This window comes from Canis lupus, chromosome 3 (genome assembly GCF_003254725.2).
Source record: "Canis lupus dingo isolate Sandy chromosome 3, ASM325472v2, whole genome shotgun sequence".
Classification (NCBI taxonomy): Eukaryota; Metazoa; Chordata; class Mammalia; order Carnivora; family Canidae; genus Canis; species Canis lupus.
Window position 1 is genome coordinate 3,985,986 of NC_064245.1, and position 576,716 is coordinate 4,562,701.

Sequence of the window (576,716 nt, forward strand, 5' to 3'; positions counted from 1 at the left end):
TGGGGCCCAGAAGAGACGGTGATGAGAGGCCTCAGGGCATCTGCAGATCACAGCGGCAAGCCCTGTATTCACGTGGCCTGTTGATTTGTGTGTCTTACCTCCCTGCCCAGCCACCCTCTCTCTTCTCATGGCAGTGACTGCCATTCCCCACAGCCACTGCAGTACCCAGCATAGAGCCTGTACCCAGGAGACATGTTTATAGAAGGACTAAACTAAAACACTGAAAGGAGCCAGCAAAGAGGCCCTATAGCTCAGAGGACCCTCAGCTTCCCGGCACTACCTTAGATAAAGACTTAGTGCAGCCTCCTGGAGGGGGTCGGTAATAAGAGCAGCACCAGCGATCACTGACCAGGGTGATTTGGAGTAAGTTTGGAGTTCCAGGAAATCTGTGTACAGCTTTAGTTAAAACTAGAGAATTGTTTTGTGTTGTTTTGTTTCCTTCCCATGACTGGCATGACCTGAAAAGGAAGTGTTATATTTGTTTGTCACATGGATGGATGGATGGGAGGATGAATGGATGGGTGCATGGATGGGTGGGTGGGTGGTTGGATGGATGGGTGGATGGATGGATGGGTGCATGGATGGGTGGGTGGATAGATGGATGGATGGGTGGGTGGATGGATGGATGGGAGGATGAATGGATGGGTGCATGGATGGGTGGGTGGGTGGATGGATGGATGGGAGGATGGATGGATGGGTGCATGGATGGGTGGGTGGGTGGATGGATGGATGGATGGATGGATGGATGGATGGATGGATGGGTTGGTGGATGCGTGGGTGGGTGGATGGGTGGGTAGTTGGACAGGTGGGTGGATGGGTGGGTGGGTGGATTGGTGTATGGATGGATGAGTGGATATATGGGTAGTTGGATGGATGGATTGATGGATGGATGGATGGGTAGATGGATGGATAGATGGATGGGTGGATGGGTGCATGGATGGGTGGGTGGGTGGATGGATGGATGGATGGGTTGGTGGATGCGTGGGTGGGTGGATGGGTGGGTAGTTGGACGGGTGGGTGGATGGGTGGATGGATGGATGGGTGGGTTGGTGGATGGATGGATGAGTGCATATGTGGTAGATGGATGGATGGATGGATGGGTGGATGGGTGGGTGGATGGATGGATGGGTGCATGGATGGGTGGGTGGATAGATGGATGCGTGGGTGGGTGGATGGGTGGGTAGTTGGATGGGTGGGTGGGTGGGTTGGTGGGTGGATGGATGAGTGGATATATGGGTAGTTGGATGGATGGATCGATGGATGGATGGATAGATGGATGGATAGATGGATGGGTGGATGGGTGGATGGGTGGGTGGATGGGTGGATGGGTGGGTGGGTTGGTGGATGGATGGATGGATGGATGAGTGCATATGTGGTAGATGGATGGATGGGTGGGTGGGTGGATGGATGAATGGATGGGTTGGTGGATGGGTGGGTGGATAGATGGATGCGTGGGTGGGTGGATGGGTGGGTAGTTGGGTGGGTGGGTGGGTGGGTTGGTGGGTAGATGGAGGAGTGGATATATGGGTAGTTGGATGGATGGATAGATGGATGGGTGGATGTGTGGGTGGATCGATGGATGGATGGGTAGATGGATGGATAGATGGATGGGTGGATGGGTGGGTGGATGGATGGATGGGTGGGTGGATGGATGGATGGGTGGGTGGATGGGTGGATGGGTGGATGGGTGGATGGGTGGGTGGGTTGGTGGATGGATGGATGAGTGCATATGTGGATGGATGGATGGATGGATGGATGGATGGATGGATGGATGGATGGATAGATGGATGGGTGGATGGGTGGGTGGATGGATGGATGGGTAGATGGATGGGTGGATGGGTGGGTGGATGGATGGATGGGTAGATGGATGGGTGGGTGGGTGGGTGGATGGATGGATGGATGGATGGATGGGTGGGTAGATGGATGGGTGGGTGGGTTGGTGGATGGATGGATGAGTGCATATGTGGTGGATGGATGGATGGATGGATGGATGGGTGGGTGGATGGGTGGGTGGATGTGTGGGTGTAGCTGGAGTAAAAGAAACATACAGAGAGAAGAAGAGGCAGTGTATCAGAACCTCTTCTGCAGTGTATTAGTTAACACACTTTTGGTTGCAAATAAGGGAAAATCTGACTGAAAGTGGCATTAGAATGAGATGTTGATTATCTCACACAAGATATCTGGTGACAGGCTCTTCTAGATTTAATTTTGGGGTTCGGTGATATTCTCAGGGGCCCACTTTCTTTGTCTTTACATCTTGGCATTGGCCTCTGACTTGAGTTGATCCAGCCTGTCCCCTTGCAGTGGCAAGATGGCAGCAGCAGCTCTAGGGGTCTCATCCTCACAGAATAGTCTTCAGGGTAGGAAAAGAGACTGTGCCTTCCTGCATCTTACCTCTCTACTTCTCAAGACCAAGAAAAGCTGTATCGGTTATGATTAAATAGAGTGCACTGTAGTGACAAATAAGCCTCTAAATCTTAACAGCTTACGTACGACAAAGAAAGCGCATTGCCTGCTGGTGTTCCGCGTCTTGCGCAGATCCACTAGCTCACTATGAGGGACCCATGCTGAGCAAGGCTCTCATTTTAAAAAGAACTTCAGATTTTGCTGTGGCAGGGAGGAAGAAAGTTGAAAACTCTAGCTCCTGGGGTCCGATCCTTTGGCTCAAAGTGATACATGTAACTCCCTCTTAGATTTCATTGGCCAGAACTCCAAGGCCCTGCCTCGCCTTGCGGAAATAGGGAAGCACAACTAGCCAGGTATTTAGGAGTAGAGGAGAGTCAGATATTGGAGAATATTCACCAGGTCTCCCCAAAACAGCTTTCCCCAGAAGGCCCAAATCTTTTACAGCTCTTTGTCTGGAAGTGGGTCATGTGGTCGCAACTAAATGAAAACTCTATTCAGGGAGGATGGGATCACTGTGGACCCTCTGGGGCAAAGAAACATTTGTGGGAGCAAAGTCAGGAAGGAGGTTGATCTGGGTAGGTGGACAGCAGTACCTGCTACTTGCTGTAAAAGGGCTTATTTGGCAAGATCTATAAGCCAATTAAAAAGGACCTTCATGAGAGGATTTGCTCCTAGATTTAGAAAATAACTCTTCCACCTTGCTCATGGATGATTCCTTAATCACCTTGGGGTGGGGGGAGGTCAGACCCAAACAGATCCCACCATAAGTACCACTGAGGATTTTGCCTTCATCCTCCTACAGCTCTGAGAGTAATGGGGGAACTTTAGACAAGAGAAACTCTAGTTTGTTAGTTTTTCCAGAAAGATTGGTCAAACAAACAAACAACCAGAATGTCTTTGAAAGAAGCCTAAAATTAGCTTTTTTTTTTTTTTTTTTTTTTACTCAAAGTTAATGAGGGACAGTTGAATACAGAAGGTTCTTTTAATTTCTTTCTTCTTCCCCTTTTCTCTCTACCTACGTATTCCACTCATAACATAAAACTGTATAAAGTGCCATTGCCCTGTTTCGCCATGGTTTGGGGCCTCAGATGTTTATGATCCTGTGGCAGCGTGGGGGCTGTTTAGTGAATGGTTGAAGGGGAGGGGGGGAATTACAGCAGATGGTTGAAATTCCAGAAAAGTCAGCCATAGCACCCCTGCTAAGATTAAAATTGCCCTATTTCTGGGCAGGCCCAAACCTGGAAGTTGTTTACCTATATAGCCTCCTTGAAAGAAAAAGCAGAGAGTTGGAAGAAGAGCCCAAAGCCTATAGAACCCACTTGATCCCAACCCCAAAATAGGCGTGTGTGTGTGTGTGTGTGTGTGTGTATGTGTGTGACATATGGCAATTTAAAACAGTTAAACATATGAAGAATGTTTTTCATTCACAGATGGTTAAAAAAAAGGCATTTATTTTTTCATATAACACATTCTTGGGGTTTGGAGCCAACCGCCTCCAGGGAGGGTCACAAATCCACTCAATGCCCCCGACGACTCTGGTTTATGTTTGAAGGTCAGCTTCAGCTGAAAGATGAGTAAAACTGTGGTGAAGTCAGATGTTCCCTGGTGGCTCTGGGGCCTAGGGGCACAGATTATTTCAACAAGGCTGCATGAAAAAGTCCAATTCAGAACATTTGCTTCAGATGGATTCACCTGTTCAAGGCAGCCAGAGGAACAAAACCTGTCCACTGGGCTAAATCCTTCCCATGGCACTCACCTGGCACCTTTACCTGGCCACCGCTCCTCTGGAAGGGCTTGTGGGGCTGCGCGGAGAGGGAGCAAGGTGGCCTTCCCTTTTCCTTTTCTCCAGTGAATAAAGTATTGCTACTTACCCAGGTTTTCTCCTGCCGCTAAGAGAGCCAGTCGGGACCCAGGGTGTCCAATCAGGCCACCAAAGCTCCGCACTACTCGCAAAGACAATTATTCCAGGGGGTCTTCCGACAGTGGGAAAAGAGAATTAAGTCTCACTGTAAAGGTAAGTAGCATCACTGTATGTTCTAGAGCTAGTGCGGTTATGCCTTCTCTCAGAGCCTCGTAAATTTGGAACAGTGATGTATTATTAGAGATTTTCGTGGAGTTCTAGAACTGAAGGGTCTTTAAGCGATCATGTAGCCAAGCAACTTCCTTTCATAAAGACGAGAACAAGCCCAGAGAGGCCGTGTGACAGATTGGAGCCTACACCAGGTCCCAGGACACCAAATCTAGGACTCAGCGTTTCGTGATTTACGTTTTACACAGAGATAAGGTCTGCAGCAGGCGAAAATAGCAGGGGGCCCAAAGGGTCTCCCACAATCTCTTAGAAGGGCGCTGTGCTGGAAACAGGCCCGCGTCTCCCATCGGGTCCAACACACACACATTTGCCCTCGGGAGGCCATCTGCGTTTCTCAAGTTGTGCGCCACGTGGAGCCGCGGGTTGGGGCCTGGAGGCTCTACTGTGGGGAAATGGGTCTTTAAAGTCAAGGATCACAATCCATTGAAGATGCTCCCACTACCAGTGGCACCTAAATTGAGACTAGCGCCAGGGACAAGAGCGTCCTCAGGCAAAGTCCCAAAGGGAACACTGTGACCTCGGAAGTGTCTCTCGGTGATGAGCTCTCTCACCTCCCCGGTACTTGGCCCCATGATGGGGAACCTCTCTGAAATCTGAACTCCGTCTCCTCCACTTAACCAGGCCGCAGGTGATCTGCGACTCCCCTGTCCCTGGGCTGGAGCCTAGAGGGTCTCTCCAGAGTTGGCTCATGTGACAATGGAGCCTGACGAGTCCTAAGGTTTGCAGTCGGCAAGCCGGGGATCCGGGGATCTAGTCCAAGATCTGGGAAGAGCCGGTGTTTCCGTGTCAGTCTGAAAACAGGGATGGGGGATTGGAGGGGAACGATGTCCCGGCTGTCAGGCCATTAGGAAGGAGTTCTTTCTTATTCACGGGATCCTTTCCATTCTCATTAGGCCTTCAACTGATTGAACGAGGCCCACCCACGCTAGGGAGGGCAATCTGCTTTGTCCAGTCTACTGAACATAGTTCATACGTTCACCTCATCCGGAAACACGCTCACAGACACATCGGACACATCCAGAGTAACGTGTGGCCGAATACCTGGGTATCCTGTGGCCCAGGCCAGTTGACACATAAAGGTAACCACCACAGCTGTCCAGTCTCCCATGGTCCAACATCTAAAAATTTTTGCTTCAAATACTTCTTCTGTTTGTCATTGTTATTTGCTGTGAGACGGTACATCACATCTTTTTTTTTCAACCCTGTCCTGATCGAACATGAAGTCTGGCAGACGCATTGTCATCTGGAAGCGCGCTGTCGTATTTCCTCCTCTTGCTCTTTCCCACTTCGCCCCCCGACGGGCAATGACTGAGCTCTCCTCTTCCCCTGCGTCTGCGATAGGATGTGTTGTCTGACTTTGGGATTATCGTCTGTCTCATGGAAAGAAGTGGCATCTCTATTTTTAATTCGCATTTCTTTTGTAATGAGTGACACTGATCATCTTGATGTATGTTTGGCGTTTGTGTTTCTTTTTCTACAGACGGTTTTTTCATGTTATTTGTTCATTATTCTGTGTTGGAGTCCCTTCTTTTCTAGGGGTTCTTTTTATAGAGAAATTAACGCTTTGTCTGTATACGAGTTGCAATTATATTTTTTTTCTCTTTGACTTTCTTTATGCTACTTTTGCATGGTGAAGGTTGGGTTTTTTTTTTAAATGTAGCTGAATTTATCAGTCTCTTTCTTTATGGATTCTGAATTTTTAGTCAGAGTTAGAAAGGGCTTTCCCACACCCGGATTCCTTCTAGTACTTTTATGTTTCATTTTTCACATGTAAATAATTAATCTTGGTGTGCAGTATAAAGTATGGATCCAATTTTATCTCTCAGCACATGACACTCAGTGGTCCCAACGTCTAGTATAAGAAGTCAATCTTTACCGTATACTAAATTCTCTATGTATTTTATTCCTCTCTAATTTCTGTTCTGTTCCAAAGGTCTGTCTTTTTTCTATGGCAGCTCCACCATTTTTAAAAACTAGGAATTTTGGGGCTTGGTCTCAGGTCTGGTCTTGATCTCAGGGTCACGAGTTTAAGTCCCAAACTTAACTGGGCTAGGCATGGAGCACACTTAAAAAAAAAAAAAAAAAGAAAAAGAAAAGAAAAAAAAAGGGAAGGGAAAGGAAGTGCATAAAATGAATAAAATTTTTAAAAATTAGGAATTTTTATTAATATCAAATAGATCTGATCTCTAAAAATCCCTGTTCTAGCCTATTGTTTTTCAGAAGTTGCAGGGTTATTTTGATTATTTGTTTTTCCATGAGAACTTTAAAATCACCTAGCGTATTTAAGTCCAGGAAAGAACTATTAGTACTTCTGTTGAGGCCGTATTGAATTCATAACTTAGTTTAGGGAGAATTGAGATATTTATGATGAAAAGACTTCCTGATTAAGAACCTTGTGGATCTTTCATTTGTAAAAAGTCCGAGGGGATCCTGGTAGTTTCCTATCCCTGCCCTCCGGGCTCGGCAGTGAGCTCTGCTGGACAGATATTAGGATTGTGTTTTACCTGGAGGTTAAAGAACCCAGAAAGCCAGAGTTGGAGAAGGCCAAGTGTGTTTAAGGAGCTTTGGTGGGAGTTCCATCGACATTGTTATTAATAACGTGGAACATATAAGATCTCTCAACCAATGGATTAGCCTAAGTGACACCTCCACATGGCTCCTCAGGGCCAGTTCATTACTTTCGGCTAAGACTAGCCCCGTGGAAAATTAGGAAGTGGTCAGCTTCGGGCAGCCTCACCTTTCCTATTTTTCATCATTTCCCCAACACAGCATCCCCTCCCTCCCCCAGGTACAACTGCAGCGATCCGTCATAGCCCCATGTTCCCTCCTATGTTTCTCTTATCAAAACCCATCCTTGGGGGAAAAAAAATCTGTATCAGTCATTCACACCTTAGTGTGAAACTCCTTCTAGCAGTGTAAGGAAATATTGTATTTATTGAAAAGAGTTTTGCATGCCCAGAAGCCACTGGAGGAGGCAGGAGCCTTCCAGGTGTCCCTGAAATGCTAGCAGGTGCACCTGTGGCTCCTAAGGCCCTGCTTGCAGGCACGAGAACACCTTGCAGACCCCCAGAGACGCTCTTGCCATCTTCCTCCCCAGGCTCTGAGAGCAGTACCGAGGCGACGTGACCTCCTTGTGACCACAAATCCCCACCAGGCTGTCCAGAAGGAATACATTCTCCTGACCTGCGGGGCCTGCCAGCGTGCATCTGGGATCGGAGCGCACTCCGAAAGCCAGAAGGGGACGATGAGAGGCAAAGATGGGAAGTGCATCACGTGCAACTTCTCTTACAACACATGCAGGGTAATCCATCTCGGCCCCTGGCAGCCGCACCGCCGAGTCCGTCTTTCCCTTTTGATTTATTGACTTGCCCTTGGCCAGCCCTTAACCGATTTGTTTCTGTCGTTCCAAGGCTTTTGCTTACAACTCGGCCGGTCCTGTTCCCTTCCCAGGGTGGAGGTGGCTCACCTGTCAGCTGCCTGCGGTGGCGGTGACCACCGGGCCCCTTTCTCGTGACTGGGCCACGCAGGGCCTTTCCAGCTCAGCCCCTGGGGATTTCCGCGAGCACAGCCTCCCCTCTTGGGTGGAGCCCTGCGGCTGCAGGTGCAGGGCCTAGAGCTCCGGCTGAGCAGGTGCAGGGCCCGAGTCCCTGTCGGAGCAGGTGCAGGGCCCGAGTCCCCATCAGAGCAGGTGCAGGGCCAGAGCTCGGCTCAGGCCTCGGGGGCGCCCCTGGGACCAAGGCGGAGGGATGCGCTCCCTGCGGGGACCCCCCACCCCCGGGCCGCCCGCGGCCTGCGCCTCATTCCCCGGCCCTCCGCGGAGGTTCGAGGCCGGCTCCGGGTCCGGGCGTCCTTTGCTCCGGGCCCGGGGCCTGGGCGGGCGGCGGGGAGTGCGTGGGGGACCCCGGCGGCCCGCCCGCCCCGCGCGGACCAGGCTCCCCAAGCGGCTGCGCCGGAATTCTGGGTTTTTCCTGTGACTCGGGTGAATCTTGTGCCCAGGGCCTGGCGTTGTCCGGGGCCGCGGGGGCGGGGGGGGGGGGCGCTGCGGCCTTGCAGTGTCTGCCCCCCTCCCCGCTGCGAACCCAGCGCCCGCCCCGAGGTCACCTGGAGTCCGGGGCTCACGGACACCCCCGCGCCGCTCGGTGCCGAGCTGGTCAGAGCCACGGTGCTGCTCTGTGACTCACCGGCTGCCATCCAACCCCCCGTGGAGAGGGCGCAGGTGCCCCCCGCGGAGAGGGTGTAGGTGTCTGCCACGGAGAGGGCGCAGGTGTCCCCCCGTGGAGAGGGCACAGGTGTCCCCACAGACAGGGCGCAGATGTCTCCGCAGAGAGGGCACAGGTGCCCCCTGTGGAGAGGGTGCAGGTGCCCCCGCAGAGAGGGCACAGGTGTCCTCCGCGCGGAGACGGTGCAGGTGCCCGACGGCCCCAGAGGTGGAAAGCGCCTCGGCCTCTCCTGCTTGCACAGGGCTCAGCCCAGACCCGGAGCCTACAGAGCCTGGACTAAGGAGCCACCGTCCTCCCTGGTCCCTGGGTCCCTCCCTCCCTGGCTCTCTCCCATTTTCTCCAGGTCTCCGGACAATTGTTGTTTTTCCCCTAGGCCAAGGAGTTGCAGGTACAGAGGAAGTCACGCCTAGGTTTTCTCGCCGCATCCGTAGCCCTCAATCGTCCCCGCCTCTCCTCCGCACAGTGGGGAGCCCAGGCCTCTGGATGCCCGAAGCCAGGAGGGGATTTTCATTTCCACCCTGCGCAGCGCCCTCCCCGGAGCCCCGAGCAGAAAGCGGCCCAGGCCCAGCCGCTCGAGCGATCGCAGCCTCACAAGTATTTCTGTGCCACGAGGATCCCGTGGCTCAATAAACAGAAGCCCCCGGGAGGGTCCCCTGTGCTGAAGCTCCCCACGCTGCCCGCCCAGGCCTGGCGAACCCCGGGGCGTTGGCTCCAGCTCTGCAGAGCCGCCCGCTACTCCCCACCCCCCACCCCCCAGCTCTAAGGTCCCAGCATGAGCAGGCGACTGCAGACACTTCCCAAGACCCTATTACCAACATGGTAGTGCACCCCCGGGACTTCTAGCACAATCTGGCATGTTCCCTGCCCATCCTTGCTCTTCCCGGTGTATCCTGAGGCCAGAACTCCTGTGAAAATGAGGAATGTGGCCCTCAGTGAGTTTCTGCTCTTTGAACATTTCTCCTAAGTATTTTCCTTGAAATGTTTCCCATTTCGAATTCAAGGTTTTCTTTAATATGCGAGCAAATTTGTAATAGATATATATATATATTTTTTTTTACATATAGAATTTTTCAGCTTGTTTGCAGATAAGCTTCAAGTAGACGGAGCTCATTTAGCTGGTCTTTTTAAATTACAAGTCCCTCGGACGGATTTTGGCATCAGGGATATCATTTTAAAAGGAATATTTGTCTTTATTGATTGTACTGAGTGGAAACAAAAGGCCTATTGGGAATTTTTTTAAAAGACACAGGCCAAGTAACACAAAAAGGAAGACTTTTTATTTTAAATTATTTTTTATTTTATTTTTTAAGAAAAGGAAGTCATTTTGAACTTCCTAAAGGTCGTGCAGGAAAAAAAAAAATCACTGTTGAGCTTACTCTTCAATGGTATGCACATAAAGACCAAAATCCACCCACTGCAAGAACACCTAAAAATGTACAGATACACTCAGGAGTAGGATCATAGAGAGAGGAGACGTGGGCGGATCATGGAGCAAAAGGAGAACAGTGCCCCGTAGAGAAGAAAAGAGTGAATTAGCATGAAGGGAGTTCGTGCTGTGAGCCTGGTACTTCTCAAGTCGGCGGTGTAGACGTTATTGCTTCTACTTCACATGGAAGGAAACCAAGACCAAGGCCCAGTTAGGTAACTTGCCCGAGGTTACGTGTCTCCTGGGCAACAGAGCTGGGCTCTGAGTCTCGGTCTGCGGGACTCCACAATAGCCTCTTTTCACAGCAACCCCCAACTCTGGTCAGTCTCGTGCCCACGGAGTGGCAACATAGATGTTTGGGTATATCTACCTGGGGCATTTTACACTTCTAGAAATCCATGCCAAAGAATGAGCTAGAAGGAATACGATAAAAGGAGGTAGCCAACCCTACGTCCTTAGATCCATTTCACACATGGAGACAAGGTTGGCTACAACAAATCTTGTTGGAAGATATTGATTTGATCAGTGCAATCTTTCAAGACACGATCCAGGTCTTTAGCAAGAGCCACACTATTTTTGCAATCCATTGAGTGGTGACAGGAGTTCACTTCACACCATCACAAATTTCCCACGAGAGCTCACAAAAGCTTGCAGCTTGGGAACATATGGGAAAGTGCAATATTCTACTCACAGAATAAAAGTAATATGTCACCATTGCATGGTACGGTAATAAACTACGTGTGTATTAGCAGTGAGACGGACCCGGGCAAAGGGGGCAGGGGTGGGTCCTTAGACAGAGGGTGCATTGTGAACCCAGAAACAGCAGGAGATACTGCATCTCTCGTGATAGATTCGCTTCCGACACTCTGTCTAGATTTGGCCTAAATCTAATTTAGTGGCCTAAATGCCTTTGTTTCTTTATATCCAGCACAGGGCTGGAACTCAAGCGTTCTCATTTTTAAATCAGTTTTTGCAAGTGTCATTCTTTGGATGATCCCTTTGGTCCCTCTGAAAGAAATAAAATCCACTGAAGTCTGATTTTCTTGAAGATCTAATCTTGCGCCTAAAATGCTTGATAAAGCATACAATCCTTGTATAACTGATGCCTTAAAGACTGACTCAAGAGTTTTTTGTTGTTGTTTTTTTACTGTTGCATTTATGAAACAAAAAATTTAAGTGGTCTATGCCCAAATCAAATAGGACAGGTTTCCTTATTTTATTTTTTTATTTCAGCAGCAGCTCCTCTCTCTCTCGTAAAATTTTTTTATAGATTTATTTTTTTAATTAATTTATTTTTTATTGGAGTTCAATTTGCCAACATATAGCATAACACCCATCTCTCTTGTAAAATTAATCAGGATCTTGATTTCAAAACTAAACACTAAAAAAGAAAAAAAATATCAAATTGTCATTATCTAGAAGTGAAACCAAGAACTAGGAAGGCTGCTAATAAACAGCCAGCTGCTCATCCCCTGCCAATAAAAACAGCTTCCGGATAAATTGGTCCTTTCTCCAAGGACATTCGCTCTTCGAAGGCACAGGGAAGAAATCGAATATACCAGGAACACTGGAAAGTTCTAGGTAACCATTTTATTTCTAATTTTATTTTATTTTATTTTTAAAGATTTTATTTATTTATTCATGAGAGACACACACACACAGAGAGAGAAAGGCAGAGACACAGGCAGAGGGAGAAGCAGGCTCCATGCAGGGAGCCCGACGTGGGACTCGATCCCGGGACCCCAGGATCACACCCTGGGCTGAAGGCAGGCGCTAAACACTGAGCCCCCCAGGGATCCCCTATTTCTAATTTTAAATAGAACTCAATGCTTCGATGCAATAGCTGTATTACCTCAGAGATGCCTGGTGGCAAGTGGGAGGAAGAGCTGGACTCTGCAGCAGGAGGTTGCCACTCCCCAACCACCACTTCCGAACCAAGTGATTCCCCCACCAGGCCGCTTGGCCTCACCGGGCCTGGGTTCTTAATTCATAAAAACTGAGCTCGATAAGCCTGTGGTCTCACGAAGTCAAATAAGGTAATATTTGAAAGTGTTTTCTATACTCCAATCGTACAGACTTTTAAAAACTATGAAGCTCCTGTCTCACACGGTAGACACATACAGCAGTGTGGTTTCCTTTAATTGCATGAGATGCTCTGCGTCACAGAGAATTTCGGCCACATTAGGAGTCACACGGGCTTTCAGAGGCTTAGGTAGGTAACCACCATGCTGAACATTTTTTCCCCCCAGAGGAAAAAATGTGAATCAATTTTCAAACACTCAGCACTCCCTCCTTTTCTTTTTTCCTTTTTTTCTTCTTTTCCTTTCTTTTTTCTTTTTCCCTCCTTTTCTTTTTAAACAACACCTACTTGTTAGGTGGGCCTATTTTCCTCTGCTCAGCGCTCCCTGGGGTACAGCCCCCCCCCGCCCCGGGGGGAAGTGTAGGAGAATCCTCACTATTCCAGGGGCTCGTTGACAGCAGGGACCGGGTTTGCACATGTAGCACCTGGCACCGTGCTTGGTGCTGAGAAGATGCAGCGAGTGCTGCTTGGACCCCGCTCTTGAGCCGAGTGGACTCGTGATGACACACGCATGTATATTATTTGGCGACCCTCTCAGGTGTAACCTGACCCTGGCCCCTGTTCTCAGAGGCCAGGGAGAGACCGGACCTACCCCCGGGTTGGTGGGCGGCACCTCGATGAAGCGAAGGGAACTCACGCACCAGGCTTGATGGGGCATCAGCAAGTTGGGTTAAGTCCTTGCACCTGCCCATCAATTGTGACAATTTAGAGACCTTAACTAGGTCCGGTCATGCACACCATGCAGGTGTTCTCAGCCCTGCATCACTACCTCAAGGCTGTGTCCTCCGAGCAGCCTCCGGGAGCGGGGGGAAAGACAGGCAGCCGCCAGGTTCCAAGGACAAGGATGGAGAAGGGGATGAGGAGCCTTGGAAGGCCTGCAGCCGGTTTGTGGGCCACCAGCAGTCGTGTCTTTTCAGGGACCTTCCTCTCACTGTGAGGTAAGGTGGGCGGGTCGGCCGGGAGCTGACGAGAGTTGAGCAGAGGCTGTGGCCTAGCGACACCCGTGGTCGCCCATCAGAAGGTGGCAAGGTGGGTGGTGGCCGTGTGTCTGTTATTTGTGTGTAAAGGCGGAGTACGATTCTCCCTCTGTGAGGTTGTGTATACTTATTTATCTGCATAAATGTGTACGCTGGTAGATGATGGGAGGTTTTATTTTGTTTTGATGATGGGAGTTTTGATGGTGAGCTACACATGCAGGTCCACTTAAGTGACATTTTGGGTAAAATCTGTCAAAACCAGTCAAGACCTCTTCCTTTCTCTAGTTGTGAAAGTTTATCTACTTTGTCTTTTTATTCTGACTTTCCAATTTGGCTTTCCAATCAAAATCTAATTTTACTTCTTTTATCATCTTATCATAGTGTGTGTGTGTGTGTGTGTGTGTATATATATATATATATATATATAGAGAGAGAGAGAGAGAGAGAGAGAGAGCAGTTATAGATGAAGAAAAAAGCCAGTCTGTTCGTAAATGTATTAATGTGTTTCATTTCACTCTGATGCCTCCCTGGTCTGAATTAGGCTATAATGGGGCCAAACACTGAGCTTAGTGCTGGTTTTGTGGGGGAAAAGCCAAGTAGTCAATTTTAATTACTTGTTGCCATATCCTTAAACAATGCACCAAGCGTGGAAATGTTCAAAATATCTTTCCTTCTGTCTGATTTCACTTTAGTCGATCCAAATTTGGCATCACTGCTTTCTGAAATATTTTTGATTTTAGAGCAGTTGGTGATTTTAATAATTTAGTATAGAGGAGAGAATGAAGAGAAAGAGATTGGAATTTAAAGCACAATGGCAAAAAAGTTAATTTAAAGTGATGTTTGGTTAAAAAAAAAAAAGGTTCCCTTTGCAATGCTGTTGTGTAATTGAACGGATTAAGGGAACTGACGGGAACTTCACGGGTGTCTCAGTGGAGGTCTCGGAGGTCAGCCCTCGGCTCTTGGGCCTCACGTTAAACAAGTTTGTCAATTTTCCATCAGATTGATTTTTCTCACAGGTCTGAAGGCCTTGTTTTATTTTACCTTATTTCCACAGAGGTTCTTAGCATTGCAAACTTCCATTTACTTTTGTTTCAAATTGAGAAGAGTGATTTTTATCTCTGAGAGATCATCAAAGAGGAAACTCTGGAAATAGAACACCATGTTTAATATGTAGACCGTGTTGGTTGTCTACCATTTTCATTCATTGTTTTTTTTCTATTGGAATGAATCGCTCTCTAAGGATAATTGTGTTTATCTAGTTTACCTGGAGTTATCTTTTGCATTTGATTTTTTTTCAAATATTTACTTACAACAGAGTTCTTGAAAAAGATCAGGTAAGTTGCCCCCTTCAAGATAAGTTGTTAAGCGACTATGGGCAGATTCCAAATAGACCTCTGGGAAATCCAGAGACTTAACTAATATGTAAGAGTTGGTCTACCTGGCCCAATGACATCTGCAAGAATGAGTAAAGAAGCTATTTCTTGGCTCTTAATTTTTAGTTCCTTTGTGATAAATATTGGATCTCTAGGGTTTCTTTTTTCTTTTTTAAAGTCGTGTTCTGTTAGTTCCAAAAAAGAAAATTCACTTTTACTCCAATTAAAAAAAAAAGAAAAAGAAAAAGTTCCTTAAAATGACTTTTAGTCTTATGACTTCCTTTCGAGTTTTTTGGAAAGCATATAAGAAAAAAAATACATTTGCATAAGCAGAATCAATTATGTCTTTCATTGCTGTCCTTACACGTGCTCGACTATTTCTTATTTAAATAGGAAACCACAAAAATATACACATCGTACATTTCTGTTTTCTTAAACTTTCAAACATTTTCTTCACATACATGGTCTCATTTGCTCCTCCCAGCAGTGCCGTGAATTAGGAAAATGAGTATTACCAACCCCCGTTTATAGAGTATGTTCCTCCCCCAAAATGTATCAGTCAATTCAGAGTTGGATCTAGAACTCAAGTCTTCAGACTTTCCAGCCTAGGCCCCTTCCACTGCATTCCACCGCTTGAAAGAGCTTGTCAAAGACTACGGATCCCTCAAATTGATTCTCTGGCAATTTTTCTTTCAAAAAAATGGAAATGGTTTCTTCATCCTCAACACTACAATCGCTTCATCACATTAATGGGGAAAATCTTCTCATTTCCAGACTTTTGACAAATAGTTATCAGTGAATAAATGAACCCTGCTCTGTCTCTGACCTGGTAATTTATTAGCTGTTTTCATATTAATACCCAGAGCCAACCTGAGGAGGAAGCAAAACAGGTGTCCATAATGCCTACAATTCCACTATTATAACATTTCTTTCTTTGCCTGCTTTTGTCCCCATTGGAAATGCAAATAATCTCTGGAGAATCATGAAACGTTAATTAAAATTTTACTGTGTGCTAGTCTCTGTGGTTACAGATGCGAGCAATAATGACATGTACTGAACTCCTAGTACCGCGAGCCCCAAGGTGCTGAGCACCTTGCACACATCTCATTTAACTACAGAGCAACCCAGTAGGTAGGTTCTGTTTTCATCCTCATTTAACAGGTTTGGAAATTGAGACTCAGGCTTAAAAGCGTGTCCGAGGCTCGTGGCTAAGTAGCCGGATAGGGTCAGGATTTTGAACGCTGACAGCTTGACTCCCAGTTCTCAGCTTCTAATGCTCAAGCTCTGGGAATCAAGTTTCCTGCCCATGAGAAACTCTCGGTCTAGTCAGAGACAGGATAGTGTGATGAGGGCAGAAAACTGTAGGACCACAGAGGAGGGAGTGCCTCACTTTGCCTGTAACAGCAAAGGCTCTCCAGAGACGGAGACTGAGGTCTGGGGTCTGAAGGATGGGCAGCAGTGTTCCAGGAGGCTGGGGAGTGACGTGGAGAGGGCACTCCAGGCAGAGGGGAACAGCCAGGACCAAACATCTGCGGTGTGCTTAGGAATTACAAGTCATTTGGTGTCGTTGGAGCAGAGACATTAAGTAGTGGTAGCACGAATAGAAAATAGGTTGAAAAGCTGCAGGTAGAGGTGGCTCAGTGGTTAAGCATCAGCCTTTGGCTCAGGGCGTGACCCCAGGGTCCTGAGATCCAGTCCCGCATCGGGTTCCCTGCAGGAAGCCCGCTTCTCCCTCTGCCTGTGTCTCTGCCTCTCTCTCTGTGTCTCTCATGAATAAATAATTAAATCTTTTAAAAAAGAAAAGAAAAGCTGCAGGTACATGCCAAATTACCAAGGGCCTGGGGTGTTCAGTGCTAGATTTTTAGAATTTTTCTTTTGGAGCAATAAGGATTCATAAAATATTTTTAGGAAGGTGAGTGTGATTGGGTTTGCAGTAAGAAAATAGAGTGCCGAGCAACAATACCGTTCGTTACAATACCCTAGACGACATAGGACTGGCTGTATTAGTTACCTCTGCTGTATAACAAGTTATTCCCCAACTTAGTAGCTTAAGACAATAAATGTTTATTATTTTATAGTTTCTATGGGTCAGGAATCCTGGCATGGATTTCTGTGTTTCTAACTCAGGGGCTCTCACAGGGTGCAATCAAGGGGTCAGCTGGGACTGACTGCTGTCTCCTCCAGGCTTGACCACGAGGGGACCCGGCCTCAGCTCCCTCACATGGCTGTTGGGAGGTCTCAAAAGACCCACTTCAAATGACTCACTGGTGTGGCTTGGCAGGCCTCAGGTTCTCCTGGGTTTTTGGCGCAGATATCAGTTCCTTGTCACATGGGCCTCTCCACAGGGCTACTCACAACAAGGCAGCTTGCTTCCCCCTAGGGCAAAGGCTCTAAGAAGAGGAGAACAGGAACAAAGGAGAGAGAGAGAGGACGAGGGAGCAAGAGCAGGCAAGCAGCACAAATGCCAGAGTCTTTGGGGACCCTAACCTCGCCATTAGTATCCTACAACCTTTGTTACGTTCTGTTTGTCAGAAGCAAGTCACCAGGTCCAGCCTACTGCAGGGAAGGGAATTAGACAGGGGCATGAGTACCAGGAGGCAGGACTGGGACCACTGGGGGCCATTTTAGGGGCTTCCCACCCTACTGGTTTTCTGGAATGTTGATTTTTGAGCTGCTTATTGGGCCTTTAAATGCTGATGTCCATTGGGTGGTTGAAAATATAGGTTTGAAGTTGAAAAGGAAAGTTGGATCAAACTATAATTGTGTGTGAAACAGTTTTGTTTTTTGTTTTTGTTTTTTGTTTTTTTTTTTAGATAGCTCTATGGCAGCTGTGTTTGAATATGGGGCACACCACAGATACACTCTCATTTCCTTAGTAAATATTCAAGCACTCTCTTTGTGTAAGAGGCTACGCTAGGCCTTTAGGTAATACGTTAGTGTGTTGCTCTTCGGTTTCTTAATGGGGCTCAACCTCTCATGGTCTTGTAGAAATTAAAGGCTCTTTCATGGCATGAAAATATGAGGTTGCAGGCCCTCGTACCCTCCCGTAAGTGGTCCGTATTTTTGCCATAAGCATCTTCGCTATAGACATCTTTGCTGCAAGCATTTTCACCGCACACATTTTCGCCGCATAACTAAGTGGCCATAAGGCAATTTTGCTGTAAAAAGATAAAAAAAATAACTGGTTGACAGTTTGGTTTGACAATTTGGTTTCATCAACTGGTTGACAGTTTGGTTTCATTTCTCCATTGACACGGTACTCCCATGTGATATAAATCTTAGCCCTTGTGGTAGTCTATCCAGTGGTCCAGGGTTCTAAACCTGTGCTTCCCATAGAACTTTGGAACGTCTGTCAATGGACATGTGACAATAGGCCAACAGCAAAGAGCAGTGGAAAAGGCTTTCACGATGCAACACAGAGCTCAGTTACAAATACACATTCTAATATTTGGAAACTGATATTTCTCTTTATGAGGGAAGAAATTTTAGCAAAAAAGAAAAAGTATAATGCTGTGCAAGAAGATGAATCAACAAGCAAAATAATAATAATAATAATAATAATAATAATAATAATAATAGGGGCACCTGGGTGGCTCAGTCAGTTAAGCATCTGCCTTTGGCTCAGGTCATGATCTCAGGGTCCTGGGATTGAGCCCAGAGTCAGGCTCCCTGCTCAATGGGGGGAGTCTGCTTCTCACTCTCTCTCTGCCCCTCCCTCTTCCCCCAATACCTGCTCCTGTTCTCTTTCCCTTAAGTAAATAAATAAAATCCTAAATAATAAGTATAATATTATGAATGAAAGACTTAGAAGACAAGTGCTTAGGTAAAATTCACAAAATAAAATCAGTTATTTGCACAGTAGTGCCACGAATCTACCCGCATTTTTTTTTCTACCTGCATTTTAAATGTGTTCCAATAATTGTATCTTGCAATAAAATCTTTTTAGTTTTGTTCCTAGTTTCTCATGTTTCATTAAGTCCTTTTAAATGAATGAATGTCTGCCTTTTCTCTTTTGTGAGTTTCTTTTACAGCAAAATTGCCTTACAGTCAATTAATTATGCGGAAAAAGTGCTTCTGGTGAAAATGCTTGGGGGCAAAGATGCTTCCAGACAAACGACTTAGCGCCCCTCTTGTAGTATTGCCTAACCATGGCCAGAGGGAAGGCCAGGCACTGGGAGTGATGACCTTGGCCCATGAAGCAGCTCCTATAACCAGCCCACAGGAAGGGCCAGGCTGAGGAGAGGCAACGCGCAGATGCAGCTGAACGACAGCAGGTGCAAGCTCATCCCAACCAGCCGCCTGGAATGCAAAACCGACGGGGAGAAGGAGCCCAAACCCACGGCTGCCTTCATTTCAGTGAACTCGGAATAAACGCTTATGCAAGAACCACAGTTTGACCATGGAAGAGCTTATGGTCTGCAAACCCAAATACCAATGATAGGGGTCTTTCTACTTCTCTTTACTCAAAGTGGATTATATGGAAGGAAGGAAGGAAGGAAGGAAGGAAGGAAGGAAGGAAGGAAGGAAGGAAGGAAGGAAGGGTGATCATTTAAGATCATTTTTCCAGATAGATTAAGCAGGTTAAATCTGATAACAGACACCATTACAATGGTAGCAGCCAGTATAACAGAGGTCCGACGCCCAAATGATGATGTACTTCTTGCAAACAATATTCAACATTCAAGGCAGTTAGACAAGTGTCTTGAAGTTTGTTGAAATTGGATTTTACTTCTATCCAGATAGTTAAGACAAGTCAGTAGTTTTCCTGAAATCTCCAGATGATTGCTTCACCTACCTACCCCGCTGGGGTATGTGTACGTGAGTAGCCGAATCCCCATGCAACTTCAGGAACGGCCCCTGGTGTCTCAGAAAAGTTGTAAGTACCTCACGCTCTGGTACAGGATCCAGTTCATTATTCAAGAAGGGAAGAAAGCGCAGCAATCCTCAGATAATTAAATGCCGAGCCTGTCAACACTCAATGTGATACATTAACACGTGAGAAAATACGTGAATTACATCTTTCTGGAGAGATCTAGGACGAGAGCTGTACACAGCCAAGCTCTGGGGGGAAAAAATTATTGCCAGAGTCAGGGAAGTAATATCACTGTTCTACCCAAATATGACTCTGATCCTTCCACGAGGCTAATTTATATCCTGTCAAATTATTCTTTGTCTCCCCACTCAAGACTGCGGCGTTGTGTGGCATGAGATGGAGCTGTGAGTCCAGTTGGGGTATAGAAGCCCTCTCTGTGGAGTACTTTTCTCCACCACGACGTCTTCTTTGGCTTCATGGAACCGTCTAGATGTCTGGCCTGGCTCCTTCTAGTCTTGACTCCTGTTTCTTCATGTACCTCTTCAACCAGCTTGACTTACGACCTGCTGATGGTTGAGGTTATTGTTAGGACGAACGTTCTGAATCATTTGTGCCTCACAAAAATCTAGCAAGTGGTTAAAACTGGCGTCCCTTGGGCCTCCACATATGCACAACACTAGTGCATTTGGAATATTTGAACGGGGAACATGATCTGACTTGATATATGAGCATCAGAGTCATACCTTATATTTTCAGAGCATTTTAAAACTTTTCCAAGCCTTCAAATTTTTATGTATATATAAAATATGTATATTTAAATATATATTAAAATTTTACTATATTTAAAATTTTATATATTATATATATATTTAGACATATATATAATATGTATTTAAATTTTCATTGATACACAAGGCAAGTATTATTGAGTGTATATTTTAAATGAAGAGATGGTCACAGAAAGTTGAGTCATTTATCTAAGTTCGGTGACAGGACTGAGATGATCTATTATTCCTTTCCACGGAAACTGGTAAAAATAAATTCGCAATACCTCTCCTCCCTGTTTTCATCAGTCAGTGCAGCAGGCATAAGCCCCATAGTGAATGGATTCTCAACAAACTCAGATCTCCACATCCTGCTCAACGGCTCTATCACCATTTTCTTCCTTGCTCCTGACCCAGCGCCCCACTCCTCACCCGACACCCACAACACATCTACCTTGTTCTCTGGAATTGCCATATTTCAAAAAATAAAAATAAAAACACAACCCCACAGGCATATGATCTTTTCTCAGAGTGCCCTCTTTAACTCTCTCCCTTAATTGACAATTGGATCTTCCCCAAGGAGTTTGCTACCTCTACCCCTTTCAAGACCCGGCCGTTACTTCTCTCCCATCTAGTACGCCTCAAGGCCGGCAGGAGGGCTGAGTCAGTGCTCTCCCCTGGACGGTCACTCCCCCATCTTCTTCCCCTGCTGGCCTATGGGTTCCTCCACTTTATCTTTCTTTAAATTTTTTAAAGCTGGCTTAGACTCCTTGATATAGCTTTCCCCAAAGAACATTCTTTCAAGTACCCTCAGCTCTTTTGCACCTCTGTTTTCCTTCATGATGCCTTTTCTGGCCATCTGAGCCCAGAGACACTGGTCACCACTAAGCCTCTGTACCAGTTCCCATCACAGCCATCACAACTACCCCCACTACCACTAACATGCAGTGACTACTACCACCTGTATTCCTGCCACCACTCACCATTTACCTGCTGGATGCTGCTCTGTGCCAACCCTGTGCCGAGTGCTTCACATGAATTCTCTTTTCAAATCATCACAGCAACCCTGTGAGGTAGGAATTCTTATTATCCCCATATTATAAATAGTCTGGGATTCAGGAAGGCTTACTGGCTGTAGCACTCACTGTGCATTTACATGAATTTTTAATACATGGGCCCACACTCAATAGCTCAATGAGTTGTCGTCAACAAAAGTGACTTCAATGAAATGCAGCTCATTTCTAGGAGGACCAATTATACACCAGGTTTATCCCAAACACTGGAGATACAACGATAAAGCAAATAATTGCTCCTTCCGTATTTATGGTAGCCTGGTCAAGACAAATAATTGGGCACGTTATTAAATCAGGCAGCTCATATTTTGGAGGCCAGAACAAGAATACAAACAAAAGCCCACATACCGTACACCTAAATATTTAAAGCTAATAAGCTGTTTAAATATGTTCTATTTCCCTGACAAATATATTTCATAGAGAAAAAATTGAAATATATTAGTAAAAATTATAGGCTTTATATGATTTAAAGTTGGCAAAATGTCAAAAAGGACTGAATTAATTGTTATTGCATACATCTGGGTTTCTGTTGATGAGCTTAAGATGTTCGAATGAATAATAAAATAAAGATGTATGTAATTCATAAAGTATCATGCATTTATTTCATAAAATTCTTCATTTTAACAAAATCACTAATTAAGATGTTATAGTTAACATTCTCATATAATTTGTGTTCTACTAAGAGTAATGTCTAAATACCTTAAAATATTAAGACATATTAGCTTACATAAAAATGCAAATGAAAGTAAAACTTCAAAATAAAGTTAAAATTGTCTCATGTCTTTAAAATAATTTTTCTTTTAACAGAAGGTAGTATGGTGTGATTGCCAGGATTTGGAAAGAGGAGAAAAAAGGGAGTTATTATTGAAAGGGCATAGCGATTCAGCATTGCAAGATGAAAAAGTTTGAGAGATCTGTTGTACAAGATGCACATAGTAACACTAACACTACTGTACATTTAAAAATGACTAAGATGGTAATTTTTTAAAAAAGATTTTCTCTATTTATTTGAGAGAGCGAGAAAGCGTCAGTGGGGGAGAGAGGCTCAGGGAGAGGAAGAAGCAGACTCCCCACTGTTCAGGGAGCTCGATGCAGGACTCGATCCCATGACCCCGAGATCATGCCCTGAGCCAAAGGCAGACGCTTAATTGACTGAGCCACCCAGGCATTCCCGAAGATGGTAAATTTTATCCACTGTTTTTCACAATAAAAACTTTGTTTTTTAAAAATATTCAAAATAACCTATTAACGTTTTTTTTAAAAAACAATATAAATTATTAATAGTTTATAATTTAAATAATTATAAAATAAATATTTATTTATTTATTATTTTTTTTTATAAAATAAATATTTAAAGGCTAGATTGTTACTTTATTTTTAAGCATAAATCTTGTAATTTATTTTTATTAAAAAAAAAAAAACTATTTGCAGCTCTACTATTAAATTCCCACCTAGCTGCCAATGTGAAGCATCAGTATCACGGTTCATTCATGTTACATCTAGACCCATGTGTACACACGAGATTCCCGAGTAGCCCACATCGGCAGCCTCGTGTAACTCTTGTGAATGCCGTGTTAGCTCGCGAGCACCTTGGAGATCCCCAGTTGGAGTAAGAAGGGCAGCACACAAATGAACACTTGGCATCCCTGGGAAATGGCACTTTGTTGGGTAAGAATCCATTGCATTCAAGCTCCATGAGAGGACACATTTGACAAGTTAATTTGTCATTTCTCTTACCTTAGTGCATCCGCCGTTGAGATCCTCCTTGTTTTCGGAGGCAGGATCCGTCCCCTCCATCTCCCACCTGAACGTAGACCTGCCTGGCATTTGGATGTGGCACCATGTGTTTTGAGGACCCTGAAGATAAGACATGTGAACAAATGCTCCCCCGGGGCATAAAGGTGTTATTCAAAGAAGAGGTGCTCAAGATGCAGAGAGCCCATCATGTGAACCTCGGATCTCACGGGGCAGAGAGGCTCACAGGACTGCTGAGTGAATATATTTAGCATCTCCTGGCTCTCCCCACATCCGGAGCCCCCTTCTTTCCTTCTTGCAGCTCTGAGAATCTCTTCCTTTCCACTCTCCTCTCTCAGCTCCCTCTCCTGTGAAGGCCATAGGTTTTCTCCCCTCCCTGCTACTTTCCCCTCGCTCTTCTCACAACAGAATTGCTGCTATCTCCGGTACAAAACTGGTAGCGACCCTATGATTTGTTCTCTCTTACCTGGTGCAATAAACACCACTTTTGCAAAGATTAGACGACGTAAGCAGGTTCCTTCCCAGATGACATTCTTTGGTGAGGTTGACCTATTCCGGATTCAGTGCCTTTTCTACGAAGATCAACTTTAATACTTGAATTTAGGTGACTGGGGGGCTACAAAGGGGGCACGTATTTCGGGAAAGATGAGCAGGCCTCGGCAATTCTAAAATATTTGTTATAAAGCTGCCACAATTGTGAATTCTTTTTTCCGAGTTCCACATTTTTTCATTCCCTTAAGTAATCTTAATTCCACTTTTGCATTATGTTGGGTCTGGTTTCACCTAATTTTTAAAGGTCAGGTTGATCTTGATTTTAACATCCCTCCAGGAAGCTCCCCGTGTTTGGTGTTCTTTCGTACTTGAGAGTTGATCCTTCAGAGATGTGAAGGAAGTCAGGAGACTGGCTGGATGCTTGATCCTCCTCTACATTCTGATACGTGAAGGTTTTTTTTTTTTAAGATTTTATTTATTTATTCATGAGAGACACAGAGAGAGGCAGAGACACAGGCAGAGGGAGAAGCAGGCTCCAAGCAGGGAGCCTGATGCGGGACTTGATCCCAGGACCTGAGCCGAAGGCAGATGCTCAACCACTGAGCTACCCAGGTGCCCCAAGATTTAATAAGTTACACTTTGGGTGAGCCCAGACCATCACATATCACATGTTCTTTTAGAGTCAGGCTTTGTAAGAAACCCTACCTCATACTCTAGTGACCTCACATGACAGCAATGGCATTAGTGACTATTGAAAATGCCATTTAAGGATGGCAAGAAAACTAGAAATCTTTATGAAAGGTAATGAAAGTTAATTTCCACAGACACTTTTCAAAATTAAATACTTGAGACACCTTACATTTTTCTTATAATTCTAAAAATAATTAGATCACAATGTGGATTAATTTCTTGTCACATTTAATTTTTTAGACAAAAGCTGTTGTTCAGTTGAGCACCAAGAAAAAAAAAGAAAGAAAGAAAGAAAGAAAGAAAGAAAGAAAGAAAGAAAGAAAGAAAGAAAAGAAAAATCCCTGAATGAAATCATTCAAACATTATTGCCCCCTTTTTGTACCCTTGGTATTTTTCTCTAAAAAAAAAAAAAAAAGAAAAAGTTAGGTCCCCTTGATTTTGGACTACAGTCCAAGATGGGACTTTTAGTCTGGTTCCTTGCATCTTAAAAAAAGTCATTAAATAATCAAGTTGTGGATTAAAGAAGAAATTCTCACATAAACTCCTTATCATCGGTAATGGATCTAACTATTCAAAAAAAAATCTTATTTTTGAAAGCCCAAAATGGGGAAAAAAATTGTACATGTTGTATCCTGGCAGCCAGGATGAACTATTAACCCAGAATACCCTGATTGCTAAGATCTCAAACTCTACATTTAGAAAGATCTGGGTTCCCATCCCAGCACCGCCGTTCACTCCCTGATGACATTAAATACCATCACCCCTCTCAGCCCTGGTTTCTTCACCTGCAAACTTGAGACCCTAATACCTACTCGTCAGGTCCCAGTGAGCCTGAAACAAGACAGTAAATATAGAGCCCTTAGCACAGGTAAGGTTTCAGTCTGTTGTTAAAAAAATAAAAAATAAAACCGATGACGCCAGCTCGACTTCCAGGACATTTGCGATGTGATGTTGCTCCTTGTTATCACGTCAAGACTTACGGTGATGAGATAGCTTTGGCACAGAGAAAGTACCAGACTTACGGGAGGGGCCCTCTAGGTGCCGGGCTCTGCGAGGCCACCAGGCCTCATGGGGACAGTCGTTGTGAGTTTTGCCTTCCGTGTTTGGCAGGGACTCGGTGACCCTTGAACTTGCAGCCGCGTGTTGGGTGGAAGCTCCCAAGAACAGGGCGTCGTAGGGCAGGGGTGACAGCAGGGAGGGCTTTGGGGGCAGCTGCGGGGACACCTGCGGAAACCTTTGTACAGCTTGAACTCAGACACCCCGGGCAGCCGAGGCGGAGGCCAGCTGGAGGTGAGGCCGGAGATCTAGGCCACAAACCTAGGCCGCTTCGAGCCAAAGGGGAGACAGGAGGCCCTCCGGAGAGGACCCCGTCTCTGAGGGTGGCGGGACGAGGACAGGCCCGCGTGGGGCCAGGAGCACAGCCAAGGGAAGCAGAAGGCCTGGGGTCCCCGCGGGAGGAGCCCCCGGGCGTGGCCCGCGTGCCAGAACTTCCGTCCGCTCGGGGACAGCCGTGTCCATGCACTCACCGTCAACGGCGGGCTGTTTGGGAAGGAGCCCGGGTGGTCACGGTTCAGGCCTGAGCCCCTCAGGAGGCCCGGAGCAGGAGCCCTGAGCCAGCCAGGGGGCCCCGGGTGGCGGCCCGGAAGGCGGCCGCACCCTGGGGGGGCACGTCTGGGGTACCTCGCGCTCTGGCCGCCGGTTCCTCGAGTTTCCAGAACTGCTCGTCCTGTCCTGCCTGGCCTCTTGCTGCCCGGCTAGCCCGGGCTCCCCGGATCCTCTGTGGACACCTCCAGGACTCTCCTTCCCCAAGAGCCAAACTGGCCGCTCGCCCCCCACAGCTCCCGCTGGTCCTCGCTGGTCTGGCGGCCTCACCGGCGGGAGGTGGGCAAGGCCGGGGGCTCTCGGCGGCCCCTGCCCCGCACCCAGCGGCCTCCAAGGGGTTCCCGGACCCGCCTCCACAGTCTCTTTGGCCAGCCCTGCAGCTCTCATACCTCAGAGCCTAGGAGCCTGAGTTCCTATAAAAGCCAAACTATTTAGGAAGAAAATGCTTCTCTTTTATCATCTCCTCGTTATGTATCGGCTTCCACATCTTTAATTCTCTCACATATTTCCCTTCTCCTAAGTCCTCCTTTCATTTGAACTCAGAACGCATTCTTGGTCCTCGGGAAAATGTATTAATAATGCATCTTATTATACATTTATTTGCCCCAAAACTGTTCTCAAATATGTACATATAGAGAGGCACAGCAGAGCCCCATAGATATTTATAATGTTTGGCTCGCTCCAGAATGATTCCCGGGATTTTTGCTGGGTCAGCCACCGGGGCCCCTGTGCTGTAGGCTGGCTGCTGTCTCACTGCGGGGCCTCCCAACCTTCTATCCCCTCATTCAGTTGGGTGACAGCTTGCCTCCGTGGTCAAGTCCAGCCCGCACCCCTTGGAGCCCGCCTCCCACGCAAGTCACTCTCTGAGTAGTTCCAGTGGACGGAGCTGGAGGCGGTGGCCACGTGTCAGAGGTGGAGGGTGCGGAGGGGAGGAGAAGGAAGGGGGAGCGCTCCCAGCTGCATGACTGTCAGGGGCTTCTGGGGGGGGGAATCTGATGGAGTCAGGAGGTGAGAGGAGGACCAGCTGCTTAGAAGCTATTTATAAGACTGTCATATGGGGAAGTGTGTCTGGCCGGCAGAAGCAAAGGGGGGTGGCGGTCTGAACTGGCTCCTTATTTAGCTTGATGACACACACGCAGCCCAACTGTGAGAACCCACTCTGTGTGGAGACACCTGGTCAAATCTGCCACTGCCAGACGGTGGGAAGGAACATTGACATTTCTCAATGGGATTGAAAAATGGTCGTGCAATTGGATGTGCAGCAGGAACAATAAACTTTCTTCTATTTTCTTTTCCTTCCTTGCTCAGTCTCTTGGGCCTCCCATCAGACGACTGGTGTCATTCCCAACCCCTCACCCCGAGGAGCCCAGGCCCCCAGCCTGATGGAGATGCCTCTCCAGTCGGGAAAGAACGGAGGCGGGGATCCACTCTTGGGTACGCTGGGCAGGAGCAATCAAAGTCTGGAGATTTTTTTTTTTTTTTTCACAAAACCAGCTAAGCAGCAGGACGCAGAGTGGCAGTTGGTCTCCTGGAGCCGAGGGAGGTTAATAATGTGGTGCATTTGGGGTCCGTTCGGGGACCAGTGTTATTTAATGTGTTTATTATTGATTCGGAGGAACAAGTGGATAGTCCACTAGTGAAGGCTGTGGAGGGCACTAAGTTATTTCACTTAGTAAACACCACAGAGAGTTGTCGCGAATTCAGGAAGGATTTTCCATAGAGTTAAAGAAATTAGGAATGAAAACGTCTTGTTAGATGAGGTACTCCCTCCCGGGGGGCCCGCGCAGGACTGTTGCCGACAATGGAAAACGTTTCCAAGAGTTTAATTCAACCTCAATTTTGAAATGCCTTGAGTGTGCTCGCCTTCCCCTCGGAATAAGGGAAGCTCCGTCTTTTCCCTAATGCCTGTCTCAGATGTTTAAGTTCCTTCTCTTCCACCCCACAGGTATTCCCCGGGGAGGAGGGCTCTTGGTGGCTTCTCTGCGCTTCTCTTCCTGCGTGCCATGATGAAGGCTGACCGTTAGCCTTCCTCGCAGCCAATTTTGCTCCAAAGTAATGCTTTGATCTTTTCTTACACCAGTCTGTCATTTTCCATTCTTCCCAGTTCCCAGATCCTGGTAACCGCCTCATCTCCTAAGAGCCTTTTCAGGTCCCCACAGTGACCTGGTCCCAGGCCTAGTGGGTTGTCCTGGTGGCTTCATCTCCCGTTCCTTCCAGGGGGAAGAGCATTATGTCAGTGTTACACAAATTCCGATTTGGATACCCAGGGACCTGTGGCTGAGGCTCAAAGTCCTCAAAACCAAGTGAGTGTATTGAAAACTCTTCTCCACCTTGCCGTGGAGGCTGACCACCTACCCATCTAGCTCTACCTTGTTCTCCCCCCGCCCCCCACACGAACTGCTTTGCAGTTTTCCATTCCCAGAACTGGGAGCTCTAGGCTCCAGGAAAGCTGCTGTGGAGCATTTTTTGTTATTTAAAATCTTCTTGGGATGCCTGGGTGGCTCAGCGGTTGGGCGTCTGCCTTTGGCCCAGGGTGTGATCCTTAATTCCCAGCATCAAGTCCCACATAGGGCTCCCGTCATGGGGCCTGCTTCTCCCTCTGCCTGTGTCTCTGCCTCTCTCTCTCTCTCTCTCTCTCTCTCTCTCTCTCTGTGTCTTTCATGAATAAATAAATAAAATCTTTAAAAAAATCTTCTTGACCAGGGACACCTGGGTGGCTCAATGGTTGAGCATCTGCCTTGGGCTCACGGTGTGATCCCGGGGTCCTGGGATCGGGCCCCCTGCAGGGAGCCTGCTTCTCCCTCTGCCTCTCTCTGTGTGTCTCTCATGAATAAATAAATAAAACATTAAAAAAAATCTTCTTGACCATGTTGAAAGACGGAGCAGCTTGGTGAGAGAGGGCTCCTTAAATAAAGGTGACATCGTTTTAAAAATGGAAAATTCTTATCCTGACCGCTTAATTGCGCCAATAACATGGGTAAACATGATTTAGAGATTAAGTGTACTATATGTCCAGCCAGGACGGTGAAGGAGGCTTCAACTTTGTACCCAATTTCAATCATTTGTTTTCTTCCCATTGGTATGATCCTCCCATTTGCAGCCCTCGTCAGGAACCACTACTTACTGACCTCCCAACCGCAGCGTGGACACAGAGGAGACGGCCCTGCGTGGGAGAGACGCTGCATGCAAGGAGGAAAGATCTCCCGGCAGCTCTGTCGCTACCTTAGAGGAGTTTCACAACGCTTCCATTTAGCAAAACAGGCCTCTGGGTGGAGGTCTCCTTATGTTGCCTACTCTTGTCTGGGAGGAAGTACGGTCCTCCCAGCCCCAGAGAAACACTGAAGCGATCATAGCCTGTTAGAGCCGGAGAGATCTTAAAGGTCATTTTAATTAGCCCCGGCGTTTCTAGATGCTGGAACGGAGAAGCACAGGGTTTAAGCTCTTTGAATGCACGAAACAGCTCCAGCAACTCATCCTTGAGCACGAAAAATATCCAACAGATGCAAATGAAAGAGCTACCGCTTTCGATGGCGTTGCAGCGTAACTCCGAGTAGTACCTGCCAGCCGGTGCAAAGTGTATACAGCAGGACAGCTCGGCCCCGTTCGTGTCTCCTGCCCACTCTTAGTTGATTAGCTAGTCTTTGCCTGGAAATGTCTCTGGCCCCCACGTGGGCAGGTTTGGGAGCTTCTGCAGAAGGATACGAGGAGCTTTGGGGGAAGAGCAGGGTGTCAGCTCAGCCAGCCGGCTCAGCTTAATCAACAGCGGTAATCATGGGGTGACATATGTCACAGCCAGATCATTCTCACATTGAAAATGTGTAAAATTCAAAAGCCACTATCAAAAGCAAATAAATTTATGGGTTACTAATAGAAAATGAGTCACTTCTGATCTTCGGAAGGAAGTCCCGTCTCCACTGCACCAGCTGTTGGCGCAGGAGACCGTAGTGGGCGTTGTGGCCTGCCACCCGGGTGCCCCCTGGGGACTACGGGTCTCATTACCCCTGCTGGTGGGGGTTTGGGTGGAAGTGGTGGCTGAGGGCTCTCAGGTGACCCGTTCCGGGAGTCAGCCCAGAGCTGGAGTGACCGGTCTTGTCCCCCAAGTCACAACCTCCCCATCAGGGAGGAGGAGCCAAGGACTGACTGGTCCATTTCACTCCTCACGAAGGTTTCTCCCTAGAGCATCCCTCAATAACTGTCCTACATGCTCCTTCTTGGAGCCTGCACCCGCAGGGACTTGACCGAAAACAGACGTATGGAACAGGTGTCACCATTGCCACCGTAAAAATACGGGCCTGGCAGCCGAGGGCAAACACTTCCCCTTTCATAGCGCTCATCCTAGCTTATTGTTTAATTATATTAAACAATTAAAAACCTTCAGAATTACCGAAACAACGTTCTCAAAATGCACATGCCCAGGCCCTATAACCCGGAGATGCTCTTAGCTCTATTTGGTCTGGGCCAGCTTCTCAGTGCGAGTGTTTTTACAACTTCCCCCTGCAGCTGTCTGAGAACACCTAGGAGGAAAGATCCAGTGCTTCTGACTCGTTATTTCCCTCCTAAGCGCCTAAAACGATGCCTGGCCCATGGCAGCGTTCAATAAATGTTAAATTCATGAATGAATTCCCTGATGTCACAGATTGGTTCACAGCAAAGGCCTAGGACTCCTGGCCCATTGCTTTCACCGCTGGAGGTCACACACACACACACACACACACACACACGCACACACACACGCACACACACGCAGAGGCACAACTTCCCTAGGAATATCTTAATCATCACTCCTTTGGCAATAGTTGAACTTCTCAAAATTCCTCCCAGCCACGGCCACAGAAATAAAACCACACGCACACACAAAAGCTGCAGGCTAATGGGCTCTCTTAATAATTTCACCACCAAATTATATTGCACACTCTCCCACTGTCATCCCCCACTCCAGAGTCATCTGTGCTAGAAAGATGATGGATACACATATTAGTCTCTGGTCGTAATGAACACATCCATTACAAAAGCAATAGTAACTGCAACAGGGATTATGTGCTTGGTGAAAACATCTCCAGCGTCTTGTAAACACCTCAGCCTTCTGGCAGCCCCCCTGTGGGCCTATTTACTGCCTTTACGAAGCAAGGTAGCTACTGTCTAATTATACACAACTGGCTTGGTTAATCCTGTATAATAATAATTAAAAACAATTCGTATTTTTTTTCTTTTACTCTCTTTATTAACTTTAAACTTTTAAAAGCCTCAGAGGTCCCTGTAGAATCAAAACCTTATTAAAATATCAAGACATGCGAGCCTTTTCAAGTGCATATTATTACATTTGTTTTTGTTAACATGACAAGGCCCAAAAGAAACTCAGCGGACTTCTGTAGATCAAAACAAAGGCGACGTGAGAGCTGCTGGAGCGCGTGTGCAATGTCACCCACAGTCCCACGGAAAACAGCAGGCCCCAAGGGGCGGCCTTGTGCGGCAGCAGCAGCGGCGGCCCAGATGGGCAGGACCACGTCAAGGGAGGGACAACACCTTGAGGGCTGCTTCCTCGGGGAGGCCTGCCGGGCCCTGGGGGGCTCCGGCTGCCTGGTTCCCTGGCCCGTGCTCCCAGCCTCACATCCAGCCTGTGCACAGGACAGCTGGGGAGAGGCCAGGGAGGGGAGAGCAAGGTATGTCCCTGGAGCTGGAATACTCGAGGGGGGCCCCCGAAGGAGGTGGCTGCGTGGCTGGTGGGGGCCGAAGGAGCCCCCCGTGCACACAGCGACCCACGTGTGCTTTCTGGGAGCATGTCTATGAGGGACACTCCACGGCCTCTCCCTGGGCCTCAGGCAGAGCGGTGCCCCCCACGCCACATCCCTCGGGCTCCCCTTCCTCGATTCCTTTCCCTTTGGGGAAAATCTTGCTGCTTTATATCGCCTCCTTCTAGGTTTTCAAGGTGGGACATCAGGCTGAGTCGTGTGCATGGCGTGACGGGGCCTCCCTGGGGGTGACCTCAGGGCCCGAAGTCCCTTAGGGCAGCCCAGGCAAGGCCGAGTGGCCAGTTCTCAACATGGACTCTCCTCGTTCCTAACCTCGGAAGGAATCTGCACACCCGATGGAGTTTCAGAGCGTGAGCCTGGAGTGGTTGGAGTGGTAGGGAGAGATTCCCTTGCTTACCCATCCCAACTAATTAGCACTAAGTAATTTTAATTGGTCTCAAGAAGCGCAGGAGAGTGTGAATCCACATAGGCCGCACATAGGCAATTATTATTCTGAGCAGGGAGGTAGCATAATCTACAGAGCACCTTCTGGGGTCAGGCATCGCACCAGGTGTTTTGGGCATATGTGACCTCCTATTTGAGGAAGAGAATCACGTTACCCAAAGCAAGTACCTAGCAGAGCGACTACACTTAGCACATATTTATTAAACAGATTGACGCACAACCCTCACAATGACTTCCTATGAGGCCTTAATATTCCCATTTAGCAGATGTGGATGGTGCAGCTCAGCAATTTGCCCAAGACCTTGCTTCCCCCCACCACCACCCCCTCTGGCTCTCAGGTCTCTGCACACTCTCGGTTTGCATCCTGCCCCTCCTCCACCCATTCCTCCTCGTCCTCCTCATCTCTTCATACCTTCTTCCCTAAAGGTATTCCCTTGGCGTTCATTCTCCCTGAACCCCATGACTGGAAATATCGATAACTCCCTCACTTCTATTTCCCCCCACCCCTGCACCCCGCACCCCGCACATCCCCAGACTTGTCTGCCCGACAGTCATTCAGCCTCTCTCGTCTCGGTCTGGAGGTCTGTTGGATGTTCCAATCCTAACGTGTTGAAAATCACACTCTGGATGCCTCCCCACCAAATCCACTTGAGGTAGGTCCCCCTCAGCTCAGTGATGGCAACTCCACCCTTCTTGGTGTTCGGGCCCAAAACAACAGCACCATCCTTGGCTCCTGTCTTTCCCTGGGACCCTATCTATCCTCTCTCTTCAAAATACATCTAATTCTGTGCTTCTTGTCAGTCCTCCAGCACCGATGCCCACGTCTGAGCCTTCACTGCTGCTTGCTTGCATTATTGCAGCAGCTAACTGGGCTCGCCTTGAGCTGTGCCCCCCGGCCCTGAAGCTGGATCATGCCCCTCCTTTGCTCACAATCCTAAAATGCAGACCATTTCACCCAGAGCAAAATAAAAAATAAAAAAACTCAAAATCCTTCAACAACCTAAGGACCCAACATGACCTCCTACCTCCGTTGCTTGCAGAAGCTCATCTTTTTACATTCTCCCTTCACCCCTTGAGCTCTAGCCATCTTGTCTCCCACCCCTGTCCTGGCTGTTTCCTCTCCCTAAAATTTCCTCCAGGCTAACGTGCCTTAAATCTTTGTGCAGGTCACACCTCCCCGATGAGGCAGCTGGCACCGTGTGGTTTATTCAACAAGATAAAGGCAGAAAATGAGACTGTGTAGGAACCTTTATAGGAACTTGCCGCTGGCCTGGCATCCGGGCATGTGGGGTCGTGAGCGGGGTATAGGCCAGAGTGGGTATCGCTGCCGGGTTCGGGGGTGGGGGGCAGGGGTCAGAGGTCAGCCAGGTGGAAGGCCCGCTGGGCTGCCACAGACTGGAAGGAACAGGCCGAGAACCGGCTGTCCCAGAGGGCGTGTGGGCACCGGGGAGACGCTTCCAGGCTGAGCGGGCCTGGGAGGTGGGGGAGGATTTCTCTCTATGGTCTCCAGCCGACCCGCCACTTGGAAGCTCCTGCCAGTCTCCTTTCCTCTCTCACGTTACCCAGAACCTCTAGGCCCCATTCCCCCCCTTGCGCCCCCAGAAGGTTGTATGTGATCCGCTCAGTTAACTTGGCGAGAGGAGGCGGGGAGGTAGAGCGAGAGACAAAGAACACAGCTGCCCGTCTTGACAGCTGCGGCTTCTGTTACTGAAACTGGGAATTAGCTGAATTGGAGAGATTGGATAGGATGAGCAAGCCGTGGGCTGGATGTGCTGGGAACTGGCTCTGCGCAGGCTGGGTGGCTGGGGGGGGGGCGTGCAGGGAGGCCCCAGCCCCGGGGCCAGCGCCCACTGTGGGTCGGCGGGGGGCCTGGGCTCCCCAGCTTTGCCCCCTTCTCCGAATCATCACCTCGGCTCCCCACGGCACACTTTGTCCTCCTTTTCCTTCTCTCACCTGTGGCAAAGTAGTTATCTTGATCAGGGAAGCATGAAGGGCTCTGACATTTTAATTATCATCTGTCTCCTTGAACAACAAGAATAAGAGGGAAAACAAATCCCTGAAGAGTTACCTGCTGGCGGGCTTCGCCAGGCCTCCCTTGACCCCCCACCGCCCCGCCGGGCAAGAGGGCCCGGGGCTGCGAGCTGCGGGGAGGGGGCCGCGGCGTGGACCCGAGGCCCACCGGAGCTGTGGGCTGCGCTGGGCGCGCTCCGACTGCCGCTCCCGTGGAGCATAGCGGGCCACGCGACTTCTCCTTGCCTCTGTTTCCTAAACTGGTCCCACTGGCCCCAGTACCACGAGAGCTGCAAGGACCAAGCGCGTGCACCTTAGCCCGCGGGCCTCAGCGCAGAGCCGGACGCCTGGCGAGGAGGCTCGGGTGGCAGGTGTCCCGTGAGCTATGGTTGGCCAACTTGCCTCTGCTCCCTCGGCTTTCATCCTCTGGCTCCCTCGCTGAGGGGCGGAATGAGCCCCCTTCCCCTCCGTGATGTCTACATCTCCCCCCTCAAACCTGGGGATTGGTTATGCTACTTGGAAAAGGGGAATTGAGGTTGCACATGCAGTGAAGATTGTTAATCGGGGCCGCCTGGGGGGCTCAGGGGTTGAGCTCCTGCCTTGGGCCCAGGGCATGACCCCGGGGTCCCAGGATCGAGTCCCGCATCGTGCTCCACGTAGGGAGCCTGCTTCTCCCTGTGCCTGTGTCTCTGCCTCTGTCTCTGTGACTTTCAGGAATAAATAAATAACATCTTAAAAAAAAAAAAGATTGTTAATTGGCTGGTGTTGTCGCGGCTCATCCGGATGGACCCAGTGTCATCCCAAGGGGCATTAAAAGTGGAAGGGGGCAGCCTAGGAGAGGGCCAGAGCGAGGACCGCACCCTCCTGTCGCTGCCTTTGGAGGCAGAGGAAAGCAGGCCACGAAGCCGGGAAAGTGGGCGGGGGCCAGAGGCTGCCAAGAGCGAGGAAAGGGGTTGTTCCTACACCTTCCAGAAGGAGGGCCTTGCTGCCCACGCCTTGGCTTTAGCTCATGAAATCCGCTTGGAGCTTCTGACCGCCAGAGCTGGAGGACGAGGAACTGGTGGGGCCCCAAAGCACGGTATTTGTGGTGACCTGTCACAGCGGCTGCAGGAAGCTGGCCCTCGTGTCCTTCCCCGGTGTCTGTAGGGCTGTGCAGAGGCCAGGCTGTGACGGCCCGTGCCGCGGTCACTCGGGCCGGGCTGGCCGGGCTCCTACAACCTGCACAGCATTGCTGCAGGGGCCTGGTGGGGCGGGGGCGCCGTTCCACCTGCCAGGTCTTACCATCGGATCGGGGAGCCGTAGGCAGGCCACACGTGCGATTTAGGGTGCCAAGTCGCCGCAGACCCTCAGGAAAGAAGGGGACCTTCGCTGTGGAGACAGTGACTTTGCAGGGCTGGCCGGCATCCGAATGCTTCACGGGCTCCCCGCTCGTCCGCCAGCACGTGGGGCTCACGATGTGCATAGGAGAGGAGGCTCCTGCTCCGAGCTCCCGCCTCTGTGGTCGGCAGGGATGGACACCGGATAGACGGCAAGGGGCGTCCACCCCGTTGCTTCCCCCCGACAACCCTGGGACATGTCCCTTTATCCTCTTCACCTATAAAATGTGGACTATACCCAGAGAATTTTATAAGGATTAACTAGACGAGGCGGCTGCGAGTGCTCTGGGAGCTCTAAGGGATACGTGCAAATCAGCTTTTTGCCTCTAATCTCTCTTGCAAGAGTCAGTAGCCTAGATCCGACTGGCACCCTCAACAGTTAGGCATAAAACACTCCTGCAAGCAACCTCTGGCTCCATCCACAAGCCATCAGATAAAGGCTCAGGGGTGCTTTGGGGAAATTGTTAATTCAAATAAATAGCTCCTGTCCTACAGCCAGACGACGCCTCTGTGACCAACCAGAACAGGGCAGCTTCGAGAAGAGGCCTCCTGGAAAGCAGCGACCTCACGCAGAGCACATGGTGAGCACTGCATAGCACGGGTGGGGAAAGGCAGGGGTCTCACAATTCTGTGCTGGTCTAGGAGACGGCCTCCTGGAGGCTGAGACTTCGGGGGAGCACGCACTGTACATGAGAGCTCCCTGGGGTGTGAGGGGGCACGTGGTATTGGAGCACCGGGGTTGGCGTGGCAAGGAAGCCCAGGTAAATCCCAGGGACCGGACTCCAAGGCAGTGTGTGGTCTGACACCTATATTTACGTCTTCCCCGTACAGGTGCACAGGCCTTCAACTACCCTCAGACTTTCCCCAAGGTCATCATGACACGTGCACACGCTGAGGCTCAGAGAAGACTTTTGCTTCCGGAAAAGTCTTGTCTATCAAAGTGTGGTCCAAGAGCAGCCACGTCACCTGTTGGAAATGCAAATTCTTGGGGGGCCTGGGGGGCTCAGGTGGTCAAGCATCCGACTCTTGGTTTGGGCTCAGGTCATGAGGTCAAGGCCGTTTGATCAAGCTCTGCATCGGCCTCCATGCTGGGCATGGAGCCTGCCTACGATTCTCCATCTGCCTCTCCTCTATCACCACCTCCTAGCCCCCCTTGCATGCATGTTCTCTCTCTCTCAAAAAAAAAAAAAAAAAAAAAAAAAAAAAAAAAAAAGAAAGAAAAGAAAAGAGAAGAAAAGAAAAAAGAAAAGAAAAAGCCAATTCTTGGCTTCCACCCCACACCACTGAGTCAGAAACTGTGGGGTTGTGTCCAGCACTCGGTCTCAACAGACCTTTCTGGGCTGCTTCCAGCTGCCGCTGCTGTCCAGGTACAGCATTACTTCTTTTCCAAAATTTTCTGGGCACCTGAGCCTCCCTGCCCTGTGAGGTAGGACCCTTCCTCAGGGATCTCAGCACGAGTCCCACCTACGCCACTCAGTTTCAGGTTAACCCCCCCCCCTTCGTTCCGGGAGGATCGGGGTGGCCAGCCTTCCCCAAGGGGGCCACACGAACGCTCTATGGCTCCAGCTCCCCAGCTCCTCTCCGGCCAGCCCATTCCTCTACTCTTGACCCCACAGCCCAGCTCAGACCTTTCCTGAGCCTATTCCTGCCCCTGGAAACCTCTTCTATCAGTGGAGGCAGAGAACACGGCTCAGCACGCCCACACTGGTCCAGCACCGGCTCCATCGGTCGCTCCATTCATTTGTTCATTCACTTGTTCATCTTTGTCTGTGCCCCTACAACCAACACCGCCCGAGATGTCAAGGACACCGAATGGAGAGCTCCTCAGCTTACGTGCCAACTGTATGTGAGCCTTCCAACCCTCCCTCCCTGGTCAACTCAGGAATTCCAGGGGCACCAGGGTGGCGGTGTGGGCGAAGCATCTGCCTTCGGCTCAGGTGGTGATCCCCGGGGTCCTGGGATCAAGCCCCTCGTCGGGCTCCCTGCTCAGCGGATAGAACTCGCTTCTCCCTCTACCTCTGCTGCTCCCCCTGCTTGTGCGCTCTCTCTCAGTGTGTGTGTGTGTGTGTCAAATAAAGAAATAAATAAAATATTTTCAAAAAAAATTCTAGCAACCTCTTCATGGAGCTTTGAGGATAAGACGAACTCATAGATGAGAAGCAAGCAGCACAGGTCCGGCACACTCAACAGGCCCTTGCATTTCCCGTGGTGTCGATTCCCCGGCTGTGCCACCGACGTCAGGCCCCAAGAGTGTCACGCTGTCCCTCGAAGGGCTCCGGAGGGCTTCCACCGTTCAGTCCCCGCTTCTCAGCCCCATGTGCACAGTCCTCCGTGTGCCCTAGACACACCCTGTCACCCCATCAACTCAGTGACCCCCCTCCCCTGGCTCTCCATGTTCTGTCCTTTCTGCCTGGAGCACCCCCGGTGCCTCGTCCTTCCCGCACAACCCAGTGCCTGGGCCCCCGCTGCCCGGGGAGGTGGCCCCTATGCGGTTTCGCCTGGAACCCCTTGCTGCCCTTGGGGAGCGTGCTTCCCCCCAAGTTCCTGGGGGGCCCGGCAGGGCAGGGGCTCCTCACAGGCCTCGGGCAGCCAAACGGCTCGACGGGTCATTACAGAGACAGACACGTGCGGGCCCTGTGGCTGCGAAGACGCCAGAGGCGGCTTCAGAGGAGTCGGGAAGGCTTCCGGGAGATGAGGACACCTAAGGCCAGGTACAGTTTTTATTTTTTTAAAGATTTTATGTATTTATCCACGAGGGACACAGAGAGAGAGAGGCAGAGACCCAGGCAGAGGGAGAAGCAGGCTCCATGCAGGGAGCGCGATGTGGGACTGGATCCCGGGTCTCCAGGATCACGCCCTGGGCCCGAGGCAGGTGCCCCACCCCTGAGCCCCCCAGGGGCCCCTCCAGGTGGAATCTTGCAAGCTAATAACTATGGGGGCGATGCAGGCCCGAGTCGGCGCAGACGCCTGCAGGTGGGAGCCAGCAGCACGTGCGCTGCGGCCTGAAAGGGCAGGACTCTCCGGTCGGGCCTCACATTTCCTGGTAGGAGCGCACACCCTGTGCTGCTGGCTTGGCCAATTCTGGAACCGGAGGCAGAACCGATTATTTTCGGGCGCGTGTCCCCGTCCCCTCGCCTCCCCAGGCCGCACTCCTGCCCCGGGGCTCCGGCACCTGCTGCACTGACCGCTCGCAGGACTGGCGGGGCCCCTGCGGCCCTGGGAGGACTCGCTGTGCCGATGCGGGGATCCGGGGACCCCTGCTGGACTTCCGAGCCAGGGGACTGTGAGTATCCCATCCTCCTCACCACCTTCCCCAAGGCTCCTTTATTTCTCAGTTGTGACAAGCTGCACCAGGATTTTTGGGACCTGACGGCTGTGCAAGCTACAGGTGCGCTCAGTTCTAGTATCTGGCTGTTAGGCTGCGGGCTCTGTTGGGGACACTGTGCGCTGCGAGGTGGGCACTCTTACTAGAAGGCATAGAAATTCTCAGATTTTCACCTTTGATCTTGCTTCGTTTTTAAAGTGATGTTTGGGAGGATGGAGACTTGTTCTAAGATGCACCTTGCCCGCCCCCGGGCTCACAACTTTGCACGCGTGTATGGAAAGATCCTGTTTACCTGAGATTATTTTTTCACTCTCTGCTATTTTGATTGGCCTGTCTCGTGATCCAAGGAAACGCTCGGCAGCTTATGTATCTTGAGTGATTAAAATGACTCCATAATAGAAATGGTACAATTTTCACATTGATGGCTGTGAATATTAATTAATTTCTGAAAAGGAGTATGAACATTTTGGGGAGGAGAAATCTCACAAAAGGTTGTTTATCCCCATGAAAATTTTAGACTACGTTTATTGAAATATCAGTCAGAAACCATGTGAGGCTTACGAAGATAAAAGAGTTCTTTAAATTCTGCTCTATTTATTATTTTTTTCTCAGCTAAATTGCTTCTCTACAGAGAATGCTACTGACAAAAAAGGTGAAAATAGGCCAAGAAGCACCATGGAAATTAATAAAAGCCCAGAGTGCTCTTCTTAATAGAAGGTATCCTCTGTGTGTCCAGGATTTTCAAAAGTGAATCAATCCAGTGTTGTATCAAACGGTCCCGTGCAGTATTTAACTTGATGAGAATTTCTGCCTTGCAAATATTTTTGGGCTATTTTAGTGAAAGTGGCATTCATGCAATAGCTTTGAACTAGTTAACTCGTGGGTAGAAGAAATGCAGTTTATTTTGAAGGTCGGCGGTGGGGGAGGGGGGCAAACCAGTTGTAAGACCCATTGGCTTTTTTCTAGTTTTGAAAGATTTTTCAGCTTTTTAAGAAAAGAGAATTAACATAAAGTATTTCCTGGGCATCTCTTAAGGTCGAAAACTGAAGAAAATTGAAATAATGGCCCCTGTGTTTGGCTTCCTTCCTCCATAACTGAAAACTCTTCCATATGTTTGCTTTCTTGCCCCTCCTCACCTGCCACTCAATCTCTTTTTTGATTTCCTGGGATGGTGGATCTTGTTTTCCTGTTTCTCTGTTTGGCCGCTATTGTTTGAGAACAGCAGGATGTCCACGGGAATCGCCTTCTGAGGACTTAGAATATCCCTATTCTTTGGGATGTTTTGTCCTTGTGTCAGTGACTACAACACAAAGAATTTGGTGGTTGGTGGGGGCGGCGGGTGGAGGACTCAAACCATTTACAAGGGTACAAAGTGCATTTTGTCATTTGCATCCTGAGGTCCAGATCTTTTCGGCTTCAAATGAGCCGAAAACTTAAAAATTAAGCCAATAAAACAGATTTTTTCAGCTGTGGTCAGTAACAAATGTGACGCGGAGCAAGGATTCAGCACCAGACCCAATCGGGGCCTGACTCCTGCAGAGGCGCTGGTTACCACCGGCCACAACCCATTGACTGCCGCCTCTTCGGGCTCAGAAAACTGGATATGCCACTTGGGCCATAGCTCAGACTCAGGTAGAGGGAATTGGCCATGCCTGAGCACCTGGCTCAAATTAGAGCTTGTTAAGGGGCATCTGGGAACCACATTGAATGGACTTGCCTCATACCAGGTTTGATTTAATGCTGAAACCCACTTAAGCTCCTTATTTCACCCAAAATCAGGAGAGTCATTGGAGTTTTTAAAAACGTAATTTTTATCTTTATTCTGGCGTAGTTAACATACAGCTTTATATTAGTTTAAGGTGTACAATACAGTGATTCAACAATTCCCCACGTGACCCCGTGCTCATCACCACAAGTGCCCTCCTTAATCCCCATCACCTATTTCACCCATCCCCCTGCCCACCTCCCCTCTGCTGTCAGTTTGTCTTCTACAGTTATGGACATGCATTAGAATTTAAAACCCTACCAAACTCGCTATGTAAGCTCTTTTGTGAGAGCAAAGACCCTAAAACTCCACATCCCCAATGCAATTCCTACATCTAGGGGCGCCTGGGTGACTCAGTGATAGTGGTTGAGCGTCTGCCTTTGGCTCAGGGTGTGATCCTGGGGTCCTGGGATGGAGCCTCACATCAGGCTCCCCACAGGGAGCCTCTGCCTCTTTCTGTGTGTCTCTCATGAATAAATAAACAAAATCTTTAAAAAAAAAACAGTAATTCATACATCTGAAAGTAAGCCTTTTAAATGATAGACTCCAGCATCTTCTGTACCTATTGCCTACTGACTCCTAGTTAGTTGATTTTCTTACCTCCACTTGTATTCATCTTAGAGTTGGTCTTCCTCTTATTTAAAACAGTTCTTCAGGAGTGATAAGGGTCACTCGTTTTTAACTTGGTGAGAAACTAAAGCATGTATATAGCTTCTCCCAGATGTTTCCATTCATCAGTAAGAATAAGAGAAGCACGGCAGAGGCAAATTTCAGTGGTAAGGAGGTCTAATATTCAAACAGGATGGAGAGTGAACTTAGATCAGTCATAAACAGTTTAGTCCTCTGTCCCAACTGATGGGGGAACAGAGGACTAGCTGAGGACAAGGCACGAGCCCGGGGCAGCACACTGACAAGCCCTTGAAACAGGCAGAGGGACATTCCTCTACGGTCTCAACTACCCGGATGCTCAGACTTTGCTAAGGGCAAGAGGCAATTTTAGCTTCACCTCCAGGAGCATGTAAGTCTACCTTAACATATAAAAATTCCTTTAGAAATTTCCTTTATCTCTACCCCCCAAGATACATGTTGGCGATCATCCCCAAGTACATGGCCCATCGATATCCATCTGAAGGGTCTCATGGCTCAGGTTTTATTAGGCGGTAATAAATGACCTTTCCCAACAATAAGCCAGCCCCTCAAGGTCCTGGAAACGTTGCTTCCAAAATTCCTTAGAGAGGATGCTATCTTCAAACCCCTCCCACTCCCAGGTATATAATCAGCCACCCCTCACAGGCCCAGGGCAGCAGCTCTTCCTGCCCATGGGTCCTATCCCAGTGCTTTAATAAAACCACCATTTTGCACCAAAGACATCTCAAGAATTCTTTCTTGGTCATCGACTCTGGACCTCCCCCCCACCATACCTCACCTAATTCCAAAATTTCATCACAGCCATTCTCAGTCAGGGGCCTGACACCCTTCTCGGTTGGTGGAATAGCCTTGAGTGGCCAGTCATTAGTGTGATGGCTCTCTTGCTGTTCCACCTACCATTTATGCTATTTCCCACATCCCTCCATAAAAATCCTGTCCCTTGCAACGTACAAATTAGGTAACTTATGGTCTTCAAAAGGATAGAATAAAACTTAAAGAGGCCTGGAGGTCAAGGAGCTAAGATTCACAAATCTCTTCTTTTGCCTTTATAACGTGGGTTGCCATGGTGATGGGAGGATGGGAATTAGGAAGAGACAAGGAGATGCAAAAAAAAAAAAAAAAACTTTTTTGATGTTTCCTTCAGAGTCCAGCCTGGACCAAGAAATTGCTTGATTCTCATTTTGTGGTGAAAGGTGGTCAGTAAACACAGTTGGATTCTTCATCTTACCATCTCTACCTTCTCTGTGCTTCCCTGAGACCTTGATAGGACCAGCGCTACCAGAGGGCAGGTGCTTCTATGGTTTGCATGTCAAGTCTCATTTTTAATTGTGAAATGAAAGACTGTTGAAATTTTAAGCTTCATCAAGTGTGTGGGTGATTTTGGTAAGGGCCGTGTAGGAGTGTGCTTGGCATTGTGTTGTATAATAGGTAAGGTAGGCCTTGCTGCTCCATTCTCACGATCCATAGCAAGAGGGGGCAGGGGAAAGCAAAATGAGTCTCTCTTTGTCTTTTTCTAAGAAGTGCAGAATTAAAGGCTTTGAAATTTTTTTCATTGACTCAATCAATATTCTCAGTTGCAGGCCACATGAGGGCTTCAACTCTCAGTTGAGGGTCTCTTATGCAGAGAGATGACCAGAACCCCCAGTCACCATTACCTTGGTCATTTGGTTATAGACACTCCAGGTTTACAGGGGAAACTCTAAGCAAGTACACATGTTTCACAACTAGAGGAATTGGACCTCAGAGGCCTCCATGGAGCCCCCGGCCCTGGAGAGTTGGAGGCCCCGAGGTCTATGGCTCAGGTCTTTCACCTACAGCCTCATCCTTGTGTTGGCCCTCTGGGTCTTATTAGTCAGAAGGCAATAAAAAGCAGAAAATGGTAGACACAATAGCAAGAGAGATCAGGGTTTTTCCTAAAGTCCAGGGCATGTGGCCTCTGCCACCCACTCCATGGTTTCATGCCTGAAGCCCACCTTATACCCACTGGGCTCTTTATGAGGGAGAGGGAGAGAAGGAGTCTTTATCGCAAGCTGGAAGAAGACTGCCTTGTCTCATCAAACCAACAGTATGGGAGGGGACAGAGGGACCCAGGGAGGGAGGCAAATATTTTTAGAGAAAAACCCAAAGAGGATATTCATGGGGACAAATGAGCTTTACACTTCTCTGTCTGTTTGAGTGTCCCCCACCCCAGAGTCTAATGACCTAGTAGCATCTATGGTCTCGTTCTATACCACTGACCCTCATGGTCCTCAAAACTCCTTCTGGACCAGAGCAGTTTCACCACCCCCAATGCCTACATGGTCCATGTACTGTCGACATGTGGAAAGGGCTACATAGGGACGTGGGAGAATTGGAGAGTACAATGGGAACAGCTATTCAGGTCTGGCTGTTGAGAAAATCCAATGCAAGTGATTCTGATTTTTTTTTAAATTTTTACTTATTTATGATAGTCACACACAGAGAGAGAGAGAGGCAGAGACATAGGCAGAGGGAGAAGCAGGCTCCATGCACCGGGAGCCCGACGTGGGATTCGATCCCGGGTCTCCAGGATCACGCCCTAGGCCAAAGGCAGGCGCTAAACCGCTGCGCCACCCAGGGATCCCGTGATTCTGATTTTTAATGTAAGGCTAGAAATTCAGATTTTTAGGTGTATCTTTTATTTTTAGAATGCTAGTTCCCTTAAAAAAAAAAAAAAAAACAAATAAAAAACCCCTTTATACCAGATATGGGTGGATGGCCAGTTACCAATCTTTGCCCCGAAGCTTAGACATTAAAAGGCCACTATGCAGTGTTGATCATAATGAGTGTTACGTGACAATTAAGTTTGGGGAATTCAAGATAGAGTGCATCACTAGCATGTGGTGAAGGGGCTTATGCTCCAGGACACTGAAGCATAACTAAAGCAGACAACAGCCCCCTAAAACTATATCTGGAATCCAATTGCTTCTTCCTACCTTGGTCCAAGCTGCCATGGCCTCTTGCTTAGATCACTGCAATCATCTCCTAAGTCCTCTCCCTATGTCTCTAACTGCCCCTTAGCTCAGCACGGCTATCAAAGAGGCCTTTTCAAAACATGTCAGGTCATGTCTCTCTTCTGCTGAAAACACCACTGTGGTTCCCATTTTACCCAGACCCGGTACCAAAGGCACCCACAGTGTCCATGGTGTTCTGGTTCCATTCTTCATCCACTTCACTTCCTATTCCTCTCTCTCGCTCCTTCTGCTCATGTACTGCCCAACTTTAGGCTTTTGCACTGGCTGTTCCCCTCTCAGGTACCCTTCCCTCTCATATCCATGTGTTCCCTTTCGTGTAGAAGCCTACCCAGGTCGCCTGATTTGAAATCGTCACTTGCTCCTCCCTGGCACTCCCTGGCACTCCTTATCCTTATCCTTATCCTTATCCTTATCCTTATCCTTATCCTTACCCTTATCCTTCCATCATAATCTGTGACTTGTTATGTCTTCTGTTCACTGATGATCATCTCCGGGGCAATGTAAGCTCCATAAGGGTGAGGATATCAGTCGTGTTCACTGATAGATCTCCAGTTCCTATCAAGTGCTCACACAGAGTCCAGTGGAAACACTCATTATGTCCTTGTTGTGAATTAATGAATGCATCGAATTGTGCGGGGAACCCCCCTCCCCCGGAGGCCCGGGGCACTCCCAGATCACCGCGCTGCAGAGGGTAATAGGTGCAGCCTGACGCCTGTCATGGGGCTGGGTTGAATCTGGAGATTTGGCAGCTCTCGATTGTGTCAAGGGTCGCACACAGTGGCTGCCAAGAGAAGACCATGGGCTTCTTGAGTTTTGCTCTCCCAAAGGTGCTCTGGGAAGAGCCTGGAAGAGGTTGGTCTGGAAGGGCCTACAAACCTGAAATCTGGTTGAGGATGACATCTCCTTGGCAAAACCTCAGTCCCCATGGTCCTGATGGCTGTTCCATTAAGTCCTCAAGGTAGTGAGACCATTTGTCCCAGGCACTTGGCGTGAGCCCCGGTGGAAAGACAGGCCATCTGGCCGTGCGTGCTGCCCCTGGCCTCTCCTCAACATCTGCTCCTCTCAGTTTTCCTGTTACCGCACATGCGCACCTAATTTCTAACTCCATTAACACATACTTCCTGCCACGTCACCCACCATCCCTGCTTTCCTCAGGGAGCTTCCTTCAGGCCTCCTCTTGGGAGAAGGACCACTCACAGAGCATGGTCCCAGGCAAACTTTCCTGAGAGAGGAATCTTCTTTTAACCTCAGCCCACTATAAGCTGCTTGAATGACAACTGCACCCAGCACAGGACAACACAGAGCTTGCTGAGAGGACATTAAACTTGAAAACTTGAATTGTTTACCACCGTGGGGAGGCCTGAGCCCTGACTGAGACTCCCCTCCCATCATCCTTTCAACCTCATCCCACCTCGAGGAAGCCTGTGGACCACTTGAGGTCTGAGAGGGCCGCCTTCAGCCTCCAGAGCTCCTGAGAGTTAGGAAGGAACCAGATGGAATCACTTGAATGACCAAACTGGGGGAGAAGGTCAAGAGCTTCAAGGTTGGCCTGCTTGGGTCTTTCGGTTGGGCTGGTCTCGCATTCTCCCCAGGTTGGGTCACATTAGTGACCCTGCCTCCAGGCCTTTGCTCACATCATGCTTCTACCTCTCAACCCAATTCCATTCATCTCAAAAGCCAACCATATGCCTCCCTCTCTGTGGACTCTTCCCAAATATCCCCGTCCAGGAAATCCAGCATCTAGAGATTGCCTTGAATCCCCTTGTCTCCTTGCCTCCTAGCTTAGCATTCCATGCACTATTTCGTACATATCGATCATTTCTCCTACCACCTCATCAAATCCTGTTCTCCATAATACGATGCCATCACACTAAGGTTGAGGTGAGAACCTCAGAGGGATCCAGGCTATCCAGCAATGTGATATTAAGGATTTGGGGCATGGTTTCAGTGTGGAGAATAATGACAACTGCACGGAAGGTACTGGTACCCAAGTGATTCACAAGATGATCCACTCAATTAATGAAAGACAGTATTAGAACTTCTATTACATTTACTTTTCAATTTTATCCTTTTAAGATTTCTATTGTGCAACTTACCATCCTTTCCATTATATTAGCAAAGTAGTCTTGGTGCACATAATTTATAAATGAGTTAAAACACATAAATTAGAGGGGCTAGGTCAAAGTTCTGTTAGAAGGGTGTGTGCAATCAAAAAATCCTTGAGATTATTGGCAGAAAAGTCCAAACAGAAAGATAAACATCTGGATCTGTCTACATGTTCCTGAGTAAGATGAAGAGATACCTGATTTTAGAAGGAACCAGTATAATGTATTTACCACACAGCGTAACTCCAAACCCTTTGCATTTTTTGCTATGGTAAGCGCTATGGCTTTTGAGAAATCTTCCCTTTGAAAAGTGTTGGTTCTGAGTTTCTAAAAGATAGCAGTTTATTGATATTTATGAGTTGTGGGACTAGAAATAGCAAATATTAATTTCTGAATAGGGGTAATCAGTAAGCTTAAGCTGGATGGATCCTCTCGAGTCCTTAATTGCTAAATGCTGCTTTCTGTCTGTGAGGACCGAGGGAGGGAGAACTGAGCGCATGGCCACAGGACGGGCCTACGAGATTGACCCAAGAAGTGTTACAAATTTCAGGGAATCTGATTTTGCAGTAAAGTGTTAACTACCAGGCTTGGCTTGTTCAAACCCTTCATATTCCAAAGAAAGAACGGGCCCTTGTCTGGCTCCTGGAACATGACTTTTGAATCCTTGGAATGTCTTGCCTGATAAGAGTACCTTCATATACCCGGGGCCTTGGGCTACCCCGGATAGTTTACGCTAATGATGTGATCCACGGTGGAGGCCTTGGGCCAGGGTGCATCAGTTAGACCGTGGGTGGGGGGCACTCCAGGCCCACATTGCCAATTCCCCCATAGAAGCCCTAGATGCCCGGGCTCAGATAAGCTTCCCTGGTTGGCAATACCCTATACACGTTGTCACACATTACTACTGGGAGAAATACGCATCATCTGTAGACTCCGCTGGAGAGGATAACTGGGAACTTGCACCTCCCCTGTATTCCTTTTCCTGATTTTAACGTGTATCTGTTCACTCTAAGAAGCTGTAGCCATATCTAAAACAGCCCTCTGTGTTCTGAGACCTTTGAGTCCTTGAGTCTGTGTGTAGGGTGGGGGGGCTTGGGGAACTCCAGCACAGTGCAGAGAGTATCTATGATACGGATCATGATCTATCATATGACCTTATTGCGTGGAATAGGAGCATGAAGCTCAGAGACGTGAAGTGACTTGCCCAACGTCACACAGCTGGAAAATAACACAGAGAAGAACCCAAATCCAGGAGCATTGAATACCGAAACGTGTGCTCAGATTTCCTGCGATCGAACACCAGTTCTGTGATTTTTGTCCAAATTATTTAATGTTTCGGTGGCTCAGGTTGCTTCCTCTGTAAAGCAGGGATGATAAAAGCAGCCTCAAAGGACTGTTGCAGTCGTGAGGATAATGAGACCGTGCACGGAAAGGTATTTGGAAGAGTGCCTGGCATATGGTAAGTACTTAGCAGTTATTAGTTTATGTAATTATGATGATGAAAACGGTACTTGAGACTAGATGGACTCCAAACGGAAGGAACAGGCCACTAGCTGTGTGTGTGTGTGTGTGTGTGTGTGTGTGTGTGCAAATGTATGCATTTCAGCTTCTCCTCAATCTCATCCCTGCTGCTCCTCTACACAGTCATTTGCTTTGTGTGTTTTGGCCCAGACTGATCCTATCAAACGAGAGAGAAAGACACAGGTTCTCTGCTCTTTCTGTCTCGTGTGAGGTGTAGCTGCCGTTGCCAAAGGCGGCCATCTTGGCCTTTCTCTTCTCTTGGTATAATTGGTATAAAACCACTGTATTTGTTTACGACAAGCCACAAAATTGGATATTTATATATTGCACAGTGATCACCGCAGTAAATCAGTCTGGTTAACATCTGTTTCCACAGCTAAAGAAGTTTGGTTTTTTTCCTTGAGACAAGGACTTCTTTTTTTTTTTTCTTTAATTAAAAAGAATTTTTTTTTAAACTTATGATAGTGACAGAAAGAGAGAGAGACAGAGAGAGAAAGGCAGAGACATAGGCAGAGGGAGAAGCAGGCTCCATGTACCGGGAGCCCAGAGACAAGAACTTCTAAGATAGACTCTCCTAGAAGCTTTCACATACAGAGCAGATTATTATTAATGCTGTATACTATATGCCCATATCGTAATTATTTTGTAACTGGGAATTTTTAGCTTTTGACTACGGTCACTCATTTTCACCCATCTCCCACACTCCACTTCTGACAATCACCAATCTGTTCTTTGTATCTATGAGCTTGGTTTATGGTGGTTGTTTCTAAACTCTACATATAAGTGAAGCTATTGTATCAGTATTCTTTCTCTGTCTGACGTATTTCACGGAGCATAATGCTGTCAAGGTCTATCCATGTTGTCACAAATGGCAAAAGAATTTCATTCTTTTTGATGGCCGAATTTTACTATACACACACACACACACTATGGATAGTGTGTGTGTGTGTGTGTGTGTGTGTGTGTGTATCCATCTTTTTATCCATTCATCTCTCAATGGGCATTTGGGTTGTTTCCACATCTTGACTATTGAAAATATGCTGCAAAATATTCAAAACAAGAGATGCATATATATTTTAAATTGGTGTTTCGTTTTTTTTTTTTTTTTTTTTGGATGAATACCCAGAAGTGGAATTGCTGGATTACATGATAGTTCTATTTTAATTTTTTGAGGAATGTCCTACTGGTTTCCATAGTGATTTTACCAGTTTATACCCTGACCAACATTTCACAAGAGTTCCCTTTCCTCCACATCCTCACCAGCATCCTCTTATCTTTTCCATCATAGCCATTCTAAGAGGTATGAGGTGATATATCACTGGGCATCTTTTCATGTACCTGTTGGCCATCTGGATGTCTTCATTGGAAAAATGTCTATTCAGATCCTCTGCCCATTTTTTAATTGAATTCTTTGTGTTTTTGTCGTTGAGTTGTAGTTCTTTATACATTGTGAGTGTTAACCCCCATCAGATAAATGATTTACAAATATTTTCTACCATTTTAGTAGGTTGCCTTTTCATTTCCTTGATGTGTGCATAGGCTTGTTAGTTTGATGTAGTTCCACCTGTTTATTTTTCGTTTTGTTGCCTCTATTTTTGGAGTTAGGTTCAAAACTCATTGCTGACAGCAATGTCAAGGAGCTCATTGCTTATATTTTCTAGGAGTTTTACGGTTTCAGGTCGTATATTTAAGTCTTCAATCCATTTTGAGTTCATTTTTATGTATGGTGTAAGATAGTGGTGGAGTTTCATTTTTTTGCATGTATCTGTCAAATGTTCCCAGCACCATTTATTGAAGAAACTTCTTTCCCCATTGTATATTCTTGGCTCCTTTGTCATAATTAAATGTCCATATATGCATGGGTTCACTTCTGGGCTCTCCAATTTGTTTCATTCATCTCTTTTTTTATGCCAATACCATACTGTTTTGATTACTAGTTTGAAATCAGAGAGCATAGGGACCGCTGGGTGGCTCAGCAGTTGAGTGCCTCCCTTCGGCCCAGGCTATGATCCTGGAGTCCCAGGATGGAGTCCTACATCGAGCTCTCTGCATGGAGCCTGCTTCTCTCTCTACCTGTGTCTCTGCCTCTCTCTCTTTGTCTCTCATGAATAAATAAATAAAAATCTTTCAAAAACATAAAATCAGGGAGTATATTATGAGCCTCCAGCTTTGTTCTTTTTCAGAATTGCTTTGGCTCTTAGGGATCTATTGTGGTTCCATACAAATTCTAGGACTGTTTCACTTCTGTAAAAAATGCCATTGGAATATTGATAGAGATTGCACAGAGTTTGTAGATTGCTTTGGGGAGTATGGATATTTTAACAATATTATTTCTTCCAATTCAAGAACATGAAATATCTTTCCACTTTTCGTATCTTCTTCAATTTCTTTCATCACTGTCTTAGTATTTTAAGTATACAGGTCTTTTACCTTCTTGGTTAAATTTATTCCTAAGTATCTTATTATTTTTTATCCAATTGTAAATGGAATCATTTTCTTAGTTTCTCTTTTTGAGAGTTTATTATTAGTGCATAGAATTGCAACTGATTTTAGTATCAATTTTGTATCTCACAACTTTACTAAATTTATTTATTAGGACTAATAGGGTATTTTTTGGTGGGAACTTTTGGGTTTTCTAAGCATAATACGTCATCTGCAAATAGTGAAAGTTTTACTTCTTCCTTTCCAATTTATTTCTTTTTCTTCCCTAATTGTTCTAGTTAGAACTTCCAATACTATGTTGAATAAAAAAGGTGAAAGTGGGCATCCTTGTCTCATTCCTGATCTTACAGGAAATACTTTCAGCTTTTTGCCATTGAGTATGATGTCAGCTACGGGCTTATCACACATGGTTTTTATTATGTTGAGGTACCTCTGTACCCACTTCATTGAGAGTTTTTTTTTTTATAAATGGATGTTGAATTTTGTCAAATGCTTTTTCTGTATCTATTGATATGACCATATGATTTTTATCCTTTGCTTTGTTAATGTGGTGTTATATTGATTGATAGGTAGATGTTGATCAATCCTCATCCTCAAATAAATCCCACTTGATGATTGTGTATGATCCTTTTAATGTACTGTTAAATTTGATTTGCTAGTACCTTGTTGAGGTACTAGCAAATATTATATCCATTTTTATTAAGGATATTGGCTTGTAATTTTTTTTCTTATGGTGTTCTTGTTTGGTTTTGGGATCAAGGTGATTCTGGCCTTGTAAAATGAGTTTGGAAGCATTCCCTCATCTTCCATTTTCTGGAGGAGTCTCAGAAATAATTCTTTGATTTTTTTTTTGGCATAATTCAGCAGTAACACTGTCTTGTTCTGGACTTTTCTTTGTTGGGAGTTCTTCTAATTACTGATTTAATCTTTTTACTAGTAAGTTGTCTATTCAGATTTTCTATTTCTTTATGGTTCAGTCTTGGAAGGTTGTATGTTTCTAGAAATTTGTCTATTTTTTTCTAAGCTGTCCAGTTTGTTGGCATAAAAATGTCTGTAGCAGTCCCTTACAATCCTTTGTATTTCTGTGGTATCAGTCGCAACTTCTCCTCTTCCATTTCTGATTTTATTTATTTATTTACTTACTTATTTATTTTTGGGTCTGGTGACTCTAATGAAAGATTTGTCCATTTTGTTTGTCTTTTAAAAACAGCTCTTCATTTCATTATCTTTTCTATTGTCTTAGTCTCTATTTCATTTTTTCTACTCTGATCTTTATTATTTTCTGCCTTCTAACTTTGGGCTTCATTTATTTTTCTTTTTATAGTTTTTTGAGGTATAAATTTAGGTTGTTTGAGTTTTTTTCTTAAGGTAGACATTTATGACTACGAACTTCCTAATTAGAACTGCTCTTGCTGCTTCCCATAAATTTTGGCATGTTGTATAAACATTTTCATCTATCTCAAGGTTTTTTTTTTAACTTCTCCCTTGATTTCTTTACTGACCAATTGTTTAAGAATCTAAGTTGCTGATGTCCTTGAGCCGCTGAATTCTTACTTTTAGATTTCCTTTTATAAACATAATACATTGTTATTTCGTCACTTTGACTTAAGGATTTTTATTTGTTTGTTTGTAACTTGCAAGTGAAAGCATCTTAACTAACACAGCCCAACTCCCTTGGTTGATTTTCAACTTTGCTATTCTGTCCTGAAAACTCTAAAGACAAGAACATTCTCTTCCCTTCAGCCAACTAGGATTTTTTAGTTCCAGGAAAGAGGAAATCAATTCAGGCTTACTTGACCCTCAGTCAGTTACATTGCTTCACATCGCAGAAAATTCCTGAAGTCGAATGAACCCTAAATGGGAGGTTTGATGGGGGGTTCGATGGGGGCTCTGGCTCCCTTTCTATACATCTTCCCAGTTTTATCTCTCTTTTTGTGTCAGCTTCATCCTCTTCTATTAGTTACTTTGCAAGGTAACTAAGTGGGTGATTCCACCTGTCACCCTTCCAGAAGCCATTTCCCACCCTTCACACCTCTACAGGTGGAAATCTACTTTTGTTTAGTGTATAATAGAGAGCCCCTTATCCCAGGGACCGTGGTTCTGGGTCTGCTTTACAGGTAGGTGTGTAACCCAATCCTTGCTTTAGGGGTGTTTGAGAATGACCCTTTTCCATCCTGATGGGAGGAAGGCATGTGAGGAGAAATGATGCTCTGTGCTTTGTGTCATCTCTGTCCCCTACTGCTGAATACAAATGCGTGAGGATGGATCTACTGCAATAATGAGGCCAAACAAATCATGGAGATGTTGCCTAAAACCCATTTAACTTAAACCAGCAAACTCTCATCTCTGGTATATTTGTTTTTTTTAAAGTAACAAGCTACTTTAATCAGTTACCTTGGTTGCTTTTAGCTGAAAGCATTCTTGATTAGTACAGCCTACCAGCAGCAACCAGGGTTACATGCTTCCTTGTTTGCATCCAAGAAGAGAGAACCTACTGCTAACTTTCCCAATGATGAAAAGTCCTAAACCTCATTCTGATTGAACCATCTATGCATTAGTCACTGTAGCCCTGGAGATGACATACCCCTGATTGCCTTAGTCCAAAATGGAGTCAATTTCTACTAAGCCAAAAGTGTGTGTGTGTGGAGTGAGTGGGGAAGAGGGCAAGATGTGTAATGGTTTGTAGGAATAAACCACAATGTTCATCACACATCTCCAGTCACATAAGCAAATATTAATAAACACTGAGGTGGCTATGGAGGTGTACCACTCAGATGTTTCTTCAAAAAGACTTCCTGTGGACATATACTCAGTTGATAGCCTCCAGCTTTGGCACCTGAGGACCCACCATGGTGTCTGCACTAAGGCAGAAGTATTAGATTCAGGTAATTCCTGCTCACTGAGGGACTCCTCTATTGTCAGTCTTGCTCTTCAGCCCCCATTGGCCAACCTGAGACTTTCACAGAATAGTGTATTCTGAGGCTGCTTCTAATTGATCTTTTGTCCCTCTCTCCTGTCAACAGAGTCAGATCTGCATATTGGTCTGAGGGCCTCCCCACGCACCTACTCTTGCTCCTTCTTTTTTAGTCTGCACAGGCATTTCCCCCAATAAATCTCTTGCATATCTAATTCTTTCATTGCATCCATTCTTCACAGGTCCAAACTGATGCTAGCATGTACTGGATGGTTCCGTGCTACACGTGTTTGAGCACATCATTGTCCTGAGAGTGAGTGCCTCTCTCCTGAGAGTGAGTGCCCTCTGATGGCTTCATTTGCCTCCCTAGTCCCAACCCTGTGACATAGTAAATATTTTAGACTTTAGGTCTTTGTCACAGGTATTCAACTCTATTATTACAAATCAAAACAACCATAGACACTGTATAAACAACTAGGCATGACCATGTTCCAATAAAACTATTTACAAAAACAGGCAGCATCCCTTGGGGCTCCTGGATGGCTCAGTTGGTTTAGTGTTCTACTCTTGATTTCGGTTCAGGTCATGATCTCAGGGTCATGGGATCTAGCCCTATGTTGGGGTCTGCACTCAGCATGGAGCCTGCTTGTCCCTCTCCCTTTGCTCCTACCCCACCCTGCTTGTACATTCTTTCTTTCTCTAAAATAAATAAAAATCTTTAAAAAAAAAATAAAAAACAGGCAGCATCTCATTGGGGTCTATTGGTCATAGTTTATTAACTCCTGATATAAAGGATTGATTGGAGGAAAAATAGAGTCAATTTAAATAGTTTAGAGGAAAAATAATGATTAGCTGATGATAGTAAAGAAAGCAAAATGAAGGAAAGTTTTCACTTTCTTCACATTATAAAATTCATACAGATTTATTTTTTATTTACTTATTTTTTTCAGATTAATTTTTTAAAAGTGAAATTTATAGGAAAATGGAAGGAAGAAAAAACTCAGTCAAAAATCATGAGCCATTTTTTATGTGATTTCCTTTCAGTAATTTTCTAATTTTCAGTAACTTTCAGTAATATTGCCAAATTCTCTATAGTTCTGTATCATCTTTACTCAGTATTGTTATATCATTAACATGTCCTCATACCTTAAAAGATCTTTAAATAATTATTTCTGGTGGTTGTACAATATTACACTGTGTATTCTGTGATTTATTTAGTTATCCTTTAATTCATATGTTTGAGATTGATTCTAGACTCTCAACAGAAAGGGAACTTGGAGATTAACCTGATAAGATCTGTTTTCATTTTTTAAATATATATTATTTTTGAATGATTTTACAATCTCCAATAGTTGGGAAAAGTTTTAAAGGTTATGGCCTTTTTAGGAAGTCAAAATAATGTTAGCGTGTCCAAAACCTTGAGAATTCTGTAGTAAAGAATGGAAACTCCTTACCTTATTTTAACCCAGAATTTCTCAAATGCACCTGCTTATTAAATCATGCCTCCCTTTATTTTGGTTGAAGACCTATTGTATCCTCCAGGACTCTAATACTTCAAGGAAAACACTTTGGAAAAAACTGCTACAGGGCTTTACCATTGCAAAATGAAATTAAAAGGGAAGCGCTGTTAGCAGAATGCAGTTCTATTAAAGTTCAAATGACCTAGTAGCTTTAATAGGTAAACCTTCTGGAAGGTAAACATTCTGGAAGTCACAATGGATGTGACTATAACGCGCTAATTTTGTTTGTATTATTTCTAAACGAACCTTTTTATTGAAATTAGAGAGGGGATTAAAAATATGTCAAATAGAGATTATAGATGGCCACTGAACTGAGGCAAGAAACGAATTTATGAATGCTGCCACAATTGCAGTCTCAAAGTAAATGAAAGAGAACTTGTCGGTTTAAGAGTTTATAGATTTCTATAGTTAGAAGCAAATGATAAATGATGAGCATCGATAGGATAATTTCAGCATGGAACATAACAGCTGAATATTATTTATATTTTATTATATATCAAGGGTATTGCAGTGTTAAATTTTCATCTTGAAATATGAATCTAAAGACGTATTAATCTGCACCTGCATTTCTGAAATAGTGAAATCCTCAAATGAAATTGGTACTTTGCACATTTGTCAGTTCATTGATACTCTTGTCATTTTGTGGAAACAGACAAAAGAGAAAGAATATTTTCTATTTTCCAAGGAGTTATGCTTCATATTTTTCATGAACTTACATTAACAAGAACCAATTGAAGATTCTTTTGTTGGATATAGTGATTTCAGCAGCCGTCTGTGAAAGAAAATTACTATTTTACAGCCAATGACAAAAATTAAGTCTGCATTTCTAAACACAGGGAGACCATCAAAACACCTGCAGTGCCATCATAAAAGGGCCAACTCCAGGCACTATATCTATTTAATCAACTTTTCAGACTGTCCTATTAGGAAGATGGGGGTGGGTGTATAATAAAGAATCTGAATTAAATAGCGTGAGACTCACAAATGGAACCAAAAACTCACATAACATTTCTAGTTTTAAAACTGGAAAAAAATAAAAATAAAAATAAAAAAAATAAAAATAAAAAAATAAAACTGGCCACCCCTACCATGAAAAGTCCAAAAGGAAAAACAAATAAAATTAGAGAATTACTTAGTCTTAACCCCCATAGATAGCATTCTTGTCTATCTCATCATTAGATAAGAAATGATGAACTGGACAACCTTATACATGTTTTACAAATAATTTTCATTTGTATTTACATAAATGCATATAGATGCCAGTTCTCTGTAAAAGACGTTTCCCAGCAATGCTGTTAGATTACAGTGTCACAGCAGTAAATTCTGACGTGGTCTCAACTAAGTCTAGAATGCTCAGTACTAGTCAAATCTGCTATAAGAGACATTCCATTGGCCTTACTAATTCACTGACTAAGCTCTTCCAAGACGAAATTCTGAGTCCATTTACATTTTATTAGTGTTAAGTTAAGCTAGACTGCAGCATTTATGTCTTTATGACTTCAGTTTACCAATCTTCTTCTAGATTGCATTTTCCAAGTAGTTCTTTTCCATGTAGAGTGGATTCTGTTCATCTTCCTCCAATGGGACCAGTAGGCATTTCTAAAAGTCACCAAGGCTGTAGGAGGGAGTTTTGAGTTTATTATAGAGATGGAAATTACAGATTTTTCCAAGTGTTTTTTAAGGAAAAAGGGAGTATCTACATTGAAAAATTGATCGTGGACTTTTCTGTCCTATATCTTCCATTGTTCTCCCCTTACCCCAATGCCATCTGGCAATATCTGAGCATGGGCCATTAGGTCTCCGTCTCTCCATTTCCCTTGTCAAAAGCACATGCCATTAGTTTCTTTCTTCTCAGAAGGAGTGAAGTATTTCTATCAATATCGTACTCCTATCTTATCTATCTGGGGCTGATACTATAATCTCATTGAATAAACTTTACTTTCAAAAGAGCTAAAAATTCATGCCTTTTAGTAATGGAACAGATCCCAAGTATACAAAATTAATGGAATATTGAAATTGGTTTTCTAAGTTAAAATTTCATTGCTATAGCCTCCTAGTATGAACAGAGGATGCGTCAGCTTTGTCTCTCTTTCATCCATACAAAGTAATGGCAATAATTAGTAATGTACCATTAGCACCATTAGTACTAGTGTACCATTAGCAATGTAAATGTAAATGAAATAAAGTTTTAGTGAACATCGTTTTCAGTGAGAAGATAGGAGACAGATATAATCAACAAATTCTAAGATACATATGAGGAGCATAAACTTTCTAGAGAAAACATAGCAAAATACCTTTATGACACCAGGACAGGGACAGATTTAATTAACAGGACACAGAAAACAAAAACCACAAGAGAAAAAAAATAATGAATTAGGCTTCTTCTAGTCAAAACATCTGCTCATCAAATTATACTGTGAAATAAATAGGCAAACCACACACGGGGAGAAAATGTTTGCCTTCGTTACATCTGGCAAACTGCTTGTATCCCAAATATGTAGAAACACCTATAATTCAATTAAAAAATACCAAATAATCCAATAAAATATGGTCATATCCAAAGTTAGCTAAACTGTAAGGTCTGAGGGCACAGTCTTCTACAACCACTCTCACTTCTGACACCAACTTCACGTTTGGGGTGTTCATTTCCAAAACCACCTTCACATTCAGTAATTCTCTAGAAGTACAGAACTTACTGAATGCTAGTATACTCTTGGTTACAATTCATTATGGGAAAAAAATACACAAAATCAGCCAAAGAAAGAGACTTCTAGGGCAGAGTCTGGGTCAATTCCCAGTGTGAAGTTTCTGTTGTCCCCAAGATACATTACCTTCCCAGCATTGATATTTGACAATATACACAGGGTACTGCCTATTTGGAAAGCTCATCTAAAGTGCAGGACCCATGGTTTAATTGGGGCTTCGTTGCATAGGCATGATTGATTGATTGAAATTAGTAATGTGGGTGAAAAAAAACTAGAAATTTTGGAAGAGTTAAAAAGGATTTGGAAAGAAAAATCATAGGTGTAGATAAAGGAGATGGGCAAAGGCTGCTTAATTAAAACTATATTATAAAATCAGTAACAGAAAAATAAATATTTGATTATACCGGGTGTTATACTATAGGTTGGCAAATTGAATTTAAATTTAAAAAAATGTTTAAAAACATAAAAAAGTTAAAAAGTTAATTATATAATTCAATGTTTTCACCATTATAAAAGCATGCCTAACTCTACCAATTGAATGGGCATCCTGTGTGCCAGAGAAAATGGAGCCAAAATGGTCAAAAAAGGGACTTGTCATTATAAAGAAATAGCTGAAGATTGCTTCTGAGCGGTGGGATGTTGATCTGAGGATGCCTCCTTGTAGGAAAAGAGTTCTTCCTCTCAGATAACATGAACGTTACACATTCCTGGGTAATGTATCATTTTGCAAGGTACTGTGCAGCAGAGTAGTGAGACCAGCTCATACCTGCTCCGAAGGGCTAATTGTTTAAAAAGGTAGGAATTTTGCAAGCTAGTCTTTAGATCACTGGTAGCCTGAAATGAGCCACTGTGTGAGTATTTACACCACGGAAATTGGTAAACACTACTAATCAGGGCACTTTCGCTCCCTCCTGCTGCTGGTTTAGCAGCACGCCGCTGGCTAGAAGTACCTATTTTTGTTTCTTCTAGTTATGTCCTCATTCATTGTTCTGGAAGGACCCACAACTTAGCCTGGTATTTGTAACAGTTTCATGTGGTAGCCAGAACCATTTGGAATATTAAATAATTAAGGTTGCTACTAAATTTGGGTATGTGTAGGTATGTTACATCACAAGTGAACACTGAACGTTAGGATTGTATATATTTTAATTTTTGTAAAAATAGCAAGACTTCAAAAAAGTTAAAAAGTGAACACTAATTTTTAAAGTTTACTTAAAATGTTTATATTTGGTAATTATAATTGATCCTTTGCCTTTTAACTTTAATATATAGTTTTAACATTGTAGAAGAAAATGGATTTCTTTGAGAAATACATAAACACTAAATTTTTATGTTTGATTTAAAGTTTTGATGAAAATATTCAAATTTCCTATTAGTAACTTTTACCTTTTACATTTAACACTTTCAATCATTTTTGGCAATAGAGCAAAAATTACATGAAAATCTTTATTACAATATATTTTTGTTGATGGTTGCTAGAGGCTGGGGGGAGTGGGAAATGGGTAGTGAGTACTTAGTGGGCATGGGTTTTTTTGCAGGGTTATAAAAATGTATTGCAACTAGGTAGAAGTGGTAGTCGCACAATGTTACGAATGTACTAAGTGTCACTGAATTGTTCACTCTTAATGGTTAATTTTATGTTATGTGGATTTCACCTAAATAAAATTTTTAAGAAATAAATAAAACAACATAATGTTGCTGAGAGGAAGGCAAGAACAAAATTTTAGGGGATAAATATATAATAATTTATGAATTATGTATGTCTTATTTTATTATTTATCCAAACATCAGCAGCAAATCAACAAAACATCCAGACATGGGCAAAAGGAACTGAATTCTATCATTTTTTTTTTAATACTTTGTGGGCTTCTAGTCATATAAAAACTATGCCTTTTTACATATTACTCAATTTGTTATTATGAACATATATTTATCAGGATAGAAGCATGGACACATTTTATTAAGAGTGCTGGTTTTAGTGTAACTTTTTAGACATGCTGTGTAGCTTTTCAATATTTAGATATAGGGACGCCTGGGTAGCTCAGAGGTTTAGCGCCTACCTTTGGCCCAGGGCGTGATCCTGGGGTCCTGGGATGGAGTCCCACGTTGGGGTTCCTGCATGGAGCCTCTGCCTGTGTCTCTGCATCTATCTCTGTGTCTTTCATGACTAAATAAATAAAATCTTAAAAAATATATTTAGATATAATATGTTAGCCTCCATTTGTACTCCTGCCTCAGACCCCAACCACCAATGGTAGGGATGGGCCCGTCCTATGTGCTTGATGTGAAGCATCAAAAGACAGTGAAAAGAACCAAGCTCTGGGCAGTTCCGGAAGCACGAGAGACTGTTAGATAACCAAAGATACTTACAAAGTGTTATTTTGGAATAAATGGTGAAATTCTCAATTATGGATTAATTTTTCAACCTGATTTCCATATGTTTAATGTGCATGACTCATTTAGTGATATTTCAGAAGACAATTTACACAGAGAAGGATATTTTAGAAGTTTATTTACATCTGTGGTATCATTGCAGAGGACTTTACCACCTCTTAGAAAAATATACTAGGATACATGGGAATGTCTGAATATCTAAATATGAAAATAGGTGATTGTTTATTCATCAGTAAATACAGATTTATCTACCCACTGTTTTTTTGTTTTGTTTTGTTTTTAAGGCTATCCAATAAGATAGAGTTGGAGAAAAACAGGGCAGGTTTGAACCTTAAATTAAGAGGCATAGCAGAGCAAAGACCTCAATACCATATGGCTGTCCTGGAAAAGCTAAATGGTCACTTGGTAAATTTTATGTAGAGTTGTTGGGGCTACTTAGGACTGCACTTCCAAATGGCTTTCACCAAAATGACTTCTTCCCCCTGCCCGTCATTGTGCCCCCTTTTGCCATTAGGAAATAATTTTAGGCATGTCAAAATCCTCCTGTAGCCCCAACCATAAAATAATTGTCAGTCTCGGTGTTTTATAAAAGTCAGAGACTGCCAACATTTTGAAGGTCAGGGAAGTGACCTCGGTTTGGGATTTTTTGGGTTTTTTTTTTTTTTTTTTTGTAGTTCGCTTTCAGCACTCATGACTCCAGCCGTATTGAGGGCTAATGTCACATTACGATTCCAGGAGGATTTGATTGACAATGCTGCATGATAGCCCATCCAAAAAATTAATCTGTGTTGGAAACTGTGAGATGCCCTCCAGACACTCAGTCAGTTGGCTCTTTTTCACTTTTTCTTAGAGATAGTAAGGATTATAGTGATTCTCCTCAGTCCTTGAGAAAAGATACCACGCCGACATCAGAGCAGCCTCGCACGTCTGTATTTTCAGCAGGTCAGCCATCTGATCTGGGAGCTTCGGTTTTCTTCACAATCGTACTGAAATGTCGGTTTTGTCAAAAGACAGCATCACGTCTGTGCCGACCGTCTAGGCGGTGGGGCTGCACTGGGCCTTGGTGACGACGTCGTCGATGATGACGGAAGAGCCTGAAAGGTGATGACAGAGGCATTGTTGCTGCATCCAACCATCCTCCTTTGTCAGCTCTTCAGCAACTCCTTCGTAACCATGGAGTTCGAAATCAGCTTTCATTTCAAAATGTCACATTACAGTTGTGCCTCTTCCAGAGAGGGTTGCATTTTCGTGGGGGCCAAAAAGAGCAAAGAGGAGAAGAGCTTTTGAACGGAAGCCTCGAGAAGGCAGAGACCAATCCTTCTTCCTGATCCGATGGCTATTTTAGTTCTCAAAGAGGCACAGAAGGATCCAAGCTCAGGCATGAAACAGCCTTTCTTGTTCCCTGTGCCCTAAACGTTTGGCACGGCCTCGAAGGGGAAATCTGCCCTCAGACCTCCAGGCCTCCTATTTGGTCTCTCCACTCCCCGCCCAAAACACACCTGCAGCTACTCCCCAGCATCTCTGGCTCCAGCAGTGACCTCTGTAATCCAAGGACAAACTGGGTCTTACATCAAAACCCAAGTCACGACCTCCTCTCCTCCTCCCAACTCTGAGATGCGGGAGGAGGACGGCCCTGCCTTAGCATGTCTTTTGCAAAACACAAAGGAAAATCCATCGCCGGAGAAGGTAGAGACAGGAGCACAGCCGCAGCCCCTGAGGGGGAGCACCTGCCGGGAGGGGGGCCCACAGACCTTGAACACAACCCCTTCGGGTTGTAAGAGAAACCCTATCCCTGCCACCGGAGGGACGCCCCGTCTTGGGGAAGAAAAAAAAGAAAACAAAAAAAGATCACAGCTCTTTTCACTTAGGCAGAGATGCAAGTACCTCGTGCAGGAGAGCCGGGCCCGACGCGCGGCCGCCCTGCGCCAACAGACACCCGGCCGGAGATGCCTCGTGGCCCTTTGATGGTCAAGCTGACATTTCTCGAAAGCTTGAGGGCACCTGAAAGATGAACTGTGCAGGCCCGGTTGGACCCGAGAGCCCTGGGCCTCTGCACGCACAGGGCAATCACAGGCTGGAAGGGAGCCCCCTCTTCTGAAAGCCCCTAACATAACGGAGAAGCCTTGGAGACCATGTGGATTTGGAAGGAGTCCTCAGCGAGGGGCTGCGCTGCGCGGGGCAGATAAATGATGAAACCCCAGCGCCCACTCGACGGCAGTTGCCACACTAATTACAGATCAATTACTTCCCAGTTGTTTGCAACCTTATCAAAGGATGGTAAATTTACCGAGAGCGGAGTGTGATAAGATGACTTTTCATTATTACAGTAGATTTGTTGAAACAGCTCTGACACTGAGATTAATAAGGGCTCTCCCCGAGGTAATAGGAGCCGCGAGCAGAGAGGGAGAATTTAAGAGCTGCAAAGACGCGATCCTAAAAACCCTGCCTCCTGCTAGTTGTTATCACCAGTGTGTGCATGATGCAGGAATCAGGCAGGGAAATGATCCAGTCCCTGGGACTTGCCTAAAACAATGTAGCTCTTTACTCCTAAAGAGGCCCGGCCGAAAATCAAAGGGAAGTCAAAGCATTTTGGTTTGGAAACCAAAGGATGTGTGTGTGTGTGTGTGTGTGTGTGTGCGTGTGCATGCGCCTGAGCACGTGCAAGTGTGTTCTAGCCGAATTCCATGTTCATTAGGAAAGTCACGAAGAGATGGTCTGTCCAATGTCATTATAAAAGGAAGAAGTGTCAAAGTTTCTGGGTGGATGTCAGTGGAACCACCGAAGAGCTGAGCCCAAGAAAGATTTGGGGTCATGTGTAGGAAGATCCCTCCTGGGGGAGGTGGGGGGAGAGGCCTGGGAGGAAAAATGAAGGGTTCGTAGAGGCCAGGGAAATCTCATTTCAAGATCTGCATGAGTAGCGCATAATGTTCTTAACACAGTGCGTGGCAGCTATGGAACCCTATTTTTATTTTCTGGTTTTTGTCTTTGTTTTTTTAACCAGGAAATAATTCATGGAGGAGCACTTACACGGGGTTAAGGCCAGGCTACTGACCTTTTAGGGGCCAGTCCGTGCTTCTTGATAACCCCGAGTCTAGTGGCACTTGGAATTCTTGGGGACCCGTTTATCCAAATTTGCAAGCTATTGCTATCTGAAATATACGCTCTGGTCAGAGGAATCTGTGGGAATTGATGAGAAATGAGAAACTTCCATCGTGGCTTGGGTAACTGGAGAAAGGTTACGAGTCCCATTGGAAACGGATGAAGGGAGAAGCTGGGAAGCGAGGGCCGGCTTTTAGGAATGGGCAGGCTTTTATAAGACATCTTATAATGAAGGCTTCCGTGATTTTTTTTCCTGACTTTTAAAGGAAATCTGAAACCCTAGAGTAAAGATCAGATCTCTCTGTGAATTGAAAACCAGTCAGGAAAGGGAAGGAGCAGGGGCTGTGAGGCCGCGTGAGCGGTAGGATGTTCACCCTCGCCCGTGTTGAGTGTTGCTGATGGGGGGATGAACTGGGTGCGGTTTTCCAGAAATGTGGTGCAACTTAACTTCTTAGCTGTTCTATTCTGCTCAGCTCTGTACGGTCATCCTCATTTGGAAAACAGATTCAAATAAGTAAACTAAAGCCCAAGAACAGAAAATAATTCCTCCCAGGTTACTTTCGGGACCAAATTCAAAGCCTTGTTGCAGATGTTCAAGGCCAGTGATTCTGTTCCTTCAAGGAAAAGCCATGGCAAGTTTGAAGACTTTTCAGATACAACCGAGGAAATTGGGAAGGAGGCCAGGGGAGAGCGTGTAATATTTAATCGGGACAAATAAAAGGAAAGATGATAATGACTGGGGAAAGATAATATGAACTTGGCCTACTTCAAACTTAATTCTTACACCTGCAAACTTAATTCGTACACGTCCCTGTGGCAGGGCCTTGGGAAGAACTGTCAACCAATCAGGACATTTCTCTGAGCCACAGACACTAAGAAGCCCAGATGAAAAAGTAAGTCAACGTGCCCTCAGTAGTGATGGTTGCTCTGTGCGTTCACTTTGTGCGTTTTTGTCACAACAAAGGAATAAAGCAAAAACTATAGAAGAATAATAAAATATCTTCTTTAAGCATTTTCTCCATGAACTATGAAAAAAAAAAAAGACCGCAAAACACCCCAAAACAAATATCTGTATTCTCTTCTACTCAATGGACTATTTGTAAGGTGATAATAGAGAAGAGTGAGCGCAGAAGAGCCTTGAAAACCACACAGCGGAATTTCCAGCCCAAATTTCTCTCCTCTCCCCCAGTCCTCTCTGCCTTTCCCATCTCTCCTCCTACTTGCTGAATTTGATTTATTTCGCTCTTGGTGGTTATTTGGACATAAGAAGCATACTGCTTTGCACGTTCTTGTTGCAAATTTGTTTTCCTTCATTTTAAAAATCAGTCTGGGAAAAACTCTAGTGTGCGTATGTGTGAGTGGCTATTACATAAAGGGGAGCGGAGAGGGAGGGAGCTGGCGTGGTATATGAATTACACATGTTGAGAATATTTAGCATGGACTGTCTCGAAGCAGATGTGTTTGATGTATTCAAACACGTGCATATTCAAAAATCACGAGAGGTGTTGGGAAAGCTGATCAGTTCTCTCCATACTTCCTGCCCAGAATGTCAGAACAAAGGATCGCTTGATGAAATTGAAGGGCAGAGATTTATGAGGGAAGGGGGTACCAAATGAAAGGAAATTCCACTTCACATTGCATTCATTCAACCTTCTGAATCTGCTTCCATGGAAATCCCTGACTTTAATACTGTAGTGGGATTTTAATAAGGTTAATTTTCTGACTGATTGTACCGCTCGTACAAGCTTTTGCTGAGATTATGATAAAAAAGAAATAAGAAAATCTCTTGCTTTGGGTTGTAAACCATCCCTGGAATGATTAACTTGATTCCGTGTATAGTGTTGGCAGAGTCATTCGAGGAAGAGTTGGATTTATTTTCCCTCCTCAGAAGCAGCGCTTTTGGAACGTCGTTAACTGGATGAACCTTTTGCTTTAGAAAATCTTGCTCGTGACAACCTGAAATCCACTTTGTTGAAGAAGCTGCTTCATTTTGATATTAGCCATCATTTTCTACAGCATTAGGGCTAGCCTCATTTTAAACACTTACCTTTTTTATTCATTATAAAAGTAATATATACTTATTCAAGGGAATGCAGAAAATTAAGGAAAGAGGGAGAAAAAGTACTATCATTCAAATGTAGCTACTTTTAACTTTTCAATAAGTTTTTTTTTTCCAGCCCTGTATTTCCTCTACAGAGGAATCCCCTGCCCCCACCTCTTCCTTTTTCTGGCTAGCTGGCTTGTATAATATATAATCATGCTTATTTGGAATTTTGCATCTTGCCTTTCTGACTACATTTTAGCATATGCATTTTCTACATTATTGCATAATCTTTATAATCATTGTAATGGTTGTATAATATCACACTGAGATCATAAACCATGGTGTACTTAACCATTCCACTATTATTGGGCATTTAACTTGTTTTCTATTTTTGTTATTGTTTAGAATTGTTTCCTTGGAAGAGTGGTGTTACCAAGTCAAAGAACATGAATATTTTAAAATATCTCACTAATATGAAATGCAAATTACTAGAAAAAATAGATTGATAACTTTGATTCCGTATTTCAATATTCAAACAGTAAGCCACCCCTCTAAGTAGGACAAGAACAAGGACATTAGTTGTAAACCATTTTGAGTAAACTGGTGTCTGCTTGTGTTAAAGATAGGGCCTGAGGTCTACACCACCTGAGGTGGTGATAGGACCTGAGGTGGTGATAGGACCTGAGGTGATAGGACCTGAGGTTTCCATGCCCTTTATGGCTACCATTCCCAGCTCAGCGGCCACCATGTTTATGGGCCATGGGCTTCCAAACTGGTTTGTTGACTCTTGTTAGCAACCTTCTGTCAGTTTTACAAAGCTCATTCTCAAATTTCAGTCGTGGAAAACATCTACAAGGGCCATCCGCAAACTTCCTGATGGTATTTTTCTTTCACTACTTAAATAAAATTGAATTTGCTTTCTTTTGCCTCTTAGGTGATAGAATAAAGCCACCCAGGTACACTGAAGGGCAAATCTGCTAACTCAAAGGGAGTTGGCTTGTGTGCTCCTGTCAAAGGAACAAACATCCCACCAGGGAGGCCCAGGGCAGGTGCCACGGCAGTGGGTACTATTGTGGTCCTATAGCCCTTGGTGGGGGGGTCCCCTTATATTATCACAGCAGCAGAACCAGGAAGTCAAAATGCCACTTCCCATCTATGGCAAGATTGGGACTATCCTCATTCTGCCCCTGCCCTGAGGCCCTGCTCATCTTTTGCCCTGGGTATGCTTACACTTGTGCTGTGATGTTTTCCCAGCACCAGCTGTGTCACACGGGCTTCCTGTTGGGAAGGAGTTGAGTAGAGGGATGTCAGGGCTTGTAGGTAGAGTTAAAGCAGTGGGGGTCCTCTACGAGGGGGCTTTTATGAGAGAGAAATAAGGCCATACTAAGGAAGCTTAGAGGCAAGTTTCAGTGGAGTTAACTTTGTTCATAAATTGCCAACCCAAAAATGGGGCACATTCACATGAAAATTTAGGTGTGTTTTTGTTTTTATTTTTGTTATGTCTCATTAAGAAATTAAAAGTTGGGACATCTGCATGGTTCAGCGGTTGAGCATCTGCCTTTGGCTCAGGGCGTGACCCCGGGTCCCGGGATCAAGTCTTACATTGGCCTCTCCGTAGGGAGCCTGCTTCTCCTCCCTCGGCCTGTGTCTCTACCTCTCTCTCTCTGTCTCTCATGAATAAATAAATAAAATCTTTTTAAAAAAATCAAAGTTAATACTAGGCTGCATTTTCATAAAGCAATAGCCTGAGTAGCAGCCCCAAACCTCCACCCCGGCATCCGCCCTTAGTTCCTGTTCACTGTGTCCCACCGTTGCCATTTCACCTCTGTCACCTTCCCAGTTGAGTGACTCAGACTCCTCTCCTGGCCACTGGGCACATGAGATGGTGACCCTCAAGATGCAAGAGCATGCCTGGGAAGAGATGTGGGGTATGGGATCCTAAATCAAGAGTGACAATATCTTGCCCTCCTCCTGGACACCATGATCTTTCTGTTAGGGGCCAGTGTTACTGGCTGCTCTAACCCGTTGACCCTAATAACACCCTCCAGAGCTGTGCGCACTCACCCACATGGATTTTCGGTTGCTCACTTGGACAATCACATACAGCAATCTAACTGACATTAGCAATGGACCTGGCTTTGCATGATCTTAAAAGTACAGTATGGGAACTTCCCCTTTCCTATTAACTAAAATTCTGTGAGACCTGTTGCATGTTGTGTTAATGTGATGATTCTTGACCAAGAAAGTATGGCCCAGTTACCAAAAGCTGATGTCTACAAGAAACTATGGATGTGGTTACTTAGCCCTGGGCAGCAAAACTCAAGTCTATGATGGGAAGAATTAGTTCCTTCCCATCATGTCACATTTTGCAATGAATTGATATGTTTCCCCCCACCATGTAAAGGTGTAATTTTCATTTACAAGAAGTGAATGTTTGTTAATTTTTAAATAACATATGATGACACAGGAGGAGGGGTTCAATGTTGAATAAAAAAAATCAGAGTATGATATTGTATATACGGCAGGATCTCAACTTTACAAAAATGGCATTTCATGAACATATGAAAAGTCTAAAAGGGAATCGTTCATGGTCTTACTTGTGATTAGCTTAAGTAGTAAGATAGAAGTAAATTTTCTTTCTTAAAGTATATTTTGATTATTATTTGGGGGCCAGGGCTACTTTATGAGACAACATTGTTCTAGAAACTCTTATAATTACACAGATTGAAATAGCATTCTAAAATATTTCTTTAAGAGGTATCACAAATAAATAAAATCTTTTTTTTTAAAGGTATCATTTGTTAATATGCTGAGACCATGTGCTATGCTGGTGAGATTCAGCATTCATATAAAATGCTTAAATACATCTACTTATTTCTCCACCTACAATGAAAGGAATCATACTTGCTTTTGTATTTCCAGGTCTAATATGGGGCCAACCTGTTTCACAGACAACACAATTGAGGGAATGCCAGGAAATGGGAAAGTGAAGGGGGGGCAGTGTATCTGACGTATATTCACCTGTGATACTTTTAAGCTAACTAGCAGTGACCTGGTGCAGCCACTCTGGAAAACTGTGTGGAGGTTCCTCAAAAAGTTAAAAATAGACCTACCCTATGACCCAGCAATTGCACTGCTGGGGATTTACCCCAAAGATACAGATGCAGTGAAACACCGGGACACCAGCACCCCGATGTTTATAGCAGCAATGTCCATAGTAGCCAAACTGTGGAAGGAGCCTCAGTGTCCATCGGGCACTGAGATGAATAGATAAAGAAGATGTGGTCTCTGTAGACAATGGAATATTCCTCAGCCATCAGAAACGACAAATACCCACCATCTGCTTCGACGTGGATGGAACTGGAGGGTATGATGCTGAGTGAAGCAAGTCAATCGGAAAAGGACAAACATTATATGGTTTCATTCATTTGGGGAATATAAAAAAGAGTGAAAGGGAATAAAAGGAAAAGGAGAAAAAAAATATGATGGCTGGTGTTGACGACTGCTACACTTCGGCCAGGGGGCTGCACTGCCACCCTGGGGAACTTTGCCAAGGCTACCTTTGATGCAATCTCCAAGACCTACAGCTATCTCACCCCTGATCTCTGGAAAGAGACTGTGTTCACCAAGTCTCCCTATCAGGAATTCACTGACCTGACCATATACATGCTTATATGCATGGGGCAAACCAATAATGCATGATGTACATTGGTGGGGGGAGAGAAAAGGAAATTTTTGGACATACTGACATAGTACAGTGAAGTTGTTGCAATATATGAATAGAAGGTGGTTTATTATCAGGGAATAGTTTAAGAAGAATTTCAGCTTTGGGTGCCGATGGAGCTGGTGCTTCTTCCTTGAGTCTTGTACTTAGAGACTGTTTGTAAAGACCCACACCAGATTCTCCGTACAGAGGATCCAGGCTCCAGCTGTGGCTACTACATAGAGGAGAAAGAGAGAGGCAGAGACGTAGACAGAGGGAGAAGCAGGCTCCATGCTGGGAGCCCGATGTGGGACTCGATCCCGCGACCCCAGGATCATACCCTGGGCCAATGGCAGGCGCTAAACTGCTGAGCCACCCAGCGATCCCCCTACCACATAGTTTTATACAAGAAAAATAAAAGTGAATTAAAGCTTGTTGAAAAAAAAAAATTCTATCTCACTTTCCCTTCTGGGTTTCAAGGAAGAGAGATACATAAAGATGGCAAAAGGAATTGAACATCATTCATTAGTGTGGAAGGTGAACTCCATCTTCTGTCTTGATTGCCTGTGCCACGTGACTGAGCATTTTTAAATGAGAAACCAGGATGCATTATGCGATAAGCATATTACCAAAGTCTGGACAGCCTTAGGTAGAACACTCTTACATTTTGTTTACTGAGGGAAAAAAAATAGGCATCGTGCTAATAATTAGTGTTTCATTTCAAACTCTTATTAATCAGGATTAAATATTATGTATATCACCAGAACAACCAGACTGGAGAGTTTGGGAAACTTAACATCAAATTGAACACTATCCATGGATATTATTGGGTTGCTGCGATGTTGAAGGGGAGAGTGTTGCAGAACTTTTCACGGATTTATTTATTTTACCAAGGAAAGGCACTGGGCTGGATCAAAGTTAAGCTAATTACCAGAATGTATTTAGACATCCCTAAACAGAGGCTGGGATCTTTATAAACATCTCCTGCATTCTTGTCTGGAAATGAAACAGGGATACACCATTTTAGGAGCTCATGTAAATTATTTCTACTAAATCACTGAGCCAGTCTGAAATGACTTTGCAGCAAAGGTTCCCCCTCAGGTACCAATTGTGTCCTGGTGCCCACGGAGCTCCGATGGGCCCTCTCGTCCTCCGCCTGGCTTCATCTCTCTCTCAGCCCCGACTTCAAAAGCAGATGATAAAGGCCATCCTCTCAGGCATATTTTCTAGCTGCAACTATTAACTTTTTCTTCTCATTCCTTTTTTTTTTTTTTTTTTTTTTTGCAATTAGAAAAAGAAAAAGAAAAAAAAAAGTAGAGTCCTTTTCCAAAACCATTGCAATTCCTTCGGGCTGGGGTGGGCCCCCTGCAAGTCCTTCTGCTCACCCTCCATCTTGGGGGACAGGGGGAGAAGGCTGGCCCCGTGGCTGCTCATCCTTTTGCATCTGGAAGGACGCCCCAGAAACACACTCGTCCCATTTCCAGCAAGTGGGTGGAAAGTGAGATTTAGGAACTCCCTACCTTTTGTGCTAATCAAGGGGCATTCTGTGTTGCCAGCTTCCCTCTGATGGAAAGGGTGTTCGGGTCTGACAAGTGTCTCTCTCTGTGACAGGGAGGCCCTGGGTGGTGCGCAGACAGACAGCGATGGGCCAGGGCTGACTCGTTCCTCTGGTAATTCAGTGACCGTGAAAAGTAAACTTTCCTGACATGGCTTTTGTGGTTCACTGCCCTTATTCCCCTGTCCTCCCTGAGCACAGAACAACTTTTAACTTTACCTCAGTAATTAGCAAGCCTCAGACAGCTGAAACCCGAATCCCTCTGAGAGGTGCTAAAGACACTGCAGAGACCCACGACCCAAGTGGTTAGCCTGTACCCCAGTTTTAGAAGCCTCTGAAATCCCTTCTTTGCCTTTCAAAAATCTCCCACTTTGAATTTGAGGAAACCTTGGCTGAGTAATGAATACTTAATTCTCCATAGATGGTTCCTAAATGGCTGGGGCCTACTAGTAAATAATCCAGCCTAGAAAGGAAAATGAACTACTTGATCCGTTTGCTGCCCCCGCTAACAACCTAGTTCCTAGAAACATCACACTCTCACAACTTTACCCTAAACCTCTATTGCTCTCAGGCAAAATGCCAGTCACCCTCTTAAGAAATCCTGAAAGAAAACAACAACAACAACAACAACGGATGGTGATCAAGACAAAAACCAGTCTCCACCAGGGACTAGCATCTGAGGTTCCATTTACTCCACAGGCAAAGACTGGCTTCTTCGGCGCTCCATCAACCATAGAACACTGGCAAATCAAAATCCTAGAGGAGAACACAGGCAACACCCTTTTTGAACTTGGCCACAGTAACTTCTTGCAAGATACATCCATGAAGGCAAGGGAAACAAAAGCAAAAATGAACTATTGGGACTTCATCAAGATAAGAAGCTTTTGCACAGCAAAGGATACAGTCAACAAAACTCAAAGACAACCTAGAGAATGGGAGAAGATATTTGCAAATGACGTATCAGATAAAGGGCTAGTTTCCAAGATCTATAAAGAACTTATTAAACTCAACACCAAAGAAACAAACAATCCAATCATGAAATGGGCAAAAGACATGAACAGAAATCTCACAGAGGAAGACATAGACATGGCCAACATGCATAGGAGAAAATGTTCTGCATCACTTGCCATCAGGGAAATACAAATGAAAACTACAATGAGATACCACCTCACACCAGTGAGAATGGGGAAAATTAACAAGGCAGGAAACAACAAATGTTGGAGAGGATGTGGAGAAAGGGGAACCCTCTTACACTGTTGGTGGGAATGTGAACTGGTGCAGCCACTCTGGAAAACTGTGTGGAGGTTCCTCAAAGAGTTAAAAATAGATCTGCCCTATGACCCACCAATTGCACTGTTGGGGATTTACCCCAAAGATACAGATGCAGTGAAACGCCGGGACACCTGCACCCCGATGTTTATAGCAGCAATGGCCACGATAGCCAAACTGTGGAAGGAGCCTCGGTGTCCATCGACAGATGAAAGGATAAAGAAGATGTGGTCTATGTATTCAATGGAATATTCCTCAGCCATCAGAAATGACAAATACCCCCCATTTGCTTCAACATGGATGGAACTGGAGGATATTATGCTGAGTGAAATAAGTCAATCGGGGAAGGACAAACATTATATGGTCTCATTCATTTGGGGAATATAAAAAATAGTGAAAGGGAATAAAGGGGAACAGCGAAAAAATGAGTGGGAAATACCAGAAAGGGATACAGAACATGAGAGACCCCTAACTCTGGGAAACGAACTAGGGGTGGTGGAAGGGGAGGCGGGCAGGGGTGGGGTTGACTGGGTGATGGGCACTGAGGGGGGCACTTGACGGGATGAGCACTGGGTGTTATTCTATATGTTGGCAAATTGAACACCAATAAAAAGTAAATTTACAGGATCCCTGGGTGGCGCAGCGGTTTGGCGCCTGCCTTTGGCCCGGGACGCGATCCTGGAGACCCGGGATCGAGTCCCACGTCGGGCTCCCGGTGCATGGAGCCTGCTTCTCCCTCTGCCTGTGTCTCTGCATCTCTCTCTCTCTCTCTCTCTCTCTGTGACTATCATAAATAAATGAAAATTTAAAAAAATAATAATAATAAAATAAAATAAATTTACAAAAAAAAACCAAAAACAAAACCACTGGCAAATCTCAAAGTCACCAAGAAAGCCAACTTTGGAGAGGATTTACCGAGTAATGAACCCCGGTGGATGTCTCCACGACTCCATCCCTCCGCCTCAACAGCTCATCTCCTGGGTCTCTTTCCCTGAATCACTTCCCAGCAGCCCAGGGCTCTCTGTCAGCCCTTCCTCTGGTCCTGTCCCCTCCTGCTTCAGGCCTATGGCTCCTCCTTCCCTATTGCGGCTTGGCTCCCAGCCTCCCCCACCTCTCTTCAAACGCACCCAAGGTTCCTGCCACTCTCTTGATACAAACCACTAACCTAAGACACCAATCCTAATTCGAGTTCTAGGAGAGCGCCTCAAAGAGTCAGCTAGCCTTCCCTGTCTTCAAGAGTCTCCTAGAGAGGACACCCCATCTTTACCTAAATCCTAGAAGCGCGTCTAATAGTAGGGAGTCCTTACCAGCCCAATCACGAGAAGAAGGCGGCTGCCAATTCCTCCCATGCCGTGGGCTGGCCCTGGCCATAAGTATATGTGTGGGAAGTTGAATTGAAGTTAGCAAACCTAGTATTTACCCGGACCTAAAATTATTTACTTGGAGGTCTTGTTGATGCGTCTTTTCTGTCATGCTTTATAAACACAGTGCTCTAGACTTGCTCGTGCTTTTCCCTTTCCGACTGCAGGAACTGTTCTCAATGCCCTCTCGCTCCACGCACGTGCATCATGATCACTTGGGAGATGTCACAAGAAATTTGTTCCCGGTAATAGTTTTCCTGAAGCCTGCGAAGTACTTGGTTTCTTTTTCTAAGAAGAGAGTTTTCTAGGCTCCAGTAACCATCTCGTGGTGTTGTTGCAGCTAGAATGACCCTGACAGCACCCTTGAGAGTGGGTTGCACATGTGAAAGTCCTCCACCGTGGATGAGGAGGGGGAAGAAAACGTTGACAAAGTCTGTGCTACAGCACTGGACCCACTAATCGAATAGAAGGGGGATGACTGGACCATTTATTCCGGCGGGCTCCTGTTCAGTTAAACCATATGCCCAGAGGAACAGGGCAGATAACTCACGGGCGGTGGGGAATAGGGTGCCAGGGTGACCTCATGACCTAGAAGACACTCCAGGTCAGCAAGGGCAGTAGCTCCCCTGCGCCAGCTGACTGCTGCCATGAGACGCAGAGAGCCCGAGGTGGTCAGCACTCCCGATTCTCCCAAAGAGAGGAGGAAATGGGCAGCCTGGGAGGCTCAGTGGTTTAGCACCTGCCTTCGGCCCAGGGAGTGATCCTGGAGACCCGGGATTGAGTCCCACATCGGGCTCCCTGCATGGAGCCTGCTTCTCCCTCTGTCTGTGTCTGTGCTTCTCTCTCTGCATGTGTCTCTCATGAGTAAATAAATAAAATCTTAAAAAAAAAAAAAGAAAGGAGGAAATGCAAATTTTAATGTGGAATCTCGCCTCTCATTAACGGAAATATCTATGTGCGACCTCAAACCTAAATCACAATTGGTCAAACTCGGTTTGGGCCAAATACACGACCAGACAGATTGCTCTGTGGGCCCCCGTCTGCAGTCTCTCGAAGGAACCATCAGCTGGCAAGACTCAGCAGTGGAAGATGAGCGTGAGCCAGGCCCTCGTATGCAAGGAATGGGCGAGGGAGAGAGGGGGAGCCTCAGACGAGGGTGGTCAGGCGGCGCACAGTAACCCGCTTTAAGAGAAGCCCGAAGGACCATCTAGCCAGCAAGGGGAGTCAAGAGAGCTGAGAGAGCTTGCTGTGGAATCCCAAAGTTTGCCTGTACCTTGGGCTTCTTGTTTCTTTTTGTAAAGATTGTGTTTATTCATTCATGAGAGACACAGCCAGAGGGAGAAGCAGGCTCCATGCTGGGAGCCCGACGTGGAACTCAATCCCAGGACCCTGGGGTCACACCCTGAGCCCAAGGCAGATGCCCAACCGTTGAGCCCCCCAGGGGTCCCCAACATGGGCTTCTGACAGGAGCCAAGAAAAGTCTGGCACCCAAGCCCTCCCACCCAGAGAAACCTCCTCCAACCGATCCTGACTCTGCTGAGTGCTCTGGGGCCCACGCTGGCCCGCAGGCTGCCTGTGGACACAGCCCCGTGTGCACCAGGGCCACGCGTGGATGACGTGCTTGCACAGAGCAGGGAAAAGGCCTCCTGGGCCAGGCAGCTGCAGCCCCAAGACACGATGCTCAGCGTGGTCAACAGATTAGGGGGTGGATTTTGTCCCCCAGCCATGCCTTTGCCTGGGCACCCTTTCTCGGGACACCACACGCAAGACACATTCCCCAAGCTTCCCAGCTTCTTATCAACCTAGTTGTGCGTCTCCAGATGCGCTTTTTTTTTTTTTTTTTTTTGAGCCTGGTAAAATGTAGACTGTGTTGAAAATTATTTTCCTGCAGCCTTCCTACCTGCCGTGTAGATGGAAATCAGGAGCCCTTGGGATGTGGAGCTATTTAAAAATAAATGTGGCATATGTAACCATAGCAAGCGATTATATCAATTCTAAATGGACTTTGCCCTAAGAAAAATAAAAAGCCAAGCTTTGGGGTTTTATTTCATTTACCAAAACCCAAGTGAATTGAGCGTGATTGAAGTGCCCGTGTTTGGCTGGGCTCCTGGCTGCAATGCTGGCTTGTTGGACTGGCTTGAGTGGACCCAGCTGTAAAACTAAGAAGCCCCTCTGGACACAATCTCTTCCCAGATGCCAAAAATACCTCCTCTTTGAGAAGCGGGGGGAATAACTCTGCTCCAACAATAGGACATTCTTTCTTCTGGAAGGTTTTATTTTTTCAGGGAGTAGGAATGGAGCAGGAGGTTATTCTCTGCCACCAGGCAATGCCCAGAGCGGGGACCAAGTCCTAACCTAGTTAGGAGACTGGGAATTTGATCCAGCATCCCAAAGAGAAAGTTGTTGTATGTTTCTCTTTAGACACAGCACCCTTGTCCCTATGGTCCATTTACCGTGTGTGTGTGTGTGTGTGTGTGTGCGCGCGCGTGTGAGTGTTGCCAGATGGAGACGAGAACCACTAACATTCTTGGAAGCAGACTTTGTTTCTATTTCGGAGGGCATCTCGCTCGCAGAGTTCCTTCCAGAAGCCCTGAGCAGACTACTTGAGCAGGCCGCACGAGAGCAGCAGCCTCCACACAGGCCTGCGCGGCCTGCCGGGCCCTCCCCTGCGTCCCTCTCCCTCTCGGGCGGGCTCAGCCTGTGGAGGGACGCCCCCCGCTTCCGTTTCAGCCCCCCACCTCATCTGCAGCCCCCGCTTCTCGATGCCATTGGAACAACTGGGAGAGTTCAGATGGAAACAAAACACAAAAGCCTTCCGTCTCCGTCTGATGTTGACTTTCAAATTGGCTGGAGGGCTCCTGGGATTAAACGGAAGATGTGTGGTATCTTCTTGCAAAAGGATCGTTTTTTTCCCCCTTCTTTTTAATAGAAAATTTCTCACCGAGACAGAGGCCAAGAGAGCCTGTTGAAAAATCAGCACATCTCATGCGGCTCTTCCCACGGAAAATAGGAGAGAAATGCAAATCTTGCACAGGGCCTTGGCCCGTGTGAGGGAACCACGGGCCTCGGAGGGTGGGAGGCCCAGCTCGCCTCACTGGGCCCCTCAGGGACTGGCGAGTGTTGCAAAACCAAACTCTGAGTGGACTTCGGCGTCACTAGGGACGTGCAGCCCCTTCCTTGGGAGGAAGGTGAAAGTGGGCGACCTGATGGCCGACGGGGAAGCTTCGTCCCATTCCCTATTTGGAGCATCTTTGCTTCCACATTGGAGCTGCCCTCCCTTTGCCCCGCTGCAAGGAAGCACCTTTTGGGGGGCGGTGCACCCCGCTGAAGAGAGCCTGTCATGCTTTTTCTTAATTCCTTCAGAAATGCCATTGCCCCTACCAGCCAGTCTTTCATAACTCTGAGGAGAAAATTGAATAACTGCCCGTTTCCCGAGAACCACCTTAAAAAGTTTGCAGTCCATTTTTTCGGCTGGCCATGAAACAACTCAATGGTATGGGTAAGCTTGCGGGAGGACAGGAGAGCCATTACGTGTAATCAGGGCAAAAAAAAGAAAAAAAAAATATGATGGTGCGTCCGGGCCCACTGTTTCACAGAGTTCAGTTAGTTTAGGTTAAGAAATGTTTTCTCTCCGGAAATGCCTCTAAACCAGGGCTACATTTTATTTAATGATGTGGAAAAATTCCACAAAATATCCTTATGAGAAATGTATTTAATTTTCTCTTTTTAAGCCAGTCAGCAAGTAAAGTGAGCTGCATATTGCTCGCATTACTAACGCCGCCTGGCAGGCCACGTTGAAATATGCCTGGTCATGCACATTCAGAGGTAACATTAGTTGGGAGCGCCTGGTATGGTTGCCTAGCACTTTCCAAACGCTGATTGACTTCAGCTGCTGGAAATTTCTACCGGGGATATCGACAGATGTTGAAACCCAGAGTCAACTCGCCCTCGCCTCCTTGCCTGTCCCCGCGTACAGAGGCATCAACAGACGTGCACGTGAGGGAGCCCCGCTGAAGGAGGGTGTCGCCTTCTCCTGGCTTTGCTGACTGCCCTGAGGAAAGAGCATGTAGGCCCCGATCCTAAAAGGCATCATCAGGGTAGGTGATGGGGGAGGTCCCCATAGAGGCCCAGGCTGTGGGACTGTGTTCGAAATGAGCATCTTTCTTCCCTCCCACTCTGGCCGCTGTCCTGACCCGACTGATCTTCTGCTCCAGCAGGTTTGATCACGAACAGGTCACATTCTGTCCTCGCCGGGATCAGCTCGGTTGTTCTCTCCCCGACCTTTGGCGGAGCTGGGCCTGCTTCACTCTGCTCTATCAACACTGCCAGGCGGTAATGACATCCTCCAAATACGTGGGCTTCAGTTATGAAAACCACTGAGGTGACGGTGATAAAACAGTGTGCTGAATTATCTTTCGCCCCTCTATTTACAATTCGTAGACTCTAATTTTTTACTCCGGGTGAAAAGTAAACGGTGAAGATAGGCTGATTTGTGATAGAGGTAAATGCAACGGAAAATCCTTGGTGCAAAATGCAATGTATCTGATTTGAGATTTCCTTTCTTGTTTGACCTTCACTCTTGCTTCCAGCTCAAGGCTACTTGCTTGAACACTACAAAGAGATTGTGTGTTTTTCAGAAGTCAGATATGCAAAGGAAGGATTGCATTGGCAGGGCTGTTTGGGCATTTTCATTCTATTAAAGCTGTCACCGGATAGTGGTGTTTTGTTTTTGGTTTTTTTTACGGAATCAACTTCTACAAATTTTAAATATGTACACTGTCTCAAGTTCCTACATGATCAGCAAATTAATAGGAAATTTATGTACTAACTAAGGGTATGAGCACAATAAAACAGTGGTCCTCGACCCTGGCAAAGGCATAAATCACAATTGTTTATACTCTCCCCCTTTCCCCCCCACCTAACCGTCCACCTGAGGTTAATTGTTGTGAGTTTTCAATGTGCTAAGAGCTCTTAAGGAGGCTGTCAGCTATCAGGTAAAAATGAAGTATTGTTGTTACATAGAAAGAGCCTCTGCCCTCCAGACCATTGATTGACACTAGGCCATGGGTAAACTTTGGGGTTTGACATAGGTGCAGACAGTCACTTGAAGCCAAATGGCTGTCTGACGTTATCTTAATCCAACGGGAACAAAAAGGAACCAGTGTCCTGCAACACTGTATATCATCTCTTTGACCTGGAGACAGATGTTATCTCATGCTTAATAGAGGTTATTTTACACAGAGCTTTCATTTCCCTGGAAAGCATACTGGTCTTCCCAACCAAGGACGAGGTGCTTCTTTTTAAAGAAAAATCTTGCAAGAAAAATAAAGATCTCCCAGAGACGATCAAGTATATGGTCCCCTCACCTGGTGTCCTGTTTCATCCTTAGCCAAGATCTAATAATAGCCAAATATGTTAGCCACTGGCCACATCATACAATGACCCATGAGTGTGTGTGATACCGCTCAATGAGGGAACTAGAATCTTCTGTAGGCAGTTGACTAATAATCTCTTGCTTTTGTTAGCTTTGGATTACCTGTAAGAGAGATCGATAGAATAATTTTTTTTAAGGTTTTATTTATTCATAAGAGACAGAGAGAGAGAGAGGCAGAGACACAGGCAGAGGGAGAAGCAGGCTCTCTGTGGGGAGCCCCATGTGAGATTCGATCCCAGGACTCCAGGATCAGGCCCTGGGCCGAAGGCAGATGCTCAACCGGTGAGCCACTCAGGTGTCCCGATGGAATGATTTTTTATACTTGTGGAGAAAAATACGATTAACGATCATAAAATATATACTTCCATGATTTTTCTACTGTAATCCTTGACTCAATGTTCTATATTTTGGCTCTATGCAAAGTGAAAAGTAGTTTACATTTTTACTAATTTTCTTTTGGACATTAATTTCATAGTGTCCTTTTTTCTCCTTAACACAGGTTAAAATGTGGAGTTGCTCAGAATTCATTGAGGGCTTAAATAGCTCAATAAAGGCTCTAATAATTTTTCTCTATTCTAGTATAAAATAATGCAAGACTGTTCAATTTCATACCATGTATTGGACCATCCATCTTACAGTCTCTATCTGGAGTCTTAATCCAGAGTGGTCTCCTTAACTCTTATCATGCTTGACTCTCCTAAATCCTTTTGAGTAAAGCCACCACAATTAATTATACTCTTAAAGATAAATATTTTTAAAAATGTTTTAATATTGGCATATCATAGTTTATTCATCTCAACCCTCTTTCCTGATTATAGAAATAATACATATTCATAACAGAAAATTTGGGGGGAGAATAGAAAAATATAAATCACTTTTAGAAAGTAATGTTGGATTAGTTATATTCTCCCCCTTTTGTTGTACTTCCCCAGAAGGAATTTAAATTGAATATTGATTTCACTTTTTTTTTTTTTTTTTTGCTTCAGAATATATCAAGATTATAAGTGCATATTGGTTCAATTAGTCTTTGAAGCAAGTGTTTTAGAATTCAGGAGGCTCAGAGTTTTCAAGTTTCTTGTATCTCTTGAGGACAAAACACCTCTGTAATTTCCAGAAATAATCCCTGTGCAGTAATAGATGACGGGCCCCAGTGTTCAAACCTTTATTCAAGAAAAAACTCCCAGTGGAGCCCAGTGTTTAGGTAAGAAGGCAGCACCAAGACTGTATTTTATGTCCTGGCCGATGCTGTGGCCATTCACATGTGGGTCCCCCTGGGACCCCACAATGAATACCATCTGGCTTTGGAGAGTTGAAGCACTTACATGTCTTAAGTGCTACGTAATGACTTCCTGGAAGACTTTATTCTCCATCAACATTTTACAAAAAACGATTGCAGGAGAAATTTTTGTTTTACCTTAAGCTTCTTTTGTTGAAACTTCCTCTCTTGAATTCTCAGCTCTGTATCCTATTCTCTGTGAAATTTATCTTCAGCCACAGACTTTTTCATCCAGCTTCTAAACTACAATAGATAGTTTTCAAAAAGGTTCTCAACGATCTTTCATGCCATCTGTTTATCTGCCCCAGACCATCTGAATTTAATCTATGTATTTAATACTACAATGACTATAATGAGAGCCAGGTAGGTTTTTATTTTCTACATTATATTTTATTTTATAGAATTTCTTTTTTTTTTTTTCCTGGAGAAATCATTTCTCTACTTCGTCACATGGGGATTACTCTTTCCTGCCCTTACACTTTACTTTTCAGAAGTGTAGTGACCTTCAGTGCCTTTAGCTCTACATGTTTATTCAACCTCAAGGCTGATTCTGGGCTGCCGAGTGTTTTTTAGGTGCGTGTTTTTGGTTTTGTTTCTTGTCTGTACTAAATGTGTCCACTGGGCCGCTGTCACTGTTGCTGCTGACCATGCCAAAAATTGTAGAATTGTAGACTCTCCGTCACTCTTGAAAGGCTTCTCTTAGGTTCATTTTGCAAAGTAGTTCTTCATCTTTTGTATTTTGTTTTGTTTTGTTTAACCAATGGGACCAAATTATAAATTCCTTGAAGGCGGGGACTCTAGCTTACTAAAATTAATCTGAATATCCGCAGTACCTACCACGGCACCTGACTTCTGAAGTACTCCTAAGTATTAAATAAAATGAGTGTCCCTTGACCCCACCATGACTCAAAATGTTCACTTTTTCTCAAGCTGACTTTTATTAGTTTATGGTAATATGTCTTGTCTACAGACAGTTTTAAAGATATTAAAATGGCAGAAACATTTTTGGGAGTGAGCTTTAGTGCTTTTTTTTTTCATATTTTATTTATTTATTTATTCATGAGAGAGAGAGAGAGAGGCAGAGATACAGGCAGAGGGAGAAGCAGGCTCCATGCAGGGAGTCTGATGTGGGACTCGATCCTGGGACCCCAGGATCACACCCTGGGCTGAAGGCAGGCGTTAAACCACTGAGCCACCCAGGAGTCCCCATTGCTACAGCAACACCGAAAATATTTCCACTTAGAATACAGAAGCAGTCATGATGCTGTTGCAAGTGGAAATAGAGATTACAGAGAACAAATTCTGAAATCCTGGGCTGCCCTGCACTACTTCTCCGGCCCACAAGTGGCGTGCAGCTGAATCCATCAGTCCGCCACCTTGGCCTGCTACCACTTACAGTTCCTGATTAACTTGAGCACATTTGCCTTACATGGTGCTGTCAATACGTTGCAGACCTGTGGAAGGGATAACTTGAAATTAACAAAAACTGTCAGCATTTTCCAGGAGAGGCCTTCGGTGTCACTGGGGTCACCACTAGAGTGAACTAGTATAGAGATTTCTGACACATCATCATCTCTGTGTGCTTGGTTGGGTTTTTGTTTTTGTTTTTGTTTTTGTTTTTGTTTCATCTACTGGTAATAACAGTGCTGGCTTATCAGGAAGGTAAAATGATGAATTGATGATATGAACATACTTTAAAATGCACCAAACACCCAACAAATATTGTTATCAGGTAGGCTCAGTCTACTAATCTCTCGCAGCCATCCATTCCGTGGAGCAGCCAAGGATGGGGAGAAATGCATGGCAGTCATTTTCTTTCATATGTGTCACCAGAGTGTGTGGACAGAGGAGGCCCTGGGACTCAGCACGAGTGTGACTCCATTTTGTTGAAGAGCCCTTAGCCTCAAAAACTTCCCAAATTCCTATAATTTGAAGATTAAATAAGAAGGATCTGTGTACCACAGGCACACAAGAGCAAAAACAAGCACACAAAACCCTAGAGAGGGATGTGAAGACTATGTGGTGGGAACTGTCTCTTCTTCTGGTATAACTAGTCCCTTTGGACAGGAAAGATCTCTCCTGAGGAGCTGACTCTGGAGGATTGTGTGGCACCTCTTCTCTCCTGCAATCCTCAGCAATTATGAGTATGGTCATGGACCAGCAGCATCAACATCACCTGAGAACTTATCAGAAATTCAGGCTATCAGGTCTACCCACACATGCTGTGTCAGACACTCAGGGAGTGGGGTCCAGTTTTAACTGTGTTTTAACCAGCACTTCAGCAGATTCTGATGCACAGTAGTTGAAAACTAGTGGTTTAAAATGGGGAGGAGCCCAGAAGCTGATCCTCCCAAGCCCCACAACTATATCCAACAGTCTCATGTTTGGTGAAAATGCCACATTTCAATCTCCAAATGAGAGTCAAAAAGAGGGCAGCCTGGGTGGCTCTGTGGTTTAGCGTTGCCTTCAGCCCAGGGCGTGATCCTGGAGACCCGGGATCGAGTCCCAAATTGGGTTCCCAGCATGGAGCCTCCTTCTCCCTCTGCCTGTGTCTCTGCCTCTCTCTCTCTCTCTCTCTCTCTCTCTCTCTCTCTCTCTGTCTCTAATGAATAAATAAATAAAATATTTTTTTTTTAAAAAAAGAGTCAAAACGATATGGCCTGAAATCCCCTCAATAGTCTTTGAAGCTTCTAGCCTATCATGTTGTTCCTTCTGCCTTTCTTTCATCTCCCTTGTTTGCACAGAAAACTCTTATTCACCCTTTAAAGCCCTGTTCAAATGACATTTCTTACGTGAAAACTTCCCCAACCTGTCTCCTTCCTACCCCAAAAGCCACAACGGAGTTATTTGTACCCTCCTCTATATGAATTCTATCATTTGTACTTTCGAGAACTACAGATAATTCTCTACATTTTGCCTCCTTGGCCTCATTTGCTTGGTCCTCTTCAGCCAGCCCAGTTATAATCTCAGGGCTCTCTCATGGATGATCATTCTCCCCCTGGACAATCTCATCATTGGCCTGGCTTTAACTACCATCATTCAAGTTGGTGACTTTAAAGTCCGTATCTCCACCCTAGACCTCTTCTCTGAGCTCTAGAGTCATATTACTAGTGCCACTTGGACATCTTCCCCTCGGAGAATCACAGTGAACCTCAAAGTTAACATGTCTTATATGAGATGAAACATCTCCCACCGCTGTGCCCAATTCCCCATTTGCTTCATCTCTGTTTTCTCTCAGAGGCTGTCACTGCCATTCACTTTATGAACCATGTTTGCCAGGAATCTGGGAGCCATCTTGAACTCCATCCTTGCCCTCTCCCCCAGTATCTGTCACCTACTGTCATTTTATAGAACTTCCCCTGTTAAATATATCACAGAGTTACTGGAATAGTTTCCTAACTGGTCTCCTAGTCTGAAGTTAGCTCCTCCCCTGTGCCTATAATTCATCCTGTTACTCAGGCAGAGAGGCCATTCTAAAATGTGCCTCTGACTATAGTATAGCACTGCCCTGCTTAGCAGCTTCATGGCTCCATATTTTATATTCAACAGAAGGACCAAACCCATTCATCTGAGTCTTGGCTACCCATACAGCCTTAACGTTTTTTCCTAACATTTTATTAAGAAAATGTTCAAACTTATAGAAAAGCTAAAAGAATTTTACAATGAACACTCGCATACTCTCTACCTAGATTAAGCCATTAACATTTTACTCTACCTACTTTGTTATAGAACAGTCCATCTATCCACCCCTCAATGCATCTATCAATCCATCCTATTTTTTGAGATCGTTCTAAAGCCAGTTCAAACATCGCTGTATTTCTCCCCAAACATTCAGCATGCGTTTTATTAGCTAAGTTTTAATATTTGTTTACAGGGTTTTTTATTTGAGGTGAAATTTACATATAATGAAATGCACCAATCTTAAGTAAACATTCCCAGAGTTTGACAAATGTATGTACTGGTTTAACCCAAAGCCCTATCCCAATATAGAATATTACCAGCAATGTGGAAAGTCACTGCAGACCCGTTCCCGGTATATTGTTGCTAACTCAGGCACCCAGCTTTCTGACATTATCCACCGCATATTAGTTTCACTTTTTCTAAAAGTTCTGTAAGTGGAATCTTTGGGTAGGAGTTCTCTCCCTCAGCATTGATTTTGAGTTTCATTCAGTATAGTTTCCCCACCCCCACCTTTTTTTTTTTTTTTTTTAGAGAGAGTGAGCATGAGCAATGGAGGGAGAATCCTAAGCAGGCTCCTTGTCCAGTGCAGAGCCCAACATAGGACTCGATCTCATGACCCTGAGATTATGACCTGAGCCAAAATCAAGAGTCAGACTCTTAAAATGACTGAGCCACCCAGGTGTCCCTTAGTTTTCCCCCTTCTTATTGCTGAGTAGTATTCCATTGTATGAATAGAGCAGAGTTCTTTTCTACATTATGCTATTGATGAGCGTCTTTCAGTTTTTAGCTATTATGAATAAATGTACTAAATATGTAGTATATATAAATATAAGTAGTATATATATTTAGTATTTATATTATAATGTATTATATTTTATATTTAATTTAATATATTTAATAAAATATATATTTAATAAAAATATATTATATATATATATGCTATATATGCCTGTGGACACATGCTTTAAATTCTTTGAGTAAACACCTAAGAGCAAAATTTCTATCGACATAAGGGATCTTGTACCGACTCTGAATTCTACTATTTGCTCCTAACAAAGCCATGTGACAGTTCTGATCACTCCACATCTTTGTCAACTTTTGGTGTTATCTGTCTTTTTAATTTTAGCATTCCCTGTGGATATTTATTGGTATTCATTGTAGTTTTAAGCTGCATTTCTCTGACAACTAATGATATTAAGCTTTTTTTTTTTATGTGCTTTTGGCCATTCCTCTATCTTCTTTTGGAAGGTGTCTTCAAACCTTTTGCCCTCTTTCTTATTGAGTTACTTGACTTTATGTCACTGAGTTGTAGAAGTTCTTTATATCCTGGATACCAGTCTTTCACCAGATATATGCTTTGTAAATATTTTCTCCTAGTCTTCAGTTTGCCTATTTGTTTTTTAGTAGATTCTCCTGATGAGAGAATGTTTTCATTTGATGAAATTGAATTCACCAATTTTCTTTCATGTTTAGTGTTTTTTTGTCCTATCTTAAAAAAAATTAACCTACCCGCAAATCATGAAGATATTCTCCTATCTTTAAAATTTTAACTTCTTAAAGTTTATGGTGTTAGCTTAAATTAACTGATGTGTATAATGTGAGGTAGGGGCCAAGGTTCACCCTATTTCCCTATGGATATCCAATTGTTGATATTTATTTCTTTTTATCTTACCAATTTTGATATTTATTTCTTTTATTCATTTATTTATTGATAAAAATGTCTTCTTCCTAACGGACTACATTGTCATCTTGTTGAAAACCAAACGACCACCTAAGCAGGAGTCTATTACTGTGCTCTATTCTGTTCCATCGTCAACCTTTATGCCAGTATTGTTTTGATTACTATGGCTTCCCAGAATATTGAAATCAGGTAGTGTAGGTCCTCCAACTTTGTTCCTCTTTTTCAAGATTGCTCCAAATATTCAAAGTCTTTTGGATTTCCATATGAATTTTAGGATCACCTTGTGAATTTCAGGGAAGCCTGCTCATTGAGCCTTAATTTTTGATGTGCCACATTCCATCTCCACCATCCCTACAGATTAGAGAGACTGAAGAAACTGCTTTCTTTTATTTTTTTTTTTAAGATTTTATTTACTTATTTGACAGAGAGAGAACACAAGTAGGTAGAATGGCAGGCAGAGGGAGAAGGAGAAGCAGACTCCTTGCTGAACAGAGAGCTGGATGCAGGGCTCAATCTCAGGACCCTGGGATCATGACCTGAGCTGACGGCTGACACTTACCCCACTGAGCCACCCAAGTACCCCATAATCTGCTTTCTTTAATAAACTCTAAGCTATAGAGGGTTTTAAAAGGACAGAAGTTTTAAAATACTGAAGTTTGTTCTTAATTCTAGATAAAAAAAAAATTCCTCTTTCCATTCTGACAAAATGCATATGGCTCTATTTCAACTTTACAGTGACTATTTTTCTACAAGGTCAGGTAAAGGAATGCATCTAAATGCTGCACTATGATATATTTTATCCTTAGTAAAAGAGAAATTCCCATTTTTTTCACCAGACAATTGTTTTTCAGGAGTCTCTCTCTCTTTCTGTCTCATTTCTTTTTTTAGATTTATTTATTTATTTTAGAGAAAGAGAGCATTTGTGTGGTGGGAGGGGCAGAGGGAGAGAGTCTCAGGCAGACTGCCCACTGGGCATGGGGCTTGATACAAGTCTTGATCTCATGACCCATGAGATCATGACCCATGAGATGGAGACCTGAGCCAAAACCAAGAGTCAGATGCTTAACCAGCAAGCCACCCAGGCACCCCTCTCAGGAGTCTATTTTAAAAAGATTTTAGATTTGGTCTTCCTGATTTTCCTCTTCACTCTTTTTCTCCTCCCACTTTTCAACATTTTCCCTTTATTGTTACAGCATCACAGCTGACATTTATTGAGCCCTTACCCTGTGCTACCCATTCTATGCTAAGGGCTTTATTCATATCTCATTCAAACCTCGCATCAGCCCCATTTGGTCGGCCTTGTCACTGTGTTCACTTTAAAGGCAAGGAACCTACAGCTCAGTGAGATGAAGGACTTTCTCGAGGTCCAGTGGATTGAGTGATGGTGCTAGAGCTCAAACTCAAATATTTCTTACTCCGAAAACTGACATTTTAAGCATTTTCTATAAAAGAATGCTTTACTAAATCTGTGCAATGGTATTTCCTTTGTCCATTCTAAGATAATTTAAAACATTTATCATTACGGTTGCTGTTTCTGTAGCAAAGTATAAGGTATACCCTGAAATCTTCAGATACTCCCCCAACTTCAACAATCATGCAGTTCTGACGACATCTGGAAAACAAAGTTGGTTCAGTTGGTTTTTGCATTACATGGGGTTTTAGAGCCAAAGTAATTTAACCTTCCCTTTTTCTCTTCACAGTGGTAAACTATTTTCATAGTGTCAAAGGATTCCTTTATACATCATGTATGTCTCATTCCAGTCCTAAGCTATCTTTATGTATAACTCAAAGTAAAGCTTGTCATGCCCCACTGATTTCTATCACCCAAACATGTTGCTGAAATTCCAATTATGATGCTTCTTTCTGACTCAGCCATATAAATGCAACGCTATGATTTGGATTTTTTAATTTCCCTATTAGCATAGAGATAGTTATTAATATATTTTCATATTAAGCTATATATTACACTTTGTTTTGCTAAGAATGGAATAAATATCTCATTATCCTTGCTCCTGAGAATCCAAATTTTCCTTAAAGAAAGGAAATATTTATGTATACACACACACACACACACACACACACACACGTGTACACACAAACTCTAATACCACCACATAGGTAGCATTCTGTGCTTTTTAACTGACTCTCAAATGGTGAATTGAAATCTTACCAGGTGTCTATATTGATATACAATAACTACTGCCAAGATAAGAATGATGATGTCTTCACTTGATATAAACAGAGAAGAGTTAAAGGATTCACATACTGGGATCCTTGAGAAAATGGCTTTTTCTGAAGGTAATGGTAGAGGAAGACAGAAGCAATGACCAAGAGGAAAATATACTTTGCTTATTAACCACTGGCTACAAATAGACCCTCTATCACAAGTTCATCAGATGATAAGAAATACATTACAACTCAAATTGAACATGAAAACATTAGTTGGTATAAATACTGTTTTTGAAGATGTAAAATTAAATACAGGATTTTTCCCTCCCATATCCACTCATTTTATTAAACAGACACCATATTTGTAAGCTTAATGGCTTTGGTTGAAAGAGTAATGAAAAAAAGTTGGTACATTCTCGGCTTAATTTTATAAAGATCACATAATAATGGTGACAGGTGGAGCCACGTGGGGGTGGAGGCAAATTGGTCTTCTGTCCCAGACGTCAAAGACATGCTGCAGACATCAGGGAAATGTCTCATGGTTGGGAAAGGTACGGAAACTCAGCAGGCTGGTCTTTGATACCTAGGGCTTTCATTTTTAATTAAAGAACAGAACTCTGGTGAAAAGTCATCATATCATCCTATCTTATATGGGGCGAGGGTGATCACTCTGTAAAGGGGATGATTGGGAATATGCCTAACGTAATATCTAAAAGGTTCTATGTATCTAATAAAATAATAAAAATTAACATTTGTTGAACATCATCTCAGGATAACAGTAGCTACCCCCATTTTGCAGATGTGAAAATGGATTCTTAGAGCAGATGAATAGCTTCTCCAGGGTCACAGAGCTAGGAAGTGGGTGTTGAGGAGAAGTAACCAGAATAATATGATTTTGAAGACTGTGCATCTACTACCCACAATGTCATATTCTCAGAACTTTTCTTCCTTCCTTGAGGCTAGATTAGATTCCTAACTTATATTTTATGAAAGAGCTTTTTCAAGTACTGTGAGGTGGAATTATTTCTTTCTCCATATGTATGACCTCATTGCAATAAAAACCCTAAATGAACTTTATCTCTAATATCTTTTCTTCCAGCCATAGAAAGATGTCTCTTCTTCCTTTCTTTGACAACATGCTATCATACCTCACAATTTTCCCAACTTTAGAGTCTGGAGACTCTTCCTAATGTCTCTTTGTAATCTCTGTTGCAATAGCCCAAAGCATTTGTTCTCCTCTGAGTAGGAACATGAAACAGCTGCTCACTGTCACTCATATAATAGTTTTTTCAGACACTCAGAAACTAATTGCTAACATTTCCTGCCCCTACCTTTTCTTTTCTGAGTCAGATAATTTGCCCTCCTCCTTCTCTTTGTCCTCCTCCTCCTTCATATATAAATTACTTCCACATAGAGCCTATTTCCAAAATTGCTAATCATTTTTGTTCCGTTCCTCCAGACTCTTTCAGCATCTGGATGTTCAGTGGGTGTCATAAAGACATTGCCATATAGTACTGAAATTATGGCATCTGGGAAAAATTTTAAACATGTCCACAGGAATATTTTCTGTTGTTTTACAAATTACAGGCAAAACATTAAAGAAAATTATGGTTTTCCAAGTTCTCAGATGGTGTTTTGTCTAAACTAACGCAAGACAAGAAAGGTGGAGTGGTTTATATTGTTTTCCCTGGGTAGAAAAGATGTAGTCATTTTGGAAAGATCTTATGCTCTCCAAATTCAGTAATTATTCACATTTGTGTATCTGAATGTATAACATGAGGGATGCCAATCAACTACAGAAATTTAGAGGAAAAAGAAGGTATCATTTAAAGGAACCAGGCAAGGCTTCACAGGGGTAGCATTTGTGATGGATCTTAAAGAATAAGTAGTACTATGACATAAAGAACTTGGAAGGAAGAGAAGTTCAAAGTGAAAGGCAGCATAAGCAAAAACTCAAAGAAATGAAAACATTTTCTTTGGAAAAGAGGAAATGGTTCATTTCGTGTTGTCCACTTTGGTTGGTATGTCAGGAGACATTAGACAGTAAGGCTAGAAATGGATACTGGGGCTGGATTATTTAAGATATTTAAGAAAAGTTGAGTTTCCTTTGGAAAATAATTCTGGAAACATAGCACATAATGAGTAGAGAGATTATCAGTAGGGAGGACAGTTTTGAAGTTGATGCAATTATAGCAGGACTGATATATATTGAGGACTTATAATGTGCCCAAGAGATAGTCAGGAATATAAAGTGTGACATGAAAATGTTAAGTTTCCAAGAAAATGAAAAATAAGAAAAGGCCTTTGGATTTGATAATTAGGAGATCCTTGACTAAGTTGGAGTGGAAAGTTATCAGGATGATGGAGAAAAATGAGTAGAGATGGGTTAATGGGAGTGAAGCAAAGGAAAGCAACATGAGGGCAACATGAGGGTCAAGGGATGTTTTCTTGTTAATTGGTTTGTAGGATGTGAGACTTAAACTTTTTTGGCTGATATCAGGGGGTTAGTAGAGAGAGATATATTAAGGACTCAAAAGAAATTTCAGTCCCAAAGCTGATGAGAAAATGTGACACAGATGAAAGCATGGTCTTGGCAAGTATTAAGAGGGACATCTTCTGAGTTAACAACAGGAAGAGAGTAAAAGAATCGAATTACGGAGAGCTTTTAAGCAAGAAGAGGGAAGCTGAGGGAGCTCTTATCGTCTACATTAATACTTGTAGTTAAATGGATGGGGGGGTCCCCATGGAGGGTGATGGGAATTAACAGTGGCTGGATCTTAAGGGGTATAGGAGATTTGGTGTAATCTCCATGGAAAAGCAATAAACAGGTAAGAAATCAATTGCCATGCAGCAGTGAGTGCCCAGCGAGGAAGGGTGAATGGCAGAACGAGCATCTGTAGGATATTTAATGCAATGACGGTAAAACATCTGATAAATTCTTCATTTGCTTTGATGATAATTCACCTCTCAGATTAGAGGAATTGACCAAGAAATTAGTAATCTCTTGTCAATTCTGATCCTCAGGAACAGTGATTGTGTCACCTGAAAGAGTGCAGCATAGTTGGACAGATAGCTTGAATATTACCCAAGGCAATGTCTGGAAAGTTCCATGAGCTTACCAATATATGAATATAAGAAGACAAGGAGAGGTACATGACCATGGTAAATGTAGAAGAAGGGCATAAATCTATTTTTAAACTGACACAAAAAACTAGCTAAGAATAAATTTGGGGAGACATGACTGAACAGAAGCGTAAGTGAAATGATTTAAAGCAATTGACACAGATCCCATATATGCCACTGATGTGATGTAGCCATTGTGAACTTGGACTGCATTACTAAAAGTAGCAGGCAGGATAAAGTACAACCACCCTACTGGATTGAGTTTTAGACGCCATGTCCAAACGAAGTTAAATATAATTCTTCTGTTGTCTTGGATTTTTGCAACAGACCTCAAAGACAGGAATAAGAGAAGAGGTATCAAGCTCTCCCATAACCCAAAGGGATGTGACAGATCACTTCTATGGAACATGCTAAGAGACCAGAAGTCCAGTTTGGTCAACATAAGCCCATCACTCACCTCAACAGAAGATAAAAGAAGGAGCATAATCTCCTTAAGCCAAGACAGGGAGGCTTTGAGAGAAGGCCTTGAGAGCTTGGAACATACCTCCCAAAGCTTGGTACACAGAGATGCTCATCTCTCCATGAGTCTAAGATGGACAGTTTAGGTCTAGGGACCTCTGAGGAGTACAGCAATGAGAAGATAATGTTGGCAGAGAACACTACTGCCACTAGCTGTAGGATAGTGTAGTATCCTGGGCTACTCTGTGTGTATGGGCTCACCCCAGCAGGAGAACACGGAACTGGACGTGCGATGTACCCAGAAACTGAGGGCATGACCAAGGTTGTAAGTGGCCAGCCAGAGGGAGAGGAACCACTTTCAGATCAGTGCTTCTCAAACTTCAGCCTGCACTAGAATCACCCAGATGGCTTAGTAAAACAGATTCCTGGGCCATACTCCCAGAAACTCTGACTCCTTAGGATGGTGGGGCCCCCAAATGTTGTTTCTAACAAGTTCCCAGGAGACAATAACTTCACCATTTGTGGTGTTTAGAGGCCCCAGCAGGGCCTCTCAGAGGAACATGTAAAAGTACCACATAGGAGGAAGAATAAGCTTTGCATATCCCTCATGCCTAGAAGTCGGCCACAGACTTAACTGCCCCAACCAGTTTCCCCTACCCTTTTCTCCCCCAGTGCAACTCTGGAGTGGTTAGAAACAGCAGCCAGGAGAAAAGAAGGAAGAGCTGTGATATAGAAAAGGAAGCAACCATATGCTTTCCCCAACTCCAGGCTTCAAAAACTGAGGTAGATCTCGGCAGGAGCAGGGGATAATCTCTTCTGGACAAGTGTTTGAAATTGTACCTAAACTGAGGTAGATCGGACTGGAGTTAGAGACCTATTAGATTTGTAGTGTCCCAACCGAGGAACTAATATTATTTCCCAAAGCAGAAAAGCTCTGGTGTCTGCTTCAGATTTTGTGCCCTGATGGAGAAGAACGGGCTTGAGAAGAATGGATACAAGAATGAACTTAAATGAGGCCAGCTCAGTTGATCAGCCAATTACACACGTTTTAGGAACGGTATTTCTTAAACTCTTAGCCCATCCGGTGAAGGACAGACAGGACACCAGGACACTGGAAACCTCACCACGGAAGCACTCATGCAAGGAGATAGGGAGCTTGAGCCTGGAGAAGACTGAGGAAGCCACTGAGGAAGCCTAATGCCCCCCCCCTTAATTAAATATTAACGGGCCATCTTGTCAAGGAAGGAGTGGCTTTCCGTGTGGGGGCAGAGCCAACAATTAGCTTAAGTTAGTAGAAGTTAAGAGAGGCGTCTGCTTAGGTTCCATGTAAGGGAGACATAACAGTGGAAGCCATGTTAGTGACGCCAAGCGATGGACACTTGACTGGAATGTTGTAGAATTTGACACTTGGTGGAGGGCAGTTTGGGATGGACTCTAAGCACGTCAGCTCTACAGCAACCTTTGCAGCAGGTCTGGTGAAGGGGGGGGGGGGTCATCAGAACTGACTGACTCCCTGCCCCTGCGTCCCTCGGCCTACTTCAGCTGAGCCTGCTTCAGGCTTCAGGCCTACTCCTAAAGTTGCCCAGGGTTGACTCAAGGTCCTGATGAGGGCAACTGCTCACTCATGGCTTTAGTCCCCATTAGTTGAAATTTGGTAAATGGGCCTTTGTGGTCAGGCCTTCCTAAGGCCAAGTTGCCAACTGGTCAGGATGACTGGCTCCTGCCTGGTACCCAAGGCTCTGGCCTGCTCTCGCCATGCCCCTCCTGCCCTGTGCAGCCAGGCTTCCTGTGGAAATAACTGACGGGGGTTGGGGGGTGAGGGGGGCAGGTGTGGGTATGACAAGAAACCAGGGAAGTCGGAGATAGGATGAGTCTGACATGAGTCCTTGCCACCTGGAGAGTCACAGTGCAGGAGGGAAACTAAAAAGACCGGGAGCATGTGCAATGAGAGAGGTGGAAGGAAGACAGGGCGACGTGCTATTGCCCCGACTGCCAAGGGCAGAAGTGTGTTCTAGGCCTCTGTAGGCCCAGGGAGAGGAACGGCTATGAGAGCTCTGCCGCCAGAATTCTGATCAGACGGGAAGCACGGTGTCTCTCTTCCAAATGTTGACATAATCATATAATAATCCAGGATCAAGAAATTCCTAATCCTCCATCTGAAATAGCTTCCAAATGTCCGCAGGGGCGCAGCAGGATGTCGGTGGGGTCAGCCGGCCGCAGGTAGGTAAGTGATGCTGACAGCTGCAGGCCTTAGCGTTTACCCAGCCTAACAACGCCTCTGAGGCCACGTCTTTCCAATTTGTTTTCAACCAGGCCCCAGTGCTCTTTTCAAAACACAAATCTGAGCGCGTCACCAACCTCCTGAAAACCCTTGAATGGCTTCCCACTGTTCTTGGAATAAAGACCAGCTCCTTAACTAGGAGCTGCTGGGGCTAGGCCCCTGTGGGGGTTGGCGTGGGGGTGGGGTCCTCCCTGGGGTGTGCCCCCCTCCCTTTCTCTTGTTAGCTTGAACTCAACCTTGGTCTTTAGATCTCAGCTCAAATAGCCCTTTGGGTACCCCCACCTGGGCTCCTTTGTTCTTTACTTTTTGTAGGGCGCCATTCTTTTCCTTTTAAAGCACTTACTTCAGTTTGTTAGGATACGTTCTTCAGTACCAGGGTTTTGTTTTTTTTTTTTAAAGATTTTATTTATTTATTCATGAGAGACATGGAGAGAGAGGCAGAGACACAGGCAGAGGGAGAAGCTTTCTGGGAATCCAATGTGGGACTCGATCCCAGGAACCCAGGATCATGACCTGAGCGGAAGGCAAACGCTCAACCACTGAGCCACCCAGGTGCCCCCCACCCTTATTTATTTATTTTTTTCAGTGCCATGATTGGTTTACTGCTCTCCCATCCTCACTACCCTCAATTCCATGAGTAAGAAAGGTCTCTTGTTGTTCACCATCTTCTAGAGCCTAACATCATGCCTGGCTCACAGGAGGTCCTCAATGCCTTTTTTTTTTTTTTTTTCTGAATGAGTAAAAAGGCTGCCTAAATTGTGCCTTCCTTCTGAAATTTTGAATTTTATAAAGGGAGGAAAGTGTTAAGCAGACATCAGAACAAAATTCTTAGTAATATTTCCTCTGCTTCCATGCAGTGATTTATTTTAAAATGCAGAACCCTATGAGCTCTAATCTTCCTTTATATTATATAGAAATCTGTTCATCAAAATAACCCTCTAACTCTACCTGGTATTCTCATTTATTCCCCATTTTCTCTGGAATGAATTTAAGTAGTCTTTTTTAGGGTTCATCTTCTTTTGGGAACTCATCTAGAGAACATTTTATTTTAGGTTAATTCAGTTGAGATTTCATTTAAAGACACCCTAAGTTACAGGCATTGACAGGTAAGTGTTTATGAAAAGATAATATACATACACTCTGTATGTGTGTGTGTCTATCAATCCTTCTAAAAATATGTGTTTTCATGACTTGAAATAGAAAAGATTGGATTTAGGCAAGGAAATCATTAACAGTGTCGAGGTTTCCACCCCCAGACTCTTACCCTCTCCAGCTAAATTCTGCAGGATTTGGTGGCATAATAAGCAGGCAGTCATGATTTCCTGATGACTGAAGGACATGTTTCTTCCCCTCCTATTGAAATCCTCAAATAGTGAGTCATACTGCCAGAGGCTCTGTTCTCCAAGATCCCATCTCTGCCTACTTCTAACCCAAATTCTGAAAAGAGCACCAGCCTGGACCCAGCCCTTTGGATCTCTGTGCGGGACTGAAGTACACATTTCCTTTCCAGCTGCTCATGTTCTTCCCGCAGTGGAACTGCCATCCAATGGGCAGGAGTGGTCACCGTGGATGACCGTGATGGCAACACAGAATAAGGAATTTATTCTTAGTTGCTGGCTGTGCTATGCCGGTGAGTGTCCCTTTCAGGAAGCCACAAAAATGGACATTTCCTGAGTCATGAAAGAGCCCAAGCCAAATACTCTAGACACACAACCCCTGCTATGACTATCTACAAATGGCCCCATGTGATAGAAATCTGGTTATTTCCTTGAGAAATACCCATTTGGTACCTCTGCCCTTCAGAAAAGAAATGTCCTTAGGGTACATGGAAAGAGAAAAACGTCCTTTATTTTACTCTACGACACTCTCTAGTTATTGTCATGTTTCTCTCCATACTTTTACTGCCAGGTTTCCTAAAGGATGGGTCTACAAGCCCTGTCTCCTCTTCACCACCACCTTACCTTTTCCTGAACTCCTTGTTGGTCCTCCCACTGAATGACCACATCAGTTCTCCAAAGATTCAAGAAACTTCCTCTAATCACCTTTTAATATGAGTTTCCTAACAATCTTAGGGACTCGGCCACTCTCATTCTCTCCTCCCTAAAGCTTCTGGTTTCACTGACCCCCAACTTGACCCTGAAGCCGCAGGGATGGCATGAGAGACAACTTTCTGGATTTTTAGCTGTCTGTACCCAAACACCATTCAACTCTGATGCCTGGCCTTTGTCTGGGTTTCCTTCTCTTTCTTTCAGTTCTCGTTCATGTTGATGTGTTCGACTGTTACCTTTTTCAAGCGGGCCCCCAAATTTTCTTCCCTGGCACTCTTACAGAGCTTCAACCTCACGACTTGGGTCATCTCATTGGCTATCTCTCTAGCAATGGCTGTCTGGCAGACACGTCCCTATCCTATTCCTGCTTCCCCCTTCCCGACTCTCCAAGTCCATGTCTTCCCCTCCCTGAGACTTAAAAGCTCATGTTTGCCTTCGCTGCCTCCTTCTCACACAATCTCTATATCTATCAGTTAAAGTCTTCTGTTGTAAATTTTTAAATTTTTTTAAAATTCCAGTGTAACTAACATACAGTGTTCTGTTAGTTTCAGGTGCACAATATAGTGACTCCGTGGTTCTGTACGTTCCTCAGTGCTCACCACGGTAAGCGCACTCTAGCCCCCAACACCTATTTCCCCCATCCCCGCCCACCTCCCCTCTAGAAACCATGTGTTTGTTCTCTAGAGTCAAGGATCTGGGGTTTTTTTGTTTGTTTGTCTCTTTTTCTCTTCCCTTGTTCTGTTTCTTAATTTCCACAGATGAGCCAAATCATATGGTAGTCGTCTTTCTCTAACTTATTTCACTTAGTATCATGCCCTGTAGGTCCATCCCTATCATTGCAAATGGAAATATTTCATTCTTTTTTATGGCTGAAGAATATTCCATCGTGTATACATGCCTTTCCTTCTTTATGCATTTACCTATTGATGGACACTTGGGTAACTTCCGTATGTTGACTCTTGTATATGATGCTACAGTAAACATAGGGATGCAGATATCTTTTTGAATCAGTGTTTTCATTTTTTGGGCGGGGGGGTAAATACCCAAGAGTGAAAATTACTGGATATATGGTAATTTTATTTTAAATTTTTTGAGGAACCTCCATGTTATTTTCCACAGTGGCGGCACCAGCTTACATTCCTACCAACAGTGCATGATGGTTCCTTTTTCCACATCTATATCCACACTTGTTATTTCTTGTGTTTTTTATTTTAGCCATTCTGACGGGTGTGAAGTGATATCTCACTATGGTTTCAATGTGCATTTCCCTGATAATGAGTGATTTTGAGCGTCTTTTTATGTGTCTGTTGGCCATCTGTATGTCTTAAAATGTTTATTCAGGCTCCCTGCCCTTTTTTAATTGTATTATTTGAGGATTTGGGTGTTGAATTGTATCATTTTGTTATTTGGGTGGATATTAACCCCTTATGGAATATATTATTTGCAAATATCTTTCTCCCATTCAGTAAGTTATCTTTTTGTTTTGTTGGTGGTTTCCTTCACTGTGCAAAGCTTTTGTAATTTGGTGTAGTCCCATTACTTTGATTTTGCTTTTGCTTCCCTGGCCAAAGGAGGTATAACTAGAAAAATATTTGTATGGGTGATGTCAATGAGATTATGGCCTATGTTTTCTTCTAGGAATTTTATGGTTTCAGTTCTCAAATTTAGATCTTTGATCTATCTTGAGTTTATTTCTGTATATGGTCTAAGAAAGTGGTCTATTTTCTTTCCTTTGTATGTATTTGTCCAGTTTTCCCAATACAATTTGTTGAAGAGACTACTGTTTTCCCACTGTATATCCTTCGTTCCTTTGTCATAGATTAATTGACTGTATAATGGGTTTATTTCTGGGCTCTCTATCCTGTTCCACTGATGTATTTATCTCTTTTTGTGCCAGTATCATACTGTTTTCCTTACTACAACTTTGTACTACATCTTAAAGTCTGAGATTGTGATAACTCCAGTTTTATACTTCTTTTTCTCAAAATCCCTTTGGCTGTTTGGGGTCTTTTGTGGTTCCATACAAATTTTAGGATTATTTGTTCTAGTTCTGTGAAAAATGCTGTTGGCATTTTGATAGGGATTGCATTAAATCTGCTTTGAGTAGTATGGATATTTTAATAATACTGGTTCTCCCACACCATGAGCATGGAATATTTTTCCATTTGTTTGTGTCATCTTCTTTTTTTTTGTTTTTTGTTTTTTGTTTGTGTCATCTTCAATTTCTTTCATCAGTGTTTTATAGTTTCCAGAGTGTAGGTCCTTTATCTCTGCTACTTCATTATTAGTGTATAGAAATGCTACAGATTTCTGTGTATTAATTTTGTATTTTGTAACTTTAGTGAATTCACTTATCTGTTCTAATAGTCTTTTAGCAGAGTCCTTAGGGTTTTCTACATACAGGATCATGTCATCTCCAAATAGTAAAAGTTTTACTTCTTTCTTACCAATTTGGGTGACTTTTATTTCTTTTTCTTATCTGATTGCTGTGGTGAAACTTCTAGTACTACATTGAATAAAAGTGGTGAGAGTGGACATCCTGGTCTTGTTCTTGATCTTAGAGGAAAAGCTCTCAGTTTTTTTACCATTAAATATAAGGTTAGCTGTGGGTTTTTCATATGTGGCATTTATTGTGTTGAGAGTTTTTTTCATGAATGGGTGTTGTACTTTGTCAAATGCTTTTTCTACATCTGTTGAAATGACGATATGGTTTTTATTCTCTCTCTCACTCGCTTTTTTTTTTTTTTTTTTTTTTTGAGAAAGAGTAAGCACAAGTGGGGAGGGACAGAAGAGAGAGAAAGAGAATCTTAAACAGGTCCCATACTCAGTGCAGAGCCTATGTGAGACTTGATTTCACCCTGAAATCATGACTTGAACTGAAATCAAGGGTCAGGTGTATAACCTACTGAGCCACCCAGATGCTTCTATCCTCTCTCTCTCGCTCTCTCTCTCTCTCTCTTTTTAAAGATTTAATTTATTTATTCATGAGAGACACAGAGAGAGAGAGAGGCAGAGACACAGGCAGAGGGAAAGGCAGGCTCCATGTAGGGAGCCCGAGGTAGGACTTGATCCCGGGTCTCCAGGATCACGCCCTGGGCTGAAGGCAGCGCTAAACTGCTGAGCCACCCAGGCTGCCCTATCCTTTCTCTTTTTAATGTGACATATTACATCAATAGATTTGTGAATATTAAACCATCTTTGCATCCTTTGGTTGTGGGCAATTATTTTTCATTGTATTCTTGAATTTGGTTTGCTAATATTTTGTTGAGGATATTTGCATCTATGTTCTTCAGAGATATTGAGCTGCAGTTTTTGTTTGTGTGTAGTGTCTTTGAATGATTTTTGTATCAGGATTATGCTGGCCTTATAGAATGAATTTGGAAGCTTTCTTTCTATTCTGCTTTTTGGAATAGTTTGAGATAAATAGGTATTGACTCTTTAAATGCTGGGTAGTTAGAATTCAACTGTGGAAGCTAACTAGTTTTGAACTTTTGTCTGTTGAGATCTTTTTGATTACTGATTTAATTTCATTGCTAATGATCAATCTGTTCAAATTTTCTATTTCTTTCTGAGTTTGGAAGTTTAGATGTTTCTAGGGATTTATCCATTTCCTCTAGATTGTCCAATTTGTCGGCATATGATTTTTTATAATATTCTAATTCTTTTATTTCTGCAGTGTTAACTCTTATTTCTCCTCTTTAACTTCTGATTTTATTTATTTGAGTCCTCTCTCTTTTTCTCTCTTTCTTTTAATGAGTCTGGCTAAAGGTTTATCAATTTTGCTGATCTTTTCAAATAACTATCTCCTGGTTTCATTGATCTGTTTTTTGGGTTTTGTTTTGTTTTGTTTTGTTTTTTGTTTTGTTTTTGTTTTTGTATCCATTTCATTTATTTCTGTTCTAACCTTTACTATTTCCTTCCTTCTACTGGCTTTGGGCTCTGTTGTTGTTGTTGTTGTTGTTCTTCTTCTTCTTCTTCTTCTTCTTCTTCTTCTTCTTCTTCTTCTTTCTTCTTCTTTTCTCCTTTAGATCTAATTTTAGGTTGTTTATTTGAGATTTTTCTTGCTTCGTGAGGTAGACCTGTATTACTATAATCTTCATTCTTAGTTTTTGCTGCATCTTAAAGATCTTAGACTGTTGTGTTTTCATTTGTCTCTGTAATTTTTTATTTCCTCTTTGATTTCATGGTTTATTCATTCATTATTTACTAGCATGTTATTTATCCTCCATGAATTTGTGTTCTGTCCAGATTTTTTTTTGTCGTGGTTGACTTCTAGATTCATACCCATAGTTGAATAAGATGCATAATATGATTTTAATTTTTCTGAATTTGTTAAGACTTGTTTTGTGGCCTAACATGTGATCTAGTCTGCAGAATATTCCATGTGCACTTGAAAAGAATATATATTCCACAGTTTTAGGATGGAATGTTCTGAATATTTCTGTTAGATCCATCTGGTCTAATGTGTCATTCAAAGACACTATTTTACTTGTTGGTTTTTGGTGTGGATGGTCTATTCATTGCTATAAGTGGAATTGAAAGTCCCCTATTATTACTGTATTAGTATCAATTTCTTCTTTTATGTCTGCTAGTACTTTATGTATTTGGATGCTCCCATATTGGATACATAAATATTTATAATTGTTGTATGTTTTTGGTTTTTGATGAATTGTTCCCTTTACAATTATGTAGTATCCTTCTTTGTCTCTTGTTATATAGTCTTTGTTTTAAAGTCTATTTTGTCTAATATTAGTATTGCTACCCCAACTTTCTCTTTCCTTCCATTTGCATGATAAATGTTTCTTCACCCTTTCACTCTCAATCTCTATGTGTCTTTAGGTCTGGAAAGAGTCTCTTGTATGCAGCATAGATGAGTCTTGCTTTTGTATCCATCAGTGTACCTTACAGCTTTTGGTTGGAGCATTTACTCCATTTACATTCAAAATAATTATAAATGGGTAAATATTTATTGCCTTTTAAAACTTATTTTATGGTTGTTTTTCTTCTCCTTTTTTCTCTTGCTCTCCTCCCTTTCATTAGTGATAGATTTCTTTCTCTTTTTTGCATATCTATTACAGGTTTTTGATTTGTGGTTAGGTTTATATATAAAATCCTATGTGTATTATAGTCCACATTAAATTGATGGTTAGTTCAGCTTGAAACCATTCTAAAATACTAAATTTTTACTCCTCCTTCCATATTTTATGTATATGATGTCATACTTCGCATCCTTTTATTTTATAAACGCCTTCACTGATTTTTATAAATATAATTAATTGTACTATTTTTGTGCTCTATGCTGGTTTTTATGAATGATTAATCTACTACTTTATGTTTTCAGTTACCAGTGAAATTTTTCCTTTCCTAATTTTACTATTGATTGTGGCCTTTTCTTTCTACTCAGAGAATCCCTTTTTCTTATAAGGCTAGTTTAGTGGTGATGAACTTCTTTAACTTTTGTTCATCTGGGAAACTCTTTATGTTCTTTCTATTCTGAGTGGTAGCCTTGCTAGATAGAGTACTCTTGGTTCCAGGTTTTTCCCTTTCAACACTTTGAATATATCATGTCACTTTCTTCTGGCCTACAAAATTTTTGCTGAAATATCAACTGTTGTCCTTATGGGGTCTCCCTTATATATAACTGCTTTCTTTTCTCTTGCTCCTTTTAAAATTCTCTCCTTAGAAACTAATATCACAGTATATGTTACCTAGAATTTAAATTAAAAATTGGAAAATACAAAATAAAATTCTCTCTTTATCACTACTTCTGTGGATTTCCTTGGGCTGATTTTGGAGGGAGAGGGATTCTCTGTGCCTCCTGGATTTGGATGCCTGTTTCCTTCCCCTGATTAGGGTAGTTTTCAACTATTATTTCTTCAAATAAACTTTCTGCCTCCTTTTCTCTCTCTTCTTCTGGAATCCCCTGTATGGCAAATGTTTTTGCACTTGATAATGTTTCTGAGTTCCTTAACCTATTCTTATTTTTTATTATTCTTTATTCTCTTTGCATTCAGCTTGGTTGCTTTCCATTACTCTGGCTTCCAGCTCATTGATCTCTTCTTCTACTTCCTCTAATCTACTATTTATCCCCTCTAGAGTATTTTTTATTTCAGTTATTGATTTTGCTTCTGACAGGTTCTTTTTTTATATTTTCTCTTTATTGAATGTCTCACTAATATCCTCCACTCTTTTATCAATGTCTCTATGACCATTACTTTGAATTCTCATAACTGGCATATTGCTTATCTCTGCCTCATTTAGCTCTTTTGCTTAGATTTGGTTCTTTCATTTGGGACATAGGTCTCTGTCTCCTCATTTTGTCTCTTTGTGTTTGTTTCTATGTATTAGGAAAGTCAGCTATATTGCCTGATCTTGAAAGCCGTGGCCTTATAAAGAAGTCCTATAGGACCCTATAGTACAATGTTTCCTGTTCACCAAAACCTAGTGCTTCGGGGATGTCTTCTATGTGTGCTTCATGCATCCTACTATTGCGGTTAAGTCGCATTTGCCTTCAGTACAGTCAGCTGCAATGACCCTCTTTGCCTGTTGGGGGCAGGGTTTGGTCCCTGTGCTGTTAAGGGGCCAGTCTGGGGCCACCATGGGCTTATAGTTGGGCCAGACCAGATGCCTGCCCTCAGCTTTTTTGCCAGGCCTGTAATTGCACTGAACTACAGGGCATTCTCCCTGCATTGTCCCCTGAGAAGCTTCTGTTAGTGGGCAGGGGTTCAGTTAGAAAAAATGTCTGCCCTCCCCAGCCGACTGCTGGGACTGTAGTCAAACTGGCATGTATGGTTATCTTCCCATTTGCGCAGGTCAGGAGTCACTTTGGAGTGGGGCTGGTTACTGTTGGAGCTGCTTGCAGAATGAGAGATGTCAGGCATCCATTTGGAGGGACTCTTGCCAAGTGGGGCAGGTTCAATTGAGTAGATCTGCAGGAGAACACAGGGGCAGGTGTGTAGTGTTAGCAAACTATGTAGTTAGTATTGTTTTCCACAGGTGTCCAGGTATCTAGATGGAGGGAAGGGAGGAAAGGTGCCTTCCAGCCCTTCTGTTCTTGAAGATGTCTCCTAAAGATCCCTGCCCCTCCAGGGTACACTAAGATTAGTAAGTAAATCTTCTTCTGATATACTCAAGGTGCATTTCTTTCTTTCTTTCTTTCTTTCTTTCTTTCTTTCTTTCTTTCTTTCTTTCTTTCTTTCTTTCTTTCTTTCTTTCTTTCTTTCTTTCTTCTTCTTCTTCTTTCTTTCTTTCTTTCTTTCTTTTCTTTCTTTTCTTTCTTTCTTTCTCTCTTTCTTTCTTCTTTCTTCTTTCCTCCTTTCAAGATTTTATTTATTTATTTGACAGAGAGCAAGAGCATGAACAGGAGGAGTGGCAGAGAGAGGAAGAGGAAAAAGCAGGCTCCATGCCAAGCAAGGAGTCTGATACCAGGCTCAATCCAAGGACCCTGAGATCATGACCAAAGGCAGTGGCTTAACCAACCGAGCTACCCAGGTGCCCTCAAGGTGCTTTTCAAACTGCTGCTTCTATGCTATATCTCAGAGGGGTTGTTTAATGTGCTGGTTCTCTTAGGGCAGGGACTCAGGTTCCTATCACTCTCTAGGTCTTTCAGAACTAAGCCTACTGATTTATAAAATTCCCATTGTTAAGCCCCAGTGACCGTAAAATCTCATAAAGTTAAGCTCCTCTGATTTTCAAAACCAAATATTTTGGGGACCCATCTTCCAAATGCAAGTCCCCCATATCTAGGGTACTTGGTGTGGTATCTGCTGCTGTCCCTCCTCTGTGCTGGTGTTGTACTTCCCATTTGTGCTTATCCTCTCAGGTTAGTTTGGTTCTCAGCTGAACTCCACCATTCCCACTGTTTTGGCCTCCTCTCTACAATTAACTGTATAATCTGTTTTGTCAGTTTTTGGGTTTGTTTTCCAGGTTAGCTGCACTAATGTAGCTGTTATCTAGGTGTATCCATGTGACAAAGTGAGGTTAGGATCCTCCTAATGTAATCTTCCTAGATGCCCCTAAAGTCTTCTCTATATGCATCTAATGTCTGCCCTGCTTCCCATGACCACTGCCACCACTAAGGTCCAGGATCTCTCACATCATGTTTAGATTTTAGCAATATGCTTCTAACTGGTTTCCCAAAAATGCCTTCTACTCCCCAAATTGTTCTGATTCTGTTATCAGAAGAATCATTTTGCCATATTGTCTATAGGGAAAATTCCAAATATCCAGGTGTGGCAGGAAAACACTTGAGATATTCATTAGCAAGGGTTACTCCACCCATTTTTCTCCTCCACATTCCAAAAAGCCTAGTTTTTGGGGTCTCTTCTTCCTTAGTAGGGAAATTTGTACTAACTGGTGCCACTAAGGCATTTCCTTAAAATCTGAGTTCTCTGAAGACTTTGAGGGTTGCTAGAGGAGACAAAGAGTAATTGTCTTGGATTTAGAAAAGAGCTTCAAGGTTACTGAGGTAGGGAATAGAGTGTGCCTTCCATGGTAATGGCCCCATAGGAGAGAAGACTTCAAAAGCAATGGCTTTAGGGTGTATCCTGGAGGTGAGACCATGTTCACAGTCTTAGTAAAGATTCCTATAAGCTACTGTGTCCAAAACATCAGGGGGTCACAGGACTTCAAGGGGCTGTTATTATGGACTCAGTAGATAAGAATGGTCAGCATCTTCAGGCTGGAATAGATAATAGAGATCAGATACCTTTCTTCTAGGATCCGGATAAGCTTCCCAGATTCTGGTGTGCTCCTGGAATGGGAAACAGCAGAATAGTGACTGAAATGGACTTTCCTATGAGCTTAGTAAAGGTATACGCAGAATGGGATCTAATTTAGAACAAGATTCAACCCTCTATTCTGCATTCAAGGCTCTGAAATCCATATGCCTTCATTCATTCACTCAACAAAAACATACTTTGTGTTTCATATGCTGCCTGAGAACACAAAAGCAAAATAGAATACTTTCTGTCCTTAAGTCTTAATAGTGGGAGAAATAAGCAAATTCCCTATGCTTTTCTCTTCTTTAAGGAAGCCTACCCGTGACTCCCCTGACCTTGGTAGAATTGTCTTATACACATTTTTAATAGCATACGTTAACTGTGTTAAGTGCTCCCAAGGAACGGTACTTTTACATTTATTTGAGCGATTATTTAATTAATTATGTCAACCCCAACAGACTGTAAGTTCTATGAGGGCAAAGCCATGTCAGTTTTTGAGCAATAAATGTTTGGAAGAGATGATGTCTGTGAGGATTACTTCCTTTTACCACATTAATAATTCTGCACTGCTCCTCACACTTTTGGCCACAGTCTCATAGACCTTTTTGATATCTTGAGAACATGCCAATGCATTTTTGCCTCTAGTCTATTCTTTTCCCATTCTCTCCAGACTGAAGGCCACCATCACTCCTCAGGCACAGGTTAGATAGGGTCTTACATTTTCACTTATCTCTCTATAATTATCCTATCTCTCCAACTGGTCAGTAAGCATCTCAGCTGACAGGACTGTATATTACACTACCCCAAAGTAAGGCACATTTAATTGTTGCTCAACCAGAGACCCTCTGCTTCCCATATCTCAAGGAGCAGGAAGAGAGTGTATTCTCTGTGAGAGGCATCTCTGAGGGCTATTCAGTGTACAGACTGCAAGGCTATATGATGACATGGCAACCCTAATTAATCCACAGTGGAATGAACCTGGTCCAAAGCCAGGCAACTGAAATTAAGAACTTGAACACCTTTGTGATGTTTATTGCCCTAAAACTAATAGTAATTAACTCATTTCAACAAATGTTTCTTGAGTTCCTACTATGCCAGGAACTCTTCTAGGTAATTGGGATATATCCATGAATAAAACAGAGATCCCTTCACCTCTGGGGCTTACAGTTTAGTGGGAGAAACATAATAAGGCACAAACACCACAAAAACAAAAATTAGAAGATAGAAATTTCTATAGGAAAAAAAAAAGAAGAGCAAAGGATGAGTGTTTGATAAAAGTCAACTTCTTGCCTGCAAGTCTAGTCTAGTTCTTGTCATTCCAAAAAGTCAGGTCAGGATCTTAGTCACTTGTCATTTAAAAGCCTTAGAAAAGACCTAAAGCAATTCAGAAGTTCGCCTGGAATTAGTTGTTGACCGCTAATAGGACAATCAGACAGGAAAATGTTTAATGACGACATTAAGAAACTGCAGCTGTGGTATAATATCCACTTTTTTTAAAAAAAGATTTTATTTATTTATTCATGAGAGACATACAGAAAGAGAGAGAGGCAGAGACACAGGCAGAGGGAGAAGCAGGCTCCATGCAGGGAGCCTGACGCAGGACTCGATCCTGGGTCCCAGGATCAGGCCCTGGGCTGAAGGCGGTGCTAAACCACTGAGCCACCTGGGCTGCCCTAATATCCACTTTGTAACCAAGTTAATTAACCTTAATATGACTTTTTATTTTAATGGTAATAGCAGAAAGTTTTTGAGAGCCAACTCTAGACTAGGCACTGGGTTTCGCCTTTCTTACATTATCACTGTTTTGTTCACAACCGTGTATGAGCGTGTGATTACTTTCATGTTACAGATAGGGAAGCATATAGACTGAGACTTTATGTAAGTTGCCTAAGGTAACACAAATGATAAATGGTGGGGTTATGATGTAGAGGTAGCAGCCTAACTCTAAAGCCATACTGTCAACCACCTGCCCTACAGCCTGTGCTGATAAGAGATTGAATAGTCAGCCAGAGGAAGTTTTAAATACTGAAAGAATCTACACATGTGAAGTGATGAGTAACTAAGGAAATTCCATGGATGAATGCAACTAAAATATAGAGCTATAGTTTCCATCAGGCAGTCAAGGACACAGGCGAAAAGAAATGCTCAAAAGCAAAGGCATTCACAATACCAAAACCAGAGCCATAAAACAAATCCAAGACTCTGCATTCAGTTGTTTCACAGCATGGATTGAATGTCTCTTGTTCAGATACACCCAGAAGGCCTGGCACCAATCAGTAGGAATGCTTGTTAATCTTAGCATATAATTGTTCCTAGCTACTTTTCTTAATTTATTTTAATTCCTTAAACTTTAATCCTGTGTTTGTGGTTCATTCAAAACACCCTTCAGAATTTCTCAAGATACTCGCTTTCCTTCATCTAAATACAGTCCATGTTCTCTCTTTTATTGGGTTGTCTCATTTTCCAGTATGTTTCATTCTCCAAGTGATCTTTTTCATATGAGAGGATTAATCTTATTCCACTGCTGTTTCCGTTGGACAGTCTGGGCTGCCCTTCAGTTGCTGATTACCTGTTAGAGGTCATCTGAAGGTTGTATGGAACACCTAATTGGCCAGTCTCTGAGCAGTGCTCTGATGGGATCTCTAGAAGAATTCACACTCAGTTCCAGAAAACACATATTTTTAACTTATCAAGAGCATTCCCCAGTACTTTTCTTCATCCAAAGACAGCTCCTGCCACATATCTGAATCAGGACTCTTTGACTGATATCACATGAGTGTGTGTTAGCTGAGGCCAAAAGTGACTCTGTCATTTTCTTTACAGTTCAATTCAAAGTTTCAGAAGAATCTTCCTTAGTTAACTCCATTCACTTAGAATCTCTTCATCTAGCTTGACTGCTTAGCTCTCGTGTATGCTTTGAGTATCTCCTGGGTGATACATCTCTTGAGGACTAAAATTGTGTCTCCTGAACCTTTCCTATCTCCAGCTTTCTCAAAACACTTCTGTATTAAATGTTCAATGGGAACTTGTGGAGCTGAAGTGAATGGAGCTGATCTTTTAAGTTGCAAGGGACAACCTGGCATCTGGATGATTTTGTGTAGCTCTGCTCTAGATGGACATCTCAAGACCCTGTTAGTTTCAGAGCTCTACAGTCTCCACTTCTCCCATGTATCTAGAGCATAGAGAACATTGGTAGCCTCGGAGCTACCAATGTTCAATGTTCAAGAGGCAACTTTAGCAGTAACTGTGCAGATAACCAGATATTTTCTTTTATTCCTAAGTAGGAGCAATTGATAGTTTGGCCTCACATTAAAAATACAGATTTTAATGAGGTTCCTTGCTAGGTTTTGTTCATCATTATATGTGCCAAATGAAAACTTTCCAAGAATGTTCATTTAGAATCTAGAAAGATTTATTAAGTATGTATGTTTTAGTGTCAGAAAAATTAAATTCCAAAGAAAAACCATTCATTATGTAATGTAGAAAAAGAACAACTCCAAAGACAAAAGTCAACTGTATTTGAACGAATTATCCATTCATGTTGGGCTCTGTCTCCCTACTCTTCATTAAGAATTTATCAATTTCTTAGAAGGAAAACCTACTATACAGTGACGCTATATCAATATTTAATGTAATAGTGCCTGGAGCACTGGATTGACTTTCTTATTGTGAAAATGGGAAAGGAAATTAAGACTCAGCCCTATTGTCTAATGGCAAGACACTCAGATAAATTACAATTTTGTTGTTGTTCTTTACATCCTAGGAGTGATAATGATCAGATTCTTTGTGTTCATTGATATGTTCTTGCTAGTTTCATTTTGTCAGACTTAACTGCAACGTTTAATGTTATCGATCAGTCTGGAAAGTGCTAGGATGTCCTAACATTCCATTGGTTATATGGCTTAGCTCTAGCTTGTCAAAAAAAAAAGTGGCTTGTTGGTCTTCCCCACTGGGTTCCTGAAATATCCACTATTTTCTCTATATTCTTGGAGGGTAGCCCCTCATACCTTACTAACCTAGCTTATTAGCAAAATTACCAATAGATTTTTGCTTTTATTTTTACATTTAATATATTCAGTAAAAGTGTAATATATTCCTGACACCTGGCAATCCTCTTGATATTTCTGTGCTGCTTTCCTATCTACCTTTCAGTGTAAGATATAGTGATTCTGCTGCTGTCCAGGTATGGACTCTATAACATCAAGTTCACACAAAATCAGGGCATTCTATAAGACAGAAAAAGGACAGACACACCCAATATGTATAGAGGTATATAGTTTGGGCCAAGGCCATATTGCATTGTTTGAGGTGATCAAGCAGGAGAAGTGGGGTCCCAGCAGTATAACATGAGACAGCTGTTCTCATCGGGGAATCAGACCTGAACTGTCCTCATTTAACCACTGAGTCTGGTTACAAATGATTCTAGATCAACTCCGTGATATAAAAATTTCCAAGATTTTCTCCTTCAAAAGCAGCCTTTAATGTGTCTTCTAAGATCATTTTCTCCAATGTTCACCACTGCATTTTCTCATTAGCAGGTTTGTACTAAGTGAGTGAGACTTCTCCATGGATCTGAATGTTGTCAGAACATATAAAATTAAGTGCCTGGAAAAATGCCTTGGTGAAAAACCAATTAGACCATTAAATGCATTTGGAGAATCCATCTAATAGTAGATCCATCTAATAATAGATTTTAAGTTATATTAAAGCCAAAATATAGCTCTTATTCTTATAGCTTTCAACCCTGGCATTCCATCTTGCTTTAAGACCACTCTATTCTGTATTATGTAGTGCCGTTGCCATCCAAATGAACCAGGGCCAAGAAATTATCTCTTTATAGCAGGACAGCTCACCACAAAATGCATACATGATACATCCTCATCCCTCATCTGTAGATGACTCTCTTAGTCAGATTTCTGTGGTAAGTGGGTTTGAAGTCAGTTGACCAGCTGCAGAATGAAGAACACTTATTACTCATCCCTATGGAACTAAACTTCTGGTGATGCATTGTTTATCCAAGCAGTGCATCACTTCAACTGCATAATAATTATCTGTATATATGTATATAGTTATAGTTATAGATAAATAACTGGTTATATAAATGTAGATATAATGTGAGTGATCCTTGAAGTGTGGGTACCAATATTCTCAGGAGATAAATTTCTGGAACAATATGATCAGGAGGTAGCACTGAGAAGTAAAACATTTTTCTTAAGTGTAGGAAATATCCATTTGTCCTTCCTTTGATAGCATCATTATCTTTGAGGTTTTCTCGGTTCCTGTAATTTGGGTGGAACAGCCTCAAATGACCCAGGGCTGGCCACCCTGATCATCACATCTCTGGTTTTGGTTTACAGATGGGCTCATGATCCTGTCAGGGACAATGAATCTCAGTTCTCAGATGCTAGAGGAGCAATTGGGAGAAAAACCCTCTAACTGCTGGTGGCCATCTTGATGTCAGGAGTGGAGAGATGGCAGAAGAATGAAGCCAACACAAAGGATGGTAGAGAGAACCAGTCCTCTGAGGGCATAGAATATACAGTTAAGTGAACCTATAAATGATATCTTTTGCCTAATGTAGTTTAAATTGAAATTCTGTCATTTGAAATTGAAGTAGAACTGAATAATACATGGGTTTACTAATCAGGTGGGTCAAGGAAGTGCTGCACACACAGTGTGTTAGTATTTCAGCAAGGAATCTGACAGTGTTTCTCAGGAAATCCTTGTGGATAACATGTGAAATGTGGGATGGATGCAAGTACAGTCAGGTGACTTCATCAATAATTGAAGAGTCATGTCCAAGAATGCTAATTCCATGTCAACCTGAAGGAAATTTTATAGTGGTGTGCCTCGGGGTCCTTCCCTGGCCCTGTCCTTTTTGACATATTTATCAAAGGTCTGGATGAGCACACTGATGGCCTTCCTATCAAATTCTACAGATGACAAGATGATTGGAGCACTAGATAGAATGTTGGATAACAGAGACAAGTCTCTAAAACTCTTCATAAGCTAGAGCATCGAAATGGAATTTTAAAAAGAACAAATGTAGAATCTTTGAATTAGATCCAAAAATTAATTATACAAATAACTGGGTAACACTGGAAGCTTAGTTAAGTGTAATTTCAAAATGGATCAACAGTGCGATACAGCTAAATAAATAAATAAATAAATAAATAAATAAATAAATCAATCTATGTTAGATTGCCTAAGTAGGACACAACAGTGATGGAAGTCGATGTATATGGAACAAACCATGATTAGACTGGTAGGGCAGAGGCATATAGAGCCAAAGGAACTGAAGTTTTGCAAACATTTCTACCTGAATATCTAATGATCTGCCCCAATGGGCCGAATCAGATAAGCAAAAAGGATGCAAATTACCTAAGGGAATGTTCAGAGCCCTTTTGCTGCTCCCACTTGTTATTTCAATATTCTGTCTCCCTCTTCCCCAGTAGGAAGGGTTGTTTTTTTTTTTTTTTCTCTGAGAGATAAGTTTTTTTCCTCTGAGAGATAAGAGAGTTACTATCTCTGAGAGAGATAGTTGCCTAATAGAGTAGGCAAGAAGGATGGGGGGAGGAAGAGACAGGAGGGCCAATGGGCACATGATGAGGAGGAGTTTGGGGAAATTTAATCATAGTAGTTTTTTTCCAGAGCACTTTTAAAGTGTAAGAGATTAGAGGGAAAAGAAGGAAAGGGACCTAACTTGGATTAGAGGAAGCACTCAAGTACATGTAAAATCAAAATGCACCTTGACCATAATTACTCAGCTTTTGGTAGGAGTCCCTGGCTTTGTAAGTATTTATTAGGACCTTTTTTTTAAAAAGATTTTATTTATTTCTTCACGAGAGACAAGAGAGAGAGAGGCAGAGACACAGGCAGAGGGAGAAGCAGGCTCCATGCAAGGAGCCTGATGCGGGACTTGATCCTGACACCCCAGGATCACGCCCTGAGCCGAAGGCAGACCTCAACTGCTGAGCCACTCAGGTGTCCCTATTAGGACTTTTCATGTATTTCCTTCTCGGCCTGATTCTGCTTCCTCCCCATTCCCTACCACAGGTATACAAAAGGTTTATGGGAAACCCTACCACATTCTTAATCAAGAATATATGATAGTGGATTTCATGCCACAATGCAACTGGGTCTAGAAGTAGACAAGACTAATTTCTTCGAATGCAACTAATCATCCTATTACTGGAGGTTTTGGCGGGTACAATCAGACAATAAGTTAAAATAATGAAAAAAATCTGGAAGGGTGAAGACAAAATTGCCCTTGTTTGTAGATTACATAATAGTTTACATTAAAGCACAGAGATAGATGGCTGGGTGGCTCAGCGGTTGGGCATCTGCATTTGACTCAGGGTGTGATCCCTAAGTCCCCGGATCAGATTGAGTCCCACATCGGGCTCCCCACAGGGAACCTGCTTCTCCCTCTGCCTACATCTCTGCCTCTCTTGAATGGATGAATAAAAATCTTAAAAAAAATAAAGTACAAGAGAAGTTACAAACTATGAAAATTAATAAGGGAGTTCAAGGTTAGCAAGGTTGAGAAATACAAATATCATTAAACAAAGACAAACAGCGGTCCTTTATACCAGCAATAACTAATTAGAAAATGTGATGGAAAATAAAACATTATTTACAATAACTCAAACGCTAAAAATTATGAGTTGGCCTAATGATGGTCCTTATAGAGGAAAATTTAAATTTAAAAGAAGAGGGAAGGACCCCGCTGGAGCCACCTCTGTCAGCAACATGTTCAAGGTAATTCGGCTGTCTCTGGGGCCAGCCAGCCTGAGTCTGCTCACCTTTAAAGTCTATGCATCACTTAAAAGGGACTCACCTCACAAAACTGTGAAGGTTAATGAGCTTTCACTCTACTCCATTCCTGAGAGTCAATCTAAATATGTGGAGGAGCCAACGACCCAGCTTGAAGAAAGCATTTCACATCTCTGACATTATTGCAAGCCATATACAAGCTGGTGTCAGGAAATGTACTCACAAACGAAGCCCAAGATGCAGAGCTTAGTTCAATGGGAGCTAGACAGCTATGAATATCTCCAAAATGCACCTCCTGGATTTTTTCCAAGACTTGGTGTTATTGGTTTTGCTGGCATTGTTGGACTTCTTTTGGCTAGAGGGTCAAAAAGAAAGAAAGAAGCTGGTGCATCCACCTGGGCTCATGGGACTAGCTGCCTCTCTTTATTATCCACAACAAGCCATTGTATTTGTCCAGCCAGGAAATGTGAAGAATTCACCTGGAAATAAGTAGAATGCTCCATGCTCTGCCCATTTTAATCAGTTATAGGTAAACATTGGAAACTCCATGCATTTTCTACCGAAGAATAGCAGAGAAGTCAGTTCTGAATGTAGTAAATTGGCTTTCTTCTTCAGGAAAAACTATTCTAGGCTTCTTTGTTATCTTGTGTGATGCCATACTACAAGTGGACTAATTGGAAATCCTTTCACCTAGAGAAATAATGTCCAGCATTAGAATTACTCGTTCCCATGTTGCTATTTATGTACATAATTAAAATTCCAAATTAAAAAAAAAAGAGGGAAGATTTGAATAAATGAAAGTCACACATATAAATGATGTGATACCTTTATAATTTAAAGATGTAGATTTCCATAAATTGATCTAAAAATTCCATGTAATTACAATAAAAATTTCAGTGGAATATTTTGGGAAAACTGGGTAAAACTGCTTCTTAAATTAATGTAGAACAATAAAGGACCATAAACAATTAAGACAATTTTTAAAAAAGAAGAGCAAATAAGGAGCTTGACCTAAGCAGATACTAAGAAATACTACAGACATTAGGAAAAACTATCACAGTTAAAGCAATATACTACTGGTAAAAGAACAAGTGAAAAATTAATAATAAAGTTATGAAGCAGACCCTGAATGAGAACCTTTGGGACCTTAGGTAGAAAAGGATGTCTTAAAAGTAACCCTCAAAGTACAATCCCTAAAAAGAATTAAGGATGGAGTTTGGCTATATCAAAACAATTCAAAGTTCCTATTGAACAAGGGACCCTATATACAATATTAAAAAGTGACTCACATACTGGAAGATCTTTTTAACATCTATGACAGACAAACCATTAGTTTCTAGACTATATAAAGAACTCTCAACAATTTACAAGGAAAAGACAGAAACCCGATAGAAAAATGGGTAAAAAATATGAATAGGCAATTCACTGAAAATCTAATCATTAAAAAAAAAAATTTGAGGAGATGTTTAATTTCACTTATAATACAAAATGTTAATTAAGACTATCAGGAGATATCATCTGATATTATTCATACTGGCAAAATTTAAGCACTGAATATATCACCTGCCAGCAAAAATATGGGGCAATAGGAACCTTCTTACAGACCAGGTGGGAGCGTAATCTGGTGTGATCATTTTGGATTGCAATTTGGCAGGATTTAGTGATACTAAGTTTGCATATCCCCCGTGATTCAGGAACTCCACTCTTGGTATAACGGTGTACAGGAGACATTCAGAGAGGTCACTGCATGATTGTTTTTAGTGGTGGGGGTTGGAGGCAACATGTGTGCCCCTCACTAGGGGAAGAGTATGATAGAGTACTTGTCTAAGATGGAATAATATGCAGTGAACAAAAGAAAATCAATTCAATCTTCATATAATAGCACAACTGGATCTCACAATGGTATATACATTCAATGGAGACTCTTCAGCCTTTAAAAAGAAGAAAAACCTGCAATATGTGACAACACGGATGAATTGTGAAGATGCCATACTAAGTCAAATAAGCCGGTTATAGGCAGACAAATGCTGCATGATTCCACTTTTATGAGATATCTAAAATAGATTCATAGAATCAAATTGTAGAATGGTGGTTGCAGAGACTGGAAAAAGAGAAAAATGGGTAGTTTTTAATCAACAGGCATAAAGTTTTAGTTAAGCAAGATGAGTAAGCTCAAGAGATCTGGTGTACAACACTGTACCTATAGTTGACAAAAATGTACTATACACTTAATTTGTTAAGAAGGTAAATCTCATATAAATGTTCTTACCATGGTAAAATAAAATAAACATACTGCTACAGGAAATAAATGAGGTTTATAGCAAAATAAGAAATGTGTAAATGCCTAGAAACAATTTCACACATGCCAAGCAATATTTTTACAACTACACATGTAGACACATAAACAAAGGTATAGAAGGTGGATTGGAAGCATCCATATTGCAAACAAAAGAATGGGGATCTATGAAAGGATGGGAAATGGGATCAGGGATAAGGATGAAGGAGAAGAATAAATTAAAAGGAGGGTCTTGCACCAATTTTAAATACTAAGAGTAAGGAAACATAATTAATTCTGTATAGGCAAAGACCCCAAAAAAAGGAAAGTGGGGGGAAAAAGATGACTTAAAGGATACTAATTTAGGATCTCCTTCTCCATAAAACGTTTAAATGAGGTTTCATTATCCAGATTTCAGGCAATAACTGTTTTTAAATGATCTATGGAGGAAGTAGCCTTTTGCTCCTGAGGTCCTAAGGTTCAAACTGTCTACACATCAAAAGAAATCAACTTAATTTATAAATTATGCATTCTCTCTTCCTTTCATATGTCTATCCGTCTAGTTATATCCTAAAGCATAATCATTTATATGGTGCCATAGTATATAAAGCATTTTCATGTGAACTATACCATTTTTTGAGCTATACCATTCAATTTTCACAAAAATATGTAAAGGTATTATTAAAGGTGAGTTAGGTATTATTTATTATTATTAATTATTATTATTAATTATTATTATTATTGGTTTCTCCTTTTGTAGATTGTAAGCGCTCATTTTTTGCCCAGGTCACATTAGCGGCAAGGGCCAGAACCGGGGATTGAATCCATATTGCATGACATAAAAATCTCATGATCTTTCCACTGAATCCATTTTCCAGAGATGAATGTGCCCAATACACGATTTTCCTTAATTATGAACATCTCTCAACTATAGCTCAGAATTTTTTATCCAAAATCTGGCAATTAACAGCTGCAGGACCCCAGACTCAAACTGTTTCTGTGCCTTGAACGGCAAAAGGCCAACACTGAAATAATGTCAAACCAAAGGTCTCTACAAAATGAGCTTCTTAAAAATACAGAAGCAAATGTTTAAAAATTTACTAGCAGCTCTGAGTACTTTTGAGGGCCCACTGAGCCCTCCAGAGGCTCCTGTAGTCTCCAGAACTGGACTTGGGTTTGCAAGGAAGTACTGCAGGCAGTAGAGCCAGGCTCACCAACAGTCACCTCCAGATCTATCTGATAAAGGCCCCCTAACTCTCTGCTCCAAGAGATAGAAATCAGGGATGATGCTTCCCTTGTGTTGTGGTGAGCACATTTAATGGACAAGCAGGAGTCTAGACAGAATGTGTGCTAGTTCCTCTATATTTACAACATCCCTGACAGGGTCAATGAAACTCCCTAAATAAGTATTAATTCCTTAAACAGTGTTGGAAGGTCTGTAACCAAACTAAGAAACTGTGGTTCTCTACCCTAGCTAGGCAATAGAACCACCTGAGGAATTTACAAAAACACTGATGCTTTTACCCAGTAGACCAGTTAAATCAGAATCTCCTGCGAGTAGAACCCGTGTATCAGAATGTTGTTTAAAATCTCCCTAGATGGTGATGAATATGCTGTGTAATTAGATAGTGGTGGTGGTTGCTGTGCAACTTTGTGAATAAGAACCACTAACTTGGACCCATTAGCAGGGTAATTTTTATGTGTGCCAATTATACCTAAATTAAAAACAAAAAAACTTTCTCGGTTACTCTAATGTATAGCCTGTGCTGAGAACCACTATGAGATTGGATGGTACTTTCCAACCTGGGCTGCACCTTGGAGTCTATGGGGGAGCTTTAAAAAAAACGATACTGAAGCCTAGTCATAACCACCATAGATTCTGATGTTACTGGTCTGGGCATCTGGAGTTTAAAAACCTCCCCAGGTGACAATAATGTGCAACCAGCTTGAGACCCCTGGTCCTGAATAGTGGCCTGCCACCTGGACTCCCCAGAGGAGCACCTGGGAGCTTGTTAGAAATGTGGGTTCTTAGTCCTACCCTAGACCTACTCAATCAGAAACTCTGGGATTGGTTCCAGCAATCTATGTTGTAACAAGCCCTCCGGGTGATTCTGATGCTGGCTACAGTTTGAGAACCACTGTTCTAGCCTTCAAGGAAATGGCATTCCTACCCCATTACCCTTAAACCTCCCTACTGCATAAATATTGTGTTCCAGAGACAGAAAACTTTTGGATATCTGGTCAACCTGGAAAGTGACCCAATTGGAACCAATTAGTGAGGAGGAAACTGGGTAAGATGCTGGGTTATAATGTTTCTCTTATATAAAAGAGTGTTACTTTTGAGGATCCAATGGAGCTGGACAGGGATCCCAGCTTTGTGGGGGAGGGAGGATGGGAAGGGATGGGCCTAAGGAGCTTGCTGCCCACTGGGGGAAGAGCACTAACCTGAAGCCTTGAGGCTGGTGGTGGAACAGGCAGGTCTTCTGGAGGCAGAGATCATGGAGGTTTCAATCAAGGTGGCAGCTTAATTCGTGGCCACAGCAGCAACCACTTCTGAGATGGAGGCGGTGGTGGCAACAGAGGAGCATCGGACAAGGAGGTAGAAGGGGCGGCTTTAGCAAAAGCCAAGACCGAGGCCCTCCAGAGCATGTAGTTCTATTAGGAGAGTTCTCACATCCCTGTGAAGATGGCAAAGCTTGTGAATGTGCTACAGGTGAAACTAAGGTGCCTTATTCCAATGCTGCTACTTACTTAGAGAACAAAGAACAAATTAGTAAAGTGGGTGAACTATTTGGACAGCTTGGAAGTTTTTATTTTTCTGTTAAATTGTCAGAAAATATGAAGGCATTTTCCTTTAAAAACCTGCAGAAGTTTCATATAGACCCTTAGAAACTGCTACCACTGCAGAGGTTTTTACCTTGACCTCCAGGTGAGAAGGGACCTCCAAGAGGTGGTGACAGGAGGAGGAGGTGGCCAAGGTGGTGGTTTTAGAGGCGACAAGAGAAGGTGGAAGTGAAGGCTTCAGAGGAGGAATGGTGGGGTGGTTGCAGGGGCAGAGGACATTAAGTGTCACAGTTGACAGAGAAACTTCCTGCATGATCTACTTCTATGGATCAGAGGCTTCTTTCTTGAGCAAGTCTTGAAGAACTCGTCATTTTACGACAGTGGAACAAAATGTCAATGCCATGCAAAAGAGAGTACAACATAGGCAATTTTGCTCTAAGAGTATGAACAAGTGTTTTAATGTTTCCTACAATGCTTGGAGCTCTGTGGGTGCTTAATAAATGGACACTTTTCATTTGAAGCATTAGAAAGAGAATGTTAATTTCAGTTCTCATACCACATCCTTGAAATTAGAATTATAAAATATTACCTCCATGGTCTATTATTCATGAATTTTGAAACTCAAAGTACATTGTGTAACCTCAAAACCTTTCTTCATCTTGGCCTTTTTAAGCCAGTGGTTCTCGGGGCACCTGGGTGGTGCAGCCTGTTAAGTGTCTGACTCAAAAAAAAAAAAACCCCACCTAACTCTTGGTTTTATCTTGGGGTCATGAGATTAAGCCCCCAGTCACCTCCGCCCTGGCAGAGTGGGCTTAAGACTCTCTCCCTCTTCCTCTGCCCTTCCCCCACCCCCACTAAAATAAGTAAATAAATCTTTAAGCCAGTGATTTTCTTTTTTCTTGGTTTTGATCAATAAACGATTCTCCTTTCCACCTTCTGCAGCCATTTGCAAACGTTGTTGGAATAGCATTGACATTTTAGAAAATACATTGCTTAGAATTTTGTTTTCTAAGTTTGAATGAAAAACCTAGATTTAAATCAGTATTAAAGATTTTGAGACGATTTTTTTTCTACCTGCCAGCCCACAGATGTAAAATATCTTACTGCATCATTAATTATAGACTCTTAATGAAGCAGATTTCCCTAGATTTTCAGCATTTGTGGCAACATCGCTTAACAATATTGATCTAAAATCAGTCTTTGAAGAAATGGCTACGTTATTCGTCCTATGTTAGGTCACCTTGATATAATAAGGTTGCTAATAATTTATCCCCCTAACACTAATTACTCCCAAATTACAAATAGAAGACTCAGAACCTATGGTTAAGCCCAGTTTATTTGAGAGCATTACAGTTATCTCACACACCTCTCCAGGCTCATTAACACAGGGATGACACAGCAGTATTTCTGGGGCCTGAATTTTGACCACCCTTTCATTTGAATAGAGAGAGAACTTGCAAAACCAAGACTTAAGAGTGCCTTACATTTGGCTTCCAAGGCCTGTCAACATCAGAATGTAGTTTTGTGTACCTCGGTCTCCCTCTTACCCTCTCCCAACTAAGAGAACTTCGACTCATCCTGCCAGACATACGCCTCAGCCCATAAGCCCTATCCCATTCCCAGTGGGGCCTCACCCTGGTACACCATCACCATGGTGACTTTCAGACATCCCTCAAGAGGCCTGAGCAGGTGAGTCGGTGCATGGAGCTCATTATCCCACAGAGCCAGAGAAGAGAGTAATGCAGAGAAGACCAGTTGGAAATCATGGAAGATACATAAAAGATAGTTATTAGAACCATTTAGGGTAATTCTTTAGAGGATAGACAATTAAGTAAAATCAGAAACGAATGAGGTTGAAAATAATTGGAAGTAAGGTCAGTAAATTGAATGGAAAATTCTCTAGTGAAGAATGAATCTTGAAACATCAGATAGTGATTTCTATAAAATTATTGGGGGTTACTTTTTAAAAATCATATGTGAAAAAATTCTCAGTGAGTTGATAGACTCTGCCTTGGAGACCCCGGGAAGTCCTTTTAAATGTGTCTTTCTTTTTTTTTTTTTTTTAATTTTTATTTATTTATGATAGTCACAGAGAGAGAGAGAGAGAGGCAGAGACACAGGCAGAGGGAGAAGCAGGCTCCATGCACCGGGAGCCCGATGTGGGATTCGATTCCGGGTCTCCAGGATCACGCCCTGGGCCAAAGGCAGGCACCAAACCGCTGCACCACCCAGGGATCCCCTCCCTAAGTCTTGAAAATCTACTTCTACTCATTCTCCGTGGAGTTCATTGTCCAAATAGTATTGGTAATGTTTTTTCAAAGTTCTGATCACACGTAGTGACTGATCCATTATCTTTCACTCATAACATATCAATAATCCCCCAAAGTAGATAATTATATCATTATATGCAACATGATCTCTGAATATAAGAGGTGTGGTTAGAAGGGGGCACAGGCGAGATGACAGCAAAAGGTCTGCTCGGAGATGAACGCTTTTAAAAAAATTGCCTATTTCTTCATAAACATTACCACCTGAAGATAATCAGAAAATATACCTGATAGCATGTACTTTGCTTAGTTTTTCTTCTGGTACTTGAATTACTCCTTCTGTGATAATTTTTAAAAATCACATTGGAAAAAAATTTTCATTATATAACCAATCTAAACACAATGTATTGTATATTAGCATTAAAGTGAAATTACATTTAGTTTTATACTCATGATAGCCTAAATAAAAGAGATTAATAAAATAATCGTTAACGTATATTCTTTCTAGAGCCTCAGTAGAAATACGAAAAAGCTAGTTTTAAGACAGTTAATAAAATACTTTTCTCTCTAAAAATTATGGAGGATTATATAAAAGTGTGAAATGGAAATCTTTTAAATTATAAGAGATGAGGATGTAGATTAACTAACTCTCAAGTAGCATAAGAAGAGAATTTCTTTGTATTTCTACTGTGAAAAGAACTATTGCCTCAAGGCTCAAAAAATAAGAGACCTCGTGATGTTAATGATTCCCAAAGTGATTGAATAAAACCATCTTTCTTGAGCTTTCACAGATAGTGCAATGTGTAGGGAAGATCTAAGTGTGAGTGTAAACACTGGTGGGTTTTCTGAAACTACTTTTTTTAAATTTTATTTTTTTATTTTTTTTTATTTTTATTTTTTTTTTAATTTTTATTTATTTATGATAGTCACAGAGAGAGAGAGAGAGGCAGAGACACAGGCAGAGGGAGAAGCAGGCTCCATGCACCGGGAGCCTGACGTGGGATTCGATCCCGGGTCTCCAGGATCGCGCCCTGGGCCAAAGGCAGGCGCTAAACCACTGCGCCACCCAGGGATCCCTGAAACTACTTTTTTTTTAAATTAATAAACTATACTTTTTGGAGAGCAGTTATAGGTTCACAGGAAAACTGAGCAGAAAGTACGGAGTTCCAGTGCACATCCTGCGCCCTGCCCCATGCCATATGGCCTCCCTGCTATTGACAGCCTCCAACAGCTTAGAACATTTGTTACAATTGATAGAATTACACCCACACATGCTTATCACCTACAGTCCACAGGTGACATCAGGGTTCACTCTCGGTGATGTACATTCTATGGATTTGAATGCGTGTATGACATGGATCCATTGTAGTGCCACACAGAGTAGTTTCACTGCCTTCAAAATCCTCTGTTCTTGGCCCATTCGTTCCTCCCTCCTCTCTAAGCCCTGGAACTACTGACCTTTTTACGGTCTCCGTAGTCTTGTTGCCTTTCCCACGATGCCAGTCACAGAGTTGGAATCATATAGTGTGGGTAGCCTTTTCAGATTGGCAGCTTTCATTTAGTAATAGACTTTCGGGATCCATTCTTGTCTTTTCTGTGGCTTGGTAGTTTATTGCTTTTTTTATTCTGAATAATTAACATTCAATTGTCTGGATGTACCATAGTTTATTTATCCGTTCACCTACTGACGGGTGTCATGAATACTTCCAGCTTAGGATAAACCTGACAAAAGCTGCTGTAAACATCCACGGGCATATTTTTGTGTGAACATAAATTTTCAGTTCATTTGGGTAAATACCAAGGAGAATAATTGTGGGATTATATGGTAAAGTATGTTTAGTTTTGTAAGAAACTACCAAATTGCCTTCCAAAGTGACTACCCGTTTTGCATTCCTGCCAGCAATGAGTGAGATTTCCTATTGCTCCACATCCTTGTCAACGTTTGGTGCTGTCAGTGTTCCAGATTTTGGCCATTCTGGTAAGTGTGTAGTGGTATGTCATTATTTCATTTTGAATTGTCCCTGATCTCAGTGGGAAAGCTTGGAGTTTCTCACCATTAAATATGATGAGAGCTGTAGGGTTTTCAGAAGATATTCCTTACCAAGTTGAGGGAGTTCCCCTACTATTCCTAGTTTGCTGAGAGTTTTTATCATGTGTATTAGATTTTGTCGAATTTTTTTTCTGCATCTGTTAGTATGATCATGTGATCTCTCTTCATTAGTCTGTTGGTGTAATAGATTACCTCAGTTGATTTTTGAATGTTGAGCCAAACTTACCTACCTGATATGCTAACCCCACTTGATCATGGTCTGTAATTCTTTTTATACATTGTTGAATTTGATTTGCTTATATTTTGTTGAAGATTTTTATAGTTATGTTCATGATATTGGTCTGTAGTTTTCTTGTAATAGTTTTGTCTAATTTTGGTATGAAGGTAATGCTGGCCTCATAGAATAAGTTAGGAAGTATTCTGTTTTTATCTTTTGGAAGAAATTATAGAGAACTAGTATAATTTCTTCCTTAAATATGTGGTACAATTTACCAGCAAATCCATCTAGTCCTGGTGCTTTCTGTTTTGGAAAGTTAATTATTGATTCAATGTCTTTAATAGATATAGGTCTTTTTCAATGGTCTATTTCTGCTCATGTGGGTTTTGGTAGAGTGTGTCTTTCGAAGAATAGGGTCTTTTCATCTAGGTTATCAAATCTGTGGCCATAGAGTTGTTCACAATATTTCTTCATTATCCTTGTAGTGTCCATGGGATCTATAGTGATGTCCCCTCTTTCATTTCTAGTATTTGTTATTTGTGTCTTCTCTCTTTTCTTCTTAGTTATAGTGGTTGGAGGCTTATAAATTTTGATGATCTTTTCATAGAACCAGATTTGGGTTTTGTGGATTTTCTCTATTAATTTTCAGTTTTCAAAAAAAATAATCATAATAATAATTTTCAGTTTTCAGTTTCATTGATTTCTGCTCTAAGTTTTTTTTTCTTTTGCTTACTTTGGATTTAATTTGCTCTGTGCTCTAGTTTTCTAGTTTCTAAGATGGAAACTTAGATTGCAAGTTTCAAATCTTTCTTATTCTCTAATACATGTATTCAAGGCTAAATTTCCCCCATAGTGCCACTTTCATTGTATCCCACAAATTTTGATAACTTGTATTTCATTTCTATTTAGTTAAAAATATTTTAAAATTTATCTCAAGATTTCTTTTTTGTGTATATGTCATTTAGATGCATGTTTAATCTGCAAATCCTTTGAATTTTCCTATTATCTTTCTGTTATTAGTTTCTAGTTTAATCCCATTGTGGTCCGAGAGCAGACATTATGTGATTCCTCTCCTTCTAAAATTGTTAAGATGTAGTATGTGGCCCAGAGTGTGGTTTATCTTAGTGGATATTCCATGTGGACTTGCAAAAAAATGTGAAATCATCTGTTGTTAGATAAAGTAGTCTATAGATGTCAATTATATCCAGCTTATTCATGGTGCGATTGACTTCAACCTCTCCTTACTGATTTTCTGCCTGCTGGATCTGTCCATTTCTATCAGAGTGATGTTAAAGTTTCCAACTAAAATAGTGAATTAATCTGTTTCTCCTTATGGTTCTTTTGGTTTTACCTCGTGTATTTTGATGCTCTATTGTTAGGTGCATTCCCACTAAGAATTTCTATGTCTTCTTAGGGGTATTAATGCTGGTGTCATTATTGCACCCATCTTTATCCCTAATAATTTCCCCTGCTTGCAATCTGTCCTGTCTATATGTGTCTTTATATTTAAAGTGGGTTTTCTGTAAACAACATATAGTAGTGTTGTGTTTTTTATTCATTCTGGAATTCTTTGCGTTTTAGTTAATGTATTTAGGCCACTAATGTTCAAAGTGATTCTTGATAATGGTTGAATTAATCTCCACCATGTTTGTTACTGTTTTCTACTTGTTGCCTTTGTTCTGTGTTCCTATTTTTGCTTTCCACAACCTTTCTGCCTTCTATGTTTTTTTTTTTTTTTTCCTTCTATGGTTTTAATGAACATTTTATATGATTCTATTTTCTTTCCTTTCTTAGCATATCAATTATACATTTCTAAAAACTGTTTTAGGGATGCCTGGGTGGCTCAGTGGATGAGCATCTGCCTTTGGTTCAGGGCGTGATCACGAGGTTCCAGGATTGAGCAGGCAAGGAGCCTGCTTCTCCCCCTGCCTATGTCTCTGCCTCTCTTTCTCTATGTCTCTCATGAATAAATAAATAAATAAATAAAAATAAAAACTTTTTTAGTGGTTACCATAGAATTCACAATATATATTTGCAACTAATCCAGATATACTTTCAAACAAAACTATATTGCTATTCCTGAGCAGTGTGAGTGCCCTATAATAACAAAAGATTCCTAATATTTCCCTCTTCTCTCATTTTACTGCTGTCACTCACTTCATTTATATGTAAACAGACATGACACATATGTAATTATGATACATATATCCCAAAACACTGTTGCTATTATTTTGAATAAACTGTTATCGATTAGATCAATTAAGAAAGATAAAAATGGAAGTTTTTCTTTCACTTTCACTTATTCTTTCTCCAATACTCTTCCTTTCTTTAAGTAGATCCAAGTTTCCAAACTACATCATTTTTCTTCTCTCTGAAAAACTTCTTGAATGTTTCTTGCAGGACTGGTCTCCTCGCAAAAAAATTCTTTAATTTTTGTTTGCCTAAGGAAGTTTTTATTTCTCCTTTTATTTTGAAGGATACTTTTTGCAGGGTGTTGGGTGTTGTTGTTGTTTTTCCTCTCAACACTTAATATTTTACTTCACAGTCTTGTTATTTGCACAGTTTTTTGAAAAGCTGGATATAATTATTATCTTTGTTCTATAGCTAACATGTTTTTTCCCCCTCTTTCTTTCAAGATTTTTCTTTACCTTTGACTTTCTGAAATTTGAGTATTATATCTGTAAGTGTAAGGGGGTTTTGTATTTATCCTTCTTGATATCTCTGGGTTTCCTGGATCTGTGGTTTGGTGCCTGACATTAACCTGGGGAGAAATTCTTAGTTATTAATGCTCCTTTTTCTTTTACTCTTTCTTCTCCCTCTGATAGTCCCATTATGCATATCTTATACCTTTTTTAGTTGTCCTATACTCTCCAGGTATTGTTTTATTTTTTTTCAGGCTTTCCTATCTTTCTCAGTTATAAAAAGTTTCTACTGTCACATCCTCAAGCTCAGATTCTTCCCTCAGCCATGTTCAGTCTACTAATGAGCCTAATGTTTTCCGTTTCTGACACATTGTTTTTTATCTCTAACATTTAAAAATTCTTAGAATTTCCATCTCTTTGCCTACATGATCTGTTTTTGCATGTTGTCTACTTTCATTAAAGCCTTTAGCATATTATTCATAGTTAAAAAAAAATTGCTTCCTGATAATTTCAGCATTCTTGCCATATCTTACTCTAGTTCTTTTTTTTAAATTTTAAGTTTAATTTATTTATTCATAAGAGACACAGAGAGAGGCAGACACATAGTCAGAGGGAGAAACAGGCTCCCTGCAAGAAATGTGATGCAGGACTTGATCCCAGGACCCTGGAATCATGACCTGAGCCAGAGGCAAACACTCAACCACTGAGTCACCCAGGTGCCCCTCTTACTCCAGTTAATGCTTGTTCAGTCTCTTCAGACTTGGTTTTTTTGTCTTTTTTTTTTTTTAAGATTTTATTTATTTATTCATGAGAGACACACACACAGAGAAAGAGAGAGAGAGGCAGGGACACGGGCAAAGAGGGAAAAGCAGGCCCCATGAAGGAAGCTCGATGTGGGAATCGATCCTGGGATTCCAGGATCATGCCCTGGGCCAAAAGCAGGCGCTAAACCTGCTACCCAGGGATCCCGGCTTTTTTTTTCTTTTAGAATGACTAGATAATAGGACGCCTGGGTGGCTCAGCGGTTGAGCACCTGCCCCTGGCTTAGGGCGTGATCCGTGGTCTCAGGATCCAGTCCCACATCAGGCTCCCTGCCTGGTGCCTGCTTCTCCCTCTGCCTACGTCTCTGCCTTTCTCTCTCTCTCTGTCTTTCATGAATAAATAAGTAAAATCTTTAATAATAATAAAAAAAGAATGCATAATTTTTTGCTGTTGAATGATGGACCTGAGGTGCTGGGAAAGGAACTGCAGTAAATAGGTCTTTAATAATATAATGCAAGGCATGGGGGAGGGGAAGCATTTTATAATCTTTTGATCAGGTCTTATCCTTTGGTGAGCCTGTTTCCCTGGATTGTGTACTTCACCAGTGTTTCTCTCTCTCTCTCTCTCTCTCTCTCTCTTCCCCTCCTTCAGTGGGACAGAATAGCCAAATGGGGCTGCAGTTAAACATTTCCCTTCTCCCAGATAGGTTAGGGTCTGATAACACCCTACCTAGCAGGTTAAGGTCTAGTAAAATCGTTTCTCTTGAGGGTAGGCTGTATTAAGAATAACAGAATGCTTTGTTGTATTTCAAAATGATTACCTTTCCCCTTCCCCTACTAGAAGCACAAGGGACTTTTCTTTGCTATTCACATCCAGGACCTGGTAAAATTCAAGACACAAAACAGAAGTGTCGTTCCACCTCTGCTTGGGTCTCCTGGAGTTTAACTCTTAGACTGGTGCACCCTGAGCTCCGGCAATTCGTGAGTTACAGCGTAGGTTTTCCTACCCTGGGCCTGGTTCTGCTTGAGGTTTCTGCTCATGAGTTTCTGTTCCAATAAGCTGGGATTCCCTGTACCTTCCTATATGTCTTTGCAATTTTGAGGCCAGTGGTTTGCCTTACGATCTCACTTCTGTCACAAATAGGAAAGAAGAAAGAAGTGATGGGTCCCAAGCAAATCTCAAACCGAGCAAGGTAAATTCCAGGGTGCTCAGGACCAAGAATAATCCCCTTTGGCTACATGCCCCACCTTCTAGGTCCACTGAAAGCCCCCAGTCTTGCCCCTGGGCCTGTGGTGGGAGTGGCAGCCATGTGATATCCGAATTGCCTTCTGAGTCAGTCTTCCCCTACCTGAAGAATAGTGCACATTCACAGCCGAAGAGCTCTATGGTCAAATCATGTAGACTCCAAAAAACCTGATAGCCTGCCTTCATTCTGTTCCAGTTTGTCTGTCCCCTTTTGTTCAAACTGGCAGTGTCTCTGCTGGTATATTCCCATTTCTGTCCTGGCTTCTGCTGAGATGTCCAATTAAGTACATGAGTTGCACCTACAATCTCTTTTATCAAATGGTTGTTCAGCCACACTCTCAGTGTTTCCTCCAAGCAACCGTTTTCATTTTTTGCCTCTTAGATAGGCTGAGAAATTTCCATATCATCAAGTTCTGTTTTTTTTTTTTTTTTAAGATTTTATCTATTTATTCATGAGAGACACAGAGAGGGAGAGACAAAGACACAGGCAGAAGGAGAAGCAGGCTCCATGCAGGGAGCCCTCCGTGGGACTCGATCCGGGGTCTCCAGGATCACACCCTGGGCTGAAGGCGGCGCTAAACCACTGAGCCACCCAGGCTGCCCAAGTTCTGGTTGTTTTTGCTTACTAATTATCTCTTCAATTCATTTCTTTCCTCTCTCACTTTACTATAAGCAGTCAGGAACAAACAAGCCATGGCTTCAAAACTTTGCTTAGAAATCTTCAAAGCTAAATATCCAATTCCTGTGCTCACAATTTCTACCTTCCACAAAACACTAGAACACAATTCAGCCAAGTTATTTGCTACTCTATAACAAGAATCACCTTTCTTCCAGTTTCCAATAACCTGGTCCTCATTTCTGTCTGAGATCTCACCAGAATGAATGGCCTTTAACATCCATATTTCTACTGACATCCTGTTTCAGAAAAGAAATCTAGGCTTTTTCTAGTGTGCAACTCAACTTCCCCAGTCTCTGTCTATTACCCAGTTTCAAAGCCATGTCCACATTTTTAGGTTTTTCTTATAGCAGCATCCCTTTTCCCAGTACCCAAATGTGTCTTAATCAGCTCAGGCTGCCATAACGAAACAGCATAGACTGAGTGATTTAAAGAACAGAAACTGGCTGGCTCAGTGCGTAGAGCACGCAACTCTTGATCCCAGGGTTGTGAGTTTAAGCCCCATGTTGGGTGCAGCGCTTACTTTAAAAAATTAAGAAAGAACAGACACTTATTGTCTCACAGTTCTGGAGGCTGGGAAGTCCAAGATCAAAGTGCCAGCCTATTTGCTGTCTGGTGAGAACTCCCTTCCTGACTTTTAGACAGCTGTCTTTTCATTGTGCTCTTACTTGGCAAGGAGAGAGAGAGAAAGGGGAGGAAGGGAGTGGAAAAGAGGACAAAGGAGGGGGAAGGGAGAGGGAGAGGGGAAGGAAATAGGGAGAGGAAAGAGAGACCACATATGCAACGAGTGCCAGCCCAAGCACTGTGTTATTTCTGGTGTGTCTTTTTTTTTTTTTTTTTTTTTTTTTTTGGTGTGTCTTTTTATAAGGACGCTGATCCTCTAGGATCAGGACCCCACTCTTATGACCTCATTTAACCTTAATTACCTTCATGTAGGTCTTATCTTTAAATGCAGTCACACTGGAGCCTGACTTCAACATACAGCTTCAACAAATGAATGGGCTGGGGAGAGCACAAAACTCAGTCTATCATCAGGAAGGTTTTTTTTTTTTTTTAACAAATCCTGATTCCCAGGCTATACCACAGAGCAATTAAATCAGATTCTCTAGGGAGGAAAAGTAGACACTAATCATTTTTAGAACTTTTCAGATGATTCCACTCTGTAGCCAGGGTTAAGAGGCTCTGCCATATTGTGTCATTGGGTGAACTCATTCATCCTGGTAGATTTAATAACCATCTAGAGCAGTGGCTGCATATTAGAATTACCCGGGGACTGTTGTGCATTCTTTTTAAATCACTGCTTGTACCCTTCATTGCCAGAGCTTCGCTTAGCCTGAGATAGAGTATGGGCATGGGTCTTTTTCAAAGCTCTTCATGTGATTCTAATGTGTAACCAGGGTTGACAACCACTTACCCACAGACTGTTGACTTCCCAATGATATATCTCCAGCCCAGATCTTTCTCCCAAACTTCAGCCTGTATGTCCAATTTCTACTGAACTGTACCATTAAATGTAATATGAGCATGTAACTCATTTAGTAAATCCTCTTTGCTCCAAGTTCCCTCTGAAACCACTCACTTTTGGTTCATCTCTGGCTACCTCCATTTCTGTGGATATAAGAAATAATTGTTCATCATGTCCCATTAATTCATCCTCCTAATGAATTCAAAAGTTTGTCTACTTCTCTTCATCCCCATGCCATTATTCATTCATTTCAAAATTATTGCAACAGCTTCCTAACCAGTCATCTACCTATAGACTTGCTCACTGAAGCTTATGTAATCTTGAAAAAGAAAAAAAAAAAACAAAAAACAAAACTAAATTTGATCACTCACTCATCCCCTTGCCTAAAACCCTTTAATAACACTTCCTTGTCTTAAAGATAAAATCCAAAGCTCCCACCTGTAAATCTCTTCCTGATCTTGTCCTGTCTGTCTTTACTCCTCCCCACTTCCCATTTATCATCTTTCCTCTATCCTAGGAAGTGGGAGGATGTCTCCCTAAGGGAAACATTAGAATTTCTGGGATAGGATAGTGTGTATTTTGGAAAGCCCGTAACTTTCTGACATCTATTCCCTCATCCCTCTCAGTACCGCTGTGTAGAAATCACTGCTCTAAGCCATAACTCCTTAGAGACAGAAATCCTGTAATTCATCAGAACATCATGCTTATCACATTACTTGGTACAATCAGCAAGATATTGTGAATGAATTATAAATATAAATAAATGAATAAATGAATGGCTGATTGAATGAATGTATCTGTTGTCTTTGTGGAATCCAGATGACCAAGTATATTAGAAATCTATTTGAAATAGGAGCAAGTAGGCCCTCAAAGAGAACCTGAGGAATTATCTAAGAAGTAAAATGAATTACTGTTAGTGCATGAATTTTCTGATGTAATTTGCCTGCTAAGAGTTCTAATTTGCTTCCTTTCTGAAAATTGCCCATATAAGGTTAAAATGTGGGTAAGTAGCAGTCATGTTTTTTAAAGGAAAAAAAAACTTTTTATTTTTAAATAATTAGACTCACAGGAAACGACACTATTAATATACAGAGTCCCATGAACCTTTTACCCAGTTTCCCCCAACAGGGACGTCTTAGCTAGCTGAAGGACAATATCAAAACCAGAACACTGACCTGAGTGCAGTACTATTCAAGACTGTAGACTTTGTTCAATTTTCAACGTTTTTTTTTTTTTTAAGATTTTATTAATTTATTCATGAGAGACACACACAGAGAGAAAGAGACAGAGACACAGGCAGAGGGAGAAGCAAGCTCCCTGCGGTAGCCCGGTGTGGGACTCAATCCCGGACCCCGGAGTCACCCCCTGAGTTGAAGGCAAGTGCTTAACTGCTCAGCCACATGGGCGTACCTATTTTCACCAGTTTTTATATGTACTTATTTGTGTGTGTGTGTGTGTGTGTGTGTGTATTGTTCTATGCAATTCTATCCCATGTAAAGATTTCTGTAACTACTACCACAGTCAAGATCCAGAACTGTTTCAGCAACACAAAGAAATTCCCTTATGCTATCCCTTTATTAGTCACACCCACCTCCACCCCATCCCCTGACAACCACTAATCTTTCTCCATCTCTGTAGTTTGTCATGTCAAGGCTGTTCTATTAATAGAATCATAAAGTATATAACCTTTTGAGATTGGCTTTTGTTTCCCTCAGTGTAAAACCCTTGAGATAAACCCAAATAGCTGCATGTAATACTGTTTTTTAAATCAGAAAATACAAAAGAGATACAAATGGAGTTCTGAAATTTAGATAAAACTTCTTTTATCTGAAATATATTGACTTGAATGTTTTAAAAAGACATCTGGGCTTATTCCTGGTTAATGACTAAAAGTACACTTTAAAATTCGGGTGAAATTAATTTTTACATTGCTGGAGAAATAGTGATGGTTTCAGATACCATTTGCAAAGAAATATAAGCTCAGATTGTGCAGTTTTCAAGTTATGCTCTGCAACTTGATACATACTTTCAGTATGAAAATTCACAAAATAAACTCAATTTGCCATCACTACCAACTACAAAGGACCAATGAGTATTTTATTGGCTGTTAGGTTTAGTGGAAATATCACTCTAGTGAGACTGATTTAGCAGCTTATTTAATTTGAAGAAAGTTTTCTTGATTTCCCCTTTCCTGAGAATTTTTCTTGTCTGCCATAACCTCTTATTATTGCCACCTCTTTACAAAATGCTATCATGGTTTTCATATTCAAATGCGTTTTCCATTTTATTCATATTTTTGAGCTACTGACAGCTATCAGTCTTGTGACAGGTAGCATTTATGATAATACACTCACAAATTGTTTGAAAGAAAAGAAAAGTGAGTGATTTATGTCTTGAGTTTAAGAGGTTAAATTTTATTTTATTGTAATAAGACACTTTGAGGCAGACTTAGCTTTGCTGCTGTGAGCCTACTAGAATTATGCCACATGGAGCAAAAGCTTTTATCCATGTTTAGCCAAAAGACTTACTCATTCTGCAAAAGGAAGATTTTTTTTAAGATTTTATTTATGTATTCATGAGAGACACACAGAGAGAAGCAGAGACACAGGCAGAGGGAGAAGCAGGCTCCCTGCAGGGAGCCCGATGTGGGACTCGATCCCAGGACCCTGGGGTCACCCCCTGAGCCAAAGGTAGATGCTCAATCACTGAGCCAGGTGCCTCCAAAAAGAAAAATTTCTATCATGGCTCAAAGAATTAACTTCTGAATAGATTTTTGAGAGAGACTTTATCTTGCTCTGCTTATGTAAGACAAATATTTGGGAAACTCCCCAAATACACTTCATCCATGAGAACCATTGTCTTCCAGCCTCCTTCCCCTTCTTGATTGGCTGATGCCATCTTTAGCTATGTTTTTTCAAATGTAGCCACATTAAGATAGTATAAGCTTTCTGTTGATTCCTTTGACTCTGTTCTTCCACTTACCTTATAAGGTGTTCATAAATGTTCCTTCATGGGGACATGTGTAATTTATCACAAAGAAAAACAACAAAAGAAAAAAAAACATTTAAACATTGTTTATCTTAATAACCTTAATCTATTAAAGCTCTTACATAGTAATAAGAAAAAGAAGAAAACCCCAACTGAAACTTGGGGAAAATATCACAAATGAGCAATTCAGAAAAGAAGAAAATAAAAATGCCAATAATCATATGAAGAAATGTTCAAGGATACAATGAACATAGAAATTCAAGTTTAAAAAGCCATGTTACTTTTTTTTTCTTTTTGATTGTTGAAGATTTTACAAAAATGAACATTTCCAAATTTGGCTAGGGCTTCACAAAAAAGACACTTCACTCAGAGCCTAATATGAATGTGAATTTAGATAACATTTCTAAAAGGCAATCTGACAATAAGAATCAGATGTACTAATGTTTTATGTTATTATCATAATTTATAGCACTTATAATATTTTAAATCAAAGCAAACTAAATGTCCAAAAATAACATAATGGCAAATAAGTCATGGGCCATTCATATGATGAAATATTATCAATTAAAAATGATTTTATATATATATATAGGAAGATGACCACAATGCATTATTAAGTGAAAAAAAAGGTTCAAGCTTGTATGTACAGCATGATCTCAATTTTGTCTCCTAAAATGTACCTATGGTGAGAGAGAAAGATTAGAGACTTTAAGAATTCTTTTTTTTTTTGAGACTTTAAGAATTCTTAACTAAATATCAATAGTGATCATCTTTGTGCAGAAGAGTTATGGTTAATTTTTCTATTTGTGTCTTACAGTATTACTCAAAATGTTTGCAAATGTACATCATTTATCTAAGGAAATAGGAAAGCAGAAATGATTTTGCAGTGATCGTATGCAGTATTCTAAAGTGGATAATACAGAGGATTTAAGGGATAAAAAGTGTGGTGATACACCTCAAAGACCTACATGGAACTCTTCCCATCGCTCTCTTATGGTTTTGTTTTTGTATTTTAACTCCTAGGAACTATATTTATTATTCTCTCCCTCTCTGTCTTTTTTTTTTTCCTTCAAATTTTTATTTAAATGCCTGTTGGTTGACATGCAGTGAAATATTGCTTTGAGGTGATTCATCGCTTACGTACCACACCCTCTCCCTCTTCTATAGACCTCCAGCTTTGGAACATTTCAGCTACCAAATAAGATTTAGTAAAATTAATGTGTCTTCTCAATTTTCTTCGAAAAACTATAGTGGCAAATTATATTTCACAAGGAAATAGGTGTTACCAAGATGAATTGATATAAATAATCTAGTAAAAAAACAAAAAAAACAGTGTCGCAGTCAGTAAGCAGCCTTGTCGCAGAATTGGCCGGGTCCCTCCCAGGCTCAGACAGAGGTTATGGAAAGCAAGGACCTCTGTGGCCTGCAATGAGCCCACTTGCCTGCAGTGACTAAGCTGTTTAAACATCTTTTAACTCTTATTGACTATCTCCCAATTGTTCTGTTTTCTAGATAATTTCCTTACCCTTATTTTCTATGGAATTTTTACATTTTACCTATTTTTTTCCTCAAAGGTTATTTCTTGTTCTCTGTTCTTTGTTTTTTGCTTGTTGGCTTTGTTTTGTTTTGAATCACTGCTTTCTATTTCATAGATGTATATATCCTCCCGACTCTGGAAAAAAATGACAGTCTGTTTTGTTTCATTTTGTTGTCTTAGAGATTTTCTTTAAATGTGTTGTGATCCTCGCTGACACTTTAAAAAAAAAAAAAAAACTTTCAGGGGCACTTGGGTGGCTCAGTGGTTGAACATCTGCCTTTGGCTCAAGTTGTGATCTCAGGGTCCTGGGATGGAGTTCCACATGGGGCTCATGTCTCTCATGAATAGGTAAATAAAATTTAAAAAACCCACAAAACTTCCACATTTTTTTCATTGAGAATAATGTATATTCAGTCATGTGCACTGATATTAAGTGCACAGCTTGATGACTTTCTACCCATGCGTGAATTCATATGACCAACACAATCATAGCATAGAGCACGGTCCAGTACCACAGATAAGGCTCCTCCCCATCCCGGATTCTAACTACTAATACCATAGATACTTTGGCCTATATTTAAACTTCATATAAATTGAATCTTGTAGTATATTTGTTTTTATATCTGCCTTTCACTAAAAATATTGCTTGTGAGATTTATTGATTTTGTTGCATAGAGTGGTAATTTTTTCTTTTTTTAGCTTTTTGAATAACTGTTTATTATTCGACCATATAAATATACTACCCTTTTTAAATCCATTTTCTCACAAATGGATATTTTGACTGTTTCCAGTTTGAGGATATTGTGAATAAAGTTTCTGCAAATATTATTTTACATGTATTTCAGTGGACATATAAACCCACTTCTTCAGTTGTGTAGCTAGGAGTAGAATTGGTGACTTGTAGAACAGGTGTGTATTTAGATTTAGTAGGTACTTCAAAACCGTATTCCCAACTGGTTGTATCAACTTATACTTGCATCAATTAGCAATGTATGAGTTTGAATTGCTCGTAATTCTCCCCAAAACTTGATACAGTCTTTTTCATTTAAGCCACTTTGGTGGTTTTACAGTGATTTCCCATTGTCATTTTAAATTACATATCCCTGATGACTGTTGCTGTTGAGCGTTTTTTCCTATACTTATTGAATTTTCGGATATATACTCTTGTGATGTTTGTTTTCAAGTTTTCACTTAATTATTACATTAGGTTGTCTTTTATGTATTTGAAGGAGCTTTTTTGCCTGGTCTCATAAGTGTTTTGTCAGATATCTGAATTACAGTTATATTGTTCCTGTTTGTGTCTTTATCTTTCACTCTTAATGGTGTTTCTTGATGAACCAAGTTCCTTAATTTTAATAAAGTCCAATCCATCCACCCATTCTTTTAGGATTAGGGCCTTTTGTGCCTTTTAAGAAATCTCTGCTACTACAAAGTCATGAATACATTTTTCTATCACTTCTAAAAGCTTAATTGTTTTATGTTTAGATCTATGATCCACCTCTAATTAATTTTGCATGTGGTGTTGGGTAGGAGTCAAGGCTCATTTGTTTTTTCTTATGGGTATTCAAACAGAATTGTCTCTAGTCTCCATTGGACTCATGCATGTGCTACATTTGGTCAAAAATGAGACACTAAAAACCCAGGGAAAAGCAACCTATTAGCAAGAGATAAAGCAGTCCACAGAAACAGACATGGAGAGTGGTGCAGTAGGGTCTCACCGCAAGCTCTCTCTACTGGGTGGGCTTGTAGAGAGTTAAGCACCACTGTGTGATATTGGGCGGCTATCTGACTTTTCAATGGGAACCTACACGATGTCTGTATTGCATTTTATCAAGGACATTCCGTTTCTGCTGTTAAGAATCTTCCAATTTTTGGACCCACTTGGGTGTTTAAAATCTCCTTTCACTTGGTGTAGTAAAGGGAGTGTGCTGTGCATCTAAATATTTTCTCCCTAGTCCTTCAACCAGTGTATTCACTACTACCTCTCCTTCCACGGTGAAGGCTCTTCCATTGCATTGTCTTTTGGGGGTTTGATAGGGCAATTTGCCTTGCCTGTCATTTCTCTTCTCCTGTGCACGGATGTGGGAGTTAGATCTTCTGGGTTTATGAACCAGTTTCCACCAATTAACAGCTTTCTCATGGACCCACTGTGCCTCAAGATCATCACCTATTAAATGGAGAGAATAATGCTACTTACCTCAGAGTGCTGTGGGAGCTAACTGAATTAAACTGTGTGAAGCTTTTATAATAATGCTTCGCACATAATAAATGCTCAAAAATCATTAGCTATTATTAGCTTTCTCTATATAACTCATTCAGTTACCATGCCATTTGCTTTCATCTTCCAAAAAGTGAGTAGATATATCTCCTTAGCTACTGTCTTCTCTCACATTCTCTTTGTTCTTTTAAACATCTTTGTTGTAATCTTTATAAGATTTATGGAGAAATTTGATGTAGAAACATGTTCAATCCTCATATTTAACTAAAATTCACCCAGCTACAAATTTAAAAATTTAAATTGCCGCACAAACTCTCTTTATAGTTTTTTAGCCCACGACTGTAATCATGGAGATAGATGATTCTAATTCAAAGATTTCTAGCTCTAAGATTCCTTCCAGCTCAAAAATTTTAGGAATTGATGACATAGCAAGTCATGCCCATGAAAATAGTGAATTCTGTCTTTCTAATGAAACCTCAAATCATTTGTTTACCTTCTTTGTCCCCTTTTTCCAGGGTTCCCATCCTCCTACCTGATTGGATATTGGTTAGTTGATTGGCAGGTGTGAAAAACACTTCAGGGAAGCTCTTTGGCAAGGACATGGAAAGCTATATACATCCCTTGATCAAATTTAAATACCCTTAAGCAACCTCCATTAACCTTGAATACCCCAAGCTGTTCCCTTAGGCTCTACAACTTACTCAAAGCTCAAACCAAATTTAGCGTAAGAATGAGTCCATCCACAAAAAAATATGTCACTATTGTTTCAATAAGTGCAAAAAAAGTTCGAAAAAAATAATCTTTACAAATATATTTATGGCATTAGTATCAAATTGTGTATCCAATAGCATTTACTCTGAATAAGCTACAGTAAACACTATAGTAAAAGATCATATTATTTTACTCACATGCAGTAAATATAATATTTACAAAAGGCCATAAGTTTATAGTTTGTTGCTCCTTTATCAGTTAAAGGCAATTGATACTTGTTTCATTAATTGGTGACCTAAAAGTTAGGGGTCTTTATTAAATTTTCTCATAAACATATTGCAGCTGTGTAATATTTTCTAATTGTGTATATGTGCATACATATATGATGTGTATATGTTTGTGTGTATATATGTGTATTTAATTGGGGGGGTGGGAGGAATGGGGAGAGAGAGAGAGAGAGAGAGAGAGAGAGAGAGACATTATTCATCTATTTGAAAAGACCCAGTCTCAGGGTCTGGGTTTGATTTTTTAAATGTATACTGTACCTACTCAAAATTAAATTCAAGTAGTTTTCAGGTGGATTGGGGAAATACAAAACAGAATAATGGAAATAAGGCAAAAAAATATACATAGAGGGGCTCCCATCGTAGTTAGCTATTTTAGACTGTGAAGTGATATCCCAGGAGAAGCCAAGAAGCCTCCATCACTTGAATCATTTAAAATTGGACTAGACTAAGCTCGGGAGAATATACCGTGGGGAGTAATCATGCTTTGACAGAGAAAGACTGAGAGATCTTTTTCGATTCTAATTGCCATGATCCTGTGTAATTCAATTTGAAATGGCCTTGCTATTCTAATTCACAAAGATCCTATTTTTACTAGCTCTTTCTTTTTCATAATCCTGCTTCTGGTATCACTACTCCTTTTTTTCAAACGAAAAAGAAACCCTCCAACTTGGTTCCCAAGTATTCATTGAATTACACTCCTTATTTCCGTGTTGTGGGTTTTTTATCCCCCCCTCCAGACGGGCTGTTTTGCAGACTCAGGCACTGCGCTCAGGCGGGCAGACAGTGATTATCATCACCCCCTGCTTTCATCCATTAGAGCTGGGCGTTAGCAGGTAAGGGGGAGGGCTGACAGAGGTTTTCAAAACGGGTCAGCATAAATGCTTCCAGGAGGCCAATTCAGGATAATCTATTGAAATATGGATCAGAAATATTGCCAGGAGAGGCTGAATGCCTCTATCTGTGGCATTTAAACCAAAGCAATAGAATGCTTTCATGGGGGAGAAGTAACAAAAGCCATAATTACATGGGGAGAATTGTCTGTTCACATCGTTTGGGGGTTAATTTTGTGAAATGGTTGCCATTCTGTCTGGGTCCAGCATCTGTCTCAGCCACTTTATTTGTTTTGAGATGCTTCAGGGTAAGGTCCCTGGAGACTTGAGTCCAGGAGGCCTTCTGGTTTCCAGGAGCCAATTTGTGACAAGATCAAAGGGGTCTGTAGTCCCAGGAGCCTGAGTAGCACTTTGGAATTTACAGGTGTACCTCGTTTTACACGGCACCTCATTTTACGTGTTTGAAAGGGATTGGAGAGTACATTTCAGTGAACTGAATTTTGTTAACCCCCTCATACTTCCGATTGGCAGGAGCCTCTGATCATTTACTTAGTGGTCAACATTGAAGTGGAGCCATACAGTGAATCTTTACAAGCCAAGAATGCTTCTGTGATATAGCTACCAGTGCTTTATGGCATTTCACATCCCATGAGATTTTTATTCAGTAGTTTACAAAATGGAGAACTAAAGCTCAAACCCCAAATTTAACAAAAAGAAAGACAAAACTCTGAAAATTTGAAGTAAAATTCCCAAGCAATGCCAAGACAGTAGTTATCATTCGTTAAAATTCAAACAGACAAAGGTAATATTTAAATTGTAGAGTGATAACAGTTTTCCCACTGTACCTTTCTAACACCAATTCTTTATTTTGATATTTTAAACACAAGGAAAAATATAAATAGTAATATGATAAATATTCATCACACATCACTCAGATTTTCTTTATTGTTAAAAAAAAAATAAACACAGGCACATACAGTTGGAGAATATTTAAACCCTTCCCTGGTGTTATTTCCCTTCCTCTCTCTCCAAAATAACTCCTATCCTGAAGTAGGAAGATACCAGGCCCATCTATCGTCAACATTTGTACTACATACATATGAATCCATAGTTGGTATATAGTATTTTTGTGAGCTCTTAAAATGCTCATAAATGATGGTATCATACTTCAAGCTTGCTTTTTTTTTCATTCAATATTTTGTTTTTAAATTCTATCCATTATGGATGCATGTAGGTCAAATTTATCTAATTTAACAGGTATGAGAGTTCCATCATCATTGACTTTATCCATTCCTCTAATGTGTCTTTATGTTGCTGCCAATTTTTCACTACTATAGGCAGTACAGCACATCTCCTTATGTACAAATATTCAAGTTTCTTTAAAGTTTGCAATAACAGTTGGAGGTTCTGGGTCTAGAGCACATGCATCTTCAGCTTTCCTAGATACCACCAGATTGCTCTCCAAATTTAAATCTCACCAACAATAACAATCAAATTAACCAATCTTTTCTTTTATGATTTTTTACTTTCTGAGCTTGGTTTAAGAACTCCTTCCGTCTTCAAATGACAAAAAGATATTTATCGTGTGTTCACATTTATGTCTGTAAACCATTGGAATTCACTTAGAATTTTTGTTTTTTTAAGTACGAGAGGTAGGGTTCTAATTATATTGTTTTCTATATGGTTGGTGAAGCTACTTAAAACCACCTCTGCCTGCACCAAAGTCCAATGTAAGATTAGGTGTTTTCATTCGCTGATAGGTAGGTCCGACTTCTTTTCCATTCCTTGATAAGCTGATCTTCCCCCTAATACCACATTATTTTAGTTGATACAGTGGTAACTAATCGTGATAGCTAATGAAGCAAAATCCTTGCTTCCTTTTTTCCTTCAAATTTGTCTTGGCTATCTTTGAACCTTTGTGCTCTGATGCGAATTTCAGTTATTATGCAAATAATCAGTTTTTAGAAAATGTTTAAAATGATAAAGTGGTAATTAAAATGTGTAATGTAATCTATTCTTATATCAAATCACTAAATCTAATTTATTGCTCATTAGTCAATATTAATGATGTCCTGCCACGTTCTGGCGCTTAACTTCTTTAAAAAATAAGCTTATCATGTTCCTTTTCTTCTACAAATAATTACCATCTCTCGATTTCAGTAATTTTCATGTCATTCTCATTCTCCCAACTCATGGGCCCCTTGATTTCCATTCCTGCACCAAGTTAAAGGATTCCGTCCCTCCTGATCCCCTATTGTAAGAGTGGCTTTGTAAATGTAACTCATGGCCTGATTTAGTCCTCCCCTGTCTGTTTCCCATTCCAACACATTCCTGGGTTAATCATGCCCCTTTTATGCCCAAGGACTGAGCAGGTTTTGCCACAGGTTTTGAGTAACTCTCAGAGACCGCACATCCCATTTCACTGTTAAACAACTGAAGTCCTGGAGAAGATTTGCTCTGCCCAGAGTCACAGAGCTATCAGGGGAGGAATTAAGACTTTAAGGTAAAACTTAGTCTAGAACGCAGGTCTTCTGACTCCTGAACAATTCTCTTTCTACCTTTTGCTCTCCTCCACTGAACCTTCAGATGTTATTTCCTCAACGATGTCAACACTATATTGATTTTATTTCATATAAATCCCCCAAAGGAACTTCCCTTTCTTAGTCTTACCTCAAAGTGTACCTCGTTCCTTTCTCCTGCCTTGGAAATACAAACATTTACTGTGAAACCGAATATCCTTACTTTCCACAGAGCTATGTCTCACCTTCTGGGAAACGTGCACCTTTTTCAGAATATATAACTATTGTTACTATTATCCCTCGTCCTAATGATGACAAAGCCATGACTTATTACACACTTGCCATGAATCTAGCTCTTGAAAGACATGACCTCACCTTGCTTTGCTGCACAGATGAAGGATTTGAAAGCCAGAGAGGTGAAGTAACTTGCCCAGGGCTCCACAAGGTAGAGTACATCCCCAGTCTTTAGCAGTCCAGAGCCCACGAGTTTACCACCTTGTTCTGTGCCAGAATATATAACTATTGTTACTATTATCCCTCGTCCTAATGATGACAAAGCCATGACTTATTACACACTTGCCATGAATCTAGCTCTTGAAAGACATGACCTCACCTTGCTTTGCTGCACAGATGAAGGATATGAAAGCCAGAGAGGTGAAGTAACTTGCCCAGGGCTCCACAAGGTAGAGTACATCCCCAGTCTTTAGCAGTCCAGAGCCCACGAGTTTACCACCTTGTTCTGTGCCTCCTAACACTAAGTATTTGGCACTTATTTGCACTAGCTTACTCTTGGGTTCAGTTGCACTTTCTCCTAGCTGCATTGGGTGTATTCTTAATGTTTGTCATAAATGAAAGCTCTTGCCTTCCAACTAGACTATGTATCTCCTGAATCCAGGATCACTTAAATCTTTCTTTAGATTGCTCTCTCCCCTCAAAGCATCTAATATGAAGCCCTGCTCTGAGCCCTCCTATGACTAGTAAGGGTCAGCTAGCTTGGACACCCTCTCACAACCATCCAAGAAATTTCTTTGTTGAAAATCTCCCATATGGCAGAGACAAAACCCGGGACCAATAGTTTTGTTTGTTTGTTTGTTTGTTTTAATTGGAGTTCAATTTGCCAACATATAACATAACACCCAGTGCTCATCCCGCCAAGTGCCCCCCTCAGTGCCCATCACCCAGTCACCCCCACCCCCCGCCCACCTCCCTTCCACCACCCCTTGTCATTTCCCAGAGTTAGGTCCCTCTCATGTTTTGTCACCCTCTCTGATATTTTTACTCATTTTCTCTCCTTTCCCCTTTATTCCCTTTCACTAATTTTTATATTCCCCAAATGAATGAGACCATATAATGTTTGTCCTTCTTTGATTGACTTATTTCACTTAGCATAATACCCTTCAGTTCCATCCACATCAGAGCAAATGGTGGGTATTTGTCGTTTCTAATAGCTGAGGAATATTCCATTGTTTACAGAGACCACATCTTTATCCATTCATCTTTCGATGGACACCGAGGCTCCTTCCACAGTTTGGCTATCATGGACATTGCTGCTACAAACATCAGGGTGCAGGTGTCCCAGCATTTCACTGCATCTGTATCTTTGGGGTAAATCCCCAGCAGTGCAATTGCTGGGTCGTAGGGCAGGTCTATTTTTAACTCTTTGAGGAACCTCCACACAGTTTTCCAGAGTGGCTGCACCAGTTCACATTCCCACCAACAGTGCAAGAGGGTTCCCCTTTCTCCACATCCTCTCCAACATTTGTTGTTTCCTGTCTTGTTAATTTTCCCCATTCTCACTGGTATGAGGTGGTATCTCATTGTGGTTTTGATTTGTATTTCCCTGATGGCCAGTGATGCGGAGCATTTTCTCATGTGCTTGTTGGCCATGTCTACGTCTTCCTCTGTGAGATTTCCATAAAAAAACTGGAAATAACTCAAATACAAAAGCTACCCTTGCACCTAAAGGAGCTGGAGAAAGAACAGCAAATAGATCCTACACCCAGCAGAAGAAGAGAGTTAATAAAGATTAGAGCAGTAAAAAAAAAAAAAAAAAAAAGATTAGAGCAGAACTCAATGAAATAGAGACCAGAAGAACTGTGGAACAGATCAACAAAAGCAGGAGTTAGTTCTTTGAAAGAATTAATAAGATAGATAAACCATTAGCCAGCCTTATTAAAAACAAAAGAGAAAAGACTCAAATTAATAAAATAACGAATGAAAAGGGATCAATAGTTTTTATGACAGGGTGAATAGAATGCCACTGAGCAAACATATTTATTATATGTTAGCACAACAACTTGTTGGCTATTAATGTAGATGAAGTCCAAGCAAAAACTCTCTGATTCATCATTACTTGTAGTTTCTCTAGCCCGTATTATATGCTGTTAATAAGAAACAAATGTAGCCTATCATGTGAAACACATTATAAATCATTCTAAGTGAATGATTTTAAGTGATTTTGTGAGAAAACATAAAAGCATGTGAAATTGCCAAGATGAGGAAAACACATAAATATAATGCAGTTGGAGGCCTGCTACTCACAATGCTCAGAGTATTTTCCATGAGTTTGAATAGAGCACTCTGTGGCCATGCTTGGACAAGGAAGAAAGCCTTGTCCTCTCTCTACTTCATCTTGAACTTCATCTTCTAGCGGTGAATAAGTAGGGCATGGATCAGTTTTGAAAAGACCTAGTTAAAAGACACTTAAGGAGTTTTGACATTATTGGGCTTTTTATTATAACATTTCAAAACAGACTTTTAACAATTAATAGACTTTATTTTTTAGAGCAGTTTAAATTTTATAGGAAAAGTGAGCAGAGATTCCCATATATCCACCCCCACACCTCTACCCACCTTCCCCAGATTCCCCTATTATTAACATCTTGCATTAGCGTAGTATATATTTTACAATTGATGAGTCAATATTGATACATAATTATTAGGTGAAGTCTATAGATTACATTCGTGTTCACTCTTGTGTGGTACCTTTGATGGGTTTTGGCAAAATGACATGTATCCACCATTACAGTATCATCGAAACAGATTTTGCCCTAACAAAATTGAAAAGAAGACTAGAAGATACGATTCTGAAATATTTAACTGGTGAAACCAGTTAGGTAAACTAAAACTCAACCCAAAACTTAGTGAACTTATTCTTTATAGTTCCTACCAGACAGAAAAGCAATATAGCAAAAATTAAGTAGTCTTTCCTTTGAAAATTGTCGTTATTTTGATAAACAGTGCTGTCAAAACAGCAAACGTGAACTCCACATACTCTAGCTCATTCTCTTTCGTGTACTGTTCTCAAGGTTTGGTGTGAATACTTCATAGTTAAAGTATGTCTTCCCTTGAGGATCGCATAGCCATTTAATTTCTCTTCTGGCATTTGGCCTATTGTGTTTATGAGGTTCTATTGAGAAATGGAATTGATGATTTCTTCCATAACCACAAAGAAAAATTGAAAGTTACTGATTTCAAACCGCTATTATAACCTTTCATGTTTTTCTGGAAAAATGTTTTCTTTCCAAAATGGAAAAGAAAAAAAAAAAAAGAATTCCCTCTTAAATATCTAACTGTTTGGTATCTACTCATCTTACATGTTGAAATTTCATCTCAGACATGGCCAGAGGAAGGCTGGAGTTCCGCATCTTTAATTTGGAAGCTACTAGATGTTGCTGCCTGGCCTGATAGACATCTATTAGAATCCTGCTTGTTGAGGCATCATTTTTAAGGAAAAGAGTGGATTTCATATCTCAGGCCAACCCCAGCTGCCCCCCATCGCAACTTTGTCAGTGTAGCTTCACTGCTTTTGCCCCAAAAGACGAGTTGCCTCCCCAACCCCCACAATCCCCTGAGAACTTAAATAAAGTCAGCAGTCCAATATCTTTCCTTTTGTGTGAAATGCCATTTTAGGACTTTTTTAGGAGACTCAAAATCCAAGTTGTGATATATGGACTTTCCTCTAGAGTGATGGTTCTCAGCTGGGGGCAAGTTTGGCCCCCAAGAGATATTCAACAGTGGAGATACTTTTCGGTTGTTTTGAACAGGGGTTGGAGAGGGTACCATTGGTATCCAGTAGGGAGAGACCAGGGATGCTGCCCAGCAGCCTGCAGTGTACAGGACAGCCCTCCACATCCAAAGATTAACTTGACACTAAAAGTCAATAGTCCTGACGTTGAGAAATCACCTTCTAGAGGTTTAGTCTCTCAGCCATTTTTGCCATTCCAGGTTGAAATACTTTGCATTTCAAAGTCTTGCATTTGTTGAAATATTAAAGCATTACCTCTTGATTTTTTTAAAAAAGTTAGTGTCCAATAATAGTGGAAAATACTGTTTTCTTTTTTTTTAATACTGTGTTTTCTTAATTACCTTGCTCAAGAATAAAGCTACCATATGTGTAAGGTTGAAAACCTTCATTGTCACTCAAAGTGCAAACTGTCATAAGGGATAAGAGATTAACTGATTGCACTGCCAACTTTTAGAGTGTCATTATTTTCCCCTCTAACTACCTCCTTAATATCTTTGCTGACGAAGATGTTTTAAAATGGAAGACAATTAGAGGCTTTTTGTTTATGAAAAATGAAATGTTCAGGCACAAAAGCATGCACAGTGGACCTCTTACAGCATGTTTAAAATCTCCTTTCATTAAAAGATGTTCTTAAGTGGCCATTTGTCACTTAATAGGAATTCCTGTTGTTTCTACTGTTGTTTTTATGTATAAACACCAGCATCCATAGATTTCCAGGATATCCTTTACAGTTTCACACCCCCTGATTTCATGTGGGGTTGCCTCAGATGATTTTACCATCTTAAAATCACATTCTGCAACAGTTTCTCCCGAGAATCCACTAGAAAAGCCGTTGTGAACTGGCAGCCAGAGGACCAGATCCTAGGCACAGGGTTTTGTTTAACCAGTATAGAACTTAAATTTTTAAGAATTAGTGGCCAATACTTAAAAAATTAATAGATTGCTCACCAGAATCTGGATCTCTCTCTCTCTTTTTCTTGAGAAATGGAAAGATCTAGCATTTAGGACCAGTATCCCTCAATAGCAGCAGTTCATGGGAAGAGAAGAGCCGCTGCATACTCCTGCCAGGGGTGGGTGCTCGCCGGCCTACCCTGCTCCCGCTCAGTCACCCTGCCGGGCTGCCCCCAGCAACCTTGGGATTTTCTTTTTCTTTCTTTCTTTCTTTCTTTCTTCTTTCTTTCTTTCTTTCTTTCTTTCTTTCTTTCTCTCTTTCTTTCTTTCTTTTTCTTTTCTTTTCTTTTCTTTTTTCTTTCTTTTCTTTCTTCTATTATTGGAGTTCAATTTGCCAACATATGGCATAACCCCCAGTGCCCATCCCATCAAGTGCCCCCCTCAGTGCCCGTCACCCAGTCACCCCCACCCCCCACCCACCTCCCTTTCCACCACCCCTTATTTATTTCCCAGAGTTAGGAGTCTCTCATGTTCTGTCTCAACCTTGGGATTTTTCAACCCCTGCTCCATTACAGCTAAGTTTTCCAAATGCAAATGTTTGCTAGTAGAACCCAATCTTTGGCTCATAATCCAATTTAGCAACTCATATTTGAAGAAAGATAGAGCACGGAGGCCGTCTAGGAGGGTGCTAGGAAATGTGACGGGGAGAAGGGAACGCTTGAGCTGTGACTGAATTTGGGGGTGGCATGGGGGGGTGTCATGAAGAGAAGTGTGCTTGAGAGTGAAGACAGATTCACTTCTTCGGAGCAGCCCTGAACGGAAATCTTCTGAACTTTGGTGAGAAGAAGGCAGTTCAGGCAGTAAACGTGGAGAAAACTCAAGGACACTTGTGACCACATCAGAGGCTCTGTGCCAGAGTTGGCCTGGGTGTCATCATCTTTGCCCCAAGTGGTAGCTTCCAGTCTGGGCCTGTGAGCTTGAGGAATCACCAGAATGGGAGAGGGAGTCCGGGGCGAGCGCCAGGGGTCATCCAAGGAGGGGGGATCATGACGTGTTGGAGTCATGATGCAAGGCCAAGGGAGAGGGGAAGGCGACGCTCGTGCCACATGGGATCAGCATTAGGGTTCACTGTGTGGGGGTCCAGCCAGAAGAAAGGGCAGGATAGGGAAGACGTAGGCAGCAGTTTTCGGCCTCTGCGTTCCTTTGTGCAAAGACTGTGATTTGGATGAATCTAGAAGGCCCATGGGGCTTCTCGTTCTTCGGTCGGTAGTAGTGTGAGGTCCCGCGTTAGGGGGTCACCATTCCTCTGTGGGCATGCTTCCCTCGGCCTTCTGTCTAGTCATCCGAGGTCTGGGGAGAAGCAAGTGGTGGCCTGCTTCCAGAACTGGAGGCGACCTTGCTGTCTCCCTGCCTGCCCCTCGCCGCCAACAGGACAAACCAGAGGCAATCTTGAAGCTGCAGGTCTAGAGTCTGAAGGCCAAGAGCAGACAGTTCTTGGGATTTGTGGGGAGGGTGGGTGGAGAAGGAGGAAATGGACTCTGGAGGGCATTTAAAAAGCCTTATCTGATGCAAGAAAAAGAAGAAAGGACTGGAAAGAGAGTCGTTTGTGGAGGGAGGACAGTAAAAGAATATTGGAATTGTTGCTGGAAGGAATCTCAGGAAGCACTACCCTGGGCTTGGCGGGGCCTTCCCTGTTGATATGTGTAGAGGGACCATATAATTCACCATCTGAATCTGTACTCTTCCAAGAGTTAAAGAGGAAACTATTAGTCATTTTCCAAGCCACCAGCAGGACCTGGGACCGGCCAGCAAACGGTCGCGGTTGCGAGGTCTTGGTGGTTAAGGACAGAGGAAGGCTCCTCCCTGGAGCTTCGGGGCCCCTACTGACTAAATCCTAGGGGCCTGGAGGCCTCAGACTGACCCTACCGGGTTAGATGAGAAAGTGGAGACTTGGGCTCAGGTCGGATCAAGGACGGAGCGCTTCTCGCTTACAGGTGCCGAGGGATGCACTTTGAATCATTCTGGATTGGGCCTAAACAGGGGTATTTTATTATTATTATTTATTATTATTATTTAAAGCTGCCTGGTGAGTCTAGTGGGCAACCTAACCAGAGCTCCAGGGTTTCCCCCAGGCTCCCGGGGCACCCTCCTCTGCCCTTGCCTCCCCCCAGTATCAGCCTCCCTGCCTCCCCTCCGCCCCCAGCCCCGGCCCCCATTCTGGGGGCTGCAGTAAAGGGAGCTTGTGTATTTGAGCCGAGCATGTGTCTTTCTTGCCAAGAACAACAGAGTATTTAAAAGCAAAACACGAAACAGGACAAAAGTTGAGCAAAACCCCTTCACCAGGCTCCCCTGGCTGTTGGCATCACAAACGTGAGGACTGGGGAGCCGTGTTGGGGCCCGCGCGGCATCACCGCCTGGAGCATCACCGCCTGGAGCCTCGCAGACCCGTCTACGCGGGCGGGGTAGGCGCCCGGCATCTGCCCTCGGACCCCGGGCTTCTCCCCGAGCCAGCTGTGCACCCGAGCACGCGGCGGGGACAGCGGGAGCCAGAGGCAGCGGGCCGCCGGGGCTCCTGGCAGGTAAACTGAGGCACGTCAAAAAAGATCATTATATTATTATTATTTTAAGAGTTTGTGCAGAAACGGACCGGAGGGAGGCGGGTTCGAGGCCTGCCTGGCTTCGGGGCGCAGGACCCGGTGCACCTGCCGGCCCTGCGGGCCAGGGTGCGGGGACGCGTCCTAAGTCCTCCGCTGGGCCGCTCGGAAGGCCGCCGAGGGGCCCGGAACCGGCCCCCCCCCCCGCCCAGGGTCCGTCCGCGGGCCGCGCGGGTCAGCAGGTCAGGATCTGGGGGCACCTCGCACCCGGCACCCAGCGCGGGTCTCCAGGGTGGCCGCCCTGCGCCGCCTCCCTCGGCTCTCCGCCCCCCAGCGCGGCTCCCAGCTCGCTCCCGGAAGCCTTTTCTGCTCCCTCCTCCTCCTCCTCCCCCTCCCTCCTCCCCCTCCTCCTCCCTCGCCCCCTCCCGCCTCCTCCCACCTCCTCCTCCCTCTCTCCTCCCTCCTCCCATCCCTCTTCCCTTCTCCCTCCTCCTCCCGCCTCTTCCCCCTCCTCCTCCCGCATCCTCCCTCCTGCTTCCTCCCTCCTCCCTCCTCTCTTCCATCTCCCTCCTCTCCTCCCTCCTCCCCATCCCTCTTCCCTCCTTCCTCCTCCTCCCTCTTCCCCCTCCCTTCTCCTCCCTCTTCAGCCTCCTCCCTCCCCCTCCTCCTCCCTCCTCCTCTTCCCTCCCTCCTCCTCCCACCTCCTCCCTCCTGCTTCTCCCCCTCCTGCCTCCTCCCACCTCCTCCTCCCTCCTCCTCCTCCCTCTCTCTTCCTTCTCCCTCTCTTCCTCCTCCCTCTTCCCCCTCCCTCCCCCTCCTCTCCCTCCTCCTCCTCCCTCCTCTCCCTCCCCCTCCTCTCCCTCCTCCTCCCTCCTCTCCCTCCTCCCTCCTCTCCCTCCTCCCTCCTCCTCCTCCCTCCTCCTTTCTCCCTCCTCCTCCTCCTCCTCCTCCTCCTCCTCCTGTCTTGGATCCGTTTCTGGGGCCAGGGCTTCTGTTCCTTTACAATGTAAATCCTGCAGCTCAGCTCAGATTGTAATCAGAGACAAAAGGCCAGGCCTGAGCCGCAAGGCTCCTTCCTAAGGCTCCTTCCTCCGAGAGCCTGGGACTGGAAGCTGAGGGGGAAATGCTGGGACTGCTCAAAAAGGAGCCCAGCTGCTCTGCATCCTTGTATGCAAACCGATGCATACATGCAGGTGTGTAAGCGCAATCACAGCAAGGGCCACACGCAGGTGTCATGCAATGCCGTGGAAGCATTCAGGAATCATTTCGTGTGAGGATGACATGTTTGGTACAGAAATATATGCCAGTAGAGTGCTTTGAAATTAATTTTTGTTGCTGGACACATTTACAGTATATTAAAAATGCAATTTTCGCCAGAGGAACTAAAAATGCCTTTCACTATCCCACGACTGTAATTTTCACAGTAACAAAAGAGAAATTCTTGTTTCTTATTCTAATAAGGGTCAGATGTAGAGAGACGTATGTACACATTCTTTGAAAGAAAATTAAAACATAATCTCTTACAGTTCCATGAGAATAATATAAATACAAAATATGAAAGTTTGCAAAAATTTTCTTGTTGCTTATTTGGTATCAGGCCACATACCCCTCATTACGCTGGACTGTTTGTTGACCATTGCAACTCTAGCGCCTAGTATGTGGCCTAAAATACGAGAGGCGACCACTGAGCTTGCAAGTACTACAAGCTGGCATTTACTGGGCATTTGCTAAGTGCCAGGCTCCGTGCTCCAAACACAGAATCCCAGGCTCTTACATTTTCTGCCATTGGTGTGTTATGCATAGAAAGGACTTTTCGACTATAACATCTTTCAAGGCTTATCTTTTTAAAAAAGATTAATTTACTTGAGAGAGAGAGAGAGAGCACGCATGAGCAGAGGGAGGAGTAGAGGGAGAGGGAGAGAAAATCTCTAGCCAACTCCTAGCTGAGTGCAGAGCCAGTGGCCGGGCTCCACCTCAGGACCCTGAGATCATGATGGGAACCGAAATCAAGAGTAGGATGCTCAACCGACTAAGCCACCCAAGCACCCCTAAGGCTTCTATCTTCTAGTTCTTACAGATTCTTTTTTCTTTCTTCTTTCCTCCCTCTGTCCCTCTCCCCCTTCTCCCTTCTTTCTTCCTTCTTTTCCTGTTGTAAATATTTAGACCAGTGCCACCCAATATAAACATAATGCTATTCCCAAATGTGAGCAATAAAAATTTAATTTTCCTAGTAGTTCCATTAAAAAGAGAAAAACAGGGCAGTCTGGGTTAGCGTCGCCTTCAGCCCAGGGCTTGATCATGGAGACCTGGGATCCAGTCCCACATGGGGCTCCCTGAATGGAGCCTGCTTCTCCCTCTGCCTGTGTCTCTCATGAATAAATAAATAAAATCTTAAATTTTTTTTTAATTAAAAAATAGAAAAAGCAGATGAAATTAATTTTAATGTATTTTATATAACCCAGTATATACAAAATACCATCATTTCAAAGGGTAAACAATATGAAACAATTTTAATGAGATATTTTGCAGTCTTCTTTCTCCTGAGTTTTCAGAAATCTGGAGTGTCCTTCACATACTATATATCTCCACTTAAAGTATCAACATGTGAAGCGCTCAATAGCCACCTGTGGCTAGGGGTTATTGTACTGGCCAACACAATTTTAGATCATCGGAGATGGAGATAGAAATTACTAACCAGCCACTCGTATCCATTTTCTGAATAATCCGCCTCTCCCCTACTAGCATCCACAGCGACTTCTATTTTTACGCTGATACCTTGTATGTATGCATAGCACTCAATACACGTGGTACAAAGAGTGCATGGTAGGATGGCATTATGGTTTGAGAAGGATAAGATATTAAGGAACTTCATTGAGGGGGAGGACTTAACATGAAGAACACCTACAGGGTTGAACAGGTGTTGAGTCCGGGATGTTAGACCAGTTACTTGATACACATGATCTCGTGTCCTGCTCACCGCGTATTTTATTGAGGTTGTGCTGATCAGACTCAGTTTTATGAAAGAAAGAGAGGCCTAGCACTGCTTGGTAGCTCGCTCAAGGTTACAGCCCTAGTAAACTGCAGAGCCAGATTTGTAACTACGTCCGCCCTACAGACTGAAGCCTTCCCCATCCCACACTGCCTTTGTAAGAGAAGACCATCAGGCTGGAGAAATAGCCGAGTCTGTGGTTATTCTATCAAGTTAGAAAAAAGACCATTCATGTACCATAGTTGCTGGCGTTTTCTCTCTCATCCCACTAGTCGGAATAGTTTGGTAGAGAGTGGCAAATATTCTTTCATTTTCACAAGGTTTTCATTTGTTTCCAGAGCATTTGTTGGCAAGGCATTTAGAAAATTATTTTGTATTCCTTTAAAGATGGCAGGAGAGAGAGGTATATTATTTACATTCTGTGGTTTGAAACCTTAAGTGATTAAATAGTCACACAAAGTTATTAGTAGTAGGACCAAGACGTTACCGTCGTTACGTCCCTCTTCTGAACCTCCTCTAACCACCAAAGAAAAAGTCCTCTTTAAAATGAGGTTACAAACTGGGATGCTAAATTAGGTAAGACTCTTACTTACTTATTCTGTAAGGTAAGCCGCTTGTTGAAACTCAGAAAATAATGCATTCCTGTGCATATGTAATTGTACAGATAATTGCCTCTATCATTTAAAAATATCATTTGCCAAAATGGTGTCTATGATTAATTATGTACATTTATCATGGAGTCAACTGGGGTACATTATAAAATCCCTTCCCTAAGCTCTTGCAGCTTTCCTCCCTTCTTGTTTTTTTTGTTTTTTTTTTTTTTTTCAGTTATTTGGTAATTCACAATTTTTTGTTATTCCTTGAGCCATAATTCACCTGCCCAGGAAGCAGCAACAAAATTGCCCTCGGGCTGCAGAGGGCTTGTTCTTTGACTTGTGACATCAAGGAATAAGGATGATGTTCAAAATCTCCCTTCTTGTTTTGTGGATGCTTCTAAAGTCCTGGGAGAGGGATCATTTATCGATATCAGGTATCTCCACGACCATTTCCTCAGCCCGAAACCGTACAGTGTTGGGCTTCAAGGTCAGATAGTACTAAGGAAAGGAAAAACTACTTAAAAATAAGAGAGTAAACAGTAATCCTGAGATCTTGTCATATCGAACTTACTTCGGGTAAATGTGATGTACTCAATGGTAACAGCAACTGCCCAAGAAGAGATTCCATCTCTAACATGAGTCCTTCTATGGGTCTATCTCTGCTCTACCCTGATTCTCAGAAAAACATCCAGACTGATGCTGTTGTACTTTTATTTGTTGAAGCTTAAGAATCCCATTTCTCTGAGTAGGAAAGATGGTTGCTGTCAGCCCTGAACCTGTATCCACAGAATTCAAAATCCCCAAAGCCTTCCCAATCCCAGCTTCATTTATAAATCCAGCAAGAACACTGATGGCTCAATTGTCCCCACAATGGTGGTGGGGGCGTAGTGTTGGTACAGCATGCTATCTGCTTCATGGTGGTGGATAGCTTCACCGGGATCAGAGCATGAGAGAGGAGAGGTTCTCCAAAGAAAGGATTTCTGGCAAACAGGTGGTATTAGTCCACCCTAGGACCCAACTTTTTTTTTTTTTTTTTTTTTTTATTGGAGTTCAATTTGCCAACATTTAGCATAACACCCAGTGCTCATCCCACCAAGTGCCCCTCTGGACCCAACATTTTGATTGCTTTCTTGTCACTTGAAAATTATTTTCAAGCTCCATGAGGGCAGGCACTGTCTCTGTCTGGCTAACCAGTGTATCCTCAAGGCATAGCTCATTATTAGATGCTTAATAAATTTATGAATGAATGAATGTCAAGCTATATAGGAGGCAAATTACGAGGTTGGTTTGGTGGCTTCAGAACAAAGGAGGACATGATGTGGGTTAAATGGTGTGCTGGGGGGAGCCATTTATAATTTGGATTTACCATTAACACCCCTCCCCCCCACTGCTTGGGGATTAGAACTGGGAAGGGGCCTCTGTTCATGGTTCATGGCACTTTCTTTGTTCCATCTTCGACTGGCTCCCTTTGAGGTTGGCATTTTCCTCCTTTAGAAATGGGGAGACCTTAAGTTGGGTCTGGCTCTAGGATGCAAGTTCTTCCTTAAGGTTGGTTTCATATATGTTTGCTGAGGGGTTGTTGGGTGCAGCTTCTCTTCCAAGGGAAATCTTTCATTTCCAAATCTATGAGAGGCACTTGACTTTCTCACTCTTATCCCCAGCACCTTTGTATGTCTCTGAAATATGTTTCCCCATAGAAACCACATGGGGAAACACAGTGTTAAGTACTAGTATTTTCATTCATTCATTCCGTACATAATAACAGAGAGTCTACTATGTGTTGTGCATAATACTAAGCTTTGGAGAGGTGATCCTGAGCAATTGGACTAAAAGAGGAAGCAGACAAAATGCCACACAAATACACAATTTTTTTAAAAGATTTTATTCATTTATTCATGAGAGACACAGAGAGAGAGGCAGAGAGGGAGAAGCAGGCCCCATGCAGGGAGCCTGACATGGGACTCGATCCTGGGACTCCAAGATCACGCCCTGGGCCAAAGGCAGGTGCCAAACCACTGAGCCACCCAGGGATCCCCATAAATACACAATTTAAATCAGGAGACAGGTAGTATGAAAAAAAGGAATTCAGTGCCATGCAGTTATTTAGAAGAATCCTCCTCTATTCTATGTCATCCGAAGAGATTTCCCCAAGGAAGTGACATCTGAGCTGAGATTTGAAGGAAGAATACAAGCTAAACAGGTGGGAGCCTAAATGTTTCATGCAAAGGGGACAGCATAAGCAAAGACCCAGAGTCAGGGAAAGGCATGGGAGAGGGTCGGAGTGGCTGGAGTTAATGAGTGTGGGGAGGATTCTATGACATGAGGTCAGAGAGAAAGGTAGGAATCAGCTTATGCAGGGCTTGATAGCCATGTTGAGAATTTTATCTTTACTTTGCAAGGCATGTGAAGCCTTCAAGTGGTGGAGGGCAATGTCTGTTTTCCCTCTGGTATAGATCACTCCAGCTGCAGAATGAAGCAGATACTGGACAGGGGTAAGAATGGATGGCTGACACCGGTTAGGAGCCAACTTGATATAGAAATGAGAAATTAGGAAATTGATTTTTGCATTTCTCAACATAACACTGAATCCTCTGTCTTATCAGGTCTGTCAGCTAGCTCCTAGCTGTTCTCATCTGAGAACTGATGAAAGACTTTATCCTGACCTTGTCATGCTAGAGAACATATGCCAGGAGAGGGGTGTTTGGGTGTGTTGAATGATCAGATGCACTTTTGGGGCTTGCTGGTTTGGAGGTATCCGAGTGCAGTCCTACAGAAAACGAGAAGACTGGGAATGTGGGTCTGGTGCATGGAAAACAATAGATCCTCAAGCCTTAGCTTGAGGGAGCCTTCCGCAAAGAGACTATAACTGGAGCTGGGAGTAGAATGAGTGCTACAGATTATGTTCAGGAAGAAGGAAAAGATTGCTAAGGAAAACACCTATATGTGCAGATGGATATTCATTCCACAAATACTAAGTGATCACCATGTGCCTGGCACTGGACTGTGACTCATAGCTGACAGCCAGAAGAACCTAGTTGGAGATGAAAAAAAGAGGACCGAAAATGTGGACTAACAAACACCAGAGATCGAGAAAGTCTCAAGACGGAAGGGTGGCCAAGGTTTGGTTCCCGAGGAGGACAGAGATACAGTGAAGGCTGAAAAGACAACTTTGGACTAGTGGGGTAGTCTCCACCCTAGGTGGCACACATTACAAAGCCGGGCTAGGAACCAGACAGAGAGGGAGTGCACACAAGGGACCTTGACAAAATCCTCCTCCCAGTTAGAACTTTAAATCATAGGAAGATAAGACTCCATATATAAAATTTCACTTTGTATCTCACTTCCTTGAAACACAACTATTCTATCTATGGAAAGAGAGCTGTGCTTCCCCTGTCCTGGCATGGCTGTTAGCCAAAAGCAGAGATGTTGTAATTTGAGGTTGACAGCAAGATGACCCTTACAGGGTCACTACAGCTTCTGTCTTGTGGCAGATCCTCCTGCTGAAATATGGAGGTGCCGTGATGTTAAATCAATAGCCGTGAGTGATGTGGAGATTTGAGATGAAGCTAAACATAGCTTCCTTTGATCCTACCTTTTCATTTTTCCTGCTGGGCACCACATTCTTAGAAGAAGAATGATTTCCCTCTGGGTAAATCATCTGCTCAGGTTTGCTATTCTAACCAAATGTCATTATCCTAAGAGGACCGGAAGGGTCTGAATGTTAATTGTGTTCCTTTAGGGTTCCATGTTAAGTTTTTGTGACCAAAAAAAAAAAAAAAAAAAAAAGATTCCCCATGAAATGTATAAAGTAGTGGAAACAAACACTCCTGTTAGAAATCTTCAGGAAATTCTTATTGCCAATTACAGATGTTTGACACCAAGTATCTCAGTCAAGGAAGTCACAGTTATAAAAGAATGACCTGTATTTGGGCTGAATAATATCCAAAATTATATTTCCAATAATTTAAGAAGATGATGTATCTGTTAATCCATTGCTATATAACAAATGAGCCTGCAATTTATTGGCCGAAAATGAGAATCATGGATTCATAACATGATTCTAGGAGTGGGCAGTTTCGGCTGGGCTCAGCTGGACAGTTCTTCTAGCCTAGGCCAGAACGTCACACGCATCTGCTGCCTGTTGGCGAGTTAGCCCAGAAGGGGCTTGGCAAGGGAGCCATATGTTTCTTATCAACCAGAAGGCTAGCTTTGGCTTGTCCACATGGCAATTAGGATGGGTTCCTAATGAGAGACTCCTAACTCTGGGAGGCGAACTAGGGGTGGTGGAAGGGGAGGAGGGCAGGGGGTGGTGGTGACTGGGTGGCGGGCACTTAGGGGGGCACTTGATGGGATGTGCACTGGGTGTTATTCTGTATGTTGGCAAATTGAACACCAATAAAAAATAAATTTATTATTAAAAAAAAAAAGGATGGGTTCCTAGCTAGAGTGAAAGATTGAATGCCTCCCCCCATGCGTGGCTAAAATCGGCACCATGTTGTTCTGCTGCATTGGGCTAGCCAGACAAAGTCACAAGGTCCCCTCAGGTCCAAGACATAGAAAACTCCATCTATTGATGGGAGCGATGAACTACAAAGTTATAACCGGGGTAGGAATATTGGCCAATTTGCTGCCTACCACAGATGATGCATCTTTTTTTTTTTTTAAATGCATCATTTTTATCCTACTTGTTTTACATACAGGTAGATAAAATGCATAATATTTAAACAATACCTTTGGGAGGAGAAGTATTTTCACTTTTTGCTTTGCTGGCACTATCAAAGTAGAACCTCTCTCAAAGCAACCAATTAGGATGCGATTGTGTTAACCGAGTATCTGTGGTATCGCACTCTCATTTACCTGAAAGGAAAAGCCTCGTGGTTTCAGTCTAGGCTGTTAGTCTGGGTCTGTTTGACACCACCCATCACAGACAAAGCAGACCTTCTTAATGGAAAGGAACAGGATGTAGCTGTTGGCCTAGTAATCTTTTACAAAGATTTCACAGTCGCCATTGGGAAAAGGGCATTTACCTGACAAATGGTGCTATTTCTGTTTTTGTCTGCCCGGTTTTAAATTTCTTCTTATTAAAATGGCAAATTCGGATCCCAGAATAAACCGAACAGATGAAATACATAAATGGAAGATACACACTTCGCCACTTCACTTTGTAATACGTAGACATCTTATGGAGGCAAGGACATTTCATGGAAAGAGAGTTTTAAAATTACTTTGTATGCGTATAGAGAAAATAAAACTTTTTGATGTCTTGGCTCAAACTGAATAGGATCTCACTTAATAGCCCATGTAGTACTTTAAGATGATTTATTATTATGCTAATATTGTAATGTAATATTTATTAAGCATTGGAAGTGTGCAGAATACTAGATAGTCCACATAAAAGATCCTGGTGGATTTCAAGAAAAAGGGCTAAGCAATGCACTCTCCTAATCCACAGGAAAAGAGAGCGATTGAGAATCTAGCCGAATGAATAAATCCTATTTAATTTAGTACACAGCATATGTCAAAAAAAAAAAAAAAAAAAAAAAGGGCAGGCTAATAGAAATGGAGGGTGAGCATCTCTGATTAGAAAACTGTCATCTTAAGAGCACACTTCCTTCCCCCGACCTGAGTTTCAAAAGAGTTAATTCAATAAAATAGTTCTCATTTAAAAGAAGTTTTGGCCAATAATCCTCTGCATTATCATCTGATGTTCTTTGATCACAAGTTACAGTGGTTTCTATAGAGACCAGCTTTGTAACTATTATCCCAAACTACAAGATGAAATGCTTTTAAAAAATTATACCTTAACTGTAACTTTATAGCATCACAATATAATTTACAATGTTGGCATAAGGTATGTGAAAGTCTCAGAACAGAGTTATAAATTTCCTCTAAGAGGACAATTTCCTCCCCCTGCCCCAGATTAATAGCATATTTTAAAAAATCTTCTCCACTGTGGCCAGGAGCAATGGGAAAAAAAATCAAAACAATGATTTAGGGGACTACAAAGAAAAATTCACATTCCCAAATACTAGGACCCAAATCCCACTTTTATCTGAAAAAATGCACGTGAGGAAAGAGTTTCTTAGTTTGCCATAATTCTACACTTTGCTTTGCTTAGCCAGTTTAGGTCTGGGGTGGGGGGGGGAAAGTAAGGCCAAAGCAAAAAAAGGGGCTTAGAAACAGCATTTCCTATTTCATGAAATCATGCCAACTAAGGATTATATCTTTTACTTGTCATTGAATAGAATTCTCCCAGAAGGTCATGAAAGTCTTGGGTGAAAATTGATTGAAAATTAAGTTCTCTCTCTTTATCTATCACTGTATATGCTCATATATATGCTATACAGGTAAATATGTGTGTGTATATATGTGTATATATATTAAATATATAATATGTATAATTTTTATATATATAAAGGCCTCAGTGAAATAAAAAATAGATATTCCAACTTCTTTTGAGCATCCAAGCAGGTAGAGGAAATAGAGATGCATACTTACATATTTTTTGGATGATGGTAGATGGAGCTAATGGGATAAATGTATCCTAATTATCAGTTTGAATACAGAAAAAACTACAAATTAACTTTATTTCTGAAAGGTTACTTATATTCTTTATATTTAAATGAAGTTATGCTATAGATGTCTATGATTGCCATCGTAATAAAACCTAGGTACAAACTTTTTTTGGTAATATGCATTCATCGCCATGTATATTCTTTGTTTTAAAGATTTATTTATTTTAGAGAGAGTGTGAGCACAGGAGCAGAGGGAGCTGGGGAGCAGGGGAGGGGAGCGGGGGGGAGAGAGAGAGACAGAGCGAGAGAGAGAGAATCCTCAAGCAGACTCCCCACTGAGTGCAGGGTTGGACCCTGAGATCACAAGCTGAGCTGAAATCCAGGGTCGGAAGCTCAACCAACTGAGCCACCCAGGTGCCCCTGCCATGTAGATTCTTTTGAACAAAGAATGTAGTGTTATTTAATAATTGTACAAAGAACATTGTAGGACAGTATACTTTATGCAAGTTGATGGATTAGATTTGTAAAATGCAGATACATTTTACTCGGTAATTTTTATTTAAAAATTTGAAGAGGGAAAATGTAGAGCACTGAAAAGTACATATAGTTCACGTGGTAAAAACAACATGAAAATTCCCATAGGAATGGGAATAAAATCACCTCCCAATTTCAGCTTTATAGTTGAAGACTCATCACGTAACTCTGGTGTATAGAATGAAGCTTAGATAATGAAGAGTGATGTGGAAATTGGTTGAATCAACTAGTTCTTGTTTGCTTTTTAAATTACACGTAAGCACATAGTCATTTGTAATACACAGGACCAGAACACATATTTTCACATATGTCTAATTACATGGTTTGGTTGTTTACCGAAATGACCGTCCAAGCTCCTGTATGTTTAAAAAGTTTGCTCTGCAGATCTTATGTAAACTATGTTTTCAAACAGGCAAAACAACAGCAGACAGTTCATAAATAAAAAATTTGGAAAATGTCTTTTTCAGAATATTATAGCAACTTGTGAAACTCCTTCTACTTAAGCACAGACTTTCTGAGAAGGGATGCTGTGAAACAACCCCCAGGAAGCACCCGGGAAGGAAAGAAAGAATGAGCAAAAGTAGAAGATTCATGATAGAAGTTGAAGGTCACACGACAGAAGGTAGAGACGCGACACTCTATTTAGTAGACAGTTTTTTTGTTTTGTTTTTTCACTTTTAGGTTGTACACAGAAGCGACAGCAAGATCAGAAATAGAAAAGGAGCATTTCCTTAGGTAATCCAAGGAGAGAAAAACTAGCAAATAGTTATTTCTAAAGATTCTGAGAAACCTGTTTAAAAAGGGGTGAGGAGGAGCGAAGGCTTCATTAGTTTGGCAACAGAACCTGGGTTTCTTGGGGCTTTGGAATGAATCCTGTGTTCTAGGAAGAGAAATTGCAGGGTTAGATTAAATACCATTCTGTTAGTCGTCTGTTAGAAAGTTTTGTGTCTGTTATATCCTTTCATCTTTGTTCTTGAGTTTGTTTCCTTTATTATTTCTTCTGGGTATCAGTTCTAATTTAACTGCGGATATTAGAATTTGCTTAGTCCATGGACTGTAATGCTTGACTCACCGGCTTGCTTCATTTCTTCGGACACTTGACCCCACAGAATTCTGCTTCCACCTGGAGACAGCTAGTGCAAACACGAAGTCTAAACTAGCCCCCCAAAAATTAACCCAAATTTGAAAGCAAGCTTTGCCCACCCAGCCCCATCTGGGAGATGGCATTCTCTTTCTTGCCACGTGGAAACGACTTTTAAAGGATCATTTCATTTTAATAGGGAGGACCACAAAGTTCAGTTCTCAAAGGTATCAACATTCCTGCCCTGATGGTTAGTTGGAGCATTTCAGACAAATAAGTACAGAATTTCCTTTTTTTTTTTTTTTTTTTTGCCTAAAATGTTGGAGTAGTTAAGGTGAAAATAAATTCCCTAGATCAGTGATTCTCAGTTTTCTCTGCTCCTCAGAAACCCCTGGGGCTGGAGGATGGGGAGCTTCTAAAAGTTACAGCTCCCAGGTCCTGGCCCCTAACTAACTAAAACAGGAAGTGGGGTCCTGGCATTACTCTTTTTAAAATAGCTCCCTAGGTGGGGGCGCCTGGGGCGCTCTGCCTTTGGCTCTGGGTCAAGATGCGATGTCCGATGATGCCTGGGGTCCTGTTGGGAATTTGCTTCTCCCTGTATCCCTCCCCCTACTCCTGTTTTCTCTTTCTCTCAAATAAATAAATAAAATCCTAAAAATAAATACATACATACATACGAAAGCTCCCAGGTAACTCTAATTTGTGGCCAACGTTAGAACACCAGTCTGGATAGTTCAAGGCCAAACAGTAACGAACAAATTAATAAAGAACAAACCAACCAGTAAACCCATCCCTACGTGTGTGTTGCAATGATCACTGCTTGTCACTTGGGTTAAAACCACCAGTGCATTTGGTCGCCTGTAGCTTTAAATTCAAACATTTGTAGGTTGCAGTTACGCTCTTCTGGAATCTTCTTAACAGACTTCAGGTCTCAGCTCCCTACATACAACCCTGTTCAAGTCTTGTCAACTCAGAGCCTTCGAACGCTTCCTACACTTTTATTCCTCTGCGTTTTTAGCTTGCTGCTTTCTTCCTCATACGTCAACCACTTGGCAGAGGGCTATTTACCCGTCAGAGGCCAGCTTAAGAGTCACTGCCTCTGTGACACTGGAGTAATCATAATACAGTTCTTTTATATAATGCTGATTTGTATAAATTCAAATTGCTTAAATGTTTTCCCAAAGAGACAAAGTTACTTCGTCTGGTGACAAGTACACGGTTGATAACACCTCCTCAAAGTCCAGTCCCTGCGTATCTATCATGTTGCTGCTTAGCTACTCCAGTACCAACAATTGCTTAGGTCTATCATCCCAGAAGGAGGCATTTGGCTTAGGTTTATGAATTATTTCCTAACACAGACATTTGAGTCCTGTCCTGTAACAGTTGCAAATTCCAATGTCTTATTCCGATTCCTTGGATCATTTTAGGGAGGACCATCATGTGTGATTATTTTTTTCTGTTTAAAATTGGACCATCCAGCCTCTAAGCAAATTAGATATTGAAAATACTAGGACCTCTATATTCTTTTGATCTGTTGAATTTTCACATTTGGAGTATGAGTTTCATATAGGAAGTAAGTGGGTATAATTTCTTTTTCTTTACTCCTTCAGCTTTGACGCCACAGGAAGCCAGCTTGCTAAGTCCCTGATACCTGATATTTCCCTGACTGCAAAGACTTTCTGATGAGGATCAGCATTTTCCCCAAGACAGGGCTGTGAGTTTTCTTCTTCCTAAAGATACCCATGTCCCTTAAAAGAGTCCAGAATATTTCGTCCACAACTGCCTCAGTCATCTGAGCACTTATTAGAGCCACTATCAGAAAGGCTGGGGGGGGGGGGGGGGAAGAAATGTGCCATTCCTGCAAAGCAAAAAACAAATGCATCCTCAAATGGGCCATGAACTTGAACATCAGCAAGATTACAGACTGGGGGTGGGGTGGGGGCGCAAAGTAAATAAAGTTTTATTTTTTTTAAATAAAGTTTTAAAGAAAAATTTGGTCTCAAAAATAATTGCTTATCGTTTAGTTCCCTGGCTTCAGTTTCCCAACTTTCTCAACTGCTGGAATTTTGTGGTAGACAAGTAGTTGTGTTAATACATTCTGAATTTGTTTTTTTTTTTTTTTAATTAGCAGGGCTGTTGGTCTGTCGGGGTGGTCTGTCACCGAGTCTGTCTTCACGCAGGTTGCAGCTTACACCTGGTTGCAAATAGAGGAGTTCCTTTCCCAGCACAGGTAGGAAAATTTTCTGGAAGCGAGGAATGGGACCCAGCTTTTAGGCAAGAGCTCATTGCCTCCAGGTAATTCCAGGCCCAGGTGCGCGTTCCTTTTCCCTGCAGTCTTTATGCATCTTGACCCCAGGGTCTCCATCCCACTCCATCCCGGGCCGAGCTGCCGGCGGTACCCCCGCTGCGTGCGGACTTCAGGCCCACCACTGGAGGGCGTCTGGACGCTTCTAAACCATTCCGAAGCGCCTGGAAAGTCTGCGCTGGAAAAACCGTAAAGCACAGGAGGGAGAACGTGATATTGGATTTTATTGGGCTAATGAGTAAAAGGGGGAAAACAGGAAGGTTTGGGAGGCAAACTAAACCGCCTGCCTCCTTGGGATCAGCCCTGCCCAGCGAGGCCGGCGGGAAGCATCCCTCGGGGGCTCAGGTCTCCAAGGCCTCGGTGCCCCCCCAGCGCCCCAGGGCACCGCAGGGCGGGGGGGGGGGTCGCTGCCCGGAGGCCGTGCTTCGCGGCCCGAGCTCTGGAGGCCTGTCCTGATGCTAAAGGGACTCGTGCTGCAGGGACCCCACTTCTCCGCGCACCCGGTTCTTGCAAGCATTCATCCTGGAGGAGGAGGGGGGGGGACGGCAAACCAGCCTGGGGGGGGGGTGACCTGTCAAAGGTGTACGGTGTTCACCTGGGGCTGCCAGCTGCATTCATTTCCTTCCCGCTCGAGGAGCTCACCGATTTGTGATCACTTTACACTGTGCTTTCCTCAATTGTACACACACACACACACACACACTGTGTGTTTTACAGCATCATTTTAAAGGAAGTCAGCAGCCTTGAGGTCCCTGGTGGGGAGAGACGCAGGAGGGCCGCCCAGGTCTCCAGGATGACCCAGCGCCCCGCACTGCGCGCGCTTTGCAGGAACGCGGCCACCGAGGCTCCCCGCCAGCCTGTCTCTGGGGGGTGGGTGGGTGGGGACAGGTGAGGGGGGGGCTTGGAGACACCTGCGGGGCCCGGCCTGCCGCTTCCACGATGGGAACAGGCTGCTGTGTCACCCAAAGCCCCGACTGGCGCGTCCACGGGCGTCCAACCCGGCCCGGGCCCAGCGCCCAGCCGAGGCTCAGCATCCAAAGGGTTACGCGCGGCCGCCCGGGCACTCCCAGTAATTCAATTAGTCAGGTTTCTGGAAGGTGGGGCCGGGCAGGGGGGCGGGAGGCGTGGGGAAGGGAGGAGATTAAGAAAACGCCTCTCTCTCGTGGAACAAGCCAATCCCGTTGGAGTGAAGAGCGAGAGAGGAAAAAAAAACCCGACCTGTAAGCAAACAGCAGGCCGCTCGCGCACCCCACCCCCCCTCCCCGAGCAAACTGCACGGGGAGGGAAGGGGCGGGAGGAGCGAGAAAGAAAAAAAAAAAAAGCAGCCACATGACCCGGGCCGCGGCGGCCGCAGCGCGGGCTGGGCGCCTCCCCCCGCGGGGTCCCGCGCTCCCCCCGCGCCCCCCGGCCGCGCCGCCCACGTCCACGGTCACGCGCGCGGCCCTGCGCTCCGGGGCGGCGGCGGCGGCGGCTGGGTCCCCGCTGCTGTCGGCGTTCCACGCAGGTCATTAACGAGGGGGCGTGCCCGCGGAGGATTTTTTTTTTTCCCATAAAGCATTTTTTCTCTCTCTCCCCCCCCCTTTTTTTTTTGCCTCCCTCTTTTGCAAAACTGACTTTTACCTCTTTGCACTTCTCGCCAGTCATTTCCATCCTCCCCGGGCTGCTCGTGCTGCTGCTGCCGCCGCCGCCGCCGCCGCTGCTGCTGCTCAAGTTTATTTTCCCGCCCGGTAGAGGTTTGAGGATTCGGTTGGTGCTTTTCACCTCTTGTTGCTGCTGCGCCCGAGGAGGGAAAAGAGGAGCAGCTGCTGCAGGAGGATCGAGAAGGTTTTCTGATGTAGTCATCGGGGAGGTGCCACTCGCTCCTGCGCTCTCGCTCTTTTTTTAAATTTTATTATTATTATTATTATTTTTTCCTCTTTCCCGTTTCAAACTGATTGATGCATCTCTACAAGTTGCCAGGCTTGCGTCCGGACCCGTCGGAGTCGCAGGGACACTTGTGAGCGCTCGCCCCAGGCCCTTGGCACCGCGTCTGGGGGGCTCGGTCTTGCTCCACGGGGGAGGCGACCGGAGACTGACCTCAATCAGCCCGTCCCGGAGTTGGAGGCGTTCGTCTAAAAGTGGTTGCTTTTCCCCTTCCCGCTCTGCAGCCCTAACAGTCGGGTCGGCGGCGTCCTGCAGGGCTGGGCGCCCCAGCTCCGCCTCGCCGGCGGGCTCGTAACCTCCGCTCCTCGTGCGCCCCGCCGCACCCGCACCCGCACCCGCACCCGGCCCGGGAGGGCGCGCGCCAGGAGTCCCCGAGGCCCCCCGCCAGCGCCCGGGGACCCGCCGGAAGACGCGGACAGCCAAACTTTTCTTTGAGGTTTGCAAAGGCAGGACCGCTCCTCGCCGGCCGCGCGCGCAGCTCCGGGACGCCGGCGGGGCCGGGCTTGTGGCTGCGGATCCCCGGCCTCCGCGGCGCGCCCGCGGCACCGACGAGCCCTCCGGGGCTTGCAGCCGGGCCTCCCGGCGAAGGCTCGGACCAGGCGGGGGGGCACGGGGGTGCCCGCACGCCGCCCCCCGCCCCCGCTCCGGCCCCACCCCCACCCCCACCCCGCGGGGCCGCCGTCCGCATCCACGCGGAGCCCGCCCCCTGCAGTTTCGCTCCGGCCGCCAAAGTAACTTGCGGCGAAGCGGGGCGCGCGGCGAGGGCCCCGGGCGGCGGCGGAGGCGGCGGCGGCGGCGGCGGCGGAGGCGGCGGAGGAGGAGCCGAGCGCATCCCGCGGCGCCGCCGCTGAGCCGGGCCCGGCGGGCCGGTGCATGTCTCCCCGCGGCCGCGGCGCGCAACTCCCGGTGCCCGTGCAGCGCGCGCCGCCGCCCGCCCCAACCCGCCGGCCCGGCGCGCGCCCCCTCCTCCCGGGGTGACCGGCCTGCCGCCGCCGCGCGAGCCCCGGCTCGGCACCCCTTCCCCGCCCTCGCCCTCGCCCTCGCCCCCGCACACACGCATGCTTCTCTCCATCTTGTGATCCCTTTTTTTTTTAATTTAAAAAAATTTTTTTTAAATTTTCCTCCGGAACCCTCCAGTGGGGGAGCGAGTTAGTCTTCGCGCCCCCCCTCCCCGCGCGCCACCGTCTCCCCAGCTCGGCGTGCGCCTCTTTTCTCTTGTCGCCACTCTTCATTCTTATTTATTCGTATTTATTGGGCTCCTGCCCTCCTCCTCCTCCTCCTCCTCCTCCTGCCGCCGCGGCTCCCCCGCCCTCCCCCTCCTCCCGCCCTCCGGATCCCTGCGCTCTCTCCCCGGAGCGGCCGGTCCGGGGGCTCCGCCGCTGGCCGGGCGTGATGTTGCACGTGGAGATGTTGACGCTGGTGTTCCTGGTGCTCTGGATGTGCGCGTTGAGCCAGGACCCGGGCTCCAAGGCCGTCGCCGACCGCTACGCCGTCTACTGGAACAGCAGCAACCCCAGGTAAGGCGGCTGGCGGCGCGCAGGGCCGGGCTCCTCGGGCCGCCTGGGGACCCGCGCGCGCCCTGCGAGCTGCGGCGCCGGGACGCGGGGGGCCCCCGGGGCGCCCGCGGGAAGCTCTCGGGTCGCGCCTCTCTTTCTTTGTTCAGCCGCGTCCGAGGGGCCGGGGCTCCCCGGGAGCGCCCCCGGGGCGCCGGGGACTCGAGGCTCCTGCGCCGCCTCGCCCTGGGCGAGCCGGCCCGCATCCCGCGTCCCGCTCCCGGCTCCCCGCTCCCGGCTCCCGGCGTGGCGCCTCCGAGCGTTCCCGCCTGCAGCCTGGGGGGCGCGGCGGCTGCGGGGAGCACCCGCCAAACATGCCCAAAGTTCCTCCCCCCCCCTTATTATTTTTTTTTAAATTTTCTTTCCCGTTGGATTTTTCTTCCCCCTTTGGGCGCGCTCCGAGAGCGCACGGGCTGGGGCAGCGGAAGCTTTCGGCTTTTGCAAGCAGCCGAGCTCCGGGGGCTCCGGGCGCCTGGCGGCGGAGGGGGTCCTCGCGCCCCCCCGTGACCCGCCACCTCTCCACCCCGCGGGCTCGGGGTGCAACAAAGTTTGTTCCAGTGCCGGTTGCGTCCTGTGTGCAGAGCGAGCTGCCGGAGTTGGCGGCGGAGGGAGCCCGAGGTGGGCGGCGGCGGGCGGCCGCGGGAAGGCGCGCGGTCACCCCGGCCCCGCGGGGAGGGAGGGGGCGCGGGAGGCCGGAGCTGGGGCGCCCCCGGGTCGGGGCTGCTGGAAGGGCAGCGCGCCGGCGAGCCCCCCGCGGGTGCACAGCAGCTCCGAGCGCCCTCCGCGCCCCGCCCGAGGGCAGCCCCGGCCTCCCCGGGCCCGCGGCCAGCTGCCAGGTGCGCGCTGCGTCCGGCGCCTGCCCCGGGGCGCGGGGGGTGGGGGGGCACCTGGCCTCGGGGCGCCCTCCGCTGCAGGGAAGTGGGGAGCCGGGGGCCTGGGGCAGGCCGTGCCCTCCCGCCTCCCTCCTGGCCCCCGAGATCCGGGCTTGGGAGGCATCCCCCGCTTGGAGGAGGGAGGCCCTGCAGCCCCCACCCCGCCCTGCTGCTCCGGGAGAGGTGGGCCGCCCGGGCAGCCCAAGCCCGAAACTGCACCGCCTGCCAGAAGGACAGACAGCCCTGAAAGTTTGGATCTTTAAAAAAAAAAAAAAGTCTCCGGGAGGTGGGTGGTGGGATGATGGGAAGCTATTTCTCCTTTGACATGCCACTTACCACTCTTAGGCAAAGAAAGAGAAGCCATCCTGCCAGAGGAGATGCCTTTTATTAAAGCTGACAAGACAAATAGAGCAAGCTTTCCAGTTGTGATGGTGTTAAAAGCAAGTCTCATTATGTTGGTTGGTTTTATTCCCCCCTGGGCTTTATTAAACAGCATCTACGAAATAGAGGAATTTCTATTTCTGAACTTTAGCGCCCTATTAAATAAAACAGCGGCGAAAACCGGTTAGGGGAATGTGGGGCATTTTGTGCTCGGTTTGTCTTCTCTTTCCCACTCCAAACTTCCCAGGGTGATCTTTTTGCTCATGGTTTTCATGTATCTGGATACTTGGGTGTTCCAGTCGTCCTGGGTTAAAACAGAAAGAATCCGCGACACCCCCACGTCCCCCTCCTTCCTAACCTGTCAAGCTAGTCTGAGTTAGTCTGAGGACATTTTATCTTAGGTTATCTCTGTTTTATGCTTTTGATACTGTTGTTTGGCTTGAGATTAGCACATTGATTTTTGTCACAGGTCATGTTTTTTAATAGATCTGCCCTGCCTGTAGAAAACTCTGCTCAGGATGCCATGGTGGCTTTGAACCTGCCCAGACAAAGTTAATCTGTAGAATTTCAAAATACCAAAGGGTATTTTCGAGTCCATCCTCCAATTCCAGGCTTGTGGAAATACCTTTTTATTTGATCATTATCATTTTGATAACGTTCAAAAGAAAGGACGATGTCCCCCTCTCCCAAGAGACCCAGCTCTAACTTTAGTATTCTTAGGGGTTTGTGGGCAGGTTTATCATCATACGTTGTCTTGGTAAAACTTACTTTAAAAGATAACGTAATTGAAAAGGTAGGGACCGGTTGACGGATTTATCTCTGAACTGGTGAATAAGATGTGTTTTTTTTTTTTTTTTTTCTTTTTTTAATGTGTTAAGAAAATTCAGCTTGGATGTAATTTAAAAAGAGGCAATGCAAAATAACTAATTTACAAATAAACACAGTTTATCTCAAAAGATGGTGAAGAAACATTTTAGAGAATTTTCAAGGGTTTACTAATTTTGTAAATTCAATGTTTTACATTTTGTTTTCAATGTAATCATTTTGTACAGTAATCTAAGCATGCCTTCTGATTTTATAGAAGTCCTGTTTTTTTTTTTTTTTAGGACTTGCTAAACTAATAAGATCAGAAGACTTAGTCTTTTGGAAGAAAGTTGAAAACTTTTGTTGCAACTTAAACAGATTAAAATTTTTTTTTTCTTAGAAAAGTTCAGTAGACAAGCTGCTAATAAGGGATTCTGTTGCAAAATGAAGTAAATATATTTTAGCTTATACCAAGGGAGTTGAAATTGAAATCGTGTTTAAATACAATTAGAATTAAGTATTACAACTTGATCACAGGGTTTAAGTATGTTATATTGTAACTTGTGTAGTCCTAGGAGTTTATGTTTTCATTGCTGACTCTCCATTATGCCATTTAGCATCCATAGATCTAGATGAATTTTATTTTATTTATTAGAAGAAGAAAATATTAAATTTATATGCTACCAGATAGAATCTATCGTCCTGGGTATTCGTTTCTGAAAAGTGGATGTTCAATTTTCAAATGCTGGTAACTTTTTAGCTGCTAGTATTTACTGGGTGGTGGGCCCCAAACCAACTTTTAGGTTTTGAATTGGCACAAATCTCTGAAATAGCAACTGAGAACTATTGATCTGAATAGAAGTATGTGATAAAATTTGCCAAAATGCATCTTCCATATTTAAGGATTTGGGAAGTTGTCTGGATTTCACCTGAGTAACAGAGTGATCCTTTCATGTTCTGAAGGCTGATTCTGAACCAGCATGTTACTAAATAACTTTGAGTAATGAATATCTAAATCAAGGAGAATATAGCTATTTGTCTTTAATTTCTTTTAAGAATGTAAAAAAGCTTTTAAGTAACTTTTAAAGAGACTTTCAGTAATAAAACTTTACATTCTCCCATAGCAGCTATGCTTATAAAGATAGAGATGACTCAGTATAAGAACATGCCTCTCTCCATCTGAAGCCTCCTATAAACCGTTTGGTGCCTCCACTGAGAATACTCTTTTAGATATTGTGTGTATATTGAAGAATTTCTTGGTTTCTTTTGACCAGTTGCCAAAATGATGCTGGGATAATTAAACGTGTCTCCTACTAGTTGGCATTAATGGGTGGAACAGTAAGATAATACAGTGGCAAATATTATCAGCGTACTTTAAGAATACTGATTCTCCTCACTTAACGCTTTGCTTCTGTTAGGTTCTGAGTATCACCAATTTAAAGTGTTATGCTCTGATGGGGGAAAAAAAAATCTCTATAATTCACCTGGGGTATACTAAATTTTAACCTAATCATGTTTTCTTTGGACTTTGAAAATTCTTGTAAGGACTTGTAAATTAAACATTTCATCTTCCAGTAGCACGTAATTGACATCATTTAGTTTTGTTAACATGTAATCTTGGAGTTGTGAAAGTGATACGAATTCTAGGTCAGTACTCCTAACCCTTTCTGGCTTACAGATCATATATATGTGCCTTAGTAGAGAGAAGTAGTAACTTTTTTTTTTTCTCTTGGTCATAATCCCTTTGGTGTTTATTTTTTTCCTTTCAAAGTAAATTTGTTTGATTTTTAAAAATCTGAGTCATCAGAGTTTTATTGTATGCATACTAGTATTCCAGCCCTGTGCCTTTTCCACTGACAAATAAATGAAATTGGTTTGATTTAAATCTAAGAATATGTTCTGAGGAAAGATGGAAAATTGATCCTGGGTTTGAATGCATTTTATCACTGGACTTATACAGGATTAACTTTATTTTTGAAATTTTAAATGTTTCGAATACTGTTTGTTTATAACAAAGTCCTTCAAGTAGAAAGCATTATCTAGAATTTTTTAACTTTATTAACTCTGAGCCTCCATGTAATGTATTAGATGTAATTAGGTGATTTTGTCATTTTGATCTTTATATCAGAATTTATGTAGACATCCGGATAAAAATAAAGCAGTAGGACAGGGATTTTTATCTCCTCTCTTTTCCCGTGATCTATCTGTGGGAGACCTGAAGTGAATCCTTACCCTTCCTTTTTTTTTTCTTTTTTTTTTTTTTTGGTGTGTGTGTGTGTGTGTGTGTGTGTGTGTTTGTGTGTTTTCTTTTACGTTACAGGTCCGGATAAGAAAAATATGCTTCTTGTTTTTGGCCACTTTTCCGTAAAAGTTTGAAAAGAAGAGTTAGCTACCGAGGTGTGTGTTCCATCCATTTTATGCGTCATATATTCATAATAAGCTTTCAGAAATAGTCAACTGTCTTTTTTTTTTTTTTTTTTTAGATGACTGGGACATCAGTGCTATTTGAGGCACACTTGGCTGTACAGTCTAATTTGGCATTTCCAGCATGAGACCAAGGTCAATAAACTCCCTGTGATTAAAAGAATCAGAGGGCGCCTTCAGTTGTTCATTACTGCCTGTTAGTTGATTTTAGTGGTGTTAACTAAGCCATTGGCTCACTGAAGGAATATCTTGTTGCCATGTGTGTTGTGGCTGATAATCAATAGCTGTAGAGGCTTCCACCTTTGAAGGCTGAGGATCAGGTTTGGAAGGAGCACTTACTTATTTGGGGGCAAATTAACCTTGTGAATTTTTTGCCATTTAATCTTGCAAGATGCCTCCTGAGCAGGCCTTGCATTGCATTCTGTCCACTGGCCTGATTTCCTGTTGGATAGGGACAGATAAAGATGAGCTCCTTCTCTCCTCCCCTGTTGCTATGAACCAAGCAAGCTACCAGCTTCATGCTGGGCCCAGAAAATGAATGAATACAATTAGTCCTTCAGGAGTCCTGGCCTTCGCAGGCTTGGGAGAAGAATATGTTAAAAGAATGTACCTTTGAGAAAGAGAAAGCATTAAAATACAAAGTGGAACAAAACTGAGAAAATGCCAAGAACAGAATTTTACATTTGGGTGGAATTGATCTATTGTTTAGTGTTTTTTTTTTCCCCCAATATAAATAAATCATTTGCTTGGTAGTTTTTTTTTTTTTTTTTTTTTAAAGATGCCACTCAATCAACCCTTTTCATTTTTGTATTTGTTTTGCGTCCCTTCCAGTAGCAGTGAGGATTTTAAAACCTGTGTTTTATTTTTAGTAATGAACCAGTCTGTCGACTGATTCTACTTTTTAGAAACAGTACACAAACTGTTAAAAAAAAAAAAAAAAAAGCAGCTCTGGTCCGAATGCTCATGTTGGAAAGGAAGCCCGTGTGTCCCTAAGTACAGTGAGCAGGGCCCTGGCCACTAACCCAGGATATTGAGACAGGATCAGTCTTCCGAACTGAGAAAAAAAATTGCCTTTTGATCATTTGTGACGGATCACACCTTCATATTCAGGTGTAAAAACCTCAACGAGGAGTATAAGAAATGAGGTATTAATATTCACTTTTGGTAATTTGTCTTAGGATGGTGGCCTTAGACAGCTAAACAGCAGTAAATTACTGTCTCTCTTAAGGGCCTGATTTATATTATTAGTTTTATGTTTTCGTTTGCTTCTGAATCTATATCCTGACCTGTTTTGTAGAGAAATTTCTTGTGATTAATTTGAATTTCCAGTGTTTCTGAATGGGATATTACTCACAACCAGGAGATCTGTTTCCCCTACAGTTTGTCTGCATTTACGTCGTCAAACTTAAGTCAGTTGTAAACAAGGCACTGGAAGACAATAGCTTAGTCTAAAATTCAAAAAGTGATAATGTGGTTCTTTTTGGACTGTAACTGTTACACATAGTTCGATTATGAATGAAAGAAGTCCCCTGTATGTCCATCTTCTCGATAATCTATACTCCTTATTGCACTTTGAAGGATTTATTGTGAACTCCTGAGATCTGTGCGCTCTTTTGAAATGGGAAATGTGTGTGGATATAAACGCTTGGTTTTGAGGCTTTGGAGTCTAGTTTTCAAACAGCCATGGATTTCAATAAAAACACGATTTTAAAATAGTGAAAACTCCTACTTAAGTGAGTTAGCTGCTGAGAGACAACAGTGTACCACGGTCATGGTTACCTGAGCTTTCATTCAAGGAGAATTCTATCATTTCCAATAAGGAAAAATAAACCTTTGTCATCTTTAGAAACATCCTTCATACAATTGACAGTTGACAGGTTGAGGAGAATGTTACTGTCAGGTCTTATTTTCCACTCAAGTGAGAAATAAAAATAGTTTTGAGTGATTTTTAGGAAAAAAAAATCTCTTTAAAAATTATTTCACAATGTAGGGGAATGCTTTTCATATTTATTATGTATGTCATAGAATTAATGTGCCATTTGCTTCAGGGAAGGTCAGCAAAGTGCAATTCAAGGAGAGACTCGGACAGTTAAGTTCCTAGGCTGTTTACTTTAAAAAGTCCAATACAGATGTTGTGTTTGTAACAGGACGTCACCGGACGTTTTCCGACCGATGCTTCAAGGGATATGAAGTACATCGGTATTATTCCTGTTATTACTTATCAAGGGACCCGTTTTCCATGACTGATGACCGTGATTCTGCTGTGACGTGGGGATTTTGGTCATGTGATAGCTGCATGTGTATGCATTGGACACTTCTCTTATTGGCACACAAAGATTAGGCCTTTTAAAAAATTGCTGTAATTTTAAATAACTGCACGGTGTAATCTCTAGGTTTCCACGTGGAAACGTGTGAATACACGCTTGGAGATGAGGAAAAAAAAAAAAGACTAAGTTTTTGCTCCCCCATTTAGAAAAGCTAGGGTTTTGGCTTCCTGGTACATCAGCGGGTTGTTTTTTTTTTTTTTTCCCCCTTCAGAAGCAGCCATCTTGTTTTAAGCGATTTTATTTCTTTCATGAAATTGGTCCGAAAATGAATATGGACGATAGAGAAGGACTAAACCACTTTCTAATAATTTTGGCAGGGCTCTACATTTAAAGCTCTATCAAGTTATTTGTGAGCTCATTAAAAGGCTGTCTTCCATTTAGTTGAAATAAAGGAGGTTTTAGTTTAGTGATAATATATTTTAAACCCAGGCATATTTAAATGTTACATGTTGGGCTGTACCATGTTTACATACGTATTTTTCTCTTGAAGCTTATAATTTATTATTAATTTCAGAGTAATAATAGCCCCGATGGTCACGCCCCCTGCCCCCAAATCTTAATTTCCTTTTTCTAATTGTTCTAAGTAGTTCTTTTGATGTCAGCCAACATTTTTTTTTTTTCCCCCCTCAATCACTCAGCGGTACCAAGAATCTTTCTCTAGGAAGAGGTACTGATAAAAGTATGTAATTTTAAAAATGAAACATTTTGGGGTGCTTTCAGAAGCATTCTATGAAATTGGAGCCTTTTTGTCCCTGAAATACAGTCTTTCATTCTCTCATTACTAGACTGTTCTTAGGGGTTCTTATGGAAAATTATATTGGAAGTAGATTCATATTTGTTATTAAGAATTATGAGAATGTATCAACTGAGTCTGCTCTTATTTTCCACCACATATTGTATTTTTGGATACATTTGGAAGAACATGTGGCCCAGTAAAGTTTACCAAAAATTTATACTAAACTTCTTGCTACTGCATCTGTTTGATGATGTCTGGGAACATTATTCCCATGAACTGCAGTAAAAACAGAACTTCCTTAAGATTAATTTCAAAGTAACCTGACTCAGTCTGATTAAACTGGGCACAGATTGAAAACTACTTACATCACAGATTGCCTCAGTTCATTAGAAGTAGGATTTTTGGTGATTGCAGATGCAATATAAAGGCAGTAAATAAAATGCATGTTTTTAAGAAATGATAAACATCTCATAGACTCCTTATTGAAGTCCGGGTAGGAGTTGACAGTTTTTGTACTGAAGAGCTTTCCTCTGATATCCATCATCCATCCATTTTTTTGTTTTGTTTTGTTTTTTTGACTGGCTGATGGAAAGACTAGAATAACCAAAGTGTCCAAAGTGGCCTTTTTGGACTAGCAAATACTTTTGTTTTTTTCTTGTTGCTTCCAAGCTGTCAGAGTGTCCATTCTAAGTCTTATTAGTGACTCCTGCGCGTAGAAACGATAGTTAACAACTAGCTCTGGCTTCGTATTGTGAAAATACGTATTAGGAAAGTATTTTGTCATGTTAAGATGCAGTTTTATGATTTGAATAAAATCAAGGCATGGCTTATTTTGGTTGGATAATTACAGTGCAAATTGTGATCTAGATGTGGATGGTGGTAGACATGATACTTGATGTTTCGTGTTCCATAGACACCACTGGGACGTACGACTTTTCATAATGTTATGGTGGGGTGGGGGGTAGCTTAACCTCTTGGTTAAGGTTTTCATAGGACTTAGTTTCATGGAAACAAATGGGGATGGAAAGAAAAGGAGAACTCATTCTAAGTATGGGGAAATGAAAAGAAAATATGGGGAAACGATCCTTTGTGTTTAACAATTAGGTTAAACAAAGTGCGAGCAAATGAGCCTAGGTCCCCTTCTATTGTTTCAGGGCAAGAAAAATCCAGACAGATGTGGGAATGTGGAAGCTGTGACCTCTGACCCGCACAGCGTGGCCACTGCCATGGCGCACAGGTGTCCTGAGCCACCAGAGTAGCAGGATGCTTTTTTGAAGTGACTGACACTTTGAGATGGAGAACCTGAAACTGATTCTGTAGCTATTTGCAGGTCTCTGAAGTATCAGTCTTTTTAGCTTCACTTTTAGGTTCCTCACCTTACCTTTTATGAAAAATGTTTCTTTGTTTGGCTCAGACAGAGCTTTTGTGACTCCTGGACGGCTTCTGTAGTCCTGCGGCCACTCTCAATCTTTGCCTCCCAACAAACGCAGTCGTTGGGTTGGGATAACGGAGGAGGCTCAGATGTATGGCTCTGCGGCACCAAAGCGTGTGTCTGCTTTATTTAACTAATATATATATATATTTTAAAGACAGATGAAAGAGGTGGTTTTATTAAAGACTTTTTTCTTTTACTTTTTGTTCTGCGCTCTTGCCAATAGCCCTTGGGTTCAGACAGACCATTAGTGTTTTAGATACTGTGGCATTCAGTGTTTTCTTCATATATTTGTTTACTGTTACTGCTTCAATAAACTTTTATGCCTATTTCGGTAGTTTTCTGGCAAGGGCTCCATTTATTAAAATTTAGTGACCCAGCACTAAGAGGGGTACAGTTCAAATAGTGGTGCTCCTGACAGGGTTTTGTGTCAAACTAGAGAAAATAATAGGGAAATGAAAGCTGCCAAAATGTGTCTCCCAATTACTAATTAATCAGGCGAGAAAGGGCCTCGGTGACAGATCTGGTGTGCGCCCTGACAGCAACTCGGGGGATGCTTTATTTTAAATACTGTATAAAACAAATTAAAGGAGGCCTCAGGGAATGGGGCACCCAGATAGTTGGTTTCACAAGTGCTCATTTAATTCTGTGAAAAGCAGAGCAAAAAGCAAAATTTGAAACTGAATCTTTGTGCTCTTCACTGATCGTATCAAAACCCAGCCCTTCTAAAGAGTATTTCCCTTATTAATAAGCAATGCCTTTATTCTTATTAATATTTTAGCACAGATAACGGTAGTTTTCTTGGCTTTAGTATTGATAGGGCGTTTTATGCCTACTTTATGGTCGATGGAGACTCAGGGAAAGAGTCGAAATGTTTCCATCCTATGCCCATCACCAATATTTTGAGAATTACTGTAACCGAGGAACAAACTTTTTTTTCTTCCCCTGCAAATGTATGTTTTTGCTCTTCCGGAGGTTCCCTTCTCTTCTGGCAGTGTTCCCACTATGGTTGCTGGGCCCATAATTAAATGCCTGTTATTAGTGTATTTTTTCCATAGCATTTACAACATAAAAAGAAAAGGGTCTTGTATGGAACTCTAGCTGTCAGGGGAACAATGAAAACTAATTACACACTCTGCTATCACCATTGTCAAGTATACTCTTGGGAAAACAAAAACATGACAGAGTGTGTGTTGGGAGGGGCGTGTATGCATATATGGGATATTCCATATGAATATATACGTGCGGGGTCAGACATACCTGATGACTTGACTTGAAACTCTGGGTTCCCGGAAACCAAACAAAAAAGCATAAAAGACAATCTGATTCAGGTAATTGAAAAAGAAACAAAGCAGTTCCTTACTGGGGAGGGAGTCCTAACTTTAGTATCCCTCCCTTATTACATGGACTGAGAGGACCAGCAGTAATTTTGACTCCGAATATATCATAATTTTGGGTTTTGCTTTGAAATGGTCTTGTTATCCATGCATCTGGAGATGCTATTAATGTATCTGATTATTTCTTACAATTGCCTCTTTTACGAACTGTTACTTCCTATCTCTAGATTTCTGTATTGATATCTGGTAATTTGAGAACTAATTACCTCGTTCGTTTATTATGGAGATTGCTCTATCACAATCTTTCCCCTTTTGATGGCTTTGGCTGTTCCACTATTTCTGGGCCTGTCCTGTGGATAGGTGGTTTTGAGAAAGGAAATAAAACTAAAAAATGACCTTTCTGAAACCTACAGCAGCTTTGGTGTGAGATTTGGTAAGAAAAGACTTCGAGGCTATTGAATAACATGAGGTTTTGGAATCAATTTTGGATTTCAATCATCCGTGCCATCCCTGTTCTCTGGTACCACGTGGCATTAGGACTTGGCCCTGTATAATGTTTTCCATGACTGTTCTGATTCCTTGGGTGAATTCTCTGTCGTATACTTAAAATCAAAGCCAAATGGGTGAATTTAGGAGTTAGGTATTGATTTTAACTTATTTTCCCGAAGTTTTCACATTAAAGCAATAACATAGCTAATATCCAACAGGAACAGTATATTTCTATATTGAATATCTAAAATTTACAATTGATAAAATATCTCTTGAGTGATACGTGCAAGCAGTGGGAGGCACACAGCAGCTTCAGAGATGAAGACAGCATCTGTACCCTGAGGGGACTTGCAGTTTTGTGCAGTTACAACAATTTTATACACAGAGTAGATAGTACTGTAAGAAATGTTCACATATGGATTTATCCAGCAAATATTTATTGAGTGTCCACTGTGCACCAGGTATTGTTCTTATACTAGAGATATCACAGTAAACAGTGTAAACAGCAGCCCTGCATGAAGCATTTGGTTAGCAATTTCTAGATCACTGCTTGTCACAGTCTAATTGCAAGTAGATCCTCTGGAGGTCTTGCTGAAATACAGATTTTAATTCCGTGGATCTGGGGCAGGGCCCTGCTAAGTGAGCATTTCTAACAAGCTCCAGGTGATAGGATACAGTTGGTCTGTGCACCACAGTTTGGGCAGCGAGGTTCTAGATAAGTCAGTGGGGAGAGAGATTACCTCTGGCTCCTCATCAAGGGCTCTTGGTTGTATTTGCCCTGAACTTTCTATATGGTTCTATAATTTCTAAAATGGCACAGTATTTGCACAAGTGAAGGTTATTTGTCTTAAGACCAAGCAGTCTTCATTTTTAGCCACTTTCCCCCAAATCTCAAATAAAATAGCTTTGCATATTGAGCTTTCTGCATCATTAAAAATCCACCATGAAGAAAAGTAATAAGCCAGAGATTTTGTTGTAAGTTTTGCTTAGACAAATTCTACTGGAGTGAAAATATTGCCTTAGTCCAAAAAGTTTTAGGAGGATCCTGTCATAAATGTCTAAGGATATTTATTTGCACACCCTCCCCAAAAGATGTATTTTATGTGGCCATGCCGGAATCACACCTCAGAAACAGATTTTTTTTAACACTTTCCAATTTAAATTGGTATGCTTAAATGAACCCAAAATGTTCATTTTATATTCAGCATAGAAGATGACTAATAGTGTCTCTGCTTCCACTGGCTGGGTTTGTTGTGGGTGGCTTTCAGGGGCCTACACTTCCAATGGAGCTATAAAAGACTTGGGGAAAATTCATTCCTGCTTTAAAATTTTCTGATTCTGGTGTCCTTTGTGAAAAATCTTTGTTCCTCTATGGTCCGGGTGATAAAAAGTCCATAAATATGCTTCCACTTTTTTCACAGTCTGTATGTCACTTGATTTACGGAATAAATATCATGTGATGCTTGTATTAACAAGTAAAGGATGGAACTAGTTAAATTCAGATTACCCTGCGTATCCTTTTTGTTCTTCGCTCGGTGTGTATAAATACGAGGTTACTAATCTCCTGAGTGAACTGTAAAGTCTTTGAAAGCATCAGCGGTAGACTTACTTAACCAAAATTACCTCTACGCAATGATTATAAAAAGAACGATGGGACTGTTTGTACTATAAATCAGCCGTAGTTTAATAAAAAGAAAAGTGTGTGGGGGGGGGGAGAGATGGTGAGCACTCTTAATTCAAGTATCCTTTTATTTTTATAATAGTTTTTACCAACATTTTTTATAGGTAATTATCAAACAGAAGCAAATCTTTGCATTTTAAAATCCTTGATAAAATGGGTTTAATTAAAACACTGGGTAGCATTTTATAAGAACTATGACTCTTATTAAGAATAGTAAATAAAGACATTACTGTTTTGGTTTTTTTTTTAAGTAGGTTTATGCTTATGCTCATCGTGCTGTAACATATTAGTGAGCATTCTGAGACAGTGACTTTGAGATGACATCTGCTTGGTTTCTAGTTTTATGAGGCTCATTGATACAGGAATTTGAGAATACTCTGTGCCTGTGTGAACTTAGGTGGTTCCTAAGAGCAGAGTATGCTATGTGCTTAGAAGATTATTACATTTAGAAATAGGATATCTTCATTTATTAAAATGAAGTCATTTGCATATCTCTAAAGGATGGTTTTGTTCAGAATGAGCTGATACACCTGAGATTTGTGGTCATCGCCCTGCTTAGGTGAAGTAGAAGATGCTGAATTTTTCTAGTTACTGTGTTTACCCTTCATTTAAAAAAATGAGGGGGAGGGAAGGAGTAAATACATTAAATAGTTTTTAAGTAAGTTATTTACAGTGATTTGTCATCACATTAATAGGGTTATAATCAGGTTCTTAGGAATACTGATGTGTATGTTTATAGACCATTTCAACTGTATAAAATAAAAGCGAATTCATGTACTTTTTTGGTTTTGAGTTTTTATAATAGCAGCTGTTGGGGATATGGCCTTAAGTGAGCTTGGGTGGTGCTGTAAAGGCAAGGGCTCAGAGAGTAAGGCACTTAAAAACGTACCATCAGATTAGATTTTGCAGTTGTCTGCATTAACGTTTTGTTCGTCATATTTCAGGTCTGGTTAAGTGTCAGCTCTTGTCGATTCCTGAGTGTGCCACTCATGGTGACTAAGGGGAGCCTCAGTTTCTTCACCCTTTGCGAATAAAGGGGCATAATGAAAATAAGTCCCCCTCAGATTTGTGCAGATGTACAAGAAAGTATATCTGTGACAGGACTTTGAGAATGGAGTTCTAAAAAGTCTAGAGCCTGAGGAGGCCACCTCCCTTCGGCCTGGTGCATCTCTCTCTCTACTTCTGTATTTTCTTGTAGGTTGCGTGGAAAACCCAAAGACCTAATTTCAGAGCATCATGGGAGAGGTGACCATGTGAAAGATAGGTTGAGTTGCATTTTATGTTTTAGGCTTTATCTTGGGATTTCTGCAAGGATGACAATGTGCAGAGGGTGACACGCGAGAAGCAAGTTGTTCGGCCTCCTCCTCTTCCCCGGAAAGGGGTTTTGGATCTCCTTTGTAACGTTGGTCAAGTTTATTTTTAATGCCCTCTCGTCTCCTCTCTGTGTCTTCTGTGTTGCTTCCTCTTGACTTCTAAAACCCTGATACTCTGCTTTAGACTTTGCAGGTATAATGAGATATCTCCATCTCAAAGGAGAAATTAATGAATACCGACACCCTCTTGGAGAATGCTTGTATTTCCAATGAGGAGCTTGTTGAAACAAATCAATTCCTGTCTGGGGCTGTTCCTTACAGGCAGCCCGGCTGTCCCTGGGATCCTTGGATTCTTCTGAATCCTGCTGCCAGAAGAACAGGGTTTAGCCTCTTGACGCCTCTGTGCTTAAAAAACTCCTGTTATCGACTGCTTTTAAACTTAGTACATATTAATTATACACACATTGATGTTAGGAACATAAATAGATCATAACAGCATCTCGCTGAGAAAGGAAACAGAATTTGTCAAGGAACACATATTTTAATGCATTGAAACCTGAGTAACCCATTACTGTCAAAGGGCCACTTTTCTGTAGAATTGTCTGGTGATTATTCAAAGCAGGTTTTACTTCATATGTTTATAGTTATTTAGGAGAATGGCAAATGTGTCTGTTACTTGTTTTAAAATTGCAATCATATACTTACACGATTATTTTATAATGTTGTTTTACTCCTGAAGGTATAAACCTCACTTATGAAAAAAAAACAACAACCCCAAATAGTAATTTATAAGGAAAATTATCAATGATCCTATGTGCTGTACCCAGAAATTTAGTGACAGGTGAGAACAGCACTTGGCAAGTAGCCATAAAAGTAAAAATTATTGAATCAAAATTTATTTGAAAGAGCGCTGATAACTGTGCACAACTGATTTCCCTTAAAATTAAGTGCAATGCTCTAATATTTCGAATGGCTGTGCTCACTAGAATGCTAGGCTGACCTTTGTTACTCTTGTGTCATTTCGTAGAAAAGCAGATACCTTTTGTCCTACTAAATTGGAAGTTAAGATTTATCAAGGGAATGAGCTTGCTGTGTGTTTATTTCAAGTGTACAACTCTGTAATTTTATGTTACTTGGATTCAGTGACTGATGAATGATTAATGGTTACAATCCCTCTCTTGTTCCAGGCCTCCTTTCTTGGCGAAAGGGTACTCAAGAAGTTTAAATTTTGATGACTTACTTATTGACACTTTGTATTATTGAAAAAATAATTCCTTATATTCTTATATACCGGTTCAAAAATAGCAGCCAGAGACCTCCTCTCAGCTAGGCTGACTCGGTATATTCTTTCCACGAGAGCACGTTGATTGATCAAATTGAGTGTATGGCAATCCAGGAATTCCTTAAGATGTTGAAATGATTCAGTTGAGTCGCATTTTAATTATTTAGTTTTTATTAATACAGTAAATAATGTCGTAAAGATTAGAGCTGAACATACTCCAATGCGTTTGATGAATTTAAGACAAACGTAACTGAACAAGCCAATCCTACTAGACCTTTGACCTCCTATTTTTTGGAGGAGGGGGTGATTCGAATTCTCTGTTCCCTTTGTTAAAGGCCAAATTGTGTCAGTGTGTTTTATACGCTAAGAATATAGATGATGGTCATGACGTTTTTATTTGAACGGAATAATGAGCTTCATAATTGGGTACAGCAGACCACTATGAATTTCTTTCCTCAGGTATCTGACTGAAATTTTTAGTAATTTTATATGGCCCTAACCATTTCAGTAAAATCTCCCCACTGTCACTTCAGGTTGGTTTTATTACAGTTGAGCTTTTTTTTTTTTTTTTTTAAGTTATGTCCACTAAGCACATGTAAAACTATTTACAGTTGAATAGTCTTATTTTTAATTGAGTGTCTCTACATTTAAGGCAACGTAAACCCACGGGCCAACTATCCACCCCTCCCACCTGCCATCCTGTAGTAAGCTACTTTTACTGGCGGGAAGACTGACTTCTTTTTTTTTTTCAGTTACTCTCTTCGAGGCCATGGACCTTGTTCCCAGTATTGCCCAGGCAGCACACACATGTCCTTACTGTCTGTGAACGTCCTTCGGTTCTTACCATCGCACACTCTGGGGTCGCAGGGTCTGGTAATCACCACTTCACTGTGGGACACGCTTGGATTGGTAGTGTACGTGGGATCTGGTTTGGAAGTCAGTCAAGCGGTGTGGACTGACCCCTGGGGGCCCTTAGCATTGCCATTCGGGGCCGCGTAGGCAAATGTTGGTGGTTGATAGGCTCAGGCCCCTGCTCGCAGGATGTACCGCGGTCGCCTTAAGTGGATTTGCCCTTCAGCCTGATAAGGGGGTTTTAAGAGCTCAGTAATCGCTGTTGGGAAGACGATTGGTTTCTTTTTCTCGTTATAAATTGCTAATTAGTATTGAAAAAGTTTAACCTGTGTTGTCGAACAGCCTCCCTTGTTTTCCCTGAGAGAGTGGCTTGGACAGTAATCTGTTTACCCTGGCCCTACTAACTCCACTGCCCCTTCCCCCTGCGTTAAAATAAAATCTAGAAACCATCCGGGGACCCCTCCACTGTCGAGTGCTGCTTGGAAGGAGCTGGAAGATGGTGGCTCTACACTGGAGTAAATATTGGCTGGGTCTGGGGCTGAGGCCTGCACAAAGCCTCCCATTTGGCCTTGGTCAGCACCCCAGAGCCCATGTGTTAGGAGGGGGGTGAGGCCTGGGGCCCACCCCTGGGCCTGGGTGGGGGGGGCGACTACAAAGCCAGCAGGGGCTGTGCTGGGCTCCCGAGAGCTGGACTGGCCTGTCCGTTCCAGAGAAGTTTAAGGTACGTGAGGCTGTTGTCTTGGCGGGTCTGTCATCCCATGTCTGGGGGAAGCCTTCCTGCCAGTGATGCTGTCTTCTCAAGGGCCAATGAAACATCACCTGTTGGTGGACTTGAAAGAAAGATAAGGGCTAAGCCTGGATTCCAGAAGGATCCCTCTCCCTCCCTGATACCTGTTCTGATGCTCGTGTCAGCCTTTCCTGCTTCGGCGGTCCCGTCAGATTCCACACCCCCTCGGATCCCCTAGTGCCTCGGTGTCCCCCTGGGTCCGGGAGGGCTGAAGGACAACCATATGCCATCTGAAAGGAAAGTTCTGAAGTTCCGAACAGGGGCATGGGTTCTTATTATATGAAAATCTTTTCCTTTTTTTATATGAAAATTTTTTCCTTCCCCCTCCCCCCCCTTTTTTTTTTGAAAAAGGAAAACTAAATCGTGTAAATATAAAACAGATTTCCTTGTTTCAAGTGGAGTACTTTGAGTAAAAGCTGCCTGGGTTTTTGAACCATTCAATTCAAGAACCCAAACAAACAGAAACCGCCCCGGTACCTATACTAAGTGGAAAAGTAAACATCCTTAAAAAGACATCCTCATGCGTCCCGGCTACAAAAAGTGACTTTTAGTAAATATACAGTAAGACCGACGGTGTGTTTGAATTGTTACTCATCGTGACTGATGCTGTAAGCACCCCTTCAGCTTAAGTGCCTGGTCTTCTGTGACATTTTTACTTTTTTTTTTTTTTTAAGATTTTATTTATTTATTAGAGACCCAGAGAGGGGGGGGGGGGGCAGAGACACAGGCAGAGGGAGAAGCAGGCTCCATGCAGGGAGCCCAACGTGGGCCTCCATCCCAGGTCTCCAGGACCACGCCCCGGGCTGAAGGCGGCGCTAACCCGCTGGGCCACCCGGGCTGCCCTTCTGTGACATTTGATGTGAACCCATCAGTGCTGAAGGCCCCACGTGGGCAAATGCCAGGACAATTAGAAAAATTCATTAATTGTCAAGGCGGCGATCAAAATGCTCTGCTTCGCTGAGGCTGCTAATAATGAACAACAAAACAAGTGACGTCACAAAAACAGCACGGAATGCTGTGGACAGAGAGAGACACATCTGCTCGGGGGAGAAAGGAGCTACTTCCTGCAAGAATAACTTGGCCTTTGGATGATGGTTATGCTTTTAATAGAGCTGGGGAGAAGCCCTAGAAGGATGTTCTGGAGATCCATGGCAACAGGAGTGAAGACCTGCTGGCTGTATCCCTGTCACGGATTTGGGGGGGGGGAAACCCAGAAGGCAGTTTATTGGGAATGACGGGGATCTGGTGAAAGTGTCTGAGGCACAAGAGGGGGTTTCGCCGCGTTTTTAGGTGTCCCTGTGAGGCGGCGTTTGGCGTCGCAAGGGGTAGGGCCTCTGGTGAACCGCTCTTTGAGGCGGATGGACTTGCGGGTTCTCCCAGGGCCTGACGTGCTCTGCACTGCTGCGTATCTTGGGCGCCGTTTAGTTGCGTCGTAAACCGAACTGAATGCTGGAAATGCTCAGGGTGTTCGAGTGAGGCTTGTTGAGAGGTGGGTAGGTGGTAAGGTGGGGGCCGTCAGGGCAGTTTCTACGTTTCCAGACAGAACTTGGGGGGTGCTCAGTGGCATGTGAATCGTTTCACTGATGGGCTGAGCGGTTGTTCTCAAGCTGCTTTTTTTAAAGCGAGAAAACGTTATTCATACAAATCATTAGCAGAAACCTATTACGTAAAACAGGAAAAAAAAAAAAAAGGGAAGAGAAAGAGAAACCACCCAACAAGCGTCATGGGATCTGGGGCTCTGCCCGTTTCTCTTCCCAGGCTTCCGAGAGGCGGGCGAGGATCCCGAGTGGCTTTTGGCTCAGGTTCTCCCACCCCGAGGTGTAGCCCTTTGGGGACCGCGTGGGGATGAGCACGTGGGATTCGCTTTTGCTTTTTTAGGGGCCGCAGAAGCACGTGTGTGCGCCTCTGGAAACGGAAGGCTTTCTGGCTGGCCTGCGTTTAGTGAGCACCTACTACGGCCCGTGGCACCCTTCACCCTCAGAGCCGGGCGTCCAGGCCGGACCACGCGGGACGGTGGTATCCTAACCATCGCCGCTTGGCAGATGAGGAAACCGCATTTTACGTGCTCTGAGCTTGGCCAGGGAGTGGCCTTTGGCTCCTCGGGTGGGCAGCGTGGAGCGACACGCTCCGCCTAACGGGTCGCGGCGAGAGGCCCGGCGGTGCTGTTGGGCCAGAGCTTCCCAGGAGGCCCGGGTGTCCGCGGCCGGAGGGGGCTGGGAGGCCCTGCTGCTGGGTGAGCGCCTCCGGGACTGGGAGCAGCCGCGCACGCTCGGCCTCCTCCCGGGCGGTCAGCGCAACCCGAGGTCTAACGCCCGCCGGCTGGGGTTTGGAGCGAACGGCGAGGCCTCCCATCTCTACGGGGTGGGGGTGTATGCGAAGAATAACCCGCTGCCAGGCAGTTCCCCGCCAGCTGGGCCTCCTCCTCAGCATTCAGGTACGCCTGATTCCTGAGGGCCGGCCAAGCGAGAGAGCTATTTTTGAAGAATTTCAGAAGAAAATCTGAATATTCCCGGAATAAAAGTTTCCAAGTTTAACAATCATATGGTCAGGAAATTTTCCCCCTATATTTAATCTAAATTTCTGCTCTTTCAGTCAGTTTCGATTTGCATGATAACAATATGGATTTGCTTAAAAAATTTTAAATACGGCTTTGCCTACTTGCCAGTAAACACATTTTCAGCAAGAAATAAGTTTTTTCTTTATTTTTTCTTAAGCATAGGCAGCAGGTATACGAGGGCTTGAATGGACTCCGTGTTCTTCTGTGCTCCAGGTCCTCCCCCCGACCCGTCTCGTCTCCCTTCCCGTTGCTCCCTTCCATCGCTGGGATGTTGCCCTATGGCTTAACGGCCAGGAAAGGATTCCTGAGGAGTTTCAAGGACCAGAGTCTCCTGATGGGATGTGGGAGGATCAGGTTCCCGGCTAATCTCCAGAAGAACAACATGTGTGTGTGGGGGGTTTGGCACCTCACCCATTATGGGCACCTGCTTTGTTAGATGAGCATGTGCCTGGACGTCTCAGGGGATTCATCACTCACGCACGGCCCTGTGTGCCTCCTTCTGTGCCAGAAGGATGGTGTCACCCCTTCTTCCACTTTAGTTGCTTGTGTGACTGGTGTTGGTGTGTGGATAATAGTGTGGCTTGTGCATGCTGCCTGCACTTTGTCTCACGTCCTGTGGCCAGCACTAGGCCATGCATCCTTGGGGCCAGGGATTGGGTTTACGTGTGGAAACGCTCCATGAGAGCTGGCTCGGGGCGGTCAAGGTTTGAGGCGGGTTCCGGCTACGGTTCCCAGCCCTTCCGCTTGCTGGGTGCTGCCCGTGGCCCTGGAGAAGCCTCTTGCCCTCTCCCTGCTTCGTCTTCTGGTCTGTACAGGAGGCTAGGGGTGTCCTCAGCCGATTGCCTCATCCTGACGATTAAATGAGGCGCTAAATTAGGACGGTGCCCGGCACATAGTATGTGCTCAGTAAAATGTTAACTGGTGATCCTTTTGAGTGAGTTTCTGTATTTCTTCATTATCTTATTTTTTTTAAAGACATTATTTATTTATTTATGAGAGACAGAGAGAGAGGCAGAGACACAGGCAGAGGGAGAAGCAGGCCCCATGCAGGGAGCCCGACCTGGGACTCGATCCCGGGTCCCCAGGATCACGCCCTGGGCTGAAGGCAGCGCTAAACCGCTGAGCCACCCGGGCTGCCCTCTTCATTATCTTTTTATGTACAGAGGAATTTTGTGATGATACAGAAGTACGTCGAGGACTGACTTGGGAGTTGGGGTGACCTGGGTTCGGATGCCGACTTTTCCCGCCATCCCTCAGCTTCCACTTGAGCCAGATAGAGAGGATGTGTAATTTGTGTTGATTGAGTGAGAAAGTAAACTTATGTAAAGTGCCTGGTTCATAATATTCCCTCAGTGAAGTCTAGGTATTATTATCATTATTACTGTTGTTCTGATTAATTAATTTGAGAATTAATCATTGGAGTATTAACCTCTCACACGTATTGTCTGCCCACGGGTTTCCTTAATCCATTTCATTTTCTTGCCTGCCTGTTGCGAAATGTTTTGGTAACCTGACTGAACTCGTGTGTTAATTGTGTAAAAATTCTCCTTTCTGGTTTTGTCAGTTTGACAGATGAAATCATATCTTAAAAAAAAAAAAGCAAAAGCAAAAAAAACAGAAACCTACCAATGGCTGGAGTCAGGTGATGTGGATGTCACTTTTTCCTTTCTGCCGACTAGATGTTTGACCTTAGGCAAATCACCGAAGGCTCTGGGACTCTGCTTTTCATCTTTACAACAAGGTGATTGAATTAGTTGATCTCTTAGGCTAGAGCATCTGATTCCGAAGATCTGAGATGTGTCAAGGCTCTGACACTACTTAACTGTTTGACCTTGGCAAGTTACTTAACCTTGGCCAAGTTGAGTTTCCTCGTCTGTGAAATGAGAGGATTGTTGTCCTTTGGGAAGGTCATTTTCAACTTTCGTGAATCTTTTTTGCTCTCCAAATTCCTTGGTTAAAACATATAATTTATTTCCCATCCTGTCCCCGTTTCTTTATCAGCAACGTGGAATTAATACATACATACCTATAACACGTATAAACTTTTGAAGGGAACACACAGGTTATTTTGCTTTTCTACCTTCAAACGTGACTTTAAAGGCACTTTTTAAAAGGCATTTTTTTTTCTGTGTTATTTCTAAACATTATTTTAAGGATTCATCTGGAAAACCACACTGAAGTTACAGTGAATCAGTAAGAGAAATAATGTCTGGCATGTATCCAGCTACCCAAACTAGCCCAGCCACTCTCATCCAAGTTGATGAGCCCAATCCTAAAATTTAACACAAGGAGATCTGACTGAATTGTATCTGATTAAACTCCCAATTTAGTCTGGTTCTAAAAATTCAGAGGACTTTAAAAAAAAAAAAAGCCTGTTTCATAAGAAGAGCCTAGTATATATATGTATTTTTTTTAGTTCACAGCTATAACATTTACCATAAGTTGATGTACAGAAACTGTTTGGGTTTCATTTGTTTTTCCTTTGCCTTTCGGAGGCGATAGGGAGTAGAATAGAGAAGACTTGAGAAAATTGGGTAAACATGTAAGTATTGGAGCACAGCGTACAATTATACAATATAAGTCTTTATCGTAAGTTATATAAATACTCCACTGTCACAATCCTTTGGGTTTTTGATATAGCTCATCTAATTTTACATATTTATTTTTAAGATTTTATTTATTTATTAGAGAGAGCAAGCGAGCACTAGCAGGGGGAGGGGCAGAGGGAGAGGGAGAAGCAGACTTCCCGCTGAGCAGGGAGCCGGATTTGAGGGGGGGGGCCCAGAGCTGGACCCCAGGACCCTAGGATCATGACTGAGCCGAAGGCAGACACGTCATGTAATGAGCTACCCAGGTGCTCCTGCGTATTTATTTTATATATGATCATTAAAAGTAATATCATCATGGTAGACTGTAATATGAAGTGAATATTTCAAAAATTACTTTAATAATCCCTGTAATCCTAAGTGGACAAGGCACGCTGAATCTTTAAAAATAAGTTTTGGATGCTGCTTCACTACACAAGCAAGAATGATTCAGTCAGAAAATCAATTAAATTTTTAAGTAAATTATTAAATGTGGGACACCTGGGTGGCTCAGTGGTTGAACGTCTGCTTTCCACTCAGGTGGTGATTCAGGGTCCTGGGATCGAGTCCCATGTCAGGTTCCCTGCATGGAGCCTGCTTCTCCCTCTGCCTGTGTCTCTGCCTCTCTCTCTGTCTCTCATGAATAAAAAAATAAAATCTTTAAAAAAAGGTAAATTATTAAATGCATTTGTATCCAGATGGTGGTAAATGTAGAGAGAGGTAAATACACAGTATTAAGTAATTACCACCTAACTCACCTGTTGTACGTTCTTGTTGCATCGGACAGACCTGCTTATGGAGGAAAAAATGGTCTCATTTGTTTGGAAACGCCTGACCCACTTTGGGGTCTATTTTCTCAGCAGTTTCTAGTCAGGTTATTCTTAATCAGTTTCATGGGTAGATTGGACTGGATTCACCCCATTTCCTGTGTCACTGTGGGTTTCCAGTGGACTCCTCACCATCACTGAGCACGAAGTTGTGTCCTCTTAGAGGTGAGGTCTTGTTCTCATCCCAGTAGATTGATCTGTGAGCAGCTGCCATTGCTGACAGTGAGAAGTGTGTCTGCCGGGGTGTTTCTGCATTTGCTAATTTGTCGGACATGAACTCAATGTTTTTCACTTTCTTGTTCACTAATAAAATCAGTCTGACTACATTAAGAATCCAACTTTTGTAGAATCTGGCTTTTTTTTTTTTTTTCCATTAGCTTGTAGTTTTGTAATCTTTGATTTTCAAGGATCAAAATGAGTCTTAAAGTAGATTTATTTTGCCTAGTATTTATTTCCAGTTAACAACGTAGTTGGGCTTGTTGAAATACATTCTCAAAATAAGAGCTTATTGTAATGACGCTGTCTATGGGACTGTGATTTTAAACTATGTTTCTTTTTTGTGAATTGTGAATTACAATGAACCCATGGTGGACATTCCTACCAATGACACAGTTGTGAGATGCTGAAGAAAGTGTATTTGTCGTGGCAGTATACTTAACAGCGAAAAGTTTGTCTGGTTCCTAGGTATCCAGAATTGACTACAGCTAGAAATGCGTTGCTGTTAGTTAATATGCAAAACAGATCATTTTATTTCAATACATACATAAACTGCATTTTATCTTCCCTGCTAATTATCTTATCTAGTGTGTCATTTGGTTGTATTTAACACATTGTCATCGGAATAATAACATCACAATGATCATGTTTTGGAAAAGACCTGATTTGTATTATGGGCCCTTATTATGCACATTATAACTATCATATATATATGTTTAACTTAAACATGCTTATTAGCTGCCTACAATGTGCTGGTAGTAATATTCAAAAGTCCCTATTTCAGCGGCATTTATATAATAAAATCACTGTGTTTGGAGGAACTTGGAGAACTTCTGATTTCCAACACGTATAAGTCACATACACCCAAACCCTCCTACATGATGGAGCCTTTTCACTAAGGTTTTCACGTTTCTTTGGAATCGAGGAGATTTCATTGTAAGACTCATGTTCCGTAGCAGTACCCACTGGCAGTAAGGAGCAGTCGGTACTTTATTTTTCAGAAGCAGTGGTTTAACTGTTCTCTCAACAGCTCCCTCTTTCAAAATGATACACACAACGTGAGCGAATGTGTGTGACCCCTCCTGTCCCTGTGTTTTAGGGATACCTGGGAGCTCAAGTAGATTTTGTAAAAGGAAGCGTTAGCGCCAACTCAACATGTTTAGGGTCCTCTCCCTGTTACCCTGTGGAATCCTTCAGTAACAACCATCTTACCTCATTAAGTCACACCAGAGGCACTGTAATCGCCTTGGTGGCAGAGTCGCACCCGGTTAATCTTGAGTGTACCGTGGTTAGCGTACTGCTGGACACATAGTAGGCACTTTGTAGAGTTTTTATTATTTTTATTTTTTTGTAGAGTTTTTATTTCTTTATTTTTATTTCTTTATTTTTTTAGATTTATTTATGATAGAGAGAGAGAGGGGTAGAGACAGACACAGGAGGAGGGAGAAGCGGGCCCCGTGCTGGGAGCCCCACGCGGGACTCAATCCTGGGTCTCCAGGATCGCGCCCTGGGCCAAAGGCAGGCGCCAAACCGCTGAGCCACCCAGGGATCCCCTGTAGAGTTTTTAAAATAGGAAAATGACCATGCCATTTCATAAAAGGGAGCTCCCTTTAGTTAATCCACTTCTTACTAGATGATCGTAAGCCACAGCTAACCCGTGACGACACCTCACAGTAGACGGGAAATAGAGCCTCATTCCTGGTGTTTCTCAGCGGAGTGTCTGTTCTCAAGAGGTCTCAGCCTCTTGAACATTGGAAGAGATGGATTGATGATGGCAAAGCAGGGAACAGACTTTTGGCCACAGAGAACGTGTGGTCTTTGAGTTTGGCTTTCTTAATGCACGAAATCCCCCATGTTTATGTCGAGAGAACAGTAGTCGCTAAATAGCTGATGTGGTCACAGCTTAGGATGCGCCCTTCATGGTGCTTCTTGTACTTGTTTGAGCAATCTTCGCATCAAGAATTGTAGCCTTACACTGAGGGGGGCACTTGATGGGATGAGCACTGGCTGTTACTCTATATGTTGACCAATCAAACACCAATAAAAAATAAATTTATAAAAAAAAAAAAAAGAATTGTAGCCTTAAAAATGCCTAACACTTTTGAAATATTTGGGAGTTCTGTAAAGATTTGGTGACTAGTAAGTTTTGTATGTATGTGCAATGTCCATGTCATATGAGTAATATAGGAAAATTTTCCCCCAAGTCCTTTTGAAGTGAGATTCGGACAAAAATATTTATTTGGCCTGGTATTTTAGGGCAGAGTCAATAACAGAAGCAGACTGACTCTAAAGCTTGACCTGGTGTATTGTGGGCAGGTTTGGTTAAGATGCACTGAGACCGTTGTCACACGTCTACAGAGATTTGAGAGAAATGTGGTAGTGTCGTTAAGATGTGAATGGGGAATGCTGCGTTGGGAGGCCTTTTAAACAAAATTTCATGAATGGTAGTGTAAATTTAATTTAGTCAGCTGGGGGAAAATGCTTCGGATAAAAGACAAGCAGTTTAGTGCCATGCAAGTTCAAGGTGACTAAGAACATAACTTCAAGGCCTATGGAGCAGATTTACTCCTCTTTCTCCCCCCTTGTGTGGAGCTTGGCACATAATAGACATTTCATAATTTTATAGTTTTTTTTTTCCAGTTGAATTTATCTGATGCTTGCATAGTTGAAAATGTTTGTGGGTCATGATGTCCTGTAACTGATGGTATTTTCGTCTTTCGGAGTAAACGGTTTTTAAAAATCTGTTGAGGAAATTCATTGCTGACCTCTTGAGCCTCTGCTCTGTTAGGTCCTCACGGGGTAATTAGCAAAAATGCTTTCGGATGACCAAATAAACAGTTATTCATGAACAAGTGACCACATTTCTCTGCTTGCTTTGCTTTACGGCAAAAAGTACAGGTTTCTATTTACACATGAAATTTCTTTGGATGACGTTGCTTTTTCCCTCTAATGAATGAACCCTTTCCCATAGACTTATGTTTTGTTCACTAATCTGTGTAAATAATTTTGGAAATGAAGCAAAATCGTCTCATTGGACTGTTTCCCTAAATGTTTCTTTTCCTCTCCTTTTATGTATAAGTAAGCACTAAACTTTTTCTGGAGGTTTCTAGGAAATAACAAGTAGCAAGATGATGTTTTCCTGACGAATCTGAGCCCAGGTGACTATTTCTCTCTACTGGAGAATGACAACGATGGATTTAAGAAGTCATCCCCCTTATTGTCTCCAGTACAAAAACCTTCCGCCTGCATCTTTCAGCTTGTATCACACTTCTAAAGGATCCATGGACAAACTGCTGAATTTTTATTAATCAGCTTAACTTAATGAGATGAAAAGACCTTTTCAAAAGAATGAAGAAGGGAGAGACAGATACTGAGAGCTCCTCTAATGCTTTTCCGTGAAAAAACCATTTTCTTCCCAGATTTTTAGGGAAGACGTATTCAGTCCTGTTTCCAGGTAATTCGTCTAGCTCGTCTTTTCAAATTTTCACACCCTTGTGGACTTTTCTGTGGCCCTGTGCTGCTTTTACTATTATTATTTTTTAAAGCAAGCAGACAGCTATAAAGGAGAATTAATGAGAGCGGAGGGGGGGAAATACCTTTGGGAAAGGAGGCAGGAAAGCTTAAGCTGATAAAACATGACTCTTGTTTGATGGGGGCTCTGTTTGGATAACTTGCCCTCGCCTAAATTCGGCTGTCTTCCTGTCCCCCCCCCCCCCCCCTTGTCAAGCCTACTTCATAAACGGTAGCAGCTGGAGATCTTTTAGTGGCATTCAGGGATTACTTCCCTTCGGGGGTTTTAATAAGCCCTGATGCTTGAAACACAGTAAAGACGCTTCTGGAGACAATCACCATTCAGGCGGAGGACCGTGGTCGCTTTCAGGGCCCAGATGGTGGTGTCCAGGCGTTACCTCGGGACGCTGGGGGCCCAGAGGATCCCTGCGCTGGGGAGGTGGGGGGCCGTGGCCCCGGGGAGCCGCTGGGGGGACGGGTTCTGGCTCGTCCGGACACGGTACTTCTTCCCGGGATTCCCCAACACACTGGACCGGCTGGCGCTCCTTAAATCGCTGGGTTGGGGTCTGGGACCAGCCAGCACTGCCACCACTCAGGTCACATGGCTTAAGGCTCGTGGGAACCTGGGTGGCGGGGGGGGCAGGGGGGTCGGATGGGGGGACACCAGGACAGCAAGACAGCCTCATTCATTAGACATCCTGAGGCCTGAGGCGAGATTTCAAGGGCTGAGCCTGTTGGGCGTCACGTGGGACACAGGGCCTCAGCCTTAGCAGAGAAATACATTATTGTTCCCTAATTCTTTTTGAAAGCTGCCTAGGGGCACCTGGGGGGCTCAGTGGTTGAGCATCTGCCTTGGGCCCAAGGCATGATCCTGGGGTCCCGGGATCGAGTCCCACATCGGGTTCCCCACAAGGAGCCTGCTTCTCCCCCTGCCTGTGTCTCTGCCTCTCTCTCTGTGTTTCTCAGGAATAAATAAATAACATCTTTATTTTTGAAAAAGCTGCCCAGTAGTTTTCCCATACGGCCTAGTCATTCATCCCAGTATAAGTCTTTTTAAGCCAGTTGGCAAAACCGTATAAAGGTGGCGTCACAACGGATTCTTCAGGATTGCCGCGTGTAGGGTTTTGTTTTCAGGTGGGGGAGGTAGGAGGCCAAAGGACGTTCTAGATGGCACACGGAACTCGGGCTGTCTTCTGGTCTATGATTTCTGAGATTTTTCTTCCTCCTCCTCTCTTCTGTGGAATTCTGGGTTTAACATGGTCCACAAGAGGACTTCTAGAGAATCTCAGTGCGCCAAGGACAACTGGGGCCACTCAGCCATCCTCCTTTTCTTTCCTTTCCCTTTCTCCTTCCCTTTCTCCTTCCCTTTCCCCTTCCCTTTCTCCTTCCCTTTCTCCTTTCCTTTCCTTCTCTTTCCTCTCCCTTTCCTTTCCTTCCCTTTCCTTTTGCCCTTTCCTTTTTCCCTTTCCCCTTTCCTTTTCCTTTCCCCCCCACACATTAATTTTCCTTCTCTCTCCATAACATTCAGGAAAGTAAAAGCACATTCATTCCAGAGAATGTTACGACTGCCCGATGATGTGACATTCTTTAAAAGTCGCGTGGGTTCTAGGCAGAGAAGCCCTGTGTTAGAGGCCTGGGAGTCAGTCTCCTCTCAACGTTCCTTGGCCTTCTTGATGCAGGTGGGTAATTGTCTCCTTAGGTAGGTTTCTGGACACAGGAAGTAAGATTGATTAGGATTTTGCGAAAGTATTCGGCAATGACAACAGAAGATGGCTCTCAAAATGCTATCTGGTTAGGCCAGGCCCACTCTCTCTTGTGCAGACGTAACCCAGTGCATGGCTTTCAGTGTCCTCCTCTGACAGTTTCAGCTGGGGAAAGCAAGAGTGGGGGCAGCTTTAGGCTAGTCATTGGGGGTTGAACATGGGCTCAATGTGGAGCTGCAATATTAAGAAACAGCTGTTCTTTGTCTGGGTGGACAGTCATTGATTTTTAAATACTTGGGCCTCCTGATGGCATAAAAACCCATTTGTGCCTCTTTAGATTAAGGTTAATTTTTGTGGTAGTGAGTGCAGATGCAGTGAACAGATGCTGCACACTTGCTTCGGCTTTTATACATCCTCCATACTTTAAAATAAAATTTAATTAAAAATTAAATGCATCGTTAGGTCATAAAAAGAAAAAAAAAATCCCTGTATCGGATGTATCGCATCAAATAAAATCAAGGTCCCGGTAAACATTGTGGTATATACTTCAATAAAGTTCCTAGGCAAAACTGAACTATCCATCCTGGAGGAACTTTTTTTTTTTTTTTTTTTTTTTGGTGGTGTTTTCCTACCCATGTAATTCGTAGCCTACCAGGATCTTGTTCAGCTGCCTGAAGCTGTTTTAACCGCAATTACAAGGACTGGAAGTTGTTTATTCGTTTTCTCCAGCGCGATGAAAATCAGTTTTCAAAGTATGTGTGAGCTCTGGCTGATGCCTACATACATTTTATGTTATGTATATGTAAATATAATGTAATGTTTGTATATGTGCATATTAATAGGTATGTACACCAGGCTGCAAAAATTCACACTCAAAGTGTGGGAGTGCTCACTCAGGTGTGTCCACCGGCCCTCGCAGAGCATCTTCTCCTAGGGAAGAAGGGACAGCCAGCTTGTCTCCGAGGCTTGTGATTGACCTTGCATGTGGCAGCCTTCTCATTTGTCTTTCAAAGTATCTGTATAGTGGTTACCTCTGTGGTTAGGAAATCATTTGTAGCTTAGAGTTGTAATGCTGCGAGACAGTCCGCTCACCTGCAGATAATGTTTCATTAGCCTCTTTCAAATTGACAGGGCTGGCTGCTTCCCTGGATTCCTCCGGTGAAGCTGAATGATCGCTCTGTTTGTTTTCTACTTTCTTGTTACAGGTCACTTTCAGTAAGGGTTCTCCCCTCAGGCCTTATTAAAGTCACAACTAGATAAGCAAACAAACTACACTTCTGAACCGGGAAGGAGGAGAATGGGACTTGGTACCGTGGAATTCACATTGGTTTTATTTTCCTGATGAACTTGTTTTCGGTGGACAAGTAGCATCGCATTACAGAAATACCTGCTCATAATTCTGCAGCTCGTGTTGGGGTAGTTCCATTTGAGCTTTTCTCGTAGGCTTGGCTATTAATTAATTAATTGGTGGAGTCTAACCCTTCTTCCCTTAACCTTACATAATAAAATCTTCTCCTATTGCTGGAAGCAGCCTGTATGGTACTGAAGGCCCTCCTTGTTAATGACTGCATCAGTTTTCATCAAGAAGATGAACCATCACTTACTTAACCAGTATCTTTCTATCTCATTCCGGGGCACTCTAATGAGAAAAGTCCGTAGTAACTCTCCCCCGCCCCCAGTTTCTGTTACTAGTCTGTTTGGGATATGCTGGATTAAAGAAATGACATTAAGTCTGAGTCAGTGCCTTTGATATATGAATAATCATGGACAGGTCAATACGGAGAATCTAGTTACATGTGGCATATTCCAAATTGGCTTACTACTTAATAATACTGAATTACTGTTTCTTTTTCTTTTTTTTTTTTTTAAGAAAGGTTTTATTTATTTATTTATTTATTTATTTATTTATTTATTTGACAGAGAAAGTGCACACAAGCAAGGGGAGAGGAAGAAGCAGGGGGCCCAATGTGGGGGCTCAATCCCAAATTGGCTTACTACTTAATAATACAGAATTAGTTTCTTCTTCTTTTTTTTTTTAAAGAAAAGTTTTATCTATCTATCTATCTATCATCTATCTATCTATTTATTTATTTATTTGACAGAGAAAGAGCACACAAGCAAGGAGAGAGGAAGAAGCAGGGGGCCCAGTGTGGGGGCTCAATCCCAGGACCCTGGGATCATGACCCGAGCCAAAGGCCCACGCTCAGTTGACTCAGCCACCCAGGCAACTCAACTATTTCTTATGATTAGACATATACATTGTTTCTGGTTTTCTCATAATAGAAATGGCACATAAATCACTCCGGAAATTTTTTTGGCTCAAAGCTTTCCTCCTGTTTTGGTTTTTCTCTAGGGTAAAGTAGGATTATTGGGTCAAACAATATAAACATTGTATAATTCTTGGTAATGATGTCACATTGCTTTATAGTTTCCTTATACTCTTAACAGAACTGGGTATTTTTTTTTAAAGGCTCTCATTTAATAAACAAGCAGGAGCCATTTTCTTAATATACATTTCTTTGATAATCAATGAAGTGAGATGATTGTTTATTTATGTATTCACTGTCTATAAAGACACTAATAACTAGTAAAGCTTGCTCTAATTAGCCTGTGCCATTAGAGTAAAAGTATCACTCCTGGCTGCCACGGTGCTGGGTCCAGCCGTTTGCTGGGCGCTTCCTATGGTCACAGTCTGCCTGGCAGTCTCCAAGTAAGAAAACATTTACGTAGCTCTTACTATGCATCAATCTTTTTTTTTTTTTTTTTTTTTAAGGAGTCTGCCTATGTCAAGTCCTCTCATTTGTACCATAAAGCCGGTTCTGTTATTGCCATCTTCATTTTACAGATGAGGAAACAAAGACCTAGATTAAATGTGTTCATGGAGGCTCTGTGGTTAGCATGTGGCGGAACTGGGATTATTAACCCTGGCGGTCAGTTCCACAGACTATATAGTTCTTACCATTTTCCCCACGCAGCATCTGCTCCCACTGTTATTTGGACAACGATCTGTCGTATTCTTAAATGTACCGAGCAAATACCGCTGCCCATCCCCTGCCATTTTCAAAGTAGAATTTTCAGTTCTAGAAAGTGTAAATTACAGGCTGTATTTAAAGTCCCAATTTATGCATCTTACTTATGCATGTTATTCTTCCGTACGGAAGGTATGGGCTGGAGCAAAGCGGGAGGGCGTTGTGCTTTCAGAGAAACACCTTCCTGACTGAAGGCTGGATTCTTAACACCTGCAGTTACAGTCTGTGCTTCCTCAGTGGTCTGCAGTTCAGCACATATGAGTCTCTTGGATAAGATGTGTTGCATAGATTGGACCGTCAGAGCTAATAAGGGCAGTTTCAGGATTAAAAGTAGTTGAAATGCAGAAATGACCTAAAAAAAGTAAGCTGTTAGCTTAGTATTTTTCTCCTTTGGGACTTGAAAATTTTAAACTAGACACACACACACAGGAGTGTAATTATACATATCTCTTTATATATCACATATTCTATTTTTCTTCTATTTTGAGGATTATCCACTAAAAATAACTTGTTCATCTGTATTTTTAATTCCATGACTCGTACTTGAAAAGCAAAAAAAAAAAAAAAAGAACAAAAAACAAAAGTACTTTGCAGCACTGTGAATATTTGGTCTTGAACCTTTCTAATGATATGCTTTCTCCCTCTGAAGCATTATTCATCCCCTGTTAGCATTCTCCCATGAATTGAGAGTTAGGTCTGTGATTTTCTTGACAGATGCTGGAAGCAGGATAGAGTCACAGGACTTGTCTTGTCATTCTAAATATCATAGATTGAAAAGACTTATTTTAACCAGAAATCTTTTTTTTGGGGGGGGTGGGTGAATTAAGGATTGGAGAGAATATGGCAGTAATTTTGTTTTTGTCCATACTTTTGATTCTCCTTGTGAACCATAAAGGTTTTATTTTGTTTTATTTTTTTTGGTTATGGTTTAACAAAAAGAAAGTGACCAGTAATGAACTTATTTACTGTCGCTGGCTTTACAGAAGAAATTTAAGCCTCCCACATAAAATTTGGGGATAGGATCTTTGCTTAGTTCAGCATTTAGGTATTTGTCGTGGTCATTACTGGCCTGAATAAAATAAAATAAACAAAAGCAGGCGAATTTTAGAAAGATTTATAGTAGGATGTTCTTGTAAAACCAGAAAGTTTAAAATCTGGTTGATTTAAACCAGAAATGCTTGCTTTGCTCTCAAATATTTATAAAATGCTAAATACTTTTCAAGCTCTCTTCTGATGGCTTACAGATTACTGCCCCCTGTCAGTGTCATCATGCCCACCCCTCTGCCAGAACCTTCTAACCTTCACTGGTGATTATTGTGGGACCACGTTTGCCCACATTTCACTCTTTCCCTTCTAGACAGTCTTCATGGTGTTTGGCTTTTAAATATTCTAATAGAAGTGGTGCGCATTGCAAGATACGTGGCTCCTGCCATCCCTATGAGAGAACATGATGTCACCTTCTCGAACAAGAATTAGATAAGCTTCTACGTTATGTTAGCTGTAATAAATAATGCAGTTTGATATAGAAACATTTCTTGAAACAAATATCTCGAAGTAAACTGATAAACGAATCCTTTACTTCAGATTTTTCCATTTCGTTAACTACTTGAGAATGCCAGAGGACACTTAACACGTCATTTGGTGGAAACTTGTCTTGGCTTTAGCTGAAGTTACTTACAGTTTTAGATTATTAATCTATAAGGGATAAGATAAAGAATGTCTTTGTACTGAATCTGAACATGCTTTACGCTTTGGGCACCATGAAAAATTAAATGCCATCTTTGCCAGCAAGCTTGGGTAGGAAAACTTTTCTGTGTTGCATGGGTGGGAAAGGGTTGAGATTGTAACATCTTGGTTCCAGGACTCTTTTATTCCTCCCCTCATTTAATAGTAACATTTACCTGGAATGTGTTTTGAGAGAGTCATCTAGGTCAGAAATGCATATACAAAATATATACACACGTATGTGAAATATGTTTTCATGGTATTTTTATTACTAGTATTTGTTAAGACCACTCGAATCGCTTTTTTTTTTTTAAGATTTTATTTATTTATTCATGAGAGACATAGAGAGAGAGGCAGAGACATAGGCAGAGGGAGAAGCAGGCTCCATGCAGGGAGCCTGATGGGGGACTTGATCCCAGGACTCCAGGATCACGCCCTGGGCTGAAGACAGGCGTTAAACCACTGAGCCACCCGGGGATCCCCCTCGAATCACTTTTGTCTGAAACTATGATTTCAGAATCATAGTTGAAGCATGCAGTTCTGTAATGTGGTAGTGTACATGACACATCTAAGCAAAAAAAAAAAAAAAAAAAAAGGCTTTTTAAAGTCATAGGGAGGAAAAAGAAGAAAAGGGGGAATGATATTTAAATCATTGACATTTTTAATAATTTTTCCAACCAATGTTCCTTACATTTGATGGTCCCCAAGAAGTTCGATTTGCTCACAATCTGGGCAGGCCAGCATGTCCTTGTGGAGCGTTGGCTCACTCACGAGACCACCCATTGTAAGGATGAATGCTTTTACGAACGTGGACTTCACTGTCAGTGTGTCTGCACAGAACTGAATTGATACATCTACATTTCTTAATGAGGAGTTTGGTCTTAAATGTAGTGAACCCTCTCACTGTGAGGCTGTCTGTTACCTAAGGCTCAAAATCTATCATAATTACCATTTCTCTTAAACACCCATCATTAAGGAGTGCACAAAATGCTTGCCTTAAAAGGATACTTTCATGGAGATTGCTTCTTGGGTATGTGTCAGCACAAATGAAATCCCTGGGGTTAAGAAAAAAGAAGCACTTACACGCTGGAAAGTGGTGAAAATCTACAAATTCAAATACTGCCCACTGAAAGGCAGTTAATAGGTTGCGTGTTGGTGCAACCACAGAGGCAGCCAGCTCTGTGCCCCGCTAAACTGTTGGGGACGACTTCTTTCACTTGGTGGTGGGTTGACATGGAAAAGCAGGAACCCATTACGTGAGCAGGATCTTGTTTGGCCTAGACAAGAATATATATCCAACTTTGGGCTAAAAATTATAAGGAGTTGGCTCAAACCGAAAAATAAAATAAAAGCACTCATACATTAAAATAAAAACTCTGCATCATGATTTATTGACTTTGGCCATATCAATTTGCTAAATCATATGGATGTGATTTAAGAAGAATGTTATTTTAAGAAGCTTTGCTCCCCTTTAATTTGACATGACTAAACCTGAAGCCTTCTGGAAACCACAGTTCAAAATGGTTTTTCCCCCTAGAGTTTTCGTCAATTTGCATTTAGAAATGTAATATTAGCTCTCATGTAGACTAAGGATTAATTTTGGAATATTTCTAGATAATGGGAGCCTCATTCCAAAAATGAAGTTGAGTATCATTTGACATGAATTAAGTGCTGTTCTCCTGAATTCCACATATTTTAAGGTTAGCTTCTGATTTATCAGCATCCCTACTGGAACCTAGTTTTATGCTTTCCGTTTGTGCTCTTTGCAGAACCCAGTGTGATTATTCTGACCCTTCTAAAGCATGAAAATGTCACATTATATTTTGGTAGTTGTCTGATTCTCTTTTTTCCAGATTGAAATTGTCTCTGTCTGTTCAGGTATACACCATTAAAGACTCATTTTACAATTTCATCTGCCCGTGGCAGGTAAGGAACAGTGTCCTCCAGGCGTTAAGATGCTGGTGACGTTGCTGAGTCTCGAGCTTCCCGGGGCAGGCCAGGGAGCACACTTGTTTTCTCTGCAGGTTTTAAGCATAGAAAAGTTTCTTCTCAGCTGTGCATTTTCAAATTACAATTTAGGGATCCCTGGGTGGCGCAGCGGTTTGGCGCCTGCCTTTGGCCCAGGGCGCGATCCTGGAGACCCGGGATCGAATCCCACGTCGGGCTCCCGGTGCATGGAGCCTGCTTCTCCCTCTGCCTGTGTCTCTGCCTCTCTCTCTCTCTGTGACTATCATAAATAAATAAAAATTTTAAAAAAATTTATTAAAAAAAAAAAACAAATTACAATTTAAAGAACATGATACTGGGGCAGCCCTGGTGGCTCAGCGTTTTAGCACCGCCTTCAGCCCAGGCCTGATCCTGGAGACCCGGAATCAAGTCTCACATCAGGCTCCTGGTGGGGAGCCTGCTTCTCCCTCTGCCTGTGTCTCTGCCTCTCTCTCTCTCTCTCTCTGTCTCTCATGAATAAATAAATAAAATCTTTAAAACAAAAAAATTAAAAAACAGGATACTAGTAAGGGTACTTGAAGAGTTTCTGACTTGCAGTTCAGTGATGGTGAGGGTAGTGCTAAGGCAGGGTGGTAGACGAGAAGTCTCTACGTCCGTTAATCCCCTGCCAGCTCCCAACTGTACTTCATTGCAGGTACCCTCGGTGGGGAAATAGCACTCCAGGTCTGAATTCATTCGGGTCTGAATCACTGCACGTGCAAACAGTGTGTCTTTTCTCCTAAAAATCTTCCTATCTGCAACTGTTTACCTTCCTCTGGTGGATAAAAGATGCCAGGGACCTCTCGGGGGCTGCCTCTAGTGCCCCAGATACACATCATCTGGTAGGCTCTGTGTCCTTGACGATTCTTGATCAGTTTTTAGGGGTGCGGATACCTCCGTGAGCGGTTCGTTTTGCCCCTTTCCTCGCGGTGGACGGTGATCAGGAAGGCTCACTGGCAGGTGGCCCGGCTGCGCCCTCCAGACTGGTCACTCGGTGCATGCCCCGCATGCCCCGGCCTCCTATCAGTGGCGGGAGGAACATGGCATGCAGGTGTTTAAATTATTTACCATCATAATCGGCCTTTATGTTGCAGTGGCTCGCCAGGCCTCTGTTATTCTAGTGCATAATTGATGGTGCTCAGAAGTGGAAAAGTTAGAAAAGCGGAAGTAATGTGCCGCAGCAGAGCGGAGAGGCCGCTGCCCATCACCCGGGACACCTCCCAAGTTCGGGGCTCGTTTGGCATCTGGTCAGGAAATTGTTCCTCTCTCACATTTTCCACGCAGAGGGGAACGGGAAAGGTGGAAAGAGCACATCAGATTTCTGCGGCCTAATTGCACGTTGGGCCTGGCCCTTGAGTAGGGCTGGCCGCTTCCCATGTAATTCAGCACGAAAAGCACATTCGTAATGTTCCTGGAGGAGGAGTGCGCTTCAGCAAAGGGCCCTGAGTCTTGGCCTGTGTAGTATTGGGATTAACAAATGACTTACAGATAATGAAAGCAGGAAGAAATTTGTAAGAAGGAGAGGGCCCATAAAAAAAAGGAACTCCATTTAGACTGCTGAAGGCCTTTTCCTTGTTAGGCCTCAGCGTGCGTTTATTGGGAAAGCAGGAGATGGAAAATATTCTGAAAGTGCACGTGTAACAAGGAGGGATTTAGTGCAGGTTTCCAGGCGAAGAAAGAGACCTTACGAGACTGAACTCTGGGGTGCATTCTAAAATGTTTATCGTGGCCAAGTTAATTTGCTCATTTTCAAACTTAATTTAAATACTTTTGGATACATGAATATTTTCGGAAAATATTTTTCAAAGGATGTCTTCGTGACCGTGCTGGAGGTTTCCTAGGGCGGGCGAAAAAGTTTGGTACGTGCGGTGTTGTCCTAGGAGTGTGTTCATTGGAGACACACGTTCTAGATTGTCTGCTGTAGGCTCGCTAAGGGGAGGGGAAGGGATGGGCGGAGAACGTGTTTCCTGGATAGAACTTGGTGAAATTTTGTGCGTTTTGGAAGGGGAGGGCTGTGGAACGCTTGGTTAACTATGAAAGAATGTGCTCCAGGGAGGGAATAAAGATAAAGAAGAATGAGGAGGGGGGAAAGGACGCTAGAGGGAAGGCTGACCAGGAATGTAGAGAGTCGTGTGCTTAAAATGAATGAAAAAGTAGATAGTTGACAAGATGGTGCTCGCAGGTGTAATGAAGAGAGAGAGAGAGAAGGTCCAATATTTGCTAGTCTTACTCATGTACTATATCTATATATTTTTCCTGCTGGAATTTCCCCAAAGTATTAGAATTTTGTGTGTTTTTGCAACTATGCCAAGGTTTCTGTGGATGGGTATGGTTAACAACTAAGAGAAGGGGGGAGAAAACATTACACCGAAGAAGGAAGTAGTGGAAGTAGTAGTTCTCAAGAGGGAGAACGAGAAGAAGAGAAGGGGAGGCCGCAGTAAGACGAGAAGAGCTGCAGAAAGATGGGGGAAAAGACAAGGCCCTTGAGAGGAGGGAAGGAGAGGAAGAGAGAAGAGACAGGTGAGAGTGAGTGAGGCAGGTAGTTTGTTCCATGCTGTGCCTCAGGTCACCCTCTCTGTCCTCCCCTCCCTCTGCCGTGTGCTGGGTGCTGGTGGGTGAGGGGGCCGGTGGCGCCCACGGCCTCCTGGGAGCTGGTGCAGGGCTCCCTTTCAAGAGGCTGGTTCCTTGCCTCCTTTAGCAGCTGGACCCCCGCCCATTACAGACGAGGGAAGAAAATGAGAGTCGTATCTAAGAAGTTTAAAATAAATGCAAAACATCCAAATGCAGTGTATTACTTTGTGAAATCTGATCCCACTGAGCGCTTTGAAAAGCTCTTCTGATAACTGTATTTTTCTTCTCCTTTTTCCTTTCTAGGAGAAGATGAATACTTTGTGTCAATTCTTCTTAAATGGAAGATGGTTAAAATATTTTGTGCAGTAGAGATAATTGAGGAGCACGTAAATAAATATTTGTCTTCATTTTTTATTAGGAAATACACATCTCTGTATCACCAAATTATACTTCATCTGTAAAAAGTAGATATAAAATAAACATTTAAGAGGAGTTACTTATTGCATATCTCTCAGTGTCTTATAGGAAGAATTGATCTTGCATTTTCATATAAAATAGTGATTTTTTGGTGTCCAGGAGGACGGTGTTTGCAAGGTGCATGCCTACAATTACACTCTTTTAAATTTTTACTACAGGCAAAATTTATATTTGTGTGTGCTTATGTACATCTACATGTGTACTTGTATACATATGTGTATATATAACACAGAATACAACATATATATAAATTTATATAAATTTAGATGTATAGCTATATATACATACATGTACTCCATATACATATGGAGAGTGTAGCATGTATATATATTTTTTTATTTTATTTTATTATTTTTTTAAATTGGGAGTTCAATTTGCCAACATATAGCATAACACCCAATGCTCATCCCATCAAGTGCTCCCCTCAGTGCCGGTGTATATATATTTTTAAATACAGTTCTGTACTCTTCTCTCTGGCCTGTTGTTCTAGAAACAGAGTATTTAGAATAATTTACTAATTATTTATTAATTTTTAAAAATAACTGTAGGTAGAATTTGCTAAATATCCCAGTTTTTGAGTGTAGGCTGACAGTCAAATTTTTTATTTTTATTAAAGCAATAGGTAATACTATGCACATAGTAATTTTCAAAGAGTACAAAAAATAGTTCAGAAAGGTACAGAATGAAAATGATCTTCCTTTTTATCCCTGTTCCTTTTCCTAGAGGCGAATAAAGGAGACTTTAAGAAAATCATCTAGGAGACGTAAACCCCACATTTTCATATAATATTATAGTCCTTCTGCTTTTTTTCCCATATACTCAGAAAATAATTATATGAGATAGCTTGTCCGTTCTTCCTTCCTCACATCTTTCTTACATGCTGCATTTTTTTTTAAGTATTGTATAATTAATCAAGAGTGTTGTCGTCATTATCTTTTCCAGACCTCAAAACTACTATCTTCCTTTGTCCTAAGTAAGGACTGCTCTCTTCACAGACCTCAAAAGACTAAGGGACAGCTTGAATGGGGCTCACATCCATTTTACTTTAGCATCATATTTCATCTTTGAGTTACATTGTGATTTTGTTTTCAGTTGCCATTATTCACTGTCAATGTAATATTTAGTATTTATCAAAGGCTCTCTGGGTACAATATGGTGTGGCATTTTCAATAATGTATAGATTAGCTGCTTTTCCAGACCATGAATAGCTTGTAGCCTAAGTAGAAAACAAAAAGAAACAGTTTCAATATTATATATACCTAGTGACAAGTTTTCATCATGAGTGGATTTGGGAAAGTGGAGCAAGAGGTACTGAATTCATACAAAGTATTTATTGAGTCACTTTGTCTTGAGTTTCATTTTGTATACTAGTGCATTTTCTAAAAAAGATTTTATTTATTTATTCATGAGAAACACAGGCAGAGGGAGAAGCAGGCTCCTCGCAGGGAGCCTGATGCGGGACTCGAACCCGGGACTCCAGGATCACACCCTGAGCTGAAGGCAGAGCTTAACTGCTGAGCCACCCAGGTGCCCCCATACTAGTGCATTTTTGAGACTATGTGTAACATGAACTTTCTAAAGTACTACGATGTCCATAACTTAATAAACCTATTAGTTTTAAAATCAAAGTTTCCTCGGAGCTGGTAATACACAGCATTTGATTCATGTAAGACTTCTTACGGGCCATCATGACACACTGGCTTATTTTAGAAATTAGAGTGTAAGCTCTAGAACTAATCACCTGCCACTTACTAATGATGTAGTTTAGGCAAGTTCTTTAATCTCTTGGTGCATCATTTTTTCCCATCTGTAAAACAGGAATGGTAACCGTGCTTACCTCAGTGTTATTTTACAGAGGACCTTGAGTTAAGGTATGGGAAGTGCTTAGTTTCGTGCATGGCACATCGTAGGAAATTAATAGGCACTGGTTTGTATGGTTTGGTGGATTACTATAGATCCAGCCTAGTTAATCTTGATGCTTTTTGGTGATGTTTTCTCATTGAGTAATGACATATATTTTGAAACGAAGGATTGTATGGCTCTGATGGTGAAATAGAGGTATTTCAGGAATTGACAGTGAGCAGTGCTGATGAATAGGACTTAAATTCTCCTCTAGTAAACACAAATGTTTGCAACTTGTGTAAACACCATCGTGGTAATGGAAATTGAAATTCATCATAATATAAAATACACGATTCAATAAATGAAACATTGCACTTAAATGTATAAGTGTATTTACAGCGAGAATTGGTGACTTTTGACACAGAAACAGTGACTTAATGCTCTTTAACTGTTAATGTGTTCTCATCTTATGTGGCATCTTCAGTTCTTTTTGGTGTGTGTTGTAAATGACTGGGCACTATTTAATGAAGCCCTTGCTTGCATTCTGTTGAGGAAGAAGGTAACTCTGATACAGACATTTGCATGCTAAACATTCCCTTGGTGACAATTCCTCAGGTGATAGAGGGGCTAATAACATTTATTATTATATCTATGTGGAGAAAATGAATGTTCCATCCCCCTTAGTTGGAAAAAGAGATATGAGAGCTCAGATCAATTCATCCGGGTACTCTAATATCCCTCTGTAATACTATTTTTATATTAATTTCACCAAAGTTGAATAACAACAACAAAAAGCTAGAAATAAGTCACCTAGGTATTACTATGACAAAAAGACTGAAAAGGGGGTCCACATCTATTCTTTAATAGAAAAAAAGCAGCAGTTAGTGCAATAACAGGAATCATTATAGCATATTTGATGATGCTGTATAAAATCTAATATTAGCCATGAAGAGAGGCATCTCAGCACTGTGTACACATAAGGATGGCGTAAGAACTGGTGCACGGCTTTGCCTGGGGAGGCAGGAGGGATGGTTTGGAGGTGAGGCGAGGGGTTACAAGATCCTCTCTGTTCTTAGTGAAGAACAGGCCTCAGGGCTCCACCAATGATCATTGTCAAGGAAATGCTGTTAAGGAATATTTTTCTCTGAAGTTGAAAAATCAAAACCAAATCTGAATCCCAGTACGTTGGAAGTAATGGTGTAACTGCCTGAGTTTAATAAATGTGTTCTTTGAGGCTGTTGATTATGTATGTAAACACTAGAGAGATGCTTTATCAGGACCTACCACTCAGTATGGGCTCTTGGGCCAACAAGCCTGCTGTCCAAGTTATGGGTGTCTCATTAGCAAATTTATGGACAATATAGTGTGTACTCTTTCTTTCCTTTTTTTTTTTTTTTTTTTAGGAAAGCAACTTACGAATTTTAATTGAGTGATTCTGCTTTTACTAAAGCTATTAACCATCATTTGTACACAGCAACACATATTAATTGGACCAAGGCTTCTGTTTCGCTCTAGGACCTCTGTGCAGTGAGTGCTTAGTTACATAACACTGCTAATCAATTCATAAGATCTTGCTTCGATAATGAGTGATCATCTGTCATGGTAGACTGAAAACAAGCCTGTGATGCATGAATTCATCAATTGTTTTAAGCTAGCCAAGAAATGGGCTTTCCTTGTGTTTGTAAACTGTGGTATTGAGATAGTCATTGAGGCTATACCTAATCTCCTGTAATCATAATTTAAGGAAACCATCCTAACTGTGTACAACCGAAATGTACCTTTTATTAAAATTTAAAAATCATGGTAACAAGACAGGGATTTCTGAGTTATAATCAATAAGACTAATTTAATTTAGAGGTAGCTGAGGAGAAAGACGAAAATCAAGTACTGTAGTTTGAATTATGGAAAGTGTCACATTTAATTTCACAATTGGTTCTGGTGTGTTTGGGGATTTAGAATAATTTTATACCTTAACATTCAATCTTTATTTTACAGTGAATAAGCTAATTTTAGATGACTGCTCAACCTGTGTCTGCTTGCTATTATGGAATATTAGCTTTGGAATAATCTGGTAATTCTTACTTAACACCAATTAATAAGGAATTAAAATTATAATTTTAGATGTGAACAAAGCGCTTCAAATGATCACATTATGTAGTTTATATAAATTAGCATTAGTGACAGGGAAAGAAGAAGGCATGCTGCCTGAAGATGATTTTCTTCACTTGTCTTGGTTCTGCTCTGTTACATATACGTTGGAAGAAATTGGCTAATTGTGGACTTCATAGTCATGCTAGCTTATCGGTGGTTGTTAGAGATGGAAACGCACATGAGACAGTCTCAAAACAGCTCACCTGTCACATTGGAGCGTGCGTCAGCTAAGCTACCTAAGGTCAGAACAACTGACCAGATTCACTCGATCGAGTCAACTCGTTACTGAGGGGGAGGAAAAAGAGCTCCCTTATTTGTTAGCCCTGAGTAGAGGTTTTTAAAGATTTCATTTATTTATTTGAAGCAGGTAGAGGGAGAAGCGGGACTCCCACCGAGCAGGGACCCTGGCACAGAGCTTGATCCCAGGGTCCTGGGATCATGACCTGAAATGGAAGGCAGGCACTTCACCGACCCAGCCATCCAGGTGCCCCTCTGAGTAGAATTTTTTTTTTTTTTTTTAATTTTTATTTATTTATGATAGTCACAGAGAGAAAGAGAGAGGCAGAGACATAGGCAGAGGGAGAAGCAGGCTCCATGCACCAGGAGCCCGATGTGGGATTCGATCCCGGGTTTCCAGGATCGCGCCCTGGGCCAAAGGCAGGCGCCAAACCGCAGCGCCACCCAGGGATCCCCTCTGAGTAGAATTTTTAAGATGAGTTGCTGCAGCACAAGTTTGGAAGTTGTTTTGGTGAGAGTTTTTCTTTTCTCAGTTGACAAATCTGTCAGGTGTATTTAGAGGTTCACCTTTTGGGGCCTTATGCATGCTAGAGCCAAGCACAGAAAGTTTATGGAAACATTAAAATTAACCCAATAAAAATCACTGTAATTACTTTTGAACTGCTTGTCCAGGATTATAATCAACGGTTGGCAAGTGAGTGTTTATGTATAAAGTATAATCTTTGTGAACACTGTATTTTTCCCCTTTAAATAGCATTGTTCCGAAAGGAAATTTGAAAGGTAAACGACTAACACCTTGCGTTGGGTAGCCACCCATTTTGCTGGGAGTGTCGCAGGTGTATAGGAGCACTAAAAAGTGAATTAGGTTGAGATGATTTGTGACGCTGGTGGGGTCATTTTCAAAATGACTGCTCTTTTGAGTTGAAATTTATCCCATGACTTAGCTTTCCTACAGGAGAACTATTTCTGCTGCAGAAATTCACCGCCGAGTTGTTGAAATTTGTGGAGAGAATTTTTTTAGTCAACAGAATTCGTAAAACTGGTATGCAGAATCTGGTAAAGAAATACAGTTAGGCTGGGACTTAAGGACCATGTGTCTAGAAGGCAAAGAGAGAGAGAAAAAAATAACTAGTTTTTTAAGCTAAGCTTAAATCAAATACGTGATCTACTTTATAGTGGTAACAATTATGCTGTCAGCACAATTATTATATTAAGCTTTATGCACTGATAGTTAAAACTTAGGAATTTTGTTAAATCTGTAGTCATAGAGTATTTAGTGAAAAAAATGAAAATCATGAAAAAGTGGCATGGCGAGGCGTTGCGTTCCTGGTTATCTGGTTGGGTTGTTTTAAGGAAAACATCTGAAGGGTGTTTCTTATGCAACTGGGAATGCTAAACTTTGACCCAGCTTCTGTCATTATGACTTAGTGTCTGGTCCCTGTCAGCTTCAAGTTCATATTCCCTATTAGAGCATTGGCTACTGTTCTGATTTTATTAAAGGTAAGATGATATGCCCTGACAAAATTATGGTAGCTGTTTGTGGTATTGTAAAATCCAGTTAATGCCGGATGAAGGTCTGTTTCAGGCCTTATCTCTTTAGATATTTCTGGAGCAAAAGAACTTCCATTTTAAGGATGGGAGTTGGATAAAGTTAGGAGAGTTTCCCACTTGTGTGCTGGGAAAAAATTCTACACTTTTTGGTTTCATTTTGCCGATGTTCTTTAAAATTGGGGCGAGATGCATTGGAAACATCACATTCCTCTTCAAAGAAATGAATTTTTAAAATCCGGTAAGACTTTACCAAAAACTCCTTCTTTGTCATCTTTGGGTGGCTGGAGAAAGAATTAGCACATCCTTAGGACAATGAAGAATTTCTCTGCCTTTGTAAAATATTGTGTTGACAAAATAGTGAAGTGCTTTTTTTTTTTTTTTTTTGGTAAGTGACTGCCCTCCCTTCAGCAAATGTTTTTCCAAGTAATAAGGCAAAATTACAAACGATAAATTATTGTAGTGGTGGCTGTTCACCAGCCTGCCCACCCATTCATGCTGTACAGTACTTCATGGAAAGTTATGTTTAATGTCACTTAATGAGTCCTTAGAACTGGTGTGCTCTCAGACACTTTGATGGGCTGTTAAATTTACAAATGTTCTAGGGCTATAAATTATCATTAAACGTTAGGAGAGAAAGAGGCAAGTTTTTCTATGCATTTCACATGATTTATTTATACCTCTAAGCCAGGAAGCTGAAAGTAGGTGAGGATTCAGTGCTTCTGCTCCCATTTGGGAATTTAATCTGAACTTGGTAGCGTTCTGGATCCAAATCAGAGAGACGTTTACGTGAAAGCAAATAAATGTAAACCTTTACTAAGTAGCTTTACATAATGGCTCAAGTTAGGTTCACTGTTGAGCAAATCATAGGACCCAAGAAGTAAGGTTAGCTACTGGTTATTCCGAGGAAACTCATGTTAAATATTACCAGGATCCTTCTTCTCTTCCACCTCCGTCCTCTCCCATCATCTCCCTACTCATTAGCCCCTTCATGGGCAGCCCTACGTGAAGTGAAAGTGAGTAAAACACATCTGGAGAGGCACTACTATGCCGTGGTTAGGAGAAACCCAGCTGCCTTGGGTTTAGAAAGTTCTGGGCATGAATGCTAGCAGGACGGTGCAGTGGTTAGAGAACTGCCTCCATCGAATCAGTTCCAGGCTTGCCTGCTGATCTCTGGGATTCTTAGGTCAGTTACTCAAACTCCATACACCTGTTTCCCAGGAAGGAAAAATAAAATGATAATATTGAGTGTTGTGGTGGGGATTGAATTAGAGAAGGAACGTGAAATGCTTTGCTTAGCGCTGTGCAGTCCTTAGGGTTCACGGCGGCTGCTACGGCTCCAGCCAGCAGGTTCCTTTGTGGGCACCGGGATGGGAAAAACCATGAGGAGCAGCGTGTCTTCTGACTCTAAAAAGTCCCACATGCATACCTCTGCTGTGTCACATGGGTCATTACTTAGTCATTTATCTGCCTATAAGATGAAGTGTTTTGTTTGTTCATTCTCAGGCAGCCGAGCCATTCAGTTAAAAATTGAGGGAGACCGGGATTCATTAGAAATTCTGGAAACAATATCAAATCAAGGGAAAGTCAAGTATAAAAGGAGGTTATTATCTCCTGTGTCAGTTCCTCTGTCTCCAACACCAGACTCTCTTCACTAGAAAACCAGCTCATCTAAAAATCAAACTCATATTAACTTGTTTTTTTCTCTTACATTAAGATCAACTCAGATCTCCCAAAATAGTACCTGCGACTGTCTCGTCTCCTTCGTCTTTCTTAATCCCCAATTTAATAATGATGACGATAGTTACAGTGTTTTTAGTTTAATCCTCTCTTAACTCTCATAACAAACCAGTGAATTACTTGACGGATAAGAAAACAACATGGGAAGCAACCTCCCTCGTGGCCAGGCAGGGGCGCAGCTGGCGGGTGTATTTGGTCCAAACACGTTCTCTAAACCTCTGTGTTCCTTGCTTTTCTACACATAATTGGTTTTTAAATTTTGTTGACTTCACCTTAGCCAGGCCACGTTGTCGTAGTTGGGTTCTTTAGGTTGGGAAGACTAAAGTAGTAGTAAGTTTGGGCACCCGTGTTGCCTTTGACCTTGAGTCAGGCGCTCGTCCCTAGTGTGATGGATGAGTGACCTCCCCTGGACAGGGCGCAGCCCAACCAGCCCTGCTTCCAGGGACATGGACTCTTGGGAGTGATCCAGGGCTGGAAGCAAAAGCTAGCTGAGCATGGAACGTCACTTGAGGTAGATTCTTAATGTCCCTTTGTCTTTACTCCTGCCTCCTGAGACATTTCTGCTAGATTTTTCTAAAGTGATCTTTGGCTAACTTGTCAAGTTATCAAGTTGCTAACTTGTCTGCTTATCTTTCAAACACGTGCATCTGATCACACCTTTCCTTTTTGTTGCTGTTGCGTGTGCGCGCGCGCGCGGTTAATGGAAGTGAAACTGACATTAGTTTCAGGCGTGCCGTGTGATGATGCAGTATTTTTATATATTGCAGAATAATCACTGAAGTCTGCCTAACATCTATCACCATAAATAGTTTGAAAAATGTCTTTTTCTTGTGATGAGAAATCTACTCCCTTAGGAGTGCGTGGGCTCCTCGGTTAAGTGTCGGACTCTTGGTTTTGGATCAGGTCATGACCTCACGGGTCCTGAGATTCAGCCTCACGTCACGCTCTGCACTCGGGAGCGAGTCTGCTTGAAGATTCTCCCCCTCGACCCTTCCTCCCGTTGGTGCACATGCTCTTTCTCTTTCTCTCTTTTAAATCAATAAATAAATCTAAAAAATCTACCATCTTAGGAACTTCCAAGTATAAAATACTGTGTTATTAACTATAGTCAGCCTGCTGTACATTGTATTGCCAGGACTTATTTATCGTATTACTGAAAGTGCACCTTTTGATCCCTTTTACCCATTTTGCCTGTCCCCAACCCCACCTCTAGCAACTGCCAAGTATCTATGAGCTCTTTTTCTTTTAAGATGCCACATGAGTGAGATCACGTGGTATTTATTGTCTTCTGAATTATTCACGTAGCATCATGCCCTCTAGGTACATCCGTGTTACTTGAAATGGTAAGCTTTCCTTTTTTATGGCTGAATAATATCCCATTGTATGTGTAGACCCATTCATCCATCTGCGGACACGTGGGTTGTTTCCCTACCTTGGCTATTGTAGAAAAATGCTGCGGTGAACATGGGAGATTGCATTTTTCTTTTGCTTAAAAACCTTTGATTGCTCTTAGAGATGACTCTACCTGCTAGCCATATCTTCTCGTATCAGTGTTTACCATTCCCTCCTCCTCACTCTTTTCTAGACATTCCATCTTACTTTCCTTTCTCTTAAAGTTTCGTACTTTTTCACCCCCTTGCAAACATGGTGATCCAAATCTGGAATGTTCTTACCCTTTTCCACGTGATCGGTTCCTGTTTATTCTTCAGATCTCGGGCTGTATTAGTTATTCCTGCCTTCATGCCCCTGAAGTTTTACACACAAAACTATTATTGTACTAATTATTTTATATTCTGATTATGTGCCTTTTTCTTTTTTCTTTTTTTGCCTCTAAGTTAAATAGTAGGGACTTTCTGTGTCTTGTTTTTTCCCCCACTCTGTTTCTTTAATCAAGCATGGTAGTGGGCACATAGTTCATGCTCCATAGATGTTTATTGGAGAATATATATTTTGAAAGAATTAACTCTTGGAACATAGTGGAATTAGAGACTTTTGCAGAGATGTGTTATGTCGCATTATGTTACATTTGCCCGTTTAGTGAAAAATTCCTTTGACTTTGCTCCTTTGAGAAGGAAAAAAGACTGTGAAGCCATGCTGAAAATACAGAACACATAGTAAGTTAAAAAAAAAAAAGTATTTTTTCAGTATATCTTTTAACTAAAAGATACACTTGGGTACCTCTCTCATTTGAGAGACTGTATAGACTTAGGCAATAAAGAACTGATTTTTAACTTTCAGTGTATAACATTCATAAACATGTAGGTGTACGATCAATTGAGAATAAATAACTTGAGAGTATTTGGTAATTTACAGGACCAGTATTGACAGATTGTTGTTGGATTGGTGGTGAAAGGAGATGAAACGTGGCCAGCACAATTAGAAGTGGCCCGAATGGGGATCCTGTTTTTGTTTTTTAGACAATGAGAGACGCGAGTGGTAAAGATTTTGTCAATATTCTTTATCATTGCAGATTTGCGCAACTTCACTCATAAATGAAAATCAGATGCAGGGTGACCACGCTGGAGTTGTTAGATTCCGGAAGGGACGCGCGGGAATGAGGTGCTGGCCTCTCCTGGCGGAGCCACTCCTGGGCCTTTGCGGCCCTCAGAGGAGCAGTCACCCGGGGCCCTCGGGCCGTCCTTCTGGAGATCTATTCACAAATAGGAAATTGGAGGAGTCTGAGTTTTGTAGGCAGAGGTAGAAGCGTGGGCCTTGGCTCCTCCTCAACGGTGCCTTTTGTAGAACCGATTAAGTCGTTTCTTCTTTCACCCACAGTTTGTAGAATGTGACTGTGTAAGTGTGCATCTTGGGGGGGGCGGCAGATGGGGGAAGGATCCTAGAGGAGCCTGATGTCCATCAGAATTCACCTGCTCGTGCGTTAACTTGCTTTTTAAAATTTATTTTTATCTGCCGATGCGGAAGCCAGGGCCACCAGTAGGGAGGCCTGTCAGGTAACACGTTCAGCTCGGTCTCGGTTTCTTCACATCATCGCTCGATGCCATTGGCTCGTTCACTCACTCGACACACGTTTATAAAAGTCCCCAACTGGCACAAGGTGCGTTGGGGACACGAAGGGCAATGCAGCTGGACACCTCTTGAAGGGCGGGTGGGATGGTTGTCGTAGCAGACGTCCTCAGAGGTACCTTAATCCTTGTCGTCTCAGTGGACGTTCTCCTAGTCCTATGTTTCATTAATTAGGCAGTCAGGCATTTTATAACACTTTTTGTCAGAGACTCAAGTGGCGTGTCATACATTTCCTCTTGCTGTGTGTAGTGGTTTTCTCCAAAATAGCAGACAAAAGTGGTTTTTTTCCCCCCTCCTCGCTCTCACTTGGACTGCGAAACTTTGGTGTGCTAAAACTGTCAGGAAGACTGGGCCTATCCTGTCATCGCCAAACCTGACATTTCTGAAGATTATGCCAAATGTATTTTCTGACACATTTCAGTTGATTCAAGCTGAGAGGTACTTCTTATCTTTTGATTTGTCAGTCTGCTGGCCTGAGGAATAGAGCTGCAGTCCCCAGGAATCCTACGACATGCGGAAGCTGAATCACTGTGTTCAAGTGCTGTCAATTAGTGTTTGGAAATGGAGGGAAAACAAAACAAAACCAAAAAAAAAAAAAAAAAAAAAAACAGTGCGTGAGAATGTCACAAGTTCATATAATGAATTTTGTTTAAAATGAATTGCACACTCACGCATTTTCTTACCAATATTAAGTAACTGAAATACATCAAGATTTTATTCGAATTAGCCCTGAAAGCTTTAGGTTTTCCTTCTGTGCTTTTTACTTGTTTAAGAGACAGAGGAAAATTTCTGTGACAGGATTAAATATGAAATCCTTGGATTGCATATGTGTTACACACATAAAGATATTGTACCTAAAATGGGCTTGGCACGTAGTAGGAGCTCAGCAGATCTGTTTAACGAGGGAAGGAAGGATTGTGGGTAGTGTGCTGGGGGCGGGGGATATATATTTATATTTTTCTTCTTGAAATGCATGATTTTTAATCTAAATATTTAATATGTTCACTTATTTTAAATGGATGTTTTTCTGTATGGCAGAAAATTAAACTGTATTTTGTTTTCACTTGTATTTGAATTTTGCCAAGCCCCAGCTGAGCACTTCAGCGCTCATCCTGCGTTACGGCATCTCCTACTCCTACCGGAGACTGCAGAGAAGAAGAATGGTACTAATTTTGTCATGGTTTTCAGTTCTTCTTCTTTACTCATAAACAAATGCAAACTCTTTGGGACACACTTGCCTTTATTATGAGTTTTTTTGTTTTTTTTTTCCCTTTCTGTTTTGCTTTCTTTGCCTTTTGGTGAGGTTTAAAGCTGCAGATCACAGCTGGGCAGGTGGTGGTGTTGGAGGTGACTCTCATCTCCCATTAGGAAGTAAACTTCCCTAGAGCAGAAAACCCATTTTACCGATTGTAGCATTTCCCCCAGTTTCTGGTGCAGTGACCAGCATCTGGTTGGTACTGAACAAATGTTAACCTTAACCTCGATGTTTGAAAGAATAGGGGACCATGCTCCAGATCTCTTTCGTGTGTGTGTGTTTGAGAGAGAGAGAGAGAGAGAGAGAGAGAGAGAGAGAGAGAGATGGACACTTTCTTACGGGTTGAAATGTAATGGTATAGTAGGATAGGCAGTAGTGGTGTCAGCTGAGTTAGGGTTAATTTTCCCTGTGTTGAAGCTGGAGAGACATAGTGTGCAAAAGCCTTTGGATTTGGCTCTTGATGACCCTTTCATTGAAGTACGTTGGTGGTGGGTCTGGGTTTCCTCCACAGGACCACTGGTGTGCCTTCTGCCCTTGGATGTTAAGATCAGGCAAAGGGGTAGACATTGATCCCTTATTTGGCTCCCGGGAGAGAATGAAATTGTTGGGTCTGGTTGTTCTCAGAGTCAGAAGTACCCAAACTCATGCAAATTAACATTTGGGTTTTTAAATTTTATTTATTTTTTACATTTGTTTTTATTTAAGTTTGATTAGGTTTTTAAAATTTAAGTTTTGTTTGTTGAATAAAAAGAATTGGCTCCTAAAAGTTGTCCTAGTGGTATTTTCTAAAACCACAGCTTGGAATGAATATGGTGGATCTTTATGTAAAGAAGCCTTTGTTGGTGCGACTAATTGATCAACATTTCAGTTGCTTCTTAATTAGCAAGATACTTTCTACTAGCAACTGAAATGTGGCTCTTCTCTTTTTTTTTTTTTTTATGTGTGTGTGTGTGTGTGTGTGTATACACACACACACACACACAAGCCTTGGAGCTTTTTCACTTCTTTATTTTTATTTTTTTAAGAGAGTGTTTGTGGACTTTATTCATCTCTATCTCCTACATTGCATTAGCTTCCAGTTACCCACATGTGGTTTATTCAGCCTTGGGAATTATCTGCAGAAATTTGTCAAATCCCAGGCTGCTCTCTGCTATCCTCATTTGTATGAATTATGTTAGTGTCATCAGTGTGTGCTGCGGTCTAGCAGCCTAAACCAAGCATAGCTGGGAAGGCAAAAACTCATCCTCTCTATATTATATTCTAAGGCAAAATATTCATCATTTTTGTCAATCTTTTTCCCTTTGGGATCATTCTACCCGTTATTAACACTGTTGACTGTGAATTATGTGTGCTGTGATTAAAGATAAAAACACCACATAATATGAAATCTTATAATTCACCTTAATTCTCCAAACTTTCTTAGTGAAATTAAATCCTTTGATTTGATCAAAGATGCTGTGTGGAAAGGTTGGCTTGAACTTGGGTTACTGATTTCAATATAATGCTTCTTAAGCCCACATATAGTTTCTCTAATTCTCTAACTGCTTACTTAAAATACTTGATCTGGAAGTGGCGAGTAATTTGAAGAATGATTTATAAGTGGAAAACTATTTTTTGTTGTTTTGATTATTAACCATCTTTGGGCTTTAACCATGATGTTTCCTATGCTATGTAAAAAAGATAAGGTGGGTCCAGTTTCTGACCTATTTATTCAGTGAAACATAGCCTGTGGCATAATTGGGGGAGGATAGAAAAGATAGACGGAGACACCCCCCCTTTGTGCTGATTATATCTCCAACAGGCTGAGGTTACTGATCATGGGATAGAAGAGTTTTTAGGCAGATTTTAAGAGAAGTCAGCTTTTAGAGTGCAAGACAATTTGGGGGGTTGATTTTTTTTTTTTCAGTCTGCTCTCTAGAAACCAGAGAGGAAAGGATGCATAATGGGATGCTGTACTTGTGCATTTCGGCAAAGATCTAATCTTTTTGAATTCATTGCTTGTGAGTTATTATTTCTAATCACACGCTTGATTGACTCCAGCTAAATGACTGTCTGACTGCAAAGGCAGGGGTGTTAAATCCAAAACCGTAAGTGCGCATTTTAACTGAAAATAGGGATCATCATGGAATGCCTTCTCAATCAGTAGTGCCTGACACCCCCCCTCCCTGGAATGTATTTTTAAATAGAAGTTCTCTTGCATCCTCATGTAGGAATAGAGCATCACAGAGCATGATTGAGCTCCAAGAGGGAAGATTGAAACCCTGGAGGGGATATCAAAATGGTGAAAACTAAGACTCCAGTGGTGTCACGAGGAGTGTAGTTAATATGCCCGTTTCTCTGACAGGCGGGTCAGGTGCCCCTTCAGATTTGAGATTACCTTGTCATTTTCAAGATTAAAAAACAAAACAAAACAAACAAAAAACAGGGAAGAAAAAGTTAATGGTAATTTTTTTTTTTTTTTAAGAAGCAGGACTTGGCTATTTCTCTCAGTGCTTTTTTTGCATTAAAATCCAGTAGATCCCTGATTTTTCTCTTGGTTCACATAGATGTTTCTCAACATTAAAATAGTGTGGCTCCTCAATAATTTGTTTTTATTCAAAATACAAGATAAAGTAAAATCCCAAGGGGGAGAAAAAGCAGCAATGAAAGCTGAGCTGGCTTCACATAGGGTTTTGTTTTGTTTTGTATCACTTTTTAAAAAAGTTGTTAGGGAGTTTTTGAACATTTAAGTATATTGTTTATAACAGTATAACTTCCCAGTGAGGTTTGTTGATTATATTTCTGGGATTTGTGCCTTTCTTGCTTTAATAGGACACAAATATTCCATAGTTGCCTCTGGATTTTTGAGAGAGATATTTAAGCAATTAGGAGTCTTACGGGAAACTCACGTGAATGTTTCTGCGTGGCTTTCCCGAAAGCTGAAATAATCATTGATCTTTAATAGAGACAAGGTCCTCATCTAGAGTCAGCTGCAGGTACTCAAAGATTGTGTGTGTGCCTTGCCTTCCCAGTAAGGCCGAATTATAAATGAACATGTGATAAATGGTCAGAACACCTTTCTGTCTGAGAAAAAGCCATTGAGGGGCTGAGGTGTTCCACAGATGGCTAGCCTGTTTCATATCAGCTTATTTCAGTGGCCACTTAAAAAATAATTGCAGGTTTTACATTAGATAATTTCTTTGTGACTGAGCGTCTTTAAAGCAATACCTGAGCTTGTGCAACTGCTTCGATGTTAACATGGTCAACATCATGTTAGTGTGTTAAATCTCTGGCATTTTATAGTTTAAAAATAATAACATTTTTATGTTATCTGAACATCACAAAGCTTCCATCTGGAAGACCCTTCCAGCTCTATCTCATGCCGAGGGAGGAGACTGAGGTTGCGGTGAATCCGTTCCAGCAAGAGGCATTATCTGCATAATTAGCGCAGCGACGGTGCTATGGGGGATGTGGATTATGTGTGTAAACTATACAGGGTGTGATAGTTGGGTGTTAATCTTTTTATGAAGGTCATTGGATGGCTAGTAGGAACAGGTGCCAGGACGACTATGAGTTCTCTAAGGATCAAAAGGTTAGATAAACTGCTTTTAGGATTTATGCAGGGTAGTGATTTTCATGTCAGTTTAATTACCCTTATGTTTTACAAGACTGTCAATCAAGGTGCCTTAGAAATCTTAAGGAATTGGAGGCCCTGAAAAAATTTGAGGTCTTTTCTGATTGGCTTTATTTGATAATCATTCTTTTCATGATGACCTTACTTGAAATGAAGAGTTGTGAGGACTACAAGGCCCGCTTTAGTGTCAGAAGAAGATTTAATCAGGACTCTATCATCCAGTGAGAAAAATGCCTTTCATTCTCTTTTCATTTATTTGAAATTGCTTAGTGATTCAGGAATCTCTTATTGGGGTCATTACTTTGATTTTTAACTTAGCAGTGTAACTCTTGAAATACTTTATGTAAATGATTTCATTCAGGGTGCACTATGTTTAAAAAGCTATCAATCAGGTGAAAATTGTTTTTAATTTATTTCACTGTAGAAGCATGATCTGTCAGGAAGAAAGAACAGAAGTTCATATAGCCAGGGTCATGCTGTGTCATCCAATCACCAATTTATAATGGATTTTCAGTGTTTTCTTCCTTTTTAGGAATCTTGAAACATCTTGAAGATTATGTTTATTTCAATTTGGTGGTAGTAATTACAGTGGCCACATTACAGTTAATAACTTGCATGCCTTTTCTTCAACCCCAAAGGCATGAAAATAAAAGAAACTTACATGATATTAAAAAATACCCTCAGCAATTTTTCCAGGCCCGTTATTTTTATAAAACACTTGAGATTTTATTTTTATTAGTGTGAGACACTTAGAGATGAGTAACTAGCAAATAAACTTAGCGGTATAATTCAAGTTTATATTGCTCGGTTAATAAAATGAACAAAATCACAGCTTTTTCAAAGGTTTACCTTCATCTTTCTTTTTATTTTTTTTATCATAAAAGAAAATGGTTAAAGGTCTAGAGTTTCAGGTCTTGTAGGAAAATTATCTTTAGTTGTTTGTTATGCGATTTATCGCTGTTTGTAGATGATGAAGCAAATTTTTGTGTCTTTTACCAAAGCAGTCGAATCTTTCTGAAATTTTATTTGCACACAATTTGTTTTATTCCCTCTTTTTGCCACTGAGTTTATGTGTCTCGAAAGTTATTTCCTTTTTTTTTTTTTTTTTATTCATCTAAGAGGATTCTGGGATCTTATTGCAGATTTTACAGTCTGGTAAACAGAAAATGTATTCTCGTAGTGGCTCTCTTCCGTTCTCAGCAGTTCATTAAGTAGGCTTCCCCTGTATTAATAAAGTGACTGACAGCAATATCACAACCAGGGCCTTTATGTTGGGGAGCTGCTCACAGCTTTGTTCCAGATCCTCCCTGTGTATTGCAGGGAGTCCTTCTCTTTGCACCGATCTCCTGATTAAACAAAGAGCAGGCTCTCCTTGATGACTTTTTAATACCGAATCTGTGTTATTAGAATTACCACAGCTACCAAGTAGGTTTGAGGTCCAATCAAGGTAAATCTTTTGGGTGAGCTTTTATTTTTTTTAAATGATGCTTCAAAGTCTCTTCTGAAAAGAGAATTTTCACTTTCTCAGCCAACTTTTTTTTTGCTGACCTGGGCTATTGATGAATGCAGGTTCTGATAACATGCAGGTTTTCCTGGTTTTGAGAGACCGGCATGGCATTTATATAGTAACATGGCCTTATTAGACGTTCTTCAATGAGTCCTGTATTTTCCTGATTTTACAATTTCATTAAGCTATTATAATACAGTTCAGTATACAGGGCATGGAAGTTACAGGTAAACAGATTTCGTGTTTACCAGTAAAAGTTACTTCCCAAGAAACGTCGTGATGAAGAGAAATGCAGTTCTAGGCTAATAACCTGAGATAATTTTCATGCAAGTGCTTGTATATAACATATACCATAGCAAAGAAGAGTTTGAAGCTCCCTACCAGGATGATGATATTAATGTCAATTTTATGTTAAAATTCTTTGTTAATGTCTGAGGAAAGTAGATATATTTGAAGGATACCTGTTAATCATCCCTAACTCCCCACTTCCTATCCTGGTTAGTGCAGTTACCATGTCCGAATTGTGGCATGGCTGATACGGAAGCAAGGTAACCATTCAGTGTCTTTAAGTGAAATTTAGTGGAGAAGATGATTTGAAATAACCACACCTTCCATGTTCATTTACTCCTTGGTTGCTGCTAACGTGCTTTTTGTTACTAATCAGGTCAAAGATGTAGATTGAGGCTGCATTGGACAAGCTAGTTAAATTCCTTTCCAAGGCTAAAAATGCCCGTCCTAGCCCTGGTCTGCTCGCTCGCCAATATTTATCTTTGGCACCCGTTGAAAGATCAGTGGGACTACAGCAGCACAATCCCATACCCTTCTTTAAAAAAAGAAAAAAAGAAAAAAAAGTTGTAAGCTCATGTACAGTGAGCTGTTGTATTTACATATCTGCAGTCAGAACCTGGGATCCTTAAAACCACCCAAGCAGCCAGAGAAAGAACCTTCTGGACGTGTTTGTCCACAAAACAGAATACAGAGAAAACCTAAGAAAAAGAAAAAGAAAACTTAATATATAATTACATACACAATTTGAGTGCTTGTTGATGTGACCTCAACCTTCCTACATTGAGGGCGGCCAGGCTTAAGTCACAGCCTGGCCAGGTTGGCCTTCTATGGGATTTTTGCAGACGGGGGTTTCTGCGGCTAAGGCTCGATTCTGCGTGGCCGGTGCAGCCTGTGGTTCAGCGCGGGCTGAGCCGTCGCCCGGCGTTCCACGTGGCCTTACGGCCGGAATCGAACACTGTCAAGCCCCCTCTTCTTTGCGCTACGGCTTTGTGGCGTCCCCTTCCGCTGTGGCACCTCCAGCGCGGTGGCTGTGTCACCAGTGGCGCCCGCGGCCCAGTGGGGTGATAGAGCTGTGTTGCCAGCAGACGTCTTCCCGGCAGCTCACGCTGGGCCTCGAAGCTGTCATTGCCCCACTTTCATGTTGCTACGAGGATGGAAATGAGTTGCGACAGGATATCATTGGGAATCGGCGCGGAGCTAAGTGCCCAGGTCTCCTGATTCTCCATTGAGTCATCACGAGTGTCTCTGAGCAGCGCCGGCGGTATTCTTGGCACGCGAGGCTCAGCGGGAATAACACTGAAATAGCAAAGATCGAAACCTGCGTTGCTGGAAAATTCTCCGCTTGCCGTATGACCTTTTTTTGGTCTTGTACCTTTGAATGTGTGCCTATGTCGCCACTACGGAAGGATCAGGGCTCCCATAAAAAAAACAAAGTGTCGGGGAGAAAGATGTGAATAAAATGAGCAGTTGGTGACACCACAATGGTGTGTCCCCCCCCCACCCCCCACGTTCATGGACTTTGTATCAGCAACGGGGGACTTGGAGGCCATAAGCCTTGAAACAGAATCAAAGGATAATTCCAGTTTTCTCAACAGCAGAATTGAAGGCAGGCTTTGAAGGAGAGACTGTGTGTGGGTGCTGACGATGCAACGGTGGCGGGGCAGTTCTGGGGAAGTGGGGTGGCCCCAGATGGGCTGCGCCTGTGAGGACGAGGACCGCAGTCTGTCTGCAGGTGACGCAAGTGCCCCGCCCGCCCTCCCTCTGCGCGGGTGGCCCGGCCTGTGTGTGACCCGGGTCACCGGATGGTGTGGCCGAGGCCTGGTGCTCCTCGGGCTCCTGGGGGTGCCTGGCGGGCCGGGGAGCCCGCCTGCTCGGCGCTTCTCCGTCTTGCTCCCCTCATCCGCCTGCAAACCTCCGATAGTGTGACGATGCTAATAAAAATGGAAAACTCGGAGTCCTTTATAGACGCATAAAGAAGTATAATTTCCCTGTGACCTGAATGGCCCTCCCGGTCGCGGCCCCCGCCCTGTGAGAGAAGGCAGCTCGGCTCCACTGCTTTGTGTTTCTTTGAACATCTAGCTATCTGGCTATTTTAAGGACAGAAATAATAGAAGAGAATTTAACTCAGGGCTCTACTTTGAAGGGCAGGTGGGATTCCCGCCTCCCCCCCCACCCCCCCATTGAGCATGTGCCATCTAGCCCAGCCTCTTCAATGAGAGGTGATCTTGTTGATGAATAAAATTAAACAATACAGTTTTTCACTTATTCAGACTCCTCCACCTTTTGGTTTTGTCCCTTTGAGAATCGTAAATTGGATTTGTTATCGCGACCTTTCTGGGGGCGCCGCTCCGTCCTCCTGCTGCCGGGCCGAGCGGCGCTGGGGTGGGAGGCGGAGGGCTGTTGGCTCGGGCCTGGGGCTTGGGGAAGCAGGTGAATCTGAGGACGAGTCGTGCTAACAGCGATCTGTTCACTCCACCCAGCGCTGCCAGTGGGCTGGGGGACCCGGGCTCTGCGCTCCACGGGGGCTCCGGGGTGACTTGGCCTCCTCCGCTTCGCAGGCATCAGCCTCCGGGCCGCTTGCTGCCTTGTGAGCCGCCTCCTGCGCAGGAATTCATTTGCTTGTTGTGACGTGGATCTACCCCTCCTGCCACTAACGTTTATAACCAGGGGAGAAGGATCAAAGGGGGCCAACCCCCGGGAAAACGGGAGGAGGGCGGCCTGGGCTGGCATGGCAGACGGATAGTTTTAATGACTAGTTTTATAGGTAATTTTACTAATGACAGATTTCGGTGGTTGCTGAAACGAATGGGAATTATTGATAGTAAATTTTCATTGTTTTGGTTTCTTTGTGTGATGTTGAATGCTGGCATACAAACTGTGTGTGGCCATAAACAGTGACAACCAAGTGCGTTTTATTAGAAATTTAGAGAGGGCACCCTTTTAATTACACTGTGTAATTTTGGTTGGTCTCCTTCCAATTGCCTTCTTACGTAATTTAACAGCCACTGGATTATTTGAGATTTCTTTCTTTTATAAATTAGTGTAGCTGCATATAGATGTGTATGGAATGTATAAAACCCAGGCTTCACAAGAAGAAATATTATGCTTGGGATGCTCTGGGTGAAGAAGACAGCCAGGGAGTTTTGTAGTGCCCATTTACTGGGCATATCACAGTCAGAAAGCCTTGCTTAGGGTTAATTTAAAAAGCCTCGAGCCCTCCGAATTCTAGTGAAGTGTTCTGTTGGCTGGCGATTTGGATGTTCACAGATACTGAAGCCTTGGTTCAGCTTCTGGAACCAGCCGCACCCCAGGGGCCCACTTGTGGGCATTGTTAACCATGGTGGGTGAGGCCCGGGGTGCAGGGTGCAGGGCAGGGCGCAGGGCAGGGGCTCACAGTGCAGGGCAGGGATGCATGCTGCAGGGCAGGGCGCAGAGTGCAGGCAGGGGAGCACAGTGCAGGGCAGGGGCACAGGGTGCAGGGCAGGGGAGCACGGTGCAAGGCAGGGCCGCACAGCACAGGGCAAGAGTGCACGGTGCAGGGTGGGGCGCAGAGTGCAGGGCAGGGGCTCATCCTGTAGGGCAGGGGTGCAGAGTGCAGGGCAGGGGCCCAGAGTGCAGGGCAGGAGCCCACGGTGCAGCATAGGGGAGCAGAGTGCAGGCAGGGGAGCATGGTGCAGGGCAGGGTGAAGAGTGCAGAGCAGCAGAGCATGGTATAGGGCAGGGGCTCAGAGTGCAGGCAGGGGAGCACGATGCAGGCAGGGGCGCAGAGTGCAGGGCAGTGGAGCACAGTGCAGGGCAAGGGTGCAGGGCAGGGGGCATAGAATACAGGGCAGGGGCGCACGGCATAGGGCAGGGCACAGGGTACAGGCAAGAGAGTACGGTGCAGGGCAGGGGCGTTGAGTGCAGGGCAGGGGCGCACGTCATAGGGCAGGGCGCAGAGTGTAGGGCAGGGGTGTAAAGTGCAGGGCAGGGGAGCACGGTGCAGGGCAAGGGTGCAGGGCAGGGGTGCAGAGTGCAAGCAGGGGAGCATGGCGCAGGGCAGGGGCACACGGCGCAGGGCAGGGGAGCACGGTGCAGGCAGGGTGCAGAGTGCAGGCGGGGCAAGCTGTGCAGGGGCTTGGCTGTGTGTCACCCAGTGGGGGGTGGGGGGGTCGTGCACAGCCAGGAGGTAGAGCCCCTCCCTTGGGAACCGGGGCCCCGCGGCCTCCTGGCCTGGTGCGGTGCGCGGCCCGGATGGAATACTCAGCAGAGAGCATATTCAGCTGAAGCAGGCGGGCAGAGAGACCTGCGCGTCCAGGACCTGACGTGTGCAAGCTTGTGTGCGGAGCGAGGGGGGCAGGGGGAGCGGGGAGGGGGGGCAAGGGCCTGGGCGGCACCTCCAGCCACACCTCCAGGCCTGCCCTTGCAGGTGGTGCATGGGCCGGGCCGCGGCCGGAGGCTGGCTTTGTTTTGCTGTCGGTGGTGGTGAGGCCGAGTGTCCCGGTGTCTGGGTGTCCGGGTGTCCAGCCGTAGCTCGGGAGGGGCTGCGCGGGGACTGGCCCGGAAGCCCGTGTGCTCGGTGGCAAAGCAGAGCCCCGGGCCCGGCCAGCCCGCCCTTGCCGGAGCCCTTTGTTTCGGCGAAGGCCCCGCTTGTCTCCAACTCCTGCTTCGGTTAGCACGGGCAGCAGCGGGGCGCACCTCGCCAGCCACCTTCAGACAAGAACTGGGGTTCGGTTCCCTTTGGCTCTGCTGATGGTGCTGGAGCCTGAGAGCTCAGTGCAATTTGTGAGCAGATGGTAGTGGAGGCTCGGACCCCAGGCCCAACAGCTCCTCTGCATGATTGGTAGGGCAGGACAGAGGCGCCTGCGGAGTCGCGTCCACGGTGACGGTGACGGTGGAGCAGGTCTGGTCCAGGTCCTCTATTTAAACGTGGGCCGCCCCTGGTAAGCAAAGTGAGGCCCTCTTTGACCCCGAAGATGCATTCGTGTTTCACTCTCTTCTCTCCCGTGTCCTCAGCCCACCCCCCAGACTGTGTTGAGAGGTGAAGAGCAATAAGATAAACTTTGAATTTCCAGCTGAAGAGATGCAGGCGCAGCCACCCCACAGCATAGTCTCTGGCACAATGAGTATTGACTTAAAATGTGGCACCAGATTTTTTTTTTTTCCTCACTGTTTGTAATATGGGTTAGTAAAACCCGAAATCCATGGGGGAAGAAATCATTGGTTTTAAACATTTGTACATTGAATGGCCAGCAAGTAAAATAGACAGTATTGTCTTAAGCTGGATTTTTTTTTTTTTAAAGATATTGATTAACTGGACTCAGACTCTACTGCAAATGTTTGGAGACATGCATGTCATGCCGCCCCTAGCAGATAGCAGGCTAGCCCACCCACTGTTTTATTTGAGTGAGAGCATGCTTCCTCCCGCAGGTGGGAGCAAGCTGTAAAGCTCCCCCATACTTTACCCTAATGTGTCGAAATCTATGTTACCATAGTGGTCTCGTTCAGAGATGTTTCATTCGAACTGTGGCTCTTTTCCGACGTAAACTTCATGCTGGCTTTCGTGCAGTGGGAAGTTTTCAACATTTTATTTTTTTATTTTTTTATTTTTATTTTATTTTTTAGTTTTCAACATTTTAAACGTAACCTCCAAATTCAGGCCCAATGACAGGATGACCGTATTGACAGTCCGGTCCCAAATTGGTATCTAATAAGTATAGTTATAATTGGCAACTAATTGGTATAATTGGTAACTAATAACTATAGTTATAATAGATTTCTTTACCTGTAGGAAAGATGAGAGAAACAAAGAAAAAATATCAGTCCAGCGAGAGTACAGATTTATGAAAGAAGAGGGTAAGAAGTACCGAAATAAGAAACTGACCATGGAAAGAAAAAGCTTAGGGCTTTTCCCAGCATCAGCAAACTCCAGAAGAAACCCTTTCTTATTCATTGATCTGTGAAGTCTATATTTAAAGGGCATTAGAGTGTACCGTGCCTGGTGGGAGGGGAAGAGGTGGGAACTGATATTTTATAGATTATTGTTGTTAAGGCAGTGCTAGTGTTTGGTAGCCGGAGGATGCAGGAATTGGATCTTGATCTTATGGAAGGAGGAAGCTGGGGTTTTGAAGATGCTGTGTCACTTGACAAAGTCATACAGCCGGTGTGTGGTTCCGGTAAAAAAAAAAAGAAAAATCCTGGCACACGATCTTACTAGTTATCTCTGTGTATGAGAGAGATGGATTTGTGTGTCTGTGATCAGGGTAGAGTGAGCGGCAGGGGCTGAAGCCTCAAAGCAATTAAAAACCAAACCAAACAGGAAGATGGATAGATGGATGGATGAGAGGGAGGGAAGGAGGAATGAAAGTCTCCCTTTGTGAATCAAGTGGATTCATTTACTCTTTCGCTCACGGGACGAGAAAAGCTGCTTTGAGAGTTTAGACCAACGCTGTGCTAGTGAGTTCTCTATTCCGCATTAAAGCTTTACATGGACGTGAATCATAGGGAGAAAAGTCCATTTTGATGGGTGTTCGTTACGTTACAGGTGATAATATTAGAGTTTGGGGATGTAAAAGGATTTTTTTTTTTAAAGTTACGTATGATGTGGCTCGGTTGCATTAGACATTTGCAACGGCTGTTCTGAGTGCGTGGAAGTGTTAGATTTGCTGTATCGGAGTGGTGAGAGCATTGGGCAGAGGGCTTGCTGGTCATGCTGCGTTGATTTGCAGCATGTGGGCTGCGTTGTTTACTATTCCCAAGTGTAGCCTTCTGCTGTTGTCTGTTTTTGATCACCTTGTCGCCTCGAAGTGACCTGAGTGATATTATATAGGAAACAGGAGTTTTATTAAAATGGGAGTGATACTCCATCCCCTAGAAAACCATTTTATTCAGTGCCAAGAGAAATAGAAATACTTCCCTTCCCCCTGCTTCCTCTCCGTTGCCCATATTGGCTTTACAAGGAGGGAAGAAAGCCCGTTATTGAGGACAATATTGAAGGGAAGAGAGGTCAGGGCAGGCAGGGGAAAGGGAGGTTCTTGCAAGAACAATACATTCTTTGTGTTATTTTAAATAGTGTGTGACATTAATTCTCAGTTAAGGCCGAAAGTCAAAGCCTCTTGAAATATGTATGGATCAACAGACCACTTTTGCACCCAAAAAAAGGAGAAAGGTGCTGGCAGTGAGCCATCCTGAAATCTCAGGCTGAGAATTTGAAGGTGGAACTGGGCGGGGGGGAGGGGGGGGCGGGTGCGCAGTGCAAAGGTCACAGCACCAACAGGATGTACCATTTGCGGACTGGTAGGTCAGCCCTAAATCTCTCTCTACCTCAGGTTTATTGCTCCTGTAGGGTTTCCCTTAGTTATCATGGCTCCTATCTGCTAGTGCAATTTTCTGCTGTATTACTGTATTTAGATAAGAGAGGATTTTTGAAAAATTATCAAATAAAGGTTTCCAGCAGTTTACCTCATTCTCCTGGCAGGTGACTTTTGTCTCTAACAGGCTGAGTTATGGTCTCCAGCCTCATGGACAGGGTGCCGTCAGGAGACCTGATCCTCTTCGTTGGGTCATACACATGCTTTCCTTCCTAATACCCCTAAGAGGCTTTAGGGTAGAAGGAGAAAAATATAAACACAGAAACCACATCCTAACAGCTGTCTCTAGTTAGCTCTGTTTTCCCCCCTAGCTTTTAAATCTTGCAACGGCACCTAATTTGTCCCACATGGCTCTCCTCCCAGTGGAGCTGCTGTCCCTTTCTTTGCTGCCCTGTTGGAGCAAAAGCAAACAGTTAGGGAGAATCAACTTAGTTCTACCAGTGTGGGTTCACTGCCATTGGGTGGCTGGTTTGCAGGTGCCCATGACTAGGAAGGAGACGCCATCTGTAGACTGGGAGAGCCTTATGACAAAGTCTGAAGCCATTTAGGTACCAAAATATCCCCCCAATTAAGCACTCCATGAAACTGGTTGGCCAAATAAATTAGACTGTGAGCCACTGAGTGGGATTTGAGTAGATAAGTGGTGTTGACCTAGGATGACCTACCAGCATCATCGAGAGCGTTGAAAAAAATCCACACGCATGCCCAGCTCCTTCCCCTTATGTTCCGTCTTCTATTTTAACGAGCCTGGGAGTGAGGAGCATAGGCTTAAACAGATTTGTGTTCCAACATGTCTTCATGGGAAGTGGGTTTCAACTTGCACTATTCTATTCATTTTTTAAAGTTCTAGATTATCGTGTGTGTGTGTGATTTATTCATGTCTCTATTCTCTCTCCCATGGTTTTTTCCTTTTTTTTTTTTTTTTTTTTTTTTAAATACAGTGAGGCCAAAACCAGATGCTTCCAGGGCACGCAGAATACTGAATTAAGTTATTTCCTTCCCTGAAACTAGTGTTCTGTTTCTTCCAGCTCCTGTTTATTTCTTACTGCCGTGGAGAAGTTAAGACATGAAATTCACACAGCCGGTGGCTTTTTTTCCCGTGACTTTGCAAAAACGATATTAGTCCTGTTTAAAAAAAAAAAAAATCAAGTTAGCATTAGTGACAGAGAACAGTCCTTCTTTTATATCGAGCTCTTGAGTAATGACCTCCCCAAGATGTATTGATTATCTGAATTTTATTGCATATATGCAGAATTCTCCTGGCTCGTGTCCTCTGAGATGAGAGAAATATGTGTGCCTCACCTTGGAAAAAAAAAAAAGGAGCACCTGAATCAGTCCGTCCGGAATCACTTTGTCCTGATGATTCGGGTGAAGAAGTGATAGTCTTTCGTAGAGTAAGGAATAAACCCATCCCCGCTGGGTTTTTAAAGGTCATTGTCTCTTGCAAAGTAGATTAGCTCAGTTTGTCCCAGGAGCAGTGTGCTGCAGGTCGGTAAGACTCTACGTCTGCACTGAATTTCTGCCGTCAGTTTGGTTGCTCTTGTGAGATCTCCTGCCTCCCGGTTTTCACCTGCGGAGGTGACCGCAGCTGCCCTGGGCAGAGGGGCAGGACCTGAGCGTGTCTCTGCTCTTGGCCAGAGCATTTTGCCAGGCGTGGGGAGTGTGGCTAAAAACGCGGATGACGAATTTGGTGACTTCATATTTTTGATGTTGTCGAGGCCATCACGTAGATGAGTCACAGCAGCAACTGAGATGACCGACATGACGTGCATTTTATGGAAGTAAGTGGCTACGACGGAAGCCTTCCTGTCGGTCTGCGTGTGCATGGCACTGAGCGCCCTCCTCCCAGGCATGGCCCATCCGCCTCCACTGAGTGCAGGTCCCCCTGTAACAGTGGCCCTGGGGTCTCCTGTTGCATAGAAGACCCTGTAAGTCCGTGTGGAAGGGATGAAAACTGCCGTGGTGTCTTCTGGAAGAATCATAATTAATTCGGCATGCTCTTTCCCTTGGGAGCTAAAAATGGAATTGGTGGGGGTGGGTGAGGTTCCCCTAAAAGCATAGTGACGCTTAGATACACCTGGGCTGCACGCTTCCTTGGGGTAACTGATTCATCTAGGGGATTCGGGCAAGAGAAGTTCCAGCTCCATCCACCCAATCCTTTAAACAGTGTTCCTTGCAAATGGGTCTAAAATGTCAAAGGCATTACCGGTCGTGGCCCGGTGGGCTACGGTGAGTTTTCCCAGTGAACCAGGACCCTCATTAGGAACACTGGTTAGCGAACTCTTTGGTAATATTGGAAGGCACGTGGGAGCCTTTGAGGTCTGTAGGGTTAGCCTGACGTTTTTATGATTTTTCCCAGATGGCTGGTTCTCTAGCCTCCTGCCAAGGTCTAGGGCTTTGTATCCCTCAAGCCTACAGCCTCTGCTCACTCTGCTCATTGTGCTCTTCCAATTAGTTATTTTTTCTTTCTTTCTTTCCTCTTGCTCCCTTTTGATAATTTCTCTTCTCCTCCACCCCTTTGAACCACTGGGAGCCTGCTCTGACTTCCAGAATCCCAAGTTGGTTTTTCTTTCCTTTCTCTTTTTGTAATCTGGGAGCAGTTTGAGGATCTCCAGTTGAGTCCAGGTAAGAAGTACCATGTAATGGAGCCATGTAATAGGATTAGTCCTATCCCCCCACCTGTGACGTGTTTGGTGAGAAACAGGGCTCACCCCTCTCCTGATAAATGAAGGACATGGGCTTCGTAATGGCTGTGTTCATTCAGTTTACAGTGTTCCTTTGTTTTGTTTCTGATGTTTTGGGTTTCAAGACTAGATTCTGACCCCCGCCCCCCAACAAGAAGCAATTCCACTTTCCCTTCTAAAAGGCTCCAATTTCTGGCTTTGGCCCATAGTCTCTTGGCCTTTTCTCTTTCTCGGATTGGTGATTTGTTAGGACTCTGCAACCATATACATTAACGGGCCGGCTTAGAAGTAAGGAAGCCCCCCAGCCCAGCTCGCTAACCTTACCTCAACAGTATTTGGAATTATGAACGTTTAAGAAAAGGCCAGGTTTTCAATAGTTAAGTGTCTGTCGATTTTCCAGATTTAACTCCTGTATTAAATACAGACTCCGAAAGGTCTCTTCATATTGAACGTGTCTTTGCTTTGAATTCCGTTAATAATGTGCACGTTTCCTGAGTGATCATAAATTCTCATTCCTTCTTGGCTTCTTTTGAGTGCACATCTCTTTCCCAAGATTAACTGGAGTGTTAAATTCAGAGTAATGCTCATTGTAAGTATTCAGTAAATTAAGGAAATTTAAATACATGCATTAAGGCTAGAAAGGGAAAAATAATTAGTTCCTGGAAAGCTGTGAATGACTCTATCCACACACATAGGTTTTTGAGAAAACATCGAATGCGTTTAGAGAGTGTTTTGGCATGCAGGGTTTATTGTTTCAGGGAGTTATCACCGTGCAGTCACATCCTCAGGACTCCAGGTGCCCCCCGCACAGTATCGAGGTGTTTTTCCTCGTCATTTCTATAGAGGTATTAACCAAAAGTGAAAGGAGAAAACATGAAAACATAAAGGGTAAAAGAGTTTAGAGTACCTGGCACAGTGTCTGGCAACTAGTTGGGTGTACAGTTCAGGCACTGCCTTGTAGGAAAAAGGGTTTTCCTGCCCATGGGGGGGGGGGCAGTCTTTGCTTCAACCTTACAGACCCTTCTTTAACAAGGTGCTTAGTACCTTATCCTCCCAATCAGCTGAGTTTTTATTATTTTGCAGTCTTCTTGAAACTGAATGATACGGGGTTCCTAACTTTGCTAGCTTTTGTATACGTGATTCATTTGGGTTGATTTTTTTTTTTTTCCAGAGTGGCATTTATTTCTTCAGTCCTGGGAAGCTGGTGCAGCCCAAAGCAGTGGTGAGCTGACCCTGCTGGTAGGGAATTACCTTGTGCTCCTCCGATGCTGCGCTTTGTGGTTTATGTTATTTTCCTTTGAGATTTGCCCTCTGGCTACTCTGCCACTATCTGAGATAGAGGAGGGATTGCATCGTGAGTTTTCTGCTTGCCACGGGGCTACGGACAGAGATTCCCTCCCTTGGAATGGCCCGCAAATGCTCCTTCCTTCTAAGGAATGATATATGGTGAATGTATTTCCCATAAAACAATCTGAAGCTCTTTAGAAGTTAATTTTAAATCCAGCCCGAACCTCCTCTGGGGGTAATGAGTTCTCTAACCTGACCATGTGCTGTATTAAAGACTGCTTGCTTTAATGTCTCCGGTTTACCAGGTTGGAAGGTACTAAGAACTTGATCACTGCTTCTCTCAGTTTGCATTCTTGTAGGCAAAGGGATTCTAATCTTGGTAGGTCTTGTGGGGCCTCTCCCTATCTGGATCTCCATCGGATCTCTCCTCTGAAGTTGTCTCCAGCTCTTCAGGTGGTGGGATCCAGATCTGAGATGGAATACCAGGTGCAAACGTGCTTTGGGTTTGCGCCTCAAGAGGAAACGTTTTAGTCATCGAGCTGATTACCTCAGTTTATTGTGGGCCTTTGGGCTACAGCAGTATATATTGGGTTGTAATCCGTAGTGAAGAGTCATCAGTGGTCAGCAGTTCCTCTTCTTGGGTTATAACCGACACCTTGTAGCCCACTGATCATCCTCCAAGCGTAATTTATATTCATTTCCCTTAAATGCATGCCATTACAGTTGCCCACATTTCAGCTCTGTGCCACTGTTCTGTCTCTCACGTAGCCCTGTGAAATCTTACGGCAATTCATCTCTTGTCAAGTTGGCGTTCGTTTCCCTTTTGTCACCTTCAAACCTTGGCGCGGACTCACTTCCTCTGGGAAGTGGCCTGTGATTAACCCTGCCTGACACTGATCACTCACACTCATCATTCGGATGACCAGGGCCTTCAGCATCCAAATCCTTCGGTCATACTGGGTTTGGTTGTAATTATTTCTCAAGTCTGTCTACTTCGTATTCCTTTTTTTACCGAGTTTGGAAGGTGTTCAAGAGATCGGCAAGAGTCCTGAAGGGAAGCTGCTGCTTTGGACGATGCAGAGCCTTTCAGGTTTTTTCCAGGTAGTTCCTGGAGGCAGCTGCCATTGAGCATCTGCAGGGCAGCCCCCAGGAGATGGTTTCTGCAAGTGAGAGCTCTCACCGGAGCCTTCATAGCAAAGTCACTACATTAAGGTTTTTCCTGGAAACCTGCACTGGCGATTGCCCTTCTGTCCTCACCGAATCTCTGTCCTCTTGTCATGTGCTCGAGAGGTAGCTACTTTTCATTAAATACTGGAGAAGTCCTTCTAGGCTGCAGTGCTATTTACAATTACTACGTATTACCAAAAATTTCCTATCAGTTTCTTGAATTCTTTTTTTTTTTTTGAGGTATTAGCTTGACTATCAGTTTCTATTTACCTGAAGAACTTCTATTTTATTTTACTTTTTAATGGTTAATACATTCAGGAGGTTCAGAAATCAACGTGATATAAAAAAGATATATAGTGAAAGGTCTTGCCTTCCACTGCTGTCTTCATTCCCCTGTTCCCCACCATCCCCTATAGAGAATCTCTTTTATTAGTTTTTCGAATATTCTATTTTTGTGCAAATACTGCAGGCACATCCAAATATCTATTTTGAAAATCCGCACATTCTTCCTCAAATCGTCTTCTATTCTGAGCATATTATATACTCTGTTCTGTACCTTGCTTTTTAAATTGGAGATCTTTCCATATCAGTACATAGAAAGCTTCCTCATTATTCTTTATAACTTCATACCATTTTATTGTGTAGATGTGCCCTAGTTTATTTAGGTGGTCCCCAGTGATGGACCCTTGGGCTGTTTGCAGTATTTTGCTATATAAAGAGTGCTGTAGTGAATAACCTCGTACACACATCATTTCAAATAGATACCTACTGATTTTTATCCTGTTTCCTTGCCCATCTCCTTGTAGACCTTGTAACTGTTAAACTGAGTAAGCGTGAGGTTTTTATCTGCTTAATATATCCACGATACTTCCTGACGAGGGGTACAATGTCTTGAACTGTAGGATGCCTCCAATCCAGACTTCTTGTGGTTTCATTTGGGTCTTAATTCTGGCTGCTTTGGGTGTCTTTATTAGCTCAGTGAACTGAGCTAAAAGACAGTGAATATACCTCAGAAGTCTTCCATAGTCCAGTGTATTTTAAAGAGTTCAACTTTGTGGCATTTTGCCAGACAGAGGAATATTTTAAAAATTAGATTGTTGGCTACTTTCAAGAAAAATAAACAAACAATGTTACATTGCAGTTTAAGAATTGAGGATTTAACTGGATGAGCAACAAATTAGTGTCATTAGTATAATGGTCCGACAAGGTTTGTAATTCTGATTCTAAATTCGGACTGTAAACTTTTCAAGTGGATAATTCTGTTTTATTCTCCAGTGTTTCTTTTTTTTCTCGTATTTCCCATCCCATCTGGTTTTACATAAAGAGTCTGTGGTCCATTATGAATCTTGATTTTTCTATATTTAAAGCATAACTAGTCTTCCCCCCAGAATTTAATTTCCTCCATTCATAGATGAATTCAGTTTCCTGCTTATCGTCCATCCTTTTGGAGTGTTTACTATCCCCCACTCAGTTTGGTATCAGAGCCAGTCGTTATGGATAAGATGTTAAAAATAATGCAGAACCCTGCAGGGCAGGATTCCAGGTAAGGAAAATGATTTACCTCCTCTGAGTCCTCACCTGTAAAATATATATAAAAAACACTGCATCTCTCCTCCTTGCCGTTAAGAGGTGTGTAGTGATGAGGGAAGTGAAGTACCTAGCATGGTGTCTGACGTGTGCTAGGTGCCTCTTAGGTAGTGAAAATGCTAGATGTTCTACATTATCTCCTACATATGTTACTTTATGAATTTCTGTTGTCTCTGAGGACTCTTAAGGGTCATTGTAAACGGTTGAATACATTATTTGAATGATCTTTAATGATTTTCTCATTCAAAAATAGGAAAATGACTATAGAAATTGTTTGAGATCCATGTTAGCATGATACAATCATTTGTTCTCTGCAGTTTGTTTAATACTTCTCCATTTTGCTGGCAGTTCATTAGGAATTCTGTTGGGGGATGCACTTCTATCAGCACATTATCAGCAGCTGAAGAATTTTCAGTTTTCTGCTCACTCAGTGGTTGTAAAAATTGAATATATATCGTTTCCCCTTTATCATGTTGAAAATCTCTGGTTCATGGTCTGTTGAAATTCATCTTGTTATATTCAAAATGCATCTCCTGGAAGCAGCAACAATGCACAAGGCTTGAGTACACTTAATTCTCACAGTGTTTTTGTTTCAATTCCTTTTCTACACTTTTTACTTGGAGATATTTTGTTTTAATCTTCTCTTCCCCTCTTCTCTAGCCAAGTTTTTTGTTTGTGAAAAGTAATATTTTTCCAAGCTATATTCTGTGTGATACAATATGGCTGTGTTTCAAGATGTTCTTCAGCTCTTGCATCCAGCTACTGATTCAGTTCTCTGAAAAAACTAGATGATGTTTGTGGTGATGGGTCAGTGCCAGTGGAAGGAAATAATTTTGCGGAAGATGAATCCATTTCCAAGTAATGTTGGCTGAGTAGAAGCTTACATTGGAATTTGTTAGGTTGTTTGATAGAAACCAAATTTGACCAAGATGAGGCTGTATAAGTTATCTGTCTTTGCCTACTCGTGTATACCTTATGCTGTGTGTGCGTGTGTGTGTATGGGATGTAATTTCATTTTGATAGTTAATTTTAGGTTTTACAGAGATTAAAATAGTGGCTTTTACTTCTCTCCGTGAATTCTTTTTTGGTTGCTGTTTCAAAAAGTATTTTAAATCAAATTTGATTTAAATCAATGAGCTGTTTTCTAAAATAATTTTCATGCGCCCGCTGTTCAACTGTATTATCTCATTTAATCATGGCACGTGTCTTGAAAGAAGTATTATTAACCCCAATTTACAGGCGGGGAAGTAAGCTCAGAGAAGTTAAGTAACTTACTCAAGGCCACACGCTTGAGTAAGTGCCAGAGCCAGATGTTGGGTCTTGGAGTTCTATGGTTCCGATACACGTGATGCGATTTTTGATTGATTGATTTTTTTTCTTTTTTTTTTTTTTTTTTTTGTCTTCTTAGTGAATTGCCAGTGAGAGTTCACTTTAGGACTTACTCTTTTGATATTCCCAGAATATAAAGTCTCAATGGTGACAAAAATAGAATCCCCAGTGTTTTCCCCTTGTTTATTTCGGACGGAGAGGATAGAGGAGCGTGGTCAAAACCTGCTAATTCCCTACAACTCCTCTTGCTTGGGAGATGAAGAAATGTCAATTTTATAAGTGGGATAACTTTTTCAAACATTTTTTAAAAAAATTTATTTATTCACGAGAGACACAGGCAGAGGGAGAAGCAGGCTCCATGCAGGGAGCCCGATGTGGGACTCGATCCTGGGTCTCCAGGATCATGCCCTGGGCTGAAGGCAGTGCTAAACCCCTGAGCCACCCGGGCTGCCCTTTTTCAAACATTTTGAGGCCAAAGATAAATTAGCCTTTCTTTCAAATCACCAAAATTATCATTGATGATTAATAAGAAAGGAAAGACATCTGTACCACTTTTGACTGAGAAAATTACATTCTCTTCTAATCACACAGTTATGAGTAAAATTGTAGCTTTACATGCTTGAATTTTATTTCTCAATCTTGCTTTGACAAGCAGTAATGGAAAGCAGGAAGTATTTTTTCTTTGACAACTTAAGAAAAATAAATATTTGGAGCCTTTTGATTATCACCTGGTGAGAACAGAAGTCTTTTTGCTGATCACCACCCAGCAATGCAAGTGCCTTCTCTTCCAATTTTACTTTTTAAGGTTTACGTATCATTTTCTGTCAGTAGGTGTCATTTATTGAATATGCATGTTCCAGACACTTTAAAGTACTTATTTACCCCCATTTTAGAGATCAGCGAATGGAAGATTGGAAGGCTTAATTATCTTGTCTGCGGCACACAGCTAGCAGTAGCAAAGCCGGGGGTGAAATCTCAGTTTGTCCAATTTGGAATCTTGTGCTTTTAATCCCGATGCTGTGGTGTTGGCACTGAGTGGGGCGGGTGTGGCTTTGTAGGGCGGCCACCCAGATGTGAACCCTTCTCTAAAAAAGTTTCAAAATTTCTGAGAAATTGTAAAGTTGAGTTCATAGTAAATTATGTTTATCTTTCCCTTTCCCAGCTTCCCAAAAATGAGTTATTACTTTTTTTTTCCTGTAAAGGATATTTATTGAATAATGGATTTAAAAGGGTGCATGGCAATACAGAGCAGCTTGGCTTTGTGTTAATGGTATTCTAAGCTTTACATGATAGGATGAGGTGGTGTTAATTATTGGGGTTTGGTATGGGGTTATATTAAACCCAGTCACTTTATAACGAGGCCCCAGTCATACAGTGAGTGCCTTTATTAAATTGTACAGAGAAATTCCTTTGTAAAGTGTGACTGACTTTACTTTCTCTTAGGAAGACAGATTAATAATTTTTCACTATTAATTAGGTTCCATCTGCTCATCCTGCCTTCCACTCTAAAGGTTATACTTATTTCCATATTCACAAGCCAACCCAACTGTGTAATCGAAGTAAAAAAAAAAATAATAATTTAAACCAAAGGTTCAATCTTGGTTTTTATAATGTACTTTCTTGGCTACTCAACAGGGGGACCAATGACTCCACTTCCTTCTTCTTCCCTATTTTCTTTGAGCCCATTTTGTTTCTTCTTGTAATCCAGCCATGTGCCACAAATGACACAAAATTAAGCTCTCTGATATGAGACTGGGTAATAAGAGAAGTGACCCGCCCGCTCCCTGCCATTTTGGCCAGAGGGCTCCTTAGTATCCAGGTCACGAAAATGAGCAATGGAAAAGGCCTGAATGTCATCTGTATGTGGGAATAATGATTCGTATCCCATTCTCTGCTGTTTTCCTCATTTCGGGCCAAGCGCCTCAGCACCTCTCCCTAGCCTGGGCCCTGCCACAGGGCATGTCTGGGGGGGGGGGAGGGCAAAGGGTGCGGGGGAGGATGAGAAAATGGTTGGAAGCAGGCAAGCCCTGACTTTGTAGCTAAAAATATGAATAAATGAAGTTCCATACCACAAATTGAGCAAAATTTGATGATAGGGGATTACTGGAACGTTTTATTAACTTGGGTTTTGCTTTTAAAAATTAACTTTTGAAGAAAGTGGACTCTCTGAGCTTATGTGTAAGGGTTTGGCTTGGGGACGGCGGTGATTACAGCAGCTGGCACAGATAGCCAACCCCTTGCTGTCACACCCTGCCGCCCGGCTCCTGTTTAACTCCCTCTCCTCCTGCCCCGCCTGCCCTCCTGCTTTCCCCCTCTTGGCCCCGTGCCCCTCCCTCTCTGCCCCTCACTGAAGCCCGGGGCAGCTTTGATGACTCATCCAATCACAACATCATTTAGGAGGTAATTGCCCCGCGTCAGCACACACGGCCTAGAGCCGTGCCTCGCCTGCTGCATCGGGCGCTGATGCAAGGACCCCAGGGCCTTCAGAACCCGTCCTGGGAGGATGGATGGAGCAGGTTGTGTCAACGAGGCAAATCCACCCAAGCCGACAGTATTATCTGCAAGCAAGCAAGATCTCTTTCTCTTCTCCCCCAATTCAAGTTTCGTTGTTCAAAGAGCCAGTAATGCGAAGCAACGGGAGCGCACGTTTCGCTTCGTTTTACCTCTTCCCCTAGTCCAGTAGCCGTTTTAGGGGGGCAGGTCTTTCCCACCAGGCAGGATGGAATTCTAGTTTAGCAGCTTTAAGAAAACCTCAATTATAAAGAACCGAAGGAGTCTCAGGTGAAAGGAGGGTGATAGCTGGGTCAGGAGAGGAGTCCCATCTGGGAGGCCGTGGCTAGGTTTGTAACCATGGGCCAGGGTAGGGGGCTCTGCTGTGGTCCTACCCCATCTTTTCCTCCTTTTCTTTTGAGTGAGCATTTTCTTTCCAGTTCTGGTGCCCTCTTCACTTTCATCAGCCACCATCTGTGGCTCTCTATACGAGCTGCACGTTTTGCACCTCCTCGGGGAGAGGGGAGCGAGTGCTGGGACCACATCCTTAGAGGGTCTGATTTGAGTCAGGTGAGGCCTGAGTGGTGGTCAAAGCTCCCTGCCCAGGTGTTTCTAATGTGCAGCCAGCCTTGAGACCCTCTGCTGTGGGGGTTTAAAAATCTCCCACAAAACCAGGGTGTGCCTTAAAGGACCACGGAGTAGGTGGGATTTTTTTAAGTCAGAAGCAGCGCAGTCTCCCCATCGTGGCCTTGGCACCATCGACCGAATTAGAGTCATCAAGCAGATTTGGCTGGAAGTCTCGTCTCCTTCCCGAGAGGATAGATGTGTTCTCCTGGTGCACAGCCGCGGCAGGGCTTGGGCTGGAGCAGCCTGGCCTTGTGTGCACGGCCCGGACGGGTGCCCGAGAGCGAGGGTCCCCGGAACGGCCCGCGGGCTGGCTGTGATGAGCATCTGCTCCCAACCAGCCCTTACGTTCAGCTGCTCTCGGAGCTGTTGCAGAACAGGTGCTAACGTACCTCCTTAGACAGCGAGGGATTGGGAGCATGAACGGGATCACGCGCTACAACTTCCAGAAGCCAGCTCCTCCTAGCCCTTTTAGTAGTGCTCGCCACCGCTTTTGTGAAACCTCGAGTTTGGCAGATGTTTGCCTCCTTAATGTTTTCCATTGGCTATGCAGAAAAATGAGTCTAAAAATACCTGGTTTTTCCTGTCTCTACCGTGGCTGGGGAGTTCAGACTCGTTTACAGAAAAAAATGCCAGAGGGCTCCTGAGTTGGTCATTTTGGTGGGGCGGTTAGGCAGGTGGTTCTTTGGTTGAGTGTTTCACTTTGCCTCCCTAGCAGGTGCAGCCCCCCCGCACTCCCCCCCCCCCCCCCCCGCCAGTTCTGCTCACGGGAGCATATCCATTCACGTGGGAGGGGTGGTATCCCGGCTCTGGGGGCCTCTCCAGCTAACAGGGTGCTTTCTGGATGGGTCCGTCTCTGCAGCTCTTGGGTAGTCATATTCGGATGGAGGTCTGGTGCCCCCTTAACCTCCTAGATGGTTTAAAGCCATCCGCAAGAAGCGTATTGTTGGTCGGCCTCATCTCCTCCTTCAAGACCAATTAACGGGTTTGGGGACTGTCAGCTTTGCAGTCAAAAGAAGGAGAGATTCCTGGAGTATTTAAAGCCTGTCCGTGTTATAACTGTGCAGTGTTGGGGTTAGCTGTGTTCGCATCCGTCAATAGACTCCTTGGTCAGATTTGGGTATCGAACGAGTGCCACGATTTAGTGGCAGTTTGACCATCGGTGGAACTGAAGTTTCTTCTATTTAGACTATTTTTTAATCGTTGGACATCATTTTGAAAACAGACTTTAGTAGTTCTGTAAAATCGAGAGTGGGAAAAGTAACTGATTAAAAAAAAAAAAGTGGAATATATTTTGGGCTGGTCTCCTCTGCCGTTTTTAAAGTTTAATTCTTCATTGACTCACTCATTCCGTAGAGCTTTGTTAAGCGCTTGCCGTGCGTTAAACTTCTTGATCTCGGTCTGGGCGTCTCAAACTCAAATGCCAATAGAGGCCAAGTGGGTAATGCAAAGAAGTGATTCTCTGGAAAGAAATGGGGACTGTCCTGATCTGGAGAGGACAGGTCCTACCTCAGGGGCAGCTGCTCCGCAGCTCTGTGGCTGGGCATGAATACTAATCGGTATTGCCAGATATTACCATATTTTTATGAAAAACCAGTAATCTAGATTTTTAGGTTAATTCAATACTGACTTTCAAGTCTTGACTCAAATTAAAAAAAGAAAAAAGTCTGTGCCAGCCAAGTAAAGCATGTATGTAGGCTGAGGACTGTTTGTGACCTCCGGTCTTTGTAGCTCTCTCCCTACTCCCCTTTCTGCTTCAAACACATGGAAACTATTTGAACAGGATAGCTTACTTTTAAATATAATCTCAGCCCTGAGAATTGCATGTTAAGTAATTAAAAATCATTGAGACAACAGATGGTAATAAAATATGTACAATGATAGATTCACTCCACACAGGCACTCCCCTCTTGACCCACCCACACAACTGTTAAAATTTTTGCATTAAGAACCCAACTGGTTACAAGCGTCTATGATTATTGGTGTGGAAAATGCTCATAAATATGGTCACATAAACTATCCAAATGACTATCTAAAACGAGTTCTGGTCACATTATTTCTCAAAACAATTTCTGAAAGCAGTTGTGGTTGCTGTGAGCAGAGTCCAGCCTTATGGCCCTGGAACCTGTGAGGTTCTTGTCTTATGTCAGCCACTGGAGATCTCCGATCACTGACATTTGACCCAGAACTATAAATTCTCCCTTGGGATGAACCTCTTTGGAAGCATTTCAAGAATGTCATTCTCCTAAGGCTGTAGTTTGGAGAGTAGAGTTTAGAGTTCTAGGAAGGGGCTACTGGTACAAAAAGATGAGGTAGGCCTGTTACTTTTAGTATTTTTATGGAGATCTTTGTAGCCCTCCTTGGTCGTTTACACTTAGCCTCTTAACCGCCTTGGTAAACAGACCTTCTTGTTCAGGTGAGAAAACCAAGATAGGGAAGCCTGACTTGTCTCTCTTACGGTCTCAGTCTCCAAGGAGAGCCCAAGTTAACGTCCTTAAGGCATTTCTGGGCCACCTGGCCTGGGGCTCCCTCCTCTTGGAGCGCAGACTGTCACGCTGATATGTGTAAAGTGTGCAGAGCTGAGAGCTCGAGGGAGTCAGGCCAGGAAGAATGAATGGCTGTATTCCCAGGTTTTATGTAAATATTGGTCGGTCATATATTTGTGTAAGACAAGGAAATACAGCCATTCGTCATCAAGAGAAGGCAGGAGCGTTGAAGGAATTCCTTTTCTGGCAGGGTTTATTGAGGGAGAAATTTAGGGATCAGGAACCCTAAGCAGAGAGAGAACAACCCAAGTTCAACTTAGCAAGGGGTCAAGTTCAAGCCGACAGATGCCTTACACCTAAGACGATTCTTTACAGAAGAAACCCCTCTCCTCTTTGGGGATCCACATCAATAACTTCAGTGGAACGTGAACAAAGAACATTAAGGGTGATCTCTTCTGTTTTGTTTTAAGATGTTGCAGAAATGACAAAGACATAAGCAGATGGCCACCTCTTTGTTTCAAGTCCCATTTGGAATGTGTTCCACGTACTAGCGTTGTACCTCTTTGCAGAAGAGGTTCCGTGTCGTTCAACTTCAGTTCACAATTTTAAAATATTCACTATGGGAAAGAGTATTTGTTATCTTTACTGGTGTGTGTCTGGGTTTATAATTTTTTCTTTTCTTTTCTTTTCTTTTCTTTTCTTTTCTTTTCTTTTCTCTTTTCTTTTCTTTTCTTTTCTTTTCTTTTCTTTTCTTTTCTTTCTTTGATTTTCTTTTCTTTGATTTTCTTTTCTTTTCTTTTCTTTGGCTACCTAACTCACTCGGATGTTAGCAGGGCCCTTGATGATGTCTTGCACCTCCTAACCTGCTGTAGGTCTTTCCGGTCGCTTTGCTATTTACAGTCTGAATAGAAGGGGAGGAACTGGGGATTAAACTCCGATGAGAGCCTCTTCTTTGCGCAGTTTCGGGCTTAGTCTATGAGCAAGTAAAATCTGTTGCTTATATTTAGGGTTGGTGGCTATCTTTAGACTTAATTCATCTGTCCTTGTCACGCACATCTCATTGGGGTTGATGTGCCCCAACTCATGACCATCTGCAGATTCCTCTTTGAGGGTGCCCTTGCTGCCCCACGTTTGCAGCCCCTTGAAACGGCAAGTCTGTAGGCCATCTCAAGGCTAGGTTTCCCTCTCCCAATGCCACCTACTTGGTAGGGGCTTTGGAAGAAACAGTCAATAAATGTCAGTGCCAGGGACTGCTGGAAATCTTTTTTAGAGCAAGTTGAGGACCCTTGGTACCTTTCATAGAAGCCAGAGTGGTGTGCATGCTTTTCACTTTGCACTGCAGCCAGAGCACCTGTTCAGTGAGAGGAATCAGCTAAATTACTAGACGTAATTGATGTTTGTGCAAAACATAGAACATTTGTTTTTCTCTCCTTGTGGTTAATGCTCAGCTTGATAATTTAAATGAGGCTTTTCCCTCTCTCTTCCCATGTCTTGCCACATTCTATTACACATATTTTTTTCCCTTTAGCCTTTGTCTCTTGGGCACTAACAGTTGTTAAATGTGTCTTATGGAGGGTAATGTATTTAGGAAACAATTTCCATTCAAGATTGTAATGCTACCTGGCCTCTTTCTACAACCCAAGCATTGAAATGCAGATATGATACAGTTATCTTCCCCAAAATTGAGTCATTTTCAAGTGTATGCACGTAATATATAGTTTTTAATAATCTCTCTGCTCTAGAGCATAAACTGGTCTATGAACAAGGACAGCCTGATGTAACTCGCTCCCCTGTAAACATGGCTTGAGCGGAATCAGCCAATTTCAAGGCAGATTAGTGTCAGTGCAGAGAGACCAGGATAAATAGGTGACAAACATCAGTTGAAGAAAAGAAAAATCACGAGGAGATTCTTTTCCAGGATGCGAGGATGCAGTTGAGGTGACCAGAATGGACCTCCCAGCTCCATATTGTCACCGTGGAGCCACATGCCAAAAGGCCTGATGGCTGCCTCGCTGGTTTGTTTTTAATGAAAATAAAGTCTGGTTGTTTTAAAGGCTCATCGCGATCACAGAAGCAGCAAGTGGAATTTGAACACTCTTCCCGGACAGGGTCTGTCTAATTTCTTGCCAACCCATATTTTTAAATGAGTTACTGCATGAGCCAAGGAGGAAGGTCACTGTGAGTGTTGAGCTTCATCCTTGCCCATGGTAGGTACCCTCATGGTTTGTCCGGTGCCGAAGACTGTCCCGTGCCCGATGGTCTGTAGCCTGATGCCTGGCTCTGTAGGGCCTGCAGTCATTAGCTGACTGTCTTCTCTCAGCATCTCCTGCTGCCTAGATTGTTTTTCCAGTTGTTTATGCTGTGGCTGCCCCGGAAGAGAGGCACAGTCATCATATCTTGAAGGGGTAGGTGGCAAAGACAAGGAAAAAAATGGAATGACATTGTCTTAGTGGTACAGAGCTTAAACACCGTTAACAGATTCAAGTATAAATGCTTGATTTTCGTACCTCTGAAAACCTTTCGTATTATTTCTGCTACTTTCTCCCCTCCACTTCCCCCCCCCCCCCCCCCACCAGCATACAACTAGGTCAAGAAGTCTTCTGAGAGTCCTGAAATAACTTTCAGGTTTCTTTGGAGGCCAAGAGGCTTCTACTTTGACAACGTCCCTAATTTTCCATCAAAAGAAGGAGGTGAGGACAGGCAGAGAAGAGGAAGACAGGTATGTGGCTTGGCTAAGCGTATTATCAGGCGTTTTGCTTGAAACATGTTAATCATTTACAGGGCCATTGAATGCTGTTAGGATTTTACTTAAAAAATTAGTCTGTGTTCCCTGATTTTTTCCCTTGCCTTCTACAGTTTTTTTAAGACTGAGGTGAAAATAAATATGATCTGTAAGAGATTTGGTGTAGGCATTTAATCTACATTAACACACAGCTCTGAACATGTTCTGCCAAAAAATAACGTGGTTGATCCTTCCACGTCCATGTACGATTACACTTCGTCGTCTCTGAGAGGCAGTTAGTAAAGCTCGCAAAATTATTTTTCTGGAAATAGAGACTCTGCAGCGTCCTTTGGCAACGCACCGATTTGCTTAAAAGCAGAAAACTTCTAAACGCAAAGTTGTCTCTAATTCTTAATTCAAATTCTTCCCTTAAAATACCCAATTCTGGAAGGAGTGCTCCTTGGTTCCCTCTCTGAACCGCAAGGCTTCACTTTCTAGAGTAGATGTCCTCCTTTAAGATTGCTGTAGTTCTCTAAACACAAGGCCATTGGAGCTATTTTCCCATCGAATTGGATCGTAAAATTGAGAACCACCTTTAAATCACTCCCTACATTTAAGATGTATACATTAATGGATAATAATTATTTTGAGGAGAAGGGTGGTAAAAATAGTCATCAATTAACCACACTCTGGGAATGCCTGGCATACAGTAGCACTAGGTATGTTCTCGTGGGTCTAGATGCATGGGTAGAGCAGTGTGTCCTACATTTTTACATTCTATTCATGGTTCTGAGCCCTTCCTCGATCTCAGGCTTTTAGCTGTTCTTTCTAAAGACAGGTTTATGAGGTCTGCTATTTCATTTTACTCAATAGCCCTAATTAGGGCTGGAGATGTATTTGTTTACTGTCTTTTGTTTAGTTCTTTATAGGAAAGGCTAGCTTACTTTTCCTGATTTCTAGGTATGAGGTGCCTTTAAAAGCCATTACTGTGAGCAATTATTTCCATAATTGCAGATCTTTATGTAGTGAGTTTTATTTAGGCAGGCTCTATTCCTAATTAAGCATGATTGGATAAAACTAAAATACCTGAATTTGAGCAATTCCATGAGTCAACCAAAAAATTCAGAAACAAAAGGAAACACTGTAAACATAATATTTTTTTTCAGTCCGATGGCATGAGAAGTCACATTTAAAAAATTGTACCCACTCACTCCAGCATTAGTTGGTTGGGGATTTTGATGTCAGTCTGATTTTTCTCTTTGAGTGATCTGCTTTCCATGGGAGTCTTCATTTCAGCAGTTTTACTTACCATGCTACCAAGCGTTAAACATACCAGTGAACTAATCTGCCCCCAAAATGTAATTTCATTTTATGCCATATAATATCTTTCACTGATTTATCACCATCCAGATGTTCTTCTGGGACTTAACTTCTAGCCACAGATCTGAAATATTTAGGGCTAGTTGGTGCTATCGGCATGATCTCAACTTTCCTCATGGAGAAGAGAATTATCTTTCTCATTTTGGTGTTTGATTTGATTTTAAAGGATTCGCTAATTCAATGAAATCTGTGCCACCCCTCCTCCTCCCCATTGTAGTTCCTTCCGCCTGTCTTCGGTAGTGGGTCTATTATCAGGTTTGGCGTCATTGTTTGATTCATCCCAGGTTCATTATGAAACTCTGTCTTGTATTTGCATTTTTCAGGTACAAAAAAGAGGCTATTCACAGATTTTTCCATTTTTACAAATGACCTGATACTATTTAGAATTATCAGTATCCTAACTCAGTGTGGTTAAACTTACCGTTCTTTATTTTGGAAGAATTTATATTTCCAGATCCCAAACTGCTTTCCTACCTACCTTGAATTGGCTTTTGCTGCTATTAGGGCACCTGGGTGGCTCAGTTGGCTAAGTGTCTGCCTTTGGCACAGGTCACGATCCCAGAGTCCCAGGATTGAACTCCCTGCTCAGCGGGGAGCCTGCTTCTCCCTCTCCCTCTGCACAGGCGCTTGCTCTCTCTTGCTCTCTCTCTCTCTCTCTCTCTCTCAAAAGAAAAAAAAAAAAACAAAATGGGAAGAAATTGAGAGGAATGTAAGAAAAACCATTTTTGCCCTCTGCATGGCACAACAGGAATGGGCCAGCTGCTTGCTTTCCTGTGAGAGAGTCTTTGACTTTCATAGTTTATCGAAGTTAACTTAGAATTTCCATTCAGTAGTTCATATTAGAGGTGAGAAGCAGGAAATTGTACCCACTACCGACTGCCATGGATATTGCATGAAGCTGTTCAGATCCTCTCCTGTTTTATTCCACATTGATCGGAGGATGACGTCCTCCCTAATGAGGGAATATTCTTTATCTCATCTGCTTTTTTGCCGCAGTTAGAATAAGTGAAAGACTTGCTGCTATGATGCCCACTCTGACCACCTTCTCACCATTCCCACCACTTCTGCTCTGCTTCACAATCATCGAGTGCCTCCAACGTGTCAGGCTCCTTGTAGTCTTCATGTGGAGCCTCATAGTAACTTGGTTGGCTCATTTGTTCCACAAATATTGAGTACCTACTCGATATTAGGAAACTCATATAAGGTCCTACAGCTAGCAAGCAAGTGCAATATGAGAATTGCTAGGTTGCCTATGAGCAGTAAGTATTAGCAAATGCTGTCAGTTGGGAAGGAAAACCAATCAGACGTTAATTGGGCCCATTAAGTTTCTTAATGTTTAGTTTTATACTATGAGAGGAGAGACTGGCAATGTTCAGAAGGTGATGAAAGACTCATTATATTTGAAATAAAAGTGTTAGGTCGTTGCATTTAAAAGTTACTAATTTTTAAATAACTTAGGGAATATATAAATCTCAGGCAAAGTGGTGCAGCCAGCCTCCTGGACTGTGTCTTGGCTGTGCTCTTTTTTTCCTGAAAGGTCTCAGTTGTAGACAGTGTTGCTCTAAGGACATCGAAAAGGGAGTGGTTCATTTTCAGTGAGCCTGACTCCCTGTTGTTAGAGGCCATGGGTTTAGGAGAGTATGATGATTCCTTGATGATTCCTGGATTCCAGTCACCTCGAAAGTTTGAGGTTGCTTCAGAAAACAACTCAGGCAGTGTTCTTGGCTTACCGCCCAATCCATTGGTCTCTTAAGGACAGTGTTCTGTTTTGTAGTCTTCCCAAGGGGATTCTGATTGCTTCTGTGGGGAAAATCCTAATATTCTCAGAACAGCCTCAAACTCCATAGTATTCTGATGGAACTAATTGGATCCTTTGGGAACATTTGCATGTAGTCATTCTCTAGAGATGTGTGAGGTGTGTGACTCCTCCTGGACATTGAGGCTGCTTGGATCCGTGGTGGACTCTGCTCTGGAACTGTGCCCAGAGTAGGGCCCTCATCTCTCCTCTGAGGTCTAGATTAAATGTGTAGCTCAGTAGTCATCTGATGTTGGATCTGTGTTTGACCTGCATCTATCTACTGCATCTTCCGGAGATGGTGGTCAAAGAAATGAAAATACTCAATTTATCTGTGCCTTATTGAATCATCAAATAAAAGACAGTACTTCATTCTAATTAGATGAGAGCCGTCTTTTCCTAAATAAAGTCCTTGTTGGTAATAAGCCATTTCCGTGTCTCAGATGAGGTATGGACAGATTTTCCATGGTAGGGCCTACGTCTCACTTACAGATCCCCTTTTTCCCTTGTGTCCATTCCGCCCCTGCTCTGCAGCCCTTACGCGTGACCCATGGTGGCCTTCAGGGAGCAGGTGCTCTGAAGGCACAGTCCTACGGGGTGCCCTCCCCGTTCTTAACAAGCAACAAGCATTCCAAAGTGTTCATTCATTGCGAAGACATCTGAAGAAGCAAGTCTACACTAAAGAGTGAGGAAATTACATCCCTCACATTCCTGTTGCCTTGCCAGTGCCCGGTACATAATTTTAGCCAAATTAATGATTGCTACTTCATTTTGAGTTGTTTTGAACTTAGTCAAATGTATTTGGACATTCTCTCGGGCTGTTACGTTTTTGGGGGTGAGGGTCCCTCTTAGGACAAGGAGTATTAATTTGCCTTAAGCTAGCCTTCTCACTTTTTCTCAGAAAATGCTTAGTTATGAGGCCCTTGGATTTTTGCTTACCTCAATTTTATAGGATTAAAATTTTCCTGGGTTCTTTATTAGTAGTTCATATAGGTGAATGTTATATACATGACCTTCATTTTAAACTTTAGAAGATGTCCCGTTGTTCTCCTCTAGGAGGGAATTACAATTTTTGATCAGGGAAACTTAGGACTCCTGTTGTTTTAACCTTTGAGCCATAAGGAATCCTACTAACTAGATTATAGTTATTTACAGCTGTTTCCTTGAAAAGCTAATCTTCTATTCATCTGTTGTTTGGGATGGAATGTGGAATTTATTGACATTGATCTGGGCAGGGAGTAGAAGAGGAGAGGGACAGAAAGGGAGGAAAAAGAGAGTGAGGTCATTTATTTCTCACTTTTTTGTTTTTTGTGTAAGATATTCTTAAATTCCTTAGAAATTGTGCTTAGTTTCACTCCCAGTTATTCATTCTTGGGGGCTAGATGCAAATAAAAACAACACTTAAACATTAACTCAAAGAATCCTCTGGACAATAATGGGGGAGTCACTTACGTAGTCTCCAATATTATACTCTAGGGCCTGTAGCAGAATTCAGTGAAAAATTACTAGATTGAGCAACACCAAAACATTTTTGGCTTAACCTTCTAAGCTGGTGGAAGATATGTAGAGTACACGTCTTTAAGTCTTCAGAAGGTGTGGATTCTGTTCTCCAAGCATTTATTGAGTCCCGTACTATTAGTAATGTTCTATTTTACATATGCTAAACTGAACCAGATAATCCCAGTCCCAGATGAACTTAAATTCTTATGCAGATATGTTGAAGCGTTTATAGATGGAACTAGTTTTTAAACATCTGTTCAAACCCACCCATATCTACTGAGTACCTACTGCAGGCCAGGCTGGGTACTAGGTGGATGCTTGAGCTTGTCAGAAGCACCTAAGACTAATGAAAACATGAAAATGGACCTGTAAGTAATAGTGTAGGACTCTGTGGGAGCAAAGTCTTCAGTTTCTTTTTCACACTCATCTTCTACTTAGGATACATTTGTACACCTGTACTTAAAGTGAGACTTTCTGGCCACCGGTGTTGTCCAGGTACGCGCGGAAACAGTGATTCTTTTCCTCCCCTTTCTTTGAAGAGCTAAAATCTGAGCCGCTTTCTGTCTCGGACGCCCTTTTTACCTGGTGGCATGAACCTTGAGAGACAAAGGTGATCTAAGGAGAACCCACCCTACGCAGTCACCGACCTCCTTATCTGAATATCGGGCAAAGAGGTTTTCAGCTGCTAAAACGATACAAGAGTTCTGGTTCTCATGAGGCCCTGGGACAGCAAGTTTGTCTTTTAAGGTCTGAAAGGATCTGTTTTGCCTGCACGGGAGACCCAGACTCTACTCTCTGTTCCTATTTACACGTGAAGGCGGGCAGCTGCACAAGTGGAACTTGAGTCTAAATCACAGGGTGTTATAACCTAAGAAACTTGAATGTGGCAACTGTTAGTGTCTACAGTAGTGAGCTGTCTGGGGAAATTCAATCCCGGCCATGCGCCCGCAGTGGAGGCTCCAGCAGCACCGGGTCACCAATGTAGATGGCTTTGGAGCTGATTTTAAGCAGCTTTTGTTGGAACTGAAGTATCATTCTGTCCTGCAGCCTAATCAGAGAGTCTAGGTGCTCTCGACTAGTGGAATGTTTTACTGTTCTTGGCTGTGGCTATCCCTAAAGGCACAGTGTGTCTCAGTTGCTCTCTGTTATTCCTTCATATGTCTCAGGGGTAAAGGACCAGGATAATGAATAATCTCTCAGGATCATCTCACAGGGGGAATGAAACTTCAGCAGGTGGGGAAAGAGGTAGACTAAATTATTTCTAACGTCTCTTTCAGGATGGTCTGTGAAATAGCTGACCTTGTACCCTCTGTTCCAAGGTGAAAAATGTGATGTCCTGGAAGCGATTAATGGAATTTTGGCAGATGAGTGTGCTGGGGAGGAAGGAACCGGGCCCGGGTTAGACTGGCTGGCTGCTCTGTTGTTCACAGCCTGAATTGCTCAATTTTAGCTGGATCTTGCTGTAACTGTAATAAGATCTATTTTGTACACAAACACACATCTTAAAAATGTCTTGTTTGAAGTCATTTTCCAGTTTTACCCCAGAGCACAAATTTACAGTAAAAATTATTCTCAATATACTAGCTCAGTGCTGAGATTAGGAAATTCCCTGGGCTTCCCCCCACCGTTTTTTCCCCCCAGTACGCTGATTTTAAGGTCAAAGATTTCTACTACTTGGAAGGCAACAGATTGACCTAAGCAACCGTACTCTTGGGTGAACACAACTAATGGAATGGTACAACATACGTGTGTGCCTGCTTGTCTGTCTGTCTGTCTGTGTCGTTTTTGTGGGAAAGGGTATGAGTTCTGTCTACCTTCATGCCTTGCGGTTGCTCACCCCGATTTATCATCATTCCAGATAATCACGAAAACAAGATCCCTACGAGGGTAAATAAATAGCGGGAGAAAATGAATTTAAGATCTAGACCCTCTTCTCTTGCAGATGTCCTTAGTTTTTAAATTCAAATACAGAATTCGGTGTCATTATCACACTTCTTTCTAAATGGAACACTCCTCCTGGTGTTCATGTGGTCTTGTCAGAGATTTAACTTGTAGAATTAAGTGTCTTCAATTGCAGTGGCAGTTGGTAACTCAAAGGAGCTCTTTAAATTGTAATTTCTGTGTAGCCATATAGACTTGTCAAGTACTTTCAGAAGTGTGATCATGCGGTCCTCTCATACACCTTTCTGAGGGGCTGTTATTCCTCAAGTCCTCATCAAAGGCATATAAAATCGGCCTTGAACGTCCAGGAGACGCTATGGACAACTGTAAACTATTAAGAGATTTATGGATAAAGACTCTTATTATAAATATTCTGAGTTGTGGTTGATTAAACCTCCCACCTCTACTATGGTTGGAACACCATAAACACCTGGGGAGAATTGGACTGACTGGTGGGTGGGGTCGCTGAACGACACAGAGGTCAGAAGCACAGCTCCCACGGTTAAGGTGGAGCACGTTCACGTCCTCCCAGAAGTGAATCAAGGGCACAGCCTCTTTGGTGGATGAAAGCATTTTAACGGAACAATTCATTTATGTTGCCTTTCTTTGAACTGAAATGGCCAAGTCCTGTTGCTGATTTCTGTTAAGGGCCGGGGATGGGGGGGGGGGGGGGGGAGAGACGGGCACTGTTATCTGTGGCTTTTACATTTTTTTTTTTCTATTTTGCTTAGAATGATTTTATTTAAGCACGATGTCTTGCTTTTTCTTGTTCTTTTTTTTTTTTTTCCTATTTCTTTTCTTCTTTTTTTAAACACCAGATCCCATAGACTGTAGCATTCTTGGGGCTTCTTGTGTGCTGCGCAGGTCTGAAGAGGACACAGTGGAAACAAATAATTCAGCAGCCGACCTGAGGTGGAATGCTGGTTCAGCCAGTAGCTATTTAACCTTGGGCAATAATAATGATTATGGTAATAGCCACTATTTATTACTTATTCTGTGTCAGGCTCTTTGCATACATTTCTATCTAATTCTCTTAGCTGTGAAAGGTTGTACCTTGTTCAGTATCTGTAGTTGCTTAATGGAGGAGCTAGAATGCCAATCCAGCTGTGTTTGTCTCTCAAATGCTTGCTCTTTCTTCTGTATCAAGACTCACTTAAGCATTTTGCGGTGCAATATCCACGTAGATAAAATAGCGCCAGTGTTAATACTTCTGGAATTGTTGGGTAGAGAGGTTATGGAGAGTTCATGGCATCCAGGAGGCACACAGGAAGTGGCATTTCTGATCAGAGCCACAGTATGATTTATGTAGCCCCAAGCACTTTTGTTTTCATGGGCCTGTTCCTTCATTAAAAAAAAAAAAAAAAGAAAGAAAGAAAGGAAATTAAAAATTCTATCTTATGACTGTTGGTATAAGGATGAGTGTAATCAAAGCTGGATTTTATTCTTTTTTTTTTTTTAATTTTAAAAGAAATTAAAACATTGTGTGGGCCCTAGGCTCTGGGCCTACTGTGCCCAATTATAAGTCGGCTGATAGCATCACAGGCTAACTCTCAGCCCCAGAGCCGTGGCTTTTTCTTTTGTGGATCCTGTTGCTGTTATGTTCTTTCACTGAAATGTGAATTCTACTCCGCAAGTGTGTACGGGTGAGTGTGTATATTTGCGGGGAACGAAAATCTGTTATCGTTGGTATTAGCTGGACAGATGTTCTCGACAACGGATGGCTCTTGACTGATTAGTCTCGCATATGCCATTTATCATTTGTTTTTCCTCAGAATTTGCAGACCACTTGTATTCATACTGAGACTTATTTATAGAAGGGTCTGGAGTTGTTTCTCACTTTCCCCCCCCCCCCCCCCCTACTGATCAGAACTGGCAGCTGGTTTTGGCCTGAGGGGGACCCCTCTCTGCTTTCTTTGGATCGAAAGCTCATTTCCAGGGCAGCTTCTTCTTGCCTGGTACCCCTCAAATCCACAACCAAAAACTGATTATCATCAGCATTTCTCAACATTCAGAATGAAACTCATGGTTACTTCAGACTTTATGGATTTGTGCCCAGTCTGCATACACAACCAGTTTGACTCATAACTAGTTTAATGACTTGGTGTTTTGGCTGGCTTAGATCACAAACTTCTCTGGGAGAGGCCTTCTTTTGCATCTTCTCAACACCTAAGGATTTAATAAATTCCTGTTGATTGAAGGAAGGAATGAGTGGCTGGCAAAGAACCAGTCAAAGTTATGTCAAAGGTGCCAATTCGATTGTGTTTTAGACTCAATTAAAAAAATAAGAAAAACAACAACCCAGCCGTTTGAGTAAGGCCCCTACTCTCTCTCTCCAAAGTTCAGAATTTGAGGGAGACCCTTTTATAATCTTATCAGGACCCAGACCATGTTCTTTGATCAGTTAAGGGAAAAAATACCAACTGTCAGGCATAACCCAAGATTTTGGGAAGCCTTCCACAGCGATGTTGGAACCCCAGCGCTCCCAAAAGGTTTTATCCCTCCTGTGGATGGCAGACAATATGCTTGCTGATGCAGCCGGTGATATAATTAAACTTTTGACCACATGCATGACTTTAAGCGAAAAAGTGGCTAAAGCTCTGTGTCTAACGTGATTGAAGGGTGGAATCCGATGCTGAGGCTCTCCCGACTAATCTCTCCTTTCAGAGTTCTCTAGAAACAGCCCTTCTGGGGGTCCAGAGTTTACAATAAGACCCTTTTATACTGAAAATGTCAGCAGAGCACTAAGACCAGCTCTTCCCGATACACGAAGGGGTAAGCCTGTCCATTCTTTCCTCTTGACATTCGGTCTAATTCTATCTCAGATAAGTGGGTGTTGGATGTAATCCAGCTGGAGCGGGGCATCCAGAAATTCCCCTGTTGCGATGTGCCCCTGGGATCTAACCCTAATCGTTAAAGCTTCCCTGGGCTCGCGCTCTCTCTCTCTCTCTCTCTCTCTCTCTCTCTCTCTCTCTCTCTGAAAGGGGAACATAGCTCTTCTTTTCTTGGCCGGCAGTAATAGCCGATATTTAGATTTCATGAGAAACGTAAAATGTTCCTAGACCAAACAGCCCAGCCGGGAGACTGACTTCATCTGGGGAGGCAGGTTTCCTGTTTGCTCAGGCTCCTCTCTCCAGCGAGGGGGCTGGGGGGTTACCTTCACAACTGACCTGCCTCCGAGTGCCCAGGTGGCCCAGCGCCTCGCGAAGCCCCTGGGGCCCGGGACCCCTGCAGCACCTCTGCAGTGGCTGCTCTGTGAGTCCTTTTGCAGGTGACAGGTGTTCTGATTTACGTTTCACAATCTGCCCTGCCCAGGGGGACAAACTGGTGCAATTGGCCCCTGGATCTTTTTGAACTAAGAGTGACTGAGCCTTCTGGTAAACCCTCTGACTAACCCTTAGGTAGGCGGGCGGGCTGAAATGGGGCTCAGTGCTTGCACCCGGAGGTAACCCGGGCGTGCCAGCTGGGCCCAAGGGACGTCGGTGCGTGCGGTGCGGTGACCGTCACACGGTGGCCCAGAGGGAGGCTTTCTCCCACCTGCGGATTGAGCCATCCAGGCCCTCCTCCCCAGAGGGCAAGAGGAAGCCCCGTGTTCACGGGGTTAGACACAGGAGGGCCGGCCCCTCTGGTCACAGCCCCTTATCTTCATGAACTGGAGCATTTGGAGATTAACAACCTCGTCAGAGCCTCGACGGAAAACCACTGCTGGGTTTGCCTATCACTCGGGCCCGCTCCAGCCTCCCATAGGTAAACAGAGTGTTCGTCGATAAAGTCCCCTCCGCAGCCTTTATTTTTTTCACGGGGGAGCCTGTGATCGGGACAATATCCGAATTCCTTCCTTCTAAGACAAAGAAACGCCGGCGTAGTTCCCGATGGTGTACTTTTAAATTCTTCGGTGTTCGGCATGACTCAAAATTGATTTTTATGAATGAGGCTGCAGATTAACCTTTCTGTAACAGGCTGGAAAAATGATCACTTGAAAACCTAGTGCCCCCTAATAGCATTCTTTGTAGCAATCGGAGATAATCTGCTTGTGTGCAGTCACGTTATTAGCTCATTTCCTTAAGCCGTTTCCTAAACTTGTTATCTGATTGCCAGGATGGTCCCACTTATTGGATTGAGGGATGGGTCCTTTATTGCATGTAACTTTTCTCAGTTAAAAAGAATAGGATACTGACGGTAGAAACGGACGTCCCATTAGAGTGCGGTGGTAAGAATTGGAGACCAGAGAACATTCTTTGAACAACACCCGTCTTAAGCCACGCCGAGCCTTTGGACAACGACGTGTTTGGTTGACAGCAGTGGTTTGGGGAGGGGGGGCGCAGGTATTTTGGGGGGAGTGTTTAACACGATCATTTCAGTCACTGTTTGCCTGGCATTTCTTCCTGAAGGAAATGAGGCAGTTCGCAGAAAAGAAATTAAATAAATCTCTTCTTTTTATTGCCTTTGAGATTTCCACGAAAACTTTTATTTCTGGGGACCGCTAAGTATATTTGCTGTCGGCAAATGCTGATGTTCTCTGAACTAAATGATTTTGGAGACTCGTAGAAGTAGGTCATGCTAAATAGGTGGAATCCTCCACCTGTGTCTTTTTCCTTTTTGATCTCTCCTTCCCTGATACGTTGAATTTTTACTACAGCTTCGAATATCTTTGGTTTTTCTAGTGGGCCACGAAGTCCTTGAGGGTAGGGACCATGTGCTGTATTGTGCATAGTAGGTCTACATGGAGTGTTTCAAGGTTTTCAGGATCTCCGAGACCGTGGCTCACTTGCATGGAAAATAAAATCCAGCAAAGTTTACATTTTCACCAACTTATGAAAATATTAATAGACATAATAAACTCTACCTAACAAGTATCTCTAAGGTTTTATGAACTAATGGATAAAAAGAAGTCTACCGTGTGCTTAAAAGTTTACTAGGAAATAGTTTTTGCCCTTCGAAAAGTAAAGTCTGTGTCCAGGGGACCTCGGAACAAGTCAGACCTTTGGGGGAGGTATCTAGTTAGATTTTTGCATTTTAAATGCAGCTGAATGTTCTTAAAATTTTTACTGGGGACAATCTGTTTATAAAATGTGATATTTTGGGGCACCTGGGTGGCTCAGGCTGTAATCCTAGGGTTCTGGGACTGAGTCTTGCATCAGGCTTCCCGTGGGGAGTCTGCTTCTCTCTCTGCCTGTGTCTCTGCCTCTTTCTGTGTGTCTCTCATGAATAAATAGTCTTTAAAAAAAATATGATATTTTTCCTGATTATTCAAGATCACTTCCTGTCTGCTGGGGGAAGAATTTCTTACAGATGAAGGGCTGGTTTTCACCCCTTGGATCTTTTTGATTAACCACTTGTGATATTTATGCCTCCAGAACGGGACCAAAGGAAAATTTCTGTTTTTATTCTTTGTTGCATTTGAGGAATTAATGGGAAAGAACATCATGTATTGTAGGAAATGATTTTTCATGTTAGCATACCAAGCAGAGCAAGTGCCCTCTGCTGTGGCTTTTTACCATATTAGACAGGGATGTCCTTCAACGTCTTTGGTGATGATGGGCATAAATCAAATTGAGAACAGTGGTATGTAGTGAATTTAGCACAACTGCATTTTTTAATATGTAAGTAGGCTTAGGTTTTTATCTCCCTTATCTTAAGCCCCGTCAAGATCAAACTCAAGCAAGCATTCACATCCACAATTGAATCTCACCAGCCTTTTTCTTTAAGTTAACATTAGTTCAAACTCTCCCCACTGCTTCTGTCAATAGATCTTTTAAAGGCAGGCATTAGAGTTAAGTTTGCCTTAGTCTTTTTTCCCCCCTTCCACAGCTTCAAGCCCAAGGGCTTCTTTTAATAGGCATTAGTTAAGGCCCAGAATTGAGTAGACATTTGTGAAGGAGACTTGAAGTTTGGAACAGAATTGGCCTTTATAGTTTTTCCATGGGGGGAAAAAAATCTTCTTATGAGAATAAAGGCCGCCTACTAATCTGCTACCATCTGGAGAATGGAGAAGCCAGAGGTTGTTGGCACCAGGTCACATCCCTTATGTAAACTGTCAAATTCTTTTCATATTAATGGCATATTGAGCTTAATCTAAAGGGGTTTGGTATCAGAGCTTATTTATTGATTTTTTTTTTTTTGCAAGGGAGAGGGGTCTTAGTATTGTTACAATATGAGAAAAAGACACCATCCAAAAAAAGAGGTTTAGATTCATGAAGGACTTTCCCTCATCCTTACATGTCACTTAGCATTTAGTGATGTTTGATGCCATGATAAAAATCCTGTTTTCCTAAGCAACTTTTTTCCACTAGACCTTATTAAGAAAAGCTTGACTATATCTAAAATCAGTAAGAAGGCCAGTTGATAACTATCGTGCTTATCCCCACACCTGAAATAAAGTAGTCGGGAGCCTAAGATTCTCTTTTCCTTACGGATTATTTTGTACACATGTGCGTGTGAGTGTAAATATAGATGTGTATTTTCGTGGTTTAAGGTATAATAGAATAGCCGAGATCATACCGAGTCTAATGAGGCTCCTACTATTGGAGTGCTAAAGAATAAAAATCCCTTACATTTTGATTATGAAACCTTCAGCTTCCTTGGACTCAGGGCCAAACAGATTGCGAATGTCTTGACAGCTCCATTCAAAGCAGAGGCTTATTCCCCAAACTGGTATGGATTGATTTTGTGCATTCTAAAACTGTTCGACTCTCCCCTCTTATAAATAAAAATAGACCCACACACACTCACTCTAGACTTTTTGATAGGTAAAGGTTGCACTCTCTAAACCACAGCATGGAAGCCCAAATAATCATGTTATTCCTGGGGATAGATGTCTATAGTACAAGCTACCAAAAAAAAAAAAAAAAAAAAAAAAAAAAGTGAATAAAAGCTACTGTTGTATTATATATCGTCCACATAGGGTATTTTGGCACAAACACCTCTAACAGTCGATAGATGTTCATTGAACAAATAAATAAAACCCTCTTTTTACCTGAAACAATCATTTGGTTGCATCAGGAACATGAAGAAATGAAACCTGCACATTTCAGCAAAGATGATTGAATAAACGAGTGCTGAGGTTTCCAGCTTTTGGAAATTCTTTGTAAAATCTGAAATGAGAGCATTTGTCCTTGGGGCTTGTATTCCACTGGTACTTCTTACGCCCCTGGCTTCATATGTAAACCAGAAAATGAAAACCAGACCAAATGACCCAAAGGAGATGAAGCATGTTTGTTTTGCCCATTATATTTCTCTGCTCACGCCTAGATGCCTTGCCTTCTCTGTCCTCTGTGTTTGAAGTTGAGAGCTGGGAACAGACAAGAGATTGAGGTCCCAGGGAGGAGCCAGGTTCAGCCTGAGCTGGTGAACTCGCAGAAACTAAGGGCAGATAACGTGAGCTAAAGATACTCAAGTGTGACATTTGTGCCAGTGGGGAGGAGACCCACTGGGCCTTTGCAAACAGGTTTCTCTTTGGTTGTCTCGGCCGATGGAGCCTAGCCGAACGCCTTGGCAGTTTCTCTTAAGTAAGCATCTCCCGTTGAGGACAGTGGGGATGAGCTTGCATAGGATTTTCTGTCGAAGACCTGGGTGCTATGATTTTGAGGGGAATCGTTGTAGGGAGCAGTGAGCTGATAGGACACCACATCTGGGTGATTTTGTAAGAGCCTAACAGCAGAAGCAATGGGAAAAAAATAATCGGGTGGAAAGGAAGGGAAGTAAAAACTTGGGAGGGGCAGCCCGGGTGGCTCAGCGGTTTGGCCCAGGGTGTGACCCTGGAGACCCGGGATCCAGTCTCATGTCGGGCTCCCTGCATGGAGAGGCTTCTCCCTCTGCCTGTGTCTCTGCCTCTCTCTCTCTCTCTCTCCCTGTCTCTCGTGAATAAATAAATAAAATATTAAAAACAAAACTTGGGAGGAACGTGGAAACAGCCGTACCTCTGGTGGTATCACGTCAAAGAGGAAGAATGGCGATGCAAAACTGATTTTAGTCTGATATTTTGTTGGCAGTAAGTGCTGCCTTCATGTTTGCATTTTAATCCAGCGCCGCCGTGTCACGGGCAATGGATTTAAATAATTACCATTAAGAATGTCCTGATAAACTCTTGCCTTTAAAAGGATAGTCAGGATTTCCTCAAGTGAAAAAGCCCCGTGGGTGCAAGTGACTTGAGGATCTCTTTATGGTCCCTTTTGTGTCCCCCCCCCCTCCATCCACCCCCATCCTGCTCCCTAACTTTCTAAACTTCTCACATGCAAAACAGCAATCAGGGCTGTATTCATTCTTTTCAGCCGTCCTGGAACGTATGTGACCGCACAGAACCGTGACTGGACAGAGATGACGGCTCAGGGATGGGGCCTTTTGCTCCCTTTGTGAGCCTCGGGGCTCGCGCGGCCCCCTCCCGCCCCTCCGGCTGGTCCGTGGCCCGGGCGGCGTGCGGCGCGGCGGCCAGCAGGGGGGGCCCTTGCCGGCCGAGATGGGGCTCTCCCGCCGGCTTCACTGCCGGCCTGGCCTTTTTAGTCCCTTTGGCCCTGGAATGGACCCCAGAAGCATTTCATGTTGCCCTCCCGGGTCCTGGCCCTCCTGTGTGGCCGAGCCGTCCCCGGTGCGCTCTTTGTCGCTACCGGAGGCTGTGCGTTGCTGTCACTGCCGCCCGGTCCCCTTTGACTTGGAAATCGGAGCCGGGTTTCCTTTCCCTCTCCCTGTGTCTCAGGTCAAGTTGAAGGGCACCGTCACCTGCAGGGAACAGGACAGAGCTTTGCTGTTTTGCATGACCTAGCCGTGCAGGAATGTCCCTGGGAAAGGAAAGACCTGTTTCGCAAGCGGTGGCGGTGGCCGACCTTTGTTCCCTCTCATCGGGGTGGCAGCCCTCCGGTGCCTGCCGGTGGGCAAGCGACCCACGGTGCGGAAGCTGCCCCGGGAAAATTCCACGGGCTGCTGATTGCTCGTTCTGGAGCCTGGCGGTTCCCAGGGAGGCTCAGTGCAGTACCTAGTTCACAGAGCCCGAGCCCATTGGGATTAGCATCTTACTCTTAAAAAATAATAAAAAAGACCACCCTTGGCAGTTTTTAACCAAACTCTGCTCTGTCTGGTGGTAGGGGGTGAAGTGAGGCAGTGTTTTGTTTCTTGAGCCCTGGATCCAGTGTATTTTTTTTTTTTTTAAGATTTTATTTATTTATTCATGAAAGAGGCAGAGACACAGGCAGAGGGAGAAGCAGGCTCCGTGCAAGGAGCCCGATGTGGGACTCGATCCCAGGTCTCCAAGATCACACCCTGGGCCAAAGGCAGGTGCTCAACTGCTGAGCCACCCAGGGAACCCCCCAGTGTACTTGTTGACTGGACCGCACTGGGTGATGCGCTCCCTGGACCGCGAGCCATCTGCCCCGGGGGAGGCCGCAGCGCGCCTTGGGGCCCATTGCCACAATGTGCTGCTTCATTACTGAGCCTTCTCTGGAATGCCTGAGCCACCAGGTGCCTGTGGCCTCTGCCCCACGTCGGATTATGAGCGCCCCGGCGCTGGAGCGCTTCCCACTCTGGCTGGGCCAGACGCAGAGGAGAAGCCCTACAGCAGGTGCTGAGGCCTTGGGTGTCCTTTTGTGCAGAGGCCTATGCCGCCCCCCCCCACTCACTCGCCCACTGCCCCCCGGCCCTGTGCCCCAGGTCCCCAATTCTTGGATTCGTTCTCAGGCTGCTGCAACTACTGACACACCGTCTTTTGAATTGGGGAATGGGGTGGGGGGGAAGCCCATGCAACAGCCGCCCCCCCCCCCCCCCCAGGAGTGTGAAATCACCGAGTTCAAATCTTAGCTGCCTTTCAACAAAGTCTGTGTGCAGTTGAGTCTATGCTGGCTTATTTTTTAGCTGAAGCTAGTTATTTAGTGGCATCAAGTTTTCTTTGTCTTCAGGCCCCTTGTGAGTAACTCCGTGGTATTTCGGCTGTATCAGGACAGAGACTCAAGCTCTTTGGTTATCTGTTGGGTCTTAACTTTTGTTCATATAAATCGACCCGTTTAAGCAAGTTGTTTGCAAAATAGGATTCTGAAATCGGAATTATTTGGAGAAACTGACTTTTTTTTTTTTTTTTTTTTTTTTGGTCCTCTCTTCCTACTCTTTTAACAAAATCATTTCATCCATACCCCTAACCCCTTTTCATTTGAAAAGTCATCTTTGGAAGCTGTCTTTCCCAGAGCCTCATTGTTCATGAATTATATTGCGAATCCATTTGGACACCGACCAGGAACTTGCTATAATTGCTCACATGCAAGTAAAAGCTTTCTCTGTGTATTAATTAGTTGATACAAGGGATTAAGATGATTACATGAAAGGCATTGCTGCTTCCCTCTGACTAGTTAGACCAAGGTAGGTGCCAAGGCATCATTTGATCCCATTTGCTCAGCATGTTCCCTTGATAAAGGCACAGAATTTGAACAGTGAGGTTTCCTTAGGCAGCGGAATATGGGGATCATTTGGATTCACTGTTTCTGTTGATGTGAAATGTGGGATATTAATCAAGGCTAATTATGTGCCCTGAGTTTGGAACAAACTGAAGGCCAGTTCAGGGCATGGTTCTCTGTGTAATTACCGACTTTAAGGTACCAGGGTAATTACTAGAAATTAGAGGTCCTTCCTTTATGGGTCTTGCCTCTCAGAAAGTGGAAACAGTTTCTTTAACCATTCGAGGTAAGCCCTCTGTTCTGAGTTTGCATTAAACAGATACGACCCGCTTTGAAATAGGCCTCCATGATGTTGCATCAAGTTTCTGGAGTTAGAATCCGGGTAATTCTGGCCCCCCCTTTTTTTTCTCCCTGTCACAGATCTTTTAATGTTTGAATTCAAAGTGAAAATTAGTATATGCTTGGTTAGGGAGGGGAATTTAATAGTTCATTGTCCTTCTCCAGCAGACCATTTCCCCCAGGGTTGTATTCTTTGGAAAACATCATTGGCAATTCTTTCGGTTAATGCATTCAATACCACCCTTTTTCCACAAAAAACAGTAGCGGTTAGTTGCTTCATGTGTAAGTAAGCCTCTGGGAGAGCAGCTGTCACCTTTTCATTTTGTTCTGGGTTTTTTTTTTGGGGGGGGGAGTGGGTTGCGGTTTGGAGATGCTTAGCATCTTGAAGGCCCTTCCTAGAGGGCTGGGACAGCCACCACTGGAGACAGCCCCAAGGAAGTGAGGGGTCATCTCTGGTACCGCAAGCTCCAAAAGCCAGATTCTTGTTCCCGGGGGTCTCTAGCAGCTAGAGCACAGGCAAATGGGCTACCCTCACCATGTGATGTCCCTGCCTGGGACTTGGAGTCTAGACAGAGGGACACAGGTAGTCCTGGACCCTTACGGGCTTCCTCCCTTGGCACTGGCCTTCAGTGTCTACCAACTGGGGGCAGGTGTGGCCGTGGGGTCTTGAGTCCAACAGCTCAGCAGGCAGTGTCCAGAGCTCTTAGCTTTCATGGTGGCTTTCTTCGATTTGGGCCCATTTCTGTTCAGTAGAGTTTTTGAGAGTCCATTTGCGTACGTGAAATACCACGTCTGCGTAAGTCCCCGAGAGCTGGCCCCTGCTGGGACTAGAAGAAGCACCGTCGTGATGACCCTGACGTCTGTATGCCCATCTTGGAGTTCCTATGCCAGCTACAGATGGAATCGTACATGCGTACGGGTGTCTGCTGCTGTCAAATGCGTGCATAACCCGTGGATGTCTGTACACCGCTACGCCCCTGCTTGTTATGAGGGAGAGGACCCGGTCTCTAGGTGGAAAAGAATCAGGATGGGAGACACTGGGGGTGAACGTCCTACTTCTTGGCCGCCCCGACATGGTCCTTTATAAGAGCTCCCGGCGCCGGTGGCCATCACCGATCTGCTGCTGAATCTAGAAACCGAGGTCGAGCTGTAAAGATAGGAAGGGCTTGCAGTAATTTTACAAAACTGAAGTTCTATTTCATGATAAAAAGGTAGACCTTATATCAAGTTTTCAAAAACCGGGACGCCTGGGTGTCTCAGGTTGAGCATCTGCCTTTGGCTCAGGGCGTGACCCCTGGGGTCCTGGGATCGAGTCCCACGTCGGGCTCCCTGCGTGGAGCCTGCTTCTCCCTCTGCCTGTGTCTCTGCCTCTCTCTGTGTGTCTCTCATGAATAAATAAAATCTTTTTTTAAAAAACAACAACAACCATAAAACTGGTCACATATTTTTTTTTCCTCCCCTGAATTCTTAAAGATTTATTTCATCTTTGGCAATATAAGAAAAGAAGTGGAATTTGGTCTGTGGGGACTTTTTTTGTATGGAATATCAGTGACATCGTGGACTGACCAGGGTCCTGCCTTGTATTAAAGGACACACAGCAGGTCATGATACACATAGGACAACCCTTTCTCATCCTGCCCACTTGAAATAACATGGGTCTTGTGTTACGTTATTTGTTTTTTATTTTTTATTTTATTTTTCTAAGATTTTATTTATTCATGAGAGAGAGAGAGGCAGAGACACAGGCAGGGGGAGAAGCAGGCCCCATGCAGGGAGCCCAACACGGGACTCGAACCTGGGACTCCAGGATCACGCCCTGGGCTGAAGGCGGCGCTAAACTCCTGAGCCCCCCAGGGATCCCCTATTCTTTTCAACATTCTGTAAAAATTCAAGTAGCCTTTGAATAAAACTCGGTGGATATTTGAAATGCACCTGTATTTCAAATGTATTACCTGATTTGAAATTTGTATTCCAAATTTCAAATCTTTCAAATTTCAAATATATTACCTAATCAGATTCAAGTGGGAACTTGGCAAAGGGAAACTGTAGTAGGAAGTTGATGGTGGACACTATGTCTCTTCCTGTCCTTATTCCTTACGGATTGGCCAAGATTAGTTCAGGGAATTGCAAAGGATGGCGTTTCAGACCGTCCAGGTGAGCGTTTATTGCATAGCAGGAATAAGGGATTTGATCAGTGTCCTTTTCCTTGATACTTTCACACTTTGGTCCACATGGGGGAGGAGACCCAGAGCTCAGGCTGAGCGGCCTCTGCTCCTGGGGTTGATGCGGCCGCGGGAGGCCTCCCAGGCCTCAGGCATCGGGGCTCCCTCTTGTCACCAGGAACACAGCGCTTAGGTATTCGCTTACAAGGTGTAAAGTATCCTTAACAGAAGCGTCGGGAGGAGAGCTGTGCTTTGTTTTGCTGTATTTTGTGTTTTTCAAGCTAAACTATTTTTACCGTGTTTAATTCCCAGCTGCCTTGAGCAAGCTGGAAACCGTCTCCACTGACCTCGCCTTTTTCCTTCACGATTGAACTTTCCTGGCAGGAACGGCTTGTCGATAGAGTCCAAGCTAGTTCATTCCCTTTGTGTGCGGAGAATTAGACCCGTGAATGCCACAAATTAATCAAATGTAAGTCTAGAATAGAAGGCTCTCACCCACCAACAGGCCTGTGAAAGCCGCTCTGAATAAGAGGGAGAGGACCCATCAAATATACATGAAAAATAGTGAGTTTATGAAGGCCCAGGGATTGTCGGGCTTGACCAGACCCGCATGCCACCACTTAGGGGGGCAGGGGCGGAGGGTGGGAGTGGGAGGACCACCAGCCCTGAGGTGGGGTTTTCTTTTTTAAATGCTCTTCTTCCATTGAGAGAAGCTTCAGGGAATATCAATGAGCCCCTTGCTGAGGCAGGGTTGGAGGTCAAAGTGCAGGGCCAGCTGCCAGCCTTCCTGAGGGACAATAGCAAAGCCCTTCGGTACATACGACAAAAGGATATTTCCAAACAGTGTTTTTAGACCCTGAATGAGACAGCAGTTAAATTAAAATATGCAGCATCATGTAAAATTAACCTTTTGCCTCCCTCCCCCTTCATAGAGTCGAAAGTTGGTTGGTTCTGCTCTTATTTTTCTGACGTCACTCAGCTCTTTTGAGTTGCAGGACTTTAATCATTCAGCCACTCACATCATAAAAAAAAAATTGCCTTCTTTAAGACTTACGTAGAAGACTGTGATAAAAGGGAAAGTTTCCTTGCGGTACTTTTGTGTTTAATATACTTAGCCAGTGCCTGTGCACATTGGAAAAAATACCCATTTTTAGGTGGGCGTAAATTATATATTAGCTATAACACATGTTCTCGTGCAACTGATGAAAACATAATGTGGCAATGTAGTAATGTGATTGAATCAAATATATACGCATAGGTTATTTTCCAGAGAAACATTGAAAACCAAAAGCTGAACTATGAAAATATTAACTAGAAGTAACCAACTGTTTATGCTGAGATGCTTCAAATCTGGATTTGATATTAATGTAATTTATGTAAACATAAACAGATGAAATGTGAGAAGTCCTAATATTAATGCTAAAAACAAAACGAAAACTTGGCTTTTTAGTCCCATAGCATAGCTACATGTACTATTTTCCTGACTCTATCTTGATAAAATTGAAAGTACCCATAAAAATACTACTCTGTGGTCTTTCAGTCCATATTTTTTGTTCCTGGTGTGGCTTGAATTTCATATTATGTTTATTTTTTTTTTAAATTCTCTTCGTCCTCACCCTGAAACCACAGAAGGTTTTCAGTGGAAGGGAGAGTATTGTATCACACTTCCTTGTCGGTGCCAATTCATTCCAGTGTGGACTTTCTTTGTGGCTTTCTGTTGGAATGATACCATATTATTGGTCTTCACGTTCCCCAGAAGAGTTCAAGTTTTCCATCTTCTAGCACCAAATCCCAGAAAAGGTCACACACAACCTTCCTAATGGCCAAGCACACATGCTGGGGTGGGGTTGGGGGTGGCTTGTGTGGTTTCTTGGGAAGATGACGAGGAGTGGCAAGTGTGGGTTTTTTATGTTCAGTCCTTAATAGTCAACATTTATGAAACTCCTCCAGCCAAAAGTTGATTCTTAGATCAGATGGTGGTAGCACATGTGTGCTGGATACTGATTATCATGCACCTTTATCTCATTTATAATGCTAAACTTGAGAAAGGACCTTTGAGGAAACTAGCAGAAGATGAGGATCAGAGCAAGAGGCCCTACAGGGACCTGCTTGAGTCCTTACTAGTGATACTGTCAGAAGGCTGAGGTCAGATTGTCATCTGACAGAGAACAGCAGGTCAGAAAACTAATCATGGCAGTTCAAGTAAGAGTATCCCACTGTGGTTTTAACCATCTTTCTTTAGTAGCAAGACATTCGACCGAGTGCCTACAATATTCCTTTGGGAGTGCGATGCAGTTTAGAGCCTAATGATGGGCATCGGGCAAGTAGACTATCATTCATTAAAAGCAGGACTAATATAATTAATAGCATCAAATATATATCACATGCTGTTGGGACCTAAAGAAAGAGGAAGTCTTCATGCCATGGGGAGGTAGAGGGAGATTCCTTAGTAGAGATGGGTGTGAAATATGAGGATTTTGAAACTGAGAATGGAGGGAAGCTCAGGAGCCAAGACAGAGACAGACAAGAAGGTCTGCCTTTAACCATAATTCGTCAGGCCCATTTGCCTGGAGCATCTTCTGGGGTGGGGGGAGTGGGTTGGGAATTGGGTAAATAGATCCAGCTGCTCAAGGCTGGGAAGAACAGGTCCTGCAAGTGTCCCTCTCCACCCTCTCTTTTCCAGAGATGTAATCCTTTGGGAACACAGTGGTTGAGATGCTCTGACTAGAGCTTGGTGGAGGTAAACAGCGGCCCATTGAGGAAGTGCTCGGACAATAGACTGAGAGTTGTTTGCACCAGGAATGGAGCCGGGGCCTCTGCTGACTCTGGGGCAGGACGGTGACGTTTTGAGGATTGCTCTTGAGAAAGAGTAATCTTGTAGGGCGAGACTGACTAGACGTAAAAGGCCAAGGTGGGAGGCTATTGCAGTTGGACAAGATCGAGCCAAGTGAGTCTGGATATAGATTCTTAGTAAGGAGGGGAAAGCAAGTGTCCCTGGACTTGGAAGAGGAGGCACCTGCCCACAGCTGGGGGCACAGATGGAGCGGGTGGTGACGGCCACATCTTCAGGATGGACTTGGGGATGGAGGTGTTTGGAGAAAGACTTCACTTCTAGAAAGCTGGGGCAAGGTGTTAGTGTGGAATTAGCCAAAAATAGAGGATAAGAGTGGTGTCTCCTAAAAGATTGCATCGTAAAGAGGACGAACTGTTGATGAGCTCCTGTGTCTCCAATGGACAGTGACTCTGTTTGTTTCACAGAGCTGGGTCCAGCTTTACGAGAGCATCTGCGTCCATCTCGTGACCTCATTACATGGTGGCAGAGCCAGAGGGAGATTATTTTCGTATCCCACCCACTTTCTTGTTGGTTTGTGAATCCACTGAAAATGAAGCCTTTCCCCTCACATTTTACAACTCAAACACTCAGCCCAGTAATTTAATGCTGGTTCTTCCAATATAAATATTACATTATGAGTATAATTTCCCATTATTACCACAAGAAATTATCTGGATGCTAAGAATAATTCGGCTTTATAAGGTCACACACCAGTGTTTTCTTTCCAAACCGAAACATTGAAAAATACAAAGGGAAGCTCTTCTTTTCAGTTTTATTTCTTGCACTAGATTGAAAATGTCTTGAGGGAAGCATCAGTCTTCTGCAGTGTGTACTGGACAGAGGTGGTTGTTCCCTGTGGTCTAGGAGTTTGGATTTGGAAAATGTTTATTGCTTTTTTTTTTTTTTTGAATATTGATGCTCATTTGCTTCCTATAGAATCTGATCACTACTTTAAGTCTAACTCCAGTTTTTTATTAGTCACGGCACCAGAGTAGAACACACCAGTTATGCTGTGTCCTGACACATGCACATGCACAGCGACACGCACATGCAGGGACGTACCCAGAGCGATGCACACGCAGACCCACATACACAGCAGATAGCAGAGGCACACACAGCGAGAGACACAGAGACACAAGCGAGAGACACAGAGATACACACAGAAAGAGACACACATACAGATGTACACACACAGGGACATGCATGCACACATACACACAGACACCTGCACACATGGAGACAGAAACACAGAGACCGAGAGAGAGATGAACACACAGAGATACAGAGAAACAGACACATGCGGAGACAGAGAGACATACACAGAGACACACAGAGACAGGGTGGGAGGAAGGAACTGGACGGAATGATAAATGAAAATCTAAAAAGGCGGGCTTCATTTCACTGGTATTAATTTGGTAAATTATCCATAATTTATTAGAGCTTGTAAACACGGTGGCCAAATTTTTTGCCTTGTCAGTAATGAATTGCTCCATCATTAATTTTGTCAAGGGATCAAGAAACAACACTGCTGAGCTCAAAGAAAGCTAGCTGCATGTAGTTCGGTCTCAGGTGTGATTGCTCGGTGAGCCCACGGGCCGTTCCTGACCTGGGGAGCCCTTGCTTGCAGGACGCCCCTGGCCGGTGAGCCTTGCTGTGCTGCGCTGGGCCTCCTGCCTCCAGGGTGCGTGTATCCTCCACGGGGAAGGGGACCGGCTGACATATTAGTAGCATTGAGTCTCTTCACTTGCTTCCAAGTACGTTTCAAAGCGCTAGGTGGCTCTTTTTAAAGTCCGTTGAAAGAAAGATTATGTAAGAGGTCAGAAATTTAGCTGAGGATAATTTAGGAAGAATTGAGCGGAGGACTCGAGAATGTCTGTTGAAGCACGAGCTGGGACTCCTAGCTTTCTGGGAGCTGTGGGGAAGGAGAAACCCGGTCATTTATATAGTTGTCATTTTCTCATGACAGAAAGGTATTTGTCACATGGGGACCGTGTTGGCTAGCAGAGTTTCCGTCGAGTTTTGTGCATGATATTTTATAGCCTGTTTCTTATTAATGACATGCTGAAGACCAAATTTGTGGCTTTGAATTGTAATTCAGAGAAGGCATTGCAGGGAATGGGCAGCTGGAGTTTTCTAGCGTGCTGACAATGTCTAGTGGTCTTGGCTGGGTCATCGGACCTGAGAAGGGATGACCTGACCTAAACTAGTCTCTGACTAGTTCAGAGAACGTGGAGGGTGAATGGGGACTCTATCCCTTGTGCTGCATCTGTTGACCACCTGGTGCTTCACCTGTTTTTCATGGGAGTAGTTAACTGACAGTTAAGTCCTCGGGGCGCCTGGGGGTGGGGGGGCTCAGTGGTTGAGTGTCTGCCTTCGGCCCAGGTCATGACCCCAGGGTCCCGGGATCAAGTCCCGCGTCAGGCTCCCTGCATGGAACCTGCTTCTCCCTCTGCCTGTGTCTCTGTCTGTCTCTCTGTGTCTCTTGTGAATAAATAAATGAAATATTTAAAAAAAAAAAAAAGGTGGTTAAGTCCTCATAGGGTCGAAAGCAGTTTTAGCCTCCATTGCTTGGGAAAAGAAGGAAGGAAGGAAGGAGAGAGGGAGGGAGAGAGAAAGAGAAAGAAGGAAGGAAGGAAGAGAGAGAGAAAGAAAAGAAAAGGAAAAAGAAAAGGAAAGAAAAAAAAAGAGCCTAGTCTCTAGAAACCTGAGACAGAGGTAGCTCTCCCATCATCCCTGCAGACCTGGGAGCAAGGCCTCGCAGTGATGGCTAAGTCTGCTGCACACGTAAGGCTCCCATGCCTGAGAGCCTCATTCCAGAAGCTGTCTCAGCAAGCAGCTGTTAAGAGGGGTGAGGGCTGCCCCCACGTTTTACATGGGAGGGGGTCTGGGGAGTCAGGTAAGGGGAGCAGCCCAGGTCCAGTCCAACTCCTGTTGGGACAGATGATGAATGTGATCTTCCAAGAGCCTCAAGCCACACCTCCGTGGCACCCATCGAGGTCGTATCGCATATGAAACTAGAATGTATAAAAATAGGTAGCTTGACTCCTATTTGTGGCCAGCCAGAAATTGAGCCCCCTTCAAAAACAGCACATGGGAGATGGCTCAAGTAGGTGAGTGGAAAGAAGGACATGGGGGTGATATTAAACGTGTGAGTATTTGAGTGATCAAAATGTAAGAACATCATGTTTTCACTTATGTTTTTATTCAATTTTTTAAAAAGATTTTATTTGAGAGAGACTGAGAGAGCAGGAGCTGGGGGTGGGGGGCACTGAGGGAGAGAGAAAAGCAGGCCCCTCGCTGGGCAGGGATCCCCATGTGGGGCTCAACCCCAGGACCCTGGATCATGACCTGAGCTGAAGGCAGATGCTTGACTGACTGAGCCACTCATGCACCCCCAATTATGTTTTAATACAAAGAGCCAAAATCGCCTGCTTTGGACAGTGGCGACTGCACACGGTACCTAAAAACAGAAGAAGAAATTTCACCACTTAACCAGTTACCTTGTTTAAGGAATCAGGTAACCATTTCTTCTCTCTGTCCCTCTCTACTCCGTATTATGTGAAAAGCTTTCATGGGCCTGTTATTTTTAACAACATAGCCAATGACTATATTTAAGTTAAAACTTGAAAACCTTTGGAATATTGGCTGGTAAGCATTATGTAAAATTAGAAGTCGAAAGTAATTCATTCTTTTTTCAATGTAAAAGCGATCTTTTAAAAATAAACTTTGGGCGTAAGACACTTGAATCTTCAGTGTTGTAGCGTTTGAGAAAATAGAGTATCTGGTTTTATATAACTACTCTAATACTCAGAATACCAAAGTGTTTTCCAGTAACCAGTTTGAGATAGGATCCAATATGAATATATTATCCTCGCAGCGAGCCTGTTCCTTCAGTCAATTTCAGAATGTGTATTAAGCAAAGCAATATATATGCTCACTCCTTGTTTCAACGTATATTCGTGTTCTCAGATTTGGGGGGAAAAAGGCATTCAGAAAGAAGTTGTTTTTTTTTTTTTTTTAAAGCAAATAAACTCCCTGAAGAATAATTGCTCTTCTAGAGGCATCAACGTATATTCCAATATTTATCTTTGCGGAGTGGTACATTTCTATTTTCTTTCAGTAAGTTCACTGCCGACAGGGATGGCTACAGGAGGACTCCTTCCAGAGATGGAATGAATGACCTTTAAATGGCTTGAGTTGAGACCGTAATTTCCCTTCAGAGAAAATACAAATATTCTTTGGATTTGTGCACATTACTTAAAACTTACTGCGGAGTGAACTTAAACAAATATAATCTTGTCTTTGATCAAATTTAAAGTTACCGTTCGGTCATGAATTACATCGTGGGAGAGAAAAATCACGCGGGGCGAGGCGGGGGGGCGCTTTAGAGAGTGCTCTGTACAGACATCATTATTGTCAAGAGGGATGCATTCATCCCATCATGTTCCTCGGTCGGTGCGCATTATAGGCCGACCACATACGTGAGAGTTACCACCGTTTAGGAAGAGTCACGATAAATGATCAGAAAAGAAGTTCTTAGCAGAAGTCACCTCGAAGAAGGGTTTTGGTGGAAGTGGGACGGAAGCATGACCATGGGAGAGGCGGGGGGCCTCGGTGGGGGGGCCAGGGAGTCGGGGCGTCGGGCCCGGCCTTGGCCACTCACGATCTCCATGGTTCACTGAACCTTTCTCCGAGTCAGCTCCTCCAACCATAAAGTTGTCTCCGACATCTTCCCTTGCCATGCTGGCCGTGGAATTCTCTTCCTGGCCACTGCCAATATTTTGTGTAAACATAAAATTATCAGAGCATCTACAAGAAGAACCTCCCATCGGACAACTCCGTGTTGTCCTCTTTCTTCAGATACAACCCAGATTCCTCGCCATAACTATTTCCCGTTTAGAAAGTAATTACATCAAGGGAAAAACCATACCTTTAAACATATATGGCTTTCATTGTTGCGGAATAGCTGAGTCTAAATTGGATGATTCTCATTAATGAAAGGAACAAAAAAGTAAGTTAGTCAAGACATAATTAGGTCCCAGCCTTTGACCATTGTGACTTAACCTTCCCTTTGTCCTTATCTGCTAAAGCTTTGGCCTTAATATGGACAAAGAGCAATTTAAATCTCTTTCCATTCCTATCCTTTTTCTTAGAGCAGCTTCAAATCTCAACCTCTAATAAAGAAAGGGATAATAAAACAGCGCAGGACGTGTAATGGGAATTATATTGACTCTCACAGAAGTTTTGGAAGAGAAACACATCCTCTTCCCTCAGCTCTGTAATAACATAATCATGGCAAGATTTCTACTTTGCTAGACCCAGGACTATTTGGAAATCTTTAATGAATATAATCAGGCGGTAAGCATTTAAAAATGACAATTTCCTGAAAGCCGGGAAATTATTTGCTCAGTGGAAAATGCAAAAGAAAAGGGAAAAAGAAAAAAGGCTGGCGGTTAAGTCTGTTTCCAACAGCATGATCCACGTATGATGAAGTCACGAGTGGGGGGTTGAAACCTAGGTATTAGCCTTATCTTAGCATCTTGCAGTGTGAACTTGGTCAAGTCACTTAATCTCTTTAGGACTCACGTTCTTTTAATCACAAAATGATGATAATAGCGGACATTTATATTTACCGTGTGTCACGTGCCCTTCTAAACACCTTACATTTGGTCACCTAATCGCCCTGGTCACACAGCAGACCTGGTACTGACTGTCCTACCGTTTGCAGTTCGCTTCCTCCTTCACTTTGCCAAATATTTCGATGAATAGCTCAAGCCAAGCTTCCTTGACCAGGAATCCACATTAGGAACCAATATGCTCGATTGCCTTGTTATCACATCATTATTTATAAGAAGCTGGATATGCCCATTATTCACAGGTGAACACGTTCCAGCAGGCTGCGTAATTCTAGAGCCAGTGCTTGGGCCAGATTCATGCTAGGCTGCCTGCCACTGGATCTCCTTCCTTCCTTCTCTTGCCCCTTCTCATCTGACAGATATCTGCTGGGCATCTCCCAGGTACCAGTCCCGGTGCTTGGGACGAGGGCTCAAATGTGACCGGTAACAGACATGTGGCTGAAAATGCAGCTGGGGAGGTGGACATTCAGGAGATCATCCCACAAGAGGGGCATAACTTTCTAGGTATGCTGAGATGTCTACAAGAAGGACAGGTGGGTGTGACAGGGGGATTTGGGACAGGAGTCTTGAGGTTTGGACTCCAGTAACCATTCGATTTCTTCCTGTGTTACCACCTTGATGAGGCCCGTCTCCCACCAGTGGATCATGTAGGGCAGATGAGATGTGCTGAGTGGATTTGAATGAGATCAAAATTCTGATCAAAAAATGTCTTCCTGTGGCTTTTCATCAGTGGGATGTGGAGCGATGATGAACTGGCTTCACGAGGGCACTGGTTCAGGTAACTGCCTCTTGCCACAGACTGCCAGGTTTGAAAAATAGATTTGCAACTCTTGTGGGCAAGGGAACAGAGTTCCAGGTTGAATGATAGAAAATGTGAATTTTACTTTGCGATGTCACCCCACAAATCACTTGTGTGATCTTTTGATACAAATCTATAGGACTCTGGTGACGATTGAGAAGGGAGGTGTGCGTATGGGTTCATGCAGCACCTGGGATATAGAAAATACTGGTGAAGTTTAGTTTTCCTTGTTACTAGTGGGCTTGGGGAAAGCCGGGGTGGATAAGACATTGTGCTTGCCAGGTTTTGACAGACATAGGGTGTTTATCCACAGAAAGGGTAGCTTGTGATCTATGTGGGCCAAAGAGGAGCTATTGGGTTGATTCGCCAAACAGGCAGCAAGTGGTGTAGGGGTTCAAGAAGGGAATACCCCAGAGGGGAATAAAGGTGTGGCAAAGAGAGAACACAATTAGTACGTCCAGCAGCAAAGACTGAGTGGTTTGGTTTCCTGGAATGCTTGATCTTTAGAGGGAGGGTTGACTGGCAAGTTGGATGATGATCTTTAACCAGGGCCCACACATTCACCCTGGACCCCAAAGGAAGCTTTCCTTCCTTTCCCAGCCTCCTGAGCGGAAGATGAAGGAAGAATGGAAAGAAAGCTCTTATTACTCTCTCCTTACAATGGAGCTTTGCACTATGTTAGTATTTTATTAAGAAGCTCCCTTCCGGGATCCCTGGGTGGCGCAGCGGTTTAGCGCCTGCCTTTGGCCTAGGGCGTGATCCTGGAGACCCGGGATCGAATCCCACGTTGGGCTCCCGGTGCATGGAGCCTGCTTCTCCCTCTGCCTATGTCTCTGCCTCTCTCTCTCTCTCTGTGTGACTATCATAAATAAATAAAAATTTAAAAAAAAAAAAAAAAAAAAAAAAAAAAAAAAAAAAAAAAAAAAAAAAAAAAAGAAGCTCCCTTCCATGATTTTAAGCTTGAGATGGAATCGAGGGTTGTCCCGAGATTAGAGGAGTTGTATATATGATAGAGTGTGCATATCTCACATCTAACTTGAAGCCATTAGCCATTCTTTGCACTCCTTTCTTCTGTCACAGGTTAAAGATTTTATTTATATTTATTTGAAAGAGAGAGAGAGTGGGAGCAAGAGAGAGCACAAGCAAGGGGGAGAGGGAGAAGCAGGCTCCCTGCTGAGCCAGGAGCCTCACGTGGGCCTCGACCCCAGGCCCCGGAGCCACCCAGGCGCCCCTTTCACGGATTAATTAAACTCATGTGTGGGGTCAGCATTTACCTTCTACGGTAGAGTGTTTTTTAAAGCTCGGTTTAAGATGATTAGAGAAGTACATGGGTGGGAATTTAAATCGATGACTTTGGGACTCAGTGGCCGTAGGAAAAAAAAATAATGGCCTTAAATACGTGAAAAAATATGAGAAACATCTCCACTCCCCTCTCCTACACACAACGACATACAGCCACAGACACAAAGGCATTAAGAAGACCTGGAACGTGGATAACTGCGCAAACAGGATTACAGAGCTGCACGGTGACCGACCAAACAGATCAATGGCTGATGGGTCTCTGGCTCTCTCCAGCTTGGGAAGGTGCACCAGAGCAAGATAATGAAATTGCCTGTCAGGTAATCTGATTTGAGAATTCCAGTCATCCTGAACTGGTGTGTGGGCTCATCAGCCAAGGGTTTGCCAAGACTCATTATTTTTTAAGCTGTCTCTGCAGGACACGTTAGACGAGGGGTCCTGCGTAGAACAAGAGGTGGGGGACCCAGGAGAGGGCCACGGCGACAAGGCAGGGCTGAGGGCTGCACCAGGTTGAGTTCCACGTTTCTTAGATGTTCAGAGCTCAGCTGGGGACGTGCACAGCTGCTGGGCAGAGGGCCCGGTGACCTCGGGACCCCGGGCGGGCAGGAGCTGCTGTTGCAGGATCTAATGGCCAGTGTGTCCCTTCAGAGGCGTGCGTTGTAGGCGTTTGAATCTTGGCTGTGGCTAACAGTAGCACCGGGGCCTTGGCCCACAGGGGTCACTTTGCGGAGACTCAGTTTTCCTATCCGCAGCATGCAGAAAACGGTGCCTGACTCAGGTTGTTGGTGTTAAGGCTCCTCTCACAGTATTTGGCACTTGAGCATTGGGGAGGTGTAATCAAAAGATTAAATAAATTGAGGGCTGTGTACATCATTGCTGTTTTTCGTTGCCTGTCAATTAATTTCTTCCCACCACCTTTTTTTTTCTGAAATGATTATAATTGTTCCCCTCTCTTCCACTTACTGTTTTCTATGAGGATAAGCAGAGAAACCTCACAATTACTTAATATGAGTAGGTTTTTGTTTTATTAGGATCTTACATATATTATGCAAACATTAATTGTTCCCATATCAGTGACATAGAAAAATCGCCAGCAGTAATGCTTCTTTTATTTTGGGTACAAGACTCGACTAGAATGTCGAAATGGCAGGATCCTTAAAAAGATGCTCAAAGCTTTAATTATTTTTCTTTCTAATACAAATGAGATGCATGCTTTTAATATACATCTGTTTATATTCTGGAATAATTAATTTCTCCCTTTTGTAGCTTGTTAACCTTGAAATATTTTATAGAGGAAAAGCTAAGATGCCTCAGTGAAAGGGTGATTATTGTCAGTACCACTTTAAACAGTGCTAACAAATTATAGAGTGACCAGCTGGCTTTCTGGACATCAATTGCAGTTTTCCTTCTCTTTGAAATAACTCTTTATTCTGCATGTGGAATTTATTATAAAATTATTCTACCTTTTAAAGGAATTATTTATGAACTCTAAGGGTTAATTTTTTTTTTTTACAAAGTATCAGAAGAGAGATTTTCATATCTCAGATAAAATAGCAGTTAAAAATTACCAAGACGGACAAAAAAAAATATAAGAATGTGAAGAACCCTTCAGGTGTAGGATTGTTTTTGTTTTGTTTTTTTGTTCGTTTGTCTTTTACTAAAACATTTAAATGCTTCCTCGCTGACTATAAACAGTTATTCCCACAGAACGATTGTGATGTATATATAATTTAGAAAAAAACTGCATATTTAGCATACTTCGTTTAGTAGAAGGAACGCCTTAAGAAATCAACTTCTCATTCTCTGTTATGTATTTAGTGAATTCTGTAGAATTCCCTTCGATATCGAAGATCAATTGATACTAATAGCAGTGGCCACAACATATAGTATCCTGCAGGATAATTGCTCCGCCGCTAGTTGAAGGCAGTGTGTGTTAGGCCAACAAGAGCTTCTGTTCAAGGTCAGGGTCTCCTCTGAATGTTATAACTATTATACCTTGGGGAGATGTGAAATGGAGATGGTCTTCCCCCTTCAGGGATATAAAATCTAATGGATGGGTTTCTATGGTCTTGACCTTTTGGAGTCAAGACGGTCACCAAGCTTCCTGAGCAGGAGGCAGGAGGCCATTGGTGGAGGAGGGATGAGATCCTTCCCATCTTTCCCTTTCCTGTGTCAAAGCCTCTTCCCTGAGGCTCCAGCAGGGCCGCTGGTGATCACAGACCTGGCAGTTAGTGATCATCCCCTACAAGGGGTGGCTGTGCCTCCCCACAGAGTCACAGGTCCCTGGGGAAACCAAGTAGATTGGTTAAGTTTTGGACTTAAGTTTTGGACTGTTGAGTTGAATTGGATCAGTGGCAGTTCTTTTCTTTTCCCCATCACGCCCCCTTTTTTGGAGTATCTGTATTGCCTCACGGTCAGGATTTCCTTTCTGGAGGGAAATTCGTATCTAAAACTTAGTTTCGTCGAGGAGAACTGTACTAGTAAAATAACTGGTTATTCATCCTTTCACCCCTTCTGAAGTGCCACACCCCACACTAACTCTCGGAGTGAAATTATGACCACCCTGTGTTACAGCTTATAGAAATTGTTGCTAAAAGTGGTAGGGCTGGAAGCTGGACCCTGAACAACTTTTCCAAGGCATGGATGGTTCTTCTTCACCTCACCATGCCATGGATGGTTATCTGTAATATTTGGTGCACGTGGTCAGCATGTAACACTGCATCTCCATATACACCACACCTTCTTTATCCATTCATTTATGGATGGACATTTCAGGTTGCCTTCCCTATCTTGGCTGTTGTTCTCTTTGGGTAAATTATCTAGTAGTGGAATTATTGGATCAGATGATATTTCTATTTTTAGTGAGATATGTTAATATTACACAGTCGTAAAAAAAGAATGATCTAAAAAAAAAATGAGATCTTGTCATTTGTGACAACATGGATGGACCTTGAGGATGTTCTGCTAAATGAAATAAGTCAGACAGGATAAGACCAATACTGTATGATTTCCCTTAGAAGTGGAATATAAAAAACAAATGAACGGGCACAGCCTGTTCTTTTCTGGGTTTTCAAAATCTTCATTCCCTTGGCTTTGTAAAATAGAGAACTTCATGAAAAAAGTTCCATGATAGGGTGAAGCCTATTTATATGAATGGTTTTTGGACTAATATAACTTGACTTACCAGCATTTTTTGGTAGTGCCTGGTTTTCAGGAAGCCCTAGCTATGATTTCATCAGTGGAACAGTAGGAATGAGTAACCTCAGTCTGGGAGCCAGTGCTCTCAGTCCGGTCTCTTCCTTCCCGGTTATCTTCTCTCTTCTAAGTTACAGACCTTTTCCTCTGCCTCAGTTTCTTCCTCTTACATGGGGGTGATAATAGAGCTTCCCTTCTGGGTTGCTTACAGATCAAATGATTTAACACATGCCTAGAACGATGCCTGCCTCATAATCAGCCCTCAGTTAATATTGGCAGTTATTATCATCATTCTTAGTGTTGTTACCGTCCCTCCACTGGCACTTTTGCCCCTCCTGTCACACCACACAACTGGGAAGTGGTAACTTCCTGGGCATCTTCTCATTTTTCCCGGCAGAAGTTACCAAAGACCATGAGAACACTGTTTGGTGTTTGGGCCACAGTGAGCAGCTAAGATTGCATATCTCTGTCAGAGCCAGAGTAAAAATAGTCATTTTTTAAAATAGTAGATGTATTTTTTTTAAGTATCTTATTTATTCATGAGAGACACACAGAAGCAGAGACACAGGCAGAGGGAGAGGCAGGCTCCCTGGGGGGAAGCCCGACGTGGGACTCGAACCTGGGACTCCAGGATCATGACCTGAGCCAAAGGTAGACGCTCACCCAGGCACCCCATAGTAGATGTATTTTGAAATTAATAAAATAGTAGATGTGTTTTAATATTTAATATTAGTATTTAATATTAATAAAAATGTTTGGGTTTCAATTGAAAAATCAATAATGGAACAACTTTGGTGACAGATGGTAACCATATTATATATGCATACTATATATATAATTATAGATAAAAACATAAAACCATGTATCTATTTAACAATAGAGAGCATTTTTGTAATGTGTATAAATGTCTAATCACTGTGTTGCACACCTAATATTGTGTGTCAGCTCTACCTCAATTAAAAAAAATTAAAGATTGTCAAGAAAGTACACTTTTAGCTGAATGTGTTGGTCATGGAAGAGAGTAGTAGAGGTTCTTTCAGCTTTGCAAAATCAAGCAGGCCTTCATTCCCCCCATAGCTTTATTCCCCCTTTATTCCTCCCTTAGCTATATTTTGCTTATAGTTCCTTTTCAGAGTTAAAAGAATTACCACGTCTTAGGAGATTTATCAGTACATGTTTTGTTGCAAATTATTTAGGGAAATTTCATTTTTTAATTTTTTCCTTGGATTTTATTTATTTATTTGGCACAGAAGAGTACAAGTAGGCAAGGCGGCCGGCAGAGGGAGAAGGAGAAGCAGGCTCCCAGCGGAGCAGAGGGCCAGATGTGGGGCTCGATCCCAAGACCCTGGGGTCATGACCCGAGCGGCAGGCAGACGCTAAACGACCTGAGCCACCCAGGTGCCTCTACGTAGGGGAATTTTAAAGAAAACAAACGTTCAGAGACCTCCGTCCTTCCGATGGGATAGCAGAGGCGGGCGTGAATCAGTACTGCCCGAGTAAAGTGATCACTTTGATAATCACCACCGCCACTTTGATAATTTCGTTTCTCGAGTAGACAGTCTGGTGGAGACAAATATGGAGATTTGTAGGGTGTTGTGGAAGTACACCAGAAGGAGTCCTTGTGTGGACGGGTCCCAAATCTGGAGTCCGAGCCTATGGTCTCTGCTCTTCTCTGCTGCACCTGCCGCTGCTCTAAGGGAGATGCACATCAGGCCTCCGTGTCCTCGCTGACCAAAGGGAAGCAGTGGGACATGTCATGACTGTTGAAGACTGTAGTGAGAATCTAATGAGCTACACATAAAACCATTCTGCAAATCCTAAAGCTTTTGAGAGGCAGCAGGGTGTAATGCTTTGGGGCAGCAGTTGGCAAACTACACCTTACGCATTATTTGTGGCGGAGGGCATGAGTTCCACAAAGCCGGAGATACTTATTCTGTGGCCTGACTCTGGTCTAGAGCCTGGGTTCTAGACCGTGTTTGAGTCCTAGCTGTGCCCTCGTCTGAACCCTTGGACTGGTGAACTAACCTTCCATATCTCAATCTTTCCACGTGTAAAAAGATGGTGATGATAGTGCCAGTGCCACAGGATGGCCAAGACTGTGAAATGAGTTCATACACATAATTATACGTATGCAAAGGTCTTAGGGCCTTGCCTGTCACTTACTAAGTGCTGTATAAGATTTACATGATATTTTTATTCTTTTTAAAGATTTGTTTATGAGAGAGAGAGAGAGAGAGAGAGAGAGAGAGAGAGGCAGAGACACAGGAGGGGGGAGAAGCAGGCTCCATGCCGGGAGCCTGACGTGGGACTCGATCCTGGGACTCCAGGATCGCACCCTGGGCCAAAGGCAGGCACTAAACTGCTGAGCCACCCAGGGATCCCCTACATGATATTATTAAAGTGCTTTGCTAATACACGGTACTGTTGGATTCAATGATAATTTTTATGGGATTCTAATTCTACAACATCTGATATTTACAGTCTAAAGCTTTTAAAATCGCCAGATTGATAGTTACAGAAACTGACTGTATTTTCCATCGCACCCAGCAGTGGTACCCTAGTATCTAGAATCCTCTAGCCTTCTACCCAGAGGGCCAGAACGCTGGTATGGCTCAGAAATATTCTTGAACTGTGGAAGTCACATGACAGATTATTAATGGCATTTGAGGTGGCTTTGGCTGACCCTGGGCTTCCCTTAGGATGGTGGACAACTTGAAATAAAACTGAGAAGTTTGGTATTCTGTTTGTGTTAATGTCTAATGAAGTGCATACGTTTTATTTCAAAATAGAAGATGGAACAAAAAATTGTAAGTGCCTCCTGATTGAGGTACACCAAGTACATTTTATCATTTGGCTCTTATGCCAGTACTGCAAGGCGTGTGGATTTTTTTTTCCTGTTTGAGAAATGGAGGGAGGACAAATACCCACTATTTGCTTCGACGTGGAGGGACCTGGAGGGTATGATGCTGAGTGAAGTAAGTCAATCGGAGAAGGACAAACATTATATGGTCTCATTCATTTGGGGAATATAAAATTAGTGAAAGGGAATAAAGGGAAAGGAGAGAAAATGAGTGAAAATATCAGTGAGGGTGACAAAACATGAGAGACTCCTAACTCTGGGAAATGAACAAGATGCAGTGGAAGGGGAGGTGGGTGGGGGGATGGGGTGACTGGGTGACCGGCACTGGGGGGGCACTTGGCGGGATGAGCACTGAGTGTTATGCTATATGTTGGCAAATTGAACTCCAATAATAAAAAAAAAAAAGAAATGGAGGGAGGAATCAAAGCCCAGATGGAATGGCCAATCTGCCTAAAATGTAGGTGGTAAGCACATTCATCTCTCTCCTCTACGGCACCATCAGGGAGGAATAAGCTCCAGTCTCCTGTGTTCAAATCCCGACGCTGCCTCTGAATACGAGAAGAAACTCTTGGATTGTCTAAATGGCAACGTAGTATTCGTGTCGTTGAACTCAATCGTATTAAAATAGACATTCTGAATTAAGTTTCTTAAGTCTTTCTGTGTTACACTGATATTTGACATCTCTGAGAGGACTGCTGACAAGAGTTACGTGTAAGGAGCAGCCGTTTTGCATCCCCGTCGGAAATCAGAGCGCATCTCAAAACATCTCTGCACTTAGTGGATCCACGGGAGGGTACTTGGCCTGCGATGAGAGTCATTTTAGAGTATTCTTTGCTCACGTCTTTTCTGCTCTGAGAAGACCCTGGAACGAGCAGGCCCCCCCTCGAGAGCAGCCTGCCATCCGAAGAACGTGCGTAAGAGACAGACGTCCTGAAGCTGAAAGGTAGACGGATGCCTCCGAAGGGCGGAATAATGTTCCCAGAGGCCACGAGCTCTAACCAACCCGTTTACACGCGAGAAGGGCACGGTTTCTGCTTGGGTCAGGCAGCCAGTGGGGAGAATCCTGACAACCTGGGGGCCTAGAAAGTGGCTGCTTGAGCCTCGTGACCCGAGAGAACAGGGCCCAGGTGGCCACGCCTCCATCTGTGGCAGGGACTCTACGGGCCCACCCACTTCTCTCGCCACCATGAGAAACCTGGCACCCATCATGTTTCAGGTGATGTCTGAAAAGATTTCAGTTTGCGTAAGATCCTAAAAGGTGTGGGTGCTCAGTGTGGATGAGCATGAAATCTGCTAGTCTAGGCTCATGTGTTCACGGGAACCCGAGTTTACTCTTAGGCACTAGAAGCTCATCTCTTACTTTCCATCCTCCCGAGGAGGCTGGAAAGCATCTGGTTATTAGCTCGGAGTTGGGCAATTCTCACCATCCGTGTTCTCACCTGTAAAATGGGGAGTTGACTGGCCTTGTCTTTATGACTTTGTGAGGATCAAATGCAGTAATGCCTGTCTTATCTTAGGAGAAGGATTATGCCATGAAACTTTCTCCTGATTAATGACCACGCACGTGGAGATTGCCAAGGTACTCGAAAGCCTCCATCCTTTCAACAATTAACCACTGTTCATTGTTAATCGAGAAGAAAATAAGCATTCCTAAAACTATCGTGTGAACCAGTTACCATTTGGGCTCAATTTTTTTTTCTTTTCTTTAAAAGGTATCAATATCACTATTTTAGGAAACCTGGTTTCTGGCAAGCTTTGAATGAAGTTTTTACTCTCTTCGAGTTTATTTTATAGAAAAGTAACCCTCCCGCAGAAAAGTGTTAGGCACCAGTGTGTATGTTTTCCCACTCAGTGTGTGAATTATGTCATCTTACTTAATTTAGCCACTGCACGCTTAAAGATTTTTTTTTTTTTTTAATCTTAGACACATTGTCTCAAGGACTTTTTGGCTAGATCTCTGCCAAATTCCACTTTGTAGTGCCAAACTTGGTGGAGTGTTGGATTTACCACCACAGTCCACTAAAGCTTAACACACTTTTGAATTTTTTTTTTAAATTTTTATTTATTTATGATAGTCACAGAGAGAGAGAGAGAGGCAGAGACACAGGCAGAGGGAGAAGCAGGCTCCATGCACCGGGAGCCTGATGTGGGATTCGATCCCAGGTCTCCAGGATCGCGCCCTGGGCCAAAGGCAGGCGCCAAACCGCTGCGCCACCCAGGGATCCCTTAACACACTTTTGAATGATCATTTCCTAGAGATGAGTAAATGGGCAGGTGGGCTCACATTTTGCACCTCTGGTGTGTAAAACAAAAGGCTGATTCGACAGATACTCAACATCAGTGTCTTTACCTCTGCTATAGACTCACAGCTCACGTCTGCTGTCCATCTCAGCAACGGGTCATTGATGAGATAGTATCTTACAGTCCGTGGGCGTAACAGGAGTCAAAGCAAGTAATCCCCCAACTTCAAGTTCTACCTACTAATCTTTCCAGAAATTTATATTCTACCAAAAAAAAAAAAGTCTGAAGGTGTATCCACAACCTTCATTTTTGGTTGTTGCCCTTTTGAAAATCATCATCATCTCATGTGACTTGTGAAGCCAAATTGTAGGAAACAATATTTTCATTCTTAATGGTAGCATTGTGTATGTGATATCTAGCGTTTCCTATACCGTCCAACTATGGGAAGAGAAGAGATTGTTTTCCTAAGTCCAGTTTCATAAAGTTTGTTGGTTCTAAACTTCAAAGAATTAAAAGGAAAGGAAATATGGCTAGCTATTGGCCCCAACTAAAATAATGAATTGCATTTTGAGGTTTGTGTCTGACTCTAACATGTTTTCTTGGGTAGGTTAGTTTGCTTCTCTATTCCTCATTTTCCTAATTGTAAAATCAAAGTTTAGACCCCTTGATTTTTGTGGCTCTTAACCTAGACAACCATCACAGAATTTTATAGAGGCTGTCTTAGGAACTTGCAGCCTACTACATAAATAATTAACCACTTTCTCTGAAATGGAATGCTGTTTTAGGGTCTGATTTTTGTTTGTTTGTTCGAAAAATAGTGATTCCATCTAAGCCAAAGCACTTACTTTAATAGCGGATTCTTTTAAACTATTCTACCAAAATTATATTACCATGAAATTTCTGGAAGGAAAAAAACCCCCACAATTACACAGTCACATCTTGTAATCATTCACAATTAGTATACATCATCAAAAATGCTCTTTGTCTTTTTTTTTATGGCTAAAAATCACAAGAGACTTCATGTGAATATATAATCCATTTAATATCTTTCTTTTTTAAACATTCTGCAACCAACTCAACCAAAAATATCCTGTAATTGTGTATTTGTTTTCACAGCATGCACGGATTTCGTGAGGTAGGCTTCCATTCCTTTAACACCATCAATATCTTGCTCTAACATTTCAAACTATAAACGGACAACCTCAAACCATAGGAGCTTTGGTTGCTGGAAGGCTTGGAGGATGCTGTGGGACACCATCCTACCTGTGTCCTGGTTCCAGAGGTTTTAGGGGAAGAGCCACATTATTCAAGGACAACAGCAAACCCACCTTCAGCCTCTTTTTAGAAAGTCAGAGCTCTCAGGAAGATGGAGTATGAACTTTTAGCTGTGTCATCCCTGAGAAAATGCCTCGTCCAACCTTCCTCCGGGGCCCTAAAGGAAGCTCTGTAACTTTGCTTTTTCTACTGCATTCCACTCTTCACCAGGCCAGTGTGGCACAATATATCCACAATCCATGTGGGCAGTAGGAGAATGAAGCCACAGTAAGGAATACAAAAAGCCACTTCTTTGGAGCCTTGATTAAAAACAATCCACTTGTAGTTGCTTGGTTGGCAGCTTGTGCCTGTCTCTGTGACTTCTTCTCTACCTCTTGCATCCATCCATCATTGCAGAGAGCATAGAAGGCGTATATATATAGTGCCCTGTGCTTGCTTAGGCCTATAGCAAATATCAATTCATCATCAGCTTGACTTTGAAAGGGACCATTCATTGGCATGTTAGAACGTTACAATTTACCCGGTGTTCCCTGGTGCCAAAGCGGTCACGTGACCGGATCTGAAAACAAAAAGAATTCCCCAATATGTTCTTGAAGTTATTAATAAAAATAACTGCTGGTTGACAGGAGGAAAGGCATCTGACACATTTAAGATGCATGGCCACAGTATTTTGTTTTTTAAAAAAAAAATCTTCCTGACATCAGGGATGAGTGCACGTGTGTGTGGGTATGTATGTCGTGCGCCAGAAAAATCTCCAACCCTGACAAGCCATCGATGAGGTGTTTTCGGTCGTTGCTAGCTTACTATTTCATCGCTCTGTCATTGAGCCCTTGTAATACTGCAATGAATAAATGCAATCAGAGCAATTGGCTGCCTGAGATCTTTTTTAATGCACTGCTTCGGACGCGGTACATATGCCGTGCAAATAAATACAAAATTAGTGTTCCTGTTGGAAGCGTTCGGGGAGAGTGAGTGATTTGTCTTGCTTATGAGAGGTGCATACATCTCCGCTCGAGGTTGTTCATCAGCCGGCCTCCTCCTGCTTGTGGATTCAGAGGTGGGATGCGTCGCTTGTCCGCGCGAGCAGACGTGCTGGGCACGAGAGGCTGAGCCGTGGGGTGGGCGCCGCGGGAGCGGGAGGGCGGCCGCGCGGTGCCCCCTGCGCCTCGGCCTCGGGGCGCTGTCTGCTCCGGGCACAGGAGGCAAGGCCGCCTCCCTCCACTTGTCCTGCTGTGTAGACACGGCCCCTGGGGCGGCTTGGTGGGAACGGGGCGCAGCCCTGCCTCTCTGTGTGGGTCATTCTGCCCCAAATCCACTTGCCCGGAGCTCCGTCCTCCTCCTTCCCCGCCGTTAGCCACACTCCCTGATGCGGCCAGGGGCGTCGGCTAGGAACCAGACGCCGGACGTCGGGGCTGCAGACGTGTCGTTCGATGGGCTTTCAAAGTGCCGTGGCCGGGATGGGCTCCGGTTCTGGGCGGCCCGAGGAGAGGCAGGACCCCTGGTCTTGCTTGGAGGAAACGAAGGCCTTTCCAGAAGCGTGGCTGGCTCTCGGTTCGAGGGGGGCCGTGGTGGCCACGGCCCGGCTGAGCGGCGCGGCCTCCCCTGGATGGGCACCCGCGGGGCTGCCAGCTCTCCACTGGGCCTCTTGCGGCCTGCCCTGGCCCCCGTGGCCCCTCCGTGATTCCTTTCTCATCAGATCCCAATATGTGCCGCGTGTGAGACCGCCAGAAATCCACAGGGGTCTCTGGATCCGTGGCCGCGGCCCACCTCCTGGCCCCACGCGGAGGCCGCCCCGGCCGGTGGCGCCTGGGGGGCGATGGGGCCCTGATGGGCCACTGGGACCCCTCCTCCCTCATCGGCCAACAGCAGGGCGACGGGGAATCCTGTGTTCTCACTTGTCACTCGCCGGGTTAGGCGTTGTCCGTCCTGCTCGACGTTGGTGATGTTTTTACAAGTCCCGTGCCTTCCGAGAGGAGCAGAAGTCAAGGATGGAGAAGTAGACGGCGGCATCTAAAAGGGCGTCTCGACAGTTCGTGAGTTGAGGGACGGTCAGAGGATGGTAATCTTGTAGGGTTTATCGCATACCTGAGAAAGTTCTTTGGGTTCCTCGTTGCAGATGTTGGCGTGTATTCGGCAGTGGAGGTTTGCCACGTGTCGTGCTGCACGTTGGAGGGAAGCTGTGAAAAAGACATCCTCTGCTCTCAAGACACCCAGGGAGCAGCACAGCAGATAAATTAATAACAAGTATTTGGGGTGTGCTCTAACAGGAACATTCCAGTAACGTTGAGGAGGGAGTGGGCCATTCTGTGGGACCAGCAGCCCCTGAGCTGCTCGTATCATTTCACGTTGCTTATGTAGGCTCTGAAGATTGTGTAGAGCTCACGGGGATTTATTATTTGCTTTTCCCAAGGGCTGCTGTTGTGTGACTTGCAGGTCAGAGTTTTGTCTTCGTTGACCGCACGCAGCCCCTGAGAACCAACTTGCCCCTGGTCCATGGCGAGGCTGTGTGTGTGATGCCCACCAGAGGTCACTCCCCCAAAAGACCATCCTCGGTCGGGCCTGGTTCTCAGGGGCCCTGTGGATTTCTGGTTCTCAGTGGTATCTCAGGAGATACCATGATGTAAGGTGACAGCCGTCTGATGCTCCGTGCAGGACCCTCTAATAAGAGATTTCTCAGAGCCCTCCGGGGGGTCGAGCCTCAGCATTTATTCGGGGGCTTCATTCAGCAAATGTGGCATCTCTGCCTTCGAGCTGTCATTGAAACTGTCTGATTGAACACCAGCAAGTGCTCTCTAGGAGGGAGATCCTTATTGCCCATTTTCTCTGTTTCCTAAATGATCTTAATTGCTTGGGTAAAGAGGCATCCATTCTAAATCTCCCTCCCACCAGGAGTGATCACACAGTAACAAGGTTTAGATTACCCCAAATGTCAGGACCCCCACAGTTATAATGGGCTCCCCTCCAGGGCTCACCTGACAAGATTCCTCTCTCTCAAATACCTGTACTGCCCGGAACTCAGAGCCTCTTGGACTGTACCCTGATTTCCTGCCCTACCCCCCCTCCCTTATGGGATGGGACCCAGAGCTGCTCTCTGTACCTTTTGATTTTTGTTTTAATTTTCAAAAGGAGTGGGATGCTTATACGGTAAGCATTTTTAATCCCATTTTTAAAAAAACATACTAAGATATGTAAGTGATAGTCTCACCAAGGGTGATCCCTAAGATATGATAGTCATCGTTGTAGTTTGTAATTTGGCTTCTGAAAAGTTGGAATTATAAGGAAAAAGAAACACTTAATTGTGCTTTGGAGTATTCAGCACTTTGTTACTCTCTGCACTTCTGTTCTTCATTTCTTTGAGTCTGTTGTATTCCCAGGTGATATCTTCAGAAAATTTTGCACGCCCTCTCTGTAAAAGTTTATTTGATCATAAGTGAATGTGAAAAAGCTAAATTAAAAAGAACCCCTGAAAATAAAACATTTGCACTACTTGCCCCTGCCAAGATGTTCTTTGTGTGAATTTCTAGGTAAGAAAATAACTTCCCCCTCATTTCCATCAAGCCACGAGAAAGACTTAGGGGTAGAAGAGCATTGTCATATTTGAAAAAGGAAATGATTGACAGTGTCACTTAAATTCAAATGTCTCCTTAAAATAAATGTAAGAGGGCCTTTGAAGAAGTTGCTTTGAAAAATCTTTTTTTTTTTTTTTTTTTTTTTTAACCTGGAGTCCTCAACTTCTTTTTTTCCCTTCTACTTTGTTCTTTGAGACTGAGAGGTAAAATTTGGCTCTTATCGCAGTGGAGGCTCCAGGAGCGTGCATCACATGTGTAAGAAATTGTGGAACTCTGCTAGGCAGCCCTGTCCAGGGAGGGCTTGGATCAAGTAGACTCTGGGGTGCTTCCTGCTGGCCTTTTCCATTTCTTGGGTGCACAGGTGTCTGGATGCTAGGAGGCTGTGTAGCAAGAGTGTGAGATACCTCCCTTGGCCTATGTTAGGTCATGGCTTCTGTTTTCATTTGCAACCATCCATCTGCTCTCCCGACACTTCAACCTGGCAATTCGGGACAGGCACAGCGAAGTCTCAGATGTGCGGCCTGTTAGGTTGGGAGACAGGCACGTTCACTTCCTCTTAGGTGATGAAAAATACTTCCAAGAACTGACCTACTCTTTATTGCAGATGATTAGAAGTGCATTCAGGGTCTAGATGTTGGGAAAGCTGATAGGCATCTCTCTAAATACCTCCTAGAGTTTCTGGATACTTGGTGTTGCGAGGTGCCGAGAGGCATGAGTCAGGCCAGCTGATAACCAGGTGAGTGCTTTTCTTCCTCCTTCCAGTACACACATGAGTCATATTTGACAACAGAAAAGGCAGGGCCCTCTTTATCTCCCACACCCCCAACCCTTACCCCACCCATGCTTTTGCAACTACACAGATGTAAAAACTAAAGCGAGGTGGGTAGCGTATGAGCAGACTCTACTTACCGTGCTCGAAAATCAGAGTTTGTCATTTTTATTTTCAAAGGACAGACCCTAAATAACCATCTTTTACTAATTTATCACCAGCTATACTAACTAGTCCCTTCCATGGGGAGTTTTTTACGTTGCCCGACAGACTAGAGAGAGTGCCACTTGTATCAGAGTTGACTTTACATTTTACATTCTTTTTTTGGCAGTTTTCTTTCTGTAAGGTTTTGGGGGCACTGGGGCAGGGGGGGTGGTTATTTGTTCAAGCCTATAACTTTTTATAAGCAATCTTATGATATTAAAAACTTTTAAGTTAGGATTTAAGAAGACTTGGTTGTGACAGCATTTTTTTTCTTTTCCTTAAAGCGTGGCCACCATTGTGTGCTCAGCATCTGGAGCATATGGGAAATCGAAGGTTTGGGTGGAATCAGATTTTAACAGGATGTTAGAATGTTTTCGGAAAGTTCATTTTTCTTTATCTCTTGAAGAATGTTCTTGAGGAATTTTTAGTGTTCAATTTTTTTTCTATCTCATCTGCTTGAGAACGTGTGGCTTTGAAGGATCCTCAGTCTATCCAGTGACAGCAGCAATTAAAAGACAAAAGTATAGTCTCTCTACCAAACATTTATAATACAAAAAGAATGTAGGTGTCTGCAGATATCAGTAAAACAGATAGAATCATTAAAATGTTGGCTGGCCTGATTGGATAGGTCAGCCATGAAATTCCCCATGTGTAACTCAGGTTCCCAAAGGATAGCTCTTATTTTTTCCTTATTCACTTTTCAAGTACAAAATCTATAGAGTTGGCTTTCGGCTACTTAGAAAATTATTCTTTTCCTCATTACGGTTTTGGGCTTGAGTTTGAGGTTTCCTGCCTTAATTTCTGTGTGTGTATGTGTGTGTGTGTGTGTGTGTGTAGACAAATGGTGAGACATAATAACATAGACCTCTCTATATAATCTATAATCAATACCACTTTTAGCTCAGTATCATTAGAGAAAATTGACAGTATCTGCTCTAATCCATGGTTTTCTGTGGTTGCTTCATAAATAGTTCATGGAGTAGTTTTGTGGTCATTTTTATTGCTATTTTTGGAGTTGTGAGCTTTGATTGTATTTTCTCTGATTATAATGTTTATTATTTGTAGCCTATTTGTAAAATTATAATAAATTGAAAATAAAATAAGAATTCATAGATTATTGTTCTTAGTGTTCTGGTGCATTAACATTCAGTATTTTTTTTTTTTCTGTATACGTAGGATGAAAACTGATTTCTGTTCTTCCTATATAGTTGTAATCCTATTGGGAATATAATTTGGCCTCAATTTTTCTCATTTACTATTATAAATATTTTTGCGTGTCATTAACATTTTTATACAAATTTTTTTTCTTTTTAAGTTTTTTTTCTTGATGACAACTTTTAAACAAGTCTTTTCCCATATTCTGATTTCCTTAGCGATTTCTAGAATTGGACTCTCTTGCTACAAATCTGTGAACATTTGAAGATTTTGAGTTTATGTTGCCTAATTGCTTTCAATAAAGCTCTTACAAATTTATAATCCTAAAGCATCTGAGAGTACTGAGTGATCTCCTCATTCGCTTTAACAATTTGTAACAAAAATACGTCCCATATCTTTGATGACCTCACCAAGGAGGAGTGTTTTCTCGTATATTGTACATTTGCATTAGTTCCTTGGTGTTCGTATTCTTTGCCTTGATGCTTTCATAAACTTAGAGCAAAAAGGTTGTGGATAATCAGCTTTTTATTTGCTGACATCGTTTCATTTCGATATGTCTTTTTTTTTCCTTTTTTAATTATGTGAAAGACTAAGCAGGGTTTTTTTTTTTTTAATAGCAAAGTGTTACATAAGCAGGTTTTGTCATGCATCTCAATCTGGTTTTAGATTATACATTAGAATGACTCCTTTTGCTGCTTTTGTCTTGACTGTATTTTAGTTGGAGGTATAATTATGTATGTTCGTAAAACTTGAAGAGTAGCGTGCCCTTTGTGTTTTTCTTGTCTGCCTTTTGACTCTTGCCCCCTCCCCCTGACTCTCCTCCAGGATAGATCCTCTCCTCCCTTGAGTCCATCTGTCTGGTCATCTGTCTAACGAGTTAGCATTCTCTCACTCTCCCAGAATCATCCAGAACAAATAGTCCATGGCTAAAGGAAAACTGATGAGCATTTGTGTGTGAAAGGCAGACTTCCCACCTTCACAATCCCTACGTGGAGTCTGCAGCAAGAAGCCATTGGCTAAGGTGTGATTCCAGAAGCCTGGTCGACCTCTAGCTGTGGTACTAGTGCTTCTTTCAGGATCTCTTTTAACCAGAGTTTTGCTCCGATGGTACGTGGACTGGTTTGAATCCTTTGAAGAGCTTTCAGAATCCTGTGATTTCCTTCTTCCCCCTTTAAACCTCACTTTCCTCCCAAACACAGTCTCCACACCTGTGACGGTCATAGAGTAAGTAAATTACCAGCAACCAGACCAAGGTTAGTGTTTTCCATGGCTCTCCCTTCCCTTGGGTTCAAAGGAGCAGGGAATCCCTTGTGGATACAGAACTGGGAGTAGCTCCTCACATTCCACTCCCCTCGAAAATGGCCCAGCTCTTCTTAACACTATAAATTAAATCAGCACATGTGGCCTTAAAACAGCCCAGGCATGGAAGGCATGATTATCTTTCTGGGAAAATGATCAGGGCTGCATTCAAAGAACCCTGTGTCTCCCAGGCAGCTCTCAAGGACATGTTGGTGTGTCATGACCTTTCCGGGCACGAATGGGATTTTAAAGATTGCCTTCTCATTAGTTGACTGGTATATATTCTGTGTACTGTGCCTCGAAGGTTGTAAGGTTGTGACAGTGGCTTTTGTTCCAATATGGGCAGTTACAATGATATAAACCAGAAATGCAGAAACCATATCCAGCAAGGCAGCCTTAACAAAAGAGAAAAGTTGAGCGTCTCAGGAACCACTACATAAAAATGTACACCTTCTGGGATCCCTGGGTGGCGCAGCGGTTTAGAGCCTGCCTTTGGCCCAGGGTGTGATCCTGGAGACCCGGGATCGAGTCCCACATCGGGCTCCCGGTGCATGGAGCCTGCTTCTCCCTCTGCCTGTGTCTCTGCCTCTCTCTCTCTCTCTCTCTCTCTCTCTCTGTGTGACTATCATAAATAAATAAAAATTTTAAAAAATGTACACCTTCTTCCCCCAACCCCTACGCCCAGACTCAGTTGTTCATAGGATGTCACGGCAGCTGAGTCAGGACTCAAGGAACACACAAAATTATGAACATGATATCGAGTAACTGTTTAGTTTCTTGAACCTTCTATTACTGCTCTACATTCCTGGTAATTTTGCATCTCCATTGCCTTACACAGTTCCTACACAAAGTAGACCCTGCTCAGTCTGTCAGAGGAGTGTAGTGAATATGTGCCACTCATCCCATCCTTGCCACCTTAGCTTGTGCCGTGAACTGGCCGGCGTCCAGTGCATCTAAGTCCCATTGCTCTGGAAGGTCATTGCACTTACTGCTCCAGCCATCCTTATGTTCTTTAGTCATGTGACAATCTGAGCATCAGATTTTTATGTCTGTGCTCAACAAATAGGATTCTAAACTGTTAGAGAATAAAAACTATGCTTTGTACTTTTGTTTAAAAAATGATTTATTAAAGCAAGCGAGCACAAGGAGCAGGGAGAGCTGCAGAGGGAGAGGGAGAAGTAGGCTCCTCACTGAGCAGAGAGCCCCACGTGGGGCTCCATCCCAAGACCCCAGGACCCCGGGATCATAACCCGAGTCGAAGGCAGACAACGGACTGAGCCACCCAGGTGCCCCTGTACTTTGAACTTCTCAGAGTGGCAAGCATATTACTTTGCGCATAGTAGAAGCTCAGCAAATACCTCAATGATTCTTTTTTTTTTTTTTTTTTTTTTTAAGAAAGTGGATTTGAATGGATAACTGTGAGAGAAGAGTCCAGGTGCTCCCCTATATTGAGTAAACTTGGCTGCCGTGGTGAAATTTTCTTGGCTTCAAATTATATACTAAATAAAAATGGGTGATGCATACTGGGTGAAATTATTTTTAGCTCAAACTTTCAAAATTGACTATCAGGAGACACATTATCCTATAGAGCTTCTGCTTCCACTCTTCCTCCTTATTTAACTTGTCCTTTTAAGACTCAGCCCAGGGTTCACCTTTAAAAAAAAAAAAAAAAGACTTCTCCATCTTTCTAATCTCAATCTGTTCCTTCTAGGAGAACAGCTGACTCTCCCCCATCATTTATTTAGTGTTTGCAAATACTGCAGTGTATTATATTCTCATCATTTGGGTGTATCTGGCTCCCTTCCATAGCTAGATCGCAGCCTGCTTTGAGGTCTCAGGACCATAGTTTAATCTTTTTGCATACAACCCAGTAATTAGCATGATGTTTGTCCCTGGATTTAGGAAAAAGCATTTAGAAAACTTGGTTGACATGCTCTGTTACCTAAGGACTGTGTGAACCGAACAAATCACTCTGCCTCTCTGAACCTAACCTTTGTCGTTTGTAAAGTCATTATAATCTCTCACAAAACTATCATGAATGTTAAATAAGATTATGGATGGGCAAATGTTTTAAAATTGTAAACAAGTATACCAAGGGGTGGGGGATTGCTGTTGTTACTTGTTAACTTAAAAAAAAAAAAAATCTGTTCTTTATCCTACTGAATAAATATAAGCTCCTTGAGGGAATGCTCTGCGTTCTCTGTGTTCCCAGACTGGGAATCATGCCCAGCAAATAACGCCGAAAAGTAGTTTTTGTTTTGTTTTGCTTTGGGTGACATATTAGTAGGCCAATGGGAAGATTCTGAAGCTTCTGTTTTATATATTTTTAATAAAAAATACTCTCTGACTTAGGAATTTGGGCACGTTTCCCGTCTTCATTTCAAGGTTGCGACGTTGACCATCCATTAGAAACGATAGATCATCGACAGTGTCCTAGGTGTGCTTGGAATAAAGTTTTAAAATATAAAATAATTTTTATTAACAAAATACACGACCATAAGCAATGTAAAGATGCAGCTGAGTGGTAGGAAATGAAGTAAAGGATTTAAAAGAAGAAGTTATAATTTTTTTGTCAGTAATTTTCTTACCCTAGTTATATACTAGAATCACCTGAGTTGCCCCAAAATTCAGATACTTGGGTTTTACCCTATTCAGTGAGGATTTATTTTCCACATAGAGAGTCAGCCCCTCGTTGCTCTAGTTGCACAGTGTGAAATGAGCGTTATTTGAGGATTTCCATGCGCTGTCGTTTAAGGTCTTATTAAACTAGCTACCTCTCTGGCAGTATGGATATATCGTAAAGGAATCCAAGAGGGAGAGTAGAACAACTGTATGGTGTCATCTGAGTCTTATTAGAAGCTTGGGGACAATCTCCTCTGTATGAGGTACTGTTGCTCAGTGTGCAGACTCGTTCAAGCAGTGGTCTCTGCTCTTGGTGAGCGGCGAGTGAGAAGAAGAATATCGAAGATGCTGTGGGGTCCGAGGAGAAGATGGGTGTGGTGTGCCTTGAAAGAGCAAAGAAGGGCTTCAGAGGAGGAAATAGGAACTTCCCAGATAGACAGGAGGTGTAGGCTAGTCATCGGGTGAGGAATTCCGGCTATTGGCAAAACAAGCAACGTTAGCATTTCCTCTAGACTTTGCACACAGTGGCTGTCCCATAAATATTAAATGTGAGTAACGATAATGATGATCTGTATGACTAAAATTAATTGCTAACTCTTCAGCCCAAAACAAAACTTCAGGAGATAATTGTCACTGAGTAAGAGAATGGACCAGACACCACATTCTTTGCATATGACTTTTCCAAATCTGGAAATTTCTTCTTACCGCTAGTAAAAATTATTTGTGCTGCCATGAGAGAACTTTGTATTTCATTCTTAATTTAAGAATGTCTGGTTTCTCTTTTCTATATAATATTTTTATGGCATGAAGATCAGTATTTTTCTATTCAAATTTTATAATAATTTATACTAAAAAATTTTTATAATAATTTTACTAATAGGGGAATCCCTGAGTGGCTCAGCGGTTTTTAGCGCCTGCCTTCAGCCCAGGGCGTGACCCTGGAGACCTGGGATCGAGTCCCGCATTGGGCTCCCTGCATGGAGCCTGCTTCTCCCGCCTCCTGTGTCTCTGCCTCTCTCTCTGTCTCTCTCTCTGTATGTCTTTCATGAATAAATAAATAAAATCTTTAAAAATAATAATAATAATTTTACTAATATATGGCTTACATTTTTCCAGTCTTTGAAAACTATTTTATTTTTGACTCCATTAATTATATATATAATTTTTTTATAATAATATATATATATATATTTTGGAATCATCATGGTTTTAGTAAGGGTACGTAGGCAGACTCGTACTTTGTAAGACAATTACATTAAAGTTGTTCAGTTATTATTTATCCGATACTACTGGTAAGATACTTAAAAAAAACAAAACAAAACTGTACATGGTGTTGTTTCTTAGGTGGGGGCCATTAGGCCTCCAGTCTCCTTTCCCCTGTATCTACTAGGTAGTCATTATTCAACTGGTATATGTGACATTATTTTTCGTTTCTAAGTCTGCACTCCTCTGTCTACCTACCTGCCCACCTCTGTTGAGTGCCACTTTGCTGTTACCTCCTCTCTCAGACAATACCCAATTATTGTCCTCTCTTTATACCCCAGGTATGAGAAGGCAGCTAAATTAAATAGGTTCTAATGTTTCCCTTTTTCTCAGAAAAGCATACACACAGAGGGTATATATCTTTTTTTTTTTTTTTGGCAAAAAGTACAGAAAGTCATTTTTACAGAGAAAATGGAATATTTTCCTTAGTGACAAACAAACTTCCATTATACTTTTATTTATTTATTTTTCATGAAAGAAATTCACGCTTTATGTAATCAGGCTCCCTTTGAAGCCGCACCACTCCCCTTTCTATCAATTTTGTTTTCCTTCAGAGCATCATTTGGTTGATAAGTTTCCTGGTGTCCTGTTTAGCTGTCAGATTTTGATAAGCTTTCTGGGGAGCTCACATCCAGTGCTCACGTCACCCCAACTCGGCGCTGTTTTCCTTATCTGCGGTCTACCAGAAGTAACTTGGGGTTAAGGTTTGGCACTTCCTCCTGGTGTTTTGGCTTGGGCGCTGCAAACATATCACAAAGCAGACATAACACGTATACAAACAGCTAGAGACATTAGTAGGATCTCGTCGGCTGAAAAGCAGAAAGGCCTCTGAAATGTGAAAAGGAGAAAATGGTGCTGAGTGTGTTTCTGATAGCATGCTTGGGTCTATTGGTGAGACCACAACTGGGCTTACGTAGTAGAAAATGAACTAGATTCAGGTTCTTTATCATCATTTGCTTCTTTCCACCGCGGGCTGTAAAAGTAATTAATAGCTCATGCAGTCTGCATGGATTGCGCTCTCTTAGCTCATGTGTTTACATGGAAACATCGCCCACGTCTACGAGAGGAGAGAGGCCTCCAGTGATGTTCCTTACGTAAGGGAGATAGCATCAGCCCTCTTAGAGTTTGTGTATCCTCAAACTCTGTTTATGGGGAAAGTCAAGATCTTGAAGTCTTTGCTGCTCCCAGGTTTAATTGGTTTTATCTGCTGTTATAACAACCTTATCTGTGCAGACAGTTGCATGGATAATATTTGGAGATCAGAATTCAAGCCCAGACGCACAGTGTCATCTAGCAATTAAATGTTATTTGATAGTTCTGTGTGTGGCTCAGGTGTTGGGGAGCTCCTGCCTCTGGTTGACAGTCTTTATAGCATCATAAAAACGGTTCTCAGGGGAAATCCGGATATGGAGAGCTTTCCGAATAGAAATGGCCAGAAAAGCCAGGGTGAAATGCGGTTCAGGCTCTTGTGGCGGTTCCAGTCATTGACTGTTGCCTAATGACTATGCAGTTCAGGCCTGAGAGATGTTTAATTATTTCTGTTATTGCATTTTGGTGAAAGGATAAAGAAGCTGTCCAGCTCCGTGACACGGGTGCTGATGTATATTTTGGGGGAGTCCATTAAGTGGATCAACTTTGCTCTCCACGTGCCCAATTTAATCCCTCGTATGAGAACTACATAAAACCTGCTCTATGTAGGAGAATTCTTGATGGATGCTTAACTGCATAGATCTAATTAGATGCAGAGCAAGACTTTCCCCAAATGATTAACTGGCAAGATTACGTCGACCTGCCTTTGTTTTGTTGGGATTTGGGCTTTCTTCCTGTAATATTCGTTTCTTTATGTCTTAAAACGAGTTTCTGAAAGCAGAAACGGAGGTAAAACAAGCACTTGACACGGCTAAGGTTTGAAAAGTATTATAGTTATTCTTTTGGGCTTTTCCAGGAGTGGATTACCTCCTTGGCTTCCTGTGGCCTGTATGGAGGAGATAGGGAGAAGCCCGACTCAGGCTCCTGTGTAGGTGAAGCACTAAAGTGTTCTGCTCATTATGTGTTTTAATTGCTCAGTTGTGCCTGGAGTGTAGATTAACTCTCTCCCACCTGAAGAAAGATTCCCCCCTTCCTAGGGAGAGCGGGGAAGATGAGAGACAATAGGATGACAAATGAGATGGCTAAGTGGAGCCCTGATCAATAGAGAGTGCTGTCCATTTGGGTAATGGACATCCCTGTCATCTCAGCTGTTAAAGAATTCAGCAGAGATGAGTCCCCAAAGGTCTGCAAAGTATAAGGCATCCAATACAGGAAACATTACCACCTCCTTTCCCCAACCCCAATAAATAAAAAGGTGCATCTCAGGAGCTCACTCTTTAGCTGCAGTAAGCTGTCGTGCATAGAATTTATTGTACTCTATTTTCAAAAATCTGTGCACAAAGCAGAAAGACAACCCGGAGCCTTGGGGTGGGGGTGGGGATGGTCTTTGTTCCCTCAGACCTCAGCGGTGGGGCGGACACCTTAGGTAATCCCGTGCGTGACGGGGAGAGAAGTCTTCCGACCTAAAATTATGAGGTGGTTTAAATTCCTCTTTTAACATGTCCTCCCAGCCCGGCGCCCCTCCACCTGGCAATTTAAAGCCAGCATATTTGGCAACCGGGAAGCTTGACGAATTGCTTTTGTCAGACAGCCATATGGCAGACGGGGTGGAGGTCGCCGCGGTGCCCGGCCTTCCTCCCTCAGATGAGCGCCGTTCGCCGCGCGTCCGGCCTGACGGAGGAGAGCGCTCGTGGCTCTTCCTTTGTAAATAACTTCAGTATGGCCCATCTCTACCTCTTCGGGGAAACTCCAGGCTGCTTCGGGCCCACGTTACGTCGTGGAGGCCGGACGGAGGCCCCGTGTTCCTCCGTCTCGCCACCACTCCTTTGGCCCAGGCAGCTCCCGCGGGGCTTGCTGGAACCATGGCGGCCAGACTTCCTGCTGGAACGGCCGCGAGCATTTCCGGCCTGAGGAGGAGCGCCTTTCACGGGGCAGTCAGGTGCGGGTCATTAATTTTCAGTGCTGTTGTTTAACTATTAATGAGGTCGTGGCCCCGGGGCAAGACTGACTTTACCTATCAGATGTCTCCCCTCTCCCAGCGGGCCGTTCACCTTTAGTCCGAGCTCTCCACTAATAACTGTCCCGGGCAGCGTTCACACGCCATTGCCTCATCTCTTAACCTCAGCTTCTTCTGGATAAGAAATAATTCCTCCTGCCCGTCTCCCCAGTCATCCATCTTCAGTAGGGCCCATAAAACAAAGCCGTTCCCATTTTCCATTAACCTCTGTGTCCTGAAACTTAGAGGCATATATGCTCTTCTCTTCTTCCTCAGCAAGAGGCATCTCTCAGCCGTCCTTTTCGGGAGGCCTTAAATTATGCGCAAAAGGCGGGCATCACCCTCGTTGACCTAGCCACCTACTTTACCTTTTATTTGTCTCCTATTTACCATTAGAGTTGATAATTTGTAGAACTCAGTAAAGTAATTCACAACTGTCAGCATCTTTATTATATTGCAGCCAGCAGCAGAAATAGTAACCTGAAGGGATATCTACTAAATCAAGATTTCTGTAGCCTAAGCAGTGTAAGTGAATTCCTGCACATTACATGATTATTTTTATAATGTCTTTATTAAAAAGGAAAGGAGAAGATGCCTATTTAGAACAAGTACATCACGTCCAAAGGCTAATAGAAGCTTAGGGTTGGGGGGGAATAAAAGGCACGTTAAATGTCCGTAAGGCCTGGCTCCTGCCCATTTGGATGTGCTTGCATGTCCTCAGCAGGTCAGCAGGTGGTCTCCGCTTGGCCGTGATCTCAGCAGCGGGCAGGGGTGGTTCCTACCGCTTCTTCATCCTCCTCTAGTTCTCCAGAGCAGCACAGAGAAAGCTCTACTCTGTATGACAACCGTTCGGGTACCGGAGAGGAGGTCTCTTGTTTCCTGACAGTCTCTCTTCCAGCCTAAACATCTCCACGGTTTTTCCAGCCATCCCTCATCTGTCACGCTTCCTGCAGACCCACCGTCCTGTCTGGCCCTTTCACTTGTCGCCAGAGGCTCACAAGGGGCAGGGGGGCATGCCAGGCCCTGCAGAAGGGGTGCTCTCGCTCTGCAGAGTTGAAGGTGTGGGTCATGTCTCTTGATTCCGACACTAGAGCTTAGGGCACAGCCCCGTCCCCCTGGTTCATGGTGTGCTTGTGGTAGACCAGAATCCCTCAGGCCCACACCTGCGAACCTCACTCAAGGTAGAAACCCCCCTCCCTTTGGGCTCTTACTTAGTTGACATTTTTTAATCTTGAGGGCAGGATTCATTATTTATTTATTTATTTTTATTTATTTATGTTGGGTTTTTTTTTGTTTGTTTGTTTAAAAAGGTCTTTGTCGAGGAGCATCTTGTCTGATTATAAATCTGTTCCCTTTTACAGTTTTGCTTTGTTGGCAAATTTAATCCTAAAATTATCTTCATGAAGCATCTATACTAGTAAAATATGCAGATAAGGCAAAAGGAAATAATATGGATGATGCTTCTTTACCAGGAGGCCATGCACAACCCCCCTGGTAGACAGCCACCAGGGCCAGCTGCCTTTTATCAGAGCATCCTGTAGCCAGTCCCAGCGTGGGACGGTCTCACCCATTGTTTCCCATGCCTAAAATGAAAGTATAAGGTGGATGTTGTTGTTGTTTCCCCCCCTAACAGGTGTGGGAACCAGACTGAGAAACACATAGTGACTTTAGTGAGGCCACGGCAAGTAGGAAGTGGCGTAACTGGGATTCGAGCCCACATCTCTCACTCCGTCTCTCTTGCCATTCCTCCTGCTTTGGTGTCTGGGTTAAATTGTTTATGTTAATGTGCTTTTAAGATAAGTTCCCATATTCCTCACTCGTTGACGCAGGCCATTCAAAACCAAAGCGGGCCAATGGAAAACAGACCAAGAACAAAACATTCCTGTGCTAGAGATAATTTACACCACACATTATCTGTCGTAGTTATTTAGACTTTTACAAAGGCTTCGATTCTCTTACCTTCCAGACATATGGTTGAATCATATCCCCTAATCCGCTTGAAATTCAGTGTGACTATTTTCCGTTTGGTTCTGTTTTTAAAAAGCTGCTGCCCACTAATAGGTCACGATGTGCAGTTGGAAAAGCCTAAAACCTATCTCATGCATTTGTCGATCTCTATGATAATTTTTTGCATATGATAACATAATGCCTTTAAACCTAACTCTCTGTGATAGATCAAAAATGTTAAAATTTTTGGCAATATTTTTGACCATAGTGACATGATTGAGAGAAATATGCTAAACACTTAATTTTAAGATGGTTTTTATTGTTGTATTTAGGAAGACTATTCCAGCTGTGAGAAGATGGAGAGGGAAAATTAATGAACTATTAATGCAGCCAAGGATAGAAGTGCATGGAGGTTAGCTAGAGGGTTCCTTGTTTTTGAGATCATCACTTCAGACTTGTATTACACACATAATACTGCCATAGTTGGAGCGGTCAAGCAAGTTACATACTTCATTTTTATTAAATTATGAGTTTTGCCTTTTTTTTTTTTTAACATGGACTTTTAAGAGCACTTAGGAGATGCTCCAAGTAAATTAAATTGCTGTTGATGGTGACAGCAATAGAACAAAAACAAACAAACCTCCAGAAATGTTTCCCGATCACAAATAAGCTGCGGGTCTCCAGCTTAGGAAAAGCCACTGTTGTTTTTCTCTTAATAGCAAATGTCCCATAGAATAAGGACAGGAGGTCCTGTTTCTGGATTAGTTTCCTCATCGAGGTCTCCAAGTGAAGGAGGTTTCCCTGTGTCACCCCCGGCAGGGGCCACGGCGGCCCTGTGAGGTGCGCGGGGTGGGTGCCCACTGTGCCCATCTCACAGATGACTAAGCTGACCACTCCCTCCGGCCTTCCTGTGAGTGACCAGCAACATGTCCCTGTAGAGATGAGACTTGGCGTTAGCAGGAGGGACAACACTGTTTCCTCTAGTCCATTTACTCACCAGGCTGTTTCCTTCCTGAAAGCCCTTTTATTTCCTGATTTCTGAAATACCATCTGTGAAGAATGCTCTGAACACCATTTACTTCCAGGGGGTGAACGTTACCACACCTCTCGTGCTCTATAGTGGGGAGAAGGCCCAAAATCCTACGTGGCTGCCCGACGTGGCCCTTGTCAGTCCTTGCCTGCTCTTTATATCCTGCACGTTTCTCCGCCTTAGGCTTCACATCTGTTAAACGAGTTTATTATGAAAACTCCCCACCTGCCGTGTATAGTGATTGTGCATCTGAAATAAGACCATGTGCTTGAGAATACCCTGAAAAGGTAGATTGATTTTATCAATATAGTGGTATTGAAATTGTTATTATTTTTCCTCCTTCTATTCTCCCCCCTCCCCACATACACATGCACGCATACATGTAGAAGAATCTTAGTTGTTTTTTTTTAGAAGAAAATGAAATTTATCTGAATAACAACAAAGATGGGGAATGTTTGCATTTTCTAGTTCTTAGACAAAATGTAAGGCCATATTTTTGGGCCAGAAACTTAGAGGGGAAAAGGGGGGCATATTTTTCCCAGCACAAAAGCATTTTCTCCTGGTTTACCCAGAGGATAAAATGGAAAGCTGGTATTTTCTAGTTAATATCGTTGGTTCCTCTATACGTCAACAGTGTGACTACCTGTGGTACCATCATGTTAAAAGAACAGCATAGGTGGAGCCTCTTTCTTTTCACTTTACACCACTTGTCATAACTTGCGGACTTCTCTAATGACTCGACAGGGCTTTCTTGGTACTCTACGCTATTGCACTGCTATCATCGAAGAAACTAGAATTTCACATTGTACTTAGAGTTTATCCTCATACTCCTCTTTTTACCATAACACCTTATTACTTAGGAATTTGCTTTCCTGATCTCCTTGGGCTAACCTGCTACTCCGCTGATTCAGTTGTTAGAATAAAGTAATGTACTTTCACATTCAGAAGTAAATCCTGTTCTGTTATTCTCTGTGCACTTTTCACTTGGGAAACTATTTAATCAGAGAATCTATTTATAATCCGTGACTGACTATAACAGTACACATAAAGATGATTTCTAGGAAGGCAAAATGCATGTGGCTTTTCCCTTATGGGATATTTAGAGTAGCCCATGCCAGAGGGTGTCCATGTTCAGATCCAGCCACGTCTGGGCTGTTTGCTTTGTCCTGTCAGAGTAAGCAAAAATCCCATGTGAAGCCCAGCACTGGTTTCAAGAAGACTGTTCCCGGGTATTCCTTATGTTGGAATGAATTGACACAGAGAACACGTAACTGTGGCTGTAGAGTCATGGAGCTGCGACCAAGATCAGGCTTCTCTTCTGAGTCTTTGAGTCTTCTGGGTGAAATCTACCATGATTGCAAAAAGCCAATGTCTTCATCTTAAAATCAAGCATCGAGATTCTGGAATAATTCTGGAATGATACGAATGCTTTGTCCTCTTAACTTCTGGGATAAACTAAAGAATAACTTTCTGTTGTTTTCTATGACCCTGTATTGATGGTTATCAGCAATATAGTATCATGTCTTTTGATTGACTTTGGGGGAAGTTCCTGGTATTTTGGCACACCCATTGTAAACATTTTCTGCAGGGCAATATAGATTTGATTGCAAATGAAACAAAAAGAGTGAAAGTAGAGTAATAGGTATTAGAAAAATCAGAGCACTTGATATTGCTGCAAATTTAACTGAAGTGGCCATTGCCTAAAAAAAATAATAATAATTACTCTTGAAATGGAAATATCCACATTAGCATGTAAATAGGGGGAAAGGAGATAGAGCATGTATCGTATATGCCACGTACACCGTGTTTATACCCACCATGTCTGCCGTCCATGTATCCGCGGTGTGCGAAGAAGTGGGCTTTCTCTTGTTCATTTCCTCTTTGATCTTAGAACCTCGGAACCCTTGCAAATTGTAATATAACTGTCTTCATTTTTACAGAAGAAGCAGAGGCTGAGAGAGGTTGACTTTTCTGTCCAAAGTCCCCATAGGCAGTGCTGGGTAGGAACGAAAATCCCTTCACAGCATCTCCAACTCCAAAGCTCATGGTTTTTTCTTGCACTGTGTGAGCTCACTCAAAGGTTCATAAATATAATTCAGTAGCACCATTTGTGTATAACATACACCTACATGCCTCATCTGCATTCGCAGTATGAATATAGTTAAAAAGTGTGAGTTTATATGCTTCTACTTCCTAAGAATTTATTTACTACAATTGCAATTTCGAGTGTGACCTCCTGTGAGTATGGAGCGGCCACTCGGAGAGCTATGAAAGATGTCCCGTGGCACTGGTCCAGGCAAAGATAGGTAGATGGAGGTCACACAATTCTCTTCGGCCCTTGTGGATTCTCTGCTGGTTCACCGTAGGCCTGAGAGGATGCCAAGTGGAGTTACGTCTCCTCTCAGTTTGAAGTGTGAGGTCCAGCTGTATCGAAATCTACAGAATTCCAGTTGGGCTTATACTGAAGCCAGCAGTTTCCAAGTTCTCCTCTACTTCAGAGGAGGTAGACGTTCAGGTATATGGTCAATACCAAGAGAGCCGCATTCAGCTCACCTTACATTAGTGAGTGAATCGTGGACGATGTGTAAGTTATGTGGAATGCTCTTTTTCACCTACGTTAAGCCGTTGTTGCATCTTGAACACGCTTAGATGCCTGTCTGTTTTGAGGCACTTTGTGCTCAGCTGTGACTCACTCAGCCTGTGCTCTGAGCCTTTTTCTGACCTGGCAAACAAATGTTTTGCCATTATTAATAACCCTTCCCCCCGACGGAGTAATTGTTCCTACTGGAACAGCAGATGCCAACAATGGCCTTTAGGTTACAGCCAGTGAATTTTATGCTCACCGATCTGGTTGGTTTGAAACATAGGTGAGTAGCTTCCACTTCGAGAGTCACCCAGGGCAATTATAAGTTTAGAGCACAGCTCAGGAACTTCATCTAGCAAGGTTTGGCATGGACGGAAAGAGGTTAGGTAGTAGTATTTTGGTTAACTACATGAATCACAAAACAGAAGAACCCAAACTAGATCTGAGTTTTCTAGACTGAAACCACCAGCATTAAAAAAAGAAGCTCTTTTAATCACTATTTTATGCCCCCTTCAAGATACTCAGAAGCCAACCTGTTACCATAAGTTACTGCACGATTTAATTATTTCTTATTAGAAGAGTGAAAGGAATTGGAAGAAGGATATATCTGCTCTTGTTAACTGCAAGTGGTAATCCACAGGCCGCTTAGGCTCCCTGTCATTCTCCTGCCAGCCAAATGGGAAACCACCCATGCATTGCTCATCTGCATAAGGAGAAGGAAACTCTCTTTGTTAACGGCCAAGGGATTTATTTCAATAAAGAAATAAGAGTGAAGGGATGACAGATAAGTGCACTTAAACCTTCTGAGCATTATGACAAGCTCGTAGAAATTTGGTCACTAAATATGATCTTGGTGTTCTCTGTTAATGATGGAGCTTCTTGGTCAAACTGATGTTGTGCCTGGAACCATAATCCTCTCTTTATGCCACCTCATTGCTTCTTAGCAGGCGGGAGGCACAAACTCATTGCTAATTCTTTCGCTGTCCACCTGCTGGCCCCCTTGTGAACCAGAGCTTTTGAGTGATACAGCCTTTTGGGTGTTTGCACAAAGGGCCTGGCACGTTTGTGGGCCATGTGCCTGCTGCAAAGCAGTGGGACAGCAAACGTCTTGAACTCAACTTAGATTGCTTTGCACTCAGACACACGGAAGGCACATAAATCGAAAATGTGAGACTATTTCTAAAAACAACAACAACAACAACAACAAAAAAGGACACATTTTTAGTTTTCAACTGGTTGATACCATGGCCATCTGCTAACTCTAGATAATAGTAAGACAGCTGCCTTTCCAGGGGGCCTGGGGTATGTGCATTGCTTCTAAAGCAAAGGTAAGAACAAGCCAAAAGAAGAAGGAGGAGAAGGGGGAAGATAATAATAATAAAGGAGAAATATTTGAGGCTGTATAAAGATTTCCCATTGTTGATTTAAAAAAGAAACAGCATTGATGGAGCTTAGCCACATTTACTTGGTAAAACAAGCCATTTTTTCTATTTTCTTTGTCTTCTGGAATCTGTACCCGTAGAAAATGGCTTAAATTCAGTGAGCCCTGTTTAGGTGTCGGGAGCACCCTTCTGTTCTATTAACAAGGCAGGATCCCTGTTCTCTTGGAGCTTCGTTTTGGATGGCTGGGGGAGGCGCACAGACAATCTTCAAATGACTGAACAAACAAGAGAACTGGAGACAGTGGTGACATGAATACAAAAGCAAAGGAAATAAAACTCAGGGATATGATAGAGAATGGGAGGTGGAGGAGAGCTACTGAAATGGCTTGGGTGGTCAAGGAACATGATGATTCTGAGCCAGTCATATTTGAGTTGAGGCCAAAAAGGAATGAGAAAGAGCCAAAGGGTATAGGTTTGAGTGGCCCTGTGGAGCAGAGGGGCCTCAACGACTTGTGGATGTTTCAGAGGGGTCTTCATATCCTGTTGTAACACAGAACGTGATGGTGCCTCACGAAGAATGAGGGGTTTCTTGGAGATAGACATGCCATTATTTATTTGTCAACAAATTTGCGTGCTGTTGGGAGTTAACAAAATAAAATCTTGTATAGAACTGTTAGCGCAACCAGAGTAGTTTTTGTCATTCTGCATCTTTTTAGCCTTGAGATGAAAGGAACACCACTGCTTTCATGTCGGGGTTGTCGTTCTTGAAAAGATCCGGGCCCCAGTGCCATATAATAGCTGCTGAAGGATGCCTTCTGCTACTGCCCAAGGATGACTGGCCCACCCTTCTCTCAGACCAAGAGATCAGAGACCAAGATGAGATCTAATGATAAAACGGCTTGCCATCATTTTCCCCTTAGATGCGAATCTTATGACACTTATAATTAATATTTATGGCCTAACTTTAAGAGGGTGGAGGCTTAGGAAATAGATAATAAGGGTGTTTTATTCTACATGATTCATTTAAATACTGTGTATGGCTGTGTGACCAGGTTCTGGGTAACTACTCCCTACCCTGAGCTATCACCGCTAAGATAATTTTTTAAAAGAAACGGCAGAAACATTTTGATCTGTAGTCATTAGTATCAATTCGCTGTGCTCTGGGCACACCTGAATGGTACTTAGCAGGCAGAAACATGATCTCACACATTCCTGAAAACTTGCTAATTATAGTTTGAGGGCCAGCTTTTCTTGTACTCACCCTGTTCCGAGGAAAACCTTAAGCTGACACAATTATTCAGTTCAATCTGACAGACACCTAGGGAGCCTTTTGAAAAACTCAGTAGGAGTCTTTAACCTGCCTACCAGGTAAAAGACGGAGAAGAGCTGATTTGGACTAACCTGAACAGGGTTCCAGTGGATGCTCAGTATTTCGTACCCATCCTCCTGGGAATCCTGTCATCTCGGGTGTCCTAGAACAGCCAGACACCCGACACCATAAACCTTACCATGTGTATCGGCTTTAAAAACAGAAAAAAAAGGATGTTAAGTATTTTTGTTTCATACCTGAGACGGTTTACTATTTTGACTTTTTTGCAGTCACTGGTTCCTTGGATGCATGCACGGAGCAGCTTCACTGTAGGACGAACAGAGGCCCTGCCCTTTGCTCACTGCGTTGATGTGTTGCACGTATAAAGCGTTTAGGGACGAGCCAGATGTGGGGTGCAAGCATGCTGCACCGGGACAGAGCCTCCAGCACATACATGAGCACAGCTTTTGTTACACCAGCGTGACACGGTGATTTATGAAGTGTCAAACCCTCTTGCCTTTGAAGAACGCCGGCGCTCACATCTGTCTCCCGTGTTTATTTCAGTTGTCCCCGTGCCACGCTGTCCCCGCGAGCCCCTCGTGGTCCTGTGGGCCTGGTGGCCGATGAACGGAGGGTCGTCCCCCCACCCCCTTTTAGGACGGAGAAACGATGAATGGGAGATCAGGAGAGAATGGGGAAGCGAGTCGCCGTGCTGTCACCAGGGCTGCACTGGGTCACACCGCACGGGGCCAGGGCAAGTGCTCAGGGCTCCCAGGGGGCGGGGAGCTTTCCTTCCAGGGGGTTCAGTTTTGGGGGTCTCGGAAGGGAAAAGTGCCTTAACAATCCTTTCTGCTCTTAAAAGGGTTTTCTTTCTTTCTTTTTTTTTTTTTTTTTAATTAAAAGGGTTTTTCTAAGTGAAAATATTCAAATAAGTGCACGTGAGCCATGTTGGACTTTTTTTTTTTTTTAACTCAAATTGTCTTTTGAATACTCGCCTTGTGGCTTATTGACGGCGTTCGGCTACATGTATAATTTTACATTTTTCTACGGTACGTGTTTTTCAAGGGGAAACGTAATCACTCGGTACCCCCAAAGAAGGAACACTCATCCTTGTGGATTTGGAAAAGAAAACACTTTTTTTAAAGACCTCTCTGTATTTTTTTTTTCCCTCGGCTCTCCGACACCCTGCATGTCTATTGTTTAAGTATCATATAGAAGTTCTGAACAGGGCTTTCTAGAGGACGAAGTAGATTAAATGAGAAGTTTTCCAAAAGGATTAAGTTAGGAAAAACCCGGTGTGACCTTGTTAAGGCAAGATTATTTTTATCCTTTGCCTCAAGGAATGGCTTGAGTTTTCGGGTGAAAGAGTCCCCAAAAGGAAAATGTCCAATTTTGTAAAAATCTTAATTTCAGCATATATACTCCTGTCGTTTTAATCAATGTTCTGTTGAAGCTGAATCAGCTGTTGGACCGTGATTCTCCTAACCAGGCCTTGACTACTGAATTGAGGGGTTTTTGAGGGTTAAAAGTTTTGTGGGGGCGACAGCTGATGGGTGATCTCATTGGTGAGTGCAGGTCCAGCACGGTGACCAAGAAAATCCAGGTTTCTGGTGGCAGCCCTCGAAGAGGGATATCTTCCTTGGCTGAAGTCACCTTCATTAAACTAATTTAATAACATCCCATGGAAATGGTTGTAGTCTCTGTAACCACATGTCCCACACATCATTATATCACGTGGAACTGACTGGATGTTCTTGCTGAATTTGGGATCTGCAAGGGGAAGGGCCTTGGAAATAATTAACGTGGGTCCTCTTCATGACTGGAAATGTAGAAAATACTTTTCATTGAGTTTCTAGGAATTCGAGTATGACAAAGAGGTAAAGTTGGCTCCATGAGTCCAGGCTGTGGACTCATGGACTGTGGACTGATGGCTTTGGGTTTGTTCTGTTTTTTTTTGTTTTTTTGCCTTTCGGACATGCCTAATGACATTAACGTCGCCACCCATTAGAGAAACCAGTGTTGCTTTTCTGAAATGTCTGGAGCTTCAACCGCTTATAAGGATGCTTTTGGGACTTGGGGTTACTGAAGTGTACCTAATGGAAATGGCTACAGGGTGCCTTGCCTTTGGCAAAGGAAGATCCTTACCCTGGGAATTTTTAGTTTTCTTTTTTTGGCCCGGTGTACCTCGGCTTCCCAATGGGTACTAATTGACTGGGAATGTCATTTGCAATCCTTGAACATCCTTCCGCCCACCAGTCCCCTAGGCTTTCCCTGTTACATTGTTCTCCAGAGTAGCTGCCCCTTGTATTAAGTATGGTCAGGTCTCTGGAGCTCTTCTCTCAAGAGATGTGTGTGCATTATCAACCCTCCTACCAACACCAAAATCCTGTCAATCACACTGACCTCCGGGGGCCTCCAGCAAGCCTGGTAAACAAGGGGCCGATGTCTGCAGTGGCTTTTTTTTTTTTTCCCACTTTTTTTTTTTCTTTTTTTGGAGTGGGGCTTTCTAATTACTTGGTTGTGTATGCAAACACTGAAGGAGCATTAGGCGCATCAAGTGGGGCTCTCCTTTTATTAGGAAACTCTTTTATTTTCTAAATAGAATATGTCAAACATATTCTTTCCTTTTTAGACAGTTAACCTTTCATCTCTCCCGTAGCAGAAATTCCAGTCTCTGGGGCTTGCTAATTTTGTATTTGAAATATTCTAAAGCAGAAGGAAAATGCTGTTTACAGTGCCTTCATTAAAAAGCTTTTAATCGTATGTTGCTGCTGCATGTATAGCTTGGGTCCCTGCTGGGTACACTTCATTACACGAGAAAAATACAGTATTTTTAAAAGACACACCAATAAACCCAACCCAATTGTACTTTGACCCTGACGATTGAGTAGACGAAGTATTTCTATGGTGTTCACACTTATTAGATCATAATGAAAATGTGAGTTCAGTAGATCCTTAGGAATGTGTCTCTCAGTGGCTTCCAGCCTTCTGATTTTTGCGAAAATCTTTCTATGTAATTCCCTTAATTTCTTCCTCACATGTTATCACGTACATTGAGTAGTAAGTAGTGCCACGTACAATAGATGACGTGGCGCAGAAGATGATTCAGGCCTGATGTGGTTCGATTCGTGTGCCGTGGTTCCCAGCTTTCCTCCTATCTTCGCACACACGGAAAACTGTAATATTTATAGGGTGTGCTATAAAGGGAGGCCGAAGGGAATAGTGACGGTAGCCAACACTTAGGCAGTGTCTGATGCTTTGAACGTCGTTCAGATACTCAACTGAGTGTTTGGAACAACTCTGTGTGGTGGGTGTTATTATGACCTCTGTTACAGGTGAGGAAACTAAAGCACAGGGAGTGGCTTTCAAGTGACTGGCCCTGAGGTCACAGAACCAACCAGCCCATGTCCTCCCCTGACTGTGAGTCCTGCTTGCACCTGTTCTGGGCCCGACACCCCCCCAGATCCCCTCCTGGCTCATCCTGAATACACAGGAGTGAAGAGAAGAACAGAAGCCATAATTTGCACGATGGACACCTCATTCCTTCTCATCTCTCCTTCCACACCATAAATCACAAGCTTTTATAGATACTGGACTATCCCCCGCCGCTCCCCCCCCCCCAACACACTCTTCTTAAATCAGCTTTATTGACATATAATTTACATACCATAAAATCCAGGGAGTTTCAATGTGTAATTCAATAAATTTTAGTCTATTTACGGAGTCATACAGTCTAATAGCCACAATCTAATTTCATAATGTTTCCATCATTCTAAGAAGCTTCATGCCTATTGACGGTCCTTCCCTATTCCCACCCTAGCCCCAGGCAACCTCTCATCTACCGGCTGTCTCTGCACACTTGCCTTTTTTCCTTTGTACATTTCCACTTGATGGAACCATACAGCACATGTTGTTTGGGATCCGACTTCTTTCACTGAGCTCATAATGTTTTCTGAGGTTCTAGATAATGAACTTTGACAAATGTAAAATGTTTCATTACTTTCAGACATCTTTCACACGCTTTCTAAAGCTGCCTCCATGGGAGTGCGGGGGTCCCACGTTGCTGAAATGCTATGGCTGATGGCTTTCACCCCAGGTTTAGGTGGTCCTGCTGGAGCTCTGAAGTTTACCTTTGAGGGGATCCTCATCATCATCACCCTCATCACCCTCATCATCATCATGAACCTCCCAGATAATTAAGGGTTTGTGTGGATAAAGGCTTCACGCTATTTACGACATCCTTACATTTGACAACCGTAGATGTACTGGAGCAACCAGGCAGTTCGAGGGGAGGAAAAGCTGCTAACGCTGTGAAAGTGATAAATTGAAGGCTTTGTTTCTTGTATTGAAGGTTGAATGAACGATTAGCAGGACAACAGGTTTTGGGGGGCATCGTGTAGATGTAGGCTGAATCATTCCATTCCTGGACATTGTTCCTTTTTTTTTTTTTAAGATTTTATTTACTCATGAGAGACACAGAGAGAGAGGCAGAGACACAGACAGAGGGGAAGCAGGCTCCATGCAGGGAGCCCGACGTGGGCCTTGATCCGGGTCTCCAGGATCACGCCCTGGGCTGAAGGCGACGCTAAACCACTGGGCCACCTGGGCTGCCCCCCCCCCTTTTTTTTTTTTTTTTTACTTTTGAGAATTAGGCTCTCTTAATTCGTGTATATTCCAATTGCTTAAAAAAAAACAGGAGCCTCACCATGTCTAAGACTATAGGTCATTTGAATTGTAGGGGTAAGTAACACAACATAACGGATAATTCAACAAATGGATGGTATAACAAGCTCCATAATGAAATCAGCTTTGTTCATTTTAAAACTACTTTGCAATGATTTTCAGTTGCCCTGTCTTGGATTTTCCTGTATCCAATGTATCTCATAGACGGATAGATACCTTTGGGGCATGAGCACCAGAAGGGCCGGGTTATGAGATTAGGAAGTAACCAGAGTTCTGTATTATAATTCTCTGATTTGATTTTTGGAGTCCAGGCCTCGAGTGGATAAAATAGAGCACTTGGAACACCACTGCCCACACCTTGCTCCCACGTGGGAAGGAGAATCACATTTTAGGTTGCCTGGGATTTGGGAAGGTGCCCTTTACAAGAAATAGAAAATGTCCATTCAAAAAATAACTCCTTCTGGAGCACCTCTTAGGAGGCACTGCCCCAAGTGTGGGGGAGGCAGCGGGCAGCGAGTGTAAGGGCCGCACGGCCGCCTGCCGGGTGAGGGCCACGGGGGAGCCACCCTGATTTCGGGGCTCCTGAAGGTGAGGAGGTGAAATTCCGAGCCGGGAGCAAGCAAGCCACGCGGGTTTCTGGGGCAGGACACTTGCAGGCCGAGGGCATGGTGCCATGGGGTGACGTGGGGCCAGAGGAAAGCAGCCGTGGGGGTGAGGGGCGGCAGGTAGGCCCGTCCTCACGGGACCACCGTGCAGACTTGGCCTTTCACTCTGTGTGAGGCCAGTTTCAGGACAGGGTTCCCCGCATTCCTCTTCCCCCATGTGGAGAATAATGGGCTTGGCGGTTTTTTGCTTTTGTTTTGTTTTGTTGTGCTCGTCAGTAAAAAAAAAAAAAAAAAAAGGTTGGCGCCCTTCTGTTTTTAGGGTTACCACTGGCCACTGCACTGACGCTTCCTTCTTAGGGAAAAATAAGTCTCCCTTTTTATGTCCCTCTTTGGGGTGTAGAGGAGTTCGGACTAAACCCAAGCGCTGCGCAAGCTCTCCCCGTCCCGGGTGGGCCGCGGGGCACCCTGCCTTCAGCTCCCGTGAGCTGGTGACTTTGCTTTCTCTCCACCTTCTTCTAGAAGCAGACAAGCACCAAGAGCTTTCTGATCCTGTATCCCTCGTGCGGCGCTCTGTTGAGCTCCCAAGTGATGCTCCGGTCTGTAGTTGTCCCCAGTTCCCACCAGAAAGGAAAGCTTCTCCTGCCGGGCCGGGGAGGCCTGGTCCCTGAGACATCAGGGGTGTTGAGGACTCGGTGCCAGGACAGGAAGGTTGCTTGGGGTTTTATGAAGTGGCAAGAAACAGCTCCTCTTGGGGACGGGGATATCACTTAGCACGACAGATACAGAAAAAAACAAAACTGAACAAAGCGCCCAGGAATGTGTTCCCCCCACGCTGGCCTCCGGAAGGCCGTGAGAGGTTAGTGTCCCCCCGCGGTCCTGGCCACGCGCGTCTCTGCCACAGATGTTCCGGAGACGGGCCCCGGTGATACCGACCTGGGCCTGCATCGCAACCTCCTCTGCTCTCCCTGCACCTCGAAGATCAGCTTACGGGGCCCCCGTTCCTTCCCTGCTCGGATCGCCGTCCACCAGGCATGTCGGTTCCCCCAAGCCCAGGACCCTGTCGCCAGGTACTCATGATGGACAGCCAGCACCTGCCCCCGTCCTGGGGCCTCCCAGGAAGGCCCGGGGGCGGTCCTGTCATGTAAAATAAATAAGGGAACCGTTGAATTCCATGGGGCGTCCGTGTCCTATTTTTAGAGCAGGGCTGTTCAGGTAGTGCTCGTTTTGAGACTCTAACATCTGCCCAGCATACGGCTTCTGACATCTGGCTTCCGCTTGCTATGCAACAGGGATGCTCCGGCTAATTTCCCCATCCTTGCAATGGGACAGTGCTTGCTTCTGGAATGCTCTGAGAGGGGGAAGGGGGGCCGTCAGATGGCAAATGATAGGAAAGCATGTCGGAGACAGAATCCACCGAATCAACGTGCTCATCACATTTTTTTTATTATTCATTGAACTCCCAAGGAAGTGTCTCCTTGTAAATCTCAACAGGCATTTTGTTTTGACCGAGTTTTAATGCTCTTCTCCTCTTGGCTCAGGAGGGTACTGAGCTGCCTTTCTGGAAGAAGCCGCCTCCCTCTTCTTCCTCCCTTCCCCCCCCAATCCAGAATCTCTGACTCCTTTGGGTGCCGAAAGGACGGTGCTGGAAGGATGGGTGCTGCGGAGGCGCGTCGAGGCAGGTGCAGGGAGCACACATGCCCCTGGGGGGCGAGGGCCCCGCTGTGTGGGTCATAGGTGCCCCCTGGCAAGGGGCAAGAGCCTCTCTTAGCAGAAACAGCCCAAGGGAGACGCCCAATGAAAACTAGCCCGCTCGGCGACTTCTGCACCAGAGAATGTAGACTGGAAGTTCACAGTTGATTTTCCTTATGGCGATTTTAGGTCTTCAAAAAGCTTCACGATTATTTTTATTACTTAGTAAGCACCCCATGCAGAGGCAGTTCAGAGTGAACAACGTGTGAGTTGTAAGAGAGGTTAAGTGATGTATTCAGGAAGAGTGGTTGGCAGGGTTCCCTTTGAAATCAGAATGGCATTCCCGGGCGGTTGCTACAGGAAGGTGGGGCCCCCATCTCCAGGGGCCCCCTCGAGTTCAAGTCTTTGTATATACTTGGGTGAAAACCCCTCTGCGTTTGGATTGCGTCGACAAAGCCTTACCTGACCGCCCAGTGTTCATGGGAGCAGTCGCTGGGAACCTGCACGATGTCCTCAGCTTCCTAACCCGAGTGAGCGATTTCAGCTGTGTGCCTTCTGGGGCTTTCTGCATGATGGGCCTACAAAATCCTTAGGCTTCTAGAAGATACCGAACAGGGAAGAGCATTGCCTTCAGAGAGTATATGAGGAATAAGGGAAGGACCCCCCACACCTCCACCCCCCGACCAGCTTGCAAATCAGTTGCTTCTACCTAGACGGTTGGAGCAATTTGCACCCTACTGAGGAGGCTACGTGGGGTTCTTGAACTATAGAGCGTGGATTGATTGACAGCCGCTGTCTTCAACTACAACAGAGATGGAGTGAGCATTTATATGGACTCAGTGGGGTGGGACTTCCCCGTTGAATGCTGCTTTATGTCTTTTCAGCCAAATGCCACTTACATCTGCCCACCATTCGAAGTCTCCTTTGACTTTATACTTCTTACAAAAGGAAGTAAAACAAGTGTTGCAGCCGCTGTAGATAGCATCATGGCATTTTCTTCATTTTCCCAAAATGCACCTTTTGGGGGTTTTGTGCGCGAGAGCTTAAGGGAGGAGTGGGTCTTTTCACATGAAAATGTTGTAAAGCCTTACTATGAGGTAATAGGGCTAACAAAGATTTTGGAAAATGCATTGTGAGCAGATGGGGCTGTGATGGCTTCTTTGCCCTTTGAACAAACCACATCTCTACGTGACATGTTCATGAGCCGCATTAATGTCAATTTGGTTGTTGTTTTTGAAGAAAGTAGTATCTGTGCGCACTGATAGATGGTGACTGTATTTTGGTGAGTTTGTTCTTAATGGACAGTTTTGGTGTTAAATAGGCAGTTGTGGTAAGGATGAATTTAGAGCTGTGCTATCCGGCGGTTAAGGTAGTTTACAGACGTAAATTTAAATTAAAGGAATTTTGTGCTTTATTGTCAAACGAAGGGCTACGGCATTTTATAAACGGATAAGCACAGGCAGTCAGAACTGCAAAATACATATCAAAAGCAAGTGTATTTTGCAAGGTGAATTAAAGCCATTTAGAATTCAAAACATCCTCGATTTCAGCATCATTTTTTCAAACTGTGTGAGAGGATCACATACAGGCATGCAGTTATGTCAAAATAATTATGTAATTGTTGTGGTGACCGTGTAAACCATGTGGTTGAATTTACCACTTAGTTTAACAGTTTCGGTGTCTTAGAATACTCAAAATCAAGAAGGGATTTCTGATCCCTGACCAATTCATGACTGGATGGATGGTTCATTGTCATTCTAGTTCTTCAAATGTAAATTTGGAAAACCTGATCATAGGGGTTTTTTGTTTGTTTGTTTGTTTGTTTGTTTTTTTGGACCCTGTTAAGCTTTCATGGGGGAGGTTTATAAGAAGTTTGGGCATTTCTGGTCTTCGTTGCCTTTTTAAAATAAAATAAACTATGCAGTTTTGAAATCATGATGTCCCAGTGACTCCGTTTTCTAAATCCTGACCCAGTCTTTGCAATTTATTTATTCATCCATTTTTTTCAAGAAAACTTATCAAGCACTTACTTGTCATTAACATTTAATCATTCCATTTGAAGTGTTCACGTTGTAGCATACAGTGGAATGGTGATCACATAGCATATTGTTAATAACTAATGGCCTCACCATTACCATGAATTATTCAGTCATTAACCATTTATACTTTGCGTCTTCTGGGTCATTCAGTACAGAAATATTTAGTGAGCATCTACTGTGTGTCAAGAACTTCTCTAGAGTTAGGGATGTAGCAAAGAATGTAACAGGCAAAAGTTACTGCCCTGGCGAAGACACACTCCAGTGTTTTTCAAATACATTTTAAAATAATTTGATAACCATACTGGTGTATATGAGCGTTTTTTTTAATGAATGTAGAAAAAGTTGGCACCGTGTTTTTTCTTTTGCATTGGTTCTTTTAGGTGAAAAGAACTAGTAGTTATCAAAGAATCTGAAAGAGGCATATGAAGAAATAGAGAATATAAAAAGAGTATATAAAGAAATCCAGTCCTAGGTTTTAAAGGGCTAAAAAAAAAATTTAAGCAAAATTGCATTAAAGACTAACATGTCCCACTAGTCCACTTTGTTGTGTAAGTGACTCAAGTTCTCGTGAGTTCCAGAGCAAAGCAGATAAATTTACAAGAATAGCGCTTTGTTCAAATACAATTTTAAAAAAAAGAAGTTTTCTCCTAGATAATTTAGACTATCATACTCAAAATATCCAACAGAAAGTATAAATATCAGAATAGCTATGACATATGATAAAGAAATACTACAAAAGTAAACACATGAACGAATAATTTAATGAAATGTTGAAGTAGTGGAAGGCTTAATTCCTTAATGATACTGGAAATGAGAAAACAAACTAAATTATTAAAAATAAATATTGAAACACCTTTAAGTGAAAGTAAATGTAGCGCTTTTTTTCTCAGTAACATAAAAGGATTTATTCATTGCACATATTTTACCAGCTTTTTTGTATACTATTTTCTGTTGGAAAAGAGTGTTGGCTCTACCTTGCTTTATTAACCCTTCGTTTTGAGAATTTGCTAATTAGGGGGCACCTTGGTGGCCCAGTCGGGTAAGCGTGTGACTCTTGATTTTGGCTCCAGTCATGATGTCAGGGTCCTGGGATCGAGCTCTGCACAGGGCTCCGTGCTCAGCGGGGCGTCTGCTTCTCCCTCTGCCCCTTCCCACATGTGCACAGGCTCTCTTTCTCTCTCTGAAATAAATAATGAAATCTTTTAAAAAAAATTTTTTTTTCTAATTAAGGCCACTGCTGTATCTCAGTGGCCAGAGATGATCGGAAGATTGCACAGTTGACCTTGGTAGTTCAGCTCTTGCCACTTGGAAAACCATAAAGCCATCTGAATGCCTGTCTGCAGCTCCTGGGTTCCAGGTTGTCATAAGGTGGATGTGGCCCAGGCTTATATTTAAAAAGCATACTAAGCAACGAGGGAACTGTGCAGCCTAAGACATACATGGAAATAGTGCTTTGTACCGAGCAACCCCGTGATAGTGCGTGTGTGTGTGTGTGTGTGTGTGTCTCCACACTTAAGGACTGAAATACCCAGAATGCTGCTTCTGTAATAGGGTGACCTTGTGCGTGAGAACCTGGGATGTTCACATGGTAACGGTGGTCACTGAAGGTGGATGCTTTTTGAACATAAGAACTGGCATTTTTTCAGTTATATTCTAAGAAGCCATCCATCTGCACCTCACTTGGCTCCTGGTTCCTCAGAGAACAGAAAGATAAAGTGCAAGCTTAGTTCAGTGGGAGGAGGGAGGAGCTCTGATTTGGCCAAAGGCATTATACTGTGAAGTTCCACAGTTGTTGGGAGAGATTCCTTTCTCATGGGTAACTCCCCAAATTTTTTCCTGTGAGATAACATAAGCCCTGAAGACAAGTCTTTTGTTTTCTTTTTCTTTTTTTTTTTTTTTCCTTTTAAGATCCCTATCTCTAGGCTGGTTAGATTCCATCCCATCTCCTTTCCTGGGCTTCCTAGGCATGCCAAAGCCCACAGCTGGTCAGTCTTGCTCAAATTCCTGAGCAGCGCCATCCAGCAGAAATGTCATGTGAACGAACCACTTATGTAATTTTAAGTTCTCTCTTAGATTTTTTCAAAAGATTATTTAAAAGAGAGAGAGAGAGCCTGCGCGCGAGCGGGCGGGGGGGGGGGGGGGGGCGGTGGTTAGCAGAGGGAGAGGGAGAAGCAGGCTCCCTGCTCATCAGGGACGTGGGGGGGAGGGAGGTCTCTATCCCAGGACCTTGGGGTCACGACCTGAGCCGAAGGCTGACGCTCAACTACTGAGCTCCCCCAGGTGCCCCTCTCATAGTTAAATTTTTAAAGCAAAAAAAAAAAAAAAGTGACACTATTTTTGGATGTAACCTGCAAATCTAAAATATTATCATTCCACCACCCAATCAGGAGAAAAATATATTACTGAGATGTTTTTTATATATATTTTTTATAATAAGTCCTCAAAATCTGGTATTTTGCACTTCACAACAGACGGTAGGGAGGTGACTGTCCAGAGGGTAGGGCTTGCGTTGGCCTGAGTAGGTTTTTCACGTAAGCTGCTGAGCGAACAAAGAAATCCGTGCTCCATTCTCATCGGCTCTCCAGTTTTAAACTTTTAAAAGTCCGTGTGGCTCTTACTAAAGAGTTAAAATTTGTCTTGTGCCGAAATATACTGGAAATTCTTTTTATGGCATAGTCACATTTGCAGCTCTAAGAGATGGGAAGAGGCAGAGCCGTCCCGAGACGAGGCTTATAATCCACAAGCCTCTATGCTCCTCTCCGAGCAACCCCCTGTGTGACCAAGGGCCCGGTTGCTTAACTTCTCTGGTCCTCCCAAAAAGCTGTGGAATTAGGTTACTTCTCATGTCCTTTCCCATCCTGATTGTATAATTTGTTTTTGAACAAATGCATTTTTTCTTTTTGACAGATGATATTATAGAAGAGTAATAGCTCTCCTTTGCTGACCTTTGCAAACAACCTGTGATGCTTTTTATGAATGTCTTTTGTATTCCGTATTCTGTTCATTTTCAAAAATTGAGATCCTTATCCCTGAAGACGATGGCATTGTTTTGGGGGAGCCTTAGCACAAAGGAGCATCATAAGGGGGCAATGCATGTTCAGTAAATTTTTACTTAATGTTAAAAACTGTCCATTACGGTTTGCCTGGTGGAGCAAGGTGGGCCACTTCAGCAAGGAGTGAATGTTTCAGCTGCTTTTTTTTTTTCTTACTAAAGAAATTCTGAGTGGATTCCACACTTAGACTAGATAAGGCATATTCTCCCCCATTCACCTTTATGCTGCAACGCAAAATGTATTTTCCTACCTTGCCCTTGCAGTCGTGCCTTCTTCTTGCCCAAAACTCTTCACTGCCCAGAGAATACATTCAAGGCTCCTTAGGTTGGCCCTGAAGAGCCTGGCTGCGGGTTCGGCCCTCTTGCCTTTGCCTTGCACCGGGCCCCCCAGGAATGGGCCACTTCTGACTGCGGCTTGGCCTGCGCATCCCACCTGCCTCGGGCAATCCTTCCTCTCTGCCCCTGGCCCTCAGAGCACCTCCCCTCGTCTCCAATCACCAGGGCCGTTCCCATCCTTGAAGGCTAGAGAGTCCGATTCGAGCCCCATCTTCACCCCAATCCGTAATTCAGTAGCCTGTGCAGAAAGAACCCTTACTCTTACTTATCATGATCACACGTTGCCTTTAACAACAAACACAGACCTTCATTCCAACAGATTTTGGACTCTTTCTCCTATTCAGCTGCAGTCTTCTAAGGACAGGTTCAATTTTATTTACTGGATGCTGGATGCCAGGCCAGGCCCCAGACATAAAAAGGGCATAATAGGTACACAGGTAGGTACGATATAGATGTGATAAGTGCAAAAATTGGAATGTGTGCAGGGTCCTTGAGGGACCGGAGGAGGGAGCAGATGGCTGTTCCTGAGGGACATCCAGAGAGGGCCCATGGGACTGGTGGTGCCCAGGCTGGGAGTCATCGAAGGCCATGGGGATTGCACTAGTGAAGCAAGAATGCCGGCAAGCCTGGAGTGGCATTCGTGGCCCTCCTTCCCAGCAGCGTGGTGTGGTGTCGCGGTCGACAGGCTGGTTCTAGTCTTGGCCCTGCCACTTAGCTCTGTCAACCTGTCGTCAAGCCGTTGTGCGCTTCCATCCCATTCTCAAACGGAACATGGGGATGATGGTAACTTACTCTGGGGGAAGCTAGAAAAAGAGTAAAAGGAAGGAGGAGGAGGGGATTGTAGATGAGTTAAATTCAGTAAAGAATTTAGAATACAAAGTTCTTAATAAATGTCACTTTCCTGTGTCTCACTATTGATTCTTAGTGTGCCTCCTCCAATAGAAGATATTCAGTGAATATTTACGGAACGATTGCACGTTGCCAGCAATCAATTAGTTGCATGCATACCCTTTGTCTGGCGTGGAAGCCTGCGTTTTCTAGCCCTACCTCTCGGTGATGTGACCTCGCAGTGCTACGCTTCTTGTTTTGAGGGCATGGGAGGGATGTGTGTGTTGTCAATGATATGTGCTGGATTCATTTTGGCTCACTAGAGGAAATTTTTCAATTCTGAGATCAATGACCTGAAACTTCTTGTCTGCTGTGATTTCCAGCTGCCTAGATTTCTGATACAGCATGCCATAGGCAGTGTTTGCAGATTTGTTGCATGGAGAATCACTACACGGTGCACCTTTTGTGTGGGCCTGTCTCTTCTCTCACGGAATGTGTATGAAATTAATAACATAGGGATGCCATGAAGCTTTCCTAAGTCATTTTAACTTAAATCATTTGGTATTATTTTAAAATTTCCATTCGTATGACAAAGAGTGGTTCCCCCCTCAACAGATAGACAATGCCTACTGCTTCACAAATTATGAACTATGAATATTTACTTAGTCTCTCCTCTTAAAATTCATAGCATTTTTGCCTTAAACTGAAATCTCAGTTTGCCGAGTCCTTGTTAGGCACTTTCTCTTTACAGGACTTGTCTTTTATTATTAATGTTAACAGTTTTTCATAACAAATTGCATTAAAAATACAGAAAATACAGAGCTACTTTTTAATGCATGTAGTGGCTTACTGAGGCAATAATTGAATAATAAATATGACAATATTTATAGAGCCATAATTTTACTCATAATTATGTGGTAGGTTTTCCTGTTACAGCTGTATTTTTGAAGCATTCTAAAATAAAATAGTAAGAATTATTCGTTAAGGTTAAAATTCAGAGTCTCCTAGAGTAGGAATGAAAATCATTATAATTGTACTTCCACAGATATGTGTCAGAACTCTCACACTTGGTGCCTGAATAGGCTTCCTTGCTTCCTTTTCCTGGGCTTTCACCCAGACACGTGGGGGATAGGTAGGGAGCCTCTTGTACTGATTTTACCGACAGGTAAACTGAATCACAGTAGTTACAGGATTAGCCCAGGGTTATGTAGTAATTAGATACCGTTATCTGTTTTGGTCATTATTCTGCTCAAAATGTTTACTCGTATAAGCATATGTATTATTAGTACTTCCACAATCCATTTTCTGCCTCTGAACAACATGAGAGGAGAGCAGATAAAGTTCCCTATACAGAGGGTACATATTTTAGTAAGGCAGATCCAGCACCTCATTTTTTATCACCTATCACCAAAAATGTGGCCTCCTTGAGAGTAGAGGCACATTTTGTCAGAATTCATTAATGGGATACATTGAACAAAAAAGTTAATTTCGTGTTAAAACAGCCGCCTTTTAAAACGATTATGTAAAAAGATACTTTAACTGCGATTAGTCTGTAACGCAAACCTGAAGAATGAAGCTCTTATAATCAGATCATTTTAAATATATCCCATCCCCAAATACTCTCATCCTGCCACAAGACAGACCTTTCTTTTGGGATCCCTGTTCTGCATGGCAGAGAGTTCCTTCCAACAAAAATACTTAAGGAAACCAGAAAGCTCTTCAGACACCCCTGATACAACTGATGCTTGAAAACGTTAGTCTGACTGATGTACGAAGATGAAGTTTTCCATAATGTGACATTTTAAATCATGAAGAATGAGGAGAATTGTCTGGTTATTGGTTTAAAAATAATTTCATGCATGCTGTCATTGAAATGTTGCACCTTTTTTTTTAAAGGGTAAACAGGTTTTTCTAGTGATAAATACCAATGATGATGAGACTAGTTTTATTAAAGTGATTGCTCAGAGTTTGAGTTAAAAATGGCCTTACCTGTTAAGACCTTATTTCTTTAGAACTTTAGTGTCTTTACATATTTTGCCTCATTTACTTTTACAGCGTCCTTCGACAGGGATATGCGTGGGTGGCACAGTTCTCACTATATAGGCAGTGAAACCCAGGCACAGATTAAATGATTTACTCTTAGTTTTATGCTGTCCTTTTTTCCCCCAGGCATTTTCTCAGGCTTTATATTGCCGTTATCCTGAGCAGTGCATAATTCACGATGATGAGCAATTTTAGGAGTAGACCTAAGAACACCAGTGCTTAGGTTAAGGCTTTCCAGAGCCCTTCATGACCCTTATGTTCTGATGCACGAATGGTTGAAACTGTTGCCATTTTACAAAGATGCTAAAATGAAGGGATGCCCGGGGGGCTCAGTGATGGAGCGTCTGCCTTTGGCTCAGGTCGTGACCCCGGGGTCCTGGGATCGAGTCCCGCATCGGGCTCCCCGCAGGGGGCCTGATTCTCCCTCTGCCTTGGGTCTCTGCCTCTCTCTCTCTGCATCTCCCATGAATGAATACATAAAATCTTTAAAAACAAAAAAGATGCTAAAGTGAAGGCTTTGTACCTGGGCACCACATAGTCAAAATACCGGGTAGACTGTTGTTCCCCGCGCATCTGCTGAGGGCGGACGGCTTCCTGAGCCGGTGATGCCTGTGCCCGTTCTGAGCCCTGGGGGAACCCGGGGGACACAGTCCCACGCGGGAGGCCGGGTCTGGGGAAACAGCCGCCCCCGGGAGGAAGTGCTGGGGTGCGGCCGAGGCTTCTCCCCCGCGCTGGCCCTTTCCCAACGGGCTGTGACACATTTTGAGCTCTTCCATTTTCGTTTCTATTATCCACCACCCCAGTTCTCAATTCAATTTCAGACTCGGGCAAAAGCCTGTAATTCTATTTGTTTTGGGTAAATTTAGCAAGCTGCTCCTGATTACACCTTAGCCAGAGACCATCTGTTGACTGGCGTGCCTCTCGGAGGAGGGGTGTCTGCGGCGGGGAAAGGGAAGAGGATCGAACCGGCTGCTCCTAGGAGGCAGGTGCGCCGACCTCGGTGCTGGTGGGGTGCCCTTCGCCCCGAGGCAGTGACAAGTGCCCCCCTGGGGGCCATTTATCAGGTGCTCCCAGTGGCATCTGATGGAAAGGAGTTTAGAAGCCATGGTCTGCTACGTGGAAAGCAGGGCCACGTCCGCTGCACCCCGACAGTGTACGCGTGCGCGCGCGCGTGTGTATGTGTGTGTCAGGCCCGCGCGTGCTCCCCAGCAGCTCCCGCCATGTGCTATCAAAGCTCCGCCGGCCCGCAGCAGGCCACAGCTGCGCGGTGCCCCCTAACGGGGTGCCTAACCTCGGCGCCAGGCCCCTAACTCCGCGCAGTTCCTGCAGTTGGCCCGCTTCCGGGGACGATGTGCGAGAGGCCGTGGGTGCCGTGAGGACGGTCCCCTCCCCGTGCTGATGGCTTCCGGAGCTCCGGGCTAGGGGACCCGGGCCCAAAGCCGCAGACCCCGCAGCTTCCTGCAGCAGCCAGGCGGCAGGGAAATGGGTAGAACCAATGGAGGTTTGCTTCATCTGGTTTTCCAGAAGGATCGGAGGAGGAAGGTGAGGGAGGGAGGCAGAGGAGTGCCCGGGTGCTTGCAAAGGGTGGGACCCGCGGAGTGACAGGAGGACGGTTTCGGGCCGCGTTGGGGGACGGAGGGATGCCTGGGCACCAACCACCCGGTTGGCGTCCTTATCTGGCCCCTGTAAGTGATGCCCAGGTCGTCTTAGAGACCCACCATCACCTGAAGGATTTTGCATTGAGTTCAGCTCCCAGGGCGGGGAGGGAGGTTCAGAATTGTATCCCGGCTGCAGGACTTTTCTTGAAGTCCAGAAAGAGGTTAAATTTGATGAAATCCCACAGGATACAACATCCACTACCTTTTTTCACCTACTTGTGCCCTATTATTTTGATATAACGGGTGGGTTTTTTTTTTTTAATGCCATGAATTAAAGCGGGAGGATTTCTCTCCACCTCTGTCTCTCATGTACAAAATCAGCGTCCTTTAATTCTCGTTCTGAACATCATTAAAGGTCCAGCGAAGTGAGGGCTAAGGTGCCACAACAGAAACATCGCCTCTAGTACGTGTCTTAGACTTTAGTAAATAATGAGCGTATCGAGGTATTATTGCAGTTTAAACATTTTCGAACAGTGAATACGCAAGTACTGGAATACAGTACAAAAGTAGTTTAAGGGATTAAAACCACCCATCTCGAAAGAGAAAAAAAAATCGTTTCTGGGAATTTCTTTGCTAATCAGGGCAATTTGATTCATTGCTCCTGAACTGATGAATGTAAGGCTGATTTAATAAGCTATAATGTTTGCATTTACATATTTACATGTCATCTCCGATATAATGGGATATAATGTATTTAAAATGCAGATCATCACCAAACCACATAACAATTGTAGCACAATAGAGTAAAGGAGGCTTAGTTTACAGAGAAAGGCCACCTTTTGCTGATATTATAGTTGATATTATGAAAGCAGTAAAAAAAAAAAAAATATATATATATATATATATATATATATATATATATATATATATATATCCTGCATATCTATATACGAAGAAATATTTTTAAAACACATTTAGGAGAGAAAAATAAATAAATAAAACACATTTAGGAATCATTTAGTTGATTGGCTTTCGGTGAACGAGGCTTAACTGATACAAATGAATTGTTTTAACAAGGGTCTGTGGTCTTTAGGAAATGACACTTGATGGGAATGCCGGAGAAAGCTTGTAGGAATGGTCTGGAGCTGGTGTGCATTGTGTGTGAATCTCTCCTTACCTGACCTGGCCCCGGCTCTGAAACAGGCTAAGGCGACCTCGGGCAGGAATACATAGTAAGGGTTGGAAACCAGAGCTGATTCCAGTGTGAATTTTCCCACAGGTTCACAGGTTTCTTCCTGTAGGCTCCAGGACAGGTGATCCTAGCCACAGCATTCCCGGAAAACACTTCCCATCTGCAGCCTTTTTCAGGCCCTTGCCGCGTGCGGAAACAGAGTCGAGGTGATTTAAGGGGAAGGCAAATATCCCTTAAGGAGCTTTGCCATAATACGGCTCTTTTATCATATGTGAGCATATGCTCGGTTGCCTGCAGTGTCTCGCGTTCCAGGCGGGGCAGAACAGGCTAATTTTTAAGGGACGTGATTCAGGGGCGCAATAAGGAAATAATAAATAGGACTGGCGAGGATGCGTGCGGGGTAGACCCAGAGGAGGGTGCCGGGGGCGACAGCCACACCCCGAGAGGACCGTGCCGGGAGACGTGAGGCCACGCCAACAGAGAGCCCTGTGGCTTCTTGTTGGTTCAGTCAGTGGAGAGGCACTGGTGGCAGAGACAAGGGTGGCCTAGGTCGCTGCTTGTACTAAACTTACAGATGCTGGCAAAATCGCTCAAGAACAAGAAGGCCTTTGCCCCGCGCACCTGCGTCCCTCGGGGAATGGACGCGGCAGGTGCGGGGACGAGGGACAGGTCAGCCCAGGACCCCGCAGGTTGCGGCTCCTCAGTCACCTGCCCTGTGCCTGCTTACAGGGCACAAACAAAGCCCCGCGATGCAGATTTTGACTCTAGGGATCGTTTCTAAGACGGAGATTGGGTCGCAGGGGCCTCCTCGGGTGGGGGGGCCGCCTCTGAGAGCTGCCACCCAGCAGTGGCACTGGGAGGATTTGAGAGAGTTGAGAGGGAGAAGCGGTGGCACCGAAGCTCCGGTGAGAGCGCTGTCCGGCTGAGTCCACACCCGCCTTGCTCCCGGGACACCCCCCGCCCCCTGCGGCTGCACCCGGGAAACTGAGGCACGGCAACTGCGGACCCAGACCCGGGCCTTCTCCTGCCGGGCCCTCTCGGATACTCCAGTTGGCGTTGCCAGCCTCACAGCCTCCGCGGGCCCATTTACCCTGGTAATTTGCACCTGATGCATTTATATTGGTGATTTTTTTTTTCCTTCCCGGAACCCTGGGATCTCATTTATTCGCTAGGGCAATAAAGTGGTGGAGTGAGAAAATCCTTCCCTCAAGCGAGGAGGCGAAGAATTGTTTAGGGAAAACAGCGACCGTGCTAACTGCGCCTCTAATTAAAACCCCAAAAGAAGCCTTGTTCTTATCTAGAGGGGGCTCCTACCTGTGTCTCTCTGTATGTCCAGGCCAACGTTAGTCCGTCTGTGGGCGTCACTACCAACGCCGGTGTGTTTTGTTTTTATTTTAATCCACCGCCGATATGTTTTTGTCTCAAAACAAAACGGTAGCAGCCCTCGGATTGCAGCACAAGAATTCTTTGGCCACAGCTTGTGGGGAAAAACCATGCTTGGTTGTGTGTGCAGGGAAAATTACTTTGAATAACAAAAGCACAAACAACAATTGATAGAATAATAAGCAATTAAGGTGGATTAACAACAGTTGCTGAATTCCAGCTGTTGGCTGCAGATGCAGCCTGGCTCCTTAATTCAAACTGTTGGCAACCCATTGCTATTCTGAGACCAGAAAGGAGAGAAGTGTGCTCGCGGCAGTGCCTGTATGGGGGCGGGGCGGGGGGGGGGCTTTCTTGTTGTCTTTCTTGGGGGGATATGAGTTATCTGGCTTGTGTTTTACTTTTCTTCTGAGCTGCAAAGATATTAATCATCTTTCTTTGCCTTCTGTTATTTCAAGTATCTTCCCGTATGCTTTTTTTGCGGCCTTTCTGATTTCACACGACTCCCCAAAATCTGTGTGCTCGCTTGCTCTTTGGTCATGGCGTATCGAAACAAAGAGAAGGAAGCAAAGTATGTGCTTGCCTCTGTTTCCAGTGGGAAAGGAGCTCGCAGCAAGAGAAAGCACAGATTCCTTTGGCTGCTATAAATAATTATCTGGATTGTTTCCTGGGCTAGCAGCGAGGCCACATTCTGAGCCTCCTTAAGGAAGACGGCCTCATATAATTATAGGCCCAAGCACGCAAGCCTGGGAAACTGTGTGAACAGGTAATTTACGGGGTAATCACCATACGCAGTCAATCCCCTGCAGCCTGACCACACAGTCTGTTTTGTTGCCACCAAACCCAGGTCCTCAGAGGGCTTTGTTATCAGAGGTCGGGATAGACCGTCTCACAGGAATGGGCCAGCATCATGGAAACCCATAGGTCACACGGGGCCCTGGGTTCGGGAGGCCCCATACGTGGTTTAATGAAGGCTTTGCTGCTGCCCTCTCAGAATCCTTAGGTTTATCTTTGAACCAGTGCTTTGTAAGGGGAGCATGCACATGAGTGAAGGGGTATGGGGAAAAAGTTGCCTCTTGGAGCACAGTGTGCATATCGTGTTCACGATGCCCCATCGACATGGACGGTGGTGTGTGTGAGTTCTGGGAGACTCCACGTGAGTACAGGGCAAGTGTGTCATAGAGACAGCTCATTTCCATAGGGTGTTGGTGGAACCTGCATGCATCAAGGAATTAAGTTTTAAAAGTTGAGCTAGCTGCGTGAAGCGTTTGCGCAGTTAGAGCAGGACGGGTAGGCGCGCATGGACTACGGTACACAGGTTGTGTCATCTGATGATTCCACGTACAAGTTTAATGCTCGTATATTCGCATTTAAACCTGTCGTTATACCGTATAAGGTGAAGGGTGAGGGCAGCCCAGGTGGCCCAGTGGTTTAGCGCCACCTTCAGCCCAGGGTGTGATTCTGGGGTCCCAGGATCGTTTCCCACGTCGGGCTCCCTGCATGGAGCCTGCTTCTCCCTCTGCCTGTGTCTCTGCCTCTCTCTCTCTCTCTCTCTCTGTGTGTCTCTCATGAATAAATAAATAAAATCTTAAAAAAAAAAAAAGATGAAGGGTGAGATTCACGCCAATAGTTAAGTATTTTCATTTTTCGTTGTTTAGAACGACATTGGATAGAAACTGAATGACATTGTGAGAAGTAGACTATGGGAGAAAGGGAAAAGCTGTATAGTTTAGTGCCCTTAATGGTACTTTTTCCTGCTTTTTCTGAGCAGGGGGCCTTTTTGATTTGTACCATGACCTGCAAATTCTGTGGTGGGACCCACTCAGGTGGGTCTACAGTCTCAGATCTCACCGGGTCCAATTGAAGAGGATGCTGAGACCTCCTCCTAAGGCTCGCCAGGGAGCCAGGGAGACACAGACAGACAGACGTGCACAGGTGCCTTCTCTAGGGCCTTAGCTGAAGCAGAGGAGTGACCCAGACAGCCCCCCATTTCCGTAGATCATACTGTATTTCAGTTTCCACCTGTTCGAAGAACCCTTGGCAGACTTTGGGTTCAGGCGTTGTATCTTTTCTTGACTCTTACTTTTTTGCCAGTGATGTGTGAGGGTCCTTTCACCTTCTAGATGCGATCCCCAAAAAGGGGACGAGTGCACCAGCCCAGAAGCATTTTAAAATACCTCTCCCCGCCCAGGCCTCTGCCTCTGACCACCCCCTGACTTCTCCATTTCAGCGGAATGTGTACTTGTTCCTGCAAATGAGTTAGGAGACGTGGGCGTGTTGATTTATTTGCCCTCAGGAATGTCAGCGGTTCTCTGACAAACTCCTGCCTGCTTCCACAGACAGAAACACCTCCAGGCCGATGCTTCCCTCATGATAGGCATCACGTAAGCCCGTATACCCTCTCACCCAAGGCAGCTTACCAGCCAGCTCCGAGGCCCAAACTGTGTTCATAAATGTAAGCGCCCCCAGGGAGCTGATACAAAACCACAAGTGCCCACTTTGGGCCAGTGGAAGAGCTGGTCAGCAGGAGGACAGACAGTGATCCATCATCCCCCAGGCGTCCAGGGGACATCGTCTCCCAAAGGTTAGCCTAAAGCCAAGGCTCTAGACACAAAATGACTTGCTTCTAGAAGCCAACCACACGGAGTGTCCATTTGATTCTTTCCTAAAAACGTTTTATCTCAGCAGGAGAGGTTATGGCCCGGGATGAGAAGGAGGAGCCAAAGTCCTACCCCCAACCTGGGTTTTGTCATAGGTTGGCCGACCCGGGTTTCTTTTCCAGCATGTTCCTCCCTTGGAATTGGTAGGAAGTCTTAGTCACTCTCAAGGTACATCCTGTCGCTTGGCAAGCCCGCAACTGCTGCCCGGAGTAGGAGTCAGCAACACTTCCCCCAAGAAAGGCATGTTTCTCGTCTCTTCTGCTACAAATCTGCTCTTGTGAGAGCGAGAGGGAAGGGTAGGGCCTACCTGCTGTGTAGGTTGGGTTGTGATAAGGGACTTGACCCCCCCTCCCTGAAGTTCAGTGAGGATCCTGTGTTGAAATACAAACAGCCTGAAAGTGGAAAAACTCACCAAGACGTTACGTCTCAGAAACTTGCTATGACCTGGAGCCCTTCATCTTACCTGAGGCAAAACTGTGGGGGCTGTTTGCTTTGTTTTGTTTCTAAGATTAATTTTGGGGGGAATATGTTGACTTTGTAGAAAGGAGAGAAAAGACACGGACGGCCAGTGGGGAGCTGGACTTCGTGGTCTCGTCAGGGCAGCATCGTCCCTCTGCCTTTGATACATGCAGCCCACCTGCCCGGCTGCCCTAGAATTCTCTCCTGCCTCAATCAACACCGGGCCGGGAGCCATTTAATGCCCAAGACCATGGGTATTAGAAGAATTTGGCTTCCAGGAATGACTAGAACTGTGTTTTTTAGTGTTTCTTCTTCTTCTTTCTTCTTTCTTCTTTCTTCTTCTTTTTTATACCTTTTTTGAAGGAGAGGAAGTGCCAAGGAGTTTCAGACTACTTGATAACACGTGTTATTTGTCGTGCCTACTCCTATTCTTCTCAAATAGCTGACACGAGACTGCACATTCTAGAGATTGAGTAAATACATATTAAAATGAATAGTAATACATAAGGAATTTGTGGATGTTTGTTGCCTGAGGCAGATATTGCAAACAAACAAACAAAAAAGGATTGTAGAGGTAAAAATTTGTTTCATACTTCGTTTCCAGTCATCTTAAGAGAATTCAACTTGGGACATCTGGGTGGCTCAGTGGTTGAGCATCTGCCTTCGGCTCAGGGCATGACCCCAGGGTCCTGGGATTGAGTCCCACATTGGGTTCCCTACGTGGGGCCTGCGTCTCTGCCTCCTTCTGTGTGTCTCTCATGAATAAATAAATAAAATCTTTATAAAAAGAGAGAGAGAGAGAGAGAGAATTAAACTCTTTGCCAAATAGTGTTGACAGTACAGACTCTAGAGCTTGACTGCCTGGATTTCAGTCTCAGTGCTAACTAGCCACATGACCTTGGATAAGTGTGTCTGTGCCCCCAATTTCTTCATCTGTGAAACGAGGATCATGATCATCTGAAGCCCAGGGATTGTTGTGAACATCAAATGAGTTGATACATGGAAACCACTTAGAACTCAGCTTCTGTTCAATAAACATACACTATTGGTATTATTTTTGACAGCAAAATATACCAGTTGGGGCGAAGGGAGTCAGAAACAAGGGCAAATAACTCATCGTAGAGTTTGTGTGGATTGTTATGAAGACTGATGCGTTTGCACACAAAGGTCCCTTAAAAAGTATTATCCTGCCACTTAGGAGTTTCGGAATCCAAAGGGACAGGACAGCGGAAGGATGACTTGGGTCTCCCAGAGTCTTGGTATGGACCTTGTTTTTCTTCTTGGAAAAGGAATTTAGGCCTGGGAGCTATCCTCCTTGGGCAGCTTCCTCTGCCCGAACAGAAAACAGGGTGTGGGAAGCCCCCTGCAATTCCTTCACACAGGCAGCTTCAGAGTCCTTTAATTTTTCTTATCAGTAAGTCACTTTAGATAACTACTCTGGAGATAAAATAGGCCTTAGGGGTTGGCCGAAAGGAGGAAGAACAAAGGTTTTATTGGTCTTTTATCTCCTATTTACTAAAAAGTATTCCGTTGTAAAAGATAAAGACGAAACTATTGTGTCTACTCCAGAAAATGAACAAATAAAAGTAATTATTGCAGAGAGGCATTAGTAACAAATAGGATATCTGTGCTTTGACTCTCGACATCATTATTTTTTACCATTTTTTGGCTCTCCAGTTGAAATTCAAATATAAGAATAGTCCTCAGGCTAATTTTCTTTCAAGCTGAAACTGAGGGACCTGGCTTATCAGCCTCATTTTGTCTAGGAAGACCACAAACAGGTGGCTTTTTCCTCTAGTGGGATCTTAGTGTATGAGAATGACTAATGTGGTAAAGCACATTCATGAAGGTTCTTGGGTCATATTGAAGAGAATAGGATGATCACAATAGATAAACGAAATAATATGTATTTGTCTGAAATGCTGAATATTCTTTTAGAGGGAAAAATAACATGCTTTGCTTTTAAAACACATTATCTCTCTTTTTTTTTAATGTCTAACTTTTATAATAACTGAAGTAGGTAATGAACTTCCTAGCTGAATAGTAATCATAATAAAAGGTGACATATGACTCTTTCTTAATAGCGTCTACCCAAGTGCAGCATTTTAGGTAAAGAGTCTTTGAAGCATTTTTACAAAATCGATTGTGAATATTGCATTGGCTTGTTTTCTTAAGATTTTTTTTTTTTTTAAATTTGTACAACTTTATAAGATGGGGTGTTTTCCTTTAAAACATAGTTTAGGAAAGTTTTGTAGGGTTTTTTTGCTTGTTTGTTTTTATTCCTCCTCCAGTGTTAAATTGTTTTTATTTTTCAAGCCTCTAGTACATGACAGGATACAAAATTCAGAAGCTTATAAAAGGATACAGAGTGAAAATAAGTCTCTTTCCCACTCCTGTTCTCCAGCTATCCAGGTCCCCTCTCAAGTGGTAACTTTTATTTGTAGGGTTTGTGGCTATATAAAGACATAAAAATTGCAATCTTCCCTTAATTCTGGTCCCCAAGAATAAAGAAGGACTAGCAGAAGCCTTCTGCATTCCCACTGAGAAAATGCTAGAATTAAGAGTCCTGTTGCTCAGAGCAGCACATGCCACCTCATGATTTTTAATATGCCCAGAGAAAGAGCCTCATCCTCTCCTCACTACCCCGGAGGCAGTTTACCTAGAGGAGACAAGACCCGGCATTCGTCCTATACCCAATGGTGACATAGCCAAGAGGCCCTAAATATTTGATAACCAAATTCTGATAACACTTGTGCTCCCTAATTCATAAACCATGTCGAGATGTGGTATGAATGAGATTAAACGTAAAACGTGATTTTTAAGCCTTAAGAGGGCATTCGGTCCATTTTCCTCTCTTGGAGCCAGGTTTTAAGATGATCGAGTAAGAGGGTTCCTGAAATCTCATTCTATTTTGAAATCCGTAATGAGTAGCATCTCTGAAGGGTAAGGTGACACTGACAGAATGGTTGGGAGAGTGTCATGTTAGAGTTTGGGTAACTGGAATCAACACCGTGTGTCTTGTCCCCCGTGAACGGAGGCCCAGCAGGGGACGATGCATCTGAGTGTCCGCTGTAATTAATGCATCAGCCATGAGTGTGGACGTGTAGACTCTTGACCTGTATCAGCTTCCTTCACCTGTGTAGTGACAGACACGAGTCAGCAGTTGGTGGTAACCCCCTTCCCCAATGCCTGATGGACTCTCGAGTGTAGACTGTGGCCAGCCCCAGGCCCCAGGTGAGGTGAACGAAGCACCCGCTCACTGGCATCGAAGTGCTGCGGAGTCAGAGTGCAGGAAATGGCTGGCTTTCTTTGAAATGATTGATTTGGCGATTTCCTTTTTTAGAAGGTGTAATGCAATTCACGGAGCAAGAATCATTGTTTAGTTGAAAGTGTGCATGCATGGGTCAGGTGTGTGGTCCTTGCCATGGGGGTGTCCTTTTCTCCTTCCATCAAAAATTATTTGAAAGACCAATTATGTTCATTTGGAGGGATGCAAACATTGATATTGGACCTTGTGGGTGGCTGGTGAGAGTCAACTCAACCAAGAAACGCTCAGAAATTTCAGGATCCGATGAAAGAAGCTCTAGGTACCTTCCTTTTTTTTTTTTTTTTTTAATGCAAGGATTTTTTTTTTTAAGATTTATTTATTTATTTATTTATTTATTTATTTATTTATTTATTTATTCATTCAGAGAGAGAGAGAGAGAGAGAGGCAGAGACGCAGGCAGAGGGAGAAGCAGGCTCCATGCAGGGAGCCTGATATGGGACTCGATCCCAGGTCTCCAGGATCACACTCCGGGCTGCGGGCTGTGTTAAACCGCTGCGCCACCGGAGCTGCCCCTCTAGGTACCTTCTAAGTCTACTTTGGAATGATACTGCCTCAGCTGTTCTCTTAAGATCGACTCAAGGCACATCTGTGAACTTTTAAGTTTTGTTTAGTTCAATATACGGGTTTGCTATAGATGAAATGACACACTGAATGTGTGACAATGGTCCTGTTTAAGTTATTGATAATATATTTTCTATACCTTGAATTCTATTCCCAACACATGATCTTCCTTGGAAGATTTAGGACCGAGCCCTGCAGATTCCACTATTGGATAATCTCTTTTCTGTCTTTCACTCTTAATATGTTTTTTTTTTCCTTAATATGTTTTTTAAGGATGTAATTCCACTAGATCATTACGTGTGTGCATGCGCATGTGTGTGTGTGCATCTTCTTAAGAGGAAAGGCTCAAAATAAAACCAGGTGTGGCTTCTGAAGGGTTTCTGGCTTTGACTTTAAGATCAATAAAATAATTAGATGCCTGTAGGACTACACGTTGACAGCCATAGCTCCCCAAAAAAATGTTTCGACAAGAAGCCCCTGCAAACCCTGCCTGATAGTGAATAACCAGGGATACTTGGCAAACCAAACACAGCGGAAGAAATAGGCACATCATTCTTTTACCTCGCGCATCATCGCTGCCTTCGGGGAGTAAGTAAAAAAGGTCAACGTGAAACAGACAGTGAATCCAAACAGACTTTTGAATAAGCCTCGGAAGCAACATTGCCTCGCACAATTTAAGTAATTTGTAAATATTAAGTGAATGAACAAATGAATGAATCAACGAATAAAAATTGAAAAATGAAAACCAGAGCCCAAGGTGGGGGATAAAATCGGCGTACGGCAGTTCGGATTTCTAGAGCTATAGCCCATTTTTGTTTGTTTGTTTGTCCCGTCACCACTTTAGAAGCTGTGTCTTCCACCCCGAACTCACCTACTCCCTGGGAAAAACCAATCTTCCAACACTTGTGTGGTGAATATACCCCAGTTTATTGCAGGTGCCCAGGCTCCGAACATGAATCTGTATTAGAGATCCTGAAACCGGACAGTTGGACTCTTCGGCTCTCTCGGATTTCTGTCTCCACGTTTCCATGGGCACTACCCTCCTTTAAATCCATTTCCTACCTGACGTTGTATATAATACAATAGCCTCCCGGCTGGTTTCCCAGCCTCACCGCGTAGGGAGTAATTTTTCTAGTATTAAACTCAGCAAATATTTGTTGGCACCTGTTATACAAACACTGTGCTTGTTGCTATAGGGGATACAAATATGATTAAGGCGCAGCCCCTGTTTTCAGGGAGCTTTTACAGTCAAAGGGGGAATACGAGTGGCACAAACATAGCTGGACAAAATTTTCATCATTTCTCTGTCCAAGAAGTTATAATGACTCCCTCTCACGTTTTGAATCAGGTGAAAAATTCCCAGTCTTCATAATGTGACACCCTCGTAGCCGCTTAAATTTATGTGGTACTCCTCTGCAGCAGACCAGTGTGCTCCTGTCCTCTGCCTCACGCTGTCGTGCACACATCGCCTCACGTGCTTCTTCCTCCCTCTGCACATTCTTTATTTCTGCAAATCCCAGCTGCGTGTCACATACTGTGCCGCGTACTCTGGGGGAAACAGAAAAGGATCAGCCCCTGCCTTGAGCCACTCACCACCTAGTGGGAGGAGACAGAGACCAAAAGAAGAGGTTTTAAGGAGCGGGGCGTAGTGAGGTAAGGGAACACCGAGGGGATGGGGGCCTGGCAGAGGGAGGGGACCTTGCCAGAAGTTGGTTAGGCCCTCACCACAGACAAGGGGGGGGGGAGAGCATTACAGACAGTGGGGAGCCGTGCATGGAGGTGCAGCGGATAGAGGCTCCACAGGAGGCTGGTGGCCTGGCCACACCCAGGAGCCAGATATCCTGGGCCTTGCCTCCTGTGCCACCGAGTCTGCTCTTTCTGTTTTGTGTTGGGGAAATCCCCCCGGGGCCTTCAGACACAGATATGCATGGAGGTGGGGCTGACAACGCCCTGGCCATGGCATGGAGGATGTGAGTGAGAGGCAAGGGAGGCAAGAGTGCTGGAAGAGTCCTGGCCAAGGAGAAAAAAAGGCAGTGAGGGGGTCCCAAAGTCCTTCTCGGTGTCCGTGTCCCCCTGGGTTTTCCCTGCTTGGGGACACATCTTGCAGCGCAGCACAGCATGTGCCGCGTAACAAACAGCCCCAGGATCTTGAGGGGGCTGTGCCCAGGTTCTTTCTTACGACAAGTAACTCTTGTCCGTGCAGAGAGTCAGTGATCAGAAACCTTGGGGAGGCTGTGTCCATGCTGTGGCCTTGGTGTCTCAACACGGGCTCGCTTGCAGGAGAATATGCAGGTGTTGCCCTGACCCAAGGTGACATCCTCCCCGGCGCTCGGGTTTTGCCTAATCGTGCGGCATAGGGTGGTGTGGTCTTGTGTGCTCCGAAGGTCAAGGACGTGGAAATGGGTGAACTCTACGGACCCCTCTCACCCCCTCATCTATTGTCTTTTGTCTTTTTTAATTTCTTCAGCATCTCTGCCTAGTAACGGGATACTCTCTCTCTGATTTCATAATGAATCTCCTTATGATTATCACCTGGTTGTTTTTTTTTTTTTTTAAGATTTTATTTATATATTCATGAGAGTCACAGAGAGAGAGAGAGAGGCAGAGACACAGGCAGAGGGAGAAGCAGGCTCCATGCAGGGAGCCCGACGTGGAACTCAATCCGGGTCTCCAGGATCACGCCCTGGGCCAAAGGCCGCACTAAACCGCCGAGCTACCTGGGCTGCCCCACCTGGTTGTTTCTTACACGTGTGTCTGGTTTCTCCAGCTGCCTGCACCTGGGAAGGTCTCCAGGGTATGGTTGTGTCTTCCCCATCTTTTCACTTGTGTTGTCCCTCAGGGGTCCTGACACTGAAGGGACAACTCAGGAAGCCCAGTGGGTGCTTGTGAGAACACTTTGGGTTGAATTTGGCAGGTTGGGCTCTTTCTGTTTTGTTTTGTTTTCCTGTCCAGGCCTTGGTGTTCTTTTACACACAAGAGGGAATCATCTGATTTTTCTTTTTGTTTGGGATTTCATGTCCATCTGATGATTGGAATTTGATTTGAACTAAAACGAATCAATAGAGCTTGGAGTCTGTTTTACTGTAAAGCCCTTTTATGTCATTTCGCCCGTGGGGCCCTCAGTTCTCCTCCCGGCCTCCCAGAAATTGCACAACGTTTACCCTGAATGTGACACTGCCTTGGTGCATTTTAAACGTGAATCCAAAAGTTTAAGGGCATCTGAATATGCCATCCCCTCTCTTCGGCATCCAGTTGGCGAGGTTCAATGGAAAACAAATCAATTGCCGGGCCCGTTGAAAGTAAGCAGAAAGAGATCTCACGTTAAAAAAAAAAGAAGAAAAAGAAAAAGAAAGAAAAAACCAAAAGGAAAAGGAGATGTATTTATTATTATTTTTTAAAGATTTTATTTATTTATTTATTCATGAGAGACAGAGAGAGGCAGAGACACGGGCAGAGGGAGCAGCAGGCTCCATGCAGGGAGCCCGACGCGGGACTCGATCCCAGGACCCCGGAGTCAGGCCCTGGGCTGAAGGCAGGTGCTCAGCCGCTGAGCCACCCGGGCTGCCCGGAGATAGGTTTATATACCGTGTTGGGAAAAATCCGTGGCGGGAACCCTGGCAGCCAAGACCCCCTGCTGGAGGGTCAGCCCAGCGGGGCCAGTGGCCCTGCAACACGTACTCGGTGCAAGTCTGTGTTTTGCTCGCCCGAGGACTCTCCGTCCCAGGGCCCCGATCCGCCTTCACGTTCGCCCCGTCCTTAGTTGGCAAGCCAACTCACGGCAACTGCTGATCCCTGCAAGACAGGAAACACAGCTGCGACCTGCAGCCCGATCTGACCCCCAGAGTCCCGATCCCGCTGAGCCCGCGCGGTGGAGGGTCGTGAGTCTTCCACGGCGACCGGTACCTGCGCTCCCCCCATGCAGAGCCAGCGCCGCGGCCAAGCAGTGGTGGCGGCGCGGGGAAACTCGGGCGGGGCATCAGGGGCACCTCGGTCTGGCAGCGCGCGAAACCCAGCAGCTCCCGAAGCCCGGCAGCTCCTGGCCGTGCGGGGCTCGTGCAGCAGCTCCAGGGCACCATGTGCTCCCAAGACGGCTCCTCTGGCTTTAGGACACAGGTGTCAACGCCACCTACCGTGTCACTGTCGCCTGAGCTCTCCTGTGGGCGCAGGCCTGGGAGGGCAGGCGCAGGGAGGCGGCTCTGCAGGGCCACTGGCCCCGCTGGGCTGACCCTCCAGCAGGGGGTCTAGGGGGTCTTGGCTGCCACCGTAACATTTCAGTCACGTGGCTTCAAATGCAGAAATACTTTCTTTTTTTAAGATTTTATTTATTTATTCCTGGGAGACACAGGCAGAGGGAGAAGCAGGCTCCATGCAGGGAGCCCGATGCAGGACTCAATCCCGGGACCCCAGGGTCACCCCCTGAGCCAAAGGCAGATGCTCAAAAGCTGAGCCACCCAGGCGCCCCTCAAATGCAGAAGTAAGAGTCCGCAGTGGGTGCCCTGGCGCTCGTGAGGGGTCCTTCCCAGAGAATAACACGGCTTGAGGCCCTGGCGGTGCGCGGGGTCCTTAGCACCAGCCTCGGCCGGGCCTGGAGCATCAGTTGCCTGCTTCCCGCCCAGCACATCGTAGCCCCGCCAGCCGGGCCGTGAAGTCACTTTCTAGCACAAAAAACTTTACTTTCTCTTAACAGTCGCACTCGGTGAGGCCTGTTCTAAGATGAACCTCGCCCAGACCAAGGCTCCTGTGCTTGCTTGATGCCCCGGCCCAGCTGACTTGTGCACACGTGTATCTCCTGCCCTTCCCTGGGGTCTAGGTCGCGGGGCCCTTAAATCCCGTCCCTGCGCTGGGCCTCGAAGACACCCGAGGGGAGGTTTAGCGGGGCCATGTTCTGGAGGGGATCTGACGCTTCGCTTCAGGCCTTGTCATCATCTGGGATCTGCGAACCAGACAGCAGCCGACATGTGACTTACAGCCGGGATTCGGGGGAGGACGTGCGGGGTTCAGGAAAAACCTGCGCGCCGTGAGGTGTGGCTGAAAACTGTAAATATAATTAAGCCAGGTGGATTCCATGACAACAAAGAGGATTAGGGCTTGGGTGGATCTGCTGGGCCATTGAGACCTGTGTGAATAGATGTCAATTTATTTATAGCCCTTCTCCCCAGGAAAAACAACAACAACAACGCCGTTTGATGTCTAAATGAAGTAATCTCTAGAAAGAAAAGGGAGATTATATTTGTTAAACTGTACAAAAAAAAAATCAGAAGATAATATGGCTTTGTTCACAGTATTACATAAAGAAGATTAAAGACAAGAAACAAGCTGCTTAAACACTGTAAACTAATTAGTTCTACGAATTGTTTTCCCGAGGTTCATGAGATATGAAACATTGGCACCAGTGCGTGAAATACACTCTGCCTCAGTGCTCTTTTCAATTTATTTTTCTGTTAGTGTCATATGTATATAAAAAAAGAGCAGCCAAAAAGAAAGAGGTTACAGAGGGAGACCAAAGCCTGTCAGATGATTGGGGCTGACATTTTGTCATCTGAAGCCTGGCGCGGGAGGGTCCTCCGCTAATACCCCGTATAGATACCAGCTTCACTTTGTGCCATCGGGGGCCTATGTTGCACAAATGATGTCACGACAAGGCCCAGAGGAATTCCTGCGGCTGCTCTGAGCACTGGGGCAGCTCCCGCCGCGGGTAGGCCCGGTCTGGGGGTGCATCCTTCAGCTGCGGTTGGGCCCGACTGGGGGGATGCATCCTTCAGCTGCATTTGGGCCCAGTCCGGGGGTGCATCCTTCAGCTGCAGTTGGGCCCGGTCCCGGGTGCATCCTTCAGCTGTTTCCCAGGAGCTGGTCTTTTCTGAGAGCCAGGCCGAGAGGACTAGAGTGAGCACAGGGTGGGCCACCTGCCCTGCTCAACATCTTAGGTTTTTGGGGTTCTTTTTTTATTCTTAAAGATTTTATTTACTTATTCAAGAGAGGCAGAGACACGAGCAGAGGGAGAGGCAGGCCCCATGCAGGGAGCCCAATGCGGGACTCGATTCCAGGACCCCGGGGTCACGCCCTGGACTGAAGGCAGACGCTCAACTGCTGAGCCACCCGGGCGTCCCTGCCCTGCTCAACTTCTGATGCTCTGGCTGGAGCAGGAGATGTGCGGCTTCCTTGTCCCTAAAAGCACATGTTCTCTGGGTGGAGGACCAGCTGAGATTCCGTTTGTGTTCCCTCAGTAGGTAAGTATATTTATTTACTTGATGTAGACCGGAATAGTGAGCTTTTCTTTTTCTAACACATTTAATCTTTTTTCAGAAACATAGCTTAGGAATATGTTATTAAGAAATTAGGTGAGGGAGGGACGCCTGGGTGGCTCAGTCTGTCTATGTGTCTGCCTTTGGCTCAGGTCGTGGTCTTGGCGTCCTGGGATCCAGCCCCGCGTCAGGCTCTCTACTCAGCACTGAGTCAGTTTCTCCCTCTCTCGCTCTCTCTGAAATAAATAAGTAAAATCTTAGGGAAGAAAGGAAGGAAGGAAGAAAAGAAAGAAAGAAAAAAAAAGAAAGAAGAGAAGAGAGAGAGAAGAGAGAGAGAAGAGAGAGAAGAGAAGAAGAAGAGAAGAAGAAGAGAAGAGAAGAGAAGAGAAGAGAAGAGAAGAGAAGAGAAAAAAGAAAGAACTCTGTGGAACTGTGACTCTGCATCGACTCTTCTGGGCATCCTCGCTCCTGCCCATAAGCATTGCTGGGTCTCTTAGGATGAATCACGACTTCCTCTGTGTCCTCAGAGAATCGGGTGTAAAATGTAAAAATTCAACCGGTGAAAGATCGAACGGGCTTTACCCCGTGATTGGCGAAGCAGGCGGCCTCCCCTCTAGCGAATAGAAAGCAGCTCCAAGGAGCTGAACGAGGCGGGAGAGCTTTGTGGGCAGGAGAGGGCAGGGCCGAGGCGGGAACAGATGGCCCAGATGGCCCCGTCTGTCTCTGGGGGGCGGGGGGGGGGGTCTGTCCTGTGGTCTGTACGTCTCGGGCACGGGCCGGACGATTCCAGATGGACTCCTGTAAGATCACCTTCCTGGGAGAGGTGGAGACCGCGGTTAGCTTAGGCCTAAGTCTTGGTTTGGGGATGCAGGCTTCGGACCAGCGACTCCGTTTGGGGCCTGTTGTGTCTTTTTTTAACAATACGTCAAGCGCACGTGAAGAGACCACCCTATTTACTTCGTCGTCAGACTTCGGCAGCGCACGCGGGCTACTGGTCTTCCTCGCTGGATCGGGCCCAGCCCCGGGGAGAAGGCTGTGTCCGCAGCAGGGAATAGCATCCGTATGAGCCGCTCCACTCCCTCCCTTCTCCTCGAGCCAAGCTGCCACCCCACCCCGCTCCACCACCCTCTTCTGAACCCGAGAAAGCCTTAGGGTTTCCTTGGCTGTGCTTGGACACGCCTCAGTCCTCACTCGTGGCTCGTGCCTCTCAGCGGGGGAGACGCAGTCCCTGTTGCCTGCCGCGCCCCCGCGTGTCCCCGGGGCCCGGGCCGCTGCCTGCCGTGTAGCGGGGCCTCAGCAAGTGCACGCGGAGCCAGTGAAAGGCAGGACCCTCAGGGTGGCCTCCGTCGGCTCCCAGACTCGAGACGTCTGTCGCCGCCCAACCGACGACTTCCCATCTGGCTGTCCTCGTGAGGCCGTCTTGCCCCCTTCCCTTGGTCACATTTCCGTCCTTTCCAAGGCCTCCTCTCCACTCTTCCAAGCCGGCGTCCCCCACGGGCCCTCCGCCCTCGCCAGGCCTTTGCACAAAGCAGCAGTTGGTCTTTCCCGGCCTGCTTGCTCCAGGAGTCCTTCCCCCGACGCTGCTGGCAGAACCGCCTTCCTAGGCACAGGCCTGAATACACGGAGAAGCATAAGCCCACTTCCGGTCATGACAGCGTCAGGATGGCTCATGATGCGCGGCAGCCAACGCTCCTGGCCGCCCGGCTGTTACTCCTGGGTCGCTCTTCACTCTCCACCCTCCGCCTCCTCCCGCTCGAGTCCAGTCTTCCCAGAGTCTCAGCGCCTGGGTTCTGTTTCACCTGTGGCTCCTTCTGAGAAAGTCCCCAAGAAGCTCTGCCGTTAAGGCTTTGTTGGGCTTTTATGCTTTTCCTTTTTTTTTTTTGTCAAAGGAATCCAGGCAGGTATCGACATAACGGGCTTATTGAACATCTGCTCTTTCCCCCTCAGAAGCTTTGGAGAGCAGAATTTGTGTCCTTAGTCTTAATATCTGTCACACAGTACCTTGGATAACCTGGTGCATTACATTTAAGAAAATTAAATTCTAGCCCTTACTGTGTCCTACCTTCTATTGTGGCTGAAATGTGATCGTTGGCATTAAGCTCCTTAGGAACCCAGGGCATCTCTGAGACCTCTTCGTACTCTCCTTCTTAGGAGGGTCACACAAATGTGGCTGAATTTAAATCTAAATAAAAAGGGTAAATAAATAAATAAACGGGAATGTTGAACAGATGAAAATGCCAAAAGTTCTACCAATATGCTGACTTATGGAAAAATGGTTTGAGGGTTAGTGTACATTTCATTATATAATCCAACCAAAATAGTAGTTGGGTTGGCTTTTCCAATTTCCCTAGAGCCTTGTGTCTGTGAAGCATATCTGTAGGGCACTTTGGACGTGGAAATATGTATTACTCCGTATTTTCTTTTTTTATGTTATTATGTGTCTATTCTTTTTTTTAATAAATTTATTTTTTATTGATGTTCAATTTGCCAACATACAGAATAACACCCAGTGCTCATCCCGTCAAATGCCCCCCTCAGTGCCCACCACCCAGTCACCCCCACCCCCCGCTCTCCTCCCCTTCCACCACCCCTAGTTTGTTTCCCAGAGTTAGGAGTCTTTCATGTTCTGTCTCCCTTTCCGATATTTCCCACTTATTTTTTCTCCTTTCCCTTTTATTCCCTTTCACTATTTTTTATATTCCCCAAATGAATGAGTACTCCGTATTTTCTAATAACTTTTTAAAGAACCAATACAAGCAGGCACTTGTAGGTTTAGGCCTAGCACTGTAGACTTATATCAGTACAATTTCAGGTCTCTGGAAACCGTATTTTCCTTATATTGTTTTTCAAAATATATCGGTATGCATTGCCTCCCCTGTTACTTTAAGGTCGTATGTAAACAAAGAATGAGGACTCCAGGGGGTGCCTGGGTGGCTTAGCCGTTAAGCATCTGCCTTTGGCTCAGGTCGAGATCCAGTCCGGCATTGGGCTCCCTGCATGGAGCCTGCTTCTCCCTCTGCCTGTGTCTCTGCCTCTCTCTCTGCGTCTCTCATGAACAAATAAATAAAATCTTAAAAAAAGAATGAGGATTCTGGAATCAATTAACTGAGACTTAGTTTCCTTACCTGTAAGATGGGGACAGTAATGACCTCCCTGCATCAGGGTGCTGTGAAGATTTGAGAAGGGCCTGTAAAGCTCTTGGCAGGGTGTCCAGCACATGCTCAGTCCATGTTAGGTAATGTTATTTTTCTGCTTTAATTGGGATTTCTGTAGGGAGAGAGTTGTGCGTTTGATGGGGGGAGACGAGAAGTCTGGTGGACGTGCTGGTGCTTTCTAGTTCCTGAGCAACAGTGGCAGTGGGTGACCTCCTCGGAAGAAGCGTAAGCCTCCTGGAGCCTCTAAGCCCTGTGGTGGTAGTGAATCACTTTTTATCCTGAATAAGGATAGCTATAATTTAGGACTTTTAAAAGATGTTTTCATTTATTGAGGTCAGTGCATTTGTGTCAAACAATTGAAATCTGACAAGAAAAATCAAGGGTAGCCTGGGCACTGCTCAATTATTACTCTGATCAGATTTTAATTAGCACCAGATGTAGAAGGAAGTGCTATTTTTATTATCCATTACCATGCATTTGCTTACATATTTACCCTGGGGTTAGAGGCATTTTATTAATTAATTTTGTTGGCAACCAAGACAGTAGTTTTGACTTCTGAATTGAAAGTTGCCAACCTGTTTAAACACTAATAACCATCATAAAAAATGAGCAGTGCTATTTACTAAGGATAAACGAGTCTCTACAAAATAGGGTAATTCATTGTCTAGAGGAGATCATTAGCCTTAACTTTTATTTACAATCTTATTTCAGATCCCGTCACTTACAAATTGTTTTAATTGAGATTAAAATTATTTTCTTTGATTTAAGGCATTTTTCGACTTAATCGAGGTGTAGTTGACAAAATCGTAAGATATTTAATGTACACAGCTGAGTCCCTTTCATTGATAGGAACTGTCAACACGTATTCGCATCTCTTTAAGGGTAGCGGCCCTTCGTGATGGAAAGGGGAGCGTCGCTTAATTATATTTTTGGAGCCGCCTTAGAGAGGTATAAAAACTTCATAAATAGAATAAAAGTTTCATTTTAGAAAGCAGACTAATGAAGTATGAACCAGTCTAATGGCAGCAGTAAACGGGAGCATGAAAAAAAGCTCAGTCCTTTTACAAAAATAATTAAATACTAAGGGACTTCTGTTGGGTCCGGGAGTCCACTCAGGTGACCCTGTCTTATGCATGAAGACTGATGAGCTCTGGTTGGTATGTTTATTCCTTTGCCCCTGCCACTTTTCAGCATTTTTTACTTGCTGTCTAGAAGTTTGCAACTTTCATGCTGTATATTTTTTCCTTGTCTGACTTTTATGACTTCCCCCATAAAATGTATTGGTTGTCTGAGTCTCACAAATCCTAAACTACTTAATGGCTGTGGCTGCATCCATTATGCTGTTCCGGTGTTTGTGTGTTTTTTCCCAGACATCTGTGTAGATAGCTTCTGAAATTTACAAAACCTTTGTAACTAATCCCATAGGTTGACCTGAGCTGGGGCCCTGTTTGTTGCTGCTAATTACACAGGGCAAACCTTTGGGAGATAGGCCCTTTGTTAATGATGAATTTGAGCAGGCAACTAAACATTCCTGAATAATGCTGAGGATATTACTGGCCTGGGTCTTTAATGCCTGGAGAGCCCCTGCCTGCCTCTTCTTTCTCTGTGGATGTCTGGCCACGGTGCTTGATGTGCATATTAATTGCTAGATGAGGGAGAGAAGCAAGGAGCTTTCTTTGGCAACAGGGTGTGACAAACAGCTGTGTGATGAGGCACATGTGGATTATTAGGTGTGACATAATGAGTAGTATTTCTATCATGGCATTATAGATCTGTCAAATTTTTTGTCGGGGGGAGGGGGTCGGGCTTTATGCTTCCGAGGGCTTGAAAACCTGCTCCTGGATTGCAGTGGTTATCACTAAAAATGGCCAGAAATCCCACTGCTACCAATCAGTTATGCTACTTCTAAATATCAGCCGATGATTGATAGCTTGTTAAAGCGAATTTCAAAACCAAGGGGGAACTCTCTTTAGAGTAGGTATGTATTTGATTTAGGGTGTATTGATTTGCATAATTTAGCAAATAAAGTACTATATAATTAAAGAGCTAGAGACATTTACTCTTACCTAAATTAAAAAAAAAAAAGTACCATTCATATATTGTGGCCTAGAATAGTCACACAAGAACCATCCTGTGAAAAGGAAACAGTTCATTTAGATATTAGTCAAGCTGTACCGTGAGACACCTTTCATCTGGTGACTTGGTTACAACTGTCAGGCCCACGCAAGAGAAAGGAGGATTATAAAAAGAAATTTTTTAAAAATTACAATGTGTATCACCAAAAGACGCCTGAAAAACTCAGGAATGTAAGAAATGCAATTGCCAGGGATTCTTTTACAATCCCGAATGTGACCTAGGAAAGTTTCTAGAGCAGCAACCTCTAGAAATAAAGGTATAAAGTCTTAACATCTTGTAATAAAGGAAGGCATGCACTTTCTGCTCTTTTAGTTCCGTGCAACTTGAGGTGTCGATTTGCACCTGTAGACAGCCCAGAAAGATAAAGGTTTCTCCAGGTGTTACTGAGTTGATTGCTTAGCTCAAAAGATTATAAATTAATCAATTTTAGAAGAAGAGAAAGCCTTAAGATAGGTACAAAAGTATCAACGTTTTAATATTATTATTATCATTATGTGCTGTAACCTGTATGTATTGACCTGTTCATTAACTTTCTCTTCTTGCAAAGATTCTTACCAAGAAAGCCTTATTGCTAAACTAGTAACTTCACTTCTGAAACTGAGGGATGCGTTGTGTTTCCTTTTTTTGTTTCAGCCACTTGGAAGCTCAGCTGGATTTTGTGTCCAGTTGCCATGCAGCTTGTGGTCCCGGCCAGAGGCCAGCAGCACCTAGCACATTGTACCACTTGCTCAAGAAATAGATTCTCAGCCAGCAAATGTATGACTCAGAGTCACTTTTCATTGTAAATAATTTCCCATCCTCTTTGTATTTGGCTTTTTTGGTCTTTGAGTTGTCTCGGGTTTAGTGGTTTCATGAGGCCTGCTTCTGAGCTGTGGAACCAGATCAAATCATTTTGTGAAGGACTCAGGATCTAATAAACATGGAAAGACCATGCCTGTGCAACATGGTAACAGCATGGTTTGGTGTTGCTTTGCCAACCCCAAACCTGGATGAGAGAGAGAGAGAGAGAGAAAATGAACTTTTTTTTTTTTTTTAAAGCAGCTAAATGGACAAAGAATAAAATATTTATTTAGGGAGTTAGAGTTAAAAAAAAAAAAAAAATCCTGACATAGAAGATTCTTAAAATTGAAGTTGATGGAAAGGTAATGAAGTATCTCTTCTCCCAAAAGTTCTACTCAGATATTCTCCTTGAACGGGTCATTTTTGTTTATTTTATAGTTAAACTAAAGCAGAGGAGAGAAACAGCAGGAATAGAAGGGTCTGTTTTGAAACTCTGAACATGCCAGTTGATGGCTTTATCTATAAGATGACCTGGGTCCCTTCACGAGGAAACTAGGAAAATAGAGACTTGGGAAGGTTTACCTATTTTCATTCCACGTTACGTACTCTGTTTTGCTCTCAAGAGTGTAGTTCCTTAAAAGCTCTCGAGCTACCCTGGTATCTTCCATCTCATGTTTTATTGATTTCCAAACTCTACCATTTCAGACAGGTGCCATGCTGTGAAAAACACGGACACAGTTTGAAATTCACTCTTGTAAAATATTTCGACGTGAGACATTGTAAAGGATCTGCAAAGTGTTGTTATTAATTAACAACATCCCATTGCTCCAGAAACCAGTGAGCCTGGGCATTTTGAGACTCAAGTAGTGTAATCTCAAGCAGGAGAATCCAAAGAGCCTTCTCACTTTGGGGTGTTCGGAGTGGGATGCTCTCAGGAGAAACACGTAATAAGGTTGTGGATACCCGAGACAAATCTTGCTTCAGGTGTAAAAGTCTTTGGCAAGGTTGTAGTGTGGTCGACACAGGCCTTGAGCGGCCCTAAAAGTTATACTGACTCTTCAGGCTGTGTTCCCCTTTTAGCAATGCAGCATATTAAACTAACTCCTGAAACCCTTGAAAAATATCATGCTGCCGAAAGCCTTGAAGTCTCTTGACATTTGTCTCCCGGGACCCTCACCGAGTCCTTGACAGGGACAGGAGTGGCATTTGGTTTCTCTGGAGTTTCTTAGAAAGTTCACACGGGCCACCGTCCTCCACCACAAACCTTCTGTGGTTTCCTGTGCCAAATTCTCACAGGGCGTTGCCGAGCTCTGCGAACCATCTGCCCAGCTGGCCAAGGTCAGGGATCCGGGGCTGGGTAGGTGCGAAGTGTGCGGGATGATGAGCCACCTCACAGGAGCGAGGTGAGGTTACACCAGTAGCTGTTTGAGAAGACCGGGTGTGTTAATTCACAGAGGCAAATGAATTATTAACGTCTAATACCGTATAACTTACAGGAAGAAAAGAGGATTGTTTGTTCGCTGTGCCACCCTGACGCCTCTGTTGGGCAGGGTACGTGTTACACATGCCACAGGTAGTAACTCGAGGATGTGTCCTCCGACAGCTCACTAGTAGTCACGTCCCGGTCAAGTAAACATCGTCGCCCAGAAATCCATCCAGTACGGTGTAGTCGTGGTGCGGAAGCGGGAGGCCGCTTCATTTCACAACCTCGGTCTTACCATCAGGACAGAACTCTTGCAATAGACCATGCTTTGTATGGAATTTTGTGGAAATTTAATAGCCCAGGAACACTTGTAGCCTGGACAGTTGCCATAATTTGTCCTTCCACTCGGAATGGCTTTAAGTAGTCACACAATGACGTTGTCTTTGATCGGCATGGCTTCTCCTTGTCCCCTCCCACTGCCGGGTCAGCCAGCATCATTCTGGAACAGTTGCTGGTCTGCCCTCTGTCTGAAGATTGGGTAACTCTTGGTTGGAGCATAGTGGCACCTAAGATCAGTAATATACACTCCAGAACAGATTTAATAAGATTAAAGTGCTGGTCCCTCTGTTAGCCAATGTTGGGTACCAACAGGCCTGGCCCGACAACAGAGCCGGTGGCCTAGAGATAGACTTTCCATCCTGGGATGCCATCAGCGGGAGAATTGCAGCTGAGGCCCTCCTCATTGCCAGTGCCAGGTTGGATGGTTGCATGACAACACCTTCCTGTACTGCATTAGTCCTGCTTGTAGGAAATCTCAACGAGGATTTCGGATCGCTTGGGGAATTCTTACGTTTGGAATTAGAATTCAGGAAATCTCAATGAGGATTTCGGATCGCTTGGGGAATTCTTACGTTTGGAATTGGAATTCAGGCTGTCTGAAGTCCTTGAGAACTCTTCTGTTGGCTGTTCGTCTCTGCTGATGAGTATTCCTTAAAATAGAAGACAATCTGTAAAATATTATTGATTACATGGCAAGTTCTGAGAAGTGACAAAGACAGAGGTTCCTTTGCAGGGATGCAGCCTTTCCCGCCAAAGGTTGGCTGCTGCCGCCCAGCACGGGTCTACGGTCAGGCCTACTGCATAAACTGCGCTGTAAGAGCGATGTAGGGTAGGGATCCTGTTGAAAGGGATGACTGCTCGCTCATCCTAGCAGAATATTTCCATAGATGAAGAATATGGAACCAGCAATGCCAGATCTTATCATTTTTCACACAAGGCAGAAATAGGTACTTGCGTGTGAGATGGTTGGATTTCTAAATATTGATTCTGATTGCTCTGAAGAAATACTGTGCTGGCCAAAACTTACACATATAGAGTGGAAATTGGTCCATAGGCCACCAGCTTATAATCTCTCATGGAGGTTTCCGGGGAGGACACGATAGTGGTGTTTTGACTAAGTAGATGTTAAAGTCAAATGAAGATATCATTGTGGTTTTTTAAAAGATTTTATTTATAAATTCATGAGAGCCACCGAAGAGAGACAGAGAGAGAGAGAGAGGCAGAGACACAGGCAGAGGGAGAAGCAGGCTCCATGCAGGGAGCCTGATGTGGGACTAGATCCCAGGACCCTGGGGTCACGCCCTGAGCCAAAGACAGACGCTCAACCGCTGAGCCACCCGGGGGTCCCAGATATCATTATTAATAAGTTAGAACATCTAAATCGAAACACGTTCTTGAGTTGGGCGAGTGTGTGTCATGATGTGACGTTCATCCCACACCACATCATAGATGCTCACACTAACTGTTTTCAGATTTATGGAGCTTCGAGAATTGGGTGGGCCATAGCTACAGTTCCTGACTTTGGGCGTAGTTCCTTCAGCCTCTCTCCTGCTGTGCGGAGTGAACAGTAACACAGGGCAGCGTCCTCGTGTAACCTCCAGAAAACAGCCTGTTTGTCTTAGGTGAGGACACCCAGCTCTTCTCAGTGTATGTGCGCAGCAGGGAACCAGTGGAATCCATGAGAAGCTGGAGGCTACCATGTTGGTGAATTTGAGAACGGTGTCAACAAAGAGGATGACTTCACAGAAATACTTTAAACACTCAAATGCTGCTAAGTTCAGCGGGGCCAGACTGCTTAAACCAACAGGCCTGGGATGCAGCATTTGGGAACGAAGCGGCTTCCTGAAGCCAGCATTTGAGATACCCCAAGTGTCCGCTCTGGAGGCAGAGGTTCAAGGCGTCAGCTGCACAAAGGCTACAGCTTCAGACGCAGCATCCCTGAGCCAGATCTCCCTCAGTAACAACATCTTGGAAGGGAGCAGCAGTGTTGGCAGAAAAACCAGTGGTCGGGGTCCTTGGAAGGAATGTGAGCCACCGTGCGAGGTGACGCATAGGTGGATAGAGAGTTCAAGCAGGTGCTGGGGGTAGGGGGCAGGGGGCTCCATTCACAGTGTTGAGATGCCGGCAGGGGCTAAGAATATCAAAGGTTTATTCAAATATGCTTCAGCCCTTTCATCAGCTCGACATTTGTACCCCTTGGTCCTACCAGCTTTCTTTCAGCAGCGAGTCCGCTCAGATGACCGGCGAGGGGCTCCGGCTCACGTTACCGATCGCTATCTGCTTGTCATTCTAGCCCTCTTACCTCCCGCGTGAGTTGTACTTTTTTGGTGCAAATAAGCTGCCAGGGCCAGCCTGGCTTGATCTCTGCGCCGCAGATGTCTCTAATTAACTTGATTGAGACAGGTCCGTGGGATCCCCTTACACAGGCTGACAAATCCCCCGTCCTGGGAGGCACTGTCCCTTCTCCACCTGATGCCTGCTGCTTGCTGATGTCCTTTGGGTCCAGTTTATGACGGGTTAAAGTCTTTAAGTGCCTGTGCTTTTAGTGAGAAAGCTGTGCCGTGCTGATGGTGGCTAATGAAGAACCAGGAACGTAAAAACCATCTCATGCTCTCCTTTAGGTTCCGAGAAAAAAAAAAAATCTTGAGGGATCTTTAACTTCTAGTGTTCTAACACTCAAAATATTACATTCTTTATAATTACTAATGCCGTGAATGTTACTATTTGTAGTAAGAGGGGCATGGTCTTAACTCATTGCAGACGTAGGCGCGTCGTTGATCCCTGGGAGATAGTGATGAAACACGTACGACAAGGATTTGGAAGTACCGCGGTGACCCGTCCTGAGATCAGCGAGGTGTCCAATTACCGTAGGTGAAACTAGCCCTGAGCACTGTGAAGATGGGATTTGGTGTTTATTTCTCTCAACATCTATGTTTAGTCTTGTTTTTCTGGAGTCCTAAATTATTATATTACATTTTATATTTTGTAGCGTACGGTTTTGTGCATGTGTGTCTGTGTTTCCTGTGAATGGCGATAGCTTTTTCTATAGTTGCAGGAACTTGTGTTTGCCAGCCTAGATTCAGGGCTGTTTAGTTGGACTTGCTCAAGGGTATCCTATAGCAGTTATTTCTAAAATGTCCTGACAAAGAAGTCCCTTGCTAAATGTTGAAAGAAACAATAGAGTGACCTTCTATATATAAAAACTACATGTAATATTAATGACTTCATTATTCCCTATGGACATAATGAGAACCCCGTGAAGGAAAAGACCGAATTCTTTGGTTTTTTAAATTCTGGTTTCATTGGCCACCATGGCCATCGAAACCGATCACCAGAGAGCATCCTTTCAGTCCCTCTCCATGGAAGGCTTGCTGACCAGAGTCCATGACAACTCATGGTCTGGTACCACTAAGCAACGTGGCCTTGTTTCTTCACCCATGATTTGCAAGTGGACTGATAGCAGAAGTGGTTCATGATTCGTTATCTGGGTTGAATTGTTCGGTTTCGAGGACCGCAGTCTCTATCCTCAGTGACCAGCAGGAGCTTGTAGACTGCGGAGCCTAAAATGAAGCATAAAGAGAAGATGGAGACCTGATGGTTATTGATGCCAAGGAATGGGGACATGCAGTTGGGACCATGCGCCGGATTTAGAAAAGATAATCTCTGTAAATACATGTCTCACGTGTAATAATGTTCTCAGTCCCGTTGGCTCTCAGAAGGGGAAGGGTTCATTGTGGACTCGGAAGGTGGTGAAAGCTTTATAGAGGAGCTTAGCCACTGGGGGGGGTGGAGGGGGGAAGCCCAGGGGGACATAAAGGCATTGGAGGCCACGAAAGAGAATAGCAGAGGCCTGAAGGTGGGAGTTGGGAGGTCAGGCAAGACTGCCAGGTTGACAGAGGAGTCCTGGAGTCGACATCGGAAAGGTGTGCAAACACGGAGCGTGTGAAGGGCCGAGCATAAGCTGAACTGCTTTTACAGACAAGGGAGCTAGTGGAGGTTCCTCCCCTGGGCAGGCCTGATGAACTGGGAGACGAGAACAGGGAAGGAAAAGGGCCTGGGAGGTGAGAACACTGTCCACACATGTGACAGTAGGGCCTGTGTGAACCTTCGCATGGACTCTCCATGGCTCTGAGCAGCGCAGGGAAGAAGGGAATCATCAGCATCCCTTAACGGGTGAGCTTCATCCATCCATCAGTCAACCTCTTGCCCTTGATTCCGTTTTATCTTCTTGTGGACAAGCCCGTCCAAAAGTAGGGAATAGAGAAGTGAAATTAAAAAAAAAAGAATACGTTTTATCCAAGACTGTTAATGTTAATCTTTGATTGAATGGAAGGGGAGAAGGATCTATGATTGTTGAAGGAAGGACTGCTAACCTCCAAGTTTGTTACGGAAGTGAGGGGCACATCTTACGCATCGTTAGGAGAAAACATTAGCAATTGTCTGATTGCATCCGCGCCTCCCTCCGTTTAGCCCTCCAGTTTTAATCAAATGAGACTGCGACAGGCACTGATGGCTTCTCTGTCCGTATCCCACTTTCTGGTCAGGTCTCCTTGCTGACATGCAGGTGGTCATCGGAGGTGAGTCACTCCCTGGGATACGCTTCCTCGCCCTTCGAAGCCATACAGCGATGATTGGGTGTCCTTGGCTCTGAGTCCAGCTGGGAGGCTTTAAACGACGTCTCTGGCTGTCATGCGAGCCTTGTTCGGGACCGTGTGGCAGCCCCAGGAGCAGCGAGTTAGTGGTCCCAGGACCCCCGCCCCAGCCGTTTTTCAGGAACAGAAGCAGACGAGAGAGACAGCTTGCGTTGGCACCGATGGGGTTACCCTGACAGGGAAGGAGAGGCTCCTCCAGCTGTAGGTGCGCCTCTGAGTTTCAGCCCCTCCTAATGAATTTTTAGACTGAGAATCTCATTCTCCTAGAACCATCACTTGAGAATCAGAGTAATTATTTCCTATTGCCCTTTGTGGAATACAGTTATAATTGCATTACTGTTAACGGTGTTCGCATTAACACTTAATTGTTAATGTCCTCCTAATTTGGAGGAAATCATCACCTCTTCATATTTCATTGCCAGAAAGAGTTGTTAAACTCAGGATAATTTGAAGCCTCTACACGGAGAAACGGGAGAGAAGATGCTAGAAGAACTCGGAGGCGGAATTTGTGGGATGACTTCTCCTTCTAGCGTCGGTGTTTGTTTACTTTTAAGGTACTAGACGCCTGCCTCTTTTAGGGGTTCAGCCTCGATGCTGAGTTGATCCCCAGAAGGTGACTGGGATTCCCGTGTGGATCGGAGACGGCTCCGGGGTTCGCAGGAAGAAAAGGCCAGTAACTTGGTCCCCCGGCCGACATCCTGTTTGAGTGTTGAAAGGCACATTAACAAGAAAAGAAAGCGGCCACTGTGACAAGGTCAGGCAGGCCGCGGTGGGCCACGGGCCCTGACTTCCAGATGATGGTTAACATCTTCCTTCACAATTCAGTGAACTGCCCGTTGTCCCCGGCCACGCGGTTGCCTGGCTTAGCTCCGCAGCAGGAAGCTGAAATAGTTTGAGAAGTCTTTATTCAGGCTCGAAGGGCAGGGAAGAAAAAAAAAACAACCCAGAGAGAGAGAGAGAGATGAAACACCAGAATTATGTCAATCTTCAAATCTGTCCAGGGAAATCTTGTCCGGGGCGTTGGGTGGGATGTTCTCATTTGAACCCAGGATGGGCACCTCTGGGGTGCTGGTTGGGAAAGAACGTTAGGGCCTGGGAGGAGGACCCCCAGGCAGGCCAGGCCGCGTGGGTGCTGGAGCTGCAGAGTCGCGCAGGGCCCGGTGCTCGGTGTCCTGTCACGCACCGCGCAGCTCTTAATGACCTCCCAACAAAGCGTCCGCTGCTCTGTGTGGCACTGGGCCCCACGGATCCTGTCGTTGGCCCTTCTAAGCGTGTTTTGGATTCCGCCAGGCATCCTGGAAGCCTGATTCTCTCCAACCACCCATGGGTAATTGAATTTTGTCCTCTTATCAACACGCAAACTGGCCTGACAACATTGCAGGCTCGTTCCTTTAAAAAAAAAAAAAAGGTCATTTAGTCAAGTAGCTGTATTTCCTTGTGCTTACATGATGCCAGAGAGCCCGTGTGACCTACTTTTTTTTTTTTTTTTTTTTTTTTTGCTTTTCAACTCCGTGTGACTGGATCCGACGTAGGCTACGAATTTATGTTGAAACGTGAAGGATTCATTGGGAGTCTGGGTTCGTGAGCGTTGATGTAGATTTCCGACCAAAAGAACAGTTGAAGCTCGCAGAGTAGCAAACCCGGTCTGGTTTGAACACACACCTTGGGGCGCATTCCTTGATTTCTGCAGGTGTGATCGTTGAGATCTAGACGCTGGTAGCGATTCCTCCCGGCAGGGCCTGGTTTCTTATCAGGGGATGCGCTGACAAGTGAGGAACGACTCCATTCATTTCGTTTTGCTCCGTAACTCATTCGCTTTATTTCTCATAAACGCCCTTCCCTCCCACATACAATCTAGAAAGTTCTGTCATTAAAAGCAATCTTGTTTTTTCCTGCCTCCGGGAGACCGTTTTCCACGAAATATGTGCATCTTGACAACGTAAGCCTTGCCCATTTAAAGCGTTAAGTATAATTTCTCTTTTATGGGGTGATAAACTTTCTTTCTGACAACACAGAGGACAGTCGCGATGTCTCCTCTTTTAGAAAATTGTGGTTTCGCATTTCTTTACACGTCTTGAAGCACGTTTTATAGAACTCTGCTTGGAAGAAAGGAAGTTATACGGCTCCGCGTATTGTGTGTTCTACAAGGATGTCAGTGGTGTGGCGCGTGAAGGGGAGCACGAAGAGGTCACGGAAGGATCAGAATGCGGCCGTTGCATTTCAAAATTTGGATTTAAATGTTTCATTCCTAGGACTATAGTGTGATTATGAGTTTCCTGTAAAAGACCTAGAGCCTGGGACGCCTGCGGGGCTCAGTGGTTGAGGGTCTGCCTTTGGCTCAGGGCGTGACCCCGGGGTCCCGGGATCGAGTCCCCCCGTCAGGCTCCCCGCATGGAGCCTGCTTCTCCCTTGGCCTGTGTTGCCCATGAATAAATGGATAAAATATTTAAATAATAAATAAATAAGTAAATAATTTTTTAAGAGAGCTAGAGCCTGATTTTGATGTCGGGATGTATGTAGGCAGACACCTGTTCGTTCCTTTGCAGACTATTTTTGGTCTGCCATACAAAGAAGAGAATTTCGGACAGTGGGGCACGCGTCCCGCTCCTGCCTCCACCTGGGAAAGCCCACGCGACGGGGTTTCCGTGCCCGGCCTCTGGTCCCGCTGCCACTAGTGCTCAGCGCTGGCTTCTCCTTGTCGTTCTCACTCTGGGGTTTTACTTCTGGGGTCAGTAAAGCCAAAAAGACAAAGCTGCCTCATGAGTAGGTTGTGAGACGGGGGTTTCTCCGACTGTGGTCATCCGTGTGCCGCCTTCAGAATTTTTGTGCCATGCGTGTGTTGCCAAGGATTTACCTATAATCTATTTTTATTTTTATTTTATTTTTAAAGATTTTATTTAGTTCTTCATGACAGACACACACACACAGAGAGAGAGAGAGAGGCAGAGACATAGGCAAAGGGAGAAGCAGGCTCCATGCGGGGAGCCCGATGCGAGACTCGATCCCAGGATTCCGGGGTCACGACCTGGGCCAAGGGCAGGTGCCAAACCGCCGAGTCCCCTGGGCATCCCCTAAAATCAATTTTTAAACAGACCCTAATGTTTCTACTCTGGGAACTCTATATCCTCCTAAACGTCCCTTTGTCACGGGTGGTAGCAGCCGCCAGGAGCAAGCCGACAAAGCTCCACCCCTGAAGATTAGCCGGTGGTGGGGAGTTGTTAAAGATCTGCTAGCTCCACACTGAGGTTCTTCTCCTTGACTACTTGCAGGGGTTCATACGGGAGTAATTTTCTTATTATATGACTCATCCCTCGTGAACGCTGGGTCTACGCATCACCTGTAGGTCCCACAGCACCGTGGGAGGTCTGGATCATTCACTCTGAAAATACTGCCTCCAGTGATCGGACTGGATGGACGCGGAGAGGGCCCCTCGCGTGTCCTGTTGTCTCCCATCCCACCATTACAATATATTTCGATTTTGTTCAGTAATTACCTATTTAAATGTAAATTGCTCTGTAACCTCTTAGTAGTCTTCTAAAGATTGGTTTTCCTTATTAAGACTAAGGTGCCACCAAAGGGGAGGACGCAGGCTTGAGACCCGGGCTGCGCGAGAAGCAAAGACAGACTTGAGACGAGCACGTACTGTCGGCTGTAGTTTCATCTCGGGGCTCCCTCCCAGCCCGGGAAGGGCCCGCTTGTTTCCCCCGACTCGGGTGTCACACTATGGGCCTCAAGCGCCAGCGCCTCCTCGCCTTGCCCAGGCGTCTACCCCTAATCGCCACTCTGTGCACCTTGCTTGCAGGAAGCAGCCCGCCGCTTTGCAGGGCAGCCGGCGGGGAGCCTGCCTCCCCTCCCGCAGGAGACCCCCACAGGGAGCGGTGCCCCACCAGGAGCCCCGACTGCACCGCCGCGACCCAGCTGGGAAGGGTGGCATTCCGCGGAGCCCACGTGGGCCCGGTGACATCAGTGTGACTCCCCGGAGCCGGCGGCCACCGAGGCCTGCCGAGCGTGCTCCAGGGTCAGGGCCCTGTCCCTCGCAGCCCAGGTGGCCGGCCGGGATCCGTGGGCCAGAGGACGAAGGTTGTCTCTGCAAAGTACGGCAGGGGCTCCGCATGAATGCCCGCCCTTCGGACACCGACTGCGGCTTAGCCTACCCCGATGTACAAGCCGTTCCTGGTCTCTGGGCCCACGGCGGGATTTTGGCGTCGGAGCAGAAGGTGGGGAGGGCAAGAACGAATGGGGACACCACATGTCCGTGCGCCTGGGGTCAGCCCCGGCCCCCCAGCAGCTGGTGGCTTGGGGCGGGTGGGCCTCCGGGGCTCCGCACACTCTCAGGGAAGTGGCAGGGGACAGGGCGCGAGGCAGTCTGACACCAGCGCTTGCGCCAGCGCTCCTTATTTCCTCCTGAGGCCCTTGGGCTCTGCTGGGCCTAGATCATGTGTCCGCCTTTGGGAGCCGTGCCCCCCTTTCCCCAGTGGACTGATGGGCGCCTCGACAACACGTTCCCAACCAGGGCGCGTTGCTCCCAATGGGTCGGCCAGACCCAGAAAGAGGGGAATTGTTGTTCATCGCATTTTTGGATGTCACTATGATGGATTTTCTCGGGAATACACCCTCCGGTAGTTATTTAGCCACCCACATATTTGATTTTCCTGTGTGTCGGGCTTGAGTTGTCCCAAGCTAACTACCGTGATGGCGCGAACACCACCCTGGCTTCACTGCAATACGGGCTCGCGCTTTATGAGGCAAAGCCACGTTTGCGTGGGGTCTTTGGAGTAAAATGGAACCTGGCCATTTTTATTATTTTATTTTATTTTATTTTATTTTATTTTATTTTATTTTATTTTATTCATTCACAAGAGACACAGGCAGAGGGAGAAGCAGGCTTTCTGCAGGGAGCCTGATGCAGGACTTGATCTCAGAACCCCAGGGTCACAGCCTGAGCCAAAGGCAGATGCTCAACCACTGAGCCACCCAGGCATCCCTTACCTGGCCATTTCCTTTTCTTTTCTTTTCTTTTCTTTTCTTTTCTTTTCTTTTCTTTTCTTTTCTTTTCTTTACTTTTCTTTCTTTCCTTCTTTTCTTTCCTTTTCTTTTCTTTTTTCTTTTCTTGAGACAGAGAGCTGCGGTGGTGGGAGGGGCAGAGAGAGAATCTCAGGTAGGCTCCCTGCCTAGCACAGAGCCTGATGCAGGGCTCAATCCTCACAACCTGAGCCAGAATCAAGAGTTGGATGCCCAGCCGACCAAGCCGCCCGGGCGCCCCTGGCCATGTTAATTTATCTAGTATTCTACATAAGTTGTGATGGAGCAAGATCTAAGAAACAGAAGGAAATGACATTGAGCTGTGATTTTCAGTAAAACGTCGACCATTATCTTTAGAGGCTTAAATGTTGATGCTTGCTCCTTCCAGAGAAGCAAGAAGAGATGGGCTTTGGAGGGACTTGGAAGGAAGTAAAAGTGAAGTCTGGTGCGTTTTAAGTCATAATTTAGGTCACATTTGAGAAAGAAAAGAAAAAAAGCTTTGCTATCGCTGTTGGTAACCATTGGCCTCAGGAAAAGCAATGGTTCAGAAACTTGCCTTGCATTGCTTTTCTTTAAAAAAAAAAAAAAAAATCTCACACAGAATGGAAACTTTGGGTCACAGGTGTAAACCCTTAGGCCCTGCTTCCTCAGTGAGCTCAGTGCTGGTCTCAAGGACAAAAAAAAAAAAGAAGTTTTGCATTAGAAACAGATTCAGCTCTCCGGGCAGAGGGACGGCTGTGAGCACAGTCTCTGTCAGGAGCTGGAGTCAGGAGGCAGAGTTGCAAACAGCAGCTAAGGACTTGAGGTGTTTATTTTCTCCTCGCCTCCTTCCTAGCATGATGAATTTTGCTCTTGGATTTGGTTTTGCTTCAGAGTTCTTTCTGTGTGATAAGTGAGGGATAGCTACTTGGGGACCGGTAGTTAATTGGAGCCTATGGGCAACTCCCCTCTTGCCTGGGATTCCATTTGTAACATCCTGCTCTGTGGGTTTAACTAAACTGTCAGGATGGCAGAGGGCTGAGTTATTCGAGTTCACTGTAGAAAGCTCAGGCAGGAAATGAAGCTGTTCAGCACCCCAGAGAAAGGCGCCGCAGCGGGCGAGGAAAGCGTCTGGGCCCAGAATCCTCTGTGATGCTCTGTTTCTCTGGAAAATTCTGTGCAGAATGTCTGAGGATAGATTTTGAAGCAGCACCCGCAGCTTTGCTAGGGCACAGCCTTGCTCTCATCTGTGCCCTGGGGTAGGGGCAGCGCGTGTGCCATCTCATCCTCATCAGAGGCCCTCCCAGAGCCCGAGTGGTGACAGCGGTGATGAAGAGTGCAGGCCCGGGGGGAGACACAGCCCTGAAGGACGAAGGTGGGGACTGACACTCCTCTCAGCTTTTGACGTCAGCGTGATTTACTGGCCCTGGAGCTGACCCTGGGTCCATTCTCCAAGGTGAGGAGGTCAGGGCAGGTGCCGCTCGCTCCCTGCCTCCAGGTTCAGCCTTGATAGAGCTGCTCTTGTCCCCTCTCTGTACACAGAGCTTCTGGTTCTGGTTATTGCAACTTCCTAAAAGCTCTCCTGAGCTCTAAAATGATTTGCATAATGCTTTCAGCCCTCTTCCCTTTGCCACTCCCCTGCGGAATTAACCTCGGTCAAGTGTGAGGTTGTCGACAGCACGTGTGACACACTTGCAGGTGCTTCAGGACAGGAAGCCAGGTGTGGCTTCACGCCTTTGAAGTCCACGTGTTGGCAGACCCAGCTCATCCTCACAGGAAGCACAGTGCTGTAGATGTTAGGGAACGAGAACGTATGGAAAGCTCCAGAAAGGCCCAATCTCAGTGAATTGTAGGTTGATTAGATGAGGATTCTCGTCGCAAGAGCTTCCCCAAATTAATTCAAGCAATGCTTTTAATTTCTCTGTACTCTTGAGTTTATCACTCCGCTGATTACCAAGACTCTTCTAAGCCCTCTCCCAGGTTTTAATTTTTATTTGTTCTCTAAAATGTTCAGGTCGGTTGTTTTGTTTTGTTTTGTTTTTCCTGAGTGTCACCATTGCTCTCGCTGAACCTCGGTGCTTAATTATATATATGTACACACACACATATATGGCCTGTGTGTCACAGATGTTTGTCGGGAAGGTCTTGGAAGTGATCCTGAAAATAGCTGGGCATGGTAACTTGGCTTTTTAATTCTAATAGGATTTATCTAATTAACAGAGAAATTCATCGTCGCTGGAGGAAAGTAGAAATAGACATTTTCAAAGTAAGCTGGTAAGAACAAACTCTGTTCCCAGTACCACCACCCAAGGTGTTGATTGTCTCACAGCTACAGTGTGTATGTATGGATGCGTTAACGTAACCCAGGTTATTTTACATCTTGTAACCTGCTTTTTTTTATTTAGTGATGTGATGGTTATTTATTTACAAGAGCAAGGATCTGACCACCGTGAGCTTTCTCCAAGTCTTCTGAGAAGGGTGCTGGTTATATTTTGGAGCAAAGTCAAAGGCATGCCACCCGAGAATGAAAGAATGTGGGACGGCCACCCGCTCCCCCGTGTCCTTTCAGCACCCTCTCCTCGTAGATAAGGAAGGGGGGCCCTGGACAGTGTGACATACACAAGGTCACGCTGGGGGCCGGCGACAGACCAGGGACTGCAGTCCAAGCCTCTGGCTCCTCCACAAGCTGTATTTTCTCTTCAGTACAGATCTTTGCACAGGTTTCTTTTCTTTTTTTTTTTTTTTCTTCTTTACTTTCTGCACATTAACAAACTTCAAGTTCATGAGCCTTTTGAATCTTAGCACAAGGGAGGTGTGACCCATGCACACAGTGGCTCTGGGAGCAGAGGGAGGAGGGACACAGACTTGGTTGCTTACTGGCCAGGTAGCCGTGCTTCTCAGCGATACGAAGCCTCCCTCTGGATAATTCCATCCCTCGCAGCAGGTCACAGCATCACGCTTTGCCAGGTGTTTTCATCTCAGGTTTTTGACTTGCACAGATGGGTCGGGGTAGTGTTCCCACTGAATTAGTGACTTAAAATCTGGGCCTCAAGAGCACATGAGCTGTGCGTGAAGCTCTGGGCCTGGCTCATGGTGTGGCCTGGGGCGTCCTGCGCTGTGGGTGTACATCGTGGGGCCGACTTGCCATCTGAAGCGGTGAGACCACCTCCTCAGTGGAGCATCCGTCCCAATTGTTCCCTTGATTTCTGGACATCAAATAAGGATCTTAATCCAGAAACTGTCCGTATTAAACAGAAGATGCTCCTCTTCTTTTTCTCTTCCCCCTGCTCCCCCCTAACTTTCCACTTTCCTTCTCTTTTTCCCTCTCTGGGTTTTTCTTCCTGCAAGCCCCCTCCCACCCTCTAGTCTCTCCTGAGTTCTCTCACTCTTCACCCTTTGCTGTGAGAATGGGAGCCGCATGTGTCTTAGGACCACGGTGCCTCTGTGTGTGTGGAGGGGGTGTGTGTCCTGGCATCATCGTCAGGATCTCTACACAGATCCCAGGGCCCAGCCACACACTCCGCAGAAGGAACATTCTAGGAGTTGCAGGAAATAATTGATCAAGAGGTCGCTCTGTGCAGGGCACATTGGAATTTAGTTAATGTGTAGCCTGGAGCAGAAAGTGTCTAACTGCTTTCAAGGCCCTTTGAAAACGTGTACAAGTATTTGGTGAGAACTTCAGAACTCCGTTAAGCTGTCTTTGATTCTAAAGATATCCCTAGGGCCAAGTGAATAAATTACAGATGCTTTTTTTAAAAAACAAAACAAAACAAAACTTTTTTTTTTTTTACTTAATGCCTATATTAATTTTTTTTTACAAACCAACGTGACTAAATATGTTAATCAAGTCATTGCTGCATTTGCTTAATTTCTCCCACTTTTTTTTTTTTTTTTTTTTTTTTTTTTTTTTAATCATGCTGCCTTTGAAGAGGTGGTAACAGGATCCTTTGTTATCCTGGTACAAAATGAAACCCTGGACTGTTAGGTGTTGCAGGTCCGTTCGGTTGAGCGCTGCTTCCCTCCGCCATAGGCTCTTACCTAGATTATAACTTGGAGAAAGGGTCTTTTTCTCTGTATTTAATATCTGGCACATAGGACCTCTCTTTAGGGGTATATCGACAGGCTTCACAAAGATGCTATTTGGGGCTTGAACTCCGTGACTTACTAAGTGGTACCTTTGTACCCTTACAGAGTTCTCCTGAATAGCTTGCTCCGTGCTCGTGGGCAAGTTCAATCTCTACCTCTGTGCACTTGGTCCCTGCTTCATGGGACGATTGCATAGAGCCACATGGTGTGATTATGGGTGTTTTAATCCACGCTTTCACTTTCAGGCTCTTGCTTTTTTTCCAGAAGCCTGCACCTTCCTTGTTCTATCTTTGTTTTATTTTTAAACTTCAACGTCTCCTGGAACCTGGAAATTGGGAAAGAAAAAAAAAAAAAAACCTTGGAAGAGCCACAGAGTCTGCTTCCTGCCTCTTTTCATTTCACTGAAATGACACGGTGGTGGGAATTTGGAAATTTCCCTACTGCGAAAGCATGGGAGGGGGGGTCCCCGGGCAGGTTTTCAGGGACACTGGACTTGTGCCTGAGGTGCGCACTGTCCTCTTTGGGTTTGACACCTACTCCCACCATATTTGCACGACAGACGTGGAGGGGAGGGAAGCGTCCTTTTGTTTTCTCACCAAGTCTCCCAGGCTGTTTCCAAAGGAGAGGTTAAGGGGAGGCCCGTCTGCTCTCTCATTCTGATGCCTTAGCTCTATTCTCCTGACAGTCCTGGACACCCTTACAGAGCCCAAGGTACGGTTCTCCTTAGGGGATTTGAATCTGATTAGCATCTCTGATGAGCCTTCCAGCTTTGTGGTAATGTTGGTAGCATTTCTCTTCCTCCTCCTCCTCCTCCTCCTCATTTTTGGTTAAGAGAGAGGAAGCAGGTCAGTTCTGTGCCGGTCTCAGGTTTCTCTACATTTAATTTTTTAAAATAAATAAATAAATATTTATAAAAAGATATATAAATGTCTTGGCAAAATCAGGATCTCTACACAGATCCCAGGGCCCAGCCACACACTCCGCAGAAGGAACGTTCTGAGGAGTTGCAGGAAATAATTGATCAAGAGGTTGCTCTGTGCAGGGCACATTGGAATATACTCATATTTTATATTTATAAAATAAATATATATGTATATTTATATTTATTTGACCAAAAAAAAGTAGTAAGAAACAGTTGATACCGTCTCTTAAGAATGAGACTTTACCCAGCCAAGTTTTCGATAAATCAGTTACCCTGATACGCTTGCTGTGACAGACGGCAAGTGCACCTCATTATTCATACATGTCTGTGTGATGTTAGCGAATCAATTTGTGCTGTATCCATTTTGCACTCATGGATGGTTCACGGTCCCTTATGAGCAGAAATAGTCAGCAGGCAATAATAGAAGACAAGGAGCACAAATGGATGGCGCCCATAATCCTTTGCTCTGTGGGGCTGGGCCCATTGTGAACACTCATTATTAGTGGGGTGTTGTGGGGTTTTTCCTTTAATTCTGGTGTCCTTGGTACAAGGATGGCATCAGCGAAACCAGAAAGCAAGTATTTGGCAACACTCGACAAACCATTCTGCGCTGAGTGTAACGCAGGTCGTTAGACGCGGGGTGGCCCGGCTGACACGCGGGCCTCCGTGGGCTCCAGGAGCCCCCTGTGGGGCACCGTCGTCTTGCCTAATTCCGAAGCCAGCGTGAAACCACAGAGCTCAGGCTGCGCTCCGAGATGTCACCGTCTCAGTAGCTGAGCAGTCCTGAGGATAAGTGTCGTGGCCGTGGGACAGCAGAAGGAAGAAGGAAGCAGAAGTGCCCGGCGTCCCTTGTGGCCGTGGTGGGGCACCCCCGTCCCCCGGCGGCCCCTCCCGTGCGAGGCCAGCACTGTGGCCCCCTGGGGGGGGGACCTCACCCATCTCACTTGGAGCTTGGAACTTTCTTTGCCCTGTGCCATTGCTTGACAGCCCAGCCCTGACCCCTGGCTCCCTACTCCAGCACCCCGTGCCCCTGTGAGAGACGACGTGCGCCACCCAGGGCCATCGGCCCTCTGCACCCCGACAGCTCCAGGGCTTTGTTTCTGCGATGCTGTCCTGGGACTCGCTCCACTCCGAGCTCTGTCGCTGGGAACCTTGGTGATCGTCCCCAGGGACTCCACCTCTTGGGGGGCCACTTGCCACAGCTGTCAAACCTGGCAATCGGATGAGTGACCCCCAAGGCCCTGCCTCTAGTTTCAGACTTTTGTGGTTCCCCATCTTGTTTTTTTGTTTCTGTTTTTGTTTTTGTTTGCATCATGTGCGTTAAAACGAAATAAAACACAAACCCATGAGTTTTAATGGGTAGTTGAAGTCCTCAAGTGCAACACTGTTACTTGGAGAAGTAAATCTAGAGGAAGAGATGCTTCGTAGGTCAAAGAGCAAAGATCTGTCAGATGAGCCATTTACCAAAAAAAGTCTACTTTGAGTTCAAGGTGAAAAGCAAGACTCACGCCATAGAGCCTTTTATGAGAATCAAACTTCTAAAAACAAACATCTGGAATGTATTTATTCAGGTATCAGTATTACCCCGAAATTTCCGAAGAAAAATTAAAATTATGCCGTCCCCCTGACGGTACGAGGAAGCGTCAGAGTCTCTGTTGCATGGAGCGCAGAGGCAGGAGAACCAAACCTAAAGACCTTAGTCTTCCACAGAGAGACTTGGTTGCTTTACCAAGTGTTTCCGGTGGGGTTGTGACGCGGAAGGGACGTCAGTGCTTAACTTTCTCTTACGATGTCAGCAAATAATTCGGGATGCTGACCTGCGTGGAGGTTTTTCCAGGGCTCTGTTTTCTGCATCACAAAATTGCTGTACAAAAGCATTTCTTGACGACCGTGCTTCATTGCCCGCTTCCCAGAAGGCCTAAGTGGCCCAGGTGGCACACGCCCCTTGTCGCACCTCTTTCCCCCGCCGTGTTCCCGACTGTCCGGCCTGCCTGGACTGCTTCTGCGAACTCGCACTCGCTCTCGTTCAAGCTTTGACTGGAGGAAGGCTCTTCTTACCTGCAGGGGTACAGTCGGGATCCCATCTTTGATATTTCAGACTAGAGTTGCAAGTCCCCGGGGCCAGGATGAGTTCTGTGGGCGCAGGGCCACCTCGTGTCCTACGTAAGGCCTCATATAGGTAAAATTCAACGAAGGCTTCTGAGTGCCTAACTGAAGGCTTATAGTAGGAGACTAGGAGACGATGATGGTGATGATGATGATGATGATGATGATTGTGAGAGTGCAAAGGGGCAAGGGGGGAGCAGACACATCAAGAGTCATATCTTACTCTCTAGGAGCATTAAATTCAGCCCTAAGCTACACTAGGGCAGCCAAGCCCAACAGTAACTTGAATGTGGCCAAAGTATGGTAGAAAGCAGTAGGGTTTGGAGGGCGCAACCTGGGATTTGGAGGGAGAGACGGGGGGTTTGAATCCAGGCTCCGCTTTTTCCTAGTGACCTTGGGCGAATTCTAGAACCTCTCTTCATCGCGTTCCCTGAGCCTGCAAAATGGGAATAGCAGCACCTAGTTTGGAGAGTTGTCCTAAGGAGGAAACGAATTACGGCGTGTGAAGTGAATACAGTCGCTGCTCAAGAGTGAGGTATTCCAGAAGGTCACAATGGTGGGTTTTTGGGGGGTTTGCTTTAGTTTTTGTTTTAAATTAATAGACTTTGCTTCTTAGACCAGTCAACTGTTGGGGTTTTAAGTGAACTACGGAATCTGTAGCGTCAAAAGCCAAGGGAAAGGCCTTTATGTGCCCGTGTGGAGTAGGGCATTAAGGGTTGTAAATGAACTTCCTTTGGGAGAAGATGACTTTAGACCACAACCAGCCAGCAGTAAAAGTCAAAAAGGGCCAAGTCATGGAAGATGAGTTTGTTTCCATGTAGAATTTAGGATTTCCACCTGTTGTCTGCGACCGAACAAAAAGGGGGGCAGTTTCGACATGGATGTGGGTGCCCTGGTGGGGGGACGGGGTGGCCTGGCCTCTGCGCCCCACGGACCCTGGATGGCGGGGACAGCGCAGGGCGGGAGCCGAGGGAGCGAGGGCCTGGCCTCTGGCCCCCAGGCCCATGCACGGCCTCCACAGCTCCCCGAGCCACGGGAGTGGTTGAGGGGAGCGGACGCTCAGACCCCAAAGTTCTCGCAGAGCCAGGGAGCCGGGGAGCTCGCATGGGCCGGAGGCCAGCAGGGAGGGAGCCAGAGCAGCTGGGGACCGCCCTCCCCATCCAGAGTCTTGCTGAGACAAGAGTGGTGACACCTATCACCGACGCAGACGCAGCCCCCACCCACCGCTGGCGCAGGTGCAGCAGCTTGTGGTTCCAGAACATCGCTTCTTAAAGTGGACCATCGTCCCGCTGCGGAGGCCTCGCAGGGCTGTGGAGGTGCCACTCTGGGTGCTGGCTGGGGCGCAGGCCAGGGTGGCCCCCCCGGGGGATGATAGTGCAGGGACAGCTGGCTTCTCCGGGAGCCGCGTGCGCCGCCCCGATGTCACCTGGACAGTCCCCGCTCACTCTTCTCCTCCCCTTGGGGCTTCAGCAGGAGCGCATGGGAATGGCCTGGAGCGCTGGGATCAAAACACACGCCACCCCCAAGCTGGGGGCTTGGATTAACTCTGGCCTGTCCGCAAGGGCCCCGGAGCTGACCCGCCACCCCCCCCCCGGGGGGGGCCTTAGAGACCTGGGGCTGTTCCCGGGGCTCCTGGTTCTTTGTCAGTTAAGGGCTCCAAGCTCAAGTGACAGCTGGCGTCCCTCGTTCGTATTACGCGTCCCAAACTCCAGTGGTGGTGAGGCGACCAGCGGCAGAGTGGGTCGGTTGCCCGTGGGTGGCTGGCCTTCCTCCGCAGGAAGGAATCCGAGCCCGAAGCGTGGCTGCGCCCCGTCGGGGCAGCTGTGCATTCAGGTGCTTCTGCACCAGCACTGATGCTAACGGGACCGCGGTGTTAGCGTGCCAGACGGCTGGGTGCTTGTGAAAAAGAATAATTCACACCGAGTGAGGTGGAGGGCATCATCCATCACTGGATTGCAACGGTGAGCTTTACCAATAAACAGAGGCATTTGGGGTGTCTTATGTTGCGAGCCTTGTGTTATTCTAGAGAGATGGGATCATGGTAGGTTAAAGAGTGAGGAGCTTTCCATCCTAATCCGATGCAGTATTTTAAATAATTTATTTGATAAAAGCAATGCCCGCTTCTGATCTACATACGTGTATTTTTATATTTATACTTCTATAGTGGGACGGCTCTCCTCCCAGTTAAAGATTCTCAAGGAAAAACGCTGGTCCAGTTTGAACAACACATATTCCTGAGTTCCCATTGTGGTTCGTTAGTAAATCCTTATCCCACAAAGAATTTTAAAAATGTACCAGCTTAAGGAGGTCAGAGGCCAAAGCATGGAGGTGTTTAATGTGCTTTTTTTTTTTTTCTGTCTCACTAATAGGCTGTTGACATGGGTCTTTTGTGAATTCCTTGGCCGACTAAATATGTTCATGATCCGAATGAGGGGAGGAGCAGAGACTGCTCACATTTCGGGATACGAGGTTTTTGTTTAATTTCAGTCGATCGTTTGTTGACGGCAAGTGCCCCAGACGAAATGCATCCTCTGAACGAGCTTCGGGGTCTCTGGGCCTGTGTATATAAATCATCTTGCTGCCACAACACCACATCCTACAAACCCTCCTGACACTGACAGGGACCAGATGTGTTAGGCCAGGGCGAAGACATTTGGTTTTGACATCCGCTGACTGACAGGTACATTTGGAGGCACCAGTCGAGGGTTTGAGATTTTGTAGATGAAAATCAGCATTTAATGTTATCACATGCCTTGGAACATTTAACTGAAGATAAAACCACCCCTGACCATGGGATTGAGCTTACAATAACCTAGCTTTAGCTCTTCAGATCTAAATATTTTCTTTCTTGCTCACTCACTCTTGTTTTCTCGCACTGTCTCATTTTTACAGCCACAAGGTGAAGAGAGTTTAAATAGTAAAAATGACGTTTACCAAATAGGTGTAAAATATTTTTTCCTGGAATGCTTTCTGCCCTGTTCTATCCCTGCCCATCTCTAAAGATGCTAAACGTGGTAAATGTGTGAGCAAATAAAGATGCACATACTACTTATTCTAACAAAATGACCTTACATTGATTATGGATACTGTTATGGAAAGTGCTAGTGTTTGCATATCACAGAATTTCCATAAGTCTTTACTTTTAAGGGTGTAATAACTTCTGGGGGTTTTCTATTTCTAAATCTTGAGGTTTAAAAAATTCTAACATATGAATAGTAGTTGAAGCAGATTACCATTCCAAGTACAAAATTCTTTGCACGAAACTAATGAGAGGCTGAAGTCGTTTTAATTTAAAATTGAAAGAAAAGCAGAGGATCACAACTGATTTTAACGTAGCGTTTTGGGTGATTGTTGTTTATTAGCTATATTTTCATCAATACTTAGATAAGTAGAAACCGCAAAGGGGAAGAGTTTTGTTTATCTTAAAACCATCTCTCATTGAGTTTAGCACAAACTGTTTCTAACGTGGGTTATGGAATTGTATGCTTCAATCTTCGAAATTTCCGTTCTCAATCTTCGAAATTTCAATGACAAAATATGAATACGTTTTTACACTTAGAGAGCCTGCGTATTGGCATTTGCTTTGGTTTGTATAAAAGCAACTGCAAAGTGACAGAAGGAAAATGTCTGCACTAATTATGAAGGGAAGTATTACTCTTGTTCATATTAGAGCCCCTTTGGTGTTTGAAGAGTGGGTCGCTGGTGGTGTGCATTCATTCAGCCGCTCATCAATCACACAGGCGTGCGTGTACACACTCACCCCCACTTGGCATTTTTGCCTGCAGTCTGCTGAGAGCTGATTGTAGTTCTAATCAAAACCGTCACAATCAGGGGAGACAATTAGCCAGGTTAGACCTCTGCTGATTTCGCGTGTGGCCCTTAGCATCCTCACGTGGCCTTGAGGACCCTTGAATCCTATCAAGTTTTCAGCAATACCTGCTCCGCTCCACCCGCCGTCGTTAGGGTCTGCCTTTCACCTCTGGGATTGCTTGAGTTTGTGAGTTCTTGCTTGTCTTAAATTGAGATCACAAGATACTGAAATTTTCAAAAGTGGAAAGTTGGCAGCCCTCATTGCGAGTGCCATTTTAAAATCCCCAGGTCAATAGCTCCAAAAATCATGAAATCAATAGCCTATAAATAGGTTTCCATTTGTTTCTGGGCTTATGTACTTGTGGAACTCAATTTATAGGGTTTGTATCCTATATAAAATGCACATCGATGTGGTACGTAACACAGAACCCCACCTGTGATAGGCCTAGACTATTTTTAAAACAGACTTAAATCAGAATGACATAAAACCCATTTGGCAATAGTACATTTTCATATTTTTTCCAAATAAATTCTGTTCTGAATAGAAGATAAATCTATTGGTCTGGTCATTGTCTGAATTCATCAGATACTGGAAGTTTTTAAATCAAAAAAGCAATGTCCTCTTCTTTTTTTAAAAAAAGATTTTATTGATATTTTTTTTTTAATGATCTCTACACCCAGTGTGGGGCTTGAACTTACAACCCTGAGATTGCATCGCTTGCTCCACCAGCTGAGCTCACCACGCATCCCAAAAAGGCAATGAATGCCTTTTAGCAACTCTTTTTTAATATCTACTATGTCCAAATAGCCTTCGTATCTTTCTAATTGAACATTCTACCAGAAAACAGGTCTAGAACTCGGTCTAGAATATAACTGTGCTCCCAAGATTTTTTTATAGTCCAGTATATACTGTTTATTTGACTATCCCGTTTCAACGCTATGTTATCATTTAGAAGTAGTGTCTTCAGAATGAAGCCGGAAGATGAAGTAGAGATTTATTTTAAAACATTGTGAGACTTGTTATTTCTTATGTGAGGATACAATACTCATATAAATTAAAAAAAAAAAAAAAAAACGAGTACAGGTACGTGTGAGTACATATCTGGGTGTTTAGGAGTTATCCTGCGTGTACGCTCTCTAATTCTTACATTTACCTCATGACACTAACAGGGATGATCAATTAGAAAATGATTCTTTAAGAGTTTAATACATAAGGAGATTATACTTCATTTTACATAAAGAGATTTTTCTTTCATCATAGTTTTCTGATCATTAAATGAAAATGAGGATTCAAGAATCGAAGCAATTTTTACAAGCAAATGTCAGCTTCATGAGTCTGACATTTCGTAAGCGCGTCCAAGCATGGGTAATTTATATAATTTCTCTATGCATTTATTTATTCACTCATTTAAGCTTTCATTTTTAAATAAGTGAAATTTGAATAAGTGAATTCGTTAATTCACTCACCATCATTCTTTCTATGTAAATCAGTCTGCAAATATAAGCATATTGATTACATATATATATAAATGATATGATTCTCATATATTTATTCTCCATCTCCAACACAGTCAAGTAGTTGATATCTCTGAGTGTATTTTTAAGGTTTCTTTTTCTTTGCATTCCGCAAAATTTAGAAATACTTGTTGGATTTACTTGTGCTTCGTTTTTGCAGTTTATAGCTTGAACAATCTTGCATGTTATTTTGCTTTACACATATGCAGAGACAGCTAATACAAACCCAAGTAGCTGATTTATCCAGTTGCTCTATGGGCAATTAAACCAGGAGTATTATCTCAGCAGGAATAAGTGGGCAAATTACACATGTGAAAGAAATGGGTCTCTGATGCCTGAGCACAAAGGTATTACTGTACGAGAGGCTACGCTGAGATTCCTGTAGAGATCAATGGGGGTTTATTGATGAACACCAGAAAATAGAGAAATGATGTCATAAACTTTTAATAGTCTAATAAACTATATTTAAGGTTTTCCGTCTTGGTGAGATCTATAGCTTTTATGCACTAGAATAGTGTGATCCTCTACACACTGTGAAGAGAGCTCTCTGACTTCCCAAGGGATTAACCCTGAGGGATCAAATGCCAAGGCCACGCCACTCCCGGTTTCCTGCAGTTGTCTAAAGAAAATGAAAAGCCTCCAGATTACCTTTGTTCTCTTAGGAAAAGTAACAGATGATAAAGCATTGTGGCTTTTTAAATATTACTTATGAGTTGCGACATACAAGCAAAACTCTCTTATCCTGGTTGGTTTGAGTGGTCTCTGGTTGACCTCAGCAAAACTATATAATTTTAGAATTCTAAACACCCCCAGTGTGTCTTACAAAACAGAGTCCAGTTCATGTGAAATAATGAATACTTTGTTGGAGGATTGAGTAGATGAACCACATACATTCGGTGCCCTGGTGTTCACCCTTAGCCCTCTAATTGCTCAGTCTCTCGTGCTTTTATCAATTATAAGCAAAATTTAAGGAGCAAAAGGAGAGAAAAAATTTTGAGTTACGGAGCCATACTTTCAGGCAATAGGCTGTCATGAGTGTTTTGTGTGAATTACGGCTTTGAACGTGCTCAAAGACATCAGGGGGAGAGGATATTTAGTCAGCAGGACTGGTTTGGGGAAAAAGAGGAGCAGGACAGAGGCAGAAGGAGTTCACAATTCAAGGCCTGTGACTTAATTTGAGTTAAGTTGTGACTTAATTTAAGTCGAGTCACAATTCAGCTGATAGCTCAGGTTTTCCAGGAAGTGAAGACGTAGCTGTCGTCCTGAGAAGCCAAGAACTTTGCCTTTGGAATCCTAAACCCAAACTCAGAGAGGTCCCAGGGTGCTTTCAAGAGCCACTTTGTCTCAGTAAATCAAAAGGACCAAAAGCCATTGCTGTGTGGCATATCCCGGTCCCTCCCTTAGAACCCTGCTCCTTCCTCCTGATACTAAAGTTGGGGCATATAAAATATTTCAAGGCTTTCTGTCATAGGTAATCCAAATTTATTGCCAAAAATAACAGATCATTTGAAAGGACGGGATTTGCCTCGCTCCTGGGACCTGCAGGTCCATCTACCACGTATAACAACAAAACATGGGTGTCAGCATATCCTTCATCAGACAGCCAAAAGGGAAAGTTAGAGAAATAAAAGAAATGACCTCCATCTGCTTAACATATTGTCAACAGTTTTGGAGAGAGACAAAATCTTAAATTACCCCCGCACTTAAGGCACCTAATTACCTTCCAAAAGGCTTTGGAAGAGAAGTTTTATCTGTCCAGTGAGGGTAATACAGATGGGTTTTTTCTCTCGTTTTTAGTAGGAGGGAACAGGTGTAAAACAGTTTTGATTAAGTGCACGTTATGTATTTATATCCCTGTAACGGGGATGTTGGAAGCCAGAGCGTTCCTCAAGGACTTTAGATGTTACGAGACTCCATGAAACAGTTCAGAAGATCCTCGGTGGAGGGGATTTCTAAGTGATGACCTCACCGATTTTTCTCATCATTAATACTTGCCATTTCCTGTTGCGCTGCTCGGGCCCCGGGTAGGGTTGAAAGCAGGTGTGTGTCGGGGGGGTGGGGGAGGCTGGTCATGTGTGGAACTGTAACCCCTTCTGTAGCTTTTCACCAGTGGTGACGTATCTGTCATTTGTTACCACCTAAGTGATCTCTGCTTCTGCCACTTTCTGTGTGGGAAGAATGGAACCCTTGTCAGGGTCTTGGCCATGTTACTGCCCTTCGCGACCGTCCATACCAGACACTGGATTCTCAAGCATCACGGCCTCCTTGTGTCCCCTGGGGTTGGGTGATGTACCAGCTTTGAGCGTGTGGTTAGAGCTGCTCCTCACTCCACTGAAATGGGTGTAATGACTGGAAACCTGGTGTGGAACCGTGCGTAATCTTAGTGCTCCACCGAGTCTTGGCATTCAGTTTCCGAAATAATTCAAACACCAACTCCTCTCTGCAGGATCCTCTCTGTGCTGAACTGAATAGCATCGTGGAACCTTGAGGACATCTAGTTTTCCATTTATTTCTTTTGAAAGTGAGGTACAAAGAGATTAAGTAACTTGCCTGATTCACACCATATTTGAAGCAAAGACTGTATGGAAACCCAGATCTTTTAACTCGGGTTCACTGCCCCTTCGTCCGCTCCCCATTAACACACTGGGTCATGCACAACAGTGGACGAAGGCTAGCGATTGCTTTTAACCCCAGTCCGATGCTTCTGCTTCTCCTTACTTTTCTCTTGTCCGTGACCTTTTTTTCCTTTAATTCCACGAATGCTCTACTTCAAGCTTTTCACGTCTACACAGTCCTAAGGAGCTGGAGTGAAGAGTTTGTATCTGACTTATTTTGTAGTTTCCATAGCACCAAGTACCTTGCACGGACTAGTCTTCTGCTCGGAGTTACTGAAGGGATGAAGAGAAGAAGAGCCTATCACTCTTGGTTTCGGCTCAGGTCGTGATCTCATGGGTGGTGAGATGGAGCCCCGCTCAATCTCTGGGCTCTGGGCTCGTGGGGACTCTGTTTTGAAGATACTCTCCACCTGCCCCACCCCTACACGTGCTCTTTCTCACATAGACACATGTTTTAAAAAAGGAGACAAATACAACAGTAAGATAGATAAAAATATGAACCCAACCATGTTCTATACCTTCTTAAAACTCTTCTTTGGTTCTCAACTGCCCACCCATCTCCAATCTCAAAGTTTTCACCTCCCTTAGCAGCCTCATGTGCCCTCTCAACCAGCTCCTTGCTTTCAAGCCTTCTGGGGTCTTCTCTTGGCACCCTCGCCTGGAAAACCCATACCCTCCCCTTTTCTTCAGAGACTTCTGTTCATCTTCCAAGACCTGGGTCCCCTGTGAGGTCTTCCTGAACTCTTTCAAAGTCCATTGCTACTTCCTATTTTCCACATCATTTGGTACAGATTTCTCTTACTACATATTTTTATTGCAGTGATTTATTTGTGCGCCCGTCTCCCCCAACTGAGTTGTCAGGTTTTGTACCCTGGGACTATGTCTTGGCTCAGTTTTGCTCCTCCACATTCAAGTACAGCGCCTGAGTTACAGGAAGCAATCAATGCATTGGATGAATGAATTAATTAAGAGAGGCAGGGCACAAATATGTGAAAAGTCAATCAAATTAAGAAAGGATGGGAGGTCAATCTAATATCATATTGCTCAAGCGGAGTGTAATTCTAAAGTTTAAGTTAAAATAGACCTTCTTACGGAGAGATGTCATTTGTCCTAATGCATTGTGATGACACTTAATCAGTAGAGCTGACCTCAGCGGAATCAGGAAGTCTCAAGTATTTCTCTTGGATTTCACCTTGCAGGTCTGTCCATCTGTCTAAAGCCCCTTCTCCAAACCCTGCAGACCACTTACTCTCTCTCATCAGAATTTACCCACCATGCGCCTTAGTCTCTCAGGGGTCTTAGCTCTGCAAGGTGACAGGTATTAATGAGTCAGAGAAATGAAAGTATGTTAATGCATTAGCTGGCAAGTACAATTTCCCTTCCAGGCAAGGTAACACTTTGCACAGATTTAAGAACTGAAAGCCACTTTTGGGAAGGCATTTTTGTTTAAAGGTGGCTTTTGTGTCCCAGAAATCTACTACAAAGGCAACTGCCCGTCTTTACTTAGGGTATTTATATCTCCAACATACTTATAAAAGGCGCCTGAGTAGTGTCTGCATATTCAGAGGCAGTCTGTCCAAAGAGTCAGCATATTCTGGTTTCTATAATTTTTTTAGAAATCACTTTTCAGGGACGCCTGGGGGGCTCAGTCAATTAAGTGCCTGCCTTGGAGCTCAAGTCATGATCCCAGGGTCTTGTGATCAAGTCCCTCATGCTTCTCCCCCACCCTGCGCATGCCGCTCGTCCTGCTTGTGCTCTCTCCCTATCAAATACATAAATCTTTTTAGAAAAGAATGAAAGAAATCACTTCATAACTTAAACAAAAATTTGTTATAATTACACTCTATTCAAGGTGTTGCAAGTATCAAAATTTTTATTTCTGAAGATCTTTGAGACTCTTAAGATTTTGTTCAAAGTCGTAAAACTCTCTTTAATCCAAACATACTTTCTTTAGTCGTGAATAAAATTGCTCATATTTTTACCTGTACTACTTGTCAAGCACTGTCCAAGCACTTTCCATCCAGTCCTCATTCGCTCGTATAATTTATTCCTGTGATCCTAAGTAATGTCCTAAGAGTGAAGTGTTACTATGCCAGTGTTGCAGTTGAGGAAACTGAGGCATGGAAAGGTAAAGTTACTTGCCAAGGTTAAACAGTTAGTAGTAACAGAGCCCAGGTTTGAGGGGAGGCGGATTCCTTTTCTCTTGACCTCTTTCCTGTGCTGCCTGCCACACGAGCAAGATGGTTGTTTCTTTTCGGGGATCAGATGGATGCCTGCAAAGCTTGGAAAATGAAGATAAAGTTGAAATACCTTTAATCAACTCTGATTTCCTTGATAACCACCAGACATTAGCAAACTTTACAAACCATATGTGCCGAAAAAGCCAGGTGCCACAAGGAGGATTAGAAATGAAATTTTCCTTCCACTCTGATTTCCACTTTTTATTAGTGACACCTCCCAAGTGGTTCAGAGAATGCCTATTAGTGTTTCTGGACATCTTGTACGATTTGCAGCCGTCCTCAGAGAGGTCTAGGTGGTTGAACTCCGCACCTGCCAGGTGTCCCTCTGCCCCTGGTGAACATCCCTGCCTGAGCAATTCTGGAATGCTCAATAAGCTGAGAAGTCGCCCTGTTCAGAGGCTCCGCATCTTGTGACTTCTCCGTTGTCGAACCCCAATGCCAGTAATCCTCCCAGAGGACGATGAGAGCAGACTCTCGCTGGACTTCCCCAATTCCTGTCTCTCTTCCTCTTTTGGACGTAGGTAAATTAGCGACGCAAAAACAAGAAGAAAGAGTTATAAATCCTCTGACAGGGCATAGGAGTGCTTTGTACGAGATGGATTCAGATACTCCTTGGGTTTCAAAAATCATGTCTCATAATGGCAATTTTTGAACTCTTTGGTCTTACCAACAGCTTTTGGATCACTTTGGGTTTCAGTAAGTTATTTTATCATGGGTCCCAAGACTAAAACCAGACTTGTTTACTTGAGCCCACAAACAGAGAGCATTTAGACTAATAAATACTGAAAATAGGGGGTAATGTTTTGTTTTCCTCCAGAATGAAGCATCAGACAAAAGCATTATTTGAGATGAGGAGCAGACCGTGTCTGAAAATCGTGCCTCCTGGGATTTAGCCCTTTTGTTAAGTTTTCCCAGTAAAGGCTATTTTACTTGGAAGTTTGACTGTCTTTACACAAATGGAAATGGAAAAGGAGAGCCATTCCTGCCCTGCCTATAGCAGCTGTGCTTACTGGTTTTATAATCTGTAATCTCAAATTGTGCTTCTATTTTAACTTGAGTGTGCCTACAGCACAGGATTCTTTTCAAATGTTCAGACATGACTACTTAAAATTGAAAAGAGAAGTCGTACCACTGACTGTTCTCATTGTCTCTGAGACTCTCTTTCTCATGTGATGAAGCGAAATACTTTTTCATGTCACCCATGATTTCCACTCAACCCTGTTTAGCTTATGCAAACTTTTAAAATAGGCTGTAGATGTAAGGGCCTATGAAAATCTGTACAAGTTGTGTCTGGCTTTGCATTATTGTTCAGTCAGCCAGGAATCTAATGGAGTGCAGGGGATGAGACAACAAGGATCCAATCAATAGATGCAAAAGGCAAATGAACGTGCATAAATTAGCACTCTAATAGGAAAAGATGAATGCATGTGCTCTTCCATCTTTTAAGCAACGCACATTATTGAAGGAGGTCTCATGGATACCACCTTGATTAGTTTTTTACCCCTTTTTCAGAGGTGCCAAAACTAGAAAAGGCAAGGAAATAGAGCACTGCTCCAGACCCCCGAAATGAGATCGGGGTGTATGAGATACAGTTTGTAGAACTCAGCGTGTTGCATCCACATGGATGACGTTGTCGCCCTTGTTGCTCACAGCAGTACAAATACAAAGATGTCCTGAAGTAGGCCTGTGGCCTGTTCCATGACCAACGTTTATCTTAAAGAAACTAGTCAGCGATGCTGGCATTAGGCATCACCAGTGTGCTCCCGGGTACATTGACACCATATCCACCCAGGAAGGCTGTAGAATGGCTGGGTGTCCGGGGCCCAGGCAGCCACAGGTCGTCTACCATGACACCCCACCCCATGCAGGAGCTCCATTAGCCATCACCCCATCACCATCTGGAGTCCAGGAATTCTTGGGGAGTGACAGCGTTGGGTGGTGGGGTATGGTGGGGGCGCTTGGTGGCTCTGGCACAAACGTCAGAGGGTGGCAAGTGTCTGACACTACAGCTTGCAGCCATAATATAATTAGTAACATCCAAGAATTTTCTCTACCACTTCTTCCTGTTGCCTCCAACTCTTGGTTTGCTGTTTCTGTCTTTGGGAAGGGAACTGGGTATCCAAGGGGCTGCCAAGTAACCTTCACCGCCTTTGCTAAAAAGGCAGAAATCTCAGCCGTGGATTTGCTATCTCACTCGGGCAGCTTCAGCCCAGCGCCACGTGGCTCCGATCATTTGTGTTGCCAGTTGAATAAAAAATACCCCTCTGGTTTCATAATCGTACTTCTCCAAAGAGCTCACCTATAGATGAGGAGAAATCTGCACTCCAGGGAAAATTTGGATATCCTCTTTCATGATATTAGGGAATACTCTGGTTTGAAGTAGGTATTTTTAAAGATATGTGTAAAATTCACAGTGTTATTTTTTTTTCCTTTTTTTTTTTTTTTTTTCAGCACCTAGAGAACTTTCGCTCTTTGGGAAATCTTCTAGAAATTCTATTTTAGGGGAAATACCATCTGTATTGTTGGAAAAGAAAGGAGAATTAATTTGTCAGTGTTGTTTTGATCTCAATCCAGAAAGCCAAAAAGAGTTTAAAAAAAAAAAAAATGTCTGTTGAGTATCAGCATTTCTTATCTTTTTCTGTGCATATTTTAAAAATAGGTCTTTCCTTAGTGCTCTTCCATTATGGTTAACTGTAATCAGTACTTTATGGGTATTTTATATAGCTTTGTTTCATTAGGGCAATGAAAATGGTATTGAACAATAGCAATATAATGCGGGCCAACAGTTTGTACTTCGGTGGGAAATGGCTAATGCAGTAGACAGTCAATAATACAATCAGCTGGACTTTCCTAGGAAAACTTGAGCTAAATTTCCTCTGTTTTTCTTTTTAAATCTTCTCGTAGGGCGGGGCGGTGGGGTGAGGAAAACTGCTCTGATCCACCCTGGAAAGCTGGATGCCCCTGAGTAGAGAATTTTCTTTATGCGTTGAATTGTGAATGACATCTACAGGTCCTGGGAAGAGCTACTATTTAAGACTCAAACTCTCCCTGGAGATTTTTTTTTTTTTTAAGAGACTAGATAATTAACAGTCCTGAAAGGAAACAGCTGGAGGAGATGGTGCCTCGAAGTTCCTTCCACTGGTGTGTCTCTCGGTCGTCTTGATTGCAGAAGCAGCGTTCTTGTGAAATGATCTTCAAGTGCTGCGTACCAAGGGAAAACTAGAGGCCATCTCCTTACAAGCCTGCGTCCTGCGTGCTCTGTGAATTAAGGAATGTATAGTTACTCTAGGTTAAGACCAGTAAATATGAGTAAGCAGCATCTAGGAGGACGAAGGCAAATAACCTGGTGTTTTGCTTTTTTTTTTAAGGAGTAATGAGTTGCAATTTCGTCTCTCGTGACTCTAGTAAGCTGATCATGGTTGTTGTTGAGTCAAAACCAACTATAGATGGTTTTGTGTGAGAGGAGTTCATAGATTCAGTAAGGTACATAAATACTTCGCTGCAAATACAATGCTGAGAATTCCACTTTTAGGTCCAGAAGTGCGTGGGGATGCTGGCTTGCACGGTGCCGTTTAGAAGAAAAGGAGCGGTGCGTCTCAATTTGAGTTTCCCCATACGTTGTCCTAGTCATTAGAACCAACCCAGTTTCCCCTCGTGTGTTGCAGATTTTTAAATCTCTTAACCGTCCAACCGAGGACGGCGGTATGTCTCCAGATGCTTCCAGAAGTCTCTGATGCCTTTCAGAGGTGGCAGTCAGATCCTGAGCCACCACCCTGATGTAAGAAAATAGACAAAGCTAAATTGACTACTCTCCTGGAAAGGGCTGCTGTGCACACGTCCGTTTATTCCTTCAGCCTTTATCCTAGAAATTTATAGGCAAAATTTTAGAAAGCATTTCCCATAATTCCTCATTTTCAGTTCATTTCCTGTGGTGGTTTGGAGTACTCAGTAACTTTTTAAGCTTCAAAACCCTAAAAACAAAAAACCCAAACCCTGTGGAGGCGTGTGGAGGCCTCAGTCCCCGCGCCCCGATCGTGTGGTGTGTGTATAGACTGTGCACCGTGTGGTGTGTAGACTTGTGACTTTGTCTAGTCATGGTCACAAAGCCATCGTAACCACTTTCAGGGCCCAGGACATGGGCCTTTCGCTTAATGAATGGATTCTTCGAGCAGCCCAGGTGGGCCTTAGCCGTCACGCATCTTTTTTCAGCCACGGGGTTCTGAGACAGAAAGTTCTGGAGCGTGCCGCCACAAGTCCCCGTTGGCCTCCACCTCTGCTTCCTAGGAGAGGGGCTGAAAAGTGCACCGTGGGGGGGGGGGGGGCACGGGGCGGGGAGGACCTAAGTTCCTTTTAGAATGCTAAAAGGGTTATGATTTTATTTGTTTTTGTAAAGATTTTATTTATTTATTCATGAGAGACACAGAGGGAGAAGCAGGCTCCCTGCGGGGAGCCCAACACGGGACTCAATCCCTGGACCCCGGGGTCACGCCCTGAGCCCAAGGCAGGCACCCCACCACTCAGCCCCCCAGGGGTCCCAAGGGGTATGATTTTAATTAAATACCTGGCATGTGCAGAGTAGCAGGTGCCTGTGGGTCGAGTCACAACATCAGTAGATGGGGATGGCCCTGTTTTGTGAGTCTGTGGCCGGCGACAGGTGACGCCATCTAAGGTCAGAGAACCTTGGAGATCTGGAATTGTCCTACCGGACCCTGGAGAGACCTGGTTGTGACCCTGTCATCCCCAGGGCGACGCTGCATTGTCACCCAACGTGCAGTGCCCGTTACGGCCACCTTACTCCATGGTGCTCGCGTCTCGGTGTGAGCCATCCCTCTGCAGCATCACAGGCCCCGCCAGCGGCGCATTCGGAGATGGTGGCAGGACCAGAAGGTTCTGAAAGTTCAAGGGGAGGGTCGTGCATGCTTGCTTTGAACTGCAGGTCCCTTCCGAGGTGCACATTTTGATGGAGGGCTTCTTACAAGGAAATGGGGAGGAGAGACGACGACTCTATCCTCTGACGTTGAGGCAGACGGGCCTTCAGCTGGGGCTGAGGTTACAGCCCTGGAGAACCCCCTAAAGTGGTTAGATTTATTTCTGCAAAATAAACGGTGAATTGTTTATTTCTTTCTCCTCCCCCCTTTATGTTTCCTTGGGATAGAGCAATTAGTTTCTTATTTTTTATGATTGCATTATTCTTGCATATATCTTTCTGTGGTCCAGGCTATAAAAGTAAATAGAGGATCCAGCCGTATGAATGAATATCCTTTTAATGACTGTGGGAGGAAATCATAATACTAAGTAGTGCAAAACCATTTTTATGTGATGAACCAAAATACCTCTGCTCCCCAGCTCCCCAGTCTTCAGCCACAGGCCACCAGTAAATGACAGTTTTATGTTTTCTGGTGTGAACAAAGGTACCTCGTGGTTTGCTTTGGCCCCGGAATGCACTTAATAGGATTTTTTGAAAGGCGGTGGCATATTCTGTTTTAATTTCCAGGGTCAAGGGAGGGTAAAATAGAGACTGTGACTTCCCTGTAACACCCTTCATCCTATCTTTGGGTGAAAACCTTGCTGAAACAGTGAGATAACACTGTTGCCGGGTGATAATACAGTCGTTTTCATGGTGCCATGCATTAGTTTAAGAGGTGAAACTATCCTTACTTAGGAAAACAAGGTGCCTTCTCCCCTCAGACCAGCCATTGGCTCAGAACAGCAGGTGGATAATGTGTCCCACCTGCAGGGTGCTGTGGGGCTGCCAGCACTGGCTCCTCCTCCCCGCCCTCCCATCCCCTTCCTTCCCGGCCGCTGTTACCTTGTGGTTCTTCATCAGATTTTTGCAGATTTTTGCATTTCTGAAGTCTCTGGCAGTGATCTAATTCAATGCCGCCCCGTCCCAGACTCTTCCAGCAAGTGGATTTCAAGCTACCTTTATTAGTTTGCTCAGGCTGCCATAACCGAAGACCAGAGACTTGTTGGCTTAACCAACAGAAATTTCTTTGCACCATTGTGGAGGCTTGGAGTCTCACGTCAAGGTCCCACAGGGTCAGTTTCTGGAAAGAGCTCTCCTCCTGGCTGGCGGAGGCACATGAAGGGAAGAGGACAGGAGAGAGAGGTGATGGGCCCTCGTTTTAGAAGGACGGTAATACTGTTGGGTCCCGGCCCCACCTTTATAACCTCATATAACCTTAATCACCTCCACAAAGTCCCTGTCTCTAGTAGAGTCAGTCATGGTGGAGGTTGTGGCTTCAACATATGAATTTCAGGATGAGGGGTGGGGGGGTGCAAGCATTCAGTCCATAATACCCAAATAATAGGGGGGAAATCCTAAAATGGACAACCGTACTGTGACAGGAATGCTGCAGTAGCCACTAAACCTTTCTATGCCTCCTCCACTAGCAGCGGGGACACATGCCGATGGTGCGGGGTGCAGGGGGAGCTTCAGGAGTCCCAGGATAAAGCCATGTGAAGAATCTCAAAGGGCACCTGGGGGGCTCAGCGATTGAGCATCCACCTTCGGCCCAGGGTGTAATCCCAGGGTCCTGGGATTGAGTCCCCACATCGGGCTCCCTGCGGGGAGCCTGCTTCTCCCTCTGCCTGTCTCTCTCCCTCTCTCTGTGTCTCTCATGAATAAATAAAATCTTTTTTTAAAAAATGTGAGAAGGAAGATAAAAACAGAAGTAAACCCCTAAAGTGACTAAGTACATTATTTAAATTATCAAGTACAACTTCCTAAAATCACAAATATAATTACTGAAAGTATATATTCAATGTACTGGATAAACAGCTTAGATACAGCTAAAGACTCTAGTTAGCTTAAAAATAAGAACAAATTACCTAGACTGGCACAGATAGAAGATGGATAAAAAATAAAAATTAAAAAACACACAGAAGGGGGACATCTGCCTTCGGCCCAGGGTGTGACCTGGGATCACAGGTCCTGGGATCGAGTCCCGTGTCGGTCCCCTGACACGGAGCCTGCTTCTCCCTCTGCCTGTGTCTCTGCCTCTCTCTCTCTCTGTGTGTGTGTGTGTATGTGTGTGTGTGTGTCTCATGAATAAATAAATAAAATCTTTTAAAAAAAATTTTAAAAAGGATCTCAAGCCCCCTTTGCCTTCCTTCCCGCCGGGGTGCCGCGGTGACTGGGCGTGTGCGCTGGGCGATGCCGGGCCAGCTTTCTGAGCGAGGGGCCCAGACGCCAGATCCGTCGAGGCGACTCGGGTGGATCCTGGGGAAGCGGCTGCCCTCTCCTGACCCCGGCTGGGCCTTGCTGGGAGGGGGCGCCGACTGTCCCGCCCTGGGCCGGCCGGACCGAGCGGTGGGGAGCCCCGGGGCCACAAGCCCCTGTGGCCGGTCAGCCCCTGGGCCGGGGGGCGGCAGGGCTGCAGGTTCTGCAAGGCGGGGGTCGCACGGCCTCTGGGCACAGCCTCCCGATGCACCTTCTCCAGGCATGGGCAGGCACCCAACGCATCTTCTCCAGGCTTGGGCACCCGATGCACCTTCTCCAGGCAGGGCACCCGACGCACCCTCTCCGGCCCAGGCCCCGATGCCGCTCAGCTGTGTACCTGGGGGGCAGTGGGCCGAGGACGGGGCCAGTCTGTGCTTCTCCTTCGGGGCCGCCGGCCGGGGGATGGGGGGCTGGGGGGGTGGGGGTGCTAGTAAGCCCTCCCTCCACGGGCCAGGCCGTGAGGAGGCCGAGCCGGGGCCGAGTGGTGACTGCAGCCGCCGCAGGGAGGTGCGCGCCGCGTCTTGCTCTGATCGGCGCTAGCCTAGCGGAGACACGTAATTATCATAATCTGACAATTAGCCCGGCATCACTTTCCAGTGTTTAATTACCCTAATGAATGGTAATTGACTAGGGGACTTAACGACAAGAGAGAACTTTCATTCTGCCTTTAGGTGCTGACGCTGCGGGCTCCATGGGCCAGACTTTGCGAGCCGGGCCAAGCGACAGTCCTGGTCCCCACCTGCCCCCGGCGGTCGGTGGCCCAGGGTCTGGTGCGTTTGCAGCATCATGAAGCCGTTGGCGGGTTTTGACTCCAGGCCGCCAGGGCGCAGACGGAGATGACGGGCCACTTCGTGATGATTGTCCTGTTCTTGAGCCTGGCCTGGCCTTCGGGTAGTTTCCTTCTCTGCTCGCGTTGGGTCGCCTCTACGTGCACACACGGTGCTCTAGGCCGCACCTTCGGAGATGAGCAAATACCGGCCCCCCGTCTTCAAGGGGGGGCTCCCTCTTAAAAAAGGTCTCCCTAAAAGTACGCTAGCCATCCTCATTTTTGTCACCGTGATCTGCTCTCAGCACCGACCCAGTGTCCTTCGAAATCTGTGCGTTTGCCTTGCATGAGGTCATGACGTTCATGACCTGACCCGCCGCCTCATTTCTAAGGACCCCAGATTCCCTTTTCTTCTCTCACCTCACGTTCTTTTCAGGCTCCAGGTTTGTGTCCACTTGCTCAGGGGCGAAACTAAGGAGATGTCAAAGCAGCTGCCTTTCACGCGCCAGGGTGCCCACGAACAGCAGCCGTGTTTGCACCCGAAAGCTCAGTGTGAACGTGATTATTATTGTTCCGCCCTGGCGTTCTGGAATAGATGCCTCCTCCTGTGGTGTGAAGATCAAGCGTAGGAGAAAGCCGTCCTGTCCTGTCCTTTCTACCAGCTTTTTTTGTTGTTGTTTACTTGACAATAAATTAATGGAGATTGGTTCCCCGCCACGTAGGTTTCGGACACAGCACCGCAACTTTTGAAAAGTCAGGGCCAGACTTCGGACTTGGCTGGTGGGAAGTCCAGCAAGTGGTGATGAGCCGTAACATAAATATTGATGCCGGGGTTTGCACACCAGTACTTAAAAAACTACCAAATCGTTACTTGAATTGGTTAATAGGAACGTTTCTGAGAACTCCTGGGCTGTCGTTATGACCCCTGAAACCAGGAATGGCCTGGGAGTCCCTCCGGGTGACCCGTCCCCGTGGGATGCGAGAGGGCTTGGCGTGTGTGCAAGCCGCTTGGCGGGTGGCTTATTGGTTTGATTGACTTCTGCACACCCTGCATGGAGTCCACGTGTGTGATCCCGTTCTCCTGGGACGGTGGCTGGATAACCTGTCCCGCGATTTCCTGCAACTGCTTTTGGACGTGCACATGTGTGTGTGCATGTGGGTGTGCATGTGCATGTATGCGCATGTGCATGTATGCACATGAGCATGTGTGTGTGTGGCAGGTGCTCCGTCCCATGTGCTTGACACGATAGGAAACCCCGGATAACGTAGGGCACCAAGGGCAGCCACGTGGGGAAGCTCCTGACCTGCAGGAGTCCAGAGTGAGCCCGCTGGGCTTTGCAGGAGTGACCTCTGCTAGGACGTGCGCTCAGGGCCCGCGAGGACTCTTGATGGTCTCTTACGCGCCATGCTTGGAAGCCGTCGGGGCATGTGCAGCGCGCCGGGTGTGCAGCACTCCGCCTGGCTGGTTCTTTGGCCTCCTTAGCCTGTTGCTGTTGACACATTCTTACTCCGTGCCTGAGGCCTCTTTGGGGGCTTAGAAGCAATTAGACTGTCACCCAGAGCTCCCAGTCCCTTCCCGAAGGCCAGTCTTGTTTAGGCTCTGCCAATTTAATGCTTTGTTTCCTTTGGAGCTCCTCAGTCGAGCTAATAAAACAAACTCCAAATGAGTTTGAAACACTGGAGGAGGGAAGACTTTGTGGGCTCTGTGTTGGAAACAGGGAGTTGCTCTTGGGAGATACCAGTTTTAAAAAGTCCTTCAGGCTGATGGGACTTGCACTAGAAAGGCAACCAACAGGAGGTTTTTATCCGTCCATTGGACATGAGTAGTCAGTGTGAATTGTGAAATCTTTCACCTGCCGGCTTTTAAGGCCTGTGCATGCCTGCATGTGCACACGCACACGTGCATGGAGAAAAAGGGGGACAGGTTACTGTCCCAAACCACTAATGAGCCCTCAATATCTGCCGTCGTAAATGATGTCTTACTCCCATCAGTAACCAGCAGTTACTGAATTCGAGGCAAAGCTCTTACGCTGCAGAATTGATAATTACCACAACATGCATGTGCAAGGACTTTATTAGGATTGCTAGTAATGGATGGAACACCCACCCCGGGTCCTAAGTATTTTTGTCAGTATCTCGGGCTTCTCTGGGGGAAAAAAAAAGTGTATGCATTTGAACACACTGCATTTTAGGCACAAGAATAAGGTGAGAAACATCTCTGAAAATCATCCTCAAGTTTTGTTTTTTTTTTCTAGCTTGTAAATCTTCACTGCTGTGGGAGCTTTAGCTGTGACGGGTGTGTTCTAGGGCCTGGGAGAGCTGGATGGGGCTGCCTGACGCGAGGTGTTGTGGTCATCAAACCTCATTCAGACTTCCCCCCCGTTTAGCCTCAGCGACTGGCCTGGGAGCGGTGAGACTGTCCAGGACTCCATCTCCAAGCTGCAAATGAAGGTCAATCACCAATACGTCTGGAAGACACACATGTCTCAGCCCACGAGGGAAGCAGGACGTTTTAAAAAAAAAAAACAGCAGCAAAACAAATCTTTCTTCAGCCCCCAGTGATGCTATTATTTATCCACCCTGTCGGGTTTGCTGTTTGCATTTCATGCTTTAACCTCTGCGGGAAAACAAAACAAAACAAAAAGAGCATCTTCCGACTTAGGGTACGAAAGCCATAAGGCTTGCATTCTGTGCTGAGAGCAGAACAGAAGGGGACGAGGGGAGACTTGTTCGCGCAGCAGAGACTGCCGTCCTGCCCACCTCCTCGCAAAACACATTTAAAAACCAGCCCCCGGGTCTCCAGCGGGCCCATCAGGACCTCCAGGACGAATGAGAACCTCTCCTGATCCCAAAGTGACCTGTGACTCTGAAATTAGCCTTTAAGTCAGTCAAAAGATGGGGCTGCCAAGACATACTTGCTCTCGATCTAAAATTGGGGAGGAACCCTAAGCTGATAAATTTGCCTAATCCTGTGACCATAAATCACATCCTTCTCTTATATTTCAATTTCGGAGTGTCATCTGTTAAGTTGCCTCGTAATTAAAGTAGTGACCTTGTAGTTCTGTTCAAATAGGGATATTAAAACAATCACCTCTTTGACAGATTAAAATACATTTAAAATGTAATAATCAACTTACCCAGTTCATGAGAAATAACATCTCCGTGACTGAATCCCTTAGAACACTACACGGAAGGGGGCACAGAAGTGCCTCGCAGCTTCCTAACCTCTGATAACTACTCCGTCTCCTTTCAGTAACGCTGCTTCTATATTTATGGAGTGAAGAAGCTTCACTCAGGAGCTGCTTGACAAAATACCTCCGTACATATTTCCCTGGAAGCAGGCTCTCTGCTGTGCCAGCAACATATGCTAAAGGCCAATTTAGAACGTTTTAAATATGCACCATACCCTTCCTTTTCCAGCTCCTAAAATGAAGTGCGTTTTGGCTTTAGCGGATGAGGAAGGGGGAGCGGGGGGGAGAGGAGGAGAACAGCACCGGGGAGAGTGGCTGATGGTGAACCCCCAGCAGGGTGGTCACAATGCTGCTCCTCTGCAGCCTGGAACCCTGGGCCCTGCGCGTGGGGCCTTCGGGGTTGGCCTCCCCAGCTGTCGGTATTCACGGCACAGGAGCACGTGGGATAGAGGGGAGAGGAAGGTCAATGGCATGGAGAACCTTCCATTGGGAAAGGGAGCTAGAGGGGCTCCCGGGTGGCTCAGCAGTTGAGTGTCTGCCTTCGGCCCAGGGCCTGACCCCGGGGTCCTGGGATCAAGTCCCACGTCAGGCTCCCTGCATGGAGCTTGCTTCTCCCTCTGCCTCTATCTCTGCCTGTCTCTCATGAGTAAATAAAATTTTTTAAAAAGAGAGAAAGAGAGAAAGAGAGAGGGATCCCCGGGTGGCTCAACGGTTTAGCGCCTGCCTTTGGCCCAGGGCCTGATCCTGGAGTCCTGGGATCAAGTCCCATGTCGGGCTCCCTGCATGGAGCCTGCTTCTCCCTCTGCTTGTGTCTCTGCCTCTGTGTGTGTGTGTGTGTGTGTGTGTGTGTGTGTGTGTGTGTCTCATGAATGAATAAATAAAATCTTTTTAAAAAAAAAATGAAAGAGAGAGAGAGAGAGAGAGAGCTAGATGATGCCAACTTGCCCCAGTGAAGACAAACCAAGGACAGGGTCAGAGTAAGTTGGGAACTTCCACTTGACGCAGGTAAAAGACTATTCAGGTACCACACGTCCCTCCTTTCAGTTTGAAAGTAAACCCCTGAGGTTAGAAGGAGCGAAGCCTTAGTAGTCCTTGCTAACTAGGTCTGGTCAGGAAGCCACGTCTGGGCCCCCCGTCCCGGTGGGAAAGCTGGGGGCGCTCTTAACAGCCGAGTAGTGAAAAGGCAGGTCGTTGACTGTGACCTCGTCTGTGTCTTGATTTCATTTGAATTCAAATCATTGATCACTCTCTGCAGACAGGTTCGATAAGGAGAGAGATGTTAATAAGAGTCTTAAATCTGTGATCAAAACCGGTTCGCTGAGGGATGTCATCAGGTAAATGCTGAAGACGAGACGCACACGCGTGTCGGCAGGTAGACCTTATGACCACATGCCAGGGCTAGTTGTTCCTCTTGCTGTCGACGGCCGTGAGATGTGCTTTCTGTCCACCCTTCCAGGCAGCTTCTGGGGCCTTCAGAGCTCCCCATAAAGTGCCTGATTCGTGTTCCGTAATTGAGTCGGTAGCAACGCTGGTTGCCAGACTGGAGTTTTCTTCCTCTTGATGAGCTAACACGACCCTTTCGTAGTAGAGAAGCCATCGGCTCTCAGCCGCCTACTGTCAAACTTTGGTGGATGTATCCAAGGTTTTCAGGCCTTGACGGAGTTCTGCATGCTACTGCCTGTTACGAGGAGCCCTGACCCCGGGAGCCCTGCCGCTCAGGGGAGGCCAAGGGCCATCTTCCTGCGCCTACAAGGTGTCTCCTGGCATTTGAGACTTTCGTGTTCTGAGAACACAGGGCAGTAACCATATTACTCGGGCGTCATAGCTTTTCTGAGCGCGCTGCCTGCAAACCACTGTGATCACTCGGTAGAGACTGTGTGGTAATTATCGCGGGCTTGTTGGTTCTCAGAGTTCATCACGTGCAATGATTTCGGAGACGTAGGGCCCCCCAACACACAATGGAGGGAATTAAAGATAGGGAGTGAAGGGGAGACCTTTACAAGAGAATTACCAAGAAAGTCAGAAATGTGTTTAAAGCAGCAGCCGTGCCACTCGTGACTTTTGTACATATGGGTGTGTGGAATCTTTCTTCCTGGATTTGAGTTTGCTCTCTTAAGAGGAACTAAAGCCCCAGGAAAGCCATTTCCTGAAGGGGCAGGCAGTGGGGAGACCCCTTTATGTCAGCAGCTCCTGAGCCCAACAGGGCTTCATTCTATGGAAAACCAGAGTGGGGTGCACGAGCCATCCCTGCTGTGTGAGATGCATGCTGGGTGGATGTCAACACACCTTTCAGTTGAGTTTGGGAACCAGTGTGGTGGGGAGGGTACAGGGCCAGGACACCTTGCATCCGACTTCCCTAGAAGGTCAGTATAAACATGAGGTAACCCAGTGGCACCAAAACCCTTCAGGTGAGGGGCATTATTACAACCACTGGTAAAACTTTGGAACCATTGCATTTTAGGAGGAAAGAGAATTGGCTTCGGGACCAGATATCCCAAAATCCTAACTCTGCTGCTTGTTTCCTGTGGAAGAAAATGAACGAAGAGGATAACAGCCTCTCTGAAAGTCATTTCCTCACCGGGAAGATAAAACTAATCATAACTTGAGGGTTTCCCTTGACGCCGTAGGTAAAGCCTTAGCGTAGCAGATCCTGGATGCAGCAAGTGTTTGGTTGCATCAGTGAGCGGGGCGGAGACCTGGAACCCCATGGAGAATGAAAATCGTCCCTGTGAGGGAATCAAGAGTAGACCTAAGAGCTTGACCTGCATATGCCTCAGGAAGCAGGACAGTAAAGAGCTTCAGTTCTGAGTGTGAATGCTTGGGCTTCACGTCTGCCTCCACATTTTACTAGTTGTGTGACATCGGGCACGTTGCTTGACTTCTTAGTCTGGAAATCCTCATTTATTTTATTTTTTTTAGAATTTATTTTTAAAGATTTTATGTCTTTGAGAGACAGTGAGAGGGTGCCAAAGCTGGGGTTGGGAGAGGGAGAAGCAGGGAGCCTACTGGTTCCATCCCAGGACCCCGGGATCATGACCTGAGCCCAAGGCAGGCGGTTAACCAATGGGGCCACCTAGGCGCCCCCCAAAATCCTAATTTTTACAAGGGTGTACAAAGAGTAACTGCTCTATAGGATTTGTGACAGAAGTTGAGGTACTGAGTATAGCATAATAAACACTCAATTATATGAGCCCTACATGTGTGCCGTCTTCACAGTAGGACCAGAAAAGAATGGGTCGGTACTACTTTGTAGCCAAAGAGTGTGATCTGGGGTAGTATTAGAATATCTAACCCTAAACTTCGCTTCAGATTGTACTTGGGTAGGTTACAGGAATGCCTTTTCTAGGATTTCTAGTTTATTGTTGTTTTTTATTGTCCATTCTTGGAAAATTGTATTAGTAAACTGACTTGTGCAAATGCAAGATCTGAAACGGAGCTGAAGTTGATTCAACAGCGAGTCCTCCTCTTTGTCCCGTGGAGAGACAGGGAGAAATGCCCATCACGGGGACGATCCCATGTTCAATACTGGCCCCACAGTGATCCATTTAACACCCCACACAAAGTAAAATGTCATCAGGAAGAGATAAGGTCAACCCAGTGTAAAATGGGTCTTCACGCTCATGGCTTGTTTTATGGAAACGCCAGCAGTATCCACAGTGAGGAGAGTCGGAAAAGGGAAGCCGACTTCAAAGCATCAGAAAAACAATGACAATTTGTAGAATGGAGCAGTAACAGAAGAGGTCTGGACAGGGGCAGTTTTAATTCTGGGGGTTTTTTGGTTTTTGTTTTTGTTTTTTTTTTTCACGTCTAAGCAGTGTCAAGTGCTAGTAGAAGCTAAAATAAGTGACACTTAGGAAAAGGGAAAACTTCCCCCCTTGAATGTCTTTAAAATCTATAATAATAATAATATAAAGTGCATCTGGGCATTGCCTTCTGCTGCAGTTCTCGTCTGGCTCTCCTCCAGAACCGTCAGGCTCCTCTGAGTGCTGATGATTCATAGCCCGGCACCCTTTTATCTGAACGGTGCAGCGTCTCTTCTTTGTACTTTGGCAGTGATGTTACCTTGATGTTCAGAAATCTTTTAAAAGCAACACAGGCTTTCCTCGCATCTTGACAAATCATCGTCTGCCAGTAATGAAGAAAAAGTAAACCCAGTTCCGTAATCATTGTAAATATAAAGAAATAAATACTTCCAGGGTTAGGTTTTTTTGGTGTTTTTTTTTTTTTTTTTTTTTTTTGATCATGCATTTTGAGATCCTCCAACTGAAAGTGATCTGATCGTCTCTCCTTATTCTCCTTATATAAATCGGCATGCTGCCTCTCGAAAGCATTTGATCAAATGAAGTTTTGGGGGATCCTTTGATAGTTGACAGAATTAGACTTTTTTTTTTTAACGTGATTCCCTGTCTTTGGGGATTTTTAAAAAGGGAAACAAGGATTGTTTTTATTGTTGGGTCCATTGACTGCTGTTGAAAAGTTACTCTTCTGTTAGTTACCGATTTTAATACGCTTTAATACATTTCGATGCAAATAACAATGCGGTGCATTCACATGGCGCGTTTCATACGTTGCAACGTCGGAGATTTGAAGCCGTTGTGTGAGGGTTGTTAGCAAGGCAGATTCTCATCATTTTCCCAACTTCTATTTGAGGAACCTGAGGCTCAGGTGGTTTATGACGCTCCCACTCAACAACAGCAATCCAGTCGTTGAACGAGGTCTACTCGCTAAAATGAGTAGTTTCCACGTGTATCATGTCGTATCTCCAGAAGGAATCTCAGCTTTGTCAGTAATATTTAGCATCCAGGATGAAGGTGGTCCTAGGGGTGACCGCCGGTCACAGCAACCTGTCAGAGGTATTGGTCATGTTTGGGGGCTGCACTTCAAGGAGGTCCCTGGGAACCTGGAGGACACGAAGAGTGGAGAACCTAGAATGTGAGGAGTCTGGGGACAGAAATAACCAAACAAATCAGCATTGTCAAGTGTGGAAAAGGAGGATACAGAGATGGAGTCGACAACTCCAAGTGTCAACTTACCAGGACTGCCTGGTGGAAGAGGACTTGGGTTTGTTCTTTGTGATGTCAGGCAGCCGGATGCAGTAGGATCACTGGATAGAAAGCACATGGAGGCAGACTTATGCTCACCATAGGGAGAAACTTGCTAAACTTCAGAGATGACCAAAAAATGGACTAGACCAGCTCAGTGACACTGGGAAGTGTTCACATGGAGACCATCTGACTGAAGACTAGATGACTTGATGGGCATTTGTATTTTGGCAGTAACATAGTTTTATGATGAACCTTCTGAGGGCTCAGAGACCCCTCCCTCGTTAGCCAAAAGCAGGGGCTTCTAGATGCTTTTCTGTCCTGGTTTTAGTAAGTCGCGTACATGACAATTCCTGTTTCACACCTCATTTAGTTGCTGAGAAGAAATTTGTCTGTCTGATGGGGACAGGCACTATTAGCCCAAATGAGCAAAACATCTCGTAAGCTTAAGAATGGAAGCAGACGGTGTGATGCGGACAGTGATGGGTGGGTGGGTGTGTGTCGGGTATCTTCAGGATGGAAGTGGTGCCGGGTTCCTCTGTGCTCGTCCAGCTTGTTGCTTTCACGACTCATCGGTCCAGCCCTACAGCACAAAGAAATGGGGGAACAGCTCATTTGATTTAGCTGGTTTTAATTTCTTTTCTTTCTTTCTTTTTTTTTTTTTGTTTTTTTGTTTGTTTGTTTGTTGTTTTGTTTTAATTTCTTGACATAGAAAAGGATGGGGCATCAAAAGAGATGAGCTGAAATGAGTCTGTGACCTAAGCATGTTCACTAAGAGAAACAGCTAAGACCCAAAGTTGCCCTCCCAGGTCTGGGGCAGTCCCCCGCTGCCTTCTCCTTGTGCCTTGGGTTTTTATTTTCCGCTAATGCGCAAGTGTCCCAGGAATTTTCTTTCCAACTTTTAAATTTTATGATCCTAATTCTCTCCGTTTTATGGCTCTAATTCTCAACATTTGCATAGAAAATTGAGAATGATCTCCATGATGGCAAAAACAGCCCCGTCGTTCATTTGTTCTCTAAATGACTTATTCATTTGTTCAAAAACGCTCATTCAGTGAGATGCCGCTTTGAAATATCAAAACGTTGCATCAGTGTATGTGATTTTTAAGAACGAAAGGGAAACAGCACGTCAGGAACTGTACTACTTACAGCGAATGTGAGGAGTTCCATTTTTAGGGTGTCTTGAAACAAACAAGAGACTAGTAATAGATTTCCTCTGTCAAAGGGTCGTCGCTTAGATCTGGAACAGTAACGTACCCCAAATCATGATGGGAGGCAATAAAACCTTCTTATAATAAATCTGTTAGCACCCGCGTTATTAAAGTTACTCCCGCGCTGATTCCAAGCAGGAAGTCTTGTCCTTAGGAATAATCTCATCTTTCTCTTCTTCTTCCAACAGATTCCAGAGGGGTGACTACCACATTGACGTCTGTATCAATGACTACCTGGATGTTTTCTGCCCTCACTATGAGGACTCGGTCCCGGAAGATAAGACTGAGCGATATGTCCTCTACATGGTGAACTTTGATGGCTACAGTGCCTGCGACCATACTTCCAAAGGGTTCAAGAGATGGGAATGTAACCGGCCCCACTCTCCAAATGGACCGCTCAAGTTCTCTGAAAAATTCCAGCTCTTCACACCCTTTTCTCTGGGATTTGAATTCAGGCCAGGCCGAGAATATTTCTACATCTGTGAGTATATGGAGATTTATTGCGTTGTAGGGCCGCTGCAAGAACCCAGACTAATTTTTTTGAGCCACGTTTCGGAGAATTGCCGAGAGCTGGACTCTGCATTACAGATGTCTCCTTGTAAATGCATACATCAGGATCCCTAGATACATTAGCTGGGAATTGAGAGCACAAATTAGATTAAAGACACAGCTCCTCTCCCCCTATGAAATTGCGTGTCAGCCTGTTCAGTGAACCACTGCTGACTTGTATTTCTTTTAAATGAAAATTGCTAGGACTTCTCCAAAGCTGAGGAAAAGAGAAAGAGATTCCTGAAAAAAAAAAAAATTAAAGGAAATAATTAAATTTACATAGCTTGGAGTCATTGGATTTCTTATTCAGGTGTCAGCAATATCCTTTCAATCATCCACACTTGCCGTGGAGAAAGCCAAAACTCCTGCGAGTGTCAGCATGCTGACGATAAATACTCTCTTTGCACCAAGGAGAAAAGACAAGTATTAAGAGCAGCTGTGTCTTTAAACAGGCAAGAGTGTGAAGAAGTATCTAGAAAGGGTTCCAAAGGAACGGGATGAGTGGGTTTCCCACCTGTGACTGTGTCCTGAGGGAGCTCTAAAACTTTCTCAGCTGACCTCTGTATTAATCAGCTTGCTGTGGTCTTGTCTTTCGTCCGTCACGTATGCCATCAGTGCTTCAGGCATCCTTCTAGTCATGTATTCCACGTAAATCCTTCTCAGACTTCCCCGTGCCTGCGTCACCTGGGGACCTTGTTGTCATGCACATCTGATTCAGGTGGTCTGCTCCGGGGGCCTGAGAGCCCATATTTTTATGAAGTTCCCGCAGGGACACTGTTGGCTGCTGGTCCCTGGACCACGCTTTGAGTGAGGATGGTTACAGGTAATATTTCAGTGAGGCAGCTTGCTGTACGTCCGGACTTGGCCTTTGTTGGTATCAACTATTTAAGCCACCTGGACTTTTCCAGGTATTTTTCACTGTCACCTGAAGGAGTTAAACATTTTTGGTTCAGAAGCATGTTCATTGAACAACCTATTGGGGCCCAGATCGAAAGGCCTCCCTGTCCTCAAGGAGTGAGCATCTGGTGGGGAGGAGATAGAAATAAATAGGCAGCTGCTGAATGAAGGTACAGGCAGGGAGCGGTGGGTACAGGGTACGCGGAACTCACCTACTTGAAAGAACCAGGGAGTGTGTCCGCACACCGCGTGCGGAGATCTAAGCACCACCACCCGGTAGGCTGAGCATTGACTTTTCACCTCTCCTCGCCAGACACACAAGATAAAGAACATCCGTGTTACTCTGACTCATTTCTTGAACCCGAATATCCCTACAGACTCCCAACCCACATGGTTCTTGTTTTTTGTTTTTTGTTTTTTTTTTAAGTCTACAAGGAAATCCAGCTCCTCTTCTCCAGAAAACAGAATTTTATAGTTAGCCGGATTTCACTATCACACGGGCACTCCCACTTATACTGAGATTGAATTTGAAAAGGAAATTGAACAGTACCAGTTTTATTATTTCAGCACATATTTTAGTCATTAGTCATGAGAAAACATGTAAAGGTCTTGATACCATCTCACATTCGATCCATAAAATAAGAAAAGGAATATTGAGTCCCACGGGTGGAGGGAACACGGACATACAGTGAAGTCACACGTTCTCAGGCAGCAGGCTCTTGCCTTTTCCTGAATTTTTTTTTTTTTTTTTTTTTTTTTTTTTACTTTGTGAAAGACCCTCATTCAGCCAATGGGAAAAAGGAAAGAGGGGAGACTTCCGTGGTGGGACGGCAATCGCTAATTGCCTAAGTCTAAAATATCCCGCTGATGTCAGAGGAGATCGTTGCCAGCTTCACAATTTACATATTGATTTCTCTGATTAAAACACAACAGCAAAAGCAAAAACCAAAACTGAATGGAGAGCCCTGAGATAGGAAACATACCAGCTCTAACTGGTTGGTTGCGTAATTATTAGAAATTATAGAACCCATTGAGGTTCATAAGCAAGATGTTATTATTCAAATATACCCATAGTGCTTACGACTGGGTTTTCCTCATTTGTGGTTAAATTCAATATTTCACTGAAAATCATTATGTGTCTTCTGTAACATTCATTTAACGGAGTCATTTAACTGTCAAGGGCTCCTGTCAAAGTAATTGTTCCAAAATGCTTCAAAATATCAAGAGCTTTTTTGCTGTTCGGCTGAGTTTAACCTGAATTACTTTTTCTTTTTTTTTTTTTTTTAATGAAAGGTAAAATAACACAAAATTAGCAGTGAAGAGATGTTCATTTATTAGAAGCACGGTGGCCTCGTAGTCAGTTAAATTGTATTTTCAACCATGTTTTAGAACCACAAATAGCAGCCTTCCCTGTCTTTTTAGTAGGAAAGGGTTTCCTCCCTTCCTTTCCCTGCTGAGAGCAAGAGCGGCGGGGCTGACGTGGATGTCCTACAGACGTTTAATATACTGTGGTCATAATTAAACTAAAGGATTCTTAGGGGAGAATTGGCCCTCGGTTGAATTCCCCTCTCTCCTAATATGCATGGAATGAATCAGATGATTGGGAAATGGCTCATTGCGCACGTATTACCTTCCAAGAAGCCCTGTTGCCGGCCTTGGGATCAAACCTGACTCGTCGCCCATCGGTCAGTTTTTAAGAAAATAGTCGTAACCAGACTAGGGGTACGTTTGAAGTCCGCAAGGGCTTGCGATGTTGAGCAAGTCTTCCAAGAAGGAAGGTAAAGAGAGCTGTAGCCCTCCGGGGGGTCCTGCTTCAGGAGGTGCTCGAGGAAGGATCAAGAATAGTGGTGGGAACCCAAATTCAGGTACCCGCTTGGCCTTGGGGGACAGGGAAGAGGGGAGTGTTGCTCGTTGCAGGGTATCCACGCTCCACTTGCCCCGGGAGGGCGCGATTCCGAACGCTCTTACCCGGTTCTGCCTTGTCCTCAGTGACGTTAGATTTCCTTCTTAATTTCTTTGAGTCATACAAAAATCAAGGAAATGGGGTAGTTGGAGATAGGTGAAATTTCCTGCTTGCTTTGGAAAGACAATGCCGTTCGCTGCTCTGGATGCGTGATGCGCCCCAGGACCAGGACCGGCTCCACGCGGCCTCCTTTCCTTGGGAACAACAGGCCAGCTATGAAGTTGTTCATAGCGGATGCCGCCAAGGCGACCGAGCCCATCCTCGAACGTGACAAATACTGTTTTTAATCTAGAAGTTAATTTGGGGTAAGAGAGTGGCATTCTAAAGTAATGACAGAAAGTCGGTGTTTCTAGCAGGATAGGTTCGCAGGAGCGCCGGTCCACGGTCGTGGCGATGCTCCTTTATATGGACTTCCTAAGGCAAAGGGTTATTTCAGAAACTTTTGGAAGTACTCATTTTAGAAATGATTCTCGTAAATATTAACCTAATGAGGACAAGTTGGAAAGAAGTTTTGCTGCTGTTATTTTTATATCACAAGAGGCCAAAGGAAGTAACGTGAATAAGGCACGTTCAGTTATTTTTAGCAGTCCACAAAACGCTGGATTTTGCAAGTCCTCGTTGAGTGAGGAAAGCTGTGTCCTGGGCCCTTCTCTTGGCCTCGCTGACCCTGCGACCTTGGGTAAATCGGTGAAGGTCTCTGGATTTCTGACCCCGCTGCTGTAGTGATTTTTAACATTTCTTGGAGCGTTAATGTCCTGATCTTACCCTGTTTGTTCGGGGGGTCTGCAGCAGGGTAGGGAACCAGGTCCATAAAGCGTCTCAGCCCGACGACTTACGTACTGGGCGCCCAGGGCCTGCCGGTCACAGGGGTGCTGAGGGGTGATGCGGAGCACAGGGGCGCAGCAGCGGCGACCGCCCTGGCCCTGCCACCCCTGTTGCCTCCTGTCCGTGGCCTTGGCCTGTGCGGCAGGCTCCCGTCCCCGCTCGCGTCCCTGCTCTCCCCGGTGACCTCCCATCTGAGCAGGACCAAGTCCTGGGTCTCCCACCTGGCCCACAAGCCCCTCCGTGGCCGGTCCCTTTATGTCCCCTTCGTGTCTGCCTTCGGCTCAGGTCATGAGACGGGATCCTGGGGTCGAGTCCCAACCCCAGCTCCCTGCTCAGCAGGGAGTCTGCTTCTCTCTCCCTCCCCCTCTACGCCTCCTCCCTGCCCGTTCTCTCTCTCTCTCTCTCTCTCAAATAAACAAAACCGTGTTTTGTTTGTTTGTTTTTAAAGATAACATCTCTGCCATCCTCTACCTCCTTACCCGGCTCTATTTCCTTTCCAGCGCTTTCAGCCCTGACGTCCTGTATCCATGGTGCTTCACTCATGCTCCCTTGCTCTCTGCCCTGCATCACGCTGTGTGGCACATAGTAGGTGTTCAGTGAGAAGAGGCCACGGGTGTTGCCCTGGCACAGGGTTCTGAACCCCCACGGCGCTCAAAGCCGCATCAGGGAATCTGATCTCCCATTTTACAGGAGAAGAAACAGAGGCATGAGGGAGTTAGGTGACCTGAGAAAGGTTCAGACAGATAAGAGGTGGCCGATCTGATAGGAAATTAAGTGAGTAAACACCTGCAAGGAAGTGAGGAGATAAAGTTCCAGGCCTCGTGTGCTTAAAAAGGTAAAGCATATTGGGTTTTTTGGGTTTTTGGTTTTGTTTTTTTACAAAAGGTTAAAAACGACGAGCACCGCTGTTCAGAGAGTATTACTTTATAAACTGCCGCAGACCTCAGCTCGGGTAGCAGTGACGTAGGTCTTAAACACAGGTATGTGTTTTCAGCTCTGCACAGGACGCTCGTCCGTCTCCAAATGCTGTTTCCTTCAACTGCATCTTCCCAGATGGGTGACCCTTCTAATATAAGAGCTTTTCTGACCCAGGATTTGGGTCGGAGAAATTCTTAAATCCAGTGAGTGAGCGTTCAGCCTCTAGAGTGAAGCCTGATTGCACAGCCGATCTAGGGAATGGGTGAGTTTGAACGAGAGAAACCTACAGTCCGGAAGACAGATGTCGTCTTCCGAAAATGATGACCCAAAAGGCAGAGAAACATTCTAGCACTGGCCACATCTAAGGAGTAGCTGGTTTTCTTCCAAAGAAGGTGACTCAGAGTAAAAATTTACAGTTACGGCACCCAGATGCAGTCCAGGAGTCTCTGAGAGGTTAGTGGGGAACACCCTCATCTTAAGCTCACCGGCGAGACCTCTTTGCGCGTGTTGGCTTTGGTATCAATCCTTCATGTTGATGTGGTCGTAGAAGGACAGCTGAAGTTAGAATCCTGACGACGTCGATGAAAAAACTGTCCGGGAGCTGAAGACATCTGCTTCTGCTCCAGTCTTTTTGGTGTACATATTTTTCAAAATTAAAAAAAAAAAATCATAGGGATAATCTATGCTACTGTGAGCATCAGTCCTAAATCCACAACATAGAACTGCTCGGATGCGTGTGGTGAACCGCCAAGTCTCTGCTTTATGTGCTTTCATTAAAAGTTTGCAGTCTTGGGACACAGGGTGGCTCAGCGGCTGAGCATCTGCCCTCGGCTCAGGGTGTGACCCCAGGGTCCCGGGATCAAGTCCCGCATCGGGCTTCTGCAGGGAGCTTGCTTCTCCCTCTGCCTCTGTCTCTGCCTCTCTTTCTGTGTCTCTCTGAATAAATAAATAAAACCTTAAAAAAAAAAAAAAGTTCTCAGTCTTAGGCTGTGAGGCAGTTTTCACAGGCACCACACAGTTTTTTAAGACTGACCAAGTCAGTAACCTCGATTCCGGAGAAATGACCAAGATCAGCTTCAGAAACCGTTTAAATCTACCACGTGGTTACTGACTGTGATAAAAGAATGTTCAGTAAACATTCCCGAGAAATGCCAGCATAAAGAAAGTCTGTCCCTTGCCAGCTGGTTTTGTTCCAAGAGCGTATTTGCAGGTGAGTTTTCTGGAGCTCGGGGTGTAGCTTCCCATAAAGTGCTTCTAAAATTGGGCAAGCTCTCCTCGACGTGGTGAGATCTGCTTAACCATAATATTGACTTTAAAACTGCATGTTTTCAAGGAAAAAAATAATAGAAAATGGCATCTGGAATAAGTGTTCAGTAAATATTTGCTGAATGAATAAATGCCATTGTAGGAAACCACGGACAAAAAGCAATTAAATTCTTTTCCTTATATGCTGATGTTTCAGAAAAGCAGATATGTTGGGAGCCCTGGGTTTTACTGTACCCACCGCTGCAATTCCCTGGCTCCTTATTAGTGCTTTTTGATCATATAATGAGGATACGCCACATCAAAGGGGAGAGTGGGAAATGGTTTTAAGAGAAAAAGAGGCACAGGTCGGTGGAGGCAGCCTCGCCCTCCTGTACTCTCCGTAGCCGTGTGACTGGGGGTAGCTGAACCTCTCTGAGCCGCGCTTTCTTCATCTGTAAAGTGGGCATAAAATAATTGTTCATTATCACAAGCTTTCTTATTTCCAAGGCTCGAATAAATATTTTTAAATCACCCCCAAAAGGCGGCTTCAGCAATTCCCCTCCAAAAGCTTCTGCGTCCTTTGAAAAGTTACCAGCGCCCGGGTGGCTCAGTCGGTTGGGCATCTGCCTCCAGCTCAGGTCATGATCCTGGAGTCCTGGGATCAAGTCCTGCGTGGGGCTTCCTGCTCAGCCGGGCGTCTGCTTCTCCCTCTCCCTCTGCCCCTCTCTCCTGCCCATGTGCACGCTCACTCGCTCGCTCTCTCTCAATTATTTTTTTAAAAAGAGAGAAAAGTTATGGCTCCTTGAATCACCCTCTTTGATACTTTTTCTCTATTTTGCCTTTTTTAAAAAAGATTTTATTTATTCATTCATGAGAGACACAGAGAGGGGCAGAGACACAGGCAGAGGGAGAAGCAGGCTCCCTGCAGGGAGCCCAACACGGGACTTGATCCCAGGACCCCAGGGTCGCGCCCTGAGCCGAAGGCAGACGCCCAACCACTGAACCACCCAAGTGTCCCTTGTTGATACTTTAATAAAAAGTTTCATAAACGCCTAGTAAAGATCCACATTTTAAGTATGTGCCCTAGATCCTGAAGGAATGTTCCGGTGGGATTACATCCGCCCAGGGAGGTCTTCATTCCCCTCTGGATGTCCAGTGCTCCAGCAGCTTCCTTCAGTAATTGTACATGAAGAATTATTTTAGGTCCTGTCAGTTCACGCCAATCCTCTTTTTTTTTCCCCCGAGTTGTTCTTACTGAAATAGGAGAGTGTCAAAACAGCACATTTATCAAAGCAGGAGGTAATCTTTTTCATCTTAGTTTTTTACTCCTGCAGGTGGGGTGACCTGTAAGTACCATGTTCTTTCTTAAAATGAACAACTCCGTGTTTGCTCCAGCGTGTGTGTGCGTGCGCATTTTGCTTTCATTATTGAAAATTGTTTTTGTTTGCTAGAGTCTTATTTTAGCATTAAGTGCGCTAGCTTATACCTCAGCTCAGATTCAAGGGGTTTATGACGGAAATTTCCAGAAGGCCTCTGGTCGAGTATTAGTTCATCTCCTGTGATTTTTTTTTTTTTTAATGCATAGACTCAGAGCAGAGTATTCAGCAAGGCGGGTTTATATTAACAGAAAGCGGACGGGCAGTGTTAGGAAATGGACACATTTTAATACTCGCGAACGTGGAAGGAGATGGTGTAGACGTCAAAGGAGTTGCTCAGGTGCAGAGTGTCCGGCATCTCTCAAACCTGTTTAGTTGTTTTTCATGTTTTGTACTTTTTTTTTTAAGTTTTGCTTTATTTTGAACACGAAGCAGAACAGTGTTTCACCACTTGAACATTGGACGTTTGTCTGGATCCCATCAGATTTTCTGTCTGAAGACTGTTGCTCTATGTCCTCTGTGTCCTTCAGGGGTCCTGAACCTGCAGGTGTGCACCTTTTTATGTACAGAATGAGTTTAGAGAATTGTGTCTGTTTCAGGTTGTCCCTCGCCATCTTTTAGGAAAGCGTGAATGGATTTCAAGGGCTCTTGAAGGTTAAATAAAGAACATAAAAGAGGATATTTAAGACTTCGGGATATTTTTCTAGGTTAATTGTAAGTTTCTTTTACGAAAACGGTGGTTTGTTGCTGGGTGCCCTGGTAAGCTTCTGAACAAGAATGCTTGGCCTCCGCTCGGGCGTGCTCAGAGTGTGGGTGCCCGACCTGCGCTTTGCGTGGTCCGGGCAGACCCAGAGGTCGGGGAGGCGGCGGATAATAGGGACATGGGATGTTGTCAAACAATGTATTATTTTTTAAGAGTTGGCAGTATTTCTTGGTCGGGTTGGGGAGACTTTTTTTAAAAAGAAATGTGGGACGCCTGGGTGGCTCAGTGATTGAGCGTCTTGCCTTCAGCCCAGGGCATGATCCCAGGGTCCCGGGATCGAGTGCCGTGTTGGGCTCCCTGCATACAGCCTAGCTTCTCCCTCTGCCTGTGTCTCTGCCTCTGTCTCTCTCTCTGTGTCTATCATGAATAAATAAATACAATTTTTAAAAAATAAAATAGGGATCCCTGGGTGGCTCAGCGGTTTAGCGCCTGCCTTCAGCCCAGGGTATAATCCTGGAGTCCTGGGATCGAGTCCCATGTCGGGCTCCCTGCAATGGAGCCTGCTTCTTCCTCTGCGTGTGTCTCATGAATAAATAAAATCTTTAAAAAATAAAATAGAAAAATAAAAAATAAAATAAAATCAATTAAATTAAATACAAAACTAAAAAAGAAATGCATGCTCTGCTCTGCTACGTGCTACGCCTGGAGGATGAGACGCCGTTCGAAAGAATCCAAGATGTGAATGCCAGGTCTGTGGAGAAGGAAACCGGAACAAACATCTCCACTTAATAGGTATGGACTTGGGGAGCCGCCTTAGAGCTCCACGAAGGGACCTTAAAAGGCTATCGGATAATTGGGGATGATGGAAATTCGCAGTCTAAGCCATGAGAAACTAAAGACTCATCAGCGCTCTTTGCGTTGTTTGAGGTTTTCAAAGGCGGGGACACTCAGATGAGAAGTCGGAAGACGATCGCTTTGACGTGTGCTCCCCTTACGGGTGTGAAATGCTGTCATGAGACCGAGGGAACACGCGGAGCTCTGACCTCCGGCCGGGGAGGACGGAATCACGCCCTCTTTTGCTCCCTTTTACCCACACCGAGACTAACTGCTGCAGTGGAACAAAGGGAAGGATTGGGGGTTTTTTTTTGGTTTTTTTTGTTTTGTTTTTTTAATCCCTAAATGTCAAAAGCAGCCCCACCTCGCAGAGAGGTAACGGACCTGCTGAATCGTGTAATTTCACAGGGAAGCCGTGATCCTCGGCCTTAGGGACGTGGGATGTACTAATCGGGCAGACGAGGAACGGCGAACAGTCTAACGCGCTGCCCTAGCGCGGGTGCGGGTGCTGGCAGGGCAGTGACACGACCCGGACATCGTACGACAGCGTTTGTCCCCACTTGACGCTGCGCTGTCCGCGTGCTCATCTCCGTGCTCCGCTTAGGGACCTCCCAAGGCAGCCGAACTCCAGTGTGATGACGGCTACGTGTCACTTGTAGGCCACACGCGCGCGCGCAACCCAACGCATGCAGTTGATGTTTGGGTGGAAAAAGATAATAATTATAATAATACTTTGTCATCTGGACGACTGGACTGTGGGCCGCGACACGTACGTGCAGAGCGAAAGGTGAGCCTCTGAACGCTGTGCCGGCAGGAAGAGCACACCTTGGCCCTTCCGTCGGAAGAAATACTATTTCTGCAGACTTTCCCCGCTCGTCCGCGCTTGCTGCTTTAACAGTGCTCGTGTAACTCTTGGTTTGAAAGTTGTCATACAGCCTCACAGCAGGCTTATATTATCTCCCGAGTTCTTTATGAGGAAATATAAATCACCGCAAATGAGACTTTGCACAGCCAGAGATATGTAGGAATCGGTGCCCGTGCTTTGCCGGCTTGCTGAAAAATACCTCTAGGCTCCAAAGTGCTCTCGACGGCTCATCCCCGCTCCCTACCCTTTTGGGAAGCAATTCTCAAAACTTGAGATTTATGGTTCAGAGAGCTGATGGTGGCTATAAAGTTTTCTATTTTCTCTTTTCTTTAATATTAATGCAGGGAACGAGGCATCATCATTCATTATTTTAGTTCATGGGTATCCTGTGGGCTTGAAATATGGTTTCTTGGGGACACGGCTTACCTCTTTGTAATAGGGGAAATGTGTGGACGTCGGCAACAGGCTGCTTTTACCACTGACTATTTTCAGGCAGCGTGTCGAAGATTCACGTCAGGAGCGGAGCTTTAATATATGTGCCATATCCAGGTTTGGCTTTAAAATTTAAAGCTTTACAAAATATTAATTCATTCTGAGCCCCAGAAGTAAAATATCACAAATTGGAGAATGGCCAGCCCGTCTATTATTGTTAGGAATTGAAACGATAATGTCTTTTCGTTTGACCATTTTCAGAGACGCGCCGTATTTCCCTCAGGTTTGATCTGCATTAGCGTCAGGTGACTCTGGTTTATAGTCCGCACTCCCTTTTACATCCCAAATCGTGCAAACCAAGCAATGTCTCCGAGTCATAAAGAGGGAATATACGTTGTTTCTGACTTAAACGTGCCCAGTTTTTATTAGCTTTCGTGTGTGGTTTATAATGTGAACTTGCTTTTTCTGATTTTTGGGTTTTTTTACAAAAATTTCTTCAGGTTGATTTTCTCCGTAAATACATTATCACGGGCCCCGACGAACCCCGATCCCATGCCGTGGTTTCCCTGCGTGTTTTGTTTTCACGGTTTCAGTGGGTCCTCAGCCTTGAAGGTAGAACTTCTCGCTTTATTCTAGACCTCATTTTTGCAGAACAAATCGAAACAAGAAGGGTAAAATAGAGGCCAAGAAATATGAATAGGCAGTGTTGTGCTTTTTGTTTTTTTGACTTTTAAAAGATTGCTTAAAGGCCTTGCTTCTATCTCAGGCAGTTCAGGCAGCGATGAGACCATATAATGAATCCTGCGATGATTTAAATGAAATTTAGTTCAGAGCAATGATGATGATAAAAGCAGCCTTTTTCTTTTTTTAAAAGATTTTATTTACTTATTCATGAGAGACAGAGAGAGGCAGAGACACAGGCAGAGGGAGCAGCAAGCTCCATGCAGGGAGCCCGACATGGGACTCGATCCCTGGTCTCCAGGATCACACCCTGGGCTGAAGGCAGCGCTAAACCGCTGGGCCACCAGGGCTGCCCCCATAGCAAAATATTTTAAAAGTTAAGAGGAGAGGCGCCCGGGTGGCTCGGTTGGTTGGGCTTCCAGCCCTTGGTGTGGGCTCAGGTCGTGACCTCGTGGGTGGTGGAGATGGAGTCCCGCCTACGTCAGGCTCTGCGCTCCGCTGGGAGCCTGCTGGAAGATTCTCTCTGCCCATCGCCCCTGCCCCCGCCCGCACTCTCTTTCTCTGTCTCTCAAATAAACCTTAACAAGTAGATGAATAAGGGATCCCTGGGTGGCTCAGCAATTTGGTGCCTGCCTTTGGCTGGGAGCGTGATCCTGGAGTCCTGGGATCGAGTCCCACGTCGGGCTCCCTGCATGGAGCCTGCTTCTCCCTCCGCCTGTGTCTCTGCCTCTCTCTCTCCCTCCATGTCTATCATGAATAAATAAAATCTTAAAAAAAAAAAAACAGATGAATAAAAGAAGTCAAAGTAAAAAAAAAAAAAAGTCAAAGTAAGACCGATCTCAAGCGCTCTTGGCCAAGTCTTTAAGTGCTACGGTGCGCCCCGGAACGTGAGGCAAACCCACTTCCAAAACTGGCCCACGTACCCAGAGAGGCTGCTGCGCGTCCGTACCCCTGGGCTCCTCGTACCAGGGGGGTGCATGTGTCCTCACGACAGAGCAGAGCGCTAGCCAGAGGCTCGTGCGCTCAGGACACGAGGAGAATGAAACGTGTCATTCACCCTCCGTATTTCAGTTGTGATGCAAACGCTTACTGATGAGCGGGAGTGTTGAAAGCCTAGTCTCTTTGGTGCCCTGAGTCATTTTCAGAGGCTTAAGTCTGACAAGCAGAGTCAGAGTCCATAGCCCCGGGTGGGCGTCGGTGAGTAGACGCGAAGCCTGGTGACCAGCGGTCTCCGCGTCTCGGCGCAGGGATGACACCTAAGGGATGGCTTGTACGCAGCCCGGCAGCAGCGAGTTACTGTTTCCGTTATTATTATATTGCGTCGCTTCTGTTATTATTCGAGATCTACCAGTTTCTCGCAGATTTGGAGTCGATGACACAGTTTCATGAACTCAGGGAAAAGTAGAGAGTCTCTGAGGCTCGTACGTGGCCCACGGGGGTGGTGGCCACGCTGGGCAGAGCACCGCCAGCCCCATGCACGTCCTCCCTCCTCCCCATGAGGAAATCGGAACAGCCAGGTCCCCGGAAATCCATGAAAAGATGGGTCGGGCTGGAATGGAAAGTGTTTGAAAGATGACCCTGGACAGAGAGGTAGATGGGGCCGGATTGGGGAGGGCCGTTAACTGTATCCCAAGGAATTTAGAGGTTCTCTAGAAAGCGGGAGGGAGCAGCACAGCTTTGAAGGGGAAGCTCATTCGGGGCCTTCACCCTACGACCCCAAGGAGATCATGTGCCTTAGGGCTGGATGCCACAGGCCGTCCGTCCAGTCAGCCCTGGCAGGTGGCGGCCACCTGTGTCGCAGACACCTGCAGGTCCTGTCCTGCCCCGACTTTCTCCCAGCTGCGTGCTAGGCCCTGGGGCCGTTCTCAGTTGACCGGCCGGGAAGCCCCAGCCCAGGCGGGCCTCGTGGCTCCGGGGCTCTTGCTTTTAGCTCCTTCTCATGTATGGCACTTTCAGGAGCTTATTACGTAGAAAAAGGGACAAGAGGGGAGCCCGGGTGGCTCAGCAGTTTAGCGCCGCCTTCGGCCCAGGGCCTGATCCTGGGGTCCCGGGATCAGGTCCCGCATCGGGCTCCCTGCATGGCGCCTGCTTCTCCCTCTGCCTCTCCCTCTCTCTCTCTCTGTCTCTCATGAATAAATAAATAAATGAAATCTTGAAAAAGAAACAGGGACCAGTACTTGAGAAATTATTCTAGAAATTAGAATAGAAATTATTCTGATCTCAGAGATATTAACCCTCCACTTGAATTTCTGTTGTCTCGCTATTGCCTTCTGGGTCGGTTCGGCTTCCTTGCCCGCAGGTACAGAGTTTTCTTTATTTACTTATTTTTTAATTTTTTTGGCGATGTTTTTATTGACGTAGGCTTGCAACATCAGTAACATTTGCCGGATTGTTAATCACGTAGAATTTCTGACCTCTTGATGAGATGTGTTTACCGTTTTGGAAGATTTACCGCAGCTCTGACAGCACTTCTACTCGGAGATGCTGTAATAGCGCCGCGTATGGTGCTCTCCGGGGGCTGTTGGTACTTGCACATCATTAGACCGTGGCTCCGGAGACATCTACAGCGGCTAGGACACTTCAGTAGGATCTGCTGTTCTCTCCTTAGCCAGCCCGTCGGTGCTCGCTGAGCTGTGTTTAGCCGTCGGGCCAAAGGCGGGCACCGTCCCGTTGCGGCAGAGCATGCTCGGTGTAACCTTGCTCCCCCCGGAGCTCGCAGCTGAATGTGAGCAGAGTGTGTCCACAGAAATGACCGCAGACGGAGACGTAAAGTGGGTTGCGAGGTGGACACCACGATGAAGAAGAGAGAGGACTGCTTCAGGGGGGAGCCGTGAGGGACCCGAGGCGATGGGAGGGCCCGGTGAGATCCAGGTCCCCGCACCGAAGACACTATCCTCCCTGTAGTGATGGGGCAGTGGGGGGGGGGTAATGGTGCAGCTTCTGCGAACCCACTTCCAGAAGGCCTGGTTTGTTGCATTTTCTCAGGCTGCAGTGGGGGACCTTCATTTTTAAGGAGCTCTCCAGCAGTGCGTCCTGCGGATGATGTGCGGGCGGCGCTGTGGGGACAGCGGCTGCACGTGGGGGGCTCTAGGTGCGGGGGGGGGTGTCCTGGAAGCTGTGAGTGCAAGGGGCCTGCAGCCTGGTGTTGAGAAACGGCGGGTCTTTGTGCTGTGTGGGTTTTAACCCCGGGAGCTCCGCCTAGGAGGAGATGAAGCAGGTCTAAGCATAAAGATAAAGATGGACTGAGACCGGGGGGGGGGGGGGTTGGGGAGCAGTCCATTCACCGCAGTCGTAGCCACAGATCCTTCCTTCTTTTTTTTTTTTTTTTTTTTTTTTTAAGATTTTACTTATTCATGAGAGACACAGAGAGAGACAGAGACACAGGCAGAGGGAGAAGCAGACTCCCTGTGGGGACCTGATGCGGGACTCGATCCCAGGATCCTGGGGTCATGCTCTGAGCCCAAGGCAGACGCTCAACCGCTGAGCCCCCTGCCCAGGCGCCCCAGATCCTTCCCTCTGCATCGCTAAACAAACCATCTCATCTGCTTCACCATAAATAAGTTTCTGTGTCCCCCCGCCCCGTCCCCAGCCGATGCAAACAAAGACCAGGTGACCCTCGGCCGGCAGGGAGGAAGCAGGGTGTTCTGTGTCTTCCATAAATTAAACAATTTGTGTCCTGGAACGAAATCCTCTTACAACGCAGCGAAGCGTGGAAGTGGGGGTAAGAATCAGAAAGCCACGGGAAAATGGGCAACGGGTACCATAGTAAGCGGCAAGAAATACTTGTTTTGGAGCAACAGTTCAGAAGGAAGACGTGTACTTGGGGGGTGGAGGGAGAGACGGTGAGCAGCTCCTCTGATCCTGTGACTACAGGGCAGCACGGGGTCTTGGGAGGTGCCCTGAAGAACTGGGTGCTGCCTGTTGTCTGCGCGCTTCCATGCTTGTCAGGTTATGTTTTCTTCTCCCCAGTGTTTAGAGTCAGATAAAAAAAAAAGGGGAGTCTATCGAAATGGAGCCACAATTCGGTTAGGATTAAAGGTCACCAGGGGTGTGTCTTTAATCGCTATCCTACTCTTACGTATCGGGTCAGACAGCAGTCACGACTTTGGCCATATAACATATCCTGATTCCCAGAAAATAAGACCTTCGCGGCGTAGGTTCTTTCGAAACCTCAGTAAGTATAGGACAGCGGACGAGAGTGAGGAGAGCGGGGTCTTGACGTCGTGCACTAGGTGCGTGAGTCTGGGCGAGCGGGGCTCCAACCCCAGCTCCCAGTTCCCCCTTTATAAACGAGTGGGAGCGCCGGTTTAATAGATGGTACCCTTAATATTGATGTTTGAAAGGCAATTAGTCACTTTCCTAGTTTCTGTCAAAATTAATGGTGGCTTCCGTGACAAATTTTTATGGGTCCTTTGAATTATACATTTGCGTGTGTCAAAAATAGTTCCTACCATCAACTAGTTTGAAGCGCCCCGGTGGTCGGAAATAGCCGAGTGCCCTCTGCTCACCAGGGCATCTTGCTCGCTCTCTGCGCCGGAATCAGATACGATCAAAATACATCCTCAGTCCGCTGTGGTGTATTTAGAACGTTCTCCAGGGGTGCGGATGGCCAAGTGCCGGGGTGTCCCTCAGAGAGCCGTTCTGGGTCGCATCCAGGCCCCCAGCCGTCGCCGATTCACGCGGACCGCTTTCCAGGGCTAACTGGAAGGCCGCGCTGCCCTTGGCAGGTTTTATGCACCTGGTTTTTTCTTCCCCCGCGTAGTCTCCTACCTGAGAAACACAGAAAAATGTTCTTTCCCTAAAATCGAAAAACTCAGCTGTAGTCTAAGTGAAATGGGATAAATGATCTTTTTCACAATTATCCATTAAAGGGAGGATTAGAATTAATATTAATCACAGATGTTTCATCAAGTTTTATTATCAACCAGATTGACTGCCAAAGTGCTTTCTGGAAGACATTTTCTCTCCCTCCCCCACCCGCTACTGAGAACAAACTGTGATTATGGGTCCTTAGATAAAGATTAATGGTTTTGGCAATTCATTTGAGGAAATCTGTATTTTACTGTACACTCCACTTCAGTTCAAGGCATCTCTGAAAAGCGAGGCTTGTCACTTCCCTGATGGAATCAGACAAAGAAGACACAAGACCGTGCGATTCTTTGCAACATCAGAAACAGGTTAATCGATACGCAGCCCGGGATTGATATTGCCACATCTGGCACCTTGTTTATGGGCAAAATAAACAAAGTGCCTATTTATTAATTCAGGTATTTTAGCCGCTGTGTTTTCACCCATCACACTTATTGTACTTTGATGCCATTTAACAAGTTTTATGTCCTCTCTCTTTCTGGGGTAATTCGCCCCCAACTGTGTGCCCCTTATAATTAAGTATGACTGTTTGGTAATGTTCCATCCCCTTGCAGAACACACCGTAGATGAGTTCTGTGTTCATTAAGGCCCTCAGCTCGTAAGCAGTCTTTATCAGTCCTTAGCTGACTTAAACAAAAATAGGGAAACGTTCCCCCTCCTAGAGAGGTCGATGCATTGAAGCGAAGACCTCGGGATGAACGCTAACCAAGGCAAGGTTGGGATTCCAGAACCGGGACACAGGTGGGTGGTTAGAATTACCCCATCAGGACCCAGCCAGCCAGCCACTCGACCGTCTCGGCTCCAACACGTCTCCCTCCCTCATGTCATGTATGTACTCAGGATTCCGGTTTCTGGGACGGGGAATTTGATGGGCATAGGTAGTGATCCTTTGGAAAGAATAAAGAGTCTCTTGATTGACAGCCCCACCGAGACTGCACGAAATAAGGAAAGAGGCGTTCTTTCAGGTTTTTGGGGTGATGGTGCTTTGGTTTTTGGCCTCCAGAAGGTAGGCCTTGATGCCGAGTAGGCAAAAACAACCCCTGGCCTGGACATTGTTGAGCGGTAGTGGAGAAAACGTGGCATTATTGCTCAGAACGTATAGAAAATCTATGTAGCGAATCCTTTAAGCACAACAGGGGCAAAGCATCAGTTCAACGTTTATATTTCTAGTCTGTTGCACGGCAATAATTTATCTTTGATATTTTTGCACGCTTTACCATGGTCCGACAAATTAAAGAATGCACCTCCTATTTTTCGGTGAGGATTTCTCTCCCATTCAGTTGCTTTTCTTTCTTTTAACGGAAGAAGCAAAAATCCCAGAACAAGCGTGGGAAATATCCTTATGGGCTGACGTACAGCTTTCTTTTGTCGATGTCAGCGGAACCTAAGAAATGGGCAGCAGACTGGGTTACGTAAGGCCCATTCTGGCCCACTCCACCTCCGCTCAGATGTGGGATCAGTCAGGCAACTGGGTCTGTCTTCAGATGTAAAATGGAAGAAATGAGCGAGATTGGAGATCCCAAGTAACAAGAAGATGTTAACGGTTTCTGGCGTCAGGTTGACGTCCGTGAAATTCTGGGGTAAAGTTGATTCTTTGGAATTCCCTTCTTTGGAAGGGGAGGCAAGATTTCTTGGGGCCTTGGAGGTAATGCCACGCATCGCAACTCTTCAGAGAGAGAGAGAGAGAGAGAGAGGATCTCTTTTTGTCACCAAACTTAATAGACTTAGGAAGCTGTTTTCCATGGGAGCATCTGGAGGGACCTGGATTCCATGGAAGGAGGTTAGATTATTTATAAAATCCCATTCAGCTTTAAAATACACTAAGTACATGCTTCTCCGAGTCATGAGAAATGTGAAACCTATTTTAATCCCATTCATCTCCCAGCCCTTTGCGTGTAGTTAGCCTGTCGGGCTTTCTGGGTAGTTGAACCCACATCCTTGCGTCTAACCCTCTATTGAGGTGAGCAACAGACACAGGCTAGCTGTCCCTGCCTCCACGGAGTCCTGTGTTTCTAGTGGGTTGTGCCACTTCAATTTCCCTGGCTGTTCCTGCTCATGTCGTGTTAAGTTTTGGAAATAACGTCTGTCACTTTTCTGAAGTCTTGTTTTCAGTGTTTGATCCAAAATGTGAGGTCAAGCGCTGGGTCAGGTCTGATAAAGGAGACCAGCAGGGGCGCCTGAGCGGCTGCCTTCAGCTCAGGTCCTGAGATCGAGGCTCTGGTCGGGTGCCCTGCTCGGCGGGGAGCCTGCTTCTCCCTCTCCTCCCCGCTTGTGCTCTCTGGGTCGCTATCTCTGTCTCTCTCTCTCTCTTTCTTGAATGATCAAATAAAATCTTTCTAAAAAAAAAGGAAAAAAGCAAGTAGACCTGTAGGATGAAGGTTCACTTTGCAGTGTAGGTGGGCTGCGTTTTTCCTGAGGTTTCCCTGTTGCTCACAGTCTGCTATTCTTCTGTTCTTTGTTGACTTTTTTTTTTAGCTGGATCTCACTTTTTTTTTTTTAATTCATTTATTTATTCATGAGAGACACAGAGAGAGAGAGAGGCAGAGACACAGGCAGAGGGAGAAGCAGGCTGTATGCAGGGAGCCCGACATGGGACTCGATCCCGGGACTCCAGGACCACGACCTGGGCCAAAGGCGGTGCTAAACTGCTGAGCTGCCCGGGCTGCCCTAGCTGGATCTCACTTTAACGTATGTTTTATTAGTTGTCTCCAAGGACTAGGGACCCCATTCAAGTAATCCCACCTATAAACCCATACCCAGATCAGGGTCAAGTCCCTCAATGGAAGTAATCCCCTGGAAGGGACTGCGATGGGCCTAGAGGAAGGGAGGCATGCTCTCCTGTGCCCTCCCAGCTGGTCCTGAATTAGTCCTGCTTTTGTGACGAAGAATTAGGCGTGTTCACTTGCCAGTACGACGTCAGTCTCTCCCCCCACTACTCTGCTCTTCCGCGCTAGTCCCGCCACCTACGCAGCTGATTCCCTACACTGTCCCCGCTGCAGCCTCCTGGGTCCTTCTGCTCCCCCGCAGGCCTGTGGGCAGGTGCCCCCTGCTGCTCTCTGTCTGCTGGGCCCCAAGGGTACCCAGAACCTTGACGTCTTTGGAAGCCACTGCAGGATGTAGCTCCACCGGGCCTTCCTGCACCGCTCACCTCAAAACAAAAAGCAACCACGGCCCCTGCGTGCATCCATGCGCTCCCAGGGTGAACACCACGTCGGTATTCAGTAAGTGCTTTTTAATGGCGCTGGGGCCCATCCTCCAGCCGGTTCTCCAGATCAGCAGGTGTCTCCAAGTTGCCAAGACGCCCTAAGTGGAGCTGCCCCGTGAAGGCCTTGAATGTCCTTTTGCCCAAGTTGGACATAGAATTGAGCACATTGGACCAGGTGCCTTAGTTCAACATTGACGGACGCCCCCCCCCCCCCAACCCCCAAGGCCTGACCCCTGACCCCATCCCGCACGGAGCTCCCGACAGCTTCTACCTGCCGGACGCCTCATATCTGCCTTCAACACAGTGAGGACAGGTTCCAGTTTTGCATCTTTCTCTCTAACATGTAAGGTCCTGGGACACCTGGCTGCCTCAGTGGGTGGAGCGTGCAGCCCTTGATCTCGGGGTTGTGAGTTCGAGCCCCACGTTGGGTGTAGAGAGGACTCAAAAAGAGAACCTTTCAAAAAGTAAAAATGAAATGTAGGGTCCTGGGGGCAGGGGCTGTGCATCTCTTCTTCCTTATTGTAAACGCGGTGGCACAAGGGAAGGGGCGTAGGTAAAGGTTGGGACCACCCCAACCTCTGTGAGAGTCCAGGGGATTCCAGCGGAGGCCACCGAAGTTCTCACAGGGAGGATTCCTGCTTTATTGGAATTCTTGGTCTGTGCATATCTGCAGAAAAGGTGAAGCAGACGATGCCAACTGTTGTTTTTACAATTCTGCTTTCTATTCTGGAGGAAGTTTTCCACTGAAATGGGGTAGAAAGAAATAATTGGTGTTGATTTTATTCCCCGGAGGAAATCAGAACAGGTCTCTGTCATTTTAAACAAGCATGACGTGTGAAAATCAGGATTTTACAAAAAGATAAATTGCAGAGTGATCATTCCATTTACAGAAGCGGGATTCTTTTCTAGAGCCCTAGAGCATTTTTTTTTAAATGATTTGATTTCTAAAAATCCAGTTCATGTGTGCTTTTTAGAATCAAATTGGTCACAAGGGGCGAAAGTAGTTGGAAATTTTGAAAAGATTTCTTTGGGAATGAAGTGAAATGCTCAGCACCCTGAGAAGTGAGACAATTTTATAAATCTCTTCCTTGCCGATATGGGGGGTGTGGGGTCCGGGCGTGTTGCATTGCCGAGGGCGGGCGGTGGCAGTAGCTCGGGCCTTGACTGGGGTCGCACACCGTGTTACGCTGTGCAGAGAACAAGGGCTGGGAGCTGCTTATGAGAAATAACAGTTCCATAACTTCATTAGTTTTTCAAATTAGTATCACAGACAGCTCCCACTTTTCACCACTGTGCTTTCTGGAAATAGAATCATAAAGCAGAGAGTTGTTAAGTGCCTCTCATTTTCCTCCAGGAGTCATATCTTAATTGAGACTGTATCTTCTGACCATATATTTGAGAAAAAGTAAATCATAACTATGACCAATCCCGGTGTCAGTGGCAAAGATGCAGTAGCCATAATCTTCCACGGTTATTTAAAATAGTAAAATTATACTCTTTTGTGTAAAAGGGATGTAAATGTATTATACACATTGATTTTACGTGCTCTCTAAAGAATATGTTCAGCAAATAAAAAGTGCGGCTGAACTGTTTCGTGAATTGTAGCAGAACGGGCTGTACTATAAATTCGTTAAATATTTAATTCCGAATAATTTGGCTCTTTGTATTTTAGGAGGAGCTTTGGGGATGATTTCCGTGCCCTGGTTCTGTCCGTTGGTAGTTTGAGTGAACACTCTCCTTGTGACGAATGTCCCTGGGCTGCATCAGCCTGTTCAGGATCGTTTTCGCCCCTTAAGATAAACCTTGATGGGTTATTTGGCGTCTCTGAAATGCTAAAGTTCAGGTATATAAGCTTGTAAAATGAGGAGACTGAGCTAGATTGCTCCCAGGGGTCAGGCCCCCGCGTTTTGTGATTCAGTGACGTAAGCCTGCAGGTTAGTGTAAGAAGGCTGAGGTGCTCAGTGCTTAGCTCTTGAGAGATGCTGGTGATGAGATTTGTCTCCAGCCCCTTATGCATCTTCAGGCTCATTGGGGGCTGCTGCTGCTTCGCATTATTCCAAATAAAGGCCCCCCGAAAACCCTGACCTCCTTCTCTGACTTCGTGCTTTGCTGCTACTTGGCTGTCATCTGCCTTTACCCTTCACAGGAATGCCTTGAAAACAGCCACCAGGTTATTAGCAGAAGCTTTTTCAAAAGTACTTTAAAATCATTTTGCTTTATACAAATATGTTTTAGTGCATCTTAATTGAATGTGGGGGGAAAAAAACCACTCTATCTGGAAAAATAAGCCACTTATTCACATTTATAGCAGGCTTAAGGACCTACTTACATGGCAGGAAACTCACATGCCTACTCAGTTACTGGCTTTTTTTATTTCACTTTTCTCCCCGAAACTTGTGATTTTTGTGGGCATTTATACTCGCTCAGTAAGCAAACAAGCATTTTCTTGGGGTGACCTTGTGTTTCATTCATTTATCCTTTCTTTCCTTCCCTCATTCAACAGATAACTATGGAGTGCCAGAGTGCTGGCCAGATGCATTTTAGATTCTGTGTGTATGGTGGAGAAAAAAAAAAAAAAAAAAAAAACCCAAAACAAAAAGCCTTGCTTTAATAGAACCCACCCTCTGCTGGGGAGCCAGGGGGTGGGGATGGGGATAAACAAGCAGGTAAATAAACCTGCAGTGTGTCAGGTAGTTGGTAAATGTTATGATGGCAAAATAAAGTAGGAGCATAGAGAATATAAAGGTAGGGAAATTGCTATTTTATAGATAACATATAAATATATTTAAATATATTAAACATCATCTATATAATTATAATACAGAATGATAAATATTTATTTTTAAGATTTTATTTAAAATTAGTTAGTTAAAATAAATTTTATTTATGTGTGCCTGCCTGGCTGGGGCAGGATGAGCCCCTGGGGGCCCAGGGACTGTGCGTGAGCCGTGGGACCCGGAGGGAGGCGATCCGTGGTAAGGGTCCCGGAGTTCCCAGCCGGATGGGTGTGACATGAGTGACTTGGGGTCTACCGCAATCACTCCGGACGCTGGTCCCCCAGCCCAGAGTGGGGCCCGATGGGATCGTGCAGGTTGGGTCCACGGAGGGGAACGGTTTTTGAAAACTCGATGGTGCAGGAAACGTGAGGGACGCTGTTGAGCAGACACGCGCCCCGTCAAATGCCTATTCTGCAAGGGAAGCAGAAAGAAGGTAGAAAGGTAACAGAGCCACCCTTTGTGCGCCCTATTAACGCACTGCCCTTACGGAATTTAGGGTGAGCCTGAGTGGACCTACTGCATGTGCTATTTTCCTGCAGCGTCAGGAGAGGCCGTGGACTCTGTCCGTCTGTCTGTAGGGAGGGGAGGCAGGTGGCTGCGGGCCCAGCAGGCCCCCCCCAGACGGAGCCCTCTCGGGTGGGTTTGGAGAAGAGGCATTTCTGCTTTCCGGGTTAGCTTTGGTTCCTGTGCCCCAACGTTGTCGGCTAATTTACTTCTCCGGCTAATTTACTTCTCCGGGCCAAGCCTGAGTCCCCCCCCACCCCCCGGGGGGCGGGGGGAGGGCAGGTCCAAGCTGCCCACACCCCCAGGGATGCCAGGAGGTCAGAGGCCCAGCGCACCAGGCTCAGCAGTCTCCCCTTTCATGGGCACTGTGTACTAAGAAAGCTGCCAATTTTCCCACTTTTCTCTTTTTTTTAGAACGTTTGGTCACAGGTCACTATGTGTTGCTGCGTGTTTCCCCCTGCAGTGGTGCACGTGGGAACTTGGGGGTAGTAGAGGCTTTTTCTTGACACGCACCGGTCAGGAGGCGAGCGCAGGGCATGTCCCCGCAGGCCAGGCCCCCCTCGCTGAGCTTACCAGAAGCTCTGCCACTACGCAAGGTTGCACGGTCAAGTTCTACCAAGTTTTAACCTACACCCCCAGACTTTTTTTGGAAGGATGTTCAGGAGCTTCTGGGAAATTACGCAACAAGTCTTTGAAGTAGGGCAGCCAGGAAGAAAAATATGATTTACCGTGTAAACCGAGGCTGTTGGGTCCTGGCATCCGAAGGACGTGGACTTGAGTATCCGTTTTGCCGTCTGCCAGCGAGGTGTGTCGTCGGCTGACCCCCCATCCCTGGCAGCCTCAGTTTCCTCGTCTCATGCGTCAGGATAAAAATACCTGCCGTGCAGGACTGTTCTGAGGATTAAACTTAATAAACCTGGCATGGTGCCTGGTGTGTAGAAATAGTAGATAAATGGCAGCTATTATAATAATATTATTATTATGCATCTTGAAGTGAAGTTCCCTCCCACTAAGCTCCGTATCAATTAAGAAATAATTTCATGTTTCTAATTTGTATTTGGTCAAGTTAAACAGAGAAAAGGAAACGTTACGGAGAAATAATATTCGGGCATAATTGGTGCCAAAAGAATCCTAAAATAAAAATATAGGTCTTGTTATTAATCCCTTATAACAATCATTTGTAACCATTCCGTGACAGATTTATGGACTACGGCATTCATTTAGAAATGCTAAACTAATGAGAACTTGGCCATTAGTTGTGATAATGGGTCTATCATTTTGGGCTTGAACCATGTGTACTTATTTGGCCTCTTTTCAAAACAATAAATTATTTCAAACTCATTTCTTTTTCCTGAAAACGTCCTCAATGATTTAGGTCGTGCTTTGGATTATGCAAGTAGTAGTCCTATAATCCATCATCCAAAATAAACCATGATTCCGGGCTATTTTAAGATTGAGAAGCTTCAGACATTTTTTTTCCTTTTTTCAGAAATTGCGTGAAAGGGGGTAACGGAGGCTCCTCAAGCCTCTAATTTATCTTTTTTCTGCTGGTGCTTGATTGTTATTCCATATTAAGGTTATTTTCCTTTTAAAATAGCTCTGCACAAAGAGAGTATACTGCTAAATACTATTGCAAGGGAATGTTTACAGATGCAAATGACTTCTATTTAAGGAGCTCGTGATTAAAACTTGAAAGAATGTGGCACTAGAAAGCATGTGAATAACCTTTGAAAAATCTCACAATAGAACTGAATATGGGATATTTATAATCTGGGATTACAGCTATAAGGGTATGTGTGAATATGCATGTTCAATATGCTGCAGAGGACCTCCAACTAGAAGCATGTTGATTTTACTTTTCTTTAATTTAGATAAATTAACTGTTTCATTATTGGGGACCTGTGATGTAGAATGAGCCGGAAGGCCAGCGCGGACTCTCCAAGGGCCTAGCATCACGCTGGGCCTGCAACAAGTGGGCTGGGCCGTCTCCCCGGTGCCGTCTTTCTGATAAAGACCAGATGTCTTTTTGATAAGTTATTCACTGGGCCATTTCCATCTTCCATGGTGCCTTTGAGGCTCGAAGTGTATTTCATTCTTTGTTTCTTTCTTATTTATTTATTTATTTATTATTGCTCACAACGCAGGCTGCTAATAAAGTCGGAGAAAAGAAGGTGCGATCACTCGGCAGGCCTGGGTTTTCCATCCCTCGTGCCCAGGGAAGGCCTGCCCTTGGGTTTCTTGTTGGCCAGACTGAGCTTCTGGGGCCCCCCGGGCGATCAGGCTGCGGGGGGCTGGTGGGCATGTCCCCGCCCGCCGTCTCGTCTCGGGCCCGGGCCCAGCTGTGGCACTGCCCCCACTGCGAGGCGCAGCACGCGGGCCATTTGCTGGCAAGTGCATATTTCACGCTGCGGGGAATTGGAAGGATGGGACAGACAGGAGAGGAGTTTTATTTGCAGTAGCCTCCGAGTCCCCAGCCTCGGAGTTGGCATAAAACATCTGCTTCATGATCTGCTTCAAGGCCAGTTCCTTTCCTCCAACAAAGGTTACGACTTGAGGCAAGCTGTGCCTCCCCCGGCGGGAGGAGATTCGCCCGAAGACGTGATTGAGGCAGAATCAAAGCTTCCTGCCACAGAATTTCTTTTTTCAATTATCTTGGAAGAGGCAGCCAGACTTTAAATGCATCGGGGTAATAAATGTAATGAAAGGAGGCAGCCCCTCCTTTCCCCCTGTTGCTGCCGAGGGAAGGTGAGGAGGATGGTGCATCGGCACCCAGGGGCCTGTGCACCCCCCCCCCGCCTGGTTGTGCATTGGCACCCAGGGGCCCCTGCACCCACCCACCCCGCCCGGTTGTGCATTGGCACCCAGGGGCCAGTGTACCCCCCACCCCCTGCCTGCCCGTGTACACCCAGGCCTCGGTGAGGGCACCGGGCAGCTCTGGCCTTCGGTCGTGCCTTTCAGCCCCACGGTGGCGGTGGCGCGACCCAGAAGCACCTGCACTAGCGTCACCCGTGGGTTCCCCACTTTCAGATCACGGAGGCCCGTTGGCCGGACCCTGAATGGGTCCCTGATGGTGTCTCCGTGCGAGGAAGCGTCCGTTAGCCTTTGTGTTGTAGTGAGGTCCTAATTACTAATTATATTTACCTGCGTGATTGTGTTGTGCATCGTCATATTTCTCGTTGGAGACAGTCCTCGCTGGCCCCACAGACATATACACAAAATTAAATCCTGGCATTTTATTACGCGGGAGCAATTAGATGCCATCCTCGTAATGAGAAACATGACATCTTCATCGCTCTCCTTTATATTTTCATGTTGTTTCAAAGCAGACATTTACCAGAACTGAACAGTCTTCTTCCCCCCCCCCCCCCCCCCCCACACACACACACACCCCTAATTGAATATCTGCATATCTCCAAGGAGTCCTGTGGGTGAAACCATGTATTCATCTTCTTTAGTTCTTAGGCCACTTTGGTTTAAGAGTAAGAACTGTTGCTTTTATGAAGTGCCTTTTTCTATAAAGTCAAAACCTCACAGCAGTGCACAGAAAGCCAGTGGTATAAAGGAGCTAAGTAGAGTCTTTAATAGAGAGAGCTGGGTTGTAAGTGTTTTTGTTCCTACGGAGCAGATAGATTTGGCTCCATCTGTTCCATATTCATAACAAAGGAGCGCACTTACAGGAGGGCCAACTTCCCCGGAGCCGCCTGGTAATGATCTTTTTACCAGAATGAAAGCATCTGAACCCAGTGGCTTGGCCCCACGAAAAGCAGCTAGCAGGATTGCCCGTCAGAACCCCGGTTTTCTCATAACTCAGGTAGACATAAATTTTCCCAAGGTATGGAATGGGGAGAAAAAAAAAAATCCACTGATTTCCCTCCTCCCCGCAGCACTGTGTGGTGAGGAAACTGGAAATACATGAGTATAACCTCCCACGTGCCCCTTCCACAACCACAAAAGATCTGTAATTAGATCGGATGAGGGGAAGTTTGCACTAGACGTATCCAAAGGTATCACAGGGGAGAGGCTACTCTTCAAACTTCTGAGTTGTTTCTGTTCAGATTTTCCAATCTTTTTTTAAAGCTGGGGTTAATGAATAGAAATATGAGTTATACCAAATAAGGGAAAACCCCTGTTGAGTTTTGTAATTAGCAAACTTCAAAGTCAATTTCAGCTGAGACCTCTTAGATTAAAAAGATAAGTTGACCCCAGAGTACATACTTTTTCCTTCCACTAAGCAGAAGAAAAATAGAAATTTTTGCCCAAGATGCTAAGCTATACAAAAAAAAAAAAATCTTCCTATTTATATGACATGTAGAGTCAGCATCAAAATGTAAATGATTCCTTAAAACTTAAATAGCACGCTGGTATTAATATCATAGCTAGTGGATAGAATGCTTGTATTTATGTGCTGGCTTCACAGATTTCTTAAGAAATAGGGATGTATTTTGAAGTATAGTAATCCTTTTCTCCATTCTGTGTGCTTTTCAAATAGAGAAAAAATATGAAAAAAAAAATACAGCCCTGATTTATTTAATATACTTCATGTTGGAGTTATAATTGTGATTTATCAAACTTTTTATTATACAGCTTGGTACCATCTGCGCATTATCTGTTTGCTAACCTAGGGTTTCTGGCAAATCAAATAGTAAACAAATCTCTCAAAAAGTTTGCCTTGGCAATAAACCGGACAGGGTTTTCATCTAGCTATGAAATTGCTCTGTATTTTGCAAGGGGAAATATAAAAGTAATATTCACAGAGTGAAAAACATAGCCAATCAATCTGTGAAGATCTCGGGTTGCAAGAACACCCTGGTCCTGTTGGGTTTTTTTTTGTAATATATCGACCTGAGTATTTTCTGGCTTATTTGGTTTCTACTTTGTTCACTCATTCATTCCTTCAAAAATAACTGTGTGCGTCCTTTGTACCAAGCACTACATTAGGTTTTGGAAACACTGGAGTGTATTAAAAAAAAAAAAAAAATGGTTACTGCTTCCAGAACTTTACAGTTTAATTGGGAGATAGACAATGATGCGGGAAGCACACAGATCTCTAATTCCCAGTTACACGAGGACCTACAAAAGGAGCTAGATGGGGTGACAGAAACAGAGAGGAGTGACCCTGGAGTTGGGTGACCCTAGAAGGCGTCCCTGGGGAGGCAGCATTTGACCCATGGCCTAGAAGGAAGTATCGAGGGTGAAGTTTGGGTGCACAGAGGATAGTTTATGTCCCCAGGAAAGGCTATGTAAAGGGTTAGTTTGGATTTTAAATTGGATATTTAACTTTACTGAAATAAATAATTCGAAAAAAAAAACGTTAAAATTTCAGATTTAGCCTACTCAAGTTAGTTTATCCATCTTATTATTCTACGAGACTAGGAAATTTAAATATTGGGCTCCAATGACAAATTTGGTCCATTAAACTCCTCTAACCATTAAAGATGTAACATATTCTCTTTTTATTTATTTTCAATTAAAGTATGACGACCAGGGTCCTGTTAGTCTCAGGTGTGCCTCATAATGACTCAGCGATCCCACCCATTAGTCAGCCAGGGCTCATCAGGATAACTTCCCTTTTTTAAGTACGTAAAGGGTTTGACAGTAAAACCTTCCCAAGTATTTAAGTAATTCTTATAATAATTTAAAATGAAAAATATGTTGTAATTCTGATAAATGTTTTAAAAGCGTATGTAAACCCAGATGTCACTTAGTCAAAAAAAAAAAAAAAAAAGTCTAGATCATCTGGTCCATTACGTATCTTAAATGGAAATTCCATGTCTGACCAGTTACTCTGAACTGGCCAAAGTTGTCATATGCTTTGAAAGCACTAAGGTTCCACATTCTCAGGGGCTTTAACACAAAAAAAAAAAAACACTAGCCGTAGGGTTCTGATTCTCTTAAAAAATGCCTGTACTTCGTTTTTAAACGCAGCTGCGCCTTAATAAACTGCAGCTACACCCCTTCACACGGTTCTGGGACTCCGTTCTCCTTCAGCGTCGGCGGGACCCTAAGTGGCCAAGCTTCTTAGTGACTGGAGTTCAGCGAGGATGGCTTCCCGTTCAGCTCTGATTACAGCCTCCCGGTGTCACCTCTCCTTACAAGAGCCTGAGGCCACCGGATTCTTGCATCACTCCGCCTTTATTCTCCTGTTTCCTGGTGGGGCCTGCAACCCCCACAAAGAGTGATCACGAGACCATAGTCTGTGGACGCTCCTTCCGTTTGCGTCTTCTCTCTTGGCCCACACGCCTGCAGACACAATCCTACCCACTTGGATTTTGTATGTCTCCCCGGGTTCTGAGCCCTGGGTCACAGTTTCCAAGATCCTTGCATAAGAAGCAGCCCGCAGAGATGGGAAAGGAGCCTCCCAGGAAAGGGGATTTTTTTTTTTTTTTTATTTCCTTGACACCCCCCTCTTCTCCGTTTTCTTTTTGATCCTAATCCTGAGTTTTCATTCACATTTCAACGGCTCCGCCGGTTTCTGGTGCCTCTAGACCCCTTCTCCAGATCTGTATGGAACACATGTTATGAACAAGGCAGTTGACAACGGGCCCTGGGAGCCCAGCAGTGCTCCTGCCTGCAGGGACCTCTCGGTTCCAGGGGCCGGGATGGCGTGTGACAGCTGCTGTCAGAACAGGATGGTGTGTACCTGCTGTGTCTTACCTGAGAGGCATGGATCCTTGTGAGAACCCAGAAGAGGGTTTCTGTGTTGCAGGAATGGGGAACTGTACCCCAGGTGGCCCCGGAGGGCTGGGCTTTTGAGAGGCAGGGGAAAAGGTCATATGAGAAAAGGGAGGCTGGGAGGTGCTGGGAGAGGATATTGTTGGGACTGGCCAGTTAATGTGGATGAAAGTTTAGTCCCTCCCTGGCCATTAGCTTTGGCGTCTTCACTCTGTCAGCACTACAGCCATCCCCGAGGAAGCATCTATGGTGTGGCCTGCGGTGTGCAGCCCTGGTACCTGGAGGACTGCCTCCTCGGTGGGATTCAGTCTTTTATTGGAGGGGGGCACTTTATTTATTTGTGAGAGAGCACGTGGGTGCGTGGGGGGTCGGAGGCAGCAGGGCCTGAGGGCAGCCTCGATCCCAGGCCCGGGTCATGACCTGGGTGGAAGGCAGGTGCACGGCAGACTGAGCCCCCTCCCCCCTCCCCCCTCCCGGCACCCCGAGGGTAGCTTCTGCAGACGGGACAGGAGTTTCCCGGGGCCCCTGCCCCCAGGATGGGCTGCGCCGACCAGGCCCATTCCCACCCCCACCCCCCACCCCCCCGCCTTCCTGGGCCCTGACCTTGGCCCCCGCCCTTGGCCTCCCCGTGCCACCGCGCTTTTTTGGGGGGGGGGGGGCGGCGTCCCTCACCGGGCTGCGGGCGAAGGCCGCACCTGTCCGCCGGTGCTCCTAAGGACTGAGAACGGCGGGGGGGTCCCCCGGATGGGGCTCCCCAGAAGCGGGGACCCTGCTTCTCCCAATGCCTGCGTCTCTGCCCGTCTCTCAGAAAAGAAGAAATAAAGAATATTTTCAACTTAGAAGATGTAAAGCAGCCCTGGACACGCCCGTCTGTGACCCGGCCTGACCCCGCGCAGTGCCCGCCGCTGGGGTCAACGGTGCACGAGGGGGCGGGTGGACCGGGCGGCGGGTGCAAGAGGAGATGGTGCACCAGGACGCAGGTGCACCAGGCGGCGGGGGCAGCGGGCGAGGCGGCGGGGGCGGCGCCCGCCGTGGGTCTGCGGACGAGCCGCGGCGGGTCTCGAAGCTGCGGGGCGCGGCGGGAGGACCCACGGACCCCGGACCCCGACCCCGAGGAGGGTGCGGATGCCCGAGCTCCGTGGCTGCAGGCGCCGGGGCGGCCACCTCGGGCTCCCGTGCCCGTGGACGCGCGGCCTCCATCCTTAGGGACGCGCCCTGCACCTGCTGCTGGCGGCGGCGGCCTGGGGCTCCCCGCGCCCCGGTGGGGGAAGGACCGGCCGCACCGAGCCCGTGGGCAGCACCGCCCTAGGGTCCTCTGCGACCCTCTGCCTTCATCCGGCGCCGTGGGGTTTTGTTCTTCTGGGGGGACCTCTATTATGTGGCTTCGAGCTGAAGAAGAGTTTTTGTAAGTGAATCACTGTGCACAGGTTTTCTTTGGTTAGATTGTCCTTATCTGGTACAGAAAGCAAAATACACCGAAATCGCCACCAACGAGAGAAGAACAGCTATCTGACCTCGGTGACCTCAGTAGGGCGGCCTCAGGCAAGTCTGGGCCTCAGAAAATAGTCCTAACACAGGTGATAATAGGAAATTTACTTTTCCTGTCCGTTGATTTTTTTTTTTGATGTAAAATATCCAATGAGAAACTTTAAAATAGTTTTTTTTTTTAATAATAAAAAGAAACTCAAAACCCTAAACACAAAGAAATATAATTCACAGGTAATATGCTCTCTAAATATTATCTTGCTTTCTGGGCCTCTGCAGACTGGATTTTTTCCAGTCGCATCATGGAAGGAGATAAATTTGGACTGACCATTTTTTTTCTTAAAAAGAAGTAGACGGGATCCCTGGGTGGCCCAGCGGTTTGGTGTCTGCCTTCGGCCCAGGACGTGATCGCCGGGTCCTAGGATCGAGTCCCACGTAGAGGATGCTTTGGAAAGCAATCTCTGAAACCCAGATTACTTTTTTGGTCATGCCTTAATGGATCCCAGAGTATATGGAACAAGTCATGTCCTCTCGAAGGAGCAGCAGGAACAAAGTTGTTGTCGCTGAGCTTTGAAAAGCAAGGAGAAGTTTGCCCGCGCTCTAAATAAATGTGTACAAAAGCAGGATAACGTCCTATTTGTTTTCCTAGAAATCAGTGGAAGGAAACTTGTCCTCAGCCATTTGTTTGAGGTTGCTAACAAAAAGAAAATAATAATTGATCTACTGAGGCTTGGCTCCTGGAATTTAAATAATACTTAAGTTAGTATTTGCAGTGAGAATGGTGCCTGAGGGGGCAGAGAGCCCGCAGAGGGGGAGCCGTGGGTGTGATGGGTGGTGCCTCCTCCTCCTCTCTTTTGTCTGCGGCTGCACAGCTGGAACTAATTTTACTTCCCTCTCCCTGAACTTTACTCTAATTATTTGTCCCTGTTACAGTTCCCTGGTGTTGAAACCCAAGTGTTTAGCTCATGGAGGACAGGAGCTGGTTCTGCGGTGGGAAACCCCCCTCTTCCTTTCCTAGTTGTTGTTTTAAGAGAGTCCCCAGGGCCCCACCGGGGAACCCAGTATTTACGGGATGGTCTGTTTCCTCGGGCCTCCTACCTTAACTGGGTAACCTCTTTGCCAAGTGTTGCCTCTGTGGCTTTGACCTTAACCTGCCAGTGACTGAAGTTAAGGATGTTAAGGATGAAGTTAAGGATGTTAAGGATGAAACGTGTGGGCAGGTGTGGTTGCTCTTAGGACAGAAGTTTAAAAAGCCTGGGGCCAGGAGCAGGTTATTCAAACGCAGGAGCTTCAGTCTCCAAAGGGGTGTGTGTGTGGGGGGGGGGGGGATGCATCCCGTCACTAGGGGTCCTGCGGTTCTTAATGTGAAAATTAGGTGTCGTGCTGCTCTTCAAGAAGGGGCAGATGGCCAGTTGCAAATTGTTGCTGGGATATTCTTGCCTAACAAGAGGCCTCGCTTTTAAGACTTTTTTTTTTTTCCTGTGGGTCTGGTAACCATTTTCCAAGACGTCCATATGGCTTTGGTTAATCTCTATCCTATACCCACCACTTCTTCTGTTCCCCACCCTCCGCCCACATGGACAGAATGGATTTTGATCCCTTGCGTCCTCGGATTCATTTTCAGCAGTGCCAGTGTCTTGAGACGGGCTTTGCTTCTCAAGCATCTACCCTGAAAGGAACACGAATCCTTTGCCCGTCTGCCTCGCATACACCGGTGCTGTGCGTCCAACTACCTGCAAACCTGCAGAGGAGAGGTTGGGCCCCGCCAACAACAAATAGCCTGTTTTTTTTTGACTTGCACAAATCGAGAAATACTGCCTGTGGCAGACAGAATGGAAAACTGCATTTTAAATGCTCCCACACACACTCATTGCTTTAAAAGGAAGAAGAGAGTGGCTGACTCTTCTTAAAAATAAAACTTCTCCGAGTACCCAGACCGGCAAGGGGACACGGTAACGGGAGAAGGATCTTGGCTTCTGGAATTGAGATGTGGGGATGAATAAGGTTCGGCAGAGATGTTAAGGTTGGCCGAGGAGGGCGGTTACTGGGCTTAAAAGGGTGGAGAAAGAAATACGAGGTTAGCGCTGCACCTGCCGCTTGTCTGGACGTTGGCTGCCTTGATGGCTTCTGAGTGGCTTCAAATCTCAGGGTTGGCATTTGACGTAACAGCCTGTGCATAACTGATCCAAGCTTTTCTTTCGTTTTTTTTTTTTAAGATTTATTTATTTATTCATGAGAGACACAGAGAGAGAGAGAAGCAGAGGGAGAAGCAGGCTCCATGCAGGGAGCCCAATGCAGGACTCGATCCCGGGACCCCGGGGTCACGCCCTAGGCCGAAGGCAGGTGCTCAACCGCTGAGCCCCCCGGGCTGCCCTGATCCAAGCTTTTCCATGCGGAGAGAAGTTTTGACTTATTATGACAGTCCTTTTATTTCACGTGTTTTAAAGCTCATCTTTACCTCCCGGTTCTCCAGGGTGAGGAAGGGCTTTCCGTCTTACCATTCAAGTTAACATTTTTCTATCAGAGCTCATTTAAGGTCCCCCAGCAATGTGGAGTTGAAGGGAGACATCGTGATAAGCACACAGAACAACACGGGTTGGCTGCAGTAGCGGAAAAAAAAAAAAAAGCGTTTTTAAGTGCTGGAGTGAAGACACATAGATACGTCTTGGAGTGTGTTTGCAGCAGCAGTTGATAATGCTTCTCTTCGACGCCTGTTGTAGGTGCACTTACAACAGTGGCTTGAAAAGTAAACCAGCAAGGGACCCGCTGTGTGGACACAGCAGCAGACCAGGGAGGAGCCGCCCCGGGACCGGGGCAGGGACCAGGGGCCAGGGCAGGGCAGGGCTCCTGCGGAGAGCAGGCCCCAGCACCTTAGTTTTCAGGTCTCCTTCAGGTTGGCTGCGGGGAGGCCTTTGGTGGCACAGAGGTGCCTTTCTACAGCGTCGTATCATTCAGCTGGTGGATTACAAAGAACCCCTAAATTAGGGGCCAAGACAGCATCCACAGTGTCCGTGATCCGGTCAGGGACCCGGGGGTAGCGTGGCTGGGTCCTCTGGGCCCCACAGGGTGACGGCCCTTTAAAGGCTGGGCTGAGGATCCACCTTCTAGCTCACTCACCGGATGGTTGGCCGGGTCAGCTCCTTGCACTGCTCGGCTGCAAGCCTCCCCGGGCTCCTTGCCGCTGGCCCCCACGGTGACGGTCTCGTGCCGTGGCACTTGCTCCCTGAGCAGGAGAAGGAGGCCGGCCTTTTGCAGCAGCAGCAGCAACACAAGTGACAGTCCTTTCACATTATCTGTATTCTGCTCATCAGAAGCAAAAAACCAGGTCCAGCCCCTCCCAGGTGAGCGAGGAGGGTCATGGGAGCCGGGCCAGAGGCCACCTGTCAAAAGCAGGATGCCATCATGCTCTCGCCACGCCAGCTGACAAGCCTGTAGCGAGTAGGGACACGGGGATGGCGTCTGTCTCACACGCCCAGCACAGCTTGTGGAGGTGCTGACTTGGGGGGCCTGAATGTGCTCCCTCTGATGTAGCAGCAGACTGGCTGGTAAGTGCTGAGCTGAGCCTACCCAGTGCCCAGGGGACCGAGGAAACAGGTTCTCAGGAAAGGCTGCAGTCGGGGCGCCCGAGGTCATGGGGCGGAGTGAAGATGAGCAGCCCTCGGGGCCTTATTAGCTGAACACAGGGGACCAGGGGGCCCTCAGGTTGCGTTTCATTAAGTGTTGTGAGGTTCTCATTGGCACTTTGCACATCATTAGGGGGAGGGGACCCTGTGGTTTGATTTATCAAGTTGCTATTAAGGTCACGGAATGGGAGGTTGTCCTTGTGTTAATGGTCCCATACCCCTCCTCCCAGCTTCCGGACTCCAAATGTACATTTTTCAGCAGAAAAAAAAAATTACTAAGGGGCTGTGGATTTGGACTATGACACACAACGTTTGAGACAGGAGTTGCAATTCACCTGTTAACCTGAACAGATTCTGGTAGAAAATCCCCGCGTGCTTATGGGAAGAGTTCCGAGTCTAGGGTTTCTTCCCCTGTTGCGTGAATGCTGCTTCTTGGTTGTGCAAGCTCCAACGTGGGGACTTAGGGAGGAGATGTTCTCCTTCTGTTGTCCCAGTTGCTGTTGATTTGGCTTCTGCGGGCTCCGGAAAGCCTGGATAATACTCCCTCGGAGGCGCACGTCTGCACCAGCCCCCTTCCCTCCAAGCTAAGGCCATGCCCAGGGCCCTGCTGGCAATTACCTGCAGACCTCGGTTCTCGCACCCACCCCCCTGCGGCTCACGGTCACGGCCCCAGCTGCACGGCACAGGACGGGAGCAGGGTGCCCGACACACCTTTCTACCTCGTACCCAACAGGGAAGCCAGCGCATAGGAGGAATTTTAAAGCATTTGAATGGGGGTGCGGGGCTCAGCGGTTGAGCCTCTGCCTTGGGCTCAGCTCATGACCCCGGGGTCCTGAGATCGAGTCCCGCGTCGGGCTCCCTACAGGGAGCCTGCTTCTCCCTCTGCCTGTGCCTCTGCCTCTCTCTCTCTCTCTCTGTCTCTCATGAATAAATAAAATATTTTAAAAATCAGAAAAAAAGCATTTGAATGGATGGATGAAGCGGTCGGTAATTATTGCCAGTTGTCAAATGTTGCCTATTGATTTTCTAAGGAAAGCAGCATAAGAAGTGGTAAGAGGGGCTTTAAGTAGTCGTGTTGGCCGCTGTGCCTCGGGTCCCCTCTGCCGTGCGGCTCTTTTTTGCTCAAAACCGCTCCCGGGAGGACTTTCTTTGCAACTTCCCTGGTGTGACCGTTCGGTCCTTCGATTCCTCTGCTCTTGCCGTTCGCAGCGCTCCGGCCAGTGCCGTTTGGGGTACTTGTGATGGGCAAAGCGCTTCTCGGGTGTCCTTCTGTCTCCCGGTCCTAAGAAGTGTCTCGGCCCACAGTAGAAGGGCGTCGGTCCCCGCCTGTGTCACCCGGCGGGCCTGGGGTTCAGGAACCAGGGACATGACACGGAATAAAGCCGGACTCTCTTAACCTTTTCAAACCTTACGTGAGAAGTTCTGATGCTTTCCGGTTTGTGTTGGTCAGTGTGAGAAACGGGGGGACGCGGTCGGCCGGGCCCGGCGCCCCTCGCGCAGGCTGCCGTCGGGTTGAGAGTGGCCCTGAGCGCAGCGCCTTTGCTGTCACCTGCGCGGGGCGCTCAGCACTACGTGTTGTTGTTCTTTGTTCCTCGGTTTTCCTAATGGTGAGGGGGGCTGACAGGCCGCAGGGTGACGGGGGGTCACCCTCAGGCTCCGGCTTTCCTGGTGGTAGGAGAGGGGAGTGATGAGGTTAGGGAAGGGCCTTTCACTTAAGGACACTGTATGTTCCTGTACGTTTCTGTCTTACGACCTGAGTTCACAGAGGACCGTGTGCAGGGCCGCCCCTCGGCCTGGGAGGGGAGCCGCTGCACGTGTCCCAGGGTCAGCCGCTCCGTGGCCCCGCTGCACGAGCCGCAGGAGCAGTCCAGGCCCCCGCGACGCCCCCACTCACACACCTGAACACCTGCTGCCGCCCGAGCCTCTCGCGGCCCGGGCTCCGGGGGCTCGGCCGAGCACCCCAGCAGTGGTCGGCAGGGTGAGCGTGCACGGGGCGCCTTTGCACACCGCCGCCCATGAAGCCCGGCCCGGGGGCGAGCTTGGGGACCCTGGCTTTTCTGATGAACTGCAGTCACCTATGTGTCCCGTGTTTGTGATGTGCACCAATTCTAACTTGGCCGTCAGCATCCAGGGGAGGACGCCACTTGCCAGGTCAAGCCACAGGGTGAGCACATTGTGCCCGAAGTCACACGCTGGTCACTGTAAGTGCCTGTGGATGGGGGTTCTCACAAGAGCCCCCAGCAGAGCCAGCTGTAGCCCACCCTGATGGCTCGGCAGCGGGGAGGGCGCCCGAATCCTCCCTCCCGCCACTTTGGTCTTGGACTCGAGGCCTCAGCAGGTGTCGGGGAGCCACACTAGGGTCCCCCGGGGGGGGTGACCCCATGTACCCTCCAGCACCGGCTCCCAGACTCCCCGGACCGGATTCCCCTAAAGCTAGGGGAACGTGCAGCTTGAGGCACAAGCATGTCCGTGTTCTGGGCCCCACGAGGCGTATGACAGGTAACCCTAAAGGACAGCGGTCCTGTGTCTGTCGCTGAGGACCTCCCGACGCCCTAGAAGCCACCTGAGTTCTCACTGCTGTCCGGCTGCACCTTCTGGAGCAGACGTCGGGGGCCCGAGGGTGCAGCCCCCCCTTGCCATCCTTCTCGTCATTTTTCTAAAATGCACCAGGAGACGGGTTGAGACCGTGGGGGTCTCACGGGCCTGGGGGAGACCGTCTTCCCAAATGCAGAGGGAAGGTTCACCGTCTTGCCCTCTGCAGGAGAAGAGTTTCTTCCTCAAATGAATTCTAACTTGAAGCACGTTGTGTTTTCGAAAGCCCTCCTTGTCACTTACATCCTCGGCTGTGGCACATTTTTTAAGAACAAATGGCCTGTTGCCCCGCGGTGCCTTCTCAATGGCATATTGTCCTCCAGCAGCCTGCTGGACGGCGCTGGGCTCGGTTTAGGCATCGAGGCTGCGGAGCCAAGCTCTGAGGAAAACCTCTAATTGAATTACCTGCAAAGCACTGACAGACGGGCTTTCAGGACGGACAAAGCTCTGCTTTCCCCCAGCAAAAATAGGTCATGTTTAAGTTGGCCTTGCAACTATTTGTTACTGGTTTTTGCCAGCACTTTCACCTTGGGCCCCTTTTCCTGCAGGAGACTGGGGGGGTGGGGGGGTGGCGGTGAGCAGCTCCAGGACGGCCGGAGGCCTCAAGCATTATCTTCTTATTTTTGAGAAAATTGATAACAGATCAAGTTAAATGGAAGAGCCTTTGAAATAAAAATCCCAAGTATTTGTCTGTAGATCAGCGGCATTCTTGCGTGCGTCTCTACTGTACTGAAAAGACAGGGCCCCGGGAGTAGCTCCTTCTAGCAGGCCCTTGGCCATCTGAAAAGTGGTTTTGTTTCGACTTCTGGGAGAAATTAGAGGGTGCCCCTGTTGTTGGGGGGGGGGGGCATGGCATGTAGACCATTTGCATTTGAAAATGAATAATCTGTTGTTGCTCTCTCCTCTCTTTCTCTCTTGTCTCCCCGCAGCCTCTGCGATCCCAGATAATGGCAGAAGGTCCTGTCTAAAGCTCAAAGTCTTTGTGAGACCGACAAGTAAGTTGACCAGAATGAGCTTCAGAGGGTGGCTTCACTGCGCATGCTTTCTTGTGTGGTCTGGTTTCACCGCGGTACGACTTTTTTTTTTTCTTTTTTTTTTAACTGTTAAATCCTGTGTGTGGTATCCGTTTTGTATATCGGCATCCGTGGTTTAGTTTTTCACCATGTTTTTTTTTCCCCATCATCCTTCGTGATGCTTTTATTTTTGAAGTACACAGCAGTTGCTAACTTGTTGTTTCTTAGACTGTTGTACGTGCACAGCAAATGGGAACAATATTGGCATGTCGGATACATGCCATTGATTGTAAAAACAGTCTCTACATAAATTAAAGGAGAAAATAGAGAGAAAGAAAAAAAAAGAAATGGGAGTTTAAGGGCGTCTTCACTAACATATTTGGCTGTTATCTCTATTTTTGTTATAGATAGCTGTATGAAAACTATAGGTGTTCATGATCGTGTTTTCGATGTTAACGACAAAGTAGAAAATTCATTAGAACCAGCAGGTTAGTATGCTTAGAGACTCTCTTTTAACAAATGCATCTCTCTCTGGTGCTTCCGTACTTTTTTTCCTTTCTTCTTCTCCGCATGTTTGCATGGTATAGTTGCTCTGCTTTTGCTCATTGCTAGCAATGCTAATATTACTTATACTCTACCTCATTCCTCCAGTATCTTTGTCTAATGCATGTTAGATAAAATATGACCTTTCTTTTTTTGGACGTGGGTTTGATATAATACAGTATCCTAATATAGAAGCCCCAGCAGAATGCTAAAAATCTCACTGCTTTTTACCATACCCTCCGAGCATGCCGGTGCATCACCGTGAATAGTGATGGATCTGTTTTTCCTAGAAGACAGGAAAAAAAATTCTATCGTATGCGCTTAAAAAAAATTTTTTTTTAATGTTCCGTCCAAATTCTGTGGATAAAAAGAATTAGGACCATCGCCCCAGACAGCAGCTAGCTCCACATATGTGATTTTCCCCATTCTCATGCATCCTTGCACTGACCTAAAGACCTTTATTACATCCCAGATATTATGCGTGCTGCTGGTATCAGGAGTAGTGTGATCACGTTGCCCAACACCACCAATTCGCACACTTGTTACTCCCACGTGCGTAGGGCAGTCTGTCTGGCCAAGTGTGATCCTTGAGTGCTGAGGCAAAATAAGTATTGAGGATGAAGTGTTTGCTGCTGCTACCCTCCAGGCACCCCGAACCTTCCCGTCGCTGAACACACGTTACGACCCACACAAGCGCTCCTCATTTACACTCTAGGGACTGTGGATGAGGCGGCCCTGTGTACCACGCACTTGGGGCACAGACTCACCTCGACTGGTCCCGAGGGATGGGAGGTCCTCATCCCACGCCCTGAGCACTGTGCCGTGATGCCCCTTTCCCCCTCCTTCCTGAGCTTTCCTCTCTTGGCCCTACCTGCTTGAGATCTTGATCGGTTTCCTTCCCCAACTCCCGCTACCATCTCCAAACTTAAGGGAATTAAAATTATCTCTTCGTCACAGAAAGATGTGAGCCCTACCCCCCTCCCACCTATGTGAACAGAATCCTTTTTATTTTCCCCCGTGGATCTATAGTAGCACTTCTCTTTTTTTATGGTCCTAAAAATTAAAGGGTTGTGAAGTCCACTTTATCTTTTGGGTGTTGCTGCTAGGACACAGTCGGTGAGCCTTAGGGAAACTTACCCTGAGTAGGTGCGGAGCCCCAGGACGGATGTAAAGGAGCTTTCACATTGCAAGTGACAGGAAGGGTTAGGGTTCCCCCCGCCAAGCGTTCTGTTTTTTTCCTAAGGTCGGTGTCCTACAATAAAGCTCAGAGGGGATGCCTGGGTAGCCCAGCGGTTGAGCACCTGCCTTTGGCCCAGGGCCTGAGCCCAGGGTCTGGGATCGAGTCCCACATCGGGCTCCTTGTGGGTAGCCTGCTTCTCCCTCTGCCTGTGTCTCTGCCTCTCATGAAAAATAAATAAAATCTTTAAAAAAAAACAAAAAACAATAAAACTCTGAGAGGCCTTCTTGGCTCCCCAGGGGTCAGTTAGCTGCTTTGGAAAGTTGCAAGGAATAAGTGCTTGACGTGGAGATGTTTTCATTGTGTCCTGGAAATCGGGGAGCATTACTGTGGCTTTTCAAGGTCCCAGGCTCCTCCCAAGCTTGAGGATTTGGTCCATCCTAGGATCTGTGAGCCCCGGATGGGCTCTCTGCTGAGGACCACGGGGTCTACGCTCTCCCCCTTGGGAATGGAGGCTTGCCCGGGGCCACATCACTAGTTAGAGACTGATCCAGGTTTGACAGTCAAATGTCTCAACTGCCGTTCCAAAGTGAGTAGAAAAAGTAGGCTTCTCTTACCGTCAGTGGACACGTAGATCCTCATGAAGAGAACTTTACTTTATTGGATTTGTTAATAAGTCACATGTGGAATGACGGACAGAGTGAGGCATGTCGTAGACATAAGTCATCCCAAAATAGGATTTTTTGGTGCACATCGTGGTAGGAGGTAGGCATATCTTTCAAAAAAAAAAAATCTTTTTTCCAGGTAAATTCCGTTGCCTATCAAGAAAGCGAGAGGCTATTTAGAGACAACAGACTGCAGGTTTTTCTCTGGTCATCAAGGGAGAGACCCTGACGACTATTCTGGCCTTAGGAAAATTACCTTTGAATTCAACTCATGACAGAGTGCAAGCGATTAAGATGCATCCATACGTGAACATATTTCACTGTCCTGGGGAAATAGGCTCTTTTTCACTGAGCATTTAAAATCCGCCATGGTTCCCAAATCGACACACGTAGAACTGATGGAAGTTTGCAGGGACGTCTGATGGAACGTGGGGTGTGTGTGTGTGTGTGTGTGTGTGTGTTTGTGTCGGGGAGTGGAAATGGAGGCGCCCCTGCGTAGTCCAGTCAGGTCCAGACTGTATCTCTAAGGGCTTTCGTGGGAGCATCCGTACTAATAAAAGTAAGCCAGGCCTGAGCTAGCATCCCTGGCTGCAGGAATCCAAGAATAAATCCAAGTCCCTGGTCTTCGCGTGACAAACTTGAGGCCAACTTAGGGCTCTGCACCAGCACGGTGGGCGGCTGAGTGTGCACCAGACTTGACGAATCCGGGAGGCCCGAGAGGACCCCACTGCATGTTCTCGGCGATGTGTACTAACTCACCTGTCCTTGGAATGCGTCTGTTTCGTTTGCCTGCATACTCTGCCTGCCAGCTTCCTAGCATCAGGGCCACAGGATGACGTCAGGGCAGACATACGCCGCACAACATGCCCCCCGCACATGGCTGGTGCTCTCCCTCTGAACCACTGAAAGCCTCGTACTGCGGGATCCTGGAGGCAGGCGGCAAGGCTCGATGTGGTCTCTGAGGAGGAGTGTTTCCTTCTCTCGAGCCACGCATACCATCGTGAGTGTTAGAAATTGTCTGATGGTCAGAGGTCATTTCCACTGGGATAGGTTTTGCATATGAACTCTTCCCGGGGAATTCTGAAATTGCTCAGGTGTACCTTAAAAGGACACCAGCGGCTCATTTTTGCTTCTCAGGGGCCACGGAATCTTCCAGCACTCAGGCCCTGTTATAGTCAAAGGATGCTCTGTAGGATCCTGAGCCCGGCGCGGTACGGTTCGGAGAGCAGAGGAGAACTGTGTTGCCCCTAATGGGACAGATCTCCCCCCACCCCCCACTTTGAAGGCAAGACAGTACTTACTGGGTCGGGTGCTTAGGAGAGGGTTCCCCGTCCCTCGTCCATGAGCAGAACGCTGAGAAGTACGTGGAACCTCCTGCTTTACTTGTATGAAAAACAAAAGCTGGGACGCTTGAGGGGGGCTCAGCAGTTGGGCAGCTGCCTTTGGCCCAGGGCGTGATCCTGGAGTCCTGGGATCGAGTCCTGCATCGGGCTCCTGCATGGAGCCTGCTTTTCCCTCTGCCTGTGTCTCTGCCTCTCTCTCTCTCTCTCTCTCTCTCTCTCTCTGTCTCTCATGAATAAATAAATCTATAAATCCTAAAAAAAAAAAAAAAAAGCTTTCCTTCTCTCAGTGTCCCCCAAAGTCACTGCCCCCGCCTTGTGACGCCTGGAATGATGGCTAGCCCTTTGCTGAGCACCCTGGAAGGACAAGGCGGGGGGCAGGGGGACAGATCTCCTTCCAGTTCACACTGGGTGTGTGGTTATTGGCGCCAGATCGCTCTCAGTACACATCCAAACTTTCCAAGGATGGGGAGTGGGTGATTTGGTAGTAAAATTAAGAGGGAGGAGAACCCAAGAGCCACTGGAAGTTCAGGTGTATAAATATAACGGTTTTTTCAGAATGAAATCTGGAAGCCTCGGGGTTCATGGTTTTTATGAATTAAACCTGAAGTCCTCTCCTACTCCGAGTGACACCATACTGATGCTCTCAAGGTGATTTGGATCTGAATTGCAGGGCTGTTCGGGGTATGATGTCTGAGTCCTGGTAGCTCCAGATTTGATATATTTGCGAGGCTGAAGATCAGAGAGGAGTCCACAAGTAGTGGGCACCATGTGGGGCTTTCTGCGTTGTCCTCTGCGTCCGTCTAACGTCACCTTGTCGCTTCCTGACCTCCCCTAGTCTTTTGAGCCGAGAGCCACTCCATCCAGGGTTGCTTCGGGGAGGGGAGCAGATGGGACGGGGACGCAGCGGCTTCCACACAAGGACAGGCTAAAGGGAAAAGGGCGACTTGGGGGCGGGAGCTCACCCTGGAGCAGACAGAGGGCCCCGCTCACACTGCGGGTGGGTGCGGTGAGCAGAACCCGCCTGCCTGTGCCCACCTGAGGCAGGGGCCGGGCCGCGGCCCAGGGAGTGGTCACTTTGGGGCAGAGAATAGGGAGCGTGAGGACGTGCAGTGAGAAAGCAAGCATTCTCACTGCGACGTGTGGCGTGAAGCTAGCAATGAGCTTGGACTCGGGGGTCCAGGCCGGGGCTCCTCGTGGGCCTTGCAGGCCTTGTCGGGGTGCTCCGACTGTTGGGGTCCAGGAGATGGAGAAGCCTCCCTGGAGGCTCACTCGTGTCCACCCGACTGACCGCTGAGCGAATACAAGACGGGCTCTGAGCTTTGACGGGAAGGGCCACCCCAGTGCTGACATGACGCCGCCAGTGAACCCCCGCCCTTGGCCCCATGAGCGCGCGTGGTTGGAAAGCATTAAGCCGGAGGAAGGGAGCAGACGGGCGGCAGCCCCCGGTCCGTGTTGCCAAGGTCAGCCAGCCGGCCACGCGGACCCCGAAGGCCGGCAAAGTCAGGCAGCCCGTGGGACCCTCCGGAGTGTCCCAGAGACATAAAGGCAGTTTACGCCTCACTTAATCCCGTTGCGTGTAGAGGAGAATTTGCATCCACGCCGATAATTTATGTGCCAAGCTTCAACCCGATAAAAATAGAGATAGTCAAGTTCAAGGAACTGAGCCCTGGAGGTCCCAGGGCCCCTAACAGAAGTAGGGCCATCGCGGGTCCCCAGTCGTAGGCAAACTAGCAGACACCGCTTGGTGGGTTTGGTGGGCATTATGTACAGTTCCTCGAAAATGCAGTTTGGGCAAGAAAAATGTATCAGGTACATAAAATGTGGTCTCGGCATTTAATTTTTCTTATCTGGACATGCACGCAGGTAACCAGCCACCAGGCCTCCGACACTAACCCTAGGGAACGGCTAAGAGAGGGGGCCGGGCAGCCTGTCCTCCACTAACGTGCCATCTAACTACCCACCCTGCACCCCCAAATCCCACTTGCTTCTTGGGCAGAAGAGGAACGTTGGGCTCGCTCTCAGCTCTGGGCGAGCGTGTGCCCTGGCAAAGCCAAGCCAGCCGTGTACCCCAGGTGACAGGACGTGGACAGCCTCGTCCCCTCTGCCTCCTGGGGGACTGACCTCAGCAGCGCTGTACAGGCCCACTCTTCTCGCTCTTCCCTTGTCTGCTGCAAATTCCGAGCGACGGCGCGGACCCGAGGGCCACCGGTGGCCCGACCAGGCCCTGCCCGGCTGCAGAGGGCGGCTGCGGGAGGGCCCCCGGGCCGTGGGTCTCACCGGGCCCTGTGCTTTGTGCCCCACAGATGACACCGTGCACGAGTCCGCCGAGCCGTCCCGCGGGGAGAACGCGGCCCAGACGCCGAGGATCCCCAGCTGCCTCCTGGCCGTCCTCCTCTTCCTCCTGGCCGTGCTCTTGACCTTATAGCACCACCGCTGCCACCTGAGCAGCAGGGCCTTGGACACCGGAGACCCACCTGACTGCTCATCCTAAGAAGGGACTGGTTATTGGGTTTGGGGTTTTGGTTTTTGTTTTTTGGGTTTTTTTTTTTTTTTTTTTTTTTTTTTTTTTTTGGCAGATGTCAGATTTTTGTTTTCTTTCTTTCGGCCTGAATTCTAAGCGACAACTGGGGGCCAGCAGGGGCTCAAGTGGTTGCTGCTTCCCCCGCCCCCCCCCGCCCCGCCCTCTCCCATCCCTTCCAAATTAAATGGACTCCAGATGAAAATGCCAAATTGTCATAGTGACAGCAGCGGTCGTCAGCTCGTGTGCACTCTCCCCTAAGAGCCCCGGCGACAGGCCCGTGGCGAGGAGCAGTGGTGGCAGGTGCGGCCAGCACGGGCCAGGCCCGGGGCTGCTCTCCCCGCGGTCCGCAGCCTTCTCCTCCAGGACCAGGGGATGGTCGTGCGGGGCTCGGGTCACCAGGTCGAGTCCGGGGGGTTCAGACGAGACCCGAGATCACACCCTTTCCTCTAGGAGTAGGACAACGAACAGGCTTCTCCGAGGTTGAGACACTGGGCTTCTTGTTTTTTGGGGGTTTTTTTGTTTTGTTGTTGTTGTTCTTGGGGGGGTTGTTTTGTTTTTTACATGACTGTCTTAAAGCATTCTTGACAGCAAAACTTGTGCTCCGTGAAAGAAGCCTTTTTTTTTTTTTTTCCCTTTTTTAGAAAGCAGGTCGGGTGCGGGAATGCTAGCACAGAGCAAGGGTGAAAACAGAGACAACTAGGTTTGGTGGGGGTGTGTACGTGTGAGTGCCTCTGATTTTTTTTTTTTTTTTTTTTTTTTTTTTTTGGTGACTGGGCAATGCACAGCAGATTTCTTTTTTATTTTTTCCTTTAAATACAGATCACCATGGTGCTACAATCTTTTTTTTTTTTTTAAGAAACTCAAAAGAGGCATTTTTATGAATAAAGTGACCTTCCCCAAGGCTGACAAGCCAGGGTTGATGAGTGTATAATGGAATAGCTTTGGATGCTCCTCTGGGGGACAATATGTACCGAGGAGAGGAGGTCAGCGGCCAGAGGAGATGTGATGTGGCTTTGCTGGAGCGCCAGTGTGCTGTGGCCTTTCCCCGACTCCCACCCTAGCACCCACGTTTTGCTCCACACTCCACAGCTACAGGGGCTCGCACACGCGCCCCTGCTACCAGGAGAGTCAGTCAGCACTACTTGGGAGGGCTAAAGGGAAATTTGGAATAAAAAATTCCAAAGTTTGGAATAAAAAAAAAAAGTTCAAGTGTTGATTTTATATTCTTTCCCTTCCTGACACAGCCTGAAGCGTAGGGGGAACATGTGTTTATCTGTGGGAGATAAACAAGATGGAGTCCCAAAGACTTTAACAAAATATTTTTTTAAAGATCCACTAGAATAGAAAATACATTATTTAGATATACTTTATGCTGAGAGTGAGTATATATGCTTGTCCTATTTAAACTTGTGAGAAAAAAAAAAGTGGTATCCCTTGATACATTTAGAGACTAGGGGGCTATCTTGTTTCGTTGTGGGGTGGGGCGGAAGGAGCGTAGACGCAGGGTGACCCTAGTTGAGGAGTCCTGGCCCGGCCGACGGGGGCCGTTTCCAGCGGCCGAGCGTGGGGGCTACTGCTGGTGAGGCTGCCACAAGCTCTGAACCCCAAGGCCTAGGCAGGAGAAGTGTCGGACCAACGGAAAAGCAGCCTAGCCTTTTTACTGTTGCACGACACGTCACTAGGAACCATGCCTTTCAAAACCGAACAAAAGAAACCAATAAATAAATGCAATGATGATGTAATATATGAGAAAATTGGAAGCATTCCAGCAAAATGAGGCTTTTTTAAAATATATATATATGTGTGTGTGTGTGTTTCTTAAAATGTCTATATGAAAAAGGAGAGGGGTCAGATTGTGGATATACTTCATGAATGGGAATTTGCTACGAATTGTGAGTAGTTCTGAATTAGGGGAGAAAAAAAACAAAACAAACCTGTGTGAATGAAAGGCAGCTGTAAAGGTCCTTGCACCCTGGAGAGTTGTACACATGTTGAAATGTAATCTGGGCTTACCTGATTCCTTTGGAATGGATGTTACCGCTGGGTCTGTTCACACTTGGAACCGTGGGAGTGGGCTTGCCGGCCACTCGGCCGCCCCCGACACCGGGAACTTCTCTGGAGTGGCACAGTCTTGTCACAGAAGGCAGCCACCATTTCACGGGAACAAAAGTTCACAGCATTGGATTCTTTTTTTTTTTTTTCCTTTAACTCTGTGCTCAGTACTCTCAGTGATATCCAGTAATACTTTTTTTTTTTTTCTTAATTACTAGTTACAGGCTTGTTGGTCCAGTGGGATTTGAGTGGGGGGAGGGGGGGAGGGTGCCTCCCTGAAATGGATCAATAGTCGGAACCAAAATAATACTGCATGTTCTAGAACCACAAGGAAATCAAACGATCCCATAAGGATTCCAGTTAGTCATAACTACATTAGCAGTGCTGGTTTCATTTATAGAAATGGTGACTTCTGTGGTTTGGTAGCATTTGTCTCTAACAAATGATAAAGTAATCACTCATGGCCCTCTCTGCCACTGTCTTTCATTTTTCACGGTGAAATTAGACGCCCCCCCCCCCCCGCCTTTACTTCATTATGCCACTACAAATTAAGTTTAAAAAAAAAAAAAAAAGGCAAGACTATCCACCCCACTAGACAGTGTGCTTCTCTACCTTTAAGTGATAATAATCGTAGGTAACGCTTGCCACGGAGTTTCCAAGACCATGATCGGTATATCAGACAGTTTTCATCTTGTCCAGAAAGTGCTGGTGGCCTTTTATGGTGGTGTTACAACCCTCTGGGGGCTTAGGAGGATGTCGATGCAATTTTGTAGCAGCTTTTAATTTAAAAACACAACTCAAAAAAGTCAAGGGGCCGCCTTAGCTGCCTCTCAGCCCCAGTAAAGTCAAACCCCAGCGACCTTTGCCCCCGGTTGCCAAGGGCTTTGCAACATGAAGCAGGGAAATAAGGATCTGTCTGTTTAGTGGATACCGTGTATCCTTTAATAGACCAGGTAACAGTTCGTGTTAGTTTAGACTATTGTTTTTGTACTGTACTTTCTTGGGTGGCAGAGGAAAGAAAACATTAAAAAAAAAACAAAAAAAAACAAAAAACAAAAAAAAAATGAACTAAAAAAAAACTGCGTTCCTTAAATTCTGTATTATTAGCGACCTCTGTTGTATATAGTGTTTGATAATAAAGTATTAATTTGATTCTTATGTCTTTTGTAAGTGAGAACAATAGTCTTTCAGGATCCAAAACATGCATCGAGGCTTTGAAACATCCGCTGTGTGGGTAGCTGAGAAGAGTCACAGGTGGCTGAGACGCTCCATCCAGGACTCACGTGCGGTCACCGCCCTCCCGGCCCTAAGACTCCACCATCTTGGGAGCTGGAACAACATGACTTTTTTGATCCATATTTTATCCTCAGTGTTTTCCAAAGTCCCATATGTTGGAGCCCTGTGGTGGTTTTTCTCCCCCCGCGTGTTGGTTTCAAAAGGCCTAGGGAACTCCCCACCAGTCCTGTACTTTGGTTTTCTGTTTGTGGTGGTTTCCATAGACTGGCTCATTTGTCCTCAGGAGGAGTGGCCCAAGCACGGGAAGGGTTTCAAGCCCCCCCCCCCAGGGCAGGTTACGTGGGGGCTGCTTCCCTCTGCCATTGTGAAAGGAAGAGGCGCATGGTACCTGGGGATTTTCAGGGACTTTGTTTTTCTCTGGTGCCTTAGCAACGGCAGCAGCCATTCTTAGCAGTTTACCCCAAAATTAATGAAACCGTTTAAACCCCCCTCCATTCATTGCTCTCAGAGCTGTGGCCAGTTGTTTTTCTTTTGAAAACCACCTTCACCGGCACCCTCCGTTTGCCTACCACCAACCCCCTTTTTATTTCTTATGTTTATATTTTTGTCTCTTGCCTTCCTCCCACGTTTTATTTTTTTCATCAGAACCGTGAATGGGCAGGTCTGTCTCTGGTTTGGCATCACTGAGTTTTTTCCATGCATTTGCCCAAGAGCCGCTCGGACGTGAGACAAATCTCCCTGCAATGGGCTTGCTCCCATTGTCTGTACAGTTTAATAGATGCTGGCATGTTGGAGGTTACCCATGAGTCAAAAATCCGCTTTCCATGCTTACTCTTGACACCCCATTGAAGCCACTCATTGTGTGTGCGTCTGGGTGTGAAGTCCAGCTCCGTGTGGTCCTGTGCTTGTACTGCCCTGCTTTACAGTTCCTTTGCACTTACTCATCGAGTGCTGTTTTGAAATGCTGACATTATATAAACGTTAAAAAAAAATGTAAGAAAAAAAACACACACACAAACCAACCCATACAATCTGTATTTGTATATACACGTGTCCGTACAAGTATACCTAAATAAAAATTAAAGATTTTCATCATTTTAATTGGAGCCCTCCTTCTACTTCTTTGTTCCTTGCATGACGCCTTTATTTCAGGGGCTACTTAACATTCTGCTGATTTTTCAAAAACTTTGTGGATTAAAATAAACAAACAAAACCTTTGTGGATAGAAAAAATATACGTACGAGAGAAGGCCTGAGAAGCTCAAAGAACGCAGGGTTAGCAAATGGCCCAGTTGTCTAGGCACCTTCCAGTTATTCTGATGAGGAAATCTTGAGTTTCAAGCCTCATCTCTGTATTTGGGCCTTAAAGCAGGCCCTGCCTCCTAAAACTGCTGAAATACGAGAGCTAAGTGCAAAATTATGTTCTTTCACTTTGTGTAGCTTTCCACCCTATCAAGATAAAGACAAAATAAGCATTTTCCCCACAAATACCCCATACCTCAGAGAGAAATAATGACAGTAATAACCACCACTTCAGTACAGCACTGAAGCGCAGTGCTCACTCTCAGGGAAGACTTACACTTACCAGTGTGTAACCTTGGGCAAGTCATACAGTATCTTTGGGACTCCGTTTCCTTACCACTAAGTAGTAGAGTCAGAGAAATGATTTGGTTTTCTTAAGTATTGCCCTTGCTGGGCACCGCAAAGCCCATTTGGCATCTGAGTCATGTGAGAGTCTGTCTCTGATGATGACATTACTATAAGCACAATCTGAAAAACTCATCTATGGAGGGGGGTAGCATCAAATATCTGACATAATAGACACCTAATGCATTTCAAGACGTGGCTTTAATTATACCATGTTAACATTAAACTCATTGAAAGCTTTTTATTATACTTAATTATTTGACAGGGCACTAAACACTAATTATAACTTACCGTAACCTTTCTTTGCTAATGAAGAATGACAGCTTTACAGAATGAGGAACGACTTACATTAAAAAAAGAAAAACAAAAACAACAACAACAAAAACCGGTGTACCGGACTGCCTATGTGATATTTTCAAACCAGAACAGCATTACGTGGTCATTATCATCTTCACCTTCATCATCAAAAGCATTTAAGTGCTCATGACATTGTGTTCAGTGCTGTGCAGAATGAAGCTGATGTTTACAATGTGTACTTGCAAAGCTCACCAAAGGCGGACGTTGTGTGTAAGCCTAGCGTAGGAACTATTTACAGAGGAAATCTAAAATTCAAACGTTTATATCGTGCATAAGTAAGAGGGATTGGGATTTTGAGATTAAGAAACTTAGAGCGAAAGTAAATCATCTTCACAAATAGTCAAAATGGGGTTAGGAGCTTCTTACAAAACCAAGAGCACTTGGTAAGTTAGGGGCTCCTGGGGCCCTTCGGAGGATGGCAAGTGCACAGAGTTGAGTCGTCACTGTAGCCAAAAGGGTGACCGTGGGCCTGAGGAAACGGGCCAGCTGGGGCGCATCCCCCCAGCAGATCCTGACGGGGAGGGACCAGGGCCATCACCACAGTGCCTCCGAAAGGAGGGGATGAGGGACAGAAGCCAATTTCAGCTGCTGCCTTGGGCAGGTGCACGCTGCCCAGACCTGAGACCGGCTCTACACCAAACCATGAGGCATCTCAGAGCTCAGCCAAAGGGAAGGGTGCGGCCATCACCCCCAAGGCAAAGGATAAAGTGCAGAACGTGCAACCTTGGGGACTAGTATCATTCCATGGTGCCTGTGAATCCCCGAAGAGGCCACATCCCAAGACAGCACCACACACTCTACTGGGAAGGCAGCCTGGGCCAGAGGGGAGATGGTGGCCCGTGTTGTCCGAGTGGCACTTTGGCCACCAACTGTTTAGAATCCTTGAGTCCCCGAAGGTGCTATGACCTCATAGGGTGGGTTTCAGTGAATAAAACGCATCTGTGTTTGAATCTCTTATTTCAGTGACCATGATGAGAATCACCTCTCTTACGGTGGGAAATGTATAAAACTGAGGTGTCAAAACTTCGCAAGATGATTCTGATGCACCGTTCACTGGTTGCCCTAATAGTTTCTTAGGACTCGTTTGCAAAACATCTTCTGAGAGATGGTTTGCAAAGCTTCCTGTCGTGTTCTGCTAATAACATAAGCATTCTTCAGGAAGGCACCGGCAAAAATGCTGTGAAAAGCGTTAAGATTTTTGCACAGTCCCTCTGGGAGACAAGTGCTTTAGAAAATGATTATAAATAACTAATCAAGCCAATACCCTCCATCAGTTTTTAGTTTGACACATTCTGCTATATTAAGACCAATCATTCACTGGCTACATATATACATATGCCTATTTTTAAAAATTCTTTTAATTTTTTAAGCAAGCTCTATGCCCAGTACAGGTCTTGAACTCACAACCCTACGATCAAGAGTCACGTGTGCTACTGACTGAGCCAGCAGGACCCTCTGTGTGCCTATTAAAATGGAGTTGTGACTGCAGACGGACCCTGAAAGCAGGAAGTTTGCAATAATTGTGTTTCTTTTTTTATACAGATGATAAATGAATGCAGAAGCTTTAAAAAAAAAAAAAAGGAAAGAAAAAGAAAAAGGCAGGGAATCACGCTGCCCAAGGAATTGGTGAAGGGCATCACCAAGGGTTCCTCTGCTTGGAAGGAAGTAGTTTGGTTAACCAAACTACTCTTTTAAAGAAGGAAAAAAAAAATACATAGCATCTGAATAAACAAGGGGGGCTTGCAAATTCTTCTGGGCAAGTCCCCTCCCCTCCTCTCCTTTCCAGAAGGAACCCAGCTTCTAAGCCCTTCCCCATGTAGAATTACAGGAACCACCCCTTAGAAGGAGGTAGAAGAGAAGCGTTTGAAGGCCTCATGTTCAGCATGTCCCAACGCAACGACCCTTTTGACAATTTCCATCAAAGACTGTCACGCTCTCTGCCCCAGAACCTCCATACATGCTGAGCATAAAACGCAATTTCATTACTTTTTATTAAGAACCATCCCAAGTATCCCATGAGCTTTGCCACCTTCCTCCCCGCAACAGCATTAGTTAGAGGCAAAGTCACCAGGATAGTCCACCCACCTCCAATAAGAAGAACGTTCAGTTCCCCTGCTTGTGGTTTACTTTTTGGCTCGGTTTAATCCCTAAATGTGGGGTTTTCTGCAACACGAATCAAAGAAACCTGCTAAGCAACACAACCCTTATCATAACATCCTGGGACGAGGATGCCAACATCGGAGCTATAGTAGGGACGGGGGATGACTTGCGAGTTTGGGGTCCAAGTATGACCTCACTGATGCCACCAGTCAGAGGTAATTCGTAAGAATCCGATCTCGTGGGCGTCTCTCTTGAGTCAAGAATGTGTTTTGAAATATCCTGGATCTTAGTCATGATTATTTAAGCAAGAACTTCATGTCACTGGGTAACAAACGGATGCTTGTCAATCTTGACAAGAACACAAAGAGAGGGACAAAAAAAATAATAATAAAAACCACCTCTTAGCGTGATTACAATGAGAAAATAGAACAAAATATTTCTGCATGCTGTTTTGTTCAGAAGTACCAGGTGTTCCCACAAACTGCACACAACACTTAAGATGTAGACGGCCAACACCACTTCCTTTCCTCCCCAGCCGTGAAACCAGACACTAAAATGAGAAAGAACATGTCTCTTCCTATGCTCATCTTAGAAAATGCATTCCATCGACACTCTAGTAGCCTCTCCTTCTTGTGATCAAAGCTTGTTCTTTTGGACCAAAAACAACAAACAAACAAACAAACAAACAAAACCCAATCTGTGTAGCATAGACTGTGGAACATGCAACTCCTCTGAAATTTGTGCTTTGCTTTAGTAGATCTGGACACATTTTCTGCAGCACACAGAACAAGAAGATCTGTGTCTTTTTTTATTTTTTCCTAAAGACAGTGTGCCCGCCAGAAAGCTGACTCCATTTATTTCTCCTGCAGGGAGCCAGCGTGTTCCTTCTCCTGGAAGATGCAGGTACTTAAAATAGTAATAGGCTTTGTGGTTTATCGAGAGTATTTCATCCCGAGATCTCACAGGCATAAAGAATAAAACATAAACTAATGGCTCTTTCCAACAAGCTTGGGAAGAATTAAATGGAAAGGAGGATTGTCATCATTCTTCCCTGGAGAAACAGAGAAGAAAGCCACTTAACTCAGGTAGCCCCGGCAAAGAACCCAAGGCCAGCTGATCCGAGATTTGGATGGAGGCCTCCGGTCTGCTCCTCTTCATTCCTAGGAACTTGATTAAGAGCTTCAGCGGAAGGAACACAAGTGACTCATTTATCCCCTTTCTAAGTTCCGAATGCAGCGGAGCTGGGAGAGGGGCACTGGGCAACTTCCCAAATTGGCGTCGGTGCGTCAATGGTTTTATTACAGAATGTAACTTCGATTCTGTAATTTCTCAGGATGCCCCAGTTTCTGTGCTTTCATAAACATCCACAACTTCGGTAGAAGTTAGAAGAGTAATTTGTAGGGTCAGCTCTCTCCGCTCTCCTCTGCCCCACAAACACACATTCACACCCTTACGTGTGGCCTAAATTGATGTGTTCACGGCACGTTCCGCGCCTCCCCCCCCCCCCCACCCCGGCATTGCCTATGCCCAGCAGTGTGACACCTGAAAGGACACCGAGGGTCACTCCAGACACATTTAAACATCAGTCTGTTGAACATCTAAAGCCACAGGGCAAAACTGTGGTGGTTAAAGGAAATCCCGCTAAGGGATGGCCAGCTGCTGGAGAATTGCCAAGACCCCCCATTTGTAAACAGAAACCTGTCTACGCAGGCGGGGAGCCACACGTGGCATTCCGAATCCTTGGTGTATTTTCCTCAACTCGGTTCACTTCCCCACCCGCAGAGTTCCCCAAAGTCCCAGAACCGGGCAGAGCCACCAATACGCCCGTGTTTGGGCCCCAACCTCTCCTGATCAGTGTAGACGGCTGAGTATGAGAGCGCAGGCTCTGAGCCCCGGAGACAAAGGATCCACACCTTCAAGGGGCCGGCCAGTCTGGGCAAAGGGGTCCATGGAGACGACAACCACCCGTGTTGGTTTGGGACCTCCTTAAAGTCCCTCTGTGGGTTTACCTTAGGGAGACGCTGGCACAGATCAGAGACCTCAATTTACCTCCAGTTCAGACTGTGAGGTTGCCACCAATTAGGGAGCCCTGCGCTGCGCGTGGCCCTGCCCTCCTCTAGTCCCTGTCAGTATTCAACAAAGCAAGTTAATCTCCCTGGTAAGTGACAGCTCTGCCCCTTGTAACTGGCATGGAATCAATTTTTTAACTTGATTTGAGAAATGAGGAGAGTACCAAGAATTCGGTCCTGGCGAGTGGATTCATTAGCAAGCTGGATCAGTTTTAGCTAGAATCTGCGCGGCTGTCCTCATCCCTTAGTTCTGCTTTTTTCTCCCCCACCTCTTATCATCGATCCTGCCCACAAGACTTATTAGCTACTCTGTCTGGTGAGGACACCGGCCTCCTTTGCTGGGTTGTTCGCAGCAGGGCTCACAGAGCGCACTGCTCCAGCCCAAGAGAGGAAGAAGAGAGTGTGGGGGAGCCCTACAGCCTCAAGGGCTGCAGCGGGGCCAACGGATAAAGCAGGTAAGTGTTACCAGGAGACCCAGTTACTACATGCAATAGGTATATATGGTCTTTCAGAAGCACCTCCAAGTACTAGAACATTCTCCTTTCAAGCAAGGTGGAAAGAACCATGAATCGACCTCAAAGGAACAGACGTTCAGTTTTTTGGTGGGAGGTTTATAAAAGGGATGATTGATTTTTTTCCCTAATATATATTATACTATTTCTCCCGCTTCCAAGCACGTTCTCTGCCCCGATGAGGTCTATGGATCCCCAGACAGGAACAAGTAAGGACGAGCATGTGGTCAGAGGTGCACCGGGGCAGGAAGAGGCCTCGGTCCCGCATAAGCCCGGCCTTGATGCCGCACGTCTGCGTTGCCCACTGTGGTTTAGAGTCCAGTTCCACTTCGTGCACCTGCCGTGCAGCTGTCCTCTGGAGACGATCCTACTGGGACATCTATAAAGGGGCTAACGCAGCCCCCCGGTGTGCCTGCCGTCCCTGAGGGGGAGCGGACATACTGCCCCCCCCCCCCCCCGCAACCTGTACGCTCAACGTAGGCGATGTCTGCACAAGGCCTCGAGGAACTCAGAGTTTGCCGGAAAGAGCTCAGTTCTGAGGCGGGATCTCCAGCCTTCCCTCTCAAAAAATAGTCCCAGACCACCTTGAAGCCAAAATACTAACCTATATTCTTAAAAACAGCTTTTTCCTGTGGAAGCTGGTGGGTCTGCTCTAGGGCGGCCTGCAGAGGGTGACTCTGGAGCACCAGAGGGAACAGCTGGAGACACAGCTCCTTTCTCATCTGGCAGTTAGGGACCGCAGGCTGGTGCTCCGCAAAATTCCTATGTTGAGACCCTAATCCCCAATGTGATGATGATATTCAGAGTTAGGCCCCTGGGAAGTGACGGGGTCCCAGGGACGGAGCCCTTGGGACAGCAGGCAAGAAGGGACCCCAGGGACACAGCTCTGTGCTCGCTACCATGTGAGCCACCCAAGAAGACGGCATGTGCACAGCAGGAAGAGAGCCCTCACCGGAGCCCCTGGAGGCTCCGGAGTCTGGGACTCGGATCCGTGAGAACGAAATTTCGAAATTTCGAAATTTCTCTCGTTAAAGCCGCCCGTCTGCGGTGTTTGTTACAGCAGCCCTGGCTGACCGAGCCAGCCTCAAGGCGCGCCGACTCGCTGACTCCACGCCATGGCTTGACTCTCAGAGATCAGGGGCGGGAAAGAAAGTCTACCCACAGCCACGGGAAGGACAGGTGCACCGCGTCTTCAGGCAGGTGTGTCATCCGCTAATTCCCCGCGGCTGGCGGGGAGCACGCAGATCCCAAGGCTACCTCACTTCACCCTCAGCCGCAGGAAAGAAGGGGATAAAGACCCATCCATTCCTTTAGCTCTAAGTTAGGAGGCACCTTCTGGGTGTCAGGGCCTGGGCTGCATGCTGTGGGGTTCTCGGCGGGAAGCCGGCTTCGTCCAGCTAAGGCTCCGGGGCATCGTGGGCTGCACACGGCAGCTCGGGGGCCTGTCACACACGCAGTCCCTTTTAAGGAAGAGAAAGGAGGCCGTGCCGATGCCGTGTGGCCCTGCTCAGAGCCGACGGGACGGGGCCGAGGCACCTCCAGGCCACAGGCCACTCTGTGCCGTATGTGTCGGGCGAGGGACAAGTATCTCTGCTCTTACCTGCTGCTCAGCACGTCCCTCTTGAGACGTAATACACACAATGAGTCAGAAGAGACGGGGTAAACGGAAGAAAGGAGACAGATACACAGAAACCTCTTCGTCATGGTTTCTTCCAGCAAAGCCCTGACCTGTATCTGCTCTGGTTCCGCAGGCCTGTTCTCTTAAACCCAGAACCAACGTACAGGGCCCAGTCACTGTAATGCCTGGTCGTTATGTGGCTTCTGTTTTAAGGTTTTCTTCATGTTCTGACCCGTTATTGGCCCAGGCGTCCTTAAGATCACCCCCCCACCCCCACCACCCCGTCATTCGAGTTAGGCCGAGTGAATCAGAGTTCCTTGCAAGCAAAATAGTCTATTAAACAAATATGATAGGATAAGAGGGCTGCGAAGACAGTGCGGTGGACACAGAGGGAGTAATTAACACCGCTAGGATTTAAAAACCTGATTTTGAATTTCAATACGTTACAGCACTGAAGAGATCGGCCGTGTTTCAAAGGTCACTACATCTAAATTGAAACAATGAATTATATAAAATGACACACTTGATTTTTCTCAAAGACTCAGACTTTTCTTCTTTCTTTTTTCTTTTTTTTCTTTCTTGACAGGGTCAAATATAAGATAAATGGTGAGCATCACCCCTTCTCCCGGCCCCTACACGGGGGCCCGCGGACAGGGTGCACAAGGACGGCCAGCTGGGGAGCACCGGGCCGAGCCCCGCCACCCGACAGAGGCCCTACGCCACCGATGAGCTCAAGGACAAGTGAGTGGGGAAGCGGACCCACTCTCATGACACCAGGAATGGGGACCAAGGCGAAGGCCCCTTGGGTGGCCCTCCGCCCCGGACCCTGGGGTGCTCTCCCCTGAGGTCACCAGCGCAGGCCACTTCCTAACACGCCAGCTGCTAGGCCACTGCTTGGATGGGTCACCTGCCTCTCCTGGGCCTGCTCCTCCAGCCCCCCGGGAAAGGGGGACCGGCTGGGTACCCCGAGTGGTGCCAGCCTTGGCGGCTCCTGTTGGCACCTGTGGGCCACTCGGCAGGGAAGCCAGCCCACCACCCGACCCGACGCTCCCAGGAGCCCCGTGGGTGTGGGTGCTGCTCTCCATGATTCCTCCTCCCTGGTGACAGGCCTCCCGCTGAAGAGCCAGGACAGGGACCTTGCAAGGCACGCACCTGCGGCACAAAGCACCACAAAGCAAGGCCCCCCACGGTGTAAATGCGGGGGCAGGGGGCAGCGCATCTGGAAGTTGGCTGGGTTGTCTCCTCCTCCTGGGGCCAGCCCTCGCTGCTGATGGAGAGTGCACGGTGCAGACCCGATTAGGAGGGACAGAGGCCTACCGAATTCATCCGTAGACACTACACGGCGGGGCCACCTGCCCCACAAGTCCAAGGCCCGGGCCCCACTTATCTCAGCCCCAACCCGACGTCACTCATTGTCCAGACGGGACAAGAGAGGCCCGTGCAACCAAGCAGGCTTTTATGTGGCCTCTGTGGCTCCTGCATGAGCCCATTAGCATCGCGGCCTCAGACACCCTCTCTTGTACAGTGTGGACCCACATCTTCAGCTGGACCCAGGCACACCATCAAGGCCGAGCCGAGGGATGCGTCGCTCCCCCCTGCAAGGGGACGCCTCCCCTGCTCACCTCCTTTAATTATTATTTATAGTCTACATTTGTTTTCCGGTTACAAATCAAATAACATAAAGTAGACTAAGCCACCCTGCCTTTCCTGGGCTCTGGGCTCATTAGCCAGATTTTCTTAAAACTCTGGTACTTCAGAGAAGTTTTGCCAAGTGGCTAAATGAAATGCACACAATTGCAAAGTGTTATGAATATTTATGATGGTTTAATGATGGGATTTTTTTTTTCTTGCATCCATGAATAATAAAGATTCTAACAAGAACAGATAACGAGATGGGGACAAAACAGTGGAGTGGTTAATGCGAGAGCTGCTCCGGGAGGGACCCCACTGAGAACAGCAGGAGCCCAGGGCCTCTCAGCCCTCAAGCCAGATCCAGGGGCAGGACGGTGGGCCTGCTTCCCCCCCCCCTTCCTTGAACAGCTACGTCAGCTACCGCAGGCCTTCCACCCCCACCTTGTGCCTAGGCCTGTGCTCTCCTGGGAGGCGGAGGCAGTCCAGAGTGACAGACCCCGCTGGTAGGTGACCACCCACCTGCAATGGCATCACCATCCCAGCACAATCTGCAGCTTTGCCTTTTCTCAGCCAGTTACTAGTTAAAAGGCCAAGGCTCAGGTTGCTGGGCCCGCTCTGAAGGCTGCAGACTCTCCCACCAGCTACCAGCCTCAGTGCGAGGAGGCCCTTTGCCAGAGGCTTCTAAACGGTGAACGCTCAAACTGTTACCCCACCGGGATTTCATGCATCGAAGGCAAATAAAAGCCTACGGGAGCCGGCCAGGCTCTGCGTGTAGGGACGCTCTGTGTCCCAGCTCCCGGCCCCCGGGGCCTGCTCTGGGAGCAAACCACACTCCCACACAGAAACCCTGGAGGGCCTCAAAGGACAGCCCCTGACATAATGGGGGGCTCGATGGAGGAGTTCTGGGCTAGCCGCCTCCTTTGGCTTAGCTCATTTACTCTGTGAGGCAAACTTTCCCTGATCTCCCAAGGCCACTCCTTCTGTCAGTAAATATTTATTGAGCACCTGGGCCGCAGAATGTTCTACGCACATATGGTGTATCTCTGAAGAAAGAAACCATGGCCTTCTCACAAGAATTTGACACACTTGCAGGTGGAAAGATGACATACAGAATGGGCCAAATACATAAATGGTGGGTCCTCAAAGTGACCCAGGCAACAAGGAACTAGTACTTCCACGCTTAATTTTTTTTTTTTTTTTTTTTTTAGGTTTTATTTGAGAGAGAGATAGTTTGTGCATGCACATGTGCTGGGAAGTGGGGGCAGAGGGAGAGGGACAAACAGACTCCCCGCTGAGTGCAGAGCCTGCCCTGGGGCTCAATCTCACAACCCCGAGATCATAACCTGAGCCCAACAACTAATCCAATGAGCCAATAACCCAGGCGCCCCTACACTTATCTTGGTAATAGGGTTACTTGGTGTCATAGATAAACATTCCAGAAGAGCTGCATGAAAATCAAGTGACTTTTAATGCACGTCAGCAGTGTTTATATGAGTATGTGTCTTTCGAAGAATCTATATGATGAACCCCTTCCTCTGTAACGACCATGTCCTGCTCCTTTGGGAATCCCAGTTCCTATACACTAAGTATGGTTTACACACACATGAAGGACCATTTTTCATAAACTGTCCTCGAGATTGGAAATCTTTAAGACCAAACCATAATCCCGCCTGATACTTGGTTTACCCCCTGCGTTGGCAAGTACACAACCATGCTCTTCAATCTATTGATGCAAATTTATGGGACGATAATTCTTATCTGGAGACTCATTTAAGAGTAAATTAGGTGCAGAGAAGGAAGGTCCGATAGGCCCCCGTGATGGCTTTACTTGCTCTCCATCTCTATATTCCCCACCAGTCTTCTCACACAGTCCGACATCCCTGCCTGCCAATTTTATTAAAGCCTGCTGTGCGGGCATTTCCTTTCCCTGCTTTACTAGCTACCAAGACAACCCCGTCAACGTGATTTTTCACACATTTTCTCTTCCTGTGTTCTGCATCTCAGTGAAATTTCATCTCCCTGACTCACTGTTAAGTGTTTCTCATCTGAAATCACACTCACCCATAATCTCAAATACAGTGCAAAAAGAGGGAGTCACAAAAAGACAAAGACAGAACAAAGTCCTTCTCCCTCCTATTACTCAGACATTAAGCAAAAGCTACATGGGAATTGCCCAGTCAACCAAGACTGAGTACCAACATGTACGGAATCGAAGATTAGTCTTGGCACACAACACATCACATTCCCCAGCGCTTCTCCCTTAATAGAGCACATACATCTGGCTAGATATTAAAATCACAGGGACTGATAATAGGTGTTTCATAGAGCAAAAAGATCCACTGGAAACTTGATTTCCACAGGGTAGATCCCTATATTGCCTCCCCAGGGAATTAGGAACAGAGCTAGAGGAGGAAGACCTTAAAAGGAAAAAAGCAGAAGAAAGAAAAGAAGGAAATCCTGACGGAAAAAGAAACTAAGAAGTAGCCTTCAAAGGAAAGCCCTGCCCATGCACCTACCTTACTAGCAGCAAAAACTTAAGTCTCTTAGAGAAAAATAGGCCATCTTCTATTTTCGATCATACAATACCAAAGGTTAATCACAAGCAAAAGCTGGGATCTATGTAGGTACATTCTAAATACAATGTACCTATTTTTAATAGACCAGGAACCCCAACAATATATTTGTCCACCTCATCCAGTAATTGATGAAAGGACCCCCCCTCCAAAAAAAAAAAAAATCACCACAATGTGAAGACAAAGAGCAGAACCCGGGGCCGAACTTTTGCTTCTGATGAGGTAGCATGATTATAATTGGTCAGTTGGAGGTCACTGTATTGTGTAAAGAGCTGTGTGTACTGCTTAGTTGGACATAAGTTCTACTACCAAGGACTTGAGATCTAAATCCACAGATAAAGCATCCATGACAGAGACTCGAGGAAACTGGACAATTTAACAAGCCACTTGTGTGGTTATTTGTGGTCAAAAATCAAGTAGAAGGAAGACTTCCTGCTTTCTTGTTCTCTTCATCTCAGTTTTAAAGGAAAACTGGGAAGGGATGTGTGTGTGTTTGGGGGGTGGGGGCAGAGTGGAAAACCCAAGGCACTAATGATCTGTAGAAAAATATTAGTGCTGGTCTATGTCAACTATTTCTATTTCACAGGCATTTAATTAAGATCATTCCTAATGGTGGCCTATCATGACACAGATGCTATTAAGGTCATGGGAAGAATAGACATGGACCAACAACTCATAGGAAAAAACGTATGCAGTTTTTAAAATTAATTAATTAATTAATTTTTTCATATGCAGTTTTTTTTTTTAAGATTTTATGTATTTATTCATGAGAGTCACACACAGAAAGAGAGAGAGAGAGGCAGAGACACAGGCAGAGGGAGAAGCAGGCTCCATGCAGGGAGCCCGATGTGGGACTTGATTCCAGGTCTCCAGGATCATGCCCTGGGCCGAAGGAAGGCGCTCAACTGCTGAGCCACCCAGGCATCCCTCGTATGCAGTTTTAAAAGCAAAGTTGATCAATCAAATAAAACAGTACCATGTAGTATCATGATGGTCAACTGGTTTCAACCTGATTGTGACTCTCTTCAACTCAAGCGTCTGCTTTGAGATCTCAAAAGATGGGCCAAGTCTAAAATACAAGTACCTGTTAGCATCAATAGAAAATCACACGAGATAGGCTCAGCGTGACGGTTTGTCCTGATTCCTGAAAGAGTGCCTCAGTTGTGGGTGAACTTGCTGTCTTCCTAAAAATCGTGAGTGAGATGCTGGTTTTGGTTAGATTCTCAATATAATTGCAGAAATCGCTGTGTTTGGAATCAGAGAAATAGAAATTTTAATCTGGTCTAGGCCATTGACTTACAAGAAAAAATTCCTTTGCCTCTTCATCCATGAAAAAGTGGTAAGGATCCCACCTTTAGATTTAGTTATTGGAAGAGTTATATGTGTTGTTGTATGTAGCATGGCAATATGCTCAGGGTAAATGCTCAATAACTGTTACCAACAAGAACAAGTGAAGTAATGCCCCTGAGATATCTGAACATAATAACTACTTCCTCCCATTGCCTGTTAGTGTGTATCTTCACATGTGTTCTCTACCTTCCTTTTTCCTTTAACCTGAGATGCAAATGTGTAACTTTCCCAAATTCTACTCTGGTCTCTCCCTTCTCATACTCCTTAAGAATGGAGGAAATCATGAAAATGTTCCTGAGAGAATCAGGAAGGCTTGACATATGCTATACCTGAGATGAGAGCTTTATCAAAAGACACCCATCAGAATTTATCCCTCTCAATTAGAGTCTCTTGTTCCCAAAAGTCGTAGGAGACCCCAGCCATACTCTCCATCTTGCTTTGTTTAAAAAACTTAGAAAGAGCCAAAAGTCCTTGAAAGCAAAACTGGTAAGTATAGAGGGTTACCCTCAGGTATTACTGTTTTTAGGCAAAATGAGATGTAATTTGTAAAGCATCTGTGTAATTTTTTTGCATAGATTTTAAGAATTTATGAGATATTCCAAAGATATTTTGAATAAATTCAGCACTTCTGCAATCAATATGTGTTTCAAAACTTACTCCTTTAAAGGACAACTATTTTGGCTCTTTAACTCCCTTTGTGTTTATTTAAAATATATATATGCACATAGTCATCAGTTCTCACTTTATAGTCACTCCTGATAGACCCAGAGATGGTAAGTTTCTCACATCTGTGGTATACCAAGTAATGAAAAATGTGTGAAAATTTAGCAATTAGGAATGTTTACTATGGAATGGGTCCGACTTCTTATTTTCATTAGCTCAAGATGTGCATTTTATACGTTGTGCAAAAGTACTTGTGACCTAATGGAAACATCTTGGCCTAGAAACTAGTTAGCAAGAACTTATAAGGCACAGGGAGGCAGATCCTGTTGAACATAGCCAACTTTCACTTCAGGGCATCTTGTTAACCAGAATTCTCTATTAACCAACATATTTTGGCAGTACAATGAAAATTTCCTATAACCATGGTCATCCAGGAAGCCTGGGTGGTTCAGCAGTTGAGTGTCTGGCTTTGGCTCAGGGTGTGATCCCGGGGTCTGGGATTGAGTCCCACATCGGGCTCCCCATAGGGAGCCTCCTTTTCCCTCTACCTAGGTCTCTGCCTCTCTTTCTGTGTCTCTCATGAGCAAATAAATAAAATCTTAAAAAAAAAATCATGGTCATCTCAAGGTTGTGGGGATAGTTTTGAACCATTCTAAATAAATAAATAAATAAATGATGCAGATTCTGGTTTAAGATGGCAGCGTGGGTGGATCTTGATGGGTACACTGAATCTACAGGTATACACAGAAAAATTTCCTCTGGAAACAAAATCCAAAAATAAGCTGCTTGACTCCTACACACTGGGCAAATAAGACCCATATAAAGTGAGTAAGAAAGGCTATAACACAATTTCACCATAAACTCCACCCTGGATGCTGTGACCCACAATCAGAAAGGAAGTCATCCTTGAGCTTTTCCCTGAGGTGTGAAAGCTCTGAAGCACACATTTGGCTTGCTAACTTTCAGAGCCTGCATCTGAGAGAAGGACTCCCAAAACATCTAGCTTTGAGAGCCAACAGGACTTATGTCCACGAGACCCATAGGCTCACATGGGTGAGTGAACTGAGAAATAGTTCTTAAAGGGCTCACATGTGTGGAGGTCCTGCCACATCTCAGGACCAAGTGCAAAGGCAGCTGACTGAACAGCATCCAGACATTCAATGGAAGAGGCTTATTTGCTTCTCTTAAAGTGTCAGCTTCTGTGTCACACGTCTAATGTAATACACAGTGAGGGACCAGCTGAAATATTGTCCGAAGACAGAGGCCAGCAGATACCATTTTTACACCCTATTTTGCTCCAGGTTGCCAGGATTTTCTAGAAAGTAACAGTACCCTCATCTGGCACCCTGATTTTTACACTATTACCCAGGGGACACCTCTGGATCACTTGGCTTAAGTGGCCATTGGGGTTTACCCTTGCTAGTCCCACAAGACTGTAAAAAAAGTGAATAAAGTTCTTAGCAGCTACTACCCCTAGGGTACAGTACAGAGGCAACAAATCAAGGCATCCAGTCCTTCTATTAAAAGGCCTATTGGCTTATCTTCATAGCTATGTTTTTTTTTTTTTTTTAAAGATTTTATTTATTTATTCATGATAGTCACAGAGAGAGAGAGAGAGAGACACAGGCAGAGGGAGAAGCAGGCTCCATGCACCGGGAGCCCGATGTGGGATTCGATCCCGGGTCTCCAGGATCGCGCCCCGGGCCAAAGGCAGGCGCCAAACCGCTGCGCCACCCAGGGATCCCCATAGCTATGTTTTGAGAAGCTTCTAATTTAACACATATCAAAGGCTCACCATAATCCTCGCTAGAGACCACAGAAGGCAAGTGCTATCTTGGTTTTCTTCTTCTGCCATGCTCCAGAGCACCAGTAATGCCAAGAGGGGAGATTGTACATGTACCTGGTACCCGAATTTTTATAGATAGTTCCCTGGTTTTTGTGTACCACACAAATTCCCCTTGACCACCGGACCAGTGGGCCTAATGCTCACGAGTTCAATGGAATAGTAACAAAGAAATAGTTCTTATCTGGTGATCATCCCATGGAACAGTGCAGAGGGAAAAGATAGAAATGCTCATCTCTCAGGCTTCCCTTAGAAGAGGTATTTTTGCATGCTTTAAAAGCTGATGCCCAGGATCTGGCTTCCAATGAGCCCGAATCTAGGTGCTGACTGAGATCCTTACAGGTCTTGGCTCACCCTCAACCACTGGGAGCCACTAAAAATAAAGTAGTCTGCTTAGACAATTACAAAGGTTTGAAAGACCACCAAGAGCTAGGGCAAGGTTGAATGTAAGTTTCATCTACACAAGGCTATTTCTTCAAGACTGGGAGTGATGGCTGTTTTATCTAACGCAAGGAAACCAACACAGAGTCAAGGAAAATGAAACAACAGGAATATGTCCTTAAACCAGCTAAGATTTCAAAGCTAAGAACCAGCTAAGATTTCAAAGAACTAAAAACAAAGAAAGGTAAGTGATTTATCTGATACTCGTTCAAAATAATAGACATAAAGATGCTCACCTAGCCCATGAGAATAATGGATGAAAACTGTCAGAATTTTGATTAAGAGACAGAAAACATATCAAAAATCAAATAGAAGTAATAGAGCTGAGGAATAAACTAACTAAACCAGAAAACACAATATATAGGTTCAACAGCAGAATTGTTGAAGCAGAAGAATGCAAAAATGAACTCAAGGCCAGGGCAGTGAAACTCCTCCAATCAGAACAGCCAAAGAAAAAATGTAAAAGAATGAAGGTAGCTTAAGGGGCTTATGGGATGTCATTCACATGTCATCAAAGACCCACATTCACATTACAGGATTCCAAGAAACAATAGGAGAAAGGGGCAGAAAACTTAGTTGAAGAAATTATGGTTGAAAACCTCCCTAAACTTGGGAAGGAAACAGACATCTACATCTAGGAAGCCCACAAAGTTCCAAAGAAAAAACTTACACCAAAATGTTCCCAAGATACTCACATTAGGATATATTATAACTAACATGTCAAAAGTTACAGACAAGGAAAAATCTTAAAAGCAGCAAAAGAAAACTTGTTACACATAAGGAATACCTATAAGACTATGAGCACATTTTCCAGCAGAAACTTTGAGGCAAGTAGAGAATGACATGATATATTCAAAGTACTGAAATTTTTTAAAAAGCCAACCAAAAATAATCTGCTTGCCAAAGTTGTCCTTTATTTGAAGAAGAGATAAAGAGTTTTTCTGACAAGTAAAAACTAAAGCCATTCCTTACTACTAGACTTGTCAACAAAGGGACTCTTTAAAATGAAATGAAAGGGTGAAAATAAGTAACAACAAGAAAGTGAAAGTATAACTATCATTGGTAAAGGTAAATATAGAGTAAAATTCAGAATACTCCAATATTAAAGATTGTGGGGGTAATCACTTATGAAGCTAGTATGAAGGTTAAAAGACAAAGTAGTAAAACATGTAGCTACAATAAGTTGTTAAGGAATACACAAATAGAAAGATGTGACATGAAAAACATAAAACATGGGGAATGAAAAAAATGAAAAACTTTAGAATGCAATCAAATTTCAGTTATCAAATTAAAATACACTGTTATAAAGATAAGTTTTATGTAAGCCTCATTGTACCCTTAAACCAAAACCTCATTCACAAAAGAAAAAGAAAGGAGTTTAAGCATACCACTACAGAAAATCAAAGACAGTAAGAGCAAAAACAAAACAAACAAAAAAACCCAACAACAAAAAGAACCCCAGAGGAATTGCAAAACAATCAGAAAGCAATTAGCAAAATGGCAACAACTCCATATCTATCAATAATTTTCATGTAAATGGACTAAATTCTCTAATCAAAAGAGAGGGTTGAAGTGGATTTAAAAAAAAGACCATTTATATTCTGCCCAAAAGAGAGTCACTTTAGATATAAGAACATACAGTGATTCAAAATGATAATTCATGAAACTCGGACCCAAAAGAAAGCTGGGGTAACTGTACTTATGTCCCAGATAACAGACTTTTTGACAAAGACTATAATAAAAAATAAATATGACTATATAATAATAAAAGGGTCAACCCAACAAGAGAATATAACACTTGGAAATATGTATTCACTCAACCCAAGAGCAGTTAAAAATATAAAGCAAATATTAACAGACTTGGAGGGAAAAACAGAATAATATAATAATAGTAGAGGACTTCAATACCCCACTTTCATCAGTGGATAGATCATCCCGATAGATAATCAGTAAGAAAACACTGACCTTAGAGGACATGCTGACCTAGATGGACTTAGGTATACACAAAACAGTTAATCCAAAAGCGAGAGAATACACATTCTTCTCAAGTCCACATGGAACAGTCTCTAGGATGTAATACATGTTAGACCACAAAATAAGTCTTAATGGTTTCAAGAAGATTGAAATCATATCAAGCATCTTTTCTGGCAACAATGGTATGAAACCAGAAATCAATTACAAGAAGAAAAATGGAAAATTCATAAATATGTAGAGATTAAAAAATATTCTACTGAATAACCAATGGGTCAAAGAAAACAAAAAAGTATCTTGAGACAAATGAAAATATAGCATACCAAGACCTATGGTATGTCACAGTTCTAACAGTTCATAGTGGTAAATGCCTACTTTAAAAACAAAACCAGAAAAAGACCTCAAATGAAAAACCTAACTTTACACTTCAAAGAACTAGAAAAAGAATAAACAATGAAGCCCGAAAATAGTAAAAGGATGGAAATAAAAAAGAGCAGAATAAAAAAAAAAAAAAAAGAGCAGAATAGAAATAAATGTAACAGAGACTAAAGATACAATAGAAAAGATCAGTGAAACCAAGGCTGGTTTTTTGAAATAAGCAAAATTAACAAACCTTTAGCTAGACTCACCAAGAAAAATAAAAGAGGACTCAAAATCAGAAATGAAAGAGGAGGCATTACAATTGATATCACAGAAATACAGAAGAACTTAAGAGACTACTAGGAACAATTTTAACTGACAAACCAGACAACTTCGAAGAAATGGATAATTCCTAAAAACGTATAACCTACTAAGACTGAATCATGAAGAAATAAAACAACGGAACAGACTAACTACCAGTAAGATTAAATCAGTAAGAAAAAAAACCTCCCAACAAGCCAAAGTCTAAGACCAGGTGACTTTCATGGTAAATTCTACCAAACACTTGAGGAATTAATACCAATCCTTCTCAAACTTATCAAAAAAATTCTATATACCTGTATATCTATACCTATACCTATATCTATCTATATAGAAGAGGAGTGAATACTTATAAACTGATTTTATGCACCCAGCATTACCCTGATAACCAAATTAAACAAGAATGCCCAAGGAAAGAAAATTATAGGTCCATATCCCTGATGAATATAAGGATAAGAAAATTCTCAACAAAATATTAGTAAACCAAATTCAATAATGTATTAAAAGAATCATGGGTGGGATTTATACCAGGGATGCAAGGATGATTCAATATCCACCATCAACATGATACACCCCATTAACAAAATGAAGGATAAAAATAAGATCATCTCAACAGACGCAGAAAACAATGTGACTAAAATCAACATTCATTTATGATAAAAAAAACTTTCAACAAAGCAGGTATAGAGATGGATATAAAAAAAAGCCATATATAACAAGCTCATGGGGAACACGACATTCAAAGGTGAAAGCATTTCTTCTCAGATCAGGAATAAGACAAGGATGCCCACTACCTATCACTTTTATTTGACACTTTTGGAAGTCCCAGCCCAAACAGCTAGGCAGGACAAAGAAATAAAAGGCATCCAAGTCAGAAAGGAAGAAGTTAAACTGTCAATTTTTGCAAATGACATTTTACAGAAAACTCTCAAGATTCCACCAGGGGTACCTGGGTGGTTCAGTCTGCCTTAGGCTCAGGTCTTGATCCCAAAGTCCTGAGACAGAACCTGCATGGAACTCCCTGCTCAGTGGGGAGGCTGATTCTCCCTCTCCCTTGAACCCTCCTCCTTGCTTGTGCTCTCACTCCTGCTTTCTCTCTCTCAAATAAATAAGTACATTAATTAATTAATTAATTAATTAATTTTAAAAGACTCCACTAAAAAACTGTTAGGCCAAACAAATTCAGCCAACTTGCAGGATACAATAATCAATATGCAAAAATCAGTTGCAGTTCTATATACACTTATAATGTGCTATCAGAAATAGCAATTAAGAAAACAATTTCACTTATAATTGCATCAAGATACCCAGGAATGAATTTAACCAAGATGAAACACCTAAACGCTGAACTATAAGACACTGAAAGAAATTGAAGATGACACAAATCAATGGGAAGTATACCATGCTCATGGATTGGATTAATGTTGTTAAACTGTCCATACTACCCAAAGCAATCTACAGTCAATGCAGTCTCTATCAAAATATCAACAATATTATTCATGGAGCTAGAATGAATCATCCTAACATTTGCATGGAACCACAAATGACCCTGAACAGCAAAATACTTTTTTTAAGATTTTATTTATTTATTCATGAGAGATGCACAGAGAGAGGCAGAGACACAGGCAGAGGGAGAAGCAGGCTCCATGCTCCTGACATGAGACTCAATCCTGGATCTCCAGGATCACACCCTGGGCAGAAGGTGGCACTAAACCTCTGAGCCACCCAGGCTGCCCAACAAATAATTTTTTAAGATTTTTTTTTTATTCGAGAGACAGAGAAAGAAAGAGAACATGAGTTTGGGGGAGAGGGAGAAGAAGAGGCAGGCCCCCTGCTGAGCAGGAAGCCCGGCACAGGGCTTGATACCACAATCCTGGGATTGTGACCCACACCGAAGGCAGATTCTTAACCAAATGACCCACCCAGGTGCTCCCAGACAAAGAAATATTAAAAACACTGCTGGATGAATCACAATTCCAGGTTTTAAGCTGTGCTACAAAGCTATAATAATCAAAACAGTAGGTACTCACATAAAAATAAACACCAATCAATGGAACAGGATAGAGAGCCCAGAAATAAACCCATGCTTATATGGTCAATTAACATATGACAAAGGAGGCAAGAATATACATTGTGAAAAAGAGAGTCTCTTCAATAAATAATGTTAGCAAGACTAGACAACTACATGCAAAAGAATGAAACTGGGGCAGCCCGGGTGGCTCAGTGGTTTAGCACTGCCTTCAGCCCAGGGCCTGATCCTGGACACCTGGGATCAAGTCCCACATCGGGCTCCCTGCATGAAGCCTGCTTCTCCCTCTGCCTGTGTCTCTGCCTCTCTCTGTATCTGTCATGAATAATAAATAAAATCTTAAAAAAAAAAAAAAAAAAAGAATGAACCTGGACCACTGTCTTACATCATACACACAAAAAAACCTGAAAATGGATTAAAGACCTTAATGTAAGACCTAAAACTCCCATATAACAATATAGGCCATAATACCTTGGACATTGGACCTAACAACATTTTTCTGGATCTCCTCAGGCAAGGGAAACAAAAACAGAAAGAAACCATTGGGACTATGTCAAACTTCAAAACTTTTGCCTAGTGAAGGAAAGTATTAACAAAACAAATAGACAACCTACTGAATGGGAGAAGACGTTTGCATATTATACATATGATAAAGGGTAATAACCAAAATATCTAAGAACTCATACAATTCAACACCAAAAAAAATCAAATAATCCAATTAAAAATGGGAAGAGGACCTGAATTCCATTGATGGGTATGTATGGAAAGAAAACAAAAACACTAATTCACAAAGGCATCTGTACCCCTGTATTTATTGCAGCATTATTTACAATAGTCAAGATACGGAAACAACCTAAGTGTTCACTGATAGATGAATGGATAAAAAAGATGTGGCATATACATACAATTAAATATCCCTCAGCCCCCCCCCCAAAAAAAAAATGAATGAAATTTTACCATTTGCAAGATGGATGGACTGAGAAAATGCCAAATGAAGTAAGTCAGACTGAGAAAGACCAACAAATACCATATGATTTCATTTATATATGTGATCTAAAAAACAACACCAACCAACAGGAACTGACTCTTAAATACAGAGAAGAAACTGGTGGTTACCAGAGGTGAGGGGAGGGGCAAAATAAGTGAAAGGGATTATTAAGTACAAACCTACAGTTATAAGTAAATCAGTGGGATGAAAAGTATAGCATCAGGGATATAGTCAATAAAACAAAAATGACATTGTCTAGTGACTTATCTTGGTGAATACCTTATGATGTATGGAATGGAACTGTCTGCTCATGGTGCTAAAAAAAAAAAAAAAAAGGAAAGAAAAGAAAAGAAAAAAAGAAAAAGAAATGGGCGAAGGACTTGAATAGACTGTTTTCCAAAGAAGACGTTCAGATGGCCAACAGACACATGAAAAGATGCACAACATCACTAATCACCTTTTTTTTTTTTTTTTTTTTTTATGATAGTCACAGAGAGAGAGAGAGAGAGAGGCAGAGACATAGGCAGAGGGAGAAGCAGGCCCCATGTACTGGGAGCCTGATGTGGGATTCGATCCTGGGTCTCCAGGATCATGCCCTGGGCCAAAGGCAGGCACCAATCACTGCGCCACCCAGGGATCCCACAACATCACTAATCAGTAGAGAATCAAAACCATAACAAGGGTGGCTCAGTCAGTTAAGCATCCATCTCTTGATTTTGGCTCATGTCATGATCTCAGGGTCCTGAGATTGAGCCTCGTGCCAGGCTTTGCACCCAACGCGGAATCTGGTCTCTCCCTCTCCCTCTGCTCCTGCTCCTGCTTGCTCATTCTCTCTCTCAAGTAAATAAATAATAAAACCTTTAAAAGAAAAACCACAATGAAATATTATCACACATTTATCAAAATGACTAGTATCAAAAAGATAGTAAGTGTTGGAAAAGATATGGAGAAAAGGGAACCCTCTTGCACTGTTGATGGAAGATAAATTAGTGTAATCACTACAAGAATTGGTATGGAGATTCCTTAGGAAATGAAAAATAGGACTACTGTATGATCTAACAATTCCACTTCTGGGTGGTTAGGGAAAATACACTAACTTGAAAAGACGTATGTACCCTTATGCTCACTGCAGCATTATTTACAGTAGCCAGAGTGTGGAAGCACCCTAAATATTTACTGATTAGATGAACAGAGGAAAAGGTTTATATATAAATACACAGACACACTACATGCAGACATACAATGGAATATAACTCAGTCATAAAGAAGAATGTAGTCTTGCCATTTGAGGCAATATGAATGAGCCTAGGAGGTATTAGGCTAACTGAAATAAGCCAGAGAAAGGCAAATATCTTATGTTTTCACTTATATATAGAACCTAAAACACCAAACCACACCAAGATAAACCTCTATCTAATTCATAGATACAAAGGACAGAGGACAGATTGGTGGTTGCCAGAGGTCATGGGGTTGGGGTGGGCGAAATGGGTGGAAATGGTCAAAATATACAAACTTCCAGTTTTAAAATAAATAACTAACAAAGATCTAATGTATAGCACGGCGACTGTCTTTAATAATACCGTACTGTGTATTCGAAAGTTGCTAAAAGATCTTGAAAGTTTCTACCATGAGCAAAAAACTGTATGTTTGGTGATGGATGTTAACCAGACTTATGTTGATCATTTCACAATATACAAATATCAAATCATTAATATTACACATATGAAACTCCTATATCAATTACAGCTTAATTTAAAATGATGCTCATTATAGCTGTGGCATTAACTATACTTTATTATAACCACATTCTCTCAAAAGTGATCACTCATGTTGCCGAGTCACGTACAGCATATAGAACCAATTTCCATCATTACATATGTTTGATTGATCCTCATGTCCCACCAGGGAATGACAGAAGGCACAAGAATAGATGATTTTGTCGGTTTGTCTCCCTAGCACCTAATTTTCAAGACACAAGTATGTGCCAAGTCTGTCCCTCATGTTGTCTCTCTCACTTTCATAACAACATCTTAAAGGTGAAGAAACTGAGCCCCAGAAGGTTGGGGTCCTTTGCTCAAAATCTCCTAAGGAGCAAAGCCAGGACTTGAAGCCAGCTGGGTGTGAACACAAATCTAGAATCTACCAAAAGGCCCCGGTAACTCAAAGTAGGTTGAGCCAAAGCCACTGAATGACCTCTGAAGCAGTCTTCATTGACGAAGGGGAAGAGGCTCTAACAGTCTGGGGCCAATCCAAGAGTTTCATGGCTGTTAACCAAACACTCTGTGGGTTTGAATAAGTCCCCTCATGGCTCCTTCAGATTATCATTGCCCACTTTCTTTCTGGCAATCTTTGACTCTGGCTTTCTTTGGAGTTTATCATTGGGCCCCTCCCTAACCACACTTTGTTATGCTAAGCAGGAAAAGTCAAAACGGAGAAACTCAAAAGATATTATCCTAGTTGTTTATCCCTAGCTGCTACATAGTTCCTATCTGCACACTAAAATATTAAGACACTTTTCTTTATAAATTCCTTTTTTTAAGATTTTATTTATTTATTCATGATAGACACAGAGAGAGAGGCAGAGACACAGGTAGAGAGAGAAGCAGGCTCCATGCAGGGAGCCCCATGTGGGACTCGATCCGGGTCTCCAGGATCACGCCCTGGACTGAAGTTGGCACTGAACCACTGAGCCACCCGGTCTGCCCCTATAAATTCCTTTAAACAACACAAATTCCTTCTGTCTTCCTCACTTATAATTTTCACAAACAATTTTTTTTCCACGTGTAAGTTTGTCTACAAGCACAGAATCTGAGATTTAGAAAAGTTACTTAGTTCTTCATTTACTTTCATAGGTGTAAAACTTAACCGACAATTAAAAAATTTTTTTTTAACTCTGGAAATGAGTGTTTAATTCGGGCATTTCTCCAGCTGCCTTTGTTTGTTGTTATCCATGATAATCTAGTATCCCATTACTGTGAAAAATTAAGGGTTGCCTAATCATGAAAGACTAATGAGCAATACATATGCTCAACTGGATATTCTCAATATAACAGAATAAGGAATGAGCCACATTCTTGATTATGGGACCATGTGTTTCATTCCATAGATTAACTACAAAGCAGTTCTTTTAAAAAAAGGGGTGCTTGGGTGGCTCAGTCAGTTAAGTGTCTGACTCTTGATGTCAACTCAGGTCCTGATCTTAGGGTCATGAATCAAAGTCCTGCACTGGGCCCCAGTGTTGGGTGAGGAGCCTACTTAGGAAAAAAAAAAAAAAAAAAAAAAGAGAGAGAGAGTGAGAAAGAGAGAGAGAGAGAGATGAAATGGGCCAAAAAAGAGACTGAGCTTGGACATAACTGAAGTAGGTAGGTAACTGTCAAGGAATTTGCATTTAAGTGGCATGACAAAAACTTCTTGTCACCTAACTAATAATTATATTGTCCTTTTCCCCCCTAATTTCAAAATCCTTGAATTTATTTATGGTAGAGATACTCCAAAGCTAAAAATTATAGTAAGACATAAGTCTCAAGTGTTTGGGGGAATGTCTGAGGAAATAGCATAACGGGCTACAGTAGCAAGGACTCCTATATATAGTCCACACCTGCCCTGTCCTCCTTCCTTCGTGGATGTGGAATCATCACAGCCCCCATCTTAGACCATGAGGTGAACTTCAGGGTGAAAATTAGGTTTCAGGATAGAGAGGCAGGTAGGTAGAAGGGCCTCCATCCCTGTGGATTATGGAGCACCCAAAGTCCTGGACTGCCTTTCACTGGACTTCCCTTCTGGGAGAGAAACTCACCCATGTAAGCCATTGTTATTTTTAATCTCTATTACTAGAGGTCAAATGCAATTCCTAATTGAGATCTGAGGTAAAATACTCACTACTCTCTAAATTTAGAGGGCAACGGGTCTTGTTTGTCTTGAGCTTTGATCTAGCTTGAAGAGCAAAGTCTCCTGGGAGAAGAAACATTGTTGAGTTGAAGGTCGTTTCTGTACAGCAAGTTTAGCAAAGGAGAGCAAAAAGTAGAGATGAAAGTCTTTAGGGTGAAAAAAAAGAAGGCAGTTGTAGATGTCACGGAGAGCACACTAAATAAAGCACTAAAAAGATAATTAATACATTGGCTCATTTTAATATAAGTGGAGTGAGTGATCAAGAGACTTTGCAATTAGGATTTTTAGAAGATTCCAAAACAAAAAAATGTGGATCACATCATCAGGACAAATCGTGCTGAGCAGAAGAAAAACAACACGATCCTGTCTATCTGACAGGTTTCTCCCTTAAATTTTACAGTCACGTCCCCCCGCCCCCGCTCTGGGGATGAAGAAAACTAGGCAGGAAGGATCCACCTGGGGGCACTTTCTTATCACCAGATATTAAGACCCCTCCCTTTCCCATCCATAAAATTTACTATGTTATTCTCATATCGATCAGCCCCTGCTGATTTTAAGAGTCAGGAATTTTTACAAAAATATTATAATACCTTTCACTCTTCTTTCTCTTTGAAGTTCCAGCTATTTCTTGGCTCATAAACTTGGCAAGGCTTTCTGGAAAAAAAAAAAAAAAAAAGCCATCTCATTGGCAGAGAGCTTTCTCATATGCTGACAGTTTAGCTCTATGAAATCGCTGAGTAATAAGAAGGATAAAATAAGGCTTGTAAGGGGAACAGGAAGCAGAGTACCCTCCCCAAATGAATCCCAGACACCGAGTTTTTGCTTATCTAAGAAGATGAAGGGTCTTTCCTGTGAGGCAGCATTCATTGACCTCTTGCTAAAACTGTTTATTCAATGTGATTTCTCCACTGGATGGAGAGTAGTCTTGCTTTCTTCCCTGAACCTTTCCTTAAGTGCTGTTTCAGATGTAATTCTGGGCTGTCACATTGGAGCAGCCTTCTGTAACCCCTTCTGCTAAGGGACACAGCTGGAAGCTTTAGGACCACTTAGAATGCTGCACACTCAAGTAGCCCTTCATCTCAAAACAAATCTCTTAAAACTATTTCTTGGCGTGAATCTTTGTAGACTGCTCTATCTGACATCTCATAAAGACCGAGAAGAGGAAGCATGTGCACCTCTGAAGAGAGCCCATCTCCATCTCTGCATGTAAAGTACATAGAAAATACTAATTAGCTAAGTCCTTGAGTACACAATGTAGGAGACATCTGCCCTTGTTTTCTCCATGCTAAATCCCTTTTCCATGCTTACTATTAAAAAAAAAAATCACAGGAAGTAAAAACGGTTCAAATTAAAAACACACTCTTTCACACAACATCCTGTCCTGCTTAACAGTGCCATAATTCTCCTGCACTGTAAACAATTAGATAGAGATATTGTAAAATTAGCTCCAATTTGCATAATAATGCTTGACTGTTATAATTTAGTGACTGCATTTGCACAAATTTAATAACAATTCAGCTTACATTTTTTTGTTTTAATGTATTTTATACAAATAATGTCAAATTTATAGATTACTAGTTTCCCAAAAGCAAGCCAGATGAGGACATTGCATTTTTGCAAGTTTAATACACCACATGATATGGTAATTCTAGCCTTCTTAAATTAAAGGTCACCTCTTTTCCTGATTCTGTTTTTTCCCCCTGCTTAAGAAAAAAATGCTTTTGAGACTCCTAAGGATTGGGAACAAAGAAAAATATACCCAGTGCTCGATGACATCTAAACCAGCTCAAAATATTTTAAGTATATTTTTTTCCATTTTGTTTTTAGGGAACTATAGAATTTAATCCTCAAATCTCATTTTAAGGATGTCTTTAGGTTTAAAAGCAATCACATTTGAATACTGGGCTGGTAGAGAAAATTGCATTAAAAGATGTTTTTATTGTATTTATTGTCATAGATGTTAATTCGATGGATCTAACCATTATTGTCTTTTGGCTTTATAGTATAATTCCACCTGATGGAAATTGAATTGCCACATAAGCTCTGCTCTCATCTGAGGCTTTGTGCTCCCTGGCCACTGGGTCAATGATGAAATCATTTCAAGTCCTGAATCATTGCTTTCCTTGAGGAAACTTTCAATGATTATTGCCATAACAGGGCATCCCTTTCTCACAAAAGAGACCAGCAGTGGGTTTCTTATTTAAAAAAAAAAAAAAAAGATTTTTTGTTTTTGTTTTTGTTTTTAGTATATGTATAGAGAGGTATATGACTGTTAAGGTAGTTGGTTAATTATTGAAAAAACTTTTTTGATAAAATTGGTTGTTAAACACTCAAACTTGCTGTCAAAAAAGGCACACAAATACATATTTCTTTATTATGGTTTGAATTTTTTGGTTCTGTTCAAAGCTTCTCCATATAGTTGTGCATGTTACTAGCTAAGAGAGGGACTAAAATGAGGGCTGAAAGGCAGCTTACACCCCACTGATCTAGTTGGGTGCTGTGAAATGGAGCTGTATAAGCTCAAAGGAGAAAGCATCTTTTCCAGTTTACACAACAGGATTCCATGAGCTCACGGTACCCCTTAGTCTGACTCTCCAGGTTGGTATAAATGTACTTGGCTTAATGGAAATAAAAAACAAAAACAAAAAACTACTCCCTAGGAATTTCCACAATTCCGTAATTTTAAATAAATGATTCCAGTTTATATCCCATGAGGGTTTAAACTTAAAATGCTAATCCCACAATAATTGTCATAAAGAGGATTATGGAAACCACTGGTAGCAACATCCAAATCGATCCTGGTTCAATGTTTTGTCTTCTCATGGTTTCATAGGAACTCGTGATTATATCTGTGCTAGAAAAATGATGTCAATATTTGTCCAGTGAATTTGATCACTGTCAATAATTGATCACGATAATCAGGCCAAAAATCCCAATCTCTACTTCATCTTTCACCTTATAAGTGATGGCAATTTTTCTGTTATTTTATTTTGTCTAAACTCTTAGAAATACTTGAACTATTCCTTTTGATTTTCCAAATAATCTGTCTATCCTTTAATCTGGTCATCCCTGAGGTGGCTCATAACATTAACCAAACTGCTTCTTTATTCAGGGACTTGTCTAGATTTACCAACAAAAAAAGTTGTTTGGTTCAGACAGATTTTGGACTTTATAAAAACTGGTCTGTGCAATTATTTGCTATACAAATAACTTTCTTTGCCATGTATTTTGGTCTATTTAAAGACATCTGGCATATTTAAATAACCAGAGAGAAGACACATAACAAATAAGAAATAATGTAAATTTCAAATAGGGAGAAAAACAAAAATGTGGCTAAGGTAATAAAATAAATACATGTATGGTTTAGAACATAAGTTTGTATTTTGTACGTGTGTTTTATACATAGTTATTTCATTAGTGTTCTGAAAAAAATGTATTTGAATTAATTCCCTTTCCCTAATGTGTTTTTCTATACCAGCCTGTAGCTTGTGAAAATTTCTCTTACTTCATATTAGCCTCCGTAGATCTCTGTACTGTCAGAGTGCAAAGATGACATAGAAAGACGATAATATGTATTTAGGAGTATATATTATAAACACAATCCTATAGGTTAAAGAATATGATGGAGGACCTCATTCAATCAAGCCTAGAGTGCCAGATGCATTCCTATTCTTAACTTTCTCTGATGCACATCATGAGGTGCTATCTTTATGTATCCCATAAAGCTCTAACTGAAATCTAAGACTGATTTGAAAAGAAAATATGTATTTGTGAATGCTAAGAAACAGTATTTTTCTTTTACTACTCATATTAAAATTTGAAACACCCATAGAAAATAAGGAAGATGGCATTCATTTACTTTCTAGGCCAGAGAACAAGGGAGCATAAGCATTCTGCTAAGGCCTACAAAATGATTCTCAGCTTCAGTCCTGGACTACTTTCATATCTTTACTTTTAAAATATATATACCATCTGTATTATTTGCTTATTTTTTCCTTAAATGGTCTAGTAAAATATTTTGGATATATACAGATTTTATATATATATATATATATTTTTTTTTTAAAGGAAAACTCAAGTCACTACTATAAAGGGACAAACCACTATCACTTGTCTTGAGATACTATAAAAATAAATATAATGGAACTAAGCCAATTTTAGTCAATTCTTGCTGGGCAGTTTTGCTGTCAAATGCTTTGAGCCCTAGCCTTACTATTTGTTAAAAGAGTAGAAAGGAGGAAGGAAATGGGAAGGAGGAAGGGGCAGGAGGGGAGAGAGATAAACTGGAAAATTTGGAAGAGACATTATAGTCTCATCTGTTTTTCTAAACAAAGGCTTGAAAGACCTTTGAAAGGGAAATGCATTTCTTTATATGGCATTCAAAGTTATTTAATGTCAAGTGTATCTATCACTCAGAAATATCTTTAATTATAGTAGGGGTATGAGTCCCAAATTTTTGGTAACACTGAGCAGAGTTCTCTGCCGTGCTTATCATGTTCTTCTGTATGCTTCTGACTCAACATTGTTTCCATCCTTTGCCACTTAATGAAATGGCCCTTGACTATAAAAAGCATTTGGTAACAGCCAGCAAAAATCATAGCATAATTACTCAACCTATTTACTCATTTGTTCAATAGACAATAGACACATAGTAGATATAAATTAAAACAAGAAAGCATTGCTACCAGGTACAAGTACAAAAAATCAGTCTCCCTTACGTGCTCAATCTAATGGAGATTTATTACCCAAAGTTTTAAAATTGTAATTTCAAAAAGGAATATAGAAAAACTGTTCCATGTCCTGATATTTTTTGCTAAGTACTTCTTCTATCTACCTAAGAAGAAAAGTGGGTGGAGGTGTTGCCTCAAGATGGTGATGTAGGAGGATCCAAAACTCACATCTCTCCCAGAAGAAGAAGAGAAAAAAAGAGAAAACATATCTGGAGTAATAATGGCTGAAAATTTGCCTAACCTGAGGAAGAAAACAGCAGGAAGCCTAGAGAGTTCCAAATAAGGTTGAATTCAGCAACTCACGATAGGACACATTATGACTATACTGTCAAAAATTAAAGACAAGGAGAGAATAGTAAAAGCATTGAGAAAAAGAACTTGTTACACACAAGGGAGCATGCATAAGACTATGGACAGATTTTTAGCAGAAGTTTTGAATATATTATGCCACCCCTCTGGCCTTCAAAGGACTCTAAGAAAAAAACTGCCAACCAAGAATACACCACCAGGCAAAATAGTCCTTTATTTGAAGAGAAAAAAATTTTCAGACAAGTGAAAGATAAAGGAGTTCATCATCACTAACTAGATAGAACTTATAAGAAATGATAAAGGAACTTCTTAAAGCTGAAATAAAAGGGCGCTAATTTATTTTTTAAAGATTTTACTTCTTTATTCATGAGAGACACAGAGAGAGGCAGAGACACAGGCAGAGGGAGAAGCAGGCTCCATGGAAGGAGCCCCATATGGGACTCAATCCCAGGACCCCCGGGATCATGCCCTGGGCCGAAGGGAGGTGCCCAACCACTGAGCTACCCAGGCGTCCCAAAGGGTGCTAATTAATGACAGGAAAATATGTGAAAGTATAAATCTCACTGGTAATGGTAAATTTATATTCAAATTCAGAAGAATTTGATGTTGTAAAGTGATGGGTTAATTTCTTATAAATTTAGTATGAAAGTTAAAAGACAAAGTAGTAAAGGTAACTATAATTCTAATTGTATGGTTATGGTTATATAATTATAACTATAGTTCTAGTTGTTAATGAATACATGTTAAAAAAACAAAGTATTCAGAATAATCTTTTAAAAAGAAGTTTTATAAACTACAAAAACATACAACTAAATGAAATTAGCAAACAATGCATGAAGACTATAAGTTCAACAAAAAAATTAGAAACCATCAAAATGAAAAAAAAAATCTTAGAGCTGAAAAATACAATGACTTAACTGCAGAACCAGAGACAGCTTCAAAAAAGATTCAACCGTGCAGAATAAATAATCAATGACTTACAAGACAGGACTTCCAAAATTATTCAGTCAGAAGAATAAAAAGTAACAAGAATGAAAAAGGGTGAAGAAACCTGATAGGAACTATTGGACACAATAGAAAGAAGTACTATACATATTATGGAACTCTGAAAAATAGAAAGAGAGAAGAGAGAGAGAGAGAGAGAGAGAGAGAGAAAGTACATTTAAAGCAATAATGCCTAAAAATGTCCCAAACCTGAGGGGAAAAAATGGATTTCCAGATCCATGAGGCTCAAAGGATCCCAAAAACATAGGACCTAAATAGGGCTATACTGAGACAGGTAATACTGTCAAATTCAAAGACAAAGAATTTTGAAAGCAGAAGCGAACAGAGAAATTAAATACAGGGAACTCCTCTTCCCCATCCCACATAAAGGCATAGACAGATTTCTTAGCAGAAACTCTTCAGACCAGGAAAGAATGGGAAGACCAATTCAAAATATTGAAAGAAAACAACGGTTAACCAAGAATTTCAAACTCAGCAAAGCCATCTTTTAGAAATGAAAGCAAGATAAAAACTATCAAATAAACAAAAGCCGAGGGAGTTCATAATGACTAGATCTGCCTTACAAAAATTTCTAAAGGGGGTTTGTTGAGTGGAACTAAAAGGATGCTAATTTATGTTATGAAAACATAAGGAGGTAGCACAGAACTCACTGGTAATAATAAATATATAGTCAAAGTTAGATTGTGTAAGGTAGTAATGGTGCTGTGTAATTGACTTTAAACTTCAGTTTAAAAGTTAAAAACTAAATGTAGTAAAAAATAGCCATTACTATCAAAATCTGCTATTGGACATACAATATAAAAAATATTTAACCTATAACATTGGTAACCTAATATATGAAGGGGAGGAGAGTAGAAGTGTAAACTTTAGACTTGTTATGAAACTTCAGTTGTTATTTTAAAATATGGTGTTATATTTTTAAGATATTTTGTGTAAGCTTCATGGTAACTACAAGGAAAAAAATCTGTAGTAATTACATACAAAAAAATAATTAAGAAGTCCACCTACTGCTACCGAAAGACATCAAAACACACATACACACACAGCATGATAAGCAGCAGCAAAGGATCTACAAAAGAGCCCCCCCCCAAAATGACAATAAGTCCTTATCAACAATTACTTTATATAAATGTTTTAAGTTTTTACATCAAAAGAAAAAGAAAGGCTGAAGTGATTTAAAAACACAATCCAGAAACATGCTGCCTATGAGATATTCATTTTAGTCTTAAAGAGACATACAGATTTTGAGTGAAAGAAAAAGATACCCCAAGCAAATGTTAACCATCACCCCCCAAAAAGGCAAGAATAATTAGACAAAAAGGACTTTCAACCAGAAATGGTAAAAAGAGACAAAGAAGGCCATTATATAATAATAAAGGCATTAATCCATCAACAATATATAACATTTGTCAATATTTATATACACAACATTAAAGCATCTAAATGTGTACAGAAAAAATAAAGCACTATGGAAAAATGATCAGAAATACAATAATGATTGTATACCCCATTATCAGCTCATCCTAACAGACATATATAGAACATTCTATCCTAAAACGCAGAGTACACCTTCTCAAGTGCACAGGAAATGTTTTATAGGATAGGCCATTATGTTTATTTTAGCAAATTCAAGAATACTAAAGTCATATCAAGTATCTTCTTTGACCACAATGGTAATGAAACTAGAAATCCATAAAAGAAAGAAAACCGGAAAACTCAAGACATGGAAATTAAACAACACTCTCCAGAAACATCAATGGATCAATGAAGATATTAAAGGAGAAATAAAGAAGTATCTCGGACAATGAAAATGGAAACAACAACCAAAACATGGACAACGGCAAAAGCAGTCCTAACAGGGAAATTCATAGTGCTAAAATGCCTACATCAAGAAACAAGAAGGATCTCAAGTAAGCAACTTAACTTTATACCACAAGGAACTAGGATAAGCAAAAACAACATAGCCCAAAGAAAGAAGGAAGGAAATAACAATGATCAGAATGGAAATGGAAATAAAATAGATACTAAAAAGAAAATAGAAAAGGTAATTTAGGGGTACCTCGGTGGCTCAGTCAGGTAAGTGCCTGCCTTTGGCTCAGGTCATGATCTCTGGGGCCTGGGATCAAGCCCCCATAGGGCTCTCTGCTCAGTGGGAGGCCTGCTTCTTCCTCTCCCAGTGCCTGTTGCTCTGCTTACTTGTGCTCTCTCTCTGTCAAATAAATAAATCTTTTTTTTTTTAAAGGTGATTTAAACACAAGCTATTTTTTCGAAAAGATGAATAAAACTGACAAACCCATAGCTAGACTCGCCAAGAGAAAAATATAGTATCAGAAATGAAAGAGATGTTACAACTGATCTCACAGAAATAAAAAAATCATAAGAGACTACTATGAACAATTACATGCCAACAAATTGGACAATCTAGAAGAAATGGATAAATTTCTAGAAACATGCAACCTGTTAAGACTGAATTGTGAAGACATAAAACAACTGAACTGACCGCATACTACAAGGAGATTAAATCAGTAAGAGAAAACCTCTCAAACAAAAGTTCAAGGCCAGCTGGCCTACTGGTCAATTCTACCAAACATTTTAGGAATTAATATCAATCCTTATCAAACTCTTCCAAAAAGACAGAAGATGTAGAACACTTTGAAACTCATTTTAGGAGACCAGCATTGCTTTAATACCAAAGTTAGCAAATGACATGGTAAGAAAACTATAGACCAGTAACTCTGATGAATAACAGATGTAAAAATTCTCAGTAAAATAGTAACAAACTGAATTCAGCAGCACATTAAAAAGATAATGCTACAAGTTCAAGTGTGACTTATCCCTGCAAAGCAAGAATATTTCAACATTTGCAAAATTAAAATGATATATATTACATTAATAGAATGCAAGAAAAAATCACTATCTCAATACATATAGGAAAAATATTCCTATAGAAATATAGGAATACATATACATATGTATATGTATATACATATTTCAATACATACAGAAAAAATTCAACACTGCTTGATAACACTCTTAAATTAGATATAGAAGAAACAGACCTCAAAATAATAAATGCCTTATATAACAAACCCACAGCCAACATCTTACTCAATGGTGAAAAGCTGAATAATTTTCCTTTAAATCATGAATAAGACGAGTGCCCACTCTCGCTACTCTTATTGAACTACTGGAAGTCCTAGCCAGAGCAATCAGACAGGCAAAAGAAATAAAAGACATCAACATTAGAAAAGGAAGAAGTAAAATTGGCTCTATTTCCAGGTGAAATAATATATACAGAAAATCCTAAAGACTATACTAAAAAACTGTTAGATCTAATAAACAGAATTGTAAGATACAAAACTGACAAACAAAAAATCAGTAGCATTTCTACACACTAGCATGAATTATAAGAAAAAAACATAAGGAAAATGATACCGTTTACAATAATATCAAAAATAATAAATTACTTAGGAATATTTTGGGACACCTGAGTGGCTCAGTCAGTTAAGTGTTTGATTCTTGATTTCTGCTCAAGTCATGATCTCAGGGTCATGAGACTGAGCCCCAAATCTGGCTCCATGTTTGGTGTGGAGCCTGCTTTAAATTCTCTCTCTCCTCTGCCTCTCCCCCCACACATACTCTCTCTCGAAAACAAAAACAAAAACAAAAAAAAGGATATCTTTACCAATGAGGTGAAAGATCTCTACACCAAAAACTATAAGACATTAATAAAAGAATTTAAAGATACAAATGGAAAGGTATCTTATTCTCATGGACTGAAAGACAATAATGTTAAAATGTCCACACTATCCAAAGCCATCCATCTGTAGATTCAATGCAGTCCTTATGAAAATTCCATTGAAATGAACTGAAATGCCATTGCATTTTTTTTTACAGAAGTGGAAACACCAACCTAAAATTTATGTGAACTCTGAATAGCCAAAGAAATTCTGAGGAAGAAGAATAAGGTAGAGATGTCACACTTTATGATATCAAGCTATATTATAAAGCTATTGTAAACAGTATTATAAAGTTACTATAAGCAGTATTATAAAGCTATTAAAAACAGTAGCATTTTGGCATAAAAACAGACACATATACCAATGGAACAGAATTGACAATCCAGGAATAAGCCCATGCAAATAGGATAAGCTAGTATTTGACAAGGGAGGTAAAAACACTCAATGGAGAAAAGATAGTCTCTTAAGTAAATGGTGCTGGGTAAAAAAAAAAAGAGTAAATGGTGCTGGGAGAATTTGATATTCACATGTGAAAGAATGAAACTAGGCCTCTATCTTACATTACTCGTAAAACTTGACAAAATGAATTCAGAGTTAAATTTAAGATCAGAAATCACAAAAGCTCCTAAGAGAAAACATATGAAACGAAGTCTTTTATATGGGTCTCGGCAATGGTTTTTTGGTAGGACATGTAAAGCACAAGAAACAAAATAAAAAAACAGGTGGAACTATATCAGAGTAAAAAAGTTCTGCATAGTAAAACAAATGATCAATAAAATGAAAAGGCAATTTACAAAATGGTGAAAAATATCTGGAAACCATATATCTAATAGGAAGTTAAGATACAAAATTATAAATAACTCATCAAGAAAAAACATACAAGTGGGAAAAGTAAAACTGCCATGATTTACAAATGACAATATATTATTTATATATAGGAAACTCAACAGACTATAACAAACTGTTAGAATGAATTAATTCTGAAAAGTTACAGGATACAAAAACCAATATTAAAAAATCTGTTGCATTTTTATACTCTAAAAACAATCTATCAGAAGAGAAATTCACAGTCCTGCTTATAATCGCATCAAAAAGAATAAAATATCTAGTAATAAATTTAACCAGTGAAGCAAAAGATCTATACACTGAAAACTTTAAGACATTGATGAAAAAAAAAAAAGACACAAGTAACTGGAAACATACTCTGTTTCACAGACTGGAAAAATATTGCTAGAATGTCCATACTATTGAAAACAATCTACAGATTCAGTATAACCATCATTAAGATTCCAATGGCATTTTTCATAGAAACAGAAGAAACAATCCTAAAATTTGTATGGAATCACAAAAGACCATAGAGTTAAAGCAGTCTTTTACTTAAGTAAGCTCTGCATCCAACATGGGGTTTGGACTCATGACCTCAGGATCAAAAGTCACATGCTCTACTGACTGGGCCAGCCAGGCACCCCTCAAAGCAATCTTAACAAAGTTGGAGGCATCATGCTTCCTGATTTCAAACTATATTCTAAAGCTGTCATAAGACAGTACGATATGGGCATGAAAACCAGATACACAGATCATGGAACAGACAGCCCAGAAATAAACCTACACATATATGGTCAATTAATTTATGACAAAGTACCTAAGAATATACAACAGGGAAAGGATAGTCTCTTCAATAAGTGGTGCTGGGAAAACTAGTCAGCCAGATGCAAAAGATGAAATGGAACTACTTTCTTACACCAGATATAAAAATTAATTCAAAATGGATTAAAGACTTCAACCTAATGCCTGAAACCATAAAAAGCCGAGAAAAAATTATTAGTGTTAAGCTTCTTTACCTCAGATAAAAAAGCTTTTGCACAGCAAAGAATATCATCAATAAAATGGTAAACTACCAAATGGGAAAAATATTTGCAATTTATATCTGATAAGAGGTTAATATTCAAAATATATAAAGAACTCCTACAACTAGATAGCAAAAAAAAAACCCCAATGATCTGATTAAAAAATGAGCAGAGACATTTTTTCAAAGAAGATATACAAATGTTCAACATAATTACAAAGGTGCTCATTATTACTAATCATCAGGAAAACCCAAATCAAAAACACAATAAGATATCACTGCACACTTGTTAAAATGGCTATTCTCAAAAAGATAAGAGATAACATGTATTGGTGTAATATGGAATTAAGAAACCCTTGTGGGGTCCTAGTAAGGATGTAAATTGGTACAGTCATATGGAAAACAGTATTGAGGTTGCTTAAAAAACTGAAAATATAACTACCAAATGATCTAGCAATTCCACTTGTATTTTCCTCAAGAAAATGAAAATACCAAGTTGAACAAATATGTACACCCTATGTTCATTTTATAATAGCAAAGATATGGAAACAACTGAAGTGTCAAAAAACAGATGAGTAGACAAATACTTTGTGGTATATTATATACAAGAGATTATCATTTAGCCAACATAAAGGAAATCCTTCAATTATGACAAACTGGATGGATCTTGAGGGCATTATGCTCAGTGAAATAAGTCAGAGAAAGAGAAATAATGCAGGATTTCAAGTAGTCAATATTGAAAAAATAATAAAGAGATCAGATATGTGGTTATCAGAGGTTGGGGGTAGGGGAGAGGGAATTGGGTAAAGATGGTAAAAGGTACACACTCTTAGGTATAAGACAAATAAATGAAAATAATATAATGTACATCATGGTAAGTACAGTTAATACTGCTGTATGGTATATCTGAAAGTAGTTAGGAGAGCATATTCCATGAGTTCTCATCACAAGAGAAAAACAAAACTTTTGGGGGGAGTATCATTATAAGGTGATGAAGTTAACTAAACTTATTGTAATTATTTCACAAAATACGGGAGTCAGATCATAATGGTGTACACCTTAAACTTATACAGTGCTGTACATCGATATCTCAATAAAAGTAAAATAAAAAGGAAAAAATTGGATATAAACACATAAAACAAGGATGGAGAGAATAAAAGTGCAGTTGCTTTTAGAATGTGTTTTTTTTTTTTTTTTTTTAAAGATGTTACTTATTTGAGAGAGAGAGAGCGAGATCAAGAGAGCACAGCATGGGAGGAGCTGAGGGAGAGGGAGAAACAGACTTCCCCTGAGGGGGCAGTCTGACTTGGGGCTTGATCCCAGGACCCTGAGATGATGATCTGAGCTAAAGTGAAATACCCAATCGACTGAGTCACTCAGGCACCCCTAGAATGTGTTCTAATTTAAGTAGTATCAACCTAAAAAGAGATGATTGTAAGTTGTTTTATGTAGGCCTCATCGTAATCATGAAGCAAAAACCTATGGTACATACACAAAACCCCCAAAGGAATCTACACATAATACTAAAGAAAATCATCATATTGGGACACCTAGGTGCCTCAGTCAGTTAAGCCTTCAGCAGGGCACCTGCTTCTCCCTCTCCCTCTGCCTGCTGCTCTCCCTGCTTGTCCTCTCTCTCTCTCTCAAATAAATAAATAAAATCTTAAAATCATCAAATCACAAGTGAGCAAGAAAAGGAACAAAGGAGTTACAAAACAGCCAGAAAACAACAAAATGAGAGTAAGTCCATACCTATCAATAATTAATTTAAATGTAAATGGACTGAATCCTTCAATCAAGTACCTTGGCTTAATGGATAAAAAAAACAAGACCCCAACTATATGCTGCCTACAGGCGATCACTTCAGATATAAGGACATACAGAAGAAAAGTAAAGGGATGAAAAAGATGGTTTAACACTGAACCAAAAGAAAGCTTGGATAGATATAATCAGACAAAATAGACTAAGACAAAAATTGTAATAAAAGACAAGGGCCATTGCTGGACTGACCTTTTTCTCAACAGGCAAGAGAATATAACATTGTAAATACATATGCACCCAACATAAATATATAAAGTAGATATTAACAGACTTAGAGAAATAGCCAGAGTACAATAATAGCAGGGGGCTTTAACATCCCACTTTCATCAGTGGACAGATCATCCAGACTGGAAGTCAATAGGGAAACATTGGCCTTAAATGACACTTTAGAGTAAATGAACTTAACAGACAAATACATAGCATTCCATGTAAAAGCAAAAACATCGGGCAGCTTGGGTGGCTCAGTGGTTTAGTGCAGTCTTCATTCCAGGGCCTGACCCTGAGACCTGGGACTGAGTCCCACATCTGGCTCCCTGCATGGATCCTGCTTCTCCCTCTGCCTGTGTCTCTGTCTCTATCTCTCTTGTTCATGAATAAATAAATAAAATCTTTAAAAAAATAAAAATAAAAGCAAAAACATCACATACTTTTCAATTACATATGGAACATCCTCCAGGATAGACAAGTTAGAGCTCAAAACAATCCTTTTTTTTTTTTTTTAAATAAAGATTTTATTTGAGAGAGAGAGCACTTGAGTGAGCAGGAGGAGGGACACAGGGGTTAAGAGAGGAACAAGCAGACTTCATGCTGAGCACATAGCCTGCCATGGGGCTTGATTCCAGGACCCTGAGATTATGACCTGAGCTGAAACCAAGAGTCAAATACTTAAATGATTAAGCCACCCAGGCATCACAGGCACAAAATTAATAAATTTATAAATTTATTAAATTTTAATAAATTTAATATTGAAGCCCTATCAAACATTTTTTCTAGCCACAGTGACATGAAACTTACATCCACTACAAGATCAAATTGGAAAATTCACAAATATGTGGAGATAAACAATGTTACTCAACAACCAAAACAGTTCTCAAAAAAGTTCTCAAAACAGAAATAAAAAATTTCTTTATCCAAATGAAAATAGAACATGAGATGCAGCAAAACCAGTTTTAAGAGGAAAGTTCATAGTGATATAATCGCCTGCATTAAGAAACAAGAAAGATGCCAAGCAACCTACTTTTGCACCTTAAAGAACTAGAAAAAGAAATAAAGATCAGAGCAGAAACAGACTAAAAAAACAATAGAAAAGATCGATGAAACAAAGAGGTGATCTTTCATAAAGATAAGCAAAATAGACAAACCATATGCTAGACTCATTAAGGGAAAAGAGAAAAAAACCCTCAAAATCAGAAATAAAAGAGGAGATGTTACAAGTTATATCACAGAAATACAAAAAGATCATAAAAGACAACTATGAATAATTATCTGCCAACAAATTGGACAATCTAGAAAAAAATGGATAAATTCTTAAAAACATATAACTTATAAAGACTGAATCATGAAGAAATAAAACATCTGAATAGACCAGTGCTAGTGAGGAGAATGAATCAGTAATCAAAAACATTTCAACCAACTTCAGTCCAAGACCAGATGGTTTACTGGCAAATTCTGCCCAACTTTTAAAGAGTAGTAATCCTTTTCAAACTCTTCCAAAAAATAGAAGAGGACGGAATACTTCCAAACTCATTCATGAGTTTAGCATTACTCCGATTACCAAAACCAGGCAAGGATGTCCCAAGAAAAGAGAATTATAGGCCAATATTCCTGATAACATAGATGCAAAACTCCTAAACAAAATATTAGCAAATCAAAATCAGCAATTCATTAAAAGGATCATACACCATATTTAAGTGGTATTCAAGAGACCAGGGATGGCTGAACATGTGCAAAAATCAATGTAACACACCAATATTAACAAAACGAAGGATAAAAATTATATGATCATCTCAATAGGTACAGAAGAGGCTTCTGACAAAACTTAACATCCATGTATGCAAAGAACCTCAAAAAGGTAGGTATAGAAGGAATGTATTTCAACATAATAAAGGCCATATGCGACAAAGCCCACAACCAGCATTACACTCAGTGAAAAGCTGAATGCTTTTTCTCTAAGATCTAGAAGAAGAAAAGAATGTCCAGTCTTGTTGCTTTTTAAAAAATATTTTATTTATTTATTCATGATAGACACAGAGAGAGAGAGAGGCAGAGACATAGGCAGAGGGAGAAACAGGCTCCATGCAAGAAGCCTGATGTGGGACTTGATCCCGTAACTTGGGGATCATGCCCTGAGCCAAAGGCAGACGCTCAACCACTGAGCCATCCAGGTGTCCCTTGTTGCTTTTTTTGAATATAGTATTGGAAGCCCTAGGCAGAACGATTAGGAAAGTAAAAGAAATAAAAAGCATCTAAATTGGAAAAGAAGATGTAAAACTGTACCTATTTTCAGATGTCATTGTATTATAAAGACTCTACCAAAAAACTGTTGAAAACAATGATAGTTCCGTAATGTTGCAGGATACAACAGCTATAGACAAAACTGTGTCACGTATCTATATACTAATGATATACTAGCAAAAGGGGAAATTAATAAAACCCCATTTACAATTGCATCAGAAATAAAATGCCTAGAAAATTTAACCAGGGAGCTGAAAAACTTGTACACTAAAAACTCCAAGACATTGATTGAAGAAATTGAAAAAGACAGAAATAAGTATAAAGATATTCTGTGCTCAAGGATCGGAAGAATTAGTATTGTTAAAATGTCCAAAGGATCCAAAACGATCTATAGGTTCAGTGGAATTTCTACCAAACATCCAATGGCCAGGCTCATGGCCAGCCCCACCCATCAGTGCAGCTGCAGCACCCAGGGTCCTGCCCCAAGAGGAGGGTGCACACAGCCCCACAGGGAACATCTCGGGATCACCTGGCTCCATGGTAATAGGGGATTGCACTTCTGGGCTCCACAGGACATCTCCCACATAAGGCGACTCTTTCACCATCTGTAGACATAACTGAACTACGTAATATAGAGAAACAAACACAGACAGGTAGGCAAAATGAGAAGATAGAGGAATATGCTCCAACCAAAGGAACAAGAGAGAATCTAAAACAAGAAGTAAACAAAACAAATATGAACATCCTACCTTATTAAGAGTTCAAACAAAGGTCCATAAAAATGTTGAGTTGGGAGAAGAATAGATGAACACAGTGAGAACTTCAGCAAAGAGACAGAAAATATAAGAAAGTACCAATCAGAGCAGAAGAATACAATAACAAATGAAAAATACAGTAGAAGGAATAAGCATCAGATTAGATGATGCAAAATAGATCAAGAACCTTGAAGACAGTATGTTGGGAATCATTCAAAATGAACAGCAAAAAGAGAAAAGAGTCTAAAATTCTGGCAACAGGGCAGCCCAGGTGGCTCAGTGGTTTAGCGCTGCCTTCAGCCCAGGGTGTGATCCTGGAGACCCGGGATCGAGTCCCACGTTGGGCTCCCGGCATGGAGCCTGCTTCTCCCTCTGCCTGTATCTCTGCCTCTCTCTCTCTGTCTCTCGTGAATAAATAAAATCTTAAAAAAATTAAAAATAATAAAAAATAAAAATCTGGCAATAGAAACAAGACCAAGCATATCAACATTTCCATTACAGGACAGATAATACTATATGTCAATATTGTATATCAATTATCCTTCAATAGAATTTTAAAAACTCAAAAAACAAAAACCAATAAATGTTAAAGTGCTTAAACAATTCAGAAAAAGCATTACTGAGCTCATTTTAATATGTCTAAAATTTTTTCATAGCCTAAATGTGCAAAAAAAAAAAAAAAGAACAATCATGAAATGAAAAATACTGAGGTAAAAATGTGGGGAGGCTGTAGACTTTAGGTTGAGGGCTCTGGAATCAGCCTACCTGGTTTCAAATCCTGGTTTATCTACTTTGTGAATTTGGAAAAAAACTACTGAATATTTCTATGTCTACATTTTTTCTTTAGGAAAATGAAGAGCAGCACCTGGGTGGCTCAGTTGGTTGAGTGTCTGACTCTTAGTTTCAGCTCAGGTCATGATCTCAGGGCCCCTATTGGGCTCCATGCTCAGCGGGGAGTCCGCTTCAGATTCTCTATTTCCCACTTTCTCCCCACCCCACACAGGCACACATGCATGTTCTCTCTCGAAAAAAATAAAATAAAAATAAAATAATAAAATGAAGAAAATAATAATTATGTACTAAATAAAGTAATACATATAAAATCGAAGTCTTGGCACATTAAAGTATTTAAAGAGATACAAAATTCCAATGGAATTTTATTTCAAACAGAACAAGCAACTTTAATTTGTTTGAACCCACAAAGAACCCTGAATAGTCAAAGCAATCTTGACAAAAAGCACAAAGCCTGAGGTGTCATATTTCCTGATTTCTAACTATATGTCAAAGCTATCGTCATCAATACACTATGCTATTGTCATAACAACGGACACAACAATTGATGGAACAAATAGCCTAGAATTAAACTCCTACATGTATGGTCAATTTACAATTAAGTTCCAAGGATACAAACTGTGTGTGTTCTCTCTCACACACAGAGAACAGATTGCTGACTCCCAGACACAGGGGTTGAGTGTGGGGTAGGCTATAGGGCAAAGGTGATCAAAACGTACAAACTTCCAGTTATAAAGTTACTATGTCCTGGGGGTGTACAGCATGTTGACTATAGTGTTATTACACTGTATTGTGTACTGGAAAAAATATAGCATGAAGCAAAAAAGGAACACGTGCATTTCGGGTAACCACTCTTCGTCTTTACTATGGCTATCCCATTCTCACACAGCTACTCAGAATTCTTTCTAATGTGTGTTAATTGCTAACATATGGAATTGCCCTCCTGTCTGAAGGGGGAAAAAGAAAAGCTACCATATAAGCCTATTATACCGAAGCAAAAACTTAACACATTTTGTTCATCATTTTCAGAAGACCACCGTCGTTATTTTCTCATGAGGTTTAGCTACAACTCAGAATTCCATTTTATAAAGTAAAGAAGTTGAATTTCCAAAAGGTTTCTGGTTTACTTATGGCCTTGTTGCTCATACAGGGGAAACTTTAGTCACAATCTCTTGCTTACTCTCTCACCAAAACACTTTCTCATGATGGATAGTTCTGGGGCATTCCTCCTTCTGTCCGGTTTTCTGCTCCACGTCAGTTTATATTTATTGGTCACCAAATATGTGGCAGGCACTCTGATACGTAAGGCTATAAAAATGAATGCCATCCTTCAATACCATCTATTTAACTTGGACTCCCCCAGAGAGGGCTTTTGGGCCTTACCTGCCACTCTTGTCAGGGAGTGTGATCCTTGGGATGAATAAGGGATGGGGCGGGAGGGGGCGGGGCGTGAAACACGATCAGAGGGGGAGAAATACAAGGAGGTATTACTGGGTTGGCCAACATTAAGTATAGCTGACGATAGATCCCCCAGAACCATCCTTTAGGGGCTTTATAACCTTTGTTTCAGCTCATTACGGGGCAGGGATTGGAAAGTTTGGAGAAAGAGGGACAAATTTACCTACCAAGATTTGTCCCTGGGAATGTGGGCTCCTTCACATTCAGGGGTGGCCCATATGTGAGCACCAAGGGGGACTGCCTTAGCCCTTATCCCTGGCTCATCGGGATGCCTCAGGTGGAGGGAGCGCGGCCCATGGGAGAGGCATAAAGTGATGCCCCGCTTGTGGTGCCAGTAGACTTGTGAGTTGTCCCCCCGGGAGATGATGGAACGAGAGTCAGGATGGGCCACATGCATCAAAAGTGTGCATGAAATGAGATTTTCTTTCCCCCTAGAGATTCCATCTACCCATTCCTGAGGGACACAGAGAGAGAGGCAGAGACACAGGCAGAGGGAGAAGCAGGCTCCATGCAGGGAGCCCGATGCGGGACTCAATCCCAGGACCTCAGGGTCACGACCTGAGCCCAAGGCACACGCTCAACCACTGAGCCACCCGGGCGCCCCATGACAAGAACCTTAACATCTTTCAGTGTGAGGACGTTAGCACCTCCATCCCCATCTCCCGGCCTCTCAGCGGCCAACAGCGGGCTTCACACAGGCGGCTCTGGGTGTTTCCAGTCATGCAGGCCTCCCACCTAGAAGCCTTGCCCTCTCCCTCTTCCAACAACCCTTCTGCACAACACACAGTAATGACAAGATTTGTCCTCAGGACCCTGAGGGCTCCGGTTCTCTGTAGCTGCACACCCTGCCCGTCCTTACCTTAGAAACTGGCCCCTGGGCCACTGGAGCTCCCCTGGGCAGCTTTAAGGGCCCTGCCACCCAGGGGCCGCTCCTAGGGACTCTGCTTGGATTGGACCGGGGGACAGCTCAGGCATTCGGGTTTGCAAGAGTCCCATGGGGTTCTTCCGTGCAGACCCGGGGCTGCAGCCTGTGATCGGTGGTGGAGGGTCGGAAAGGTGGATGCATCGGCATCACCTGGGAGATGCACAGCTGGGACGTGATTCCCTGCGTCTAGGGCAGGGCAGGGGCACCTGCATGGCTAGCAGGCGCCCTGAGAGAATGGCCTGTAGACCGCTCAGGGCTCACTCTGGAAATACTTCCAGTCTCAAGAGGATCGTGGCAAGAATGAAAAGATTTCAGAGAAGGGCACCAAGGTTGTTCACACATTGAAAAATAGTCTGAGGAACTATTAAGATTATTTATTTCAATGACAGGGCCAAAGAAGGATTTTTTCCTTTTTTTTTTTAAGGAGGCTGGAGACTGCACCTCCTGAGGAGGAAGTGTGCTGTGTGGTGACCAGCTGTTCTTTATCTCCTCCAGGACAGATGAAGAGCAAAGGCCTTTAAACTGTACCACGTGGGCTTCAGGTTATATGCAAGAAAGGAATTCCTGGCAGTGAGGGTTGTTAAGCACTGATTTAGGTTATTAAGGAAGGCTGTGAAATTTTTTTTCTCTGGAGGTTTTCAAAACTAGTATAGATTCTCATCTATCTGGGCTGGCTAAGGTATTATCCTGCTCAAAGGCAGAAGGAATAGACTAGATAACTTTTTAAGCTCTTGAATGGCTTATGACTCATGGATTTATAACTAACAGCAACTGTAGTTAAATGTGAGTATACGGAAACTTCTGGAATGGCAGACCGAGGAGACTGGCAGGCCATTTTCTCAGCAAAACCACCATTTAATTGATGAAAATTATTAAAAAAAAATTGTTACACAGCTACGGAAATTATCTTAAGGGCATATAGCAAATGAAGAAACATTTATTCAAGAAAATCTACTAAATCTCAGTAAGAACAGTGGGACTCTACCTCCAATCCCTCAGCTCTGTGTTTGGGAAGCTTTCCTGGGAGGTCTACTCTGGGTAGCTAGTAGGCGGAGAAGACAAAGGTGTGGAGAAGTGGAGAGGAGGAGGGGGCTCCCTCTTTCCCCAGCTCTCAGCGCTGTGATGGGCAGCCTGTGGGTCCCCGGTATTGCTCCTCCCCCCCCCCCCCCCATTTTGCAGAGAAACTTTATTCACGGCGGGTGTGGCTGAAGGGCCCGAGGTTCCCGCCTGCTGAGGGCCTCTCCTCACTGTGCACAAGCAGGCCAGGGACCCGGCTGCCCCTGCCCCGGCGGTGGGGGGGGCGCCAGCTGAGAGGACCAAGGACTGCTGCCCACTGCCCCATCTCCCACTTGTAGACGAGAGGTGTCCTTCAGGGAGAGGCAGGTCACCGTCCCTGTTCCCAGGTCTCGTGGGGCCGTGCAGAGGTTCTGCTAGGGTGGGAGGAAGCAGCCTGGAAACAGCTCCCTGGGAGGGGACACAGCTCTGGGAGGGGACACAGCTCTGGGAGGGAATTCCAGGCCTGAGTGTGCTGTTGAAAACAACAGAGATACTGGTGCAGAACAATTCAGAGGGTCTGGGAGCTCCATGATACTGGCAGCAACCAGTGAAATAGCACAGCAGCCAGAAGTTTTCCAGAGAATACCCCTGAAAGAGCCAAGAATAATCTTCCTGGAATCACAGTCCACTCCATGGGTCATGTGCCAAGTACTTACTCAGAAGCAGTCAGAAGATGTGTTGAGGCTTGATTTGAAATCATTCCCCAGCGGCCCACAGATCCATCAGCACGGGGTGCAAGCCTTCCTGGCACCAGGGGATTAGGCACGACCTCTGACCACAGAGTGCTGGACAGTAAGCGGCTCTGGTCCCGCGCAACTCCTAGTCAACCAGGCTTAAAAATGAAACCCCATGCATCCCTGGGAGTTTGAAAGGCTGTGCCTGGCCCACACTACACTGTCTCAGCAGCAGTCAGAGGGGGCCTTCTGAGCCCCCAGTCCCCGGCTGTTTGTGGGGCAATAAATAAGTAAATAAGTAAACTCTGAATTATGATAGCTGCCCCCAAACCACACGCAGATCCAATGGGAAAGGGCAAAATCTAACTGACCACGGGGGTTTAGAATAACCTTTGACCAATAAGGAGACTCCGGAGCAACCCAGAGGAAGCTACGGCAAAAGATAAAAATAAGGGAAAAATAATCCGAGCAGAGACACTGAGACTGTATATTATGGGGGAAATAGACTCCACCCAGTTAGTCCAACCAAGTCAATGAATGAAAAAAACAAGTGATCAAGCAAACAGCAATCACCACCATCTCCTGGGAGATATCAGTATCCAGAGTTACTACAGCAGTTACCTAAAATATCCAGTCCTCAATAAAAATTACAGGGTGTACAGAGAAACAGGAAAGTGCGACACACACATACACACAGGAAAAACCACAGGGAACAGCAGTTGCCTTTGAGGGGCCAAGATATTGGACTTACCGGACCCAGACCTCAAGCATTATCAAAGATATGTTCAAAGAACTCAAGTGAACCATGTGTAAAGAATCAAGACAGAGTATGATGGTGCTGTCTTATTAAATAGAGAATATCGATGAAGAGGTTGACAATTTTAAAAGAATTACATGGAAATGCTGAAGCGGGAAAGTACCTAAACAAATAATTCACAAGAAGGACCCAAAAGTAGGTTTGAGCTGGCAAAAGAAACAAGCAGTAAACTTGAAGTGGGATCAATTAGATGGTGTACAGTCTGAAGAACACGGAACAGAAAGAATGAAAACATACACCGAGCCTCATAGAAGTGTGAGACGTCCCTTACATACCACTGTAGGTGTAGAGGGGGCACCAAGGAAGGAGGAAAGAGGGAAACTGGCAGAAAAAATATTTGTTGAGCTTCTTGGATATGTGGTATATTTTTCATCAAATGTAGAAGTCTTTACCATCATGTTTTCAAACTCCAAGGAGTTTAATCACGGAGAGGTACACACCTAAACACATCGGGGCCAAAACGTCAAAAGCCAGGGATAAAGAGAAAAGCTTATCACGTACAAGAGAACCCCAGGAGGATTAGTAACTAGCTTCTCAGTAGACACAACGGAGGCCACGGTGGGACACCACATGCAATGTGACAGTGCGCCGCAGGAGACTGGGATTTGTGCGCGTTATTCTCTAGTGACTTCACACCATGTCTGTGTTTCTCTCTACATCCTGCATGGTTTCCTCATTCTTGACCACGTTGTCATTTCCTGATAGTTTCCGAATCTTTGTGTGGGAAGTGTCTTTCTACTTCAATTAGTACAAATTCACTGACATTTTCAAAAAGAGTTTTGGACCTGCCATCTTGTCTAGGATTAAATATGTACGTGTGACTCTCGGTTCGGGTTATGAGGACATAGGTCTCTGTCACAGACCCCTGTTGTTGTTTGCTCCATGTCTGCTCCTTTTTCTTCTTCTTTTTTTTATTATTTATTTATGACACACACACACACACACACACACACACACAGAGGCAGAGACACAGGCAGAGGGAGAAGCAGGCCCCATGCAGGGAGGGAGCCTGATGTGGGACTCAATCCCGGATCCCCAGAATCACACCCCGGGCCACAGGTGGCGCTAAACCGCTGTGCCACTGGGGCTGCCCTCTGCTCCTTCTTCTGATGGTGGTGGTATACCTGGTGTTCTTTTGGGGGAACCATTTCTCCCTCCTTCTTCAAGCATGTGGTCTATCTGAGGCTGATCTAAAACTGTGGCTTTGTGAGTGAGCATATAACGGAAATCTGCTCATCGGAGGTTTCCTCTCGCCATACTGAATCCTGATGGGTTCAGGGGTGGGCACGCACGAAGCCACGTTAGTGAGATTTAATCTGGGGACTTGGGCTAGAACAATTGAGAAGGAGATGTCATCTCAACGCCATTGCTCAGCTGTTAACATGGAAGCCTGGGGCTATCACGGGCCACCAGGAGGACAGAGTCTCTGGACAGACAGCCGACAGAGGGAAAAACAGAACTGAGAGACTGGGAGAGAGAAATCTCATCCTCATGGAATTAATCTGAACCATAATGAATCCATTTGTGCCTTGAGCCACTTCCATCTCCCATTCCATGAACAACGTATCCCTTCTTTGCATATCAGGTTTGAGTCAAGTTTCTGTTAGTTGGAACCAGAGGAGTCCTGAGCAACGGTCTGCTCTTCTTGTACACTTTTCATGGATCTGAGCATGTTCATTTTACAAGTTGAAAAACATAAACTTGATGCAAGAGGCGAAACAGAAATAGGTATGCAGCGATTCCAAAGCTCTCGAGCGGACCTCTTAGGAAGCAATGCTCTCCTTTTTGGTGAATTTTTACAAAACCTGGAGTGACTAGTCATGAACTAAAGACACCGCTGCCGATCTGAGCTTCTAAGGCCTTGTGTGTTGGAACGATGCCCAGTAGGTGACGCTGATCTAAGTGTGAACACACCCCTCACTGTGGGCCTCTTTCTTGTTAACCCTACAGGCCTGGAGAAGTTGAGGTTAGGGTTGAGGGCAGGGTGGGCATGGGCGATTGACGAGGGAGCCGGCGCGTTAAGTGAGGGCCTTGTGGAGCTATGTAGGCCATACTGAGAGATCCGAGGAGGCCACATTTAAAAATAGCGTAATGAAATTAGTACACTGCAGTCTGCCCTGAGGAGCAGACATGACCTGACTTGATGAAGCTTCCCATGCAAAGTGGATTTTATTTTTAGGGCATTCTATCTTGGAGAACAATGGCCCTGCTGATAGCAAGGTGGTGGGTATAGTTTGTCTTGGTGGCTGGCACTTGTGCTTGAAAAGAACAAAATAGCATATTTAAACTGTCAAGGCCTAATTGTTTCATTAGATGGTGGTAGTCCCTGACAAAAGGAGCCGGCTAACTGCTGAAAGCAAGAATGATGAGCAGTCGTCCTGGCAGGGCACCGGGGCGCTGCACCGGCTACCTCTCCTTTGTTTCTTCCCAGTTCATCTCTGTTACGAGGGGAAGTCTCATTTTCTGATGTAATGACTGCTATTAAAATCAGTTAAAAGCCTTGCACGGGCTCTGCGGTGTATCTTCTACATATTTCCAGATAGGAGTGAACCACGGAGGCGAGCTCTCGCGCTCAGGGCCGTCTGTGGGGTCTCCGGCCTCCAGTGGAGTATCTCCTACGGCAACGTTGGATATTTATCGATGACCTTGGACCCAGCAGGATCCGAGAAGTGATTTACCTGTTTCCTGCACCGTGGGGCAACTGTTCTGTGCACCTCTGCCTCACAGCCACCTCCCCTTCGGCGGAGAGCACCCCGCTGCCACCAAGGGCACCCCCCTGTGGACCACAGGGGCCCTCTTGCCTGACAGGAACGAAGGCAGGCGTTTTGGTAGGCCGAAGGCGAGGAGGCAGCGCAATGTGTTGACCGGGCACCGTAGAGGAAGCCCCAGGCTAGGCATTTGTGGTAAATAAAGCAATTTCCACATATTAATTTTATAAAGCATTGATGCTCTTCCCTCGAACGCTGCACATCTGTGAGGTATCAGGGGAGACTGAGTAGGGGTGTCAGAAGCGGGGGGGTTCTGATTTATTTCTTGCTGCTCGGCGGAATAAAGACCCACAGCATGTTTTCCATTTACACACATTTAAGAATTTAGAGGCTGCTTAGAATGAGAGAGTGGTTATATTTCATCAAGAGACATCATAAAAGCTTTCTCTAGTTTGAAACACACACACACACAATCAGATCCCACAGATAGCTCCCTTCTCGCAGGTACAAGGATCCAAATGTGATGAATGACTTGCACAAGGGCCGGAGCCGCCTGGGCCCATCCAGAAAGCTCGAGAGGAATCATCCGGCGGCCCAGGTGGGGCCTGCTCCTGGTGGGGAGGGAGGGCCCCTCCTCTGCTGGGTGGGCTGCGGGCACCTCTACTTTGGAGGCCGCCCCTCTAAGTTCAGAGAGCTGATTTATCTTTGATTCGGGTTTTTAAATAAGCCTTGTTTAGCATTGACTATCTTTTTCCAAGGGCGGCTTTGCTTTTAGCCAGGCTTCACACCGTGCACCGTATATCAATTTGAGCCGAGTTGTTTTCCAGATTCAAGAGCTGGAGATGTTGAAGTCCGTGTTCATCATCAGCCCAGCCGAGCTGCAGCAGGCTTGTCCCTGGCAGGCGTTGGGTTTGAGCCCCAGAGGGCAGTCCCCCGCTTGGTGGTTCTTGCTCAGCACCAACGAGTAATGACTTCGTTTCAGGGACGCTCACCCTTCCCACCCATGTCCCCCCAACTTAGACAAGTGCGGGCAGCTTGGCGGCGGCAGGAACTGGAAAGCCCCCAGGGGAGAGGAGACCAGCCGGAGAATCGTGGAAAGTGTATTACAGAAGGAAGAGCCCCCCTGAGCTAACTTACAAACTCCAGACAGAGGCTGGATGGCGCTTGCAGCCTTTCCCAGGTCCTGGCCAAGTGGTTCTGCACCACATTCCAGAATCCGAGGGAAACTGCCAAGGGAGAAAGTGCTTTTGGGATACAGCGTGCCGTGGGGGTTAGAGAAGGAGCAGGTCACAGCTGACCTTTCGCGGTAGGCCTGCGCCCCAGGCTGTGGTGGGACCCTTTCCCAGCCGTCTGTCCTGCTGCCAGTGTGAGCGGGACTTAAGCGGCTCTTCTGGGCTTGTGCTCATGCAGGGCTTCCCTAACCCTCAGGGCCCACTTTGCAAGCTCAGCCCCTGCCCAGCAGGTGCTGTGGAGATGTGCAGGTTCAAAGGCTGGAGATGGGTCCCTTGTCACTAGGGACCACCGAGGAGTGGGAAATCCAGAATCTCGTCCTCAAACGTTCATTTGGTCCGATGCATGTTAAGAGTACACTTGAAAGGCCTGATTTGGCAATCTGATTTTCAAGGCAATAAAATGAATAAACAAAAGCCTCCAGTGATGACCATCGCTGGTTTCTATAATTTTCCTTAGAGTAGATTAGTAGATGCAGGGGAGAGGGGGACTTATTTGACAATTACAAAAATGTTTTTGGATCTGAAAAAAAAAAAACACCTAGAAACTGAATAACTGTATATATTCTCATTTTTTTTCTTTTCTTTTTTTTTTCTTTTTTTGCTAAATGTCAACAAATAGCGTGGAAACCTAAGCTATGGTTAGCAACATGGTTTTTGGATACTGAAACAAATTAACTCACCTCATGTGAAATTAAAATACATAGCAACAAGTTCCTTCTTCGGTCTGCACAGGACTATATTATTGATCAAAATTGCCATCTGTAGGTTAATAGACACAATTAATTTTTTCTTATGTTTATTTTTTTTACTCTGAAATATCAGTGTTCACAACTTTTTCACAGAGTATTATATTATGCTTATGAGTTAATCAAACACTAAGTAGTTGCTTTGGATTGCAGCTTCTCTAAGTTTAAGGAGTTATCATCAAGGCATTAACAATAATTCACAAGCCCACAAAATTGCCAAATTGTAATCTTGGCTTTAATGAATCAGGAATCTGCCATCATGAACCCTTTTGACAGGTTTCATGAGACGATCTGAGAATATGCATGGAATTATAGAATGTGGGCACCAGATACGACCTTAAGAGCATCTAGCTCAACAGACGGGAGAAGATCTAGAGAGGTCGTGTAGGCAGCCAGCTAGACACAGAGCTGCCCTCCATTTATCCATCTGTAGCCAGAGTTCCTTCCATGGTCTTCTAGGAGTGTTGAGCTAGAAGAGGTAACGACCATCTTAGTGAGCCTGTTCCTATTTTCGTGATCTCTCTCATTTTTTTTAACTTTTTATTTATTTGTTTAAATATTTGATTTACTTATTTGAGAGAGAGCGAGAGAGGCAGCAGGAGCAAGGGCAGAGGGAGAAACAGACTCCTCGCTGAGCAGGGAGCCTGATGCAGACCTCAATTCCAGGACTCTGGGATTGTGACCTGAGCCGAAGGCAGATGCTTCACCCACTGAGCCACTTGGGTGCCCCTGCGACCTCTTTTTTTTTTTTTTTTTTAGTAATCCTTTAGAGTTTCATTAGGGAAAAGAGTGGTCAAGCTTAATAACCAGGACTTTGGGGTAAATTTTCAATGTTATCTTTTCCAAATACTCTAATACAAAGCCTAAATTTATGTTCCAAGTGGGAGCAGAACAGCATAGGAAAGACACTCCACTGAGAGAATCCCTCTGCATTTGCTCACATCCTTCCTAAGAAACATGAGCGCTGGAGGATCTCCAAGGTACCCTTCAACCCAGAAGTCCAGGATTCCATGATAAAGCATGTGGGGGAATGTTATTTGCCAAAATGCTTCACTTACGGTCCACACACATTCTTCTCCCCAGTCCTTGCCACCATTCACTAAATCTCCTAGTTTGCTTTTACCCGCCTAGGGTATCCATCTCTGATTCCTGCGTGTGTCTAATGAACGTTCATGTAACTTGGCCAGGATCGGAAAATACAATATAGTTTTAAATAATTCTCGGTATATTTAGGGGTGCACATTCTAGATTTTAATAACAGATATTATAAGCCATATATATGTGGCTTCAGCATAACTGCTAAGACTAAAAAATGAGAATAAGAAAAACTAAAAACATTGAAATTTTCTTGTGCTTCAATGCATTTACATGAAATAATAGTGCATGTAAAATACTGATGCTTTAGAATCACACTAGATGAGCTGTCGGGTAACATACCCGACATAGAAAACGTAAAATCTGGTATATCTAATGTATGATATTGAAAAACTCCATGGGTACTGGGAGAGAGGAATATTTGGAAAAATAGTGGCTCAGGTGGCTATAATTCACTAGAGTTAAATAACTCTTGTTGTAGACAAAATATAAATAATTTCAGAGTGATAGGATTCATCTCATCAAAAAAAAAAAAAAAAAAAAAAGAAAGAAAGAAGTTACTCTGGTATTGTCCAAGGCTTGGGGAAGACATTGGAAACTATTGAGTAGGCTGTATACAGAGAGTTTTTATTATAATTTTCACCTTATGACTCCTGGGACTCTCTCCCAAACTCTCCTCAGTATTGCTTTCCTTTGTGTGCCAGACATTAACAATGGGGTATCTTACTATCATCTTTTTTTTTTTTAAGATTTTATTTATTTATTCATGATAGACATAGAGAGAGAGAAAGAGAGGCAGAGACACAGGCAGAGGGAGAAGCAGGCTCCACGCTGGGAGCCCAATACGGGACTCGATCCCGGGACTCCAGGATGGGCCAAAGGCAGGCGCTAAACCGCTGAGCCATCCAGGGATCCCTCTTACTGTCATCTTAACTGTGATATATTTTATTTATTTTAAAGATGTATTTATTTATTTAAGAGCAAGTATGAGTGGGAGGGGCAGAGGGAGAGGGAGAGAATCTCAAGCAGACTCCCTGCCGAGCATGGAGCCTGGCTTGGGGTAGGGGTCAGAGGGATGAGGGTGGGGACTCGATCTCATGACCCTGAGATCAAGACCTGAGCCAAAACCAAAAGTCTGACGCTCAATGAACTGTGACACTCAGGCATCCCTCAATTGTAGTATCTTTTAAATGAAATTTCTCTTGCCTTTGAGCTCTGTTTTCTAACTCCTTGTGTCTCTCATAAAGGTCTTCTCCAGGTTATCCAAGTTTGAAATCCTAGAGTTACTCCTGACATAGGGCTTTTGTTTAATCAAGGAAACCCAAGATTTTTCTAAGAATTGACTCTATTCTTTACTCATCTTTTGAAAATGTTATTGTTTTTTAGACCGATCTCTTAAATAACCATATTGGCATCCATGTCAAGAGACTTCATTTATTGTGAAGTCCTTTCCTCTGAATCCATTAGTTTGGTTCAAGGCATTTCTCCATGTAATACATTTGCTGAATTTTGCCAAAGTTATGCCCTTGCTCTTCTTCTCCTCAAACCTTGACAATAATTTATACCAAAAAAAAAAAAAAAAAAAAACCTCCACTAAATTATTGCCTGCCTTATGATGTTTTTTTTTTTTTTTTTTTTCTGCCTTATGATGTTTGATGTTGTTTGCACATAGTATAATCTTCCTGCGGGAATGTAAGCTCCTAGGGTGCAGAGATTGCCTCTCATAGTTATTCTAAATTTCCTGCAGAACCTAGATGGTGCTGGGGAAGTATTAGGTATGCTAAGACATATGTATTGATTTCATAGTTACTGAGAGCTATCAAAAACAGCATTAAGATTTTTTATGAAAATGATCTTCATGTCTAGTTTGAGAAAATTCAGGGTGGACTATCCATTGAAAAAAGGTGTGTATTTGAACTTTGACTATGTTTGCCATTTACCTGTATTCTTTGCTAATACCTTTGATAATACCTAAGGAGGCAAATGTGAGGGACTAATGGAAGTTTGGTGAAAAAAATAAAAGCTTCTCATTTCTGTGACATTTGAGAACCCCCTGAAAGTTACATAAATGCATTTTCGTTTTTAGCTTGAAATGTTTGGCATCTTGGCCACTTTGAGCATGGGTATTATTGGGACATGTCAGATGACATGGTGAGGAGCCAAGAACGGATACATGTTAAAAAGATTCCTGATAGATGAAAATTGAAAAACATAGTGAAAATGCAAATGTTTTCAAATTCTCTCATGTCCCAGGCTGCACTGAGGTTGTCTCCTATAACTGATTATGTACATTAGCACAAATAGCTTTATCAACATTTTAAAAACTCAGTTCAGTGGTATAGATATCTAAAAAGAGAAGATGAGCAATGATGCTTCCAATTCACAATAAATCTGTATGAGACTTTGAATTTTAGGCAATAGCTATATTTATTTTTATTGTATTTTTATGAGGAGCCTTTGGAAAAGCTTATGTTCCATGATCTGATGTTTATGGTCAGTTCAATCTTTCTTTGAAGAGGAGCTACACCCATAAAGTAGGCCATGACTCATCTGGATGCTTATGACTACATGATGCTCATTTGTAAGGTTCAAGTCTTTACAACCTTATGGACACACCTTTTCTTGACAAGCCTGGGATGGCTGGGCTTGGTAGAGAGGTAAGGATATGTCACTACAGGCTCAGGAATGAGCACACTCTTCCATTATCCAGGCTGACCTCAGTGTCTCTGGCTATATAAACTAGTCTGTCTGCTGTGAATATTAATCATGTGGGCTTTAAACTTGGGAATCTTTTAAAAGAGAAGCTTCCCACTCCTCAACAATAACAAACAATTTAACATTGTGTTTAGCAACTTGTCAGCTACTCCATCTCTGTCAAAGGCATCTCTTTGGTGATTATATCTCAATTATGGCTGGACCAGTTTGTAGTATGCATTGTATAGAAGTGAGGTGTCTATAAAACAATTCAATAGCTCTTCTTAATGCAAAGAAAAAATGAAGAGAGAGAGAGAGAAAGAGAGAGAAGGAGGGAGACAGAGACAAAGAGAGAAAAAGGAAAAAATAAAAAGATTATAGTTAACAATCCTCGGGCACAACCTTTTTGCCAGGAGCTTCTAGGACTCATTCAATCTTCACAGCAACCCTATGAGACAGCTGCTATTATTATCTTCATTTTTTTCCGATAAGAAAATTGAGGCAGGATGAGTAAGTACAGATTTAGAATTGGAGCCCAGACAGTCTGACACTAGAGCCCAACTTTTACACCTCTATGGCACGTTTCTTCTCTACATAAAAATTGCTGATTGTTCTTTTAAAAATAGTCAAAGCACAAATACATTGGGGTTTGAATTTTCTTTTTCTTTATTTTTTTATTTTTTTAAAAGATTTATTTATTTATGATAGAGAGAGAGAGAGAGAGAGAGAGAGGCAGAGACACAGGAGGAGGGAGAAGCAGGCTCCATGCCGGGAGCCTGACGTGGGACTCGATCCCGGGACTCCAGGATCGCGCCCTGGGCCAAAGGCAGGCGCTAAACCACTGAGCCACCCAGGGAGCCCCGAATTTTCTTTTTCTAAAGAATATTTTATTTATTTATTCATGACAGACACACAGAGAGAGGCAGAGACATAGGCAGAGGGAGGAGCAGGCTCCCTATGGCGAGCCTGATGCAGGACTCCATCCGGAACCCGGGATCACGACCTGAGCCAAAGGCAGATGCTCAACCACTGAGCCACCCAGGCATCCCTGGGGTTTGAATTTTCTATCTGTTTAGGCATAGTTCCACAAATGCTTAGGCAATCTATTGAACACTGAAATATTTCCCCAATCATTTGATTGTGAGTCCACGAAATGTCATTATTTGGTTAGTGGTGTGTGGAATGAACTGACAGTTTTCAGACAATGGGGAGGCAGTGAATGTCATCTGGAATTTCAGAATAGTTAAGAAACTTATCTATTTTTTTGGGTTCAGTTGGCTTCTTTTTCATCAAGTCTATCCTTGATCACTTTCCTAATTTTATTTTAGAGTTTCATGCAGATGTGCCCAGTCTTTGTAAATGTCAAAGCATTAGCTAGCAAATATTAATTGATTAAATGTTCACTTCCCCTCCTGATGCACATGTCTAGAGAGCAGGGTCATGTGGATGTTTTACTGAGGGTTGAGTAGAATTAGTCATATTGCCAAAAGTAAAGCTAAGGCAAGAACATGAAATGTATAATGTTTTACCTACAGATCATTGAAAAAATGGTAGTCAGTATCTGTTCATGTAAGGTTAGAAGAGCAAAATCAGAAGATTAAAGATTTCATTGTCTTGTATGAAATTATTTCCAGGCATCCGACCAAAATGAGACTACTATGTCAACAATGGCGAAAATCTGTTGTTTTGCTGCTTAGCATCCAGGTGATGATACGTTGGTACCTACCCCTAATCTTAGCTCACATGAACCTGGTGGAGTTGATTGCATTCTCAGTTCTAGCAGTAGAGCATGGGACCCAAACCTAAGCTAATCAACCTATCACATTCCTTTGACACTTGTATTCAAATGTAACCTAAACCAGTCCATTAGGATTTCGAGGAATGCCTGGAATACTTATGAGGATGTAGCCATGGGGCCTTCTGGCAGGCAGTTTGAAGCCATGAGAATGGAACCAACATTGAGAATGTCAAGTTGAGAAATGAGGAAAAACAAAAACAGAGCTACTACCAAAACTATTATGGGCAAAACCACCCAAGCTCTGCAGTGTTCCTTGCTTACATCCAGAATATCTCTATCTTATGCAATCACATGAGCCAGGAGATTTTTTTTTTTTTTTTTGCTTAAGAAAATTTGAATTGGGGCTTCAGTAATTTGCATTGGAAAGGATCCTAAATATAAAAGTGCAGGTAAGTGGATAAAACATTTCTTAAAAGATATTTATGTTCTCTATTGTGATTTAAGGAGGTGTTAGGTGGGACTATTTGAAGTTATCTTCCTTGATGTTTTATCATTGCCGTTGTTTTTAGCAGATACTCTTCAGGCCCAGCTGAAGCTCTGCTTTTAAATTACCACCAATGTCCCTGATGGCACCTGCTGAAGTGGTAGACGTAGAAGGCTAGGTTGGTTCTAAGTGATACTGAGCTGCTGGCACCTCTTTTGAAGACCTGAGGAAGACTGAGGTAACCCAGAGGCTAAGCTGAGCCAAATGCTCTATCTCATTTGAGCATTTATCCTACAGGATAGGATTATAACAAGAGAGCAATGACCAGTTGAACCGCAGGTGATGTTGAGTCTGGAGAATTTTCAGCTATGTTCAAACTGACTAACAGAAAAAGCAAGTTTGGAGAAGGAACATCAAGTAAAACAAGGAGAGGGAGGGGGAGAGACAGAGATTGAGAGAGAGACAGAAAGAGCAGCAGCAGCAGCAGAAAGAAGACAATGACGATGACCACATGGGACTCTACAATAGATGAAAGAAACCATGTAAGCTTCTGACTTCCCAGTTTCACTCCTTCTGTAACCTGATTGTCTTGCTTGTCTATTCACCCACTTATTCACTTGTTTATTCACTTAACAAATAATCACCTCTTTGGGGGTTCTGTGTTGTACTGTTCTAGGTTCTACAGATAACAGTAGTAAACAAGACAGATGAGGTTCATACATTTGTCAGGCAACTTATAATTTAGAAGTGAAACCTAAAAGGATGAAGGAAAGAAGGGAAGGAGGAGGAAAGGAAGGAAGGGAGAAAAGAATGAAGGAAAATCATTAGAATTCGAACTGCTTTGAAGAAAAATGTAGAATGGTCAAAGGACCATGACCCAGAAATACGTGTGAGGGTGATGATGTTTTTATTGGCTCCTAAGATTGGAGTTTCTTTTTCTTTTTCTTTTTCTTTTTTTTTTAAGATTTTATTTACTTATTCATGAGAGACACACAGAAAGAGAGGCAGAGACACAGGCAGAGGGAGAAGCAGGCTCCCTGCAGGGAGCCCGATGTGGGAATTGATCCCAGGTCTCCAGGATCACGCCCTGGGCTGAGGCAGATGTTCAACCGCTGAGCCACCCAGGTGTCCCAACATTGGAGTATCTTTGGTGACATTTGACAGTTGGCATCAGTGAGAAAGTAGGCTACTGTGATAGCTAGAAAAAGGGAGTTCTAAGGAGAGAGCACAGAAGGATGCCAGGCCATGAACAAAGGCGGTGCTGAGGAGCAGCAAGAAAGTCAGCATGGTTGGAGCAGAGTAAGCCAGGAGACAGGTAGCATTTGAAATCGGTGAGGTGGGTAGGTGGGAGAGAGTGCCTGGTTTCGAAGGCCATGCTAAAGATATTATGGGTAAGCAAACTGAAGTTGCCTGTGTTTTCCAAAACTAATAGTCCATTGATTGTTTCTATTTACCTAGTACTAGCCTGAGTAGGATTCTGTTTCTTGAAAATCAACAACCCTGGACGAGAGCAGTTATAAAATGTTTTTCATAAAAGAACCATTTCTTGGGGCACCTGGGTGCCTCAGATGGTGAAGCACCTGCCTTCGGCTCAGGTCATGATCTCTAGATCCTGGGATGGAGCCCCGCATCGGGCTTCCTGTTCAGCGGGGCGTCTGCTTCTCTCTCTCTCTCTGCCCCTCCCTACCACTCATTCTCTCTCTCTCTCAGATAAATAAAACCTATTTTTTTTTAAAAAAAGAATAGTTTCATTAAAAATAAAATCAGAGAAAAAAAGAATAGTTTCTTTCTAACTCATTATCACGTAAAACCCCTTACATGTATAAGAGATGAGAGAGGTGCTATTGTTGAAAAATTAGACTAAAAGTTCCTATTTGTAACATTTGCTTACTATAAAGCCAAATTAATGAGAAAAATGATACTGTTTTAATGAACACAGAAATGTGAACTCTGGGTTATAGATGATAAATGCAGTCTCAACCTTCAGCTTTATTTTTGTATTTTGCATCGCTTGCACAATATTAAAAAGAAAATTCTGACTCACACCAATACATAGGTGCCAATGGTAAATGATTTTAATAGCTCACCTTGAAATCTCAGGATTTTCCTCAATAAACTGACACAGAGGCTTGGAAGTGGAACAATGGTTATTTGTCTCTAAAAATGTGGATTCTTATCAATATCTGACATATTTGCATTCTTTATAATGAATATAAAAGGAAGGGAACAAACTGGAAGAAAATGTGCAGGTTACTTACATTATGGTGTCGCAGGGTGCGTGTTACTCTGACTGTCAGGCTGTGGCCGGGATGTACACCGCACGCATCCACACCAAAAGGATCTGGCTCAGTCTTGGCTGCAAGACAGCTCGTGCTCTGGTAGGTACTTCCTCAAGTCATTTTTCACAAAGTGCATGCGGGAAGGAACAAATTTATTGAGAGGCCAGGTCAGAGCCACAACCTGCTTTATCAATAATCCAATTTCAAGGAGGTCACATGTATGCACAGAGATCATTATGAGGGCTGTACAAACATTTGTTAACCTGCATGCATAAATTACCATGTCGGTAGGTAGTTTCCAATGGGCTAAAATTCGGCAGAGGATGTTGTTTGGCTGCATTCTTTGCTTTACCATACCCTAAAGATGGTTTCAGGGTTATCTGAGAAATTACGTTTTTAGATTAAAAGTTTGCACGAGGCCAAGCTTCTCTAAGGAATATTGGAATAAGTCTTTGAAAATGATGAATCGAATTAACCCTCAATATCACAGATGATGAAATGAAAGCCCCGTGAGGGAACTTGGGAAGACAGAAGAGGTCTAGGAGGAGAAGGCACGTCTCATGGCTTGTGACTCTTTCCACTTTAAACACTACTAATTTTTTTTCTTTGTACCAAATAATGGAAGCATGTCAAAATTTTTGACCTTACAAGATGATCTTTCAAGCCTTCCAATATAGTTTATGAAACACATTGTAATATCTTTGCATTTATTTCTATGGTGCCTATAAAAGGATGTTAAAGTCCAGAATGAACTTCTAAAATACTTACGTATTTAGGAAAAAAAGCCAGAACCCCCGAATCTCTTTGCACCAGACTGGACACCTGGGGCGCCCACTAGTCTGTGATCTCCACAGAGTAAGGACACTTTCTGCCGTGTTTGATTTTGAATCAGCGGCTTATACAACAGTACGTGGCAAATAATAGGTACTTCAAGTTTTGTCTTTTGGCAAGGAAGCCAGAGAAAGCAGCTCGGGACTTAATGCTCACTGGCCTTAGCAGGAATGAATTCATAAATAAAAAATTATAAGGGCCAACTATATTGAAAGTTGGGGGGTGGGTCAGCCTAAGTTCTTACAATATTATCATTTAATGCATAGACTCAGATCTTAAAAGTTTTTTTCCTATCCAATTTTAAACAGCTGAGAGACCACTCTTACCCTTAAGACCTTTAAAGTTTTCCAGGTTTCCTAATTTAGGTGTGATGAAACTGCATTGTTAATAATTCTGGTTTTAGGAGTACCTCCATTTCACTTAAGCGTGTTGTTCCGAAACTTCCACTCTTAATGGCTGGACATTTTTAGTATTAAGTGGCACTAAGTGGACTGATGTGTCTTAGCTGATGGTGCTCAGTGTGGACGTGTGGGTATATCAAGGTTGGCCTGTTTTCTTCTCTCTCTTTTTTAAGTTTTAATTTTAATTCCAGTTAGCTAACATACAGTGTCATATTAGTTTCAAATGTGCATGTGATTCAACACTTCAGTACATCACCCCGTGCTCATCACCACACATGCCCTCCTCAATCTCCATCACCTGTTTCACCCATCCCTCCACCATCCTCCCCTCCGGTCACCATCAGTTTGTTTATAATTAAGAGTCTGTTTCTTGATTTCTCTTTTATTTTTTCCCCCTCTGCTTGCTTTCATAAATTCCACACATGCCTGAAATCATACGTTATTTGTCTTTCTCCGACTGACTCATCATGATCTTCTCCAGCTAAGTGGGCCCATTTTCAATGGATGCCATAGATAACTCGAGCTTCACTTATTCAATGACTGATTTATTAATTAGTTTCTTTGCCTTATTTGGAACCTGGGTATGTGTCTAGTAAACATTAAAAATGGGAAAAATCACAGAATCAAAACTATCTTTACGTGTTAATTATATCCAGTTGTCATCCCGGGCTGTCAGCCTACTCAAAACCTATCTCTCTTTCTTTTTTTAAAATACAAGAACCTGTCTGTCTTTTAAGCCTCCTTTTGTTTGGTATTATGGATATCACTGATTTAGTGTGCAATTTACTTTGCCTCTGAGATTAGCTCTTTTCTTTCTTCCTTATTCCTGGGCCGCCACTCCTCATCCTAACAATGGTCCTTTATGCTTCTGTGCCAACACCTTCCTGTTGTGCTCATGTGTTGGATTAGTGCCAAGGGTGAAACTCTGAAAACTTTATGGAAGTGCTGACACCAGTATGGCTCCAAATGGAAGAACATAATACGAATATGGTTTTAAATTTCTAGGGGCTGTTCAATCTCATAATGACAGTGATAGAGTTTTCCTCCTCGAGTGAAGGGGCCACTGCTCCTCGGGTGAGTGATCCCATCTGAACTTGGGAAGAATGATAGCCAACACTTAAATATTGTTGCTTTTTGGGAAAATACCATTGTTGTGAGTTTAATTGTTTCCCCCCCAAAAGATGTGTTGAAGTCCTAACTCTGGGTACCTATGAATATGTACTTACATGCCGGGACGCAAGGGTGGCTCAGTGGTTGAGTGTCTGCCTTCGGCTCAGGGTGTGACCCTGGGGTTCTGGGATCGAGTCCCATGTCAGGTTCCCCACAGGGAGCCTGCTTCTCCCTCTGCCTGTGTCTCTGCATCTGTGTCTCTTATGAATAAATAAATAAAATCTTTAAAAAAAAAAAGAACTTACATGCCAATAAGGTCTTTAAAGATATGATTAACTTAAGATGAGGTCATGCTCAATTAGGGTGGGCCCCAATCCAGTGACAGGCAAACACCAAAAGAGAAAGGCGTGAAACAGATTCTCCTCTAGAGCCTTCGACAGAGCTGGTCCCACGGGCCTCTTGCTTTCGGATTTCCGGCCTCCAGAACTGTGAGAGAATACATTTCTGTTGTTTTAACCCACCTGGTTCGTGGTAATTTGTTATGGCGGCCCAAAGAAACGAATACATTCACAGAGATGAAAATGTGGGTGACCTGAAGATAAATGAACCTTAGTCTTTTTAATCATCATAGTCTGATCCCTTTCCCAGTAAAACTTTTGAATGAGTTTCACCAACTGTATATGTTTTCCATGTTTCTTCCTTTCTTCGTCTATTATCTGGCAGACAGCAGCAAACCCCCTCTCCCTCCCCGTGGGTGACTTACGTGGCACCCTTCTGGTGGCCAGTCCTCGCCCTTGGCAATGCTCAAGCTCAGCACCGCATGCATGTTCCGGATGGTTCCCAGTACTTCCTCTCTTCCTTGTCCCCTCCCTTCCCTAACAAACAGACCCGCCTAGTGTCGCATTCCTTCAGGAAACATTCCTGGTCTGCTAAGGAAATGCTGGGTCCCTGTATAAGTGACTACCGCTGAGTTAAGATTTAATGTCTCACAGTTAATGCATTTGGCTTAATAAAGTCCATCTTCAGACATGACTTTGGCAAAAAAAAAAAAAAAAAAAAAAGGCAAGTGGAAATCTCCTGATGGGGAGGGTGTGGGTGAGAGGGAGGGCAGATATCTTGATACAAACATACCTCCCGTATCTTCCAGGTTATCTCACGCGGCTAACCGCCTACTGTCCCCTGTCTTTGAACCCTGTTGGTGGGAGTTCAAGTATTGTCCCCAGGGCAGGCCACAGGAAGAAGCACCCAGGAGCCTAAATACAGCACACTCTGGTAATTGCTTCCTGAATAGTAACAGCTTAAAGTGAGTTCACTGTCCTTGTGCTGTTTTTATTTCACTTTCTCCATAGCTGGACATTTTTTTAGTTTTTTTTTTTTTTTTTTACAAAGTTTCTTCTCTGTGAGGTGCTTCTACTACCAAATGGTATGAACGAAAGCACCCACACATGAAACAATAACACAGGAGACCTCCATTCTTTTTTTAAAAAATATTTTATTTATTTATTAATGAGAGACACACAGAAAGAGGCAGAGACACAGGCAGAGGGAGAAGCAGATTCCCTGTGGGACTCGATCCCAGGACCCCGGGATCACGCCCTGGGCCGAAGGCAGATGCTCAACCCCTGAGCCACCCAGGCGTCCCCACATGAAACCTCCTGTTGCAATTATATTCAAAGTTCCTTCAATTCCTCAAGCACCCAAATAGTTACGAAGTCTTGTAAATAAACATGTTTACACGCACATCTCTCTATATTATTATACATATGTGCTACTAAATAATTTGTCTATGATTTTATACTTTTTGAATTTTTGACTGATTCGAACGAGCAAATAAATTAACAGAATTTCTTTTGCCGTTGTACAGACACAGCGCAATTCAAGCGACAGATGTCCAAAGCTAATTGCTTATCTATTGTGACCTCGTCTTACACAACTTTGCATTCTTCACTTCTGTTTTCTGGGGTCCAGGTGATTGAATATCTGTCTTTCCTCATTGAGCACCCACTCAGGAAATAGCTCCATGAGCGTAGTGCCTCAGCAACAAGATTTAAATAATGACAACTCCTACTGATTTTCTGCCAGAGTAAATAGCTGTAAGTAATTTTTGAAATAATAATGCTGGACTAAGTGATCATCCTCAGTTAATCAATGTGAAAACATCCTAGAACTTACTCAGGTCTAAAAATCCAGAAGGCATCAATCTTGAAAGGGAGGTGTTGTTGTTGTTGTTGTTGTTGTTGTTTTTTCAGGTAAAATGCTAATTTCCTTCTATTTTTGTTATAGCTGACAGCAATCCCAGGGCTACTACAAACAAGAGGATAAAACTAGATCCACGATTATGAACACGGTGTCCTTGGGCAGATGACTGAACGCCTTTCTCCTTGATGTCCTCATCCATGAGATGCAGACACTAACAGTGCTTACCTCACAGGACTGTTGTGACGATTAGGTGAGTTGATATACATGAAGCTCTTAGTCAAGTATCTGGCACATAGGAAGCACTTGGGAAAGTGGGAGCTATTGTTTTTTTTTTTTTTTTTAATTTTTATTTACTTATGATAGTCACAGAGAGAGAAAGAGAGAGAGGCAGAGACACAGGCAGAGGGAGAAGCAGGCTCCATGCACCGGGAGCCCGACGTGGGATTCGATCCCGGGTCTCCAGGATCGCGCCCTGGGCCAAAGGCAGGCGCCAAACCGCTGCGCCACCCAGGGATCCCGGGAGCTATTGTTTTTATTAAAATCATGAGTGTTTCTTGATTCAAAAGGAATTAAGCCTGACATGCCTCGGTAAAGCTGGAACTGGGAGCTGAAAAATGGTGGTCAAGTGCATTCTGGCTGCTGAAAACGAAGGCTACTTCTTGCAAAGGAAATTTTATGGTCAGACGTCTTCAGGGCCTCGAAAAGGATGGGAGAGACCAAAGCTGTACAAGAGCTGGCCAGCTGAAGAGGGCCTGTGGCTGTGGCCAGCGAGGGGATTCTCTTCTATCAGCAGTGGCCTGACCTGATCTCCACAATTGCTCTGAGTCCCAAGGCTCTGCCCCACGTGCATGCCACCAACACTTCTGCTTTATTTTTATTTTTTATTTTTTTAAAAGATTTTATTTATTCATAGAGACACAGCTAGAGAGAGAGGCAGAGGGAGAAGCAGGCACCACGCAGGGAGCCCGACGTGGGACTCGATCCCAGGTCTCCAGGATCACGCCCTGGGCTGCAGGCAGTGCTAAACTGCTGAGCCACCAGGGCTTCCCAACACCTCTGCTTTAGACAACACTTCGTCCTTCTGTAGGGAACGACTGGCCTAGAGAACGTGTGACAAAGTTCAAAGTCTTTACTGGCATGTTGTTTTAAGGAATGCCAAACTTGGCTACCAAAGCAAAGGATTGTCCCCAAGGTGATGTCTCCTTCTAAGCTGGAGATGGGCCCAGGATCAGGCCAGAAGATGAAGTGGCAAAGAGGTAACAAGGTCAGAGTATGGGGAGGCCGAGTCAGGAGGCCAGTGGTGTCCGTAAACAGATGGCTACGGTATTGTATTTTACTAGGGTATTAGATTCAAAAGCCCACACTTGTTAAAATTACAGTCAAAATGGCCCTTAAAAAGCCCTTCTGCTCCTCATGAAGTATAATATAGATGGTTTTGTGCATGTCCCCCCTACATAGTGTATTTATAACATACGGCAAGTAAATAGTACATAAAAACAGTACAAACGCAAAACGTGATTTTACAGCATTCTGTAGTATTTAAAACTGAACCCTGAGTGTGAATACTCGCATTCACTTAAGTTAAATGCACCTATTATGTGATTCTTAAATCCATGGCTGGGCCCTGGGCTTATTTCTATTCTTTGGGCTGCATGTTCTATCATTTTTTCTTATCTGGCGTAGTTTTTCATACAGAATGCCACCAAAGGACTAACGTGTTTTTTCGGAAGAAAGGGAAGTGGGAAAAGGTGATGTAACATGTGGCTACTTTGCTTTCCAACGTTTTTAATACTAAAGCCAGTTGAGTAAGATACCTCTAGGAAAGTAAAAACAGAAATTCTTGTATCCGTGTCTGTTTTTAAGGGAGATTGGCAGTGTTTCCACATTTTAGGAGATTAGCAGAAAAAAAAACTACATATGCCGTCACTTTAAGATAGGTCACCCAAATAAGTGAGCATCTGTGCTCAATTCTTCTTGATTATTTACTTCCCATGAGACTAGAGATAGTTTATACAGGAACAGACTTCAATATTGAATGAGAAACCAAATGGCTGTGGGGTGATTGAGAGGATATCAGGGAATCCCTTATCCTCCGAACCTGGTCTATAATCAATATACATTTTTTTTAAATGATTTAAGAAGCTATTTCTTTGTTTTAAGGTTAGTCCTGCTTTTTTGTACTAGAGTGTAGCTAGACGAACCCCCATTTCTGGGTACTGTCAACCTACACTCCCAACCTTCCTGGCAGGTAGGTTTGGACCAAAGAAATGTCAGTGGGAGGGATGCTGATCACTTCCAGGCCCGGGCCTAAAATACCCTGCTCCATCTCCCAACACCTCTTTCCTACCTTGGTGATGGAGAAGGTCATATTGAAGATGGCGCCATTGAAAAACAGAGGCAGCCACAACCCCTGACGCCTCACCCAGGCTTCCCACTCACATCAGGCTGCATACAGATGACACATACACTTTTTGTTGTGAAGCCTTGGGGATTTTGAGGTTGTTTGGTATAGCAGCTATGTTCGTTTACCCTAAATAGAGACGTTTATATTAGAAGTGAAGTACTGCCATTAAAAGGCTAAACTAGGCATTGACTGAACTATTGATAGGTAAGTAGTGAAAGAAGTCTGTCCAGTGACACAGTGGCAAAATATTTATACAACTGTCAATGAACTGGAGGTCAGAATGAGTCCATGCTCAGCCTGCAACTCTGGGGGGGATGGTTGAAATGAATCAGAGCGTGAGCGTAGGCTGGCTACATTAGGCTGTGGTTTCCAAGTTACTACAAAAGGGAGAGAACTGTCTGGTGGGCAAGCATCAATGAAAGGGATTAGATGGGGTCCACAAATGTTTGGTTGGAAAAGTTGCTTCTAAATGCTAAATGGGGAAAAACTGGGTTTAAAAATTGTTAGCTGAATTTAGTAATTCAGGGCACAGGTCAGATGAAGTGTCTGCCTCCCTCAGCTATCAGCTAACCATAGCTGGTGGTTCACTGCTAAGGAAGCTGACCTCACCCTTCTGGTGGCAGAGGGCCTCAAGATAGCCATCGTTCATTTGGAGGAGAGAGGCACGGGGGTGAGGAAGCAAAGCAGCAAAGCCCATTGAGGAACTGTATTTCAGAAAGAAAGTTAAAAATTTACCTGTTCATGGCAAATGTATTGGAAGCCTATTAAGTTGTTGAGGGAATTGTATTGCCAGAGAAACAATGAATCTACACTAAAAAATTCCTTTGCTGAATTTTAAGGAACTCTTGGGACTGGTAGCAAGCAGATGCTGTCATTGCACCAAGCCTACTTCCTCGGCCTCTCCCGCGACACACATCCTGTGCCTCTGTCTCTCTGCTCTGGGGGACTTTGCTGCCTGCAGGACTTCTTGGAATTAATGCCCCAGGAATGACCCTAAATCAAGGATGGGCAGGAGTTTCTGCACCTCTCATGGAAATCACGTTCCACAATCTCTTGGAGGGTCCCTAGAGATTTTTAGCTCCAGTTTCTCTACGAAAGTCTCTCCGGTGGCCACCTACTCATAAATGCTCCCTTTACCAACTTTCCTTCCTTCCATGTCTGACTATTCCACTCGTCTACTGTGCTGCTTGAGGTCCCCTCTCGGATAAAGTACCTGTACCTACACCCTTGAGCAAGGGTCTCGTTTTCAGGGGATACATTAAGACAGATTTCCGCCTTCCATGAATAGCAGGCAGGGCTTCAAGAGGACGCATTGGGGAACAGCTCCGTCAGTTGTTGCCAAGGAGGACAAGGGGGAAGAACGGGTTTCCCAGTTGATGGAGATCAACTGACAAAGAAGTCCTCCCAGTGAAGAGAACCAAAGGCAAATGAAGGGATTGCCCCATCTTTTTAGCAGAACTTTGGGACTGGAAACGACCATCGGGGACGACTCTCTGATTCCTGTTCTCCTTCTTTCTAAAGGAGTGTATATTGCAGTTACCCTGCCCCTGTTCCATCAGAGTAGGGGACCGTGCCTTATCAGGAACTGATAACTTATCTTCTTGGTTCATATACAGCAGCAACTAGACTAGTCACATCCAGCCTTGGGGAAAGGGCTGTGCTTGCCCAGAGATGCAGGATTCTGTGCATCATGCAGTGACCAGAAGATACTGGGGGAGGAACACTGAAATGGGTATTCAATTACCAGAATGGGAATCTGTGTAACAGACTAATTGGACGTTCATCAATCTTGTTTTGTTCTCCTAAGCACAAAAGAAAAAGACATTTTTAATCTCCCTTGAGATTATTTAGGGGCCACAGAATGTGGGCAAATACGATGTGTGCGGCTTCCAGCGCTGGCAGTAAAACCTCCTGTATCATTGCCCATGTTCTCTCTTTCCTTTCCTTGGGGAAAATGGAGGATGGTAGCATAACAACAATGGAAGGAACCTTTATCCCATAGCCACTACTCAGAGGAGGCCTGCCTAGGGAAGTTCCCCAACTTTTTTGGACTGAAATGAGCAACGAGTAAACATTTATTTTGTTAAGCCACTGTGATTTGGGGAGCTAGCATAACTCATGAAGACTCAGAGACATACATATTAACGTATTTATTCTTCTCTTGTTCTAAGACCTGTTTAGAACATGCTTCGATGGGGAAGAAGGCAGCTAGGTCATGATGGGATCAGTGAACACTTAGCAAGGGAGGGACTGCTTATGACAGAGACCAGAGGGTACTAAAAATAGACCATACTTTTCTGCCTGGAAGTGACTTTGGTTCTCCACTAGCTTCTATAGCACTCTACGTGGTGTGTGTGTGTGTGTGTGTGTGTGTGTACCTATAGTATCTACACTCACGAGGAGGACCCAGATGGAGTCAGCCGCAGGTAGTGGAGTAGACCACGGCTTCCTTTCTACCTCCCCATGTAGTGACCCCTTTGTTGTCTTTTTTTGCCTGCTACCAATCCCTTCTTATTTCACCTTCAAACCTGTGCTGTTTATGACATCCATGCTCTTAAGTATAGATAGTCAGGGTTGCTCCCATGCATCTGGCTGGCTGGGCAGGCTCTGCAAGCAAGTGAAGGATTCAAAGATAGGGAAGGATCATTCTGAGTCAAGAATTTCTCTCATTCCCAGCTGACTATCAGCAAATTCTTGCAAACATGTCCCTTTTTTTCCCCAGAAACATTTACATTTCAAGTGGAATGTCCAGAGGACTTTCATAGTTTCAAGAAAGTCATTTTGTTTAATTTAAAACATGTTATTTTAACAGGTACTATATAGCACTACATTCACATGGTTCAAAATAAAAACAATACACAGCAAGAAGAATTTGTATATATGCTATATCAACTCCTCCAAGTGAACACTTTTACAAGTCTCTGATATAAAAACCAACCTTTAATGACAAAATTCCAGGTGCCAGTAGCTGCTTGGGAAATATTTTAAGACAGAAAACGTTCTCTTCAAATTATACACTTTCACAGTGTTGTGGTCATCGGTTCCAACTACTACAAAACGGTCTTGAAATTGAGAGACAGACATTGAGAAGCTGTCTCAATCCTGCACCCCACAAAAGACCAACTGCTTGATTTCCATACTATTAGATGAAAATAGTTTAATGTAAGCTTTTTGTTGTTGAGCTAAACATCTAAACATTAACTCATAGCAAATTTTAATTCTGAGTAATTTAATCTTTGTAACAAAGGTTTACATAGTTATCTTACCCCTTCTCTTCAGACGTATTTCCTATCCTCTTGCTGGTATCCAGGAACAAATATGCTATAGCGATCATATAGGTAATAATATCACAGCCCTGCTGTGTTTCCCCAGTGTGAATGCAATCAGCTGCACCAGACTTCCTAAATTTCTTTCCTATAGATTTTTCCTATTACTTTTCTCCAAGGCAACAGCCCCAGAAATTTAACCCCTTTTTTATATAGAAAAACCAATTTGATTTGAATATAAAACCCTGAATAAATTTACTCTTAAAGACATATTTGATATTATCTTCTCTTTGAATTTCATTCTGTGTGATAGTTTCATTCCAAATTATAAGTAGTAAAAAAAAAAACATGAAAATGAAGTTCTGGATGTTAAATACTAACCATGTGTTTGGGATGGTTGGAGGGGAAGTCAGGATCTTGGGGCTTTTGGATCTGTACGACAACAGATGTAAAGATCAAAAAGGGAAAATTAGGAGTACGAATGTAGGGAAAATACTTTGAAGTGTAAGTGTTTTTTACCAGAGGAAACCAATTTTCCCAATTTACTCACATAATGCTGGGGCAAATAAACCCTCGGCATACATGAGCTGATGCTGAAACACTGGTAAACAGACCAGCAGATGGGAGAGTGTGCTGGCCATCTTTTGCCTCCTCATTCTCTTTTACTGTAAGAGGAGCATACAAAACAACAAAACGAAGAGCAATAAACAAAAACAAAAACAAAGGGCGGGGGGTGCTGGGTGACTCAGTTGGTTAAGCATCTGCCTTCAGCTCAGGTCATGATGGAGCCCGGTGTTGGGCTCCTTGCTCAGTGTGGAGCCTGCTTCTCCCTCTCCCTCTGCCCCTCCCCCTGCTTGAGTGCTCACTCTCTCTCTAATAAATAAAATCTTAAAAAATATATAAATAAATGTATAGTTTAGTGGGTTTTAGTATAAAAAGCAAACAAACCGGGATCCCTGGGTGGCACAGCGGTTTGGCGCCTGCCTTTGGCCCAGGGCGCGATCCTGGAGACCCGGGATCGAATCCCACGTCGGGCTCCTGGTGCATGGAGCCTGCTTCTCTCCTCTGCCTGTGTCTCTGCCTCTCTCTCTCTCTCTCTCTCTCTCTTTGTGACTATCATAAATACATAAAAATTAAAAAAAAAAAGCAAACAAACCAAAAGCAACAGGATTTGAGAAGATTACTCGGGACTACTTAGAATTCTGAGTCCAAGGACAAAGGGAGCCTCCTGAAGAACTCTAGGCATACGGCGGATTCATCAGCATCTCTAAATCTCTAGGCTTCCTCATGAATTCAGTATGTTATGGAAGTATACATTTGAGAGATTATGCTTCCTGTCGGAAGAAAGACATTTAAATTCATTTATGGTTTAGCTCTTATGACTGTTGCACAAAATTTTTAGCAATTTTGTTAGTGCCTTTATTTAATGAGTGATAATAATGATCTGGAGATCTTCAAAGGTTGCCTGACCTAAGAAACCCTAGGGAGTCTGAGGGCAAGAGGATCATGTGGTTTTTAGAGCCCTTTGCTTTTCATTTTTGATTTTTTAAAAAGAGGTTTTGGGATCATCTGTTTCCGCTGGCTTTTCATGAACGGCTGGACAACTTTGCCTCTTCCTTTGGTATATGTGTTCTGATGATCTCAATGAGCAACATGTTGGACTCTGTGAATTTGCTTCCATATGGAACAAGTTAGCAGCTATTTAATTTCTAAAAATGTTTATGAAGTCCACAGCCCATTGTTATTTTTAGAGAGGCTTGTTCAGATCTTTGCCAGACAGTTATTTCAAGACTCCAGAGATTCTTTATGAAACTTCCCCAGAAAACACACCACATTAAAGCTACACTGAGTTATTGTAAAGATTAAAATAAAGGTATCGATTCCTTGTCTCATTCTACATTAATTCTCTTCTAATAGGAGTTATTTTGTATTTAGCCACAAGACAAAGAGAATTTCTTTAAAACGAGAACATTTGTCTATAAGCTTACGTGATTTTATAATCAATGAGTGAACTGTATTCATAATTGACAAAAAAAATATATGATGGTTTTAGGAATCTTGCAAGTCCATAGATAAACTTAAAAAACAACAAAGGTGATTTAATGCCTCTGTTCTTAGCATGTAAACCGAGCCTTGGAGACAATATTTCACTTATGTTGTTTCCAGGTTTCCAATATCATGGTCCTTAGGTGATTTAATTTTTCTTCTTGGCCTATTACCTCAGAGTTGCCCATTTATTCAAGGATTTGGCACTCTTTAGTATTCCGCCTTCATCACTCCTTCTGAACGCTTCTTGTGGTTGAATGTTGAACACTCACAAAAGCTGAGAGGTATTTAAATGTGAAAATGAATTCTTTTAATTAGATTTACTCTTTTTAATCAAGGATGCAAAATACTGTGTCTTGTTCTCAATGAAATTTAGGGGATGAAGTTGAGAAAATGTCAAAGTAAATGCATCTGTTTCTCACTATTGGAAAATCTGCCTCTCTCTTGAATTGTTCTTATTTGATAACGTTCTTCGCATTACATGATGGCTTAGTAGTGGCTGTAAGGAAATATGTGAATCAAACATGCCAGGCTGGTGGCATTAGAGAATTGTGAACGATACTTTTTTTTTTTTTTTGTGAACGATACTTATCTCTGGGTGGCAAGTTAGGGTAAAACAATTGTGGAAAAAGGAAAAGCCCTGAGAAAGGAAGTGGGAAAGGAAAATGATTCATGTAGGGAAGTATAATGTGGCGCCTGATAATTTTGGAGTTTTAGGGACTTTAATAATTTTTTATACACAGTGCCTGCTGCGGAAGATACCATAGGTGAAATAGTAAAATGCAAGCTCTTTTTTTTCACCTTTTTAAAGCTGGTAGAGATTCAATGAAGATTTTTTTCTTAAACATTAATTTTAAAATAAAATGAATTTGTCAGTCTCAGGAACCAGTCTCTCTCTCTAAGATGAAAAATAATTTTGTTTTGATTTATGCATTTAATATTTCACACTGGAAATGTAAAACTACAGCAGTTATTTTATAGTGACTGAGATCAGGAAATATGGAGGTAATTCATTATATTTATTATTTTTCTTTATAAAACTATAAATCAATGTTATTGAAAATTAAATGTATGGTCTACTGTGAGGGCATTTTTGAGGTATAACAGTACTTTCTATAAAGCTTTCTAGGATCTGACACAAACTTGAATTATTCATAAAAGCCTTGGATTTTCCTTCAACCTAATCAAATTAATAAAACAATTTCAATTCCAAAAGCTATTAATGCTCTGTGGAAGAGAGCAAAAAGCATGCATTTATCTTCGGTTTCTTTTTGAATTTTGTATACTTCTGGGAATTACCAAGACCAAAAAAGTAGATTAAAAAAAAAAAAAGGGCAGAGTACTGAGTGTTATCATTGTTACTTGGCTGTATAATACAGTGGTGTGATAATTTCTGTTCTTCCATTATCACTGTACTTCCAGGGAAGACTATTGCTTGTAGTCCCCCAGAGGATCTTTTGAACTCCTTCTTTAAGGAAAAAGATAGAGACAGAGGCAGTCTAGTTTTTAAGATTGATTACCATCCTATATCCAAAATATTCTGAAGACCCTTGTAAAATGGAATCATAAAATGTGATAAGACAAACCAAAACAGCAGCTATATAAAACAAATGTAGAAAGGAACAGAGGTGCTATGTCACTGGGTATAATAGATAAATTCTTTAGTTGGTCACTGAACTGAATGGATTTGAAATTTTTTGGCATTTAAGGCAAGAGGGGATAAGTTGATTACCTAATCTTCATTGTCTAATCCATAAGCAAGCATAGCTATTAGTCTATGGAGAAAAAACTTAGTTCAGGATCTAAATTCAAAGAGAATTTTTTTTGTGTGTGGATCCTTGTATGGGGACTTTAATAATAAAGTAAATGTCTTCAACTCTAGCTTCATCTTATAGAAACGTTGTTCAAATTAACCCTTCTGGAATCAGTCCTCTTTGAAGGCTGAGGATATGATATGAAGCCATTACTCAAGAGGGCATTCCTAAGGGAGGCAGATAATAAAGTATACGTGTTCTAGTTGTTGAAGATCTGGCTTGATACAGGCACAGAGCTGGGGAAATCTGGAAAAGGAAGTGCTTTCAAGTCTCCTGGGCAGTCTCTCTCAAATTTCAGATGCCTTAAGCAGGCCGTTAGTAAGTGCTGGATCACAGTCAATTTCAGGATACAATTCTGAACCAGAAACCCAGAGATGGGAGTGAGGCACACCTGTTCTGTTATGAAAGTCCAGCTTACGTTCTCACCCACTCAGAAAGCACTGCGTGCTTTAGCAGAGTCATGGGCAGCTACGATGCTTGAGGATAGGGCCAGTATATTTTCCAAATCTTACTATTTGCCTCGCTAGTGTAACCACAGAGCATGATAGATTTGAATTATCCGGAAAATGTTTATACTACCTGTGGAAAGTCCAGTTTCTAAGCAGAACTACATTTTGATAACCTCGCCAGCAAGAGGTAGCTGCGAAATACGCATAACCTACCTAAATCTGTTGAATGGTATTATCTGAAAATGTCTTTAAAATGTTAGAAGATGCCTACCAGATGTTACCAATTTTGATGTAAATGAGACCAAGTGGCTCCTTTTGATTTTTATGAACTGATGAGTCCAATGCTTAAGGCCTTATTCATCAACAAAGAAAATTCAACTGTGTTTGGCTAACATAGAGAAGGATGTTTGGCATCTTGTTTGCTCTAGCAGGAGGGACTGCAGTTTTCATTGAATGGTTCTCCCATATTGTGTAGGTAAAAAAAAAAAAAAAAAAAAAAAAAAAGGCAGTGAGGCCAGGATGCAGCACTTTGTAGACCAATTTCAAATTAGACAACTGGTCGCTTTGCTATCCATATGTCTGCTTGTACACTCAGAGTCTAATGGTCATATCAAGTTTGGGCTGTTTGTCCTATAGGCTGAAAAAAGATGGGTGAGCTAAGAGGGCCGAGGTCAAGATACTGGAAGCTGAATAACGGTGCTAGCGATCAGTCTGTGGCTTAGAGCTGCAAGGACATTGTTTAACAGATCAAGCAGTTGAAATCAAGAATGCAAAGAGCATCGTCTATTTGTAAAAGTTGGCTATTCTGTGATGCCTGGGGGGTGCAGTTGGTTAAGCATTCAACTCTTAAAGATTTTATTTATTCATGAGAGACACAGAGAGAGAGAGAGAGAGAGAGAGAGGCAGAGACACAGGCAGAGGGAGAAGCAGGCTCCCCCCAAGGAGCCCAATGTGGATCTCCATCCTGGGACTCCAGGATCATTCCCTGGGCCGAAGGGAGGCGCTCAACCGCTGAGCCACCCAGGCGTCCCAGCTGTGTGAATTTAAATGGAGATTTATGCTTCTATTAATTCTTTGTCAATAGTCAAATTATAAATAACCATTTCTCCAAATTTTCATTCTTTTCCTCTATGCGTGAATCCAAAGCTTCTCTTTGAAATCTTATGTTTTATGAAATATTTGTGAATAAATATTTTTAGCATGTTATATAATACATCTTACGTATTATATATATGTATTTACAGATTCTGAAAATTTTTTGAATATAGAAATAAAAGAGGAAAATGACTAAAAAGAAGTGTGCTAGGTTCCTAGGGCTGCCATAACGAAGTACCGCAAAGTAGGTGGCTTTAAACAATAAAAATTTTTTCTTTCACAGTTCTGGAAGCTAAATTTTGAAATCGAGGTGATGACAGGGTTATGATCTCTGTGCTCTCCAGGGGAAGATCCTACCTTGCCTCTTCTCACTCTTTGGAGGCTGAGGTGTTCCTGGGCTTGTGGCTGTATCACTCTAGTCTCTGCTTTGGTCTTCACATGGTCATCTTCCTTTAGTCCGTCTTCCTTCTCCTCTTACAAAAATAGCAGCGGTAGTAGTGTAAGGGCCCTCCCTGCTCCAGCATGACCTCATCTTAACCTAACTAATTACATCTGCAACCACTCTACTTCCAGATAGGCCATATTCTGAGGTACTAGGGGTTAGAGCTTCCAAGTATCTTTTGGGGGGACATAATTCAACCCATAACACTTGTTTGGTGAGGGTGTCAATCTTGATAGAATCAAGAGTCATGTAAAGCCAACCCTTTGTTTTCCCAGATAAATAAAATAAAATAGAATAAAATAAAATAAAATAAAATAAAAGCCTCAGTTATTTCTCTATTATCTGTGACTTGAAAAAGAAAAGACAGAGGTTAAAGAACTGATGAAATCTTGCTTTTAACCTGACTTCACTGTGCCATAACCTCATATCTCACCTACCCAATTATGGAGTCCGACTCAGCAGTAATGATTTTGGAAATCAAAATGTATTTAAGGGGGAAAGACACAATTTCAGCTGAGGCCAGAGTACCAACTTAAAGAATAAAACTAAAATAAATAATGATATTAGTTGAGCATTAATGCTGATGTCCCTCAGATAGCCCAGAGGATGCCATTTATGGTATAAAGTTACAGAGAATCAGTTTTAGCAGCTATTTTCATCAAAGTTTCAAACATTTATATCCACAGAAAGAGCCCATGGGAAAATGATTTTCTGATCTAAATTTTCTTTGCGTGGAAGGAGATGTAGATTCACCACTCATTAGTTTAATGACCTTGGTAAATAAGCCCATTAATCTTTGAATTTTTCTGCATTTGTAAAACAAGAATACTAGTAACTTATCCGTTAATTTAATAGGGCATTTTAATATAAAAGCCAGTTATACACTGTAATGTTATATCTACAAATGTAAGAATTTAGTTTTGGACAGTGTCTTCATGAAGCCTTTAAGAGGCACTATGACATAGCACTTATGAGCATAGGACCAGAGTGAGGCTGATTAGGATAGAATTTCAGCTCTATGATATCTAAGGTGTGATTTGGATCTCTCAGTGACTCTGTTTACTTGTCTGTAAAATGAGGATGATAGTATTTATTTTCCAGGTTGTTGAGAAGATTATAGAAATTAATAAAATAAATGTGAAGTAAGTAGGATAGTGCTTGCTATGTAGTAAACACTCAATAAATGTAAACTGAGGATGATGATTACCATAAACTCTGGCATTCAGGTCTCCCCAGTGAGTGCTTGGAACATATATGATTTAGAAGACAATGAAATTGGTTCCAGAAGTACAGGATGTTAGTTTATATATACAACATAACATATCTATGCACACAAACACACACACACAGTCCATATAGGTAGCTATTGGGTTCAGAGGTATATAGGTGGTGTGGAGTGGAGAATGGAACCTGAGAAAGTTCACATAGGATTGGACAAAGATGAGAGTGTAGAAGTGACCTGAGAAGAGTAAAAAAAGGCTGAAAACAGTCACTGTGGTGAGTGACTAAAAAATTAAAGGACAAATAAAATATTGCTTTAAAAAATTATAGGGGGGATCCCTGGGTGGTTCAGTGGTTGAGCGCCTGCCTTTGGCCCAGGGCACAATCCTGGAGTCCTGAGATTGAGTTCTGCATCCAACTCCCTGCATGGAGCCTGCTTCTCTCTCTGCCTGGGTCTCTGCGTCTCTCTCTCTCTCTCTCTCTCATTGTGTCTCTCATGAATAAATAAATAAAATCTTAAAAAAAAATTAAAAAAACTATAGGAATATTGTGGGCCTAGCTAAGGCTGAGCTTATGGCACTCCAGATACAGTAGCCCCAATCATTTTGGGGGGTTTTAGAACTGCTGTCTGGCTTAGCTTACCTGGAAGAGTGCAATGAGAGAAGAAATAGCCTCCATATGTTAATTGTGAGCCTAAGGCCTTTAGCTTTAGAAACACAAATAGGGTTTTTTAGTGAAACTGTCAAAAAAATTTTTTTTTATTCTTTGAATCCCACACTTAATTTGTGACTCTTGTTGAGCTTAAGGGTTAATAATCATTTGATTAATCAGTAAGGTGAAATTGTTTAAACAGATCTGTGTGGGGAAGGTCATTTTCTATTGTAAGTGGGACATAATCCAATTGAAACCAGCTTAAGCAAAGGGAAATGACTGAATTTATTGCCCAAATAATGTCAATGGCTTCTCTCCATCTCTTAGCTTTGCCTCTTCTCTGCTGCCTTCTTTCTCAGTTCTGGCAGTGGCCAAAGAGCTGCATGGATTTCAGAATCTTCATCATTTTAGGATCAATCTGGCAGAAAAAGAATTTTACCAGGCAGCTCCCACAACAGGTCTAAATCTCACTGAGACCGCAGTTTCGGTCACATCCTATCCTTAAATCTATGGTTATGACCAGGAATGGCTGTGACCAGGGACGCAGTGGAAGCAGGGAGGCTGGACGTTGGTGAAGCAAGTGCTGAATACTCTTTGAAGGCCAGAGCATCTTAAATAGTTGCCTAAAAAATGCCCTTGCTATAACTAGGGCTTGAATTTTAAGAAAACTGTATAGAATGGAAGTACAGATGTTATTCCGGGTAAATACAGGGAGATGATGTACTTTGAGTTATTCCAAATAAAATTCTTTGTTAAGTCAACTAAGCTACTGTTTTTGATAGTTTAAGTGAAGTAATGAGTAGGGCAATGACCAGCTTTATTCCTTTTTTATTGAAGAATTTGGATTCAAGCTAGTCACAGAACTGAAAGGCTAATTTAGGTGACTGCTTCTTGTCTAAGAAGCAACTAAAGTTTGTTAATTTTTCTTCTCATTTTAATATGATGAATACAAATGTTTAAAATCCAGTTTTCAAGTGGTTTAAACATTAAAATTGGCTTTGATCTTTTAACATGTTTTTATCCTTAAATTTGTGTTATAGAGCTAATGTAATAGGAAGCAGATTACTTAAATTGAATTAAAAACTGGGCTTGACAGCTAGAAAGGAATAACTATGATTTAAATAAAAACAAAAGCTGTAGACATATATTTTTGTGACTACAATCTTTATAGAAACTCGCTTTGGTGTCTAAACACTTTATAAACTGTAATTTTAAAAAGCGACTACAATTACATTTACATAAAATATAATGAATACAAGGAAAGGGTATATAGTGCCAAATTTCCCTAAAAACAAAGGGGTTTTACTATATCACTTTTCTTTTGAGAAAAAGAAGCCTTAAATGTAAGAATATTAGATAGCTGGAAAAATGTAACAGAAACCTTAAAATTAGGCCAATGTAACTAGTTTTCCTAGTTCTTCCCTGCAAGGGAAAAACCCAGCAACATATTGAAATATATTTGAAGAAATCACAAAGCTAGATATTGCATTGATCTATGAGGCACTGCCAGCAAAAATATGTCCAAAAACACCATGAGAATCATCTATTAATGTAATAGTTTACTTTGTGTTCTACAAATCTAAATGTTCCACTGTATTTTGATATGTTTATTTATATGAATTATAGTAACTTAAGGACACTTGAAAAGTTAGATGGCTTAAGGATTTTAAAAATGGAGAGATGTCTTTGACTTGTATCAGAAATTGTGTTACTGATTATTTCAAACTGAGGTGTAGGAACTTAGAGAACTCTTTGAGAGAAAGAACTGTTCTTCTTACATGACATTCAAGGTAAGATGTGTGTTGCTTAGTGTTCGAGAACAGCAACTGTAAGGATGCCAGATACAATGCCTGTATTACTTAATTGTTGGCCCACCAACTAACATTCACTGGCAACCTACCCTCTATTGTACTATGACTTGGTGTCTGCCTGAGGACAACAGTCTGGTTCAGGGCTGACCAGACTGAGGTGGGTGGTGTTTTCCTAGCAGAGCTGGTTTGGCCCAGCTAGCTACTCCAGCAAAAATGTATTGTGGGAATCAGTTTGTTCTCTCACAGTGAGGGAAATTTTCCAGCCAATACATTTGATTGTTCTTGTGTGAATGGCGCCAAGTATTAGAAGGGGAGAAATGACATAAGTTTATGTGAAACCGGCTCCTGCCTGTTTCGGCTGGACACACCCAGTTCAGAATGCTGTGAATGTGAGTTACCCAGGGTTTGGGAGAGAGGGCAACGCAGACAGTAATACCACATGGCCACGGAAGCTGTTAAAATACTGAATTCCTTCTGTACCAGCTTGTAAGTAGCCACTGTCTGAGTAGCCTTCCTCACCCCCAACCCCTGGCCATCTTCCCCTAGACCCAGGACCCCCAGCTAGACCTCTCCAAGGCCTACAGCAAGCAAAGGCCATTACTTACTGGCAGAGCAGAGGGCCTCTCTAGTGCTGTGGGCAGTACCTGGTCTGATGGGCCGCTGTCTGTGTGCTTCTGGTTCTTGACTCTACTATCACCTTGATAAAGAGCTAGTGAAATGTCATTTCACCACATCAGTTGAAGGCCAAAAACCAAAAGCCTCAGGACAACGACCGTGATCAAAACAGAGGCAAGAGCCCCTGGAAGGAAACCAAGTGGGCCTCAGATCCTCATGCTTCTTTAAGGACTGCCTGGATATTAAATGTGATGTAGTTTGTCCTTCCTCGTTCTTTTCTGCCTCCACTTTTAGAACTGGCTCCGTTTATAATTCTCCTTAGGACTTTAAGGCAGTCGCTCTCAAGTTCCATGGTGGAGCATTTCTGCTAATGAGCATATGCCGGAAATGTGTGGGTAGGATGATAACAACCCACCCACTTTTAAGCTTATTTTAGAAGATACAATCATTAGAAAATGAAAATTAATTAATGAGCAAATTAAGGCAAATGCCAAATATCATGGATTAGAATTTTCTATATTTCGTTTTATGTTTCATCTAGAATCTTTTAAAAACCTAAATTATGTTGTATCTCTGTTGGTTTAAAACCCTCTAGCGGCTCCTCATTGCTCTGAGAATAAAATCCTCATCCTTATGACTTACAAGCCTCTCTGATTTGGCGATGGCTTTTCTCTCTGATCTGATCTCCAATGGTTCTTCCTCATTCTCACTCTGCATCTGGCACACTCGCCTTACAAAGATATGCTAAGCTGATCCCTTGCCTCGGGGCCTTTGTACTTGTGGCTCCTTTTGTTCCAAATGTCTTCCATGTGATACTGTCTCTCGTCCCATTCTTATCTCCTTAGAGAGCTATTTCCTGAGTGTACTAAATGATATTGCCCTCCTTTCAGGCACTCTGATTTTTCCATAGTTCTAACCACTAACAGAAATAATTTCATGGGGTGTCTAGGTGGTTCAGTGGGTTAAGTGTCTGCCTTTGGCTCAGGTCTTGATCTCAGGGTCCTGGGATCAAGCCCTGCATCAGGCTCCTGGCTCAGTGGGAAGCTAGATTTTTCCTCTCCCTCTGCCTCCGCCCCGCTGTTCATGCTCTCTCTCTCTCTCAAATAAATAAATACAATCTTCAATTAAAAAAGGAAAGAATTTCATTATTTGTTTATGGTCTGTCTCCCTCCTCGAGAATGTGAGTTATGTGAGTACAGGAACTTCTTCTGGCCTATTCACCAATGGAGCCCAGTAGCTCAAAGAATGAGAAGTCGTGAAGTGTAGAAGAGGCAACATAGAGTAGTGGTTCATATGCAGGCTCTGGAGCCAGAAAACTGTATTAGAAACTCACTTCTGGAAAAAAGAAAGAAAGAAAGAAAGAAAGAAAGAAAGAAAGAAAGAAAGAAAGAAAGAAAGAAAGAAAGAAAGAAAGAAAGAAAGAAAGAAAGAAGAAGAAAGAAACTCACTTCTAGGGGTGTCTGGGTGGCTTGGCTGGTTAGCCATGATCCCAGGCACCACACAGGGCCCCTTGCTCAGCCAGGAGTCTGCTTCTCCCTCTCCCTCTGCCCCTACTCCCTGCTTGTATGCTCTCTCTCTCTTAAGTAAATGAATAAAATCTTAAAAGAAAGAAAAAGAAACTCATTTCTACTACCTAACTGCTGAATCACTTTAGGAAACAACAGCATCCATGCTATAGTGTTCTTGTGAAAGTTAAATGAACTAATAAATTAAAAAATTCACTTAGAACAGAGTCTGGCACGTAAGGAACACTATAAATATTTGATAGTTTTATTTTTTATTTTTTCATTAGAATATAAGCTCCATAAGGGCTGGATTTTGCTGTTTTGTGTATTGACCAGTCCTTAGCACCTATTGTTGTCACTCAAAAATTAATGTTGAGAAAACTGTTAAAACTATCCTTTTTAAAAAATTATGTTAACCATAGGAATTAGAGAAGAAGCATTTCTAATTTTCTTTATCATTTCCTCCACATCTGTAATCACACAACACCATGGTTAAATACTGGGTTTACTTAAGCCTGGAATTTCCCAGTTCTGGTGACTGCAGTGCCCATAACAGATCCAATTTGTTAATTGATGATAGTACTCCTTCTTCCTTAGCCTGACTGGACCTTAGACATTTCCGTCAAACCAGTGTTTCAGGATGATGACGCCAATAAAGAGCAAAACCCAGTTACTCTCCTAAGGGATAGGGAATGTATGTGTTGTAAGAGTGATACATATGGAGTTTGTTTCTATTCTATGTTCATCTGAAAGACTTACCTGTTCCTGTTTTCTACTGGCCACTCAGAATGATGGGGATAAGAGAAATAAAGAATTCTATTTCTGATTTCTTCCCAGGACACCAAGGTACTTTGATTTATTTTTTAGGGGTTGAGGTGTGCTCAGATCACAGGTAAGAAGAATATGAGAAATTAAATCTCACTGCTTAAAAAAATGTTCTTCACCTGACTAGTAGCAGCAGAAGAGGTGTGAATGTGAATTCACTCTACACTCCTTAGGTGTTAACATTGCCTAAATATGAAAATTAAGTAGCATTGGCTTCTCTCACTTAAAAAAAAATAAAACAAAATAAATGATGTATATATGGAAAATCTCACAGACACTGATAAGGTTATGGCAAACATTCACAGAAGAAACAGAAGAAAGCAACTACTGTTTGAAAGTCTTAATTTTCTTTACAATTTAGTGAGATTTCATTTATAATATTGAAGTTGCATTCACATTTATTTTTCACTTTCTGACCCAGGGATCATTTAAATTGGTTGGCTGGAGCTTGGCCTTAATGAGATCATAGTCAGGGGGTTCAGTTCCCCATCTTCCTGTCAGAATTAGTTAGATCAACACAAGAGAAGGCTGTTCTGTGATCACTGAATCTACCATGATTCTGGTTATTTATACCATGTGTGTGGCCAGTTATTTATAAAGTAGGGGCTTCATTCCTGCACTCGAGTCAACAATATTTACTAAACTCTATTACTATTCCCTTAATTCTAAAATATGACCAATGAAAAGGTACACCATTACTTTAATATTAGGAGTAAAAGAAACCTTATTTCATTAAGCAAACCCATGGATTATAATATGTATAGAAACTTAAAATACAAGAAAATATATTGTCTTAGAATTTGGAAAATATTGTTTGGAGCATCATCCCTTGCCATTACAAGAAAACAACATAAAAGTATGTAATTAGTACTTTTTATGGATACACCTGTAATTTAATGGATATTTTATTAGCTCTAAAGCTCATTTTCTCTCTGAGATTAAACCGCTTGCCCTATATACTGAGATACATATATATCTACGTATGTTATTTTAAAAATATAATGTATTATATCTGTATATAACTACTTATAAAAGATATAAAAGATTTAAAAGATATATGTAATACATATAATATAGATACATAATAATAATATGACAATATAGTATAACATTAAATATATTTATGTATAGCTACTTATAAAATATAACTATATATTATAAATGTTAGATATATAATTATATTATTCTATTTTTTAAAGATTTTTTTAAAAATTATTTATTCATAAGAGACACAGAGAAAGAGAGGCAGAGACACAGGCAGAGGGAGAAGCAGGCTCCTTGTGCGGAGCCCTATGTGGGACTTGATCCCGGGACCCCAGGATCACAACCTGAGCCAAAGGGAGGCGTTCAACCACTGAGCCACCTAGACATCCCTAATTATACTATTTTATATATAACTAAAATACATAGAGTAATATAAAAATATTCATACATATATGAATAAGTATGCAAAAATAAAAATATATATTTTATTGTTTATTCATATCATTTGTACATTTGTTCAGCAATTATCCGTGGAGCACCAATTACTGTCGAAATATAGTATAAATATTCAAAGATTCTATAAGGTCCCTGTTTTTATGAAATAGTATGGGAGAAACATTCAATATAAAATTAAAATAAAAAATAGTGATAAGGCCACAAACTGTAAAACAGAATCATCCATTAACAAGTGTCTGGGAAGAGAAGCAGTCTACTTTGGTCAAGGAAACCTCTGGGAAGGTTATGGTTGAGCTAAGATCCTGAAGATGAGATGCAGCAAGCAACAAGTAACCATGGGGCAGAGTATTTCAGGAAAACAGAGCAGCATTCCAAGGTGGAAAGGAAACTGATGTATTTGAACAACAGCTACAATGACAACTAAAGCCAAAGAGTCTGGAGCTGGAGACCAAGGAGGAGATGATATGATATGAGCTCAGAATGGTAGGAAGGATAGTGATGGTAGAGTGGCTTGTAGGCTATGGTAAATAATTTTTATTTTATTCTGTGATCAGTGGGGGAACTTTGGGGGAATAAACAGCATCACAAGTGTGTTTTGCTTTACATTAAAAAACATTTTTTTGATAGTTACGTCTGTCCTAAAAGGGTCAGGAAATAAAGGTGGGGAGGCCAGTTAAGAGGTTACTGGATGATAGAGATGATGGTAGCTTGACAAGTATGAGAGCAGTGATGACAGGTAACACTGGACAGATTCAGAATGTTCTGGAGATAGAAGTGTTGGAACTTGATTATGGACTGTTTCTGGAGAGGGGAAAAAAGAAGCAAGTACAATCTGACTTAATCAACAAGGTGGGTTGATGCTACTTTCTGAAATTGGGAAAGAATAACTTATTGGCAGCAGGGAGAAGTCAGGTCTTCCGTTTTGACCATGATAGTCTTGAGAAAAGCCCATGACACTTTTAAATAGAGATACCATTAGTCAAAGAAACAACATAGAGCAAGCTGATAACATAAAAATATTAGTTTTATGTCACTTTTGAAGATGTGTTATATTTAAAATGAAGAGACTAAGGTTATCGAGACTCAGAATTATGTAGCAAGTTGATCCTGGAAAACCATCATGTCTGATCTCTGAATTTTTGTCTTTAATAATAGTTCAGTGAGGAGTACTGTTCTATATTGAGGGGGCATTATACGGTAAGACACATTTTAAAGATATATTTTAAGAAATGTTTATAATATACTAGTAGGAAATTACAGAAGGCAAGATTTCTTTCTGTAATTATGGTATTTGAGCTACAGTCTGCAGACCAAAGGGCATTCCAAGTACTGAATCCAAGATAACTAAAAAATGATGGGCAACAATATAACAGATTCTATTCTGGCAAATATTCATTCGCAAGAGTACATGATACATGATAAATTGTTTCTAAAACATGTTAGATTCTGATCCAGACAGAGTATACCACATTCTTTGGAGTTCTTGCAGGTGTATTATATCTTGTTACCTATTTAGAATAACGAACCACAAGGTTCAGTGACATGGTCTTGTTTACAACACCACAAATATGAGGTTTTCAGACTTATGTAACTGGGGATACCAGAGCTTTTGTTTATATAGTGCTGTAAATGTACAGAAGATTTTATAATAGGTTGAACTGGGCCCCAAACCAAAAAAGAAGCCAATTATTATAATTCAGGTTCAATGGGAAGCTGTTTCTGCAATGAAGATGTGTGTGCAGATGGTGTGTTGGGAGTGGTCTTGGGAATGACACTTTTAAGGGGAAGGGTGAAGCCAAACTGTGTAGACGGAGAAGTTGAATTGCAACGAAGCTGTAACAGAGCCCTCAGGCAACCTCACGTGGAGCTATTAAGTCGGGATGACTCCTTTGAGATGCCTTGGACTGAGGCAAGCGATCCCACTTTTTTACCTGCTCGTTGATCAGTGAGTCAGTGTGTGTGTGTGTGACCACGGGTGAAGCAGCTTCCTACAGCTGGGGGCAGACCCCGAGGAGGGACTCAACTGTGGGCTGTTATCAGACAGTACAAGCAGCAGCGAGGAAATGAGTGGCTCGGTTGTGAAAGTGGTTGCTAGAGTCCACCATCTGTGCTACTCAGATCCATTTGCCTTGCATAATAGGTAGATCCTACCTCGCAAGGACTCCTCTAGGATTCCAGTTGATCTCTTTTCCTGGGATGTGTAAGATAAACTATAGCCAGCACCACAGCCTTGGGGCTGCAGCTGATATCATCTCCCTTCTCTACTACCCCTTCTAGATTTCTCTTAGCTTCAGCAGATAGCTCTGCTATTCTAAGGGGTTTGCGTGGTGGGTTGACTCAGATCTTAACTCTAGCATGGTCACCATGCCCTGCTGGGGTCATTGCTGGTATACTTGCCCGTTTATTTTCAAACAAATGACTCTGAGGAAAGTGACTCCTTTCCTTATTTGCTTATCACTTGCCTCAAGTAACCCAGAATGACTGGGTGGTGGCTTAAAATATGGTGGGAATCTTGCTATCTCTCCTCAGGGAAGCATTCTACTTCAATCAATTCCAGGCAAGATGAATTGCTTCCAACAACAGAGACCAACACTGAACTCTTGATAGGACACAGTCCCTTGAGGACACTTAACATTTTTTTAGTTGGAGATGTGTGTGCAGATGATGGTGTATTGGGAGTGGTCTTGGGAGTGACACTTTTAAGGGGTAGAGTGTAGCTGAACTGTGTAGACAGAGAAGTTGAATTGCAACGAAGTTGTAACAGAGCCCTCAGGCAACCTCACGTGGAACTCTTAAGTCGGGATGACTCTTCCAGGATGAAAGAGGTCCATTAGGTTAACTGTATTATACCACCTGTTCCAGCGTGGAGAGGTCCAGTGTAACTGACTTGCCACCATGTGATGTTTTATTTCTCCAAGAGAGGATGCCATAGCTGGGCTTGGTTGTGTTCTTTATTAGTGGCAGATTGTCCACTCAGGAGCAGAGTAACTAGATAAAACTTGGTGAGTGGGGAGTCCATGCTGTTTGGACCATTATATCCTTCATCCTTGCCAGTGGCTACTCGTATAAATACGGTTCCAGCTTTGGTGGTGGCAAATAGCACAGGCTGTGTAATATCCACCACTCAAGTCATCTCGTCTACTTTGTCGATTTGTGCCTCTACTGGGGTGGGTCATCTCTGATGGCCATTAACACAGGATCCAAAGACCCTTAGACTTTATACCTGATCCTATATCCACATATCTCTTTGCCTCTTTGTCCCTATCTGGACAGACTGAAAAGACTGAAACAGTCTTTTCCCTTCCAGGCTCCTGACCAACCAGCCAAGCCATGTGCTACTTTGGGTAATATACTTGCCTCAGGCCACTTCTTTTTTTTTTTTTTTTTTCATACAAAGTGATGACTAGCTCCATTGGGAGAATTTCCTCAATGATATCTTTCAGGGCCCCTCTGAAAGATAAGTGGTAGATCGTTTTTGTTTTGCGACTCCATACTACGCTAAATCATCCATGATATTCTCCACCATCAGCGGGCCCTCAGGGGACACCCTACTACTTCCCAAGCAGTCAGAGGGGTGAGATGAGGGAGAGACACTGTAGCAAGAGTGCTGGATGCCCTCTAAGGAGGTATGGAAAATAGGGCTGGCAGCAGGAGAAGTTGAACTTAAGACTCAGCTGCAAGAGAGCCCTTAGTAGACTCTGTAGGGGGTGGAAAGCTAGTATAACTTGTTAGATACATATTAAATCTCAAATTGAAGCCAGATGCTGGACCTTTATCCTCTTGTGTAGACCAGTCACTGGAAGTGGAATGCCCCTATGGAGAGAATGTAAAGCTTGGGTAAGGCACTTCCCTTCAGTTTATAGCAATTCCTGAAGTGGGGCTTAGCTGTGAGTTCTTCGAGCAATGCTCCAGATACCTGCAGGAGTGAGCGCCTAAGTCTTGAAGGGAGGGTCTTGGTGGCACACTAAAAATCAATTATAGCAACCCTAAACCAAGCACATTTTCCCAGGAGAGTTTCTAGCATCTGGAGAAATAAGATTTAAAAAAAAAAATACTGGACTGGTTGAAGCCAAAATAATATATAAGTAGCACTTTGAATTGGGGGACTATTGGGCATTCTGATCATCCCAGTAACTGGGCCTCGTACGGGCAAATGAGGTAAGCTGAAAGGCAGAAATGAAGATCAGAGTACTGGGGTCAGAATGAAATGTGTTATCTCTGTCCATCTGAAGTCTGATACATGTTCCTTCATTTTCAAACTCAGCAAAAAAGCACTGAGAGAGGCATCCCCATATGTGCAGCCACATGACACAAAAACCTGGCTACCATCTTCTGCATTAGTTTCGATCACCACACCCCGTGGGTAAGCACACTGTGATTTCTCTTGAACTTGCCCACTCCTCTTTACATATATAATGCCTTAGTTCAGGCTCTAATCAATTTTACCCGGCTCATAAAAACAGTTTGTTTCCTTGCCTTCAACCTCACAGCTTCCCTGAGCTTGCTTGCTTGCTTTTTCTCTTTTCTTTCTTTCTTTCTTTCTTTCTTTCTTTCTTTCTTTCTTTCTTTCTTTCTCTCTCTCTCTCTCTCTCTCTCTTTCTTTCTTTCTTTCTTTCTTTCTTCTTTTTCTTTCTTTCTTTTCTTTCTTTCTTTCTTTCTTTCTTTCTTTCTTTCTTTCTCTTTCTTTCTTTCTTTTTCTTTCTTTCTTTTTTTATACATTGTACTACTTTAGCTAGAATGATTTTTCTAGAAGGCAAATCTGATGATGTTATGGCCCTGTTTAAAATTCACGAATGGTTACTTATTGCTGTCTTCATAAATTCCAGTTCCTTAAATGGAATACGGTGCTTTCTGACCTAGTCTCTGCCTCATCCCATTGTATCTTCTCTTTACTCCTGCCTTGTTCCCTCTTGTGTTAGCCCTGTAAGTTTGGGGTTTTGCTCACACTCACTGTTCTCTGGGTCCTCTGGGCTTTCCCAGGCCTGTTGCCTTTGCCCGGAACCCTCCCTGGGAAGGCAGGGCAAGAGTTCCCCGAGTACATCCTCATCCTGGCTCCTGCAATCTGTGAACATGTTACCTTACATGGCAAAAGGGACTTTGCAGACGTGACTAAGTCAAGGATTTTAAGATGCAAAGAGTAGCTTGGATTACCCAGATGGGGCCAATGTGATCACAAGGTTTCTCATAGGAAGGAGGGTCAGAGTCAGGGAGAATAAAGTGATGAAGGAAAAGCAGAGATCAGGTGAGGTCATGGACAAGAAGGCTGTGGGACCAAGGAATGCTGTAGCCTCTAGAAGCATGAACGGATTTCCCCTTAGAGCCCCCAGAAACTACTGCTGATGCCTTGATTTTAGCCTAGGGAGACCCATTTCAGATTTCTGATTCCAGGTTGTAAAATAATAAATTTTTGTTATTTTAACCCACTAAATTTGCTGCTATTTCCTGAAGCACCAGTAGGAAACTAATACACTTCCCCTGTGGTTAAATCCTATTAATTGTTCAAGACTCAGCTGAAGCAACATTCTGGTATAGGAGATTCTCCTCTGTGTTCTGACAGCTAACACGACATGCCTTCTGTTCTTCGTAGTCATCTATTTATTGTGCTCCCCCACCTCCCTATCCCCCCTTTTCACCTCTCACACCTCCTTGAGAGCCATAACTGCATCTAGTGTTGCTTTGGTCCCATGTAGCAAAGTGTCCAGTGCACAGGCGTAGTGAGGTTGTGATGTGTCTTCTGCCACTGTCAACTTGTTCCTAGGATTCCTTCTACACTTTGAAGCCACCACGGCTGCCCGGCTGTAGGCCACTTGTTTTCTGTGTTGAGGGCTTTTGCTTGTTTGGGATTTGTGCAGGAAGAGAGAGTAGTTCATGCAAGTTAGCTCAGGTGAGCTTAGGCAGAGTGACGGGTCCTTTTGCAGAGGGTTCACGGGGTGCTCAGACAACTGCTGAACGGAGGTCCTCACTTCACCACATCACAAAGAATATTCCATAGGACTCTTCCACCTTTTGTGCTGTGTTCCTGAAATCTTGAGAGGTGGCCTTTAGGTTTCCATGAGACCCTTGGCACTGGCCAGAGTAGCTCTCCACGGTCCACGGGGACCTCTTCCTTCCTGGGGCCTCCACGTTTTTCCTGCCTCAATCTCCACCTTGCACGTTTTTCCATGCCTCTATTCTTTTACCTGTTCTATTTTTATGGCTTGAACTTATTTGCTTCCCTCAGGCCCTCTCTTCAGAGCCTCTAGAGACAATTTTAGAAATTAAAAACAAATATCCAAAATTGACTTCTCCTCAAGGCTATGTGCTTGCCTCTGGCTGACTAGGGGGAAAGTCATAGGAGTTCAGAAGAAAAACACAAATATTCTAAAAAATTTAACTTGCTACATTCCAGTTTCATTATAAGTAAATATTTGTGAATTGAATGAGTAGAGCAGGGAAATGTAAGAGAATATCAAAGTTTTGGTTGGAGAAGTATTTTTTCAACTCTAGACTTTCCTCTGGGTTCCACCTGGTGGTCCTTATACCACTGGATGACAGCCACTGTTTTAGGAAGAATTCAGGCTGAACATTTTGGCTAGAAACTGAATAACTTGGAAGATGCAGTCAAACGTTCCAGCGAGGAAAGCGCTGATTTTGGGTAGCCAGATAAGAGGAGGGGTGATCCAAGAGTGTACGTGATCCAAGCATCCACCTCTCCTACATTCTCTTTCATGAGTCATATTTTTCCAGATGGTGGGAAAGAAAATGGTTTTTGTCTTGGGCTTGTCCCTCCTCCTCAGCACCAAGAGCCTGTCTCTGTCACTCCTCTTTCCTCTATGTGCCAAAACTGTGTTTGCTGTGGTTACCCTCTTGAACTCCCGGAATGAGGCCCCGAGATGACCTGATGACATCTTACACTTTGCCAAGTGAGGCTGGCTGTGGGGAGGCCACACATCCCTTCCCGTCCCATCCCTTCATATTTCACACCAGTGCCACACTAGGGGTAGAGGTGACTGAGGTGAAGGTGGATTGAGGTAGCTAGAAGCAGGAGCAACCTAGTAGGGGAAAAGCTGGAGCTGCTATATAATACTTCTCACAGTCCCCCAAGGAGGTCATCTTCTATCAATATTAGTAATCTCATTTTCTTCAGGGCTCTTGGTAGACGGCGTCCTTTATATGTCCATCCTGAGTCCCTCCACCAGTTTTCGGGGAATCCTACCCTGTATTCGTATGATTTGGCCAGATCTCAGACTCCACCTTCCTCCTTCCACCCGCTGCCCTTCTGTAACACAAAGTTGCTTTCCATGACTTTGAAATGATAGCCTGTCAAGACTTCATTACTTTCTTAATCTGGGGCTCCCAATGTCCCAATCTGTCTCTGGGGAAACAAGGGGAAAAATTCAGTCCTGTAGCTACATGGGTCTCATTTGTAGATGGCAGAAAATCCGTGGTCATTGCCAAACCTCTGTTAATGGTTTTCAGTGGGTGACAGCCAAAGTTTTCAAAGGATTTCTCATCGTTACACTGGAGGGAAGAGGGTGCAAAGTAGAACATAAAACTGTGTTTTACTCTGGTGAAACCATTATCCAGCATTGGGGGGAGAAGTCTTTACCTTCCATTGCTCAGGAAGGGCAGTCTTATTCTGATGGTTGTCTAGCTTTTTTCCCACAGCGAGTATCTTGTACTCTCTTTAAAGGTGATGGGATTAGATATTTCGAGTGACCCCCTGGCCTTCCCTGTCCCTTCACCTACTGCCCAGAAGGCTTTTTTTTTTTTATTTAAAGGAACCTTGGGTATTTCACCCAGTGAGGTGTCTGTCCCTGGTGAGGAAGAGTCACAGTTTTATTGATTACAATCTTAGCATAACATCCATAATTGCAGTTTTCCTGTAATTTGGTGCTAGGTTTCCTCACCATTTTCTCTAGGGACAATATATCAAATGTTATTTTTCATGCTCTTGTTTGCTGATAAGGGCTTGATAAAACCACTAGTTTGACCCAATATTAGATTTCCGGAGATGAAAGCACTGGTACAGATTGCCAAATGTCCTCAAATACACTGACAAGCCATCCCGATATTTTAAAATGACTCAGGGAAAAAAAAATCTTTAGGTTTGGGTGTGTGTTTATGTTTTCATTCCCTTCCTTCGGCGAGTATTTTTATCCATTGCAAACAATTTCCAATCAATAATTAAAATCGGTAAACAGATCTACAGGGGAAAAAAATCCTTCAGTTTGAGTTTAATAGATTGCCTCTCAAAGTCACTCCCTGACACAGCAAGTTGCTGAGGGAGTTTGTGCCAGTAAATAGGAAAGAATGGGGTTGATTAAAAAGTGAGACAACACAAAACCTGACATCCTGTTGTGAGTTTAAAAATAAAGCAAAATGACTATTAGCAACCCATGTTGATTTCTGTCAAACCATCTTTATCTGTGCGGTAAAGACAAAGGAGTAACACGGGGCTTCTTGTCAGAGTAACTTCGAGCTTTATGGGAATTTGTGATTTTTTTTTTTTTTTTTTTTTTTTTTTTACCCTCAAACTTCTGTCTTTTTTGTCTTCGGATGTTTCTCTTCCTGTGGAGACTCAGGAGACACCTATTAGAAGTCTGGAGTCTACAGGTAGTATCGGGGTTGCTGCAGGAGGAGAAATGGGATGTCTTTCGGCTTTCTTTTCCTGTAGATTTGTTGCATGTTTACCAAGGTGAAAGGATTAGTGCCCTGGAGATCATTTGCTTTCATAAGCTTTAAACTAGAGCAGCAAAAGTTTCATGCCTTGATTCTCTTCCAACAGCTCTTTCTCTCAGCAAGGCATAGAGGAGCAAGCTGAGACCTACAGATTGCCAGCAGACTTTTCCAACAAAATTGCCCTGTCTCAATCAGTTAAACTGGGTGGGAAGGGAGAGCCTCTGCCAGTTTTCTCCCATCTCTCCCACCATGTGGAGAGACACCCGAGCATTCCACAGGGCTTTATAATCAAGATGAAATACTCCAGATTTCCAAGTCTTGGTAATACCCAAGCCCCAGACCATATGTATGGATAATTCGCATACTTTCTAACCTTTGTGTTTTGCATATAACCTCCCTGTCAAACACTGGTTTTCTGGAGATTCATATAGACTGAAAAGTTAAGAAGAAAACTGAAGCTAAGCACTATTTCCATTTAATGTAAAAAAAAATAGTAGTTGGTATAGAAACTAAAAATTTTGTTCTCCAGCAATTTATAGCAGGTGCTTCCCCATACGACTAGCATCTAAAAGATAATGATCTAAAATGCTGGTTTTGAAATAGAACATAATAGAAGCTAGAATGACAGCTGCAAAACAAACAATAACCCCAAAGCTGGATTGAAACAAATTCAAAATCAGGTAAATGCAAGCAGCCCCTGTTCCCAAATTACTTTACTTAAAAAATACAGAAAGAAAAGAAAAGCAGAAAGAAAGAAACGAATTTATACCCTTCATATTGACACCTCCCCCCGCCCCCCCCCCCCCCCCCCGCTGGAAAGTAGGGTGTGGCATAGGGGTGACTGCCCTTTTACAGACATGTCTATAGGGTAATGTCATCACACTCTTTTCTATGAGGCAGTGATCTAACTCCCAAGTGAACTAATTAAATGCCCTCCTCCATTTTGAGCACTGGAAACACTGGAACTGTAGAAAAAATAAATTTCCACCGTGAATTCTTCCAAGTGCTAACTAACCTCCCATTGGGGTCTGATTAAAGCTAACTTACATACACATATAAATCACGCGACTTATTCCGAGGGATTTTAAAGTATGTTTGTGCCTAGTCGTCTAATAGTTGTCTCCTCTCCCTATTTCCCGGCTCCTTCACCACTCATAGCTCAACCCGCTTTCGGCTGGCTTTTATCTCCACGTCCAATGAACTGGTTTTTCTCTAAGGTCATTAATAACCTTACTGTCAAAAAACCCGGTGGATATATTTCACTCCTCATTTCACTTAACTTCTGGTTGCATTTAGCACTGCTGGTCACTTCCACTTTCTAAACACTATACTCCATAGCTTTTCTTCCTGCCCCACTAAGCTGTCTTAGCTTCTTTGGCTGGCTCCCCAGGCAGAGAAGATGGAAAATGAACAGAATGGTTCATTTCTTCTGGACGACTTCCCTGGTTCACCTCTCATAATTATTATCTATTGCTCCCACCAGAAGATGATAAAAGGACACAAAGCCAAACTCTGGCATGTTCTAAAATCCAAGGTCGGCTAGATGTCTAGAAACCAAAAAAAGAGTCTAAGAGGAACTGGTCAAGGAGGTATGAAGAAAACCACTCCAGAGTAGAGAGCAGGGAGCATGTGTTGGGAACTGAGAAACTGACGATCATAGTCGATGCCACTGAGAACTCAATTAAGAGGAACTCAGAAAAGTGTTCCTAGAATTAGGACTGTGGAGCTTATTGTCGATGGTGGTGATAACAATATCTGTGCAGTGGTGGGAACCGAAAACAAATGTCTGGGGGCAATAAATGGGAGATAACAATGTCAGAGTTTCTCTTGAAAACATTGTACACTGGAGCAAAGAAAAGGAGTGACAGGTAGAGGGGCTTATGGGGTCAGTGGAGAATTTTCTTTTTTAAACATAAGCAAGACTGGAGTATGTTTGCATGCTAATGCGAAAGAGCCAACAGAAAGGAAGGAATCGATGACGTAATAAAAGGAGGGTTAAATCCTAGAGAGGATGAAGGGGGCAGGGGATTTTTACACTAGCAGAGGGACAGGCTTCTGATAGCAACAGAACGGTCCTTTAAATGGAGTAAGAGTGAAGAGAGCAAAAACGGTTAAATTGGTAATTTTAGAAGTGGGATGAATATGGATCTAGCAATTTTTAAAACTCAGGATCTTCAAATAACTAGAAGGAGGAAGTTTTGCCTTCTGTCAAAATTAGGTGTAGTTAACTTGTCAGAATGCTGGGGGCGGGTTGGTACAAGTGCTCTTGGAGAAAGGTTTTCCTTTAATAGATAAAAGCATGATAAAGAATATCAGGTGTATGTGTGCGCATGTGCACACAGGACCTGAGATGCATGTTCCCACTACTAAAAACTTACATTTTACTGTATGATTTGAAAGGAAACTGTTTCAGTGGTAACAAAGGTGACAGTAGCAAATACCTTTTGACTCCATAAAGGCACTGCCTTAACTGCCAGGTCAGCATGATAGCAATGGTGATACTGTGATGGTTGACTGGTGGCCTCCCGTCCACATTAAGAACCACCATGGCAGCTAAGTGTGGGCTGGGTTGATAAGAGGGAGAACTTCAACTCAAAAAGACGAAGTACAGTGTTTTGCGAGTTTATAAACAAGTGGTTTTGCTACAAAGTTTACTGCTGTCATCACACAGGACTCTGTTGAGGGAATGCTTTCTGGGGAGAAATTAAAAACACTAGGTGTCACCGGCCACTCCACTGTTTAAACAGTCTCGGGCAGCATCTTGCTTTCCACTTTTTCTTAATTTTCCCTTTAAATAGAAACAACTCTTATTTGAATTTTGCAAAAAAAAAAAAAAAAAAAAAAAAGAGGTTTTTACTACCATTTGGGAGAAAGAGAGCCAGTGTTTAGATTGTCATGCATGAACTTCCACTAAAGTATTTTCCCTCAAAGGTAACTAGATATTCATGTTACTACTGCTTTTCCTGAGAAACAGAAGTCTCTCAATCATAATTATAGGCTTAGAGCAAAGGAAACAGTAGAGAAGAAACCCAGAGCTCTGTAAACATTACTGAAGAACCATGCCAAATATATGTGTAAGTTCAGGTATGGGGAAACTCTGGGTTTAGCATTCTTAAAATGATATTTGAAGAGTATTTCAAAAAATGAAGTTTTAGAAGGGCTTTTAGATTTTGTTTGTTTTTTAAAGGAAGTTTTAGTCTGTCTGGTTGTGCAGATAATCTTCCCTCCCTAAATCAGTGCCTTGCTGTTTTGTTAAGTCCGTGGCCCAGCAGACTGAAACAAAAGGTGTGAAGTTCTTCTCATCCATCTTAATGGGGTGTTAATGACTGTAGAGGATGACTGTGACCATTTAAATGTGAGCACTATTAATCACCTAGAAAAAACACAAACACCCAGCTTAAGCCACTGAAATGTAATTGCAAGGGACAGTAGGGCGCAATTTTGCTTTTGCATGAAGACTTGTGTTAAGAAAAAATGAGGGGGGGTGCCCATGCCAGCTTGGCAGATTTAAAGCTAAGCCAACAGGCAAAGGCCTTCTAACCTCTCAGTGAAGATTTAAAGAGCTGGTTTCTCCCGTGAACTTGCAGCTTAGCTGTTCTGCATCCAGTGAATAACTTTTGCCAGTGATGTAAAAGCAGTGATCCTTCCAGGCAGCCGCTTGCCAGTTTCTATCTCCTCAAGAGAACTTTTCATGTATCTTTTGATTTGGAAGTGTGTGCGTGTGTGTGTGTGTGTGTGTGTGTGTGTGTGTGTTTATGTGTTTCAAATGCTCCAAGGATTTTAAATTCAAACTTTTAAACAATTTCATTTCTACAACTTGCTTGCTTTGACTCTTACTGCGGTGTGTGTGTCATATTTTGAACTGTTATTTTAAATTTATTTTATTTTTTTTTGAAGAGGGGGCACATCGTGGCTTTATCGCTGGCAAAGTTGACAATATTTGCAGAACTTGAAGTTAAAAATCTGGAGGAGAATGTCTTTTATTTTGATGTTTTGTGGGGTGAGCTAGTGGAAGAGTAAACATATTCGACTTCATAGAAAATCAGAGGCTCCTATGTTAGTATTTCTGTTAATATGCTAAATTGATGGAAGCGTGAATGGTACAGGTTTTCTGCTGAGAAATGTGTAATTCGGTGTATACTCCTGGCCTTCTCATTTGTGTGCTGTCTGCACTTTGAGATTAGTCATCAAGGGGTGCTTTATTTATATTTGTGTTCCTATAGATAGCCTGGAGACTGTAGCCTTATGACAATGCCCAAGTGCACCATCTGGCTTTGGGGAGCCAGGACAGGGGAGGCAGGGGCCACATCTGGCCCCAGGCGACATTATACTTTCCTAGCAATAACTACCATTGGGAGTGATGGCCTGGCCTGGCCTGGCCTAATCTGACCCTGCTTCATGTACAAGATGTGAGTTGGAAGGTATTTATCTCAATGGCTAGACATAGTGTTGATTTTTTTTTTTTTTTGGACAGGAGTGGCCAAGCCACTTTTTGTTTCACCACTTCTTAAATTCACCCCTTGCTTGTTGCCTAGGGCAAAAGGCACTTGGAAAGTTCACAAAGGAAATAAAATACTTCATTTGCCTCTAAAGTTAAATAAAATACTCATCCAGGGGTTAGATGAGAGAGGCAGAAAAGCTGTGGATTTTAATAAGGCTAACATTCTAGGTTTGGAAAAGGTCAAGTGACCACGAATGCCTGATAAAGTATTTGCTTTTTTTCAGTATAATATTTGAATTTAAAAATATGATATTTAAAGCAGTTATTCTTTGGAAGTTCACTAACTTCAAAAGAGTAGGTTCTAAGGGGTATAAGTGCTTCATGCTCTCCAAGAGTTGTCGTTGGTGCTGCCACTGAGACTTCACGGAGGGATCTGAAATTTAATACCTTTAAAACACTGCTAGCTCCTTCCCCCATATTTGGCAGGTGGGGAGAGAAGGCAATCTGAGTTGGGACCAAATGACATCCATGTACACATAAAGTAAAGTTAGGTATCGTTTGTCTTCTTCAGTTCTCCATTCTGAAAGCTGGGTGCATCTCTGGAAAAACCATGAACGTTGCTCACATCCTCTTTTTCTCCTCTTGTCCTATTGTGGGTTATTAGATTTTCTTGAGTCTTTCTGAGTCAGGGTATTTGGAAGATTTAACATGATTCCACTACTTCTTAGGTTGATTTCTAAGACTTCTGAAGTTCCTTCGCTAAGGTTATCTGTGTGTGACGACAGGTATGTAGGAGGGAGAGTGGGGGAAATGGACTGATTCAGGTTTTCCAGCAGGAGCCCTGGATCCAAGTATTAGTTGGCTTCATTGCTCCGCAACAGGCTCACTGTGTGGTCTTGGCAAGATGTTAGGTTTTTGTCTCGGTTTCCCTACCTGTATAAAAGGGAAGAATTACACCAGCCTTACTCAGTAGGTTGTGGCCTTGAACAACATTAATGAATGATTGCAAAGTACTTAAAACTACAAGAGAAAGTAGAAATTCGAAGTGTTAAGCTTATTCTCTTACAGAGGGTGATAAAATACACGTGAGGTTTAATTAGTTAATATAAGCAAACTGAAATTCCCAGATGAAAGGGTCTGGAGAAGTTCAAAGTCGTTGTATTATTATTAATAATAGGTGTTGTACCTCTCTCTTTCACCTCTCTCATGTAATCAGCATACATTCCTTGGTTTAAGGGGAGTGTTCTCTCTCCAGATGACTTTTATCTACAGTGCTGAGGCATTCCTTATCCTGTTTTATGGATATGGAGTTTTAAATGACTATAAACAACTCCCTTTTCCATAAGCTTTTTTTTTTTCTTTCTTTTTTTTATAAAGAAAAGGAGGCAAATTGCCTCTTGGTCCATCTTCGTAAGCATGTGAAAATGTTTATATGAGTCTCTTTTACAGGTTCTGTTGCTCTTTGTGATACTGAAATCCTCTTGCTTGCAGGTCCATGTTCACCTCATGGTTATTCTTAGCAAGTTTCCCTCTAGCTACATGAAGCAGCCCACTTTTGTTTATTTATTATTTTATTTACACATATACACAAAATATATATAGCCTCAAATTTTAACACAAAACCTCTGGGTCAGAATAATAAGTAGGGGGCATATATACTTTAAATACCTGCAAGAGTAGAGAATAGAAAGTCAAAATTTCTCAGGTGAAAGGAACTTGGCATATCTCTGACAAATGTAAGCTTCACCTGGCTGAGGAGATGAGAAGATATGGAACCAGCATGGGTTTTATTCAGAGCGAGAACTGGCAAATATAAATGCTTGGCTTCTGACCACTGCAGTTCTGGGTCTTTCACCTGCCTGGTGAAAACCATATTGAATAAGTAGGCAACAGTTTATTCACCCAAAAGGGTAAATGGTGCCTTATTCAAGTAGCATCTTGCAGAAGTTCATTGGCTCTTCTATTCAAAACATCAGTAAGGGGATCCCTGGGTGGCGCAGCAGTTTGGCACCTGCCTTTGGCCCGGGGCGATCCTGAAGGCGTGGGATCGAATCCTATGTCGGGCTCCTGGCGCATGGAGCCTGCCTCTCTCTGTGTGTGACTATCATAAATAAATAAAAATTTATTTAAACAAAACATCAATAAGGATCTTTTTATCACACTGAACGATGCTAGGATTATGAAGAAGTTTCTTTAAAATCTAATGATTGCAAAAAAATAAAAAATAAAAAAAATAAAATCTAATGATTGCAACCTATTTAATGAATCTAAGAGATACAGTGACCATTTAGGCGACTAGAGTTGAATAATGATGTTAGTGTTCCAAAGCAGATGATTACGCATCACAGGAGAGTGGCAGACAGTGAACACTGTGGGCTGAGCCGAACACTGTAGGTATTCAAGAAGTCCTTCTGAGTGAGTTCACAGGAAGTAAATGTCATTGAGGGTGGGATGGCTGCAAAGTCTTGGTGGCAGATGTAATAGCTGAACCAACTTGCTTCAGGCTTAGAGAGGATTTTAAGAAGGTTTTCTAAACTTCCGTTTAGATGAATAAATTCTGGAGATCTAATGTACAGCATGGTGACTGTGGTTAATAATGCTGTACGGGATGCCTGAAGTTTGCGGAGAGTAGCACACGCACATACACACAAACGCTATGTGAGATGATGAATTTGGGGTTTGTGATCAACATTTCACACTGTATTCATGTATCAAATCATCATATTGTATACTTTAAATATATACAATTTCATTTGTCAATTATTTTTCGGTAAAGCTGGTTGTGGAGGGGGGGGAAGACATTCTAAATTGGAAGATAGTGGGGTGAGTTATAAGGAGGGATGGTCACTGTGTGTTCAAGAAAAATGAGAAAAAATTGTAACGGGGCAAAGGCACCACAACTCTTCAGTAAACACCGTAATGTGTATGATCCTTGTACACTTGCATACTTTCTAAGTACTTTATAATTTCCCAGTAGTTGCTCAAGGCTACAAACCTACAGAATGGGCTGGAATGATTGTCTTTTGGGGAAGCTGAAGCTGTGTGGCTGGCATGTAGCAGGGACATGCAGTCTGGGGACTCCTCTTCAGAGAAGTAATAGCTAATAATATGCAAGAGTTGGTACTTAAACAGGATTTGAAGCCTTAAGCTAAATTCATTCCTCTTCTAAGGCAGATTTTTAAGCAATTGTAAGTGCAAGCAAGCGAGCAAAGCGAAGTTGCGGGAGAAGAGGCAAGAACTTCGCTGTGACTAAAATCATACCAGAGTCAACCTCCTACATTTTTAAGACTACAGCACCTTGCCTCGGGGCCCCTGATGAATGAAGAGCTAGTGGGGGAATAGCTAGCTGGTAAATGGAATCTGAAACCAGAATGAAGAATGGTGTTTCAGTGACCAGCTCAGGGTGCCTGTTCTGAGTTGAGTTTTACTAATTGAAGTTTTATAATCTCACTAACGATTTGTTAAAAACAGTGACCTGGAAAACACTGCCTTGTTTTCTTTCATAGTTCTGCGTAAATGTAGCTGCTGCTTGATGGGTGCCTGTTACATTCCAGGCTTTGTGGTGTATAGGCTTTCAGATGTTACCTCTAGTCCTTCCAAAAATCTCCAAAGGAGTGGAGATTAGCATCCTCATTCTCCTTTTCCAACAGGAAAATGGGGGCCTCAGAGAGGTCGAACAACTTCCTCGTGGTTACCCACAGGATTCAAAACTATGTATAAGTCCAAGACTGTACTCTTTCCACTTTGCCATGCTGATTCTTTTTGTATAAAAATTAAGAATGTATTTTTTCCTCCCCTAAAATTCAACAGTCACATTGCCTAAAGTACCACAAGACTTGATTATTATTATTATTATTTAAAGATTTTATTTATTTATTCGTGAGAGACACGGAGAGAGGTAGAGGCATAGGTAGAGGGAGAAGCAGGCTCCATGCAGGGAACCCGATGCGGGACTCGATCCCAGGACCCCAGGATCACGCCCTGGGCCGAAGCAGGCCATCAACCCGAGCCTGATTATTATTTTTTATCTGTGACTTAATTCTCCTTTATGTAAGTCCGAGGCATTTTCACACAGAGAGATCAGATGCACTGTAGAGCCTGCACATCATATTTCTGCAATCCAAAGTTGTTCTATAGGTGGAGATTTAGAGCCAGGCACAAAGACCCCCTTGCCCCTCTCTTTGCTGACTCTGCTCCCCCCCAGCCTGTTGCACTGAACAGAGGCTGCCAGAAACCGTGCGTCCATGTAGATATCAGTCTTTAACGCAGAAATTGGCAGCGCTTGAAGAATGGAAACGGCAGCAGATGTTGAGGGCTGAGGAGTTCAAAAGCAGCCTTGCTGTGTGGAATCCCATATTCGAGCCTCTCTCTTTTGGTTGGGAAACGAATAACCCTCCAGTTTTGAGTTAAAACATTGTGCTTCTTTCAGCAGAATTATAAAAGAGCACTTGCCTTCTCTGCCCAGGCGAAGGCAGCCCTACCCTTTGTGGCTCATGAACCTGTGCTTCAGCCTTGGCCCCAGATTCACACCTCCTCCTTGTGACTGGCACTGGTTGAAAGGAACGATTATGGCCAAGATGTGATCTGGCTGAAAGGAAGGGTGTGGTGCCAGCGTCGAGCCCCTCTCTCATCTCCAGCCCCCATCACTTCATCAGACATAAGCTATTTCTTTGGCTTCCAATCCTTCCATGATTTTATTTTATTTTATTTTTTTAGGCCTGGCATTTTTAAATTCAACAGCATCCTCATTATTTATTTAAGTACAGTTACTCAAATATGAAAACATCAATAGATTGCCTGGTTTCTACCTAATTTCTTTTTCCCTCTGCCACCACTCCCTCAACCCTCAGGAAGAAGTCAGGATCCAAAATCAATTGAACAAAACTTGATCCTGTTGTACTTTCCACTTTCCAGCACACCCACACGCTCTCTCTGAAAATTCTTTCTCTTAATTAGGTGTTGGCCTGGTCTATGTACCGTCTTTGTGGAACCTCATGCCCTGTGCCTGTACGTGTATACATCTCAGGCTGGTCAACCTTACCAACCTCTCATCTGTGTGTCAATACATTAACCACACCGCCCACTCATCCATTTTTGAGTTTCAGTCTTTCATTTCTCAATTTCTCACTTATGTCCAACTGCTCATATGACCCAATGAATAATTCCTTTTGTCTCTCTTCTCAATCACCTTTTGTCCCAGGAATAAAATTGGAGGCTGTGACTTGGCCCTTGAACAAGCTTCAGGGCCATGTAGTAGAATTAGATGAGAACTGTGGAATAAGAATCTGGATATGAGAGTTCTTTTTCTGGTTCAGCAACTTGGGACTTTGAAGAAGTCGGTTTGCCTTTCTGAGCCTCAGTTCTCTCTTCTGAAAGGGGGCTGGATGATTGATCTCTAATGTTCATTAACTCACTCAAGGAATGGCTAATGAGTGCCTACTTTATGCCTGCCCTGAGCTAGGTGACGTGGATACAACAGTGAGAACAAAGACACAGTTTCTGCCCTTATGGAGCTTATGGTATATGGGAGTATTAGTTGTCAATGAATAACTCCACAAAGAAACATGGATTTGTTGACCATTATAAGTGCTATGAAGGAAAAGCACAGAACACCAGGAGCACCTAAGAAGAGTTCCTGACATATCCCTCTTCCACAGTAGGGGGAGAGGGATATGTCGGGAGAGGAATATGGGGAGGTATGAGGAGGTGGTACAGAAGTTAATAAATAAGGAAGAAGACAGAGAAGATTCCAGGCAGAGGAAATGGCAAATGTAAATGCCCTAAAGCAGATGGGAGTAAGGTCTATGGGCAGAAATGAATAAGGATCAGCAAGGCTGACAGAGGCTATACTGGGAACAGGAATTTAAAATGAGGCTGCAGAGAGGCCAGACTGGTGAAGCCTTGCAAGCCAAGTTAAGAAACTTGAACCGTATGCTAAGTACAATGAGAGAGTTTGAAAACAGCAGAGTGGCATGAGACTCGTATTTTAAAAAGGTCACCCTACCCGCCTGAGAAGAGAATGGACGGGAGGCAGTAGGCACAAAACTAGGGCTTCTTCAGGGTTCCCAGGCAAGATGAGAAGAGTATAGCTTAGAGGGTGGTGGCAGAGAAGAGAAACAGACGGTCCTTCCAAGCCTGATTCTGATGCCTTTCCTTGTTACCCTACCCTTCGAGTCGTCCTGGAAGTGATCTTGACTCTTCCTGCACCAGGTCTTTATTTCAACCGAATATATTGCATGTTTGCTCTACTTTGTCTTTGTTATTCATGGTTTTATTTCCCCAATTGGACTGGAAACCTTATGGTACTTATGTCTTACCTGTATTTTTTTTCCCCAGAGGGCTTCCCCTCCCACAGACGCCCACAATTTCTACCACAGCACAGCAAATGTGTGCTCAATGGATCTGACCCTTCCAGACTCATGTAGAGGAGACCCTCTTATCTCTCCTTGGATCTACATCTTGCTTATCTTTTTATCCCCTAAAAAGGCTAGCCCTACAAATAACAGGTCCAGATTGGGTGTTCTGGTAGGATCTATGGTTTTCTTCATGGGCGACTTTGTGAACTTGTGCAACACCTACCCCAGAGGGGAAGCCAAGGGATTCCTTGGCAGGCCTGCATAGTCTTTAGCTTTTATATCAGTGAAATTTTCTGCCCACAACATTCTGACACACATAGTTGCATGGTTGTTTCAAGCGTCATATGACACCGGGAGAGAATTCTGGACTGTCAGGGTCATAGGCTGGGGCAGATGAAGCTCCCTCACTCAGTACTGGTTTATGGTTTAGTTCCTTCCAGGAGTTTATTCTCACTTTCTGAACTTGGAGGTATGTCCTTCATGGTCAGGGGTCCTGTTAGAAATCTATTCACATTATTCCTATCCTCTCCTCCAAGACTGAGGTACTTTTGTCATCTACTTTGTGGCCTTTCTTATTTGGATCCCAGATCTAGCCCTCTGCTGTTTGGTTGAAGCTCTTGTTCAAGCTGCCAGTTTCTTCCATGAATTCACTTGCTCTAAGTTTCTTCTCTTTTGTACTCCTAGTGGCTAAATTTAGTCATTCTCCTAAGTTCTGGGGCTTCAGAGCAGCTCATCATAATTTTTTCCTCTCCCTCATCTGCTTGGCTAAAAAAAAGAAAAAGGAGAAGAAACCTTAGCTTTCCTCAGCACCCTTCCTTTTTCCTCAGAGCCCATTTATGACGTCATCTACTCTCATGTTTTTACAGGGCTCTGTAACAGATGATAGTGTGCTTAGAGCAATCTCTGTAAGTCTCTGGGAGGTCATTATTGTCTTCATTTGGACTCTTTATAATTCTTAAGACCCGCCCCCCTCCCCCAGGCACATTTAAACTTAGAAAACTCAGACCTTGTCTGATATTACCCTTTATTCCATATTTATTTTCTGATGAGAGTGATATTTTTCTCTGACTGATAGTTTTTCAGTCTCAAATTAGAAAAGACCAGCCTTTGAAGTAACCTTAGAGACCATCTAAATTCTTATCCATATTCTCATTTCTATTGTTGAGAAACCCAAAGGCCTGGTGAGTCAAGCAGTTTGCCCCAAGTCATTTCATTATTTAGTACTAATGACTAGAATCTTTGTCTTCAAAGGCCTAATTCTCTAGCTGTGCTTTTAATTCCCTTCTTTATTTCTCTACAGAAAGTCATCTAGCACAACAAAGACAATGTATACTCACAAAGCATTGCATCATTTTGCCCTCAATCATTCACCAAATATTTATTGAACATCTATATTAGCAAGGCACTGTACTGGTATACAATTATTTCACATAAACAGCACAATTGATTCATTCATTCATGAGAGACACTGAGAGAGAGAAAGAGGCAGAGACGTTTAGGCAGAGAGAGAAGCAGGCTCCCTGAGGGGAGCCCGATGCGAGACTCGATCCCATGACCCTAGAATCATGACCTGAACCAAAGGCAGTGGCTCAACCACTGAGCCCCCCAGGTGCCCCAAACACCCTGATTTAAATGTAAATCAAATAGGATTAATTTCTGTTAACTTGTTTATACATTTTAAGTTCTTTTCCTAAAAACTGAAAAAGTTAAAAACAAAAAAATTGTAGTTCTATTATATACAGAGTGTCACTCTAGGAAGGATAAGGAGAATTCCATCTGTTTATTACACCGAATTATAAATTTCTTGTGTTTTACGTAAATGTTTTGATACGATAAGAGACAAGTTAAGTTTTAGTGCCTGTAACAAAAAAAATTTAGTGGGAATTAAGTCCATTCTCACAACAGCTACAAGGTGGAGAAGAGGTTGGAAAATGATATTTAGAGGGAAATTGCCAAAATGTTAATTCTCCCTGAGAACTAGGATCAGATTGTTTAGTTATTTAATTATTTTTTTATTTTTTTTATTTTTTTAAATTTATTTATTTATGATAGTCACAGAGAGAGAGAGAGAGGCAGAGAAAGAAGCAGGCTCCATGCACCGGGAGCCCGACGTGGGATTCGATCCCGGGTCTCCAGGATCGCGCCCTGGGCCAAAGGCAGGCGCCAAACCGCTGCACCACCCAGGGATCCCTAGTTATTTAATTATTTTACAGGTAACTTATTTTGTATTATAGTTTGAAAGGACGGTCTGAAATTGCTCTTGACTTCATTAGAGAGACTACAGAAAGATGGAGGTCTTTTCTCAGCAGTCTCCTTATTAACTGCTCCCTTAGGGTTTAGCTGTCTGTGGTCATTTTAAATAGCAAGCATTGGAGACAATAACCAAGTTTGACAGTAATTGCAAAGGTGGAAGCGACTGTGCCCAAACCACAACCCCGGGTCAAACGGATCTTCATCTATTTGGAGATAAGAATCATGATGTGATGGTGAAAGAGCACTGGGGTGAAGTCAGAAGCAGTCTGGGTACTCTCCCTAGCTCTAGTCCTTCGTCGCCACGTGAAGTGGGCAGGCCACCTAACCTAGTGGAAACTCTCTTAAACTCTCAAGTATGGATGAAAACTTCTTTCCTTCCATGACATGGTGGTGTTTTGAGGATCAAATAAGATCACTGATATACAAGTGCTTTGAAAACTCAGAGACCTTTAGAAATAGAAGGCAGTTTTATTTTAAAACTCCAGAATTTTGACCAGTAACTGAAGTATACCTCAAAAGAAATATTTCCTTTCTTTTTTATATTTTGGGAGTCTACATGCATATTTTACTCTGTTGAGGGGATTTCTGTTACCCCTCCTTTGAAACTGGCAGGAGATACACTCTGCTAGCAGAAAGAGCAGACTTCTCTTATTCCTTCGACAACTAAGAACAAGACAGATGTTTATTAGAGAGGCTCAGTCCAATGACCATGATGCCAGAGCAGTCACTGACTGTCCCCCATCATCTCCCATTCTCACAGTCATGGGAACACTTCACAGACAACTGATGTGAGATTCTGACTTGTGTTTGCAATGTTTCCAGGTGGTAGCTGATACCAAACATTTTTTTGCCAGTGCTGTGGAGTCTGTTGTATCATAATAGAAAGGACTAAAAAATCCCTTTGTAATGCTGGATTGCAAAGAACATGCTTTTTCACATTCCATTGGTTCATTCAATGAAAATTCGTTGACTAGGCACCATGCTAGGTGCTAGAGATACAGGCCAGTGTGGTTGGGAAATTGCCATGGAATAATTACATCACGTGGTGATACGTTTCTGGCTGGGGTAGTTAAAGTTGGAATACATCCTCCATATCTGTGTCCTCTTACTTGGCAATTGTAGAGGGCATGTATCCCAGAGAATATAGCCACAAGGTGGTGGAGACTCTGGTAGCTTGACCTCTGTAGAACACATTTTCCACCCCCCTCCACCCTGCTTGTGGTCAGCATTTAGCAATGTGAAGGTAATGGAAGTAGGAAATAGCAGTTCTTTACCTCAACACATTTCTTTGGCAAATATTTAACGAATAACCAAGATCTTCATCCTCAATCAGCTTAAATTCCAGCTAGGGACACAATGGTCACACAATGTAGAAACTCCTAACCTGGGGCAGAGGTTTTATTGTAAAGGGCCTGCAATAATGCACCAAACATAACCTGGACAAATGATATCCTTACACATATTCATGCTTCTATAACATAGGAGATGTTGTAATTAATAAAACACAAACTTATGTAAAAGTTGCTAAATTTATTGTCTCTTTATCATTTTGAATTTTATTTTTGCCTGTGTGATTGTTTTATTCCATGGCTTTCCCCACCAGGATGTAGGCTCCACGAATCTGCTATTATACTCCATCAAGTCTCTGGGCACTCAAAGAACGTTTGTTAATGTTGATTAAGTATATTTTCTCAACCAACAGGTTGAGGAATTACAAATATCATGTGCTGCCCCTTGAAACTTTATAATGTTAAAAAGGTGCCCTCCTTTGGGTTGAGGTTGAGACTCTGAGTGTGGGTCAATAAATGAAAGATAAATAAGATCCAGAAAAAAGACTCAGATTAGAAGGGCAGGGGACAAAGACTTAAAACTGATGAGTTAGAGATAATTAGCTATAGAATGTCACCTCTGCCTTCATCTTTCATTGTCTTGTACTGCTCCATACTTTTTATGTTTCCAGAAATTCTGTTGCCTGACAAATATTGCCTAATATGAGCTTTACATTAACACGCCAGGTGAGAACTGAGGCAGAATGGCTGCTGCCTGGTTCTTTCCTCTTCACACTTTACCAAGATGCTTTTGCCTTGAAGGATAGAGCCAGAAAAAGGGAGCATGTCCTACAAGAGTCATTTTACACGGAGGATCCAGAAATGTGAAGTTTCCTGTCCAAGGCCCTATAGCTAGATAGTGGCAGAGGCAGGACTAGAATCTAGTGTGATTCAGACTCTTTCCGCTACACTTTGCTGTCTCTTTGTTGGGGTTAGGTTTGTCATCACTCAAATGTCTGATATGGGAGGAAAATGTGATACAACTTATAAATGAACGAAGTATGGATCTGAATTTATAGTTTATGTCATCAGCCTTCTGTTTTCACTCAGTCTTTCGAAATATATGCTCCACCAAGCTAACAACAGCTCAAGAGTCAGCCAAAAATACAACTTTGATTGTACATTTGATGGTAACATTTATCTAATTCTATGGAAGATCATAATCTTTAAGCTAGCATGTATTTATCCTATTAATTCATTATAAATATGCTACTCACCTTAATAAGAGTGAGTAAATACGTTCTCTCTTCATCATTTGGGCATTCTTTCTATACAAGAATTCCCTTCCAAAGCCAGTATCAATGCTAATTCTGCATTAAGAAAGATAAAGACATAAAACACCACGTTACAATAAATATCTGGCTAGCCACAGAGATACTATTTTAAAGGAAATTGTCTCAAGACATTTTAATGCTTTCTATTGCTCTGGTTGCAGAATTACTTGAAGGGACATTGCTAAGGGGACCTCTATTACATCTATTAGTGAGATTTATAAGAACACTAATTGGTAAATCCAAACCTAACTCCATCAATAGTAATGCAAATTAATGCAACTCTTACTATTGAACTTGGGGTTATAAATATTTAGGCAAGTTGTCTGTTAAAATAAACACAGACGTCTGCATGTTCTGAATGTATGTGCAAAAGAACATGATATATATATTGCCATCATGATAAAAAGCAAACTATCATGGGAGTGAATATGCTCGTCTCAGTTAAACATACTACCTCTAGTGACACGTGTGCTCTTATTGTTGGAGAAGTGTGTACGACCAACTGGAGATTTTTAAGAACAGGCAGTTCAAATATTTTCCAACAACTTTCAATGCCAGTGACCCATAGTCTTTGTCATCAGCCTGAGCAGTACTTGGAAGACCAGCTGCTGAGTTCAGAGGAGCATCAGTCATTTGGCAAAGAGTGAGCAAATTAAAAAATGGTACTGGAGAACAGCTCAGGCATGGAGAAACTGGAAAAGTGTAACATGGCAGCATGATTAATTAACATTCAGAGCTGTCTGGATGGGGGAAGAAATCTATGTAGGTGGAAGTAAATGTGAGTCCATGCTATAAAAGTACGTGATCACAACACTGAATATCTTAGTAAACTTTGCCATCAGATGATTTAAGAAATCTAAGTCATTTCAAAATATTTTTTTATGAATGCGCTACTTTGTAGCTCTCCTTGAAGATTCTGCTTGGTAAACAAGATTGTTTCATGATTAAGTCTCTGTCATCCTCAAACATGAAAATTCATTTAGATGAAAATGAACACAAACCTGATCTTTAATTCCATTGTCACGTCGAAGTTTTGAGGTGTTTATTTTAAAGATTTTATTTATTTATTTATTTATTTATTTATTTATTTATTTATTTATTGAGAGAGAGAGAGAGAGTGTGTGTGAGTGCATGCACACACGCAGGGAGAGTGGCACAGGAGGAAGAAAGAGAATCTCAAACAGACTCTACTCCAAGCACAGAGCCCAACATGGGGCTCCATCCCATGACCTTGAGACCCTGACCTGAGCCCAAATCAAGAGTTGGACGCTCGACCGACAGCTACCCAGGCTGAGATGTTTATTTTAAATACGCGTTCTGTTGCACTATGTGGCCTCAAAGAGCTAACACATTTTTCCAAGTCAGAATAATTAGGAGAATATACTATATTTTCCAGGTTTATTAAAGAACCAAGTTCATTCATTATGTGCCTTTAAGAATTCTAAAATTATTGAATAGCTTATTTTTTTCTCTATGGATTATTTTAAATAATTTAAAAATCCTAGTTCATGTTATTATTAAGATGTGATTCATGTTTAATGCCTTGGTCTGTGTTTTGCCTCCAATTGCCCAATCTCAGATGGCATTTTGCTTTCAAAGGTAGCCATTGGTCTTGATGCTGTGTGTGAGCACACTCAAGAAAAGCCATGTTGGACTTGCAAATAAACACTCTTAAATAATCACTTGATCTGTGATCATTTTGTATGTGTGTCTGTATGTTTTTTATATGCAACCATTACTTCCTTTTTATTTTATGTATTTTAAATCTCTTGACTTTATCATCTCCTTTCTGTCTCTTCTGAAAATGTCTTGTTTTATCTAAATGTTCCATCAAGGGTATCTTGCTTTAGAGATGCAATCTAGCTAATATTGTATGTACATAATATTATACGTACTTCTGCTTCAGAGAGTTTCCAACCCAGGAAAGGCATCTTTTTCTACTCGTGACAATAACCCTTGTAATTCCAAGCCATAAATATCTGGCTTGCAGATATTTATGAATTTAGTCAAGCTGCCTAAATGTTAGAAAGAGACATGAGAAAATGAAGGATAGCTAGCCAGTTAAATCTTTTCTTACCCTTAGATTTTCCACACTTAATAATCACCACTGTCAGTTTAAGTAAATTTCACTGCAAAATGGATTACAAAGAAGTAACTTTTATGTCTTTCTCCAGAGTTCTTTCAAAGTATGTCTTTTTAGTTTTAAAAATATATACATCGTGCAGAAACAGCAGCAGCAGTTCCAAACCAGAAAAAATTATGGAAAAGGAATAATGAGATATAGTGAAAGAATCCCAAATCAGTACCAGACGCTGAACAATTAGGTTCAACTGCTAACAGGTGTGTGGAAGAGCCCATGTACAATGTTACCCTCTGTCAATGTGCCTTCCAAAAGGACTCTTGGTTGTTAAATTTCCAGTATGTGTGTGTGTGCGTGTGTGTGTGTGTGTGTGTGTGTGTGAGAGAGAGAGAGAGAGAGAGAGATTATCCATTTAAGATAAAGCTTGCTTTCTTTATTGATCTCTTTTTTTACATTGAATAGAAATTAAATATCCGTATCCATATCATATAGGTCATGGAGCTATATGGGGATGGAAGGGATTGGTGGCCTGTGGTCCTTAGTTCTGCAGGTTTGCAAGGAGGGCTCCTGGGATGATAAATCCTTCAGAATACATGCTAAAAATCTTTTGTGTCAATTCTTGGATGGGGTTTCAAAGTTTTCATCAGCTTTCAAAAGAGTGTGTGTTTCCCCTCCTCCAGCTTAAACTGGTGTGGTCAAAAATGTAAGAACTTTTAAGTTAATCAGCCCAACGTCAGAATCTCTGCATATTACTTGACCTTTCTGAACACACTTCTTCATTTATAAAATGAGGATGGTGCCACTGACCTCTTTCACTTATTTGCTTATTTAAAACAGTGTTCTTGGGGGATCCCTGGGTGGCTCAGTGGTTTAGCGCCTGCCTTTGGCCCGGGGTGCGATCCTGGAGTCCTGGGATCAAGTCCCGCGTGGGGCTCCCGGCATGGAGCCTGTTTCTCCCTCCTCCTGTGTCTCTGCTTCTCTCTCTCTGTCTATCATAAATAAATAAATCTTTAAAAAAAATAAATAAAACGGTGTTCTTCAAACTTGGCAGTGCATGTTCACCACGTGGGGGCTTCTTAAAATGAGCTTTGTTTCAGTAGGCCTGGGGTGGCATATGAAATTCTGTATGTCCAAGGAGCTCCTAGATGTTGATGCTATTGGTCTGCATACCACACTTTATGTCGTAAGGATTTCAAGCACTGGTTCTCCAATTTGACTGCACAGTGGAATCACTTGGGAAATTGAAAAAACAAATAAACAATGATATCTGGGCTCTACCCCCAACACTTCTGATTAATTGGCATGGGGTGTGGCTAGAACATTAGGAATTTTTTTAAAAGCTTCCCAGATGCTTGGAATGTGCAGTGAAGTTTGAGAATCACTGATTGAAAACACAGTGACTGACTCATGTTACATGCTCTACAATCATTAGCTTCCTTACGAAGATCCTCAATTATTGGGGTAGGGTAATGAAAAATAAAACATTGGTGTATTCTTTTCAGTGGTAAAAGAACTGAAAAGATGGCTAGTGACTAGGGAAGCTGAATCTCATTCTGCAATAGATTTGCTCTGAGACCAGAGGTGTGGTTTCTTATCGTTTCTGTGTTTCTTATATTTAAACAACTGGGAGGAAAGGGATAATTATACTTAAGCCTCACATATTTGTTAAGAAAGTTAATGTTTATAAAATACTTTGAGACTCATGGATGAAAGGGTATTCAAGACATTTAAAATATACAAAGGAAAAGATGGATACCCCTTAAAAATTTTCAGCAATTTGCTCAAAACAAGGACAGAAAGTGTCGGAGCGATAAGGAAGAAGGGTGGTGGTGAAAGGGATGTTGACGTTGGCATGTTTTCTTCAGATATTTGGAGAAGCAGCACAAAAAAGTTTATATTGGTTCATTTTACTGATCCTGATAATTTTTAAAGGTTTCTTTTCTAGGGGAGCTAAATTTTAACTCAAAATCTAGGTTTCTGAAGTCTTCTTATCCAGGCCCAGGCTGTGGAGAGCCACCTTTGACTAAGCTGTTGTTATTACCAATCCTTGCCAGAAAGAACTCCCAGCCTCTCATAAGAGACCCTTTGGGAGTACTTCAAGCAAATGCTTTGAAATTTGTAAGTGTTGATCTCATTTATGAGTGTCCAAATTCCTTAAGAGTGAAGTTCTTTGCCATTACTGTAAAACATCAAATATTTGGAAAGGCCATTTATTGAGGCGGGGTCCAGCATGGTGTGCGTAAAAGGGAGTGAGCTCCTCTGTGCACTGGACTCAAGTTGATGGAATGTAGAGATAGAAATGCCAGGCCAGACATCTTCTACTCCCCCTCCAGTTCAAGTCTCCACTCTGCTTTACCCTACTCTTAGACATGGAGGCTGACCTACATGGGTTCCATGAGTGGTTCCCTTGTCTTCTGGCCTTAGGTTGGATTTGTTCAATGCAGTGTCCCAACAGAAGAAACAGGCAGAAAGGAGAGAAAGTGGGAGTTTTTATTTCTCTGGTTCTGTTCCTGATTATCTCCTTGGACTGACTGCACTCCTTGACTAAAAGCCACAGCTTCTGTCAAGGTGGGCCTCTCTGTAGGGCACTCTCCTTCTTGGTTCTAGTATCTTTCCCTTTACCTACTCCTTAAGATCTCTGAAGGTCTAATAATATCTGTTTATTACTGAACCCAGAATATTGCATTATTCCTTCTAGCTTCCCTTCATTCTGCCCATGATTTTGTAAATAGCCCTCTATTAAACCTTCCTTAGATTATTCTTATTTGGCACAAATAGAAATACTGTGAGACTAGGGACCTCATCTCTCTCATTTGCTGTTGTATATTCATTGGTATTTCCTGAAGGAGCAAATAAATGAAATGTCTGAGCCTCTTCTTCATTGGCTGCATTAGTACCCTTGACTTAAGGGTATTGATTAGTTATCAAGGGAGCAGCTCTGTGAGCAATGTTAGTTTCCCTGTGGTTAAATTTATCTAAGAATTAAGACCCATATACAGAACTTCTCCATGTTCCTTTTGCTTAAATTTATTTTTAAATTCTAAAAGCTATGTGGAGTTTTGAAAATATGCTACAGGAATTATACTAAAACAAATGCTTGTTTTTAACATTCCTCTCACATACTTAATTCAGTGGGTTGCCCTCAGACAGAAGCAGAACCTGCAGCACAAATGTTAAGTAGCATCATTCAGTAGGCAGTGGGGTCACATCTCCTAAACCCCATTCTTCTTAGTTGCCCTTTCAGCTTCTCCACCTCTTACTTTTTTTCTCCTTTAGCAATAAAAGTTTTATTCACACTCTGAGATGATGATTGGCATGCTTCATTTACCCATCCTGAGATTTAAAAAAGTCTCTTTGGGTGTTCGAATTGAGCTTTCATTTGCTCAAGTTAACCAGTAATTTTCTTTCCAAGTTTTTCTAAGGAGCAGCCTAAGCAAGTTTGTACGTCAGGGCTCCTCCAAAGGAGCTTTGATGCACTCATGGGGTCAGCTCTCTGTGACTGCTAGATTTTGGACAGTCCCCTCTCTGTGGCTGCTTGCCTCCTCCAGCACTTCCTTACTGTTGTCACCACAAATATTTCTGTTGTCCATTGCTGGAACCTTGTCTTGGGTGATTCTGACATTTGAAGATAAACCCAGTTCACTGGATGATGGTGTGTGCCAAATTGATATGTTGAAGGCCTAACCCTCAGTACCTCAGAATATGATTGTATTTTGAGAAAGGGCCACTGAAGTGGTAATTAAGGTAAAGTGAGGTTGTATGGGTAGACCCTAAACCAATGACCAGTGTCCATATATAAGAAGAGGATATTGGAGGGTGGCTCAGTTGGTTGAGCATCTGCCTTTGGCTCAGGTCATGATTCCAGGGTCCTGGGCTCCCTGCTCAGCAGAGAGTCCGCTTCTCCCTCTCCCTCTGCCTTCCACTCTGCCTACTTGTGCTCTCTCTCTGTCAAATAAATAGATTTTTAAAATCTTAAAAAAAAAAAAAAAAGATTGGGCATAGATGTGCACAAAGACCATGTGAGGACAGAGAAGACAGCCATCTATAAATCAAGGACAGCGGCCCCGAAGAAACCAACCCTGCTAACATTCATCTTGGACTTCAAGCCACCAAAACTGTGAGGTAATAAATTTCTGTTGTTTAAGCCACCGAGTGTTTGGCATTTGGTCATAGCAGCCTTAGAAAATTAATACACTCACTAATCTTTAGGCATCAGGGATGCCTATCTTGGTCAAGTCACTAAGACTCAGATGGCACCTGCAGGAAAAATAAAGATGTAAAACCATGTTATCCTTAGGCAGAAAACATTAGAATCCAACAACTATGGGCCAGCCACTTTAGTTGAGGTAGGCAAATTTTATAAGGCACTCATGAGCTTCTAGCATTAGACACTTGTTGTGCCTACTCCTGACATGCCCTTTGCTCTTGGGGTGAGAACACAGATCCCCCAAGGTTAAAGATACCAGTGAGGCTAGAACTTAGATATTACTCTCTTGAAGATGGAGGCTTGATTCACTAAGTAGTTTTTTGCTGCTGCATTCACTAATATTATTAAGCCTCTATTTCCTGGAATCTAGATCCGAAACAGGAACAAGCCCTTCTTCTCCCAGCCCTGAGGCCTCCCCTATTTTCTGCCCTAGGGTTCACCATTACTCATGGTGACACAGAAGGTGAGTATATATATCCATGTTCTTCAGGGGAAACTCCTACTCAAGCAAAGAGACAGCCTTCAACCTCCACACCTAAATGAATTTAGTCCCATTATTCTGTGGGTACCAAAGTCCTAGTTGTCACTGCCTATTTCTAGACACAGAATCTACCACAACTGCCATTTCTACCCTAGTGACTTCTTTGTGCTTCTAGTCCATAGACGATGGCCTTATTTTGAGTTTAGCTGTAATTTTTGTTTTACCTATCTCTTATTATATTTTGTATATCTTTTTTGTAAATTTGGATTGTGGCAGAGAGTTATCAACGCATAACTTAACAGTACTATTATAATGAAGTTCCCAAAATTATTTTTTAAAAAGAAAAATAATTTTTTTTTATACCAAACATTCACAGGAAATGCACAGAACTCCTGACCATTTGATCAAGTCTGTGGTTATAAGTATACTTAGGTATCTTATCAAATCAACATGATTACCAATAAACATAGAAGATTACTTTGAATCCAGTAATGTTCTTCTAAATATATATATCCAGTAGTTATCTAAATACACAGTATTGCAATTTAAAAATTTGAAGCATAGCCCAATTTTAAAATATTGCATAATGTAGTCATTTAGTGTACAATTTGAACAACTGGGGCACAAACGATTTAGGAAAGTTTGAATTATTTATGCTAATGGGGGGAACATTGACAAGGGTAATGCAAGAATGGTAAATTGCAAATAATTTATATTTTGTTTTGCTCTATATTTCTGTGCATTTATTTAATCCAGGTGTTTGATGTGTTGGGACTTTATACCGTTTCTATTCAAATGATGAAAACACATTCTGAATATCTGATTTGAAAAATTCCCCAGCTTCCCATCCTGTTTCATCATTTGCCAAAGTCTTTCCTGTTACTGATTCCATGCTCAAGAGAGATGCTAGATTGGTTCTGACTGATGCACAACATCTGGAGCTCACCTTATCTCTTTCTAAGCTCATCCATGGTCTGACTCATATCTTCCTTATGGAGCATACTGGAAGGTAACGATGTGTTTTGGCTTCCACGGTTTTATGCAATGTCTGACCCTAGGAGGAAGAGAGAGAAATGTTCTAAAATCCTGCAGAGGTTATATGTATATTAAATCAGTAGAACATAATGCTTATTATATCCTCTGTGAATAATCCACAAACGGGTTAGTACATATATAGATATGACTGCTAAATTGCTGAGGGTTTATTGTGATGCTTTTTAAAAAAATATTTTATTTATTATTTATTATAGTCACAGACAGAGAGAGAGGCAGAGACACAAGCAGGCTCCATGCACCAGGAGCCCGATGTGGGATTCCATCCCGGATCTCCAGGATTGCGCCCTGGGCCAAAGGCAGGCGCCAAACCGCTGTGCCACCCAGGGATCCCTATTGTGATGCTTTTGACAAAGGCTTTAAATTATTATCAACCTGCACCAGTTCATCTAAACAATGAAAGGAAAAAGGCAAGTGAATAAAACCATACTTGGAATTACTTTGATGATTATAAACATTACAAAATATCTTGTCATGATTTACCATCTTACATTCAAAAAACACTGATAGGTACCTTCTCATACATAGAAGAATGGATCTACTTGATTCAGCGCACAATCTTTGACCTTGATCTACAAAAATTTACCAGTACAGTGTACAGAAATATATATTGAGCTCTTACTACTTGTCAAAACTATTCTAGGCACTGATATATAGCAGTGAATAAGATCAGATTCCAGACTAGGAGGTGCTCAGAGCTTGATATTTATGTTTTCCAAATGAAATATGATCAAACATTTGGACCCATTATAAAAGAGCAACCTACACAATGCTTTTCTATAAAAAATGCTTATTAAGTGCTCCAAGATCAGAATTTTTGAATTCCAGCTGAACTATTTTGATGCATATGTAGATAAGTTCTGTCAGTTTTTCTGACAGAACTTTATGATTCTGATGCTATTTTGTTGTATGCACAAGTCCAGTCAGTAATAAATTCAATGGTTGTTGATATTTAGGTTATGTAAATTGGAGAATCAAAGAAATTACCCAGACAAGTTAGAAGAAAAAGATGTTAAGGAAAATCAGATTTTCTTACTCAGACTCAAAGGTTCATTGCTCAGATTCACAGGATAATTATATAAGTTTCCATTTTGCCTTATGCAAATGGACAAAAACAGTGAGAAAAAGTTGAAAAGGCAGAGGATGAATTTCAATTTTTCTAATGTGAATAACTACTTTTTCCCATAGCCTTACTTTTATTATTCAACACCATGCCAATAGTTTACTGTAGCCAATTTGTGCTATAAAAACAGTCCAGAAGGACACTGGTTTCTGAAGTTAAAAATTCACAACCAAGTTTAAGAATGGGCTGACCAAAGTTTGCACGGAAATTTTATGTGGTTCTGAAATTGTGTATGTAGATTTAAAATTTGATTTTCAATTAGTAATCTTTTAGGATAATATGTATGCAAAAAGTTGCTGGAAAATATCATATACAGTTTTGTATACCATGAAGTTTCTCCTATTATCTGAAATTAAACCTTAACCCAATGTTTTTCAAACTGTGATTTTTGACTTTTCTGCTTCAAAATCACTTGGCCAAATGACTGGGTTCCATGTTAGACCTTCTGAATTGGAATCTTTACAACTGTACTGAATCCTGGAATCTATATTTGCAATAAATTACCCAGATGATTCTAAAGTTTAGAACTTCTGTCTTAACCTCATCATTTCTTAAGACACTTAATTTTTTGAAATTATCATCTGGCTTATATATAATTTACATTCTTATTAATTAAAAAATGTTAACTTCCATTTAGGGAATTGAAAAACATCAAAGAAAATATGCATTACTGAAGGTTTTTTACACGTTAAAGGATAGTTCACATGTGCAAAAGGCTGCTTAATCTCATTCATATTTTACCAGGGTTGACTAATTCTAGTAACTTAATCTGTAAAAAATGTTTTTTTCTAAATTAATATTAGAATTAACCTCTTAAAACATGGGACTACTTTCCTTTGATTTGTGTAACAAAAGGGAAAGGATCTTTAATATATACATTTGACTTGAGTGATTAAGCTTATAACTCATCTGTTTTTTAGTGAATTACCTTCATTTGTAACCCAAATAAATCTTGGAACCTCAGTTGTCACACTTTCCATAGAGAATCATAATAAAAATAAAGCCAACAAATACAATTAAAAATGAATTCCAATGTTTACCTACTTCCTTCAAAGTACATCAAGGAGAATTCCTTAATCAGGTTTCTAAAAAGTCTTTCCTAAATTCTCCAGTTGTCTTGCTACCCTGAAGTTACTGAACATCCTACAACATAAATTTGGAACTCACTTTCCAACACTGTGAAACAGAATTATATTTTCTTCTCTTTCCTCCTGATTTTTTTCTATTTAGATAGATATAGTCTCTGTGAATACCCTCCTTTTTTTCCTCACTTGTATCTCATGATTATTGTAAGTGAGAAGATCTAAGAACCTGATTGACAGATGATCATTATCACTTACTTCTAATGTGAACAATTAGGAACTGACTGAAAACTATTACTATACACCTGGAAGGTTTGATGGTGGTTTGAGATTTAAAAATTCCATTTCTATCAGAATGTCCTTAACATTACTGTTACCACCAAATGAAACTATCTATGTGAGTTCTCAGAAATAAAAAAAAATATTTTTGTTTTTGTAATTCTAGCACCTAATATGTGATGTAAAATTTTGTTGTCTATAATTTCAAAATCTATGACATATAATGTATAATTAGATACAGAATGCTACACAGTACATAGTCGTTGTTGATTCCAGACCACAGCAAAAATATTTTCATGTTAATGTTGGTACTTTCACAGGTAAATGTGATCTAAACACTGTGGAACCATACATGGACCTCAGATTTTTGCCACAGGGAAATTTTTATTATATGCTTTGCCTTCAATTTACTTTAATAACAATAATAATACATTGCATTATGTAGCACCTTTTATCCAAGAATCCCAAAGCACAATATAAACATTAATTCTTAAAACTCTCTAGAAGATTAGTAGTTTTAAACTCATTAAAATTTTTAATAAAAGTATAAATGCATGCTATAGCTGAAGCTAACATATTAAATGGCTTAGTTTGCTAGAGAATAGAAGCATTACAGTTTTAGCTCTTGGATTCTAAAATTCTGTGTTTATTAAAAATAAAACAAAAGAGGTTTTTTTCTTAGTAATATATATTCATTGCAGAAAAATCTGGAAAGTACTTAAAAATGTGAAGAAGAATATAAAAATTACCCACAATCTTACAACATAGAGGTAAACACTCTTAATATTTAATACATTTTCTACAAATCCTCTTTACATGCACATATACAAATATACTTTTTACAGTATATTATTCAGTATTTGTGTGCATTTTTTCCACCTAATATATGAAGCATTTTTTAATATTTTCAAGTATTTTTGAATTTATAATTTTTCAATAACTACATAATAAACATTAGGTGAATACATAATAATTTATTCATGTGCTTGTGGATATTTAGATTATTCCAGGTTTCCAAAATTATGAAGAATCTAGTAAGGGCCATTCTTATGCAAAATATCTTTTTCTTCTGTTGATTTCCTTAGGGTACATTTTTAAAGGGGAATTACTGTATCAAATGGCATTAAAGTAACTTAGCTATTTGTATGTGTTAAGAATTTAGTTCCCAAAAATATTTTACTGTTCTACTTAACTATTCGATAAGTCTTTTACTTACAAAGTTAAAACTGGATTTAAAACTCATGATAAAATAATTTGAAGCTAAAGAAAAATAAGATAATATTACAATGATTAGGGGAGTTGGCTTTGGAGTCAGTCATTCTGAGATGTGAATTTAACCTGTTTTGCTTTAACCTATTTTGCTTCAGGCAAAATAATTAATTTCTGAGTCTCAATTCCACATCTGTAAATTGGGGATTATAATGCCTATTTTATAGAGTTGCTGTAAGCTTTACATGAAATGAGATACACAAAGCAATTAGAATAATTCTGGAAATTTCTCACTGGTTAAATGCCTCATCCACTCCCATCACTTTAAAATTTACTTAATATGCTGACGAATCATGACTATAGAATATAGCCCCAGCTCAGACTCATTTTCTCAGTTCCTGACTTGCATATCCAGTTCCCTATTGATATTTTCGTTTAAATGTCTTATAGGGGGATCCCTGGGTGGCACAGCGGTTTGGCGCCTGCCTTTGGCCCAGGGTGCGATCCTGGAGACCCGGGATCGAATCCCACATTGGGCTCCCGGTGCATGGAGCCTGCTTCTCCCTCTGCCTGTGTCTCTGCCTCTCTCTCTCTCTCTCTCTGTGACTATCATAAAAAAAAAAAAAAATTAAATGTCTTACAGGAACCCATCATAAAACTTCCAAAACTCTGGTATTTGGTATATTTTTTACAAGTGTTGTTTTTATGCACATATGCAATAATATTTTGTTTTACAAGATCATATCATTATGAACTGTATTTTTTATGGTTCTCCAGGGAAGCAGAGAAGTCTATGTCTACGTCTATCTGTAGAGTAAGAGAGATGTTTAAAAATTAGTTCATGTGATTTATAAAGCTGGCTAGCCCAATAGATGCAGGGCAGTTTGGCAGCCTGAAGACTCAGGGAAGACTGATGTTGCAAGTTGAGTCTGAGGCAGAATTTTTTCTTCGTCAGAACTCTCAGTCTCCTTCTCTTAAGGCCTTTGGCTGATTAGATGAGGTCCCTTTACATTACAGAGGATAATCTCCTTTGTTCAGAGTCTACTAATCTAAAAAATGCCTACATAGTGACTTCTCAGGGAGATGGTGGAGTAGGAGGACCCTAAGCTCACCTTGACCCATGGATACAAGTAGGTAACACCCACAACAGTGTAAATTACACAACAGTGTAAATAACCCAGAAAACAACCTGAAGACTGGCAGAACAGACTCTCCACAGCCAAATGTAGAAAAGAAGCCACATGGAAAAGGGTAGGAAAGATGGAGTCCTGACCCACCCGACTATCCACTGGAGGGAGGAACATCAGGGCCCTGGAGAAGGGAAGGAGACAGCCCTTCACACCAAGCACCACTGGCACAGGGAGCCCACATGGGGAAGATGAGTCTCCAGGGCACTTGGCTTTGAAAACCAAAAGGGCATAATTTTGCAAGTTCTTACAAACAGTGGGGATTAACAACTGGAACTTTAAAAATCATCAGGCTCAGCTCTGGGAGAGCCAGGTGGGTGAAAGGAAGCCGAGTCTCTGCCCTTACAGAGATGGCAAAACAAACAATCCTGAAGAGATACAACATAGACACAACAGCTTGAAAAATGCCTGATACTTGATGGGATGAGCACTGGGCATTATACTGTATGTTGGCAAATCGAACTTCAATTAAAAAAAAAAAAGAAAGAAAAATGCCTGGGGAATATAGGAGGGAGATTTGTTTACCAATCTCAGTGCATGTGCTGGAGATCTTTGGGAGACTTCTCTAAGAACAGAAGAGCTCACTGGCATTACTTCCCTCCCCAAACCCCTTACCTAAGAAGCACTGACATCTGAGGGAGCCAGTGCAATGCCAACACACACTATCTGACTTCCTAAGGGTGAGCCCTGCCTATGCATTCTCCTGTGGGTATGCCCACTCCTATATGCCCTTGGCCAGAGCCCAACCAAATGGTGTCACAAGCTCATCCACAAGAGCAAGACATATGTAACACACATAGGAGATATACCTGAAGCACCAGGTTCTGGTGAACAGGGGCATTGCACTGCAGGGCACTACAGCACCTCTTCTTCATGAGGCCACTACTTTCAAAAGCAAGAGATATTAACTGATTTTCCTAACACACAGGAAGTTAGACAAAATGAGGAGACAGAAGAATATGTCCCAAATGCAAGAACAGGACAAACTTATAACAAGGGAGCTAAATAAAATGGAGATAAATAATATGCCTAATAGAAAATTTAAAGTAACAGCCATAAAGATAACTCACTGGACTTGAGAAAAGAGTGGAGGACCTCAGTGAGATCCTTAACAAAGAGATAGAAAATATTGAAAAAGAATCAATCAGACATGAAAAACTCAATAAAAATTAAAAATAAACTAAATGGAATAAATAGTAGACTAGAGAAAGTAGAGACTGTATCATTGACTTGGAGGACAGAGTAATGGAAAGCAATCAAGTTGAACTTGAGAAAAAATGAAAATTGCCTTAAGAAACTCACTGATACCATCAAGCATGATATTTGCATTATAGAGATGCCAGAAGGAGAAAGAGAAAAGGAGACAGAAATTTTATCTGAAGAAATAATAGCTGAAAACTTCCTGAATCTGGGGAAGGAAACAGATATCCAGATCCAGGATGCACCGAGAGTCTTTAACAAAACCAACCCAAAGAGGTACACACCAAGACACAGTAATTAAAATGGCATAAGTGATGATAAAGACAGAATTTTAAAAGCACCAAGAGAGAAGAAAACAGCTACATATAAGAGATGCACCATAAAGCTAACATAGCTGATTTTTCAGCAGAAACCCTGCAGGCCAGAAGATAGTGGCATGATATTTTCAAAGAGCTAAAGGATGGGCGGCCCAGGTGGCTCAGTGGTTTAGTACCGCCTTCTGCCCAGGGCGTGATCCTGGAGTCCCGGGATCGAGTCCCATGTCAGGCTACCTGCATGGAGCCTGCTTCTGCCTCTGCCTATGTCTTGGCCTTTCTCTCTCTCTCTTTCTCATAAATAAATAAATAAATAAATAAATAAATAAATACAACAAAACAACAACAACAAAGAGCTGAAGGAAAAAAACCAAGAATATCCAGCAATACTATCATTCAGAATAGAAAGAGAGATAAAGGGTTTCCCAGACAAACAAAAGCTAAAGGAATTCATGACCACTAAACAAGCCCTACAGGAAATGTTAAGAATGTCCATTCTCTTGGAATGGAAAGACCATAAGCAGGAATGAGAAAAGTAAGAGGCTCAAAAGCAGTAAAAATTAAGTATATCTACAAAAATCAGTCAAAGGATTCCCAAAATTAAAGGAGGTGAAGTATGACACCATATACCTAAAATGTGGAGAGGGTGAGGAATAAAGAATAGGTTCAAATTTAAGTAACCATCTACTTAATATGGACTGCTATATGCATAAGACGTTGTATATAAACCTATCACAACCTACCACAAATCAAAAACCAGTAATAGAGCTGCAAAAAATAGAGGAAGGAATACAAGTATATCACTAAAGAAACCCAACAAACCTTGAGAGAAGAGAGCAAGAGAAGAAACAGACAGAGAAGAGCTACAAAAACAACCATAAAACAGGTAACAAAGTGGCAATAAGTACATACCTATCAATAATTACTTTGTAAATGGACTAAATGCTCCAATCAAAAGATATAGGATGACAGAATGGATGAAAAAGCAAGACCCATCTATAGGCTTTCTGTAAGAGACTCATTTTAGACCAAAAGACACATGCAGATTGAAAGTGAAGGGGTGGCGAAACATTTATCATGGGAATGGAAGTTAAAAGAAAGCCAGGGTAGCAATACTTATAGTGACAAAACAGACTTTAAAATAAAGACTGTCACAAGAGACAAAGAAAGACACTACATAATCAAAAAGGAAACAATTCAACTAGAAGATATAACAATTATAAATATTTATGCATCGAACATAAGAGCACCAAAATACATAAAGCAACTAATAACAAATTTAAAGGAAGTAATCAGGGATGCTTGGGTGGCTCAGCGTTTGAGTATCTGCCTTTGGCTCAGGGTGTGATCCCAGAGTTCAGGGATCAATCCCATGTCAGGCTCCCTGCATGGAGCCTGCTTCTCCTTCTGCCTATCTATGTCTCTGCCTCTTTCTCTTTCTGGGTCTCTCATGAATAAATAAATAAAATATTTTTTTAAAAAATAAAGGAAGTAATCAATAGCAATATAATAATAGTAGGGAACTTTAACACCCCACTTACATCAATGGATGAATCATCCAAAGAGAAAATTGACAAAGAAACAATGGCTTTGAATGACACATTGGACCAAATGGATCTAACAGAAATATTCAGAATATCCCAACCTAAAGTAGCAGAGTACACATTCTTTTCAAGTGCATGTGGAACATTCTCCAGAATAGATCACACTGTAGGCCACAAAACAAGCCTCAACAAATTAAAAATCACTGAAGTCATACCATACATCTTTCCAACCACAACTCTGTGCAACTAGAAATCAACCACAAGAAAAAATCTGGAAAGAACACAAATATATGGAGGTTAAATAACATGCTACTAAACAAAATCAAAGAGGAAATCAAAACATACATAGAGACAAGTGAAAATGAAAATACAGTGGTCCAAAATCTTTGGGATGTAGCAAAAGCCATTCTAAGAGGAAAGGTTATAGCAATACAGGCCTATTTCAGGAAGCAAGAAAAGTCTAAAATAAACAATCTGACCTTGCACCTAAGAGAGTCAGAAAAAGAGGAACAATGAGAACCCAAAACTAGTAGGAGGAAGGAAATACTAAATATTATTTATTTATTATTTATTATTAAATAAAATATCATTAAAATAAATATTTATTATTAATAAATGAATTAGAAACTAAAAAAATAGATCAATGTATCCAGAAGCCAGTTCTTTAAAAATACCAACAAAACTGACAAATCATTAGCAAGATTCATAAAGAAAAAAAAGGAGAGAGACAGAAAGAGAGAGAGAGGACTCAATCCAATCAGAAATGAAACAGGAGCAGTAACTACTGACAACACAGAAATACAAAGGATTATAAGAGAATGTTATGAAAAATTATGTGCCAAGAAATTGGACTATGTCGAAGAAATGGATAAATTCCAAGAAACATACAACCTCCCAAAATTGAATCAGGAAAAAACAGAAATCTGAACAGACCAATTATCAGCAATGAAATTGAATTGGTAATCAGAAAACTCCCAACAAATAAAGCCCAGGACCAGATGGATTCACAGGTGAATTCTACCAAACATCTAGAGAAGAGTTAATACCCATTCTTCCCAAACTAATCTAAGAAATAGTAGAGGAAGGAAGTGTTCACATTCATTCTATGAGGCCAGCATTACCCTGATAGGAAAACCAGATTAAGGCACTATAAAAAAAGAAAAATACAGACCAACAACTCTGAGGAAAATAGGTGCAAAAATCCTCAACTAAATACTAGCAAAAAAAAAAAAAAAAATCCAACAATACATTAAAAAAATCACTCACCACAATCAAGTGGGATTTATTCCTGGGATGCAAGGGTGGTTCAATATTCACAAATCAATCAACATGATACATCACATCAACAAGAGAGGATAAAAACCATATGATCATTTCAATAGATGGATAGTATTTGACAAAATACAACATCCATTCATGATAAAAACCCTTAGTAAAATAGGTTTAGAGGGAACATACCTCAATATAATAAAGGCTATATATGAAAACCCACAGCTAACACTATACTCAACCCTGAGAAACAGAGCTTTCTCCCCAAGATCAGGAACAGAAAAGGATATTTATTCTCACCATTTTCATTCAACATAGTATTGAAATTCCTAGCCACAGCACTCAGGCAAGAAAAAGAAATAATAAGCACCCAGATTTATAAGGAAGAAGTAAAACTTTCACTATTTGCAGATGATGATATTATATATAGAAGACCCTAAGGACTTCACCAAAAAACTACTATAATCGATAAATAAACTCAGTAAGGTCATGGTATACAAAATCAATATATAGAAATTTGTTACATTTCTATACAATAATAATGAGGTAGCAGAAAGAGAAATTAAAAAAAAATCACATTTACAATTGCACCTGAAATAATAAAATACTTAGGAATAAACTTAACCAAGGAAGTGAAAGATCTGTACTCTGAAAACTATAAAGCATCAATGAAAGAAACTGAAGATGATGCAAGCAAATGGAAAGATATTCCATGCTCATGGATTGGAAGAACAAATATTGTTAAAATATGCATACTACACAAAGCAATCTACAGATTTAATGCAATCCTTATCAAAATACAAACAGTATTTTTCACAGAACTAGAACAAACTATTCAAAAATTTGTATGGAATCACAAAAGATAGCAAAAAATAGCCAAAGCAATTCTGAAAATGAAATACAAAACTAGAGTTATCATAATTCCAGACTTCAAGATATACTTCAAATCTGTAATAAAACAGTATGGTGCCAGCATAAATATAGACACATAGATCAATGGAACAGAATAGAGTCCAGAAATAAACCCAAAATTATATGGTTAATTAATCTTTGATGAAAGGAGGTAAGAATACACAAAGGGGAAAAAAAACCCAACCTTTTTAACAAATGATGTTGGGAAAACTGGTCAGCTACATGCTAAAGCCAGAAACTAAACCACTTTCTTACACCGTACACAAAATAAACACAAAATGGACTAAGGATCTAAATGTGAAATCTGAAACTATAAAATTCCTAGAAGAAAGCACAGGCAGTAATTTGTCTGACATTAGCAGTACCAATATTTTTCTAGATGTCTCCTGGGTCAAGGGAAATAAAAGCACTAATAAACTGTTGGGACTACCTCAAAATAAAAAAGCTTCTGGTCAACACAGGAAACAACTGACAAAACTAGAAGGCAACCTACTGAAAAGGGGAGGAGATATTTGCAAATGACATACTCAGTAAAGGTTTAGAATCCAAAATATATAAAGAATTGATATAACTCAACATCCAAAATCCAAATAATCCAATTTAAAGGATAGGACAGAAGATAGGAACAGATATTTCTCCCAAGAAGATATACAGATAGATGGTCAACAGATCCATGAAAAAATGCTCAACATCACTCATCATCAGGAAAACATAAATCAAAACTATAATGCAGTATCACCGCACACCTATCAGAATGGTTAAAATAAAAAATTCAGGGAACAAGTGTTGCTGAGCATGTGGAGAAAAAGGAACCCTTGTGTGCTCTGCTGGGAATGCAAACTGGTGCAGCCATTGTGGGGAATAGTATGGAAATTCCTCAAGAATTTAAAATAGAATTACTGTGTGATCCAATAATTCTACTACTGGATATTTACCCAAACTACAAAACACTAATTCAAAAAGATATATGCAAAAAAAAAAAAAAAAAAGATATATGCTCCTCTGTGGTTTATTGCAGCATTATTTACAATAGCCAAATTAGGGGAGCAGCCCAAGTGTCCATAGATGAATGGATAAAGAAGAATGGCATATACACAATGGGATATTACTCAGCCACATAAAAGGATGAAATCTTGACATTTGCAATAATATAGACGGATCTAGATACAATACTAAGTGAAATAAGTCAGTCAGAGAAAGGTAATAAATACCATATGATTTTGCTTGTATGTGGAATTTAAGAAACAAAATAAATGAGCAAAAGGAGAGAGAGAGAGAGAGAGAGGGAGAGAGACAAACCAAGAACCAGACTATTAACTATAGAGAACAAACTGATTATTACCAGAGTGGAGGTGTGTGGGGGAGGATGGGTAAAACAGGTGAAGGGGATTAAAAGTACACTTACTGTGGGCATCTGGGTGGCACACCTGGTTAAGTTTCCAACTCTTGATTTCAGCTCAATTTATGATCTCAGCATCATGAGATGGAGCCCCGATCGATTCTCTCCCTCTACCCTTCCCACTCTTGCTCTCTCAGTCTCTCTCTCAAATAAATAAATAAATAAAATCTTTTAAAAAAAGGAGTACATTTATTGTGAGGAGCGCTGTGTAATATATAGAATTGTTGAATCACTATATCATACACCTGAAACTAATATAATGCTGTATGTTAACCATACTGGAATTAAGTAAGAGAGTAGTAAATACGATAAAAAAGAAAAGGAATATCCTAATAAAGAAATTATTCAATAAGAAATAGGCAAATCACTGAAGAAATAAAAATAGATAATAAATGTATTAAAAATTTCAATCTCATTAATCAAATAAATGTCAATATGCCATTTTCATCCCTTCCCCCCAATACCTTCATAGCAATATCTAGACTGGTGGTAATCAAATATCTGGGCACCATAGCCTAGCCAAACTGACACACAAAATTAATCATCACACTAAAGGTATGTATACTAATTACTGACCAATGACTCTTTCCTCCCTAACCTTAGGCTTTTTGCAGCTTTCCTCATCTCACTACATGCTCTTAGCATTTATCTACTTATACAAACCAGGTACCTAGAGTTGATAGTCTTCTTATTACCATATCAAATCCTTCACCACTATGTATTTCACTTTCTAAGTGTTGCTCCAATCTACTTCCTTGTCTTCCTTGTAGTTTGGGTAAATATCCAGTAGTAGAATTATTGGATCACATAGTAATTCTATTTTTAATTCTTGTTTACACATGTCTACTTTCATGTTTGCATTTTTCCTTATCTTTTTATATCATCCACTGCTACTGCCCTTGTCTAAGACACCATTGCCTCTATGCACTCTTGTCCTGTCCAGTCCATTTTCAACCTGGCAAGCCAAGTCATCGTTACAAATCCAACATTCTACTTAAGAAACCTTCAGAAGTTTCTTGATTATCTAAGAATAAAAACTGATTCCTTACTATTACCTACAAGGCCATGCATGCTCTGGCCCTGTCCACTCCTCTGAACACATGTCTTGCTTTCCTCCTAAACTCACTCACTCACTCTCACACTGCTGTCTGTTTTAGATCTTGGAAACTGCCGCATTCCTACTGCCTGAAGGCCTCTGTAGAAGTTATTTCTTCCGCAAGTCCCCTTGCTCCCTAATTCTTTGCATGCTTAAGTCTTTCAAATTCCAAAACCTTAGTTTATATCTTCCACTAAGAGCAGCCCTCCCTGGATACTCTACCTACAATTAACCTTTGTATAGCACCTTATTCTTTTTCTCATTTAAGTGGCCACAGTATGTTGTATGTAAATTTGATTACTGAATGTCTTTCATACTAGTCTGTAACTTCCATGAAGGCAGCATGGACCATGTCTGCTTGATTCACTGTGGTACCTTCATTGCATAAAATACTGTGTGAAGAAGGTATTCATTCAGTATTAAATAGATGAAATAATGAACATAGACTTACTTAATAGGTAAAAGCTGCTAGCTTTTATAATGTACTATTATTGAAATTACAAGATTATAATACGATTTGTTATTGGTTACAATGGTGTGACTGGTGGCCCTAAAGAGAGATGTCCATGTCCTGATTTCTAGAACCTGTGAATGTGGCTTTGTTTGCAAAAAGGATTTTTGCAATATAATGGAGATTCTTAGGATGAGATCATGCTGGGTTATACAAATGGATCCTAAATCCAATGACAAGTCCTTGTAAGAGACAGAAAAGGAGAAGACACAGACACACAGAGGAGAAGTCCATGTGAAAATGGAGGCAGAGACTGGAGTGATAGTCACCAGAAATGCTGATAACCACCAGAAGCTGGAAGAGGCAGGGAAGGATTCTCCCCTAAAACCTCCAAAGGGCGCGTGACCCTGCTGACACCTTGATTTTGGACTTCTGGCCTCCAGAATCGTGAGAGAATAAGCCATCCGATTTGTAGTAATTTGTTATGGCAGCCCTAGGAAACTAATACATCGATGAAGAGCCTGGTATTAGACTAAACGTTTCTACATTCTGCAAGACCAGCATTTTGAAGTTTTCAGCAATCTTTTAGGATGAGAATGTTCACAGCATTAAAGCCAGTAGAAGTGTTGTGTAGAATCCTGACATTCCTAATTCAGAATATAAACCACTGTATTGTAATACTCATGATCATCACTGCATACAAAAAATTACTACTTATTTGCTGAGATGAAGGCACGTTTGCATTTTTCTTTATCTTTTTATATCTGTGATTCCTACTTTTATAGATTTTTCTTCCCTAAAATAAATGCATCCAATATAATTATGAAATGGATTCCTTTTTTCACTGTGCATACAGGGAACTTTAAATAGATTTAGCCATAAGTTGTAATGAAACAATGATTATTGCTACTTAATACTTACGAGAATCTAAAAAAAAGGTTAGTATTTTTGCTAATTATACAAGGGAGAAAGCAGAGGCTCATAGAGATTAAGTAACCTGCAAGATCCACAGCACCAGTAGTCACCAGAGAGTGGCACTTGGATACGGGCCTATCTAATTATTCTGTGTTCCAGGACACCATAATCCCTGTGGTGGATTCTATAATGTATAGGAAGCGACTTAAAAAAAAACATTCATTTTAATTGGTTAGAAATTTAATGCAATTGTTCCTCTAAGGAGACATTTTGATTTGAAAAAATACCTGAGCACTAACAGTAGAACTTCTGATTGGGAAAGATATTTTTAGGGCATTTCTCTTGAATTAAAGCCAATCTAGGATATGAAATTGCTTACTGTGCACACATAGAAGGTTGACCCTGAATGGTAGGATATGACTCACTTGAAACAGATGGAAAATTACAATCTGATTCAGTGATCTGGGCTGACTGTACAGTTTTATTCAACTGATTAGCTTCATATATATTTGTGTGGAACATCATCTGTTCTATTTAGGGGGAGGAGCTTAGAGATGTTGTGCCTATATTATAACGTAGGCTGCCAAAGACCCTTCTGTGACCTGTGGCTGCACTGATCAATGCTGCATAGCTCAAAGATGGGAGTGTGAGAGCCTTCTACCTTTCCAACTACTGACGATCTCTTATTCAGTTTATTTTCCTAATGGTTGAGGCAACAAATAACCTCATCTTGCCAAAATCTTATTTGGAAAAAAAAAAATTTGATTTGTGTTCAAATCCTCACTTTGTTACTTACTCACAGTGTGACCCAAGCAGGTGAATCAACTTCATGGAATTTTGGTCCCCTCATCTTTAGCGTACTGATGAAAAAAATACGGCTGTGGTGTTAAAAAAAAAAAAAGCCCAAACACATACTGCATTGCCTAACATGTATTATGTACTTAATTCACATTAATTTCCTTCTTTGAATCATTCAACAAATATTTTTTGAAAACCTGTTATGTGCCAGTCAGAAAGAAAAAAATTAATTGACCTGATGTGGGTGATGTGGAAATCTAATTAAAAACCTTTAGAGGTACCGATCCTTTCCTTCGCTATCTGTACAAACCCAGTTCTGGGGAAGTTGGAGAAAATGAACTGGAATTCAATGGCTTCAGTGGAAGACTGGCCCAGCAGGCCGCCATCGAAGCCCCAGAGCCCTCTCTCTGCCAAGCCATCAGTGGGCACTGCTTTGGAGACCAACTAATGAGAGTGTTCAACATCACTTTGTCAGTAATGCTTTTTGACAGCTGTCAATTCTTAGAGAGGCCTAAATGGACAGGAAACTGCCTGTGCAGGCCAAATTATGTGGGATCAGAGACAGAGTTGTAAATGACACCTCAAATCACCTAACCATGTCAATGGAATGGAATTGGAAATGGTACTAAAAGATGTTGGCTGGCTTTATGTTCCGATAGCATTTTTTGCTTTAATGTTCTTCTTTGGTCAATGTGTTGGCTAGCTATAATTCCAACCCTCTATTTTGACTAAATCATATGATTACATCTTCTTTAGTTACATACATAACTTGTCCAAAACAAAAATATTTACATAAATTACTAAATTGCTCTGTGATAATAGGAAGCACAAAATCTACAACACCCAAATAGGTATACATTACTAGCAGGTACAGAGTTGGCTTATCAAGGATATCAATTGAACGAATAGGGCATATATTTAATGAAAGAAGAAACAAGAAGTCTGTCCTCTGGGAGCTTGCAACATAACACTGGCATGAGGAGAGCCCCATAAACATATATGTAGCCAATGATAACTTTTTCAAGGGTAATGAGTGTTATTAGAAGAATAGGATAAAGGCAAAGTGAATCTGGGAAGGCTTCATGGAAAATGTGAGTTTTGAATTAGGGTTTGAATGTTTTGAAGGGATAAGGCTTGGCAGAAAAATTGTTTTGGGCAACAAAGGCAATGAGAATGTCATAGGCAATCTCTTCTCATTTTATACCCTTTCTACATCCCTGGGCTATATCATGATTTCAAGGACTTCTTATATATTGAATATCCTCATATTTGAATATACAACCCAGTAGATCCAACTGCCTACTGACATATTTACTTGGCCTCTCCAGAAGACCCTTAAATGTAACCCATTTAAAACAAAACTCATCAGTATGCCCCTCCCTGCTCTTCTTCCATACCGCCTCTCAGTGAGGGACATTACTTTCCATCTACTGGCTTAAGGAATAAATTTATGACTCATTTTTGACACACCTACTCCCTCCCTTCTACTTCTAATCAGTGGTTAAAGTATGTCAATTTTACTGCAGAAATACTTCTATTAACTGTCTACCTTTCTCCACACCCATAGCCATGTTTCCAGTTCAAGCCACCAGCCAGAACCTCCAAATATGTCTTTATGTAATCCCTTTTGTCCCCTCCAGTTCATTTTTTACTTTTTACCCAAAGTAATCAATAAATACAAGTCTGATCATATTATTCTTCTGCTTAAGACTCTTCTCTGACTTTCCATTATTAGTAGGCTAATATCCAAACTTCTTACCATGAAGCTGCTCCACAATCTGGTCTCACTCACCTCTTCACCCTCATTTAATGCCATGCTACTTCTCACTCTCTTATCTCAGTTATACTGGATACTTTCCAGTGTCACAAACAGGTCATCATCGTTCTCTTCTCTGAGCCTTTTGCAAAGGCTCTTCTCTTTACCTGGAAACACAATTGGGAGCATTCATTCCTTCATAACTAAGTACCTACAAACCATATTAAGGGCAATGAAAGAAAAGTACAGGGTGTGATAAGGGAGCCTAATGAGAATGGAGGCCGGTGGAAGCTGAGTAAGTATTGGCTAGTGTGGGATAAAGAACATTCCAGAAAAAAAGTGATAGAATGTTCAAAAACTCTGAGGTAGAAAGAGCATGTTAAGTTAGGGGATATGAAATGAAGAAATAGGATAGTGAATGAGAGGGCAAGCGGGATGAGAGTTGAGGCTGAAGCCGCTCTGGCCCAAACAATAAAGGGCCTCCTGATTATGTTGAATATTTTAGGGACCTGAAGTATCAGCTGTTCCTGTGTGATGTGTTGTGGGATCGGGACCATCTGGAAGGAGAGACATTTGTTTGTAGGGTCCCAGTATTAATGCTGATGGTTGTTATTTAGCTAGGAAACAAAGAGGTAGAGGTATGAACACATGAATTCCCCAAATTAGGAAGGATGAATTGGCAGAGCTGGTGATGGATCTTGGGAGCAGGTGAGAGAAGAAGGACTGAAGAGGGCTCCACAGTTGTTGCTCATGTCCAGGTGGGTAAGGGTGCCCCTTGACCACAGCAGACAAGCTGAAATGAGGCAAGGGTTCGAGGGGAAGGATGCTGGTTTAATTTTGTCATAATTAGTTTTAGATCTTGGCAGATCACCAAGGAGAGGTATTTTGTTGACAGCACAAAATATGTCATGAGAAAGAGGATGAGGGGTCAAGACCTGAGGTATTGATCTGAGATCCGTCTGTGGTCGGGGAGGAGTAGTTACGTAGCTTTGCAGTAAGCAAGACAGTGTGACAATACAGAATTTATTAGACCAGGTCAGCTGGGTTCCTGGATTTTCATTAACAGTGCTTAGGTGCATCAGCATGGGGCAGAAGTATGGACGGCCGTGTTTACAAGGGAAAAGGCAAAGCTGAAGGAGGGGAAGGTTAAAGAGAATGAGAAACACATACAAACTAGTATTCACTGCCAGGGGTCAGCCCTGGGGAACAACTGAAGAGAAAATTGGGTTCACATCAACATTTAGGAAAGCCCTGAATAGAAACAGGAAGAATGGCAGGATCAGAATAGGGCAGCACATGGCCTGAAAAGTGTATGCAGGTGGGAAGAGTGTGCTGATAATCAGACCTGGAGCCCTGACAACGTGCTGATTTTATAGGAGGGCTATGCGTGTATTTTTTTATTTTTTATTTTTTAAAGATTTATTTATTTACTCAGAGAGAGAGAAAGGCAGAGACACAGGCAGAAGGAGAAGCAGGCTCCATGCAGGAAGCCCGATATGGGACTCGATCCCGGGTCTCCAGGATCACACCCCAGGCTGCAGGAGGCACCAAACCACTGTGCCACCGGGGCTGTCCTATTTATCTTTTTAAAAAAGATTTTTTTTTTTTTTTTTTTTTAGAGAGAGAGTATGTGCAAGCATGGACAGGATGGTGGGGTGGGCCTGTGGGGGGAGGCACAGGCAGAGAGATAGAAAGAGGCAGAGAAGCAGACTCCCCTGAGTGTGGAGCCCATTGCGAGGTGCTTGATCCCAGGATCCTGAGATCATGACCTGAGCCAAAACCAAGAGTTGGAGGCTTAACCAACTGAGCCACCTAAGTGCCCCACATCCATTTGAAATGAAAGAAAAGAATGCTATTCCATCAGGTGGCTAGGGGCTCCAAGCGAGCCAATGTATGAGGAAGTGACTAGTGTGTTGGCGCCCAGGTTCCAGTAGGTCACCAAGGGAGTAAGATCTTTGCTTCTAGTTTCTACTCCTGCTGCTTGCTGCTACTGGACCCCTTACACCATTTTACAAGGCTTCTTCATTTAGGAGGAAATCAGATACCATCTGCTTGACAACTTCTTAGATCTATTTCCATGAAAGAGATTATTGCCACAATTTTTGAATTCATGAGGATTTCATCGATGTGGCAATAAGCATCAGTGTCCTTGATAACTCTTTCATCTCTAGGTTACACAGAATAAGACAGCACCTGTAAACTCATTGTAATTTGCAGAGCTGTACATACCTTTGAAAAAATGATTTGTAATTCTCATGGCTAGCTCTCAAAGTATTTTTTAAATGACTGTGAGCTGAACAAGGACAAGCCAACCATGTAAGGCTTTAAAGGAGGCACCTGACAGACACAGATATCACACATCTGTTTTGATAGTCACTGGGACACTAGGAAGAGGTCTAATTCCACTGATCACGAATATATTTAACAAGGACGTTTACTTGGATATTTTTTTTTCATGTCCCTCACACATTCCATAAAAATGTGTTACTTTTAGTAGTTTGCTTTCCTTAACTTAGGGGAAAAAATAAGTAAAAAAAAAAAAAAAAAAAAAAAAAGATCTAAAGATTAGCATGGATTCCAAAAGCACTTATATGCATAATAACAATGCAAACAGAGATAACGTTATAAGGCTTGCTCTGATATTCTGATATGCTCTGATATGCTCACTTATTTCCGACTATAGCCAAAAGATGCCAACTATTAATTCCCAAATGGCTGTGCCAGAACAAGTTTATTTATTTATTTTCTGGGAACACGTAGAGAGTTTCTGCATTAGGATGCCGCAAAACACATTTTATTTTTTTGATCTGGAGATCAGGACAAAACCATATGCAAATGACAAAAGCTACATTCTAGAATGATCAGGACACATGTAGTATGTGAGTAGGAGTCACTGGAGAATTTGTTCTTCTAGAGGGTGAGAAATGGAGTGTTTGATAGCCATGCGGTGCCAAGGCCAGGGGCTGTACTTGTGAGGTCAGGCTTTGGCAGGGAGTGGGCGACAAAGACAGTCTTAAACCTCACCCACCTACAAATAATCACCCTTTAATTGGCCCAAGGCAAAACTGGTTCATGCACTTCAGAGAAGCCTGGGGCAGCAGATACAGGCTTTGTTCACATCCTATTTGAGGTGGTCCCTCATCAGTACAGCACTCTGTGTTCTCTTATATAAAAATGCTGGAAGGATGATGAGAATTAGCAACAATTAACTGTCAGTTTTAGAAGAAACAGGATTTTTTGCCTTGAATAATGTCTTCATTCTCGGCAATAAATTCTAACACTTTGACCTGAAAAATACGGATTGGTCACTATTGTCTCACTCTCAAAGTGGTAACTTTGGACTTAGTAATAATTAGCCCCAACAGCCAGAGCACAAAATCATAAGAAACACAAGACAGTCAACCACATAAAAACTTCTTTATTATTAGCTTATAAGTTTCAGCCTGTTAAAAGTCATTTTGTTCCTCAAGATTCTTTGACCAGCTCTATTTTTCCATTGTCTTTTTTTTTTTTTATTTTTATTTATTTATGATAGTCACAGAAAGAGAGAGAGAGAAGCAGAGACATAGGCAGAGGGAGAAGCAGGCTCCATGCACCGGGAGCCCGACACGTGGGATTTGATCCCGGGTCTCCAGGATTGCACCCTGGGCCAAAGGCAGGCGCCAAACCGCTGCGCCACCCAGGGATCCCTCCATTGTCTTTTGTAATCTATTTTCTTGTTGCTAGCTAAGTAATTTATTTAAGATGTAGTATTACTTAAGGCATAGGATATTAGCATGATTTGCTCTGAGGGATGTTAACCTAATTTTTTTAAAAATTTAAATTCAGTTTTAATATCTCAGTGGTATTATGCTGTGTTAAAATTGCATTTCTGGAAAAACCCACTCATCTGTAAGAGTTTAGACATGAACCCTTTACCTATATACTATATTAGCTGAGTAACAAATGAATTTCCTTTTTACTGTTTTTCTTTTCAATACATCTTGTGAAATCATAAGAGAATTATGCAATTTATATAGGGAAATTTGGCTGCCATTTGCTTGGACTGTGACATATGACTATAATTTGTAACTTTCCTTCCAACACTTGGTTATTTGTTATCTGAATATCTGAGTTTCAGAAGTATGAATTAGTGTATGAACAATGGAAAAGAAAAAAAAAGGTATTCTATAATTCTCAGAGGTATGGTGCGCCACTGTACTTAGAAATATGGGCTGAGAAACACATTTAGGTATAGAATTTGTATTCTGCTTCCCTTAGTGATTTACATGACGGTGTGACTTGCATCTTCATTTGATTTTTACATCTTTTTATTTGTATGTTATTCGTTATGTTTTGTGTTTGGGGTTGTGCATGTCTTTGGCTGTTTCCAATGGTCTCTCAAACTATCAAAATCACCACCTTATTTTTCTGGGTGCATTTGAAAGAAAAATATATTAAATGCATATAGGTCTTGTAGTATATAGGGCATTTATTCCTTTAACAAACACTTATCAAGTTGCTGCTATGTGTCAATTGCTGTACTGGGCACTGGGAACACAGATTTAAATAAGGCAGACATGGTCCGGACTCATAGAGAAGAGTTCAGTGGTTCTCTGGACAGGTGATTACAAAGATGATGTAGTAACAGATAGGTGGCAGCATTGAGGCACGTAGGAGTGGTGCCTGTCCAGAACTGGTAAGGGAGGGCTTCTTGGAAGAAGTGACTCCAACTGGACACTTAAAGGAGGAGTAGGAATTAGCCAGACAAAAGGAGTTTTGAATTTGGATAGGAGTAATGGATGGAAGGATAGTGTTCTAGTCAGAGGGAACAGCTTTGTTATTCGATGGTACGTAAGCCTGGATAATAATGTGTAAAAGAGCTGGTTCGGAATCCTCCAAAACTGAGGTCCATTCTTTAAGGGACTACACCATATGGAGTTTGAACCAGTAGTCATCAAAGAAAACCAAACATCCAACAAAAACAGAGGCACCCAGGTGGCTCAGTCAGGTGAACATCTGACTCTTGGTTTCAGCTGAGGTCATAATCTCAGGGTCGTTAAGTCGAGCCTCAAGTCAGGCTCAACCACTGCAGAGTCTGCATGAGGATCCTCTCCCTCTCCTTGTGCCTCTCCCCACACTCGCATTCTCACTCCCTCTCTCAAATAAATACATAAAATCTTTTTTAAAAACTCCACAAAACCCAAAGAGCACATAAGAAGCACAGAGGTCCTCCGATGGGTCC

At 43.5% G+C, this 576,716-nt stretch overlaps 1 protein-coding gene, 1 long non-coding RNA gene and 2 pseudogenes across 8 annotated transcripts; all 4 read left to right on the forward strand.

The window, feature by feature from the left end:
* Window positions 1–4,536: 4,536 nt before the first annotated feature.
* On the forward strand, window positions 4,537–9,470 carry LOC125754744 (uncharacterized). 3 transcript variants are annotated; one of them, XR_007409548.1, is made up of 4 exons: window positions 4,537–5,213; window positions 5,389–5,574; window positions 7,593–7,796; window positions 9,089–9,470. It is a non-coding gene; the product is annotated as an uncharacterized LOC125754744 (long non-coding RNA). The 3 variants fall into 3 exon arrangements; XR_007409546.1 differs by having other exon boundaries at window positions 4,537–5,123; XR_007409547.1 differs by having other exon boundaries at window positions 4,537–4,690.
* A 101,857-nt stretch (window positions 9,471–111,327) lies between these two features.
* Window positions 111,328–111,896, forward strand: LOC112653106 (MICOS complex subunit MIC26-like; annotated as a pseudogene).
* Window positions 111,897–113,250: 1,354 nt separating this feature from the next.
* LOC112654019 (H/ACA ribonucleoprotein complex subunit 1-like) lies at window positions 113,251–116,692 on the forward strand (annotated as a pseudogene).
* Window positions 116,693–157,444: 40,752 nt separating this feature from the next.
* Window positions 157,445–438,081, forward strand: EFNA5 (ephrin A5). Of its 5 annotated transcripts, XM_035714737.2 has the most exons (7): window positions 157,450–157,592; window positions 159,662–159,765; window positions 160,180–160,281; window positions 389,604–389,896; window positions 427,360–427,425; window positions 427,851–427,931; window positions 433,475–438,081. In XM_035714737.2, the coding sequence occupies exons 2-7, from the start codon at window positions 159,734–159,736 to the stop codon at window positions 433,594–433,596; spliced, it is 696 nt and encodes a 231-aa protein (XP_035570630.1). In that variant the 5' UTR covers window positions 157,450–157,592; window positions 159,662–159,733; the 3' UTR covers window positions 433,597–438,081. The 5 variants fall into 5 exon arrangements, with proteins under 5 accessions (XP_048963921.1, XP_035570630.1, XP_048963915.1 ...); XM_049107964.1 differs by lacking the exon at window positions 427,851–427,931 and having other exon boundaries at window positions 157,445–157,592; XM_049107958.1 differs by lacking the exon at window positions 157,450–157,592 and having other exon boundaries at window positions 159,654–159,765.
* The last annotated feature ends 138,635 nt before the right edge of the window (window positions 438,082–576,716 follow it).

Bases quoted from the DNA above. Each gene is read 5' to 3' on its own strand.
- EFNA5 (XM_035714737.2), top strand. From the start codon at position 159,734: ATGAGGATCAGCATTTTCCCCAAGACAGGGCT. The intron at 427,426-427,850 runs GTAAGTTGACCA...TTTTTGTTATAG, and splicing joins AGTCTTTGTGAGACCGACAA to ATAGCTGTATGAAAACTATA. The intron at 427,932-433,474 runs GTTAGTATGCTT...TGTGCCCCACAG, and splicing joins AAATTCATTAGAACCAGCAG to ATGACACCGTGCACGAGTCC.